Source organism: Loxodonta africana, chromosome 10 (genome assembly GCF_030014295.1).
Source record: "Loxodonta africana isolate mLoxAfr1 chromosome 10, mLoxAfr1.hap2, whole genome shotgun sequence".
Taxonomy (NCBI): Eukaryota; Metazoa; Chordata; class Mammalia; order Proboscidea; family Elephantidae; genus Loxodonta; species Loxodonta africana.
The window spans coordinates 102,929,189-103,441,962 of record NC_087351.1 but is presented as its reverse complement, the minus strand read 5'-3'; the positions used below and the strand labels follow the sequence as shown (position 1 = coordinate 103,441,962).

The 512,774-nt window shown below is 41.8% G+C and overlaps 4 protein-coding genes and 1 long non-coding RNA gene across 14 annotated transcripts; 2 read left to right on the top strand and 3 right to left on the bottom strand.

The window, feature by feature from the left end:
* Positions 1-27,355: 27,355 nt before the first annotated feature.
* On the bottom strand, positions 27,356-142,839 carry KCNK13 (potassium two pore domain channel subfamily K member 13). The gene is made up of 2 exons (XM_003408818.4): positions 142,428-142,839; positions 27,356-29,630 (listed from the first exon to the last, which is right to left on the bottom strand). The coding sequence occupies exons 1-2, from the start codon at positions 142,765-142,767 to the stop codon at positions 28,738-28,740; spliced, it is 1,233 nt and encodes a 410-aa protein (XP_003408866.1). The 5' UTR covers positions 142,768-142,839; the 3' UTR covers positions 27,356-28,737.
* A 17,322-nt stretch (positions 142,840-160,161) lies between these two features.
* Positions 160,162-258,768, bottom strand: TDP1 (tyrosyl-DNA phosphodiesterase 1). Of its 7 annotated transcripts, XM_064292854.1 has the most exons (19): positions 257,677-258,768; positions 257,188-257,280; positions 252,409-252,463; positions 248,162-248,739; positions 244,891-244,934; positions 243,580-243,635; positions 240,372-240,506; positions 238,999-239,095; positions 235,299-235,333; positions 227,407-227,499; positions 224,397-224,564; positions 223,849-223,927; positions 219,698-219,883; positions 219,021-219,069; positions 213,049-213,115; positions 210,815-210,922; positions 186,567-186,669; positions 172,588-172,696; positions 166,453-168,933 (listed from the first exon to the last, which is right to left on the bottom strand). In XM_064292854.1, exons 4-19 carry the CDS (start codon positions 248,730-248,732, stop codon positions 168,749-168,751), a joined length of 2,085 nt encoding a protein of 694 aa, XP_064148924.1. In that variant the 5' UTR covers positions 248,733-248,739; positions 252,409-252,463; positions 257,188-257,280; positions 257,677-258,768; the 3' UTR covers positions 166,453-168,748. The 7 variants fall into 7 exon arrangements, with proteins under 7 accessions (XP_064148925.1, XP_010587102.1, XP_064148924.1 ...); XM_064292855.1 differs by lacking the exons at positions 166,453-168,933; positions 257,188-257,280 and adding an exon at positions 160,162-160,582; XM_064292851.1 differs by lacking the exon at positions 257,188-257,280.
* Positions 215,625-216,260, bottom strand: LOC104845778 (small ribosomal subunit protein eS7-like). Its single transcript, XM_064292858.1, has one exon. It carries the CDS (start codon positions 216,243-216,245, stop codon positions 215,763-215,765), a length of 483 nt encoding a protein of 160 aa, XP_064148928.1. The 5' UTR covers positions 216,246-216,260; the 3' UTR covers positions 215,625-215,762.
* Positions 230,150-232,716, top strand: LOC135232621 (uncharacterized). Its single transcript, XR_010323209.1, has 3 exons — positions 230,150-230,320; positions 231,018-231,097; positions 232,541-232,716. It is a non-coding gene; the product is annotated as an uncharacterized LOC135232621 (long non-coding RNA).
* On the top strand, positions 257,780-455,123 carry EFCAB11 (EF-hand calcium binding domain 11). 4 transcript variants are annotated; one of them, XM_023546478.2, is made up of 6 exons: positions 257,780-258,908; positions 259,461-259,556; positions 265,223-265,268; positions 275,682-275,783; positions 277,782-277,872; positions 374,304-380,542. In XM_023546478.2, exons 1-6 carry the CDS (start codon positions 258,834-258,836, stop codon positions 374,359-374,361), a joined length of 468 nt encoding a protein of 155 aa, XP_023402246.1. In that variant the 5' UTR covers positions 257,780-258,833; the 3' UTR covers positions 374,362-380,542. The 4 variants fall into 4 exon arrangements, with proteins under 4 accessions (XP_023402246.1, XP_010587101.1, XP_023402247.1 ...); XM_010588799.3 differs by lacking the exon at positions 374,304-380,542 and adding an exon at positions 380,555-381,006 and having other exon boundaries at positions 257,781-258,908; XM_023546479.2 differs by lacking the exon at positions 374,304-380,542 and adding an exon at positions 286,453-290,994 and having other exon boundaries at positions 257,781-258,908.
* Positions 455,124-512,774: the final 57,651 nt, after the last annotated feature.

Genomic DNA, 512,774 nt, shown 5'->3' with positions numbered 1-512,774 from the left:
TTGCTCCAAGAGCAGGGATGCCTTTTAGAACTGCGAAGCTGACTTACACTTCAGCGTAAACATTTAAGTTCTTAGCCAGTCTCTGGAATTAACCTGCTTATCTAGGAGTATTTGTCCAATGAGTCACCTAAACCTTTTTTTTTTTTTCCGATAACCTGTGACTTGTGATGATGCCAAATGTTTTAAAAATATTCATCTTGAATCTAGTTGGTAAAGTTCATCATTTATTACATCTACAAGGAGAGGAGAAAGATGGCAAACATCCTTTCTTCTGCTGGAAACTTCTATCATAGATGCTCAAAAGATGGCATCTTGCTGGGAGAGGCAGATTTTTTGATCTTTTTTTGCTGCTTCAGATTAACTTAGGCATTTTGATTGTGAAATGCTAAAAATATATTTGATTTATCAACACACCAAAAAAAAAAAAAAAAAAAACCCACCAAATCCACTGCCTTGAGTTGATTCTGACTCATGGCGACCCTATAGGACAGAGTAGACCTGCCCCATAGTTTTCCAAGGAATGCCTGGAGGATTTGAACTGCCCACCTTTTGGTTAGCAGCCCTAACTCTTAACCACTACGCTACCAGGGTTTCCTGTTGACAAAGAGCAGGTACAAAATACACAAAATTACTCTTTTCTTCTTATCACCACTAAGATACTAAAGTCTTGGCACTGAGGACCCCCGCTAACAAATCTGGTGTCTACATGACATGCGAAATTATATGACAGGATACAAGTAAGACAATTTTTCCTCCACAAATGCTGAAAGCAATGCCAGTGTTTTATAGAATGTCTAGACAATCTGTATAACCTGGAGAAATGTGGGATTCCTCAGATGGTGAAACATAGGCTGACCAAAAATTAAAAAAAGATTTCACTTATGGAGGACGGGCCAAGGGAGGAAATGCCTTCTTAATGCACGGCAAACATGCTCATCTCTTTTCTCTTGATCTCAAACCCTCCATATTCTCCACTCAGTTGACAGCTATCTCTGCAACTCCTCCTCTCTCCCTCTTGCAACTTCCAACCTCCCCAAATACCAAGTGTCCCAAGCAGTCTTTCTAATCTCCTTCCTGCATTCTCTTAGCTACTGTGTAGATCAACTTAAATTCTTTGCTTTCTTTACTTTCAGCTACATTTTACTTATTTCTTGGATCCTCCTGAGAAAGGGGGCACAGGAATTGACCCAGCCGAGAAACATCCTTGAGCCTTAGAAAGAAGGGGTTGGGCTGGAGAGAAGGTGGAAGGGTATGAATAGCCCCATTAATTACTTTGGTCTTTCTTTGTTCAGGAAGGGGTACTGTTTGGGGTTTAAAAGCCAAAATCAAGTTGTGAAGGAACAGCACTGAGCCAGCAGGCCATTAGGAGGGCAGGATCCAAGCCCCGAGCCAAGTCTCAGCTGTTCGGTGTTGGGGAGTCTGGAAGCCCATCTCCTCCTCAGTTTCCTTCTCTGTATAATGGGAATAATATCCACCTCAGAGGCTGAGGACACTAAAAGAGAAGGCATTTACATTATTTTCCAATTATCAGTGGGTTCTCGGTAGACTGAATTGAACCTGAATTTTTTAAAAATTCAGCTAGTTAAGTGCCGGAGTCTGGCTTCAGTTCCAGGTCATCTGATGGCAAAGTCTGCCACTTTCTGTACTCCTGAGTTGCTTCAACTCCAAGATGAAGCTAGACTACAGCTGGAAGGAATACTTCATATGATTAGATAAAAATAGGTTTTAACAACCTCATAGAATAAGACATGCTGAATCTGAAAGCAATCATGTTAAAGTTTGATCTGTGAGTATTTTCAAATTTAAAAGTGGAGGGCCGAAGGTAGACCACTAGAGGCTGGTGTTCTCCCTGCGTGGGCAGACCTTCTCCAGCCTCTGTGTGACCAGAATCAACCAGGATGTGGCTAAAAGGCAGATTCTGAGGCCCACCTCCCAGAGATTCTTTGTCTACAGACCTGGGGTAGGGCCCAGGCATCTGCATTTTTAACCAACACCCAGGTGATTCTGACCTGGATGTTTCACTTACCTCATTTTGAGAGCCAGCACTCTAGGCCAGTGGTCTGCAATGCAGGATGCACAGCCCCGGGGTCTGAGGGTCTATTATATACCATTGCTGTTGAGTCAATTCCGACTCATAGCTGCCCTACAGGACAGAGTAGAACTGCCCCACAGCGTTCCCAAGGAACAGCTGGTGGATTTTAACTGCCAACTTTTGGTTAGCAGCCAAGTTCTTTACCACTGTGCTGCCAGGGCTCCAAGGGTCCACCATGTCTATTCACAAGGTATTCATTTTGTATTTAAAAAACCAGTACAATTAAATAGGCAATCAGCACGTTGGCTAAGAGCATGGACCTCAAATGCTGGGTCTTGCTTATTTCTGACATGTGAAATTTGTTACATAGAAAGTAGAAAATATGCATTTTTAAAGATGAAATAAGATGCAAATTGACTATAATTGGAATAAATATTTCATATGATTAGATAAAAATAGATTTTAACAACCTCATGAGGAGCCCTTGGTGGTGCAATGGTTAAGGGCTCTGCTGCTAACTGAAAGGTCAGCTGTTCAAACCCACCCAGTGGCTCCATGGGAGAAAGACCTGGCAATCTTCTCCCATAAAGACTACAGCCTATGTGGGAACCATGGTCTCAGGGAACATCTAGCTCAATTGGCGTAACATAGCGTATAAAGAAAATATTCTACGTTCTACTTTGGGGAGTAGCGCCTGGGGTCTTAAACGCCTGAGTAGCCATCTAGGATATTCCACTGGTCTCACCCATTCAAGCACAAGGAAGAATGAAGAAAACTAAAGGTACAAGGGAAAGATTACTCCAAAGGACTAATGGACCACATCTGTCACAGCCTCCACCAGACTGAGTCCAGTGCACCTAGATGGTGCCCGGCTGCCACCACTGACTGCTCTGACAGGGATCACAATAGAGGGTCCTGGACAGCGCTGGAGAAAAATATAGAACAAAATTCTAACTCAAAAAGAAAGACCAGACTTGCTAGTCTGACAGAGACTGGAGAAACCCTGAGAGTATGGACCAGGACACCCTTTCAGCTCAGTAATGAGGTCACTCCTGAGGTTCACGCTTCAGCCAAAGATTGAACAGGCCCATGGAACAAAACGAGACTAAAAGGGTGCACCAGCCCTGGGGCAGGGACTGGAAGGCAGGAGGGAACAGGAAAGCTGGTAATAGGGATCCCAGGGTTGAGAAAGGAGAGTGTTGACATGTCATGGGGTTGTTAACCAATGCCATAGAACAATGTGTGTACTGTTTGATGAGAAACTAGTTTGTTCTGTAAACCTTCATCTAAAGTACAACTAAAAAAAAAAAAAGATTACAGCCTAGGAAACCCTGTAGGGCAGTTCTGCTCAGGCACATGGGGTCTCTATGAGTTGGAATTGACTTGTTGGCACACAACAACAACAATCACCTCACAGAAAAGAACATGCTGAATTGGACCGAAATCATGTTAATGTTTTATTTGTGGGTTTTTGTTTTAATTTAAAGTCTCTTGAAACATTGAGTAGTCCCAGAAAACATTGCAGTTAATGCTGAAAAAAATTAGTCTCAGAAGCCAATATTGCTTTAACCGTTCTAAGTTGTGTTTCTTTCTAGCTCACGATAGGTCCTGAGGGTGAATACTGAAATTACCTGAAAAAATTGCTTATGTTTAAATGCATTTAAAAAAAAAAAAAAAGGCTGTTTTCACCATCAGTATCTCTTACCAATGCTTGTTTACTTTACTCCCCAGGGACACTTCATCAAGAGTGATGCATTTTATGTCCGTGCATTTTATAAAAGAGGACAGGCCATCAAACGAAATTGAAAACTGTCATCACACCCCCCTTGCTGCTCTCTCATGTATCTAAATTCAAAACATCCCAGCATGGGCTGTGGTACCTCATTCCCCAGGCTACACTTCACCCTCTACAGAAATATGTTGAAGGCAGGAAATAACAGGAAATCCTCTGTATTTATGGTGCTTTGGTTTTCAGTTGTGGAGGCTTTTCCAAACCAATATTCTGAATGATCTCTGTGTGAGAGTCCACCGCCCAAGGCCCATGAGATGTGGGGTGGGTGAAAGGTGACTTTCTCCTGTAAGGTGGGAGAACCTTCATGGATGCAGGTTGGGTGAAGGGTGACTTTCTTCTGTAAGGTGGAAGAACCTTCATGGATGCAGGTTGGGCGAAGGGTGACTTTCTTCTGTAAGGTGGGAGAACCTTTATGAGCTGTGGGGTGGGTGAAGGGTGACATTCTTCTGTAAGGTGGGAGAACTTTTATGAGGTGTGGGATGGGCAAAGGGTGACTTTCTTCTGTAAGGTGGGAGCATAACATTTGTGAATGCAGGTTCATCCTCAGCCAGATTGAATTTGAGGAAAGAGAACACATGGTAACTGAGGAATAAGAAATAGATTCCTAAACCCTGAGGGTATGTGTACCCCAATGCGAGGACTAGTGTAGTGGTATGTGTATATAATAGATAAATAAATATACTTACAGTGGGATTTGTTGATCAGTTTGTTTTAATTTAATTTAAATTTCTTTTTTACTGAAGGGCTGAGCCATCAAAGAAGTTTGGAGACCACAGGTGGTCTCTAGGACAGACTTGGGAGCAGCAGCTAAGCAGTGACACTGCTGTCGTCTCCTCGCTCTCTTGGCCCCTCTCCCTTCTTCCATTCCTGCCTTCACTGAGTGTCTCAGGCACTGTGTTAAAGCACCACGGGTCCAAGGATGAATATGACACCTTTCTCTTCAGGGTTCCCTTCTCAGTGAAGCTTGATGCTAGGAGCTACCAGAGCATACCTACAGGCAATACTGGCTGCCTTCGTTCTTCGTGTATCCTGTTTCTCCAGCAGGTGGGATGCACAATGGGATTGGACTGGTGTGATCCAGAGTCTTCACTGGCTGATTTTCGGAAGTAGATCTCCAGGCCTTTCTTCCTAGTCCATCTTCATCTGGAAACCTGTTCAGCATCATAGCAACATGCAATCCTCCGCTGACAAGATGTGTGGTGGTTGTGCTTGAGGCGCACTGGCCAGGAATCACACCCGGGTCTCCTGCACGAGACTCACATGCAAGGCGAGAATTCTACCACTGAGCTACCACTGCCCACCGCCGCCACTGGTGCAATAATAGCCCCTAAAAATTAACCAGTGGTTGTTTTCTGTCCTTGTTTCCCACATTTCCTTTTACCCTTTGCCTTTTCCTCCATTCAGCTGGGAACCGTGAGTGGAGAGGTTAGCACAAAGCAGAGAAAAAGCAGCCTCTTTTGGCTCTTGAGTTTCAAAAGCCAAGCTTCAAGGGGAAGAAGAAAGATCTTAGGACATAGAAATGGATTTGATAGAATGCATGTGGAGTAACAAGGAGGCTTCTCCCCAGGCTGGAGAGTGAGGAGTTAGGAGAAGAATCGGGGGGGGAAGCCAAACCAAACCCGTTGCTGTGGAGTTGATTCCAACTCATGGTGACCCCATGTATTACAGATTGGAATTGCTCCATAGGGTTTTGAAGACTGATCTTTCCAGAAGCAGAGCAGCATCACTGGGTGGGTTCGAACCACCAACCTTCAGGTAAGTAGGCAGTTGCAAACTACTTGCGCCACTCAGGGAAGTCAAGGTTGGGCCATGAGTGTTTAAAGCTTGGTTTCCAAAGGGGTGGTACGCCCCCTCTGGGACACTTTGGAAAGTTGTGAGAGAGCTTTGGTTGTCAGGAGCAAAAGGGTTACAAGCGAGATTTGGGGGGTAAGGTGGGCACAGATACCCTGCAAAAGTGACAGTCTCACACAATGAAACATTATCCAGATATCTTCCCACCAGGTATTTTTGTAGTTGAAAAACCTGTTGATAATAATAGGAGTCTAGAGCCTAACTCTATTTGCATAAACCATCGCCTACCTTTTCCTTTCAAGATAGATTCCTGCTGTCAGGCAGAGAGCCCTGGGAAAAGCTAAACATCATTTAGACTTCAGTGTGAAAGGAAGGTCTGCAACAGGGGAAAGGAGGCATCAGACAAGGAAGCTCGGATGGTGGAGAGAAACAGGGTAGAGAAAGGGCAGAACGTGGCAAAGCACTGGGTGCTCTAGACGTGCCTGTTGACTGAACGGGAGACCCCTCCCCACCCAAGAGGCAGTGTGGTATAGTGTGAGGCGCACTGGCGAGGAGTCAGAGACCTGGGGTCAGGTTCCCACTCTTTCTTTATCTTGATGCATCCCTGCCTTTAAAAGTTATATATATATATATATATATATATTTTTACTGACTAAAAAGTAAACTGGGTATATATATTTTAAGGGAAAATTCTCAGTTATTATTATTATTATTTTATTGTATTTTTGGTGAAAGTTTACACAGCAAGTAGGTTTCCATTTAACAATTTCTATACATATTGTTCAGTGACATTGGTTACATTTTTCCCAATGTATCAGCATTCTCATTATTCCCATTCTGGTGGTTCTATTTTCATTAATCTAGCTTCTCTGCCCATCTCTTGCCCCCTCCTCCCCCTCGCTTACTTTCTCATCTTTATCCTCAGGGTAACTATTGACTGTTTGGTTTCATATAGATGATTATTTAAAGGAGCACAATACTCACGGGTGATATTGTTTATTTTATGAGCTAATCTATTATTTGGCCAAAAGGTGACCTCTGGGAATGAATTCAGTTCCAAGTTTAAAGGCCATCTCAGGGCAATAGTCTTGGGGATCCTCTAGTCTCTACCAGTCAAATAAGTCTGGCCTTTTTCAGGAATTTGAGGTTTGTTCTACTTTTTCCCCCCATTGCAACTGGGATCATCTATTGTGTCACTGGTCTGAACAGTTGTTAGTGGTAGTTGGGCACCATCTAATTCTTCTGGTCTCAGGATAGATGAATATATTTTTTTAAATGGATCAAACAGTCTGGAATTCCACTTCTATGTATCTACCCAAGAGAAATGAAAACATATGTTCACACAAAAATTTGTACACAAATGTTCACAGCAGCATTCACAATAGCCAAAAAGTTGAAAAAACTCAAATGCCCATCAGCTAATGAATGGATATATAAACGGTGGTATACTGACACACCCCAACCCAGTGCCGTCGAGTCGATTCCGACTCATAGCGACCCTATAGGACAGAGTAGAACTGCCCCATAGAGTTTCCAAGGAGCGCCTGGTGGATTTAAACTGCTGACCTTTTGGTTAGCAGCCATAGCACTTAACCACTACGCCACCAGCGTTTCCTGTATCCACACAATGGGATGTTATTTAACAATTGAGAGGGAATGAGGTACTGACATATGTTACAACATGGATGAATCTTGAAAACATTATGCCAACTGAAAGAAGCCAGTCTCAAGAGATGTATTATAGTATTCCATTTATATAAAATGTCCCAAATAGGCAAATCCATAGAGAAAGAAAGTAGATTGGTGGTTGCTAGGGGCTAGGAGGAGGGGGGATGAGGAGGACTGCTAATTGGTGTGAGGTTTCTTTTTGCTGTGATGAAAATGTTTTCAAATTGATTGTGGTTAAGATTGTACAACTCCATGAACATATTAAAAACCAATCAGTTGTACACTTTAGGTGGGTAAATTGTATGGTATGTGAATTATGTCTCAATAATGCTGTTATGTTAAAAAAAAATAATGAGGGACAGTGATAGTGTAAGGCTTAAGTGCACAGACTCTGAAGCCAGGTTGCCTGGGTTTGAACCCTGCTGGCCACTCACATGACAGGTCAGTGTGTGACCCCAGGCATGGTTTTAAGAGCCTTGGGAATCAGTTTCCTTATCTGTAAAGTGGGTATAAAGATAGGCTCTACACTTAGGGCTACTTGTTTAGCATTTGTAAAACATTTAAAATAGCATAGCATGTAGTAAGCACTACATGTGTTTTGTTAAGTAAAATCTTTGAAAAATAAAGCGTTTGGGTAAAATGACCTAAGATCTGATAATCTGCTACCTAAAATGAACCCTAGCCTCAGCACCCAGGTTGGTTGTTTCTATTGCTTGGTTAAGGAAGAAGGAATGAACGGTGGCCCAATTTTCCGGGTGGCCAGGACAAGTGCGTGAAGTTTATACCATTGACCAGCAGAGGGCGCCACACAACCAAATACTACACAAGGCCGTTTCCTTCTCCCCTAAGCTTGCAGAGCCGGTCTCTGCCCTTTGGCTCCCTTGACTCTGGGCCTTCTTTGTCCCTGACATTTCCTGCTCACCCACTCCCCTGGGCTGGCCCTACCTCTTTTTCACCATGGCCCTCTGAGCCCTATGGCCAGGAACCCAGGTATTTGGTCTCTGTCAGGCTCAAACCCTGGTGCCTTCAGATACTGCTTCCGGAATCTACTCGCTGGCATCATCATGACCACCGCCTGTGCCCTCAGTCCAGGCTCCACCTGACTGGTCCCCACACCTGGGAGAGAGGCTGGCACTGCCCAAGTTCCTCATGGTGCGGGAACCAGACCACCCATCGTCACTGGATCCCCAGCCCCACCTTCCTCCTCCTCATTTCTGCTCCCTTGGGCACATGATCCTGAGAGATGACTAAAGACTTCAGATTCAACTTACACTTACCAAGTGCCCACTGGTTACCTTTTTACACGTGGTCTCATCTAACCCCACAGCTGTGCGTTGAGGTTAGTGTATCATCTCCATTGGAGCTCAGAAAGGTTAAGTGACCTGTCAAAGACTACATGGCTGCTGGGGAGTCCAGTCTGATGCAGACATTCAGACTCTGAATTCACTCTTGAGCCCCAGCTGTTATTTTCATTGTCTTTTTGTCTCAAGGAGCCCTGGTGGCATAGTGGTTAAGAACTCAGGTGCTAACCAAAAGGTCAGCAGTTCGAATCCCCCAATTGTTCTTTGGATATACTGTGGGGCAGTTCTACTCTGTCCTATAGGGTCGCTATGAGTCAGAAATTACTTGACAGCAATGGGTTTGGTTTTTTGAGTGTTTTTTGTCTCAAGAGAATTCAGTTAGTTTTAGGTCTGGGAAGGACCTTGTAAAGTTGATATACTACAACTTCCCATCCAGTCCCCATATGGTTCTCTACTGTATTCTTGCTTGGTACATTGTGGGGCCTCCATAACTGTTTGTTGGTGGGAGGGATGGGGTGTCCCTGTTCCCAACCCCTTTCTTTGTCCTTTCAGAATCAATTCATCTATAAATTCTAATATGCTGTTCAAACAGCTTCTAAATTTATGTACAGGCATATCGCATTTTATTGTGCTTCGCAGATACTGTTTTTTTTTTTTTTTACAAATTGAAGGTTTGTGGCAACCTTGCACCAAACAAGTCTATCAACTCCATTTTTTCCAACAGCATGTGCTCACTTCACGTTTCTGTATCACATTATGGTAATTCTCGCAATATTTCACACTTTTTCATTATTGTTAGGGTGATCTGTGATTGGAGATCTTTGATGTTACTATTATAATTGTTTTGGGGTACCACAAACCACGCCCATATAAGATGGTGAACTTAATAAATGTTTTGTGTGTTCTGACTGCTCCACCGACTGGATGTTCCCCTATCTCTCTCCCTCTTCTTGGGCCTCCCTATTTCCTGAGACATGACAATATTGAAATTACCATATCATACCTGTTGCTGTCAAGTTGATTCCAACTCATAGTGACCCTATAGAACATAATAGAACTGCCCCATAGGGTTTCCAAGGAGTGCCTGGTGGATTTGAACTGCTGACCTTTGGGCTAGCAGCCATAGCTCTTAACCACTACGCACCAAGGTTTCACCATATTGAAATTAGGCCAATTAATAACCCTATAATGGCCTCTAACTGTTCAAGTGAAAGGAAGAGTCACATGTCTCTCACTTTAAATCAAAAGCTAGAAATGATTAAGCTTAGTGAAAAAAAAAAGTGAGGAAGGTATAATCTATACTGAAGGCTGTTGTCTTTGATCTTCATCAGTAAGTGCTTCAAGTCCTCTTCACTTTCAGCAAGCAAGGTTGTGTCATCTGCATAACAATAACATAAGTTGTTAATGAGTCTCCTCCAGTTCCGATAATACTTTCATCTTCATATGGTTCAGCTTCTCAGATTATTTGCTCAGCATACAGATTGAATAAGTATGGTGAAATGATACAACCCTGACACACAGCTCTCCTGACTTTAAACCACACAGTATCCCCTTGTTCTGTTTGAACGGCTGCCTCTTCATCTATGTATAGGTTCTTCATGAGCACAATTAAGTGTTCCAAAATTTCCATTCTTCCCAATGTCATCTGTAATTTGTTATGATACACACAGTCAAATGCCTTGATAGAGTCAATAAAACACAGTTAAACTGGTATTCTCTGCTTTCAGCCAGGATCCATCTGACATCAGCAATGATATCCCTCATTTCACGTCATCTTCTGAATTCAGCTTGAATTTCCCAGTCAATATACTGCTGCAGCCACTTTTGAATGATCTTCAGCAAAATTTTACTTGTGTGTGATATTAATGATATTATTTGATAATTTCCACATTCTGTTGGATCACCTTTCTTTGAAACAGGCATAAATATGGATCTCTTCCAGTCAGTTGGCCAGGAAGCTGACTTCCAAATTTCTTGGCATAGACGAGTGAGTGCTTCCAGCGCTGCATCGTTTTGTTGAAACATCTCAATTGATATTCTGTCAATTCCTGGAGCCTTGTTTTTCCCAATGCCTTCATAGCAGCTTAGACTTCTTCCTTCAGTACCATCAGTTTTTGATCATATGCTACTTCCTGAAATGGCTAAACGTTGATCAATTCCTTTTGGTACAGTGACTGTGCATTCTATCCATCTTCTTTTGATGCTTACTGAATTGTTTAATATTTTCCCCACAGAATTCTTCAGTATTACAACTCGAGGCTTGAATTTTTTCTCCATTTCTTTCAGCTTGAGAAATGCTGATAGTATTCTTCCCCTTTGGTTTTCTTACTCCAGGTCTTTGCATATGTCATTATAATACTGTATTTTGTCTCCTCCAGCCTCCCTTTAAAATAATCTGTTCAGCTCTTTTACTTCATCATTTCTTCCATTTGCTTTAGCTATTCCATGTTCAAGAGCAAGTTTCAGAGTCTCTTTTGACATCCATTTTGGTCTCTTCTTTCTTGTCTTTTTAATGACCTCTTGCTTTCTTCATGTATGATGTCCTTGATGTCATTCTACAACTAGTCTAGTCTTTGGTCATTGGTGGTGAACTCATCAAATCTATTCTTGAAATGGTCTCTAAAATTCAGGTGGGATACACTCAAGGTTGTATTCTGGCTGTTGTGGACTTGTTCTAATTTTTTTCAGTATTAGGCAAAAAAAAAAAAAAAGTGAAGTGTGACCTTTACTCAGGAAAAGGCAGTCAATAGGAATTGGTTCCAAGTAGGCCCAAGTTTTAGCAGAGAGAGACTTCAAAAACAGCTATTATAATGTATTCAAGTAATTTAAGGAATATATGCTAATAATGAATCAACAATAGGGGATCTTCATAGAGAAATGAAAACTATAAAAAAATGACTAAATATAAATTCTTAAAGTGAAAAATACAGTAACTGAAATAGAAAACTCAATAGGCGGGCTCAACGGGTAGAAGAAAGAATCAAAGTATGTGAAGATAGATAAATAGAAATTAATAATCCAAAGAGCAGAGAGAAAAAAGGCTGATGAAAAATTAACAGAGCCTCAGATATCTCTGTGAGACAAACAACTCAACAGCAGTGGGATTTTGGTATTTATGGATTGACTCCTTGGAGGAGATTATTATTATTTGTTGTCGTCTTTTTAGTTACTTCTCCTATGATCCCCTGCTTTTCTAGTGAAATTGGACCAGTTCTTGTTTCTTATACATGCCTTGGGACTCCCACCTCCCTGTCTCTACTCATACTTCTAACTCTGCCACTAGCTGTTGAACTCCTACTCAACCTTCAAGGCCCACTCAAATGCTAGCTGTCAATAAAGCTTTTCCTGATCCTCTCAGAAGCCTGTGCTCCTGGCCTCCTTTTTTAGAGCTTTTTCAATCTTTGACTTAATTAGGGAGGTTGTGTGTGCCTCATCCCCTTTCTGAGTCTGGAAGATTCTAGATTGCAGGGACCACGTCTGTTTTGTTTGTTTATTTCCTGGAACCTGAAATGGTTAATGTGCTCGGTTGCTAACTGAAAAGTTGGAGGTTTAAGTCCACTCAGAGATACCTCAGAAACAAGCCTGGTGATCTACTTCCGTAAAAAATCATCCATTGAAAACCCTATAGACCGCAGTCTATTTTGACACACTTGGGGTCATCATGAGTCAGAATTGACTCAATGGCAGCTGGTACCATGTGTACCCTATGTGTCCCAGTGGCTTGTGTGTGGGGAAATTGCAAGCGACTTCTTAGTGAATGGAACCGAGGTCATGGGGGCACAGTGGAAGGGGTCCTGGGACAATTGCCGAGCAGCCCAACAAGTGAGCGAACCTCTCCCTCCATCTAAGTCCTCCCGGTCCTGGCTCTGCCTGAAGTTTGCCTGCCTCACAGCAGCAGAGCCACCCATGTGTGCCTGCAGGCCCCGGATTCCCAGGTGTAATTGACTGTCTCTCAGGGCAGCCCACGTGGAGGTAAGATTAGGTGTAATTTGTTAACAGGAGTGTTCACCGACTGTCAGAACTTGGCTTTCTCTGTCTTGGCAAAGCCTTCTTGATGGCATAAACTCCCTGGGGCTATGCAGCAAGCAAGAAATCCCTGTGGCATTCTAACAGCTGAAAACCCAACTGCAGAAGAATTCCAGCCAGGCGACTGCCAGCAGCAGATTGACTGATTTGTGCAATTCAATTTGTAATATTAAGGATAAACATCATTACCCAGGTGTGTCAGTCCTACGGGCCACACAGAGAGCAGTGGAATTAAGAGCTAGTTTCAAAGACACCTGAGAGACAGGGAGCTGACTTGAGGGTGGAGGTGGAGGAAGCCCAGGCAGTCAGAGGGCTTATGCTCCAGGCCCTCCAGATTCCTTCTTCCGGGCCTGTGTGAGCATAGGGCTCCATGCTGGGTACGTGCCCACTGGATTTCAGTTTATCATCGTGGAACACTTACTGAGCACCTACTGTATGTATGGCACACTGGCTGAGGACTTGGGAAACCTGACTCTGGACCTTGTTTCCTCAGTCGTAAAATGGGGACAATGGTGGGGACAGTGATGATAGCAGCTCCTATTTGATGAACACTTCTGATGTGCTGGAGCCCTGGTGGCACAGTGGTTAGGAGCTCGGCTGCTAACCAAAAGGTCGGCAGTTCGAATCCACCACCCGCTCCTTGGAAATCCTATGAGGCAGTTCTACTTTGTCCTATAGGGTCGCTGTGAGTCGGAATGGACTCAAGGGCAATGGGTTTTGATGTGCCAGGCTCTGTGCTAAGAGATTTCCATCCATATGTCACTTCAGCCTCATAACAATTCTATGATATAGGACCTGTTAACAGCACCATTTTATATATGGAAACAAAACAAAGCAAAACAAAAAATGAGGCTCAGAGAGGTTAGGTAGGTTGCCCAAGGCAACATAGCTGGAAAGCAGAGCCCCTGATTCCAAAGCAGACTCTGATTCCAGAGGCCCAATGACTAAGAATTCCTCTGTATTAAATGAGTCAGTTGTATAAATCAGTGCCTGGCACATAGCAAGAGCTAAAGAAGTGCTAGCTGCTATTAATGTTTGTCTTAGTCATCTATAACAGCAATACCACAAGTGGATGGCTTGAACAAAGAGAAATTTATTTTCTCACAGTCTAGTAGGCTACAAGTCCAAATTCAGTGTGTCAGCTCCAGGGGAAGGCTTTCTCTCTCTTTCGGCTCTGAAGAAGGTCTTTCCTATCAATCTTCCCCTGGACTAGGATCTTCTCCATGCAGGAACCCCAGGTCCAAAGGATAAGCTCTGCTCCTGGTGCTTCCTTCTTGGAGGTGTGAGGTCCCTCCTCCCCCACTCCCCACTCGCTTCCCTTTCCTTTTATGTCTTGGAAGATAAAAGGCCACAATCCAGGGAAACTCCCTCTACATTACATCAGGGATGTGACCTTAATAAGGGTGTTATAATCCCACCCTAATCCTCTTTAATATAAAATTACAATCACAAAATGGAGGACAACCACACAATACTGGGAATCTTGGCCTAACCAGGTTGACACATATTTTGGGGGACACGATTCAATCCATGACACTGTTACTGTTGTTATTATTGATTATTTATCATCTAGGCTGTTCTCCTGTGCTGCAAACTTAACGGGGCTGGTGGGAGGGTCTGTAAGATAATGAATGTGGTGGTGCCTTATGATCTTTCAAAGACCCAGAAAACTGTAAATAAATAATTATCATTAATGTTATCATCAGAGACAATGAGATAAAGAAAAGATATAGCTAATATTTTTTTCACAACCTATTGAAATGTGTTTAGTCAAAGGAACCCCAGGTATCCCAGTGAAGGGAACATGGCGGAGTCAGCAATCCCGTTAACATCTGGGGTGAATTTGAGATTCTCCTGCTGATTCATTTATGACATGAAATGTTGCCAGGTACCAGGGGAGAGAGAATGGGCCCAGGTCTCCACTCCTCCCTGAATCCACACCTTCTGCTATGCGACTTTGCAGGGCTCCTCCCTGCCCTTGACTTTGGGTGAGCTGTCACTTGCTTGGTCAATAGAATCACATGGAAGTGGTGGTGTGCCTAAGCTTTTGTGTTTCTACCGCCCCTCTTGTGCCTCAGCCATCATCATGAAAAGAATGTCCCGGGGCAGTTCAGTGATCCCAGGAGGAGAATAAGATCAATCTCCTAGATCAGCCCACCCCCAGAGGAGCCCAGCCTGGGCCAGCCCACCCCCAGCTCATCAGTAGACGCAAGCTAAATCCATGCTCAGTGTTATCTGCCACTGAGGTTTTGTGGTTGTTTGTCATGAAGTATTACGACAAGCAAAAGAGAACTGATACAATCTCCCAAGGACTTCCTCCTTTACATATCCAGGTCTGCAAGCCATGTGGAGCTATGACACACACTGAGATTCATTGTGCCAAGTACTGTGAGGGTGTTCCCTGAGTCTCCATGGGGACTTGGGGCTGAGAGGATGGTCACATAAATGGCACCTAATGACTGCGTGACCTGAGAATCTTCCTTACATAATGGTGTCTCAGATTTTATTCTGTAAAATGGGAATAAATATACATTACTTTTAGGATTTCTTTGAGTATTAAATGATACAAAAGATGAGAAAGGGTCCAGCATAATACTTGACACCTAGTAGGTCTCAATAAGTGTTAGTTCCTCAGCAAATGGAGTGGTCAGAGGCCTCACACTGGTGAGAGTTCAGTATGTGGGTATGGAGGTATGTTTTTCTGTCCATCTGAGATACATTTTCTGTGTTAAGCCTTGGGCTGATTGCCTACATACCCAAATGCCCTTCATTCAAGCCGTAATCTGGGGCCCATCAACTTGCCCACTTTTCATGATACAAGTTTGTCACGTGTGACATAAAGAGTTTAAAGGACATTTAGGCATTGGGGGTGGGTGGTGAGTGGAGTGGATTTGAGTCCCTATTCCAGGTCTTAGGAAAGGTGTGACCTTAGGCAAGTTAACAGGAGTCCCTGGGTGGCGCAAGGAGTCCTGGTGGAGCAAATGGTTAAAGCACTCAGGTGCTGACCAAAAGTCGGTGGTTCGAACCCATCAGCGGTTCTGTGGGAGAAAGATGTGGCAGTCTGCTTCCATAAAGATGTACAACCTTGGAAACCCTGTGGGGCAGGTCTATCCCATACTACAGGGTTGCTATGAGTTGGAATCAACTCCATGGCTGTGGGTTTGGGTAGTGCAGATGGTTAAATGCTTGATTAGTAACGAAAAGGTTGGTCATTCAAAAGGTTAGATATGCTTGATTAGTAACCAAAAGGTTGGCCGTTCCAAAGGTTAGTGGTTGGAATCTACCCAGAGGAAACTTGAAAGAAAGGCCTGGCAATCTTCTGAAAGGTCACTGCCTTGAAAACCTTATGGAGTGCAGTTCTACTCTGCAATACATGGGGTTGCCATGAATGGAAATTGACCTGACAATAACTGGTTTGATTTTAGTTTTTAGTCAATTCATTTAAGCCTTCTGGGCTGAATTAACTTGTATTATACCAGGATTATACCTGCCTCATAGTCTCTGGGTGGTGCAGTGAAACACTCTGCTACTAACTGAAAGGTTGGTGGTTCAAATCCACCCAAAGGCACCTTGGAAGAAAGGCCTGGTGATCTGCTTCTGAAAGGTCACAGTCATTTAAAACCCTGTGGAGAGCAGTTGTACTGTGGAACACAGGGTCGCCACGAATTGACTCAGTGGCAACTGGTTTGGTTTGTTGGTTATACCTGCCTCATAGTGCTAGGGTGAGGGTCAGATGTGGTAATGCATGGACGCATTTAGGACAGAGGGCGCCTCCTATCATTAATATCTGTGGGACAGGCCAAGATAGTCTTTTTCATCTTGGGATGCAACCCCGTGCACATACATGAACTCACCTGCCGGTCTCACCTTGTGGAAGCATGCCCCCGACCGCTCCACTACACAAGAAGGGAGGGGCAGTGTGAACCATGTTTTATCCTAAACACCCCCTACCCTTAGCAAGTTGTTCCCTTCAAAGTGTTTCTATGAGCAGGGGCAGCCTAAGCTGTACCTTCTCATCCCATTTGTATCCTCCTCACCCCCAACTCCTTCCCCAAAGTAGCCCCTGACAGTGCATGTTGGGACTCATCCGGAGATGATTCCAGAGCTCAAAAACTCAGAGTGAAGCAACTGAAGGTCAAATATAGCCATAAGAAAACAATTTTGTAGCCACCATTTTATTGAGTAGCTACTACATGCCAGGCACTGAACTAAGCAATTCTCTGCTTCATTTCCCTGAATCTTCCCACAGCCCTGTGAGACGGTTGTGTCCTACCTGCTTTTACAGTTGAGGAAACAGGATTTGTGTGAAGTGCCACAGGGGACTGAGGGAAAGGGGGAGAATCAAAGAGCAGAGAGGGAGAGAAGAGGGAAAGAGAGAAGAGAGGGAGGGAAAAAGACGGGGCAGAGGGGAGAGAGAGAGAAAGGGAGAAAGGAGAGAGAGGAGGGAGAGAAAAAGAGAAGAGGAGAAAGGGACAGAGATGGGGGAGAGGAGAGAGAGGGGTAAGAGAGAAGAGAGGGAAAGGGATGGAGGAGAGAGGAGACAGAGAAAGGGGAGAGAGAGAGAAAAGACAGTAGAGGAGGAGACAGCAAGAGAAATCAGCTAAGCCAGCACCCCTGGAGCTGCCTGTCAACCAGGAGAAAAGGAGGGTGACACACAGTGATACTCAGGGCCGCAGCCCCAAATGTCTTCTCATCCTGAGGGGATTTTGCAGCTGAGGCGGGAAGAGCTGTCTTTATGCTTTTCAGCTAAAATGAGATCCATTTGGGCTGTTGCAATAATCATAACAATTTATAATTTATAAAGTATCTTTTATACTAATAATTATAATAGTATAATAACAGCAGCTACCTCTGCTGAGTGCCTCGTCTGTGCCGAGTGCTTCCCGGTGTTTCTGTCTAATCCTCACGACAACGTGGAAGAGAGGTCTTCTCACCCTCGTTTTACAGACTGGGATGTTGAAGCACTGAGGGTTCACATCACATGGGAGTGAGTGACAGATCCAGGACTTGAATTTAGGTCTTCTGACACTCAGAAAGGGTGACAAAGGATGGTCAGGGTCTGAGCAGAACTAACACACCCAGTCTAAATGTAACCTCTTCTTTGAGGCAGAGCTTTTCCATCTTTGTACCCTTCTTCCCCCAAACACCAACCCAGTTACCAGTGGGTTGATTCCGACTCATAGTGACCCCATGGATGTCAGTGTAGAACTGTACTCTACGGGGTTTTCAATGGCTGTGACCTTGCAGAAGTAGATCACCAAGCCTTTCTTCTGCGGCACCTCTGGGTGGATTTGAACAGCCAATCTCTTGGTTACTAGCCGAGGGCTTAACTGTTTGAGCCACTCTTCCACCCCTTTAATATGAGTTTGATTACTTGTCTACTTTTGCGTCTTTCTCCCTAGGCGGCAAGCTCCCCGAAGGTGGGCATGCTGGTATACTTCAGTAACACCAATGCCTCTTCCTCCAGAGATCGTGGCTTGGTGCATTTAATTTTATTTCTGATTTTAAAAACTAATTCAACTTGTTAGCCTATTTATCCCTTTATTTCGGCCATTTACTGCTAATCCAATTAGTATGGAATGAAAATGCAGTCCCAGTGGAGCTCAGAGATCAAATGTTCTCAAGGCCAAGTCCAACCCTTAGCAACACTGTGGACTCTGCCTTCAATTGCTCCTGTCTTGCCCCCTGTTAACACTGTGCCCTCCCCTGTGGGTACCTCTGGCTGTCCAGCTGTATCTTTTCCCTCTTTTCAGGAACACTGGTTGATAAGCATTCACCCCAAGGGAGCCTGGGACCCCGTTCCTTAAACCAAAACCCAACCCCCTCGCTGTGGAGTCAATTCTGCCCTATAAGGTCGCTGTGAGTCTATCAGTTTGTTCCTTAGGGACCTGCATTTAATCCAAAAATCACTAAGAGTGGGATTTTAGTGCCTACACTTGGAGCAGGGCCATGGCATAAATTTTGGAGTCCCTGGGCAACACAAATGCTACTAACCAAAAGGATGGCAGTTTGAATCTACCCAGAGACTCCTCAGAAGCAGGACTTTGAAATTGGTTCTAAATGGTTCAGACATGGCTGACGGAAACAAGGCAGGGCTTTGAATCGGTTCTTAACGGTTCAGTCGTCGTCACTGGAAACCAGGGCAGCATACGCGCTGCACAGCAACCAAAGCTCTTTCGCGTAGGTTTTTGACCCCAGTAGGAAAAAAGCAGCAGTGCACCGCTCAAAGATGGCAGTTGACTGGGCACTTTGAATGTGTGTCACTCTCCACAGTCTTTCCAATAATCTGGTCTCCTGCATGGATCCTGAAAGATTTGGTTGCTATGCAATGCATACACTGCCCTGGTTTCTATTGGCCATGGTGGCACAGTGTTTAAAGCACTTGGCTGCAAACCAAAAGGTCGGCAGTTCAAACCCACCAGCAGCTCCTCAGGAGAAAGATGTGGCAGTCTGCTTCTGTAAAGATGTACAGCCTTGGAAACCCTATGGGGTAGTTCTATTCTGTCCTATAGGGTCGCTATGAGTTGGAATGGACTCAACGGCACTGACTTTTGACTGAACCATTCAGAACCGGCTCGAAGCCCTGCCTGGTTTCTGTTGGCCATAACTGAACCATTTAGAACTGATTTGGAGCCCTGCTCATAAGAAGGTCTGGAGATCTGCTTCTGCAAAGTCACAGCCCTGAAAACCCTATGGAGCACAGTTGTACTGTGAAACACATGGAGTCATCATGAGTTGGAATTAACTCAGTGGCAACTTTTTTTTTTATTATTATTGTTTTCTTCTTAGTTTCCTTGTTGTTGTTGTCGTTGTTAGGTGCCATCGAGTCGGTTCCAACTCATAGCGACCCTATGCACAACAGAACGAAACACTGCTGGGTCCGGCGCCATCCTTACAATCGTTGTTATGCTTGAGCTCACTGTTGCAGCCACTGTGTCAATCCACCTCGTTGAGGGTCTTCCTTTTTTCCGCTGACCCTGTACTTTGCCAAGCATGATGTCCTTCTCCAGGCACTGATCCCTCCTGACAACATGTCCAAAGTATGTAAGACCCAGTCTCGCCATCCTTGCCTCTAAGGAGCATTCTGGCTGTACTTCTTTCCAAGACAGATTTGTTTGTTCTTTTGGCAGTCCATGGTACATTCAATAATCTTCACCAACACCACAATTCAAAGGCGTCAACTCTTCTTCGGTCTTCCTTATTCATTGTCCAGCTTTCACATGCATATGATGCAATTGAAAATACCATGGCGTGGGTCAGGCACACCTTAGTCTTCAGGGTGACATCTTTGCTCTTCAACACTTTGAAGAGGTCCTTTGCAGCAGATTTGCCCAATGCAATGCGTCTTTTGACTTCTTGACTGCTGCTTCCATGGCTGTTGACTGTGGATACAAGTAAAATGAAATCCTTGACAACTTCAATCTTTTCTCCGTTTATCATGATGTTGCTCATTGGTCCAGTTGTGAGGATTTTTGTTTTCTTTTTTTTTTTATGTTGAGGTGTAATCCATACTGAAGGCTGTGGGCTTTGATCTTCATTAGTAAGTGCTTCAAGTCCTCTTCACTTTCAGCCAGCAAGGTTGTGTCATCTGCATAACGCAGGTTGTTAATGAGTCTTCCTCCAGTCCTGATGCTCCATTCTTCTTCATATAGTCCGGCTTCTCGGATTATTTGTTCAGCATACAGATTAAATAGGTATGGTGAAAGAATACAACCCTGACGCACACCTTTCCTGACTTTAAACCAATCAGTATCCCCTGTTCTGTCCAAACAACTGCCTCTTGATCTATGTAAAGGTTCCTCATGAGCACAATTAAGTGTTCTGGAATTCCCATTCTTCACAGTGTTATCCATAGTTTGTTATGATCCACACAGTCGAATGAATGCCTTTGCATAGTCAATAAAACACAGGTAAACATCCTTCTGGTATTCTCTGCTTTCAGCCAGGATCCATCTGACATCAGCAATGATATCCCTGATTCCACATCCTCTTCTGAAACCGGCCTGAATTTCTGGCAGTTCCCTGTCGACATACTGCTGCAGCTGTTTTTGAATGATCTTCAGCAAAATTTTGCTTGCGTGTGATATCAATGATATTGGTCTATAATTTCCACATTCAGTTGGATCACCCTTCTTGGGAATAGGCATAAAAATGGATCTCTTCCAGTCAGTTGGCCAGGAAGCTGTCTTCCATGTTTCTTGGCATAGACGAGTGAGCACCTCCAGCGCTGCATCCTTAGTTGTTGTTATTGCCATTGAGTCAGCTCTGACTCATGGCCACTTTACCTATAATGGAATGAAATGTTGCCTGGTCCAGCTTAGTTTTCTAGGGCTCTTATAAAGAACTGAACTGAATTCATTTTCTCACAGATCTGGAGGCTCTAAGTCCAGATTCTCGGTATCTGCAGGGCTGTTCACTCTTCGAAGGCTCTAGGGGAAGGTCTTTCTTGTCTCTTTCGCGTCTATAGCTGTGGGCATTTTGTGGCATTCCTTGGCTTGCTGATGGATCTTCATATTCTGTCTTCCCTTTTGTGTCCCTCTGTGTCTGTTCTCCCCTTTTCTAAGACACCTTTCAGAGGGAATCCGGACCACCCTACCGAAGTATGATGTCATTAACTGATAACGTCTGTAAAGAAAAACCCTATTTCCCCAAACAAGGTCACATTCACAGGTACAGGGGTTAGGACTTCAACATAACTTTTTGGGGATATAATTCGATCCATAACAACTTCATAAAAACATTAAAAATTGTATTTTATGACTATGTTGGTATAAAGATGAATATAATCCAGCATGATTATATTCATTTTCTTCTTCTGATTATAAAAAAAGAAGTGAAAGCATTTTCATGGGCTCCTACAAGGCTCTGTGCCTGCTCCGCCTGCTGGAGAAGTGTCCCTGATTTGGAGAGCCATGTGTGTCTCCCACAACTGTGTGGACATCAGGGTATAGTCAACCCAGGGGGGAAGGCTTCCCTCAGGCTTTCTTTGGAATGTGTCCTTCTGGGAAGAAGAAGATGGTGCTCTTGGGTCTTTCCAAGAGGTGGCATGCTTTCATACTAAGTGTGCATGTGTGCACAGAGGGACAGTCACCGGTGTTGGGGCTGGGACACTTCTTAAACTGTAGGAAAGATCTGACAGGCACTGTCTGCAGGGGTCAGAGCCCCTTTTCCAAGACCTTCCACATGAGGCTCCCCTCTGTTCTTAAGACCCTGGGGAGAACTCAAGGGGCTGTGGTTCTGGGGCACCACATTTGGACAAGGCAGCCCAGGAAGCTGGCCACCACTACCCACAACACCTCGGCCACTCTGCCTGCAAAAGGAGCTGTTCACTCCCTGCCAGCTCCCAAGCTGTCTGAGGACTTGGTTCTAGCCGTGGGTGGCCCCATCAACAGGGGACCAGGCCAATCCCAGGCTTCCTAGAGGCACCCTTGGGACCAGAGGGCCCATCTAGGTTCCAGGGAGCCTGTATTAGCTCACATCAGAATGTCTTGTCAGCCACTGTTGTCTTCAGAGTCACAGCACAGAGCTGACTGCCTACCTCAGGAAGCCAACCCTCTAGTGGTGACATGAGTGTGGGCTGTTGGCTCAGGGCCAAGCCCTGTGCTAACCATTTTACTCAGGTGATTTACCCAGGTAATTTGCTCAGGTAATTCAGCTTCACACCAACCCCCAGACGTAGAGATGGCTGTCCTGTTTTCACAGATGAAGAAATGGCTCAGAGGTGAGCAGCTACTTTTCCAAAGTTGCCCAGGTAGAGCCAGGAGTCCAAATGGGATTTGCCTTTGTCCACAGCCCATCCTACAACTTAGCCTTCTGGCTGAAAGATTTTCTTAGAATGACCTGAGCCTATTGTCCTGTATCTTGGGCAGGGGGAGGAGATAGGATGGAAATTATTTCTAAGTGTTATAAGCAGCTCAGGTGACTTCAGAAATGCAGAACCTCAGCCAGCCATGCCTCTGAGTTTGTCATTCCACCTCTGCTTTTACCTTAGAAGTCAGGCATAGCCCTAAACCCAGGCTCCTCAAGGTGTGCTCTGTCCTCCACTGGCCCTGGGGCTGGCGAAACAGCCTTGATCTCACCCCAAATCTCAGGGACTTTTCTCCTGCTAAGTATGATGGTTAATTTTATGTGTCAAGTTGACTAAGCTACAGTCCCTAGTGGTTTGGTCAAACACTAGTCTAGTTGTCGTAATGTAGTGTAGTGTAATGCAATGTAGTGCAGTATAGTGTGATGTAATGTAACGACCATTCATAAAGTAATGTAATCAATCAGCTGAAAAGGGAGTTTCTTAAGTTGGGTCCTCCCTCCACACTAGAAACAGATATTTTGGCAGAACTCTCTCTTCATTCTGCACTTTTTCTGTGCCTGACCTATGGATTCTGGAACACAAGTCTGCAGGAGTTGCTAGCCTGTCACCTGACCTCTTGATTTTGGACTTGCCAGTCCTCCACGATCATGTGAACTAATTTCTTGAAGTAAATCTCTTTCTCTCCATGAAGAGATAGATAGATAAACAGATACACAGACAGACAGACAGAGACAGATCACTAGTTATGTTTCTCTAGAGAACGTGACTAAGACATTAAGACTCACCAAACTTCCCACTGGGGTCCTGATTCATTAAGACTGACACCAGCTTCCCCTCTCAGCCAGGAGTTCAACTTTCCCTCTGGATGTTCGGACTGGAACCAGTCACCTCCTAGGTGGGAGGCTTGACCCTCCTGTGAGAGACCTCCCCCAGCCACAACTTCCTCTACAGCTCAGAGCCTGTTCCCACCAGGAGTTTTAGGGCAGGTCCCATGTCTCCTTGGCCCCCAGATCCATTCACTCCCTAAACCAAAACCAAACTTGTTGCCGTGGAGTCAAATCATTCCGACTCATAGCAACCCTACAGGACAGAGTAGACCTGCCCCATAGGGTTTCCAAGGCTGAAATTTTTACGGAAGCAGACTGCCATATCTTTCTCCTGCAGAGTGGCTGGTGGGTTCAAATTGCTGACCCTCACTTTAGCAGCTGAGTACTTAACTAGTGAGCCACCAGGGCTCCTTGTTTACCTGCTAAGAGCCCCTGTATTAGTTTCCTATTTTTGTTATAACAAATTATCCCAAACTTAGTGGCTTGGGGCAGGGGGTCAGTTTTAAGGGAGGTTTCACAGAGGAGAGGATGTCTAAGATGAGTGACCACCCCTTCTCAGCCTGAAATGCCACATTTAAAGCCAAATACCTTGAATCGTTTCCCTAACACAATCCTAATTCTGTGGGGTCAATAAATTTAGGTCTACTCGGACTTTAGCAGCTGAGATTTTCTCTACTGGTCAGTCGACTGGAGGATTTACGGCTTACCCTGTGCTCTGTAGTGCCGCTATGAGTTGGAATTGACTCAATGGCAATGAGAAAGAGAAAGAGAGAGAGAGAGAGAGAGAGTCTGTGCTCTGTGAACACTGCCCTCTGCTGGGTGCTTCAGGGGTGGCAGAGGGTTGAGGAGGACACCGTGGAAGCCTTGGGAGATGCTCAGAGGTTTGTGGGGAAGATACACATACCCAACACTAAATTACATGAGAGGCTATGGTGAGCACCACAAGAACTAGGTGGTAGAGAAATATGCAGAGGAGGGAGAGGCTAGCGTCAATGATAGGAGTCATGGATGGCTCCAAGAAGGGGAGTAGGAGAGACCTATGGCCCCACGGGATCCATTGGTAGAAACAAATACCGTGCCACCCAGAATTTGCCTGTGTGATGGAGCATTAGAGTTGCCCGTTAAAGGGAAGTGACATCTCAGAGGTGATCCTTTACAAAGACAGCACACTCTCCTCCAGGATGCAGTGCATGTTTCAAATCAAGGATTTTTCTATGGTACTGTATTTCCAATGGAAACCCTGGTGGCATAGCGGTTAAGAGCTATAGCTGCTAACCAAAAGGTTAGCAGTTCGAATCCATCAGGGGCTCCTTGGAAACTCTATGAGGCAGCTCTAGCCTATCCTATAGGGTAGCTATGAGTCAGAATCAACTCAACGGCAATGGGTCTGGTTTTTTGGTTTTGGTGTCTCCAATAAGTAGACTACATGGTGTCTGGAACCAAGGGGTGGAAACCCAAGTGGCCCCACTTGTCATCATCCCGGTGACCCATTTGGGGAATTTGTATTTCTTGTTCCTGCAACTCTGGGCTCTGTAGTTTTAGGAATCCTGTTTCTCCAGGGGGAACATGTTCACCAGGGGACCCAGAGAAAATGCCATGAAACTATGTTACAGCTGCTGCTTGGGCATTTTGGGCCCCTTGTGTCAAGCAGCCAGCCAGAAAGAAAAGGAATCACCAGCTATAGTGGTAGGGGCTGAGGTTCACCCTACTAACCTTTCTCTTGTATGTTTTCTTCAGGAAAAGACGTCCACCAGAATCTTGAAGGAGCTTCTCCCAGCATTTACAGGAAGACGTCTATCTGAGTGGCTTGAGGGGTGGACAGAGGTGGGTGCTGTGATGTGCTGCCTAGACTTATTCTCCAGCTGCCTGATTTCTATTGCTCAGTCTTCAGGTTTACTGATTCTTTCCTCTGTCCTCTCCATTCTGCAGTCAAGCCCATCCATTGACTTTTTTATTTCAGTTATTGTATTTCTTTGTATTTCAAGATAATTTGTAATTCATCATTGAACCATTTTTGTTATGGCTGCTTTAAAATCCTTGTCAGATAATTCCAATATCTGTGTCATCTTGGTGTTGGCATCTGTTGTCTTTTCTCATTCATGTTGTGATTTCTCTGATTCTTGGTATGACAAGTGATTTTCAATTGCATCCTGGACATTTTGAGTATTATGTTATGAGACTCTGGATGTTATTTAAATCTTCTGTTTTAGTAGCCCTCCTTGGATACCATACTGGTGGGGGAAGAGAGGTACTACCTCATTACTGCCAGGTGGGAACAAAAGTAACAGGTTCCTCACCTGGCCTCCTTTGACACCCTGGGTAGGGAGAGTAGGGGTGCCTTGTTAGTGCTAGGTGGAGATAGGATTTTCTTCTCCTTACTAGGCCTCTGCTGATAACACCCTGCTTCCCACATGGCCTCCCCAATACCACATGGAGTGGGAGTAGAAATCTAGGATCTTCATCTGGCCTCCTCTGGCATCATGGCGGGGGCGGGTAGCAGGAATGAAAATCCAGCTCATCACTTCATTTTCTCTGATATCCCAGCAGGGATGTAGAGTGACACCTTTTTACAGTTGTGTGAGGATGGAAATCTAGGCTCCACACTTGGCTTTTGCTGATAGGGTTGGGGTGGGTTTACAGTTTTTTTTCCATGATGTTTGGCTGGACTAAGGTGGTTATTATCTAAATGTTTTTTGTCTTCCTAGGTTGCCCCCTTTCTGGTCCTTTAGCTAGAGAAAACAAACTTTTCTTTGGGCTTTTTTAATCTGTTACCACTGACATTTCCAGCTTACTGGCTTCTCCAGCATCCAGTCTAGCATGTTGGTGTTGTTACTGCTGTTGAGTTGATTCCTGGTATGGAATATATGAGGCAAAAAGAAAACCCAGAGAACTTACCACCACATTGTTCCTTGGGTCTCAAGGTCCCAGCTAGTCTGCCTTCTTCTCTCCACCTTTCAGAGTCTTATGTTTGCTTTATATATAATATCCAGGGTCTTAAGCTGTACTTAGTGGGATGAATAGGGGGACCTGCATCTATTCCATCTTGGTACAGAACTGGAAGTGGAAATACAATAGAATTTTGTATGTTGACTTTTTAACCCCATGAGCTTGCTAAATTCATTTATTAGTTTTAGGAGATTTTTTGGGAGATTTTCTACATAGACAGTCACGTTGTCTGGGAACAGTGGCAATTACATTCCTTCTTTCCTGACCTGAATGCTTTTTATTTCATTTTCTTGACTTGTTATACTGGCTAGGGCTTGAACAGGGATGGTGAGAACGAATATCTAGATATATTGAGGAGGTTGCTTGAAAAAGCTTAGCACTGCAGCTTATTGGAATGCCCTTGGGCAAGCGGCTTAACCTCTCCAAGCCTTAATTTCTTCATAAAGTGGAGAGAATAAAACCTATCTTTTGGATTGTTGTGAGGACATTAGATAACTTTTGCCAAGTGCTTAGCATCGTACCTGGCATAGAGTAAGTACCTAATAAACAATGGCCATGTTGTTAGTGGTGATGGAGGAGGAGGAGGAAGAGGATCAATAGCAACTTTTTTCTTAAGGCAGGAATCAAAAGTCCAATTCGGGATGAATTGCAAAGAAAATTTTTGGGTTTGTTTGCTGGGAGAAAAGGCAGCTTTGCATGAAAAGGGACCTCTTTAGGGCAAGGTTCAAAGGACTCTGGGCAGAGAACCATGACTTCACGGGAGACCTGGGTTATTCTCCCAGGTCTACCCCATCCAGCCTTAAGGCTCCAACAAGGAGCAATTCCTTCCTCTGGAGTGATGAACAACTTCTGGAACTAGACAGGTGGTAGTTGTACAACATCGTGAATGCGCTAATGCCACTGGATTGTACACATTAAAGTGGTTAATTATATGTTAAGTGAATTTCACCTCAATTAAAACCAAAACAAAATCTAAGGGGTTGGATGAGATGGCTCCTAAGGGTCCACCCAGCTCTGAGGTTCTCAGCTCAACATTTCAGTTTCACTAGGCATAGGTTTTCTGCTTCATTTTCTTCACTGGGTCTGTCTTTCCTCATCATTTTTGAAGATGCTGTGTGTACAGAGCTCTTACCATATAAAAACAACAGCTATATCTCTGTTCTCATCCCTGTAATGTTCTCTTCTTCATATATGAAGAAGACCAAGAGTCTTTTTCCCTATGTGCACGTTTTGATTGCTTGGAAGTTATTGAACTAGACTTGTTACAGTTCCAAAAGGCAGGACTAAAATGGATTAGACAAGAGAAGCCAAATTTCATTATCTGGCCTAGAATGTTTCTCCAGCCAACACTCCAAGATGATGCTCATATCCCTAAAGGCCTTTAGGCTAATTTCCCCTTTCCTTTCTCTCTGACACAATAAATGCTTAATTAGGTGTTTTCCCCCACTGTCCATAATGAGCACTCACGTAATCTTGGTTAATAAAGTGAGGAATTTATTAAATTTTCAGTTCTAATAAATACTCAGATGTTATTTTTGCAATGGGGCCCCAAGGCCTGGTAAAAATGAAATGGTTTATGTGCCCATTCAAAGAGAAAGTGTTAATAAGCTGTGTTCTTCATTTACGAAAGTGAGCCCCACCACCTCACTGCAGTTTAAAGGCCTGAGGCAGAATTTAGCTTTCTTACCACACTGAGGTCTCACAGAGAGCCACAACCTAAAGGAGATAACATCTTAGCCAAGCATTAAGATCTTTTAAAAAGAAAACCCCAAAATCAGACCAGCAAGTATAAAAGGTGGAACAGATGTTTTCCCTGTCCATGGTACTTCCCACTGACCTGTTCTGAAGGAGGTCCATGAGAAGGGAAGCTCCAATATATTCCAGTACCACCCCCCCACCCCCATCTTTTTCTGAAAGAGTGAGGCAGTGAATTCAGTCAGAGTTCCAGGGAAAAACCAGGATCTTCAGGGTCTTTATTTCCAACAGAAGAATAGAGCTGCAGGAAACCCTACCTCCTTTGGGCAGTTAAACCTGGAGCAAGATGAGTAAAGAAATAATGCAATCTCTTATGCTGTTTTGTGATTCATTTTTAAAAGACTGATTTAAAGAATAAAGAGAAAGGCATTGAGGCTTCACATTCACAGAGCCCTGGGAGGTGGTTGTTGGAGCCAGAAAGATCCAATTTCTCAAGTTGGGCCTAAACTAAAGCCAAACCAGTTGTTGTGGAGACGATCCTGACTTGTAGCACCCCCATGTATTTCAGAGTAGAACTGCACTCCACAGGCTGTGGACCTTTTGGAAGGAGATCACCAGGTCTTTCTGCCAAGGTTCCTCTGGGTGGGTTCGAAGCACCAAACTTTTGGTTCGTAGCCTAGCGCTGAACTGTTAGCATCACCCAGGGATCAAATTCGGCTTGAATAGGCTAAAAAGAGCAGCTTCCAAAATGAACCAAGCCAAGACACAAAGCTGAGCTGGTCCTTTGGATGACAATCCCCTCATTCCCCACTGTCCCCCAGGCCTCCATACCAAGTGTCCACTCCTTGCTTCTACCTGTCCCCACTTGTCTCTGCCAACCTGTTGTTCATTATTGCCAAGGCTCCTACACCCCCTGAAAATTCATTTTCCCGGGATAGTGTGCTGGTCTGGCGGGGGCAGCCATTGGCCGTTTCGAACAGCTGCTTCTGGAGGATGGCCAGTGAGACCTTGTTGGCTGCCAAGAAGTCCTTCATGGAGATCATCTCCCCCGAGAGACGCCGCCCGTCTGTGTCGCTCTCCATCACCCCATCTGTTTCTATAGAAATGTTGCACCGGTTACGGACACTGTCCGGCATGACCACATTCCTCCGTGACCGGAACAGTCTTCTTTGGCATCGTTGGCAGCACTCGCTGTCCATTTTCCTCAGGATCCAGTTAACAGACTGTTTGATGAGGATGGAGATGACATTAAACAAGGAGTAGATGCAGCAGACGCCCATAAGGATGAAGACAAAGTTGGCAAAGCGGTAAAGGCCTTGGCTCTCATACTGGGCATTCTGGCTGCTGACGAGGTCCCCAAAACCAATGGTGCTGAAAGCCACAAAACAGAAGTATAATGAGTCAAAGTAGCTCCACCCTTCCATGGGGGCGTACATGGCGGAGGCACAGCAGGAGATGAGGAGGGAGGCCAGGCACAGGATCAGCATGACATAGTACACCGAGGGCTTCCAGTCAGCCAAGCTATCCACCTCAGACTTCCTCGGGTCCTTTAGGTTCTCCTGGGCCAAGGGTCCTCGTCTCCGGAGCCGCCGCTGGTGGCATGATTTCATAATGTAGGCAATGACAGTGATCAGGCGCTCCAGGAAGAGGTTGAAGAACAAGATGGTGCTTGCGCACCCAATGAGGCCATAAAAAATCAGAAAGACTTTTCCTCCTACTGTTGCTGGAGTCGTCATCCCAAACCCTGCAGGAGACAAAAATCAGAGGAGAGAGGAGTGAGGGAGGTCCTTGCTGTAAATGGGTTCTGCATCTTGGCTTTGATAGCTGCCAAAGTACCTAAAGAGACAGTTTCAAAGATGGAAACAACCCAAGTGCCCATTAAATGTATGTATAAATACAATGTGGTGTATATGTACAATGAAGTATTTTTTTAGCTATAAAGAAAAATGAAGCTCTAATGAACCTTGAAAACATTGTGTTGAGTGAAATAAACCAGACACAAAAGGACGAATATTGCATGACTCCACTTTTATGAAATATTTAGAATAGGTATATCATATCCATTAAAGATTGGTTGGGAGACGGGGAGAATGGAGAATTAGGAAAAAAGAAAGAAACAGTTCCATGAAATCACTTAGTCTTAGCCTTTCTAGGAATGAGAGGGAGAATTCTCATTGCCTCTTTTTTTAAAAAAATAATATTTTATTGTGTTTTTGCTGAAAGTTTACACAGCAAGGTAAGTTTCCATTCGACAATTTCCACACAACTTGTTCTGTGACATGAGTTATATTTTCACAATGTGTCAACATTCTCTTTAATTGTGTTCTGGTTGTTCCATTTCCAGTACTGTAGTTTCCTTGCCCTCTTATCTTCTCGTCTTTGCTTTTGAGTAAATGTCGACCTTTTGGTATCATACGGATGGTTTTTTAGTATAGCACAATACTTACAGGTAATACCTTTTATTTCGTGTGCCACTTCATGATTTCTTCAAAAGGTGGTCTCAGGGGTCCCACTTCCTTTTGAAGACACTAAGTGTTGTTCAGAGTTGGGCTGTTGAAAGCTCATATGCTGCCATTGTGCAAATTAGAAAAAGACACCACTTCTTCCCAGTGGGTACAGCCATCAAAAATGGCTTGGTGGTGACAGCATGGGCTGTATTTCAACCTCCTCTGCTCCCTCTGCTAGATGTCCTTGAACAGTACACAACCTGAACAACTGTACTCGACAGACTCGTTAAGAGAGGTAAGTAAAGGTTCCTACAAAGGAAAGGCTTCTATCGACACATCAGAATTCATTTCTTCTACAAACACTTAATGAGTTTCATTCCAGGAAGGGGGGATGTAATTGTGGAAAAGGCAGATGTGGTCCCTGTCCTCAAGGAGTTGTAGTCCAGTGAAGTGGTGACTATATTGTGGAATATGTATTGTGCTGGAGAAGGTACAGGGTCTTGTGGGAGCTCCTAAGAGGGGAACTTGTCTCAGGCTTGGGATTCAGGGAGGACCAAGCCAAGACCTACAAGCTAAAGAGGAGTTAGGCAGGCAAGAAGACAGGTGTTTGTGTGTGAAGGTATATATATATGTATGTATATATATACTGTTTTTTCTTAATGCTTCACTTTAACCACCTTATTTCAACACACACACACACACACACACACACACACACACACACACACACATATATATATATATATATAGTTGTTGGTTACCAGTGAGTTGATTCTGACTCATGGCAACCCATGTGTTTCAGAGTATAACTGTGCTCCATAGGGTTTCTTAAGGCTGTGACCTTTTGGAAGCAGATCACCAAGCCTGTCTCCTCAGGTGCCTTTGGGTGGGTTCGAACCACCAACCTTTTGGCTAGTAGTGGAGTGCTTAACCATTTGTACCATCCAGGGACTTCATATATGGATATATTTTTCCCCCAAGGAGTTTCCCCACCCCCTAAAAATTACTTTAAACACATTACACTTATTCTATTTAAATGTTTTTTTAATTGTGGTGAAAAATATATCGTAAAACACTTGGTATTTTAACCATTTTTACGTGTACAATTCAGTGACATTAATTATTTTCTCATCACCACTATCCACTTTCAATTTTTTTCATCACATTTAAAAGAATCTCAGCAATACCTTCCCAATACCCCCTCTCATTGCCCCTGGTAAATACTAACGAACTCTGGTCTCTATGTATTTGTCTACTCTGGATATTTCACATAGGGGAGAACATATAATATTTTCCCTTTTGTGTCTGACTTATTTCATACAGCCTAATGTTTTCAAGGTTCATCCATGTCGTAGCATACATCAGAACCTAATTTCTGTTTATGGCTGACGATCGTTATATTTTGATAAAATATAAAATTTCTCTCTTGCCTTTGCCCCTTTCTGTTCATAAGTTCCACCTTCCTGACTTTTCTATCTGGGCACACAGGCCTGTTAGTAAGAATACTAGTTGCAGGCCAGTGATGTCACTAAGAAAAACAAGAAACAAAGGACAGTGTTACACTCAGTATTTCTCTCCAGGGACAATGAGGGCCAGCCCACCCAGGCATGTGGACTTCTTCCAGCAAATGATTCAGTACACATGAGAAGGCTGATGTGTTTGACGGGATGGGCCTCAAAGTTCTTCTGAATACAAATGCTATTAACAAAATAAGTACTAAGCATGCTTTGCTGGGTTTGGTTTCTTATTCAAATCAAACCTCCTTGTTTTCATTTTTTATTTACTTCCAAGTTCAGTTTCCTAATTTGGACTCCATTGTTGGGATCTTAAAGACTCAGGCATTATCCTTTTTCCTAATAATAACCCGCTGGCCCCCAAGCCAACACTTTTCCTTATTGCCTCCGCTCTGGCAGTGGCTGCCTCCCAGTGCACCCTGGGAAGTGGTCAGATCAGACTGGTGACGTGTGGACTTCTGGGATCACAGCCTCCTGGTATCCTCAGGTTGAGCCAGGGGGCCACTTTTCACAAACACCTAGATGTGCATACCATGTTACCATTTCATTTTCCAATTAAATTCAATTTTCTTTCTCAGCACATTGCTATACAAGACAAGGAACTGCATTAGGATAGGAAGTTAACAGCATGTAACCAAGAGATTGGTGGAAGATACTGAGTTTAACTCTTTAGCTGGATGGGATGGGGAGGGGTGGACAGAATGACTTGGTGAGGAAGGGGAATGGGACACAGTGAAAATGAACCTCTGAAAAATAATTCTATCAAGAGTTATAGTTATGACCTGTAATGGTAGAAAGAAAATCAGACCATCAACTTTTTCGTGGGAATTCTCATTTTCAAAATTAACCCTCCTGTCCCCTGCAACTCCTCTTGGGAGTGTAGGCTCTTATTCATTAGATTTCTTCATTATGTAAAGAAATACTTGGTCTTTGCTGTTTGTGAAAAGTGGTCCCCTGATCTATCTTAAAATCCTGACAACTTTGAAACTTCATGGAAAGCAGCAGAGTATTTGTTTCTGTTTATAAAAAGAAAAATATAAGAAAGATTTATCAAATATGTTATGAATTATATAGAACATGTTGTCATATCAGGAAAAATGTCAAATTTTCTTTGAGTTAAAATTTATATGCTTAATACTAAATGACAAGCACATGATACTGTCATAATTTTGTTATTTCAATTGCTAACTTAGTCACAACTTTGTTTCCTTTAAATCTAGCATCATCAAAGCCAGTGGGTTTAACTAGAGAATTCATATCACATACCCATAAAGTTTTTGTTACCATTTCAAATATTTAGCTTAATACATTCAAGATTATTATATGTTATATCTGAAGTTCTTTAGAAATCAGATTAATCATTATGGTTTGAAATATTTTATCTAAGGTTTTATTTGACTTTGCATTACTTTTGTAATTATTGCCTATCAAGTCTTTTCACTTTTAAGAATTATCATTGGAAGTTAACCATAACCATTTTTAAGTCTGCCATTCACAAATAAATTTTACCTTGCTGATTCACCAAAAACACAACAAAAATGGACCATAGCAGACTCATTAAAAAAACTGTAATATTTTCAACATGGATACTATTAGACTAAATCAAGATTTTTAGAACTCTTGTGTAGAAGCTGATAAAGCTTTCAAGTTGCTGGTCATTCAGAACAACATGGAACCAAGATTAGCTACTAAGCATTGAGTAAACTAAAAGAATCACCATAAAATTTTTATGAGAATATTGATGTTTGGTGTTCTAATTTTTGAATATATTAAAAAATTATTTTCCTTTCCCTCTTAATAGAAGAATCAGTTATTTCAATAACTAATAACATTATGTTGGTTACAGTATATCCTATAGATGAAATGTTGTTATAATTGTTTAAATAATTCCACCTATGAATTCCAAGAAATGGATGCCAAAATGATTGATAAAAAATAGTTCTGCAAAACGAAACAGCCCTCTTTTATGTTGTGTATACCGAGTCTAATATTGTTAAAAATTGTTAATCTTTTCACAGGTTAAAGGAGCCTTTTGATGACTAAAAATCAAAATCTGCCTACTATTGTTCCAGGGATCGTGTATGTTAAAAGAGGCAACTGAAGCTTGTTAAAAAAAACTATCTGTAGTTCTTGCTAATTCATGTGCTACAAAATTGTGGAATGTCAAAGCTTGGATTCATCTATGCCAGTTGAAGAAAGCCTTGACACCCAAGTAGACAGTTCAGCCGACTGAAGTACTCGAACTGAGTGTCAGTCATTTAAATAATCAGAATAATTAGAAAACAGACATTCCCTCCGAAGATTATAGAACAAATCACATGACTAGAAATCAATTATGCGACTTGTAGCTTGAGTCTCCTTACTGTTGCAATTTTGCTATTGCTCCATACTCTATACTTGAAAGACCTGTCTTATGATTTCTCTTTAATAATGGAAGCTAATTTAATACCAGCTGATGCTATTGCTTATTGTTGATTGACCTTACCAACTACCTTATTTGTCTTATGTTCTATGGTGACAGTTATATCTATAGCTTAAAATTCCTAGACAAATTAGACGTTTCAAATATAAGCTGTTAAAATTCTTAGAGTTTCCCTTTTGTTATCAAACTTTCCTTTTTACTACTGTCAGATTGAAGTTTTAGAATACCAACCCTTGTTTTAATGTATTATTTTTCCCCTGTGAGCCCAGGCCTCTTTTTTTCATAACTCACCTAGGATTAGGTTCCAATGTTGTTGTTGTTAGCTGCCGTCGAGTCGGCTCTGACTCATAGCAACCCTATGCTCATCAGAACAAAACACTGCCCAGTCCTGTGCCATTCTCACAATTGTTGCTAAGTGTGAGCCCATTGTTGCTGCCCTTGTGTCAATCCATCTTGTTGAGGGTCTTCCTCTTTTTCTCTGACCCTCTACTTTACCAAGCATGATGTCCTCCAGGGACTGATCCCTCCTGATAACATGTCCAAAGTATGTCAGACGTAGTCTTGCCATCTGTGCTCCTAAGGACCATTCTGGGTGTATTTCCAAGACAGATATGTCTGCTCTTTTGGCAGCCCACAGTATATTCAATATTCTTCGCCAACACCACAATTCAAAGGAGTCAATTCTTCTTCATCTTCCTTATTCATTGTCTAGCTTTCGCATGCACATGAGGCAATCAAAAACACCATGGCTTGGGTCAGGCACACATTAGTTCTCAAGGTGACATCGTTGCTTTTCAACACTTTAAAGAGGTCTTTTGCAGCAGATTTGCCCAATGCAATGTGTTTGATTTCCTGACTGCTGCTTCCATGGGTGTTGATTGTGGATCCAAGTAAAATGAAATCCTTGGCAACCTCAATCTTTTCTCCGTTTATCATGATGTCACTTATTGGTCCAGTTGTGAGGATTTTTGTTTTCTTTATGTTGGGGTGTAATCCATACTGAAGGCTGTGGCCTTTGATCTTCATCAGTAAGTGCTTCAAGTCCTCTTCACTTTCAGCAAACAAGGTTGTGTCATCTGCATAACGAAGGTTGCCAATGAGTATTCCTCCAATCCTGATGCCCCATTCTTCTTCAAATAGTTCAGCTTTTCGGATTTTTTGCTCAGCATACAGACTGAATAGGTATGGTGAAATGATACAACCCTGACACACAGCTTTCCTGACTTTAAACCAATTGGTATCCCCTTGTTCTGTTTGAACGACTGTCTCTTGGTCAATGTACAGGTTCCTCATGACCACAATTAAGTACTCTGGAATTCCCATTCTTCCCAATGTTATCCATAATTTGTTATGATCCACACAGTCGAATATCTTTGCATAGTTAATAAGGCATAGGTAAACATATTTCTGGTATTCTCTGCTTTCAACCAGAATCCATCTGACATCAGCAATGACATCCCTTGTTCCACATCCTCTTCTGAATCTGGCCTGAATTTCTGGCAGTGCTCTGTTGATATACTGCTGCAGCCACTTCTGAATGATCTTCAGCAAAATTTTGCTTGCATGTGATATTAATGATACTGTTTCGATGATTTTTGCATTCAGCTGGATCAGCTTTCTTGGGAATAGACATAAATATGGATCTCTTCCAGTCGGTTGGCCAGGAAGCTGTCTTCCAAATTTCTTGGCATAGACGGGTAAGCACTTCCAGCACTGCATCCGTTTGTTGAAACGTCTCAATTGGTATTCCGTCAATTCCTGGAAGCTTGTTTTTTTGTCAATACCTTCAGTGCAGCTTAGACTTCTTCTTTCAGTACCATCAGTTCCTGATCATATGCTACCTCCTGAAGTGGTTGAACATTGTTCAATTCTTTTTGGTATAGTGACTCTGTGTATTTCTTCCAACTTCTTTTGATGCTTCCTGCATCGTTTAATATTTTCCTGGTAGAATCCTACAGTATTGCAACTCGAGGCTTGAATTTTTTCTTCAGTTCTCTCAGCTTGAGAAATGCTGAGTGTGTTCTTCCCTTTTGGTTTTCTATCTCCAGGTCTTTGCACATGTCATCATAATACTTTGTCTTCTAAAGCTGCCCTTTGAAATTTTCTGTTCCGCTCTTTTACTTAAACATTTTTTCCTTTTGCTTTAGCTACTCGACTTTTAAGAGCAAGTTTCAGAGTCTCTGACATTCATTTAGGTCTTTTGTTTCTCTCCTCTCTTTTTAATGACTTCTTTATATAGCATGTCCTTGATGTAATTCCACAACTCATCTGGTCTTGGGTCATTAGTGTTGAATGCATCAAATCTATTCTTGAGATGGTCTCTAAATTCAGGTGGGATATATTCAAGGTAGTACTTTGGCTCTTGTGGACTTGTTCTAATTTTTTTCAGTTTCAACTTGAACTTGCATATGAGTAATTGATGGTCTGATCTGCAGTCCGCCCCTGGCCTTGTTCTGACTGATGATATTGAGCTTTTCCATTGTCTCTTCTCACAGATGTAGTTGATTTGACTCCTGTGTGTTCCATCTGGTGAGGTCCATGGGTATAGTCACCATTTATGTTGGTGAAAAAATGTATTTGCATGAAGAAGTCATTGTCTGCAAAACTCCATCATGAGATCTGTGGTATCGTTTCTATCACCAAGGCCAGATTTTCCAACTACTGATCCTTCTTTGTTTCCGACATACCAATCACCAGTAATTATCAATGCATCCAGATTGCATGTTCGATTAATTTCAGACTGCAGAAGTTGGTAAAAATCTTCAGTTTCTTCATCTTTGGCCTTAGTAGCTTGTGCGTAAATTTGAATAACTGTTGTATTAACTGGTCTTCCTTGGAGGTGTATGGATATTATCCTATCACTAATAGTGTACTTCAGGATAGATCTTGAAATGTTCTTTGTGATGAAAAATGCAACACCATTCTTCTTCAAGCTGTCCTTCCCAGCATAGTAGACCATATGATTGTCTGATTCAGAATGACCAGTGCCAGTCCATTTCAACTCACTAGTGCCTAGGATATCGATGTTTATGTGTTCCATTTAATTTTTGACAATTTCCAATTTTCCTAGATTCATACTTCACACATCTGGGTTCTCATTATTCATGGATGTCTGCAGCTGTTTCTTTTCATTTTGAGTTGTGCCACATCAGTAAATTAAGGTCCCAAAAGCTTTATTCCACCCATGTCATTAAGGTCAACTCTACATTGGGGAGGCAGCTCTTCCCCAGTCACATTTTCAGTGCCCCCGAGGGGCTCATCTTCTGGTACTATATCAGACAATATTCTGCTGCTATTCATAAGGTTTTTACTAATTCTTTTAAGAAGTAGACTACCAGATACTTCTTTCTAGTCTGTCTTAGTCTGGAAGCTCAGCTGAAACCTGTCCACCATGGATGACCCTGCTAGTATTTGAATACCAGTGGCATAGCTTCCAGCATCACAGCAACACACAAGCCCCCACAGTATGACAAATTGGCAGACATGGGGGGGATTAGACTCCATATTAACTCTTTTTGCTTTAATCTCTACTACATTTTTTAAGTTGTTTCTACCATTTATATTTTATTAATCCCTTTCTATTAATAGCAGTCACAAATTAATTTAGCAAGGCACATAAATTTTGAAATAACCTTGTATCCTTTTTACCATTAGCATTCTAATTATATTTGTCCTTTACTGGATAATGGCCCTCCTATTTATTATAGGGTCACTATGAGTTGGCATTGACTTGACAGCCACAGGTTTTTTTTTTTTTTATAATAACTTTTATTAAGCTTCAAGTGAACGTTTACAAATCCAATCAGTCTGTCACATATAAGTTTACATACATCTCACTCCCTACTCCCACTTACTCTCCCCGTCTTGAGTCAGCCCTTTCAGTCTCTCCTTTCTTGACAATTTTGCCGGCTTCCCTCTCTCTCTATCCTCCCATCCCCCCTCCAGACAAGAGTTGCCAACACAATCTCAAGTGTCCACCTGATATAATTAGCTCACTCTTCATCAGCATCTCTCTCCCACCCGCTGACCAGTCCCTTTCATTTCTGATGAGTTGTCTTCGGGGATGGTTCCTGTCCTGTGTCAACTGAAGGTCTGGGGAGCATGGCCGCCGGGATTCCTCCAGTCTCAGTCAGACCATTAAGTTTGGTCTTCTTATGAGAATTTGGGGTCTGCATCCCACTGATCTCCTGCTCCCTCAGGGGTCCTCTGCTGAGCTCCCTGTCAGGGCAGTCATCAATTGTGGCCGGGCACCAACTAGTTCTTCTGGTCTCAGGATGATGTAGGTCTCTGGTTCATGCGGCCCTTTCTGTCTCTTGGGCTCTTAGTTGTCGTGTGACCTTGGTGTTCTTCATTTTCCTTTGCTCCAGGTGGGTTGAGACCAATTGCTGCATCTTAGATGGCTGCTTGTTAGCATTTAAGACCCCAGACGCCACATTTCAAAGTGGGATGCAGAATGATTTCATAATAGAATTATTTTGCCAATTGGCTTAGAAGTCCCCGCAAACCATGCTCCCCAGACCCCCGCGCTTGCTCTGCTGACCTTTGAAGCATTCATTTTATCCCGGAAACTTCTTTGCTTTTGGTCCAGTCCAATTGAGTTGACCTTCCATGTATTGAGTGTTGTCTTTCCCTTCACCTAAAGCAGTTCTTATCTACTGATTAATCAATAAAAAAACCCTCTCCCACCCTCCCTCCCTCCCCCCCTCGTAACCACAAAAGTATGTGTTCTTCTCAGGTTTACTGTTTCTCAAGATCTTATAATAGTGGTCTTATACAATATTTGTCCTTTTGCCTCTGACTAATTTCGCTCAGCATAATGCCTTCCAGGTTCCTCCATGTTATGAAATGTTTCAGAGATTCGTCACTGTTCTTTATCGATGCGTAGTATTCCATTGTGTGAATATACCACAATTTATTTAACCATTCATCCGTTGATGGACACCTTGGTTGCTTCCAACTTTTTGCTATTGTAAACAGAGCTGCAATAAACATGGGTGTGCATATATCTGTTTGTATGAAGGCTCTTGTATCTCTAGGGTATATTCCTAGGAGTGGGATTTCTGGGTTGTATGGTAGTTCTATTTCTAACTGTTTAAGATAGCGCCAGATAGATTTCCAAAGTGGTTGTACCATTTTACATTCCCACCAGCAGTGTATGAGAGTTCCAATCTCTCCGCAGCCTCTCCAACATTTATTATTTTGTGTTTTTTGGATTAATGCCAGCCTTGCTGGTGTGAGATGGAATCTCATCGTAGTTTTAATTTGCATTTCTCTAATGGCTAATGATCGAGAGCATTTTCTCATGTATCTGTTGGCTGCCTGAATATCTTCTTTGGAGAAATGTGTGTTCATATCCTTTGCCCACTTCTTGAATGGGTTGTTTGTCTTTTTGTGGTTGAGTTTTGACAGAATCATGTAGATTTTAGAGATCAGGCGCTGGTCGGAGATGTCATAGCTGAAAATTCTTTCCCAATCTGTAGGTGGTCTTTTTACTCTTTTGGTGAAGTCTTTAGATGAGCATAGGTGTTTGATTTTTAGGAGCTCCCAGTTATTGGGTTTCTCTTCATCATTTTTGGTAATGTTTTGTATTCTGTTTATACCTTGTATTAGGGCTCCTAGGGTTGTCCCAATTTTTTCTTCCATGATCTTTATCGTTTTAGTCTTTATGTTTAGGTCTTTGATCCACTTGGAGTTAGTTTTTGTGCATTGTGTGAGGTATGGGTCCTGTTTCATTTTTTTGCAAATGGATATCCAGTTATGCCAGCACCATTTGTTAAAAAGGCTGTCTTTTCCCCAGTTAATTGACACTGGTCCTTTGTCAAATATCAGCTGCTCATACGTGAATGGATCTATGTCTGGGTTCTCAATTCTGTTCCATTGGTCTATGTGTCTGTTGTTGTACCAATACCAGGCTGTTTTGACTACTGTGGCTGTATAATAGGTTCTGAAGTCAGGTAAGGTGAGGCCTCCCACTTTCTTCTGCTTTTTCAGTAGTGCTTTGCTTATCCGGGGCTTCTTTCCCTTCCATATGAAATTGGTGATTTGTTTCTCTATCCCCTTAAAATATGACATTGGAATTTGGATCGGAAGTGCGTTAAATGTATAGATGGCTTTTGGTAGAATAGACATTTTTACTATGTTAAGTCTTCCTATCCATGAGCAAGGTATGTTTTTCCACTTAAGTATGTCCTTTTGAATTTCTTGTAGTAGAGCTTTGTAGTTTTCTTTGTATAGGTCTTTTACATCCTTGGTAAGATTTATTCCTAAGTATCTTATCTTCTTGGGGGCTACTGTGAATGGTATTGATTTGGTTATTTCCTCTTCGGTGTTCTTTTTGTTGATGTAGAGGAATCCAAGTGATTTTTGTATGTTTATTTTATAACCTGAGACTCTGCCAAACTCTTCTATTAGTTTCAGTAGTTTTCTGGAGGATTCCTTAGGGTTTTCTGTGTATATAATCATGTCATCTGCAAATAGTGATAACTTTACTTCTTCCTTGCCAATCCGATTACCTTTTATTTCTTTGTCTAGCCTGATTGCCCTGGCTAAGACTTCCAACACGATGTTGAATAAGAGTGGTGATAAAGGGCATCCTTGTCTGGTTCCCGTTCTCAAGGGAAATGCTTTCAGGTTCTCTCCATTTAGAGTGATATTGGCTGTTGGCTTTGCATAGATGCCCTTTATTATGTTGAGGAATTTTCCTTCAATTCCTATTTTGGTAAGAGTTTTTATCATGAATGGGTGTTGGACTTTGTCAAATGCCTTTTCTGCATCAATTGATAAGATCATGTGGTTTTTGTCTTTTGTTTTATTTATGTGATGGATTACATTAATGGTTTTTCTGATATTAAACCAGCCTTGCATACCTGGTATAAATCCCACTTGATCAGGGTGAATTATTTTTTTGATGTGTCGTTGGATTCTATTGGCTAGAATTTTGTTGAGGATTTTTGCATCAATGTTCATGAGGGATATAGGTCTATAATTTTCTTTTTTTGTAATGTCTTTACCTGGCTTTGGTATCAGGGAGATGGTGGCTTCATAGAATGAGTTGGGTAGTATTCCGTCATTTTCTATGCTTTGGAATACCTTTAGTAGTAGTGGTGTTAACTCTTCTCTGAAAATTTGGTAGAACTCTGCAGTGAAGCCGTCCGGGCCAGGACTTTTTTTTGTTGGGAGTTTTTTGATTACCGTTTCAATCTCTTTTTTTGTTATGGGTCTATTTAGTTGTTCTACTTCTGAATGTGTTAGTTTAGGTAGGTAGTGTTTTTCCAGGAATTCATCCATTTCTTCTAGGTTTTCAAATTTGTTAGAGTACAATTTTTCATAATAATCTGAAATGATTCTTTTAATTTCATTTGGTTCTGTTGTGATGTGGTCCTTCTCATTTCTTATTCGGGTTATTTGTTTCCTTTCCTGTATTTCTTTAGTCAGTCTAGCCAATGGTTTATCAATTTTGTTAATTTTTTCAAAGAACCAGCTTTTGGCTTTGTTAATTCTTTCGATTGTTTTTCTGTTCTCTAATTCATTTAGTTCAGCTCTAATTTTTATTATTTGTTTTCTTCTGGTGCCTGATGGATTCTTTTGTTGCTCACTTTCTATTTGTTCAAGTTGTAGGGACAGTTCTCTGATTTTGGCTCTTTCTTCTTTTTGTATGTGTGCATTTATTGATATAAATTGGCCTCTGAGCACTGCTTTTGCTGTGTCCCAGAGGTTTTGATAGGAAGTATTTTCATTCTCGTTGCTTTCTATGAATTTCCTTATTCCCTCCTTGATGTCTTCTATAACCCAGTCTTTTTTCAGGAGGGTATTGTTCATTTTCCAAGTATTTGATTTCTTTTCCCTCGTTTTTCTGTTATTGATCTCTAGTTTTATTGCCTTGTGGTCTGAGAAGATGCTTTGTAATATTTCGATGTTTTGGACTCTGCAAAGGTTTGTTTTATGACCTAATATGTGGTCTATTCTAGAGAATGTTCCATGTGCGCTGGAAAAAAAAGTATATTTTGCAGCAGTTGGGTGGAGAGTTCTGTATAAGTCAATGAGGTCAAGTTGGTTGATTGTTGTAATTAGATCTTCCGTGTCTCTGTTGAGCTTCTTACTGGATGTCCTGTCCTTCTCCGAAAGTGGTGTGTTGAAGTCTCCTACTATAATTGTGGAGGTATCTATCTCGCTTTTCAGTTCTGTTAAAATTTGATTTATGTATCTTGCAGCCCTGTCATTGGGTGCGTAAATATTTAATATGGTTATGTCTTCCTGATCAATTGTCCCTTTTATCATTATATAGTGTCCTTCTTTATCCTTTGTGGTGGATTTAAGTCTAAAGTCTATTTTGTCAGAAATTAATATTGCTACTCCTCTTCTTTTTTGCTTATTGTTTGCTTGATATACTTTTTTCCATCCTTTGAGTTTTAGTTTGTTTGTGTCTCTAAGTCTAAGGTGTGTCTCTTGTAGGCAGCATATAGATGGATCGTGTTTCTTTATCCAGTCTGTGACTCTCTGTCTCTTTATTGGTGCATTTAGTCCATTTACATTCAGGGTAATTATAGATAAATAAGTTTTTAGTGCTGTCATTTTGATGCCTTTTTATGTGTGTTGTTGACAATTTCATTTTTCCACACACTTTTTTGTGCTGAGGCGTTTTTCTTAGTAAATTGTGAGATCCTCATTTTCATAGTGTTTGACTTTATGTTAGTTGAGTCGTTACGTTTTTCTTGGTTTTTGTCTTGAGTTATAGAGTTGTTATGCCTTTTTGTGGTTACCTCATTATATACCCCTATTTTTCTAAGTAAAAACCTAACTTGTATTGTTCTATATCGCCTTGTATCACTCTCCATATGGCAGTTCAATGCCTCCTGTATTTAGTCCCTCTTTTTGATTATTGTGATCTTTTACCTATTGACTTCCATAATTCCCTGTTATGTGTATTTTTTTTTTTAATTAATCTTAATTTGTTTGTTTTTGTGATTTCCCTATTTGAGTTGATATCAGGACGTTCTGTTTTGTGACCTTGTGTTGTGCTGATATCTGATATTATTGGTTCTGTGACCAAACAATATCCTTTAGTACTTCTTGTAGCTTTGGTTTGGTTTTTGCAAATTCTCTAAACTTGTGTTTGTCTGTAAATATCTTAATTTCGCCTTCATATTTCAGAGAGAGTTTTGCTGGATATATGATCCTTGGTTGGCAGTTTTTCTCCTTCAGTGTTCTGTATATGTCGTCCCATTCCCTTCTTGCCTGCATGGTTTCTGCTGAGTAGTCAGAACATATTCTTATTGATTCTCCCTTGAAGGTAACCTTTCTTTTCTCCCTGGCTGCTTTTAAAATTTTCTGTTTATCTTTGGTTTTGGTGAGTTTGATGATAATATGTCTTGGTGTTTTTCTTTTTGTATCAATCTTAAATGGGGTTCGATGAGCATCTTGGATAGATATCCTTTCGTCTTTCATGATGTCAGGGAAGTTTTCTGTCAGAAGTTCTTCAACTATTTTCTCTGTGTTTTCTGTCCCCCCTCCCTGTTCTGGGACTCCAATCACCCGCAGGTTATCCTTCTTGATAGAGTCCCACATAATTCTTAGGGTTTCTTCATTTTTTTTAATTCTTTTATCTGATTTTTTTTCAGCTATGTTGGTGTTGATTCCCTGGTCCTCCAGATGTCCCAGTCTGCATTCTAATTGCTCGAGTCTGCTCCTCTGACTTCCTAGTGTGTTGTCTAATTCTGTTATTTTATTGTTAATCTTTTGGATTTCTACATGTTGTCTCTCTATGGATTCTTGCAACTTATTAATTTTTCCAGTATGTTCTTGAATAATCTTTTTGAGTTCTTCAACAGTTTTATCAGTGTGTTCCTTGGCATTTTCTGCAGATATCCTAATTTCATTTGTGATATCATTAAGCATTCTGTAAATTAGTTTTTTATATTCTGTATCTGATAATTCCAAAATTGTATCTTCATTTGGGAAAGATTTTGATTCTTTTGTTTGGGGGGTTGGAGAAGCTGTCACGGTCTGCTTCTTTAAGTGGTTTGATATGGATTGTTGTCTCCGAGCCATCACTGGGAAACTAGTTTTTCCAGAAAATCCGCTAAAAAAAAACTGCAGTCAGATCCCTATCAGAGTTCTCCCTCTGGCTCAGGCTATTCAGATGTTAATGAAGCCGCCTGGGGAGGGTGGGGGAGGGAACAGAGAGATAGGAGAGTAGCACCTCAGAATATAGCCAGAGTTGCTTGTCTTGCTTGGAATGACTGTTATATCTGAGATTCCCGTGGGCGCGTCGCCTATGTGTGCTGGCTGTGTGGAGATTGCCCCCAGGGGGTCTGGCCCGCTGGAGTCACGGTCAGATCCTCCGCTTCCAGCCCCACGCCCAGCGTCAAAGCTCCCCTACTGGGACGGTGCACTCTCAACTCCAAAATCAGTCGCTGCCTCCAGGGGACTTCTCGTCCCTCCAGCCGCGTGGCCGTGCCGCCTCCGTGAACCAGGTGGGCCCCCTCCCGGGGTTAGTTCAGATGGGTGGAGTAGCTCCCCGTGCTTGTGCCGCGACCAAGTGTCCCGGCTGGAACGCTGTTCTCCCCACTCCAATACCAGTCGCTGCCTCCCGGGGACTTCTCCTACCGGCTGCGTCCCACGCCGCCCGCGCGACCCGGCTGGTCCCCTTCCCGGGGTTAGTTCAGGGGGTGGAGCAACTCTCCGTGTTTATGGCGTACCTGCGAGCAGTCCAAATCCCTGCGGGACGGTTCCCCGGCTCGGATGCTGCTCTTTCTGCTCCAAGATCAGTCACTGCCTCCCGGGGACTTCTCCTACTGGCTGCGTCCCACGCCACCCGTGGAACCGGCTGGTCCCCCTCCCGGGGTTAGTTCAGGGGGGTGGAGCAGGTCTCTGTGCTTGTGCCGTACCTGACTGGTACGCTGGCTCCAGGCTCTGGAAACTATCGCTGCTTCCCCGTATTAGTTCGTTCTCCGTCTCTAAATCCGTGTTTGTTGTTCAGGGTTCGTAGATTGTTATGTATGTGATCGATTCACTTGTTTTTCCGTGTCTTTGTTGTAAGAGGGATCCGAGGTAACGTCTGCCTAGTCCGCCATCTTGGCTCCGCCCACAGGTTTTTTTTTTTATCCTCCTAAATGGTGCTTACTGCTGAAGTTTATTTTGTTATCACTATTTTTTGTATGCTAGTAGGCCTAGTTTATTTTTTCTGGGCTGTACTCCATTATGAAGCCCTCCTTAAGCTTTCTGCTCATGCTGCTGCTCTCTGCAGCTCCTGTTAATTCTTGGCATGAGAATGCTTTTGTTAAACTCACTCAGGTAATTGCATGATCCACAAATTTTACTGTGTACTGGGTCTGCCATTCTTCACCCAAAACTGTACATAAGAGACTCAGAATCATTAGATTCTACTATACTGAATTATGGTTTTCTTCCCCCTGCTATTGTCAACTTTAACATTACCTTTAGGTAAGCCACACCTGAACAAACCAAGTTCAGATTTTCCTTTTCTGGTGTTTTCAGCTGGCTACCAACAGAAGGGATGCCTGGATTAGGCCAGTTTTTTTCTCTGATATCATGATTTTTCAGGTTAAGTCATTGTAATTTGCATTGCTAAATGTTATACGAAAATTCCTACTAATGTCTTGGCCTAGAGAAACAATCAGTTGCCCATAAGTAAGCTAATGGATGCAGAGACCATTAGTATTCCTCACAAATCAGAGGACAACAAAGTTTAGTTTTTTCATTTGAAATGGTCACTAGGTTTCTAAGAACTAGCCACCCTCCCTTTTATCCTTGAAAATGAATTTCATAGCATGATGAAGAAAACTGATGCTGCCTAACGGTCAGAAAAACGTTGTAAAAGATGAGTTACTCCTTTGTGGGCAACATGATACCAGCTCACCCTGAAGATAAGAACTCTCTTATAGCAAGATAAAAATTCTTAATAGTGCCAGGCCATTTCTACATGGTGTCTGGGGTATTAAACACTTGCTGGCACAAGCAGCCACTAATAAATTAAGTCCATGCAGAAGAAACTGACTCTTAAGTTGATCAGAAGACGTTCAATGAAATCTCTGATCAAAAGGAGGTATCGTAAGAGAGAAATTTTCCTAAATCTTTAACCAAATTGAAATGTCTAAACTAAACCCATATTTCTAATACATTCAGCAAAGTTAAAACTATAGCTAATAAAGTCTGCTCTTCAAGCTCTTTATCTAAATCAGCAATCATGGGCAAGCTATAGAGGTACTTTCTCTGCAGACGAGCTGAAGTGTGAAAGAAATGCATTCCAAGGAAGGGGCTTTGATGTATACATTTATGATCTGGATCCAGCCCTATCTGAAGCTCCAAGGAAACCAGAAAGGTTTCATTTAAACAAGTAGGTGTTTAAGAAGGGGGACCTAGCACCAGTGAGACCCGGTATTGTCCATCACCAAAAAATGTTTTGCATCAAAGATGACAGCCCAAGGTGTGTTTTACATCAAACAAGACATTGTCCCAACCCACTCTAAAAATGTGTATAGTAAATATTTTGTGACTATGATTTGTAACCTCTGTGCCCACCTAAGTTCCTATGAGCAGCCTCTGTAACCAATCTGATAGTCTGTTTGTATAGTGCACCTAATAGAAGTCCTTTCCCTGTCTATGGCCTCATTTAAAAACTAACCAATTATGATTTTATTGTAACCTCTTGCCTTAGCCCTATGTAACCTTTGTTCTGATACCCTTTCATTGAAAATCTCCGTGTGTTCACTTATGTGAGCTGTGGTTTCCTTCATCCAGATGAACCTTTATGCTGAATAAATCCTCTGAATTTTAATTTCAAGGCCTGAGTGATTTTTCGCTACAACAAAGGTGATGCAGGACTGGGCACTGGTTCATTCTGTTATACACAAAGTCATCTTGAGCTGGAACAGACTTGCTGACAACTAATAAGAACAATGAGGAAGTTGTGGTCACCTCCACTAGCTCACTGAATTACTAGAACCAGAAAAACTTGCAAATGTCTCCCCACTAATAAGAGAGAAAAATGAAGGCTGCAGCCCCCGTTCCAAAGTAATAAGGCCAGAAGATGCAGAGGCCTTAAGGATAGCTGGCTTGTCCTCAGAGTCACCATACAGCCTCCTGGGTATATTAGGAGTGGGGGGTGGCAGGAGGGTGTCTCCAGCATTCTTGTGAGCCAAAATGTTTGTGCCTGATCACCCTTCCATCACTCATCTAAGCTTCTGCCACCCAGACCAGATAGGCAATAAGATCCTCCTGAGGGTTGGAGGTGTTTGAGAAAAGGCTAGACTAGTGGTTGTTGAACTAGAATATGGCCCAGGGGCTTGAACTTGAGAGTTTTTTAAATCCTCAGATGTGTTGATTCCATATTAACTCCACAAAACTTTCTTGACCTCCAACTGTATAAGGCCCAGGGCATAAGCAGATTACAGAGTCTGTTTCTACAAAGTGTTCATCTAGGTTTTGTTGGGAAAGCCATGTCTAACACACATGACCCTGTGCAAGAACAAGGCACGTTCATGTGCAATTGAGAGCTGGAATGGGCATCTACTGTTTTTGCTTACCCAGCTCCATCTCCTCCATTTTCCATGGGGAGCCATCTCTCCTGTCCTGGATTCAATCTTAGTGGGGATACCAAGTGAGATGTCCCACCATTGCTCAGCCAAGGAGTGGAAAGTTGGCCAGAGTACACCAATCCAACCCTCTTCTTTCTCCCAGCGTTTTGAAACCTGGCTCATACAAGTGATAAGACTGTTCCACCAGAAATATGAGAAGGGAGAAGTCATCTAAGTTTCTCCCAAACATCAACTTGAACATTACATACCTACAACTGAGAAAGAGGAAGCCCTTGCTTTTTGGAGCTAAGGAGCTTTGGAAGAAGCTAACAGGTCAGTTTACATGTGGCTACAAACTGCCAGACTTAGATGGACCAGGAAGAAAAGCCTGGTGATCCACTTCTGAAAATTAGCCAGTGAAAACCCCATGGAGCTCAACAGAACATTGTCCAATATAGTGATGGAAGACAAGACCCCTAGGTTGGAAGGCACTCGAAATACACAGTGGCCACAACAATGGACTTGAGCATACCAACGATCTTGAAACTGGTGTAGGACTGGGCAATGTTTCCCTCTGACTCCACAGCAACCAACAGCAACGACAAATTACTATTGTTTTTCTTCCGTAGGCACTTCAAGTTTAACTACCAATGGAAGAGCAGATCTGAGTTAAAAAATTCATGACTCAGTACGTAGTAGCATGTCTTCAGGGTGCTCTTAGCTGGAGAGATAAAGGCTTTAAAATCCAAGCTCCTAATCGAGGTTCACATATACCACTAGTGGGAGTATAAACTGTTACAACCATTTTGAAAACTGGTTTGGATAAATATCCCTATTCTACTCTACTCAGTTCTATTCCTCCAGCAAAATGAATATACCAGAACATTTACAGCACCACTCTTCATAATAGCCCCAAACTGGATACTACCCAAATATCTATTAACAGCAGAATGGATACCCTGTGGTACATTCACACAACGGAAGACTACATAGTCATGAGAAGAAACAGCCGGCAGCCACATACAATAATATAGCTGGATCTCACAAATAGAGTGCTGAACAAAAAAGAATGTCTACTGCACATTTCCACTTATATAACATACAAAACAGCCCAAACTAATCTAAGCTGTTAGAAATAAGGATAATGGTTTCCCTTAAGGTGCTGGTGACTTGAGTGGGGCAGGAGAGGGTTTCTAGAGGCCTGGTCATATTCTTGATCTGGATGCTGGTTACATGGATGTTCGCTTTGTGGAAATTCTGTGAGCTGTACATCTACGATATGTACACTTTTGTGTAGGTATGTCACATTTCAATATAATGTTAAAAAAATATCCAAACAAGGGGCTGCTTCTAAACAGCCCTGGGTGGGAGGGGCTATTCCAGAAGCAGTCCAATGAGCAAGCCCTGGACTTCCCTGCAGGCAGCTCCTGGTGCAAAAAGCTTGTTTCTTGGCTCCAACCAGGGTTCCACAAAGCAACCAGTGTCGCTGTTCTATTCAGGGAAAACAAGGGACAGGGACAACACTCAGAAAAGGGGGAAAACATTTATCTGGGCATTTACTGACCTGATAGTATTCCAGAAACTGGGTAAAATCAATGAAAATGGGGAAGTGCCATAAATAATTAGAAATGTGTGTGTGCATGTGTGCAATAACCAAAAATCAGACGAAAATTTTCTCATGAAGCTCAAGTTTCCAAGGGCAAGTGTTTTCTTTTCTAAAATCTCTCTTTTCTGTTCCAGGGATGATTTAATAATTATTACTATTTTTAAGATACCCAGAAAGTTTTTTGGTTCTGGGTATCCCTCCTCTCCCTATGGCCTTGTAACCATTAATTTTCTTTTGTCTGAATGGATTTACCTACTTTCTATATATTCATGTAGGTGGGATCATAGACTATCTGCCCTTTTGTGTCTGGCTTATTTCACTTTGCACGATGTTTTCAAGATCTAATTATTCTGGGCTTGGAAAGTAGAACAACAAGAGTTATTACAGATTAACTCACAGCCACAAGGTAATAGTAATCATGTATTGAGCACCTGGTAAGTTCAAAGTCCTGTACTAGGTATTGGGGGCATAGAAATATAACCTAGACAAGGCCCTTGACCTCCAGGAGACCAGCATCTAGGACTGGGATGGATAAACTGCTACAGACAAAACACTGTGAGTCGAGGGCCAAAATAAAGGCACTGTGGAGTTACCTGGGCTGCCAGATGCCGGATGCCGCCTTGCTTTGGGATTTGGGATGAGTAACCTGGGCATATCAGGTGCATTGCTGAAGTCATGTTACAAGGACGATAAGCAGATTATTCAATGAATGAGACTTCTAATGATTTTTTGACATGTTCCAGGGATTATAAAGTTTCTATATTCTGTCTCGTTTATCTGGGTTTAAATAAATACTCAACTCTATTAAAGAAGGAATAACCCATGGCTTTTGATTACCTACCATATTTGATTGACACTTGCTGTCTCTTCAATCAACATAAACAACAAAAAATAGCACAAGTGGTAGTGGTCACAGAAGCCACAGGAGACAGCCTCCTAATGTCTACGTTCAGAGGTGTTTCTACACCTTCTACTACTCTCAGAGCTGAAAAGCATGCAAAGTAATAATATGGGCTTTTTCATAGAAATGGTGCTGTCTAGTTGATTCTGACTTACAGTGGCCCTGTAGGACAGAGTAGAACTACCCCATACGTAGGATTTCAAAAGAGCAGCTGGTGTATTTGAACTGTTGGCCTTTTGATTAGCAGCTTTAGTTCCTAACCACTGCCTACCAGGGCTTCAGGGTTTTCACAGAAAGCCCTCTTTTTTTGAGCCCCGTGATGCTGATTGAGTACTCAGGATGTCTTGGACTGGGGCTAATAGTCTCAGGGTCCTCCTTAGTGAAGGAAAAGAACACAGATGTTATCAAAGGCCCACACCAGGCTGTGAGCTTATCACCGACTCCTCACAACCGTGCTGTTGTTGTTAGGCGCTGTTGAGTCGGTTCTGACTCCTGGTGACCCTGTGTACAACAGAATGAAACACTACCCGGTCCCTGTGCCATTCTCACTATCGTTGCTATGTTTGAGCCCATTGTTGTGCTCACTGTGTCAACCCATCTCGGTGAGGTTCTTTTTTCACTAACCCTCTACTTTACCAAGTATGATGTCCTTCTCCAGGAACTGGTCCTTCCTGATAACATGTCCCAAGTAAGTGAGATGAAGTCTTGCTATCTTCATTTCTAAGGAGCATTCTGGCTGTATTTCTTCCAAGACAGATTTGTTCGTTCTTCTGGAAGTCCATGGTAAATTCAATATTCTTTGTCAACATCATAATTCAAAGGCATCAATTCCTCTTCGTTCTTCCTTACAGGGTCGCCATGAGGCAGAATTGACTTGATGGCAATGGATCACAACCGTACTAAAAAAAAAGACCCATTACCATTGAGTTGATGCCAACTCATAGGGACCCTATAGGACACAGTGGAACTGCCTCATAGGGTTTTCAAGGAGCCCCTGGTGGATCTGAACTGCCAGCCTTTTGGTTAGCAGCCGTAGCTCTTAACCACTACACCACCAAGGTTTCCAAACAACTGTACTAGGAGGGGATTATTAATTACTATGTTGATGGTCCAACTTGATAATGAGAAAAACAGGTATGTGTAGGCTAAATAACTTGCCCAAAGTTACAAAGCCAGAAATAATGGAGCTAGAATTAGAACCTAGATTTGTCTTGTCTCTCAGGCCTGTGCTTTTCCCACCTGACCAGGCTAATGGAGTGTAAGTCGCTGCTGGGTGTATAAGTCACACATGGAATTGAGGGAAGGAAATTAACCAAGCATCTATCATCCTGTGCCTTACACAGACACCAAGACCACAGTGGTCCCCAAATCTCATCCCAAATTCAGGGGACTGGCTGGCATCAGAGGCTGAAACCCTACAATCTTCTCTTACTGATACACATTTTGGAATGTATGTATGTTTCTTCCAAGGAACAGTACAATTAAATCAGTTAAAAAACCTGTTATGTCCCATGCGTTTTGGTCTCCATGAATTTCATAGGCACACAAACAAAGCTGATTGTCACAGGTGGCACATTCCAATACACAATTTATTCATGATGCTTCAAGCCTGTGGTCATCTGATTTGCGTTAACCACTGAGACGGGGAACAGGGAACTAGGGCTCGTCAGGTTGGCTTGGAGCCAGTGAGGCTGGTCTGGCAGTCTACTTAGGACTAGTCGAACCATTTCAGACCTATGTAAATGTGCCTGTAACCCCTATAGCAGCTCCCAGGACAAACCATGCTCTCTGGTATCCTTGGGGCTAGGAATGAAGGTCGCATGGATTGCCAGGGTCCCACGTAACCCAGATGGAGCCCTTCTATGAGACCATGAAGAGAGGACAGCATGCCAGCTGTCCCTCCAACCTTTTAGGTATATGTTGTCAATTACATATTCTTTAAAAAAATTTAAAAGGTAAACATCTTAAAAGTTTTGTATCGTGATATTTTTCAAACATACACAAAGATAGAATTGTGTAATAAACTCTCATCACCCAGCTTAAGCAGTTATCAACATTTTGCCAATCATATTTCTCCTATCCTACCTTTACCCCTTATTTTTGCCGGAATACTTAAATAAATCCCGGACAACATGCAATTTCACCCATTAATAATGATGAATCTATCACAAGGACTTTTGCCCCCAGCACTACCACAGTGCCATTGTCACACCTAACAAAATTAACACTAATTCTTTAACATCAAAGAATGTTGTTTTTAGCTGCTGTCAAGTTGGCTCCCAACTCATGGTGACCTTATGCACAGTGAAACAAAGCCCTGCCTGGCTCTGTACCATCCCCATGATCGGTTGCAGATGGGACCATTTTGATTTATAAAGCTTTCATTGGCTGATTTTTGGAAGTAGATAGCCAGGCCTTTCTTCCCAGTCCGTCTTAGTCTAGAAGCTCCACTGAAACCTATGCAGCATCATAGCAACACACAAGCTTCCACTGACAGACAGGTGATGGCTGCACCGCTGGGAACTGAACCTGGGTCTCCTGTATAGAAGGAGAGAATTTGACCACTGAACCACTGCTGCCCTCTAACATCAAATAATACCAAAAACCAAACCCAGTGCCATCGAGTCGATTCCGACTCATAGCGACCCTACAGGACAGAGTAGAACTGCCCCATAGAGTTTCCAAGGAGCGCCTGGCAGATTCGAACTGCTGACCCTTTGGTTAGCAGCTGTAGCACTTAACCACTACGCCACCTGGGTTTCTGGGTTCATCAAATAATACTCAGTCCATATTCTAATTTCTCAGAAATAGCTTTTTATGGATCATGTGCATGAATCAGGATCCTAATAAGGTCTATGCATTTAATATGCCTCTTGAGATTCTTTTATAATGTCTCCCTTCACATTTTTTTATGCCATTGATTTACTTGGTAAATTTGTTCTGTAGATTTCAATCAGAATTTTCTCTAGAAAACCTTCAGGAAAAAAAAAAAAAACCATGACGTGTTATAAGAATGCCTTTAGGTGCAGTGGCAACGGAACATACACATTGGCACAAACTCTCTGGAAGCCAATTTGGGGATATGCATCAGATGCCTTAAAAATATTTACATCCTTGGCTCTGTTATTTTGTTTTTAGGAATATATTCCTAAAATTATCAGAAATGAGACTGTCTTCCGCGATGCAGATCTGTACATTGATGTTCACTATGTCTTTACTTTTAATAAGGAAAATCCTCAGCAATCGGAATGTCCGATAATAGGGAAATGGCTAAATAAGGTCGCCATTTAAACAAAGCCATTCAAATTATATATACAAAGAGTTCTTAACGGCTGGAGAAAACGTGAAGTGGAAACAAGCAGGGCCGAACTGTGTCTGCAGAATAATCCAAGCCTGACACTTTTTTTTTGTTTGTTTGCTTTATTTTTCCAGTTGCTGTAGAGTTGATTCTAACTCTTGGAGTCCCTGGGTGGTACAAACAATTAAGTGCTCAGCTACTAACTGAAAGGTTTGTGGTTTGAACCTACCTAGCACCTCTGCAGGAGAAAAGACCTACCAATCTGCTCCCGTAAGCTTAGAAAAGCCTATAGGGCAGTTCTACTCTGTCACACAGGGTCAATGAGTTGTAATTGACTCGATTGCACACAACATTAACCAGAAGTTTGGCAGTTTGAATCCACCCAGAGGTGTCTTGGAAGAAAGGCCTGGTGATCTACTTCTGAAAGGTCACAGCCATTGAAAACCCTAAAGAGCACAGTTACACTCTGAAACACATGGGGTTGCCATGAACATGGCACACCTTTGTTAGATATTTGTTGGAGGAAGGAATAAACTTTTATAATGTATTTATGTAGCTGTATGTATTATAGCAGTTAGAGTGCTTTTGGCTGCAAGTAGCAGCAAATCATAAATGGAGGTGGCTTAACCATGAAGAGATTTACTGTCCCACGGAACACGAAGTCTAGAGATAGGGCAGCTCCAGGGATGGTTACTTTTCGGCCTTTAGAACACGACCCAGGAGCCGAGTCCATCTCATCTTCCTGGCTCTGATTGCCTCAACATGTTGGCTAGTTCCCCTCACGCCAGTAGCAACAGGCATCACTTTCTCACACACCACTGTCAGAGTGCGAAGGTGTTGTGTTCCTACCTGTGTTACCTGTGTATATACATCTTTATAAAAGCAAAGAATGCTTTCCTAGGAACCTCCTTGCAAAATTCTCAGTACTTATCGGGACCAAGTCACCTGTCCACTTCTAAACCCCACTGTACATGAGAAGAATGGATTTTCTAGACTGGTCACAATTTAAGAGTCACTTGGGGAAGAGACAGACCACAGAACTCACAATGTCTGCCACAAACATATGTAGGAAAAACAGAAGGGGAAATAAGTAAAATTATTAAGGGTATTGATAATATAAACCAAGAAAAAAAAAGGCAAAAAACAAAGCCCATTGTCGTTGAGTTAATTCCGACTCATAGCAACCCTAGAGGACAGAGTAGAACTGCCCCACAGAGTTGCCAAGGAGTGCTTGGTGGATTCGAACTGCCGACCTTTTGGTTAGCAGTAGTAGCACGTAGCCACTACACCACCAGGGTTTCCGGTGATAATAATAAAAAAAAAAAAACCCAGTGCCAATACAGGTGACTTAATTTTTTCCTATTGTTTTATGTTTTTCATTACTTTTGAATTGAGAAAAATATTCTTGGCAGCTTGCCTCAGATTAGAGGTGAAGATCTGCCCAGAAGCAGCATACCTCTGAATCATTCCTCGGAATGCATGGAGAAATCAAAGCCCCAGCCATTTCAGCCTCCCCTTTAATATCAGCTATTGAGTAAAGCCATCTTGACATTCTAGCCCCAGTCAAGCTAGTTCCCAGCTAAATGCAGTCACATGAGTTACCAGCTGACACCTCATGAAGACAAAGAACCACCATTTGAGCTCAGAAAATCTGAAGAATTGTAAGAATGTTTGTGGTTGTTGATTAAGTCACTAAGGTTGGGGAGATTTGTTACAGAGCAATGGATACTGTCTACTTTCTGCGACTGGCAATTTTTTCCACAGGTACCTCCTCTCTCTAGCTCCCCTCTCTCCTCTACCTTCTCCCTCCATTCTTCACTGATAATTGGGTATTGTTGAGTGCCATTGACTAGATTCCTACTCACAGTGACCCTATAGGACAGAGTAGAACTGCCCCATACCGTTTCTTAGGCTGTAATCTTTACAGATATGATACTTTCCAGTCAATCTGTCTTGGAATGTAAACCCAGTTGTTGCTGTTAACAGTTTATTTTTGTAAAATGAAGTTTCGGGTTATGGGGCGGGGAGGTGAGGGAGTGTGGGAGTGTGATGGAGGACTGAGGTAGGCAGACTCAAAACAAGCACCCCCCCACCCCTGCTGCACGGGAGTTTGCTGAGCCCTTGCCGGCTTGGTGGTCCACCTCGGTGAATGAACAATTCTGTGTTCTAGGCAGTGTTTCTTCAGTTGCGGTATCTGAACCACTTGTATTAGAATCATTCGAGGGCTTGCTTAATGCAGAATCCTGAGCCTTACCTACTGGATCAGCAACTCTGGGGCTAAGCCCGGTTCCCTGCATGTATAACAAGCTTCCCAGGCAATAATTACCTGAGAGCTAGAGAATCACTGCTCTAGAATTTCCTGCTCCAGACAGGATGGCTCAGTGATTTAGTAGACCAAAGGAGAATCAGAAACTAAATAATCAAATTAATTAAACTTTCTGCTTTCAGGAAGGTGACAACTGCACCCTTTACTTCTGTGTTTTCTAATGGTATGAAAACCAAGAGAAATATTCGGTTGGTGTTAGGAGTTTCCTCCTTTGTTCTGCTGCCTATTGGTTCATGACCAATAAGAGTGTTTAACATCTCTGAGTCTGGAGCACAAGGCCATTTAAATGTTTATTCAAGTTCCTTGAGGCAAGCAGGACAGTGTAATAATGAGGATGATGATGATGGCAGTTTACCCCTCCTGAGAACTTACTCTGAGCCAGGCACTGTGCTAAGTGCTTTACAAAAAATCATTCTACGATCGTCTTGCCCACCCCCTTTTACACACGAGAAATACGAAATACAGAGAAGTTAAGTAACTTCTCAAAATCACGCAGCTAGCTAGTCAGGGGCTGGGTAGTAGTCCAGACTATTAATAACCTGAGCGTGTGATGACCAGAACTTATTCTAGTTGTTACTTTGGTACAGTTAGGGGCAGGGTAGACCCAGATGGCTTCTAAGGATCTTCCAATTTCAATCTCCTGTGATTCGGGTATGCAGGGCTCATTCCGATTATTCCATCATTTCAGGATTCTTGGGTATCCTCCACTCTCCTTCCACAGACCAAGCAGATGAACTCTATTCTATTCTACCTGGATAAAATGTTTATTTGTAACATTTCTCAACTACAAAGAGGTCCCAGGCTAACTTAAAGCATTTCATAAAGCTCCAGGTAAGCCTACAGTTAGTGTTGTTAGTTGCCTCCAAGTTGGCTCCAACACATAGCAACCTTATGTATAACAGAAAGTGATATAGCCCAATCCTATGCCATCTTCATGACTGTTGCTATGGTTGAGCCCATTGTTGCAGCCATGGTGTCAATTCATTTCATTGAGGGTCTCTGTCTTTTTCGCTGACCCTCTACCAAACATGATGTCCTGTTCTAGCGACTGGTCTTCCCTGATGATGTGGCCAAAGTAAGACAGCTGAAGTCTCACCATCCTTGCTTCTAAGGAAGATTCTGGTTGTTATTTCTTCTAAGACTGATCTGTTCATCCTTCTGGAAGTGCACGGTATATTTAATATTCTTCACCAGCATCACAATTCAAATACATCAATACTTCTTTTGTCCTTATTCACTGACCAGTTTTTGTACGTACATGAGGAGATTAAAAAGACTATGGCTTGGATTAGGGGTGCCTTAGTCATCAAAGTGACATCTTTGCTGTCAAAACTTTAAAAAGGTTTTCAAAGCATATTTACCCAATGCAATATGTCGTTTGATTTCTTGGCTGCTTGTGGTAAAACAAATTCCTTTACGTGGCCGTTTGCCTTGGGTCTTTGGAAAAACAGCTTGAGAGATTTTTCCTCTAAGCCCTGAGGAGTTACCTTTGCCCTGGTTTTCTACCCCAGAGGTTTGTTACTTTTGTCCAGGTTGATTGACATTTCCTGGGTAACCTGTAAAATAACTTAGGGTTTGATACTTTTTGTCTGATCCTGGGTTGCAGCCTGCCATGTGATTGGTATGCAACTGGCAGGGATTGGTCAATAGACTATGCAAATGAAGTGTCCATAGCCTATTATGCAAATAAAGTGTCTGTGGCCTACTGAGAGGGGACTGATCAGTTCATGGCCCTAGTGGGAAGGCCATGCCTTGAAATTGATATAAGCAGACAACCCCAAAGGTTTTAGAAGCAGAAAGCAGAAAGAATCAGGGAAAGAAGCAGCAGGAAGAAGAAGGAAGAAAGAAAAGAGAAACAGCAGACAGAGAGAGAGAGGAGGCAAGGAATCTCCTAAAAGAACTGTCACACAGGTCAAATGATCTAACACAGAAGAGAGCAAGAGGCCCAGAAGGGGTCCAGCAGCAGAGTCGTTGGCAATAGACAGCAGGGCCAAGAGGAGCCTGCCCTGAGGGGGCTGAGAGGAGGCCTGTCCTGAGAGAAAGAGAGAGACCTGCACAGCTGAGAGATTTGTCCTGCACTGAAGAAGGGCGCCTTTGCCTGCATCCTTCCTGATCCTGACTTGTAGCCTGTTGATTCTGATCCCAAGTTGTATGTTGTTGTTTCCTAATAAACCATTTAGCTGTATGTATGGTCTGTGACTTCTGAGTGGCCACTGCAATGGATTACTGAACCTAGAAGAGAAGGAAAGAGTGTCATGGGAAGGACAGCTGATGGCAGAATTGGTAAAAAAGGGTTGGAGAGTAATGCAAATCAAGATCAGCCTTGGGTTCATCTTGATTTGCATTACTCCCCATGAAGTTAGACGGTTCTGATGATGCTGCTACTGCTCCCACTATTTTACTCTGCTGCTTCTGTGGATGTTGATTGTTGATCCAAGTAGAATGGAATCGTTGGCAACTTCAATTTTTTCTCCATTTATCATGATGTGGTTTACTGGTCCAGTTGTGAGGATTTTTGTTTTCTTCATATTCAGCTGTAATTAATATCGAAGGCCGTAGTCTTTGACTACACCTAAGCTTGTTCTCAGCAGTTACTTCTGTGGAGGCAGAAGTTCCAGGTTCATCCTAGAGTGAATGATATTTTTGAAGTATGATGTTTTGAGAGTTATTATTCCTCTTTTATCTTATTGAAAGTAAAGCATCTTAGAGAAAAGATTATGAAATCATACACTGCAAATTTTAAACTATTTTCCAGGTAATGTCTGAAATAGGGGACATTTCTAGACTCTACAGCAAGCTGCACCGAAGGCACTGGCAAAAAACAGGGCTCCAGGAGTTGACAGAATACCAATTGAGATGTTTCAACAGATGGTTGCAGTGCTGGAAGTTCTCACTTGTCTATGCCAAGAAATTTGGAAGACAACGACCTGGCCAGCGACTGGAAGAGATCCATATTTATACCTATTCCAAAGAAAGGTGATCCAATTGAACGTGGACATTATTGAACAATATCATTAATATCACGTGCAAGTAAAATTTTGCTGAAGATCATTCAAAAGCGGTTGCAGCAGTATATCAACAGGAAACTGCCAGAAATTCAAGCTGGATTCAAAAGAAGACATGGAACGAGGGATATCATTGCTGATGTCAGATGGATCCTGGCTGAAAGCAGAGAATATGAGAAAGCTGTTTACCTCTGTTTTATTGACTATGCAAAGGTGTTTGACTGTGTGGATCATAACAAATTATAAATAACATTGCAAAGAATGGGAATTCCAGAATACTTAATTGTGCTCGTGAGGAACCTGTACAGAGACCAAGAAGCAGTCGTTCGGACAGAACAAGGGGATACTGTGTGGTTTAAAGTCCGGAGAGGTGACTGTCAGGGTTGTATCATGTCATCATACTTATTCAATCTGTATGCAGAGCAAATAATTTGAGAAGCTAAACCATATGAAGAAGAAGGGGGCATCAGGATTGGAGGAAGACTCATTAACAACCTGCAATATGCAGATGACACAACCTTGCTTGCTGAAAGTGAAGAGGGCTTGAAGCACTTACTGATAAAGATCAAAGATTACAGCCTTCACTATGGATTATACCTCAACATAAAAGAAACAAAAATCCTCATAACTAGACCAATAAACAACATCATGATAAATGGGGGAAAGATTGAGGTTGTCAAGGATTTTATTTTACTTGGATCTACAATCAACACCCATGGACACAGCAGTCAAGAAATCAAAAGATGCACTGCTTTCGGCAAATCTGCTGCAAAGATCTCTTTAAAGTGTTAAAAAAGTAAAGATGTCACCTTGAAGACTAAGGTGTGCCTCACCCAAGCCATGGTGTTTTCAATCACCACATATGCATGTGAAAGAAAGCTAGGCAATGAATTAGGAAGACCAAAGAAGAATTGATGCCTTTGAATTAAGGTGTTGGTGAAGAATGTTGAATATACCATGGACTGCCAAAAGAACGAACAAATCTGTCTTGGAAGAAGTACAACCAGAATGCTCCTTAGAAGCAAGGATGGCGAGACTATGTCTCACATACTTTGGGCATGTTCTCAGGAGGAATCAGTCCCTGGAGAAGGACATCATGCTTGGTAATGGAGAGGAAGACCCTCAACAAGATGGATTGACACAGTGGCTGCAACAATGGGCTCAAGCATAACAATGATTGTGAGGATGGCGCAGGACCACTCAGTGTTTCATTTTGCTGTAGGTAGGGTCGCTGTGAGTCGGAACCGACTAGACAGCACCTAACAACAGCAGCAATAAGTAGTTTGTAAGTCAGAACTAAATTACTGCTCTTCTAACTATATGAACTGAAAACTGGGATGTGACAAACAAGAATTCCTTAAATCCTCTGCCTTTCTATAAATCACGATAACGTTTGCTTTCAGACAGTAACAAAAACTGGCCTCATGGGAATCAGAATTCATCACCTCCTAAAGAAGGATTTTAAAGATCCCATTTCTGAAGAGATAACAGTGAATCACAGAGGCATTTAGCTCTGTGTTTTATGCTTTCTCAAACCCCTTTCCTCCTCACAAACATTTAGCTAATATGACAATTGGAATAAATGCTAGAAGCAGTAAATGCCGTCATTTTTTTTAAACCTTACTCTCATTTTTTAAAAAGGAACAAAAAAGAATCATGTGATTTACTTATTTCAAGTTGGTGTCCCAATTCCAGTACTTCTTAACTTTGAAATCATGGAACTACTCCTTAAAGGCAAGCAGATATAATTATGCTATCTCTTGAACTAAATTGTCCTCCCCCAGACTAAGAAGAAATAGTTCAATTAAGTAGAATATTAATACAATGCAGGGCATGTATGTAACCGACTAAATCTGCCTTTTCTTCAACATGAGCGAGAAAACTTCATTCCAAGACAATTTGAGGAATTATGAAAATAGTATTTTTACTTCGATGGACACCTGGATAACGCACAAGTAAATCTGCATGCCTTTTTGAGTTTCTTGATGCAGAGGAGAGGTACATAAGGCAGTTTACAAAACAGCTGACAGTTGGTTTACAAAAGAAAAAGCTGAATTATTCTGTTTGACCTCGGATGGTGTCTTGGTTATTTAGTGCTGCTATAACAGAAATACCACAAGTGGATGGCTTTAGCAAAGAGATATTTACTTTCTCACAGTGAAGTAGGCTAAAAGTCCAAATTCAGGGTGTCAGCTCCAGGGGAAGGCTTCTCTCTCTGTGGGCTCTGGAGGAAGGTCCTTGTCCTCAATCTTCTGCTGGTCGAGGAGTTTCTCAGGTGCAGGAATGCCGGGTACAAAGGACGCGCTCTGCTCTTGGTGCTGCTTTCTTGGTATTATGAAGTCCCCAACTCTCTGCTTCTCTCCCTTTCCTTTAATCTCTTGAGAGATAAAAGGTGGTACAGGCCACATCCCAGGGCAACTCCCTTTACTTTGGACCAGGGATATGACTTGGGTAAGGGTGGTGTTACAATCCCACCCTAATCCTCTTAACATAAAATTACAATCACAAAATGGAAGACAACCACAGAATACTGGGAATCATGGCCTAACCAAGTTGGTACACACATTTTTTGGGGGGACATAATTCAAACCATGACAAATGGACACCAAACCCTAGCCTGCTCAGCACCCTCTCTCTCTCCATAGCAGCCTCTGAAGATCCTTTGTGGGGCTCTAGTGCTTCCACAAACCCAGTTTGAAAGCCAAACACCTAGAGAATATAGTTGGCTCTCTCATCTTCTATGGTTTTGCTCAGTTGTCTGATGCTGTAATAAAAAGGATGCATGGCCTGAGGACGCTTAATGATGGAAGCGCGAGTTAAGGAATGAATGTGTTATTTACAATATCATAATATACGTTCTTCCACAGTCTGTACCTGTGCGGTAATGAATCACCTTCCAAAAAACTATCAAACAAAAAAACAATTTGGCGTTTGTCCTTGGTTCCTGAGAGATATTGTTGTTAGGTGCCATCCAGTTGATTGTGACTCATAGTGACCCCATGCACAACAGAACAAAACAGTGTCCTGTCCTGTGCCATTCTTACAATTGTTGCTACTTTTGAGCCCATTGTTGTAGCCGCTGTGTCAATTCGTCTTGTTGAGGGTCTTCCTCTCTTTTGCTGACCCTCTGCTTTACCAAGCATGATGTCCTTCTTCAGGACTGATCCTGCCCAGTAACATGTCCAAAGTACATGAGACAAAGTCTCGCCATCCTGGCTTCTAAGGAATATTCTGATTTGTTCATTCTTCTGGCTGTTGTTGTTAGGTGCCATTGAATCGGTTCCAACTCGTAGTGACCCCATGCACAACAGAACGAAACACTGCCCGGTCCTGGTATATTCAGTAGTCTTTGCCAACACCATAATTCAAAGGCATCAATTCTTCAGTCTTCCTTATTTGTTGTCCAACTTTCACATGCATATGAAGTGACTGAAAATACCATGGCTTGGGTGAGGGGCACCTTAATCCTCAAGGTGACATCTTTGCTGTTTAACACTTTAAGGAGTCTTTTGCAGCAGATTGCCCAATGCAATGTGTCTTTTGATTTCTTGACTGCTGCTTCCATGGACGTTGACTGTGGATCCAAGTAAGATGAAATCCTTGACAACTCAATCTTTTCTCCTTTTATCGTAATGTTGCTTATTGGTCCAGTTGTGAGGATTTTTGTTTTCTTTATGTTGAGGTGTAATCCATACTGAAGGCTGTGGTCTTTGATCTTCATCAGTAAGCGCTTCAAGTCCTCTTCACTTTCAGCAAGCAAGGTTGTATCATCTGCATAATCCAGGTTGTTAATGAATCTTTCTCCAAACCTGATGCTGTGTTATTCTTCATATAGTCCAGCTTCTCGGATTATCTGCTCAGCATACACATTGAATAAGTATGGTGAAGTGATACAACCCTGATGCACACCTTTCCTAACTTTAAACCATGCACTGTCCCCTTGTTCTGTTCGAACAGCTGCCTCTTGGTTTATACGCTGGGTCCTCATGAACACAATTAAGTGTTCTGGAACTCCCATTCTTTGCAACATTATCCATAATTTGTTATGATCCACACAGTCGAACGCCTTTGTATAGTCAATAAAGCACAATAAACATCTTTCTGGTATTCTCTGCTTTCAGCAAAGATCCATCTGACATCAACAATGATATCCCTCCTTCCGTGTCCTTTTCTGAATCTGGCTTGAATTTCTGTCTTGCACGTGGTATTAATGATATTGTTTGATTATTTCCACATCCTGTAGGATCAGCTTTCTTTGGAATGGGCACAAGTATGGATCTCTTCCAGTCGGTTCTAAATTTCCAGGTAGTTGTCCTCCAAATTTCTTGGCATACCCAAGTGAGTGTTTCCAGTGTTGCATTTGTTTGTTGAAATATTTCAGCTAGTATTCTGTCAATTCCTGGAGCCTTGCTTTTGGCCAATGCTTTCAGTGCAGCTTGGACTTCTTTCGGTAGCGTCATTTCTTGATCATATGTTACCTCCTGAAATGGTTGACTGTTGATCAATTTTTTTTTTTTTTTGGTACAGAGACTCTGTATTTCATCTTCTTTTGATGTTTACTGTGTCATTAAATTTTTTGCCCATAGAATCCTTTAATATTTCAACTTAAGGCTTGAATTTTTTCTTCAGTTCTGTCCGCTTGAGAAATGCCGAGCACATGCTTCTCTTTTGGTTTTCTAACTCCAGGTCTTTGAACAAACATTTTATTATAACACTTTACTTTGTCTTTTCTAGCCACTCTTTGAAATCTTGTGATCTGCTCTTTTACTTCATCATTTCTTCCATTCACTTTAGATACTCTACATACAAGAGCAAGTTTCAGAGTCTCTTCTGACATCGATTTTGGTCTTTTCTTTCTTTTTAATGACCTTTGCTTTCTTTATGTATGATGTCCTTGATATTATCCCACAACTCATCTGGTCTTCAGTCATTAATGTTCAATGAGTCAAATCTACTCTTAGGATGGTCTCTAATTCAGGGGGGATATACTCTGGTCATACTTTGGTTCTCGTGGACTTGTTTTAATTTTCTTCAGCTTCAACTTGAACTTGTATATGAGCAACTGATGGTCTGTTCGGCAGTCAGCCCCTGGCCTTGTTCTGACTGATGATACTGAGCTTTTCCATCGTCTCTTTCCACAGATGTAGTCGATTTGATTCCTGTATATTCCATCCGGTGAGGTCCACATGTATAGTTGTTGTCCACATATATGTTGTTGAGAAAAGGTATTTGCAATGAAGAAGTCACTGGTCTTGCAAAATTCTATCATGTGATCTCTGATGTCATTTCTATCACCAAGGCCCTATTTTCCAACTACTGATCCTCCTTTGTTTCCAACTTTTGCATTCTAATCACCAGTAATTATCAATGCATCTTGATTGCATGTTTGATCAATTTCAGACTGCAGAAGTAGGTAAAAGTCTTCAATTTCTTCATCTTTCCCTTTAGTGGTTAGTGCATAAATTTGAATAATAGTCCTATTAACTTGTCTTCCTCATAGGCGTATGGATATTATCCTATCACTGACAGCTTTGTACTTCAGGATAGATCTTGAAATGTTCTTTTTGATGATGAATGTAATGCCATTCCTTTTCAATTTGTCATTCCTGGTAGAGTAGACCACATGACTGTCCAATTCAAAATGGCTAATACCAGTCCATTTCTGCTCACTAATGCCTAGGATATCAATCTTTATGCATTCCATTTAATTTTTGGTAACTTCCAATTTTCCTTAATTTGTACTTTGTATGTCTATGTTCTGATTATTAATGGATGTTTGCAGCTGTTTCTTCTCACTTTGAGTCATGCCACATCAGTGAATGAAGGTCCCGAAAGCTTGACTCCATCTACATCATTAACATTGACTCTACTTGAGGAGGCAGCTCTTTCCCAGTCTTATTTTGAGTGCCTTCTGCCCCATGGGAGAAAGAAGTGATAGCCTTACTTCCGTAAAGATTAAACCAAAACCAAACCAAACCCACTGCCATCGAGTCAATTCTGACTCATAAAGACCCTGTAGGACAGAGTAGAACTGCCCCATAGGGTTTCCAAGGAGCACCTGGTGGGTTTGAACCACTGACCTTTTGGTTAGCAGACATAGCACTTAACCACTACGGCAGCAGGGTTTCCTTCATAAAAATTACAGCCTTGTAAACCCTATGAGGCAATCCTACTCTGTCCTATAGGGTTGCTATGAGTTGCAAGTGATTCGATGGCAATGGGACTGGTTTGGGTTTCCAACCTGAGGATCTTCTGGCACTACGTCAGAAAATGTTCCGCTGCTATTCATCAAGTTTTCACTGTCTAATTTTTCAGAAATCATAATTGTACTGCTAGGTCCTTCTTCCAGTCTGTCTTAGTCTGGAAACTCTGCTGAAATCTGTCTATCATGGGTGACCCTGCTGTTATCTGAAATACCGGTGGCATAGCCTCCAGCATCACAGCAGTACACAAGTCACCACAGTATGACAAACTGAGAGATGGCTGGTGGTCCTTAGAGATAGCCCTTGGAATTTCCTGAGTAATTGAGGTGTCTTTATTATCTAAAACCTCCAGACCACATCTGAGGATCTGTACTAATGATTGGGTGCTGGCCAGACAAGAAAGACCAACTGGTAGCCCAATATCAACTAACCTCTAACCTCAGGAGGCATGATTTAACCTATCATGCATAAGCAGTGAAGCCTCAATCACGACTGCATAATGACTGAAGCCAACAAAGGCTCTGAACACAAAGGCTCCTACAGCTTCCTGGTTGGCGAAGGGAAAGTGATGTACTCTCTCTTGGCGATATGGAAACTTTGTGTTGGGAACCCTCTCAGACCTCACCCTTGCATCTCTTCCTTATGATGATCGTAATTTGTACCCTTTTGCTATAATAAATCTGTAATTGTAAGCATAGTACTTTTTTTTTGAGTTCTGTGAGTTGTCCTAGCCAAAGGAGTAGTGGGAGTCAGCAGGTGAATGTGAGGAGCCCAGGGGGACACCCTTGAGCTTGTGTCTGATATCCTGAAGGGGCAGTGAGAAAACCCTAAATTTGCAACCAGCAAGTCAGAAATAAGAGTGTTGTGTGAACTCCTGTTTTGGGCTGGTAGGCCTATTTGGCAGTCTGAAGGACAGTGTCCTTTTAACTTGAGAGCTCTGACCTAGCTCCAGGTGGCTAGGGGCAGGAGAGACAGAGAGTGCTGCATGGGTGGCTGGTGGCAGAGATGACTGAGAAGTGAGAAAGTGGGGGGTTTGATTAATCATCATATTTTGTGGATTGGATTTATGTTGAATCTTATCCACGAAGTACCTCTTCCCTACAAATGCATGAAATTTCCTATGTAACCACTGTACCGTAATGTACGCTGTAATACCTGGAATTTCCTGGAACTGTTTGGCTAGCGTCTTCATGTTTGCTATGGAGGTAGCTCTAGGGAACCAAAACTCCTTATAGGAAATGAAAATTTTCTTCCCTTTTCTCCCTTCCTTCCCTTCTTTTCTAATCTCCTTCCTTCTTTTCTTCCTTACTTTATTCTTCCCTCTCCCTCCCACTCTCCCTTTCTTCATTTCATTTCTTTAAAAGTATCTTTAGAAATATACAAGTTTAACCTTGTCCTTTTTAGAGGAACCTTCTGGGCTGGTAAGTAGATGAATCATCGCTCTGTAATAAACTACTCTTTGACAGGGTTCTATTGGGGCCTTCTCTTAAAACAATTTAATTTTGATAATATTAGTTCCAGAAAGCAGCTATAACTTTCTTCTGCTCCAAGCCAGGAGAGAACCTATTTTAAAAAGTATTGTGACGCTTGTGGCACAAATGGGACCAGTATAATAATTTAACTGCCAAAGGAAATGCTTGAAGATATTGTAACACAATGGCACTTCTGTTAGTCACAGAGAAAGAAAGAACTGATTCATTATGAGTTATTTTTCCATTGAGGGAATAAATACTGAAGACAAACACCTCACGTGAACTTCAGGCTGTTACCCAAATGCCAGGGTCTTTAGTAAATTTCTTAAAAAAAATGGAAATGTGAAGTTCAGAAGTCTAGGACTAGTGGTGAAAACTCTTGATTCAGATAACAGGTGTGAGGTGCCCAGTGCAAACTAGAATTCAGGCTAACTCCAGGCCTGATGGGGTCCTTTTGGTGGTAGAAATGGTTAAAGCACCTGGCTGCTAACCAAAAGTTTGGAGGTTGAGGTCTACTGAGAAGTGCCTTGAAAGAAAGGTCCTATGATAGACTTAAAAAAAATCAGCCACTGAAAACCCTTTGGAGGACAGTTCTACTCTGACACACATGGGGTTGCCATGAGTCAACTGGTACTGGTACCAAATCTTAGGACCTCCTGCCAATCATACCGTGTATGCTGCTCAGTGGGGGCAGATTTGGTGGCCAGAACATGTGGCTGGAAGAGGGCAAAGTCAGTGTTACTCACTGGAGAATGGAAAGAGGAATGAACAGCATTGCAGATGTAGACAAAGACACTGGAGGGAATGGTCTAAGCCCTAAACTATATCTCAGATACCCTCCTATCTGAGTGTATTCTTACTGTAAGCTTACAGGAGTTGAGATAAAGGGATTTTCTTCGGATGACATAGTTTCTAATTTTACTGGCAAAGCATTCTCTGTAATTAAAGTTGATTGAACTTGCCCTTTCCCCTCTTAAAATCGTCCTGTACCATTCCCTTTCTCTACCTTGACAGTGTTCCACCCACCGACCCACCCACCCACCCGCCTGCCCGCCCGCCCGTCCGTCCGTCCTTTGAGCAAGCATTTAATGAGCACGTATTACAGGCCAGGCACTGAGCTAGGTGTTAATAGTAAATAAGACGTCACCTCTCAGCTACCTCTGAATCTATTTTCTCCTGAATCTGCAATTTATTTCTCCATCAGTTCCTGCTTCATTATCTATATTTTCCCACATGCTTATTGGCCTTTTGTATTTCTCTTTTGTGAATTGCCTATTTTCATATCTTTAACCATTTTCTTATTAGGGTATTTATCTTTTCCTTATTGATTTATAAGAGCTCTTCACATACACGCATATATTTTAAATTATGGTGAAAAGATACATAACAAAACATATGCTGACTCAACAATTTCTACATGTAAAATTCAGTGACATTGATTACATCCTTCCAGTTGTGCCACCATTCTCACTATTCTTTCCCAAATCATTCTCCAGCCATTAAGATAAACTCCATGCCCCCCAAGCAAAAACTCTCCCTTTCCCCCTCCCTTCCATCCCTGGTAACCACTAATAATCTTTGGTTTCTACATATTTGCTTATTCATACAAGTGATGTCCTGTCATATGGTATTTATCCTTTTACAACTGACTTACTTTGCTCAGCATGATGTTTTCAAGGTTCACCCACGTTGTGGCATTCATCAGGACTTCATTTCTCTTTATGGCTGAGCAGTATTCCACTGTGTGCATATATCACATTTTGTTGATCCATTTATCTGTTGATGGTCTTCATATATTTTTATGGTAATTAACTCTGTTTTCTATATATGTTACAAATATTTTCCTCCATTTGTGTTTGTCTTTCATTTTTACATAGGTGTTTTGTTGTTGTGCTGAAGTTTAATTTTTATGTAGTCAAATGAGTCAATTTCTTCTTTGTAGTTTTTGGTTTTGGGACTCATGGGGAGAAAAATTCTTCCTTACCCCAGGAATATATTAGAATTCACTTACGGTTCTAAGTTTTTTAAAAAAACAATTTAATATTTAATCCATTTGGAATCTTAAGGATCTAACATTTAAAGACAGTTCTCGTTTCTCTTAGCACCATTTTTTAACTGAAATTTTTATTGAAAGAATTATAGATCTACATGCCGTTGTAAGAAATAACACAGAGAGATTCTGTGTACACTTTACCTGGTCTCCCCCAATGGCAATGTTTTTCAAAACTATATTATAATATCACAACTGGTACTAAGCAATCTACCAGTCTCATTCAGATCCCCCCAATTTACTTGTTCTCGTGTGTGTGTGTGTGTGTTTAGTTCAATACGGTTTTAGCACAGGTATATACCGTGAAGGAACCTGGCTTTGTAGTGCTTAAGTACTCAGCTGCTAACTGAAAGGTTGGCGGTTCAAACAAACCAGCCACTTCACAGAAGATGTGGCAGTCTGCTTCCTTAAAGATTACAGCCTTGGGAACTCTAAGGGGCAGTTCTACTCTGTCCTATAGGGTCGCTATGAGTTGAAATCGGCTCGATAGCAATGGGTTTTTGAGTATATAACATGGACTGCCCGAAGAACGAACAAACGTATCTTGGAAGAAGTACAGCCAGAAATGTTTCTTAGAACACGAACTTTGGACATGTTATCAGGAGGGACCAGTCCCTGGAGAAGGATGTCATATTTGGTAAAGCAGAGGGTCAGCAAAAAAGAGGAAGACACTCAACGAGATGGATTGACATAGTGGCTACAATAATGGGCTCAAAAATAGCAACAATTGTGAGGATGGCACAGGACCAGGCAGTGTTTCCTTCTGCTGTACAAAGAGTTGCTGTAAGTTGGAACTGACTTGATGGCACCTAACAACAACAACACAGGCTCCTCAGCACCATTTTTGAGTAGTTAATTCTTTCACCTCTCTCTTGAAATGTCACCTTTATCAGAGGCCAAATTTTTCTATTTATTTTTTTCAGGATTTTGTATTTTGTTCCATTGAGCTATCAGTCAATGCTGGGGCTGGTCCCCAAAAGACAAACAATTCTTTTTTAATATCTGTGGAGACTCTTCTCTTCTTTTTCCTCTCCCATTTTTCTCTTCAATGCTGCCCTTGCTTATTTTATGCTCAATTTTTCATATGAGTTTTAGAACCATTTGGTTAAGTTTCAGAAAAAAAAATCTTATTTGGATTTTGATTGAGGTTGCCTTATATTTAGTCATTTGTGCAAAAACACCATGCTTACTAAAATGAGTCTTTCCACCAGGAACACAGTGAATCTCTCCACTTACAGAAATCATTTTCAAATGAGGCTTAGCAGAGTTTTCTTCAGCTGAATCCTGCACAAATCTTGCTACAGTTATTCCTGTCTTATAGCTTTTGTTTTCCCCCACCACGTTTTACAAGTTGATTATTAGAGGCATCAGGAGCCCTGGTGGCCCAATGGTTAAGTGAACGGAAAGGTTGGTGGTTTGAACCCTCCCAGTGGCTCCATGGGAGAAAGACGTGGGGATCTGCTCCACTAAAGATTACAGTGTAGGAAACCCTATGGGGCAGTTCTCTGTCACATGGGTTTGCTATGAGTTGAAATTGACCCATGGTACCTAATAACAACATTAGAGGTACAGAGCAAGAGGAAGGTATTAGATTTCTAACTAGAAAAAAATGTAAATTACCCCATAAATAAAAAACACGAACCAAAACACGTCCACTCGTCCTTCAAGGCCCAGGCCAAATGCCTTACTCCTTCCCCCCTCTCCCCCGCCCTGCCCTCACTGTGACAGCTAGTTGCGAACTCTTACCACTTTCTAGACTGGGAGCCCAGCACACAGCAGGCATCCAAAACATTTAAAGATGTGTCAGTTCTCTCCTCGTGCTTTCGAGTTGTCTGGATGAGGTCCTTTACTAACGCACAAGGGAATGATGAGAGGTGCAATAGAGGGACTCTTTCAACCTTGTGAAAGTGGACTCTGGGCCAAAAAGTGGCAGAATTTATTTCAAGTGCCGGGTTTTCCCGCCAATGTATAAGTGCTTGTTGTGAGCCTGTAACTCAGTTGGAGTATACTACTTTGTTGCTTTCCTCACCAGAAAAGTCACTTCTCTTTCTAAGTTGGTGTTCTTATTTTGCGGTGACCTGAAGGCTTGAGTTGGATTCCTGATCAGTAATTGTTTGTATCTCTGATCATTTCTAAGCTCCTTAAAAACAGTCTTTTCCTGCAATCCCTGTCCCCACATGCAGTGGCTAAGAAGGGAGAATCTGAGGTCAGACTGTCTGGGTTGAGATCTCAGCTCCATCATGTTCCAAGGGTGCTCAGCCTGGAAGCAACCCAGAGAGGATTTGAATCAAAATATTTTTTTAAATCATTGTCTTAATTTTGAGCATGTTAATCTCTTCTGTGTCTTTGTTATGGTCCCTGGGAGGCGCATACAGTTTGCTCTTGGCTACTAATCAAAAGTTGGTGGCTTTAACTCACCCATGGGCACCGCATAAGAAAGGCCTGGAGATCTACTTCTGTAAAGATTACAGCCAAGAAAACCCTGTGGAGCACAGCTCTGCTCTGACACGTGGGATCACTGAGTTGAATCGACTTGACAGTAATGGTTTGGTTTTTTGGTTTTCTCCCACCTTTCTCCATGTTGAGACTTGCCTGGGAGGACACGTGAGTAAGCGTATTTCCCACAGCTGACCCATGGTTCCTGGGGCCATGTCCCGTTGGTGCAGAGGACACTTCCAGCCCTTTCTTGTATCCTACGCAGCTTCTCAAGGAGGCCCCTGGGGCTCTGGAAAACCATTGCTCCAGGCCCTGACACATCTGGTCCAGCTGTGGTCACTTCCCTTTTGAGCTGTGGTCAGTGTGAAGGTTTGTTCAGCTCAAAGCAAGGCATGAAACCAAACCTTGCCAGCAGGATTTTTCAGGGCAGGTGGACCATCACCGTTGCCATCTTGGCTACAGTGTGCCTGAAACTAAGACAAGACAACTCTAATGGGATAGGAAGTGCCAGCGCAAGTGTAGCAGACTGCTTATCTAGAATGAGTCTTGATTGAAGTAATATTCTGGTTAACTGAGGATTATAACAGATGGTAGATAAAAAATGCAATTATCAGACTACATTAAAATGTCCTTATTGCACAAATCTGCCAGATTATATTTATCTTTGATGATCCAGATGGTATTTCAGATTCTTTTTTTTCTATTGTGTTTTAAGTGAAAGTTTACAATTCAAGTCTATTTCTCATACAAAAACTTATATACACATTGTTATGTGACCCTAGTTGCTCTCCCCACAATGTGACAGCACATTCCTCTCTACCCTGTATTGCCCATGTCCACCCAACCAGCTCCTGTCCCCCTCTGCCTTCTCATCTTGCCTCCAGACAGGAGCTACCCACATAGTTTCATGTGTCTACTAGAGCTAAGAAGCACACTCCTCATCAGTATCACTTTATGTCTTATAGTCCAGTCTAATCTTTGTCTGAAGAGTTGGCTTCGGGAATGGTTTTAATTTTGGGCTCATAGAGAGTTGGGGGGCCATGTCCTCTGGGGTCCCTCCAGTCTCAGATCATTAAGTCTGGTCTTTTTAACTAGACTTTGAGTTCTGCTCTGCATCCCACTTTTCTCCCGCTCCATGAGGGATTCTTTGTTGTTCTCACTGTCAGGGCTGTCACTGGTGGTAGCTGGGCACCATCTAGTTCTTCTCGTCTCAGGCTGATGGAGTCTCTGGTTTATGTGGCCCTCTCTGTCTCTTGGGTTCATATTTTCCTTGTGTCTTTGGTGTTCCTCATTCTCCTTTGCTCCATCAGATTCTTGCAATACATCAGAGTCATCAAAATGAGTCCAAATTATTTTGTAATAGTACTGATGGGAGTGGCTGATTATGTGGGGTTTCTTGCTGCTTGAATTTCAGAAAGCAAGTTTCTACATTTATTTGTACATCAAAGAAACTCTGGCTTATCTGGAATCCAAATATATGCATTGATGCAACATGAAAAAGTACAACCACAGGACTGGAGCCAAATATAGCCGACGGTAAAAATGCTGTAGAAAAGTGTAGGATCAGAGCTTGAAGGATCCAGTTTGCCTGAAGGATTCAGTTTGGGGAAAGAGTTGTTGTTGTTAGCTGGCATTGAGTTGGCCCCTTAACTCATGGTGACTCCATGCACAATGGAACTAAATGCTCCCCGGTCCTGTATCATCCCCATGATTAGTTGCAGATTGGATCATTCTGATCTATAGGGTTTTGATTGGCTGATTTTCAGAAGTAGATTTCCAGGCCATTCTTCCTAGTCCCTCCCTCTTAGTCTGGAAGCTCCACTGAAACCAGTCCAGCAACATAGCCACACACAAGCCTCCACTGACAGACAGGTGGTGGCTGGGCATGAGGTGTGTTGGCTGGGAATCAAACCTGGGTCTCCCACACATAAGGCGAGAATTTTACCACTGAACCACCACTGCTCTCCAGGGGGGAAGACAAGAGGGGGAAAGTCCCTGCACTTCAAGGCAGAGTGTGGTAAAGAGCATGGGTGTACATCCTGCTTCTGCCACTTACATGCTGGGTGACTTCGCATATGGTATTTAACCTCCCTGTGTCTCAGTCTGCTTACCTGTAAATTGAGATGATAACAATCACGTCACATGCATGCAAAAGCTGGACAATGAGTAAGGAACACTGAAGAAGAACCGATGTAGTTTGGCAAAGAATATTGAATATATCATGGCCTCCCAAAAGAACGAAGAAATCTGTCTTGGAAGAGGTACAGCCAGAATGCTCCTTAGAAAGGAGGAAGGCAAGACTTCGTTTCATGTACTTTGGACATGTGATCAGGAGGGGCCAGGCCCTGAAGAAGGTCATCACACTTGATAAAGTAGAGGGTCAGCGAAAAAGAGGAAGATCCTCAAGGAGATGGATTGACACAGTGGCTGCAAAAATGGGCTCGAACATTGCAGTGATTGTGAGGATGACGCAGGACCGGACAGCATTTCCTTCTGTTGTACAGAGGGTTGCTATGAGTCGGAACCGACTAGATGGTACCTAAAAAACAACACCTCATAGGACTGCTGGTCAGGTTAAATGAAGTGATGTATCTGATGCACTCACGGTTTCTCCTTACTGCAGACCCCCAGGTACCTCCTGGACCGTTTTAGCCCAGGCTCACACTCTGCCGCTCACAGTTCTGGGTAGGTTCAATATGCAGACAGAACAGACGCTCTCTGCAGTGCCCTGGCACAGGCTCTCAGTTCCTGGACCTCTTCCTTTGGCATAGTGTATCCTTTTCTTCATTTGCTTTCCAAGACAGAAGTTTCCTCTGGTTTCCTTCCTAATTCATTGGTTTCTGCTTCTTAGTCTCCTTTGCTAGCTCTTCTTCATCTTCTGTCTTTTAAGTGTTGAAGCAGTCCAGCCCTGAGTCCCTGGGTCTCTTCTTCTCTATATTCATTCTCCTGATGATTTCACCTGGTGTCGTGATTTTAACCACCTTTTATATGCTGATGTCTTCCAGATTCTTATCTCTAGTTTGAACTTTTCCCCTGAACTCCAGGCCCATATATCCAGCTGTCTGTTTTACTTTTTCACTTCAATACGTAATAAACCAAAAACCAAACCAGTTGCTGTCAAGTTGATTCCTACTCTTGGCGACCCCATGTGTGTCAGAGCAGAACTGCACTCCACAGGGTTTTCAATGGCTGTGACCTTTCAGAAGTAGGTAGATTTGAACTGCTGATCTTTCAGGTTAGTAGCCAAGCGCTTAACCGTTTGCGCCACCCAGGGGCTCCTGGATATGTAACAGTGATCCCCCAAATTAACAGGTCCAAAATGAAACTCCTGGCCTTCCCCTCAAACCTGATCCACCCACAGGCTTTTCCATTTCAATACATAGTAACTCCATCCTTCAAATCGCTCAGGCCCAAAACAGTCATCCTTGACACCTCTCGTTTTCTGACTCCTCACATCCAATTTCTCAAGAAATTCTGTTGGCTTTGCCTTCCAAATATATCCAGAACTTGACTGTTTCCCATCACCTGCACATGATTTTGTCTTCCCTGGATTCCCATAGCAGCCTCCTAACTTTTCTCCCATGAGACAGGTGTCCATGAGCTAAGCGTTGTTGTGTGCTATCAAATCGATTCCGACTCACAGCAATCCCATAGGACAGAGTAGAACGGCCACATAGGGTTTCCAAGGCTGTAAATCTTTACGGAAGCACACTGCCACATTTCAACAGCAGCAGATTATTGCAGAAACGGCTGGTGGATTTGAAATGCTGACCTTTCAGTTAACAGCTGAGTAGGTGATTGTTCTGTTTGTTTCTATAATGATCTGAAATTCCACATGGTATAATTCACTATTGTGCTTCCAAAATACATATGTATAAGCACTCATAATGTGAATTTAGAAATGCATATATCTTTGCGAGACTCTATAACATTAACTATAAGTCATTAGAAACCTGTTAAGTCACAAGTTATTTAGAAAACTGAACTTAGACATAAAAACGCAGAAGCATATGAAGTAAGTAAAGAACATAAACCACCTTTAAGTTCACTTTGACCCGGCATGCCGTGACACAAGAAAACATAACATAAATCTAAAAAACCTCCCTAATTTCTAACTTGAAGAGAAGATGTGTCATTCAGCTACTCTCTCACCCTGGAGAAAAGACATAACAATACTACTCTTTGATGTCACACTGGCCCTTGTTGTGTGAAGCCGAGGTGACAAATTCACATACAAACCCTAAAATTCTGCTTGCTCACTGAGAGAAGGCAGAGATGGAACTGAGATTCTGTCTGTCGCTGCCAACCTTGGACCCTATCTATGAGGGACTTCCACCAAGTTTGAGCCACAGTTAAGCCTTCCTCCCAAGACTTCTTGTTAGAGGTAAGAGCCTGAAGTCTTTAAAGGTTTGAACTCTAATCACCGAATTAATGTAATTGTAATCACAAATCCGGTTCTAAATGAACGTTTTGAGGTCTTACTTATGTGCATTCTCATGACTGCCTTGCAATAAACTAAACGAGGTTATGCATGTCAAACTTGAGTAGCTCTCTATTAATTTTCTAAGATAAAATCCTACACAACTGTAATAACAAACAACCCGTTGCTGCCAAGTCCATTCCAATTCACAGCAACCCACTAAGACAGAGAAAATCTCCTCCATAGGGTTTCCAAGGCAGGTTGCCACCTCCTTCTCCTGTGGAGCAGGGGGTGGGTTTGAACCACCAACCTTCCAGTTAGCAGCCAAGCACTTAACCAGTGTACTACCAGGGCTCCTTCACAATAGTAATACTGTATTATTATTCTCACTTCACAAATGAGGCTAATGGAGGTAAAATAAATTACCCAGGGTCATTTGGGTTGTAAGAGGGGAGTTAGCATAAAAACTACAGTATTTCTGACTCTGAAGGCAGTGATCTAATCACTAAAACATACTGACTGTTAGGGTACTGGGAATGTAGAGGAGGGGACCTAACTCTGATGTGGGGGGCCGGGGAGGAGGGCCGGGGGGGTCAGTGAAGTCTTCCTCTGGGTTGTGGGGGATGCCTGAGCTGAGTCCTGAAGGATAAGTACACATTGTCCAGGTGAAGGGTGACAGGCTGACGGACCTTCTTATGTATAGGCAATGCCTCAAAAAAGAGCACGGTGTGCCCAGGAAAGTGCCAGCAGGGTAGGGGGTGGTGATGGAGGGGCACATCAGCATCCAGATCAGGCCCATACTATGTAGTCCAGCAGGACCATGTTCTCTAGATCTTAGAGGCCTCAGAAACCTCTACAATGACCCCCCATCTTGAACAGGGAGGACCTTGTACCAGTTACAATAGGGTTCCTTAAAGAAATTCTTGTTAGCGTGTACTCCTGAAAGTGGAAGCTTGCCTCCCTGTATTATAGATAGAACTTCTCTGATATAGCTAGCTCCAAATATTTCTCAGGACAATGCTGGTTGAAGTGTCTCATCCACGAAGTCCTTTGAGGGCTGGACTGGAAACCTTATCTCTAACAGGACAGCAGAGTGGTAAATAAGCACATGGGCTTTATGGGTAGACTAACCCAAAAGCCAAGCCAGTTGCCATAGAGTTGATTCCGACTCATGGCAACCTCTACCAGGTTCAAAATCTGGTTCTTCTACCTGTTAGCTGTGGAACCTTGGGCAAGCTACTTAACATCTTTGTTCTTTAACGTCCCCATGGAAGAGCTACAAAAGTTCCATTTATCAACTTGCCTACAGAACACAGAACAGCCAGGTGAGGAGGTCAGAGTGCACTCAAACGAGATCTGTTCCCAGCAGTGCAGACGTCATGGCTGAGCATTTGCCACCAGCTTCTTAAAGGTGTAGCAGTCTACACTTGGTATCTCTAGGCTCCTTTCCCAATCATTCCTCAATTTAGCTCAATTTGGCTTCTACTTCCATTGCTCCTGGAATGGTCAGATCCAATGACCCATTTTCAGTCCTCGCCCTTCTTGTATGCTCTGCAGCAACTGGTATGTTGACCCACTTCTTTATATATATATGGAAAACCTGGTGGAAGATTTTAGGGGATATTTTTGGTTTAAGGTTTAAAGATTATCTCAAGGCAATAGTTTCAGAGGTTCATCCATCCTCGAGGGCTCTAGAAAGTTGTATGATTCCACTTACATGAAATATCCAGAGTAGGCAAATGCATAGAGACCAAAGTTTATTAGTGGCTACCAGGGGCTGGGGGAGGAGGGAATAGGAGTTATTGTTAAAGGGATGCTGAGTTTCTGTTTGGGCTGATGTGGTAACGGTAGCACGACATGGTGAGAGCAATTAGTGTCACTAAATTCTATACTTAAATATGGTTAAAATGGCAAACGCTTTGTTATCTGTATTTTACTATGATAAAATAAAAATAAGACCCTCATATAAACTGAGAACACATTCTTTTGTGGTTACGAGACGGGGGAGGGAGAGAGGGTGGGAGAGGGTTATTTACTGATTAGTTAGTAGATATGAACTACTTTAGGTGAAAGGAAGGACAAAACTCAATACAGGGAAGGTCAGCTCAACTGTGCTGGACCAAAAGCAAAGAAGTTTCCGAGATAAACTGCATGCTCTGAAGGTCAGCGGAGCAAGGGCTGGGGTTTGGGGACTATGGCTTAAGGGGACTTCTAAGTCAATTGGCAAAATAAATTCTATTATGAAAACATTCTGCATCCCACTTTGAAGTGTGGCATCTGGGGTCTTAAATGCTAACAAGCGGCCATCTAAGATGCATCAATTGGTCTCAACCCACTTGGATCAAAGCAGAATGAAGAACACCAAGGTCACACAATAACTATGAGCCCGAGACAGAAAGGGCCACATGAACTAGAGACTTATATCATCCTGAGACCAGAAGAACTAGATGGTGCCCAGCCATAACCGATGACTGCCCCGACAGGGAGCATAACAGAGAACCCCTGAGGGAGCAGGAGAACAGTGGGATGCAGACCCCAAATTCTCATAAAAAGACCAGACTTAATGGTCTGACTGAGACTAGAAGAATCCCGGCAGTCATGGTCCCCAAGCCTTCGGTTGGCCCAGGACAGGAACCATTCCCGAGGACAACTCATCAGACATGGAAGGGACTGGACAATGGGTTGGAGAGAGATGCTGATGAAGAGTGAGCTACTTGTATCAGGTGGACTGTGTGGGCGTCTCCTGTCTGGAGGGGAGATGGGAGGGTAGAGAGGGTTAGAAACTGGCAAAATGGTCATGAAAGGAGAGACTGGAAGGAGGGAGCGGGCTGACTCATTAGGGGGAGAGTAAATGGGAGTATGTAGTAAGGTGTATATAAGCTTATTTGTGACAGACTGACTTGATTCGTAAACTTTCACTTAAAGCACAATAAAAATTATTTTTTAAAAAAAGAACCTCAGGCTTCAATTCAAACCATATAAAAAATTAACACAAAAGGGATCATACTTTTAAATATAACAGTTAAATCCGTAAAACGTAACACAGAATCTTAGTGACTTGGGTTTAAAAGTATTTCTTAAATAGTACTCAAAAGGCTAACTATAAAAGAAAAATAATTAATTGGACTACCTCAAAATTAAAAACGTTTGCTCTTCAAATATCACCAGAATTTACAAATAAATTTAGCAAAGTTGCAGGTTAAGAAAAATCAAAAGGCAACCCACAGACTAGGAAAAAAGTCTTTTCTAACAAAAGACTTTCATCTAAAATATACAAGGAACTCTTACAACTCAATAGGTGCCCTGGTGGCCAGTATTTAAGAGCTCATCTGCTAACTAAAAGGTTGGCTGTTTGAATCCACCAGCTGCTCCTTGGAAACCCTATGGGGCAGTTCTACTCTGTCCTATAGGGTTGCAATGAGTTGGAATCAACTTGATGTTAATTTTTAAAAAATTTTTATTTATAACTCAATAATAAGGAAACAATTTAAAGGATGAGCTTGAAAGAAATTTAAGAAAGTTTGGAAGACAATATTGTTAAGATGGCAATACTCCCAAATTGATCTACAGAGCCAACACAATTCCTATCAGAATCCTCCCTGGCTTAGTTGCAGAAATTGACAACTGATTTATATGGAAATTCAAGGGACTTAAAATAGCCAAAACAGTCATAAAAAAGAAGAACAAAGTTGGAGGTACTCACACTTCCTGATTTTGAAACTCACTACTGTGATCAAGACAGCGGTACTGGCCTAAGACCAAAACAATTGTTGCTGAGTCAATTCTGACTCATGGTGATCCACGTGTGTCTGAGTAGTACTGTGTTCCATAGGGTTTTCAATGGCTGATTTTTCAGAAGTAGATTACCAGGACTTTCTTCTTGGCACCTCTAGGTGGACTTGGAGCCCTAACCTTTCTATTAGCAGCCGAATGCTTTAACTGTTTGCACTGCCAAGGGACTCTGATACTGGCATAAGGACAGATATATAGATCAATAGAATAGAATTAAGAGTACAGAAATCAACCTATACATCTATGGCCAATTGATTTTTGACAATGGTGCCAAGTCCATTCAATGGGGAAGGAATAGTCTTTTCAACAAATAGTATTGGGACAACTGAATATGCACATGTAAAAGAATGAAGTTGGACCCCTGCCTCACACCATATACAAAAATTAACTCAAAATGGATCAAAGACCTAAATGTAAGAACTATAGAGCTCTTAGAAGAAAACATAGGGATAAATCTTCATGACCATGGATTAGACAGTAGTTTCTTAGATATGACACCAAAAGCACAAGCATCAAAAGAAAAAAAACAGATAAACTGGATTTCATCAAAATTAAAAATCTGTGCTTTAAGGGATGCCATCAAGAAAGTGGAGAGACAACCCACTGAATGAGAGAAAATATTTGCAAATATTCTATCTGGTAAGGGACTTGTATCTAGAACATATAAAGAACTCTTGCGACTCAATAATAAAAGACAAACAGCCCGATTAAAAAATGGTCAAAACACATGAACAGACATTTCTCCAAAGAATATATACAAATGGCCAATAATCACATGAAAAGTTGCTCAACATCATTAGCAACCAGGGAAATGCAAATAAAAACCACAGTAAGATACAATATTCCACTAGGATAAAAAGAAAATAAAAAAACAATAACAAGTGTTGGTGAGGATGTGGGGCAATTGGAACTCTCATTGACTGCTGGTGGAGATGTAAAATGGTGCAGCCACTTTGGAAAAGAAACTGGCAGTTCCTCAAAAGGTTAAACAGAGTTACCATATGACCCAGCACTTCCACTCCTAGGTATCTACCCAAGAGAAATGAAAATACATTGTCCACACAAAAACTTTCATGTGAATTTCATAGTAGCATTAATAACCAAAAAGTAGACACAACCCAAATGAATGAATAAATAAAATTTGGCATATCCTTCAATAGTGGTTGCAACAATGGGTTCAAACACAGCAATGACTGTGAGGATGGCGCAGGACCAGCACTGTTGCGCGTAGGGTCGCTATGAGTCGGAACTGACTCACAGCAGCTAGCAACAACGCATCCTTCAATAGAATACTACTCACCAACAAAAAGAAACAAATTATTGATACATGCAACAATATGGGTAAATCTCCAAATGATTATGTTGAGTGAAGGAAACCAATCAAAAAAGAGCACATATTGCATAATTCCAATTATATGTAGTTCTAGAAAATGCAAACTAATCCATAGAGACAGAGAGCAGATCACTGGTGTTACCTGGTGATGGAGAAGCAAGGAATGAACTACAAAGGGGTGGAAGGAAACTTTTGGGAGTGATGGATATGTTCATTATCTTAATTGTTGTGATGGTTTCATGGATGTATACATGTATCAAAACCAGGGACAGGTTATCCAGTACCCAATAGTAGTGCACAATTTCACCTGGTTTTTACCATAACAAAGATGGGTCAGCTCAGAGAGGGAGAGTCTCAGGTGGGCTGCTAGTAGGGGTTACAGGGCCCAGCTCTCTTGGTTTTGATCTGGAGAAACTAAGACGTCCAGGGAGAAGCCCCACCTCTGGGGGAAGGGGAGGATCGGTGGTGGAGTGCTGCCCTTGCTCTCATTCATTGGTACACAGAGAAAGAAAGCATCTCTAATGTGAGAGGTGGGTGGCTGAGAGCTGGAGGCCCAAGGCCTCCCCCGATTCCAACACTTGCTTTTAAATCTCCATTATTTACTTATTTCCCAGGAAATGTCAGCATTTTGCCAGAAGTGGTCAGAGGAATGGCCATAAAAATTCACTGCCCCAGGGAAAGGATGACCTTTGCTAATTTATTTCTCATCACGGAATCCAAGGCGTCAGAAGTCACGGGCTCATTTATCTTCAGTTTCCATAAAACATCTTAACCCTCAAACTCTACTGAACATTATGAATCTTTCTCTGGTAATTCAGAGGGTACATCAGCATCTCCTGGGGAAGTCTATGGAATTTTCAAGAAGCAACATTAAGAAGTAGGTTTCAATCTGAAAGCCCTGGTGGCGCAGTGGTTAAGAACTTGGCTGCTAACCAAAAGGTCAGCAGTTTCAGTCCACCAGCTGCTCCTTGGAAACCATATGGGGCAGTTCTACTCTGTCCTATGGGGTTGTTATGAGTCAGAATCAACTTGATGCAAATGGGTTTGGCTTTTGGCAGGTGGGGTTTCAGTTTATTTCTGTTTGTCCAGTTCTAGTATCAGGCTTATCTCAATGGAGAGTAGGAATTGGTATGGAAGGAACAATGACTCATTGCCCCAGCCTGCTCCAAAGTTTAACCACTTAATCGCACTATTCCTTGGTTCCATTTCCCCAGCATCCAAGTCACTGCTTTGAAGTATGGTATTTTAAAATATTTAAGGTTATGCTGCTTATTGTTGTTTAATGGGCCTTCGAGAACTGGAATATTCTAAAAGGCGGTGGGTTTCAAGAACCAGAAATAAGTCTCTTAAGTCTTTTACTCTATAGGAGGGACCAGGTCCCATCCCACTGTGCATGGGGTTGCCATGAGTCAGGGTCAACTTGGGGGCAGCTAACAACAACAACATGATGGCTCAGAGGCTTTGGGGTATGGTCTCCTGCTTGTTCTTATAACCACCCTCTAACCTTGTACCCCAAAGACAGGTGCCTGTCTTGACCCCTTACTGTCCTAGCCTCTCTCAAACTCCTAAATTTAAGGAGCCGGGGTGGTGCTGTGGTGAAGTGCTCAGCTGTGAACTGAAAGGTATGTGATTCTAGGCCATCAGCCACCCCACAGAAGAAAGATGTGGCAGTCTGTTTCCATAAAGATTACAGCCTTGGAAACCCCTATGGGGTAGTTCTGCTCTGTCCTACAGGGTGGTTATGAGTCAGAGCCAACTCGGGGGCAGCTAACAACAACATGATGGCTCAGAGGCTTTGGGGTGTGTCTCCTGCTTGTTCTTACAACCTCCCTCTAAACTTTAACCACAAAGTCAGGTGCCTGTCTTGACCCTTTCTGTCCTAGCCTCTCTCAGGGTAACCTTCCGGATTCCCTGAGACTATGGGTCCTGCATCCCTGACTTCTCAATTCTGACTACTCCCCATCTGCACTGCTAGCGTACACTGATTGCCTGGACCACCAAAGATGCTCCCATATCGGTCTTTGCGCTTCTGCTCTTGCCCATCTACAATACCGTTTCCAACCAGGACCCAGAGTATGTTGTTGTTGTTAGGTGCCGTCAAGTTGGTTCTGACGCACAGCAACCCTATGTACAACAGAACAAAACACTGCCTGGTCTTGCACCATCCTCACAATTGTTGCTATGTTTGAGCCCACTGTTGCAGCCACTGTATCAGTCTATCTTATTGAGGGTCTTCCTCTCTTTTGCTGACCCACTACTTCAACAAACATGAAGTCCTTCTTCAAGGACTGGCAAATCCTGATAACATGTCCAAAGTATATGAAATGAAGTCTTGCCATCCTTGCCTCTAAGGAGCATTCTGGCTGTACTTCTTTCCAAGACAGATTTGTTCATTCTTTCGGCAGTCCATGGTATATTCAATACTCTTCAACAATACCATAATTCAAAGGCATCAATTCTTCTTCGGTCTTCCTCATTCATTGTCCAGCTTTCGCATGCATATGAGGCGACTGAAAACACCATGGCTTGGGTCAGGTGCACCTTAGTCTTAAAGGTGACATCTTTGGTTTTCAACACTTTAAAGAGGTCTTTTGCAGCAGATTTGCCCAAGACAATGTGTCTTTTGATTTCTTGACTGCTGCTTCCATGGGTACTGATTGTGGATTCAAGTAAAATGAAATCCTTGGCAAGTTCAGTCTTTTCTCCATTTATCATGATGTCACTTATTGGCCCAGTTGTGAAAATTTTTGTTTTATGTTGAGGTGAAATCCACACTGAAGGCTGTGGTCTTTGGTCTTCATCAGTGAGTGCTTCAAGTCCTCTTCATTTTCAGCAAGCAAGTTTGTGTTATCTGCATAACTCAGATTCTTAATGACTTCCTCCAATCCTGATGTCCCATTCTTCATATAGTCCAGCTTCTCAGATTATTTGCTCAGCAAAGAGATTGAATAAGTATGGTGAAGTGATACAACCCTGACACACACCCTTCCTGATTTTAAATCATGCAGTATCCACTTGTTCTGTTTGAACAACTGCCTCTTGGTCTATGTACAGGTTCCTTATGAGCACAATTAAGTGTTCTGGAATTCCCATTCTTTGAAATGCTACCCATAATTTGTTACAATCCACACAGTTGAATGCTTTTGCATAGTCAATAAAACACAGGTAAACATCTTTCTGGTATTCTCTGCTTTCAGCCAGGACCCATCTGACATCAGCAATGATATCCCTGGTTCCACGTCCTCTTCTGAATCCAGCTTGAATTTCCAGCAGTTCCCTGTTGATGTATTGCTGCAACCAGTTTTGAATGATCTTCAGCAAAATTTTGCTTACGTGTGACGTTATTGATATTGTTCGATAATTTCCATATTTGGTTGGACCACTTTTCTTTGGAAGAGGCATAAATATGGATCTCTTCCAGTTGGTTGGCCAGGGAGCTGTCTCACAAAGTTCTTGGCCTAGACAAGTGAGCACATCCAGCGCTGCATCCATTTGCTGAAATACCTCAATTGGTATTCTGTCAATTCCGGGAGCCTTGTTTTTTTGCCAATGTCTTCAGGGCAGCTTGGCCTTCTTCCTGCAGTACCATTGGTTCTTGATCATATGGTACCTTCTGAAATGGCTGTTTGGGTTTAAGACTCCAGGGGATATTTTTGGTTTAAGGTTTAAACATTATCTCAGGGCATCCAGCCAACTCACCTCATCCACAGCCACCACCTGTCTGTCAGTGGAAGCCTGCTTGTTGCTATGATGCTGGACAGGTTTCAGGGGCGCTTCTAGACTCCGATGAGCTAGGTAGAAAGTCCTGACAATCTACTTCCAAAGATCAGCCAGTAAAAATGCTGCAGATCACATCGGCTCTGCAAGTGATTACAGGAACGGTACAGGACTGGGCAGCATTTTGTTCTGTTGTGCATGAGGTGGCCGTGAGTTGGGGGCTGACTTGATGGCAGCTAATGATAACAACAACAAAGACCTCGATAACTAAATGTAGTACCTGGCCCTTGACTGGACCCCGAGATCCTGAACAGGAGGGGGAAATGCTGGAAAGGACCTTATCAGATCCACCGACAGGCTGAAATACAGGTGGTAGATTTGATAAAAATATTGTATCAATGTAAGTTTATAAAGTTGACAACTGCACTGTGGTTACGTAAGAGAATGACCCTATTCTTAGGAAAGTATTTAGGGGTAAAGGGCTAAGATATATGGTTCAAAAAAAATTATGTATGCATAGACAGAAGGAGTAAGAAAAAGAGCTAGCACAAATGATAAAGCAAATTTGGTAACATGCTAACAATACACAAAGTATATGCAGGTGTTACTATTTCCATGCACTATTTTTATTCTTGCAACTGTTTAAAGTTTGAAATTATTCCCAAATAAACGGTTAAACAACAACAACAAAATAAAGATTATCTCACGGCAAGTTTCAGGGTTTCATCCAGCCCCCATGGCTCCAGAAATACTAGAGGCCATGAGAATTTGAAATTCTGCTCTGCGTTTTTACCCCCTTTGATCATGATTCTTCTATAGAATCTTTGATTGAAATGTTCAGTAATAGTAGCCAAGCACCATCCAGTTCTTCCGGTCTCATTGCAAAGGCGACAGTTGTTCATGGAGGCGATTAGGCACACACTCCATTTCCCCCTTCTCTTCCTGACTCTCCTTCTTCCTCTGTTGCTGTAGGCAAACAGAGAACAATTGTTGTGCCTTGAATGGCTGCTTGGAAACTTATAAGACCCCAGGCACTACGCACCGGACTAGGAGGTAGACCAGAAGCACTAAACACGTTATTAGGCCAATTCACTGGGATGTTCCATGAAACCAGGATCCTAAACCTCCTAAACTAAATTCCATGAGGTTTTTGGTTGTACATAAACAGCCTCAGAAGCTACTATTTTGTTGTTGTCATAAATACATCTATCAGGCAACTTTAGCTAATTCAACTTTTTACAGGTGTACAACTTACTGACAGCACTTCCAGTAATCGGCTGTGCAGTCCTCCCCTGAATCAATGAGTACTCTATCAGCAATAACTACCTCCTCTCCCCCTCCCTCCCACCCCATGGTAGGGGCTTGACACTTGTCATATTTTCTGAACTGTTTAATTTTTTTTTATAATGAGCGTCTATTATGACTTTTATAAACAGAATAATAATACATCTCCACTTTGAAAAAAAAAATAGCTTGGAATAAAGAAACTGTAAATAAAGTCAACTTCATTGCTTTGAATTTCAGGTTCTCTTACTCCACATTTTACTTTGTGTATGGGTGCTGATAAGCAGATAAATCACCCCAAACGACTCAGGTCAGAGGAGATATTGCCCAAGGCTGAATAACCAGCGCCCAGGTTTCTTCCCTTGGAAGCGAGGGTGGCCAGACTTTGTCTCACGTACTTTGGAAGTGTTATCAGGAAGGACTGGTCCCTGGAGAAGGACATCACGCTTGGTAGAGGGTCAGGTAAAAAGAAAAAGACGCTCAATGAGATGGATTGACACAGTGGCTGCAACAATGGACTCAAACATAGCAACAATTGTGAGGATGGTGCAGGACTGGGCAGTGTTTTGTTCTGTGGTACACAGGGTCGCTATGAGTCAGAGCCGACTGGACAGCAGCTAACAACAAGGTATCTTCCCCATGGATTAACAGCACCTCCTCAGAGGAAGAAGCAAGCATGCCTCCACACAAAAAGCTAATGCTAAATCGCCTGGCAGGTTAACAGTGGAATCAATCTCTCATTATAAAAAACAACAGGCTTTTTAGTCACACAATCGCATGTGTAAGCAGCTTATTACACCATTGTGTCAAGCCATTGAGTGGGAAAATGAATTCTGACATTCTCAGTTTGAATGTAATAAACACACAGCTGGGAGTCAATTATATTGTTCGCATTTTTACAACTCATTTGTTTCCTCCGTTTTTAGGAATAACTCCACAGCAATGGCTTTCTTTCCTTTGTTCCCAACATGTCATTTTTAAACAAGAAAAGGAGCACTGGCTACAAAGCAGAAAAGCTGGGGGGAAAAAAGTCACGCTGCTAAGTTCAGAGGCTAGAGTCCATTTAGAGGTACCCTGGAAGAAAGGCCTAACAATCTACTTCTGAAAAGTCAGCCACTGTTAGTGGCAGGAAATACAGCAGAACTGGTCTATATAAACCTAGGTGTGCGGTAAGTGGCCCCCACCACAGCAGAGGAGAAAGGGGACCAAAAACCATGAAAGTAGAAGGTTTATCACAATTTTGTGTTTACTTTGGCTCTTTTTAAGTGAGCACAAACATAAAGAGAGCTATGGAAGAGAAAAACAAATGGAACTGCTCCCTGGCCTGTGGGTGACTTGCTCTATACTTTTGCCGCTTGTTTTGCTGCTTTGTGGCTCTTGCTTTGTCTTTTTTTAATTTCGCCTTCATTGTCTGCCTCAGCCAGAGAAATACGCACAAGGCTGCTAATAATAATAGCCTTCTAACTTTAAAGACTTAACTGGCAGTTGTTGTTAGGTGCCATTATTTCGACTCATAGCGATCTCATGTAACAGAGTAGAACTGCCCCACAGGGTTCCCTAGGCTGTAATCTTTATGGAGTAGATCCCCAGGTCTTTTTTCCCCCCCCGGAGCTGCTGGGTGAGTTCAAACTACCAACCTTTGGGTTAGCAGCCGAGAGCTTAACAGTTGTGCCACCAGGGCTCCTTAACTGGTGGTGGTCTTTCACTATCCCAGGTGGTATTGAGATACGGAATGGGTCTGTAGGTCATCCTTAGTCCTGCCTGGAACTAGGACAGCAGGCACTGGAGCTTCAACCCTCTCTCTCCCACCCAGTCCATCCTGGGGTCTCCAATCAACATCTATTCTAGCTCAAGACTAAGGATACAGAGATGAAAGACTCCTGCCCTCAAAGAGCTCAAACCTTAGCTGGAGAGACAGCCGAGTAAGAAACCATTTCATTCCACAGTGCCATGTGCTGTGTGCTAGGAGGCCCTGGGTGAGGCAAATGTTAACGTGCTTGGCTGCTAACTGAAAGGTTGGAGGTTCAAGTCCATCCAGAGGTGCCTTGGAAGAAAGGCCTGGCAATCCACTTCTGAAGAATCAGTCACTGACATCCATGTGGAGCATAGTTTTACGTTGACACACACGGGGTTGCCATGAGTCCGAGTTGACAAAACTACAACTGTATGTGCTGTGCTCATTACAATAACCACGGTTGGCACCAACTATTTTATTTTTAATGAAACCTTAGACAGTTCAGGTTTTGCTAGCATTAAAAAAAAATCTCCCTGTAATTTAATTAGTAAGCCTGGGAGTCTGCTGGAAGGGAGAGGCAATATGCCATGTCTTTTACAGGTCCTTATGAAAGAATTCTTCCTTCTCACCTGGCCTTAGGATATATTTCCCAAGAGCATCTCCAGGTTCCTTGTCCCATACACTCCACCCTCAATCAGCAGCCACCTGCTCCCACCTGCTCGTTTCCACTTGGAAGTGGCCTGTTCCATGAGAAGCATGAGCGCAGATGCTGAGCTCTATGATGGCGGAATGGGAGAGCTGGGAAGCAGATCAGGGACCCTCTACTTTGTTTCCCAGGAAATAAGGAAAGAGACAAAAAGCCTGTCCATCCACCGTGTGCATACCCCCATGACAGCTGGTTTCTGTTTGTCTCCATCCCATCTTCTCTCATCCACGTCCTGGTCACTGTCCACAACCCTCAGGCCAACCTTGCTCTCGGGGAACACATTTCTATTTCTGATACCACGCTGGTTGTCTCTCCATGCCAACCCTGCTCCTGGCCTCGGTTTACTCAGGACAGGTATGCGTGTCCTGCAGGTGGCTCACTCATGTAGGCAGCAGCTGGCCTGAGACGTGCCCCCTCACCCTGGCATCCATGAGTGGTCCCATCTGAGCCCAATGAGTTATGCAAGCTCTCATCTCTCCCAGGGGAGATACCAGTCTATCAGCAGTCCTCACTGTCACAGTGATTGTGGACCTTTCCGAGAAGCCATTTCTGGGGAACTTTTTTAACACTCCATGAACAATGCCAGCTCCGTAAACTCTATCAGAGATAACTTAAACATAGAGCGAGAGAGCTTCCTTTTCTTGAAGAGGCCATCAGCATGACAATCTCAAGCTGAAATGTTAGCCAAATGCCCTCCGACCCTCCCTGCCAGGCCTCCACCTTCAGCACACCCACCTGTGACGTTGGAGCCTCATCCTACTGATTGCATGACACGGCACCTTCTCTAACAACTGCCTGTGAGTCTGTGAAAATCACTCTCCATATGGCGATGGAGGTGGGAAAGGTCTTCCCAGACCTGACAGGGGCAGTGGCCATCAAGTGGGAAACAATAGAACCTCAACATCTTTATGTTTTGAGAATCTGAAAAATCACTTACGTAGCAAGCTTTATCAGCCTTGAAACATTTGAGATGTTGGCGAACCTCAGCACCTCCCTTCCCTTGGGTTGTGGTGAGATAAAGGTTGACCACACGCCCCTGCCAGCGAGCCGGACCTGATGGCCGCCCAAGGAGGCGCTGGCCAGCAGCGTATTTCCCGTCTTCTCTGTGCCAAGAAGTCATCAAGCATGTAAAGGGTTCTCTTTCATGAAATTCACTTTGTCCTTATCTTTGTTTTCTTTTCAAATGATTCCCTGTTGTAGAATTAGGCACAGGTTTGTGTGTTTTCATTAGAAGAACTGGGTCAGTGGCTGGAGGTGTTGGTCCCCCAGATGAACCATGAGGCCCAATTCCTCTGTGATTTAACAACATGCCACGTAAGGTATTTACAGATGACTTTAAAAGTAAACTGGGGTTCTTTGGTAAAGCTGGCAGACAGGGTAACAACTCAAACCAGTCCTGCCCATGAGTAATAGGCCATATTGACTTCCCCAATTCCCAAGGCAAGGGTGCCCCACAATCCGCGAAAGTATGTCTTCTCAGCAGTTGCTGTGTTTTTTGGTTTGTTTTTAGTAACACTTCTTCTTTCTGATGATAGGAATAACACACTCATTGTAGAAAATGCCAAAAAACAGAGAAGAGAAATTAAAAAACCACCCATAATCCTGCCATCCAGAAAATGCATTTAACCCTTTCCTCTGTAGTTCAGTTTCCCCATTGGTAAAATCAGAGCATAAACAATAGTACAATAGTCTGAGGATTAAATAAGACCATAACGGAAAGCACTTAGCACAAAGCTGGCTTTCCTCATGTTGATGTTTCTTTGTGGAGCCAAGGGGGAGAACAGGTGAAACATCTTGTCATGGATTGAGTTACGTCCCCCCGCAAAACATGTATATCAATTTGGCTGGACCATGATTCCCAGTATCATGTGGTTGTCTTCCATTTTGTGATTGTAATTTTATGTTAAAGAGGATTCGGGTGGGATTGTAACACCCTTACTAAGGTCACATCCCTGATCCAATGTAAAGGGACTTTTCTTGAGGTGTGGCCTGCACCACCTTTTATCTTACGAGAGATAAAAGGAAAAGGAAGCAAGCAGAGAGTGGGGGACCTCATACCACCGAGAAAGCAGTGCCGGGAGCAAAGAACACCCTTTGGACCTGGGGTTCCTGCGCAGAGAAACTCCTAGTCTGGGAGAAGATTGATGAGAAGCCCGGCAGAGAGAGAAAGCCTTCCCCTGGAGCTGGAGCCCTGAATTCGAACTTTTAGCCTACTTTACTGTGAGGAAATAAATTTCTCTTTGTTAAAGCCATCCACTTGTGGTATTTCTGTTATAGCAGCACTCGGTGGCTAAGACACACCTGTCCTGTCTATAGCGATTTCGTCATCGACACATTTAGACGAGAGAGTGACGAACCATGGCTCACGCACACAGCAACCTGAGGTTTAAAATGGTGGGCGGTGAGAAATGGCAACAGTGGTGGGGCGAGTAAGGTGAACAAGCACAAAATGAAGCTAGCGGAAGTAGGCTCTTCTCAGGCAGCTATGAGAATTAGATGTGGGAAAGGGCTTTGTAAACAATGAACTAATGTAAACATACACTCCTGTCTGTCAGTTTGTCGTACTATGGTGGCTTGCGTATTGCTATGATGCTGGAAGCTATGTCACAGGTATTTCAAATACCAGCAGGGTCACCCATGGTGGACAGGTTTCAGCAGAGCTTCCAGACTAAGACAGACTAGGAGAAAGCCCTGGCAAGCTACTTCAGAAAAATCATCCAATGAAAACTCTATGGATCACAACAGAATATTGTCTGACACAGTGCTGGAAGATGAGCCCTGTATGTTGAAAGGGACTCAAAATATACAATGCACTTGAGCATACTAACATTCAAGAAGATGGTGCAGTACTGGACAACACTTCGTTACACTGTACATGGGGTTGCCATGAGTCAGAGCCAAGTTGATGGCAACTAGGAACAACAATGGTACACACATGGCAATAGTTTATATTCTTATCAAATCGGTTTGAAAGAGAAAAGAGGAGATAGCAAGACTTATTGAGGGCCCTATCAAGTTTACATGCATTATCACATGTGAACTTGTCAGGAGACAGAAAGGATTCCAATTTACAGATGAGGGAACTGAGGCACCAGAGAGACCATGCATCTGTGCCAGTTTTCACCCCGGGGCTTCACCAGAGGAGCTGGAATTCAAACACAGGTCAGGCTGACTAAAGCTGATGCTCTTCTCACTTTGCCATCTCTGGAGCTAAGTAACTTTACGATTTCCTGCATAACGCAATATGCACCCCCTTATTTATTTTAAAGGCCCTTCCCTACCTTCTTCCAGTTCTGCCATGTGACCAACAAATCCACAATCATCTTCTCTGTTTTGATATGAAATTTCAATCGCATCTCCTCTGAGTCTTCTACTTTTCAAAAATACAGTGCCCTTTGGTTAAACAACACTATATTCTACACCAGGAGCCCTGGTGGTGCAGTGGATAAAGTACTCGGCTGCTAACTAAAAGGTTGGCAGTTTGAATCCACCAGCTGCTGTGCGGGAGAAAGATGTGGCAGTCTATGTCCATAAAGATTACAGCTTTAGAAACCCCATTCTATGCTGCCCTACAGGATTGCTACGAGTCAGAATTGACTTAATAGCAGTGGGTTGGTTTTTTTTATGCTCTACTATATTCACTACACTACACTCTGACAGAATGACCATGTTGGTCATTTTGGCAATCATGTTGGGACCTTCTCCAGTTTTGTTATGGCTACTTGAAATTAACCTGGTGACCAGACCATCCAGCTCTCCCAGATTCTGGTAAGAAACATTCTGTTAAGGTTACATGGATTGTTCACTGCTTACTTTTCTTGGCAAGGTTGCTAGGTCAGTACTTTTGCTTGTTAATCCCAAAGAAACATACCCAAATAATATAAAGCTTCCTGTACTCTTTAAAAAGGTGTAAAGCATTCTTGCCTCAGTATATGAATACATTCCAGTCACACTAAATGTAGAGAAAGGAGATGAATAATACCAAGGGTTGGTGGAAATGTGGCTCAACAGAACTTTTCTATACTTCCAAGAGAAAAGAAAGCATTGCAAGTGCATAGAAAAACAGGCATTATTTTATAAAGTAGACCATGTGCATATCCTATAACCCAGTCATTCCACTCCTAGGTGTTTACTCTACAACAGGGGTTCCCAAAGGGGGTCCTAGACAGCAGCATCAACATCGCTTGGAAACGTATTGTTGTTGCTGTGTGCCACTGAGTTGATTCTGACTTAGAGCAACCCCATATGACAGAGTAGAACTGCCCCATAGAGTTTCCTAGGCTGTAATCTTTATGGGAGAAGATCACCATGTTTTTTCACCTACGGAGTAGCTGATGGGTTCAAACCTCTGACCTTTCAGTTAACAGCCAGGTGCTTAACCATTATGCCACCAGGGCTCCTTTGGAAACCAGTAAAAATCCTGTACCCCAACTGGAACCTATTGAATCAACAGCTCTGGGAATGGGCCAGCAGTCTGTGTTTTAACAAACCCTCCAAGAGATTCCGATGCACACTCAGGTTTGAGGACCACTGACCTCGTGAACATTCATACATGTGTACCAGGAGACATCCACCAAGAATATTCACCGTGGCACTGATCGTTATGGCAAAAAACCTGGAAAATCCAAAATGTCCCAAATCAGGAGAAAGGATAAAGAAACTGTGGAATATTCACACAACAGCCTATTATACAGATATGAAAATAAACAAACTACTTTTACAGGTTACACACAACATTATTGTATCTTAGAAACATGACACTGAGGTAAAATAAAAAAGTTGCAATTGCCTACATTCAGTATGATGCCTCTTTTATAAATCTCATAAAAATGAAGCAATATATTGGTGGTAAAGTATACTATCCATGTGATACAGTATAAATTTTGAATATTCAGGAAAATGATACCTGCATGATTCAGGGGAGTAGTTACCTCTGGTGGAGGGGAGGTGGGGATGAGTGGGAAGAGACACAATGTGGGGGAGGATACGACAGTATTGGTAATGCTCCCATTTGGGTGGTGGAATCATGGGTGTCCAATTTATTAGTAGGAATCATAACTTCCATTTATGTTACACATATTCTTCTGTATGTATCAAAAATTACATTAAAAAAAGAGAATGGGGATGAATTCTGCCAAGTACCATGCTGTCTTTTGCGTGATTGGAAGGCTGATGCTCAGAAAATGTGTTCTGTAAGAGAAAGAATGTTTACAAAAATTCTCCAGTTAATGGTAGTGGAATAATCTGGTAAAGGATAGTGAGAATGGTTGTACAACTTGAAGAATGTAACTAACGTCACTGAATTATACGTGCAGAAATTGTTGAATTGACATATTTTGTTGTGTATATTTTCACCAAAAGAAAAAATCTCCAAAGTGGTGTCAGCTCGGAAAGATTTATGCCCTCAGAGGAGTAGGTGGAGGCCCATGAAGGAGGCGGGAACACCAGGAGAGTGCCTTCAGATCACCTCTTTGTCAGCCTCCATCCCAGAAAAGTAATATGCTGAATGGAAGCGCTTTATTTCTGCCACCATCATCCCTCCTTTGGGTTATTCATTCACCAGATGCTCTAGAGCCTAAGAAGTGCCAGGCAGGGAGAAGTCAGTGAGTGACAGTAAAGGGGAAACAGGTTTTGTGAGACCAAATGTGAGCACACTCATGTAGTCCGTTAGTTCACTACCATTTGCTGAGTCATTCTTATGTAAGTCCCTGGCTTGTAGCCACTATTATCCACCACCACTATAAAATCTCTGCCCTAGGGGACAGTGATTTTATGCAAATGAGAGAGGCACAACTGAGAAAAGGAGGGTGAGAATGGCTGCACAACTCAAAGAATGTAATCAATGTCGGTGAATCGTACATGTAGAAACTGCTGAATTGGTGTATGTTTTGCTGTGCATATTCTCAATAACAACAAAGTAAATAAAATAAAAAAAAAAATACCTGCCACCAATTTAATCCTCCCTGGAACTGCTGCTTGGAAAACTGTAAATCTTTTAAGAGTTGCAAAGAATAAGTTTTATTCAAGATAGAGTACTCAGCCACATCACAAAAACAAACAGAAAAACCAAACCTGTTGCTGTTGAGTCGATTCTGACATACGGTAACCCCATGTGTGTTAGAGTAGAATGGTGCTCCATAAGGTTTTCAATGGTCGAGATCTTTCAGAAGTAGATTGCCAGGACTTTCAGTAAATAGCTGAGCACTTAATCATTTGTGTCACTCAGGAACTCCCAACAACATCAAAAAGTACTTAAATATTTGCCCCATTAAAACCATAGTTAAAGATGAGATACATAATTCCTGTTCTCTCTCTGATGGACTAGAGATAGGACACCTATTTTTACGTCCATGTGCAGACTAATTTAAAAATTGTCTCTCTTACTAACATGGAAAGGTGTTCTAAATGGTCATTTTCAACACAGGCTAGTTTTGGGTTCCCCTAGGACCAGGGCCAAGCCAGGTTTGTTTTCAACTTAGCTAGCTGAAAGGCTGGTGACTCTAACCACTCAGTGGCTCCATGGGAGAAAGACCTGGCAATCTGTTCCTGTAAAGATTACAGCCAAGACCCTATGAGGCAGTTCTCCTCTGTCACGTTGGGTCGTTATGAGTCAACTCCATGGCATACAACAATAACAACAGGTAATTACCAAAACACCCTTCTGTTTTCTACGGTATCTATTTTTCCTTATCTCCCATAAGTATACTTAGAACGTCACAGAATGTACTTTGTGAAATGAAACATACTCTTGGAACATCAAATAGGTTTAATATACTATGAGTGAGTTGAATGTGAAGCACAGAAGCCAGTATACAAAACAACATAAAGTATGGTGAATGTAGTATATCTTTAAACTACCTGAAGAACAAATGTCTCCCTTTCCCCCCCAAACAGGTCTGCTCTGGGGGCTGTGCTCAGATCCATCCACACAGAGCTCCTTGTTCCCTTCAGAAAATGCAGAAAGGCTTGTCTTACTCGACAGAACATTTATGGTATCATGGAAGAAACATCTGTAAGGCGTATATGATTTTTTTCCACTTCTATTTTTAAATAAACTTTTTATTTTAGAACAGTTTTAGATTTACAGAAAAATTGTGAAGATACAAAGTTCTCATATATCTCCTACTCAGTTTTGTCCATTATTAATATCTTTCGTGAGTATGCTACATTTGTCACAATTAATATTTATACATTATTGTTAGCTAAAGTGCACATTTTGTTTAATTGTTCTTAGTTTTTACCTAATGTCCTTTTTATGTCCTAGGATACTGCATTACATTTAGTCATGTCTCCTTAGGCTCCTCTTGGCTGCGAGAGTTTCTCAGACTTTCCTCGTTTTTGATGATCTTGACAGTTTTGTGGGATTGTTGTTGTTTGCTGCTGTTGAGTTGACACTGGTCAGGTATTTTGTAGAATGTCCCTCAAATGTGATTTGTTTGATGTTTTTCTCATGACTAGATTAGGGTTATGGTTTTTTGGGAGAAAAATGCAGAGATGAAGTGTCCTCCTTATATCCTGTCAAGGGTGGTGGTGTTACCATCGAGTCGGCTCCAACTCCTGGTGACCTTATGTATAACAGTTGAAACATTGCCCAGTCCTGAGTCATCTTCATGATCACTGATATGTTTGAGTTTCATCGTTGCAGTGATTTTGTAGTACCTTCCAACCTAGGCGGTTCATCTTCTAGCACCGTATCATACAGTATTCTGTTGTGATCCATGAGGTTTCCATTGGCTGATTTACAGAGGTAGATTGCCAGCCTTTCCTCCTAGTCTTAGTCTGGAAGCTCCGCTAAAACTAGTCCACCATGGGTGGCCCTGGTGGAATTCAAAATACCTGTGGCATAGCTTCTAGCATCACAGCAACACACAAGCCACCACAGTAGGACAAACTGAGAGACAGGTGGTGGATACCAAGGCTACACAGCATCAGCATGATCTTACACTGCTCATGTTAACTTTGGTCAGCTTGCTGGTATAATATTTCCTAGGTTTTTCCCCTATACAGTTACCCTTCTTACACCACTTTCCATACATTTATTGATCGAGTCATTTACTTGTATCGGCATAGACTTGTGGTATTTATTTTATATTTTGGGTTATAATCCAGTAAAACTTTATGTTTTGGGTCCAATTTTTCTAGCTTCATAGGGAGCTCTTTCAGCTGGGTTCCTGTGTCCCTGGGACACAGCCCCATCACTGTGCGTGTGCGTGTCTAACACTTCCTCTTTTAGTGCTTATGATTTTACTGTGAGCTTACATTCTAAAATTAAGTTTAGGGGTGGAACGAGAATAGAAATTCCTTTGAAGACTGAGGAGTTACTACTATTATTTTCTTTATAGAAAGGCTATTGTTTCTAAATAATCAGTCCTTTCTATATTTTCACTACAAAATCATCACTTTTCCTTCTACCTACAATAACAGTTCCTCACTCTCTTTTCTGCTGGAATTTCCATCAAGAAATACAGAACTGCTGCCTCATCGAACACCCAAAGCCCTCTAATCTGATAACTCCTTGAGCCTAAGTCTTAACCTACTGCAACTTGATTTCCTTCTCCTTTTGCAAATCTTGTACATATGAGCTGCTAAGCTTCATGAGAACAGGTAGAAAGTCTAATCATTTTCTTTTTTGGAGTCTAGCTGTATTAGTTTTCTACTCCTGCCTTAACGAATTACCACAAATTAAGCAGTTTAAAGCAATATGAATTTATTATCTCAGTTCTGGAAGTCAGAAGTCCAATATGGGTCTTGCTGAGCTAAAATGTCCGTAGCGCTGCATTCTTTCTGGAGGCTCCAGGGGAGAATCATACCATTGGTCATTGGGATTATTGGGAGAATTCAATTTCTTGTGGTTATAGAACAGAGGTCTCCATTTCCTTGCTGGCTGTCAGCTAAGGGCTCTTCCTAGCTTCCCAGCTTCCAGGGGCCGCCCCCATTCCTTGGCTGGTAGCCCCCTTCCTCCATCTTAAAGCCAGCAATAATGGGTAGAGTCTCATGCTTTGAATCTCTCTTACTCTTTTTCTGTCTTACCTAACTCCTGCCAGGAAGGATTTTCAGCTTTTAAAGGTGCATATAATTAGACTGAGCCCGCCTGGATAATCCAGGATAATCTCTTTATTCACAGGTTCCAGGGGTTAGGGCTTGGCGGTCTTTAGGGGGCCATTATTCAGGTGACCACATCAGCATGGCGTCTAGCATATTGTTGGCATTCAATTAATAACAGAATAATGAATGAAAGAGCAAAAGAAAGCTGCAAGCTCAGTGTGCATGAAGTGGAGACTTGAAATTCAGCTGCTGCTATGATATTTTTCCAATGAGAAGCTATTCTATATATAAAACAAATTGTTTGCTGGGCAGAAAGCATGGCAGTTTAGAATAATAAAAGTAGCTCAGGTCTTTCTTTAGAATTTCAGTTAAGCAGAGGTTCTCAGCCCTGGGTGTACATCAGAATCACCAAGGAGCTTTTAAAAAAGCACCCATGCCATGGCTTTCCACAGACCAATTAAATCAAAATCTCCGGGGGTTTTGCTATTTGTTAAAAACTCCCCAGGTGATTCGAAATGAAGCCAAGATTGAGAGCTGCTGGCTTAGAATTAGCCATATGTCCTAACTGAGGACTTGTAACCTTTATGATTCTATTACCTTTGAAGGGCTTGGTGCCTCTGATCTCTCCTATTAAGTGCAGGGTCCTGGGGGCAGCCTTGGCCTTTTCATCTGCTTCTTGTGATATTTTGAATATAGGAGCAGTTCAATAAATACAATCAAAGCAATCACAACCCTGAGTTCATGTCCCAGCTCCACCACTAAATGGCTGTGCGATTTTTAAAAAATAATCATTTTATTTATTTTTGGTGGTAATATTCACAGCCCAACATGTCTCCAGTCACAATTCCACATGAACATTTCAATAATACTGGTTACATAATTCACATTGGGTCACCATTCCATCTCTACCCATACTGTTTCATCATTAAGTCAGACTCTCTGCCCCTTAAAGTTCTCATCTGTGCTTTAGATTGTCATTAGTTTACACTCATATAGATAATTCTTTTTACAAGTGGTAAGCTTGAGACAAGTATTCTTTATTAATTGGGCTAAACTGCTGTTTTGTTTAATGATGTCTTCATGGGATAGCTTCAGCTCAAGGTTTAAAGATTACTTCCGAGCAATAAATTTGAGGGTTCCCCGTCTCAATGGATCCAGTAAGTCTGGTTTCTATAAGTTCTGCATGAACTTCTGTTCCATGCTCTTCTACCTTTTGATCAGGATCAATCTGTTAGGTCCTTGATCAAAACATTCGGTAAAGGTAGTCGGGCACTATCTTTTTCTTCTGGTCTCCTAGTAATGAAGGTGATAGTTTATGGAAACAACTAAACCTGTGGGCCATTTCCTTCTCAGGTCCCTGGGTCTCCTTCTTTCTCTGCTGTTCAGGTGAATGGAGATCAATTGTTGTCCCTTGGGTTTTGCTGTGTGACCTTGCTAAGTCACCACTTAAGCTTCCAAGTCTTCATCTGTAAAATGGCACTGTTACTATAAACAGCCATGAGACTGCTGAGGTGCTCTGTGACGGGAAAACTGCTAAGATCTTTCCATAGTCTGTGTGGTTTTGATCCCATGGCAGGCCTTATTGGTATGTACTGCATGAATGCAGAGAGTGTCTCACAGCAGGTCCATGCAAGCTTCTTCTTCTATCAGCTCACCTGTGATTTTTTTTTTTTTTAATTAGTTCTAATACTGGTCTCCTTCCAAGTATAGCTTCTCCCTTTTTCATGTTTATTGAATGCCTTGGGCCAGTTGGTGAATATCATGTTCCAAATAAAACCCAATAATTTCACACACGGTCCTTTAATATAAATAGAAAGTAATTTCAAATTATGGGTCAAAAGCCCTTAAAATATTCATAATCCATGATCCAGAAATTGCACTTCTGTTACTCTGAGTCAAAAATACTGAATACAGAAAACAGCCTTATTCATAATTATATTACTCACAGCATTACATGTAACAGTGAACAATGAGCAACAACTTGAATGCCCAGTAAGGGGGATGGTTAAATAAAATATAGTAAATGCCCAAAATAGACTATTATGAACCAAATTTTAAAAACTGCCTATTTTATGGTGCTTACTTAGGAAAAAGATACAAAATATTTAAGTTAAAAATGCATAGAGGTAAGGCTGAAAGAACTCCAACAGCGTGCTAATAAAGTGGTTGCCTTGAATGGTGAGCCTATGACTGATCTCCCTCCTTCTTTCTGCTTTGCTGGAGTTTCCGATTTTTTTTTTTCTATAATGAGCATATAATACATTTATCGTGGAAGAAAATAAAATAGAGTTAATATAAAACAACCAACAATAAGCAACAGAAACAGGGACCACATTCATTTTGCTTGTGGATTCAGCTCTCCCACTACAATGCATGCAAATGACTTGAATGCCATTTAGCTAATGACATGGCTCTGGCATTATGATGTTCATCCCCAGAGCGTTTTCCTGGAGTGGGTGTAAAACACATCCTAAGGAAGTCACGGTGCTCAAAGGGAGGCAAAGTGCAGAGGCTGCCAAGTGCTGGTTCAGCAACTTCTCTGCTAGCCCCTATAACAAAACATTCTCCTTAATTAATTTAACAGAAACATGTCGATGAAAGACAATATTTACACAAACCTGTGATTCTGATAAGGCACATATATTATTCTTACACTTGGCAGCTCTCTCTGCATAATGATCCCCATCTCTGTAGTGAGTGACACAGCCACCTACTCAGTTCTGAAAGCCAGACATCTAGGCGTCAATGATCACATATAATCCTTCAGGTCCTATTGATGATGCCTCCCAAATCTCTCTCCAGTCAGTCCATTTCTCTCTATGGCTAACGCTACCATCTTAGCCACCACCATCACTCCTTCCACAACTACAACAACCTCCTGAGCCAGATACTGTTTTTCTTCCCAAATTCATCCTCCCCTTCTTCTAAAGTGATACCCAGTACCCAGTGCCATCGAGTCGATTCCGACTCATAGTGACCCTATAGGACAGAGTAGAACTGCCCCACAGAGTTTCCAAGGAGCGCCTGGCGGATTCGAACTGCTGGCCCTTTGGTTAGCAACTGTAGCACCTAACTACTACGCCACCAGGGTTTCCTCTATAGAAACCCCTAAAAGAGCTGGGCTTACTTATCTAGAGTAAAAACCACATTTCCCAGGTTTCTTGCAATTAATGAGGCCACGTGACTGAAAGAACTACTGGATTATGTGTGCTCTCCTCTCCCCCTTGCCCCTTCCCATGACTGGAATAAGGACACGGTGGTCGTGGTTTCCAATTCTTTACTTGCTGTTGTCGTTAGTTGCTGGTGAGTCAGCTCCAACTCATGGTAATCTTACGTAAAACAGAATGAAACATTGGCTGCTCCTGGGCCATCTTCATGATTTTTGGTATGTTTGAGCCCATTGTGTCAACCCATCTCATTGAGGGTTTCTCTCGTTTTTGCTGACCCTCTACTTTACCAAACATGATGTCCTTTTCTAGTAGTTGGTCTTTCCTGATGATGTGTCCAGAGTAAGCAAGCCAAAGTCTCCCTATTCTTGCTTCTGAGGAGCATTCTGCTTGTACTTCTTCTAATACTCATTTGTTTGATCTTTTGGCAGTCCAAGGTATAGTCAATGCATCAATTCTTCTGTCTTCTATTTTTATTGTTCAGCTTTCACTTGCATATAAGGTGACAAAAAGGCCGTATCTTGGGTCAGGCGTACTTTAGTCATCAAAGTGACATCTTTACTTTGGAAAACTTTAAAGAGATCTTTTGAAGCAGATTTGCCCAACACAATATGTCAATTGATTCACTTACCTACCAGGAACACTTCATAGAGTTGTCAGCTGATAAATCATTAAACATAATTTTTGATGAAAACACATAGTTTTTTTTGAATTTTTACTGTGCTTTAAGTGAAAGTTTACAAATCAAGTCAGTCTCTTATATAAAAATTTATGTAGTTGCTCTTCCCTTAATGAGACAGCACACTCCTCTCCACCCTCTATTTTCATGTCCATTCGGCTAGCTTCTGACCCCCTCTGCCTTCTCATCTTCCCTCCAGACAGGAGCTGCCCACATAGTCTCATATGTCTACTTGATCCAAGAAGCTCATTCCTCACCAATATCATTTTCTGTCTTACAGTCCAGTCCATACATGATTTTTAGCATATTCCTCAGAAGGGCATTCAAAGAATTGAATGGCTTTGCTAAACAAAATTTCCCTCTGTTCCCATTTACTTATTTATAAAATGAAGCTTCTTAGGTGCTTGTTGTTGTTAGTTGCTATTCAGTTGGCTCTGACTCAAGGCAAGCTCATGTATAACAGAACAAAAAGTTGCTCGGTCTTGTGCCGTTTTCATGATCATTGGTATGTTTCAGACCAACCTAAGAGGCTCATCTTTTAGCACTATGTCCAGCAATATTCTGTTTTGATCCATAAGGTTTTCATTGGCTAATTTTCCTAGTTTGTCTTAGTCTGGAGGCACCACTGAAACCTGTCCACCATGGGTAGCCCTGTTGGTATTTGAAATACTGGTGTCATAGCTCCTAGCATCATAGCAATACGTAAGCCACCAACAGTACGACAAATTGACAGATGGGTGGTGTTTTAGGCATTTTGATCTACTGAAATGAAAAACAGGGATAAAATCGATCCTAAACCCTGAGTCTTTTCTAGCAATAGATAACATTCATTCATTGACACATTAATTCGAAAAAAAATTATAAAGCCCCATTCGCTTCATTTAAAAATGCATTTTTAATAAAATTTCACTTTTTATGTCTTAGATGCACTTCTTACCTGGCTGGGTAGGTTTAGTCACCCAAGACATTCTAGTTACCACACATAAAGATTATTTTGGATACGTAGGAAGTAGATAAAACTGGAAGTATACTTGTTGGGGGGGTACTAGCTTATCTTCATTGGAATAGTGTATCCTTGTGCATTCTTGCACGTGTGCGTGCACACATGCACATTTGAAGAATGAGTAGATCATAAAAAAAAATAGTAATAAACCAGACTTACTGGACCAGTTGAGACTGGAGAACTCCCTGAGACTATCACCCTGAGATACTCTTTAAACCTTGAACCAAAACTAGCCCCCTAAGTCACCTTTCAGGTAAATATAGATTGGCTCCCAAAATAAGGAATATCGCTCATGAGTACTGCGCTCCTTAAAAAAAATCATCTTTACTAGATTAAACAGTCAACCAAAAAAAAAAAAAAAAAAAACCAAACCCGTCGCCATCGGGTTGATTCTGCTTCATTGCGACCCCATAGGACAGAGTAGAATTGCCCCATAGGGTTTCCAAGGAGCGGCTGGTGGATTCAAACTGCCAACTTTTGGTTAACAGCTGAGCTCTTAACCACTGCACCACTAGGGCTCCAAACAGTCAACAATTACTTTAAAATAAAGATGAGAATGTAAGGGGCCAGGGAAACTAGATTAATGGAAACAGAACAACCAGAACAGAAAAATTGAGAATGTTCATGCAGAGTGAAGAATGTAACCGATGTCTCCAAATAATCTGTGTAGAAATTGTTGAATGGGAACCTAAGCTGCTTTTAAAACCTTCACCGAAAACACAATATTACTTAAAAAAAAAAAAAAGTACCAGGTTGTACACTTTAAATATGTGCCATTTATTGTGCGTAAATTAAACTTCAATAAAACTCTTTTTTAAATGCTAAAAAAAAAAAAGGAATGAGTGGAATGGAAACCAAGAATCAAAGTGCCCCTAGCATGGTCCCCCACAAACAGCACACAGAGGAGACACAACAAATACTAGGTCTGCTCTGAGAACATATGTCCTGTATGTTTCTGTAATGATCTCAAATCCCATAAGGTATAAGTCACTATCATGCTTTCAAAATACATATGTATAAGCACTCATAATACAAACTTAGAAATATGTCTACCTTTGTGAGACTCTAACATTAACTATAAGTCATTAGTAACTAGTGAGTCACAAGAAAGTTATTTGGAAAATTTCGGAACTTAGACATAGAAACATAGACATACGTGAAGCATGTAAAGAACGTAAACAATCTTTAAATTCACTTTGACCTCACGTGCTGTGATAAAAAAGACATAGCATAGTTAATCTTTGTCAACTAGCACTGAAACATGAGAAGATGGTCATTCGGCTACTCTCTGACCATGAAGAAAAGACATAACAATACTACTCACTGACCTCACACTGACTCTTGTCAAGTGGAGTCTAGGTGACAAATTCACATATAAACCCTAAATTTCTGTTCACTCACTGAGAGAAGGCAGAGATGGAACTGAGATTCTGTCCCCGGAGAAAAGATATAACAATACGACTCATTGATGTCACACTGACTCTTGTCCAGTGGAGCCAAGGTGACAAATTCACATATAAACCCTAAATTTCTGTTCACTCACTGAGAGAAGGCAGGGATGGAACTGAGATTCTGTTCTCGGTTGGACTCAGACCTCCCTCAGGACCTCTGCTGAGTTCCAGCCACGGTTAAGCCTTCCTCCTGAGGCCTTTCATTAAAGGTAAAAGCCTAAAGTCTGAAGATCTGAACTCTTAATCACTGAACTAACATCATAATTGTTAATTCTGATTCTTCAGTTCTAAATGAATTTTGTGAGGTCTTTGTGTGTCTTGCCATAACTACCTTGCAATAAATTAAATGACCTTATGCATGACAAACCTGAGTATCTATTAATTTTCTAAGATAAAATCCTGTACAAGGACATGTATCAATAGTCAATATAAGAAAAGTAGATGGCCAGTTTTTCCAGAAGGAATAGAAAAGAATAAAGAAAGAAGGATGGGAAATTTCCAAGCAAAGGCATGTCTTAGCTCCCTGAGTTTTGACTCCTTCCCATTCAGGCAGGAGTGGAAAGGGCTGTGGGGCTTTCAGCCATCCTGGGTAAGCCCGAATCTCAGCTCCATCATTTACCTCCTCTGTGACCCTGGACAAGTAACTTACCTTCCCTATGCCTCAGTTTGTCAAAGGTAAAATAGGAACTCTTACCTCGTGAGGCTGTTTTGAGGACTGAAGGGAACAGGCTTATAAAGCACTTAAGATGGTGCTAACGATTATTATTAGCTATTGTTATTAACAATGAAACTTTACTGAACACTGTATTCTCATCAGGGTGCTAGGCCCTAGAGATACTGAAACAAAGGAGTGTTGGGCTCCTCCTACTTCAGGGTCTGCCACCCAGCTGGATGGGCAGGTTCCAAAGAGCTCCTCTGGGGAATCCTGGATATCCTAGCCTGGAAGCGGAGCCAGGGGCAGTGACTAGGATGTCTTGGGGTGACCAAACTCACTCAACTAGAGAAGAAGTGCATCTGAGATAGGGAATTCAGATGCTCTGTAAGGGGAGGAATCACTTAAACAAGGAAATTCATGTCTGGCATTGGCGTGGTGAGGGGAGTTTGGTGGGGGGCTATTTTTACTGCCTCTCTGACAGTTGTCATGAGCCAGTGGGCTGGAGAGACTTAGGAGAGCAGAAGACCACACATGGGGACATCACGGCATTGCTCAGGACCCATTCTCTGTAAGAGCTTAACTTCCAATTCAAACCAGCTTAAACTGACAAGGAAGACCAGGTCATATAACCAAATCAAGAGAAGGCAGCCTGCCTTAGGGACAGCCCCTGACATGGTATGAAGATCCTCTTTTCATCTCTCTCATCTCTGCTTTCTTTGCGTGTTGGCCTGCTTATAATTCTGGCATTTTTGCATGTCTTTTGAGGAAAGGGCATTGACAGCTGTGTTCAAGGATGTGTGCAAAGCTGCTCCAGGGTGGGGAGCAGATTTGCTTACATTCCAGGGTAATAAAGCTAGAATCTCCTTCCCCTTCTCAGAGATATTCCAGGGTGATAAGGATAATGTCTCCCTCTGAGTCCGAGGGCAGATCTGTTTTTGGACCAGGATCATAGTATCTCCCTGTGGGAGAAAGGATAAGCAGTTTGCTAGTAGCCCCTTATAAGACTGGGGTTTCCTGAGCTGGGGTACCTCAGTTGAGACGCAGGCCACTTCGCGTCCACCTGGGTCTGCTATGCATTGTCTCCTCGGGACTTCAGGGGGCAAGGAGAACCTCTGTGAACATGAAGCTCATGCTGCCTGCTGCCTTGTGAGTGACAATCTGTCTAAATCCATTTGGGTTCTTTGTTCCTTACCGGCAGAATCTATGTAAGTATAAACATTCATCAAGCTGTGCACTTAACGTCTGCACACTTTACTGTATGTATGTATGTCATTTAAAAAACAAAAACAAAAACCCAAACTCTTTGCAGTCAAGTTGATTCAGATTCATAGTGACCATATAGGACAGAGTAGAACTGCCACATAAGGTTTCCAAGGAATGGCTGGTGGATTCGAGCTGCTGACCTTTTGGTTAGCAGCCATAGCTCTTAACCGCTGCATTACTAGGGCTCCATATATGTCATATCTCAATAAAAACTTTTTTAGAAAGGCATGGCATAGAATAATATGCCTTAAATGAGACAATGCAAGCAAGCAAACAAAAAAAAAAAAACCCTTTAGGAACAGGCTAAACACTGTAACAGAGTAAGATATGCTCTTTAGAATTCGTTGCGCAAAGACGGTGCATTATAACCACCAAAACCCAAACCCAATGCCGTGGAGTTCATTCCGACTCATAGCGATCCTGTAGGACAGAGTAGAACTGCCCCACAGAGTTTCCAAGGCTGTAAATCTTTATGGAAGCAGACTGCCACGTCTTTCTCCCATAGAGTGGCTGGTGGGTTCAAACTAGGGGAGCCCAAGAACCAGCAGCAGTGGGCTGGCTCCCCCAGAATTAACTGGGGGAATTTATTAAAACTCAGATGCCCAGCCTTCACCCTTCAGTGATTTGGTGTCAGTAGGTTTGGAGTAGGGCCCAATAAAAAAATTAGTTATTTAAACATTATCATAAAAAAATCAGCCTGTCTCTGTGTTTGGGAACCTTTACATCCAGGCGTTAAGAAGAGACCAGGTCCCAGCCCAAACGTGCAATCCATCCTGGACCCTGAACATGCATCATGTCAGTGGAGGCTAAGTGATTTTGATCTGACTTTGGCTTTAAGTGCCAACAAAGAGTGTGGTCCTGCCCAGGTCACACGTGGTGGGCACCCTATCATCATCTCTGCTCTGCACAGGGGGTCATCAATGGTGATCAGCAGCTGCACAGAGCGATGAGGACCACCTAGCAGAAGAGGACATCAGTGCTGTGCGGCTGCCACTCTAAGCACTGGGGATGATCACCGAGCAATGATCTCCCTTAGGACGGTCACCGCCATCTGCTTCCAGAAGAGAAACCAGCAATCTGATCTCCCCTTGCAACAATGATGCACAACAATATCCGGAGACTCAGGAGTGTGCACCTCCTGGTGGTGCAGACACAAAGAAGCAGGTAGCAAAATCCCTGCACACAGGTGCTAATGAACATATGACAGAAGAGTGGGTTCAACACACATAGGCATGCATCTATGTTAAAACAAGGTCCCTGGCTGGCTCAAGCAGTTTGTGCTTGATTGTTAACCTAAAGATTGATGGTTTGAACCCATCCAGTGGTGCCGGGGAAGAAAGGCCTGGAGATGTGCTTCCCTAAAGATTAAAAAAAACCCAGTGACAGCCAAGAAAACGCTATGGAGCAGTTGTATTTTGTAACGCATAAGGTCGCCATAAGAATCTACTTGATGGCAATGGGCTTGGTTTATTGGTTTTTTTTATGTTAGAACACGTGGTCTCCATGGTTCTAAGGATGGGGAAGGATGCTGTAATTAATGCGAGGCTTAAATCAGGCTTAAAACCTCCCCAAGACCACCAACAGGATTTATAGTTAGGTCCACACCAGTGATTCTGAAACTCGGCTGCCTACTAGAATCACCTGGGGAGGTTTTTAAATTCCAGCCATCAAGGCTGTGATCCAGACCACTTAAGTCAGAATTTCTGGGGGTGGTCAGCAGGCATCAGGAGTTTGTAAAGCGCTTCACGTGATTCTGACACACAGCCAAGTTTGAGAACTCCGGTCTACACACTGGAAGGTCTCTTTTCTGCTCCAGGATCCAATCCAAGATGGTTCATTGCAGTTAGCCATTATGTCTCTGGGCCCAGGGATGAGCGATAGAAAACTGTCTAGAAACACAGGTAGAAAGATGTTGGGAGAGGCCAGTGGCTGGCAGTGCCCAGAAGTCTACAGTGGAGTAGAGGGGGGCAGGTGTGGTAATAGATACGATGCTCTAGAAAAAAATGGGGTGGCAGAACCAAGGGGCGCTGATGGGAACTGAGCCACAGTACTCAAGGGGGAGCTGCAACGGGAGTTTTCTTTTCTTTTTTTCTTTGGTCCAGGGCATTCTAACCCCACCATATTGTGAAGAGAGAGCCCAGGTGGTGCTGCTAACCAAAAGGTCAGAGATTTGAACCCACCAGGAGCTCCGTGGGAAAAAGACCTGGCAATTTGCTCCCGTAAAGATTACAGTTCCTCCCTGTCATGTAGGGTCACTGTAAGTCAGAGTCGGTTCAAGGGCATACAACAACAACATATTTTGAGGGATAATTTTAGATTTACAAAAAGTTGCAAATATAATACAGACAACACCTATATTATATTTCCCCTAATGTTAGTATCTTACATCTCCGTAATATTTTTGCCAAAACTAAAAAAAAAAAAAAAAAAAAATTGTACATTACTATTAACTGAACTGCAGGCTTCATTCGGATTTTAGCAATTGTTCCACCAAGGTCTCTTTTCTGCTCCAGGATCAAATCCAAGATGGTTCATTTCAGTTAGTCATCATGTCTCCTTTTGACTATCATTTCTGAGCGCTGGATGTGACCCAGTTGATACTTTGACCTTAAACACATTTTTCATTCTGTCTTTCAGCATGTTATTGTTAGGTGCCAATAAGTCAGTTCCAACTCACAGCAACCCCATGTACAACAGAACAAAACACTGCCCGGTCCTGCGCCATCCTCACAGCCATTGCTATGCCTGAGCCCATCGTTGCAGGCATGTGTCAATCCATCTTGTTGAGGGTCTTCCTCTTCCTCTCTGACCCCATACTTTACCAAGCATGATGTCCTTCTCCAGGGACTGGTCCCTCCTGATAACATGCCCAAAGTAACTGAGATGAAATCTTGCCATTCTCGCTTCCAAGGAGCATTCTAGCTGTACTTCTTCCAAGACAGATTTGTTGGTTCTTCTGGCAGTTCATGGTATATTCAACATTCTTCACCAACACCATAATTCAAAGGCATCAATTCTTCTTTGGTCTTCCTTATTCACTGTCCAGCTTTCGTGTGTATATGAGGTGATTGGAAATACCATGGCTTGGGTTAGGTGCACCTTAGTCTTTAAGGTGACATCTTTGCTTTTTAACACTTTCAAAAGGTCTTTTACAGTAGATTTGCCCAATGCAGGACATTTTTTTATTTCTTGACTGCTGCTTCCATGGGCGTTGATTGCAGATCCAAGTAAAATGAAATCCTTGACAACTTCAATCTTTTTCTCTGCTTATCATGATGTTGCTTATTGGTTCAGTTGCGGGGATTTTTGTTTTCTTTATGTTGAGGTGTAATCCACACTGAAGGCTGTAGTCTGTAATCTTCATGTTTCAGCATACGCAGAGTTTAATCAGAATTTTACCAACTTGGATGACATTTCACTGAGAACATATTTTCCCGAATGAATTCCACGACAGTCCACTTTAATTCCTTGAGTAATTTTCCATTGTTACACGTAAACTATTACCACACTTTTGCATTTTAAAAAGTTCTTTTCACCAGGATTTTTTCTATAAAAATAATTTATGAAAACAATTTGGCTCATCCATTACTTTTCTTTGATGACCACATTTCTAACAAGATAAAATTTCCTGGGTCAAATTTTGCATATCCAAATTTTGTCAAGATTATTTGATTCTTTTATTGATTAAAAAAAATTGATGTTACCATGTATGTTTTTGCTTCTGCTGGTTTTACTTTGTCTAATTTTTTTCTATCAAGTATAAATTTTCCCAGGTCAATTGTTGCACTTTTCAAACTTACCAACAAATTTGCATTCTTTAGTTTCTCATTTGTAACACATTTTATCATGTGCTGTGCTAACTCTCTTGCCAGTTTCATTTTTCATTGGTTATTTCTACCAGTAAGGTTTACAATGATTTGTATAAAAGACTGATAATTTGTATTAATTTTTTAGCTAAGCCATAGAAGAATTATGAGCAATTCTTCTTATTCTAGGAATATTCTAGTGTACAGAATTAATCTATTGAATTGCTCATCCAGTTCTTCTGAATTCTTGAGCTCACTTCACTTGCCATGGACTGACCTAGAACAAACAATGGGGTCAGCATGGGTCAAAACCTGCTATATTAAAACAAAACAAAAACAAAACCCCACCCAGATTTGTATCTTTTTTGATGGCCTGTAAGTCAATAGCTGCCTTGCCCATGTTTTTGGATCGAATTGTCTTGCCAAAAACAGATATGTTGAAATCCTAACTCCTAGTACCTAAGAATGTGACCTTGTTTGGAAATAGGGTCTCTGAAGATGTTATTAATTAATATGAGGTTGTACAGGAGTAGGGTGGGTCCCAATTCCATCTAAGGGGTGTCCTTGTAAAAGAGAACAGAGTAGAAACAGATACACACACAGGAAGGATGGCTGTGTGACAACAGAGGTAGATACAGTTGCAAGCCAAGGAACACCAAGGACTGTTGGGAACCACCAGAAGCCAGGAGATAGGCATGAAACAGTTAGTTACTTTCTCAGAGGCTTCAGAAGGAATTGACATGTCAATACCTGTCTTAGTTATTTAGTGCTGCCATAACAGAAATACCACAAGTGGGTGGCTTTAACAAAGAGAAATTTATTTTCTCACAGTCTAGTAGGTTAAAAGTCCAAATTCAGGGTGTCAGCTCCAGGGTAAGGCTTTCTCTCTCTGTCAGTTCTGGAGGAAGGTCCTTGTCCTCAATCTTCCATGGTTGAGGAGCTTCTCAGGCGCAGGGACCCTGAGGCCAAAGGACACGCTCCACTCCTTGTGCTGCTTTCTTGGTGGTATGAGGTCCCCAACTCTCTGCTTGCTTCTCACACCCAGGGAAACTCCCTCTACCTTGGATCAGGAGGTGACCTGAGTGACGGTGGCGTTACAATCCCACTCTAATCCTCTCAACATAAAATTACAATCACAAAATGAAGGACAACCATACAATACTAGGAATCATGGCCTAACCAAGTTGATATACACATTTTTGGGGGGACATAATTCAATCCATGACAATACCCTTGGACTCTAAGCCTCCAGAAATGTGAGACAAAAACTTTCTGTTCTTTAAAGCCATCCACTCTGGTATTTTGTTACAACATCCCTTGTAAACTAAGATACCGTGGAACACAATGTAAATGGCATCCTTGGAGTTATGCAAGATGGTGGCCCTGGTGTATACCCAGCATAAAGACCAGCAAAAGATAAGAAGCAAGAGCAGAGCCAAACTAGCAGACTGGGATGTCAGGCTGAATGCCAGGCAGAGACACAGGCACCAGAATTGTGTGAAAATGTGGTCAAGGCAGAGGCTTGGTCAAAGGGAAGAAGACATAGTTGGTGGAATCAGGATACAAGGTCAGAGTGGGCAGCCCCCAGGTTGATTTGCTGATGAACTACCAGCCAACTCTCCTTAAACTCGCCCCAGGAGGAATGGATTTTGTCTCAGAGTCTGGGGCATGGTCCACTGCCCCAGCTGGGGGGGCTGCATGGAAAGGGGGAGGGAAGCATGAAATTACTAGGGAAGGTGATTCATCTGAGGAAATCAACAGGCTTACTTATTCAGGTCAAAACGATCTCACTAAGTTTAGCTGTGATACAGTCGTGGGGCCATCTGCCTGTACAGAGGGAAGGTGGCTTTATTGCTGTGGCCCAGCCACCTGGAGCAGTGATGCTGAGGTGAGGAGAGGAGGGACATCCTGCATCCAGAGACAGAAAGACTCTGGGAGCCTGACGCGGTCCCTTCTCCAGATGCCCCAGATGGACTTTTCCAAAGAAAAGCAGGCCATCATCCCTCCTCTTGGTCTCAGGACAACAAAAGGACATTTGTCTTTGTTTTCCAGCCTGCCCTCCCCCATCGCCAGATGACAATGAATGAAACCAACAGGGAAAGGGCACAGCTGGGAAATGAGGGATAATTGGGCTTGAGCAGCAAATGGTACTTCCCCTCATTGTCTCCTTGGGCTAATCAGCCACATCTACTGAAGCCACTGAGCAAAGGTCTTGCCTGCGTGTACCAAACACACATTCAGAAAAAAGTGGACGAATGTATAAAGGACCTGAGCATCTACATATTCACTACCCAGTCAAGAAACAGGAAATTTCCAGAAGTTCAGAAAAGTGGCTGACTTTCCAGCCTTGACCTGATGTTCCGGAACAACCTCTTGGCTTGATAGCATCTGAGATTTGACTGGGGAACAGAGCTTTATTCCACAAAGATCCCCCACAAGATCCAGAAACATCTAGACTTGTTCTTAGTGGCTCTCCACTTCAGTGGTGTTAAGATGACACTCAGGGAATGAGTTATTAAGATGTAGATTCAGGACATCTGGAGTGAGGCTCAGGGATGTTCGTTTTTAATAAGCACCCCAGGAGATTCGATGGCAGATGCTTCTTGAAGAAAGACCAGTTTGGAGAGACACGCCCTGGATTCACAGATGCTTAACGCAAGGAGGCACCATGAGAATCCTAAAGGTCCTGGATACTCAAAGTATGGTCCCTGGACCAGCAACACTGGCATCACCTGGCAGCTTGATAGGAATGCAGAATCCTAGGTCCCACCCCAGAACTGCCGAATCAGAAGCTGCATTTTAATAAGGTCCCTGGGTGACGTGGGTGCACATTAAAATTTTAGCAGCACACCTCTGGGTTTACTGCACACGCAGGTTGTAAATAAGGGCAGTGCTGCCCCTACAGGGCATTCTGGAAATGTGTTTGGCAGGTGGTTTGATTGTCATGATTCAGCATTTAGTGGGTAGGGGCCAGGGATGTGAGATGTCCTGCAATGTGAGGTACTGGCAGACACTGGGGAATTATCCAGTATCCTGTATAACTCTAACATGTCCTGATGGATATTCATGGATGCAGGAAACCCGTCTGCACTTTTCTGAACCTAGAACCTAATTCTTCCTTTACACATGAATACATGCTCTCTCTTTTAAAATTTCTTTCACAATTTACATTTTCCAGGAATGCAACTGCCATATAAATTGAAGAAAGAATCAACATTTAAGTGTCACCGAGAATTGTTCACCATCTCAGCAAATCCCATCACCAACAGTGAGTGGGTATGTACTACACACAGCGTACCTGGCTCAGTCTACCTGGAGGTCCAAGTATCTGATGATGTCATCATGTCTTCTAGCATTGTCAGACCCTGGCATTTACGTCTTAGGATACCTAAGGAAAGGTATCCTAAGGAAAATATTTTACATTTTACTACAAAATGTTTTCCTTTTGTATCTTCTTTCTATTGTACTTACATTACCTTTACCTTTTGGAAATTTTGTGCATAGGTAGCTTATTTTATCTAGAAAATTCCATTTCAGGATCTTAAAGGAATATTTTATTTACAAAGGTTCATTTCAGTATCAGAAGAAAATTGTTGACATGAGAGTGTTGGGTGTAAGAACAGAACTGCTCTGATCAAATTGCTTCATTTTTCAGACACAGGATTTGAAACTCAGGGAGTTGAAGTGGCCAAGGTCACAGGGTGTTATGGATTGAATTGTGTCCCCTCAAAATAATAGGCTGAAGTCCTAATCTCTGTACCTGGGAACCTGACCCTGCTTGGAAATAGGGTCTTTGAAGATGTTATCAGGTTAACATGAGGTCATACTGGAGTAGGGTGGGTCCTAATCCTATATGACTGGTGTTCTTATAAAAGAGAAGAGATACAGAAACAGGGAGACAGAGAAAGGATGCCATGTGACCCTGCAGCTGGGAGCCAAGGAATGCCTGGAGCTGCCAGCAGCTTGGAGAAAGGCATGGAACAGATTCTCCCTCAGAGTCCTGAAAAGGAATCAACAAGATTTCAATTTCTAGCCTCCTGAACTGTGAGACAATAAATTCCTATCTTTATGTAGTTGTTGTTAGCTGCCAGGGATTCAACCCCTGATTCATGGCGACCCCATGTGTAAAGGAACAAAGTGCTGCGTGGTCCTCCACCATCCCCATGATCGGTTATAGATCAGACCACTGTAATCCCGTCTTAGTCATCTAGTGCTGCTATAGCAGAAATACCACAAGTGGATGGCTTTAACAAAGAGAAATTTATTTTCTCACAGTCTAGTAGGCTGGAAGTTTGAATTCAGGGTGTCAGCTCCAGGGTGTCGGCTCTGGAAGAAGGTCCTTGTCTTCAATCTTACCCTGGCCGAGGAGCTTCTCTGGGTCCAAAGGATATGCTCTGCCCCTGGTACTGCTTTCTTGGTGGCATGAGTTCCTTAACTCTCTGCTCACTTCCCTTTCCTTTTATCTCTTGTAGAATAAAAGGTGGTGCAGGCCACACCCCAGGAAAACTCCCTTTACATTGGCTCAGGGATGTGAATTTAGTAAGGGTGTTACATCCCACCGAATCCTCTTTAACATAATCTAATCTTGCCTCATTAACCACAGGCAGAGATTGGGATTTCCAACACAGGAAAATTACATTAATCGCAAAACGGAGAACAACCATGCAATCCTGGGAATCATGGCCTAACCAAGTTGACACATATTTTTGGGGGACACAATTCAATCTATGACAGATCCATAGGGTTTTCACTGACTAATTTTTGGAAGTAGATTGCCGGGCCTTTCTTCCTAATCTGACTTACTCTGGGAGCTCCACTGAAACCTATTCAGCATCATAGCAACACTCAAACCTCTACAGACAGATGGGTGGTAACTGTGCATCTGAGTGCATCGGCTGCAAATCGAACCGGGGTCTCCTGCATGGAAGGCGAGAATTCTACCACTGAACCATTACCGCCCCTCTATTTTTATAAGCCACTCACCGTGATATTTGGTTATGCAATCCTAGGAAATCAATACACAGGGGTAACTAGTGTCAGCAGAATCAGACACCTAAGAATTCAACCCCTCAGATCTCCTGACTCTCAGCGCTGCAAGTCCAGGCATCTGGAAAGCTCCTCGTTTCCACAGGAAATTTTTTTTTTTTTGCCCCTGCTCGTGCCAAGCTCCTGGATAATGATTTGTAACATCATGCAGTCTTACAAGAAAGCACAAAACCTTTGCTAGACTCTTAATTTTTTTTCTTTTTTACCCAGAATCTTTTCCTTGGAGACACAGAAATTACAAATTACAAAATAAATGGAGACCTTGTTCCTGGCTCTCTTGTGACACAAATTGCTGCCTGTCTTGCATCTGTTTGGACTCAGACTCAAGGGCCTTAAAGAAAAATGTCAAGAAGAAAGCAAAAAAATAAATACCTCCTTGGTTTTGAAAGGCAATGGATTTTAGAGCTAAAGACTCAAAGCCCTGGGACTCTAAGCCCATCAGTACACTCACACCCTCAAGAGCAATGATCCAGGATCACAGAGTGGTTGGTACTTAATTTGCATATACCAAGTATCTCCACAAAATGTGTAAGAACTTGTGTTCCTCAAATGTTGGTTGTTCTGCCACTTGCTTTATCCCGTGTATAAAAACGAAGTGATGTCTTTTCCTTCTAATATCCATAATTTCATGTAAGAGCTATGGAGGAGATGGATGAGGGGAGGGCTAGTTCACTCAGGGTTATCAAGAGGATCTCACAGCTTCTGGTGAAGCTGAAGTCTCGTGGCCCAGTCTCATAAAGAGCTGAGAATGAAGATGCTTCAGGCAGAAGAAAAGGTCAGTCCTGCCTGAAGCAGGTAGGCACCTGGAGAATCTGAAGAACAGAAAATGACCAGTGTGGGTGAGAGAGATGGTATTGTTGGATGTATGCACGGACCCAGTCCCAAATCCCAACATGTAAATAGTAAAATGCAGTTGGAAAATAGTCAATACTCAAGTTCAAGATGATGGCACCTCACAAGGGAAGGAATTCCGTGGGATTCTCCCACTTTTCTTGTCAAACTGGGGTAAAGCAGAGCCCCCCTAGAGTTTAAGCTGCCTATCCCACGAGGACAGGAGGGTAGCCTCTGGCCCAGCAGAAAAACAGAGAATGTATGTCACCTTCGTGAGACAATTTTGGCAGAACTCTTTCGATTGTCACACAAAGGCTTCAAAGAAATAAAAAGAGATACAATTATCAAGCCAATAACAAGAGTCCCCAAACATGGTGATACATGTTGTGGTGAGGACAATGTGTGTGAAAGGAAAAGTGCATCTTTAGAGAACTTGTATTCTCAGTGAGGCTTCCAGAATGTCATCAAAGAATGGCCTATACAATAATAGATTTGAAATAGTCTCTATAAAAAATAAATACTACCACTTTAAAAGAGGAAAGGGTTCCGAGAGAAAGCCCAAAATTACTCCACATCTAACACTTGAAGGGTCAAGTGACAAGAGAAGGGAAAGGCACACAGGGCCGAGCGAGGCTTTATTCTGACGCCAACTTGAGAAGGAACAAGACTAAGAGGTTCAACTTAGAAAAGGAAAATTGTGTAGAGGAGTGAGGTGAGCAATCAGAAGAAGAGAAATGATCAAAGAGTTGAGGGTGGTTAACAGACAAGAGACTGACTCCTGTTAACAGAAATGTGAAGACACACAAAGACAGGTCTCAAGGAAGCTGAGAGGCTGGTCTTAAACATCTGGATAAGATCCATGCATCACTTATGCGAGTGAGAAAGGAAGGAGAAAAGGAGATGTCTTTAGAGAGAGGAGACACCTGGATAGGAGAACCCTGGCCCAAAGGAAGGAACAGAAAACCTTTCTGTCCCTGGGTGGAGAGGATGTTCTAGTCTTCATGTTTTTTTTTTTTTCCAATTTCCAAAAACATCTGCCTTATTTTTCATGGGGAAAGGCCTTGGATAAAAGAACCAAAACCACCCACTGAAAAGAACCAAATTACCCTTAAAGTCCCCAAAGTGTTAAAAAAAAAAAAAAAAAAAAACAAGTCCCAAGCTCCAGTGTCTAATACTTCAGACTTCAGTTTTCCAATTCGACTGGAAAACAGCCACCAAACAGAGATAAAAACCTAGCGTTAACATCTAAGAAAACATAACCATGCTGATGCAGAAGCTATGAAAAAGCTCAAGTTCCTAAGGGGTATGTATCAATAAGAGGAGGAATTTCACAGGGGGAAGACGGGAGAGAATATATAGTCCATGTCATTTATTCCCAATAACTAGGGAGGAAGTGGGAGAGAAGAAACCGTTATGAAGGTTCTGTGTAGGGTAGGGGTTGAGATTATAAATACTGGAATGCAGCCGTCCAGCGTTAAATCTTGCCTTTGAACATACAAGATTCTTACTGGTCTCCTCTAAGCCTGTTTTCTCATTCCTAAAATGGAATAGCATATATACCGAGTCTGGCACATTGTGAGCTTTCTATATGGTGGCTGTGGTTCCCTGCCTTTAATGAGAATTCCTGGAGCCCCTATATATCCAGAGGAGTCCACTTCAAAAAAGGGTATTCCTGAATATGAAATCACACCTTCTTATCTCAGGGGTGGCTTTGTCATATGGGGACAAGACATACTCTGTGAGATCACTGGTCCAGTGCAAGGTACCAGAGCTAGGACATGCCGAGACTTCTGAGAAAGATTCCAGAAAAACAAGAGCCTCCTGTCCATTCTATACTGGGATCAATATCAGTAAGAAAGAGCAATAGGAGCTAACATTTACTGAGTGCCCACTGTATACACGCACAGTTCTAAATGCCTTGCCTATGTTGTTTTATTTACTTCTCCGAACAACCCTCTGAGGTCAACATTATTATCACCCCATGACACAGACAGAGAAACTGAGGCACAGAGGAGAGAAGCACCTTGCAGGGGTCCTATAGCAGGTAGATGGTGGAGCTGGGATGCCAAATGCTGGGGGCAGGATACCCCACACCCCTGGCTGCTTCTATCTAGAGACAGCCCAGCTGTAGGTATTCATCCCCTTTGGAGAGGAGCCTCACAGTCTCTCTCCTTTCCCTAGGTAAGGGGGGGAACTGTGGGGATTTGAAAGATGCGGTAGATTTACTATAAGGCTGGAAGGTGACTGAGCACGGTTGTTTGGTAAATGTTTCCCTACATAATGAGAAAGCAGAGAGGATAATATAATGAAACCTCTATTATATATGATAACCAGCACCAACTGTCGTCAATTCTGACTCACGGTGACCCCATGCATGTCAGAGTGGAACTGTGCTCCATAGGGTTTTCAATGGCGGATTTTTTGGAAGTAGATTGTCAGGAGCCTCTGGGTGGACTCCGGGGACTCCAATCCAAGGATTGTTGTTGTTGTTAGGTATTGTCAAGTCAATTCCCACTCGCAACAACCCCGTATGACAGAGAAGACCCTCCCCACAGTTTTCTTGGCTATAATCTTTACAGAAGCAGATCGTGAGGAGCCGCTGGGTGGGTACAAACCACCAACCTTTCAGTTATCAGTCAAGCATTTAACCATTTGCACTACAAGGATAATTCCCAGAATATCCTCAGGCATGGAGGGCTCTTGAGAGGTGTTGGGCTGGGCAGCACCCTTAACCCCTGTACTCTGGCAGGGCCTGGAGTGCAGGAATTCTGTATTATTGGATGAGTGGGCAGGCAATTACTCTCAAATCCAAATGAATGAATATGAATACAACCTACTTTTGTCGAAACTGCTTAAACGGGTACCCTACCTGGGCACGGAGGTAAGGGGGATGGAACTGCAGGCAGGGCCATGACGCTCCTCATTCAGTGAGTTCTGGAAGTACATAAATTATAGGTAGGATGCAGGTGCAACCTTCAAGAAGCTTCAGTCTAACAAGGGAAGTATTTATCTGGCAACTGTTTGAAACAGCATAATACAGCCTCACCCTTGAAATCACAGGTAATTTTAAAGAACGAGGGAAATATAAAAGCAGAGATGGGGTTGAGATAGGGAGTCACATATCTCATCCTCCTCATACAGCAGCCGCCACCCACCGGAGAGCTGCCCAGAACCTCCACCCCAACCTCCGCCGTGCCTGCCCACTGGACCCTTGACTCCTGTTTGGAGGCCCTACTGAGTTGACAGGACTCAGGATTCCATTCTACCTCAGCCCCACAGACTGAGGAAACAGAGAATGCAGCAATGGCAATGGTACTGATTCTGGGGGGCCTCAGAGAGTTCTGACAGACTTTCTGGCTGTCTTGGCCTCTCGCTGACTGGGAGGTTCCTGTGGAAGGCATTCATCCAGAGGAAAGGGTGAAGCAAACTACATCAAGCCAGGACAACATGAAATACTACCAAATTGACCAGCCACAGTAACTACATTTAATTACAGATCAAAAGTCCTTCAACTAGTCACTCTCTGGTTACCCAGAAAATGGACGCCATTTTAATATGTCTAAAAAAAAATTTTTTTTTTTATGTATTCTAAGGAAACCCGGGTGGCGTAGTGGTTAAGTGCTATGGCTGCTAACCAAAGGGTCGGCAGTTCAAATCCGCCAGGTGCTCGTTGGAAACTCTATGGGGCAGTTCTATTCTGTCCTATAGAGTCGCTAGGAGTCAGAATTGACTCGATGGCACTGGGTTTGGTTTTTCTTGGTTTTATGTACTGTAAAGGAAAGTATGTAGTTAACTCATCTGTTAACCAGAATTCTTCGAGAACGGGGTGTTTTAGTTCTTTTTTTTTTAGTTTGTTAAGACATAACCAGGAGAATCCAGAGGTCTGTATAACAAGGTTGATGAGGTACATTCATGCTCTTATAGGCAATGAAGTGACTGATGTTGGTTTACCAGTTGCTGTCGACTCCTCCTCACGGCAACCCCATTTGTGTCAGAGTACAACTGTGCTCCATAGAGTCTTCAATGGCTGATTTTTGAGAGTAGATTGTCAGGCCCTCTCAGTTTTCCTTCCTAACAAAACCCAAACTTTTTCAGCTATCCTTTTTTCTTCACATAACCATGTGCTGGATGTGAAGCTGCTCTCACCTCTGGCTCCACAAATGGAATGATAATTTTAAAGGTAATCCCATCCCACTTGTCAATGATTGGTCCAGGATTGGGCATGTGACCTAACTCTGGCCAATTCGGTGTGATGAAGTCTGTTGAGAGCTTTCAGGTAAAGTTTCCTAACCCATAAGAAAGCAACTAAGGAGCCCTGGTGGTACAATGGTTAAGCTCTTGGCTACTAACTGAAAAGCTGGTGTGGCGATTTGAGTCCATCCAGAGGCTCTGTGGGAGAAAAACCTGGCGATCTGCTTCTATAAATATTAAAAAAAAAAAAAAAATAGAAAACCCTATGGGGCAATTCTACTCCGTAACACATGGGGTCACTGAGTGGGGATAGACTGGACAGCACCCAACAAAAACAGTAAGAAAGCAACTACTCAAAGAATCTTCACTTCCTCTGGATATTATGTCTGGGTGTGATACCTGGAATTGCCACAGTCTATCTTGCCTCCAGTGGGAGGCTGACACCAAAAGCAAGGATGACAGAGCAAAGAAATGGAAAGATTTTACATCCTGAATATTGTGACATGTCTATGCTGTCATCTGATCCTGGTACCCTCCCTCCTTCCCTCCTGGTATGAGATATCATGCATTTTCTTATTGAGCTGGGATTTTTGTACTTGTAGCCAAAAGCATGCCAGCTGATACAAACATTGTGGATAATAACTAATTTATTTCTATACGAGAAAGGAAAATTCACCTTCTAATAAGTTATTCCACCTAAAATCTTATTTTCATGATAAAGTAATTCTATCTATATGTTGCAGCTGATTTAAATGAAAAAAATGTACAGGCAATGATGTTGTTAGTTGCCATTAAGCCAGCTCCAGCTCATGGCGACCCCATGTACAACAGAACCAAATGCTGGCTTGTCCTGCACCATCTTCATGATCATTGGTGTGCTTAAGTTCACTGTTGTGGCCTTTGTGTATTTCAATTGCCTTCCAACCTAGGGGGCTTATTTTCTAGCACTATATTGGACAATATTCTGTTGTGATCCATAAGGTTTTCTATTGGTTAATTTTTGGAAGAGCTTCAGGTCTTTCTTCCTTTCTGTCTTAGTCTGGAAGCTCTGCTAAAGCCTGTCCACCATGAGTGGCCCTGTTGGTATTTCAAATACAGGCATCTGCTTGAGTCAAATATTTTACTATAAGATGCAAATACAATTTTAAAAGTGCAGCTCTTTAGAATATTTTTCAAAATCACTCCACTGTTTCACATGGACAAATCAAAGCTATAAAAATAACCACTACTAATTTGATAAAATTACTTTGTTTTCCTTTGTTCAATCCACCACTTCACATCTTGAGGCCCGCCTAACATCCTTGGGGCTGATTAGGCCTTCGCTGTCTATTAGCTAGGCAATTTTCTCCCCAGGAAACAGAAAAGCCTTATGTCCTGGAGGTCCCCAGTACCAGCCAGAAGGTGGCTTATTAAATGTCCTTTCATTATGCAGAATCCTCTGCCAGCTCCGATTTCATGAGTGCCAGCATGGCTGAGGTTCGTGAGTTGGCCAATGGCTCACAATTAAGCCACAACAATGCAATCACGGCACGTAGTGATGGTGTTTCTAGGGTGAAGAAGTGCTCATCAGAGTTCCTACAAGAAGCTTTTTATTGCTGCTGCTTCTTTTTTTAACTGTGGCCAATCCCTAATTATCTAAGCACAGACTGCCTATACAATTAACTCCAAAGCAAGATTAATGCCAAAGGAACTCTGTCCTGACCCTCAGGTGCTTCCTAGCATTTGATGTTGTTGTCAGGTGCCCCTGGGTCGATTTCGACTCACAGTGACCCTATAGGACAGAGCAGAGCTGCCCCATAGGGTTACCAAGGCTATAATCTTTACAGAAGCAGATCACCACGTCTTCCTCCCATAAAGATGCTGGGTATGTTTGAACTGCCAATTTTTTGGTTAGTGGCCAAGCACTTAACTATTGCGCCACCAGGGCTCCTTTTCTTCCTAGCACAGAAAATGCAAGATAATCTTAGCATTGAATTGGAAAAATGTATGGGAAAGGGATGGAAAGGCGAAACCTGAGCCTTAGGTAATGTGCTAACTGAACAGCAGCTCAAGAAAAATCAAGAGTTGCATCATCAGTCATGTGTACATACCTACCAGGGAAGAAAACTTGCTTGGGGGAAGAAACCATCAGGAATGCCAAACCCAAGTAAGTACAATGTCTGGACTGTGTGCACTGCTTGCCTGCCCTGTTTGCTAGGAGAAAGGAGGGGGTTCTGAGACTTTCTACCTTAAGCAGATGTTCCAAATCCCTTCGAAGTATCCTGTGAACATCACATCCAAATCCTTCTGAATTATTCCGCAAACACCACACCCACCTGTTCCCCACCGTTGGGTGCACGAATGTTGACCTGCTGCTTCGGTCGCCAAGGGTTTTCTTTGCTTCGTAATAACAATGCCTTTCATCTAGAGTTCTCAAAACTTGAGCCAAAACTATCAACATTCTTCTCCCTTGTTTTCTCAAACGAGAAACTCAGTGATACATACAAACCCAGTTATTGAGCCAGAAACAATTTTTCTAGTATCTCATCCCATAGATAAACCAATTCTCAATTTCCTGGAATCTAACTAATGGGCATTCTATTTTTCTTGGGCTTGTCCATGCATTCAACTTTTAGGAAAAGGAGGCCATTAACAAGGAAAAAAAGGACGATATTTAGGACATTTATAAAGCCACCAAAGGGGCACCTCGAATAAGAGTGGAGAGAGTTCCATTTCTGATACCCTCAGTACCTGCAGTTGTTCATAATAATGTCAAGGCAATGGGAGTCTTGAATATTCCTCACATAGTAGTTCAGCTGCACTGAGAATACTCAGTGAGAAAGTAGAGTGGACTAACCTATTTGAGAAATACTTCATTGCAACTATGTTAAAGTCATACACACAGCACTTGGAAAGAAACACACAAAGAAGTTGGCAGTAACTCTGGTTAGTGGGATAATGGGTAAATTTTATTCTTTAATTTATAAAGTGAATACAGAAGTATCTTCCAGAGATTTCCAGTAGGATCCCTGTTCCTCTCCATTAGAAGAAAAGTCAATTAAGAAGAACAATTCCATTCCCAAAGCAATGCGGACGAGATTTTTATTATACGTGGTGCTCCAAAAAGGGCTTCTCCATGATGTGGCTGTATCAACTTTTGGCCAGGGAGATCATTTACTTATATTGTTATGTAAGTTGTACTACTTTAAAGCTCTAACTTTACTTCATCCTAAACAATAATAACCCACAAGTCACAGTTCTTGTTTTTACTTTTGCGCCAGTTAAATATTTTTTTTCTGATACCCATTACAAAAATACAATGTTTTCCATGTACCACCTAAAATTATGTGTAGCCCCAGTGGTTCTTGGGGAACTCTGCTGTAGGAATGCCCAGGTCCTCTCAATTTTTTGTATTTTAAAGCCTCTGAGGAACCCCTGGGTTAGTGTCTGGCATGTGGTAGGAGCTCCTTTGGCACTTACGAATAAATGAATGAATGGGTCCTTCTCAGAGTACTGGTGGAGCAGTAACAGGGACAATATGTAGAGGTTGTCAACCATAGTCCCTTATTTTGGGGGCATCATGACTCAGGGCTAACCCTACTCTAAATAACACTGGTCTACAACTTGGAGTGAACCATCTGTTTGTCAGTTTGCCGTATTGGGGTGGCTGGCATGTTGCTATGATGCTGGAAGCTATGCCACCAGTATTTCAAATACAAAGAGGGTCACTCATGGTGGATAGGTTTCAGCAAAGCTTCTGGACTAAGAGGGATAGGAAGAAAGGCCTGGGAATCTACTTCTGAAAATAAGCTAACCTGGGAATCTACTTCTGAAAATAAGCTAATAAAAACCCTGGGGATGACAAAAGAATATTGTTTGATATGTTAGAAGATGAGCCCCCTAGGTTGGCAGGCACTCAAAATTCACAGTGGCTGCAATAAGGGACTTGAGCAGACCAATGATTATGAAGATGGCATAGGACCAGGTGATGTTTGTTTTGTTGTACATGGGGTCACCATGAGTCAGAACAGACTTGACAGCAACTAACAAGAACATCAACTTGGAGAACCTGGGAAGAAATGAACTACAGGGAAACCTGTGAGAACCAGAACTCGATGGGACTGCCTTGTTTTTCTGCGTCTCACAAGTCTTCTGCCTGTGTCAAGGTGCAGTCTTAACACTTTTCCATCGCTTGTTCTAGTGGAAAATATTTGAGCTTTCCTTCTCTGGCAGGTTCCCACTTTACACAGGTTCCGGGTTTTGAAGGTTTTAGTGTAATGCTTACGCAGCATTTTCTCTGATGCCTGGTAATTCCTCCAGGTAGGAAATGAAGTGATAGCATAAGGACACTCGCCCGAAGCAAGTGAAACAGTTTAGCCACAAAATGATTAAAAAAAAAAAAAAATCCCTCTAACTGTATTTGCTCCAAGAGGAACAGGCCAAGGTCATGTCTTAGTAATCTGGCAAACAAAGCTGCCATGTTTGGTTGTTGGTTGGCATTTTTGAAGAGGAGATTACAAAGCACTTCGTCAGTAGCCTCAGAGGTATCTCTGGGTGTATGGCAAGAGAGGTTTACATGGGATAGCCATGAGGTAAAGCAAAATCCAGAAGATAACATTTGAGTGTTCAACCACCCCCTCTTACTTAGTAATTGGCCTTGGCAGCCATTTTTATCCTGCCTGGTCCAATACCCCGAGATTCAAGTGATTGGATAGGGATAAACACCTGACCCACATTTGGCCAATCTGTTCTTCTCAGGAATGTAGTATCGGGACTAAGAAACAGTAGGTAGTCATTGCCGGTGTTTGAACTGAGAAGATATAAAACCAAGGGCTGTAGAAAGGCTGTCAGCAGCCATGAGAAAGAGTTGGTCAAAAGCGAGAGAGAAAAGAATAAAGCAGACATGAAGAGCGACGCAAAGGCCAAGAGACTGAGACAATGGCTGCCGATTCCTACTGGTTCTCTATCTCCTAGTTTAGGGCTCGTGTGAGGCCAAGCTGTATGTCCTGCCTGCATTCTTCTAATACATTCTACATTTTGTCTTGAGATAATTCTAATGAGTTCCTGTTACTTGCCAAAGGGCCTTAATTAAGACAAAACAGATAGCACTGTCATACATAAACTGCCTCCTCTGAGTTTTGACTGACAGAGCTCGATCTATTTCAGGCACAGGAGGAGAAGTTAAACAAGAGTTCAGCACTCTGGTGTTTCTTCTCACAGATAACAAGAAATAGTACTTATTAGAGAACTTTATATCACAATGTTTAATCGCACTGCACAAGGATGGCCAAGAATTCAGGAATCTCACCATCTGAATAATTTTGAGAATAACCATTATTCTTCCTGTATTAAATGACTCCACACTACTGTGATCGCTAGACCTCCTATTCCTCTTGCTCTCAGATGTCCCTTTGTGCTGGGATCAAGTGGTTCTTCCAAATGGGAGGATCACCTAGGAAACTTTTAAACACTGAATAACTACCTTGACTTCCTGACTGGAGTTTTTAATTCAGTAAACCTGAAGTGGGGCCTTAGCAGCTCTACTTCTTCATGTGAATCTGATTTTTCTCCATCTTGGGAGCCACCATTATGAATCAACATATCTTCTGCTGCTTTTATTCAGCTTATTTTTCCCAGATATATTTGGGTGAGAACCCCAAAAGGATGTTTTTCTTCTCCCAACAAGCCCACCTGTCTTCTTACTCTCGCGGGGTATTCTGCTACTTCAGAATGCTTCCCTCAGCCTGTGCCCTCCATGTTTCCTTATCTCCTGCCTGCAAACCTCATGATTTCATCTCTCTCTCTTTTTTCTTCAATTTTATAAAACAGTTTTACCGAGATGCAGTCTACATCCCACACAATTCACCCATTTAAAGTGTACAATTCATGATATTTACTGTATTCATAGAGTAGTGCAACCATCGCCACAGTCCATTTTAGAACACTGACATCACCTCAGGAAGGAACTCTGTATCCTTTAGCTGTCTCACCTCCTCATAACCTGTCTAGTCCGCCTTCAGCCCTAATTGATCTACTTTCTACTAATCTACTTGTTACATTTCTCGAATCTGGACTTTCATATGAATGGAATCACATAGTATGTGGTCTTTTGTGACTGACTTCTTTCACTTAGCATGAAGTTTTTAAGGTTCATCCGTGCTGAAGCATGTATCAGAACTTCATTCCTTTTTTATGGACAAATTATATTTCATCGTATGGATATATGATGTAGTTTACCTTTTTAACTGTGGTTTTAATGTATCTGTGTTTAATAAACTACACTTATCAATTTAAAATGCTCTACTCTATTTAAAGTAAAGAGTTGGAAAGAGGAATCTGAATAGATGGATGTCATTTCGCAGTGGCTTTCCATTTGTCTCCAAAACAAACACCAAGAACACAGAGGTGGTTTACAGAGGCACTGTCAAAAAAGTTCCACTGGGTTAATGGTCACAAAAAAAGAGTCTTTAAAAATGGAGTTCCCTTCCCCAAAATGAAATTGGTTTTGTTCTTAAATAACAACACTCAATGTTTAAGTAACTGCATGCATACTGCTATTCTTAACATACCACTGCTTTTCTAACTTCCTCCCACCCACAAGTGTTGCTAACTCCAAAACTCTCCTCTTGGTCCTTTTCCCAAATCTCACATTCCTACACCATCTGCAGATGTACTCCAGCCCTCCCAAGAACAGGACATTAAAAGGTTTAATACCCTTTATAGGTCCCTTGATGCCAATAAATAATGAGGCAGGTACAATCACTCTGACAGGGTCTGCATCTCCACTGTTCTACATTCCAGGTTTAAGAGCAGTCTTTTCCCCCAGACATTTGGGAATTGTCCAAAATCAACATGGACGTTAACCATCAAGACCTCAGAGATGGTATTTTTCTTTTACTATGTTGTGTCAACTGCCTACCATACAGGAATTGATACATTTTTAATTACTGTCCTGAGTTTCCTCTGAACTTGTCACTTTTGACCATTTCCAGTTAGTGGGTGTTTCTTAATTTCCCATAAGAAAACCCTTAGCCTGTCACAAGTTTATGCTTTTCTGGTTCAGTTCTCATTTATTAAATACCTTTAGTAGCCCTTTTGTCCACAGATTTGGGGACACCAGAGGGACATCAACAAGAATGGAATAAACTCTTCATGCCCCCCATCAGGAGAACCTTGACCACCCCATGATCAAACTGGAAGTCATACGGCAATTTTAATGCCACATGGGGCCTGACTTTGCAGCTCGATCTTGAGTTTTTGATATAAAGCCAAGTGACAAGATCACTTGGTTCTCCTATCTCAAAGAGGCAAGAAAAACCTCAGCATTTAAACTGTGGTTGTTGTTATTAGTTGCTGTTGAGTCAATTATGACTCATGGTGACCCCATGTGTGCAGAATAGAACTGATCTATAGGGTTTTCAAGACTGTGACCTTTCAGAAGCAGATTGCCAGGACCGTCTTCTGAGGTGCCTCTGGGTGGATGTAAACCACAACCTTTGGGCTAGTAGTCGAGTGCTTAACCGTTTGTGTAGAGGTTGCAAACTCAAATTCCAACAGGGGCCAAGCAAAAAGTCAAACAACAGAGTGAGGGCAGTGATGAATGGCAGCTGACAGCCTGGGTGTGGGGGTGGGACGAAAAGAGAGCAGCCCACAAATCCCCTCCAGCGAGTGGTTGCCATGCAGGAATGTGGGCCCAGCATAGCCAGATATTCTGTTTTTCCAAGAGAAATCAGAAATCTAGATCTTGACTGGGAATCGATCTTTAAAAGCTGAGAACTAATTCAAATTTTCTCAGATCCTCTACAGCCCACTGTGATGTGCTGGAACTGGCTGGCTAAGGCTCAAGAGAGCCGACTATGCACGTTTCTTCTCTAGTCCACCCTCCACCTTCCGTGACTTCACATTGGTAGCTTGAAATCAGCCACTGGGGGAGTATTTACACCACAGAAATTGGCAAACTCAAGGCTTTTTTTTTTTTTAAAGCTAGTTAAACATTTACCAGCACATCAGTCTCTGCGGGCCACATAAAGCAATGTCACCTTTGCACAAGGGCCTGTCAGTTGCAATTTCTGATTTAAACATACAAAAAGTAATGTTGAACATACAAAAAGCAATGTCACCTTTGCACAAGGGCCTGTCAGTTGCAATCTCTATTTAAACATACAAAAAGTAATGTTAAATACCTATGAAGAAGTTTTACATATTCCCAAAGCAGTATTTACAACAAAGAGTACATGGGGCACTGAAACCACAGGGCAGGTGGTTGTCTAAGAATCAAAGGGACACAATAAGTAGCTAAGAATGCAAAGATAAAAAAACAGGGAGGAAGCTCTGAACAGTCTATTACATGATGAAAAGTCCAAGTTGATGCGGAACGTGGCATCAGATATATAATTTGCTAATATTTTCTCCCATTCTTCTTTTTATGGCTTTACTTTGCACATGTAGGTCCTTAACACATTCTGAACTTGTTTTTACGTACGGTATGAGGCATGGATCCTGTTTCATTTTCTGCACATAGAAATCCAATTATCCCAGCACAATTTATTGAAGAGACTCCTTCCTCTCCATCAAATAGACTTAGCACTCTTGTCAAAAATCAGTTGACCATAGATGTGTGGAGTTTATTTTTGGACTCTCAATTCTATTCTGTTCCACTGGTCTACGTGTCTACTATTATGCCAGTACCAGAATGTTTGATTACTGTAGCTGTGCAGTATGTTTTCAAATCAGATAGTGTGAGTCCTCCTACTTTGTTCTTCTCTTTCAACATTGTTTTAGCTTTTCAGGGCCTCTTGCCATTCCGTATAAACTTAGGATTGGTTTTTCAATTTCTGTAAAGAAGGCTGTTAGAATTTTGATTGGGACTGTGTTGAACCTATAGATTGCTTTGGGTAGTACTGACATTAAATATTAAATCTTCCAGTCCATGAACATGGAACATCTTTCCATTTATTTAAGTCTTTAATCTCTTTCGGCAGAGTTTTATAGTTTTCATTGTATAAGTCCTTCACATCCCTAGTTAGATTTATTTCTAGGTACGTTATTCTCTTAGATGCTACTGTAAATGGAATTGTTTCCCTAATTTACCTTTCAGATCTCTCACTGCTGGTATATAGAAACTCAACAGATTTTTGTTTGTTGACCTTGTACCCTGCAACTTTGCTAAATTCCTCTATTAGCTCTAAAAGTTTTCTTGTAGACTCTTTATGATTTTTTTCTCCCCTTCTGTGAACTGTCTTTTCACATTCTTCATGGTATATTTTGAATCACAAGAGTTTTAAAGTCCAATTTACCTACTTCTTTCTTTTGTTGTTGTGCTTTTTGTGTCTTATCTAAAAAATCATTGGCTATTCCAAGGTCACAAAATTTACCCTTATATTTTCTTCTAAAAGTTTTACACCTTTTAGCTCTTATATTTAGGTCTTTGATCCATTTTGAGCTAATTTCTGTGCCTGGTGTGCATATCCAGTTGTCCCAGCATCATTTGTTGAAAAAGACTATTCATTGCCCATTGAATTGTCTTGGCACCCTTGTCAAAAATCAATTGACTATAAGTGTGAAGGTTTATTTCTAGATTCCCAATTCTATTCCAGTGATTTACATGTCTATTTTTAGGCCTGTACCACACTGTCTTGATTATTGTAGCTTTGTAGTAAATTTTGAAATCAGGAAGTGTGAGTCCCCCCAACTTTGTTCTTCTTTTCCAAGATTGGCTGTACTGCTTCCAAGACAGATTTGTTCACCCTTCTGGCAGTCCATGGTATATATTTAATATTCTTCGCCAACACCATAATTCAAATGCATCAAATTTTTTGTCTTCTGTATTTACTGTCCAGCTTCTGCATGCATATGAGGCAACTGGAAATACCATGGCTTGAGTCAGGCATGCTTCTGTACCAAATACCAAAACTATAGCAACATCTGGCACAGAAAATATCAACAACCAGAATGAATAAGAGAGACTTTACTGGGGAAAATGCTAACTTAAATTCAGTTTTAAAATTTTGAACCCAAAGAAGAGTCTCAAGGCGGGGTTGGTGTGGTTTGTAAGAAAAAGCTGGGGAAACTGAAAAACGGCAAACCCCACAAATGAGCATGATTGAATGAAGAAAATTGACTTTAAGAGAGAAAAGAGAGAACTATGACATGATAATAAAGACAGTGAGAAGAACTTCCGATATTTAAGCCAGTGACTGGCACATATCAAAAAACAAAACAAATCCATTGCCATCGAGTTGATTCCAACTCAAAGCGACCCTATAGGACAGAGTAGAACTGCTCCATATGGTTCCCAAGGAGTGCCTGGTGGATTTGAACTGCTGACTTTTTGGTTAGCAGCCAAACTCTTAACCACTGTACCACCAGGGCTCCGCCTGACACATAAAAAAAAAATTACACATAGTAGGCCCTTAATATCTGCTGAAAACATTGTTAAAGTCAGCAGACAGGAATTAGACAACGCAGAAAAGAATGACTGTGCTAGAAGATAAATGGAAAATTAAACCCAAAATAGAGGATTGAATAGGTCATAAATCTTCATATAAATGAAACCATACACCTATGTACTTTTGTGTTAAGCATCGTGTCTTGGAGATTTATCCATGTTACGTGTCTCAGTAACTTCTTCATATAGTTCAGCTTCTCGGACTATTTGCTCAGCATACAGATTGAATAAGTATGGTGAAAGGATACAACCCTGTTGTACATCTTTCCTGATTTTAAACCATGTAGTATCCCCTTGTTCTGTTCCAACAGCTGCCTCTTGGTCTATGTACTGGTTCCTATGCATGGGTTAAGTGGTTACTTATAACAAATATTACTAGAGGTTAAACTAGAGAGGTGGTCTAGAAGCCAGCCAATATCTACTAATACAGAACACTTAAGCATATCTAAAGTTAAATAACAGACTTTAGCATATAAAGCATTAAGAGATAATATTAATAAAATAATAATAAATGTTATGTAAGTGATGAAATCAATAATACCAAATCCATATATCCTGAACTACACAATGAAATGTTGCTATTTGGGGTGTGTTTAGTAAGTTTGGAGGATGATTGGGTTATATCTTCCCACCAGTTCCAAAAATCTTCCACATAAGAGAAAAACCAGCTGAAATACGTAGAGATACCAGGCTACAAAGAAATACTCAGTAAATGAAAAAGAGAATTCTGCAAAATGTACATTCTCAAATCCTTATGTGATAATTTCAGAAATAAATCAAAGCATAATTATTTAGTCAACCACACAAAACCATTTAAAAACAGTCTTTTGAATAACATTTGACATGAGTTCAAGGGCTGAACAGAGAATGGATGAGACTATCTCAGCCATGGAGGGGACCCTGAATTTACGAAAAAACTACAGAAAACAAAAAAACAAAAAACTGCCAGTCAAAATGAGTGTACTTGGCTATCTAAAAATCTTTTATACATATGAAAAAATAAAACAATTTATCAATAAAAAGGTGGCAGAATGGGTAAATATTTTCAGATATATATACATATAACAAGGAGCCTTGTTGTGCAATGGTTAAGCATTCAGCTGCTAACCAAAAGATTGGCAATTTGAACCCAGTCAACAGCTCTGCAGAAGAAAGACCTGATGATTTGCTCCTGTAACTAGACCATCCTGTGGGGCAGTTCTCCTCTGTCACATGGGATAATTATGAGTCAAAATCAACTCAATGACACCCAACAAAAACAACATATATATAATAGGTAAGAATTTGAAGGGTCCCTTGGGCCCTTGAAGCAACCCCGAAGACACCACAGAGGACCCTTGGGCCTTGGAGCACAGTCTGCAAACCACTTCCCTGGTTGATCTGTAGATCAATGCCACTGTGATCTTCATGAGATGTTTAATGCAAGAGAAGACTCAAGACACAGATAACCTTGGGGCCAAACAGCAAGCGCTCATAGGCAAAGTCAGGAAGTGACTTCCATGATCAAACATCTCTGAATTAAAGATATAAGTCTTGGGGCAGGTGCCTCCTATCCTGATAATAACCCTAGTTGCCATGGTGATGGGAGGGTATACAGCATATACTGTGTCTAACCCATGAAAAAAAAATTTTTTTTTTTTTAAGGACTCAATAAATTTTATAATTTTTATTATCGTTGTTGTTAGCTGCTGTCCTGTTGGCCCCTGACTCATGGTGACTTCATGCACAATGGAATGAAAATGCTGCCTGATCCTGTGCCATCCCCATGATCAAATGAGGATGAGATTGTTGCGATGCACAGGATTTTCATTGGCTGGTTTTCAGCAGTAGATAGCCAGGCCTTTCTTTCTAGTCTGTCTTAGTCTAGAAGCTCCACTGAAACCTGTTCAGCATAATAACAACATGCAAGCTTCCACAGACAGATGAGCGGTGCCCACACATGAGGTGCACTGGCCAGGAACTGAACCCAGGTCTCCTGCATGGAAGGTAGGAATTCTGCTACTGGACGACCACTGCCCTCATAATTTTTATTATATACAATAGTAAAAACAAAATCACACTTAACTCCAAAATCCAACAATTTGAAGATGGTTAAGTAAGCTATTCTACATGAACATGTGAAATGGGAACATGTACAAGAAATAATGTAAACGGAAAAAAAACCAAAAACAAAACCCAAACAACCAAGATAGTATATGTTCATGGACTACAACACCCATGTGTAGTAATGAGGATGAGAAAAGTTAAGAATTAGGAGATGTAACTGCCCCTAGTTCTTTTTAGAAACAAGTGAGTGTACCATGAAACAGCTAATGTGCTCAGTTTACCTTCTGTGGTGATCACGTGTCCTGCACAAACAGGTGCTTAAGGGAACTGCAAAACCAAAGGTGCTTAAGGGAACTGCAAAACCAAGAGGCTGCTGCAAATCAAGAAGAGTTAAGAGCTTTCTGTCCTTGTAGCTCCCAAAGGGAAGGATGCCTGGAGCTCACAGATGATCAAAGCTTCAGATGACCAAAGCTTCAACTGGGGGACTCAGACTCTTGACTTAAGCTGTCAGCAGACTTGTCTGGCCACACAATGTTGTTTAAAAATTTGAATCTGAATGCCTATGGTGGAGTTGTTCTCTTCAGGGAGCAAGCCCCACTGCTCCCTGAGGTCTCACGCTCTACCTCCAACGTATACTTATTTACATTCTGACCGCAGTGCTTCCTTTCCAAGGAGGGATGGTCAATAGAAGATGCTGGGGGTTCATCAGAGAATGGGAACATTAAACCCTTGAATTATGGTGTTGGCAAAGAATATTGAATATTCCACGGACCGCCAGAAGAACAAACAAATCTGTCTTGGAAGAAGTACAGCCAGACTACTTCTTAGAAGCGAGGATGGCAAGATTTCATCTCGCTTACTTAGGACATGTTATCAGGAGGGACCAGTCCCTGGAGAAGGACATCACGTTTGGTAAAGTAGAGGATCAGCAAAAAAGAGGAAGACGCTCAACGAGATGGGCTGACACAGTGGCCACCACAGTGGGTTCAAACATACCTACTATTTTGAAGATGGCTCAGGACGAGCCAACATTTTGTTCCGTTATACATGGGTCTCTATGAGTTGGAACTAACTTGACAGCACCTAACAACAAACAAGCCCTTAATACTAAACTAGCCTTCTAAAGACAGCTCTCTGGCCAAAGGAAGATGGAGTGGGTGTACTAAAGCGGCAGCCTTTCAGAAAAGTGGCATCATGTTTGGCAAGTCAGACAAACTAAACTGAAGGAGGCAGAAGGCTGTATAGTTCCCATGGTGCACACATACACACTAACAAACACAACACCCACCTGCTCCCAATAGAAAACGGGGGGGAGGGGGCGGAGGGGTGTTAGCTAGTTTATTCAAAGAAGATGAACTACACGTATTTTAAATAAATATTTAAAACTAATGGAGATGCTTCTGACAAGATGCCAGTGGCAGCCCTGGCAGGACCATGTCTTCTGGGTCTGAGCACAGTAATGTCCACCTCTAAAGGCTGAGGGTATTTCTCATGTACAGAGACAAAATTATTAACGCATGAGCGACCACAACACCTTCCCCCTCCCCCATTCCCCTTCTAAGGGGAATGGCTTGTTGCTTCCTGGGTCAGCTCCCTTTACTATGAAGAATCCAGGTAACAGGCTAAAGGAAGCAAAGGTTCAGTCAACCTACATAACAGAGAGCAGAGAGGGAGGGGAGAGAGGAGAAGGAACAAGGAGAGACAGAAAGACTGAGATGGCTGAAGGCTGAGGAGCGTGTGGGGTGGGTTGGGGCATCAGTGGCTCCAGAACTGCTTTGAGATATGAGAGACTGGGAGAGGACAGAGGGAACTTCCCTCTGAATTATAAAATGGAGACTCTATAAGGTTCTTTAGAGATCCAAACAAAACTTGAATTTACTTTTTCATTACTTTTGGGTAATGGACCACGCTTCTTTCACTGGAACATTACCTTTAGACAGGACCCCCAAGGAGCCCAAGATTTATTTGAGTTACATTCCTACTGACTGCATTTCTCCCTCATAGGGCAAGGCATGGAGGGGAAGAGAGAACAGGATGAAATTTAGGGTAAAAGAGGAAATTGTGATATTTCATAATATAAAAAAACTTCCTAATGAAACAGGTTGAGATTAATATATATATATATATATATATGTGTTGTTTTGTTGTATATATATATATATATATATATATATATATATATATATATATATATATGTACTGGGACACCGGACAGAGAGCGAGCGCTATGTCCTAGAATACCCAGTGCCGTTGAGTCGATTCCAACTCATAGCGACCCTAGAATAGAAGCCTTAATTTCAAGATACTGAAATTTTCCAAGTAGGAAGCACATAAAGACAGTTCCCAGGTTACAAACATCCGACTCACGTAAGATTTATATTTACGAACCAATCCCTGTAGAGCCTATTATATTAAAAATTCAAAGTACATACAATGGTTCGTAATAACCCGTATCAAAACATTATTATTATTATTACTGTATTATTATGTTAAAGATGTTTTAGTGTATTGCAAGTGTTTCTTTAATGGTTTTTATGCATAGAAAGGTACACTACATACTATACACTAAGACAAATATTTGACTGACATTAGATACAAACCGTACCTAACGGTTCCCACTTACGTAAAAACTCGACTTAAAGACAGACTTAAGAACAGAACTCGTTCATAAGCTAGGGACTGCCTGTAATTGAACAAACCCAGGGCTCTCAGAATGGATGACATTTTAAAAAAGATGGATCCCAAGAGAGATGGCCTCCTCACCTACCTTGACTGAACATAAACTCTTACCAGTTACTCTTTCTGTAGCCTCATTCCCTATGACCATCATTGCTCCTTAGCTATAATCTTAGAACACACTCACCATTGTTCATATTATGATGCTGGCAAAGAATACTGAATATATCATGGCCTGCCAGAAGAATGAGCAAATCTGTCTTGGAAGAAATACAGCCAGAATGCTCATTAGAAGCAAGGATGGCAAGACTTCATCTCACATATTTTGGACGTGTTATCAGGAGAGACCAGTCCCTGGAGAAGGACATCGTGCTTGGTAAAATAGAGGGTCAGTGAAAAAGAGGAAGACCCTGAGTGAGATAGATTGACACAGTGGCTGCAACAATGGGCACAAATATAACAACAATTGAGAGGATGGCGCAGGACCGGGCAGTGTTTCGTTCTGTTGTACATATGGTTGCTATGAGTCAGAACCGACTCGATGGTGCCTAACAACAAGAAGAACAACAACATTGTTCATATAAAACAATATGTTAAAGTTATTTAAAAACTACTGCTATGATTGGAAGTGTAGAGCTGTTGGAAAAATATTGAACAAAAACTAGCATTCCTATGATATCTTTGTGGGAAAATATTTTCTAAACATAAAGACAATTTAAGAAATCACAAGGAAAAGAGTGAAATATACAGCTGCACAGAAATTAAACATATTTCTATATCTAAGTAATAAATAATGAACTTTGAACAGAAAACAGCAATGGATGGAAAGTATGGCACAAACACGACAAAAGGCTAAAATCCTCAAACTATAAAGCACAATGTTACAGGCTGAGTTGCGTCCCCCCTCAAAATATGTGTTGAAACCCTAACCCTTGTACCTGTAACTATGACCCTGGTTGGAAATGTGGGCTTTCTTTTGTTATGTCAATGAGGCAACATTAGTGTAGGGTGGGTCCTAAACTTAATCACTTCTGAGTTATAAAAAGAACAGAATTGACACAGAGAGACACACAGGGAAAAAGAAGACAGACGTCAGAGACAGATGCATCCACACGCTCAGGGAGACCAAGCATTGCTGGCAGCTACCAGAAGATGAAATAGACAAGAAAGAATCTCTGCCTAGAGCCACGCCCTGGCCTCCTGAACTGTGAGCCACCCAGTAAGTGGTATTTCTGTTACAGCAGCGCTAGGTAACTAAGACATACACATACATATTGATTAACACAACATCCTCCTTCTCCCAATAGAAAAACAGGGGAGGGATTAGCTAGTTGATTCAGAGAGAACAAACTCTAAGTATTTTTAATAATTTTTTTAATTAACCAAAATTAATATTGAGAAAAGAAATTCTAATTCTAAAGAGATTCATTTTTTAACCTAACTGCAACAATGTGCTCATGATGGTGCAAAGGTGAAGTACTTGACTGATAACTGAAAGGTGGGCAGTTCAAACCCACCCACCTACTCCACAGGAGAAAGACCTGGCAAGACTTCGACTTATTTACTTTGGATACATCATCAGGAAAGACCAGTTGCTAGGACATCATGTTCCCTCAAGAAAAATGAGGGAAACCCTCAATGAGATGGATTGACACCATAGCTGCAACAATGAACTTGAACATACTCATGATTACGAAGGTGACACGGGGCTGGGCAATGTTTTACTCTGTTGTATGGAAGGTCTCCATGAGTCCAAGCTAGATAGCAGCTAACAACATGAACTCAGCTTTTCTCATCTCCCCAGTGTTTTCAATCTGTTAGTATCCATCTCTAGTGCACTCTCTGTATGTACTTCAGAGTAGGCATCACTGCTGTACCCCAGTTCCTTGCCTGGGATAATTCTGAGGTGTATGCTATAAAACACTGTAAAGTGTTTCCAATATCTGGTCTTATCCACTTCTGGACTCACGGGAGGATTGAATTTTCCTAACCTCTTAAAGTTGGGTGTGGCCATGCCACTTGATTTAGCCAATGAAATGTGAATGGAGGTGACATATGTCACCTTCCAGGTGGTGACCCTAAGATAAAAGAAGCCCAAGAGACTGAGGCACTACAGGAGATGACAGTCCTGGAGGGTCATCACACCTGTGGTAGACTCTGTGTAAGAAGTAAACTTTTGTTATGTTAAGCTGTTGAGATTTTGGGGGGTACTTTGTTATTGCAGCCTACCCTGACTAACATAATATGCAAACTACCTCAAATCCTTTTTGGACAGAATCTGAGTTAGAAATACATGGGTAAACACAAAAACACAGAGGGAGAAAAGATATTTACAGGTCATTTACACGGTATGCTGCCCATCTACTTGCCTGGGTAGTTTAAATTCATGCTTGTTTCAAGTCTGATCATCAGCCTGTTTCAGAATTCACAGCCCCTGAGCTGTGTTTTAATACTTGGCTCTGAATTTTAAATCAAAGGTCTCAATTAGACAGCAGCTGAATAAAATCTTCAACGGCACTGTCTGGGAAAATGAGGATTTGGTAGTGAATAGGTTTAAGTTTCCTCTTTTCTGACAAGAATTCTAGCATGAGCCATGGCTCTGTCTGCCAGGAAGCTGGCAGCTAAATTTGAAGCTTGAACAGTCATTGTTAGTGCTCTTCCCAAATCCCTTGGGGTCTCTCTACCATTTCTGGGCACACTGGCTGGGCTTCCAATGGCCAGCGTTGGAGGGCTGCCCCTGGGCTGTCCATGAAAAATCAGGCCAGAAGTCCGAAGAATTTACGTCCCCCCGGGGGCAGCTTTAAGGAGCCCTGGTGACTGCTAGGAAACCCTGGTGGCGTAGTGGTTAAGTGCCACAGCTGCTAACCAAAGGGTTGGCAGTTCCAATCCACCAGGCGCTCTCTGGAAACTCTATGGGGCAGTTCTACTCTGTCTTATGGGGTCGCTATGAGTTGGAATCGACTCGACGGCACTGGGTTTGGTTTTGGTTTTTTGGTGACTGCTAACTGAAAGGTAGATGGTTCTAACCCACCAGCAGCTCTGCGGGAGAAAGATGTGGCAGTCTGCTTTCATAAAGATTACAGCCTTGGAAACTGTAGGTGGCAGTTCTACTCTGTCCTATAAGGTCACTGAGAGTCAAAATTGACTGAACGGCAATGGGTTTGTGTTTTTGGTTTTTGTGGCTCAACAGGCTAAGTGCTCAGCTGCCAACCAAAAGGTTGGCTAGTTCAAACTCGCTCAGCTGCTCCATGGGACACAGACCTGGAGATCTGCTCCTATAAAGACTATAGCCAAAAAAAAAATCCTATGGGGCAGCTCTACTCTGTAACATATACAGTAGTGTGATGGTTAAGGTTGTATGTCAACTTCCCTGGGCCATGATTTTCAGGTTTGTCAGTTATGTAATGATATAATCTGGTAGTTATGTAATGATGTAGTTATCCTTCATTTTGTAATATAATGTAATCACTTCCATGATGTGATCTGATGTGATCTGCCAATAATTGTAAGGGGAGTTTCCTTGGGGGTGTGGCCTACACCCAATGTATGTGGATGTTCTCGCAAACCCCACTGGCTTTTGCTTGCTCTGGATCCTGCATCTGGCTTGTCAACATCTAACCTCTGGTTCTTGGGACTTATGCCAGCATCCTGCCGTCTGACCTACCTATCTTGGGTTCATCAGCTTCTGCAGCTATGAGACTCAGGAGAAGCTTCCAGTCTGATGCCTGACCCACAGACTTGGAACTTGCCAGCCTCTACAACCACGTGAGCAATTTCCTTGAGATAAATCTTTGTCTCTGTCTCTCTCTACATATATATACACTCCACCAGTTTTGCTTCTCTAGAGAACCCACCCCAAGACAGGTTGCTGAGTCGGAAACTGACTCGACAGCACCTAATAACACCTACAACAGGGACAGCTTTAAATCAGTAACTGACAGGTATGGATGTATAAATACCCTAGCTCCCTTGCTCGGGATAACTCTGGAACATGTGCTCTGCACTGGGATTAAGCACTACTTGCCCACTATGGTTGCTGCCTTAATAACATAACCCTCTTTGATTCTTTCCCTTTCTTGTATGGCTTCCTCCTTCTCTTACCTGTGTTGCACCTCCCAATAAATTGCCTGCACTCAAATTCTCAGCTCCCGCTCTGCTTCTGCTTCTGAGGGAACCCCAACTCAGGCAAAGCCTCTCTCAAGCAACTTTAAAGACCCGCTAACTCTCCACATTCTTACTTTTCTTATCCCTGGTCCTAAGGGTTTTCTTTTTTCCTTTAACTTTTTATTTTGAAATAATTCTAAATTCACAGGAGGTTGCAAAATAATTACAGAGGGATCCTATGTACCCTTCACCCCGTTTCCCCAAAGGTTATATCTTGCAAAACTACAGAGCCATGCACAACCTGGACAATGAGTCGGTAGGACCCACAGAGCTCGTTCAAATTCCACTGGGTCCTAAAGTTTTATTTCTCCATTTTCTGATGATTTTACTGTACTTTTCTTGTTGTCTGCTTCCTGAAAGTCTTCGCAGAATAAGGCATGGTAGAATTAATTTTTAGGAAAAAACCACCATCACGCAACGTTAAGATAAAAGTACAATATAGAAATGGTTTACAGGGTGTGATCACAATTTAAAAATGTATATATATATGTACACATAGAAAAAACAGTAGAAGGAGATGTACCAAAATGTTAACAATGGTTAACTTGGAGTGATATTACTACTATAGGTGGTTTAATCTTTTTTTCCTCTGTATACTTTATTTCGAAAACCCTGATGGCATAGTGGTTAAGAGCTGTGGCTGCTAACCAAAAGGTCAGCAGTTCGAATCCACCAGGCACTCCCTGGAAACACTATGGAGCAGTTCTGCTCTGTCCTATAGGGTTGCCATGGGCTGGAATCGACCCGACGGCAATGGGTTTTTTATACTTTATTTCACAAAGAACAGGAAGCTTTAGTTTCTTCATCTATCAACTAGGGATGCCAGGAACGCCTACCTGGCAGAGCTGTGGTGACTGCGGAATGAAGTGTGAAGTTGTGCGGCACTTAGCACAGCGCCTGGCTCACAGTATGTTTCTAGTGAAGAGTAGCAAGTGCTGTTATTAAAATGTTCACCATCAGAGAGAAGATCAAACGGTTTCAAAGGAAGGTGTCAGGTATATGTAGTGCTTTGTACTTTTCAAGGTGCGTTCACTTACCTTAGCTCATTTGTCCCTCACCGTCACCCTGCAGTGGGGCAGACATGGGGGGGGGGGCGCGTGGGGAGGAGACAGGACTCCTGTTTATGGAAGAGCTACAATGATGTGTCAGCACCAAGCTGGGCACTCTGTAGACACCTCAGAGAAGGCTGGGGTTCAGAAGCGTTGAGACACTTGCAGAAGATACAGAGGCAGAACCAACAGCTCCAACTCCAGCCTCAGTTCAGGTTTCATCCTACTCCGCCATACTATGTTATTATATGTGCACCTTACAAGCCTGCAGTACTACGTGCCCACCTGTCCTTGACATCACATGTTCGATTGTGTCAATGTTCACCAATCCATACTCATGCTCTGCTCCTTCCTTCCTCTGTGCCTGTGGGTGGTGCCAACGGGAGGCTTCTGGTGGTGTTGGGGAGGATTTCGCCAACCCCCAACCTCCCATCAAAGTCCCACCAAATAAACATTCAATCTAAATAAAAGCTCTGTACTTGCCATGCAAAACCCAGCATATTCAAGGTAAGTGCCATAGCAACACCTCCCAACCAGCTGGCTCACCCGAAGTTCCTCCTACGTAGAAACTCTGGAACTGTCTTATGCGACATGGGAAGTGATGGCTGTGAGGGTATTAAGGAATACTATTAAGTGATTGGAAACCCTGGTGGCATAGTGGTTAAGTGCTACCGCTGCTAACCAAAGGGTCGGCAGTTCGAATCCGCCAGGCGCTCCTTGGAAACTCTATGGGACAGTTCTACTCTGTCCTATAGGGTCGCTATGAGTCGGAATTGACTTGATGGCACTAGGTTAGGCTAGGTATTAAGCGATCATGGATATCGTGGTGACGTAATGGTTAAGTGCTATGGCTGCTAAGCAAAAGGTTGGTGGTTTGAATCTACCAGGTGCACCTTGGAAACTCTATGGGGTCAGCTCTACTGTATCCTATAGGGTCACTATGAGTTGGAATCGACTTGACAGCAAGGGGTATTAAGTGATCAGCTTGGGGAGAGAACTATGGATGGGGGGTGTTACTGCTCGATTCTCCTTAGGAACCTATGTTCTGGTCATCATGGAGAATGGTATGGAGAGTTTTTCTTGCCAGATACCCAGTTATTCTGGAGTCATGGTGGCCCCTGATGGGACCAGGGCTGTCTGGGACGGGGTAGGGGCTGTGGGCTGGGCAGTTCAGCACAAAGCACTTCAGAGAAAGCTTGCATGTCCCTGATCACGTTGGCCCTCTCTGTCTCGCCTCCTGCTTGTCAACTGAAGCCCTGGGTAGCCTCCTAGACTCACTTCGGGAAGCCCTTCTTGCCTAGTCAGACCAATGCTGGTCTCTACTGTACTCTGTGCTCCTTCTCCCAGGGAATGACTACCTAACACGCCTGTGCCTGCGAGCCTTGAGGAAGTTGGTCTGTCACCTCACCTCATTGGCAGGTTTCTTAGAGAGCCTAGGAGCTGTCCTTGTGTAGCACCCATCATACACTCTGTGCTGTCTGCCTCTGCGAGCCCCTTTCACGGCTCCTGGGACTCTGGCAGCCACTCCATTTTTCTCTGTCCAGTCTTTCAAAGCCCGCTCCTCTACTTCATCTGCCCCAAAGCTCTTCTTTCCTCTGAATTTTTGTAGGGTCTCTCCCTACCCTCACCACTTGGTTATACTTTAAGGGTTAACAGTCTTTTGGGGTGTGGGACAAGGACCCCAACCTCTTCTGCTGGGGAATAAAGCCATAACTGGCTGTAGCCATGCCATACCCTGGCTCAGAAACCCTCAATGGCTCCCAATTGCCTCCAGGATAATTCCCAGGTCCTTAGTCTGGCAGTGAAGGTCCCCCTCCATCCTGTTAGCCAGGCCCTTCCTCCTCTTCCTTCCCCTACTTCACCTGGATGAGCCAGCTCATGGGTCCCCTGAAGGCCATTTTCTCCTCCTTCCCTTCCAGACTGTAGTCACTTTAGTCTCAAACCCAAATCACACAGAATGTTACAGGTTCAACCCAAAGGTTTTTCTTTCCTGATTCTTCCTGGTGGGAAAACACTTTCCCTCCATTGACTCCTCATTAGCACTTTGTTTTGCCTCCTTACTTGCAATCTGGTATTATATCTGATTTCTCTCTGTAATTTCGAAGTTCAGAAGAAAGTTTTTTTTTTTTTTAATTTGGTGTTGCCATCTGATCTGAGCCCAGTACAATACCTCGTGCACAGTACTAACTCAATAAATGTCTAAATGCTCCCTGTTTGTGTGCTTCTCCCAAGTCCCATGAACTCAAAGCCTGTCTCCTTAACTAGACTGACAGTCTCTTAGGGCAGTTTCTCCAACTCACACCACCACACCAGTTGCCATGGAGTGCAGCTGACTCATGGCGACCCCTCCACCTGTGTCAGAGTAGAACTGTGCTCCATAGGGCTCTCGATGGCTAATTTTTCATAAGTAGATCGCCAGACCTTTCTTCCTAGGTGCCTCTGGGTGGACTCAAACCTTGATTTTGGTTAACAGCTGAGTGTATTAACCATTGCACCACCCAGGGTCTCCTGTTCCGACTTAAGGTGTACTCAGAGCCCTTGGGGTCTTTGTTAAAATGCAGATTCTGATTCAAATGGTCTGGGGAGGGTCCAGGGACCCTGCATTTCTAACAAGCTCCCAGGTGATGCCCCTGCTGCTGGCCCACAGACCATACTTAGGATAGCGGGGAGGCAATAACACTTGTTGAGTAGGCACTGGCTCACACGGTCGAGTAGGGGCTGGGCACTGAGGTGGCTGAGAGCTGCAGAGCCAGCTGGGGCGAGGAGTGGAGGCCACTTGGACGATGCCAGAGTCCACTCTCGCTTGCTCCCTCCCGCGCGGCCTCTCCGAGGCTCACTTACCTATGGTGGACACGACAGTGCCCACGAAGTAGAAGGCACCGGTGAAGTCCCAGCGCGGGCGGAGGTTGTCCATACGAATGCCAGCCGCGGTGGCCTCCTCATAGTGGCGGAGGAAGCCGCGCAGCTCTTCGCGGCTCAGATTGTGGCGGCGGCTGAAATTGGCCATGCGCTCCTCCCAGCGCTGCTTGGCCTGGCGCTCGTGCGCCAGCTCTAGCGCCGAGAAGACGGCGGCACCGCCCAGCAGGTAGAGCACGATGAGCGCGGCGAGCAGCAGGAAGCGCGCGTTGTCCTCGTTCAGGTGGCCCGGGCTGCAGTTGCTGCCGCCACTCCGGCCGGCCATGGCCGGGCCCTGGGGACAATCCTGTGCCGGAGCGGCGTAGGCACTGGGTGACTCTCGCCCAGGCCTCAGGGGAGGTCGGGGCTCGGCACGCGCTCAGCCCGCCCCCGGCTCGCCCATGACCGCCGGGTGCTCCCCAGGCCGCGTGGCTCCCTTGGCCGCGGCCTCGGCCGCTCCTGCGGCGCCAGCTCCTCACGTCCGCCTCAACTCCGAGTTTCAAATCCGCTTTGTCGCCCCCGCCCCGCCTCGCTTGGAGTTGTCCTGAACGCCACCGCACCGAGCGCCCGGGCGCAGAGTCCGCTTCCGCTGGGAGCGGGAATACGGGTGCTCAGTTTCAGCCCAGCGCCCTGGAGGCCACGCTCAGCTTTGGGAAGGGGCGTGGTGCGTGTTCAGGGTGGGCTCGGGCGAACTTGAATCCCCCCCCCAAGGCGAAAGTCGGGGAGCCCAGCGGGCCAGCCGGTAAGCCGAGCCCTAGAGTCACTGTCACTTTAACCATCTCTTCTCCAGCGCCGGGTCTCGCGCTGCTGATCTTGAAAGTGCCTCCTCAGATGGATCCAGAGGTCCCAGCCTCTGGCTTCTGGGTCAACAACCTGCCTGTTTGGGCTTAGAGGCTGGACCAAGTCCCGCCCAGACGCACGGACAGCTGGGCTGTGCCGTGCGGCATCCGTGGGCTCCGACCTCCTTCTCGGCCCCGACGTTGCGCCGCATCGCTGGGCACAGCGACTGGAGACAAGACGAGAGAGAAAGGTTGGAATGGGGGAGCGAGAGAAGTTAGGCGCACCCCCGGCAGCCTCCCCGCCTTGGCCTCTGGGTGCGCTGCCTCCACGTGTCAGCGCGCGCAGCGAGCCAGCCCCTGAGAGCGCGCGGCTAGGAGACAGTGACCCCTGCGAGCCCTTTTTCTCCGGGCCTGCGCTGCCTCCGTGCACGCCAGAGTTTTTGGGCGAACAGGGGTTTCGCGCTTTGCCTCCGCTGGGGAGACGACCAGTGTGCCCCCCCACGTCCTCCACAGACCGGAGGCCCCCGCCCTTCAGGGGGCGCTGGCGCCGCGCCGGCTGCGCTCTAACCTTCCGGGGAGCGACCCCTCTGTGCCGCTCCCTCGCGTCCTGTTCCTGGGCCGCCTCCTCCCCGCGGTTCTGCCCTGCCGAGCGCGCAGGAAAGCCGAGGTCTGCGTCGGATCTGCCTTCCCGGGTGGGCACGCTCCAACCCGGCAACAGGTGGAGCCGCGCGGCTGCCAGCGGCGGCGACTCCACCCCGTCGCCCGCCTCCAGGCGGCGCGGTGCCGCCCGCTTCACTAATCCCCGCGGGCAGACGCCCGGCGCTTCGCGGGCAGACCCCGCGACTTCGGTGTTCCCACCCGGCGCGCAGATTCGGGAGTGGGTGAAGAAGCGGGTCTGTGCTTAACTGGCCTGTGTGGACCCCTCTGGGGCCGGGAGAGGATGCTCCGTCCCCTTCAGGCACATCTCGTCCCCACCCATGTACACAGCCATAGTCTGGAATCGCCCACCCAGGGGATGCGGTAGAGTGAATATGGATATATGAACGAATGAATGCGTGGAATTTTCAAAGCAAGCAGAATTTACCGACTCAAAAGAGTGCTTCTGGGCTCAGAGCTCCCCTCACACCCTTACTCACCAGGAGCAGAGCCAGAAGGGCTGGCAGCCTGTCTAGTAAAACCGAAGGATTTCAAACAAACACACAGCTCCGGATTCCAATACATCTGCCACCATAAACCCTGAAGCTGCTAGTACTACTTCTCTTGACAAGCTATCCACTCCCGAAGGTCCCTCCTTTCTAGCCCAGCGCGTGTATACACTCAAGGTGAGCCTTGCGATTATTTTTTCCACCTCCTTATAAAAATTTTCCAACATACAGGAAAGCTGAGAGGGTTTTACAATGAACAACAAATGTACCCAATCACCTAGATTCTCCAATGATCATTTTACTATACTTGCTTTATTACACATCTGTCTAGTCCTTTTTTCCATCCATTAATCCATCTTACTTGTTTGGATGCATTTCAAAGTATATTGTAGACATTAAGACAATCCCCCTCAGATTTCTATCTGCATAGAGTTCAAGATTTATTTACATATTTTGGGGGCTAAAACTGACATACTGTGAAATCCGTATCTCAAGTGTACAATTAAATGAGTGCTGACAAAGGCATACACGTATGCACACCAACCACCTGTCCAGCCTATCAACCAAACATCACCAACAGGCCAGAGTTGCCTTATGTCCCTTCCACTAAGTCCTACTCCATATTCCTTCCAGGCAACCACTGTTCTTTGCTTACCACCTATAGTCTTGCCTTTGTAGAGCTTTGTTTTGCCTGTTATAGATCTTCATATAAATGAAATCATACAACTATGTACTTGTATGTGAGGCGTAATGTGTTTTTGAGATCTATCCATGTTATGCGCCTCAATAACTTGTCCCTTTCCCATTGTTTGACCATCCCATAGTTTATTCCTGCTCCTATTGATAGAAACTAGGACTATTCACAATTCGGGGCTATCATAAATAATACTCTTAGAAACATTCCTGTACAAGTGTCTGTGGATATATGTTTTCCTAGGCCTTGGGTAAATATCTAGGAGTGGAATCCCTGGTCATAGGTAGGTGTGTATTTAGTCTTACAGGAAACCGTCTGACTTTTTTCCAAAATAGTTGTACCAACCAACAATTTATGTGAGTTGTGGCACCTCCTTTGGAATATTTGGCACTATCAGTTGTTTTAATTTTCATGGTGTCTCGTTGTCATTTTAACTTTACACTTCCTGATGACTAATGTGCTCGTTTGGCGATTTTATAACTTTTATGTCCAAATATTTTGCACATTAAAAAAATTGGTCTTTTTTATTAGAGTTATAGAGATTCTTTTATATATTCAGATACCAGTCTTTTTTCAGATATGTATTTTACAAATATGTTCTTCCAGTCTCTGACGTGCCTGTTTATTTCCTTAAAGATATCTTCAGATGGATAGAAGTTTTTAATTTTGGTGAAGCCCAATTTATCATCTTTTTCTTTCAGTTTTAGTATACTAAGAGAGATCATTACTACTATCCCAAGGTTGCAGAGATACTCTGACCCCCGCTGAAGTCTTCAAGTTTTAGTTTTTATATTTGGGTCTATGACCCATTTATTAAAATGAAATGTGCAAACACCTGGAGATAGAAAACCAGAAGGGAAGAACCTACACAGCATTTCTCAAGCTGAAACAACTGAAGAAAAAATTCAAGCATTGAGTTCCAATATTAAAGGATTCTATGGGCAAAATATTGAATGACACAGGAAGCATCAAAAGAAGATGGAAGGAACACACAGAGTCACTGTACCAAAAAGAATTGGTTGACGTTCAACCATTTCATGAGGTAGCATAAGATCAAGAACTGATGGTACTGAAGGAAGAAGTGCAAGCTGCACTGAAGGCATTGGCAAAAAAGAAGGCTTCAGGAATTGATGGAATATCAATTGAGATTTTTCAACAAATGGATGCAGCCCTGGAGATGCTCACTTGTCTATGCCAAGAAATTTGGAAGACAGCTACCAGACCAGCCAACTGGAAGAGACTGTATTTGTGCCCATTCCAAAGAAAGGTGATCCAACAGAACGCAGAAATTATCTCACAATATCATTAATACCCCACGCAAGTAAAATTCTGCTGAAGATCATTCAAAACCAGTTGCAGCAGTACACTGATAGGGAACTGTCAAAAATTCAAGCTGGATTCAGAAGGGGATATGGAATGAGGGATATCATTGCCGATGTCAGATGGATCCTGGCTGAAAGCAGAGAATCCCAGAAAGATGTTTACCTGTGTTTTATGGACTATGCAAAGGTATTTGACTGTGTGGATCATAACAAATTACGAGTAACATTTTGAAGAATGGAAATTCCAGAACACTTAATCATGCTTATGAGGAACCTGGTTATAGACTAAGAGGCAGTCGTTCGAACAAAACAAGGGGATACTTCGTGCTTTGAAGTCAGGAAAGGTGTGCATCAGGGTTGTATCCTTTCATCATACCTATTCAATCTGTATGCTGAGCAAATAATCCGAGAAGCCAGACTATATGAAGAAGAATGCAGTGTTAGGATTGGTGGAAGACTCATTAACAACCTGTGACATGCAGATGACACAACCTTCCTTGCTGAACGTGAAGAGGACTTACTGATGAATATCAAAGACTACAGCCTTCAGTATGGATTACGCCTCAACATAAAGAAAGCAAAAATCCTCACAATTGGGCCAATAAGGAACATCATGATAAATGGAGAAAAGATTGAAGTTGCCAAAGATTTCCTTTTACTGAGATGCACAATCAACACACATGTAAGGAGCAGTCACGAAATCAAATGACATATGGCATGGGGCAAATCGGCTGCAAATGACCTCTTTCAAGTGTTAAAAAGGAAAGATGTCACTTTAAGGACTAAGGTGTGCCTGACCCCAAGCTATGATATGTTCAGTTGCCTCATCTGCATACGAAAGCTGAACAATGAATAAGGAAGACTGAAGAAGAATAGATGCTTCTGAATTATGGTGTTGGTGAAGAATATTGAATATACCATGGACTGCCAGAAGAACGAACAAATCTGTCTGGGAAGAAGTACAGCCAAAGTGCTCCTTGGAAGTGAGGATGGCAAGATTTCCGTCTCATGTACTTTGGACATGTTATCAGGTGGGATCAGTCCCTGGAGAAGGACATCATGCTTGGTAACGTAGAGAGCGAAAAATAGGAAGACCCTTGATGAGATGGATTGACACAGTGGCTGCAACAATGGGCTCAAACATAGCAACAATTGTGAGGATGGCACAAGACCGGGCAGTGTTTGGTTCTGTTGTACATAGAGCCGCTCGTTATGAGTTGGAACCAACTGAACAGCATCTAATGACAACAACAAGCATGATCCATTTTGAATTTGTTTCTTTACGGTGAAAGATAAGAGTTGAGGTATTTTGTCCATGTGAATATCCAGTTTTCCAGTACCATTTTTTGAAAAGACTCTTTTCCATATGGAAATACCTTGGCACCTTTGCTGAAAATCAGCCATATATGTTCAACCATATATGAGTGAGTTTATTTTAGGAATCTGTATTCTTTTCATTGATTTACTTGTCTACCCGTATGCTAATACCACACTGTTTTGATTACAGTAGCTTTATAGTAGGTCTTAAAGTTAGGTTGTGTGAGTCCTTCAACTTTGCTCTTCATTTTCAAGATTTCTTTAGACATTACGAGACCTTTACGTTTCCATAAAAATGGTAGAATGAGCTTGTTAATTTCGTCAAAAAAAAAAAAAAACTTGTGGGATTTTGATTTGGATTGTATGAAATCTATTTTGGGGAGAACTGACATCTTAACAATTCATAAATGAGATATATCCTTCCATTTATCTCAGTCTTCTTAGCAATGTTTTGTCATTTTTGTAAAGAGATCTTACAAATCTTTTGTGAATTCATTCAAAAGTACTTTTTATGGTAATGTAATATACTATAATATATTAAAAATATAATTTATTTTTGCAAATTAACCTGTATCCTGCAACCTTGGTAAATTTAGTCATTTCTACTAGTTGTTTTGGTGATTTCTTTAGGAATTTTTAGGTAAACAGTCATGTCGTCTGTAAATGTAATGTTTTACTTTTTCCTTTCTAATCTTTCTCTTTTACTTCCTTTTCTTACTGTAGTGGTTAGGGCCTTTAGTACAATATTGAATAGAAAGTTGAAAGCGAATATCCTTGTCTTGTGACCCTAGTGGAAAGCCTTCAGCTTTTCACCATTAAGTATGGTGTTAAAAACAAAAACAAAAAAAACAAACCCAGTGCCGTCGAGTCAGTTCCGACTCATAGCGACCCTGTAGGACACAGTAGAACTGCCCCATAGAGTTTTCAAGGAGTGCCTGGTGGATTCGAACTGAACTGCTAACCCTTTGGTTAGCAGCCGTAGCGCTTAACCACTATACCACCAGGGTTTCTGGATTTTATATAGCTGCCCCTTATCAGGTTGACAAAGTTTCCTTTTCTTTTTATTTCTTGTTTTATGAGTTTTTTTTTTTTAAATCATGAATGGGTGCTAAATTTTGTCCAGTGCTTCATCTTCTTTATCTGTTGCAATGATCGTATATCGTTTTCTCCTTTATGTATTACTATGGTGAATTTCATTGATGGATTTTCTAATGTTAAGCCAACCTTGCATTTCTGAGATAAATTCCATAAACTCCACTTGGGATTTCCACTATTTTATTACCTTCTTCCTTCTACTTCCTTTTGGGTTTGCTTTGCTTCTTTTTGTAGCTTAAGGTGGAAGTTTAGATCACTGATTTTAGACCTTCTTTTCTAATGGAGCCCTGGTGGCACAATGGTTAAGTGTTCGGCTGCTAACCAAAAGGTTGGCAGTTGAAATCCACCAGCTACTCCTTGGAAACCCTATGGGGTGGTTCTACTGTGTCCTACAAGGTCGCTGTGAGTCAGAATCGACTCGATGGCAAAGGGTTTGCTTTCGTGTTTTTTCTAATGAAAGCATTTTAAAGCTGTAAATTTCCCTGTTAACATCCCACAAGTTTTAATATGTTATATTTCATTATCATTTAGTTCAAAATATTTTCTAATTGTTTTCTTTGATACATGAATTACTTAGAAGCGTGTTGCTTAATTTCCAAATATCTGGTTTTTACATATTATCTATTTCTAGCTTATTTCCAGTGTGATCAGAGAGCCATACTCAGTATAATTTCAATCCTTATAAATTTATTAAAACTTGTTTTATGGTCTAGCATAAGACTATATGTAGACTAACCTTGGATGCGAAAGCTGGACAATGAATAAGGAAGACCAAATAAGAATTGACACCTTTAAATTATGGTGTTGGCAAATAATATTGAATATACCATGGACTGCCAAAAGAACAAACAAATCTGTCTTGGAAGAAGTATAACCAGAATGCTCCTTAGAAGCAAAGATGGCAAGACTTCGTCTCATGTACTTTGAACATGTTATCAGGAGGGGTCAGTCACTGGAGAAGGACAGCATGCTTGGTAGAGGGTCAGCAAAAAAGAAGAAGACACTCAATGAGATGTATTGACCCAGTGGCTGCAACAATGGGCTCAAGCACAACAACGATCATGGGAATGGAGCAGGACCGGGCAGTGTTTTGTTCTGTTGTACATAGGGTCGCTACGAGTTGGAATCGACTCAAAGGCACCTAACAACAACGTATCGTCTACCGTAGTGAATGTACTATGTACACTTGAAAAGAATGTGTATTGTGTGTTGGGTGTAGTGTTCTATGAATATCAATTATGTCAAGGTAGTTCAAGGTGTCATTCATTTCTTCAAATGTCTTCACTGACGTCTGTCTAGTTAGTTTACTAATTGGTGGGAGAAGTATTAAAGTCAGCTATGATTCCAGAATTGTCTAGTCCTCCTTCAATTTTGTCAGTTTTTGTTTCAAGTACTTTGAAACTCTGTCATTAGGTAAATATGAATATATGATTGTATCTTCCTAACACACTGACCTTTTATCATTATGAATGTCCTGCTTCATCTCTGGTAATACTCTTTGTCTTGAGGTTTACTTTATCTGATATTAATCTAGTCCCCACAGTCATCTTTTGCTTAATGTTTGCATGGTATCTTTTCCTATCCATTTACTCTTAACCTATCTGTCTATTTATATATTTAAAGTGAGTTTGTTGCAGACAGCATATAGTTGGGTCTTGTCTCCCCCTGCCCTCCAATTCTGACAATCTCCAGATTTTAAATGAAGTGTTTGGACTGACACTGTACAGTAGACCTTCTGCAGTGATGAAAACATTCCATTTCTTGTTGCCCAATGTAAGTCTAATGTTCCAATATGGTGGTGACTACCAAACCCTTGAAATGTGGCTAGTTCAACCAAAGAACTGAATTTCTTATTTGATTTAGTTTTAATTAACTTAAATACCTAATGTGGCTGGCGGCTACCATCTTAGTATATAGGTTGAAACCATTTACATTTAATGCAGTTATTTATAGGATTAGATTTAGGTCTCTCATTGCACTATTTGTCCCAACTGTTTTCCCCATTTCTCCCTTTCTTCTTTCCTGTCTTTTGGATTAACTATTTAAAAACTCTAATTTATCTATAGGCTTTTTAGCTCTCTTTAAAGTGGTTGTTCGAGGGATTACAATATTAGTCCTTAATTTTTCAGTCCTATCAGAGTTAACATTGTATTACTATGTAAAACCTAGAAACCATCAACTATGGGTTCATTCCTTGCTCCATTCTATTATGGTAGGTTGTCATGCAAATTAAATCTACATATGCAAAACCCCACAATACAATTTTTTAGTGTTTATTTTAAACAGTATGGAATCTAGCATCGGAAGCTAAATTCACGAGGTGGGAGGAGAATCATCATCACCAAAAAACTGACTCCTATGAAGTGGCGGTCAGACATACCTCCAGTCTCCCAACTTCTCACCATTTCTGACATCAACCATCCTCCACAACACTCTCTACTTCTCTGCTGGGTTCAATAATTCATTGCAGTGGCCACACAGAAGTCACAGACCATACTCACAATTATGGGGTTTATTAGGTAAGTTAATAGGCTACGACCTGGGATCAGGATCAACTTGGAAGTAATAGGATACAACCAAGGAGACAGGATACAGTTTGTCATCAGGACAGCTTCCAACCAGGGCAGCTCTCAGCTGCTTCTTGGCCATGCCCACCTCTGGTCTCTCTCTCTAGGCCTCTGCCCTGCTCGGGCAAGTGTAGCAGCTCTTTAGCTCAAGTGTCCAGAGGCACCCCACTCTGCCAGCAAGCTTCCTGTCTCAGGGTGCTCATCCCTCTCTTGTTCTGTGGGTTGGCAAGGTTACACTGTGGCCTCCTCACACCCATTTCCTGGTTTCTGCCACTCGTACTGCTGCTGCAGTTTCTGTTGCGGGGCTTTGCTGTGGTTGCCCATTTCTCACCATCTCCAGTGTTATAGTTCTCTCTCTTCTGTGTCTAGGATGCTCTCAGCACAGGGACCCTGGGCCCAAAGAACATGCTCCACTCCAGGCTCTTCATGATGGTAGTGAGGTCCCCCTCAACCTCTGTGTGATTGATCCTTATATAAGCCTACGTCTTGTCAATGTCAAGTCATGGTCCTCTCATCAGGGCCACAAACTGACCAATCCCCTTGGTAGGTCACAGTCACTTAATTTGCATAGTAATAGACCAATTCCCATAAGGTCACTTAATTGTATTTCGTGGTTTTACACATCCTATTTGCATAGTAGACTAACCAATCCCTGCAAGCTAATCATCTCTGGCAGAATTATAAACTCAAGGCCAGAAAGGCCATATATAAGAGAAACCCATTGCACTGTACAGGCACATATATTTTAAAGAAGAGAAAGAAGTGTTCTTTTATATTTGTCATTTCTGATGGTTTTTCTTCTTCTTTCCTGAAGATGAGTTTCCTTTTGGTATCATCTTCCATCAACCTGAAGAACTTCCTTTGGCATTTCTTGTAGTGCAGGTATGCTGGTGACAATTCTCTTAGTTGTCCTTTACCTGAAGATGTGGTTATTTTATTTTTATTCTTGAAGGGTATTTTCACTGCATATAGGTTTCTGGTGTAACTTCTTTTTCTTTCAGCACTTTAAAGATATTGTTGGATGGTCATCTGGTCTCCATTGTTTCTGATGAGAGGTCAGTGATCATTCAAATCATTGCTCCCCAGTTTCCTCTGGATGCTTTCAAGATTTTTTTTTAATGTTTACTTTTTCAGTAGTTTGACTATCATGTGCCTAGGTTGGGGTTGTCTTTGTATTAATCCTGCATATTATTCATTGGACTTCTTGAACCTGTAAATTTATGTGTCACCAAACTTGGGAAAATTTCAGCCATTATATCTTCAAATATTTTCTCTGCCCCATACTCTCTCTTCTTTGGGACTCCAATTTCATATAAATTAAACCCTTTGAAATTATCCCACAGGTTCCTAATTGCTTTGCATTTCACCCCCATCTTTTCTTGCTGTGGATAATTTCTATTATTTTACCTTCAAGTTCCCTGACTCCTTTGTCATCTCTATTCTGCTTTTAAGCCCACCCAGTGAAGCTTTTAATTTCAGATATTGTATTTTTGGTTCTAAAATTTCTCTATACTTCTTTTTAAATAATTGCTCTTTAAAATAAAAAACTCTGCTGATATTTACTATTTTTTCATTCAATCTGAGAAAAAATTTTATACCCTCGAACAATAATTATAATAGCTATTTTATAATCTTCGATGGCTAATTCCAACATCTAGGTCTTCTTGGGGTTTGTCTCACTTGATTGTTTTTTCTTTTTAGACTGGTCCATGTTTTTTTTGTTTCTTCATATGTCAAGTAATTTTAGATTGTATCTGAGACATCATGAATGATGTGTTGTAGAAACTCTGGACTCTGTTACATTCCTCTGAAAACATTTTTTAAAGACAGTTTGAGTTTGTTTCCCCTACAGTGGGCAGTAGCTCAAATTTTAGTCCAGTTATTTCATCTTGTCTGTGCTGTGCACACATAGTTCAGTGGTCATCCAGAGATCTGAGCAGTTCATACTCAGAATTTGGGGCCCCTTCTCTGGCTCCCTCCTTTCTGTTATTTTCTATTCAATTTCCAGAGGTGCTCGTTGCTCACTACTCTAAATTCTAGTTTTTAAAGCCAGAAGTACTGTAGATTTTCCACTGGAGATTTACCTGCCCTTGCACGGCACAGAATGAGTCCTGTCCTAAGGCTAAAACTGGTAGAAAATAGGAAACTTATCCAGTTTGTTGCTCTTCTTCCAGTTGTTGACTCCCCTCCAGTTTTTGTTCACTTCTAGTACCTTTAGTTTTTTTTTTTTTAAATTGTACCTTAGAGGAAAGTTTACAAAACAAACTAGCTTCCCATTAAACAGTTAGTATACATATTGTTTTAAAACATTGGTTAACAACCCTATGACATGTCAACACTCTCCCTTCTTGACTTTGGGTTCCCCATCACCAGCTTTCCTGTCCCCTCCTGCCTTCTAGTCCTTGCTGCTGGGCTGGTGTGCCCCATTAGTCTCTTTTTGTTTTATGGGCCTGGCAAATCTTTGGCTGAAGGGTGAATCTCGGGAGTGACTTCTTTACTGAGCTGAAAGGGTATCCAGGGGCCATACTCTCAGGGTTTCTTCAGTCTCTGTCTGGCCAATAAGTCTGGTCTTTGGACTAATCCTTCCCTTGTGTCTTTAGTTTTCTTCATTCTCCCTTGCTCACGAAGGGGTGAGACCAGTGGAGTATCTTAGATGGCCGCTTACAGGCTTTTAAGACCCCAGTTGCTACTCACCAAAGTAGAATGTAGAACATTTTCTCTATAAGCTATGTTTTGCCAATTGAGCTAGATGTTCCCACAGACCATGGTCCCCACAGCTCTCAGCCCATTAAATCAGTCCCTCAGGGAGTTTGGATGTGTCTATGGAGCTTCCATGACCCTGCCTTGAACATATTGTGTTGCCCTCCCCTCCCTTGTAACCATCAAAGATTGTTTCTGTTTGTGTGTAAACCTTTTCATGAGTTTTTATAGTAGTGGTCTCACACAATACTTGTCCTTTGTGATTGACTTCTTTCACTCGGCATAATGCCCTCCAGATTCATCCGTGTTGTGAGATGCTTCACAGATTCATCATTGTTCTTTATCATTGTGTAGTGCTCCACTGGAAACCCTGGTGGTGTAGTGGTTAAGTACTATGGCTGCTAACCAAGAGGTCGGCAGTTCAAATCCGCCAGGCACTCCTTGGAAACTCTATGGGGGCAGTTTTTCTCTGTCCTATAGGGTCACTATTCGACAGCAGTGGGTTTGGTAGTACTCCACTGTGTATGTATAGGTAGTTGGTTTTTAAAGAATTTTTTTCCCTAGAGCTTATACTTTTTATTTGTGAGAGAGTTGGTCTAACAGGAGCTATTTGGCCCTTCTGGGAACCTGAGGTTCCTTGGTTGTGACCACCTGTAAATCTATCACCTAAACCGTACAATTAACATTTCACTATAGTTGCTTTATCATATATCTATACATCCATTAATACATCTTATTTTTGATGCATTTCAAACTGCAGACATCAACATACAACATACTTGTCCCTAAATACTTCAGCATAAATATCATTAACTAGGGTTCAATTATTTCTTTTTTTTCGATGTAAAATTTACATACAATGAAATGCACAGATCTGAACTGTGTATTCTTCTGAGTTTTTTAACTCAGCTTTATTAAGCTATAATTTACATACAGTAAAAGTCATCAATTAGTGTACAATTCAAGTTTTGTAAAATGTAACCAACACTACAGTCATTAGAGAAACATTTCTATCACCCCAAAAAGTTCCCTCATGCTCCTTGGCAGTCAGTTCTCTCTCACCCCTTCACTTATTTTTTAAAAGCCACCCAGTTCTCCTGCTTTGAGCAGGAGACAGGGTACCACTCCCAAGAACAGGGCTCAGAGACTAAGTGGACAGGCCATGCACTGACAACTGTGTCCTGGAGAGCCAGAGAGGAAAAGAATGAAAAAATGGAGCCAGGACTCAGCCTGGGCCCTTCAGAAGTGTTCCCAGGTTGTCTCTAGAAAGAGGTTAAGTGGCTAATTAAGACCATAGGGCCCATTCCCATACCTAGAGGCAGGTTCAGTCACTCTAAGCACAATTAAACATGACCACTTCTTGAGCCTATTTGGGTGAGGTAATCAGAGGAGTTCAGAAAGAGGGAACTTGGATCTCACAATCTTCAAGAACACAACCTTAGGCAAGTTCACAGTATTGAGCCTCAATTTCTTCATTTATAGGATGGACTTCCTCCCAGGGGTGAAGTGGGGGGTACCTGGTACATAACAAAAAACAGGCAGTCAAATATTTGCTGCACGAATGGATCCTGTAAACAGTAAAACTCTTGGCCAAGTAAGAAATTATTCTTAATTCCTGCCATGTTGTTTCTGATATCAAAGGAGGGTGGTCATACATCCTTTCTTTGCAATTTTAGGAGCGTCTCATAATGTCTGGAAATCTGTGTCTTACCCCACCACAAAGGTGACCCCTCTCTCCAGCAACTCCTCCCTAAGCCCCTTGGTGGCCTGTTACCAGTCTGCCCATTCTTCATTCCCTACCCGACTACGTGCACTTGGCCCAGGCTTCCCTTCTCCCTTGGAAAGTGTCCCCCACAGCCCATCATGGCTTCTTCCTTCCAGACCTGCTTCAGAACGCAGCTGCCCTAGCAACTTTCCCTGCTTCTCCCAGCCCACTCAGACCATCCCTTCACCGTGCCTCCTCAGTGAGTTTATATTAGGCACCTGAACAAAACGCTCAGTTCTTTCCAGCAGGGCTACAGGGCGAGGAGGCGGTGACGTTATAAGAACACTCTGCGAGAGGAGGCTTCACTATGCCTACAATCCCAGCTGCTCCCTCCCAAAACCTAGTGGCTCTTCAGATCCATCAATGCCCACATCTCCTCTCTACTTCTTCACCAGCTATGGTCTCACCCCTGGGGCTCACATTAACATGGACTTAGAAATTCCATGCCCCTATCCCCAGTCCCAGCCAAGCAGCATGCTGACTCTTCTTTCTGAGGCAGCCCTCAGGGCAGTGCTTTCAGGGAGGAGGTATGCAGGTCAGCTCTGCCGAGTTCTTCAGGGTGCTTCTGAGACACTCATCTATGGATGAAGGAGACCCCTTCCTGCAGAATCCAAGTGCCAGCTGGTCACTCTGCTGCTGGCAGGACTCTTAACTCTACCCCATCTTTCAGAAACAACCTGCACTTTGTAGTTTGGAAGCAGTATTGGTGGAAAAATGCTAGTTCTTCACAAAGCATGGGCTTTAATTTCTATACCTGAAATATTATTCTTTAAGTTGAAGCACTCGAACTGTGGTGTTAGTGAAGACTAAAGACTATACTGTGGAATGCCAGAAGAACGAACAAACCAGTCTCAGGAGAAATAAAACCAGAATGTTTTCTAGAAGCAAAGATGAAGAGACTTTGGCTCACTTACTTTAGACACTTTATCAGGAAAGACCAATTGCTAGAAAAGGTCATCATGTCTGACAGAGTCAGCGAAAACAAGGGAAACCCTCAGTGAGGGGGACTGACACCACAGCCACAGCTGTGGACTCACGCATACCAAAAATCATGAAGATGGTGCGGGACCAGGCTATTTCATTCTGTTGTCAGATATAAGGTCACCATGGGTCAGAGCTGACTCAGCAGCTGCCCCAGAGAAAGACTGCAGGTTCTAAGCACTTTTATTTACCGAGAACAAACTACGATAATTAGAAATTACATTAATGGAGTTTCTGCCAGTGTTCAGGTGCACCATTTCATTTGATTCTTAGAACAATCCCAGGAGGTGAGAAGGATAGGTATTAATCCTGCTTTACAGATGAGAAAATTGAGACTCAGAGGCTTAAAAGACTTGCCTAAGGTCACGTAGCTTGGAGGGCGCAGAGCTGGGACTAGATAGTTCTAAAGAATCCTTAGTGCCTTGTAGCTTGGAGTTACCTCACAAGCCTCAGTCAAATCCTATTACACAGTTGACCATCTGTCTTCATTCCAGGTGGATGTGCTACTAGCAAACTTGGGGAGGAATATGCTTGACATCGCCACCCAGAATTGACTCAGATATATAAACTGAAACCAAAGAGTAACCTTTTCTGTACTACATGGATATTTCCCCCCTCTTTCATTAAAAGTGCTGGTCATGACCCACTAAATTGATGTTATGATTCACTAATGGGGATTTCATGATTCACTTAGGGCTGTGACCCACAGTTTGAAAAATCACCGTTCTAAAACACTTAGATCACAAGGGTTCACTTGTGTAGCTTTTTTGAGAAATTTCAGATTTTTATTTCTCTATTTGGTTCCTGTTGCCTTTAAATAAAATCTGAATGCTTTCAGGAAGTGTATTTAAGGAAGAGGCATAAAAAGATTTAAGGAAGAGGCCTAAATAACTGCCTCACACGGATTTTCTAGGCTGTGTGGAGCCGCTGGGTGGGTTCAAATCATCAACCTTTTGGTTAGCAGCCGAGTGCTTAACCATTGTGCCACCAGGGCTCCTTCAACAATCTTCTAGTTCTCTTAAAAGCTTAAGCATTCAGAATGAAATTCATCTAGTGTGAAAATAAATCTCATTTAGACTTTTGGCTACATGCCTATCTCTGTAAATGGATGCTAGGTAAGATTTCTAAAGAACAAAACTTTTTATGAAAAATGCCATAGTTTCCTTTGTCCACATGCAGAGAAACTCCTTCCAGAGGCGGTATTGGCAGCTTATGAAGAGGTTAGATTCTTTTATGTGAAGGTTCCGCCTCAGCAGATATAAAGTCAACGGACAAAGTGTTTCCATGAAGTGTGAAAGGGCTGGAGGAGATGGAAGACAGGCTAGAAGGGGACGTGCGGCTTTATGCAGACAGATGGAGGTGAGGGTTTCTGGAGCTAGGGAGAAACAAGTGTCAAACACCCCTATCCTCACGGAACTTCTGCTTGTTTCCTGACTGGCTCTTCAGGTCCCCATGGGCTTTGATCCTGCAGAAATGGGTTCAAATGCTGGTAACAGCACTTTCGAGAAGTGTGACCTTGGACAAGCACTTTGCCTTTTTGAGCCTGAGTTTCCTGAACAGCAAAATGAGGATCAACACAAGCAACGAATCATAGTCGAGCAGCACTCACTTGCACAGTTCTCGCTATGCGCAGGCCGGCTCTAAGCCAGGTGTATTAACTCACCTACGCACAATACCCTCTGAAACAGGCATTGGTATTACTACCAGCTCCACCTCACAGATGAGGGGACCAGGGCACAGAGAAATCAAATAACATGGTCGAAGTGACAGCCAGTGACGGGCAGAGCTGGGATTCCAGCCTAGCAGCCTGATTCCAGCATCTGTGCAGACCCACTCTACCCTCCTGCCTCCTGGCAAAGACCAGATGAGTGGAAGCACCCATCTGATCCCCCTCCAGGACCCCCTGCCTGCCAGCTGCTGACCCACCGCCTGATTGGCTGGGCCCTGAGCAGCCATGTTCTCTGGGTCTTGCTCCAGGGCAGGCCGACCATCTCTAGCCATCATGATGCTGCTGCCTCTGACTGAAAGGCTTGCCTGGCCCTGCCTGGAAGCTCCTGCTGTCAGTCCCCTTGCCCACCCCTGCCCCCAGCCAGGATAGCACCACCGTGCTGTTGAGAATCACAGGTCTTTTGACACAGTTCAGACTGCCAGGCACACCTGCCCCAGAGCTATGTCGGCCTCTCCTGCCAGCCCATGGGCCTCTCAGTTTCTTTCCACAGCAGCTGGGCTCATCTGATGTTGGGTTTGCACATTCTGAGGAACAGGAGGTAGGGTCAGAAAAGGCTTAAGGCTTAGTTTTCTAACGTGTGGAATGAACTGGTTAAGCTAATTCAGGGGCTTGTCAACTTTTTTTTTTTTTTTAAGCAAAATTAAAAAATCCAGAGAATATCCTTTACGGAATCTCAAGATATAGTTTGTAAAGCAGTTTTTCTGATGGGAGCAGTGGGTGGGGGAGGAAGCAGAAGGGCCTGTCTTCCAGCCTCTTCCACCTCCTTTGTAACAGTACCCCCACCTACCCCCTCAAATTTCCTAAGGAATTCTGGGAATCCTAGGGCTCTGAGAAACAATGTGAAAACCTACTCAAAAAAAAAAAAATCAGGATTAACATTCAGCTCTCCTCTAAATGATAGGACGATAGGACAAAGAGGCTGGTGACAAACAGCCATCGGCCCCAGGCAGAAGAAAGCAAGCTGTCTAAATGACCTTAGGAAAACCGGACCCTGAGTAGGAAGGCCATATGCACACAAAGCAGAAGGCATACTCACCACTTTGACCCAGGCCAGCTGTGTGACCAGGGGACGCCTCTGACTCTTTCTGGGCCTCAGCTTCCTCATTTGTGAATTGAGGGCCTGAATGAGGCCACCAATCAGGGTTTCTTCCAAGTGAAATACTTGTGTGCTTTCATATGATTCTAAGACCTGTCTTCCCTGGAAATTTTGGGGGATGGAAGAAGCACCCATCCACCTTGGAGAATAGGTGAGGAAATGGCAAGTAGTCTGGTCCAGTGGGGGTCTGTCTGTGTAAGGAATGAGGTTCCGGAGAGGGACGAGAAGCCTGGGAAAGCTGAGGCTGCAGGCTGCAGAGAGCTGCAGAGTAACCGGGGTCCTGTGGAGGGGGCTGTGCGGGGGATGAAGCAGCACACCCACTTCAACGACAGATCCCAGGAACATGCGCAGACGCACGTCCCGAAACCCCTGCGAGCTGTGCTCAGAAAGCTAAAAAAGAGCATGGGTGGAGAACAGCCAGTGGTTGGTCGGATTCTTCCCCTGGAACGTTTCGGGTGAACGGAGAGCACCTCTCCCGATGGAGAGTGGCAGCAAATGTACTGTCAAGGCTGAATTCAGAACAGCTCGCACCGGCTTCAGATTCTATTCAAGGAAGATCATTTTACGTCTAATTTTTTACCATTGTGAAGTTTAATAGCTTTCATTCCAAAGTATACAAAAGTGAGTTAAGAAAATATCACATCTTACTTTTTTAGTGAGAATGTTAATAATGACCATTAAAAGTATAACCAATGTTGACGTTCATAAGAGTGACCTTCGCAGTGAGTTCCTCAGGGGTGCAGCCAAGAGTCTAAGGGAGTGAATATCCAGAACAGACAGCAACCAAGTCCAGGGCTGGGGACTCAATGGCCTAAGTTTCTCAGTGATCTGCAATTCTCAGGAAGGAACCCACATGTTCCCATGGGTATCTGGTGCTTTGACATAAGGAATATTCCAAATCCATGGCCGATCTGGGGAAAAAAAGATTATACGTAATATTTATTTGAACTGGAACACAGGAAACTCACCCTCCTGATGAGATAAAATCATTTTGTGTGCTGGATTCTACAAACTGAAAAACCTTTGGTAAACGAGCCCCCTTTTGGACAACGGCTTTTAGAAAAGGTTCATGCTAAGACACAGGGCTTGGCGGACACGGGGAAGCAGGCCAGCAGAGACTGAGGGCCAAGCCTCGTACTGCCACCTGCTAGCTGTGTTACCTTGACCAGTCGCTTGATCTCTCTGAGCCTCACATTTCCTTACTGTTACCTACATCATGGCACCATTGTGAGGACTGAATGAGATGGATCCATGTGAGGTGCAAGACATAGTGTCTGACAAAATAGGAAGAGCCTAGCAAAGAGCAGCTACTAATTTTCTCAGTAACAGTTCCTACAATGGAGGGCCGCATTTCTGCTCTCAGTGGTCCCATATAACCAAAAGGCCCAGAGTCAGGTCCATAAAATGAGTTTGTTCTGTTCTTTAAGGTTAATAACTGATGAGACATGAAGGTCACCGAATAGATGACTACAGACCAATGCCAAAGAAAGCCACATGCCTTACAGTGGAAAAAACACAGAGGCGCCATCCCCCATCTATATAATGGGATAGGAAATAAATTTACATCTATATACAGGGATAGGAAACCCTGGTGATGTAGGGGTAAGAGTTATGGCTGCTAACCAAAAGGTCAGCAGTTTGAATCCACCTTGGAAACCCTATTGGGCAGTTCTACTCTGTCCTTTAGGGTCGCTATGAGTTGGAATCAACTCAAAGGCAATAGGTCTGGTTTTTGTTTTTTATATAGGGATATACATACATACATACATACAAACATATATATATCATTGTTGCTGTGTGCCATCGAGTCGATTCCTATATGGCACAGTAGACTGCCCGATAGGGTTTCCAAGGCTGTGACCTTTACAGAAGCAGACTGCCACATCTTTATTCTGGGGAGTGGCTGGTGGGCTTGGATCGCTGATCTTTCGGTTAGCAGCCAAGCGCTTTAACCACTGTACCATCAGGGCTCCTGGGATTAAGAAGAGAGGAATTCTTTTAAAGGCCAGGTTGGGAGCTGTGCTGGACTATGCCATGAATGCCAAAGTCTTCATTCTACTTCTAAAAACACTGACCAGTAAAAACCTTAGGAATAGCAGCATACACAACACAAATACAAATGAATACCAAAAAACCCACCAAACTGATGGTGTCAATTCCGACTCATAACGACCCTATAGGACAGAGTAGAACTGCTCCATAGGGTTTCCAAGGACCAGCGGGTGCATTTGAACTGCCGACCTTTAGATTAGCAGCCAAGCTCTTAACCACTGTGCCACCATGTGTACACAGACACACGGAGTCCCAGGGTAGTGCAAACAGTTAAGCACTCAACTACTGGCCGAAAGGTTGGCGGTTTGAAACCACCTAGAGGTATCTCAGAAGACAGGTGTGGCGATCTGCTTCTGAAAGGTCCCAGCCTTGAAAACCCTGTGGAGTTCTACTCTGACACACCTGGGCTCACCATGAGTTGGAACTGATGCAATGGCAGCTAACAACTATATATATATATATGGATGTAGATAGGTTAAGGAGCCTTGGTGGTGCAATGGTTAAGCACTCAGTTGTTAACCGGAAGGTTGGCGGCTTGAACCCACCCAGTGGCTCTACAGGAGAAAAGACCTGGCAGTCTGCTCCTATAAAGATCACAGCCTAGAAAACCCTATGGAGCAGTTCTCTGTCACACGGGGTTGCTTTGAGTCAGAATCGACTTGACGGCACACAACAACAACAAAAGTGGGAATTAAACTAATCACCTCCCTGGGTTGAAGAATAAATGAGAGACCATGTCTCAAAGTTCCTGGCATGCTGTAGGTGCTCAATAAATGTGAATGTTTCCTCTTAACGCACGTTTCAGAAGCTGAAAAAATTTGAATGAATCACTTCTGCCATGCAGCCCTACTGCTAGGCTCAAACCATTACAAAAGAACCCTGATAATACGGGTCGTGTGCAAATACACTGCAAAGATTAAAAATTAATCCCCATAATTATTGTCCTGGTAAGTATTAGAGACAGAGAACTCTGAAGTGCTGAGTGCTTACTGTAAACTGCTACTTTGTGAATTGACTATGCTGCCCGGTTAAAGCTGCGGGTGAGCGTTACAAAGAAGCCTTTGGGAGGCTTTTCCTTGAGTAAAGGCAGATGGGAGCTCAGAGGATGACTTGGGGAACAATGGTATCTGCTGCTTTCTCCTTGGCTGCCTCGCTGTGTGTGTTGAATAATCTTGCAAACATCACCTCCCAGCAGGAGCGTGCAGGAAAAAATGCCAAAGACAGCAACAAGTTATCTGAACTGTGTTCTCTTGGCTCTGGCCTTGAGATGGTTTCAGAGCACGAAAACACTTTTGTTAATTAAGCTCGTTAGCGAGGCATAAACCTGGGCCTATTGTTCATGTTTGTTCCGTAAAAAGCTGGAGAGCTGTAAAAAGACGCTGGTGGTGGGCCTTCCCGCCCCTAATCACTGGCCTTAGTGAAGCACTGGCTTTGCTCTCTTCCATGAGATGTACCACGAGCTGTGCCCACATGCTCCATTATTCACCCATCTTTCCCTGTAAACTGCTCCGTTGTAACATCAGCTCTGCTTTCATTCCCAAGGCCGAGGGCATCCCGATTCCTGCTACATGAACGGCTGTATACTCAGGAAGATATTCTTCAGCAGTGCAGGACTTCTGATGCAGACATTTACCAATCAGCCAGAAACTTTAAGATCATCACTGTATTTACTCCATCTCCATCAACATTAGTCAGTAACAACCAAGGACCTGGAAGCCACGCTATTGAGGAAGCCAGAAACATGGCCAACAGGGAGGTGAAAGATGGGGTCTATACTTCTGTTAGGTCTTTTTACCCACTACTACTGGAAATCAGCACCAACATTCACTATCTTACACAAAAGCCTGTTTTAAGCCATCTGCCTAAGCTGTCCCCTGAGAGAATAACTTGGTTCATAATACATTCATGCATATGTTCAACATATTTATTTGTCGAGTGCTGATTAGCTGCCAGGTACTTTGCTAGGTGCTATGGATAGAGTCTCTGGGGAGGGTAAATGGTTAACATGTGTGGGTGCTAAATGAAAAGTTGGGGGTTCAAGTCCATCCAGAGGCGCCTTGGAAGAAAGGCCTGGAGATCTACTTCAGAAAAACCAGTCATTGAAAACCCTGTGGAGCGCAGTTCTACCCTGGCACACACAGGGTCGCCAACCAGTCACAATCGACTTGACAGCAGCTGGTTTAGTTCTGGATTTTATGGCAAGTGAGGGGGTCAAGCCAGACAAAGCTGAGGTCCTCACTCACAGTCCGTGGGGAAGAAGCACAAGCCAAATGGCATGGGCTGAGTTCTGAACCTCACCAGGCCTGCAGCGGCTCTCTAACCTGGCTGACACTGGAAGCCCTGGGCAGCCTATTAAAGCAGTTTCCCAAGACCCACCCCCAGAGAGCCCGTTTCAGTAGTTCTGGGCCTGGGCCTGGGCCTGGCAACACCCAATTTTATCAAACTCTGAAAGTGATCACAATGCAGCTGGAGTCTGAGCGCCAAGGCCAAAGGGGATAGGAAGCTGTCTTTTTTTCTGGAATATAATGTTGTTGTCGTTTGGTGGGATCAAAGCCAGTTCAGACTTATAGTGACCCTGTGTGACAGAGTCAAACTGCCCCATAGGGTTTCCTAGACTGTACTCTTTCTGGGAACAGATCGCCCGATCTCTCTCCAGGGGAGCTGCTGGGTGGGTTCAAACTACCAATCTTTCAAGTTAGTAGCCAAGCTCTTAATTGCTGCACCACCATGGCTTCTTTGAGATCTAATAGAAGGATTTCAGACAGGAGTGACATGATCAGATCTGCTTGGCAGCAATGGAGAGGATGGCTTCCAGTGGGAGGAGACCAGGACCAGGGAATGAACAAAGAGGCCAGGCGAGGTGAGCATTAAGGAGGCCTCAACTGAGGCCACAGCAGGAAGGCTGGGAGCAAAGGGGCAGAGCGTGTGCTTTCTCTCTTTGTCCCTGTGGTCAGGACTGCATGCATCTCATACCTCTTTATAATCCTGACATTTAACTCCCTGCAACCGGTGGTACAGTATAACGGTAAAGAGAATGACGCTATAGCCACACTGCCTGTGGAGCCTTGACTGGGTTAACCTGAGGTGTCATGGTTAAGAGCTAAGGCTGCTAACCAAAAAGTTCGCAGTTGGAATCCACCAGGCACTCCTTGGAAACTCTATGGGGCAGGATCACTATGTGTCGGAATCGACTCAATGGCAAAAGCTTTTTTTTAAAAATCTGTAAATTGGGGATTACACTAGTACCTGTCATGGGGTTATGAGGATTAAATTTATTAATTCATGTTAAGTGCTTATAATAGTTCCTGGCACATACTAGATGCTTGTTGTCATTGTTAGGTGCCATCCAGTTGGTTCCACCTCAGAGAGACCCCGTGCACAACAGAACAAAACACTGCCCGGTCCTGAGCCATCCTTACGATCGTTGTTACGCTTGAGCTCATTGTTGCAGCCACTGTGTCAATCCATCTCATTGAGGATCTTCCTCTTTTCTGCTGACCCTATACTTTGCCAAGCATGATGTGCTTCTCCAGGGACTGATCCCTCCTGACAACATGTCCAAAGTATGTAAGACCCAGTCTCGCCATCCGTGCTTCTAAGGAGCATTCTGGTTGCCCTTCTTCCAAGACAGATTCATTCATTCTTTTGGCAGTCCATGGTATATTCAATATTCTTCGCCACAATTCAAAGGCATCAATTCTTCTTTGGTCTTCCTTATTCGTTGTCTGGCTTTTACATACATATGATGCGATTGAAAATACCATGGCTTGGGTCAGGTGCACCTTAGTCTTCAAGGTGACATCTTTGCTTTTCAACACTTTAAAGAGGTCTTTTTGCAGCAGATATACCCAATGCAATGCGTCGTTTGATTTCTTGACTGCTGGTTCCATGGCTGTTGATTGTGGATCCAAGGAAAATGAAATTCTTGACAACTTCAATCTTTTATCCATTTATCATGCTTATTGGTCCAGCTATGAGGATTTTTGTTTTTTTTTATGTTGAGGCGCAACCCATACTGAAGGCTGTGGTCGCTGAACTTCATCAGTAAGTGCTTCAAGTCCTCTTCACTTTCAGCAAGGAAGGTGGTGTCACCTGCACAACGCAGGTTGTTAATGAGTCTTCCTCCAATCCTGATGCCCCTTTCTTCTTCATATAGTCCAGCTTCTCAGATTATTTGCTCAGCATACAGATTGAATAGGTATCAGGGATATCATTGGTGTTGTCAGATGGATCCTGGCTGAAAGCAGAGAATACCAGAAGGATGTTTACCTGTGTTTTATTGACTATGCAAAGGCATTCGACTGTGTGGATCATAACAAATTATGGACAACACTGTGAACAATGGGAATTCCAGGACACTTAATTGTGCTCATGAGGAACCTGTACATAGATCAAGAGGCAGTTGTTTGGACAGAACAAGGGGATACCGATTGGTTTAAAGTCAGAAAAGGTGTGCATCAGGCTTGTATCCTTTCACCATACCTAATAGATGCTAGCTGCTATCAATTATTAAGCCCTGGTGGCACAGTAGTTAAAAGCTATGGCTGCTAACCAAAACGGTAGGCAGTTCAAATCCACCAGCTGCTCCTTGCAAATCCTATGGGGCAGTTCTACTCTGTTCTCTAGGGTTGCTATGAGTTGGAATCGATTTGACGGCAATGGGGTTTTTTTTTTTTTTTTTTTGGGTTTATTACAATTATTATAATTAGCACCATCACCCTAACCTCATGGAAGATGAGGACTGTCATTATCCTATGTGCTGTGTAGGCCCTAATTTAAGTAAAAAATCCTCTTCTATTAAGCCAGGTAACAAGCTCTTTCCTCCAACCCTCTAAGAAATGGCCCTTGGTAGGAATTTATGACTCCACCCTCCCACTGTCTTCTTTCCAGGGGAACTGGACATACCACCTGCAGAAGCCACTGTCTGCCACCTGAGCAACACTTCCAATTGTTTCCTTACAGGGGGCGCAGGCAGAGTGGGGTGTGTGCCTGTGGGTGGGATCCCAAACAGAAAAAGCAGACAGATAAGAGTTCTGATGCCACTTTGCTGTCACCTACTCTGACATCAAGTAATGCACAGAAGGACACGTCAGCTTGAAATATGAAGGACAGTTCCAAAAGATGTCCCACCCGATCCAGCAGAAATGCAGTCTTTTGTAATTGCAGTATCAGTATTATCTGAAGTACATCAACACCGTTCTCTGTGAGGAACGGCACGTGTCCATCTGTGGCTATATACAGCGGAACAGAAAAATCTAACTAGTTGGGGAGAATAATTCAAATTGCTAAAAACCAAGTACTTAATTCAAAGGAATCGGATAAATTACTCTTATTTACTAAGATAATTCTAGACTTCTTCAAGCTTCCTGATTACAAAAATAATTTTGAAAGATGAGCTAGTAGCTTACTTTCGGCCTTCGGTTTGAGCTATGAAACAAAACTAGATTTTATTAAAAATGATCAAAATCATGTCTAAAAAATTTTTTTTGGCTGCTTCCTTAAAGCAAAACAAAACAAAACCTCGTTTCTATAGATCTTTCAAAAACAGGCCCTTAAAAAGTAAAATAAGACATAATATCAATAATTTTAAGTGATTACTCTTTTTACATTTGGATAATATAAATTTTTAATCAACTTTCTGCTTCCATTATAAAATACTTTATGAATCTCAACGCTTTTGATTTAGCAATAATTCTGACGGGTCTAGACTGAAGTTTATTTCTAGACTATCTGAATGCAAGGGACGATTTAAAATTAATCAGACATAGCAAGGAATGATTAAACCATTTAGAAAAGTGGCTTTAAAGCATGCTAGAGGATTACATACAATATACATGTATTAAATCTCTATCATGCGTATCTCATCTGCCAAGCAGGCAGGTCTTAAGGCACTTTTCTATTGAGTCATTATATTTGCATTATAATATTAGTTCCAGCCACTTAACTTTTTATTATGAAATATACTTGTAAAAGATTACATATAACTTGGCAGATATCTCCTTAACCAAGTGATCAAAGTTAACATCACCAGTAACTGTTGTTGTTGTTACGTGCTGTCTTGTCTAGTGCTGCTATAACAGAAGTACCACAAGTGGATGGCTTTAAAAAAGAGAATTTTATTCTCTCACAATCCAGTAGGCTAGAAGTCCGAATTCAGGACACTGGCTCCATGGGAAGGCTTTCTTTATTGGCTCTGGAGGAAGGTCTTTGTTATCAGTCTTTCCTTGGTCTGGGAGCATCTCAGCGCAGGAACCTCAGGTCCAAAAGATGCACTCTGCTCCCAGAGCTGCTTTCTTGGTGGTATGAGGTTCCCTGTCTCTCTGCTCGCTTTTCTCTTTTATATCTCAAAAGAGATTGGCTTAAGACACCATCTAATCTTGTAGACCTCATCAATATAACTGCCACTAATCTGTCTTATTATATCATAGTGATGGGATTTACAACACATAGGGAAATCACATCAGATGGTAAAATGGTAGACAGGTGTCGCTGAGTCAGTTTCGACTCACAGCAACCCTATGAACAACACAACGAAACACTGCCTGGCCCTGCACCATCCTCACAATTGTTGTTACGCTGGAGCCCACTGTTGCAACCACTGTGTCAATCCATCTCATGGAGGGTCGTCTTCTTTTTTGCTGACCCTCTGCTATACTAAGCATGATGTCCTTTTCCAGGGACTGATGCCTCCTGACAACATGTCCAAAGCATGTAAGATATAATCTCGCCATCCTTGCTTCTCGGGGGCATTCTGGCGGTTCTTCTTCCCAAAACAGATTTGTTTGTTCTTTCGGCAGTCCGTGGGCGTCAATTCTTTTCTGGTTTTCCTCATTCATCATTCAGCTTTTGCATGCGTATGAGGTGACTGAAAATACCATGGCTTGAGTCAGGTGCACCTTAGTCCTTAAAGTGACATCTTTGCTTTTCAAGAGTTTAAAGAGATCTTTTGCGGCAGATTTGCCCAGTGCGATGTGTCTTTTGATTTCTTGACTGCTGCTTCTTTGGGGTTTGATTGTGGATCCAAGTCAAACAAAATTCTTCACAACCTCAGTCTTTTCTCCATTTATTATGATGTCGCTTATTGGTCTAGTTGTGAGGGTTTTTGTTTTCTTTACGTTGAGGTATAATCCATACTGAAGGCTGTGGTCTTTGATCTTCATCAATAAGTGCTTCAAATCCTCTTCACTTGCAGCAAGCAAGGTAGTGTCATCTGCATAACACAGGTTGTTAATGAGTAATTGAACACATCAATATCATGTACCTCCTGATACGATACACCGGGAAGAATAAGACATCACTCCTGTGGTATTCCTGACAAAAGTGCACAACCTGGATCTAATTATGAAGAAACAGTGGAAAACCCAATGAAGAACACAAAATAACTGGCTTGGGCTCTGCAAAGTGTCAATGCCATGACACACACAAATAAAAACCTGTGGAACTGTTCCATATTACAATGGAGACTAAAGAGACATGATAACTGAATGCAACATGGAATGTGGAATTTCTCTTTTGCTATAAAGGATATTATTGGGGCAACTAATGGAACTTAAATAAGTTCTGTAGGGAATAGTAGTCAATCAGTGTTAATTTCTTCCTTTTGATAACTGTTTATGTAAAAGAATGCCTTTATTTTTAGGAAATGCACATGGAAGAGTACTTAGGGAGAAAGGGACATCATGTTTGCAACTTTCTCTCAAATGGATCAGAAAAAAGCTGATGAGAGAGAAAGATTAAGTAAATGGGATAAAATCCTGACCTTTGAGGAATCTGAGTGAAGCAAGTATGGGAATTCTTTGTACTCGTTTTGCAGTTTTTCTGTAAATCTAAAATTAAGTCATAAATTTTAAAGAAAAAAATACTGGTTTTGCAGAAAATATTTGTGTTTTCCTTCTCTGACAGGCTTCCACCCTACACAGGTTCCACTGTGTATCTGATCTGTGGAATGAATGCATCCACATGCAACTACTGCTGCACAGAGCAAGGTCTACCTGAAGGAGTCTTATTTAGCTGAGTCTGAGGGACTGTTTTACTGGATCATTTCTTGGTTTCAAGCCTGTAATCTTTTCATATAATCTGATTTAAGAAATACTGAAAAAGATGTTGTAAGTGTTAAGTGTTAGAGTGGTCTAAATATTACTTTTTAAAATGAAGTGCTTTTGAAATGTTCATCACCACTCACTTTTCTAAATCTTGGTAAAAAATGCCTTTTTATGAATGACATGACTCCCCCGATGTTGGTGATATTCGAATTATTGGCATTATTCTACATGCTACTGAAGCCATGTAAAAGATGAAGTAGTAGTGATAAAACATACAAAACTCCACCCTTATCTGCATCTTTCAGAGGAAATGCCGAAGAAATAGACAACTCAGCCACACACCGGAAAGCCTTCTGCTTGCTGGCCAAGTAAATGATCTATCACTGCACAGTCTAAGAGACTTCCTACTTCTGAAATGTTACATTCTTGGGAATGCTTTCCCTACTGGAACTGAACGGAACTCGGCCCATGTTTAAGGCTCTTCTCTCTCCATTCTGGCTTTCACAGACCTTTGGAGAATAGGACTCAAGTGCAGACTGGTATTCCAGCCAGGTTCTGGTGAGGGTGGAGGGTGCCAGGCCCAAGGCCACACCATACGTAGGAGGTAAAGACTAAGGCAGTCACGGGAAGTCCCCACCTCCACGAACAAAAGCAACAAAAAGTTAGATGTGGAAGGAGGAATGATCAGTAGCCACGGTCTTGTGATGGTGGCAGGTGTAGGGACCCACCTGTGTGTACAAACCTTAGACTTCATCATCAGCTAGCCAAGGGGAAGGGGCAGGGATTAACACGGCTTGTCTATGATGTGAAGTTGCTGAGCGGTACAAACAATTAACACCCTCGGCTGCTATGAAAGGCTGAAGTTTGAGTCTACTCAGAAGCACCTTGGAAGAAAGACCTGGAGAACTATGCTGAAAAATCAGCCATTGAAAACCCTGTGGAGCACAGTTCTCTTCTGACACACAAGGAATCACCATGAGTTGGAACTGACTCGATGGCAACTGGTTTGACTTTTTTGGTTTTCGTCTATTATGTGCCAGGAACTGGACTAGACATTTTAAATAACATAGCTGTTTTTATTATTTAGATATTTTTGCCTTCTAACTCTGTGCTAGACACTGTGTTAAGCACTTGACAGACATCACCTCAGTTAATCTTTTCAACAGCGCTGTGAGGTAGGTGTTCCTATTTTCCTCATTTTGCAGAAGGAGAGACACTAAGGCAGACAGAAGGTTACCAACAGCCCAAGATCCCTCGGTAAGTCATAGAGTTGGCACGTAAACACAGTCCGGTTCTAAGCAGCGTTTTCGCTTTTGGTGGGGTTTTCAGATTCCTTGAAATTCTGGTAAAAACTGCTGCGTACCCTTGCTCTTGAAAAATGAATATGCATGACTATATCACAGTTTAGAGGACTCAAAAAGTGCACAGAGAGAACACTGCATCCTTCTGCTCTAACACGCTCACTGATGTGCACCCACACATGCAACCACACACACATACGCGGCTTGGAAAAGCAGGGAGATGAGAAGGCTTCTGAAACGTATATCAGCACAGTGGATTTGAGATACACAGAGTCACCTGGATGAGGCAGGAAGGCACACCAGACAGCACACGATAGGATTAACCTTGTTAGGTGTGTCAGTGCAATCTAAGGAATGGGTCCATCAGAAGGGGTTGAGTGTGGCTCATCATGGAACCCAGAAGAGGGTGACTGAAGCCAGGGCAGTTGTCAGGTCCCATGCAGGACTGTCTAGGGAAGACAAAGACCCTCTGGGCAAGGCTGACCCTGCTAGGGAGTCAGAGGTTTTGGACTACGAATGGGGCGTGACGCCATCAAAACTTTCCAATCAGAAAATGGATTTTCCCTGTTCAGATTCAGTACTTGCTCGGCAACCTGCAGATTATACGTTGGCGACCCACACGGGGCTCTGCTTTCCAGGGGAGAATACCCTGGCTGTGGTGGCGTGAGCACGTGCCACTCTGAATTCATACACTGTGTCCTGGTTGTACATCTCCTTCTGAGTGGGTTTGGTAAGTGTGAGCCCCCTTCAATGACAACCCCTTCAATTTCAGGGCTGATGAAAGTGGCTGGGCAGACCCAGGGTGGAGGGGGAGCTGCCCTAAGCCAGCCACTCAGCCTCCCTCTGAGACACCTTGAACCTGCTGTGAATCTTCTTCTTGACTTTCTACTGTGAAGAACGCTCAGTCACTGCCCTTCAGAAAGGTGCCGTATGGTGCGGCAGTTATCAGTGTGGTCTGGGGACCTTCCTTTTAGTGGGTCTATTTTTTTTTTAATGAGGTCAGAAACATTTTCACCATAATGCCAACCGTTATTTGTCTTTTTGACTTTCGCATTTTCACGAGTGTATAGTGGAGTTTCCAGAGGCCACGTGACACGTGAAATCACAACAGACTGAACACAAGGGCAGACTGGAGGATTCAGCCAGCCAGTAAAGGGACTGACGGAAACGTAAAACCTTCCTCACCAACAACCTCTACCCCCTTTATTGGAAACAGTCGTAAAAACCTGTTATTTATGTTACTCTGCAAAGGGTTTACTATTGTTGTTTTCAAACAAATGAATAAATATTTAAACATTTCTCGGTTTTAACTTCTAAGATAGTAAATATCAATAGACATAAAAGCCCATGTCAGTGAAAGCTCTTTATGGCCCTCAATAATTTTATGATTGCAAAGAGGTCCCGAGACCAACCAGTTTGAGAACCATGGTTGCAATGCCCCCCGAGTCTCCACGAGCCAGGCTCCTACTCCTGGGAGTCCAGCGGCTTCTCCTGGGACACACACCCACGGTTCTGTCTCACCTTTGCTTCCATAAAGTTCCGGAGGCAGATCATACGGCACCGGAAACGATGCCATCAGCTCCTGGCTGCCCGAGAAGAATTTCTGTCTCACTTTGAAGCTGTCCAGGCCCTGCAGAAGGAATCTATGATTGCACCCCATTTTCTAGAAAAAGAAACAACCCCCCCCCCCAAAAAAAAACACCCTACCAGAAGATCCCAGGAAACAATTTTATCTTTTGGCACTCACAAGAAAATTCAAGTTTTTTCAGAGCTATCTTAAATGTTCAATAGGTCAAATATACTTACACCCCCAAAACCATTTTCTTTCCAAAAACAAGAAGAGAGGTTCAAACATCAGGAATTAAATTACAGCAAAGTTTGTTAAGTTTAACAGAGGATATAAAGATACAAGAGAAACAATTTTAAATATTAAAGCCCGTTTCTACCAAACAGGATGTAAAGTTTGCAGGGAGTTTGCCCAACTCACTGTATAAAAATACCTCAAAATACTTTCAACATTTCTATGGTAACAGGCTGTCTGCTCTGGTGAAAAGAAATAAAAGTTGTTTCCATGCATAATAAAAATGACTGTAAATTTTCCAAAACAACGTGTTGGGAAAATAAAAAAGCAAACTCTTCAAGGCCCACCACAATGGAGGTTTATTCTAAGAACTTTAGAATAGGGCATTAGTTTAGATTTTAATCAGGTAGAAAAGAAGTTACGGTTCTATATCATGGCCAATTTACAACTGTCATTTCCATTAAGAGTCCCTAAGTGGTGCGAGGAGAAGCCCTGGTGGCACAGCTGGCTAACCTTGGCTGCTGGCCCAAAGGTCACCTGATGGAAACCACTCGCTGCTCCACGGGAGGAAGAGGGGCAGTCTGTGTCCGTGAAGACTCACAGCCTTGGAAACACTATGAGGCCGTTCTACTGTGTCTTATAGGGTTGCGATGCGTCTGAATTGACACAACAGCAAAGGGTTTGGTTTTTAGTTGATGCAAATGGTTAATGAGCTTGGTCGCTAACTGAAAGGCTGGAGGTTGGGGTCCACCCAGAGGCATCTCGGAAGGCCTGGTGATCTGCTTCTGAAAACCAGCCAGTGAAAACTCCAAGGATCACAGTTCTACTCTGACACACGTGGGGTTGCCATGAGTCGCAATGGACTCAACGGCGAGTGATAAATGGAAAAGTTCCCTCTAACGCAGGGCCCTCATGTGCTGTGTTGTTCTCCCCATGCCTCCAACCAGTGACCATCTTCTCCCTGCATTTCTGGACTCTTCTCACACTCTGTTAGTCTGCCCATTTGTCTCTCATTCCTTCTGTCCACCCATCCAAACACGTAACCACTCTCCACATCCTAAACACCCACGTATCAAGCAGAGTTATCATCTTAAACCCATAGCTGTCAAGTTGATTCCAACTCACAGTGACCCTATAGGACAGAGTAGATCTGCCCCCATAGGGTTTCCAAGGCTGTAAACCTTTACAGGAGCAGACTGCCACATCTTTCTCCCACAGGGTGGCCGGTGGGTTCAAACCGCTGACCTTTCAGTTGGCAGCCAAGTGCTTAGCCACTGCACCACCAAGAGTCCTTTGTTAACGTCTTAGGTGCAGTGCCCATAAATAGAGCAAGGTCTAAGGTTCTCTGTCTCTGTGATGACATGACTCTGACAATCTGCCTCTGACAATCTGCATTCCGGCCTTTGCTGTGGCATTTACTTAGCTGTGTGAATGGCTGATGTTTGCTTTTGTTAATTCATTCTGGCTATACCATTGTTAATACATTATTATCCCTGTCTTCGTGGTGTGTACAGTCCAATGGGAAGAAAAACATTAAGCAATGTATTAACAAAAGTAAATAAATAATTAGAACTTAAGATAAGTGCTACGGAGCCCTGGTGGCACAGTGGTGAAGGACTCGGCTGCTAACCAAAGGCTGGTGTTGCAGTGGGTTTGCTTGATGAGAAGGGCTACAAAGAAAAACAAAGGAGTCCTGTAAGGGAGACTAGCAAGAGAGGCCCTTTTAGGTTTGAGGGGAGGGGATGGTCAGTGGAAGCCTTTCTAAACAAGTGACATGTGAATTAAATCCTGGAAGATGCGTGGAGTTTGGTCAAGTGAGGAGTTGGAAGAACAATGTTCCAGGCAAAGGGGATAGCACCTGCAAAGAGACTGGTATGTCCCAGGAAATTAAAAAGATAGTCGGTGGGACACTTGGCCATTTATTTCATTGGATCTTGGTTTCCTCATTTGTAAGATGGGGATAATAAAGCTCCTAGAGATGACCATATTAATGTTTCTCACTTCAGCATCTAGCACAAAGCCTGGCGCGCATCAGGTGTTCCGGAAACATCAAGCTGTAAATAAGGGCTCAAAATACCTTCCCTGCTTAGACTTCTGCATAAGGGCAAATGAAGTAACCTGCATCGAAGTGCTTTGTGTATGTTAAGACCTAAAGAAAGGTATGGGCCCACAGCACTGATGAACATGGTGACTGGTAATAGTAAAAGGCAGTATGTGACGGAGGCCTGGCCCAAACTCTAGATGGAAAAAGGAAGAAATGACCTTTTTTCCAGTGGCAGGATAAGGAAAGGCTTTGTAGAAAATGTTTTAGCTAGGCCTTGAGGAACTGGTATAACTGTGGTCAACGGAGAGATGGCGGGGAAGAACACTGGGAGAGACCCACATACACACAGGCAGAGTTGGTGAAGCATAAGGTGGGCATGTCAGGAGATGGTAAGGAATGGAAACAGAGTGGGCAGGGCTGGACAGGAGACTCAGCTGGGCTGAGTGAGATTCGAGCCAGAAGCTGTGTGGACGTCAGTGGCTTGCCCTGTCTGACCAGGCTCATTCCGGGCCATGGTGATGATTTGGGATGGAGATGATCCAAGTCAGGGGTGTTGGGGAAGACACCATCTTTCTGAAAGGGAACTCACCTGGTTAGATGTGTGCCCTAAGCTGTTCGGGCTCTTGTGTCCATCAGATGGAGGTGGACATAAGAAAAGCTAGGCCCTGATGATGTGGCCTCCGCCCTTGGATTCAGCCAGGCATGCAGCAAGGGCCTCATTCACCCTTGTTGGCCTTGCTGCTTACACTCCTTTACGTTGGTTATCCGTCACTTACAACCCAAAACGTACCAAGACTCCAGTTAAAGAGTGTCGCCTTTACTTCAACGTGCAGTGAGGAGCTGCAGAAGGTTTTGAACAGAGAAATTCCACTTTAAAGGCAGACTGGCAGAAGACTGGAAAATGAACTGGATTGGGAATTGCTACAACCAGGAGACCAAGAGTTACTGCAACATGAATGAGAAATGGATTAAAGAATAGTAATAGACTATACGAATAAAAGCATCATTTTAACAAAAGCTTAGGTATGAAGTAAGGTGAGTTTGGATGAGAGTGGTGTCAGCAGAAAGAGAAAGAAGGAAATAGATTTGAAAGAGAGAAGCAAAGCAATAAAATCAAGATGCGTGCAAGCTAGATAGGGGAGAAAGGGGCAGAAGACTAAGGAGACGTGGAGGTTTCGAGCCGGCCCTTAGCCCGCCCAGCGCAGGACTGAACACTGGTGTCCCTCCTCACATCTGACCTTTGACACATTCCGGATCTGTGGAAAATCTTAACTCCTTACTTTTGCTTATCACTCATTTGCTGGGTTTGACTCTAGGCAAGCTATTTAACCTTTCTAGGCCTAGGTTTCCTCATCTATTATACCCAACCAAACCCAGTGCCGTCGAGTCGATTCTGACTCATAGCGACCCTATAGGACAGAGTAGAACTGCCCCATAGAGTTTCCAAGGAGCGCCTGACGGATTCAAACTGCCACCCCTTTGGTTAGCAGCTGTAGCACTTAACCACTATGCCACCAGGGTTTCCTCATCTATTATATGAAGGTAAAAAAAAAAAAAAAAAAAAAATTTTTTTTTTTTTTTTTTAGTAATAGCTCCTATTTTTTTAATAGTTCGTAGGGCTATTGTGAGGATAAACAGTTACTTAGAACAATGACTGGTATGTGGTGGTAAGCGTTCAGTGGATGGTATAACTGAAAGTATATTCAGAGTGTTCTCTGTGATATGACTACTCCTATTTTACAGATGAGCAAATAAATCTGGAGGTTAAACCATTGCCTAAGGGCACACAACTATGAAGTGGCAAGGCTGGAGGTTGAACACTGCCTTTCTGATCCTTGGTCCTACATTCCCTTCCACTAAACAATCTCACATTCACCCACAGGGAACCATGACAAAGGAAGAGTTCCTTGAAAATTTAAGGAAGAGGCCATCTTTAAGGCAAGCCAGGTCAGCATGAGCCAAATTCTGGAAATCCTGGTACCTAACATTTTTAAAGAGAAAGAGGCTTGGAGAGTAACGCCAATTTAATGACTTTTAAATACTCTATGGAGTATTATATAAAGACTACTGCCCTCTTCTTTAGCTCCTGGGTTAATTCTGTTATTTTCACATGCATCCTGGCAAAGTGTTAAGATTTTTCTCTGCCTCAGACCTAGATTGCATGTTCTCCATGTTTTGACCTAGGACTCCATTTTGTGGCACCAGCTTCAGATCCAGGGAGGGTTGAGCCAATCATGTCTAACAGGAACTAACATGCTTTTTTCTCGAATGCCATTTCTGATCCAAATTCTAGGGAATTATTAAAAAAAAAAACAAAAAAACACTTTTCCCTTCAATCTGGATGTCAAATAATTTGAGGCTGTCTTCTAATTATCATTATTTATATATCACACTTGGCATTTTACAAAACAGAGGAAGGCACCCTCCTAGGTGCAGATACTTAAGAGACAGTTACGACAATATGTTTATAAAATGCCAGGTGAGAGGGTGGACATATGTCACACATGAGAAATTGCTGGCTTTTCCCTTCATCAGCTTTAGGGGTGAAAGAGCTAGTTAGCGCTATGAGGATTTAGGCTTAGCAGCTTGGCTCAATCACAGGGAACGAGAAGCATGCTCCAACTGCAGTCAGAGATGTAGTTTACTTTTTAGTTGCATCTGTCTTAGTAGTCCCTCATGAGTCTGTCAGTTTGTTGTACTGTGGGGGTTTGTGTGTAGCTGTGATGCTGGAAGCTATGCCACCAGTATTCAAATACGAGCAGGGTCACCCATGGTAGATGGGTTTCAGCTAAGTTTCCACACTAAGACAGACTAGGAAGAAGGACCTGGAGGTCTACTTCTGAAACAGTTAGCCAATGAAAACCTTATAAATAGCAGCAGAACATTGTCTGATATAGTGCTGGACGATGAGCCCCTCAGGTTGGCACTCATAACAATGACTGTGAGAATGGTGCAAGACCGGGTTGTGTTTCGTTCTGTTGTACACAGAGTCGCTATGAGTTGGAATTGACTCAATGGCACCTAACAATAACAACAATTTTAGTAGTGGAGCCCTGGTGGCGCAGTGGTTAAAAGCTTGGTTGCTGACCAGAAGGTCAGCAGTTTGAATCCACCAGCTGCTCCTTGGAAATCCTATGGGGCAGTTCTACTCTGTCCTATAGGGTTGCTTTGAGTTGGAATCGACTCAACGGCAACCGGTTTGATTTGGTTTTTTGGTTATCTGAGCAGCAGCCTCAAGCAGTAAAACCCTATACAAGGGATCAGGTTTTCTTGGGTAAAATGGTGACAGCAGCTGAACCTTCCAGAAGGAACACACTTAACCAAAGATGGACAAATTGACAAGGAGGTAAATTACAGGAAAGTGGTTGGCATATCCTTCCTATAAGGCAGTATATGATCAACAACTGGAAGCGTTTCCAGCTAGAGGCTTTGGAAAAACTCCATGGAGGAGGGCAAACCTAACAGGCCTCGAAGGATGGGTTTTTGATTGGCCGAGGCTGGCTGTGTGTGGTGCAGTGCACATCAGATGGAGAAAAAATAGTAGCACAAAATCACAGACGGGACATCAAGATTTTGATTCAACTGGAAACCTCCAGGGTTATCAGTCTCTGCTTTCAACCTTCTGTTTAACTGCTTAGTTCATATGCTGTAGTTGCTGCTACTGCTAACATCAACTGCAGCCTCTGCAGAGCACTTCACAGGTACTAACTCTCAACTCTCACAATGATCTGTGGTTCCCGTACTACACCGTCCCCATTTTACAGCTGAGAAAAAGGAGGCCTACAGAAGAAAAACAACAGGCTCAAAGTCATACCAGGTTGGAAGCAGGATCCCAGCTCAGGTCTGTCTAGCTTCAAAGCTGATTTTCTTTCTTTCATTTTGGCTCCCATAGGCTCTAGGTCCCTAAATCTTCGGAACTGTGTGTTGTGGGTGAGTTCTCTGCTTGGTTCTTCTCCCATATTCTCTTTCTGGAAAAAGTTACTGCAGAGTCTCTAGCTAAGCACAGAGCATAAGTGCAGGATCACACACCTAGTAAGTGGCAGCTGCCTCCACAGCCTGTGCTCACAGATTCGCTAACAAGTACACTAGCGTGAGCAGAGCACTGGGATGTGTGAGGACAGGGGTGGGAGAGGAGGCTGGCAGGCACACTGCTCCAGGTCACTGTGGACCCTGATGGCATATGAAGACATTTGGATGTCATCCAGCCAGCCTAGGGGTGCCATTGAAGGTTGACAGGCAGAAGAATACCCAGAGCCTGACACGTGGGTGGAAACCGCTTCAGCAGCAGTGGGGTAGTGGCCCAAGATGGGACTGACGGAAGGGAAGGAATCAATTAGTCCAGGGGAGAGATGACAGTGACTTTCAGTAACAGGCAACAAAATTCTTGCCAGGGCAGTTGGGACAGGATGTGGCAAGTGGATGTGGAGGGAGTGGAATACAAGGACGTGGCTTTAGCAGCAGAAATGGAGAATATAAGAGGTTATGCCAAAAAACACCACTCGAAATGGTGCTGCCCAGTGTGGCCTCCTGGGAACCCTGAGAGCCCAGGACTGATGGCCTTGGCCAAGGAAGGTCATCAGAGGTGGGTGTGGGGAGGGTGAGGAGAGGGTTAAGGTGACAGCCCTTGTGAACTTTCTTAGTGTTTTCAGTCAGAACCACAGTCACAAGAAGAAAGCGCACACTTGCGGTATATGCCATTTTTGATAACAAAGAGACAAGTACTTTAACCAGGATGAGAAAAGAGAAAATAGAGATTTGAAGACTGAACGTTCTTTAGGGATTTAACTGAAACATTTTTGGCTCTGAACACAGAGAGAATCTCCCACTTCAGGTGGGGCTGTGAGCTTGCTCAGCCCTAAGACAAGTGCAAGGAAGCTCATGTTACATTATCCATGAGTGTCAGACACTTATCCACATTATCCCAGAGGTAGGAGGGGTGCTAGCCAGTGTGTTAGGTGGGCTTAACTCCAGGGCCTAGCAAGTGTCTGACAAAGTACGTACTCAATAAACACTATCGAAATGAATTAAGTTACAAAAAGAAAAACACTTTTATCTCTCTGATATACACACAAATGCCTTAAGGTTTGGAATACAGCTACTGATCTCTGAAAGCACTGGATCTTTTCCATATTGGGATTTCCTGAATCTAAATAAATCACTCCAATCTAAAAATTAAATACAATTACATCAAAAGGACAACCTGGAAAACATTACATAATTGATAAATTGGCATTAGACCTCAAAGAGAATAAAGTTCTTCAATTTAAATCAATAAACATTAATTATCCACTATATACCAAATGGAGCCCTGGTGGCGCAGTGGTTAAGCGCTACAGCTGCTAACCAAAAAGTCGCCAGTTCGAATCCACCACCTGCTCCTTGGAAACCCTATGGGACAGTTCTACTTTATCCTATAGGGTTGCTATGAGTCGGAATTGACTCAGTGGCAATGAGTTTTAGTTTTTTGGTATATACCAAATAGGAGTCCCTGGGTGGAACAAATGGTTAAGTGCTAGGCTACTAACTGAAAGGCTGGCAGTTCAAATCCACCCAGAGGCACCTTGGATGAAAGGTCTGGAAGTCTACTTCTGAGAGATGACAGCCACTGAAAACTCCATGGAGCACAGTTCGACTCTGAAACACATGGGGTCACCATGAGTTGGAATTGACTTGACAGAAACTGTTTTTTTCTTTTAATATACCAAGTATCGCTAAGCGCTGCATACACAAAGTCAAATGTACCTTAGCATTAATCTCCAAAAATCTCCCTAATCAAAGCAGAAGCTATTGACTACATGCTCTAATTGCAAGTTAGGTTTATCTCCAAATGATGTGTTCACTGGTTCATTCACTTAAAAGCAGACAAAAAAATGGGAATAAATCAATGCTGGGTTACCAGGGACTTAGCAGCTTCCAGATCAATTCACAGAGGATTCAAATGGCACCTTTATTATGAATGGGAAATGCTGGCTCTCCATCCACTGCAGTTTTTAAGACCATAAGAAGCATCCTTTCCCACAGCCACTTAGTCCCTGAGTGACAGGCCCTCATCAGGACTGTGGAGAAGTGGAAAACAGCAGGGTTCTTCTGAAGTGACTGCCTCTGCAGTGTTGGAGACAGTGCTGTTCTGGGGACAAAACTTGACTGTTAGCAACACTGGCTTCAAGTCAGCGTTCTGGAACACAGTGATCGGGATGGCCTACTGGTGAAGGTCAAAAGCGGTGATTCTGGCAGCTGATGACTCAGAAATGTGGGTGTTACGGACATGGAGTTCTTCCCAAGAGCCACAAAGGCGGGCAGAGCTCGAGAAACTGAATTCTGGATGATGTCCAGTCAGAAGGATGGCTACAACACTGTGTATTAAGTCAGTGTGGCAAACACGTACTAAAAGGCACATGCCTTGCTAATACTGAAAAGGGAAACCCAAAAAAGCCACAACACCGGGCCTCACTTTACAACAAACTGTGTTCTGGTCAGCACACATTTTTCGATGATAATTGATAGAGAAACTTCTAAGATGTCCATCCATTAAATGAATATTTAGAAATTGGCATTTGTAAGTAGCATCCTAAGTGTGTTTTGCTTTTTAAAACAATTCGACAAGACAGCTACAGGTGAGCTTGTCTGTGTCTCAAATTGCTTACAACAAGATTCATGAACATATTTACATACCTACTCTGTACAATGTCCCGAATTAAATTCACATAGTCTGCGGAAACCTGTTCTGTCCTTTGGTTCTCACTTTGCTCAGTCAGTATAGGGCAATGCATACTCTGGGAACACGACAGAAGTAACATCAACTAACAGACATTTACTAAAAGCCTCCCATGTGCCAGGCCCCATGCTAAAGCTGCTCACAGTCCAGTCAAGGAGACACACAAGTCAGTGGTTACAATGCAGTGGGATGTGTGATAAGCTCCAGGTTCTAGAAACCTGCAGAATGCAGAGGAGCGGCTTCTGGAGTGATGCTGGGTGAAGTGGGTAGGGGTAGGGGCATAGGGCTGTCTCCAAATACAGATTAAGGATAGCTGGAAGGGGTGGGCCTGGCCCATAATGAGAACAAGTGGTTCTGAATGGCTGGAATATCAAGTGCCAGGAAGAGAGAGGTGAGACCTGAGCAGTCAGGAGTCAGGGCACAAGGAAGAGGAGGCCAAGCCAAGGAGTCTGGATTTTATCCTAAAGGATGTGAGGCAGATGGGGGCATGGCCAGATCTGGGTTTGATGAAGGCCATCCTGGCAGCAGGGTGAAAAGTGGTTTGGAAACTGGGAAGTGAGGTGGGAGGCAAGGGTTGACGTGTCTTGGATCCAGTGCAGCGGGGACTGGCGAGAATGACAGATTACCACGCAGCTTTAAGGAGTTAGGACTGGTAGGACTTGGTGATTAAAATGCTATGGGGGGTGGGGGGCAGGGAGAGGAATGAGAAGGAGTCACAGGTGATTTCCACCCTCAAGCTTAGACAGCAGGGTGGATGTAGTAGTATTTCAGTAATAATCAGCATTTTTTAATAGTGTAGTTTAAATGATTGAGATAGTGGTTTTGGGGACATCCGAAATTCCCTATATCCTCAAGTAGCTTTTGAGTAACAGAAATTCAATTATAATCACTGTAATTTTAAGATTACATTTTATAAGACTCAACATCTCTGAAAATTGGTCTGTTAAGGCCACTAGCCCTGCATAGGAAACCTGGATGGCTTGTGTGGGATAAAGTTCAACCCATGTGTCTTGCTCCCCAATCTCCTTTGCAACATGAGCCCATCCTTCCCTCCTCTACCCCCATACCAGGCACACAGAACTGTTTGGGGCTTCCCAAATATAACATGCACTATCATCTCAGTTTGGAAGCCTCATCACCCCTGGACTATGGGTTAAACTTATTCTCATTTTTCAAGAACCAGGTTGGATGTCTGCCTCCTTAAAGCCTTCCCCAAGTCCCCGAGGCTGAACCACGTGCTCCCTCTTCTCAGAGCCCTTATATTTTGTACGCCTCGCACCACAGTTCTCATCATGTACTGTAATTACTTGTGCCTGTTTCCCCAACAAAGACTCCATCTCATTCCTCACTTTATCCCCAGGGGCTAACAAAGAGGCGGCACACAGGGCTTGTGGAGTGTTGATGAAGTCGATTTCAGGTTGCTGGAATGTTCAGTTACGAACCTGGGACAGACTTTGTGGAGGGAACAACCAACCTAAGCTGGCTGGTGCTTCCCATGCACAAGCTAAGAGTCTCACTCTACTGGAGCCTCACATAACCTCAGGAAAAGGACAAATTACCTTATGTCACAGATCTTTGGGTTGCCCTTAAAGTAAACACCATAAATGTTTATTCGGTGAAGTCCAAGCAAAGGTCTACTACTTTTCTGGAGGCTTTACCTGACAGTAAGCAACATAGGTACTGTGATGTAGTAGGCTTAAGGACCAAGTCTCCTGTATTGCAAAAACCCCTGAAACCCCTTTTTGCAGACGGACAAGACATGCATTGACTCACTTACGGTGAGCCCATAAATGGTAATATCTACCTCTTGGGGTGGATTCGTAGCTCACAATAATATCAGGGGATAAGGTTAGGGTAGTGCAGAGGCCAGGTCATGTGCTATGTGACACCATCCTCTGTCTTGGGGTGGACAGCAGACCTAAGCTCCAGCAGTCACTGGAAATGCAGAATGGCCAGCCACTGGCCAGGGAGCCACCGCAGCGGGGTCACACTACTGGCAGCAGCCCAGAGACTACTGAGGCTCCAGAACTGTCCCTACTCAGTCATTCCCAGATCTTGGCTGTTCAACTCTTCCATGACATTTCCCCTGGCATCTTTTCAACACACTCCCCCCTCCTGTGGGCTTAAGTGAGCTCAAGTTGGTTTCTGTAAAATGCAGCCACAAGAATGCTAATACCCCACTTTTAGTCATCTGGGTTCTACTCACTAAGGGCAGTAACCACCCAGATGCCTCTTAACAGCTCGCACCTGGATGGCTCTCATTCACATGTAGAATGTCTATTTGACTTTATGACCTTTTCACCCAGCTCCTTGGGAGGGCAAGGTCAAAACACTTCCGTGTACTGTCCATAATGCCATTATACATCTTGCCCCTATCAGTTATGAGTCATGAAGGACGTAAACAACCCAAGCAAAGGGGAAAATGGCTGAGGACAAGATGGTGGCAGTCTGTCAGTGTTACAGAGGAAGCCTCCTGTGAGAGCACTGTTCCGGGCTCTGTATCTTCAGATATGCCGGCGAACTTGGACTGATGGAGGATCTGCTCCCTGCTTAAGCAGCATATTAACGCCATGTCGCCCTGCTTGGGGCCTAGCCTGTGAATCTGCTGGTATGGCACAGAATGGGTGGAATCTACTTTTATATCCCTGTCTGATGGTCTTCATAGTAACTGAATCTCTTTTTTACCTAGAAGGTGCTACAGTGGGGCTTTTATTCAAAGCGTATAGGAATAAGAGTCCAGTAGGAAGTCAATTTGGGGATTCTAGGCGATTATGCCCATTTTTCCTCCTCCTGGTCTTTTCTGACATACAGTCAGATAAATGATATCTCAGGTAAAATGTGTAGCTTAGAAAATACCAGAGGACTGGGAAGGGTAAAATAGTTCTTTCGTATTACTGTTTTCAGGTCAGAATAGTTAGAAATGACTAGAATTGTTCAAATGCTGACAACAAAAGCCAAACGAGAGTGACATGGAATTTATTCCATCGCTTAAGTTATTATTGGGAGATAATTCTAGCCTCGGTTTAAAGTTACGGTCACTATAATCACGTTAAATTACCGTATAATATTACCCTAGTGTGAATTCACTGCTTCCAGCAGCTGCGATAAAGCTGAAAGGTCATGAAAGGATCAGCTAGAAGACCAAGGTTTGAAGGCTGGACCCCTCTCCTTAGCTGTGGAGCCTTACGGAAGTCACATCCTTGTCTATAAAACAGGGTTAACCATCTACCTTACAGGGTTGTGGGAGCTGGAATCTCGGGCAGTACAGCTTCATGCAGCCCTGCTTCGTTTTACTCTGGAAGCAGTAGCCAAAAAATGTTGAAATCTTATTAATGATCCTCAGAAGAGGCTTGTTGGACAGTTTCATAACAAAACCCTTTGAACTACAGATGAAAAAAATGCTTGAAGGTTGGCAAGGGGAGGAGAGAGAAAGGGAGAAAAGAGCCATTCATCTGAGCACGGCACGAGAAAGGAAAGCGTGTGGAGGACTGTTGGGGGCAACGGAACGGGGGGCAGTCTCCAACAAGCCTCAAGGCCATGTGAATTCCCACATTCTAGAAAAACAGTTGCTGTCAAGTCGATTCTGACTCACGGTGGCCCCTCGTGCGTCAGAGTGATTAGGCGTAACAGGATACAGTTGTCAGTGGCTGATGTTTTGGAGGAAACCCTGGTGGTGTAGAGGTTAAGAGCTACAGCTGCTAACCAGAAGGTCGGCAGTTCGAATCCACCAGGCAAGTTTTGGAAGTAGGCTGCAAAGCCTTTCTTCCGAGGTGGATTCGAGCCTCCAGCCTTTTGGTGAGCAGCCACAGACGTTAACCATTTAACAACCTGTTTTTTTTTTTTTACATAAAGCCAAATTTAAGACGAAGTACAAGTACGCCAGCACTACCTTGGCCACATCCTCTGGTCCAGCCAAAGTGGTTACAATGGAGCTGTACTGTGTGCACGTTTTAACTACCACAATTTCCAATACAGGGAAGTGGCAAAAAAGAAAGGAAGGAGAAAGCATTAGCTGTCTTACAGCGTGCGCAATCGTGGCTGCCTTTCTATCTGTGAGCATTGGTCCAGAGTGAGTGTAAGAAGTGAGAAGGAAGGCGTCGTGCCTGCGTGCCTCCTGGAGGGGAGCATCTCTCTGGGCCATGTGTGCTCCTCGTGTTTATGGAAACATGTGGCTTGTACCACCTGGTCCCACATGCACGCCAACCACTTCACATGGGGGTCAGCTGCAGAGACTGCGAGCGTTTCCAGGGCAGCAAGACCAGCTGGCTGGGCTGAACCTCCTAAGGGACTGTTTCCAACGTGCTGCCTTCACAGGGGGCTTCACTGGTAAGTCTGGCCCGTGTCCCTTGGGCTTCCCTGAACTCGTTCTCTAGCAGATGACGTGAGCTTCCCTGCCTCTGGCTGCGCTCGTGCCAGTTCCTCCCCTGTGGGATGCCCTTCCTGCTCCTTCCCATGTACCCAGAATCCTATGCATCCTTCCCCTCCTCAAACCCTCCTGCTTCCCAACAGTCCAATCACCCTAGCCTAAAACGTCTCACTCTTGGCTGGGCTCTTCCTTTGGTGACTTATCGCTTTCATCTCGTAATAAATCTTCATGTTTTGGGATACTTATTTAATATTTGCGACATTAGATACTGCTATTAGCTTTACCCTAGGCACTCTCTTCACTCTCTAATGAGGCTTTTCAAGGCTGTGACTTTTTAGAAGCAGATTGCCAGGTCTGTCTTTCGAGGTGCCTCTGGGGGGTTTGAACTGCCATAGTGGCTGTTTAATAAATTCATCAGCACAAGCCAGTGTCTCAGAGCACAGGCTCTAGGTTAGAATCCTCCCCCAGCTCCCTACTGACCTTCGGCAAGTCACTGTGATGAAAGGAAGAGAGCGTAAAAACCGATCTGTTTTACAAGTGAGCAATCAAGCAGTTTCAGACACTGTGAACTTACAAAGACCGAAGGGAGGAAAAGGACTCCAAGCTCATAGGAGCGGATCATCAGCTGGGCACCGTTCTTCTCTAAAGCTCCCCAGGCGGCCTTGGACAGATTCGCGCTGCAGAGACAAGGACACGGAAGGGCTGGCTCAGTGAGACATGTCATGTGGGTCAAGTTTGCCCAGCTGCAAGAACATCGGTCAGAAGAAGAGGGGCAATCACGTTTTTTTCAGTTTCGAGTAGTGCTGTGCATTTTTGGACAGGAAATTTAAGTCCCGCTGTGCTATCTATCATCCTCGGGACTTAACTATCTAATTGCGCATTGAGATAGCTTCACCCTCAGCTTCGTTCTCCCCTGAGGGCAGCTATTAAAAGAATTACCCTTCCTTAGAAAGATTTTTTCTGTTTTCTATCCAAAACCATTTTTCTTTTCATGACCCTCCTGTAGCCAAGTTTTCTGGTTTTGCCGTATATAAAGAAAAAAATGATAAAATGTTAGTATGATCTTAACACAGTATCATCTTAATTGCTGTATCTTCTTTCTTTTTAGCCAGGTAGCACTGTTTTCTATTCTCAATCTATAGAAAACAGCTTTGAGGTCCTTAGATTGGTGTTTGTGTTGTTGTTGGGTGCCCTTGAGTCAATTCCTAGTCATAGCGACCCCACGTGACAGAGTTTCCTAGGCTGTAATCTTTATGGGAGCAGATTGCCAGGTCTTTCTCCTGCAGAGCCAATGGGTGGGTGCAAACCCCAACTCTTCTGTTAGTGGCTGACAGCTTAACTGTTGTGCCACAAGGCCTCCTTTTGGTATTTATATTGGGGAAGGAATGGTGCATTCAGAATCACGGTTTATGTGGTCCAGCAGGGCTGTGGACCTGGATGAAAACCACACATGCAACAGGATGAAGGGGACCAGAACTGACAGGTTGGGAGGCACCACGGTGATAGCGGATGTTGACTGGAGACTGAGCTGAGGCGTCGGTCTTTAGAGACTCCCTCTCCTGCAGCAACCCAGGCAGAGAACACTCACTCACTGATTAATTCATGTAAACCAGCTGTAAACAGTTTTTCAATTAGGCTCACACAAATTCTATTGCATTTTAAAAATGCATAGCAAAACCTAGGCTATTCAGAACTCTCGAAGCCTGGCTCTGCAGATAGCTGAATATTTAAAAATTCATCCACTGGTGCATCAAGTATTTTCCTGAGCCAAGTGCTGCAACTGCTGTCTGCTGGAAATCAGAGTCAAAACAAAAACAGTTAACAAGGAACATGAAAAGAATGATCTCTGCTTTGGGTTTTACGGCAACAGAAGGGAAGGAATATGGAAGTCAGAGCTAAGGAAAACCCTTTAAACCATTAAGCTGGCTTAAAGTAAATAAATAAAATGGTGTATTATAGGCTTTCCTGCCTGAAGAGCGAGAGCCTTTGGTTGGTGGACAAGGGTCACAAACATGAGCTTCCTGTCTGTGAAGTGAAGCTGATGCATTAGGAAACCACCACAGGGTGGGATGCTTTTCCTGAGCCCCCAGCTAAGCTGTCCAAGGCTCAGTTATTCAGTTAGGCACTTTTGCAGGCCCCTTGCCTACAAAATGCTCAGTTGGTGGTAGACTATGCTGCCCAACTTGTAAAGTATGGTGACTAATTAGACGTCTGATTTCCAACCACAATATGGACAAATTGTACCAAAGTTTAAGCCTTTAAGAGTGAATTTAAAGTAACAATGTACAAAGTTCCTTCCGAAATTCTCAAAGAGAACAAAGGAGTGACAACTAAGGCATGTGAAGAAGAAAGGAAGATCAGCGTTGAGAAAGCCCTGGACCCGCCCAGGTTGAGGGAGAGGTTTAAGTCCCGGCTTCCCTACTCACTCTCTTAGTCTGGAAGCGCCAGTGAAACCTGTCCACCACGGGTGACCCTGCTGGTACATGAAATACCAGTGGCATAGCTTCCAGCATCATAACACCACCACAGTAAGACAAACTGAAAGACAAGTGGTAGCTTTCAGACTAAGACATACTAATCTGTCTGGAAGTCTATTTCAGAAAAAGACCGGCCAGAGAAAACCTTATGGACAGCAATGGAACACTGTCTGATATAGTGCCGGAAGAAGAAGTCCTCAGGTCGGAAGGCACACAAAATACGACTGGGGAAGAGCTGCCTCCTCAAAGTAGAGTCAACCTTAATGACGTGGATGGAGTAAAGCTTTTGGAACCTTCATTTACTGATGTGGCAAGGCTCAAAATGAGAAGAAATATCTGTTAGTAATCAGAACACAATGTATGAAGTATGAGTCAAGGAAAATTGGAAGCTGTCAAAAATGAAATGCAACGTATAAACGTTGATATCCTAGGTATTAGTGAGCTGAAATGGACTGGTATTAGCCATTCTGAATCGAACAATCGTATGGTCTACTGTGCTAGGAATGATAAATTGAAGAGGAATAGCATCACATTCATCGTCAAAAAGAACATTTCCAGATCTATCCTGGAGTACAACCCTGTCAGTGACAGGATGATATCCATACACCTATGACTATTATTCAAATTTATGCACTAACCACTAAGGCCAAAGATGAAGAAAATTGATTTTTACAAACTACTGCAGTCTGAAATTGATCAAACATGCAATCAAGATGCACTGATGATTACTGGTGATTGGAATGTGAAAGCTGGAAACAAAGAAAAATCAGTAGCTGGAAAATATAGCCTTGGTGACTGAAATGATGCCAGGGAACGCATGACAGAATTTTGTAAGCCCAATGACTTATTCATTGAAAATACCTTTTTCAACAACATAAATGACTATATAGGTGGACTTTGCCAGATGGAATACACAGGACTCAAATCAACAACATTTTTGGAAAGAGACGATGGAGAAGCTCAATGTCATCAGTCAGAACGAGGCTAGGGGCCGACTGTGGAAAAGACCATCAATTGCTCATACGCAAGGTCAAGCTGAAGCCGAAGAAAATTAAAACAGGTCCATGAGAGCCAAAGTACAACTTTGAGTATATCCTACCTGAATTTAGAGACCATCTCAAGAATAGATTTGACGCATTGAACACCAATCACAGAAGACCAGACAAGTTGTGGAATGACATCAAGGACATATACATGAAGAAAGAAAAAGGTCATTAAAAAGACAGAAAAGGAAGAAAAGATCAAAACAGAAGAGACTCGATATAAATCCATCCATGTATGAGCAGCTGATATTTGACAAAGGACCAGTGTCAGTCAATTGGGGAAATGATAGTCTTTTTAACAAATCGTGCTGGCATAACTGGATATCCATTTAAAAAAGAATGAAACAGGACCCATACCTCACACCATGCACAAAAACTAACTCCAAGTGGATCAAAGACCTAAACATAAAGACTAAAACGATAAAGATCATGGAAGAAAAAATAGGGACAACCCTAGGAGCCCTAATACAGGGCATAAACAGAATACAAAACATTACCAAAAATGATGAAGAGAAACCAGATAACTGGGAGCTCCTAAAAATCAAACACCTATGCTCATCTAAAGACTTCACCAAAAGAGTAAAAAGACCACCTACAGACTGGGAAAGAATATTCAGCTATGACATCTCAGACCAGCGCCTGATCTCTAAAATCTACATGATTCTGTCAAAACTCAACCACAAAAAGACAAACAACCCAATTAAGAAGTGGGCAAAGGATATGAACACACATTTCACTAAAGAAGATATTCAGGCAGCCAACAGACACATGAGAAAATGCTCCCGATCATTAGCCATTAGAGAAATGCAAATTAAAACTACAATGAGATTCCATCTCACACCAACTAGACTGGCATTAATCCAAAAAACACAAAATAATAAATGTTGGAGAGGCTGCGGAGAGATTGGAACTCTCATACACTGCTGGTGGGATTGTAAAATGGTACAACCACTTTGGAAATCCATCTGACGTTATCTTAAACAGTTAGAAATAGAACTACCATACAACCCAGAAATCCCACTCCTCGGAATATACCCTAGAGATACAAGAGCCTTCACACAAACAGATATATGCACACCCATGTTTATTGCAGCTCTGTTTACAATAGCAAAAAGCTGGAAGCAACCAAGGTGTCCGTCAACGGATGAATGGGTAAATAAATTGTGGTATATTCACACAATGGAATACTACGCATGGATAAAGAACAGTGACGAATCTCTGAAACATTTCATAACGTGGAGGAATCTGGAAGGCATTATGCTGAGCGAAATGAGTCAGAGGCAAAAGGACAAATATTGTATAAGACCACTATTATAAGATCTTGAGAAATAGAAAAAACGGAGAAGAACACATACTTTTGTGGTTACAAATGGGGGAGGGAGGGAGGGAGAGGGTTTTTTATTGATCAATCAGTAGATAAGAACTGCTTTGGGTGAAGGGAAAGACAACACTCAATACAAGAAAGGTCAGTCTAATTGGACTGGACTAAAAGCAAAGAGGTTTCCGGGATAAAATGAAAGCTTCAAAGGTCAGCGGAGCAGGGGCTGGGGTCTGGGGAACATGGTTTGAGGGGACTTCTAAGTCAATAGGCAAAACAATTGTATTATGAAAACATTCTGCATCCCACTTTGAAATGTGGCGTCTGGGGTCCTAAATGCCAACAAGCGGCCATCTAAGATACATCAATCGGTCTCAACCCACCTGGAGCAAAGGCAAAGGAAGAACACCAAGGTCACACGACAACTAAGAACCCAAGAGACAGAAAGGGCCACATGAACCAGAGACCTACATTATCCCGAGACCAGAAGAACTAGCTGGTGCCCGGCCACAATCGATGTCGGCCCTGTCAGGGAGCACAACAGACAACTCCTGAGGGAGCAGGAGACCAATGGGATACAGACCCCAAATCCTCATAAAAAGACCATACTTAATGGTATGACTGCGACTAGAGGAATCCCGGAGGCAATGCTCCCCGGACCTTCTGATGGCACAGGACAGGAACCATCCCCGAAGACAACTCATCATGCATGAAAAGGACTGGTTAGCGGGGGGGAGAGAGATGCTGATGAAGAGTGAGCTAATTAAATCAGGTGGACACTGGAGAGTGTGTTGGCAACTCTTGACTGGAGGGCGGATGGGAAGATAGGGAAAGAGGGAAGACGGCAAAATTGGCACGAAACGAGAGACTGAAAGGGCTGACTCAATAGGGGGAGAGCAAGTGGGAGAAGGGAGTAAGATGTATGTAAACTTACATGTGACAGACTGATTGGAATGGTAAATGTTCAATTGAAGCTTAATAAAAATTAATTAAAAAAAAATCCTTTGGGGGAAAAAAAAACAGAAGAGACTCTGAAACTTGCTCTTGAACATAGAGAACCTAAGCAAATGGAAGAAATGGTGAAGTAAAAGAGCTAAACAAAAGATTTCAAAGGGCTGCTGGAGAAGACAAAGTATTATAATGAAATGTGCAAAGATCTGGAGATAGAAAACCAAAAGGGAAGAACTTGCTTTGCATTTCTCAAGGTGAAAGAACTGAAAAAAAAAAAAAAAATTCAAGCAATATTGAAGGACTCTGTGGGCAAAAAACTGAATGACACAGGAAGCATCAAGAGAAGATGGAAAGAACACACAGAGTCACCATACCAAAAAGAATTTGTCGATGTTCAACCATTTCAGGAGGCAGCATATGATCAAGAACCCACAGTACTGAAGGAAGTTCAAGCTGCACTGAAAAACCTGAAAACCAAGCCTATTGCCGCGGAGTTAATTTTGACTCATTAGCGACTCAGACACTGGCAAAAAACAGGGCTCCAGCAATTGAGATATTTCAGTAAATGGGATGTAGTGCTAGAAACACTCACACAGCTACCTGGCCAACTGACTGTAAGAGATCTATACACGTGCCCATTCTAAAGAAAGGTGATACAACAAAATGTGGAAATTATCGAACAACAACATTAATATCACGCACACACAAGCAAAATTTTGCTGAAGATAATTCAAAAACAGTTGCAGCAATACATATACAGGGAACCGCCAGAAATTCAAACTGGATTCAGAAGAGGATGTAGAACAAGGAATATTATTGCCGATGTCATATGGATCTTGGCTGAGAGCAGGGACTACCTGGAAGATGTTTGCCTGTGTTTTACTGACCACGCAAAGGCATTCGACTGCGTGGATCATAACAAATTATGAATAACATTGTGAAGAATGGGAATTCCAGAACACTCGACTGTGCTCATGTGGAACCTATGCATAAACCAAGAGGCAGTTGTTCAAAGAGAACATGGGGATGCTGTGTGGTTTAAAATCAGGAAAGGTGTGCATCAGGGTTATGTCCTTTCGCCATCCTTATTCAATACATATGCTGAGCAAATAATCCAAGAAGCCGGACTATAGGAAGAACATGGGATCAGGATTGGAGAAGAGTCGTTAACAACCTGCGATATGCAGATGATACAATCTTGCTTGCTGAAAGTGAAGAGGGCTTGAAGCACTTACTGATGAAGATCAAAGACTAGACTTCAGTATGGCTTGCATCTCAACATAAAGAAAACAAAATTCCTCACAATAAGCAACATAATGATAAATGGTGAAAAGACGGAAGTTGTCAAGGATTTCATTTTGCTTGGATCCATAATCAGTGCCCACGGAAGTAGCAGTCAAGAAATTGAACAATGTACTGCTACTGCACTGGGCAAACCTGCTGCAAAAGACCTCTTTCAAGTGTTAAAAAGCAAAGATGTAGGTTTGAGGACTAAGATGCGCCTGACCTAAACCATGGACTTTTCAACTGCCTCATATGCATCTGAAAGCTGGCCAAGGAATAAGGAAGACCAAAGAAGAATTGATGCTTTTGAATTATGGTACTGGCAAAGAACCCTGGATATACCATGGACTGCTCTGTAGCCACCTGAGTCCTTTCCTCTTCCACAAACTCTGTCTCCTTCAAGAAGCTATCTATGGCTATCCCAGCCCTCACATCTCTCCTAACGCTGAATCCTACAGGTGCTAGGTATGCAAGAAACATCTTCTAATTCATTCAAGAAAAAAGACTGTTACACAAAGTCTTAGAAGATAACATCTTAATAATCCTATTTTCTCCACTGTGATTGTGATTAGAGAATTAAAAATTTTTAAATCACAAAATTTAGAGAAAAGACCTGACTATTGACACATAGGCATGACAGCAGGTAGCAGCAGATTCTGACCTTACATACACTTCACTCACAATTAGAGTTAACCTTGTTGATCTTCAGGTTCCTTATCTGCAGCCTGCCTGCCTCACAAGGTTGATGTGAGGATTGTATCAGACCAGGTGTGTGAAGTCTCTGGCACATAAATGATGCTTCATAAATACCAGCTATCATTGTCAGCAGGAGTTTGTTAAACTTATGGAAGAGTGAGTCTGGTCTCCTCTGGTGTGACTCACGAAGCAACAGAATTCTACATAAGGCAGGTCCATCCTATAACGTTTTGGTGATAGACGGAACTAAAAATGATTCACCAGATTGCTTCACCGATTTCATAATCTTAGCATGAGGCCGCAAGGCAGAATTATAGGGAGCTTCTATTTTATTGTGTGAAGGCAATCAAGAGGATTTTGGTTTTCTGACAGATATATGCACTGAAATATTCAATAGAGATGAGCGATACAGTACCAGGAATTTAACAGCATAGTTGAGATTAAACCGATTCTGCAGGTGTCTAACAATCTGGGAGATGAAGTACCAAAGGGGGTGTAACATGTCAGCTGTGTTTTGGGGGCTGGTATCATGTTTCACAGATACATACAGTGTATTAACAAAGAAATGCCAGCCAGAAAAGAAAAAGATAAATGATATGATGCACATTTCTAAAGAGAGAAGCAAGAGCAGGACACTATGAAAGACTGGATCCTTGAGTGTGGGCTTTTGCAAGTAAAAATCTGATAAATCACCAACTAGGTTCTGACTTATCTATTTGCAGCCTCATTTTGCTCTTCGGTTACAGTGGGAACATGACCCTGAGCTAACTCTTTCAAGTTCACACTGAACTCTGAACAGTGGCTTTGGCATTCTATGGCATAGTTCAGCCTAGCTCCAACCTGGTCTTTAAAAGGATCCCTCAATTCTTGATCCCCGCCACGTGGCTGTCAGTTTGTCAACCTGTGGTGGGTTGCACGTTGCTGTGATAGTGGGAAGTTTTGCTACAGTATTTCAAATACCAGCATGGTCACCTTTGGTGGACAGGTTTTAGCTGAGCTTTCAGACTATGAAAGACTAGGAAAAAGGAGCTGGCAGTCTACTTCTGAAACAAATGGCTAGTGAAAGCCTTATGAATACAGAACAGTGATACAGTGCTGGAGGATGAGCCCCTCAAGTTGGAAGGCACTCATATGCAGACACGTAGATGACACAACCTTGCCTACTGAAAGTGAAGAGGACTTGAAGCACTTATTGATGAAGATCAAAGACTACAGCCTTCAGTGTGAATTACAACTTAACATAAAGAAAACAAAAATCCTCACAACTGGACCAATAAGCAACATCATGATAAACGGAGAGAAGATTGAAGTTGTCAAGGATTTCATTTTGCTTGAATCCATAATCAATGCCCATGGAAGCAGCAGTCAAGAAATCAGATGACACACTGCATTGGGCAAATCTGCTGCAAATGACCTCTTTAAAGTGAAAAGGCGAAGATGTCATTTTAAGGACGATGGTGTGCCTGACCCAAGCCATGGTGTTTTCAATTGCCTCATATGCAGGTGAAAGCTGGACAATGAAGAAGAAAACCAAAGAACCGATGCCTTTGAATTACGGTTTTGGCAAAGAATACTGAATATACATACCATGGATTGCTAGAACGAACACATCTGTCTGAGAAGAAGTATAGCCAGAATGCTCCTTAGAAGCAAGAATGGCGAGGCTTCATCTCACATACTTTGGACATGTTATCAGGAGGAACGAGTCCCTGGAGAAGGACATCATGCTTGGTTAAGTTGAAGGTCAGCGAAAAAGAGGAAGACCCTCAATGAGATGGATTGACACAGTGGCTTCAAAAATGGGCTCAAACATAGCAATGATTGTGAGGATGGCACAGGACTGGGCAGCGTTTCATTTGGTTGTACGTAGGGTCGCTATGAGTTGGAACTGACTCAGTGGCACCTAACGGTAACAACAACATTCTTGATCCCAGAAACCCTGGTGGCATAGTGGTTAAGTGCTTGGCTGCTAACTGAAAGGTCAACAGTTTGAATCCAACAGTTGCTCCACGGGAGAATGATGCGGCAGTCTGCTTCCGTAAAGATTACAGCCGTAGAAACCCTATGAGGCAATTCTACTTCGTCCCGTGGGGTCACTATGAGTCAGGATCTGCTCGATGGCTCGTAACATCCTTGATCCCATAAATGGAGTTTTAAGGACTTCAGAAGCTATCATGTCAGCATCCAGAATTCAGAATGACAGAAGATACCGTCAAGAAGGATCCAAAGTTGCTTTTTAAATTTCAGATCACAACTGGTATTTAGGAGACTGTGTCAAAGACCTTGAATATGTATTTAATAGTAACCAATGTGATAGATAACCAAAAACTGCTTACTATTTCATTTTCTACTGAAATGTTCCATTATTTTAGTCCACTTCCTATGGCTAAAAGGCAATACAAGGCCTTGGAGAGTAACAGACTCAAGATTTGGGCTTTGGTTATGGGTACATCTTCCACCTTGGGGTTACCTCCTCTGGCTGGCAGTTTCTTCATCTGTGATACGGGCTTAATACCATCTGCTCATTTTACTGGGTTCTAAGGAACGGCTGAAATAACCTAGGCGGAAGTGCTTAGTAGACTGTAAAGCACAGCTCAAAGGGAAGCTTTGGAAGTATTAATACTTTTAACAGAACTATAAACCAGTTGCCATCAAGTTGACCTCGACTCATGCTGACCCCAGGCGTCAGAGTAGAACTGTGTTCCACAGGGTTTTCAATGGTTGATTTTTCAGAAGTAGACTGCCAGGCCTTTCTTCTGAGGTGCCTGTGAGTAGACTTCAACCTCCAACCTTTTGGTTAGCAGCCAAATGTGTTAACCGTTTGCACCACCCAGGGACTCCAAAACAAAATTATAGAATGTTTAATTTTTATAATGGGCCCTGGAAGATGACCTATTTCAATGATGTTCTTTTTTTAACCTGTAGAACCTTTTGTTCAAAGGAAATATTGGAAGCAAACAAAAGCCAAGTGTCTCCGGTTGAACAGGAATTGCTTGCACTTCTCTCCCCATACCCCATCGTTGTGGTGGCCTCTAAAAGGAATTTCCAGAACGCTGGGGGCTCCAAGGAACCTGGCAAAAAAACTACTGCTTCAGTCCAACCCCTGGTCTTACAGATGGGGAAGTAGGCCTAAAGAGCTGCAGCAACTGTCTACCAGCAAGGTTGTTGCTGCAGAGGGTGGGCTGTTTATGTAGCCAGCTAAGACTTAAACGCCTGACATATGGCCAGTACTTGGTCAATTTACCTTAGAAAAACTAAATATGTTGCTGTTGAGTCAATTCTGACACATAGCGACACTATAACACAGAGTAGAACTGCCCCACAGGGTTTCTGAGGAGCAGGTGGTAGATTCGAACTGCCCATCTTTTGGTTAGCAGCCAAACACTTAACAACTGTGCCACCAGTGCCCCTCAATTTACCTTAGAGACCCCAAAAAGCTTTCTGAAAAGATTCCTACCATGACCCCCTGCAAAATCTGTGAAGGCTGGTGCCTTGCCTTGGTTTTCCTGGGTGCCACAGTCATACAGCCTGCTGAAGACCATTCTTGTCTTTTTGGAGCCTCACAACGAATAGCACCAAGTATTTGTGCTACCTTCCTAGACAGCCTGAGGAGCAGCCTCCTTGGGGTTGGTGACCAACTCCACAAAGACAGTGTCTGGAACTCTCCTAAAGGATCTATGCTCACAACCCTGCAGGCAACCCGATTCCTCCCTCTTCCTCATGTCCTTCTCTCAACCAGCTTCCGAGTCCTTCTGACTCTCCAGGGAACGCCCCTGCTGTTTTTCATTCACTGGCGCCCTCTGGTCTCATGCTGGCAATTTTGCATCAGTCTCTCAGTAGGTCTTCCTGCCTCCATGCTTTTTCCCTGTAAACTAATTCCAGAAATAGTATGCGACTTGAGGAAACAAAGATCGAATTCCTGTGTGGTATTTACTAGATAAGTGGCCACATCTCTGTGCCCGCTCCTACACTCACCAAACAGGTATGATGATATCACCTGCTCCGTTTAGATCCCAGAGAACATGGCCATGAATGAAAACTGCATGTCAACCACAAAGCCCTGAACAACAATAGACATTACCAGTAACATTAACACAACACTGTTGACCAGGCCCCTCTCTTGTCCAAATACTTCTGGGGATCCCTAACTGAAAAGCTGAAAATCCTTTGCCTGTCACTGAAGCTCCACCAAAACCTGCCATCATCCCCTGGTCAAGCTTCTCTCCCAATTCCCCTGTACCATGCTCCATTCCAGCCCAGATGATCCTTCTACCTCCCCCAACACATCTTGTTTCAGGACTTTCAAGTACACGATTTTTGCTACCTAAAATGCTCACCTTGGCCTATCAAAACCCTGCCCTATCAAGAACAAGGTACTACTTGCTGAAGCTTTTCCAGTTATTCCACACAGAAGTGATCTCTCTCCTCTGAGCCCTCCATATCCCCCCACCCTGGGCTATGTGATTTTTAGTAGGTACTATGAAACCCTAGTAGTGTACTGGTTAAGAGCTATGGCTGCTAACCAAAAGGTTAGCCATTCGAATCCTCCAGGTGCTCCTTGAAAACCCTATGGGGCAGTTCTACTCTGTCCCATAGGGTTACTATGAGTTGGAACTTACCCAATAGCAACGGGTTTAGTTTTTTTTTTTTTTTTTTTTGGTATTCTGGATGGGAGTCCCTGGGTGGTGCAAACAGTTAGTGCGTTTGGCTACTAACCAAAAGGTTGGAAGTTCGAGTCCACCCAGAGGTACCTAGGAAGAAAGTCCTGGTGATCTACTTCCAAAAAATCAGCCATTGAAAACCCTATGGAACATAGTTCTGCTCTGACACACATGGGGTCCTGATGAGCTGGAGTCGGCTCACTGGCAGCTGGTTTACCCTGAACGTCGTTGATGGCAACAGTACAGATTTACCAGAGAACATGCACACAAACGCACACTAAAATCTACCTCCACCTTGATCAAGCTCTCAGGGGATGAGTAGCTCTAGTGATCACTATGTCACGCTCAGGGACATTTGCAAGCCCACGTGTCCAGCGTAGTATCGAGAATAGGTACTGAATGTGTATGTGCAAATGAGAGAATGGGAGAACAAATGAGTAAAAGACTGGGTGATGATCTGGGCCTTGGAAGCAATGTGGGACAACAGAAACAGCCAGACGCTCCAGGCTCTGGGTGGCATTTAGTGCTGTGGGATGCAGCTGAGTTTGGTATGAACAGACTGGATGGGCCGAAGTCAGGGCAGTTAGGCGCTCAAGACATTTTTGTCAGTTGCCTGAATGATGACTAGTAAATGGGAATGGGGTGACCACAGTGATGGCGTGTTTTCAGAGAGAACTGACGCTTTAACCACTGCACCCCCCAAAAGCCTGGCACAGAATAGACATGCAAGAAATACCCGCTGACTGATAACAGAGGCAGGACACATAAAGGCTGAGAAAAAGCAGCTGGAGGTGACCCACTGCCTGCCACGCATTCATCTGAGGCTGCACAGCAAGGGCCATCAGTGACAACTGTGGCAGAAATGACAACCTTGGTAGGTGGGCAGCGGCATGGCAAAAGTCAGGGCATTCAAGAGAGAGGGGTCAGGGAAAGGCCTGGCACCACAGTAGCAGAGGGTGTAAGTGGGGAAGAGGGAAGACTGGGTGGGTGGAGACATGAGGCCTTAGAAGATGCCCGAAGAAGTGGCTGCTTTAGGAAACAGGGCTCCAGCAAGTGTCTGAGCTGTGTGTTTGCCCCAGAGTCCTCGGTCAGCGGTGCCAATGCAAAGCACAGAGACAACAGTCGTCAATGCCCTAGAATACAAGTTCCTTGAAGGCACGGACCATGTATGTTCATCACGCACAGCCAAAGCCGACGGCAGCATCTGGCACATAGGCAAGAAATATTCAAACCAGGTTATCTAGGTTTGAATCCTATCTCTATTCCCTTACCAAATGGGTCACTTTGGGTATGCTATTTAAGCTCACTATGCCTCAGTTTTCACATCTCTAAAACGGGGATAACAATAGTACCTAGCTGCTAACTGAAAGGCTTAAATGAGTTAGTGCAAAAAAGCACTCAGTCAGCGTAATCACCATATAGATATTCGCTTTCGTCTAAGAGGGGTTTTCTTTGGGGGCCAGTACCTGGTGGGGCTTCCAAATAGTACCTACTCTTCCAAATAGTATCTACTCTGTCCACCTGGTAACTAGCCAGTGTCCAGAGGATCTAGAGGCAACCCCCAGGTCAGGGGGTCTGAAGCTTCTTCCCATTTGGGATTTGGAAGAATCTCACGAGGGTTGCTCACATGAGCACAGCAAGAGACATTCTGTCCAACTTTGGTCTACTTGTACCCAACGTAAGAGAGGGAGGGTAGTGATATGACCTCGAATCATTTCTCATGTAGAAAAGGAACTCGTTTGCAGACTTAGTACTGATAACCATGAATTGTAACAAAGTACATAAGGCATACCAACTAGTCCCAGTTATCTTAAAGCCGCAGCTCCAAGTAACTAAGTCTTCGCAATGATATCAACAAATATTTTTTGTGTGATCCAATTTGATTCTCACCAAAAAACCGAGACAAAAAAAAAAAAAAAAAAAAAGACTGTTTCAGAGTCAAAGGACCAGACATCAGAGAAGAAGTACTGCACAACGATGCTGAAAAGCAGAGGAGGAGAGAACGTCGCTTATGTCTCCACAAAAAGCCACAGTGATTCTGTAGTTAAGCACTTGTCTCCTTTTCCCCCAAAGTGGCAGCACCAACATTTCGGCTTGTCCCAGACTCTCCCGCACTGCCTCTCTGTTGCCAGGCAACCGTAACAGTGATGCAACACGTGTCAAGCATCCACTTTGCTTTCTGCCCACCCACAATGCACAGCTTTCATAATTGTTCTCATTGGGAATGCCAATTACTCCTAGGCACTATCTTCTTAGCCAAAGTTGCTTCTTAAAATGTATCTTCTGGCCTGCTTGGCCCTGTGGTAAAATTTAAACACTATATTTCTCATCATGTCCCAGTAATTTCCATAACAACGGGCTGCCCATCGAACATGGGATCATTCTGTGGTAGGATCAAACAGATGGGGGAAAAAAATCTTATTAAAACCATAAATAGCTTTCCATAAAGGCAGTCAGACAAAAGAGAACTTGTGGGCTAATATAACATTCCATTAAGTTCAAGTTCAAATGCTGCTTTTAAGTTTCTATGAACATATACACTGGGCTGAATGTACCTCTCTTGATTAAACAGAAATTTTGACCACCGTGGATAATTTTGGCCAATTTTCGAATTAACCACAATGTTTGGCCAATACTGAGTTTAGAAAGGGCTGTATCTATGCAGCTTATTAAATTTTTCATTACGTTCTTGAATAACCTTTTTAATTTCTCTAACTACTTCATCTGGGTGTTCCTCGGCTTGTTCTGTGTATTGCCTGATCTCCTTCCTAATCTCGTTCCTGATGTCTTGAAGGGTTCTGTACGTTAATCTTCTGAATTCTGTACCCGGTAATCCCAGGAAGGCACCATCATCCAGAAGACCCATTGATTCTTTGTTTTGAGAGCTTGTTGAAACAATCATGGTCTGCTTCTTTATGTGACTTGATATTGACTGTTGTCTCTGAGCCATCTATAAGTTACTGTATTAGTTTATTTTGTTTGCTTACTGTATCCTAGCTTCTTGTTTTGTTTTGATATGCCCAAGTGGGTTGCTTGAGTGAGCTATTTTCACCTTTGAAGCTCTGACATCCTGTCCCCAGATGGCTAGAGCTGTTATCAGTTATACAGTCTAGGAGTCCACTCACTTGTCTCGTATGAATTCAGCTCAGGTGTCCATGTAGCTGACCATAAATTGTGTGGTACAGGCTCTGTCCTACAGTCTTAGAGGGGCGAGGTGATTGGTGTAGGTACTAGTATCTGGTTGCAGCAAGTGGTCATGCTCTGAACAAGGCAGAGGGCTGAGAACCATCCCCTGAGTGTCTGTGAGGAAAGCATGTCCCTGTTCCCTACAGCATACAGGTGGGTGGGTTCTGCATGTGGACCATGGGCACCCAACGCTTTTGGTTTTAAGGACTGGGAGGTACCAGTTATTCTTGGACCCCTGTCATGGGTGGCTGGGTGACCTGCATGGAGCCACCAGTCCCTAGGCCCCTGATGTGGGTAGGTGAGGACCCTGTTTAATAGGCAAAGCAATGTCAAATATCAAATACCCACCTCTTCGCCACACAGCTGAAACAGTTGCAGTCTGCCAACAATGGCCTATTCTCCTGAAATAGGCCCACACAGGTCCATGCAGGGGGGAAAGGTACTCGAAGTCCATGGACCATTTATGCCTAGACAGGAGCCGCTTCTGTCCTGAGCTCCCTCAGTTAGTGGCGCTGGCAAATTATCTTCTCCCCCAGTTGTGAGTTTATTCCCACTCCAAGGCTGGGAGGACGGCTCTGGGCACTCAACAGGGCCTATCTCAGGCCCAGGGAATTCAGCCGCTGAAGCTGGCCTGGGAGCGGGGTGGCGGGGGCAGGGGACGGTAAAGTACACACAAGTACTTAGCTGTTGCCGACAGTGCCGTTCTTCTCTGGTTCCAAAGGTCTGAGTAGGCTGTGTTGGCTGGCTGCTTCTCCCTGAGGAAACTGCAGCCGAACGCTAGTACTAGCCCGCCACCGCCGCTCCCAGGAACGGTGCCTGAGGGATTCTGGCAATTCAGGTCCGGTACCTCCTCTCCGCTCCTAAACCGTCTCTCCCTCCCCCTGCCGCTCAGTCCGTTTTCTAACTTTGCCTTTGATGTTCAGGGCTCCTAGCTTGTCATAAATATACTCGTTTCACTTGCTTTTTCGGGTCTTTTTTGTCAGAGAGATCACAGGAAGCCTCTGTTTATTCTACCATCTTGGCCCTGCCTCCGAAAGGGCTGTATCTATGGACAGGTCTTTAGATCACACATTACACTTAGGTATGTTATATGTGCAAAACAGACTTTAAATGGCTTCATAAGATGCTTTCTTGAATCCTAAAGAGGCCTAATGAGTATCAGCTCAAGAATAACACATTGCTCTTAGCAGCCACTAAAAATCAAGCAGCTAAATAATGTTAAATGTCATACAGTTTAATAAGCAACCTCCACATATATTTTCTATCACCATACTTGGAACATTCCATAAATGAGATAAGGACCCAGATTATAAATGACTTGGAGTCCCTAAGAAATGTCAGCAGTTAATGCACATGGCTGCTAACTGAAAGGGTGGAGGTCCGAGTCCATCCAGAGGTGCCAAGGAAGAAAGGCCTGGTGATCTGCTTCCAAAAAGTCAGCTGTGAAAAATCCTATGGATAACAGTTCTCTGACACACCTGGGGTCACCATGCGTTGAAATCAACTCAACAGCAACTGGCTATAAACGACTTTTCCAAAATTCAAGTGGCAAGACTAGTTTTAAAGTGGCAATCCCAAATTAGGACTTGGATCCCTGAACTCTACCCAGTGCTATTTCCTCCATATATGCTGGGTGATCAGATGATATTACCATCTGAAGGGCCTGGGTTTGAAAACGTGGTTGTTGGTTTCCGTCAAGTAGATTCCGACTCATGGCAACCCCATGTGGACACAGCAGAAACGCTCTGTAGGGTTTTCAAGGCTGTGTGACCTTTTGGAAGCAGATCACCAGGTCTGCCTCCCGAAGTACCTCTTGGTGGGTTTGAACTGCCAACCTTTTGGCTAGTAGTTGACTGCTTAACAGTTCTTGTTCTACCTAGATACTCCTTGAAAATGTTAATGTAAGTTAAAGCTACTTAACCTAAGAAACTAGTAGCAGTGGTTTAATATTAAGAAACAGGGTGGCTGGAGAAAGGAGTAGCAAGACAAACTTTCTCTATAGACCTATTTTACGTTTTATAGCGTGCATGTATTACCTTGTTGGAGAAAAAAATTTTTTAAATATTTTAACTCAAATATTTATTGGTTACTAACCATGTGCTGTGCAGTGTTAGTGCAAAGGATATAAGGGTGAGTCAGAGCTGGCATCTGCTCTGAGCAGCTCACACTGTATTGAAGCAAAGGGACCCACAAAGAGCCAACAATGAGGATGTAAAAAAGATCAAGCAAAGAAGTGTTACGAAAGCACAAAGCAAAAAAACAATGAATTATGTCTGCTGAGCTAGGAAAAGTTTCACTCGAAAGGAAACATTTGAGTTAGACCTTGAATGATAAGTGTAATTGTTCTAGACAGTCCAGAAAGAAAAACATAAATTTAAAATTTGAGAAGCAGTCTGAAAATAAACTGTAGTTAGATTAAGGGGATATGATTCATTCATTCAAATTTTTTAAGTCACTACAGACCAGGCACTGCACTAGGCATTATATGAGGCAGTTGTGCAGAAAACAGACATTAAACAAGTAATTACCAAAAGCCAGGATGAGTACTTTGGAAGGAAAAGAAGCATGGGGATTTACAAACTCATTTTCTCTTGTTGTCCTTAGGTGCCGTTGAGTCACTTCTGCTCATAGTGACCCTTTGTACAAGAGAAGGAAAAACTGCTAGGTCCTGAGCCATTCTCACAGTCATTGTTACGTTTGAGCCCACTGTTAAAGCCACTGTGTCAATCCATCTCACTGAGGGTCTTCGTCTTTTTCGCTGACCCTCTACCAAGCACGATGTCCTTCTCTAGAGACTGGTCCCTCTTGATAACACGTTCAAAGTATGTAAGAGGAAGTCTTGCCATCCTTGCTTCCAAGGAGCACTCTGGCTATATTTTTTCCAAGACAGCCTTGTTTGTTCTTCTGGCAGTCCATGGTATATTCAACATTCTTCCCAACACCATAATTCAAAGGTACCAACTCTTCTTTGGTCTTCCTTTTTCATCATCTACCTTTCACATGCATATGAGACAATTAAAAATATCATGGTTTGGGTCAGGTGCATCTTAGTCCTCAAAGTGACATCTTTGCTTTTTAACACTTTGCCCAATGCAATGCATCATTTGATTTCTTTTAATTTTTATTGTGCTTTAAGTGAAAGTTTACAAATCAAGTCAGTCTCTCACACAAAAATTTATATACACCTTGCTACACACTCCCAGTTGCTCTCTCCCTAAAGAAACAGCCCACTGTCTCCCTCCACTCTCTCTTTTAGTGTCCATTTCATCAGCTTCTAACCCCCTCTACCCTCTCATCTCCCCTCCAGACAGGAGATGCCAACACAGTCTCAAGTGTCCACCTGATACAAGTAGTTCACTCTTCATCAGCATCTCTCTCCAACCCATTGTCCAGTCCCTTCCATGTCTGATGAGTTGTCTTCGGGAATGGTTCCTGTCCTGGGCCAACAGAAGGTCTGGCGGCCATGACCACCAGGGTCCTTCTAGTCTCAGTCAGACCATTAAGTCTGGTCTTTTTACGAGAATTTGGGGTCTGCATCCCACTGCTCTCCTGTTCCCTCAGGGGTTCTCTGTTGTGTTCCCTGTCAGGGCACCATCTAGTTTTTCTGGTCTCAGGCTGATGTAGTCTCTGGTTTATGTAGCCCTTTCTCATTTGATTTCTTGACTGCTCCTTCCATGGTCGTTGATTGTGGATCCAAGTAAAACGAAATCCTTGACAACCTCAATATTTCCTGTTAATCACGATGCTGCTTATCGGTTCAGTTGTAAGGATTTTTGTTTTCTTTATGCTGAGGTGTAATTCATACTCAAGTCTGTAGTCTTTGATCTTCATCATTAAGTGCTTTAAGTCCTATTTGCTTCAGCAAGCAAGGTTGTAGTCATCTGCATATTGCAGGCTGTTAATGAGTCTTCCACCAGTCCTGATGCTACATTCTTCTTCATATAGTTCGGCTGCTCAGATTAATTGCTCAGCACACAGACTGAATAAGCATGGTGAAAGGATGCAACCCTGACGCACACATTTCCTAATTCTAAACCATGCAGTATCACCTTACTCTGTTCGAACGACTGCCTTTTGGTCTATGTAAAGGTTCCTTGTGAGTACAATTAAGTGTTCTGGAATTCCCATTCCTTGAAATGTTATCTATAATTTGTTATGATCCATACAGATTGCATAGTCAATAAATCACAGGTAAACATCTTTCTGGTATTCTCTGCTTTCAGCCAAGATCCATCTGATATTAGCAATGACATCCCTCATTCCACATCCTCTTCAGAATCCAGCTTAAATTTCTGGCAGTTCCCTGTTGATAAACTGCTACAAATGCTTTAGTATGTTTTTCAGAAAATTTTACTTCCATGTGATATCGATGATATTGTTCGATAATTCCCACATTCTGTTGGATCAACCTTTGGAACAGGCATAAATGTGGATCTCTTCCAGTTGGTTGGTCAGGTAGCTGTTTTCCAAATTTCTCGGCATGGACAAGTGATCACCTCCAGCACTGCATCTGGTTTTGAAACATCTCAACTGGTATTCTGTCAATTCCTGGGGCCTTCTTATTTTTCCAATGCCTTTGCTGCAGCTTGGACTTCTTCCTTCAATACCATCGGTTCTTGATCATATGCTACCTCCTGAAATGGTTGAACATTGACCAATTCTTTTTGGTACAATGACTCTGTGTATTCTTTCCATCTGCTTTTGATACTTCTTGCATCATTCAATATTTTGCCCATAGAATCCTCAAAATTGCAACTCGAGTCTTGAATTTTTTCTTCAGTTCTTTCAGTTTGAGAAATGTAGAGCATGTTCGTCCATTTTGGTTTTCTAACTCCAGGTCTTTTCACATTTCATTTATAATATTTTACTTTGTGTTTTCTAGCTGCTTTTTGAAATCTTCTGTTCAACTCTTTTAATTCGTCATTTCTTCTGTTTGCCTTAGCTACTCTACATTCAAGAGCAAGTTTCAGAATCTCTTCTGACATCCATTTTGGTCTTTTCTTTCTTTCTTGTCTTTTTAATGACTTTTTGCTCTCTTCATGTATGATGTCCTTCCACAACTTGTCTGGCCTTCGCTCGTCAGTGTTCAAAGCATCAAATCTATTCTTCAGATGGTGTCTAAATTCAGGTGGGATATACTCACGGTCGTATTTTGGCTCTTATGGACTTGTTCTGATTCTCTTTAGTTTCAACCTGAACTTGCATATGAGCAGCTGATGGTCTGTTCCACAATTGGCCCCTGGCCTTGTTCTGACTGATGACATTGAAATCTTCCATTGTCTCTTTTCACAGATGTAGTTGATTTGATTGCTACATTTTCCATCTGGTGAGGACCACGAATGTAGTCACTGTTTATGTTGTTGAAAAAAGGTATCTGCAATGGAGTTGTTGGTCTTGCAAAATTCTATCATGTAATCTCCGGCATCATTTCTATCACCAAGTCCATATTTTCCATCTACCAACTCTTCTTAGCTTTCAACTTTTACATTCCAATCACCGGTAATTATCAAAGCATCTTGATTACTTGTTTGATCAATTTCAGACTGCAAAAGTTGGTAAAAATCTTCAATTTCCTCATTTTTGGTAGTAGTGGTCAGTGTATAAATTTCAATAATGGTCATATTAATTGGTCTTCCTTGTAGGCATATGGATATTATCCTATCACTGACAGTGCTGTACTTCAGGGTAGATCTTGAAATGTTCTTTTTGACGATGAACAGAAAGCCATTCTTCTTCAGTTTGTAACTCCTGGCATAGTAGACCATATGACTATCTGATTCAAAATGGCCAAAAACCAGTCTATTTCACCTCAGTAATGCCTAGAATACTGATCTTTACAGTTCCATTTCTTTTCTGATGATTTGCAATTTTCCTAGATTCATACTTTGTACATTCTATGTTCTGATCATTAATGGATGTTTGCAGCTGTTTCTTCTCTTTTTGAGTCATCCCACATCAGCCAATGAAGGTCGCAAAAGCTTGGCTCCATCTATGTCCTTAATAAGGTCAACTCTACTTTGAGAAAGCAGATCCTTCCAAGTCATATTTTGAGAGCCTTCCTACCTGAGGAGCCCAGCTCCCAGCACTGTATTAGACAATGTTCTGCTACTATTCATAAGGTTTTCACTGGTCAGTTTTTTCAGAAGTAGACTGCCAGGTCCTTCTCCCTAGTCTGTTGCAGTCTGGAAGCTCCACTGAAACCTGTCCACCAAGGGTGACTCAGCTGGTATTTGAAATACTGGTAACAAAGGTTCCAGTATCACGGTAACACATAAGCCACCACAGTACGAATTTCTATCTCTAGAAAAATTCAAAGACCAACAGTGAGAACTCTTACACAGAAGACTTAGGTATGCATTTACATACTAGAGCAAAATACCCAATAGCAGGAGGAAAAACATCACTTTTGGTCACTCCCTCTGTGCAGATAAAACCAGGGCTGTAACTACCTGAGGGATGTGGTCTTGGATTCTTAACCTCTTGGGGCTCCAGTTTTCCCAGCAGGGAAAAATGAAAATGCTGGACAAGACCACTTTGACCAAATAACTGATGTTTCTCTATGCTGTTCTTAACATGTTTCGAGAAAAATCAGAGTTAAATGAATACTTACAGGAATTTTTAACAAAAAGTTATAAGTATAGTTTTCAAATTCAACATTTATTGCAGTGTCATGATTTCAGTAAGAGCCTTGATTAGTATAAAAAGGTAATATAATGGGCAAAGTCCTATAGCCCAAATTGTCAGAGAACCATCATGCCTGTTTAAGGAAAATGTCACATAATTTAAAGTACTCAACACAAAACAGTAACAGAGCCTCATTAATAAGGTAGCCCTTGAAATGTATGATAGTATGCTATTGAGAAAATATTTCCAGTCACAGCATTTTAGAATTAGAAGCAGGTAGATTATTTCATCTAGCTCTACCAATTTATTATCAGGAAGTGAAGGTCACTCAGTATTAGTATGTGGTAGAACCAGTATTAGAGGGCAGTTTTTCTACTTGCAACTTAGTAAACTGGTTTCAAAGACATTTACTGAATAAAGAGATGAGGTGACATTGAAATGTCTCTGAATACCCAGCCTCCTGTGGATAATATTCCAGGATCCATATTATGCCCCAAGTCACGTTCTTGTTGGTTAACTTTGTAGAAGGCTGGGAAGCATTAAGACTTAATTTCTAATCAGTTTAATTTAGGAATATTTGTAATAATTTAATTTTTTCAAGTTTGTTTGTATTTAAAATAAAGTTGGGGAAAGGAATTAAGAGCAGCCTCACAAACACCAAGGTAACCGGGCCTTGAACTTCTTGCCCAAAGAAGGGCTGTGTGTGTTCTTCGCCTTTGTTCTCAATGACTTCCCCATCCAGGGAGCCAAAGGTTCAGGTCTCCACATCCAGGAAACCTGCCTCTTCAGAATCAAGAATTTCTTTTTTTAAAGATTCACAGTAAAGGAAATTGCAGTTGCTCCCTGGCCATCCTTCACAGTTATTGAAGGAGAAGGTTGAATGAGTGTTTAAGACACGAATAATCCCAGCTATCCTTTACTGAAGGGCTGTTATGTTCCCAGCACGGAGCTCTACTGTCTCATTTAGCTCTTACAATAACCCCAAATGGCAGTCAACCGCTTTTCTCATGTTACAGAATAGGAAACAGACTCAGCTTAAATAGATTTCCCAACTTCACATTGCTAGTATATGACAGCATGGTGTCTGAAGTCTTTATCTTTAGGACTCAAATTTGTGTTTCCATTACGCCATGCTGACTTGCACACCTCCAGGAACACCCCCAGTGCATCTAACCTACACCACCCACATGGGTCAGGTCACTGTTCCTTATTCTATTCCAAGCGAGGGTGAGAAGCTTAGCCACCAATTTCCATGAAATAGGAAAATGACTGGGATTCGTTTCTAAGAGGTTCTTTTGCTTAAAAGTTTGTTCATGAATGTAGTTCCTTCTTAAAGAAAGAATTCTACTCTGTGATAGTTTAATTAGTTGCTCCTGACATCAGTTATGTTACTGAGTCATGAGGATGCCTAGTGGTCTGAGTGCTGTCTAGGAGTCAGGAACTAAAGTTCCAGTCGTTGCTCTGGTCTTCAAAGGGCACAGCACCCCACTGGACTATAAAAATGAACACACTGACTAATAAAGTACAGGGGGTTTCTTTTTGGATGATAAAAATGTTCTACACATAGATTGTGTTGATAACTGCACAATGCTGTGAACATACTAAAACCACTGAATTAGACACTTTAAATGGGTGAATGATATGGTATGTGAACCGTATCTCAATAAAGATGCTAAAAAAAAAAAAAAACTGAACGTTTAGGAGATTTGATTGCTCAGGTTTCAATATCCAAAAGAGAAATAATTAAGGAATGAACATTCATTTTACCATTTTTCTTTTGCTATTGCATTTTATGATGTATATTCCCCAAATGTCAATTTATGTTATCTCTATTATTAAAGCATTAAATAGCATAAGTAAACAGCAATTTTATGAAACCTTGTAAGCATCTGGGCTTATAAGTTAAATCAGGTGATGATGACATTCTCTACCACAGGGATTAGTCAGAGTCCCCCTTTAAATACAGTTCATGTACCACACACATACTGAAAATTAATGATGACCATGTAACGAATCACCTTTTGGAAACTCATTCAATTTTCAGAGCAGGAGTTATAAGCACCTTTAAAAAATGCCTCCCATATGCAGACCCCAAACTCTCGTAAAAAGACCAAACTTAATGGTCTGACTGAGTCTAGAAGGATCCCGGACGTTACGGTCCCCAGACCTTCTGTCAGCCCTAGACAGCAATCATTCCCAAAGCCAACTCTTCAGACAGGGATTGGACTGGACTATGGGGTAGAAAATGACACTGGTGAAGAGTAAGCTTCTTGGATCAAGCAGACACATGGAACTATGTTGGTATCTCCTGTCTGGAGGGGAGATGAGAGGGCAGAGGGGGTCAGAAGCTGGCCGAAAAGACGCAAAAAGAGAGAGTGGAGGGAAGAAGTGTGCTGTTTCATTAGCAGGAGAGCAATTAGGAGTATATAGCAAGTTGTATATAAATTTTTGTATGAGAGACTGACTCGATTTGCAAACGTTCACTTGAAGCACAATAAAAAATTAAAAAAAAAAAAGTGAGGAAATATCAATGGCAAAAAAAAAAAAAAAGGCCTCCCATCAGGAATACAAAGACTACCTACCTTGTGACAAGGAACCAGGCAATGCTGCTGAAGTCTGGAGAGGGCCTCATATAGGTCTTAATATGCGGCATGGCACTGCTGCGGCCAGACGTCTCGGCTGACCACTTGCTAGTGACAGGAAAGACACCAATCACCAGTTAGAGAATAGTACCAATGGTCTTCTTCTTAATACTAAGAAACTGCATAAAAAGCAAAACTGTGTAATTTAAGAACCAGTGGGCCCCCAGTTTTATGACATATCTGTGGTATTTCAGTCAACTCTGTTCAGATAATCAAATGATGCATGTCCATCTTAGAACGTGGGGGTACACAGAGAAAGAAAAAACCCTCCACCCAGGAAAAGTAACTTTTGGCACATATCCCTCCTGTCCTTTTTGTCATCAACACACACTACACACTCACACGTATTGTTTCTGCTGTGCTACCTGCATGTGCACATAGCTTGTCTCTTCAGCTGGACAGTGAGCAACTTGAAGGCAGGTACCACGCCTCCCCCCATCTGTGTCCCACAGTGTTTCTACAGTGGAGGTGAAGTGAAAGCTTGTTCACTGAAGACACAAAACGGGCAAAATGGAAACAGCCTGAATATCAACTATGAATGTTGGAAAACAAGGAACCCTGATGGCACAGTGGTTAAAGTGATCGACTGCTAACCAAAAGGTCTGCGGTTCCAAACTACCAATGGCTCCACGGGAGAAAGATGTGGCAGTCTGCTTCCATAGAGATTTACAGCCTTGGAAACCGTACAGGGTCACTATGAGTTGGAATCAACTCGATGGCAGTGGGTTTGGTTTGAGATTTTAGTCAAAAGCTGAGAGTCACATGCGTGAGTTTGGTTTCCTAGTTTGCAGCAACAATCCTCACTTACGAATATAAGGTGACAGTCCCTGAAAATAAGAGACCGTCCGTGACAACAGCATTAGGAGGTTTTCATTCGAGAGAATTTAAGAATCTAACACTGAAAACCAAAAAAAAAACCAAACCTGTTGCTGTTGAGTTAATTTTGACTCATGGTGACCCCACGTGTTACACAGTAGAACTGCTCTCTAGGGTTTTCTTGACTGTAATCTTTGCGGAAGCAGACTGCCAGGCCTTTGTTCTGTGGTGCCCCTGGGTGGGTTTGAACCACCAACCTTTAGGTTTGTAGCCGAGCACAAACCATTGAAAGGGGTTCAATACAAAGAAATGTCCTCTGAAAGGCACAACCTCCTGAGATGGCATTAAAGAAAGGCTCCAGGATGACATGCTGGACTAGGGGTTCAAAGCTATGGAAATGTCAATCTGCCTTCATTTCCAACAGGACACAGTAAAGCCTGTCATCTGCCATTTTATTAACTCAAGTTCCAAGGTGGTCAGCCTATCGACACACATCTAACAACTCACTTTCATAAAAGACACCCAGAAGTGGGGGAATGCTGGTCCTAAAGGTCCCTCTGAGTGAGCAAACATCAATTTCAGTTCAGTAGTACATGGTGTTGTTCTCCTGTGGTTTTTGGACAGCAGGAAAGCTCAGCACCTTTTCCAACAGCAGAGAAAACTGGTACGTTGACTTTCCTATTTGGGGAATGTATCTGCAGGCTTGACTACCCCTTATGGGGCTGCAGCAGCTCTGGAGAGGAAGATCTGTGTGGAACTGGCATTTGACTCCCTGGCACATAACATGATATCTGGCACAATAAATAAATGCCTGTTGAGACAACCATGGAGCTGGGATTGGCCTGGAACAAGCAGGATGTGCAACTGCTACAGCCAGAGAAGGATGGGTGATAATCTTTTGACTTGTCCATTCATCAACCATTCACTGAACTCCTACAACATCCAAACACAATCCCTTATCCCAGGGAAACGGTGGTGTGGACCCTGCCCTCACTGAGTTTGCAGTCACACAGCATATGAATGTGCAGCTGGAATGATTTTACTTTATATTTCGGAAACATGAACTAGAATGCTGCTTACAGAAATTCTAAATACCCAACGTGGTGTCTCTCTCTCTCTTTTTTTTTTTTTTGCATGGTAATATTTAAATAGGAACTACAGAGATAAACTGTACTCTTTGGTATTAAAAGCCTATTGGAAAAAAACTCAAAACCTTGTTTTAAATTCTTTCTACCACTGACATATGTAGGGGAAAAAATATAGTTACATTACATAGGCCTTTTTAAAACATCAGCCTGACACAAACAACATCTTTACGTGTGAAGCAACAACAGCAGGACTCTAAACCACTTACTTACTGAAAATACGAATGCAGCCAATTCTGCTTTTCAGCTGTCTGGATGCTGTAGGGGAGAGAGCCCCCGGCTTTTAAAAGAAGAAAAATAGCATAAAGTAAGTAAATAAAAATTATAAGATATAATTTGAGGATCCTTCATTAAGAAAATTTATAGTAAACAGTGAGAATTTAAAAACAAAACAAAACAAAAAACCCTACTTCCATTATTTATTTAATCTTATGGACTACTTCTTTGAATAAAAACATCTCTACTTATATTAGGCATGTTCTCTCAACGGGGTTTCCTTTCTTGGGGACTATATATTAAATTGTAAATGTTTACTATCTGAAAAGAAAATGGTATTATTTAATCACTCTGGGGTGGTAATTTAATACCTGTCACAGCACAGATTTGAAGTGTTAGAAAAGACCACAGAAAGAAGCCACGCTCATCTTGCCATCCATACGCAAGCGAGACATCCTTAGCCCCGTTCTGCAAGATGGCGTCTGCAGAGTGTCTTCGTTTTGCCCAGGCCCAGGACACATGGAGGGGCAGACTAGGAGGAGAACCCAGTTCCTCTGCTTCCTTCACCTATCACACTGTACTACTTCCAGACAGACTTTGCATTATCTAAGCAAATTCTTACAAATGGAACAGTCACAAAAATAAAATGTTCAGTAAACAGTTAAGTTTTGAAAAAGAAATTCTAAAAACCTATGTCTGCAGAGAGAATAAAGATACAGTTCCAAGTGGAAACACAATTAAAAGCCAACTTTTGTTCATCATTGAAAGAAGGAAAATTCCACTGTGGATTCATGAGTGACCTTCAAAACACACGTGGGAGCTTCTCCACAATAATCTATATCCATAAAGTGTTTTAAAAGTCTCTGGCATATCGAAAAGGCATGTCCTGTCTCCTGCTGCAAATAACTAAAGACATATTCAGAGTTTCAGGACCAGTTATAAAATAGCTTTATTGAAAATACCATGTTCTTCCCCATTAAAAGTATATTTTGAATAAATGTAGCCTAATCGATGGCACTAGTTTTTTTTTTTTTTTAATAGAGGTATAGAAAGTAAAGACAAACAGAAGACAGCACCATGTCCCCAACTCTTAGTGAAATAATTTTAGCTTTCCCATGCAAAGGCACCAAATGAGCTAATACACTTCAAATCCTATCGAGATTCTTCTGGCAGGACCACGTCTGGTTTGATAAGCAATAAATGGACTAAACTAGTCTAATTCAGACCATTCTGATCTCAGCCATCAGCAGATGCCAGTCAGACTCACCTTTGTCTACGAAGAGGCATAGGCTATTTGAGTTTTTAGTTAATGTCTCCTGACTGCATTATCTGGGCCACTGCTTATTTCCAAATAGATGTCTAGTGTCCAGTACTGGCATAAGGGAAAGAGAGGACAAGGCCAAAAGATGTTTATAAAATAATCTTAAGCATTTACAGGCGAAGCCCTAGAAAGAGCAGACATATCCACTCAGTTATAACAGAAGTTTCATCTCAACATGAAGCAGCGGGATTGGAGGAAGACTCACTAACAACCTGTTACATGCAGATGGGAGCCCTGGTGGCACAGTGGTTAAGAGCTCAGGCTGCTAACCAGAAGGCTGGCAGTTCAAATCCAGCAGCTGCTCCTTGGAAACCCTATTGGGCAGTTCTACTCTGTCCTATGGGGTGGCTATGAGTTGGAATCGACTCTACAGCAACCAGTGGGTTTGGCTGGTTTTTTATATGAAATGACACAACCTCGCTTGTGGACAGGGAAGAAGACTTGAAGCACTTACTGATGAAGATCAAAGACTACAGTTTTCAATAAGGATTATACCTCAACATGAAGAAAACAAAAATCCTCGCAACTCAACCAATAAGCAACATCACGATAAACGGAGAAAAGACTGAAGTTGTCAAGGATTTCATCTGACTTGGATCCACAATCAACATCCACGGAAGCAGCGGTCAACGAAGTTTTACCAACAGCGTTCTTTAAAGAGATGGAAAAAACAATCATTAACTTTATATGGAAAGGGAAGAGGCCCCAGATAAGGAAAGCACTATTGAAGAATGAAGTAGGAGGGCTCGCAGTACTTGATCTCAGGGCCATCTCTACAGCTACGATAGTCAAAACAGCCTGGTACTGGTACAACAGCAGATACCTTGACCAATGGAACAGAATCAAGAACTCAGATATAAATCCATCCACCTAAAGACATCCAATCCTCGACAAGGATCCAAAGTCCATCAGATGGCGAATAGACAGTTTTTTTAATGAATGGTATCAGCAAAACTGGATGTCCATCTGCAAAAAAATTAAAGAGGACCCATACCTCACACCATACACAACAACTAATTCAAAATGGATCAAAGCCCTAAATATAAAACCAAAAAATGTAAACATCATAGAAGAACACTAGATCAATACTAGAGACCTAATACATGGTATTAACAGGATATAAACCATAACTAACAACATACAAACTCCAGAAGACAAGCTAGATAACTGGGATCTTCTAAAAACTAAACACTTAATGGTCATCAAAAGACTTCACCAAAAGAGTAAAAAGAGAGCCTACAGACTGGGAAAAAACATTTTTTTTTACCGTGAATGGTTCTTTATTTAGTCATTTTTTTTTTTTCTTACAATTGAAACTCTGGGAATTCAAAATTAACATCCTTGCCCGTGAGCTTCTTATACACACCAGAAAAAGTTTCAACCTTGTGTTCTACATTGGTCTGCTGTGCTTGTCCAAATGCACTTTGATAAGCCGGCTGCCGTCCAGTTTTACATGGATTCTCTTGCACACAATCTCACTTGGGAAGACCAAGTCTTCAAGGGTTGCGTCACGTACGGCTGTCAGAGTACGGCTCCTGGGACGCTTCTGCTTATTTTTTGTATGACTTTTTCGAGTTGGTTTAGGCAGAATTCTCCTCTGAGCAATAAAGACAACATGCTTTCCACTGAACTTTTTCTCCAGTTCGTGTACTAGCCTGACTTGGATTTTCTGGAAAGACTTCAGTTGAGGAACGGGAACAAAGATTATAATAGCTTTCCTGCCACCACCAACTTCAATTTCCTTGGCTGCGGTTATATTCAGCTCCCTCAACTGAGCCTTTAAGTCCAAGTTCATCTCCAGTTCAAGCAGCGCTTGAAAAATGCCAGACTCGAATTCATCCGGCTTTTCGCCATTGGACTTGACAATCTTCATGCTTGAACTGAGCACGGCCTTTTCCTTGCTGAGGGCCAGCATAGGAAGACGGGAAAAAAATTTTTGGCTATGACAAATCCAACAAAGTTCTAATCTCTAAAATCTACAGGAAAATCCAACACCTCTACAACAGAAAGACAAATAATCCAATTAAAAAATGGGGAAAGGAAATGAACAGACGCTTCAACAGAGAAGATATTCAAGCCGATAACAGACACATGAGGAAATGCTCACGATCACTAGCCATTAGAGAAACGCAAATCAAAACCACAATGAGATACCATCTTACCCAGCATTACTGGCAAGAATAAAAAAAAAACAGAAAATAACAAATGTCGGAGAGGCTCTGGGGAGACTGGAACTCTTATGCACTGCTGGTGGGAATGCAAAATGGTACAACCATTTTAGAAAACAATATGATGCTTCCTTAGAAAGCTAGACATGGAAATACCATATGATCCAGCAATCCTGGTCCTAGAAATATATCCTAGGGACATAAGAGCTATCATACGAATAGACATGCACACCCATGTTCACTGCAGCATTGTTCACAATAGCAAAATGATGGAAACAACCTAGATGCCCATCAACAGATGAGTGGATAAACAAACTGTGGTATATAAACACGATGGAGTATTATGCAACAATAAAGAATGATGAATCCGCGAAGCATCATACAACATGGTTGAATCTGGAGGACATTATGCTGAGTGAAAGAAGTCAATCACAAAGGGACAAATATTGTATGAGACCACTACTATAAAAACTCATGAAAAGTTTACACACAAAAAGAAACAATCTTTGATTGGTCATGAGGGAGGGGAGGGGTGGGGATGGAAAAACACTAAATAAGACAATAGGTAAGTGGTAACTTTGGTGGGAAGGGTAAGACAGTACACAATACTGGGGAAGCCAGCACAACTTGTTCAGGGTAAGGTCACGGAAGCTCCATGGACAAATCCAAACTCCCTCAGGGACTGAATTACTGGGCTGAGGGCTGTGGGGACCATGGTCTCAGGGAACATCTAGCTCAACTGGCATAACATAGTTTATAAAGAAAATGTTCCACATTCTACTTTGGTTTAGTAGTATCTGGGGTCTTAAAAGCCTGTGAGTGGCCATCTAAGATACTCCACTGGTCTCAACCCTTTGGGAGCAAGGGAAAATGAAGACAACGAAAGACACAAGGGAAAGATTAGCCCAAAGGACTTATAGACAACAACTACCACAGCCTCTACCAGACTGAGTCCAGTACAATTAGATGGTGCCTGGCTACCACCAGTAACTGCTCTGACACGGATCACAATAGAAGGTCTTGGACAAAGCTGGAGAAAAACGTTGAACAAAACTCTAACTCAAAAAAATAGACCAGACTTACTGGCTTCACTAAGACTGGAGAAACCCTGAAAGTATGGACCCCCGACACCCTTTTAGCTCAGCAATGAAGTCACTTTGGCAGTTCACCGTTTAGCCTAAGATTAGACAGAGCCATAGGACAAAATGAGACTAAAGGGGCACACCAGCCCAGGGACAAGGACTAGAAGGTAGGAGGTGACAGGAAAACTGGAAATAGCGAACCCAACGTTGAGAAGGGAGAGCACTGACATGTCACGGAGTTGTTAACCAATGTCATAAAACAATATGCGTATTGTTTAACAAGAAGCTAGTTTGTTCTGTAAACCTTTATCTAAAGTACAATAAAAAAAAAAAAGAAATTGAAAGAAGTATTGCATCGAGCAAAAATGCTGCAAAAGACCTCTTCAAAGTGTTAAAGAGCAAAGATGTCACTTTGAGGACTAAGTTGATTCTGACCCAAGCCATGGTATTTTCAATTGCCTCACACACACGCAAAAGCTGGACAATGAATAAGGAAGATTGAAGAATTGATGCCTTTGAATTATGGTGTTAGCGAAGAATACTGAATAAACCACGGACTGCCAGAAGAACAAACAAATCTGTCTTGGAAGTAGTACAGCCAGAATGCTCCTTAGAAGTGAGTTTGATGAGATTTCTCTCACATACTCCGGATGTGTTATCAGGAAGGACCCGTCCCTGGAGAAGGACATCATGCTTGGTAAAGTAGAGAGTCAATGAAAAAGAGGAAGAACCTCAATGAGATGGACTGACACGGGGGCTGCAACAATGGGCTCAGATACAGCAAGGTCTGTGAGGATGGTGCAGGACTGGGCAGTGTTTTGTTCTACTGTATGTCGTGTCGCTATGAGTTGGAACTGACTTGATGGCACCTAACAACAACAACAACAACATTAAGCATAAGTTCAGGACTTTAAATATATCTGTATCCAAGATTCAAATTTGGAAGAAGCACATAGTACCTCAGACATAGTTCCTTCGCTTGAGGAGGGTGGAGGGAAGGCAGGAGAATGCGGAGAGTATCCGAGAAAGGTATTTTAGTTACGCTCTGAAAGGCACTGATTCACAGGGGGAAGCTCCTGATTTTATCTGGACAACCTACCTACTGGTTGTCGAGGGCAGCCTTATGGGTAAAAATGCGAAGAACAATCCTGCAGTGGGTTACTGTGAGGATTAAATGACACACCCAGACTACTCAACTGTGCAGGATCATCTTTGGAACACCGCAGGGCCCAAAATTACTTATTTCATCCAGTTAAGAAAACCATTTCCAAATTTCTAACCAATACTTTTCTCATCTCAAGGGGGAGGGCATTCTTATCACTTATTTTAGAAAGTTTATCGGGGTATTTATAGAATATATGCAAAAAATACTCCTGAGACGGTCTCCCCAACAATTACCAGGATATCCTTCTAAGCTTGTCCGCACATTTTCCACTGAAGGATAGATCTAAAAAGAAGAAGAAACCAGTAAGTTCTGCAATGTACCATGTTAAAGAAATGATTTAAGAGGAATGATTTGTTTTTAGGAAAATGAAAATTTCAATTAAAAACACTTGTTTTAAAAACTTAGAAAATGTGATTTAAAACATGCTTAACAAGTTTCTGTCTTAACTGAAAAGAAAACCAAACTTCTAGTACTGAAACTACAGGAAGTGTATATATTTGATGAAAAAAAATGCACTTTGATTTGATTAGATTTTTCCTCTGAAATGCCAAATTAACACTGAACCGAATGCCAAATTATTAATCCACAGGTTTCTAAATAATGAATAACACTTGTAATTCTGCTGCAATGTTGTATTATTTTTTTTCCTGGGCCTGACAAGCAGGAAAAAGGAATGGAAGTGAGCAGGCTAGTCTGTGGCCGAAATGGAGCTGCTCTTTAAAAGACCAGCCAGCTCTCAGCACCAGCTGAGTTCAAGGCCACTTGATTACATATGATGATGCTAATGTACGGCCACTTCCATCCCAAATCACTGACTAAAACATATCTCCATCACAAAGAGGGCTGATGTTCAATCCTCCTCGCAGACTACCAAACAAAAATAAGTTAACTCAAGGGGCAGGGCACTCACCAGATGAAGGGGAGCGGTGCTTTTTCCTAGAGTCCTGCCGTCCTTCCCCAGTGTCAGCAGACTCTCTTTAAACTCAGAACATAACCATTTTGATTCGTCGGTCCCCATGGAGCCGATGCTTGAAAACTGACCTACTATGGGCCAAGCCTCTGCTTTAGGGATGGGTGAGGTGTGTTCTCTCAGGAGCTGCAAAAGAACAGAAGTGCATGCTCTCATTACTCCAACAACGTGGCCAGGAAGGCTGTAATAACCGAAAACCTGGTGTTCTGCCCTTGAAATGCAAAGCTAACAGGGAAACGCTTAAAATGCTTGTGATCAATTTCACACCCACATATACATTGTTGACCTCTTTGGGAAATATATTTTTTTAAATATTAAAAATATTTTAACAGAGTAAGTGGACTAGAGAAGTTTTCCTCTTTCAAAATTCTTGGATTCATACAACAAGCGAACACACACATACACACACACACACACACGCAAAGATCCATTTTGGTAAAAATGGCAGATAAAGCACCAATCGGCCTCAGGAAATAAGATTTTTGCCTTGTAATCATAATTATTTAACATGCCTAGAACATCAGTCCATTGTGTGGTTTGACTCCTAGCATTTAAAAGGGTTTTAATATTCTGAGCTTGATGCCTGGGCTTAGGTAGCAGCAATGGTCTGAAAATAAAACAGCATCTATTTACACACAGACGCATATCACCTAAAGCCCTGCACAACACTGGTCTGCACTTTCTGCTTTGTTTGATACTTAACACAAGGCTGAAAATGCAATTCAGATATTACTTGGAAAAAAAATTTCTACTTTAAAATGAAAGTGATATTACATGTCAAAGTCATATCTTAGGAGATATAAACAGCTGACAGAAAAAAATGGCCCTTAAATGTAGAAAAAATGCTTAATTACACTCATAAATCAATTAAAACTACAGTGAGATGTCATTTTTCACCAGAGTTGGCAAAAATCTAAAAATGGGACAAACTGTGGACTAACAGGCACTCCAGCACATTGCTGGAGGAAAGGCAAGACGGAACGATCTCTGTACAGGGGAATGTGGCAACATCTAACCAAATTACGTGTGCGTTTATACCTTGACTCTGCAATCTCATGTCTCAGAACGTATCGTAACACTGTAATGGAAAAATACAAAGAGACACAAGGCTGTCTTCACTCTGACATTATCTGAAATAGCAAAAGATTACAAACAACCCAAATATTCACCAATAGGGGACAGACTGTATAAAGTATAGCACATCTACACAACGGAACACCGTGTAACCACAGAATGATAGGCTATATTGCTGAGTTAAAACAAACCCAAAAAAAAGAGCAAGATGGAAAAAAACTGTATAGCATGCCATAATTTATCAAAGAAAGAAGAGAAATTAAGAATATGAATGTGCTTGCTTATATTTAAAAATATTAACTGATAAGAGACTAACGTATAGACTATGTAAAGAACTTTCACACCTCAATAATAAAATAACCCAATTTAAAAACGGGCAAAGGATCTGAACAGATATTTCTCCAAAGATTTATAAATAGTCATAACCCACCCTCACTGCTGTTGAGTCGACTCCGACTCATAGCGACCATAAGGCACATGAAAAGATGCTCTGCTCAATCATTGGCTGTCAGGGAAGTTCAAACTGAAACCACAATGAAGTATCACTTCACAGCCACAGAGATGGAGATAATAAAAAACGTGGACAATAACAAGTGTTGGTGAGGAGGTGGAGAAATTGGAACCTTCAAACATTGCTGGTGGGAATGTAAAATCGTACAGACACTTTGGAAACCAGTTTGGCACTTCCTCAAAAGATTAAACAAAGAGTTATCCTATGACCCAGCAATTCCACTCCTAGGTATATACCCAAGAGAAATGAAAACAGATGCCCAAACTAAAACTTTGTTTATGGAAGTGTTATTCATAATAGTCCCAAAGTAGAAGTAACACAAATATGCATCAATTGATGAGCGGATAAACAAAAGGTAGATACAGTGGAATATTATTTGGCAATAAAAAGGAGTGACGTACTCGTACACTCTACAACACAGATGAACCATGAACACATCATGCTAACTGAAAGAGAAGAGACACAAAAGACCACACACTGTATGATTCCATTCATACGGAAAGTCCAGAATAGGCAAATCCACAGAGACATAAAATAGATTAGTAGTTACCTGGGGCTGGGTCAGTAACTTCTGAAATGGGATTCATACTAATCTTTTGGCTATGTTTGAAATTTTTCCATTAAAAAAAAAAAAGTCATGTCTTGGGTGACTATGAGAAACAAACCAAACACATCTATTTGCTTTAGGTAGTAGTCACCCTGCTTAGGTTCAAATTTGGACTCTATACCATTTCTAACTGTGTGACCTTGGATAATTACTTAGTTAAGTAATTGGATAATTACTGTGTATGACTCAGTGTTGTCATAAGGATAATGCCTCCCACGTCATAGAGCTGAAGTTAGTGTTCCATTAAATAATACATGTAAAGCACTTTGACCAGGATACAATAACTGTTAGCTATTCCTAAGAATCGGTTGGTATGTGTTGAATTACACTATACGACAAGAGGCATGACGTTGACAAAATGTGTGTATCAAGTCCCCCAAAAGGAATGTCATAACATATTACTCTTAGTTACTACCACTAACAACTCACTCAACAAACACATATCGAGCGTCTACCTACAGGCTGGAGATGCCAAGTAAGCCACAGCTCCTGCCCCAATAGAGCTCAGGTCTGGAATGATATATTATTTTAACATGCATTATCTTCCTTAACACATCTTCGGCATTTATATTTACATGCACACTTATCAAAAAGCCCAAGTAATTCTTTACTTCCACCCTGGATTCGGCACGGTGTAGAAGCAGAACCGAACTGACAACTACGAGCCCCGTCTCTGATTCTGGTGCTCACCCACCAATGGGCTGCATGACGCTGGACAAGTCTCTGTGCTTCCACTGACACACCTGTGAGATGGGAACCTGGTTCCCCGCCCTGCCCTCCCAGGAAGGTAGCTGTGACGCACCATGAGCTACTTCGTGTGAAAACTGGTGTGAAATCTCTAAGATGCTATTCAATTCTCAGAATAATTGTGGAGATACACACCACGTGCTAGTATCTAGCCTCACTAAACCATTCGTCTAACTCACAAATAGCTACTAATGCTTCTGGACACTTCATGTGCCTTGCACTATTTTGCTTTATTTAATCCTTCTGCAATTCTGTGTGTAATTGCACAATGGTAGGAGACTACCACTGATTATGCACACTTTAGGGATGACGAGACAGGCAGGTTAGGAACAAGCCAGGGCTGCCTGACATAAGTAACGGGTAGGGTTTGGAGCCAGGCATGGGTGACTCCTTCCAACGCTGCCCAAGTGGCCTCTGAGCGTCACTCCCTCTGTAGGTTAAGAAACAAAACTCTTTAAGATCTTGCCTGCTTTCAGCTGTGGCCCCACTTCAAAGAAGAAAATTAAATGAAAAAGTTTTACTAAGGGGAATTCTTACACAACAATTTAGGGAATGAGGAAGAGGGCTTTTAAAAGCCACTTTAGGAAATTAAAGACGGTAAACAGTTCTAGGGAATTTATTAAAGACAGTTAATAGTCTCCTCAAGAGAGACTAAGACAACTTTAATCTTCAACTTACTTGCTACTCTATTTTGTTAAAGACTTTTGTTTGTTCATTTTTTATGCCAGCAGCAGGTGTCATTTTTGTAATTACGAGTCTCTTAAGGGCACTGGTTTAGAAAACAAAATACACTGCAGCTCAGTTATAGTCTTTACCCAAAATGTTTTCAGTTCTTTGTCGAATTCGTAAATTAAAAACCCTGAAAAGGCTGAACAGTCAACAGCTACAAATACTTCTCATATGAGGGGGAGCCTGTAATTCTCTTCATTTCAAAAAATACCAACACGAAAAGTCCATGTATTTATGCCATTCACAACATCTACTCTGCACCTACAAAAGAGGCAAAACAAATACTAAAAGGCAAGTAAGTACTGAAACCTACAGTTAAACAATCAATTTGTCACGTGCCTGCTATTCACTCAGAACTGTGTGAGAGAAAAAACGATGCTGAGAACATACATCAAAGGAAAAAAAAGGGAAAAGTTCTGTTACCTTCCTAAGTCTAAAATGTCCCCAATTATCTTTCTGATCTCCTTGAAAGCGTCCTGGGGTTGATCCAATGAGGTAAACACTAAAAAATATAAAACAGAAGTTATAGAATATAATGATGTGATTTGGGCACCTAAACATCACAAAATACACATGAGAAGTGTAATACAATCATGAAATGTTTTAAATGCCCACCTATTTTCTCATGACACCCCTCTGACTCTAATAACTGATACTCAACATCATTTTTCATGCAGAACAACAAACGGTGGAACATCTACGAGGTGTAAGGTACCAGGCAAAACATGTGGATTTTACGAGTACTCCAGTGGGAGGCTTAAGGTAAGAGGAAAGATTGACTGGCCTCGATTTAATGCCTGAGAACCAGACGATGTGGCTAGTGACAGAATCTGCTCCCATTGCCTCATCACCCGGGAAATGCTGCCAACTATCACACCATCTCTTTCCATGTCCCCTGCATCCCAGAGCTCCTGTGGCTCTCAAGGTATTAACCTATCATGAGCACCTCAAGTTGATAAGGCAGCACGTACTTTGTTTCCGAAAGATCATGCTCCTGGATGGTGTCTATCCACCCCTTGAGAGGAGGAGCGTTGTAAGCCATCAAGTAACTGACGAGGTCGGCTTTAAAATGTGTCGGTGACTCTCCAGGTCCGTGAGTTCCGTGAACAATTCGTGGGTACAAGGGGCTCAACCATATTCTGGGGGGGAAAAAAACTCTTTAACATCAAGGAACATAACCGATCACAATGACATCTCTGCATTGATTACACATTTGTGCTGAGGAAGAGGCGAATTCTCACTAGGTATCTCTGCACAGGAAGTAGAGTCATCTTTAGAAGAGGTAAATCCAATCACTCCACTCAATGGCTTCCCATCACATTTAGAATAATTTTTCAGTGCTTCATCATGACGTCAAGACCCAGCAAGGTCTGCCTCTGCTTATCTCTACGTCACATCTCGCCATATGCCCTCTCATTCATCCACACCCTTTTTATTCCTCCTTATCACCATACTTCTCTACTGCTTTCTAAGACTTGATGAGAACAGTCAAGAGTGCTACTCCTGCTTGTTATAACAAATCCACACCAGCAAGCTTTTGCTCACACTTATGCCAATGTAGTTCTTTAGCCAAATGAAAAACAATCAAATGTTATCTGTAGTAAGAAAAATGTATGTGCAAATCTGTTTTCAATAAACAAGCTCATTTTCATGGCACATATGCTACAGCAGTTTGAGGTATTTTCATATCCTATTCTTTTTGGTGTCAGTAATGAGTATACAGTACATTTGATGAGATTATGTTAAAATTAATCTCAAACTTTCAAACAATTCAGTAAGACGACATTAAAACAAAGACATCTTTCATTTTACCAATTCTTTTTCTTCCAAAGGAAAACAGCTGCACTTCGCCAAAACTTCTACACTGTAACCACAAATGGGAAGCAACCACATCTAAACCCAATCCATCCATGAACTGCAAAAGGGACGGTGTCACACCTCTGGGCTTCAGTTTCCTCAAGGATAAAGTTGGGTTGACAGTCCTACCTCGCTGGGCTGTTATGACGACTCACGAAAGGTAATGAATGAGCAAGAAACACAGAAACACTCAGAAAGTACTAGCTGTTATTGCCTCCTTCCCCTTCTAGGGCTACTTCTCTCAGCAGTTCTGCCCTTTGGGGCTGGTGGGATAAAGGCTACCTGGGCAGGAAGCATCCAGCACTACAAGGACTCCTAGCTATGTCTTCTGAACTCTATTTCTAGTAGGGTGGCATGTCATACTCTCCCTTCCCAGGTAAGGAGACCCCTTGCACAGGTGGTAATGCAGTGTGACAAGAGTGGGGACACAGATCTGCCCTCTAACTGGCTGTGCCAATTTGGGCAGGTCAAATGATGTCTCTGGGCCTCTGCCTCTTCACCTGTGAAATGACTGTGTTGGGCTAGATGGGTGTTGAAGGTCTCTCCACGTACTAACGACTCAGAGTCCCATGCTCCGAGGTTCCTCCTGGATATTCGCTCATGATAGTGATTTGGATAAAGAACATGATGGATGATACTTGAACTTACTAAGGTAGGATACTGAGGTATGAGGTGCTTTGAGCAGTCACGAAATAAGATGATGAGAAAATTATCATGGCAGACCAAATAATTTTTAAAGGGAGAAATTAACCGGTGGATTAAGAGGCAGGGTGAAAAGGATGACAAACATCCTTGTACAGCAGAAAAGGGCCAGTAGAGCCGTGGTAGACCAATCATTAGGTCAGTGAGCTTATACAAAATAACTCCTTTAATAGTTTTAAAAAATTACCACAGCCCGCAACTTGAAACTACAAAATTTATCAGAGTGTAGAATACAGGATTGACCCTGAGATAATACTACTCTACACCTGGGTGGCTGAGGGAGGGAAGGTAAAGAAAGATTTCACGCCCTTGGTACTTTGAGTTTTGAATCATATAAATGTAATAACTGTTCAATAAATAAATAAAATCTAAATTAAAAACATGTTCAAATAAAGGATAAAAAGTGACACCTGAACCATTCCCCTAATCCCTTCTCTCACAGTAGCCACTCCAAAGAAGCACAAGGAAGCACTCATGCCTGTAGGAGCTCAAGCTTACAACTCCAGAACGAGGGGGCGCCCTGGCTAGGATTCCTTGGGGCCATAAGGCTGAGGGCCAACAAATTCCTTTAGTTACATTAATTACCATTTGCCTAAGAACAAGCTGTATTAATTTAAATGAACTTTTCCACAAAGCTACATTGAGTCCCAAAACCCAACCCTGCAGTTCAGGAGGGACAAAATTTGGCTAAGAAGCTCTCAGAGCAAAGGCATAGCTGCCTAGTTGAGGACAAACTCTGTGGGAGCATAAAGCATGTAACTCATTTATAAACCCACATATGTTGTTGTGAGGTGCCACCGAGTCAATTTCGACTCACAGCAACCCCTTGTGACAGAGTAGAACTACCTCACAGGGTTTTCTAGGCTGTAATCTTACGGAGGCAGATCACCACAGGTCTTTCTCTCATGGAGCCGCTGGGTGGGTTCCAACTGCCAACCTTTCAGCCAGCAGCCGGGTGCTTAACCATGTCACCACCAACGCTCCTTAAACCCACGTATAAACATATTTACATACGTTTACACGTATATAGTTGTGGATAATTATGTACCAGATAGTTAACACTGGTTACCTCAAGGGAGTGGAGCTGGGGGAGAGTTTGCACCCATTGCCCACTGCCGTCTAGTCGATTCCGATGCACAGTGACCCTAAAGGACAGAGTAGAACTGCCCCGTAGGGTTTCCAAGGAGTGGCTGGTGGATTCAAACTGCCAACCTTTGGTTAATAGCCTGCGCTCTTAACCACTGTGCTGCTGGGGCTCTGCGTGAGATTAGCAGAATACAAACTTTTTCTGCATATATCTCTTTTTCTATGGTGTGTGTTATTTTTACAATTAAAAGATAGAAAAAAAGGAGATCGAGTGTTCTGGCTTTTGGCCTCTCTCGGCACACGTGACTGCCATTGCATGAACCGAAGCCCACGTACCCCTGAGTTTTCTGGTGCCAGTCGGCATGGATGAGGTTGGCCGTGTGGATGACAACTCGGAGGCCTTCTTCATAGAGCAGGAGCATCATCTTGCTGTAAAACAGAGAGAGGATCAAAGACATTCGCAGTGCTTTCCTACGTGCTGCAACCGTAATGGCTAAAGGAACTCTTTCAACTGTTACATGACCTACATTGTTTTCCATTTTTATTTTGTTGTTGAGAATGTACACAGCAAAAACATATGGCAATTCAACTGTCTATTAATGTACAATTCAACGACACTGATTACGTTGAGTTGTGCACCCATTCTTACCTTCTTTTTCTGAGTTGTTCCTCCCACATTAACATAAGCTCACTGCCCCCTAAGGTTTCTATCTAACTTTCCAAGTTGCTGTTGTCACTTTGATCCCATGTAGATCTTAAAAGAGCATAATGCTCATGGCAGATTTTTTTTTTTTTTTAAACCAGTTAAGCTTAACTACTGTGTGGTTTTAAGATGACTTCAGGGGATATTTTTGGTTTAAAGTTTAAAGATGACCTCAGGGCAGTACTTTCAAGAGTTCGTCCAGCTTCCACATCTCCAGAAAGACTGGAGTCCGTTAGAATCTGAAATTCTGTTCTGCATGTCCCCCCTTTTGATCAGGATTCTTCTATAGACTCTTTGATCAAAATGTTCAATATTACCCACATTTTTAGCATTTATAATATTTCTATCTTCTACATACTACCATTATAATAGTCTGCTTCAGTGATAGAAAATAACTTTCCAAAATGCTTGAAGTATTTTGTGATAAATAAACTTTTGCCCCATATGGCCAGTCTGGCTCTTTACTCAGCACCATATGTTACTATGAATCCCAGTGGGAACCCTCTTGTCCAGTACTAAGTATGGTTACAACGTACTGGTGAATCGTGGCTAGCAATTAAAAAAAAAAACTGAAATAGAATAAAACAAAAAATCAGAGCATATTGCACATAGTTAAATTAAGTACTGGCTCATGAAATTTTTGTTTCAGCACCCAGGTATGTATTGTGCAGCTGACTGAAACGTAACATGCATTTCTTATGGTTGGTTGTAGTTAGAAAGTTTGAAAGGTGCTTCATTTCCATTAGACTGATTTTTCTTTGTAATCCACAAATGCCCCATTTGTTACCAGTATGTATTTATTAGCCTTTGGGTAAGCTTTCTTCCTCTTCATTAATTCAAGCGTAGTTTAAGTCCTCTTGTTTCCCCGGGGCATTCCCTAGGCAATCATCAGACATGTTTCTCTTATTTTAACTTCAGTGAGAGAGGGAGTGAGGTATAAGTAAGAGCTTCCTATTGGACGTCTGAAGACTTGAGCTCCAGTCTTTGTCATTTGGAAGCGGCATGACTCTCCCCGTAAGGCGTTCAATATCCCCGCGCCTCGGTTTTCACTTGGAATATGAAGGATCAACTCTACCTTGTTTACTTCATGGGGCTGCTGTGGGAATGAAATAAAAAAATGCATTCTACTACATGTAAAACACTCTCCAGTATACATCCCATTGCTCCTTCAGGGCCTGGCTTTATTTTACAGTCATCTCTGATGATTTTTGGTCTCCCTACGGTTTTCTAATTATTTCAGGAATCTAAGTTCTTCCTCCTCTACTAAAAAATCACTCCTCAAGGCAATAACTCTGTCTCAACTTCTTTTATCATTTCCATTGAGACCAAAGTGCTACTTAGCACTTACTGACGAGACTCAGTTCACATATGGAGAAAAATGGACCACCAGCCCTCTCCAAATAAACAAAAACATGACAAAAACAGGGTCAGGACGGGGTTAGGCTAAAAAGAGATGGAAAAGCATACGGGAACAGAAAAGAGAATGAGATATTCAGCTTTTGTCAAAAGGAGAATTTCATCCCAGCTGGCAAACAGCAAATTAATGTAAAGTTGGAGAAATGGCAGCTGTTTAACCATCTTCTTTCCATTTATGAAACGTGCTCCCTGAAATCTGGGCAAATTTACATACAGAGTTGCCAAAATAGCAGCTGATTGTAATTAAGAATAAGCCAGTTATGGATTCATGATACAAGTCTTACAAATATTTCCATTAATCAAGGCATCAATTATTGGGAAAAACATGTACTAATGTCAGTGAAGCCTATCAAACAGAATTATGAAGTAATTTTAGGGGAGCCCTATTAAGCTTTTCATGGACAAAATGGTATGAATTAATAAGGTAACAATCAAAGATGAGTAAAAAAGGGCAAGAGTTCCTGGGTGGTGCAAAGGGTTAACATGCTCTTCAGCTTCTAACTGAAAGACTGGAGGTTTCAGTCTGCCCAGAGGTGCCTCAGAAGAAAAGGCCTGGTGATCTACTTCCAAAAAATCAGTCATTGAATATCCTATGGAGCACAGTTCTACTGACACACACGGGGTCGCCATGAGTTGGAATTGACTTGACAACTTTTTTCTTTTTTTTTAAAGAAAAGGGCAAGGAATAAGGCTTCCCTAGAAGAATGCTAACCTGCCTTATTATCTGCTAAGCTATGGGGGCAGCAAAAGGGAAACTTCCCCAACCTGAAGCTATTCCTGTGAAGGGAGAAAGAAGAGTAGCACCTGTGCAGCACCTACATGCCAGCCACCATTCCAGAAGCTCCACAGTACGTTATCACGTTAAATCCTCACAGCCGTCCAGAGGGGAAGATACCACCACTCCCACCTCACAACTGCAGAATATGTGGCTGGGAGAGGTGACGGCGGTCTAATCAGGTGACAGTGGAAGAGCCGGTTCATCTCAAGCACGCTGGGATCCTTCTCTCCCTTCGCCCAGCAGTGGTGACATTTCACACACCTGGGGCAGGAGCTGGGAGGTGGCAGAGAGGTGGTCTTGGTGAGAAAGGAGGACTGAAGGACGTGTGGTGTGAGTCCGGGTTACGGTAAGAGGTACGGTGGCCATCCTGTGGTCGGTCGCCAGCTCCCAGGGAGATCAGGACATCCAACACCCAGTTTCTCTAGCTTTCCCCTCCGCCCCCTTAGGGTCATGAGAAGTGACTCTGCTCCCGGCTCTGGAGGAAACGAAAGAGCCTCAGAATTCTCAAACATCGTGAGATAAGCCACGGCATACCGTGGTCATGGGTATCCACCAGCTGGCGTCCCATTGACTCCCGCTCCCGGTGACCCCACGGGCCTCAGAGCAGCACTCTGCTCCCTACGCTTCTCAGTGGCTGAGTTTTTAGTAGAGCACCAGGACTTTCTCTGGAGGTGCATCTGGGCGGGCTTGAACCGTCAACTTTTGGGTTAGTAGCCAAGCATGTTAACCGTTTGCACCACCGAGGGACTGAGGCAAGGAAATAGCATGTCTACTGTAACTAACAACAGACTGGGGGATGCGGGATGGGGGCTGTGTCTTGGGCGCTTCTGTACCATTAACACAGAGTATGTGGTCAGTACGTGTTTGCCAACAGGAACGCACTCTCAAATGTTGCCGGCCTCGTGTTTACTGCGCTGGGCTCCCTGTTGGGTTGGGGAGAGTACCTGACGTACCCACGTGGGCAGGCAGCTTTCGTCCCATCGCTATGAGCTGGACCTTACAGTCTCTCTTTTTTCTAATTTGTATGTTTGTCTTGCCCCTCTCACCAAGACTAAAAACTGCAAAGGATAAAAAGCTATCGTCTCAAAGCACTTCACATCCCTTAGAGCTGTGTCTCAAGAACGTAAGAGGTATTTAATGAATAATTCTTAATGCATTTTAAAACGAGCAATCACAAGTAATTTCAAGACATGAGCTCAATCTTCTACAAAAAACTGGCATTTTACCAAAATGTAAACTACAGCTATTATGTAGTTGGGAAAGGGTATAATGGCTTCCCTGGGTCTTTTAAAACTCTTGATTAAGAACTCTGTTGGGTTTGATCTGTGTGTGTGGGTGGGTGGGTGTGTGGGTGTGGGTGGGTGGGTGTGTGGGTGTGGGTGTGGGTGGGGACGTGAGACAGACTGAAGGAAACAATGAAAGGAATCTTTGCAGTGAATAAACAATAAATGAAAAATTAGAATAAATGGGTTCTAGTTCTCTCTCTACCACTGACCTAGGAAAGTTGTTTTGCTTCCCTACTCTGGGCCTCAGACTCCTGATCCATAAAATGAAAAGGACCAAACAATATTTGAAGAGCACTGAATAAAGGGAACCCCCCCACCATCCTCAGCCCCTCCTGGGAGTTAGGGTAAAAAAAAAAAAAATTTTTTTTTTTTTTTTTTACAGGTGATAAATGGCAGCGTAGGCTCCCCCTCGCTGCCAGCACCTCTGTGCAGTGTAACTCTGCACCGCAATGCAGACTATTAGCAGGGAACCTGTGCCCAGCACAGAAACCTGGTGGTCTAGCCAATCAAGCCCAGGATCACAACACTCGATCTGGGTGAAAGGGCTTGCCAATGTCATTTAGAACTGGTTATTTATGCTAGAGTTTCAGCTAAAGGCAAGGAACGAGAGCCTCCCATTTGGTGCTACCCTTACCTGGGAGGACAGGTTGACTACTAGCACCCCCGCCTCCACCCCCCAGTGTCTCCTGTGACAGAACCAGGGGAGTCTAAGAAGCTGAGCTGCCTCTATTGGATAACACCACGTAGCCTCTGCTGAAATTAATATCTTGTAAGCTCACTGCTATAGAAAGAACAATTTACACCTGAGTTGGGGGTTGACTTCAATCTCAACAATTCTCGAACTCTATCCTCTGTTGGACTGAAGCTACCAATTAGGGACAGCTGGTAGACACTGCAGCACTTAGGAGATCTGAAAACAGGTAATGTGTGGTTGATAGGTATCCTCTACAGAATGGCTCAACTCCTGCTCAAAACATATCGGTAAAATTTAGTTGTAAACACACAAAGAGTAAGATGAATGTAATGACCTCATTTCAAATCTCCGTAAAGTCGGGAAAAGAGCGGTCACAGCGCATGACTCAGGATATACGTGCCCCACCCCCAGGAGCCTCCTTTGTTGCCCTAGAAACAAATACCTGAAGGACCACGCCTGTAGCAGGAAGTTACCCACTTCCACGATTGGTCTAGAAGACAAGGCTCTGTCACATTTGTCTGATAAGTCCTTTCCAGAGATATGTGATTTATAAAAATACTGAAACTATGTCTTATTCGTTTTCTCGTTTATAGAACCTATCACATGAAAGGTGGCCCTGATGGAGTTGTGGTGAAAAGCCTGGCTGCTAACCAAAAGGTTGGCAGTTTGAATCCACCAGCTGCTCCTTGGAAACCCTATGGGGCAGTTCTACTCAGAATGGACTCAATGGCAATGGGTTTTATTATGTGAAAGAACTCAATAAAACTAAATTGAGTAAAACGAGAGTCAAGTTGATAATCAGGGTGCAACGTGTCCAGTAGGAAGTATCAGAAAATTTTTTCCTGTGTTTTATGACATCTCAAAAGGTCATTCTAGGAGAGAAATTTCTGAGATGTCTTGGGCTGGGACAGGCATCAGTTTAAAAATGGCGTGGGGGTATCTGACCTCGTCTAACTTCAGGAAGGGGAGAGAATCAGCACAAACAGCCCAAGGCAGATTCCTATGAGGTAGAGGTCAAACATACCTCCAACCCTTTTACCTGACACCAGCTGTCCCTACCAAGGCATTCTCTACTTCTCTGCTGGGTTCGATAATTTGTTGCAATGGCCACAAAGAACTCATAGACTATAATCACGATTGTGGGGTGTTGTAGTTACCTGGCACTGCCGTTAACAGAAATATCATGAGTAGATGGCCTTAGCAAACAGAAATTTATTCTCTCACAGTTTAAGAGGCTAGAAGTCTGAATTCAGGGCACCAGCTCCAGGGAAGGCTTTCTCTGTCCGGTTCTGGTGGAAGGTCCTTGTCATCAATCTTCCCCTGGTCTAGGAGCTTCTCAGTGTAGGGACCCCACGTCTAAAGGACATGCTCCACTCCTGGCGCATCTTTCTTGGTGGTATGAGGTCCCTCTCCTCTCTGCTCAATTCTCTCTTTTATATCCAAGAGATTGACTCAAGATACAACCTAATGCTGTACATTGTGTCCTGCCTCATTAACATAGCTGCCTCTAACACTGCCTCATTAACATCATAGAGGATTTATAACACACAGGATAAAATACATCAGATCACAAAATGGAGGACAACCACAGAATACTGGGATTGATGGCCTAGCCAAAATGACACACATTTTTGAGGGACACAATTCAATCTGTAACATGGGGTTCATTAGGGAAGTAACAGGTTACAATTTGGGATCAGGGTCAATAGGTGACAACTCGGGATCAGGCTCAGGAAGCATGTAGGCCAAGTCTCCCTTCTTCAGTGCAGGACAGTTCTCTCAGCTCCTCTTAGCTGCACAGGGCTCCTCTTGATCACCTGAAGACAGGTTCCTCTCAGCCTCCTGAGGACAGGCTCTTTTTGGCCCCCTCAACATAGGCCTCTTCTCAGCCTTCTGCACTTGATCCTACTCGGGCCCGGACTCTGCCCTGATTGGGCAAGTGTTACCAAGCTCTTTAGCTCTGCTGATAAGAGTCAAGAGGCACCCCACTTTGCCAGGAAGCCCCTGCCTGAAGGCACTCAGTCAGCTCTCTCACTCTGCAGGTTGGCATACCCACTGCGCTGCCTTGCTCCATGCGCTAGGAGGCCCACCATGCCGTCTTGTGCTGCCACTGTTTCTCTGCTGCTGCTTCACACCATCTCTGGTGTTACAGCTCTCTCTCTGTCTCCTGGGTCTAGGAGGTTCTTGACGCAGGGACTCCAGGTCCAAAAGATAGGCTCCATTTCTGGTTCTTCTTTCTTGATGGTAGAGAGGTCCTTTTCTGCTCTGAGAATTGCTCTCTTTTTAAGCCTGTTGTTGATGTTGTTAGGTACTGTCAAGTCTGTTCCAACTCATAGTGACCCTATGCACAACAGAATGAAACACTGCCTGGTCCTGTGCCATCCTCACAATCGTCGTTATGCTTGAGCCCATTGTTGCAGCCACTATGTCAATCTATTTCGTTGAGAGTTTTTTCTCTTTTTTGATGACCCTCTACTTTGCCTAATGGATGCCCAAACTGACCAGTCCCCTCCTTAGGGTTCTATACACTTTATTTGCATGGTCCCCCCCACCCCCAGAGGGGTTCCATGCATCTTATCAGCACTGTTAGCAAGCTGTCCGATCCCTTTGGTGGGCTACAAGCACCTTATTTGCACAGTCCCACTGAATCATTTTATGGGAGTCACAAGCCATGCCTGACTAAAAGGGCCATATTAAGTAATTCGCTGCATTACAATCAGCCTCTCAAGCGGACAACTTTTTATAAAACAGTGTTGTTTCAGTCACAGCATGTAGCTGATCTTCCAGTATTTCTATTTAATGCAACTCAGGAATCTTATAAAAATCACCCAAGACCAAAAACCGAACCCGCTGCTGTAGAGTCGATTCCGACTCATAGCGACCCTACTGGACCCCTAGAGTTTCCAAGGAGCGCCTAGTGGTTTCAAACTGCCAACCTTATGATTAGCAGCCATGGCACTTAACTGCTATGCTACTGGGATTTCCATAAAAAAACCACAGGACTATTTAAAGGAGTAGAATCTGCAGGCACCTGACCTGAGAGGCACGCGTGCAATCGCTAACCACAAGGACGACATAACTGCAGTACAGCCCCCTCCCTAAATCAGGTGGAAGGAATGTTCTCAACAGAGGTAAGAACCGTGGAGCTGCAGAGTCATACTATCACACTGAGAGCCACAGTCTCTGTATTTTATCTTAAGCTGTTAGAAAACAACTTAATCCACTTCGTTCCCGATAGTTTACATTCCCCCGGTAAAACCATCACGTTAGTCCTTCTAAAGGCACTGTCTGCAATAGCAGCCTTTGATCTATCAAAACCATATCCTCCCCCGTTTCATAAAAATTGCTTACGTGTGGTGTGTTCCAAATGCAATATCCAACTTTGCCTAGGATGAAAAAAGAAGATGCCGTTTACTTTTTTTTTAAATCTCAGTTAATAATATCCTTATCTACTGGAAATTAGAAGACTGCGCCAACTTTTTTTTTTTTTTTTAACTTCTTACTGCCCTCTAGTGAACAAGCCCTTGAACAACAAGACAGCCTTTTGAACAGCATCCATTCAGATGCATTTTGAAAAAACTGATTCTTTTTTTAAAAAAGTTACCCAGAATGATTCAATACAGATTGCATTTTTAATTACAGTAATCAGGAATGAGAAACCTAATTTCTTTAGTTGTCAAAAAACTAATAAAACAAATGAGGCTCTATTCAAAGTTTTAAAATCACATCTTTGGCTTGTATTCCAAACCTGTTGCCATCAAGCTGATTCCGACTCATAGCGACCCTATGTGACAGAGTAGAACTGCCATGTAGTTTCCAAGGAGCGCCTGGCGGATTTGAACTGCTGACTCTTTGGTTAGCAGCCGTAGCACTTAGCCACTATGCCACCAGGGTTTCCTTGGCTTGTACAGAGATCAACATCCCCAAAAAGTTCTCAGAGCACCGTTAAAAGAAACAGTGAATGTGGTAGCAACGTAAAAAAAACCTGTTCACGTTAAAGAAAGGGTTTTCTTATGTTGATAACATAGCAAGTGTTGAACATAAAAAAGATGCATTAAATTCGCAAGATATATATTAAATTACAAAATGGCCCCTTTACAAATTGGGGGTGAATGGAGAAGTAAAAAAAATTGTTTTTTCTAACATTCAGTACAGCAAAACCTCGGTTAACATGCCACTTGTCCATGTAGGCTACTGAAAAGTTAAAGTAAAAATGGTAAAACACCTTAGCAATTAGGAATGCGGTATATGGGCTCAAATCCTATCTTTATAACTTTGTGTGACTTGGAAAATACTTCAACTCTGTATACCTGGTTTTTTTCCTCTTTAAAATGAGGGTAAAAACAAACAAACCGGTTGCTGTCAAGTTGATTCCGACTCACAGCGACCCGATGTGTTTTCAGGGTAGAACTCTGCTCAACAGGGTTATCAGGGGCTGCAATCTTTTGGAAGCAGATCACCAGGCCTCTCTTCTGAGGTGCCTCTGGGTCAAGCTGCCAACCTTTCAGTTAGTAGCCACGTGCTTAACTGGCTGTGCCACCCAGGGACTCCTACGGAGCTCAGATAGCTGTTTTAGGAGTAAATGAAAATGGTAGGTAAAGTGCTTAGAAAGGGGCTGGCACAGGGTAAGCACTCAACAAATGGCAGCAATTATTACTACTACCACTCCTCGCTTCCCCCTAGCCCTGCTACATGAGATGGGTGAACTGTTTGTGGGGGGCAGTAATGGGTAATGAGAATACACAAATGAGTAAGACACAGCCCACTTTGGGGGTGCTCAGAGATGGGCAGTCCGGTTCGCCATTCGCTTAAACTCCGTCTTTGGGGATGCTCGCAGACCAGCATGTGTCTGCGTGGTCTGGCCACAGAAGAGAGAGTGGGGAACTGTACGTCCAGTCTCTAAAGTCAGAATAAGACTGACGCTTGGCTGAGAAAAGGCAATGGTCAAGAGACCTGGGACTTAAAGACAAAGTCAGAATCAGTTTGATGGCAGTGAGATTTGTTGGGTAGCAACTGCAACAGGTAATATTTAATGCATGCTTTTAAGTGCTAATTCACCAAATAAAACCTATGCAGAACAGTGCTAGCAATCCATTTTAAAGAGGAAGAAATCAGGCCTAAGAAGGTTAAGTGACGAGCCCAGGATGCCACCGCCGGTAGGCAGAGGGCTGGGACAGAACCAGGCAGTCTCACCTGCCTGTGCCCTTGACCACTACACAGCCTCAGTCCCCATATGAACAGATTGCAAGTTTCAGCTTCTTCTGATTTTAGAACTAATGTACCTCAGCTAAACAGAGTAAAGCTACAGAAGATTTTTTTCTATTGAAATGGTATCATGTTATAAAAAGTCAAGAATTCATCTTACAGAGTCTAAAGGTTATTTCAACAAATCAGGATGGGGTCACTATGCTTTTGTGTCTCAGCCCAGAGCTGGGAGCTTTTGAACAGTTCTTTGCACAGGGTGTGGAAGACAGCACCTTGTTGCGCCCTCTAGTGGCTGGCCTGGAGCACGCCATCAGGTGTCAGTCTTAAGTAGTTAGTGTTTGGAACACTTTCTATGTATCGAATCATTGCTTTTTAGAATTCTGGTGTCAGTTTATTCTGTCCACTGTGAGTTTGATAGGAGTTATCCTACTGCAGTGTAATCTCTTCTGATTCTGGAAACAGAAGCGATAGAATGAAATTTTAGGTACCTGCCGACCAAAGACATACGTAGGTGCAGGAGCCACAAACATGTTGGGTGAAGAAAAGGAATGTTTTAAAAAGTTTTCCCCAACTACATAAAGTGCAGTGGGTTAGATCCCAGAAGGAGTGCTGTGAGGTATGCTTAAAACTAGTCAGATTAAGCTCTCTAGCTGTTTAAACACAGACACACACAGATAACACTCATAGTTGGAAGAAAAGTGATAAAATGTGAATTGGAATTCTTATACCTTATATGGAGGGAGAAAAGGAAAAGGAAAAATAACCTAGGTTCTCTGTAATTTGCTCCTGTCTCTGTACTTCAAGAGCAGAAATCCAGTTTCTACTGAGCCAATTTCACTGAGCTAATGGCAAGGAGAGAAAAGGACTGTAAAAGCCCTTTTCATCATGGCTTCCCATGAATGGGCTGGTCACACCTGCTAAATGAAGAGAGGAAGAGGTGGACATTACATTACCCACTTCACAGCTACCATTTCCACAGGAAGGAAATCATAAATGCAAAAATTCTTCTGAATTCCTTCCTTTTCTCCTCACTTTGCCTGTCTCTTGCTTATAATGTCACACATAAAGATCCTGTCAGACATGGAGTCTAAAGCAACGGGCCACAGAAAGTTCAAGAATCACTGATCATATTGTATTTCCAGGTATTCTGCCGGGAAAGTATCAGAACAAAACTAGAGGAATAAACAAACTGGACAACAGGCTTTTTTTTTTTTTTTTTGGCCTTTTCTGTTTTGCTTTGATCCCTTTACAGACACACCTGTTATGGGTCCATTTAATGTCCCCTCATCAGCTAACAGTTTTACACGGCCCTCACAGGACACTCACAGACACTGTTTCACAGCTTTTAAACTGTCTGGAGGACCGATTCGGTGCTGAAACCCAGATTTTAGGAGGCACAGTGACAAACTAGATGCAAGCAGAGGAGTATTAGCAGGTTGGGGAAAGATCTAGAATCCTTGTTACATCAAGTACAACTGAAGCAAGTAAACACTTGAAATGGAAAGAGAAAGCTAAAGGGGAGGAAGGATAGACTCCTTTGAATATATAAATCACCGACATAAATAAGGAAGAGATTTATTCATGTGGTTCCTGGGGAAAAATCAGGACCAATGCACGGAAGTTAAGAGGGAGCTCTCAGGTGAACATAAGAAAAATCTTCCTAACCACGAGGGCTACCCACAAATGGGATGGGTTATCTCAGGTTGAAGCAAAGAGAGGCTAGACAAGTGTCTTTCGTGATGCTAAAGAGAGGTTTTCTGCACTAGATGGATGTATGGACTGAATATCTAAATCTCCTTCTCACTCTCAGACTAAGCATGATCTCAAATGGCAGTAAGTAGCTTACCTGGCAGAGGGAAATGTTTTCATAAGGCTTTGCCTCAGCGTGTAAGTGAGCCTTGGCTTCTCGTTTATCGCCATGGACAAGCAGGATTGGTTTATTTCTGAAAAGAGATGAGAAGTTTTCAAGATATGTCTTTCATGAAGATGGGCTCGTGTCTGGTTCAGGAATGCTCACTCTGGCCTCTATGACGACTGAATACAGAGATAACCCAGAGCAGCGCTCAGGGTGCTCACTAACCAGTTAACTTTATAACGGGGGCCATGTGGTCTGGCCCTGCAGCTCTGCTGAAACACAGAAGGGGTTGTGACTCAAGAAAAGTCCTTGAGCAATTATCTTCTCTGGTCCAAAAGGATGCATAGTTACCACCGTGTGAATGTATTTAAATTCAGACAGACGAAAAGATATACAATTATTACTGGACAGTGTATGACGCTCTTTTCTTTCCTTCTTTGGACAGTGGAGTCAACTTCCAGTGGATACATTCTACTCCTGAGCTGATAGTCACTGGGCTCCTACTGTGCACTACACCCTCAGAAACGACGATGACTGGAGCCCAGGCTCCACAATGCTGGCCGTGCAGAGGAGATACAAACTCGGTAAGAGAGGCAACTGGACAGCAAAGAAACAGAGCCCAAAGCACATTGAAAATGCTGTATTTTTGAATTCCAAAGAGGTAACATTAAGGTACCCTTCAGAAATAGATTTAAAAGGCTTTTAAGGGAACCACAGACTTTTCCAGTTGATTCAAAGTGACAGAATTCTTAGAAATCAACATATCTTTACAAGCTCTTCGAATACCAAAAATACTGGATTTTTTTTTCCAACCAGCAATTAAGCAAGCAAAGGAACCGTGAGTTGGAATTCTTATATCTTATAGGCCACCTCCACTTTAATCAACTCTTAATTTAAGAATTCTTAATTCTTATAGGCTACTTCCACATTCACCAAGCATCCTGCCGAATGCTTCTCTACCTTACTTGAAGGAATAGCACTCAAATGAAAAAAACATGAAAGAAAACGCATTTCAGTACTAACGTCTAAGTACCTAACGTCCAATAGCTTTGTTCTAACCTGTTAGGTAAAATAAAACTATGACTCAGGCACCTCTAATCATCTTCTATTTGGAAAGAAAATTTACAATTAAAAAAAGAAAGAATAATTTTAAAACACTAAGGCATCTATCGCCTAGGAGACATGTTGCCAAATCAGGTTTTTGTTTTTTTTAAAAGATAAAACATTATTGATAGAAAGTGAAGTCCTTATCAATTCCTTCAAATCAATGGGTTCTGTAAACAATCATAAAAAGGCAGCAACAATATAATAACATGTAAACACTTATGATCTGAAGTTTTCTATATACAAATTTTGGGTTTTACCTCAACTTGCCATTTAGGTCTTTCAGAGTCGACTTGATGGCAACTGTTTGTTTGTGGTATGATGCTCTTGACAGCTTTGCCAAGACACATTCAGCAACAACCAGGGGGATTTCTTCTGTCCGCCGACTATAAGGACTGAGAATCCAATTGAGAGTAAGGTGAGGGAGCTGTAGTCCATCTTGCCAACAGGCTAAAGGAATGACCATTTGATTTCAAAGTCTCTGAGACCAAAGGGCCGTCGACTTTTTGAATAACAAAGGGATGAAAAATAGAAAGTGCCAAAGGAATTCCCAGAGACACGTGGTTAGGAGGAGCCTGCGGCAGAGACTTCTTGTGGACTCTTGATACCCACTCTCCCCTTCTTTCTTCCCAACAAAACCCAGATTTTATTTTAGGATTTTAGGATAAGATGTGCTCAGCTAAAGGATTTCATTTCCAGTCTTTTTTAGAGTTGGTCATAGTCGTGGGGGAGCCCTGGTAGCATAGAGGTTAAGAGCTTGGCTGCTAACCAAAATGTCAGCAGTTTGAATCCAATAGCCACTCCTGGCTGAAAGCAGAGAATACCAGAAGGATGTTTACCTGTATTTTATTGACTATGCAAAGGCATTCAACTGTGTGGATCATAACAAATTATGGATAACATCGTGAAGAATGGCAATTCCAGAACACTTAGTTGTGCTCACGAGGAATCTTTACATAGATCAAGATGCAGTTGTTTGGACAGAACAAGAGGATACTGATTGGCTTAAAGTCAGGAAAGATGTGCGTCAGGGTTGTGTTCTTTCACCCTACCTATTTAATCTGTATGCTGCGCAAATAATCCGAGAGGCTGGACTATATGAAGAAGGGCGGGCCATCAGGATCGGAGGAAGACTCATTAACAACCTGCGTTATGCAGATGACACAATTTTGCTTGCTGAAAGTGAAGAGGACTTGAAGCACTTACTAATGAAGATCAAAGACCACAGCCTTCAGTATGGACTGCACCTCAACATAAAGAAAACAGAAATCCTCACTACTGGACCAACGAGCAACATCATGATTAACGGAGAAAAGGTTGAAGTTGTGAAGGATTTCATTTTACTCGGATTCACAATCAACAGCCATGGAAGCAGCAGTCAAGAAATCAAAAGATGCACTGCACTGGGTAAATCTGCTGCAAAGGACCTCTTTAAAGTGTTGAAGAGCAAAGATGTCACCTTGAAGACTAAGGTGCGCCTGACCCAAACCATGGTATTTTCAATCGCATCATATGCATGTGAAAGCTGGACAATGAATAAAGAAGACCGAAGAAGAACTGATGCCTTTGAATTGTGGTGTTGGCGAAGATTATTGAATATGCCATGGACTACCAAAAGAATGGACAAATCTGTCTTGGAAGAAAGTACAACCAGAACGTTCCTTAGAAGCAAAGATGGTGAGACTATGTCTTACATACTTTGGACGTGTTGTCAGGAGGGATCGGTCCCTGGAGAAGGACATCATGCTTGGCAGAGTACAGGGTCAGTGGAAAAGAAGAAGACCCTCAATGAGGTGGACTGACACAGTGGCTGCAACTACGAGCTCAAGCATAACAACGATTGTAAGGATGGCTCAGGACCAGGCAGTTTCATTCTGTTGTGCATAGGGTCGCTATGAGTTGGAACCGACTCCATAGCACCTAACGAACACACGAATGAAGCCACTCCTTGGAAACCCTATGGGGCATTTCTACTCTGTCCTATAGGGCCACTATGTGTCAGAATCGACTCAACGGCAACAGGCATAGTCATGGGACTGAGCTCTGCTCAATGAAGTATACTCAGGTGTTGTGTGGAATTTCTAGCAAGGCTGCTCAGAGCAGGCCCAGCTGGGACATGGGCCCTCTCATCCTTCTCCCACTTTTGCTCCCTGAAACACAGACATGGAGCCCTACCTGTCACCCTGGTTTGTGAGGTGACACTGAAGATCAGTCACACAACAGGCTGGTGGGACAGAAAGACAGAGGGGTGGCCTAAGTTCTTGAGAACCATAGAGCCCCCACTGCAGACCTCAAATGTCTACCATCTGGACTTCTTAGACTGGAAAAGTTAACTTCTCTTGTTTAAGCCATTATAGCTTTGGTTTTGCAGAAACACGCAAATAAAACCAATCCTCCATGTTGCAGGTCAAATATGAGCCCTTGAGCACTGCTTGGGAAACTTCAACACAACTAATATAGTGTTAATGATGAAAACCATAATCAAGCCTGTTGCCACTGAGTTGATATTGACTCATAACAGCCCTATAGGATGGGGCAGAACTGCCCATAGGGTTTCCAAGAAGTGGCTAGTGGATTTGAACGCTGACCTTCTGGTTAGCAGCCAAGGTCTTAACCACTGTGCCACCAGGCTCCTGTTAATGATGGTTTTCATAATCTGGTGCCCTAAATGCACCAAGGAGTTTGAGGACCCTGACAATCATTTTTCTTATATGCATTCCTCTACCCTACTTGCTATTATGGTGTCTGTCCATCAGTGTGCAATGCCATTTTTACTTGGTCTGCATTGCCTAACACAAGGCTGAGAGACTCCAGAAGACGGAATGGAAAATCTGTACCCTCTCCACAACCTGGGCAATTGAAAGCCCTGAGACCCCCTCTGAAAATCAGCCGATAAAACCTCAATGGATCACAACAGTCTGAGCCGCAACCTAGTATGGGGGTGGTGCAGGACCAGGTAGCATTTTGTTTCCTTATTATGGGGTTGCCATGAGTTGAGGGCTGACTCAATGGCAGCTGACAATAACAAACTACAGGAAAGATGATTTAAGAGATCCTGGTTTTCTGAAAAAAGAAAAGAAAGAACAGTAATCCTTTGCTAAGTGAAGCTTGGCACACTGGTCACGATTTGGCACGCTTAGAGGTCTAGAAAGCATGTGGCAATGGTCTTTTTCTTCCCTTTAGAATTGGACATAAAGTTCTCTTATTTGGGTTAGAATTTGTCCCTACCTACTTTTAGGCAGAACACTGGGGGAAAACACTAGAATCTATAGAGACAATGTGTGAGACTAGTTAGAACAGATCAGAAATGGGCAGTATCCTGTTATGACCTTAACGTCTGTATGATTTCAATGGATTCAAAAGACATATTCAAAAGAGACTGAGGGCATTTGTCTGAGATATACACATCTTGGCATTTTAAAAACCCGCTGAGGTTTATGATCTTGTCTAGCGTTCTACAGGACTCACCTGAACTCTGGTGGGTACTGTTTTACCAGCCAGTCCACGTCGAAGCAGTAGTTAAACTAGATGGGGGAAAAGAAAAGTAACTACACCACCAATAATTCAGCTGAATAGTCTATTAAGGAGAACTGTTTGGTTATTAAATTGAAAGAAACTCTGAAATAATTATGTGCTATATATATATTATTTATAAACCTGGACAGTTATGTGGCTATAATCATAAACAAACCTAAAATATATCCTGAAGGGAGTATGTGGTTAAAGCAACTGGAATAAATGGAACAGGCTGCTTGAGAAAATAGGTTCTAAAGATGTCATCTGGGTATGCTTTGGCAGCATGTGTATTTGCAAATTCTGTGCTTCTCTATTATTTCCAACAGCCTCTGATTAATTTAAATACAGGGGACTTAATAAATTTATTGTTTTCCCCCTAGGTGATCATAAAAAGACAGATACCCAAACAATGATCCCTGATTTTTTAGAAAAGAATATTTCCTTTCAGCCTAACTTATTAGCCAGCTTTGTACAGAGGCCTCTGGGACTGGAAATTCCCTGGCTTATGAACATTACATCCTGACCGCAGGTTTGCACTGATCTTAACACAGTGGCTCCTCTGCACACCTGGGTAGTCCTTAATCCTTCTCCTGGACATGGTAACTCAATCTAGCTTAGAGAGCTCGAGAGAATTGGCTCATGCTCCTTCTGGAGACCACAGTGCCCAAGGCCAAGCCAAACGTTAAGGGCACAGAGAGCTTTGCTTTCTCTGGGAATGTGACCTTTTTTTTCCTATTTGAAAGCCTGGAGCATTAATGCGATTTATCAACACGAAGAGGCTAGCTCTGTCAGATGGGAGCACTCACATGTGAAGAAGTATTCACAAATTTTACTCAGGCTTCTTTTTGGTTGGTATGAGAAATTTCTTATTTATTTTCCTAACTCAAACTTGACCTTCCTTCACCTCTCCACTCACCCCTCCCTGGGTCCCACGAGATTATCAGTGTCCAAAAAAGAAGACTCTCAAGCTGGAATTCCCAAACTGTCCAGAACTCCCAAGCTGGAACTCCCAAACTGTCCAGAACTCCCAAACTAAGGCCCAAGCTAGAGTTGAAAGCTCTACCAGTCATGACCCCCACGTTCTGTGTCGAGGGCCATGGATCCTACAACTGTGGCGTGTGGTGCCAGCCCCCAGTTGTGTGCCATCTTGGGGACCCTGAACAGACTGAGACACAGGTCCCCACCTTTCAAGTTTTCTTATGCAGTTGTTTAATTCCTTGTCCCCTTTCACTCAAAGAAAAAGCATCTTGACTGTAAACTCACCTGAGCTGAAGAAACAAGGGTCCCAAATAAAGGAGACAAAATATCTGAGAAAAGAAACGTATAAATCTTATTCATACTCAGGTAAAAAGCTTGCAGTAATAACAATCATAATTATTAAACCGTCACTGACAATCATAATTATTAAACTGTTACTGACAATCAAAGTTGGGCTTAGGAAGCAGTGAAGTGAAAAGTTACTACAAAGCTAGACTTTAAATGTTTCATAAAACTCCAGAAAAAATGTCCCTATGCTATTTAATAATGTTTATATCGTATTCTTTTACAAGATACAATGTAAAATTAAAATCTACAACTTCAGTATTAGATGACAACGTCAATTCTAGAAACTGTTAATAAGGACGTAACGATATAAGTTCTTTACAGATCTCTGAATTTTTATTTCCTTCAAGGCCCCATTCAAGTCTCTCTCCAGGAAACCTCCCAACTCTGGACTAGCCAGATGGGTTTCCTCTGGAGCCTGTGAACTTTGCTTCCTGTGAACGATAGGGGAGAGGTACTCAGAGTTCTAAACTCGCATTCCGCAGCATTCAAGGTCACCTCTAAAGAGGTCCCATCATACACCCATTCAAGCTTTATTTCAGATAGGTCAGATGGCTCACTCCTCATAAACTATACCGTGAGAGAAGTACCCCATCGTCATCATGGATTATGGCAGCTACTGCTCGTATAGGACCTATTAGGAGCCAGGCACCATTCTGTTCTTGGCACTTTCCTATATTAACTTACTCCTCACAACCACGCTCTGAGTTAGGTTCTGCTATTTCCTTTTATAGCTGAGGAAAGTCTCTGTAGGGGGCCACCCATGGCTACATAGCTAAGAAGGAGCAGAGGCAGGATTTGAATGCAGGCCCTTTGGCTCCAGCACCACTGTTCTTAACCACTAAACTGCCTCTGAGCTTTAAAACTGGGCTCATTCATTTCTGTGATAAATATTTACCAACCACCTCCTGTCTTCTAGACATTGAGCTAAATGCTGGGGTACAGATACCTAAAAGGAACAAAAAGATACACCAAGAAGCACCTACCTTTATGGAAGAACTACATATAATCAAAATATAAGTTGCAATAGACTCTTTGATGCTTGTTATGGTTTGAATTGTGCCCCCCCAATATATGTATTGTAATTCCTAACCTTTAGGCCTGTGGTTATGAACCCATTTGGGAATGGGTTGTCTTTCTTACACTAGTGATGGTTATACTTATGCAGGGTTAGTGTAGGGTGTGTCTTGAGTCTATACCTTTTGAGATATAAAACAGATTAAACGAACCAGCCGAGATGGGAAAGAGATGCCAAGCCACATGAAGATCGCCCAGGAACAGAAGCTCAAAAAGACAAGGACCTCTCTCCAGAGCTGGCGGAGAGATAAAGCCTCCTCCTAGAGCCAGCACCCTGAATTTGGACTTTTGGCTCCCTAAATCATTAGAAAATAAATTTGTTTGTTAAAGCCACCCACTTGTGGTATTTCTGATACAGCAGCACTAGATAACTAAGACAATGCTTCTCCTCCATCTTGCCTCCACCAGCTCCTCCTCTTCCTTTCTTTCTAGATCTTACTCATCTTTCAAGAACCATTTCGAGTCTCTCCTTCTCCATGAGTTTTTACCCTCAGCAATCTACAATCATGGCATATATTAGGGCAGGACATCACAACAGTTAAGAGCATACATTCTGATGTCAGACGCCTGGATCAAATCCCAGCTGTGCCATTCACCAGCTCTGAGATCTCGAGCAGGAGATTTAATTGCTCTAAACTGCAGATCCGTCATCTGCCCAAGGAGGACAACTGTAATGCCTACTCGTAAGGCTGTCCTGAGGATTAAATGAGACAACAGGTGTGAGAGCACCCATCACAGCAACTGGCACACAGTAACCGCTTACTAAATGTTACCTGCCCTTCCTTAGTATTTTGATGCTTACAGCCGGTCTATCATTTTATTACATACAGCAAACCCTGCATACTTCTCTATGTCCTGTCTCAATTTCTCTCCAACAACAACACTGAGAACTATGTCTTATACTTTTGTCATAGCACCTAGACAAGAGACTCTCAATAAAAAAAAACCCTGTAGACTTGAACTTTCTATAATATGGAATTAAATACACCAAAGTTTATACATCATACAGGAGAAATATAATACACAATTATGTATTCAGTATAAAATTAATACACTGGAGTCCCTGGTTGGAGCAAATGGTCAAACACTAGACTATTAGCCGAGAGGTTGGTGGTTTGAACAAACCCAAAAGCGCCTCGGGAGACAGGTCTGGAGATCTGCTTCTGAAAGGTCAAAGCCTTGAAAACCCTATGGAGCAGTTCTATTCTGCTCACTTGGGGTCATCATGAGTTGGAACTGACAACAGCAACTAATAACAATAACAATTAAACTCTACCAACAGTGGGAATGATCTATTCTTGAGTGTGGACCAACAAAAAAGAATGAAATGAGGGAAATAAGGTTTATTATCTCTATCTGCCACAGGAGTCTCTGTGATCACTTCATGTATTTTAAAGGTGAGTACACTGAAATTTGGAGAATGCTAGCTCCTTCGTTAACTGTCAATACAACAAGTTGCGGGGCCAGGACTCAAGCCCCACGTCTTTGGTTCCCGTCTGGTACTCATGCAGTTTCCCCTGCACACGCTCCCAGGGGAACCAACAAAGCAACCCATTTTTTATCCAAAACCGAAGCAGCTCCTTGCACGTGGCACCTTTGTGCTTCTTTGTCGGGAATCAAAACCTTGCTGTTAAGCAGAGGTTCTTGAGCTTGAGCCAGCATCAGCATCCCCTGAAGGGCTTGTTTTAACACAGATTTTAGGACCCATCCCCAGAGTGTGTGAGTTAGTGGGTCTGTGGTGGAGCCCGAGAATTTGCAACTCTAGCAAGTTCCCAGGTGATGCCGATGCTGCTGGTCCTGGGACCACAGACAGCCACTGCTGGCAAGTTTGTGCTCTGTGGCCAGCTACTTCGTTAATAAAGCGCTACTGATCAAGTCTACTCTCGAACTTAAAAGCTAAACAATTCTAAGCGTTTAGTACAATATAACACTGCACAAGGCATTGCCAGGGTGGCTAAGTAAATAGTTTGCTGTCAAATTACTGCATTTGCTTGTCAAAACAGTATTTTTTTCGTGAGAGAAATAAGATCACAAAGTAGGGGTCTTGGAGGTCATCCCAGGCCGCCCCTCAGTTCCCCAGGGAGCACACTGCCAGGTGCTGTCAGACAGGCCCTGGAAGCACCAACATCCTTACCCCTGATGTGGAGGGCTCCGCAGTTGTACTTCGGCTTAATTCCCGAGACCCTAGTGAGGTAAAACTGGAAGGGGTTCCCCTTATTCACCATGTCCCAGATGTCCTGGCCTTCCCCTGAGGTCTTATACTCATCTTCCTCCTCCTCTTTGAGCCTGTGCCTGACAGGAGGGCCGTGGTTTCCGGTCCTTTCTGCTGTGTGGCCTTGGGGAGAAGAGGACCCTTTTTCCTCCTTGACCTCCACTTTCCCAGGCTGTTTCTGCTGCGTTTCTGGTTGCAGCTCATCGTCACTGCTGGACAGACACCAGCCGAGGTCTTCCTGGGAACTGCTTTTCTGCCTTTTGGGAGGTGAAACTGCTGAAGCCGACTCCGTGCCACTGAATTTCATGGGTGCCATTTTCCTTCTGTGGGCAGCTCGCCGAGCCTCGGAACAGGTGTACCGTGGCTCGTTTGCCGCTCCCTGTCCGGCAAGGGGGAGAGAAGAGGTAGATGGCTTGTCCACCTTTGGCTTTTCCTCTTCACTTTCATCACTACTAGATATCGTCCACTTCCCATAATCACCTTCCCGAGACATTACACTTCTGGAAATGAAAGACGGAAACACTGTTATTTCTCATTCAACAGGCCACTGGCAAACTAACTTTTACTGTTGTTACTGGCTGCCATCCAGTCGATTGCAACTCATAGCAACCCCATGTGACAGTGCAGGACTGCTCCATGGGGTTTTCTTCGCTGCTATCTTAATGGAAGCAGGCTGCCACATCTTTCTACTGAAGAGAGGCTGGGTAGGTCTGAACAGCCAACCTTTCGGTTGGCAGCTGACTAACTGCTTCACACCAGGGCTCCTTTAAACTAACTCTAGTTTAAGTGTGTATGTTCTAGCATTGGAAATTAAAGATATATTTTACTTCTTGAATTTGGTAGAGACTGGGTGGTATATGATAAATTACATCAACTTGAGAGGACTAGAATAAGGTATCTATGGAGTTATCCACTAGATTCCAGAGTTCTTGATGAGGACATGCTCCCAGAAGGCTGAGAGAAAGTGTACAAGGAGAAGTGATACCTCTGAATTACGGTGTTAGTTTTTTTTTTTTTACCAGAAGATCAAACAAATCTGTCTTGGAAATACAGCCAGAATGCTCCTTAGAAGGAAGGGTGGCAAGACCTTGTCTCACATACTTTAGACATGGTATCTGGAAGGATCAGTCCCTGGAGAAGGACATCATGCTTGGTAAAGTAGAGGAACACCCTCAATGAGATAGATTGACACAGTGGCTGCAACAATGCACTCAAGCATAGCACCGATTGTGAGGATGGTGCAGGACCAGGCAGTGTTTTGTTCTATTATGCATAGGGTCACTATTAGTCAGAACTGACTTGATGGCACCTAACAACAACACTAAGGCCAAAGGTAAGGAAATTGAAGATTTTTACTAACTTCTGCAGTCTGAAATTGATCAAACATGGAATCAAGATGCATTGATAATTACTGGTGATTGGAATGTAAAAGCTGGAAATGAAGGGTCAGTAATTGGAAAATATGGCCTTAGTGGCAGAAACGATACTGAAGATTGCATGTTAGAATTTTGCAAGAATGACGACCTATTCATTGAAAACACCTTTTCTCTGTAACATAAATTGTGGCTATACACATGGACCTCGCCATATGGAAAACGCAGGAGTCAAATTGACTACATTTGTAGAAAGAGATGATGGAGAAGTTTGGTATCGTCAGTCAAAACAAGGCTAGGACTCACTGCGGAGCAGACCATCAACTACTCATATGCAAGTTCAAGATGAAACTGAATTAAAGAATTCCATGAGTGCCAAAGTACAACTTTGAGTATATTCCACTGAATTTAGAGACCATCTCAAGAATAGATTTGATGCACTGAACACTAATAACTGAAGACCAGACAGGCTGTAGGATGACATCAAGGACATCATACATGAAGAAAGCAAAAGGTCATTAAAAAGACAGACAGAAAGAAAAGATCAAAATGGATGTCAGAAGAGACTCTGAAACTTGCTCTTGAACATAGGGTAGCAGAAGCGAATGGAAGAAATGATGAAGTAAAAGCTGAAGAAAAGAGTTCAAAGTGCTTCTTTAGAAGACAGCACAAAGTATTATAATGAAATGTACAAGAACCTGTTGTTAGAAAACCAAAAGGGAAGAACATACTCAGCATTTCTCAAGCTGAAAGAACTAAGGAAATCTAAGCCTTGAGTTGCAATTTTGAAGGATTCTATGGGCAAAAACTGAATGACGCAGGATCCAAGGAAGTTGGAGAGAATACATAGAGTCACTGTACCAAAAAGAATTGGTCACTGTTCAACCATTTCAGGAGGTAGCATATAATCAAGAACTGATGGTACTGAAGGAAGGAGTCTAAGCTACACTCAAGGGAATGGTGAAAAACAAGACTCCAGGAATTGATGGAATACCAATTGAGATGTTTCAACAAACAGATGCAATATTGGAGGTGCTCACTTGTCTATGCCAAGAAATTTGAAAGACAGCTACCTGGCCAACTGACTGGGAAGAGATCCAAATATGTGCTCATTGCAAACAAAAGTGATCCAACAGAATATGGAAATTATTGAATAATATCATTAATACTGTAAAATTTTGAAGATAATTCAAAAACAGTTGTAGTAGTACATTGACAGGGAACTGCCAGAAACTCAAGCCAGATTCAGAAGAGGATGTGGAACAAGGGATATCATTGCTGATGTCAGATGGACCTTGGCTGTAGGCAAAGAATACCAGAAAGTTGTTTACCTATGTTTTATTGACTATGCAAAGGCATTCGACTGTGTGGATCATAACAAATTATGAATAACCCTGGGAAGAATGGGAATTCCAGAACACTTAATCGTGCTCATGCAGAACCTGTACAGAGACCAAGAGGTCATTGTTCAAACAGAACAAGGAGATACTGTATGGTTTAAAGTCTGGAAAGGTGTGTGTCAGGGTTGTATCCTTTCACCATACTTATTCAATTTGTATGCTGAGCAAACAACCTGAGATGCTGGACCATATGAAGAACATGGCATCAGGATCGGAGGAAGGCGCATCAACAAAATGCAATATGCAGGTGATACAACCTTGCTTTTTGAAAGTGAACAGGACTTGAAGCATTTACTGATGAGGGTCAAAGACTACAGACTTCAGTATGGATTACCTCAACATTAGGAAAACAAAATCCTCACAACTGGACCAATACGCAACATCATGATAAATGGAGAAAATACTGAAGTTGTAAAGGATTTCACTTGTATCCACAATCAACGCCTTTGGAAGCAGAAATCAAGAAACCAAACGATGCGCTTCACTGGGCAAATCTGCTGCAAAAGACCTCTTTAAAGTATTAGGAAGTACAGATGTCACCTTGAAGACTAAGGTGTACCTGACACAAGCCATGATTTTCAATCACCTCATATGCATGCGAGAGCTGGACAACGAATAAGAAGGACTGAAGAATTGAGGCCTTTGAACTACGGTGTTGGGGAAGAATACTGAATATACCTCGGACTGCCAGAAATACAAATCTGTCTTGGAAGAAGTAGTCGGAATGCTCTCTAGAAACGAGTTTGGCAAGACTTTGTCTCCCTTACTTTGGACATGTCATCAGGAGGTACCAGTCCCTGGAGAAGGACATCATTCTTGGCAAAGTAGAGGATCAGTGAAAGAGAAGACCCTCAATGAGATGGATTGACACTGAGGCTGAAATAATGAGCTCAAACGTGGCAATGACTGTGAGGATGGTGGAGGTCCGGGCAGTGTTTTGTTCTGTTGTATACAGTGTTGCTATAAGTTGGAACTGACTCGTTGGCACCTAAAACAACAATCTTTATGGGAGCAGATTACCAGGTCTTTTCTCCCATTGAGCCACTGCCGAGTTCTAAGCGTTTAACCACTGTACCACCAGGGTTCCTTAGATTCTCTCTACTGAATGATATTTTGACTGACTTACAACCAACTTAACACCTACTTAAGCAGCTCAGATGTTCTTTGCTTGTTGGTTTTTGCTTTAAATTAGGTTCCCCTAGTGTTCTTGACTCTAGAAGTTGCTGGATGGAGGTATTTAAGCTGTCATAAACCATTGTGAAATAACTATTTTAGTGGCTAGAGTTTTGTGACTTTAAAAATGTATTAAAACACAAAAGAATCACCTTCAGGAAAACTACTCTGAATGATAGCCCTAACTGCCTTTGAATTCTAAAACAGCTCTGTAGGAACGCACCTGCTAAAAGAATCTTCAGGTAAGAGTCCTCAGGCTGTTCTCTCAGCAGTCCTTCCTGTTTCAAAGCAAATACAGGATGTCAGTTTTTAAGGTAAGAAAGTGTTTGGCTTCCAGAGAAAAGGAGGTATTACCAACATTTTAGAGGCTACCACCATCTCTTCCTCAGATGAATTACTAATACCGTAGTCTATATGATATATAAATAAAGTGGAATTTAAAAAACCCTGAGAACTCGGTAGGTAAAATATTTAGGGAGTCTGTGAGCTATCTGGAGCCCTGGAGGCACAGTGGTTAAGACCTAGGATGCTAACCAGAAGGTAGGCAGTTTCAGTCCACCAGCTGCTCCTTGGAAACCCTATGGGGCAGTTCTACCCTGTCCTACAGGTAGCTACGAGTTAGAATCAACTGGATGGCAATGGGTTTGTTTTTTTTTTTTTTTTTTTTGGTTTTGGTGAGTTATTCAGAATTTCTAAAGTTTTCAGTTTATCATTTACATTTTCCAGAACCACAAGTGCGGGGAGAGAGGGACATGGGAATTCCCTCCAACAAAGTAGGAACCAGCGGGCAAAAAGGAAAATAAACCTTTAAACAGACATTTCCCAGAGAAAAAAACTTTTTTCTGCTTTATACATCATGGGTTTTTTTTTTAATGTTTTGGATCTGTTTCTATCAAAAAATATGCCTGAGAGGAATGGTTTTGCCAATTAAAGGCAAATAACCCTTAGAATACACTTAAGAAATTGTACCTAGGCAGCAATTCTAGCAAGTTACCAACCTCTTTATGCAATTAAGGCCCTTAGCCTGTTGGCCACCACCCATCTGGGAGAACAGGAAAGGCACCTTTATTTCGTTGTACGGGGAAAAGGAGTCATTTGGAGCTGCTGCTGCCAAGACTGCTCACCAAGGGCGAGGCAGGCAAGTTACTTTTAAAGGGGTTTACAAGTAGGGAGTTCATACAGGTTACATCAGCAACATTCTTAATCATAGTAGGCAGGCACAATGGGGTTTACATACAACCTCTAAGCAAAAGCAGGATTCAAATGCAAACCTGGGGGGTGGAGCCTAGCAAAGGAAAGGATTTTTCAATACAACACTGTAGGGGAGGAAGCCAGGTAAAGAACATAGCCCTGTGGGGTCTCTGTCTCACATCTGTCAGTTTGTTGTATTGTGGTGGGTTGTAAGTTGCTGTGATACTGGAAACTATGCCACTGGTATTTCAAATACCAGCAGGGTCACCCATGGTATACAGATTTCAGCAGAGCTTCCAGATTAAGATAAACTGGGAAGACAGGCCCAGTGATCTCTACTTCCTGAAAATTTTTCAATGAAAACCCTATGGATCACAACAGAATACTGTCCAATACAGTGCTGGAAGACAAGTCCCCTTGGTTGGAAGGCAACAATGGATTCAAGTATGCCGGGGATCATGACGATGGCGCAGCATTTAGTTCTTCTGGACATGGGGTTGCCATGAGTCGGAGGCAACTTGAATGTGTCTAATAATGAAGCCTGTTGAAGAGGAGCTGTCGGTAAACAGCAGACCAAATCAGGAACGTTTACTTCAGAGAGGCTGATCTGATCACTAGATCAGAACTGTACTTCTCTCTCACATAGGCCCAGGTTCCCATATTTCAAGGGCGCTTCTGTAATCAGTTCATAGAGTTTTACAAGTACAGTGAAACCTGTGAAAGCCAGACCTTGACAGGACTGCTTTGTTTTTCCAGGTCTGGCAAGTTTTCCACCTTTGACAGGATAAAGTCTTAACACTTTTCTACTGCTTGTTTTAGTGGAAAGTATTTGAGTTTTCTTTCTCTGACAGGGTTCCGGCTTTTACAGGTTTTACTATATAGTACTCGAGAGCTTTCCTTCAATTGTTTATCCTCTGCTTGGCACAGCATATTTCTAACAGCATACTTTTAGTTAAGTGGTGGCACCAGAATTACAATACAGGCGGGCTGATTTGGAGACCTGCCATCAAGCCAGGGCAGTACCATGCAAAAGTGGAGGGGACTGGAGCCTGACACGAATTAACATCACCTCTCTTTTCTATTCTAATCCAAACAGGAGACAGCCGTAGCGAATACCTTGAACACTTCTCCAACCTTGTTTTTGAACCAGGCCTTCCAACTGGTTTGAACCCCTGCCAAGAACTTGCAGTTCCACCCCAGATATACTGAATCAGAATGTACATTTTAACAAGATCCCCAGGTATTTTTTTTTTAATTGTACTTTAGATGAAGGTTCACAGAACAGACTAGCTTCTCATTAAACAATCAGTACACATACTGTTTTGTGACATTGATTACCAACCCCACAACATGTCAACACTCTCCTCTTCTCGACCCTGGGTTCCCCATTACCAGCTTTCCTCTCCCCTCCTGCCTTCTAGTCCTTGCCTCTGGGCTGGTGTGCCCCTTTAGTCTCGTTTTGTTTTATGGGCTTGTCTAACCTTTGGAGGGTAAACCTCAGGAATGACTTCATTACTGAGCTAAAAGGGTGTCTGGGGCCAAACTCTTGGGGTTTCTTCACTCTCTGTCAGGCCAGTAAGTCTGGTCTTTTTTTTGTGAGTTAGAATTTTGGTTTACATTCTTTTCCAGCTCTGCCCAGGACTCTCTATTGCGATCCCTGTCAGAGCAGTCAGTGGTGGTAGCCAGGCACCATCTAGTTGTGCTGGACTCAGTCTGATAGAGGCTGTGGTAGCTGTGGTCCATTAGTCCTTGGGACTAATCTTTCCCCTGTGCCTTTGGTTTTCTTCCTTCTCCCTTGCTCCAGATGGAGTGAGACCAGTGGATTATCTTAGATGGCTGCTCATAAGCTTTTAAGACCCCAGGCACTCTTCACCAAAGTAGAATGTAGAACATTTTCTTTACAAACTATGTTATGCTAATTGAGCCAGATGTTCCCCAAGACCATGGTCCCCAAAGCCCTCCCCCAGGTGATTCTTATGTATGGGAAAACTTGAGAACCACGGCTCTACTAGTGGTTCTCAGAATTGGCCCTAACCAGCAGTATTAGCATCACCTGGGAACTTGTTAGCAAAGCCAAACTCATTGCTGTCTAGTCAATTCCAACTTATAGCTACCTTATAGGACAGAATACAACTGCCCCCATAGGGTTTCTAAGGAACCGCTGGTGGGTTTGAACTGCCAACCTTTTGGCTAGCAGCTGAGCTCTTAACTACCATGCCACCAGGCTCTGGGAACTAGTTAGAAAGGCAAATTCTCAGCAAGGGTTCAAACTGGAACAAAGTGATTTGAAGTCCTGTTTTGAAAAAGGGCACACTATTCAGGCTCTTCTGTAGGCTCTGGTAACAACTGTCTACCATCAACCGAAGGTCTCATATGGCTCCCTTCTACTTACGATAGCAGGACAACGTTTCCCTTTTAGTGTTTATATATGAGTGGACTTGTGAATAGTCACATAGGCGTTAAGAGAATAAAACAAAAACTGGAATGGAAGTAGGCCAGTGACTGATATTTTAGAAAGGCTCTTTTGTCAAGAGCATGAACAGCTACAGAAATTCTCCTACCAAACGCCAGCTTAGAAAGTTGAACCCTTTATCAAGAACTTAAAAAACGTTTGTGGATGAAACAGTACTCCTCTCAGACCTGCTAGCTCTTCTTCCCCCCACAGCAGACCAGACCCAGCTGGGACATTTCTTACTCTCCAGCTGCTTCTCACGAGCTTGCAGACCCTCAGGTGGGCCCTGTGCAACCAGCAGTGGACAAACATGGGCCCCAATTTCAAACCCTGTCATTTCTGGCTGGTCAATGTATGTGTGGGAGATTACTTAACCACTGAGCCTCGGTTTTCTCACCTTTAAAATGAGTATCTACATATCTCCCAGAGCTCATTCATCCATTCAACAAATACTTATTGAAGAGCTACCAGGTATCAAGCACTGGGAATAAGCAATTAACAATGTAGGCAGTTTCTGGCCTAGAAGAGCTTTACACCAAGGGGAGAAGGGGAACCAGACCAACAAGTAGAAAATACAAAAAACGAAAAAAAGCCAAGATTACATATATTCATTACATTTTATGGGTATGAAATAGAATAACAGGGATGCCCTTACTTTGGAATACCCTTAAGTGAGACCTGGGGGATGAAAATTAACCAGCCAGGTAGAAAGAGGGGTGAAGAGCATTCCAGGTTGAGGGAACCCAACCTGCAATGGCCAAGAGACGAGAAAAGTTTGCAAGAGCAAACAGAAGACCGTGAGCAAGCATGGTAGAGTTGGGGCGGGGAAGGTGGGTGGCGGGGTGGAGGGGCACTTAAAAATTAAGTCGAATCCGCCTCACAGCGACCCTATAAGAGTAAAACTGCCCCATAGGGTTTCCAAGGAGCAGCTGGTGGACTGAAACGCTTACCCTTTGGTTAGCAGTCACGCTCTGAACCACTGCGCCATAAGGGCTCCAGAACCAAACGGATTGCTGTCAAGTCCAGCCGGACTCACAGAACTGCCCCGTTGGGTTTCCAAGGAGGGGCTGCAGGCAAGCACCACCAGGATTCCGGGGAAGGGATCTGGCCGTGTTAAATTCGTACGATGGATTTTATTCCACTAGCAACGGGGCCCCACTGAAGGACTTTAACAGGCAGTGGGGATCTTGGTTCGATTTACTTTTAAAAAATATTACGTTCCCTCCAGCTGTGCGGAGAACGGCCTGAAGGGAAACAAAAGTCTAGACGGCGAGAGCAGTGATGGGGACGGAGTGCAGTGAGCTGGATCGGGGGACGTTTAGGAAGTCCCGACGGTAGCTAACTGTTCTGTACGCTTACCTGGGCCAGGCTTATTCCCAGAGCTTTACTGGTATAAACTTTCGCTCTCACTACAACTAAGTCCATGACTGCCCCCTTCTTTGGATGGGTAAACTGAAACACAAAAAGGTCAGATGGCAGATGGTAAGCGCTCAACCTGCAGTAGTTAGTGTTACCGGCCGAGACCACAAATCTCCTAAGTGGTGAAGCCGGAGTAAGAACCTGGGCAGGGGGATCCCTCACCCCGATCCCGGGCACGAGTCAGGTGTCTACAGCGCCTGCTACGCGCCCCCTAAGAAGTGTTATTACGGGAGGAAACCAAGGCCCCGGGAGCGGAAGGAACCCTGAATTTTAAGCACTTCGCTCGGGTTCGACTCCAGTCCTGCGACCGGCAGCCCAGGAACCCGAGACTTGCCAGACCGACCGTCCCGCGCCCAGGCCGGAAGGCGGGATCACGGCCCCGCCTGCAGCCCGAACCCGCGGGCGACTACCGAGCCGGCGCACACGTACCTGAAAGACCCAGAGCCCGCACCCGCGGCGCCTGCGCGCGATTCAAACCTCTTAGGCCGCGGCGCGCGCCTTGAGACCCCGCCCCTTCCTCTTCCGGGAAGCCTGCCCCTGGGTCCTAAAGACCGGGGGCTCCAGCGGGGCTATAGGTGTTTCCCCCTGGAGGGGACGAAGGAGAAGGCTGGCCGCCTCTAGCTCTCTTCTCTCCTTACAACTATCCTAAAAAAGGGGGAGAGAAAAAAAGAAATATTTTCCTCTCTCTTTTCTTAGTTAATTAGCAAAGCTCACTCCTATTACAGAGATCCTTGATGAGAGCGTTAGGCGCCCAGGGACCAAGGCTGAGGTGTTTGCTTAAAAGGCTGAGGGAGAATCAACTGAGATTAAAGCCACTGAAGGTTAAGAGATCTGTGTCCCGGGAGGAGCGAGCTCGTCTGGAGTGCAGACTTAGAAACCTGCTGTAAAATGAAGGGTTAAATGAGTTCCCATTAGATTCTAAACCTGAAAGGTCTAGTTCTTTGAAACCGTGTGTGTGTGTTTTAATTTACTGATCATTTGCAAACCAGAACCCTCCGCATATTCCTTGCCCTTAATAAGTATGTTTGCTGTGGAATTTGGAACAAAACATGGTAGTGACCTTAGCGCGACCCCGATGTTCTGATCTGAACGTGAATCCTGGACTTGACTCGTTTAGTTCCTTTTAGTGCTTTGTTCATACTGTTTTTGTGTGTGTCTCCTATAATGCTTGGCACAGTGCTGGAGACCAAGAAAGTGGCCAAAATTATTTATTGAATAAATGAGGAAGAAATAACCTGAAAGAAATCATGGTCCATGACACACTGAAACAATACCCAGAAGAGACAAACCCCAACAGCGCACATAGAGTTAAGGGGACGAGACGAGGCGGAGCCAAGAGCTGGGGGGACAGGTCTGGGAGCCTCACGATCCCGGGCTGTTCCAAGGAAACGTTGTTAAACAAAGTATCTGGCCAATAACACTGCGGGATCAACGCCAGTGGCTCGCAAGTCGTCCAATAGAAAACGACGTTAGAGTTGCCTGGCTAAATTCCGCTTCCTGAGACGCGGTGGGCGTGGCCGAGGCGGGCTGAGTGCTGGGTTCTGCTCGCGGGTTCAGTAGTCGCGGCTCTGGCTGTGGCGTTTGCGATGTTTTTGGCAAAGGGAAGGACCTCGCTGCGGACGTCGGAACCCGACCCCTCCGAGCACAGGAAGTGGGTGGAAGTAGGTGTCCGGAGGGCGACTTTGAGCCTTGGATTTAAACTTGGCCCGGGGCTCTTCTGTCACCGCCTGGGTCACTCACCCGTGTTGTTCAAACAGCGGGACTGTGTTTCTGAAGGCTTGGGTCAGTGACTGGGCTGGTGTCGCAAGACTCTTGGGCTCCCGTCCAGTCCTCTGGTAACCTTCAAGTTCTTTCCCTTCTTTTCCCGCCACCTAGTCTATTAATAACCTCTATTTTGCATCCTCCCTCCCGCCATCTAACGCCATGCCCTTTGCCTCACTTTTCCAACACTAGGACTAATTTTTGGGTAGAATGAATGGTTTAAAAGAATTTGCATCAGTCTAGCCGTTACACCGTTTGCACTTTTTTGATAAATTTTAGCTCATCATTAAAGATTTCTTGAACATTAGAATAATGAAACTCCGTTTCCGAACCCTACTGCTGGTCTGAGTTATAGATTTTTGAGATCCAAATTTAAGGTAAACTAGTAAAAAATAGAAGAGAACAAACCATTTCTGTCTCATTGAAGGTATTTAATTTTTTTTATTTTTTAGGTATTTAAAGCATGTGATGAAGATAACAAAGGCTATCTAAGCAGAGAGGACTTTAAAGTTGCTGTTGTAACGCTGTTTGGGTACAAGCCCTCCAAGGTAGAGCTTACTTTATGTGTTTGGCGATGGGGTAGACAATACAAGAGTGAATGAGTCCTCACTGAAGTGCATAGGACTACCTTAGGATGTTTATAAAGCAAGTCAGCGCCTTTTAAGCAGTCTCAGAGATGTGTCCAGTGCTGAATTTTACTTTCTTCTTCAGAACCCCACTTAGGACTGAGTTAAAAGTCTGTGTCATGATAACCCAGAAAGCCTATCTCACGGCTCACTAAAAAACAAAACCCATTGTTGTCATTTCCGACTCATAGCGACCCTAAAGGACAGGGTAGAGCTGCCCCACAGTGTTTCCAAGGAGCACCTGGTAAATTTGAACTGCCAGCCTTTTGGTTAGCAGCTGCAGCTCTTAACCTCTACTCCACCAGGTTTTCCATCTCACGACTAGAGTCCTAATAATTATAATGAATATGAGAAGCTGTAGAAAGTTGTCAAGGGAAGCCTGGGGGTGGTGGGTGGATGTGTTGATAACAAAAGGAATCCACAGAGGAGGTGAAATGCTTAAATTTTTTTGTTTGTTTTGCTTAAATTATAAAAGCTATACATTCACATAGTCAAAAAATTTCAACAGTGCAGAAAGGTATAGAGTTGACTGTAAAATCCCCTTCCTTTGTATGGGAGGGTATCACTTCTCAGGAGTTACCATTATTAACAGTTTCTTTTATACCATTCCAGAATTTTCTATGCACGACAAGCATATATCTGCATAGGCTTCTATTGAAAACATAAGTGGGTTCATGCCTACTTTATTTTATGCCAGCTGTTTTCACTGAGACTAGGTTGTGAGTGCTTTCAACATAAATACAAACACTACTACCACGTTTTTAAAAAATAGTTGGATAGTATTCTACTTAGCCGGTTTTCTATTTTTGGTTATTAAGGTTGTTTACATTTTTTCCCTACTTTTACAAATATTGCTGCATTTAACATCCTTATATATCTAAATACACACACACATATACGTCCTTGTGGATGTGTATCTGGGATAAATTCCTAGAAGTACAATTGCTAGGTCACAGGATATGTGCATTTGAATTTTTCTTGGATATTGTTCTCCAGAAAAGATTGCGCTCATTTATTGATGATAGTTGAGCCTAGCCTCTATGAACAACCTACTTTAGTTGGACAAATTTCCTGTCTTTGTGCTGCTCCCTTTGCCTGTCAATTCCTTTCTAGAGGTGGATCACTTCTTGTTAAGCTGCTGATCTGAAATTAATCAGGGTCAAGATACGGTCCAGCTTCAAGAAATTCAGCTGCAACCATCAAGCAAAGGTTGCACTCAAGGCTCTGCCTGGAGTGCCCACCCTCGTTCCCTCATTAGACCGTACAGCTTGGCAGTCAGTTCTGGCCCAGCTGCTCCTCATGAGTGGGCCCACTCTTCTGCAGATTGCAAGCCCAGCAAAGCCAGGGACCACGTGATGCTCCATTCTTCAGTCTGCTTAAAGGCACAGTAAATTCGTTCTGTTGAAACAAATGGGTCACATAAACAACCCAGGTGGGTTCAGAGAGCTTCCACTATTAGGGGATACTTAGCTACTGAGAGGCCAATTTCGAAGCTCAGAGAAGTAGTCAGGCCTGGCTCGCAGGAATGGCAGCTCTTCTGTTAAGCTGCAGTCATTTCAGTGGGAAGACCAAAGCAGGTCATCTAAAAACACTCAGTGTTTGAAGCATTATATTTAACCTGGGTTCAGTTGGAAAGATATCTTGTCTGATTCTGCCTTTATCACCCTCAAGTCCATTTACTTGGTTTTTCTTTATAGGCCATCAGGAAGGAGTTTAATGACAGGTACAGTGGTATAGTAACATATGTCAAAAAATCAAATCAGTTGCTGTCAAGTCAAGTCCGACTCGTAGCGACCCCATGTGTTACAGAGTGGAACTGCTCCATAGGGTTTTCTTGGCTGAAGTGTTTGCAGAAGCAGATCACCAGGTCTTCCTTCTGTGGAGCCTCTGGATGGGTTCAAACTGCCAGCCTTTTAGGTTAGCAGCCATTACAAACTGCTCGTGCCACCCAGGGGTCTTTGAGATTAACAGATGTTTACTCTCATACTAAGGAGCCCTGGTGGTGCAATGATTAAGCACTTGGCATCTAAGTGAAAGGTTGCTAGCTCAAACCCACCAGCAGCTCCGTGGGAGAGAAGGCCTGGCAATCTGCTCTCTAAAGATTACAGCCAAGGAAACACTGTGGTGTGTTTCTACTCTGTCCGGTACGACCGCTATGAGTCAGAATCGACTCAACTGCACACAGCAACAACACTTACACTGGGTCGAGGCTTGAGAACTTATTTATTTATTTATTTTTTGAGAACTTATTTTTAAAGCAAATGAAATTACTGCAGGTCACTAAACACTCCATCATTTGTATAATGAACTTAGATAAGTGATTCTCACTATGTACAATGGGAAATGGGACCGATTTTTGCTTTTATACTGGCCTTGAGGCTTTTATTTTTGAATATTACTTTTAAACAAATGAAATATTTTCTGAATGCAGATCACAAAGCAGTGACGTACATATATAGTAAATCACTCATACAGTCATTTACACAGTGAAATTTATTAAATAAGTATTCCTGTTTAATAAAAGAAATACTAGTTGTTAAAGGTACAATGATGGATAAAACGGTCTCTACTTTGAAGCAGTTCTCAGTTTAGTGTAGAGAGACTTTTAAAACTTTGTGAGAAATACCAAGATAGAGAAGAGATGTGAAGGGAAGAAAGAGGAGGGTCTATTCTAGAGGTAACTAGAGTAGGAGTCTGGGAGTCATTTAGACTAGAGGGGCTAGACTACTTTGACATGAAATGTCCTGGAAACTTTGTGGGTGGTGGGAGAAGTTACACGTGGTGATTGATTGGGTGTGGTGGGGACAAGAGAGAGGCATGACTGCCAGAATCAAAGGGACATTGATGCCACCAAGTAAGAGAAAATTCATAGAGAATAGGTTGGGGGAAAGTCAGTGAACTCAGATTGGGGCACAAAGAGTTTGGTGTGCGTGTGAACTAAAATGTCACTTTGAGGACTCAGGTGCACCTGAGCCTGACCCAAGCCATGGTATTTTCAGTCACCTCATATACATGTGAAAGCTGGACAATGACAAAGGAAGACTGAAAAACAATTGAGGCATTTAAACTATGGTGTAGGCAAAGGATATCAAATATATCATGGACTACCAGAAGAATGAAGAAATTTTTCTTGGAGGAAATATAGCCAGAATGCTCCTTAGAAGTGAGATTGGTGAGATTTCATATCACGTACTTTGGACATGTTATAAGGAGCGACCAGTCCCTGGGAAGGACATCATGCTTGGTAAAGTAGCAGGTCAGTGAAAAAGAGGAAGCCTGTCAACAAGAGGGATTGACAGAGTGGCTGCAACAATGGACTGAAACATACCTATTATTGTGAGGATGGCGCGGTCCTAGCAACAGCCCCTAACAACAAGGACATGAGCATCTCAGGTGCATTCAATATTGTGATGGATTTTAAAGTAATAGTGGTGAAAATCTTATATGTTATTGCCTCCATTAGATGCAAAAACAAAATGAAATGTGTTGCCATGGAGTTGATTCTGACTCTTGGTGACCCCATGTGTTACAGAGAAGAACTGCTCCATAGGGTTTTTCTTTTGGCTATAATCTTTATGGAAGTGGTTCCCCAGGCCTTTCTTCCATGTAGCCACTGGGTGGGTTTGAACCACCAACCTTTAGGTTAGCAGCCAAGTGGAAACCACTTGTACCATCCAGGGACCTTTCCATTAGATAGAGGGATCTGTAATTGGGTGGAGACATGAGGACTGAAAATGGATTTGAGATTCCTCAGTTTACAGGTGGTAGCTCAAAACGTGCGGTTTATGACATTGCAGCATGTGAAGTGCGGCAGTTTGAGGACAGAACATTGGGGAGTCCCAACATTTAAGGGTAGGCAGAGGATTCCATGAAGAAGATGGAGTAGGAACCATTTGGGAAGGACAAGAGGGATCGGGAAAGTGCAAGGCCTAGAATCCAAGATTGTGGAGAGTTCAAGATTGAAGGTGGAGAAATTACATCTGGTGCTGCCAAAGTTCTAATTCCATAATGTTTACAAAGTTTTTATGATAATATGAAAAATGCTTATGTTTTAATACTTATTGAAAGTAGGTCCCCAAATTTTATACGAAGTGTGTTCTTAAATATGTTTTAAAATGCATAGGTATCATGGGTTGAATTGTGTGCCCCAAAAATATCTGTCAACTTGGCTAGGTCATGATTCCCTTGTGTGATTGTATGATTGTGTACCATTTTATCTTCTGACGTGATTTCCCTGTATGTTGTAAATCCTATCACTATGATGTAATAAGATGAATTAGCAGCAGTTATGTTGATGAGGCCTACAAGATTAGGTAGTGTCTTAAGCCAGTCTCTTTTGAGATATAAAAGGGAAGTGAGCAGAGAAGCATGGCAACCTTGTACCACCAAGAAAGCAGTGCCGGGAGCAGAGTGCTTCCTTGGACCCGCGGTTCCAGCTCTGAGATGCTCCCAGACCAAGGGAAGACTGATGACAAAGACTTCCTCCAGAGCTGACAGAGAGAGCCTTTCCCTGGAGCCAGCGCCTTGAATTCGGACTTCTGGCCTACTGAACTGTGCGAGAATAAACTTCTCTTTGTTTAAGCCATCCATTTTGTGATATTTCTGTTATAGCAGCACAATAGGAAGAAAAAAAAAAAGCTAAGATAGGTCGAAATACTAACAATGGTATTCATTGAATGGCTTTTTTATCTTCTATATTTTTCATGTTTTCTATAATAATCTCATGTCACTTTTTTTTTTTTAACTTGGAATATATTTATGAGTATTAAAGGGAGTCTGGATCGCATCATGTCCACCTCTTTCCATGAGCAGAAATGAAGCCATTTCTTAGTTACAAGAATGCAGACCACAATGTCTTTAATACTAGTTGCCAGCTTTTTTTTTTAAAAAAAAGAGGAGACAGAGACAAAGAGAGAGAAGCAAAATGCCAAATACACACTGGATTCCAACCCGACTTAAACCTTAGCTGTAGTTCTAGAACAAGGAGAGAACGAGGAAGACAGCACGTACATTTTGGCCTAATTATAGTGAATGCAATTACAGTATGAATTAATTTTATAACCGGGAAAAAAATTTTGAAGTCGTAAAGTTTGTTGTAAAATTGCTTGTATTTGTCTAAAACTAAAAGCTGATCTATTAGTTTATGCTACATATGTGACAGCCAAGTTGATCTTAAATGCTCAAACTGTTTTGGTGGATGGAATAAAGTGTGGAAGCCATTAAAATGTGTAGCAAATTGGCATCTGCTAACTTATAGATGGAAACCCTGGTGGTGTAGTGGCTGCTAACCAAAAGGTCAGCACTTCACATCCACCAGGCGCTCCTTGGAAACTCTGTGGGGCAGTTCTACTCTGTCCTATAGGGTCACTGTGAGTCGGAACCGACCTGACGGCAATGGGTTAACTTATAGATATTGATAGAAAAGTTAAATGACTGTATTATAGCTGTTGTGTGACTTTGCTTTCTACTGGGTTCAACAAAGTTCGTTTTTCATAAAATATATTCCTTACCTCTACCCCAGGATTGAAGAATTTGCACTGAAAAAATTTCATGAAATTAATGTTCTATTATTCTTTCCTCTTTTCTAGATAGAAGTGGATTCTGTGATGTCTTCAATAAACCAAAACACTTCTGGTAATATAAAAATGCATATTAATTTTTAGTATCGTGATTTAGACATTCATATGATGAAAAATTATGAACAAATATGGAACTGTAAAGCATTGTGTTTAAGCACATCTTTGTTTTGTTTCCCCTTATTCAGTGAAAAAAGGAAGATTTGGGTTCTTTTGATTTTGATTAATTTATTTACAAGTATAGTATATGTTTATTGCAGGAAAATTTTAAACTGCTGAAAAGCATAAGTAATAAAATGTCACTCATAATTTCAACATACAGAGGATGATTCTGGGTTTTCTGACTTTGGTGGCTGAATGAGTAGAAGTGGTACTTACTGAGACGGGTAGACTGGAGGAGAAAGTTTGAGGCTGGGGGAGACCAAGAGTTCATTTCTGAGTACATTCAGTTTTGAGAAATTTCAGTCAACGATGTCAAGTCAGTTGGTCTCTATGAGTATGGAAGTCAGAGGAAAGCTCTGAGTTGAAGATGTAAATGTGGGAGTCATACGTGTAGATGATTTCAAAGCCGTGGGGGTGGTTGAGACTACCTAGAGAGCGAGAGTAGAATGAAAGCTTTAGGCACTATAACCATTAGAAGTCGGATAGTGGATGAGGAAATAGCAAAGAGGCTTAGGAATGGCACAGGGGCAGGAGGAAAATCAAGAGTGTTTGATCAGAAGCCAAGAGAAGTGGGCGTTTCAAGGAGGAGGGTGTAGCCAACACTATCAAATGCTGCTGAAAGGTCAAGTAGAGTAAGAACTGATGGGTGTCCATTGGAGTTGACAACCTGGAGGTGTTTGGTGACTTTAGGAAGAACAGTTTCTGTGTATGGTGAGGACAGAGGCCAGGATGGAGTGAGTTGAAGATAAATAGAAAGTGAGATAAATGGAAAGTGTGGCAATGTGAGTAGATAAGTCTTTCAGTAGGCCTAGAGTGGCTGTGGATCAAGAGAGATTTTGTTTACTTTTTTTTTTTTAATAGATGGGAGTTACCAGAGTTATATCTAAGTTTAGGGGAATGATCTGATGGAGAGAGAAGGGGAAGACAAGAGAGAGAAAGATGAGCACCTATTGTGTGAGGGGTTAGGATCCAGAGTGTGGTATGTTGGCTTTTTTAAAGTTACTTTTTACCTAGAAATAATATAAAGCTTGCAAAAAAGTCACAAATATAAGAATAGTACAGACCTTAAGGCACAATAAAATTTTTTTAAAAAAATCATGTAAATTAAAAAAAAAAGTACAGGCAACAGCTATGTGCCCTTTACGCAGATTCACGTATTGTTAACTTTTTACCCCATTTTCTTTTTTATTTGCACTTTGTTACCACTACCCACCCCTCTGTACTATGTGTAACCATAGTACAGCTATATCACCTTTGGAAATTTACATTGATGCTATATTTTAATCTAATTTACCATCCGTAGAGACGATGTCCTTAGTGGCATTTTTCCTCCGTTTGTACAAGATTCAGTCTTTGGTGTTGTGTCTCTTTAGCCTCCTGAAACCTGGAACGTTTCTGGTCTTTCTTTACCTTTTATGGCCGTTGGTGTTTTTTGAATAATATGGCACCCCCCTCACTGTTCTGTTATTTATTTTTTTAGAACATTCTTCATTTTGTGTTTGCCTGAGTTTTTTCTGTGATTAGATCGAGGTTATACATTCTTGGCCAGAATGCCGTCTAGATGATACGTGTATCTCAGGGTGTCACACCTGGAGGCACACAGTGTCTGTATGTCTCTCATAGATGGTGTCAGTTTTGATCACTGGTCAAGATGTTGTCCAGTTTCTTCCTATTTTTGTTCTCTTTCTTTGCAAATGATAAGCCGCTTACAGAAAGACAATTTCAAAACCACACAAATATTCTGCTCCTCATCAAATCTATCCCTAGATTTAGTGTCCATTCATGATTCTCATCTGACCCAGTCTTTACCATAATGGTTTCAAAATAACGATTTTCTCATCTCAGTGTTTCCTCTTTTCTAAACTCTTGGCCTTCCTAAAATGCCAAGTTGGCTCTTGGCATTTTACGGTAAGCAAGAGACCTCTCTTTTTCCTTTTCTGTCTGTCTGTATGTCTTCTATCAGTATGGACTCATGAATTTCTGTGTTTTTAGTGATTTATAATTATTTTGGTGCTCACATTGCCCCAGACTTGTCCAGTGGTTGCCCCTCAGGCTGGACGGAGACAGATAGCAAACAACTAGATGATAGATTGAAACCCAACCATGTTAATGTTTTTGTTACATGTAAATGATCTCCACAGCCCAATGAAAAGGCATTGGATTTAAAAAGTCAGACCTGACTATGTGTTGCTTACAAGGAACCCACTTTAAATACAAAGGTGCAAAAAAGGTTTAAAGTAAAAGGATGGAGAAATATGTTCTGTGCTAACACTAATGAAAAGAAAGCTAGCGTGAGTATATTAATATCAGACAAAATGGACTTCAGAAGAAGGAATATTACTAGGGATAAAGAAGGTCATTTTATAATGATGCAGGAGTCAATTCACTGTAAAAGTTAACAATTGTAAACATTTATGCTCCTAACAGCAGAAATTTAAAATACATGAAGCAGAAAACTGATATAACTGTAAAACAAGACGGACAAATCCACAATTATGGCTGGAGGGAACCTGGGTGGTGTAAGCGGTTTGTGACTGGCTGCTAACCTAAAGGCTGGCAGTTTGAACCCACCCAGTGGCTCCGCAGAAGGAAGGCCTGGCAAATTGTCTTCAGAAGGATTCAAGCCAAGAAAACTCTGGAACAGTTCTGCTTGGTAGCAGTGGCGTTGCCGTGGGTCAGAGTCGACTCAGCAACGGGTTTTTGTCTGAGTATCTTAGAATTTTGTTTTTACTAGGTGATACAATCGAGCATTTTTTTCTTTTCTCTTGTATTATTGCCGTTTTGAAATAATGAACGTATTTTACTTCGATATGTAAAAAACACAATGCTCTCCAGGAGCTTCCTTTTAACCTTCAACCTTTGGATGATGGAAAAATAAAAGAGATTGATCCACTGTAGCGGTACGTGTGGACGGTTTGACTCTGTCAGGCAAGCCAGTGTGAGTTCAGTTGAAAAATAATTTGTGGACGATTAGGTTAATGCTCAGTTGGTTTGTGTGTTTTTATTTATTGTTATCTTATCTGACTTGTTTTGAACCAGACTGTTAAATGGTAAATGTATTTTTAATTTATTCAAACTAAATTTCCATTTCTAATCTTCTAGGGAGTCTCTTAAACAACTTTAGTCATTGTTTACGTTTTGTTGCTTTGAGCTCGTATCTAAGAAACAAAGGCCAGGGTATAGTAGACGAGAAGGTTTTGCGCCTTTGATTTCAGGTTTCTGCTGGCCTCTTAGTTCTTTTCTGTAGTCGGGAAACTGCATATGAGTTAGGATTATCATATCTTGAAGTTAAGTCATAGAACTATATCACCCACAGATACTCACTCATGTTGTTGATTGCCATCGAGTCGATTCCAACTCTTGGCAATCCCGTGTGTTACAGAGTAGAGCTGCTTCCTAGGGTTTTCTTGGCCGTGATCCTAACGGAAGCTGATCACCAGACCTTGTCTTCTGTGGTACTGCGGGGTGTGTTTGAACTGCCAACCTTTAGGTTAGCAGCCCAATGCATAGCATTTGCGCCACCTAGTGACCTTATTCACTCATACATTTATTTAATTACCCATTTAGGTGATGCTAAGTTTCACCATAGAAATAGAAAAGAATCAGGACGCAGACACAAACTTAAAGACTTAAAAAAAGTGTCGTGTGACAGGGGAGATGAAAGAAGTGATGTCACAGTAAACATGTTTATGGCCAGACGTCACATGAATACTGCAGACAGGAAAACCTCCACAAGTTCTGAGAAGGATGGCGCCTCTTTCCTGGACGAGGTGTGGGGCTGGGTGTGGGGCTGGAGTCAGTCCCCACAATGATGTTGAAGGATGGTGGATTTGGGAGAGGTGGAGGAACGAGGAGGAGGGCCTAGCGAACCCAGTGCAGACGCCAGCTGGGACCTCCTGCAGCCCCGGCCAATCTGGATGCAGAACTCAGAGTGAGTTTAGACTTACCTGACATGCTCTGCTCCCAGACAAACATTAGATGTCCTGTAGACTTTCCTGAGGCGTTCAACAAGACAGAGAAGGGACTTCACTCACACTTTCCAGCCAACAATGGGAAAGGCCAGGTCAGAGATTTTCTCCCCTGTCAGGGCTTTTCCCGCACACCACCCCAGCAGTTTCTCTTTCCCTCTTCCCCCTTAGTGTCTACCCTCAGTGGCTAATACCTCTTCCTCCCAGATCCCTGTCCCTCTCCTTACAGCACCTCTCCCTCCCCCCACCCCCATTTGCATACCCCAAACTACCAGCTGTCATGCCATTAACAAATAATCCTCCAGGAAACAGGATCCACCCCGCTTGGGGTATTTTTACCCCCTGCACCAGCAAAGAGTGCAGTGCATCCTGTAAACCAGTTATGTTCAGTGGAGGGAGTTGACCTAATGGGAGATGAGAGTTGGGAAGCGGGGTTAAGGACCAGTTTGCTAGACCTTTTTATTCCAGAATAAGGAATTTGAACTTTGCAGTATTAACACCAAGGAACCTTTGAAGGTTTATGAACAGGAGATGTCCATAATAAAAAAAAGGTGACAAGTCCTGTCCGTGTTTGATAGAGGTAAGGTTTTATTGGTTCAGATTTCCCTATTCTATAATCTGTTTTTATTCTTTGTTTTCATTTCCCTCCCAATGATATAGTAAAAGTTGAACTCTTCTATTAAGGTTGATTCTTTTCTCTGTATTCCTCTACTCTTCTCGAAGAAGCTGGAAGAAAATATTATTCCCTAGAATTCCATCTTCCCTGTGACAGCTCACCATTGCCGATGTCATTTTCACCTTCTGTCCTTGCAATCTTTTTATGCAAACACATTTTATCTATTTTTTTCCTCATGGCCCCCAGCAGTCATAATCTGAACTTTATTTTTCAAACTAGAGACGCCTTACGTTATACCTCCTAAAAGGTCATTTGATCCTTTTAAACCCTTATTTTTAGGCATTTTTTTAAATCCCTGGGGCGGGGGGAGGGGGGGATAATATATGGTACAATAAACATGAACCCTCTCTTTTCTGCTAAATCCAGGGCCAGACTTACAGTCCAGATGCCATGGCATTTTTATCGTTTTCTCCTTCGCTCTCCCCAGGCTTATTGCAGTTTCTAATTTGAGCTCATGGTGATAACCAGACACTAGACTACTTCATTTTCAAGAGGTTTTCTCTCTGCATGCACTGACCCTTAAGCTTAGAACTGTGAACCACAAAAAAATATACATAATGAAACTCTTAAAGAAAAAATTCATATAGTTTTGCTGGACTCTCTGAATATTTCCACCCCTGTGGTGAACAATGGTTCTACTCCTAAGAACACTGCTTAAAAGCACAAAAGTAGAGGTGACCTGTCTATATTACATGTATTAAAAGTAGTTTGGAAAGTAAAAGAAAAAAGTAGACACGCACACATATGCATTTGTTTCTAGAACATGGCAAGAGCCCATTTTGCCAAGGGTAGCTTATGAAATGGAAGGAAATGTTTTCCGGTTGCATGGAAAATCAGATGCGTAGAATTACAGAGTTTGGAAAGATTTGTAAGGGTCATCAGTCCCAGGGGTTCTCAATCCTGGGTCCTTTGGGGCCACTTCCAGGTGCACTGCTGGACAGGGAAGGGTGGGGGAGCCACCTTGCCTCAAAATGACTAGCTCTGCCTTCATCTCCGCCATACATTGGGCTTCCCGGTGGGATTTTATAAAGAAGAACTTTTCCTACAGCTAAAAAAAAAAAAAGTCTGTGAACTACAGATTGACACCAACCACCCAGGCAATCCCTCAACACCTTCTATAAGCAGACAAACATGTAGGTCTCGGTGGTTCCCAATGTTGTAACCCTAATTTGTAACTTCATTAAAGCATGTTTAGATAACTGTTACTAGTGGAACAGTGTACATAGAAAACCCAACATTGTAGCTGAAATTAGAATTTTCTGAACATATTCTTTCACTGCAGGGGTGGACACAGGTAATGCATTTCTCACTGGGTATGAAACCTGGTGTCAGTGGGATTACTGAAAGTCTTTGTGAAGTGGTAATTTCAGGTTTGACTATTGTGACAGCAGGTGGAGCTAGTCGTAGGAACTCCATTTCGAGGCCCTGTAAAGAGCAGCGAGATGTATAAAACTTAACATTAGTGTGTTTGCATTACAACGCATTAAGAACAGTAAACTATGAAGCATTGTTTTTGAAAAGTGATCATATTAATACAACGTGAGAGTCAAGTTGAATGGAAACTTCTCTGTCCTTTTTAGAAAAAAGGTTTGCATTTGAATGTGTGTTCCCAGGGAAGACTAAGACAAGGATGTGTGGAGTCTGGGGTTGGGGGGTGATTTGTTTACACAGTTTAACAAGTACTTAATGAGCTTGATTCCTAGAGTATTGGCTTTAAAAACTAACATGTGATGATGTGGAAAATAGTGTGAAAGAACTTGATTGTGTATGTAGATTGGTTTGTGTTATTAGATTGGTTCTCTCTCTTTTTTTTTTTTTGACAGCTGCCGTCATGTCAGTCCTGACTTATGATGACTCTGTGTGGAGAGAATAACTGTGCTCCATAGGGTTTTCAGTAGCTAAGTTTTCAGAGCTAGGTCTGCAGGCCTTTCTTCCGAGGTGCCTCTGGGTGGACTCAAACCTCCAACTTTTCGGTTAGCAGCCAAGTGCTTCAACCGTTTGCAGCACCCAGGGACCCCAATTTCTCTTTTTAGGGGTAGAAGACATACATTTTCCCCTAGCAAAAGCTAAAGAATGTTTGCATTTTATTCTGCAAGTTTGTGAAATAAAGACCTGAATGTAGCCCCAAGTACTGATGAGTTATCTGAATATGTAATTCAAAACAGATCACTGCTCATGCACTGATTCCATCAAACTGCAGAATTGTATCTCTTTTCTCTCTTGTTTTCTTCTCCTTGGTCAGATGCAGTGATAAGCGGATGGTAAATAGTGCGTGTGCGCTTCCTTTCACTCGGAATTTAGTTTGTTTTTGATATATCTTATGTATTAAGAAATTGGGTTTTATTTTGTTAGCTATGTAGTAAAAAGTGACCTACTTTTTTCTGGCATTAGTTCACAGAGTTGTAAGAGCATTGAAAACATATTTTAAAGCTTTTTGCTTAAAATGAAAAATAACGTCTTCCTATTCACAATTTTGTTTATTTAGCAAACGTGATAAATGCCTACTGCATGGCTAGGCACCATACTGAATACGGGGGAGAAGGTTTTAAGTAATATGCCATGCTTTCCCCTAGTGTGTCATACAGACATGTAGCCAAATAATTACCATAGAACCTAAGAGATTCTATGATTCTGTAATGGACAGAGGGCTATAGGGCTACAGGAATGGGACTCAGCTGGGAGAAATCAGGGAAGCCTACAAAGAGGAAGTATTGCTTGGGTTGCATCTGGAAGGAGACGTAGAAATTTAGCAGGAAAAAAAAGGAGACTGCATTCTAACACGGTCAAGGGTACAGAAGTATGGAAGAGCCTGATGTCTTGGGGAAGCACTAGAAAGTTTGCTTTGGTTGCAGTTTTTATTGTCTGGGATGAAATAGTTGGTGATGAGGTTAGAGAGGTAGGTTGGGGTAAGATTGTGAAGGGCCTCATAGGATATGCCATGATCCTCAAATAAATTAGTTGAGAATTTCAACTGATGTAAATGTTATTTAATTTGAATAACTTTTGGTGTTCTTGACACTAAGGTCACGGATTTCATCCTGTGGGAATGTGGCATGGCCTAGACGTCAGTTTTAACTTCAACTGTTAACTCAAACCAAACCTGTTGCCTTGGAGTCAATTCTGACTCATGGCGGCCTCTCGTGTGTCAGAGTAGAACTGCACTCCATAGGGCTTTCAATAGCTCTGACCTTTTGGAAGCAGATCGCCAGGCCTTTCGTCTGAGGTGTCCCTGGGTTGGTATTCGGGCGCATAACAGTTTGTGGCACCAGGGACTCCAGCCTCAGCCAGCAGTTTTAAATATGTTTTCTAGTCACAAGGTGATTAGATGAGAATGGAGATGCATCAGTACGTACCCCTAACTACTGCTGAAAAGGTGCTGCATGTGCGAATTCAATACAACACATATTTATTGAGCACTTACTATGTGCCAGGGACTCTGTTAGCTGCTGGAAAATATATCCTGTTGTGTAGAGCATATCCAGCTTCCTACTTGGCTTTTCCTTGTGGATGCCTGAGGCATCAGATACTAAGCATGTCTAAACCTTAACTCTTCATCTCACCCTCCTCCCCTAATCCTGTGCTTTCCTGGTCTTCTCCTTCTCTTTAAAAGATTCCTCAAGCCAGCGAGGGGTTATTCTTGACACACCCTTGTTTCTCATCCGCCACATGTAATCTTGCCTCGAGTTATGTCAGTTCTGCTCCAAGATATATCTGGAAACCTTCCACTTCTCTCCATTCCCACTGCAGCACCCTAGCAACCGCATCCCTTGCCAGTAGGCTCCTAACTGGTCTCCCTTTTTACACTTTTGCCCTCCACTCAATTCTTTTTCAAGATAATAGCCAGAAAGATCTTTTGAAAATCTAATCAAATCGTGTCACTTCTCAATTCAAAATATTTTATTGCCTTCCTTTTGTTATTGTTGGTTGCCATCAAGTCAATTAAGAGTCATGGCGACCCTGCATGTACAGGGTAGAGCTGCACCCCGTAGGGTTTTCAGTGGCTGTGACCTTCTGAAGCAGATCGCCATGCTGTCCTTCCAGGAGCCTCTGGGTGAGTTCAAACCAGCAACCTTTTGGTTAGTTAGTAGTTGAGCAATTAACTGTTTGTGCCACCCAGGATCTCACTGACTTCCTAGTGGACCTTAAATAAAACCCAGATTATTTACTGTGGCCCATAGGAGCCTGTGTGTTCTGGCCCTTGTCTGCCTCACCAGCCTCGTCTTGTATCTCTGTCTTGCTTACTACCTTCCAGCCACAGTGGCCTTTTTTCATTTCTTCTACTTTCCTACCCCGTGGCCTTTGCACATGCTGTTTCAATTGCCTGGAATGCTCTTCTTGCCATCCTTTAGCCAGTTGGCAGCTCTTCATCCTTTAGGTCTTAGCTTAAGTATTACCCCCTCCAGGAGCTCTCTCCTTGGCCGGAGTCTGCTCTACAGGAGGATGCCTGTGACTCTCTCACAGCGTCTTATTTTTCCCCTCATCGTGCATGCTGTAGTTTGTAATTATGCATATGCTTGCAGCTGACCCTGTGTCATGACTCGTCTCTCCCACTAGACCATCAGCTCCTTTGGGACAGGCACTATGTATGTTCTCCTTTCCTCTTTATTTCCAGAACTTAACACAGTGTCTGGCACATGGTAGGTCTAAAGAATTGTAAAAGAATGGTTTGAAACTATACAGATAGATTTATTCTTTTAGTTTCTAAATCCGGAATTTCACTACAAATACAAAAAACATGAAGACTTAAGAAAACAATTTTCTACATTTTTTTAAGCTATTAGAGCTATTTTAGGCTAATAGCTCAGTATTACCTCACCAAGAGGAAAAGGATACACAGTTTCAAAAATTATCATGTGATTATTGTATGATTTGGGGCTACTTTTAAAATGCAATGACAATTTTTTTATGGAAGTCCTAGCTTATAAAAAGGAACTGCTCTTTTTATATATTTAGGGCTCAATTCACTAAAATGTTTAAATTCTTGGCTCCACTCTTTAAACCTGCTACAAAGATCACATTAGAATTCATTTTAATAGACATCGTAAGCACAGTACCCAATCTCATATTATCACGCTGGGCTCTTTTATTATGAAAGTCACAGGAAGCTGAGCCTGAGGCTGCAGAACACGTCATGGGGTGTATCTAGGGCTGGGGACAATGCCAGCTCTATTGTTTACATAATACTCTCTCCACCTTTATCTGTGGTGTGCAATTGGTATTGACTTTTGAGAAACTACTTCTTTGACCCGATCTCCCAGTTGGAAAAAAACCTGCCATAATGACATCTGACTAGGAAAAAAGGGATCAAAGAATCATAAGGAAGGAAAAATTATGAGACCTTGTTTAACAGGTAGTTTCAGGCCTGTCTGTTAGAAGGAAGAGTGTCAAAGTTTTTCAAGGTCATCATGCCTTTATCCCCTGAAATAGTGACGTGCTCTAAGTGTCTATCATTTTTACTATGGATTGCTAGTATTGGGTCTACTTCACATTAGCAGAAATGTTTTTTCTACTTCATAGACCTTTAGGAGTAAAGAGTGTTCACCAAAATGGAGATAAAATATTGATGATTTGTGATATTTATTACTTGTCTTCCATTTCTTTTTCTTTTTTTTCCTTTAAAGAGAAAGATAGTCATCTTTGGCAAATTGTCTTTTCCAACTTTTAGGTATATTACTTGGGGACTTTTTAAACGCTGTGAGGAAGAAGAAGGAAGCTCAGCTGTACTGGAGTGAAATCAGACATATCTTCACAGCATTCGACAGGCACTGTAAGCATCCTTAAAGTGTGTCAATATGAAAAGATTGGCACTAAAGAACTGTGAATGGGAGTGTATATTCAGTAAATTAAATGTAAGGAGTCCTGTTGGCACAGTGGTTAAGTGCTTGGCTGCTAACCGAAAGGTTGGCAGTTCGAACCCTCCAGCTGCTCCACGGGAGAAAGATGTGGCCTTTTGCTTCTGGAAAGATAACAGCCTTGGAAACTCTATGGGGCAGTTCTGCTGTGCTGTAGAGGTTGCCGTGAGTCAGAAGTGACTCTGCAGCATACAAAAACAACAACAAATTAAATATACAATATACAGGTAGCCCCTGACTTACGACAGGGTTCTGTCCTAATGGTTCTGTCATAAGTTGGTTCTGACATAAGTCGAATGCCTCTTTTTTTTTAGTTTTTGTTATTTTTGCCTTTTATTATCAATATTTTCATAAATCCCATCTTTATTTGTCTTTGAGGGTAGGAAACATTACATATAAACTTAGAAAGATATTTTAGTACATAGATATTACTAACAATAAGATGTACAAAAAAACCCCAGAAAACACTGTCGTAAATGCTGTTCATCATAACTTGAATACATCCTAAGTTGGGACTACCTGTAATTGGAAGATGATTTTATAGGTAGTCCCCGGCTTATGACAGGGTTTCATTCTGATGCCTTCATTGTAATTCAGTTCTAATGTAAATTGAATACCTCATTTTTTTTTTTTTTTTGGTTTTTGTTATTATTGCCATAGCCTGCTATACAGCAGTGTATTGAACAGGAAATCATAACGCTGAACATCTATGAGTGAATGTCTGAGAATGGTAACATCAGAAAATTATGCGCTGTGACATTGTGTTAGTACATATCACTAATGAGAGGGTGTACAAAAACACTCCTCAGCAACAAATGGTCGTAAGTGCGATTCATCTTAACTCGACTGTGTCGTGAGTTGGGGACTACCTGTACTGTATTCTTCAGGAGTTGGTGGAAATTGTTTCCTCCATGGTGATCTTAAAGTCTTGACATTTACCAAGGATGAAATAATATTTTCAGTTACATAATCATACTTGTGATTTGCCTGTGTTGTAATGGGGGCAGCAGAAGGGCTGGCCAAGTGGGGATGCAGGCCTGGAGCCACCTATGGAAGTGGGGGAGACCGTGTACCTTCTCCTTTGACTCCTGTTTTGACCTACACATGATGGGGTTTTCACACCGACTTGCTTAAGGGTGGCCCTTTATTCATTTGCTTTCCATGTTGACACACGTTGCAGTTTATGCATCATACCTGATAAAGTGGATTTAAAGAGTGTGTTATCTAGTTTTTATAAACCAATCCTTACAAAATGGACAAGTGGCTTAAAATAGCTTTTGCGAGGAAGCTGCAGACTGAAAGTGATATTAATAATGCCAGCACATGCTAACAATGAGAAAACAGCGGAGTTGACACTTCTCTCCTCCTGCGTTCCACAGATCACATACATGGAGTCCAGGGTCAGTGTCTTGGATGCCATTATGGTTTCACCCTAAATACGTCATAATTCCAGTACCAAGCAAGAAACAAAGGAGGATTTTAAGAACAAATTGTTTTGGCAATTCACTAAGACTTGAAGCCTGTGACGTTATTGTAGTGTTTGTCTCTCTAGTCCTTTTCCCTGGAATTCAGAGAACCAGTGAATTTTAGGGCTAGACACCTGCACCCAAGGTAGGAGCATTACTAGATTTTTAAGTGTTGCTAGGTTAGTACTAGTTAGGAGGAGAAGCAGAAAAGAGGCCCTTCCCTTTAAGGATACACATTATTTCCAGTTTCATCCCAGTGACCAAATCTTCTCAAACTTTTATAATGAGACAATTTTGGAGTCTTATTTGTAAAATCAGCTCTAAATTACTGCTTTTTCCCTGATAATATGTTAAAATAAAGCTTCAGGCAAATATTATGGTGGCTGAATTAACAGTTTACAGGGTTTGTAGAAGTAAGTGAATACTTTGTCTTTTGTTTTCAAAAAGATCGTGGATTTTTAACTTTGGAAGATTTCAAGAAAGCATTTAAGCAAGTGGCTCCCAAATTACCAGAGAGGATTATTGTTGAGGTATTCAGGTAAGTCACCAAAATCTTCCCGTACAGTCGTCTCTTGGTTTACCATTTGCTTTCATAGCTTTTCAGTTTTATGAATACTTACCTATGCAGATTCTTCACTTACGAGGATCGTCATCCCATAGCATATTGTCATGATCCAGGAGAGGAGCTTATAATTAGCCACAGTGGTTAAGCGCTTGGCTGCTAATCAAAAGGTTAACAATTCAAACTCACCAACCACTCCATGGAACAAAGATGTGGTAGTATGCTTCCATAAAGATTTATATCCTTGGGGGGGCCAAGAGGGCTGACTAGGTAGACGCTACCTCGGATCCCTCTTGCAACAAAGACTCGGAAAAACAAGTGAATCGATCACATACATGACAATCTAGGAACCCTGAACAACAAACACAGATTTAAAGAGTTGACCTAAGAGACAGAGACGGAGAATGAACAACTACAGGGAAGCAGCAACTGTTTTCGGAGCCTGGCGCGAACGTCCCAGTCAGGTAACCTTGGCGCCGGGCTTAGGACTGGGCCCAGGGGAGCTGAACACAACATCTTGTGATGGCGCAAACGTGGGGCGCAGCCCTACCCCCCTGAACTGACACCGGGAGGGGTCCCAGCCGGTCCGCGTGGGCGGCGTGGCGACACGGCTGGTGGGAGGAGAAGTCCCCGGGTGCAGTGACTGGTTTTGGAGCCGGGAGTGCAGCGTCCCAGCCGGGGAACCTTGGCGCCGGGCTTTGGACTGGGCATAGGGCATCCGGTCATGGCGCAAACATGGGGCGCAGCCCTACTCCCCTGAACTAACCCTAGGAGGGGGCCCAGCCAGTCCGCGGAGGCGGTGATGCAACGCGGCTGGCGGGACGAGAAGTCCCCGGGAGGCAGCGACTGATTTTGGAGCCGGGAGTACAGCGTCCCAACCGGGGAACCTTGGCGCTGGGCTTTGGACTGGGCATAGGGCATCCGGTCACGGCACAAACACGGGGCGCAGACCTACTCCCCTGAACTAACCCCGGGAGGGGGCCTAGCTGGTCCGCGGAGCTGGCGCGGCGACGCGGCTGGCAGGACGAGAAGTCCGTGGGAGGAAGCGACTGATTTTGGAGCCGGGAGTGCAGCGTCCCAGCAGGGGAACCTTGACACTGGGATTTGGATTGGCAGCAGAGGATCTGACTGCGGCTTCAGCGGGCCAGACCCTCGGGGACAGTCTCCACACAGCCAGCACACATAGGCGACACGCCCCTCGGGAATCTCAGATAAAATAGTCATCCCAAGCAAGATAAGCAACTTTGGCTATATTCTGGGGTGCTACTCTCTGCTGTTTTTCTGAACCCTACCCTCCCCTTCCCAGGCAGCTTCATTAACATTGGAATTTCCTGAGCCAGAGGGAGAACGGCTCCGGCTCCTCGGCTTTGCTTTTCCCTTTTTTTTTTTTGGTCTTTTCCTAACCCATTCTTCGGGCCTGAGAGAAGCAACCACAAAAAACCCAGGGACCAAAAATCCTTCCCTAATTGGACTAAAAACACAGAACCAGCTCCAGCCAAGCATATATGATCCAAATCTTGGGCTTTCATCCTTACAGGGAACAAGGTGGCTGTTATAATGCAAAGGCAGTTCTGATAGGGATCTGACTGCATTTTTTTTTAGTGGATTTGCTGGAAAAACAAGTTCCCCAGGTCTGATATCTCTGCTTATTCAACAGAGCCCTAACTGACCCATAACAGGGAACTGAGGGCTGAAGCACCACCCAGACCACCTAGCCTCTTGCCTTAGGGGTCTAAGGAGGGTGACACCTACCAATCAGTAGAGGTACTTGCATTGGGGGCCTAAGGTACAGCTGCAGAGCCCTCCCACCAAGGTGCTATAGGAATAGAGACACACCTACCTCACTGACAGTTGGGGGAAGCCTGTCAGCATCCTGCCCCCCCGGAGTGTGAACCCCAGCTGCTAATAGAATCTGGTGCACACAACTATCACCACTACTTCTCGAGGTGGATAGGTGTTAGGGTGCAGCACACACTTGATGACCCAAAATCAGATTCTACTCAAGAATAGTGAATAGACTCAGGCATATATATCTGGCAACAGCCCAAACCAGCTGGTAATAGGTCATAAGTAAGTCAAGGGCTACAACAAACAAGACAGCACAATCTAGTAGCCCATCCACATATACTGAAAGAAAACAAAACAAGATTAGACTCAGTGAGCAATTATAAAATAAATCACTACTATATCTTAGTGATGGCTCAGAGACAGCAGTCGATATCAAACCACATAAAGAAGCAGACCATGACAGCTTCTACAACCCCCCAAACAAAAGAATCAAAATCTTTCCCAAATGAAGAAACTATCCTGGAATTATCAGATACAGAATATAAAAAACTAATTTACAGAATGCTTCAAGACATCAGGGATGACCTCAGAAACGAAATAAGGCAAACTGCAGAAAAAGCCAAGGAACACACTGATAAAACAGTTGAAGAACTCAAAAAGATTATTCAAGAACCTAGTGGAAAAATTAATAAGTTGCAAGAATCCATAGAGAGACAGCATGTAGAAATCCAAAAGATTAACAATAAAATTACAGAATTAGACAATGCAATAGGAAGTCAGAGGAGCAGACTCGAGCAATTAGAATGCAGACTGGGACATCTGGAGGACCAGGGAATTAACACCAACATAGCTGAAAAAAAATCAGATAAAAGAATTAAAAAAAATGAAAAAACCCTAAGAATCATGTGGGACTCTATCAAGAAAGATAACTTGCGTGTGATTGGAGTCCCAGAACAGGGAGGGAGGACAGAAAACACAGAGAAAATAGTTGAAGATATGCTGACAGAAAACTTCCCTGACATCATGAAAGACGAAAGGATATGTATCCAAGATGCTCATCGAACCCCATTTAAGATTGATCCAAAAAGAAAAACACCAAGACATATTATCATGAAACTTGCCAAAACCAAAGATAAAGAGAAAATTTTAAAAGCAGCCAGGGAGAAAAGAAAGGTCTCCTTCAAGGGAGAATCAATAAGAATAACTTCAGACTACTCAGCAGAAACCATGCAGGCAAGAAGGCAATGGGATGACATATACAGAGCACCGAAGGAGAAAAACTGCCAGCCAAGGACCATATATCCAGCAAAACTCTCTCTGAAATATGAGGGCGAAATTAAGATATTTACAGATAAACACAAGCGTAGAGAATTTGCAAAAACCAAACCAAAGCTACAAGAAATACTAAAGGAAATTGTTTGGTCAGAAAACCAATAATATCAGATAGCAGCACAACACAAGGTCACAAAACAGAACATCCTGATATCAACTCAAATAGGGAAATCACAAAAACAAATTAAGATTAATTAAAAAAAAAATGTTCATAACAGGGAATCATTGAACTCAATATGTAAAAGATCACAGTAATCAAAAAGAGGGACTAAATATAGGTGGCATAGAACAGCCATATGGAGAGTGATACAAGGCAATATAGGACAATACAAGTTACATTTTTACTTAGAAAAATAGGGGTAAATATTAAGGTAACCACAAAGAGGTATAACAACTCCATAACTGAAGATAAAAGCCAAGAAAAACGTAACGACTCAACAAACATGAAGTCAAACACTATGAAAATGAGGATCTCACAATTTACTAAGAAAAACGGCTCAGCACAAAAAAGTAAGTGGAAAAATGAAATTGTCAACAACACACATAAAAAGGCATCAAAATGACAACACTAAGCACTTATTTATCTATAATTACGTTGAATGTAAATGGACTAAATGCACCAATAAAGAGACAGAGAGTCTCAGACTGGATAAAGAAACACGATCCGTCTATATGCTGCCTACAAGAGACACACCTTAGACTTAGAGACACAAACAAACTAAAACTCAAAGGATGGAAAAAAATATATCAAGCAAACAACAAGCAAAAAAGAAGAGGAGTAGCAATATTAATTTCTGACAAAATAGACTTTAAACTTAAATCCACCACAAAGGATAAAGAAGGACACTACTTAATGATAAAAGGGACAATTGATCAGGAAGATATAACCATATTAAATATTTATGCACCCAATGACAGGGCTGCAAGATACATAAATCGAATTTTAACAGAACTGAAAAGTGAGATAGACACCGCCACGATTATAGTAGGAGACTTCAACACACCACTTTTGGAGAAGGACAGGACATCCAGTAAGAAGCTCAATAGAGACACAGAAGACCTACTTACCACAATCAACTAACTTGACCTCATTGACTTATACAGAACTCTCCACCCAACTGCTGCAAAGAATACTTTTTTTTCTAGCGCACATGGAACATTCTCTAGAATAGACCACATACTAGGTCATAAAACAAACCTTTGCAGAATCCAAAACATCGAAATATTACAAAGCATCTTCTCAGACCACAAGGCAATAAAACTAGAAATCAATAACAGAAAAACTAGGGAAAAGAAATCAAATACTTGGAAACTGAACAATACCCTCCTGAAAAAAGACTGGGTTATAGAAGACATCAAGGAGGGAATAAGGAAATTCATAGAATGCAATGAGAATGAAAACACTTCCTATCAAAACCTCTGGGACACAGCAAAAGCCGTGTTCAGAGGCCAATTTATATCGATAAATGCACACATACAAAAAGAAGAAAGAGCCAAAATCAGAAAACTGTCCCTACAACTTGAACAAATAGAAAGTGAGCAACAAAAGAATCCATCAGGCACCAGAAGAAAACAAATAATAAAAATTAGAGCTGAACTAAATGAATTAGAGAACAGAAAAACAATTGAAAGAATTAACAAAGCCAAAAGCTGGTTCTTTGAAAAAATTAACAAAATTGATAAACCATTGGCTAGACTGACTAAAGAAATACAGGAAAGGAAACAAATAACCCGAATAAGAAACGAGAAGGGCCACATCACAACAGACCCAACTGAAATTAAAAGAATCATATCAGATTATTATAAAAAATTGTACTCTAACAAATTTGCAAACCTAGAAGAAATGGATGAATTCCTGGAAAAACACTACCTACCTAAACTAACACAATCAGAAGTAGAACAACTAAATAGACCCATAACAAAAAAAAAGGGATTGAAACGGTAATCAAAAAACTCCCAACAAAAAAAATCCCTGGCCCGGATGGCTATACTGCAGAGTTCTACCAAACTTTCAGAGAAGAGATAACGCCACTACTACTAAAGGTATTTCAAAGCATAGAAAATGACGGAATACTGCCCAATTCATTCTATGAAGCCACCATCTCCCTGATACCAAAACCAGGTAAAGACATTACGAAAAAAGAAAATTACAGACCTATAACCCTCATGAACATAGATGCAAAAATCCTCAACAAAATTCTAGCCAATAGAATTCAACAACACATCAAAAAAATAATTCACCACGACCAAGTGGGATTTATACCAGGTATGCAAGGCTGGTTTAATATTAGAAAAACCATTAATGTAACCCACCACATAAATAAAACAAAAGACAAAAACCACATAATCTTATCAATTGGTACAGAAAAGGCATTTGACAAAGTCCAACACCCATTTATGATAAAAACTCTCACCAAAATAGAAATTGAAGGAAAATTCCTCAACATATTAAAGGGCATCTATGCAAAGCCAACAGCCAACATCATTCTAAATGGAGAGAGCCTGAAACCATTTCCCTTGAGAGCAGGAAGCAGACAAGGATGCCCTTTATCACCGCTCTTATTCAACATTGTGCTAGAAGTCCTAGCCAGAGCAATTAGGCTAGACAAAGAAATAAAGGGCATCCGGATTGGCAAAGAGGAAGTGAACTTATCTCTATTTGCAGATGACATGATCTTATACACAGAAAACCCCAAGGAATCCTCCAGAAAACTACTGAAACTAATAGAAGAGTTTGGCAGAGTCTCAGGTTATAAGATAAACATACAAAAATCACTTGGATTCCTCTACATCAACAAAAAGAACATCGAAGAGGAAATAACCAAATCAATACCATTCACAGTAGCCCCCAAGAAGATAAAATACTTAGGAATAAATTTTACCAAGGATGTAAAAGACCTGTACAAAGAGAACTACAAAGCTCTACTACAAGAAATTAAAAAGGACATACTTAATTGGAAAAACATACCTTGCTCATGGATAGGAAGACTTAACATAGTAAAAATGTCTATTCTACCAAAAGACATCTATACATACAATGCACTTCCGCTCCAAATTCCAATGTCATTTTTTAAGGTGATACAGAAACAAATCACCAACTTCATATGGAAGGGAAAGAAGCCTCGGATTAGCAAAGCATTAGTGAAAAAGAAGAAGAAAGTGGGAGGCCTCACTGTACCTGATTTCAGAACCTATTATACAGCCACAGTACTCAAAACAGCCTGGTACTGGTACAACAACAGACACATAGACCAGTGGAACAGAATTGAGAACCCAGATATCAATCCATCCACATATGAGCAGCTGATATTTGACAAAGGGCCAGTGTCAGTTAGCTGGGGAAAATATAGTTTTTTTAACAAATGGTGCTGGCATAACTGGATATCCATTTGCAAAAAAAGGAAACAGGACCCATACGTCACACCAGGCACAAAAACTAACTCCAAGTGGATCAAAGACCTAAACATAAAGACTAAAACAATAAAGATCATGGAAGAAAAAATAGGGACAACCTTAGGAGCCCTAATACAAGGCATAAACAGAATACAAAACATTACCAAAAATGACGAAGAGAAACCCGATAACTGGGAGCTCCTAAAAATCAATCACCTATGCTCATCTAAAGACTTCACCAAAAGAGTAAAAAGACCACCTACAGACTGGGAAAGAATTTTCAGCTATGGCATCTCTGACCTGCGCCTGATCTCTAAAATCTATATGATTTTGTCAAAACTCAACCACAAAAAGACAAACAACCCAATCAAGAAGTGGGCAAAGGATATGAACACACACTTCACTAAAGAAGATATTCAGGCAGCCAACAGACACATGAGAAAATGCTCCCGATCATTAGCCATTAGAGAAATGCAAATTAAAACTACGATGAGATTCCATCTCACTCCAACAAGGCTGGCATTAATCCAAAAAACACAAAAGAATAAATGTTGGAGAGGCTGCGGAGAGATTGGAACTCTTATACACTGCTGGTGGGAATGTCAAATGGTACAACCACTTTGGAAATCTATCTGACGTTATCTTAAACAGTTAGAAATAGAACTACCATACAACCCAGAAATCCCACTCCTCGGAATATATCCTAGAGATACAAGAGCCTTCATACAAACAGATATATGCACACCCATGTTTATTGCAGCTCTGTTTACAATAGCAAAAAGCTGGAAGCAACCAAGGTGTCCGTCAACGGATGAATGGTTAAATAAATTGTGGTATATTCACACAATGGAATACTACGCATCGATAAAGAACAGTGACGAATCTGTGAAACATTTCATAACATGGAGGAACCTGGAAGGCATTATGCTGAGCGAAATTAGTCAGAGGCAAAAGGACAAATACTGCATGAGACCACTATTATAAGATCTTGAGGAATAGTATAAACTGAGAAGAACATATACTTTTGTGGTTACGAGGTGGGGGAGGGAGGGAGGGTGTGAGAGGGTTTTTTACTGATTAATTAGTAGATAAGAACTGCTTTAGCTGAAGGGAAGGACAATACTCAATACATGGAAGGTCAGCTCAATTGGACTGGACCAAAAGCAAAGAAGTTTCCGGGATAAACTGAATGCTTCAAAAGTCAGCGGAGCAAGGGCGAGGGTTTGGGGGCCATGGTTTAAGGGGACTTCTAAGTCAACTGGCAAAATAATTCCATTATGAAAACACTCTGCATCCCACTTTGAAATGTGGCGTCTGGGGTCTTAAATGCTAACAAGCGGCCATCTAAGATGCATCAATTGGTCTCAACCCACCTGGAGCAAAGGAGAATGAAGAACACCAAGGTCACACGATAACTAAGAGCCCAAGAGACAGAAAGGGCCACATGAACCAGAGACCTACATCATCCTGAGACCAGAAGAACTAGTTGGTGCCCGGCCACAATCGATGACTGCCCTGACAGGGAGCACAACAGAGAACCCCTGAGGGAGCAGGAGATCAGTGGGATGCAGACCCCAAATTCTCATAAAAAAACCATACTTTATGGTCTGACTGAGACTAGAGGAATCCTGGCGGTCATGGTCCCCAAACCTTCTGTTGGCCCAGGACAGGAACAATTCCCGAAGACAACTCATCAGGCATGAAAGGGACTGGACAGTGGGTAGGAGAGAGATGCTGATGAAGAGTGAGCTAATTATATCAGGTGGACACTTGAGACTGTGTTGGCATCTCCTGTCTGGAGGGGGGATGGGAGGATAGAGAGAGTTGGAAGCTGGCAAAATTGTCACGAAAGGAGAGACTGGAAGGGCTGACTCATTAAGGGGAGAGCAAGTGGGAGTACGGAGTAAGGTGTATATAAACTTATATGTGACAGTCTGACTTGATTTGTAAACGTTCACTTGAAGCTCAATAAAAGTTAATTAAAAAAAAAAAAAGATTTATATCCTTGGAAACCCCATGAGACAGTTCTGTCCTGTCCTCTAGGGTTGCTATGAGTCGGAATCAGCTCGATGGCAATGGGTCAGCAGGTATGGAGTAGCTTGGGCCATATGCTCTGGCCAGCTCAGTGAGCTTGAGTCCGTCAGTACCCTGGCCAGAAGACTCCAAAAGTGAGTGGAATGCTTGCACCCCAGGGAAGAGGAGCAGGAAGAAAGCAGAACTTCTCCATTTATTTATGTATCCACTAAAAAAAAAAAAAAAAATGAAGCTTTGTTAGTACTTAACATTGACCCTGATGATCTCCCATGGCCTGCATGTCAGTCATACAAAGCTTGTACATCATTGTTGAGTTGTCTGGAAAAAAGAGCTGGAGTTGCTTAATGTTGGCCCTTCATTCACTTGCTTTCAGTGTTACAGACACATGTTGCAGTTTATGCATTCCTGATAAAGTGGATTTAAAGGTTATATTACCTGGTTTTTATATACTTATCCTTACAAAATAGACAAATGGCTTAAAATAGCGAGGGAAGTGCACATTGAAGGTGATATTAATAATGCCAGCACAGGCGAACAATGAGAAAATGGCAGAGCTGACACTTCTCTGGCTCCTAGCATGAGGTCTTCATCAAGCCTCCTACAAGGTATATTAATTAGGGTTCAGCACAAGCAGTGACAGCAAGAAAACTCAAAATATGTGAAACCCCCCAAAAAGATAGAAATGTCACATAAACAGGCAGTCTAGGGTTGATTCGATGGCAACACAGTCACGAAGGACCCAGACTCCCTTTCTTTTTGCTGTGGTTGCCTCAACACCTGGCTTCTCCGTCCTGCTTCAAGATGGTTGCTTATCCAGCTAGTTAGGAGGAAAGGGAGCGGAAGATAGACCCCTTTCTTTAAGGATACATATTTCTACTTACAGCCCAGTGAGCAAAACTTAGTGCCAAGGTCATGCGTAATTGCAGGCAGGGGGCTGTAGTCTTTGCTCTGGGAAGTCATGTGGCCCATTAGTAGAGGTCTGATACTGAGGAAGGAGAGAATCGATATCGGGGGACATCTGGCAGGACCAGCCATTTGAGATAAAAGCAATTTAATGAAATTTGAGCAGAAGCCAGCACCCCCAACAGAAATTATCAAACAGGTTATTGGAAATAAGGACTTGCATTCACTGTCATTAACAGTGACATCACCTATGAACTTGATTTATACATCATTCACAAGCCTGCTTTTGAGCAAACTATTGAATAAGAGCAAAGAAATTAAAGGTAGCAGCATGCAAAGTACTATAGGACAATGTCAATTTAGTTGATTTTATAGAAGCAACTATAGTAGCATCTCTGTATATACTTTATGATGATATGAGTAATAAATATCACAAATAATCAAATTTCATCTTTATTTTGGTGACCAATGCTTATTCCTAAAAGATCTGTAGATTGTTATGAAGTAGATAAAACATTTTTGCTAATGCGCAGTAGACCCGATACAGTAGCCATCAGTAGTGAAAATGGTAGACACTTAAGAGTTCACTTTCACCCAGACTTGGAGCATAAAGCATCAAAGAACCGTTTTACTTTCTGACTTGGTGGAAACACTGAAGATGTTAAATCATTGTTGGGGTATCATTCATGAAATCTGAGGGCATTACAAGAGTTTAATGAGATACTTTTATAAGGTTTGTGAATTGTCCAACTACTTTAATGATATTTAATAATTTTATCATTAATAAAGCTGTGTGTATGTGTATTTTAATATATTGCCAGGGTTCATAGCATTCACATTCTGTTCTGCAGTTTTAGTCTTAGTTCTACAGTTACGTGGATTCAACACTCACTTCCAAGCCCTCTGCCATAGTTTCTGCTTAGCTGAAGTTTATTCCATAGTAGGGATCATAATGATATTCCCTGTTGTGTTTCATGTTCAAAGATGTTTTTCCGGGGCATTCATACTTGGATAAAAGTATGTAATGCATTGATAACATTTTTAAGTCAGTCTTTTTCTTTGAGAACACTGGTTGTGTTTATGTTGGAAGTCCTTTTAAATTTCTATTTCAATTGCTTGCTTTGCCCACCATGTCTCTTAGCATATTTTCAGCAGTGTCTGTTCTTTTTTGTCCTGTGTCCAATGTGCGTTTTTTTTTTTCCTGTGATGGTTTTATTTTTCTCTTAGACTTCCTTCTTGGGCTATATCTGCTGATGCTTTGTCTCCTTTTTGTTATTTTATACTGTCTTGCTATTTTACAGTATCTCCTCTAAGCCTTTTTATCTCTGCTTTAACTCTTGTTTTATAGAGGTGTTTGTTTCACTAGGGGAAACAATAATTTCTTTTTGGTAGGGAAGTTACTCTTTTTTCTTTTTATTGTACTTTAGATGAGGGTTTACAGAACAAACTAGCTTCTTATTAAACAGTTAGTACACATATTATAACATTGGTTAACAATGCCATGACATGTCAACAGTCTCCCTTCCCGACCATGGGTTCCCTGTTACCAACTTTCTTGTCCCTTCCTGCCTTGTAGTCTATGCCCCTGAGCTGACGTGGCCCTTTAGGTTTGTTTTGTTTTACGGGCCTGTCGAATCTTTGGCTGAAAGGTGAACCTCAGGAGTGACTTCATTATTGAGCTAAAAGGGTGTCTGGGGGCCATACTTTCAGGGTTTCTCTAGTCTCTGTCAGGCCAGGAAGTCTGGTGTTTTTTTGTGAGTTTGTGTTTTGTTCTACGTTTTTCACCAGCTCTGTCTGGAACCCTCTTCTGTGACCCCTGTCAGAGCACAGTGGTGGTAGCTGGGCATCATCACTTTGCACTGGACTCAGTCTGGTGGAGGCCATGGTATTTGTGGTCCTTTAGTCCTTTGGACTAATCTTTCCCTTGTATCTTTAGTTCCTTCATTCTCCCTTGCTCCCGAATGAGTGAGACCAGTGGAGTATCTTAGATGGCCACTCACAGGCTTTTAAGACCCCAGACGCTACTCACCAAAGTAGAATGTAGAACATTTTCTTTATAAACTGTATTATGCCATCTGAGCTAGATGTTCCCTGAGACCATGGTCCCCATAGCCCTCAGCCCAGCATCTCGGTCCCTCGGAGTTTAGATGTGTCATCCGTGGAGCTTCCATGACTTTTTCTTGGACAAGTTGTGCTGGGTTCCCCAGAATTGTGTACCGTCTTACCCTTTACCAAAGGTACCACGTATCTATTGTCTTATTTTGTGTTTTTTCATCCCCACTCCTCCCCTCCCTTATAACCATCAAAGATTGTTTCTTTTTGTGTGTAAACCTTTTCGTGAGTTTTTACAGTAATGCTCTCACATAATATTTGGCCTTTTGTGATTGACTTATTTCACTCAGCATCATGCCCTCCAGATTCATCCATGTTATGAGATGCTTTGCAGATTCATCATTGTTCTTTATCTTTACGTAATACTCCACTGTGTGTATGTACCGCAGTTTGTTTATCGATTCATCTGTTGATTGGCATCTAGATTGTTTCCATCTTTTTGCTATTTTGAGCAATGCTGCAGTGAACATGGGTGTGAATATGTCTATTTGTGTGATAACTCTTATTTCTCTAGGACATATTCCTAGGAGTGGAATTGCTGGATCATACGATATTTCTAGCTTTCTAAGGAAGCGCCATATCGTTTTCCCAAATAATTATCATTTTGCACTCCCATCAGCAGTGTATAAGCGTTCTAATCTCTCTGCAGACTCTCCAACGTTGGAAACAATAATTTTTAAGACTTTATTTTTAATGGGTGACTGCTTGGGGGTTTACAGTGATAACTTTTTCCAAGTAGATTATCGAAAGCAACTTTTCTACTGAGGGAAGAGTTTTTAGGAACAAATTACTTCCTTAAACCAAGGGAGGATATCTCTTGTTAAAAATAAAACAAAAAACAAAATTTGGTACTTGTTTATACCATCTCTGAAGGTATCATATAATGTTAATATTTGGATTTCAAAATTTGAGATTCCTTTCAGTGTTTCAAACTTTAAACTTTGATTTCCACTTGGAGCTAATAGCGATAATTTGTGTACTAAAACGTCCAAGGTCATATCAAAGATGGTGTTTCATTATTATGCAGAAGTTCATAGGAAATTCTTTCTGTGAAGTTTTTTTTTTTTTTCCTACCTGCTACAAATGACAGAAGTTCAAGAGGCAGAAAAATTGATTGATACTGTGTTTGCACTGTAGGTAATATAGGCTCTTTCCAGCACTAAAAGGTGAAAACAAGAAACTTCTTTTCTCTGTAACACTAATAGAACTTGTTAAGAACCTTATAGTGGCTGTCTTTTTTTTTTCTTTTTAATGTTCAAAAATCATCATTGACTCTAATGGGTAAGGTTAAAACTCTTTAGCCTGGCTCTCTAACATCTGGTCCCTAGGAGCGCCTGCCTTTCCAAACTTATTTTTCATTCATCCCAAATTCCTGCATTTCTTTTGGCATTGTACTTGTTACCTTGAATATGTGATGAGCCATTTTTCATGCTTCTTCCCTTGCCTGGCACTGCCTTTCCCTTTTGCCTATCTGTTCAAATTGGAGCTACCTTTTCCTGCTCAGTAAAGCTTTTTTTTTTTTTTCTCTCTGCATTGTACAGCTCCCTTTCTTTTCTCTAAATTTTGTTAGCATTTATTGTGGAGGTTTTTTTTTTTTCCCCCTTAATCACTTACTTGATAAATAACAATACAGAGTTTATGATTATCCCCATAAAATACTAGAAGCTCTTTGAGTTTATGAACTTATCTATAACCTCCAGTGTTCCTGGCACATTGCCTTACACATTGTAGTTATTTAATAAGTAATTGTTGGTCCATCGTCACTTACTCCAGATACCCGGTGACGTTAAAATACTCACATACAGTTTTCTGCATGGTTTAATTTACTTCTTAAAAACTAGAATACTTCAAAATGCCATCAGGAGCTTTTTAACCACATGTGGCTTTGCTTTATATTTTCTCTTTCTACGTGGGATTTTCCTGAATTAATCTGTGAAGACCTGTCTGCTTTTGGGGGGTGGGGGGGTGGCATTTTCAGTTTATGATTTAGCGTCCACTGTCATAGGGTTGCTAGGAGTCAGAATTGACTCGATGGCAATGGGTTTTTTTTTTTTTTTTTTGTCATCAGAAAGGATCCCTCGTGGCACAGTGGTTAAGAGCTCAGCTGCTAACCAAAAGGTCAGCAGTTCAAATCCACCCGCCACTCCTTGGAAACCCTATGGGGCAGTTCTAGTCTGTCCTATAGGGTCGCTGTGAGTCAAAATCGCCTAAATGGCAATGGATTTGGTTTGGTTTGGGGGTCATCAGGGAAGGAGCCCTGGTGGCACACTGGTTAAGTACCTGGCTGCTAACTGAAAGGTCAGTGGTTCAAACCCATCAGCTGCTCCTCAGGAGAAAAATGTGGCAGTTGCTTCCATGAAGATTGTCGCCTCAGAAACCACATGGAGCAGTTCTACTCTATCCTATAGGGTTGCTATGTGTCAGAATAGACTTGATGGGAGTGGGTTTTGTTTTTGGTCTCGTCATCAGGGAGCTGGCTTAATGTTCTTTCTTGACTTTGTCTACCATCCATACCCTGTGGGATTTCTGGCTGGTGTTTTCCTCTCTGTGGGTATGTTTACTTCTCCATGCCTAGGAGCCTTTTCCATATCATTGTAAGCACTGAGATTTGTACCTTCCTGCTACCTGTCAGTTGGCAAAAAGCTCTGGGAAGCTTCTGCTTCCCAGCCATGAAATGAAAGGTGGACCTGCAGAAGGCCCTCTCCCTGGCCACCATCCACGGTCTCAGTGCATAAGCAGAGTGCCAGAAGCCTGCAACGTGCAAGTATTGAAGCACCTGAGTACTCTCCAGTCACGACTGGAGACATTTAAAGTTATATCCTGATACTTTTGGTGTCAGAATTCCTTTCTTCATATTCTTTGGGAAGGTCAAAGGCCACAGAGCATCTAACTCTTCCTTGTTACGGTACTAAAAGTTGATGGAAAATAAGAGTGTCATGACTTGATTAGAAATATATTTCCAATGTCAGTATCAATGGGGAAAGGGGCTAGGAATGCAATTTTAAAAGGTAGTGGTGGGTACTCTCTTGGCAGAAGAATTATATATGCCTCATATCATGGTGGAAAACCTGGTGGTGTAGTGGTAAAGTGCTACGGCTGCTAACCGAAGGGTCAGCAGTTCGAATCCGCCAGGCACTCCTTGGAAACTCTATGGGGCAGTTCTACTCTGTCCTATAGGGTCTCTCTGAGTCGGAATTGACTCGATGGCACTGGGGTTGGTTTTTTTTGGTCGTATCACAGCCATACCAGAGGAAAGGATTATCATGAACTTGGGTGAAAAGAACTAACATACATATTTCTGTTACGCTGAATGGAAGGGAGTCCTACAGAGCCAGGAGACCTAAAGGAAAGTGATTTAAAATAGCATTTTGTCCCCAACCCATCTGCATCTCTTTGGAAGTGTTATTCCTCACCGTGTTCTTTAACTTCCTGTAATTCTTCCAGCCAGCGGCAGACTTGTTGCATATCATTTTCTTGGACAGTCTATAACAAAAGGAAGCTTCTCAGTCATTATTCCCTGCATCAGAATGATTCTCTTATAAATGTGCTCATGTGACCTCAACAGGATCACAGTCATTATAGTGAGTGCCTACTTCGGTGATTGTGATTATTGACCTGTAAGTATCTGCATGTTTCTGTAGTATAGAAAAGACTGGACATCATGCCTCATTCTTCACAGCTGTACATGAATAACAGTCACCAGCTATATCTGGCATGTGTGTGATGGCAGAAAAAAAAACTTCTTGAGTTTTCTAATTTTTATCTCATGTGTTACCTTCTCTGCATAAGTAATAATGCCTTAGCTTTTATTTCAAATTAAAACTTAATTGTCAAAGCTTCCTTTCCTGGTTAATTTTCTTGCACATTATTACTGAATGGGGAGTATGAATATATGTAAACTTTTCAAGCTGACCTCAAAATTTCTTCTCACTAGTGTTTTTCATATGTCATATGTTGAGTAAAATATATTTAACATATTATACATTGAATAAAACCACTTTAAAAGTCCAGCTATAGAAATAATTACACTCTAACCATCTTAAGGAAATGCCACCTTTTCAGAGGGCTCTTAATTGATTTTGCCTTGTAAACAAAAATTATATCCTTGCATTCTAAGGTTCATAGTCATTTTACCAGTATAAAATTCTGAACTGGAGATGCAGAAATTAAAGCTGAGAAACTGGACCAGGAAGCAAGTCGAGAAGAGTGGTGACTTTATTACATGAATTTTCAAATATAACATGTTATTTTGGTTTCTTCAATTAAAGTGCCTTCACTATCTAGTTGACGTTATTAAAGTGTGTTGGAAGGAATACTTAATTCCTTTTAAATTTAACATGTCCAGATTTTGTCATCCTCTCTTATTGTAAACCCCTCCAGATGCAAATTCTACTCATCCTTCAACACCCATCTCACATGCTACTGTTCAGATTTCTCTTATCCTTGAAACCTGGCCGTACCCTACACCCTGTCCACCCATCTTCCAACCTGCAACATGGAAATTGGCTCCCCCTTCTGTCTTAAATTCCTATAGCCCCAATCTGTCCTAAGTGCCTTTCTTTTTCATGCTTGTTGTTTCTGTAGCTGCCATCGAGTGGGCTCCCCGACTCACGGTGACGGCAGGCACAACGGAGTGCGCTGTCGCTCGGTTTAGCAGCATCCTCGTGATGGGCTGGGTTTTCACTGGCTGATTTTTGGAAGTAGATCGCCAGGCCTTTCTTCCTATTTATATGTAGTTATTTGTATACATTTATTATTTCCAGTATTATAATGGGAGCTCACTGCAAGCAGGCACAGCAGGGTATCCATCATCACCCTCCCGACAGCACACGGCACAGTTTTGCCCATGTTGGATGAATGACTACGTCTTGTGTAAATGAATGGCTTATATAGCAGATGGGCTTGTTGATTATGTATTTTTTGTTTTACTCCCCAGATGCCACCCTGGCACCATTCTAAATAATGGAGCATAGTCAAGCCCAGGGCTGGCAACCAGCAGACGTGAGTTCTAATCCCAGCTCTGCCGCTTAGCCATCTTCCCACAAATCCCTGAGCCTCTCTGGACCACACTCTCGTCATCTCTGAAACGAGGGTGTTGTATTATATGATCTGGCAGACTTCTAGCTCTGAGATTCACTGGTGGGGTTATCTGTCATGGAGAGTGGCGTGGCGGTCTCCTTTATTTTCTATGTGTTTCACAGATACTATTCAGAATCCACCACTGCGTGAATACAGATGTGGCCTGTCAGTGTGACAGACTGTTCTCGAGAGGAAATTACTGGGTTTGACAGCTATCCAACCCTGGGTTTACTTTCTGAGATGTCACTATAACAAGTGTTATGGCCAGCGGATCCAATTCCTCATCTACATATATGGCCGCGTATGCTGTTCCTGCTGTAATAGCATGAGGGTGGTTTTTCTGTTAATCCAACTGTCACATAAGAAACTACTGCCATGGTTTCTTTCTTGTGACCAAATGTTTCCAACCCTTTCAGTCATCCTTGAAGTTATTAACAGTCACATATCATGAATGTATTCATGCCATTGTCCTTTATAGAAAAAGGAATCAATTTCTTACGTTTTTCTTTTTTTAGTAGATCGCTAAGTTCTGGGTGAGAACCTTGATAATATTGTATGTCATGTTTATATAAATCTGAATTCTTTATAAAATGAGAGAAATTTGTAGTTAAGACAAAGAATTTATATTTTATGTGTGACATTTAAATTAACATTGTTTTAAAATGCCATGAAAAGATAGGTTCAGAATTAAGAGTTACAAAGTTTTGGTTGTGCTTCATATATATGACCTAAAATGAGGACCAGAGATTTCGGGTACTAGTACAGTGACGTACCAATTTGGGAATTTGCTGGAACCTAGGAATCCTCAGTGTCTAGCCGTCTGTCTACCTACTACCTACTTAACCATTTTCCTCCATCAGTCTACCTTGAATAGAAACACACTTGTCGTTCAAAGAGTGGTCCAAGGACCAGCAGTATCATTGTCAGGTAGTTTGTTAGAAATGCATCACCTCAGGCCCCACTTCAGACATACTGAATCAAAACGTGTTTATTTTAACATGATCCCTGGTGATTCATATGCACTTTAAAGTTTGAGAAGCACTGGTCTACCCTTCTAGTTAAAATTTAGTTCAAGAGAGAAAATTATCATTATTGTTTAATGTTACTTCCCAGCTTAAATAGCATTTCATTACCTACCAGGTAATGTCTAGATTCCTTAGACTAACATGCCAGGCTCCTACAGGCAAGACCTCGTGTGACTTTACCATGTATGAGAGCATCTCCCAGTTCAAACATTCTATTCCATCATTCTGTTCTACTTGCTATCTACTGATGCTGTCTCATTTTTCTCCTATCATTTTTGCTTTTGCAGGTTCACCCTCCTCCCTTCTCCTTCTCGCACTTCCCTGTCCACACAGCTAATTGGTGTCCGTTCCTTAGAGCTTAGCTAAACTCTCTTCTGTGTAGCTTTCCCTGATCATTTTAATACACGAAAGATCTTTCTTCTTCCTTAGAATTCCCGTAACACTCACCACGTTAATTTATCTCATAACATTAACCACGACAACACCAGCAACTAACATTTACCGAGTGTGTACCAAGTACCAGGCACTGGGCTAAAAACACTTACTGTTCGCTGGAAACTCAGGGGTTAGGCTCTATCTGCCCCTGTTTTACTGATGGGGAAAGCGCTTGGAGAGGTCCAAGGACTTGCTCAAGGCTACAAGCTGGTTAGTAATGGAAAAAGTATTCAAATTCAAGAAAGCTGACTTCCAAGCTTGTGCTCTTAAATCACTGCTATAGTCTTTTCTTGCTTCTTTTAATAGCATAAATGCCCCGAGTGTAGGACCCAAGCCCACAATGCATAGTATGAATATAAGGAAGGAGGGCATTTTCTCTCCACAAGGAAATGCTATTGATAAATGAATTGTATAATTATATAGCTTCCCCCTGCTCCTATGAATGGGTTTGGTTTAGATTGTTATACTTGAGGTTTTATTTATTTGCAATATAAACAAAAAGAACTGCTTACAAAAATGTACAGTAGAAAGCTGATGCAGCATTCTGTATATGAAACTGTAGCAGGCATTCTGGGTCAGGTCTGTTTGATAGGAACCCATGTACTGTACATCTCACTTATGGAATTATATCACTTTACCAAAATATTTTGTTAAATAAATTGTAAAAGCCAAAAAGTATTCTAAATCGCCTAATGGGGCTTCATTGTAACTTTACCTGGGCTGTGGGTGCTAAACTAAATTCATAACTTTTTCTTTACAAGGCAGGGGCTATGATTTAAATCATCTGAAAGACTCTTTTAATCAGTTGCTGTGTTGTGTTTGATAAATTCCAACTTGCCCGCATTATCTGCTCTATTTCCCTCCTTGGTTGCAATCTGCTGCTGAAGACAGTCAGGGAATAACAATAAAATCCATTACAGAGTTAGTGTGGCCCCTCTTAGTTCTGCTCTTTCCCTTGCCTCTGCCTGTCCTATCTCCTTGAACCTACTGATGGCTTGCCCCAGTTCCTAAGTCAACCATAGGAGAGGCAGGACAGGTACGAAAGCCAATACCTTGTTCCTTTCCTGCCCCTCTCTGCTGCTTATCACTCACTTCTCACCCCTCCACCTCCATCCACAGAACTCAGAGTTTTCCTATCCCAGAAGTGGGTACTGGTGGCTAACCTGGCTACTGGACTGTCATGTTGGACTCCATTATCCTCCTTCCTCCCTCTACCATGTCATCTGCATCCCCACCTCCTTTCTTCTTAGCTGCCAGTAAGTCCCAAGAATGCTTCTAATGCCTTCACCTTCACTTATAACCCAGGCGCTAAGACTCAGCCTCAGTTCAAGGCCCTGCCCTTGGCTCTGACCTACCTACAGTCCTATGATGCAGGGCCTGAGTTGGTAAGTGGGCCCTGCCTTGTGGAACTCTCTTTGTTAATCTGAGACCCTGGGCTTACTTACCATGCTTTCTTTCTGCAGTGCATCTGCCTCTTCCCCTAACATACACACACACACGCACACACACACACACACACACACACACACACACACACACGATCAGTCTTTCTCTCTCTCTCTGTCATCAATTGTAATGTTGGAGAGATCTCTGAACTTTGCTACCCACCTCCTGACTCCTGTTGCTTAGATTCCCTGCTGCCTGCATTGACCCTCGGACTGTCTCCCAGAACAGGACCACATTCACAGTTTCCTCAGAAACTGTTTTGTCTGTTTGACCAAAGTGTCTGGACTACCCAAATCTATCCCTGTGCCCAGCGCTCCTGTCCTGGTCCTGTTTAATTCCAATGCCTGCTTTTTTGTACCGAGGTCTTCCATACCTTTCACTCACATCATGCAAGACCCTTACTGTTGTCCAGGAGAAATTTGACTCATCTTCCTTTGATGCCTTTTTGCAGGGAGGGTAAATTCTTGGCATGTGTGCCATCATTGTCCCCTCCTATCCTGTGGCCAGCAGTGTTTCCTGCTGAGCCCAGAGTTGGCCTTAGAATCCTTCTCAGTATAACCCCCCAAGCCAGTTCACAAGAGTTGTCACATGCGATGAAATCTCTGCTGTTGCTGTAAGGATTTTCCCTCTGCATTGGTTGTACAAATCCATTTCCAATGCTTTGCTTTGCAGGTGATCTTGCTGCCTCCTTCATGAAGAGTGTCTTGGCCTCTGCCAGAGTTTCCTTTTTTGCAGCTGCCTTTTCATCTCCAAAGTTCTCCATTTCCTCCGTTTTCCTTTTCTAAGGAAAAGAGGTCTCTTCTAGTTTCTGTTCTTTGTTCTTGGTCTCATCTCCTCCCTTTCATCTGATCTTTGACCTTTCTCCATTAGCTGTTTCCCGTTTCTAGCTTCCATCCGTGCCTGCGGATGTACTCACATGCACCCCTCAGCCTGGAAAGCTACTCTCCCCTCTTCAGTTCCTTCAGTTATCCCCCATTTCTTGATGCTTCACTCCTTCCCCAGCCTTTTTGACATCATGTGCTAGTGGCAGTGGTTACCATGCATTGCACTCCTAGTAGGAATTACCTCTCTGAATCCTCATGACCATCCTACGTATTAACTTATTCATATCCATTTAAAAAATGAGGCTGGGGCTCCCTTATGGCTAAATTGAAGTCAAACTGGGCTTTGATTCTTTATCATTTTATTTTTCGGTTTCAGCAAAAAAAAAAAAAAAAATCATAGAAAACTGACAAATAATCAAAAATTTTTAGTTGATAGTCATGTTACTGGTACTTGTTAATGGTCAAGTGTTGCCTTCACACCTTAAAATTTTATTCTTTGATTTAGGAATACCAATGCCTAAAAATGGTGGAGTAGACTGAACTTCTAGTTCAAATGAAATATCCAGAAACATTTAGCACTAAGTATCAGTGAAGAATCACATTAAAGAACGTGCTTATAAACAATGGCAACAAAATAAAAGGTAAAAAACGCTTTTCTTAGCCAAAATCTTATTGTTAAGGTTCCTCATAATCCCATGTTGACTTCAAATGGAAATCTTCTTTGACTTTGGAAGGGACGTGTACAAAGTTCTCATCCAAGGGGAAGGATAGTGGAAGAGAATCATTCATTTTCCTTACAGAAGCTTAACGGTGTTTGCTGGAGAGAGAGTATTCAATGAATCCCTGAATGAATGAGTAAATAAATGAGCAAAGGAATGAAAAAAAAAAAAAAAAGGAATAGCAGTAATTTAATCAAAGTTTGAGTATTCAAATTATATGTTAGATTGGATAGAGCAGCTGCTGGCTCCTAATTTTTTAGGTGGGCCTATTACAAATTTTACAAGTAAAATTTTGCTGAAGATCATTCAAAAACGATTGCAGCAGTACATGGACAGGAAACTGCCAGAAATTCAAGCCAAATTCAGAAGAGGACATGGAACCAGGGATATCGTTGCTGATGTCAGATAGATATTGGTAGAAAGCAGAGAATACCAGCAAGATGATTACCTGTGTTTTATTGACTATACAAAGACATTTGAATGTGTGGATTATAACAAACTATGGATAACATTGTGAAAAATGGAAATTCCAGAACACTTAATTGTGCTCATGAGGAACCTCTACTTAGACCAAGAGGCAGTTGTTTGAACAGAACAAGGGGATACTGCATGGTTTAAAGTCAGGAAAGGTGTGTGTCAGGGGTGTATCCTTTCACCACACTTACTCAATCTTTGCTGAGCAAATAATCTGAGAAGCTGGACTATACAAAGAGGATTGTGGCATCAGGATTGGAGGAAGACTCACTGGTTAACAACCCGCTTGCTGAAAGTGAAGAGGACTTGAAGCACTTACAGATAAAGACCAAAGACCAGAGCCTTCAGTATGAATTACACCTCAACATAAAGAAAACAAAAATCCTCACAAGTGGACCAAAAAGCAACATCATGATAAACAGAGAAAAGATTGAAATCCATCAAGGGTTTCATTTTACTTGGATCCACAGTCAACACCCATGGAAGCAGTGGTCAAGAAATCAAGCAAGGCATTGCATTGGGCAAATCTGCTGCAAAAGTTCTTTTTAAAGTGTTAAAAAGCAAAGATGTCACTTTGAGGACTAAGTTGCGCCTGCCCCAAGCCATGGTTTTTAATTGTCTCATATGCATGTGAAAGCTAGATATTGAATAAGGAAGCACAAAGAAAAATTGATGCCTTTGAATTATGATGTTGGCAAAGAATATTGAATATACCATGGACTGCCAGAAGAACAAACAAGTCTGTCTTGGAAGAAGTATAGCTAGAATGCTCATTAGAAGCAAGGATGGCAAGACTTCGTCTCACATACTTTGGACATGTTATCAGGAGGGACTAGTCCCTGAAGAAGGACATCGTGCTTGGTAGAGTAGAGGGTCAGCGAAAAAGAGCAAGACCCTCAAAGAGTTATATTGACAGTGGCTACAACAATGGACTCAAGCGTAACAATGATTGTGAGGATGGCTCAGGCGTGGGCAGTGTTTCATTCTGTGGTACCTAGGGTCACTATGTGTTGGAACTGACTCAGCGGCACCTAAGAACAACAACGACATTACAAATTTAGACGTGGAATCTTTAAAACATACGAAACTGACTACACTTTTGCATAGAAATTTTTTTCGGTTTATTTTCTTTTTAATTTTATTGTGTTTTAGGTGAATGTATTGAGATTTAAACTGTCGTTATCATGAAATTAATACACTGGTTTTCAACGCTATCAGAAAGATTTTAATACAAGCCTGCCATCAGAGTCCACTTCAGTGAATTGAATGGAGCCTTCTTGTTCTCTCTTGTACATTGTCTAGTGAAGAAGTTTCTACAATTACCAAATTTGTCATAGAGTTAATGCAGCTCACCCTGCAGTTACAAATTTGCTGTGACAACAAGTGGCTGGGTGGACCTTTCACAGGACTTAGTTCTTCTGGGACACTTCTTTTCACAGACTGATTCATTGTACAGAGATCAGATTTGAACCCTGAGGGCTCAGCTGTGTGCTCTGTATACTGGTCTCCATTGCCCTGTGTGGTTCTATTAAACAGGAAGGAAAGATAAATGACAATATATAGTCACCTGTCAGGTGGCAGCATCGATCTTTGAGACAGGAATCTTGGTGGAAAAACTTCTAAAAAATCTAAAATGTGAAATTGCCTCCTCAGTCATTTTTATTTCCAATTAAATGAATGTCGGATACAGACTCTTCAGGTTAGCACAGTATTGGATACCGTTTAGTTTGGTCTCTCTTACAGTTTTTAGTTTTCATTGTAGTTCTTTGTCTTTGCATTTTGAGTGTGAGCTTACGGTAGAATAAATCAAATTAGCTTTCCTGTGTAGATTCCATTTTCTCTAATGGCTTTTAGTCGCCCAAACATACCTTTTTCTTATGTGAGAAAGCCAGAGTGGATTATTATTTATTTGACTGACAAGGAAAGACTTTTCTAATTTTATTTAGTGACTGAAATAAATTACTTTACCTTAAATATGAAATAAATGTATGATCCTGTCTTAACGAACAAAGCAGACTGAGAACCAAGCAAATTTGCAGTAAATCCCTTTAACCAATTGGTGGTGCTAAAAACTCTGGTAAGAAACTAATTGGAAGGAGATGAGGTTAACCTTTTTAGTAAATGTTACTTTGTTAGTTTTTGAAAAATTAGCATCTATATTATATGCCCAGATTATTACATATTCTAAACTTAGCAAATAAACAAATTTCTTTATGGCCAGCAGAATACATTTTTGGTAAAGATGTCATTGCCTATGTAATATTCACATATAGAAAATTGCGTGAGTGTATAACATCTTGCGGATAATAACACCATTGTCCCAGGGCTGGTGTGAGCATCAAATGCGATAATGGTTGTGCCTATTAGGTGCTCATTAGATGTTTGCCCTACACGTCCCTTATCTGAGGCTGAGACTGAGACTCAGTTGTTTTTTGAGTCCCCACCTTCATCCTCATCCCTTGCTGACCACCCCACCCTCTTATCCCAGGGCCTTAGGATAGAAGGCCCTCCTTGTGTATGATAATGCCTCATGAGCAGCTAATGAAAAGATATTTCTAGGTTGTAAAGTTCCACAAGGATTTTGTAAAGACTCACAAAAGATACTCACATAGCTGTAGTTGGTTTTCAGATATTTGCCTGTCTATCCCAGGGATATTTATATGTTGGTCTAAATCTATCTAAACAAATATTTAAGATTGGGGAAGGGAATACAAGATTTGGCTGAAAGTTGTAGCAAAGCTATTGTTACACCAAGAGTTTGTTCATCCATCCATCTGTCCGTCCATGCGTCTGCCCGTCCTTCCATCCACCCATCTGTCCATCCATGCACCCACCCATCCATTTATTCCACAAAGTTTTATTGCACAATAGCTAGGCCCTGGGCATGCAATGATGAATCCAGGAGAGCCTCAGCGTGTCTCTAAGAACTACAGACTTCAAGAAGCAGGTTGACGGGAATTGCTACTACTGATAGGCAGCCCTTCTCTATGCCACAGAAAGATTATTTTTAATTTAAATATTCTTTGTAATATTACAAAAATCAGCTGTGGGACTGTAAAAAAAATTTTTTTAACTCTTTTAAACTTTGATAATTTTATTAAACTTCATACAGCATCTTCTGTTTAGAAGGTTGAAACAAGTTGGAAGAAGGCTTAAATATGGTAATAACATTTTACAACACCATTATTTAGATACTTTAGCCTATATGGAAACCCTGGTGGCATAGTGGTTAAGAGCTATATGGCTGCTAACCGAAAGGGTAGCAGTTCAGATCTACCAGGTGCTCCTCGGAAACCCTATGGAGCAGTTCTACTCTGTCTTATAGGGTCTCTATGAGTTGGAATCAACTGGATGGCAATGGGTTTGGTTTGGTTTGGTTTGTTAGCCTATATAGGATTTGAAAATACAACCGTGTAAGGTATGTTTCTAAAGAAATTGCATGACATCTTTGGTTAGATCCAATGGATGTATTCAGACCTTTGAGATTTAGAGATTACAGATTCATGAAACTGAATGGTGGCAGAGACCTTAGAAACCACATACTCTAGCTCTCTTATCGTGTAGCTTAAGAAAATGGAGGCTCGATGTACTTATATGGCTTACCCAAGGTTTCAGAGACTGGAATGAAAACCCAGGTCTCCTGACCCCCAATTCAAGGGCTAACACATTATTTTTCCACCTTAACTTCCACTCGGTGAGACATCTTCAGCATAAATAAAATCAAGTATATACTTGTTCAGTCACAATAAACTTTCACGTTAGAGATGGAGTATCATTTCTGCCCAGTTATCAAAATGACAACTTTGACAGTACCTGAGGTGGTTAATTAAGGTGCCCCTACATACATTTCAGGGCAGAGCTGAGGGAGGCGGGGCGCACCAGACATGGAGTGTGCAGTCATCAGTGGAGCACACGAGCACCTGGGTCTGTCTGCCACAGAGGCAGGCGAGGCTTTCACTCACCGCTGCCCTGCCTGCTTCCCGCCTCTCTCTAGATGAATGGCGTCGTGTGCCGCAGGTGTATCAGTAATTTCTGAGTTTGTTCCCCAGTAAAAATGACCTCATTGTTTTGTGCTTCTTTTCCATAATTATACAGTAAGAGGAAAATAAACTGGCTTTGCGTACAGCCCACAGCAGAAACCGCGTGCTCTTTATGCAAGTTTGATTTATAGACATGTACTGCCAAGCGGAGTGACTATGAAACATTCATCTTCCCTTTGGTGGTTGCCATGGAAATTGAGTACACAGAATGGTGACATTCCCGTCCCGGTGATGCCTGTAGTAGTTTATTCCTTTGTTGTGCTTGTTTCTTAAGCAACTGCCTTGCATTCTGTCATCATTACAATTAATCACGCACACGGTTTTTATCTTTCATCTCAAGTATGGAGAACTAAAAAACGTATGAAAAAAAAAATAAGGGATGTTTAAATATCCTTGTGGCTTTCAATGTGCATTTGTAATTTTCCTCCTCAGCCCCATCGGAAAAATAGGTCATGTTAAAAAAAAAAAAAAATCACATATTAATGTACAGAAATTTTGATGAAAAGAGCAGTGTAGAAATTCGACAAAAAAGCAGTACTAGCCAAGGAAAACTTAAGTAGCTTCAGATTCTCAGGTCCCCCAGTATGTGTAGCTAAGGAATTTGGGATTTTGGGTAAAGCCAACCAAAAAAAAAAGAAACACCCGAGCTATATATTAGCAACTCCTGTTTTTTTGTTTTGTTTCTTAGTGCCTGTATTGGTTGGAACACCCTAAATTTATTCTGGTTTCATATTGTAGATATTAAAGAGTAGGTATAGTTTTTTTTTTTTTTATTGTGCTTTAAGTGAAGGTTTACAAATCAAGTCAGACTCTCATACAAAAATTTATAAACGCCTTGCTCCATGCTCCTAATTGCTTTCCTCCGAATGAGACAGTACATTCTTTCCCTCCACTCTCTTTTCGTGTCCATTCACCCAGCTTCTGACCCTCTCTATCCTCTAATAACTTTTTTTTTTAACTAATAAAAAATTTTTTACGGGGTAAGTAAAAGGAATTGTAGTTATTATTATTTTTTTTTTTTAACAAAGCAACCATTTTCTCCCAGTTTTACCCAGCACAGTTTGATAGGCTATACTGTGCTCGCAATTAATAAATGCCTTTTGTTTATCTGCCCTCCTCTTTTATTGGTTCTCTGGCCAGGTCTAGTGGCTAAGAGAGCTTGGTCTCGAGTAAATGCCTAGGTCTAAATCCCCGCTCCAATTGCTTGTTGGCTGTGAGGCCTTTGAAAAGTATCTCAACTTGCCTTAATTTCTTCATCTGTACCCTGATCAGCCATAAAATCAGGATAATTCTTGTTGAGAGACTGAACGGGAAAAACTCATGCAAAATGCTTAGCTCCGTGCCTGGTACCGGATGAGTGTGTCACAGTCAGTGGGGACTGTGGAGATGTTTGTGGTGGTTACTACTACTACTGCTGCTATTACCATGGGTGAACCCAACCATTTGCTGGAGTTGATTCTGACTCCCAGTGACCCTATAGGACAGAGAGGAGCTGCTCCATACAGTTTCCAAGGCAGACTGCTACATCTTTCTCCCATGGAGCAGCTGATGGGTTTGAACCTCTGACCTTTCGGGTAGCAGCCAAGCATTTAACTAACTGTGCCACCAGGGCTCCTTCCCCTACCATGACTACTGTAGGCCAAAGCTGAGTAGGAAGCTGAGCTCTGATGCAGTTGATCTCCATTGATTCCAGCTCCAAAGCCACAGGACCTGGTTCCCACCGGCCAAGTTCACTATATGATTTGTTTTACTTGGGCTACGTAGACTTGTCTCATCTCAACACTTTGGATCCTGGAATAGTAGCAGAGAGGTATTTACTATGGTCCTTGTATCTGCAAAGTGAGGAGAAAAGGCTGCTGCAGGCTTTCTTTGTTGATGCAAATGTCTTCTCTAGGATCTGGACTTGTTTCCTGCAATGGGCTGTGTATGGGGCTCACCCACAAGTAGTGGCTGCCTCACCTGTCTCAGGGAAGATTATAGGGTGTCTCTGTAGAGCCTGAGACGTCCTTGAGTGGCACAAACACCTAATGCACTCAGCTGCTAACTAAAAGGTTGCAGGTTCGGGTTCACTCGGAGGTGCCTCAGAAGGAAGGCCTGGCAATCTACTTCCAGAAAACCAGCCATTGAAAACCGTGTAGGGCGCAGATCTACTCTGACATACGTGCAGTCACCATGAGTCGGAGTCAGCTCGGTGACAACTGGTGTGTAGAGCCTGTGATAACGCCAGAGCCACCCCCGCCCGCTCCCTCCGCCCCCTGCTCCTTTGGCTGGTCACTGCGGAATGCCTGTGGTGTTCCTTCAGCCTTGCTGGAACTGGAGTTTTCCATACTGGTGGCAGAGCATTCTTTGCTGAAATTCGCTCTACTTGGCAGCCTTCCAGGGCACGGTGCAGTGCCTATTTATTTGATTTAGCTTTTGTTTGGTCAGTCTTGTATTTTGTCTGTTTTACTTTGTGAGGTTTTTTTTTCCCCCCTCCAAATTTTCATGCCTAAATTTCTTGGACTTTGTTTCTATTTATTTCACTAGCATACTTTATAATATTCCTGAAAGTTGTTTGCTGTATGCTATCAGAAAATGAGGAGCCTTTGATTAATTTGTCTTTTTTTCCGTAGCACCTGCACCAGGTACACCTTTGTTAATGATTAAAACAGAACAGCCTTTATGGTTTCCCCTTTGTCACCCTCTCATGTTATACCATAGCGTCCTTGGTCCTCTTCATTTAGCTCTTTGTTCTTCCACTCGGTAGGCTCATATCAATTCTAAGAGCGAGAAGGAGTTTAACTTTTCTGAATCCTTTTGTTCCTTCTCCATAGTTTTTCTTGCCTTTCTCCACAAGGAAAAAAAAAAAGCAAAAACAAGCCAGACTCTTGTCTTCCAAGTGAGGTCTGGCACCCTTGAGTGACACTCTGCGCCAGTTGTCGTGGAGTCAGTTCCGACTCCCCACGCGTGTCAGAAGGAGCCCTGGTTGCGCAGTGGTTAAAATGCTGGACCGCTAGCCGAAGGGAAACCCTGGTGGCGTAGTGGCTAAGTGCTACGGCTGCTGACCAAAAAGTCAGCAGTTCGAACCTGCCAGGCGCTCCTTGAAAACTCTACGGGGCGGGGTGGTCCTACTCTGTCCTGAGGTCGCTACGAGTCGGAATCGACTCAACGGCACTGGGTTTGGTTTTTTTGGTTTTGCTAAGTGAAAGGTTGTGGTTGAAAACCAGCCGAAGCTCTGCGGGAGAAAGACGTGGCAGCCTGCGTCCATAGAGATCTACGGCCTCAGAATCCCTACGGGGTCACGGTTAGTTGGAGTTGACGCGACGGCAGTGGGTTTTGGGGTTTTTTTGTGTGTATCAGAGTAGAACCGTGTGCAGTAGGGTTTTCAGTGGCATCTTTTTCAGAAGTAGATCACCAGGCCTTTCTTCTGAGGCACCTCTGAGTGGACTCAAACCTCCAGCCTTTTGGTGAGCAGCCAAGTACATTGACTGTTTGCACCACCAGGGAACTCCGGGCATATACAGAGTTACCCATGTAGTCATGACTATATCAAATACCTGTGTATGACTTTCAGATCGTTCACTGACACTTAGAACCTCTATGGACATTTGATAATGTTCCCAAATCTTCCTGTAATCCCTGATTGTGTGTGTGGTCTTCACCTCAAACATAACACAGCCCACATGCTCTCTTTTCCTCTTTTGGCCTCCCCCCACCCCAATCACTGTGGGAAGCATCTCTGCCCCATAGACTTCTGCCCTCAGGCTTGTTATCTTTCTTTGCTTTGGAACAAATATTTGTTAGCATCTGTTGCATTACAGAAGCTGCAAATATACAAAAGTAAACAAGACCGACACTGCCTAGCCTCTGGGAGCTTGCAGTCTAGTTGAGGAGATAGTTAGGATTCCAGGTGGTGAATCCTGAAAGATGAGTGCAGAGTGCTGTGGGAATACACAGGAAGGACACTAATGCAGGCAGGGCCGGGAGCCATGTGAGGCCTGAAGGGTGGCATTAGCCAGGTAGAGAGAGGGAGTAGCCTTCCAGGCAGAGCCCACCTGCCAAGGTGTGCAGGACAGTGAGGTGCATCACTTGAATAACTGAGACTAGTTCCCTATTGCTAGTCTGCTAGCATACAGAGGTGTTATTGTTTGGGGGGTTGCGTGGGTGTGGCAGAAGGATGAGTGTGGAGCCTGAAACTGTAGAGGCCAGATCATGAAAGGCTTTGTGAGACTTATCAAGAAATTTGAACTTTATCCTGAGGGCCCTGGGAAGCCACTGAAATGTTTTAAGTAGGTTTGCGTTTTACATGGCCTCTCCTATTGCACCGTGGAGAATGGATTAGAATGTGGCCAGAGTAGTCTCTATCTGGGTTGATCCCAGGGACCACCTTCCCCAACTCAGCCTTCTCCTTTCTCCGAAAGTGTTTGTCCAGCTTAATGTGTCCGGTTTCCTGCATTTTCCTGATGTCTACACAAAGTCTTGTCCCAAACTCTAGCCTCCTTTTCTAACTTCCTGCCCTGAGGGCTAGGACTTGTTGCCCTCTCTCAAGTTCCTGACTGGTTCTTGCTTTAAACTGGATCTGTCGTCTGGAACATTCACTGGGTCTCCTGTTTTACCATTGCCCAGACAGTCTGTTGCTGTGCCTACCAGTTTGGATCCCGTTAGGTTTGGGTGCTGTCCTGGATCTAGCCTGAGCTCGGTGAGCTCCTTTGAACCCTGAAAGTCATTAATTGCAATTCACACTGTGGACCCTTCCCACCAGGCCAGGTTAGGTCAGACCAGTACCTGAGAGAATTTCCCCATTCTCTTTTTCTCATTGGCAGTCGAGTGTCCCAGAAGGTTCACAACTGATCTCCAGTGCACCCCCTTATAGGACAATAAATTTGGGAAGATGGGTTGAGATAAGATGGGTTGAACTAGCTAATAGACTTTGGGCAAGGTACTTAACTTCTGTGTGCCTCAATTTGCTCAACTGTAAACTGAGGATATTAAAAAAACCTACGTCAAAGTTGTTTTAAGGAATAAATGAGTGGATACATATAAAAACACTCTTTCTGGCCCATAGTAAGCACCTACTGTTTATGAACGTTATTATTAATATGTCTAGATTTTATCCTAGTGTGTATTTATTTCCTAGGGTTGCTGTAACAACAACAAAAAACCTGTTGCTGTGGAGTTGATTCCGACTCATAGCGACCTTATAGGACAGAACTGCCCCATAGGGTTTCCAAAGCTGTAATCTTTACAGAAGCAGGCTACCGTGTCTTTCTCCCGCAGAGCGGCTGGTGGGTTCAAACCACTGACCTTTTGGTTAGCAGCCAAGCACTTCACCACTGTACCACCAGAGCTCCTTAAAAAAAAAAAAAAAAAAATTTTTTTTTCCTTGCTATAACAAAATACCACAAAAGAAAAAAAAATTGTTGTCTTACAGTTCCGGAGGCCAGAGGTCTAAATCAGGGTATTGGCTGTGTTGATTCCTTTAGAGGGCTTTTAGAGAGAAATTGTTGCAGTATTCCCTCCCAGCTTCGGGTAGCTCCCGGCGTTCCTTGGCTTTCAGCTGCAGCATCCCTTGGTGTCCTTCCCCTGTCTCCCTGTCTCTGTGTCTCTTTTCCTCTTTTATAAGGATACCAGGCATATTGGATTAGGACCCACCCAAATCCATTATGACCTCATGTTATCCTAACTGATAATGTCTTCAAAGACTATTTCCAAACAAGGTCACGTATAAAGGTACAGGGTTGAAGATTTCAACATATCTTTTTTTTTAGGCGGGGGGGCGGGGGGACCAATTCAATTCATAAGTAGAGAAAGTGGCAGGAGAACATAAAAGAGTTTTGATTTCAGGAATCATTGACCACAGCCAAATTGAAAGACCCATTCCTGCTCTTCACTGTGGATAATAGAGAGATGACTCTAATGCCAGGCCCTGCACAGCTGGGGGCCTGCTACAGTGCTAGTCATTGTCTGGCCAGCTTGGCTTAATTTCTAGTCTGAGATTTTATTCTGTGTTGATTATGTTCCAGAAATTCCCGGAGTTTTCATGAAATTAAATTAGCTTTGATTTTATATGAAGCGTTCTTCCAGAAGGCAGTTAGTTTTGTAGTTTGGGCTTGCCAGGGCAAGGCTTTCCCTCCCTAACAATACTGATAAAAATAGTCCGAATAGACTCAACAGCAGTGGTGGATTGGTTGGTTGGTTGGTAGCTGATAAGGCATTAGAAGGCAACTCTCTGTATGTACTGATTTTTCCACAAATATTTTTTGGAGTGAGCACCGTGTACAAGGCATTGAGAAGGGGACTCTAGGGAACACGAGGATAAACCAGGCAAGGATGGTCTTTCATGCATTGACCATAAGGTAAGGTAGGAAATGGTACCGACTGTGGAGGAACAAAGAGGTGAGAAGGTTTAATTCTAACTAGGAGAATCAGGGAACTTAGCAACCGAGTTAGGATTGAAGAATCCCTGGAAGGAAAGGCTTCTAGGGAGAGAGAACAGCATGGGCAAAGAGTAGATGAAGGAGAAGAGTGGGAGATGAAGCTGGAAAAGTGATTAAGCAGATGTGAGGGAGTAATAAAAATAGCTCATCCATACTGAGTGCTTACTGTGTGCCAAGCCCTGTTCTGAATGCTTTATTCGTATTAACTCTTTGCATCCTCACAAGAACGCTTAGATGTAGCCATTGTTATTACTCCCCTTTTACAGATGAGGCAACTGAAGCACAGGGTGGCTAAATGACTTGACTAAGATCACATAAGTAGAATTGACTAATAGAATTTGGCTTTGACCCAGACAGTCCGACTCCAGATTGGAAATGCAAATGGATACGCCCATCGTACAAAGGAGGCTCTTAGCCTTGCCTTTGGTATCTCCCCCCAGGTGTACTCTTGAAGAGGGATTTTGAATTTTCTTTTCTCTATCGGTCAGAGCTATTACAGTTTACAGATTTTGAAGGAATCATTTTATTTAAGGTCCTTTTCCAGTTCAATTTCAATTGAATAAAGATCTGAACAGCATATAAATTTTCACAGTCAAAAATAGAACTGTCTAATCTATGGCTATAACCTTTTTCATAGACCTAAGGTTGTAGATATATAAAAACACTTTAGCTGAATTGTGCATCCTTTTTATAAAAACTCCCTGATTTCTGACAATTTGGTCATAAAATCTTTTGATAAAAGTATCAAAAACCTCATACTACAATATTGTAAAATGTGATTGTGTTAATGGCAAAAAGGAAATCTGTATTTTAGACTGCCACAAACTGTTTAAACAGCATAATGGGTGACATTTATGGCTTAAATTATTGAAGCCCGCATTTCTCGGAATCCATCTACTCATCTCAGCCTTTTGTTGGACCTTCAAACAAATCACAAAATTGACTGGGTTGAATTTGTAACTCTTTCTTCTCCATCTGGAGTGGAGAGAAGAGTCCCAGATTTGGATCCCATGTTAGTGGGGAACTGACTTAGGCAAGTGTTTACCTCCCTGGACTTCAAGATTCTCATCTGAAGGACTTCCAGCTTTTAAATGCTCGATTGTCTGTTTCCAGTCCTTTTGGTTGTTTACTCTTTAAAGAAAATTATAATTAGCAATGTAGTAACCCAATGGCAAGAAATAAAGAACAAAAGAAAAAGCAAACAATTTAGTTTCATTACTTTCATTTAGCATGATTCGGCAAATGTTTATCAAGCACCTACTGTGTGACCGATAAACATTTGTGTTTCCCTCTCCTGTATTATCAATAGTTACAATATTAAATTCTCAAACTAGGGTGGACTTTATCTTTCCTCTGCAGGGTTGCTATGAGTTGGAATCGACTGGACAGCAATAGGTTTGTTTTTTTTTTTTTTTTTTTTCGGTTTTAGCCTTACCTTCGTGGCTACATTATTACTATAGGATCTTATACTTTTTAATCTTATTTTCTTATACCCAAATTAAACAAAGCAAAACAAAAAATTTTTCTCTCAAAGGGAACCTTAATATGTTGCAAATTACTATTAAATCATGTATAATATTTTTCTTTCAACTTTTTCAGTGTAAAGAAGCACCATTTAAACCTACTAGGTTATGCTTCTTAGGAAAAACCATAGCCATCAATGCACAGCTAATCCAGATGGGTCAACTGACATACTGGTTTTAATGAGTCAAAGTAATGGAATTTATCACAGAATTGGAGCCTTCTCCAGGTTATAAATGGCCCAGACCCAAAAGCTGTGGAAAACTTATAAGGACTGTCATTAGAATAGAATGTTCTAAATTATCTCAGTTGTGTTAAAAAAAAAAAAAAAAAAACTTGATAAGACGTGTGTTGTATAGTCATGAATTCATGTGACAAAAAAGGATTACTGTGCTATTTGTCAAATGATAAACTGGATGATGATGATGACAGTAATATCTGTCATTTTTTGAGCTCTTTAATGACCACCAGACATTGTGATTGTTTCATTTAATTCTCAAGATATCCCTCTGAGGTACGCAGTATTCCCATCCCTATTTTACAGATAAGAAAAGTGAGCTTAGAGAGGTTAAAAAATTTCCCAAAGTCTCACGGTTAATAAATAGCTGAAAATGTTTCTGGTTACCTGCTGTCACCTTCAGCTCATCATATTTAAAGTGAAACTCAGTTACCTTTGTCCCCAAGTCAGCTCTTTCTTTTTATTTCCGTCAGTGATGCCGTGATTTTTCTCAGATTCATTCTTGCAGTCATCACTTATTTTTCCTTTTCTGTCTTCTTTCTGTTGCCGTTGAGTCAATTCTTTGTTCTAAATCCATTCAATCACCAAGTCCCTTTACTTGTTCAGTGTGTCTTTCTGCCATGACCCCACTTCCCATCACCTTAGTCCAGACACCTAGGCCTCACACCTGAGTGTACAGCTGAAGGCCAAACTCCGTAACTCTATCTTCAAGGCTGGCTACCCTCTGGCTTCTACCCTTCCGGTAACTTCTCTCCAAAGGAGCTGGACACCTAACACATTATGCTCATTTTCCACTGCGGCATCTTTGCTTACAAACTGTGCCAGCGAATCAGCAACCTGGCGTGGTGTTGAGAATGTTGAGAACCCCCTGGCAAAGGCTCTCCTTAGCAGTCATGTCTCTTGTCCCATTCACCCCTAAGTTTTTATTACACTGTGTGGATTAAAACCACAATTTGAATGCATTTTCAAATTCCGCCCTTCTATAGAAGTTGTCTTGAAAGTAGATAAGTTGTGACTACCTACACGTCCTGATAGCATTATCTGTCTTGTCTCTTATAATTTGCTGAACACAATCCGAAACTAACGTTAATGGAAAAAATGCTGTTTTCACAAGCCTCAGTTAAAGAAATCTTGTATTCTTGGCTTTCAAACACCTGGAATTTCTCCTCCCCCTCACTCCTACTCATTATATGGGGCTCTACCCAAGCTCTGTATTTTCCAAATAGCAAAGCAGCCTTTACTTGACAGTGTATATTTCACTTCCAGTGCTAAAGCTGTATTCTGGTAATGTTTTCTTTCCTGGGAAGCGAACATTGCTTCCAGGAGTATATAATTTTTTTCAAATGCATGAAGTTTAAAAAAATGAAACTTCGTATCAGACAGAACGATCATTTGGTTTTAAAAAAGCAGAATGTTTTCTGTGGTTCTCTGGCTGTTCATCACTTCAAAACCTATTCGTTTTAAGAAGTAAGCTTGAAAAATGAAGAGTTTTACATTTAACTTAGATAAAATAGCCAGCCATAGTTAAATTCTGAAAATGCCAGTAAAATTGCATTTGAAGGATTCTTGAGTTTGTTTTTTAAGGACTTGCTTTCTCCTTTAAATGCAGATTCAGTAAAACACAGCTATTCAAATTCTGGTAGACGTGGGGGAGAGCCAGCTTCATGTATAACTCAAACGTGGTTGGCATTGTTCCTGTGACTTTCTTCTCCTAGTGACTGACCTAATGTGTTGTGTCTCTTTTTTTCTGGCTGAGAGAAGGAATCACATTTTATAAGCACTTTATTCAGGAATATGTTCACATTGTGCATTGCCTCTTACTATCTCTCACACTGCAAGAATACCTGCGACACAGTGCGATAGCTAGGATCACTGCTAAAGAGTACAAGGTAATTTGGATGGAAAAAAATGTAATAGCTTTAGTAACAGAATGTAATTAGTGCCTAGTGTAAAAATAGTGAAAGGATTTATTTTTAGTTTATAATGGACCAGATCAGTGTGATTAAAACATGTAAATTAAGTAACGGCATTCATTTTAGCGATGTTCTCAATGGTACCAGCTCTTGTTGAAATTCATCACAGGTATTCCATTTTCCTCTGCCCTCTTCCATTTTTAACTAAAGCTAGTATTCAAAATTTCAAGTTTGATAAAATAGGGAGCAGATTTGTTACATTCTTAGAAGCCTTGAAATTAAGGAATTCCAAATTGGGAGATGTCTTAGTCATCTGGTGCTGCTATAACAGAAATACCACAAGTAGTTGGCTTTAACAAAGAGAAATTTATTTTCTCACAATCTAGTAGGCTAGAAGTCCAAATTCAGGGTGTCAGCTCCAGGGAAAGGCTTTCTCTCCCTGTTGGCTCTGGAGGAAGGTCCTTGTCATCAATCTTCCTCTGGACTAGGAGCTTCTCCACACAGGAACCCTGGGTCCAAAGGACGTGCTTTGCTCCTGGCGCTGCTTTCTTGGTGATCTGAGGTCCCCTTCTCTGCTCACTTCCCTTAGCTTTTATCTCTTGTAAGATAAAAGGTGGTGCAGGCCAGGTCCTGGGGAAATTACCTTTACATTGGATCAGGGATGTGACCTTAGTAAGGGTGTTATAATCTCACCCTAATCCTCTTTAATATAAAATTACAATCACAAAATGGAGGACAACCACACAGTACTGGGAATCATGGCTTAACCAAGTTGACACATATTTTGGGGGTCACAATTCAGTCCATGACAGGAGGCATATATTCATTTATCTACTCAACAAATAGTGAGCACCTACATTGCACCACCAGCCATCTGAGTTCTCGGGATAGAGCAGTGAGCAAAGCAAGCAAGGCCCCTGCTGTCAGGGAGTTCACATTTTAGTTCCAAGAAGGCAGGTAGTAACTGAGCAAACAAACAAGATAATTTTAGATAGCTATGAAGTGCTATAAATTAAAACAGAATAAATGATAGAGAATGACTTGGGCGGGGGGGATTATTTTAGATCAGGAGGTTGGAGAAGGTGTTTTTAAGGGGCGACAGTTGAGCTGAGACCTAAATGATGGAAAGGTGCTTGCCACTTGGGAGGAGAGCCATTCAGGAAGAGAAAAGCAAATGATAAAGCCCTCAAGTGTGTCTAAGCTTGGCAGGCTTGAGAACCTAAGAGAAAGTCAGATTACAGTGAGCAAGAGGCAGCAAGATCTGAGATGAGATTTGAGAAATAAGGGCAAGATGATGTATTATTCATGGACTCAACCCCATTTATATTATGTTCTTTTCTGTTCTGTTATGTCACATTGGTACCTAAAGCAGGTTCTGCTCAGTGTGGCTTTTCCTCAATAAAGATACACCCAGGTGAGGAGGGAGGAAGAATTGTTTATTGCACGTGCCCAGGAAAGGAGTAAGGAGGTGTATACCTTAAACCAAGCTCCCTGAACAAAGAGAGGCAGAACCTTTTATACTGTCTCTCACGAGGAAGTACATGTAAACTTTATGGACTACATAGGTTATCATGGCATGCAGGGGCAGTAAGACAAGTTGCAGTTTTTTTCTTCGGCATGTAGGCTAGTAAACTGGGTTTGACTGGCTTGAGCTACACCCAGCGCTTTGAGGACAATGGACAGGAGGAACAGATTCCCCTTGGTCTGAGCATCTCCCAACTGAGCCACACCCAGTGCTATCACTTACGGTTTTTGTTTGATAATGGCTAAGCAGCTACTGGCTGCATCGGCTATCAGCATCATCCCACATTATATATATTCTGTCCCATATGATATTACAAATGCATATTATACCGGAGTCCCTAATGGTGCAGATGGTTAACACGCTCAGCTGCTAACTGGCAGATTGGAGGTTCGAGTCTACCCAGAGGCCTGCCAATTTACTTCTGAAAAATCAGCCGTTGAAAACCTCGTGAAGCACAGTTCTGCTCTGACGTACATGGGGTTGCCATGTGTCAGGCAAACTCAAGGACAACTGGGGAAAAATATTGTATTAATATGATATGTTTATGTTTCTAAGCCTGATATAGAGATGAAGGATTAAAGAAAGACTTTCGAGTCCTAAGGACATGGAGGTTTTCTGAGCGTTCGCAGTATGCAAAGGTATGTTGGTAGACTGGAGCATCCTACCGTGTATCCCCACCATCTCCCCATGTTTCTGATTATCACTTAAATTCAATTGAACAGCTGTTTTCTGAGTACGTGCTGGTGGGTACAAGAAACTGATGAGTCCCCTGGATTGTTGTAGGCAGCAGAAAATGTGGTAGGTTTTCATTGAAAAGCAACTTTCCTGGGTTATATTTAAATCAGTGGTCACCTACCTTTTCTTCTACCTTATTTATCCTTAGCTTATAACTTTTTTTTTTTAACTTATAAAATGATGCTAAGGACCAAATATATAACCTGAATGCTGGTGGTTTGTAATCTTAATGTAGTCTTCTTTTATTCTTCTGTGTTGGAGGTATAAAAAAAAGGAGGTATAAGACATGAAAAATGATTTTGAGGTCTGTATAGGCAACAGGCCAAAAAGTGTTTATCATTTGAATATTTTTCTTCTGGGAGGAAAAAAGGGGGGTTAAAAATTTTAATAATTTGATAAGATATATGAAAGTTCTTAAAAATATGTATACTTTTAAGCATAAAGGCAGCACACATTTGTAGACTCTGGTCTCTTATTATGGTTGTGATGCAGGCTGTCTGATTTTAGACTTAGGAATCAGGAAACTTCAGATCATATGTAGTCATAATATACTGACTTAAAATTTCCACTGAATTAAACTTCCCAGTGATTTATAGGACATCGAAATGTATTATCAAGAACCGTTATTGAATTTCCCTTTCTAATTAATAAAAAACTTTTTTTTTTAGTAGGAAAAAAAACAGTGGTTTGGGCTTCTTTCTGGCTGAAGTGAGCTCTGGAAGCCTTCTCACGATTTGCTGATAGTACTAAGTCCACTCCTTGGCTGCTCGTTTTGCTTTATTCTTTCTAACTCTCCCCGATTCGGTGGCTTAATAGATTTTCCTCCTGTTTAGAATAAAACTGTAGAAGCCAGTGCCATATTTAGTATCTGTCTCCAGGCCTGGCCCAATCCGTCTTCCCACTGGCTTTGTTCCAGTAGGTTCTGGAAAAGAGCTGACAGGGCCTGAGTGTGACAGGGCAGGACATTTTAGGCAGCTCCCTTCTGCCTGTCAGCCCTGCTGCTTATTCTCTTGTAGAGGTATTTGTGGTATGTGTGTATGTATGTATATATGAGTTATCTGAGGCAGAAAAATATCCATATATGTTCCTCCCAAGCTAAGAAACAAAACATTATAAAGATGGTTGAAGCCTTCTGGGTAGCCTTGCCTGCTTGCGTTTTATTTCCTCTGCCCCAGAAATAATCACTCTCTGGAATTTTTTTTATCATTCATATGTGTATGTTTATAGTTTTTAATGGCACACATTTGTATAACTTGAACAATAGATAGGTCTTGTTTTGCTTATTTTTTTAAACCTTATATAAATGCAAACTGCCTTTTCTCTTCTTACGTTTTCAAGACTCATTCATGTGAATACATGTATCTTTCATTTATTTCCACCATGGTGTAGTATTCTGTATTGATGCTTGAGGAGGAACACTAACTGGTGCCCTCTTCTACCATCTAGAACCCGTTGAGCCATTGAGAGACAGAGGTGTGGTAGAAAGTTGGAGATAAAAATATCAGCTTTATTAGAGACAGTTCTTTTGGAAGGATGGGCTTGCTACAGCGTAACCAGAATTAAACAGGTTTTCTCCTCCAATCGCTGGCTGTGTGGTTAGCCCAGAACTCCCCGCCATGAGCACCTACCCAGTGACATTCTTTGCTCTCCAAAGTCAGATGGCTCCTGTAGAGGAAAGGAAGAGGGTCACCAATTAGGTAAGTCTCTTCTTCAGACATGAGGAGATAGAGAGAGGCTGGGAATGTTACTCTGAAAGAATTCCCTCTGCGTGGGAATACAAAGACAGGGAAAAGGCAGTTTTCCCCAGAACGTTGGACGTTATACAGGCATACTGTAATTCGCGTCTTCATTTTCCTATTGGTGCGCGCATTTGTTACTATAGCAGGTATTGAACTTCCTTGTCCATATGTGGAAGAGATTCCCTAAGGCACATCTGCGTAGGAGTGGAATGGCTAGGTCACAGCAAGTGCACACCTGCAACTTGACTGACTTCTCAAATGGCTGTTCTCACCAATTAGTACATCAGAATTATTTTCTTTCCATATCCTCACCAACACTTATTATCAGACACTTTAATTTTTGCCAATCTGATGGGTGCAAAATGGCAGCTTACTGTAATTTTAATTTCTCTGGTTACTAGTCAAGTTCAGCATCATGTTTGCTGACCTTTTCGGTTTCCTGTTCTGTCAATTTTGTATTCAAATTATTGGGCCCACATAAAAAAATATTGGGTTATCTTTTTTCATATTGATTTATAGAGGCTCTTTATATATTCTGAGTATTAATCCTTTTTCATTTGGGAGTCGCAAAAAATATTTACCCAATGTATCTGTTCATTTTTTTTTTTTTAGGGTATCTTTTTTTTGATATTTATCTAGGAAACCCTGGTGGCGTAGTGGTTAAGTGCTATGGCTGCTAACCAAAAGGTCGGCAGTTCGAATCCGCCAGGCGCTCCTTAGAAACTCTATGGGGCAGTTCTCTGTCCTATAGGGTCACTATGAGTCGGAATTGACTCAACGGCAGTGGGTTTGGTTTTGGGTTTTTTTTGATATATGTCTAGGATATATATTTTCCCAGAAGTTTTAGAGGGAACATGAAAAAAGAGAAAATATAAAGGTCTTTGACATGTCCAAAGTCTAAAATTATGTAGAGAATGTATGTAATATCATATGAGCATACTAACAGGGTCTACGTTGTGATTTTCTGCCAGTTGGAGTACTCATGTTATCTTTGAACAATTGCTCATCTTTCTTTCCTATATTATAGTAGGCAGTTTGAACAATGTCTGCAAAATGTATATTACCTTTCAAGTTCTTTTACATTATAGAACTTAATGCTTAAATTATTATTTTTTGCCTCAGCGTAGTTGCATAAAAAGGCTATGCCACAAAACACCTCTGGTTTACCAAAAATGAGTTCATCTACCACTTGACAACTCTACATGTAATACACTTTTCCGTTTTAACACATCCCATGGTGATGCTGGAAACCCCATGATGGTTAAGTGCTACGGCTGCAAACCAAAAGGTCAGCAGTTCAGATTCACCAGGCGCTCCTTGGAAACTCTATGGGGCAGTTCTACTCTGTCTTATGGAGTCACTATGAGTCGGAATCGACTCGACGGCAACGGGTTTGGTTTTTTGTTTTTTTTTTAATCGTGATGCTGTGTTAATTCTTCATTCTCTCCTTAGAGCTTGTGGACACTGTCACCATCCAAAGGCACTTGAGTCCTAAATTGCAAATGATGTTATTTTTATAAGGAATTATTTCATGATTTTGCTAATTACCAATAAGAATAATTTTTTACAGAGTCTCAGACCTTCACTGGTGTAAAGAAACTTAAAGAACACTTGGTACAGTCTCTTATTTTACCCATGTGAGGTTCAGTGACACACCCAAGGTCACACATTTAGGCAGGTGTCTTAGTTTCCTAGTGTTGCTATAACAAAATACCACAAAGTGGATGGCTCTAAAGAACAGAAATTCATTGTCTCATGGTTCTGGAATCTGTTGTTGTTGTTAGGTTCCAACTCATAGCTACCCTGTGTACAACAGAATGAAGCACTGTCCAGTCCTGCACCATCCTCAAAGTTGTTGCTGTGTTTGAGCCCACTGTTGCAGACACTCTGTCAGTCCATCTCATTGGAGGCTAGAAGTCCAAATTCAGAGTGTCAGCAGGGCTATTTATTCTCTCTCTCTCCTTCAGCTCTAGAAGGTCCTTCCTTGTCTATTTCAGGTTTTGGTAGCATCAGCCATTTCTTGGCATTTCTTGGCTTGTAGAGAGTTCCTCTCGTGCTGTCTTCCCTTGTATGTGGACCTGGTTCCATGTCTGTCGTCTTCTTTCATATAATGTAAATTCTAAAATGTAAAACACTACTCAGAAAGGATTAGAACTAGGACCCACCCTATTCCAGTATACCTAACCGATAGTATGTTCAAAGAAGGACCTTATTTCCCCAAATAAGCTCACATTCACAGGTACAGGGGTTAGGACTTCAGCATATCTTTTGGGGGTACACTACTCATCCCCTATCAGCAGGAATAGATCAGGATCAACCTGAGGCACAGTGTAGCTTCTATGGCCATGGATTTTATTTAAAACCAGCTTTATGCTCTATTTTTATGAAGTTGGGTTGTATTTCTACAGCTAGCTTTCCTTCCTTGATAGGTTTCCATGTATTTGGCTTTTTGTTGGTGGCATCTTTTTCATTTTTAAGTACCGAAGAAATTGTTTATCGTACTTCCTTAAATTAGCTTTATGGAAATAATGTGTACTATTTTTCTTTCTTATTTTTGAATGATATTTACATTCTAGTCTTTCCAACAGGTTGTATAAATAAGTTAAATGCCATGGTAAATTATTCCAAAATGGCATATTAACATTTGCATAAATTAAAACTATGGCGCAATAGTTTGAATCAGATTGTAACTAGATGTAAATTTGTAAATGTTTACAGTTAATTTTTAAATATAATTCTTCCATGCATAACAGTCTTTATTTTTATTTATTTAAGTTAGTGTATTTAACAGTATCATACTTTCAATCCAAGAACTAAAATATTACTGTTATCTTGCATACTCATGTGCCCCTCCATTCTGTCTTCCTGTCTTCCTCCCACAGGAACCACTGTCCTGAATTGAGTTTTTATTATTTCTCTACTTTTGTAATACGTACATACACATATGTATGTATGTATGCATATATAATTTTGTACATGTATTTTGTATATTTATTTCCCTACTTTAATAATACATAAATACGTGTATGTATGTGTATGTATATATATTTTGTATACATACACACACATATGTATACATATGTATATGCCTAACGTTAAATCTTCCTCATGTTAAAAGGTTATAAAAGACTATCGAAACGTGGTCTTTAGTGACTTGCTTTTCTTCACTCAGCAACATTTCTAATGTTTATTTCTGTCTTGTGTATAATTATAATTCACTCATTTTAAATGTGCATAATATTCCATTGTATGGATTGCCACCATTTATTCTCTTGTTGATGGACATAAAGTTTTTTCCCCAAGGTTTTGTTTCCTTTTGCTATTACTAATAATACTGCCATGAATATCCTTGTATCATTACTCCTGGCCCCCATGCATAAGTGTTCCTCTTGGATGTGCACTTAGGAGTAGAATTTCTGGGCTATAGGGTATGCAAATATCTAATTAGCTAATGCTGAAATATTTTCCAAATAATTTGTATTGATTTACACGCCCACCAGCAGGGTATGAGAGAGCCTGTTGACCTGCGTTCACTCAACACTTGGTATTATTAGGCTTCTTAATCTTTTCCAATTGAGTGAGCTTAATATCCCATTGTGGTCTTGTTTTGTATTTCCCTGATTAATAATGAGTTACCTGTCATATCTCTTCATGTTTATTGGTTCATGGTTTTTGTCCATTTTTTTTTTATTGCATTTCTTATTGATTTGAATGTGTTCTTTATATATGTTCTGGGTACAAATCTTTTGCAGTTGGCGAATATCTCCTCTCATTTGTGGCTTGTCTTTTCACTTCCTTCAGGTATCTTTTGAGACATATGTTGAAATTTTAGTTTGATTGAATTGATGAATCTTTTTTTTTTTTTTTTTTTTGTGATTAGAGTGATTATGTCTTATTTAAGAAACTCTTCCTTATCCCAAGGTCAGAGAGATATTACCTGTATTTTCTTCATAAAATGTAAAGTTTTCCTCTTGACAATTAAATCCTTTGTCCTCTGGAGTTAATTTTTCGGTATGGCATGGTGTGGGAACCCAATTTCCTTTTTTACCTTACAATCACCAGTGTTTTCAGCTCTGTTTACCGGCTGTGCCCTCTTTTCTACCACTCTGCCATGCTCCTTCTATTCCTGCATTTTCTTTTCTGTTTCATTGGTCATTTAATCTATTCCTGCATCAATACCACACTTTCCTCATAAAATCTTTATGTCAATAGGGCAGGTCCCCCTCTTTACTTTTCTTCCTTAGCAGTGTATCTGTTATTTCTAGCTCTTTATTTTTCCATATAAATTCTAGAATCAGCTTTTTGAGAACCAAAAACCCTGTTTACCTTTTAATTAACATTGCATCGAATCTACAGATCAATTCCTGGAGAACTGACATCTTGATGATATTGTCTTCCTATCCATGAATATGGTATATTTTCCCTTTAATTGGTATTCTTTAAGACCTTTCAGGAAGACCCACTCATTAACAACCTGCGTTATGCACATGTCACAACTTTGTTTGCTGAAAGTGAAGAGAACTTGAAGCACTTACTGATGAAGATCAAAGACCGCAGCCTTCAGGATGAATTACACTTCAACGTAAAGAAAACAGAAATCCTCACAACTGGACCGATAAGCAACATCGTGATACAAGGAGAGGAGACTGAGGTTGTCAAAGATTTTATTTTACTTGGATCCACTATCAACACCCATGAAAGCAGCAATCAAGAGAATCAAAATACACATTGCTTTGGGCAAATCAGCTGCAAAAGACCTCTTTAAAGTGTTGAAAAGCAAGGATGTCACCTTGAGGACCAAGGTGCTCCTGGCCCAAGCTATGGTGTTTTCAATTGCCTCATATGCATGTGAAAGCTGGATAATGAATAAGGAAGACTGGAGAAGAATTGATGCCTTTGAATTGTGGCATTGGAGAAGAATACTGACCAAAAGAATGGACAAATCTGTCTTGAAAGAAGTGCAACCAGAATGCTCCTTAGAAGCAAGGACTGCAAGACTGCCTCTTACATGCTTTAGACATGTTGTCAGGAGGAACCAGTCCCTGGAGAAGGACATCATGCTTGGTAAACTAGAAAACTAGAGGGTCAGCAAAAAAGAGGAAAACCCTAGATGAGATAGATTGACACAGTGGCTGCAACAGTGGGTTCAAGCATAACAATTATGAGGATGGCGCAGAACTGGGCAGTGTTTCACTATGAGTCAGAGCCGACTAGACTGCACCTAATGAGAACACAGTAACAACAACAAGGCCTTTCAGAAAATTTCTATAATGTTTTGCACCATCACACCATCTTTATCAACATCATCATTATAATAGCTTTCACTTTGTTTCCTATGTGCCAGGCCCCATTCTATTACTTTATATTCAGTCTTCACAACAGTGGTATGAGGTGGATCCTATTATTATGAGATATTCCACATAGGGAACTGAGGCACAGAAAGGTTAATTGACTCACCCAGCATCACACAGCTAGTAAGTGGCAGAGGCAGGATTCTAATCCAATGTGCCTGATACAGAGTTTATGCTTGTGATCACTTCTGTATACTGCAAGCAGATTTTTCTCTTCTATTGTTGAATTTATTGCTACGTATTTAAAGTTTTTGTTGTGATTATAAATAGTGGCTTCTGAAAATTGTGTTTTTTTAATTGCTTGTTATGGAAACAAACCTCTGGGACTTCACCTCATTCACCTTTTCCTTTTGCTAATTTTGCTTGGTATTCTTTCGCTGCAAGAAATCGTAACTGTGAGTATGATGGTATGCTGAGTCCTGTGAGTCCTTCTAACAAATCATCAATCCTGGGGGTGGTATTAGGGACCTCCCAACACTGTCTCACATAATCAAGTATTTCATACTACCCATTGCCATCGAGTCAATTTAGGGCAGAGTAGAACTGCCCCATAGGATTTTTAAGGACTGGCTGGTGGTTTTGAACTGCTGACCTTTTGGTTAGCAGCTGAGGTCTTAACCACTGCGCCACCAGGGCTCCAATTTTATACTAGGTACTACAAATACAGTGGGAATACGTTTTAATAAATCTTTAAGTCAAGTTCAAGAAAACTGATATACCTTAATGAAAACAGAAAACCTTGTGTTATGTCTTCTTATAAACAGATGCAATAAGAAGTTTCAATTCAGTGGTATGTTCATTACATTATATCACCCTTTCTTCATACTATGCTTTTATATCATGGGAAAATAAACATTTAGCTTCAACTTTTTAGATGATATTCAAGAAAAGAACAACCAAAGGTCAGATTGCTATCCTTCAGATAGCAGCAGAACATACAGCACAACTAAAATGCCAGAATTACTAAGTTTTAGCAATGTATCACTAATTTTATGTTTTCTGTGTCTCTTAAGTATTAATCAATAAGTCTTTTCAAACACTTAATCTAATGTTCTGCCCAATAAATCAATATTTGGAAAAGAGAATTTAGAAAAGTGTAGAGAAAAAGTATTTAATAATTAGTGTGAGTTTCTGTTCCTGGATATTCAGACCAGTATTCGCACTGAAAAAGCTAACAATGCAGTAAGACACTAAAACAAAACCACTGCATTTGCCCAAGGTTGCAGAGCTAGTAAATAGTAAAATCAGGGTTCAAACTCAGGCAGGCTTCAGGATCCATGATTTTATCGAATGCCTTGTTTTTATTATTATTATTTGTCTTACCTCATTAATAAGATGTTTCATACATTTCCATAAAACAGTGAGTAAAAGAAATGGTCTTGAACAACTTCTTTTAATCATCAGTGTTGTTGCATGGCTCTTAATTTTCAGATTTGGAAAACCATTTTAATTATCATCCCCAAAGCCTTCCTAACTTCAGGTGCTTTGTCTTTGTGTTTCTGGATTGGGGGACCTGATTTTTTTTTTTTCCTCCCTACGAAAGACTTGTCTGATCCTTGTCCATTAATTTGCCTCCACTATTTTTTTTTTTTGTGCTTTAAGTGAAAGTTTACAAATCAAGTCAGTCTCTCATACAAAAATTTATGTACACGATACACGTTGCATTTTTTAATACACCTTGCAATATACTCCTAGTTGCTCTCTCCCTAATGAGACAGCACTCTCCTTGTCTCCACTCTCAATTTTTGTGTCCCTTCGGCCAGCTTCTGACCCTCTCTGGCTTCTCATCTCCCCTTCAGACAGGAGATGCCAGTATAGTCTCGTGTCTACTTGATCCAAGAAGTTCATTCTTCACCAGTATCATTTACTATCCCATTGTCCAGTCCAATCCCTGTCTGAAGAGTTGGCTTTGGGAATGGTTCCTGTCTTGGGCTCACAGAAGGTGTGGGGACCATGACCACCAGCATCCTTCTAGTCTCATTAAGTCTGGTCTTTTTACGAGAATTTGGGGTCTGCGTCCCAGTGCTTTCCTGCTCCCTCAGGGGTTCTCTGTTCTGTTCCCTGTCAGGGCAGTCATTGGTTGTAGCCGGGCACCATCTAGTTCTTCTGGTCTCAGGCTGATGTAGTCTCTGGTTTATGTGTCCCTTTATGTCTCTTGGGCTTATAATTACCTTGTGTCTTTGGTGTTCGTCATTCTCCTTTGCTCCAGTTGTGTTGAGACCCACTGATGCATCTTAGATGGGTGCTTGCTAGTGTTTAAGGCCCCAGATGCCACTCTCCAAAGTGGGATGCAGAATGTTTTCTTAGTAGATTTTATTATGCCAGTTGACTTAGATGCCCCCTGAAACCATGGTCCCCAAGCCCCCACCCCTGCTACGCTGGCCTTTGAAGCATTCAGTTTATTCAGGAAACTTCTTTGCTTTTGGTTTAGTCCAGTTGTGCTGGCCTCTGCTGTACTGTGTGTTGTCTTTTCCTTCACCTGAAATAGTTCTTATCTACTATCTACTGAATACCCTTCTTCCTCCCTCCCTCCCCCCCTTGTAACCATCGAAGAATATTTTCTTCTCTGTTTAAACTATTTTTCGAGTTCTTATAATAGTGGCCTTATACAATATTTGTCCTTTTGCAACTGACTAATTTCACTCAGCACAATGCCTTCCAGGTTCCTCCATGTTATGAAATGTTTCACAGATTCATCATTGTTCTTTATCAACGGGAAGTATTCCATTGTGTGAATATACCATAATTTGTTTATCCATTTGTCCACTGATGGGCACCTTGGTTGCTTCCATCTTTTTGCCATTGTAAACAGTGCTGTAGTGAACATGGGTGTGCAAATATCTGTTCGTGTAAAGGCTGTTATTTCTCTAGGATATATTCCAAGTAGTGGGATTGCTAGATCGTTTAGTAGTTCTATTTCTAGCTTTTTAAGGAAGCGCCAAATCAATTTCCAAAGTGGTTGTGCCGTTTTACACTCCCACCAGCAGTGTATAAGTGTTCCAGTCTCTCCACAACCTCTCCAACAATTGTTTGTGTTTTTTGGATTAATGCCAGCCTCGTTGGAGTGAGATGGAATCTCATTGTAGTTTTGATTTGTATTTCTGTAAAGGCTAATGATCTTGAGCATTTCCTCATGTATCTGTTAGCTACCTGAATGTCTTCTTTAGTGAAGCACCTGTTCACGTCCTTTGCCCATTTTTTAATTTGGTTATTTGTTTTTTTGTAGTTGAGTTTTTTTGCAGTATCATGTAGATTTTAGAGATCAGGTGCGGATTGGAAATATCATAGCTACAACCTTTTTCCCAGTCTGTAGGTAATCTTTTTACTCTTTTGGTGAAGTCTTTGGATGAGCATAGGTGTTTGATTTTTAGGAGCTCCCGGTTATCTGGTTTCTCTTTTGCATTGTTAGTAATGTTTTGTATACTGTTTATGCGATGTATTAGGGCTCCTAACATTGTCCCTATTTTTTCTTTCATGATCTTTATTATTTTAGATTTTATATTTAGGTCTTTGATCCATTTTGAGTTAGTTTTTGTGCATGGTGTGAGGTATGGGTCTTGCATCATTTTTTTGCAGATGGATATCCAGTTATGCCAGCACCGTTTGTTAAAAAGACTGTCTTTTCCCCATTTAGCTGTCTTTGGGCCTTTGTCAAATATCAGCTGCTCCTGTGTGGATGGATTTATATCTGGATTCTCAATTCTGTTCCACTGGTCTGTGTATCTGTTGTACCAGTTCCAGGCTGTTTTGACTACTTTGGTGGCATAATAGGTTCTAAAATCAGGTAAAGTGAGGCCTCCCACTTTGTTCTTCCTTTTGAGTAATTCTTTACTTATACTGGGCTTCTTTCCGTTCCATATGAAGTTGGTGATGTGTTTTTCCATCTCATTAAAAAATGCCGTTGGAATTTGGATCAGAATTGCATTGTACCTATAGATGGCTTTTGGTAGAATAGACATTTTTACAATGTAAAGTCTTCCTATCCATGAGCAAGGTATGTTTTTCCACTTATGTAGGTCCCTTTTGGTTTCTTGCAGTAGTGTCTTGTAGTTTCTTTGTATAAGTCTTTTACATCTCTGGTAAGATTTATTCCTAAGTATTTTATCTTCTTGGGGGCTACTATAAATGGTATTGATTTGGTGATTTCCTCTTCAATTTTCTTTTTGTTGGTGTAGAGGAATCCTACTGATTTTTTTGTATGTTTATCTTATATCCTGATACTCTGCTGAACTCTTCTGTTAATTTCAGTAGTTTTCTGGAGGATTCTTCAGGCTTTTCTGTGTATAAGATCATGTCATCTGCAAACAGATACTTTCACTTCTTCCTTGCCAATCTGATTGCCATTTATTTCTTCATCTAGCCTAATTGCTCTGGCTAGGACCTCCAGCACAATGTTGAATAAGAATGGTGATAAAGGGTATCCTTGTCTTCTTCCCGATCTCAGTGGGAATGCGTTCAGACTCTCTCCATTTAGGATGATGTTTGCTATTGGCTTTGTATAAATGCCCTTTATTATGTTGAGGAATTTTCCTTCTATTCCTATTTTGTTGAGAGTTGTTATCACTAATGGCTTGTCAAATGCCTTTTCTGCATCAATTGATAAAATCATGTGATTCTTGTCTTTTGTTTTATTTATGTGATGGATTACTTTAATTGTTTTTCTAATGTTGAACCATCCCTGCATACCTGGTATAAATCCCACTTGGTCATGGTGGATTATTTTTTTGATATGTTGTTGAATTCTGTTGGCTAGAATTTTCTTGAGGATTTTTGCATCTAACTTCATGCGGGATATAGGTCTGTAATTTTCTTTTTTTGTGGTGTCTTTACCTGGTTTTGGTATCAGGGATATGCTGGCTTCATAGAATGAGTTTGGGAGTATTCCATCTTTTTCTATGTTCTGAAATACCTTTAGTAGTAGTGATGCTAACTCTTTTCTCTGAAAGTTTGCTAGAAATCTGCAGTGAAGCTGTCCGGGCCAGGACTTTTTTTTGTAGGGGGAGAGGGGAGTTTTTTGATTACCTTTTCCATCTCTTCTTTTGTTATGGGTCTATTTAGTTGTTCTTCTTCTGTTTGTGTTAGTTTACGTAGGTAGCGTGTTTCTAGGAATTCATCCATTTCTTCTAGGTTTTCAAATTTGTTAGAGTACAATGTTTCATAGTAATCTGATATGATTCTTTTAATTTCAGTTGGGTCTGTTGTAATATCGCCCATCCCATTTCTTCTCTGGGCTATTTGCTTCTTCTCCTGTTTTTTGTTTGTTAGTTTGGCCAGTGATTTATCAATATTGTTGATTTTTTCAAAGAGCCAGCTTTTGGTCTTGTTAATTCTTTCAGTTGTTTTTCTGTTTTCTGTTTCATTTAATTCTGCTCTAATTTTTATTATTTGTTTTCTTCTGGTACCTGAGGGTTTCTTTTGTTGCTTTCTTTCTATTTGTTCAAGTTGTAGGGATAATTCTTTGATTTTGGCCCTTTCTTCTTTATGTATCTGTGCATTTATTGATATAAATTAACCTCTGAGTGCTGCTTTCGCTGTCCCAGAGGTTCTGATAGAAGTATTTTCATTCTCTTTGGGTTCTATGAATTTCTTTCTTCCATCCTTAATGTCTTCTATAATCCAGTCTTTTTTGAGCAGGGTATTGTTCAGTTTCCAAGTGTTTGATTTCTTTTCCCTAGTTTTTCTGTTATTGATTTCTACTTTTATGGCCTTATGGTCAGAGAAGACGCTTTGTAACATTTCAGTGTTTTGGATTCTGCTAAGGCTTGCTTTATGACCTAATATGTGGTCTATTCAAGAGAATGTTCCATGTGCCCTAGAAAAGAAAGTATACTTGGTTGCTGTTGGGTGGAGTGTTCTGTATATGTCTATGAGGTCAATTTGGTTGATCGTGGCATTTAGATCTTCTGTGTCTTTGTTGAGCTTCTTTCCGAATGTTCTGTCCTTCACTGAACATGGTGTGTTGAAGTCTCCTACTATTATTGTGGAGCTGTCTATCTCACTTTTCAATGCTGTTAGAATTTGTTTTATGTATCTTGCAGCCCTGTCATTGGGTGCATAAATATTTAATATGGTTATATCCTCCTGGTATATTGTCCCTTTAATCATTATATAGTGTCCTTCCTTATCCTTTATGGTGGATTTAACTTTAAAGTCTATTTTGTCAGAAATTAATATTGCTACTCCTGCTCTTTTTTGAATGTTCTTTGCTTGATATATTTTTTTCCATCCTTTGAGTTTTTGTTTGTGTCTCTAAGTCTAAGGCGTGTCTCTTGTAGGCAGCATAGAGTTGGATCATGTTTCTTAATCCATTCTGCCACTCTCTGTCTCTTTATTGGTGCATTTAGTCCATTTACATTCAGGGTAATTATGGATAGGTATGAATTTAGTGCTGTCATTTTGATGTCTTTTTTTGTGTGTTGTCGAGTTTCTTTTTCCCACTTGTTGTGCTGAGTAGTTTATATATTGTCTTTTCCTCTTAGTTGTTGTTTTTGATTTTGTTTATGCTGAGTCTCTATTTTTTCTTGTATTTTATTTTGATGAGTAGGATAGTTTGTGTCCTCTGTGGTTACCTTCATATTTACCCCTATTTTTCTAAACTTAAACCTAACTTTTATTTCTTTATATTGCCTTGTTATCCTCCCCATGTGAAAGATCTATGACTACATTTCTTAGTCCCTCTTTATTGTTTTAATGTTGTCTTTTACATAATAATGTTGTTTCCCTGTTTTGAGTGTTTTTATATCTTGATTTATTTTTGTTATTTGCCTGTCTGGGTTGACATCTGATTGCTCTGTCCAGTGTTCTAGTCTTGGAATTATGCCTGATATTATTTATTTTCTAACCAAAGTACCCTCTTTAGTATTTCTTGTAGTTTTGGTTTGGTTTTTACAAATCCCCAAAACTTCTGTTATTCTGGAAATGTCCTCATTTCACCTTCGTATTTGAGAGACAGTTTTGCTGGATATATGATTCTTGGTTGGCAGTTTTTTTCCTTCGATGCTTTATAAGTCATCCCATTGCCCTCTTTCCTGCATGGTTTCGGCCCAGTAGTCTGAGCTTATTCTTACTGACTCTACTTAGTAGGTGACTTTTTGTTTATCCCTACCTAATATAAATTTCTTTTTTCTCTTTAATATACCTAATACCAAGTGTCGTCGAGTCGATTCTGTCTCATAGCGACCGTATAGGGCAGGGTAGAGCTGCTCGATAGAATTTCCAAGGAGCGCCTGGCAGATTCAAACTGCCGACCCTTTGGTTAGCAGCCGTAGCACTTAACCACTATGCCACCAGGGTTTCCGTTTATCCTAGCTGCTCTTAAAATTCTCTCATTATCTTTGGTTTTGGCAAATTTGATTATAATATGTCTTGGTGACTTTCTTTTAACATCTACCTTATGTGGAGTTCGATGAGCATCTTGGATACATATCTTCTCATCTTTCATGACATCAGGGAAGTTTTCTGCCAACAAATCTTCAACAATTCTGTCTGTATTTTCTGTTATCCCTCCCTGTTCTGGTACTGCAGTCACTCATAGGTTATTTCTCTTGATAGAGTCCCACATGATTCTTAAGTTTCCTTCATTTTTTTAAATTCTTTTATCTGGTTTTTCTTCAAGTATGTAGGTGCCATGTGCTTTATTGTCAAGTTCACCAGTTCTGCCTTCCACTTGCTCAATTCTGCTCCTCTGACTTTCTATTGAATAGTCTACTTCTCTAATTTTATTGTTAATCTTCTGAATTTCTGATTGCTGTCTGTCTGTGCATTCTTCCAGCTTCTTAAATTTTTCATTATGTTCCTGAATAGCCTTTTTCTTTTCTTCACCTACTTTATCTGTGTTTTCCTTGGCTTGTTCTGCCTGCTGCCTGATCTCTGTCCTGATGTCTTGAAGGGTTCTGTATATTAATCTTTTTTGTATCTGCATCTAGTAATTCTAGGAAGGCACTTTCATCTAGAAGATCCCTGGATTCTTTGTTTTGAGAGCTTGTTGAAGCGATCATGGGCTGTTTCTTCATGTGATTTGATATTGACTGCTGTCTTATGAGACATCTGTAAGTTATTGTATTAGTTTATTTTGTGTTTGCTTACTGTGTCCTAGCTTCTTGCTTTGTTTTGTTTTGATGTGCCCAAATGGGTTGCTTGAGTGAGCTAGCTTGATTATTTTCTCCTTTGAAGGTCTAATGTTCTGTCACCAAATGGCTAAAGCTGATATCAGGTATATCAGTCTAGGAGTCCATTCATTTTCTTGTATGGATTCAGCTCAGGTGTCCAGGTAACTGGTCATCAAGTGTGTGATACAGGCCTTGTCCTACAACCTTAGAGAGGCAGGGGTGATTGGTGTAGGTACCGGTATCTGGTTGCAACAGGGGGGTCACACTCTGAACAAGGCAGCGTGCTGAGAATTGTCCCCCAGGTGTTTCTGAGGAAAGTGCATCCCTCTTCCCTAGAGTGTACAGGTGGGTGAGTACCCAAAGTTTTTGGTTGTAAGGACTGGGAGGTACCAGTTATCCTTGGACCCTTGTCGCAGGTGGCTGGGTGACCTGAGTGGAGCCACCAGTCCTTAGGCCCCTGATATGGGTAGATGAGGACCCTGTTTAATAGGCAAAGTGGTGTCAAACATGAAACAACTACCTCCCCACTGCACAGCTGAAACAGTTTTAGTTTGCCAGCAAGGGCCTAGTCTCCTGAAACAGGCCCACACAGGTCCATGCAGGAGGGAAAGGTACTCAAAGTCCACGGACTGTTCATGTCTGGACAGGAGCTGCTTCTGTCCTGAGCTCCCCATGTTAATAGAGCTGGCAAATTATCTTTTCCTCCAATTGCGAATTTACTCCTTCTCCAAGGCTGGGAGGATGGTTCTAGGTGCTCAACAGTGCCCATCTCAGGCCCAGGGGAATCAACAGCTACCGAAGCCAGCTGGGAGTGGGGGAGGGGCACCATAAAATATACTCAAGTACTTAGCTTTTGCTGAGCGCCGTTCTTCTCTGGTTCTGGAGGTGTGAGTAGGCTGTGTGGCTGGCTGCTTCTCCCTGAGGAAACTGTGGCTGAAGACTATTACCAGCCTGCCACCACTGCTCCCGGAAGTGGTGCCTGACGGCCCCCCCGATTCAGATCCAGTAACTCCTCTCCGCTTGTGAACCATCTCTTCCTCTCCCTTCCACTCAGTCTGTTTTTTAACTTTGCCTTTGATGTTCAGGGCTCCTAGCTTGTCATAAATATAATCGTTTCACTTGTTTTTTTGGTCCTTTGTTGTAAGAGGGCTCTCTGGAAGCGTCTGTCTATTCTGTAATCTTGGCCCCGCCTCTCTCTCCACTTTTCTTTCTCTAAGGAGTCCTGATAGTGCAGCAATTAAGCACTTGTCTGCTAGCAGAAAGGTCAGAGGTTCAATTCTACTAGCTGCTCCCGGGGACTAAGATGTGGTTGTCTGCTTCGGTAAAGATTTACAGCCTTGGAAACCGTACAAGGCGTTTCTAATGTGTCCTTTAGGGTTACTATGAGTTGGAATCCATTTGGTGGCAGTGGTTTTTGGTGTTTATTCTTTCTCTAGAACCTTTTGGTGTCATCTGAGATGTAGTGATTAGAACTGCAAACAGGGAAGGTATCATTGCAGCGTGGTTTACAAACAAAGGCAGAGCAAAGTTTTCTGTTTTATTTCCTTCCCTTTAATTCTCATAATTGTATTGGCCATATTGTCTACCTCAATACGTTTAACAATGACTCCAGGAGTGGCCTTTAAATGCTTCTAGTTGCCCATTTGGGATATAGCTGATAACTGAGAGCTTACCTCTCTGTAAGTATACTTAAGATGATTTTTTTCTGAATTGAAATGAAGGGATCCACCTTTAGCTCTAATGCATTCCCCAAAAACTACATTGTAGTTTCAAGAAAAGTTGGAGTGTTAACACACGTGTTGAAATATGATATACATGTTTAATGTCTTGCTGTAATATTATTTTATGTTCATAGTCACCTGCTTTTCTGATCTCCGCTTAAATTAAGCTTGCTTTCTTTGTTCCATAACACCTGTTCCCAAAATCTATTTACAGTCTGTTTTCTTTCTAAATGGTTGATACATATATTAGAAAAAAGGTTGAATTTTACTAATGTCTTTCAATAAATTTTTTGTTAGTTTTATTTTGGGTGGCACAAATGGTTTGCACTCACTCGACTAGTAACTAAAGATTAGCAGTTCGAACCTATGCAGTGGCACCACGGAAGAAGGGCCTGGTGATCTGTTTCCATAAAGATTATAGCCAAGAAAACCCTGTGGAGCAATTCTACTCTGTTATGTATGGAGAAGCCATGAGTTGGAATCGACTCAGTGACAACGGATTTTTTTGTTTATTTCTTTACCTGATTTTATATAATACAAGGCATTTACCAATCTCTTTTTTTAAAGATAATCTTCATTAGACTAAGGGAATTTCTTTCTAGTCCTAGCTTGCTAAGAATTTTTATCACGAATGGGTATTGACTTTTACCAAATGCTTTTTCTACTTATGTTGAAATGATTATATGATTTGTTTCCTTTATTATATTAATGTGATGAGGTACAATAGAAATTAATAGTAAAAATAGGGACATTATTGGGTCATTAGTTAATTTAGAGCTCAGAAAGTTCATAATTTTTTTTTGTTAAGAGAATTTTTTATAGTAGAATCTGCAACATAATCCCACTAAATTTATCTATATCTAAGAAGTGTGTGGTAGGAATAAATAAATGAGCAGAGGAGGGTTGAGAAGTGACAGATGACTTGGAGATTTGTGCCTAAATCAAAAATAAACATGCATTTATATATCCAGTAATTTTTTGACAAAGCTTAATGAAAATGTCTCTATTGTGATTCTGAATAAATATTCAAGAAACTATAAAACACTCACTGCTCTGATACCAGTTCCTTTTCCTTGAAGATGCATGTGCTATTATTATGTTAAGGTAAACATAGAAATTTTTACCTCCACTTCTGTTGAATCCTGCATTATATGCAGTGGAGACACAGACTAAGAGCTGGGTGAATAAGAATACTCACCAAGCTTTTTCTCGTTACTGAGAATGGTGAAAATGCAAAGAAGGCACACTCTGTAGCAAATTGGCATTGCCTACCAACCTTATATAAATCTTGGATGCTCTAATTTTAATTAAGATAGATATATAGGTAAGTTGTGGAGCCTTGCCCTAATTTTTCTCCTGGGTGAAATAAGCCATTACCATCTTTGGTTTTTCTTAAAAGATGATCTCTTTGGCTTGCTCTCATAGAATTTTCTCTCAGGAGTAATGCATTTTTGACAATGGTTGGGGAATGGAAGGGTCAAGATGACTAGATAAAGGTTATCATCACTCCTTGTTGCCTTTCTCTATAACATTTGGATTCAGAACATCTCAACACAGGTCCCACATACTCACATTTCATTTCATGCTTTACCTTTAATAGAAACATACGTAAGGTAGAGTAATTCTCAAAGCTCTACGTAAGGGTTTATAAAACCCATTGTCGTCAGGTCCATTTTGACTCATATCTACCCTATAAGACAAAATAGAACTGCCCCATAGGGTTTCTAAGGCTGTAATCTTTACAGAAACAAACTGGCACATCTTTCTCCTGCAGAGCGGCTGATGGGTTCCAAGTGCAGACCTTTCGGTTAGCCAACTAGCACTTAACCACTGTGCCACCAGGACTCCTTAAGGGTTATAGAACCTTGAATTGTTAGTTGCTGTCGAGTTGATTCCGACTCATGATGACCCTGTATGTTACCGAATAAAACTGCTCCATGGAGTTTTCTTGGCTGTAATCTTAACGGAAGCAAATCGGCGGGCCTTTTCTTTTGTGGCTCTGCTTCGTGGGCTTCAACGATAACCAGTATTCTTAATTATCCATTAGGAACCCTGGGAGTTTTTTCACACTCAGGCAATCCATCATAGTAAGGTTCAGGTTGGATAAGAGGTGTGACTTTCTTATGTAAAGTGGTGGAGAGGTAGTTTGAAGGGGAGTGGAAATGAACAACCATTTTATCCAGGCATGTTTTTGAGTAAACCAGTTTTAGAAAGGAGTATAAATAGAAGTTGAAGCTCTGATAATTGAATTTATTAAATCTACCCATGCCTGTGTGCTCCTAGAGATATGTGTACCTAAGTTTGAATGCTACCGATCTAGGTCGTACACCTACGTATGTTATTATGTTTAAAGATATGTACACCTCAACTTTATAGCTTGACTCTTGGTAAAGGTAAGTTTAAAACAAGTAAAATTTAGTACAGGCTCATATAACCAAACCAAACCCAGTGCAGTCGAGTTGATTCTGACTCATAGCGACCCTGTAGGACAGAGTAGAACTGCCCCCATAGAGTTTCCAAGGAGCACCTGGCGGATTCGAACTGCCCCGACTCTTTGGTTAGCAGCCGTAGCACTTAACCACTACGCCACCAGGGTTTCCACAGGCTTATATAGTTAAAGGTAAAATCCTAAAACAGATCAGTTCCAAAACAGAAGGCAGACCAAAAATATAAATAGCTCTAGAAAGTAGTTGAGATTAAACTTTTTTTGATAGATAGTGGATTTTTGAGAGACTAAGATTTTTGTATATCTCTACATAAAGATCACAATTCATTATCTATTTATTCATTCTTTTAATAAATATTTATTGAGGCACCTATTACTTACATTGTGCTGGACAGTACTGATGTGTAACATTGAATGGTGAAACAGTGAACAAATTAAGTGAAACAAATTATATAATGCTCAATTATAGCAAGTGCTAAAAAGTAATAAATAGGGTGATAAGAAAGTAATTGGGATAGTCACTTTCGACAGGGTGCTTTATGGAGTCCACAGGAGGAGGTGACGTTCATTTTTGTGATTGCTGTAGTGCCATTGAGCAGCAGACCTGATGGACCATGGATCTGACCCATGAGTGGAATCCTAAGGGATTATGCTTTTGGAAGAGGGCCAAAGAGGTAGGAATGTTCTGGAATGGCTCCCCCTGTCATCCTATGGTAAATTCTAGTCTTTCTAGACTAGGAAATATGTGGTGTGGTACAGAAGTTCAGTAACTTTCCAGACATTCCTAGCTAGCTATGTAAGTGGTAAAGTGGGGTTTCAAACCCAGTGCTCTGGCTCCAGAGCTCATGTTTTTAACCACTGTGCTCTACTGCTCCATAAATGATATCAGTTCTCATTTTCGAGAAATAGCCAAGATACGAACCAGGCAGACCAACCACAAAGCCTGCACTTTTTTTTTTATTGTACTTTAGATGCAGGTTTACAGAACAAACTAGTTTCTCATTAAACAATTAGTGCACATATTGTTTTGTGACATCGGTTGCCAACCACACGACATGTGCAACACTCTCCCGTTCTCAACCTCAGGTTCCCTATTACCAGCCTTCCTGTCCACTCCTGCATTCTCGTCCTTGCTCTTGGGCTAGTGTGCCCATTTAGTCTCATTCTGTTTTATGGGCCTGTCTAATATTTGGCTAAAGGGTGAACCTCAGAAGTGACTTCATCACTGAGCTAAAAGGTATCGGGGGCCTGGGGGGACATACTCTCAGTTTCTCCAGTCTCTGTAAGAGCACTAAGTCTGGTCTTTTGTGTGTGTGTGTAAGAATTTCGTTCTGCATTTTTCTCTAGCTCTGTACAAGATCCTCTATTACGATCCCTGTCAGAGCAGCCAGTCATGGTAGCTGGGCACCATCTAGTTGTGCTGGACTATGGTGGAGGCTGTGGTAATTGTGGTCCATTAGTCCTTGGACTAATCTTTCCATTGTGTCTTTGGTTTTCTTCATTCTCCCTTGCTCCAGATCGGGTGAGACCAGTGGAGTATCTTAGATTGCTGCTCACAAGATTTTAAGACCTCAGATGCTACTCACCAAAGTAGAATGTAGAACATTTTCTTTATAAACTGTGTTATGCCAGTTGAGCTAGATGTTCCCCAAGACCGTGATCCCCACAGCCCTCAACCCAGAAAGCCTACACTTTTAAAGGCTGCACTAACTCTCTCTCAATAAGCCACAGAGTTTGTACATTGATGTAAACAGGCATGTTTTTACCATTTATTTTCTATTAAATAATTAATATTTATTTTTTGCATTTTATTAGTTTTTAGTATTATTTTTTCAACTAATTATAAACAATTAAAAAAAAAAACAGAAGCAAGTTCTCAATTTAGAATCATTTAGAAATAAGTTAAGAGCCTTTGAATATGATGTCAGTTAATTGAGCCCCTTCATCTGGCCATGAAGTCTATCTTAGTTTCTTAGTGCTGCTACAACAGAAATATGACAAATGAGTGGATTTAACGAGCAGAAATTTATTTTCTCTCAGTTTAGGAGGTGAGAGTCCAAATTCAGGGCATTGGCTCTAGGGGAAGGCACTCTGGGGGAAAAGCTATGTCTTAGCTCCTTCTTGGTATTTCTTAGCTTCTTCTTGGCATCTATCTTTTCCTCATTTGTGCCTGCTTTCTTCTGTGCCTGATCTGCTCTTTTATATGGAAAATGTCATTAGCTTAAGACACGCCATACACTGATATCCCTCATTAACATAACAAAGAAATCTCTACTCCCAATGGGATTACATCCATATGTATAGGGGTGAGAATTTACAATGTATAATTTTTGGGGGGAAACCCTGGTGGCATAGTGGTTAAGTGCTACAGCTGCTAGCCAAAGAGTTGGCAGTTCAAATCTGCCAGGCGCTCCTTGGAAACTCTATGGGGCAGTTCTACTCTGTCCTATAGAGTAACTATGAGTTTGTATCGACAGCACTGGGTTGGGTTTTTTTTTTTTTTCGGTTAATTTCTGGGGGACAAAATTCAATCTATAACAGCAGTCCAATATTCAGAACAAGAGTTATATAATAAATATTAAGAGATGTATTTGTAAAGTTTGCAATTAATGGAAATTGAAAAACTACTAATAGGCTAAATGTGAAAAGAGGATTTACTAGCACTGAGATGTGCACCCACACATGTATCTGACATTTCTTACAGAACAACTTTGTTCCAAAGAATTTATACATGATGCATTTGCTCGAAGTTTTTATGTAACTTTTATACATCCTGTGTTGTAATAGGGGAAGGAGTATGACTTTTTCCTTTCTGTATTTGGGAAAAGTAGGACCTTATAAGGTTATGGCCAGAGTGACTCAAGCTGAATATCAGGTAATCCTGAATCATAAACTATCTTTGCTCAGATCTCATTGTGTCCAAGTATAGTAATAGAAACAAGGATCTATATGAGTTCAGCAGTGCAAGTCAGCCTACAGATTATCTTGGTTTGGTAAAAGGTACATGTGCCCTTGTAGTCTTCAAAAATATTTATTGACATGTATGTAAAAGGAAATTAGGCTATATGATTGTGTATAATTGAGGTGTTTTTTCTTGCTGGATTTTTTTTTTTTTTTTTTTGGTGGCTTCCCATAGCTAAATAAATTAAATTATTTGTAACTCATTGAAAAATAGAACAAATTTAAGTTGAGGAAGCACCATAGTTTTATAACATTATCCCACAGGTAAGATTATAATCACCAAAATAATAAGAGGTGTCAGGAAGAGAGCAATAATAACAGGTTCTGTGGTTCTGAAAGGGACCAACATCTAGAACATCAAAAATAATAAGAAGTGGCCTAAATTTCATAAAAGAAGAGGTGTCTTTGTGTAATGTCTTTAAATACAAATGAAAGAAAGTAGATTGAAAAGAAATATAACCATACAAGAGTCTGTCCACCAGAGCTTGATAAAAACAATGGAGAATAGAAAAAATAGGGCCAAATATTGAATACAATAGCTATTGAGTTATGATCAAAGGACAGGAAGATAGAGGAACTCGTTTAAGCAAAAAGAAAGGTCAAAAAAAAGGAGAAAGTATATTTTGGGTCCATTCAAATGAGGTAAAGTCATAGAGGAAAATGATAACCAAGTAGACAGTGTTCAAAGATAATGAGTGTATATCCTGATGCTATGTACATTGCTTCTTAGGTTGTTCTCAGGTGCTGTGGCGTTATTTCTGACTGATAGTGACCCTATGTACAAAAAAACCAAACACTGCCCGTTCCTATGCCATCCTCATAATCGTTGTTATGTTTGAGCCATTGTTGGAACTGCTGCGTCAATCCATCTTGCTCAGGGACTACCTCTTTTTGCTGACTCTCTACTCTACCAAGCATGATATCCTTCTCCAGGAACTGATCCCTCCTGATAACATGTGCAAAATATGCGAGACGAAGTCTTGCCATCCTTGCTTCTAAGGAGCACTCTAGTTCTACTTCTTTCAAGACAGATTTATTCATTCTTCTAGCAGTCCATGGTGTATTCAATATTTAACACCATAATTCAAAGGTATCAATTCTTTTTTGATCTTCCTTATTCATTGTCCAGCTTTCACATGTATTTGAGGTGATTGAAAACAACATGGCTTGGGTCAGGCATATCTTAGCCCTTAAAGGGACATCTTTGCTTTTTAATACTTTTAAAGAGATCTTTTACAGCAGGTTTACCAAATGCAATGGGTCGTTTGATTTCTTGACTGCTGCTTCCATGGGTGTTGATTATGGATCCATGTAAAATGGTATCTTTGATAACTTCAGTAGTTTCTCTGTTTGTCATGATGTTCATTCTTGGTCCAATTATGAGGATTTTTGTTTTCTTTATGTTGAGGTGTAATCCATACTGAAGGCTGTGGTCTTGGATCTTCATCAGTAAATGCTGCAAGCCCTCTTCACTTCCACAAGCAAGGTTATATCATCTGCATAACACTGGTTGTTGATGAGTCTGCCTCCAATCCTGATGCCCCATTCTTCTTCATATAGTCCAGGTTTTCAGATTATTTGCCTAGCATACAGATTGAATAGGCACGGTGAAAGGATACAACTCTGATGCATACCTTTCCTGACATTAAACCATGCACTAGCCGCTTGTTCTGTTCAAACGAATGCCTCTTAGTCTAAGTACAGGTTCCTCATGAGCACAATTAAGTGTTCGGGAATTCCCATTCTTCATAGTGTTATCCGTAATTTGTTATGATTCGTATAGTCGAATGCCTTTTCGTAGTAAAACACAGGTAAACGTATTTCTGGTATTCCCTCCTTTCAGCCAGGATCCATCTAACATCAACAACGATATCCCTTGTTCCACATCCTCTTCTGAATCCAGCTTGAATTTGTGGCAGCTCCCTGTGGATGTAATGTTGTAACTGCTTTTGAATCATCTTCAGCAAAATTTTACTTGTGTGTGATATTAATGATACTGTTTGGTAATTTCCGCATTCTGTTGGATCACCTTTCTTTGGAATGGGTACAAATATGGACCTTTTCCAGTCGGTTGGCCTGGTCTTCCAAATTTTTTGACGTAGACGAGTGATCACTTCCAGCACTGCATCCGTTTGTTAAGACATCTCAATTGGTATTCTGTCAATTCCTGGAATCTTGTTTTTCACCAGCGCTTTCAGTGCAGCTTGGACCTCTTGCTTCCGTACCGTCGGTTCTTGATCATATGCTACCTCCTGAAATGGCTGAGTGTTGACCAATTCATTTTGGTATGTTGTTGTTGATAGGTGCCATCGAGTCGGTTCTGACTCATAGCGACCCTATGCACAACAGAACGAAACACTGCCTGGTCCTGCACCATCCTTATAATCGTTGTTATGCTTGAGCTCATTGTTCTAGCCACTGTGTCAGTCCACCTCGTTGAGGGTCTTCCTCTTTTCCACTGACCCTGTACTTTGCCAAGCATGATATCCTTCTCCAGAGACTGATCCCTGCTGACATGTCCAAAGTATGTAAGACGCAGTCTCGCCATCCTTGCTTCTAAGGACCATTCTGGCTGTACTTCTTCCAAGACAGATTTGTTCCTTCTTCTGGCAGTCCATGGTATATTCAATATTCTTCACCAACACCACAATTCAAAGTCGTCAGTTCTTCTTTGGTCTTCCTTATTCATTGTCCAGCTTTCACATGCATATGATGTGATTGAAAATACCATGGCTTGGTTCAGGTGCACCTTAGTCTTCAAGGTGACATCCTTGCTCTTCAACACTTTGAAGAGGTCCTTTCCAGCAGATTTACCCAATGCAGTGCGTCTTTTGATTTCTTGACTGCTGCTTCCATGGCTGTTCGTTGTGGATCCAAGTAAAATGAAATCCTTGACAACTTCAATCTTTTCTCCATTTACCATAATGTTGCTCATTGGTCCAGTTGTGAGGATTTTCGTTTTCTTTATGTTGAGGTGTAATCCATACTGTAGGCTGTGGTCTTTGATCTTCTTTAGGAAGTGCTTCAAGTCCTCTTCACTTTCAGCAAACAAGGTTGTGTTATCTGCATAACGCAGGTTGTTAATGAGTCTTCCTACAATCCTTATGCCCCGTTCTTCTTAATATAGTCCAGCTTCTCAGATTATTTGCTCAGCATACAGATTGAATAGGTATGGTGAAAGAATACAACCCTGACGCACACCTTTCCTGACTTTAAACCATGCAGTATCCCCTTGTTCTGTCCGAATAACCACCTCTTGATCTACGTAAAGGTTCCTCATGAACACAATTAAGTGTTCCGGAATTCCCATTCTTCGCAGTGTTATCCATAATTTGTTATGATCCACACAGTCGAATGCCTTTGCATATAGCCAATAAAACACAGGTAAACATCCTTGTGGTATTCTCTGCTTTCAGCCAGGATCCATCTGACATCAGCAATGATATCCCTGGTTCCACATCCTCTTCTGAAATGGGCCTGAATTCCTGGCAGTTCCCTGTTGATATACTGCTACAGCCATTTTTGAATGATCTTCAGCAAAATTTTGCTTGTGTGTGATATTAATGATATTGTTCTATAATTTCCACATTTGGTTGGATCACCTTTCTTGGGAATGGGCATAAATATGGATCTCTTCCAATCAGTTGGCCAGGAAGCTGTCTTCAGTATTTCTTGGCATAGACGAGTGAGCACCTCCAGCACTGCATCCGTTTGTTGAAACATCTCAATTGATATTCCATCAATTCCTGGAGCCCTGTTTTTCACCAATGCCTTCAGAGCAGCTCAGACTTCTTCCTTCAGTACCATCGGTTCCTGATCATATGCTACCTCTCGAAATGGTTGAACATCAACTAATTCTTTTTGGTATAGTGACTCTGTGTATTCATTCCATCTTTTGATGCTTCCTGGGTCAGTTAATATTTTCCGCATAGAATCCTTCACTATTGCAACTCGAGGCTTGAATTTTTTCTTCAGTTCTTTCAGCTTGTAAAACACGGAGCGTGTTCTTTCCTTTTGGTTTTCCATCTCTAGCTCTTTGCACATGTCATTATAATACTTCACTTTATCTTATCCCGCCGCCCTTTGAAATCTTCTGTTCAGTTCTTTTACTTCTTCAATTCTTCCTTTTGCTTTAGCTGCTCAACGTTCGAGAGCAAGTTTCAGAGTCTCCTCCGACATCCATCTTGGTCTTTTCTTTCTTTTCAGTGACCTCTTGCTTTCTTCATGTGTGATATCCTTGATGTCATTCCACAACTTGTCCGGTCTTTGGTCACCAGTGTTCAATGCGTCAAATCTGTTCTTCAGATGGTCTCTAAATTCAGGTGAGATATACTGAAGGTCATATTTTGGCTCTCGTGGACTTGCTCTGATGTGCTTCAGTTTCAGCTTGAACTTGCATATGAGCAATCGATGGTCTGTTCCACAGTCGGTCCCTGGCCTCGTGCTGACTGATGATATTGAGCTTTTCCATCATCTCTTTCCACAGATGTAGTCAATTTGATTTCTGTGTGTTCCATCTGATGAGGTCCATGTGTACACCAACCAACCAACTCACTGCTGTCGAGTCCATTCCGACTCATAGCAACCCTATAGGACAGAGTAGGGCTGCCCTGTAGAGTTTCCAAGGAGTGCCTGGTGGATTCAAACTGCCGACCTCTTGGTTAGCAGTCGTAGCACTTAACCACTACGCCACCAGCGTTTCCATCCATATGTATAGTCGCTGTTTATGTTGGTGAATGAAGGTATTTGCAGTGAAGAAGCCGTTGGTCTTGCAAAATTCTGTCATTCGATCTCGAGCGTTGTTTCTGTCACCAACGCTGTATTTTCCAATTACTGATCCTTCTTCTTTGTTTCCAACTTTTGCATTAAAATCACCAGTAATTATCGATACATCTTGATTGCATGTTCGATCAATTTCGGACTGCAGCAGCTGATAAAAATCTTCTATTTCTTTATCTTTGACCTTAGTCGTTGGTGCATATAGTTGAAAAATAGTCTTATTAACTGGTCTTCCTTGTTGGCATATGGATATTATCCTATCACTGACAGCATTGTACTTTAGGATAGATCTTGAAATGTTCTTTTTGACGATGAATGCAACACCATTCCTCTTCAGGTTGTCATTCCCAGCATAATACACTATATGATTGTCTGATTCAAAATGGCCAGTACCAGTCCACTTCAATTCACTGATGCCTAGGATATCGATGTTTATGCGTTCCATTTCATTTTTGACGATTTGTAATTTTCCTTCGTACATTCCAGGTTCCAATTATTAATGGATATTTGCAGCTCTTTCTTCTCATTTTGAGTTGTGCCACATCAGCAAACGAAGGTCCCGAAAGCTTTACTTCATCCACGTCATTGAGGTCGACTCTACTTTGAGGAGGCAGCTCTTCCCCAGTCATCTTTTGAGTGCCTTCCAACCTGGGGGGCTCATCTGCCAGCACTACATCAGACAATGTTCCACTGCTATTCCTAAGGTTTTCACTGGGTAATACTTTTCAGAAGTAGACTGCCGGGTCCTTCTTCCTGGTCTGTCTGAGTCTGGAATCTCAGTTGAAACATGTCCTCCATGGGTGACCCTGCTGGTATCTGAATACCAGTGGCATAGCTTCCAGCATCACAGCAACGCACAAGACCCCAGTATGACAAACTGACCGACACGACTTTTTGGTATAGTGACTGTGTATTCCTTCCATCTTCTTTTGATGCTTCCTGTGTCATTTAGTATTTTTTTCTTTAGAATACTTCAGTGTTGCAACTCAAGGCTTGAATTTTTTCGTCTGTTCTTTCAACTTGAGAAATGCTGAGTGTGTTCTTCCCTTTTAGTTTTCTATCTCCAGGTATTTACGCGTTTCATTGTAATACTTTACTTTGTCTTCTCGAGCTGCACTTTGAAATCTTCTGTTCAGCTCTTTTACATCATCATTTCTTCCATTCACTTTAGCTACTCTGCGTTCAAGAACAACTTTCAGAGTCTCTTCTTCCAAACTTTTGGTCTTTTCTTTCTTTCCCATCTTTTTAATGACCTCTTGCTTTCTTCATGTATGATGTCCTTGATGTTATTCCACAACTCCTCTGCTCTTCATTCATTAGTGTTCAGTGCATCAAATCTGTTCTTGAGATGGTCTCTAAATTCAAGTGGAATATACTTAGGGTTGTAGTTTGGCTCTTGTGGACTTGTTCTAATTTTCTTCAACTTTAACTTGAACTTACATTTGAGTAGTTGATGGTCTGTTTGACAGTCAGCTCCTGGCCTTGTTCTAACTGATGATATTGAGCTTTTCCATCATCTCTTTGCACACATGTAGTTAACTTGATTCCTTTGTATTCCATCTGGCGAGGTACACATGTATAGTCGCCGTTTATGTTGGTAAAAAAGGTATTTGCAATGAAGAAGCCGTTGGTTTTGCAAAATTCTGTCACTTTATCTGTGTCGTTTCTATAACCAAGGCCGTAATTGCCACCTACAAATCCTCCTTCATTTCCAGTGACCAGTAGTTATCAATGAGGCTTGATTGCATGTTTGATCAATTTCAGACTGCAGAAGTTGGTAAAAATCTTCAGTTTCTTCATCTTTGGCCTTAGTTGTTGCATAAATTTGAATAATAGTTGTATTAACTGCACTTCCTTATAGGTGTATGGATGTTATCCTCTCACTGACAGCGTTGTACTTCAGGATAGGTCCTGAAATGTTCTTTTTGACGATTATACCATTCTTTAATTTGTCATTCTCGGCACATAGACCATATGATTCATTTAAAATGGCCAATGCTTGTCCGTTTCAGCTCACTAATGCCTAGGATATCAATGTTTATGTGTTCCATTTCATTTATGACAAATTCCAGTTTTCCTAGTTTCATACTTTGTACATTCCACATTCCAATTACTAATGGATGCTTGCAGCTGTTACTTCCCATTTTGAGTCGTGCCACATTAGCAAACGAAGGATCCAAAAGCTTGACTCCATCCATGCCATTAAGGTCGATTCTCCTTTGAGGAGGCAACTCTTCTCAGTCATCTTCTGAGTGCTTTCCAACCTGAGGGGCCCATCTCCCAGCACTATATCAGACAATGTTCCGCTGCTATTCTTACGGTTTTCACTGGCTAAAATTTTTTTCAGAAGTAGACTGCCAGGTCCTTCTTTCTAGTTTGTCTTAGTCTGGAAGCTCAGCTGAAACCTATCCACCATGGGTGACCCTTCTGGCATTTGAACAACAGCGGCATAGCTTCCAGCATCATAGCAACACACAAGCCCCCATAGTATGACAGACTGACAGACACATGGGGCACATACATTGCTTAAAAAAAAAAAAAAAATTAGCAACAAGCAATTAAAGAAAAAAAAAAAAGAAAGGAAGTACAAAAAGTAATTAAAAGGATGAAAGAGACATATGCCTTGTAATCAGGTACAGATAAAAATGAGAAAAGTCAAGATGACAAGTCAAGGGTGAATTTAGTCCTTAAAGCAGGCGAAGATTAAAGTTTACATTTGCTCACTGTCTCTTAGGTCAATTAAAAACACTGAATTGCTCAAAGTAGAGATATTGATTGCTATAAAAAATGTACCCTGTACTCTTTATAAAAGCAGTTAAAATATATTTAAATATTAATATGATTTAATATTTTACAAAAATATATTTTAATGCAGTATGATTAAAAGCAGGTCTGCGAAAGTGATTGTTTTTAAAATATGATTTAATACGACATTTGGCAATGGTTTCCATCTTGCATTTTCTTATTTTGGGTATAGCTTGCTGCTTTATACATATCTAATACCTTATTTAAAATATTTGGACAGTAGGTAGCATCCAACAGGTTTGTAAAGTTCAGAACTACCTTTATGTAAATAATAGCTTCTAAAGGCCAGTAGACGAATTTAAAAATAAGCAAATAGATCAATCCAGCCCATCCATACTCAGCAGTTAAAATAGAACACGTTTCCAATATGTGGATGTGGATTTGACCTTGTAAAACCTGTAAGCAATAAAAAAAAAGAAATATGAACCCCAAATATCACAGTTACCACAGGGTTCATCTGTTGAAAGATCACTATCTCAAAACATTCCTCAGAAACATCTTTTAGAATCCCCTCTGCAAGCTAGAATTTTATCCTGGCCATCTGTCTTTTGGAATAGTAGAGTCAAGTCTTTTTTTTTCCTTTCACTATGCATTTAAGAAAGTGACCAAGATTTTGCTGTGTTGGAGAGAAGGCACAGACTGAATAACAAATGGAGAGACAATTGAACCAAAATGGTAACAGTCGGGCTCTTTTTATCCTTGAGTTTGGGGACTTGAATGTTGTTACTCGTAATATAGCACAACAGTGCTTCCTGCCGATTAGAGTTCTTAAGCTCCGTTTTAGCTTCGAGTATACTCAATTAAAGCGTACACTTGACTCTCAGAATAGTTACCAAGCGTGTTAATATATGAAGGGGTGCCTTTTGAGACGCTCCATTTTTGAGACAGCACTTAGAATTATCTTATTTTTAAAGCTGGGTGCTTTTAAGTGGGGCAGCAGATCAAAACAACTGCCACACCCTTTCACAGAGTAAAAGACTTTTTCATTTCATTAAGTCCGAGATGCCATTGATTCTAGGAGCGCAATTGTATTACATACTTCTAATGAAAGAAAAAAATCTGCCCATTAAACTGTGGCACAGTGCTAAGATACCAGTGAGTGTAAGATGCATTACAATTGTGGAAAGAGGTATCTTAGAATCAATGAAATAAGGTAATGTGTACTTTAAACCTCAGATAAACATTTCATAGCCACCCTGTTCTGAATTGTTTTCCCATTTCCTATACCCAATACTACCCCTGGCCCATTTACCTTTTTTTTTTGTTTGTTTAACCTCTATGTGCCCCCATTACCTTATTTCCCTGGATGTAATCTTGAGTTCTCTCAGGAATGGTTCTGGTCATCTACTCTTAGAGTTGGTCTATGACCAGCTCAGTTAAACATCTCTTCCCAACTGTCCTAGCCTTATGAGAGTCCTAGCCATCAGCTGTGAATACTCAACTGGGTTCATTCTTGCCTCTTAAGCAGGACCTGGCCATGAGGGCGTAAGGACCTGATTCTAGAGCCATGATCTCTGCACATCCACGGAAGACCTTTCATTCAGCATTGATTGGTCTCCTGCTAGGTGCCCAACATCATGCTGAGTGCTCTCGGTTACAACACTGAACAAGATATGTCACTGCAGGCAATGGTCTTGCAGTCTGGTGGGAGAGAAGATTTGTAAACAGGGACTAGAATTCACCTAACTTTAGCTATGACAGGCAGGGCTGCCAGGAACTCAAGTTCCTCTTCACATTCTTGATTTACTCTCCTTTTCTTCTGACTCAGTTTACTCCTTCATAATATCAAATGAATATAACCTACCTTACATCCAGAAAAGAATTCTTCCTAAATGTGCTACCTGCACCCATAAGCATACTTTGAACAGGGATTGCTATAATCTAAATCAGCTGCCCAAATGGAAGCAGGAACAACTCACTGTAAAGATGGTGTTCGATTAAGTCTTGGAGGCAACACATCAAAAAGGCCCGGTACCCTATGACCTTTCAGTATGACCACTGTAGCCCACTGCAGTCTCATCTGCTCAATAGTATCATTTTTTTTTTTCCTCCTTCACCACCATATCTGACAATAATAATAGAACCAACTCTGGACTCTGCACATCACCTCTAGCTCTAATTCAGCCGAGTTTCTTAAAAGGCTAGCCTGTTTTCAATATTGTTGTATTCATTTTCCCACCATCCATTCAGTTCTCATCTCAGTACAGCATGGCTTTCACCTCTGCCAAGTTTACTGAAACAATTTTTTTTTAGCTCACCAATAATCTCCTAGTTGTCAACTTCAGTGAACACTCTTTAGTCCATTCAACACTGATGACCACCCCCTGCCACCTTGAAACCTTCTGTTAGTGCCTGTAACAGTCTTCTTGCTACTTCTTGTCCTGCCTCTAACAGCCATACCTTTCTGTGTCCTCTAGTGTATGTCTTCTATCTGCATGCCCCTTGTGCTTTTCTCCTTTGTTTTTTTTATCAATATACTTTCTCTGGGAGATTTCATTCACAGCTGTGGCTTCCACTTCCATGTGATGGACTCTCAGTTCCATTCCTTTATCTCAGTCCTGTTTTCTAAACTTCAGACTCATATCTTCAACTCCCTGATTTCTCCTTATTAACAAGTAGCAAGTAATAAAGCAGAGGACCATTTATTACCTGGTTGACTGTACAATTTGGTCTACATAAAATTCACTACTGATTTCCCTCAAATCCCAGTAAGGCCCAGTGCAATCCCAATCCAAATCCCAACAACATTCTTTAATGAAATGGAAAAACTAATCTCCAACTTTATATGGAAAGGAAAGAGGCCCCGAATAGCTAAAGCATTATTGAAGAAGAACAAAGTAGGAGGCCTCACACTTCCGCATCTCAGAACTTACTATACAGCCATAGTAATCAAAACTTGCCTGGTACCGGTACAGTGACAGACACATAGACGAATGGAACAGAATTGAGAACCCAGAAATAAATCCATCCAGCTGTCAACAGCTGATTTTCAACAAAGGATCAAAGTCCATTCAATGGAGAAGATACAGTTATGGCAAAATTGGATATCCATTTTCAGAAAAGTGAAACAGGATCCATACCTCACACCATACACAAAAACTAACTCAAAATGGATCAAAGACCTAAATAATAAAACTATAAAATTCCTGGAAGATAACATAGGGCAAAAGTTAGGGCTCCTAATTTATACCATAAATACACTGTCAAACAGCTAAAAATGTACAAACCACAGAAGATTATCTAGATAACTGGGACCTCCTAAAAATTAAATGCTTATGCTCTTCAAAAGACTTTACCAAAAGACTAAAAAGAAAACCAATAGACTGGGAAAAAAAATTGGCAGTGACATATCCGACAAGGATCCAATCTCTAAAATATGTAGAAAACTTTGACATCTCAACAACAAAAAGATGAACAATCCAATAAAAAAATGGGCAAAAGACAAGAACAGACACTTCACCAAAGAAGATATTCAGGTGTCTAACAAACACATGAAGAGATCCTTGCAATCATTAGCCATTAGAGAGATGTACATCAAAACTATAATAAGATACCACCTTACCCCTGCAAAAATGGCACTGATCAAAAAGACAGAAAATAACAAATGTTGGTGAGGTTGTGGGGAGATTGGAACACTTAACACTGCTGGCGGGACTGTAAAATGGTACAACCACTATGGAAAATGATATGGCACTTCCTCAAAAAGCTAGCAATAGAAATACCATATGATCTAGTAATCCCACTCCTACATATATATCCTAGAGAAATAAGAGCAGTGACACAAATAGACACGCACACCCGTGTTCATTGCAGCATTATTTAAAATAGCAAAAAGATGGAAACAACCTACATGTCCATCAATGGATGAATGGATAAAGAAAACGTGATACATACTTACAACGAATATTATGCAATGATCAAGAATAATTATGAGTCTGCAAAACGTCTTATAACATGGATGAATCTGGAGGACGTTACGCTGAGTGAAATTAGTCAATCACAAAAGGGTGAATGAATATTATGTTACCACTTTTATAAAAAATCAGGAATAGGTTTACACACAGAAAGCAGTGTTCTTTGATGGTTACCAGGGGAGGGAGGGGGAAGGAGAATCACTTACTAGATAGTAAAAAAAAAAGAAAAAAAACTTTTTTTTTTTTTTTTTTTTTTTTGATAGTAGACATGTGTTAATTCTGATGAAGGGAAAGGCAGTACACAGTATGGGGGAAGTCAATACAAAGTGACCAAGGTAAATGAAAGCACTGAGAGATACGCAAGAATAAAGGACAACTATGGCAAATGCTATAACGCATACAGTTCTGCAGCAACAGTAATAACAGCCAAAAATTTGTGAGTGGATGCATAGATATGTATGCTATATAGGTATGAGAGGGCATATGCATACATAGGTATAGTTGTGGGCGTACGTATATACATATTTGTATGTGCTGCACATACACTCATATATAATGGAGCACATAGGGGGCACGGTTATGGAAGCTTCCTAGACATACCAATCACCTCGAGAGACTGAGTTACTGGATTTGAAGGCTCAGGACCATAGTTTTAGGGGACATCTAGATCAATTGGCATAACATAGTTCATAAGATAATGTTTTACATCCTACTTTTGGTGAGTAGTGTCTGGGGTCTTAAAAGCTTGCGAGCAGCCATCTAAGATACAACTGTTGGTCTCCTCTTGTCTGGAGCAAAGGAGAGGAAAGGAAACCAAAGACTCAAAGAAATAAATAGTCCACAGGACTAATGGTCCACATAAACCACAGCCTCCTCTGGCCTGAGACCAGAACTAGATGGTGCCTGGCAACCATTACCAACTGCTCTGACCAGGGATACAAAGAAGGTCCTGGTTAGAATGGGGTAAAAATGTAGAACAAAACTCAAATTCATAAAAAAGACCAGACTTATTGGACTGATAAAGACCCAAGAAACCTCCAAGACTATCGGACTATTGTCCTAGGATACTTTTTAGTCTGGAACTGAAGACATACCTCCCCACCCCACCTCTCAACCAAGTAATAGATTGACTTATAAAATAAGCAATAACACTTGTGAGGAATTTGCTCCTTAGAATAATCAAACAGGCAACTTGCACAAAGATGAGAAGGCAAGGAGGGGCAGGGAAACTGGATGGATGGAAATGGGGAAGGCAGGGTGGAAATGGGGACAGTGTTGACACATCACAGGAATAGCAACCAATATCACTGAACAACTGTATGAATTGTTGAATGGGAAACTAATTTGCTGTGCAAACTTTCACCTAAAACAAAATAAAATGTTCAAAAAAAATTCCAGTAAGGCCTGTGATTTCCTCATCCTTTTTCTTCCAGAAAGCCAGGTCTCTGTCAGCATTCCATCCTTGTTGCTAAAACTGTTAAGAGTTGTGAAGGGCCTAAGAATCTACTGAATGTATCTCCCTCTGGGTGACTCAGTTGTCCCCGAAACTCCATGGGTTCTAAGTGCTTCATGTTGTGTTTTACCTCAGACTTACAGATCCTTCTCCTTTCTTGTATTCTTTTCTTGGTTCGTGATATCACCAGTGACCTGTACCAGAAGACCCTAAATCAGCCTGTTTCCTGGAGTGCTTATAACCACCTAGTCACCAGATTCTATTCATTCTACCACCAAAGCCTGTCTCTTTTTTTTTTCTTCTTCTCACCATCCTTGACCCATGCCCTCAGCATTTCCTGACTAGCTTATTGCTTACTCTCCTGATTTGTTTCCCTACCTCCAGTGTCATCTCAGAAATAATTTTTCTAATATATCCTCTCAACTACCATCCAAGGAATTATTCTGAAATTCAAATATGGGTACATTATTCTATTTGCTTGAAACTTCAGTAGCTCCCAACCACAGGGTAGAAAGTCTAGATTCCTTCAAATGGCAGCCCTTCCTAATCTATTTTAGCCACCTCCCTGCTCACGCTGTGCTCTGAAGTATTGAAATTTCCCTCAAGGTTTTAGACCTACACCTCTGTGCCTTTGCACTTGCAGCTTTCTGTACCTGGAATTTTCACAACCCTACCTCCCTTTGTCTTGCCAACTCCCAACTCATTTAAGACTCAATCTAAGTAGAAATTCTGCAGGAATTCTTATCTCAGAGTAGCCAGAAGGAAACACGGCAAATAGCAGGAGCACAAATTGCGGGAAATTGATAAATTGCTGTGTGAAATGGCATCTCTTTCATATGAACACAATAAAAAAGCATATGTTAAATGTAAATTATAATAGTTGTTATGGACTTTTCTCATCCTGCGGAGACCCTGAAGCTTTCCTAAAGGACAGATTGTAAAATTTCCCATCTTCATTCTCATCCTTTACTAGCCATCAGCTCAGGGCCCACCTCGTCTACTGAATTGCACCTTACCTCTTTCCTAAATTGGGAGTCCTGCTCACCGCGTGGTAGTGGAGCCCAGAGCACACACTCTCAGCAGTCTCCGCTCTTCAGCCCTAGACACCCAGTAACAATACAGGCTTTTCCGAAAAACAAGTACAAATGGCAAGAAACGCAGCTCAGACTGTGAGATGCCAGTAGATTCATAGTGACTTGGGAAACCTGATGGGTCGGGGAAAAAGGTGTAAATTACAGAATCATATAAAGGGGAAATCAGTACGTTAGTAAGGTAGGGGATATGATGGCTGTAGGCAAAAGGTATAAATTATAGGATAATATAAAGAGGAGGTCAGTACATTAGTAACATGGGAAAGCTGGCGGATTTAGAGGAAAAGGTATAAGTGTAGGATAATATAGAGGCTTCACAGTAAAGATGAGCCTACCTCATGCCCTGGGGTGTGCTAACCATACAGACACCGGCCTTCAGTGCTTTTTGTAGTTGGATCTCACAGCAGATCATTAAGTCTTTTTCAGTTATTAAAAGCTAATATACGGATTGTTATGGATTGCATTGTGTCTCCCCAAAATATATGTTGGAATCCTAACCCCTATACCTGTGGATGTGACCCCCTTTGGGACTAGGGTTTTCTTTGTTATGTTAATGAGACCATATCAGTGTAGGATGGGTCCTATACCTAATCACTTCTGAGTTTTAAAAAAGAACAGGTTAAACTCTGAAGAAGGCACATATGGGGAAGGGAGGGGAGGTCAATGCCATATGAAGGTCGCCAGGGAACTTAGGAATGCTGGGCCTACAACTCTGTAATAATGATGGAGGCAGATGAATCTACAAGCCCAGAAACTCCAAGGATTGCCAGCTGTGAGAAGCTGAAATAGACAAAGAAGGACCTCCCTTTAGAGCCACACCCTGAATTTGGTCTTCTAGCCTCCTAAACTGAGAAATTGCTGTTTGCTAAAGCAACCTACTTGTTTTTCTGTTACAGCAGCACTAAGAACTAAGAAACTAAGACAAACCATAATACAGATGGTGGCACACAGTTCTCCATGGGTCTCTCGCATTTCTGCACATCTTGTGAGTGAGACGCTAACTGCCCTTTGTTCCAGAAGATCCTTTCAAGGATGTTTGTGCAGTAAACAGCATTGAAAAAGAGAGATAGCATCTCCCTCCAGAGCAGAGGGCGGGTGTGTTTATAGTCCATTTAAAAAGATCTGGATTTCCCAAACTCAGAGTTCCGCTTCTGTGATGCAACGCTCTGTGCATTTAGGCTTCCATCTGGGGCTGTCTGCATCACTCCATGGGATTCAGGCTAACTGATGCAATACACTGGCTGCTTGCTGTGCTGCGAGTAATAAAATATGTTGTCTGTGACCCATCATGCTTGGTAAAGTAAAATATAAAAGGACAGTGAAAAAGAGAAAGACCCTTAACAAGATGGATTGACACAGTGGCTGCAATGATGGGCTCAAGCACAGCAACAATTGTGAGGATGGCGCAGGACCAGGCAGTGTTTTGTTTGGTTGTACGTAGGATTGCTATGAGTCAGAAGCGACTTGATGGCACCTAACAAGAACATGACCCAGTTATCCTGTGTCTTCTGCCAGCATCCATAAAATTATGGCAGGCCACCTTGGTAGCAAGAGCCCTGGTGGTACAGTGGTTAAGCGCTCAGCAGCTAACCAAAAAGGTCAGCGGTTGAAACCCACCAACTGCTCTGAGGGAAAAGGATGTAGCAGTCTGCTTCCGTAAAGATTTACAGCCTTGGAAATCCTATGGGGGCAGTTCTACTCTGTCCTATAGGGTCACTATGAGTCAGAATCGACTCGATGGCAATGGAATTTTTTGTTGTCGTTGTTATCTTGGTAGCTTGCAAGTAAGGTAAATTCTTAGACCCTTCACAGCCCTTAATAGTTTTAGGAACAAGGATGGAATGCTGACAGAGACCTTGCTTTCTAGAAGAAGAAGGATGAAGAAATCATGGGCCTTAATGGAATTTGACGGAACTCTGTGGGAATCAGTATGTTAACCAAATTGTGTGGTCAACCAGGCAATAAATGGTCCTCTGCTTTATTACTTGTTAATGAGGAGGAATCAAGGAGGTGGTTGCAATAAATTCACAGACAGCTGCTCCGCAGCGACTAACTCTCCTCCAAGCAGGAGAACTTTCTCACAGATATGGCGGTCAGCCTCAGTTCTGCCTCATTGTAACAACGAATGGAAAGATCCCTCTGAGTGAGCAGAAGTTCCACCTCCTTTCAGACAATGGTTATAGAGACACATACCAATACTGAGGGTCAAAGAAGGGAAATTTGTGACAGCTAGGGCCAGAAGCCAGGAGAATCATTAGAACTTTGACTGGTTCTCCTGGGCAGGGCACATAATGCTTGTTAAGAAAAATGGCAACAGCTGATGTCCTCACAGCGCAGCCCCTGCTGCATTCTGTCACACTAACTTTAGATCCATTTGGAGATAAAGGCCTCAGAGTTTTTTACAGTGTGTCAGCAAATAATATACATTTAAAGATCCATGTTTGGTGGAAAAATATTTTGCAAAGCAAGGGAACAGTAAATTAAAAATTCATGAGATTGGTTACTCCTGAAAGTGAGGCAGGGGGATGCAATCGGAGAGGCACACACAGGTACCTACAGTGACATCATTTTGTTGTGTTATACGTAAGGTCATCATGAGCCTGAGCTGACTGACAGCAACTAGTAACAACAACTACAGTAATATTGGTAATTTTCTCCATCTTAAAAAAAAAGAAAAAAACTAGTTTTTTTTTTAAGCTGGGGGTGGGTTTATAAGTTTTGGATTTATTGTCACGCTTTCTAATGTACCTGCTTATTACATATATTCTTTTGTTTGTGTTAAATATTACACAATAATTTTTTTAATAAGCTTAGAGAAATTTAGTTTATAATTAGAATTATTGCGTAGCTATGGATTACATCATATCAAGTAGATTCCTGTATGAATTTTAGTGGGTGAGGGAAAATGTCTTCCCTTAAGAACTTCACAATACCCAGTGGGAAAATGGCATATCTACATTACCTTTGTGGGAAATGCAGAAGTGATTGAGACATTCAGCGTTTTACCTTTCTTAGGTGGTAGATATCTCATGAAGTTATTGCATGTTAAATTCTCTCCTATTTGTTTAAGCTATGACTAATTAAAAATTATTTTTTTAGTTTGATGTCTAATTCTAGATGTGGTTGATTTTTCTCATTCCCGAAAGCAGAGTCTAAATACCTTCACTTTATAACACTGAGAGGAGATTACCCAGGCATTTGGAAAACTCGAGAAAATGTATCCGTGTACTCTACCAACTTCACTGTCCATGGAATTCCATCTTATTTCCCTTCCTAATTCTGTCATCCATTTAGTCAGGAGGGAGGAGTGTTCTTCAAGCCTTTCTCAGATGGCAGAACTCTAAAGATAATTCTGTGCTTCTTGTGCCCCTGGAAGATGACAGTAGCTCCCTTGCTGATAGCTTTGCCCAGAACAAGGCCTCTGGGAGCTCTATAACCTCTTATCAAATGTGTGGGGATAACAGGCTCCTTGGTCTAGCTGAACTTGTGAGTAAAGACACTAGATTCTTTGTGAGGCCAGTCTTAGAATGTGGTTATCGGACTATTAGCTAAATATTTGTATCATCTAGTGTAGACCAAACGCTTCCCGCTCTTTGTTGCCTTTTGTCTTTACAGCAGCCTTGAGGTTGCTGTTGTATTACCATCTCTGTTCTGTGCTGAGGACACAGAGGCTTAGAGAGAGGTGAAGTAACTTTTCATGGTCTCCTGGCCAGAATGCAGACTCAATTCTGCAGATGCTAAAACTCATGCTTTTAACAATGCCACTTGTCATTTTTAATCCATTAATTCTAATAACACGTGAGTGAAAGACATTTTTTGCCTCATGGAAGTCAGAACGCCACATGGTTTGGTGATCAGAAGTTATGTGGTAAGGACGAGTGAGCTGTGCTCTGTGACCTCCAGGCCGGAAGGGAAGACACGTGGGGGTTGCTCAGATCTTTCTGATTACCTACCTTTTTAATGAATTCCATACTTTTTCTTCTCAGCAAAACACTATCTTTGGTTTCTGGTTCGTTAATATTTTTGGATAAACTGGATTTAACATTCCTGAAGTGTCAGGGATAAGGGACAAGCACATTAAGATATTTTTATTTTGCTAAACCTGGTTGTATTTCCTTAATATGTTGGAATGAGACCTAGTGTGCACATCTTTGTTTCTGTAAGAAAGCTAACAGGGTTTGAATAGTGTTTCGGGATCTAGTATTCTCATGAAAGGTATGAATGTCATTTTCCTCCTGACATATAATTGGTCCCTATGAGGGAAGTCAATTACTTAATATGAAATGGGCACCAAAGACAGAGTATGAAGTGTATTTATTCTTAGCTTGCAGATTTGTCTTTATTCAGCGGCAGAAAAAAAAAAACAAATAAACACTTTAATCTGACTTGCAGAGCACTTAAAACAAGGAACTGCAGTATAAAGATATCGGGAGCCAGCCTCCCAGAGGAGATACCTCAGGCTGGCAGCTTCATTGAAGACGAGTACTCAGTGCTTGAGAGACCCAAAAGAGAGCCTCTGGTTTGCAGTGTTTTCAGGAGAGTATTTTAGGGAAGACAGTTCACTCCTTAATGGGGAGTATGTCATCTTGATGTATACTTTTCAATGCCTTCTTTGGTGGGGGTTGATACAAAAACAAAGTATCCTTCTTTTGAGTAGGAATGTTCCATATCATTATAAACTCTTCCTGGGGACCACAGTCTCCTAGGCAATAATGGTTGAAACATAAGGCATAATTTGAAATGCAGGCTTCTCCAACTTACAAACCAAATGAGAGTCCTGGAGGATAGTCAGAAAAAGATCTTTATTTTATTTAGTCCTGTTGGTGCCAGGGTTTCTCCTTAGGGACCGTGTTTTTTGCGTCAGTGATCAGATTACACATCATTGATCCGTTAGTTAAACAGATGTTTATGGCACACTTATTATGGATTTAGTTCAGGGTTTCCCCTTTAGAAGAAACAGAGTAAGTCTAGTCTCCAGCCAGGAATGGATTGATTTTCAAATATTTGGGAAAGTGAAATCTGGACTATAATGCCCAACAGTGTATTATTGGGGAGCCCTGGTGGTATAATGGTTAAGAGCTTGGCTGCTAACCAAAAGGTCAGCAGTTCGAATCCATCAGCTGCTTGGAAACTTTACGGGGCGGTTCTACTGTGTTCTATAGGGTTGCTATGAGTTGGAATCAACTTGAGGGCACACAACAATAAAAAACAAGTTTCCCAGGCTAGCCCACCAAGCTTCTTTAACCCTCAGTGTGGCTGCATCATATGCTAGTGCCTGTGGTTCCTGTTAGTATTAAAATACAGAAAGAAAAGCTGGGGGCGGCGTGAGGGGTGGTGCTTCCCTCTGCCTTCCCAGGCTCTAGGCTTACCCTTCCTTCAGGGCCCTCTTATCCTAGAGGTTCCCAGCATCCTTGTAATCCGCTGCTCCAAATTTACCAGCTTCTTCTTCCTTCTCCTGCCTCCCCACCCCCCATCAAAATTCTCATTTCCTGAGTGTATCTGACCTCACTTAGATGTTAGCAGGGGAGTGTTTAGATTTAACTAATTCATACTAACATGTGGATAGTTCCTTAATCCTCACAGAGATTTGCATTATTCAAGGAAAATATTTTTTAAACGCTTATTAAATTAAGTACGTGTAGATTATTCAGGACAAAGGGAAAAAAAAAAAAAACCTGTTTCCATTGAGTTGATTCTGACTCATGGCGACCCCATGTGTTACGGAGCAGAACTTCTCATAGGATTTTCTTGGCTGTAATCTTTATGGAAGCAGATGGCCAAGACTTCCTTTCTTGGTACCACTGGATGGACTTGAACTGCGAACCTGTAGATTATAATCAGTTGCAAAGCATTTGCACTACCCTGACATAAAATAAAGTGAAATAAAAGATAAAGGCAGAGCAAGGAAATTATGTTGGGGTGGTAGGGCCACCATAGAGGCAGAACAGCCCTGCGTGGAGTTTGTTCTCTGGGTATAACTTCCCTGAGCCAGTCCTGCTTCTCGTCACTTCTTCCTTATGCTACTTTCAAACTCAGTGGTTCTAGAAGAAGCCACATATTAACGTGGTGATTGCAGCAGTAGAAACTCCACTGGTGAAAGTGAGGTTTGGGAGGGGTCAAAGGAGGGGAGGGTGTTGAATGAGGACACCAGTGACCCATTGTAGGTTTGAGTTATGTATAAGCCAGATAGTAATGAATGTTTGTTGTTATGGTGGTGGTGTGCTGTTGAGTCAGTTCTGGTTCATAGCAATCTTATATGACAGAGTAGAACTGCCCTATAGGATTTCCTAGACTGCAATTTTTATGGGAGCAGATTGCCAGGTCTTTTCTCTTGTGGAGTTGCTGGTGGATTTGAACTGCTGACCCTTCACTTAGCAGCCAAATGCTTAAACCATTGTGCCATCAGGGCTTAACCCATTGCCATCAAGTCATAGCAACTCTGTAGGACAGAATAGAACTGCCCCATAGGATTTTCAAGGAGTGATAGTGGATTCGAAAGGCCAACCTTTTGGTTAGCAGCCAAGCTCTTAACCACTGCTCCACCAGGGCTCCTCACCAGGGCTCAGGGGCTGCCAGGCATGGACACTGACCTAAAGAAGGAGACAAAGGTATCATGCTAAATAGAGACCAGAAATCATTAGATCAGTCAGCAAATAAATGCCTTCATTGTTCCAGGACCTGTAAACTGGTGATGAGCAAGTAGACATGGTCCCAGCCTTTATATATAGCTTTACAGTCTAGTTAGGAAAATAGGTCTCAAATAAATAGAAACACTAAAAAATACATCTTACAGATTTCTCTACCTGCTATGTATAATAGAAAAGCAAAGGCTGTTGTGACTGATTATAACCAGAGGGCATGGTCAAGATGGTAGTCAGGGGCAGCTTCTCTGAGGAAGGGATGTTTCAGCAGAGGCCTGAAGGTCAAGTCGGGGTCAGCCAAATGAAGGCCAGGGCAAGGGAAGATCATTTAGGCAAAATGAATAGTGTGTGGGAAACCCTAGGGAGGGGAAGATTCTTGGTGCCTTTGGGGAATTGCTGTGAGTGGTGAAGAGAGAGCCAGGGGGTGTGGGAGCCCAGAGGAGGCCAGAGAGGAGCAGCTCCATCACGTGGGCCTCCACATTGGATTCAGTGTTTAAAAAAAAAAACAAAAACCATTGCTGTCGAGTTGATTCTGACTCATAGCAACCCTATAGGACAGAGTAAAACTGCCCTCATAGGGTTTCCAAGGAGTGCTGGTGGGTTCAAACTGCCAAACTTTTGGTTAGCAGCCAAAGGTTCGTGCTTAGGCTTTAAGACTTTTAAGCAGGGGAGCAACAGGTCACACTGTGTGGCCCTGACTTGATGTGTAATTGGGGTTTAGAGAAGGGAACTACCGAGTAAGGAGAGTTTAAGATCTGAAGAGAGTGGAGAGGAGCTGTTGCCCATACAGTGTAACCTGAGGGATGCCCAAGAAGGTCATTGTTTCAGCTGGAGTCTACTTGTAAAATGTTAAAGAAATATGGGCATCAACAAGCAGATGGGAAAGTAATTATTCTTAGTGGGGATGCTGGGACCATCCAAGAGCCCCTGAAATTTGAGCTCCCCAGACCAGTTGTACCCCTGACACTCCTCTACAGTCTTTCATCTGCTAGTATGGATTAGGTTATCTGATTATTTTTGTCTCTGCCATTCCTGTGACAGAAGGACTCCCTGCATTTGAACCTGGGAGTCTGTGACATTTAAATAGGTTAAGAATGTGTGTGGTGGGGTGTTGTTGTTATGTTGTTGTTAGGTGCCATTGAGTCAATTCCAACTCACAGCAACCCTGTGTACAACAGAACAAAACGCTACACTGTCCTGTGCCATCCTCACAATCATTGCTATGTTTGAGCCCATTGTTGTAGCCCCTGGGTCAGTCCATCTCATTGAGGGTCTTCCTCTTTTTCGCTGGCCTTCTACTTTACCAAGCATGTTGTCCTTCTCCAAAGACTGGTCCCTCCTGATAACATGTCCAAAGTATGTAACATGAAGTCTTGCCATCCTCTCTTCTAAGGAATTCCAGCTATACTTCTTCCAAGACAGATTTGTTCATTCTCCTGGCAGTCCATGGTATATTCAGTATTCTTTGCCCCAACACCATAATTCAAATGCATCAGTTCTTTGAGTTTTCCTTATTCGCTGTCCAGCTTTCACATGCATATAAGGCAATTGAAAGTACCATGGCTTGGGTCAGGTGCACCTTAGTCCTCAAGGTGATGTCTTTGCTTTTCAGCACTTTAAAGAGGTCTTTTGCAGAAGATTTTCCCAATGTAATACATCATTTGATTTCTTGACTGCTGCCTCCATGGGCATTGATTGTGGATCCAAGTAAAATGAAATCTTTGACAACTTCAGTATTTTCTCCATTTATCATGATGTTGTTTATTCGCCCAGTTGTGAGGATTTTTGTTTTCCTTATGCTGAGGTGTAATCTGTACTGAAATCCATAGTCTTTGATCTTCATTGGTAAGTGCTTCAAGTTCTTTTCACTTTCAGCAAGCTAGGTCATGTCATCTGTATAACACAGGTTGTTAATGAGTCTTTCTCCAATCCTGATGCTGCATTCTTCATATAGTCCGGCTTCTCGGGTTATTTCCTTAGCATACGATTGAATAAGTATGGTGAAAGGATACAGCTTTGACGCACACCTTTCTGGATTTTAAACCATAGGTGGAGTGGGACCCAACAAAGATGTATATCCTATTTTTTTTTACAAGCATTATGCATTATTTAAAACAAGTTATTATTTTTAAAAAATTGTAAACAGTTATCCTCATTGATGTATTAAATAATTTTATAAACTTAAGTTTGGCAGGAGGAAAAAGGTGCAAATAAAGGTTATTGGTTAATGAAAGTTTTGATTATCTTTTCTATATGTATCTTTTTTTTTTTTAATAACTTTTATTAAGCTTCAAGTGAACGTTTACAAATCCAATCAGTCTGTCACATATAAGTTTACATACATCTCACTCCCTACTCCCACTTGCTCTCCCCCTCTTGAGTCAGCCCTTTCAGTCTCTCCTTTCTTGACAATTTTGCCGGCTTCCCTCTCTCTCTATCCTCCCATCCCCCCTCCAGACAAGAGTTGCCAACACAATCTCGAGTGTCCACCTGATATCATTAGCTCACTCTTCATCAGCGTCTCTCTCCCACCCGCTAACCAGTCCCTTTCATTTCTGATGAGTTGTCTTCGGGGATGGTTCCTGTCCTGTGTCAACTGAAGGTCTGGGGAGCATGGCCGTCGGGATTCCTCCAGTCTCAGTCAGACCATTAAGTTTGGTCTTTTTATGAGAATTTGGGGTCTGCATCCCACTGATCTCCTGCTCCCTCAGGGGTCCTCTGCTGTGCTCCCTGTCAGGGCAGTCATTGATTGTGGCTGGGCACCAACTAGTTCTTCTGGTCTCAGGATGATGTAGGTCTCTGGTTCATGTGGCCCTTTCTGTCTCTTGGGCTCTTAGTTGTCGTGTGACCTTGGTGTTCTTCATTTTCCTTTGCTCCAGGTGGGTTGAGACCAATTGATGCATCTTAGATGGCCGCTTGTTAGCATTTAAGACCCCAGACGCCACATTTCAAAGTGGGATGCAGAATGATTTCATAATAGAATTATTTTGCCAATTGACATAGAAGTCCCCTCAAACCATGTTCCCCAGACCCCCACACTTGCTCTGCTGACCTTTGAAGCATTCATTTTATCCCGGAAACTTCTTTGCTTTTGGTCCAGTCCAATTGAGCTGACCTTCCATGTATTGAGTGTTGTCTTTCCCTTCACCTAAAGCAGTTCTTATCTACTGATTAATAAAAAACCCTCTCCCACCCTCCCTCCCTCCCCCCCTCGTAACCACAAAAGTATGTGTTCTTCTCAGGTTTACTATTTCTCAAGATCTTATAATAGTGGTCTTATACAATATTTGTCCTTTTGCCTCTGACTCATTTCGCTCAGCATAATGCCTTCCAGATTCCTCCATGTTATGAAATGTTTCACAGATTCGTCACTGTTCTTTATCGATGCGTAGTATTCCATTGTGTGAATATACCACAATTTATTTACCCATTCATCCGTAGATGGACACCTTGGTTGCTTCCAACTTTTTGCTATTGTAAACTGAGCTGCAATAAACATGGGTGTGCATATATCTGTTTGTATGAAGGCTCTTGTATCTCTAGGGTATATTCCTAGGAGTGGGATTTCTGGGTTGTATGGTAGTTCTATTTCTAACTGTTTAAGATAACGCCAGATGGATTTCCAAAGTGGTTGTACCATTTTACATTCCCACCAGCAGTGTATGAGAGTTCCAATCTCTCCGCAGCCTCTCCAACATTTATTCTTTTGTGTTTTTTGGATTAATGCCAGCCTTGCTGGTGTGAGATGGAATCTCATCGTAGTTTTAATTTGCATTTCTCTAATGGCTAATGATCGAGAGCATTTTCTCATGTATCTGTTGGCTGCCTGAATATCTTCTTTAGTGAAATGTGTGTTCATATCCTTTGCCCACTTCTTGATTGGGTTGTTTGTCTTTTTGTGGTTGAGTTTTGACAGAATCATGTAGATTTTAGAGATCAGGCGCTGGTCGGAGATGTCATAGCTGAAAATTCTTTCCCAGTCTGTAGGTGGTCTTTTTACTCTTTTGGAGAAGTCTTTAGATGAGCATAGGTGTTTGATTTTTAGGAGCTCCCAGTTATCGGGTTTCTCTTCATCATTTTTGGTAATGTTTTGTATTCTGTTTATACCTTGTATTAGGGCTCCTAGGGTTGTCCCAATTTTTTCTTCCATGATCTTTATCGTTTTAGTCTTTATGTTTAGGTCTTTGATCCACTTGGAGTTAGTTTTTGTGCATGGTGTGAGGTATGGGTCCTGTTTCATTTTTTTGCAAATGGATATCCAGTTATGCCAGCACCATTTGTTAAAAAGGCTATCTTTTCCCCAGTTAATTGACACTGGTCCTTTGTCAAATATCAGCTGCTCATACGTGGATGGATCTATGTCTGGGTTCTCAATTCTGTTCCATTGGTCTATGTGTCTGTTGTTGTACCAATACCAGGCTGTTTTGACTACTGTGGCTGTATAGTAGGTTCTGAAGTCAGGTAGGGTGAGGCCTCCCACTTTCTTCTACTTTTTCAGTAGTGCTTTGCTTATCCGGGGCTTCTTTCCCTTCCATATGAAATTGGTGATTTGTTTCTCTATCCCCTTAAAATATGACATTGGAATTTGGATCGGAAGTGCGTTAAATGTATAGATGGCTTTTGGTAGAATAGACATTTTTACTATGTTAAGTCTTCCTATCCATGAGCAGGGTATGTTTTTCCACTTAAGTATGTCCTTTTGAATTTCTTGTAGTAGAGCTTTGTAGTTTTCTTTGTATAGGTCTTTTACATCCTTGGTAAGATTTATTCCTAAGTATCTTATCTTCTTGGGGGCTACTGTGAATGGTATTGATTTGGTTATTTCCTCTTTGGTGTTCTTTTTGTTGATGTAGAGGAATCCAAGTGATTTTTGTATGTTTATTTTATAACCTGAGACTCTGCCAAACTCTTCTATTAGTTTCAGTAGTTTTCTGGAGGATTCCTTAGGGTTTTCTGTGTATATAATCATGTCATCTGCAAATAGTGATAACTTTACTTCTTCCTTGCCAATCCGGATACCTTTTATTTCTTTGTCTAGCCTAATTGCCCTGGCTAGGACTTCTAGCACAATGTTGAATAAGAGCGGTGATAAAGGACATCCTTGTCTGCTTCCCGTTCTCAAGGGAAATGCTTTCAGGTTCTCTCCATTTAGAGTGATATTGGCTGTTGGCTTTGCATAGATGCCCTTTATTATGTTGAGGAATTTTCCTTCAATTCCTATTTTGGTAAGAGTTTTTATCATGAATGGGTGTTGGACTTTGTCAAATGCCTTTTCTGCATCAATGGATAAGATCATGTGGTTTTTATCTTTTGTTTTATTTATGTGATGGATTACATTAATGGTTTTTCTGATATTAAACCAGCCTTGCATACCTGGTATAAATCCCACTTGATCAGGGTGAATTATTTTTTTGATGTGTTTTTGGATTCTATTGGCTAGAATTTTGTTGAGGATTTTTGCATCTATGTTCATGAGGGATATAGGTCTATAATTTTCTTTTTTTGTAATGTCTTTACCTGGTTTTGGTATCAGGGAGATGGTGGCTTCATAGAATGAGTTGGGTAGTATTCCGTCATTTTCTATGCTTTGGAATACCTTTAGTAGCAGTGGTGTTAACTCTTCTCTGAAAGTTTGGTAGAACTCTGCAGTGAAGCCGTCCGGGCCAGGGCTTTTTTTTGTTGGGAGTTTTTTGATTACCGTTTCAATCTCTTTTTTTGTTATGGGTCTATTTAGTTGTTCTACTTCTGAATGTGTTAGTTTAGGTAGGTAGTGTTTTTCCAGGAATTCATCCATTTCTTCTAGGTTTGCAAATTTGTTAAGAGTACAATTTTTCATAATAATCTGAAATGATTCTTTTAATTTCATTTGGTTCTGTTGTGATGTGGTCCTTCTCATTTCTTATTCGGGTTATTTGTTTCCTTTCCTGTATTTCTTTAGTCAGTCTAGCCAATGGTTTATCAATTTTGTTAATTTTTTCAAAGAACCAGCTTTTGGCTTTGTTAATTCTTTCAATTGTTTTTCTGTTCTCTAATTCATTTAGTTCAGCTCTAATTTTTATTATTTGTTTTCTTCTGGTGCCTGATGGATTCTTTTGTTGCTCACTTTCTATTTGTTCAAGTTGTAGGGACAGTTCTCTGATTTTGGCTCTTTCTTCTTTTTGTATGTGTGCATTTATCGATATAAATTGGCCTCTGAGCACTGCTTTTGCTGTGTCCCAGAGGTTTTGATAGGAAGTATTTTCATTCTCGTTGCTTTCTATGAATTTCCTTATTCCCTCCTTGATGTCTTCTATAACCCAGTCTTTTTTCAGGAGGGTATTGTTCATTTTCCAAGTATTTGATTTCTTTTCCCTAGTTTTTCTGTTATTGATCTCTAGTTTTATTGCCTTGTGGTCTGAGAAGATGCTTTGTAATATTTCGATGTTTTGGACTCTGCAAAGTTTTGTTTTATGACCTAATATGTGGTCTATTCTAGAGAATGTTCCATGTGTGCTAGAAAAAAAAGTATATTTTGCAGCAGTTGGGTGGAGAGTTCTGTATAAGTCAATGAGGTCAAGTTGATTGATTGTTGTAATTAGATCTTCCATGTCTCTGTTGAGCTTCTTACTGGATGTCCTGTCCTTCTCCGAAAGTGGTGTGTTGAAGTCTCCTACTGGAATTGTGGAGGTATCTATCTCGCTTTTCAATTCTGTTAAAATTTGATTTATGTATCTTGCAGCCCTGTCATTGGGTGCATAAATATTTAATATGGTTATGTCTTCCTGGTCAATTGTCCCTTTTATCATTATATAGTGTCCTTCTTTATCCTTTGTGGTGGATTTAAGTCTAAAGTCTATTTTGTCAGAAATTAATATTGCTACTCCTCTTCTTTTTTGCTTATTGTTTGCTTGATATACTTTTTTCCATCCTTTGAGTTTTAGTTTGTTTGTGTCTCTAAGTCTAAGGTGTGTCTCTTGTAGGCAGCATATAGATGGATCGTGTTTCTTTATCCAGTCCGTGACTCTCTGTCTCTTTATTGGTGCATTTAGTCCATTTACATTCAGCGTAATTATAGATAAATAAGTTTTTAGTGCTGTCATTTTGATGCCTTTTTATGTGTGTTGTTGACAATTTCATTTTTCCACATACTTTTTTGTGCTGAGGCGTTTTTCTTAGTAAATTGTAAGATCCTCATTTTCATAGTGCTTGACTTTATGTTAGTTGAGTTGTTAACGTTTTTCTTGGTTTTTATCTTGAGTTATAGAGTTGTTATACCTTTTTGTGGTTACCTTATTATTTACCCCTATTTTTCTAAGTAAAAACCTAACTTGTATTGTTCTATATCGCCTTGTATCACTCTCCATATGGCAGTTCAATGCCTCCTGTATTTAGTCCTTCTTTTTGATTATTGTGATCTTTTACCTATTGACTTCCATGATTCCCTGTTATATGTGTTTTTTTTTTTTTAATTAATCTTAATTTGTTTGTTTTTGTGATTTCCCTATTTGAGTTGATATCAGGACGTTCTGTTTTGTGACCTTGTGTTGTGCTGATATCTGATATTATTGGTTCTCTGACCAAACAATATCCTTTAGTATTTCTTGTAGCTTTGGTTTGGTTTTTGCAAATTCTCTAAACTTGTGTTTGTCTGTAAATATCTTAATTTCGCCTTCATATTTCAGAGAGAGTTTTGCTGGATATATGATCCTTGGCTGGCAGTTTTTCTCCTTCAGTGTTCTGTATATGTCGTCCCATTCCCTTCTTGCCTGCATGGTTTCTGCTGAGTAGTCAGAACATATTCTTATTGATTCTCCCTTGAAGGAAACCTTTCTTTTCTCCCTGGCTGCTTTTAAAATTTTCTGTTTATCTTTGGTTTTGGTGAGTTTGATGATAATATGTCTTGGTGTTTTTCTTTTTGGATCAATCTTAAATGGGGTTCGATGAGCATCTTGGATAGATATCCTTTCGTCTTTCATGATGTCAGGGAAGTTTTCTGTCAGGAGTTCTTCAACTATTTTCTCTGTGTTTTCTGTTCCCCCTCCCTGTTCTGGGACTCCAATCACCCGCAGGTTATCCTTCTTGATAGAGTCCCACATAATTCTTAGGGTTTCTTCATTTTTTTTAATTCTTTTATCTGATTTTTTTTCAGCTATGTTGGAGTTGATTCCCTGGTCCTCCAGATGTCCCAGTCTGCATTCTAATTGCTCGAGTCTGCTCCTCTGACTTCCTAGTGCGTTGTCTAATTCTGTTATTTTATTGTTAATCTTTTGGATTTCTACATGTTGTCTCTCTATGGATTCTTGCAACTTATTAGTTTTTCCACTATGTTCTTGAATAATCTTTTTGAGTTCTTCAACAGTTTTATCAGTGTGTTCCTTGGGTTTTTTTGCAGTTAGCCTAATTTCATTTGTGATATCATTAAGCATTCTGTAAAGTAGTTTTTTATATTCTGTATCTGATAATTCCAAGATTGTATCTTCATTTGGGAAAGATTTTGATTCTTTTGTTTGGGGGGTTGGAGAAGCTGTCATGGTCTGCTTCTTTAAGTGGTTTGATATGGATTGTTGTCTCCGAGCCATCACTGGGAAACTAGTTTTTCCAGAAAATCCACTAAAAAAAAATGCAGTCAGATCCCTATCAGAGTTCTCCCTCTGGCTCAGGCTATTCAGATGTTAATGAAGCTGCCTGGGGAGGGTGGGGGAGGGAACAGAGAGATAGGAGAGTAGCACCTCAGAATATAGCCAGAGTTGCTTGTCTTGCTTGTAATGACTATTATATCTGAGATTCCCTGGGGCGCGTCGCCTATGTGTGCTGGCTGTGTGGAGATTGCCCCCAGGGGGTCTGGCCCGCTGGAGTCACGGTCAGATCCTCCGCTTCCAGCCCCACGCCCAGCGTCAAGGCTCCCCTAGTGGGACGGTGCACTCTCGACTCCAAAATCAGTCGCTGCCTCCCGGGGACTTCTCGTCCCTCCAGCCACGTGGCCGTGCCGCCCTCGAGAACCAGTTGGGCCTCCTCCCGGGGTTAGTTCAAATGTGTGGAGCAGCTCCCCGTGCTCGTGCCGTGACGGAATGTCCTGGCTGGGACGCTGTTCTCCCCGCTCCAATACCAGTCGCTGCCTCCCGGGGACTTCTCCTACCGGCTGCGTCCCACGCCGCCCGCGCGACCCGGCTGGGCCCCTTCCCGGGGTTAGTTCAGGGGGATGGAGCAACTCTCCGTGTTTATGCCGTACCTGCATCCAGTCCAAATCCCTGCAGGACGGTTCCCCCGCTTGGACGTTGCTCTTTCTGCTCCAAGACCAGTCACTGCCTCCCGGGGACTTCTCCTACCGGCTGCGTCCCACGCCGCCCGTGGAACTGGCTGGTCCCCCTCCCGGGGTTAGTTCAGGGGGGTGGAGCAGCTCTCTGTGCTTGTACCGTACCTGACTGGTACGCTCGCTCCAGGCTCTGGAAACAATCGCTGCTTCCCCGTATTAGTTGGTTCTCCGTCTCTAAATCTGTGTTTGTTGTTCAGGGTTCGTAGATTGTTATGTATGTGATCGATTCACTTGTTTTTCTGTGTCTTTGTTGTAAGAGGGATCCAAGGTAGCGCCTGCCTAGTCCGCCATCTTGGCTCCGCCTCCTGTTCTATATGTATCTTATCTAAACTTGTATATCTTACCTAAGAGATTTTCGATTCAGAATAAAAGAAATTTTTAGTTTTTAGTCAGAATGGTTTTATTTCTTAACTTTTACTTTAGTGAATAGTACAAGGCAGAGTTGAATTCTTCAGAAATATTTCCCAATCGGGTAAATATATATAGCACTTAAAATTTTTAATCATAGCTCCTTTCTCCTCAACCAACTGTGTTTTGTTAGTGTCCACATAAATATGAACATCAAAATGAGTATACGCATCACCAACAGACATGTATTGTGTTCAGGGCGCCTCCTAGTTGCTGGGAATCAGAGAAATAGAAGGCAAGCTTCCTGTCCTGGGAACAAATAGCTTGTAATCTATTTGGGAAGCAACTAAATACATGGAAAATCAGTCGCAGGTTATTCAGTGCCTAGGACCCAGTGGGTGAGATGGCAGCAAGGAATTCAGAGAAGAGAACAATCACTGGGGTCTGGGGGAAGGGGGGAGGCCTGGAAGAGGGTGAGAGAGGCTTGGATATAGTTGGGGAGAGGGAAGAGATCCCAGGAAGCCAAGTTCAGTTGGGGTTTGTTTTTTTCTTACAGTTGCATTTTATTCTATGTTCCCTAAAATTATTCCTAGAGCATGTTGCTTAATTCCAAGATTTTCTGTATTGTATAATATTTCCTCTAGAATTGTTAGGATTTGGCCATATGGATCACTTCTGATTCTACCGTGTATATTCCAACATCTCCATAATGATTCTATATTACTCTTTTAGAATCACTGTTTAGTAGTGATGTAACAGTACAATTCTATATTTCCTTTATAATGGTGAAGAAAGTATTGCAAAAAACAAACTAGAAAGTAAAAAGACCAACAGCTGTCTTTCCTATAAAATAAGTGTGTGGACAGTATCTTATCTATAGGTGCTAAAAAATGTTCCCATCTATGCAGCCACTATTTTGCAGCTTCTTCAAAGGTCTGGGATTGCGACTCTCCACTGTCTTTTGGTTTGACGCATCCAGACGTGAGAATTTCAGGAAATGGAATCTGGCTGTGCTTAGTTGGCAGAGTCCTTAGTTGGCTTTATTTTACATGGAGTTACTGAATAATTCTTAGCTTAAAAGGCTTAGAATTAAACCTCAAATTTTCCATTTTGTGTTATTCCTCCCCTTTAGTTATAGTCTGTCCTTGAGCTTTCATTTCTTTCCACCAAGTCTGCGCCCCTCCCCTGTCTGACTGTGAAGTCCTTTTGGACAAGGATCATTGAGTCCCAAGAAACTTTTAACAGTGCCTGGCACATAAAAGATGCTCAATAAATGCTCAGCGAGTGAATGACAAGCAACTTTTCACATATGAATGGAAAAGAATCACGCAGAGGAAAGTAGTTGCAAGTACATATGTGTGATTTTAATTTTCATATGTGATTTTGAACAGCCTCTCTTATTGTTGAAACTTCCTGCCAGTTTTACCTAGCTGGGGGCTAGCCTTGATGTGAAGGAGGTAAGATTTATAAGCCTGGCAAAGTACTTTTGAACATCCATTATTCTGTAAGGCAGGCCTGTTTATCTGTGACACATTAACATGCTTGATGATGTGGTTACTCAAATTTAAAAAGATCTTTGGGTTTCTCTTCTGCATAATTAAGTTCTTTCCAGGACAACTTGTATATTGTAGATTCCACATGTATATTTCAGACTAGTCACACAAACTAAAATTTGATCATGATTACTAGCTTTTCAAAGACTTCTTTCATTTCTCAGCAGGCAGCTTCCTGTCAGAATTCATTTCCCATTTGGAGAATATCTCTCTGACCCACGGTTTTTTGGACACAATTCAGCCTTCAAATATTTGAGTCTACTCATCGTCATCAATCCTAAGCTCCTCAGATGCCAAAAGGCCCCTTTATTTTCAGAGCGATAGGATCTATCTAGAGCTTCAGAGGAGAGAAAACTAACAATATTTAAAGGATTTTGTTCCAGTGATTCTCTACTTCAAAAAAAAAAAAACTTTTAGTGTGTATCTATTTCTGTTATTTCAGTTTAAGAAATTAAAGCTATAGTTGTTGCAGTTGAAGCAAGATGTGCTTTCTATTTTCCCTCAATCTTTATATAATTAAAATTAAACTTTGCCAGAGCTGCAGTATAATTCAGCTCAACGTGTGTAGAGACCCAGCTGCCGGCCCCCGCTGTGGTCTCTACAAGAACTGTCTTTTAGTTGTAACAAGCAAGGGTGAGAGAGCCCGATCCAGATATGTCTGTGATCCATTCATGGTAGAAGGGATTTAGATTGGGAAGGCATTATCCGAGAATGATATTCATATTGGATCTTGGAGAAAGCACTGAGGAAAGGTATCCAAGATAAAGGGCACTGAGGTTGGACTCTGCAGGACGTGGGCTGAATCCTTGGACAAGGAAGAGACCTGATTAGGAGAGTCTTCGTCTGGGCTGCAGGATGTGCCGGAGGAGGAAGAGGCTTGTCCTTTGTAGTCATTGTAGCTGACTAAGGATAATTGTTGAGGTCTTGTTTCTAGAGTAAAGGAGATGACCATGTGACGGGAAGGTTAAAATCTTAGAAGTGCCACAGAAAAAGAGTTAGATAGCCTAGCTGGCTAATTGGATATTGAGAAGCATTGCAGAGAGAACTGTCAGGGTTAGCTCCAAGGACAGGAGCCTAGCAAGTGGGAGAATACTGGTTCCATGTTGGTGTAAATGAAAGATTAGAGTAGGAAGTAACAGGCAGGGCCTGTAGAGGATGCCCGTGGTTAGGAAGGCCAGAGAAGGAATGGTCAGAGGAGAGCTAGGAACCTACGAAAAAAAAACCAAACCCACTGCCATAGAGTTGATTCCAACTCATAGCGACCCTAGGACAGAGTAGGACTGCACCATGGAGTTGCCAAGGAGCGCCTGGTGGATTTGAACTGCCAACCTCTTGGTTAGCAGCCATAGCACTTAACCAGTACACTACCGGCGTTTCTCTAGGAACCTACAGCTTCATGGAAACAAAGGGAAGGCACTGTTTCAAGAAGGCTGGATGAACGGATAAGTCAATAAACAGAAGATCTGAGTTTGATTTTATGCAGAAGTCAAAGTGTTGACTTTTGATTAACTTCAGAAAAGTGGTAGAAGTAGAACCCAACTGGTAAAGACCCTGAAAAGGGATAAGAGTTTGTGTTACAGGTGAGACTGTAACATAACAAGACCCTTCAGTTACTTCCAGTAATAAACCCCTTTGAAGGAAATTCACCCCTCAACAGACTAGGGTTAGGTAACAAAATGCCAGTATATCATTAACGCTTGCAGATTTAAAATGTACCGATTTCCACATTGTAACCCCAAAACGTTATTTTTATAAACCATTTTGAAATAGCATTTTTATAGTCTTTGATTCTACTCTTTCAAAATTTCACTTATCCCTCTCTGAGATTTATTTCTAGGTCATTGATTCAGATTCCAAAACTAGTGTTTTCTGTAAGCTTATTTTATGCCTACTAGAGTTTAAATTCAAGCATTTTCTGACAGTAGCAACCAAAGTAGATTCAAAAACGTTTTTCACATCTACCTTGCTTTTTCTTGATTGATTATATCTTTTCAAAAACACCCCAGATTGATAGCTCTGAGATAGTGTGCCTATAGTAACAACATGAGCTTTTTGGAATTGATTTAGAAATATCCTTTGGCCTGGTTCTGGTTCCTAAAGACATCTTTTACGCCTGGGAGTAGCCGATCAAGGCAAAAGCATGTAAGAACAGGAGTTACAGGACCTACATTCCATTCCCTTCTTTGTGTGACCTTAGGGAAGTAAACCTCTAGAGTTTCTCAGCTGTGAAGAGGATTATATTAGAAGGTCAATTAAGTCTCTTTCAAATAAAAAATCTCTGTACCTGTGAGCTACACTACTTTATTTTTTTTAACTTATCCACCAAGTTGAACATCATCCACCCTGGTGGTTCTCCATCCTGACTAAGCATCAGAATCAATTATGAATTTTTTTTAAATGGAAATTTCCAGTCCCCACTTCCCTGCCTTTGATATTTGAGTTTCTAGAAATGGGCTTATGCATTCATCCATATTTTAAAATATCCCCACAGGTTATGCTCATGTGAGAAATACTGGTCTGCTCTCTGTGAGTTCCTTGAGGGTACAGACTATTATTTTTATTATTCCATTCCCAGGCCCTAGGAAGATTCCTGGCAGATATTCTGGCAGATAAATATTTGGGAAGAAATTAATTTAAGCTTGATAAAAATAATAAATGAAAATAAAATGTCTTTTTTTTTTCCTGTTTACATATATAACACCTAAACCAAACCAAAACACACTGCCGTCGAGTTGATTCCAATTCATAGCGACCCTATAGGACAGAGTAGAACTGCCCCATAGAGTTTCCAAGGAGCACCTGGTGGATTTGAAATGCTGACCTTTTGGTTAGTAGCTGCAGCTCTTAACCACTATTCCACCAGGGTTTCTGAGATAACACCTGGAAATTTTAAATACTAATGTACATTACCTACCAAAAAGTTCATGTTTTTAAATAAAAAAAAAAAACAACTATTTAACTGCCCAAACCATAAAACTACCAGTTGTGGTAAAATTAAAAACTCATTGTATCTAATGATTGTGGTGAGTACTGCTTTGCTTTATTTGCCTTGTTATAATTTTGCTATAAGTCATTTGTTTTCATTATTACTGCCTTCCCATATACCTTATTCAAATGGTTTTTTAAGAAGTCCCTATCCATTACGCTTTTTTAAGTCATGGAATTCCAGGTTTTGAAAATATAGCTTCTTTCTTTGGGGTGGGGGATGGGGCATAGAGGTTGAAGAACCAATATTAACTTCATTTTGCCTCAAAACCCACCATTGTGAATGTCATATTTTTATGCTCCAGAGAAAAGAAATTAAAGTAATTGTTTTTTTAACTTAGAAAATTATCCTATCCTGAATACAAAAACCTTATCACTAATATACTATTGGAAACATTGGTGGTGTAGTGGTTAAGTGCTACAGCTGCTAACCAAAAGGTTCAAATCCACCAGGAGCTCCTTGGAAACTCTATGGGGCAGTTCTACTCTGTCCTATAGGGTTGCTATGAGTCGGAATTGACGGCAATAGGTTTTTTGCTTAATATACTATTGGCCTATGTATTAGTTATTCATTTCTGAGCAACAAATTACCCTAGTACTTAAGAGCTTAAAACAATAAATATTTAATATCTCTTGCAATATCTTTGGGTCAGCAATTTGGAAGTGGCTTAACTAAGTGTTTTTGGTTCATGTCTACTCATGAGGCTACAGTCCAGACGTTGGGCAGGGCTGCAGTCATTTGAAGGCTTGACTGTGGCTGGAGGATTCATTTCTAAGGAGGCTCACTTGGATATCTGGCAAGTTAGTGCTGGCTGTTTGCAGGAGACCTCAGTTTCTCACCATATGGACCTTTCAACAGAGCTGCTTGAGTGTCTTCATGACATGGCAACTGACTTCTCCCAAAGTGAGTGATCCAAGAGAGGGAACATGGAGGAAGACACAGTGCTCACGCTGTAGGGTAGCTAGGACCTTAAAAGAAAGAACATCAAAGGATTTGTGAACATATTTTAAAGCCACCGTAACCTATAGCATAAAACACTGTTTGCTACCTTCAGTACTTTGTCCAGGATCCGAAAATGTCTGCGATCCAAGTTACTTATTTAGTTTCTTATCCATGAATGGAAGTTGAATATCAGAACTTCTGGTTTGTACTTTTTTTTTTTCTGGTGTCTATTTCTTTTTTATTGTCTTGGATAAGACAATGGAGTAGGATAGTAAAAAATCATGAAGCGTTAGAATCAAAAGATGTCATTTTCTCTCTGTTCTAGACTGCCAACTTTTCCTGTCCAGAAAACAATTCAGTACTTCTCTGAGAAGGCTTCTTAATGAAGGTGGAAGGACATTTAAGAGCCCTGCCCCATTTCCACATGAAGCAGTCAGCACATTATTATAGCATTCATGTCTGATTAGAAGAGCAGATGCCAAAGATAACAAACCTTCAGAAGAAGCATCTTACTGGCAAGTAAACTAGTTTCTCCAAAAATGTAACCAATGGCCATCAGATATTTTGTTGATGAGTTAATATGTGAACTTCAGGAAGGTAAGAGAAAGGCTAGGGCAATAATAGTTGTAAGCCTAAATAGAGGTTTACAAAAATCAACCAGAAGACATTTATTTAAGAGAACCAGGTATCATTGGGCATTGTATTCTTATATACATTATCTCATTTTGACCAAGTTCTCCCTTGACGCTTCTTGCCGTCCTCAGTGAGTCCTCCCTACCTCATGTATTTGTTTTGTTTGTTCACATCTTGAGCATAGCACTCACTACGTCATTTAAGTACAATTTTTGGTATGTCTCTGTATGCCCTCCTAGACTGGGAGTGCCTCAGGGGCAGGGCTATGATTCTGACCTTTGAGTCCCAGGTGCTAAGGCAGTGCCTGGCCCTTAGTTGATGTTCATTGTTTGCTGTTGAGTTTAACAAGCCTGTAAGTAAATAACTTTATCTTCTTTTTCCTTACACCTATTCCTCACTTACTGACTGTCTCGCATTTATGACAATAGTAAAAAATCTGTCAGACTGTTTTGCACATTAACAATGTATATCTGGCAGTAACGGATGCCAGGTTATGAGGTGAGAGTAACACTGACTGTGATGGTTAAGGTTATGTGTCAACTTGGCTGGCCATGATTCTCAGTGGTTTATAATCTTATGTAATGTAGTTATGTAATGATGTAATTTGGCAGGTATGTTATGATGTAGTCATCCTCCATTTTGTGATCTGATATGGTCACCCTCCGTTTTTGCATAACACCAATTTTTTGTATAATGATCTGGTCTTTGGGACCTAACCATGTTGATAAGTGAGGAGTGGGTATATAAGAAAGATAACACTCAGCAGATTGTGTGACTTGACTGAAGCCATACAGCTAGTTAGTGGCAGAGTCTGGAATTCAAAGCCAGGCCAGTATTTTCTGCTTCAGCACAGATGTTCCCAGGAAGACTCCAGCAGGGAACTGTGTTGGGAGGCCCAAGAAATTCCCTTGCGGATCTCAGCCAGAAAAGAATTATTTAGGAAGCATTTCTGTATTAACAAAATGAATCACTATAGCTAAGAGCAACTGCCAGAGGGAAACAGTCTGTGGATTGGCTAAAACGGTCTTGAAAGTAAGCTGGCCTATTGTATTCAGGCTACAAAACAATTTTGGTGTTACCTGATTTCTTCATTCTCTAAGTAGAATGTGAAAAATTCATTTGTCACACCTCAAGTGCTAAGGGAAAGTCCCCTTTCTCTTTCCCATTTTTCTCAGGGATTCAACCATGGTTGTTGCAGGATTGAACAGGATATTTAGATGTGAAGTTGGAGCCCAGTAAATGAGGATATTAGGTACCAGACCCTCTGGTCAAACTGATGACTTACTAAGAAGAGGCCAGGATGCCACTCTGTAAGAGATAGGGAACTAATGAAGCACGCCAAGGAGAAGAATGCCATGAACAGAGTTGCCTTTTAGAAGGACCATTCACTAGGAGTAATAAGAGGAGAAGACCAAAGTAGGGACATAAAAACCGATAATTGCAAGAGTCTAGGATATAAACTAAGGTAACAGTAAAAGCGTTGTTGTTGTTAGGTGCTGTCGGCTCCGACTCACAGCAACCCTATGTACAACAGAATGAAATGTTGCCCAGTCCTGCACCATCATCACAACGGTTGCTGTGTTTGAGCCCATAGTTGCAGCCACCGTGTCAATCCATCTCACTGAGGATCTTTCTTTTTCACTGACCCCCTACTTTACCAAGCATGATGTCCTTCTCCAGGGACTGGTCCTTCCTGATAACACGTCCAAAGAACGTAAAACAAGGTCTTGCCATCCCTGCTTCCAAGAAGCATTTCAGGTGTACTTCTTCCAAGGCAGATTTGTTCATTCTTCTGCCAGTTCATGGTATATTCAGTACTCTTTGCCAACACAATAATTCAGATACATCAATTCCTCAGTCTTCCTTATTCATTGTCCAGCTTTTGCGTGCATATGTTGTTGTTAAGTGTTATCAAGTCGGTTCCAACTTATAGCGACCGTATGTACAACAGGATGAAGCCCCGCCCAGTCCTGCACCATCCTCACAATCGTTGCTGTTTGAGCCCATTTTGCAGCTATTGTGTCAGTCCATCTCGTTGAGGGTCTTCCTCTTTTTCATTGACCTTATGCTTTACCAAGCATGATGTCCTTCTCCAAGGACTGGTCCCTCCTGATAATATGTCCAAAGTACGTAAGACCTTGTAAGGAGCATTCTGGCTGTACCTACTTCTTCCAAGACAGATTTGTTCATTTTTCTGGTAGTCCATGGTATATTCAGTATTCTTCACCAACAGCATAATCCAAAAGCATCAATTCTTCTTCAGTCTTCCTTATTCATTGTCTAGCTTTCACATGCATATAAGGCAATTGAAAACACCATGGCTTGGGTCAGGCACACCTTAGTCCTCGAAGTGATATCCTTGCTTTTTAGCACTAAAAGAGGTCTTTTGTAGCAGATTTTTCCCAAAGTGTCTTTTGATATACTGACTGCGGCTTCCATGGGTGCTGATTGTAGATCCAAGTAAAATGAAATCCTTGACAACTTCAGTCTTTCCTCCATTTATCATGATGTTGCTTATAGGTATAGTTGTGAGGATTTTGTTTTCTTTATGTTGAGGTACAATCCGTACTGAAGGCTGTGATCTTTGATCTTCATCAGTAAGTGCTTCAAGTCCTCTTTACTTTCAGCAAGCAAGGTTGTGTCATTTGCATAACGAAGGTTGTTAATGAGCCTCCAATCCTGATGCTGCATTCTTCTTCATATAGTCCAGCTTCTCAGTTTATTTGCTCAGCATACAGATTGGATAAGTATGGTGAAAGGATACAACCCTGACGCACACCTTTTTATTATTTTAAACCATGCAGTATCCCTTCGTTCTGCTCAAATGACTGCCTCTTGATCTATGTGCAGGTTCTGCATGAACACAATTAAGTGTTCTGAAATTCCCGTTCGTCACATTGTTATCTATACCACTACTTGTCTGTCAATTTGTCATACTGTGGTGGCTTGTCTGTTGCTGTGATGCTGGAAGCTGTGCCACTGGTATTTCAAATACCAGCGGGGTTACCCAGGGTGGACAGGTTTCAGCTGAGCTTCCAGACCAAAACAGATTAGGGAAAAAGACCTGGTGATCAACTTCCGAAAAAAAAAATCAGCAAGTGAAAACCTTCTGGATAGCAGCAGAACATTGTCTGATACAGTGTTGGACGATGAGCCCCTTAGAGTAGAAGGCACTCAAAATATGACTGGCGAAGAGCTGCATATCACAGGTTGTTAATGAGTCTTCCTCCAGTCCCAGTGCTGCGTTCTTCTTCAGAATAGAGTAGAAGAGTGGCTGCATTCAAATGACATTTTACGTCTGAATCCACAAGATCCTGGTGACAGGATGTGCAGTGGAGGGACGTGGAGGAGTCACAGATGGCCCCTTGGCCTGTGGCCTGGGAATCTGAGAGAATGGTGGTTCCATTCAGTATGACGGGGCACACAGGTACAAGCTTGATAGGGATGTCAATTTGGGCTGTGTCTTTAAGGTATCTGTGGGACATTCAGAGAAGGTGTTCTACCTAGAAATGAGCCTCAAGGTCAGATGGCTCCATGAAAGAGAAGTTGTCCTGGTATCTTAGAGAGAGCCTGCATCTTAGGTTTGTTTGATAATCTCTGGTTCGTGGATTGTTGGTACAGAAAAGAGCTGAATGGCTCAGGGAGCCTTTGCTCTGTCTATGCTGTTCTGTTGGGACTCTCTGCTGTTCTCTGTGTGTCTCACTGTTGTCCGTGAGGAGGGGAGCAATGTGTGCCCTCTTGCTTGAGAATGTAGAAAGGACCTACCTCGTTTTCCTGTAAAACGAGGGCCCTTCTCTCATTCCAGGTCTCCCATACGCCTTCACAGGGAGCTGGCTTCTACTTGTTAGGATTTGGCGATCTTAAATATCTCCATTTTAATGTTGTCTGTATCTGCTTTGAGATGTCATTTGTTTTTCTTTTTTAGTAGACAACCACAAATTCATCCTTTATTTTCTTGAGAAAATCATTCTGATAAACCTCAGTTTGACTTTTCCACATGGGTGTTGATACAGATAGTTATTTGTTAAGAGATTTTTTGATTAGTCATTTGCCGTCTGACTCTAAATAATGAATTATTTTAGATATGCTGACTCTCTTTTTTTTGATTCAAAGAGTTATCTTTAGTTTTTATTGTAGCTTTTTATTTATCTTTTATTGTATTCTGCAAACTTTCTTTTTCATTTGTGGCTTATCTATTTTTTATGTTAATCTGATAGCATCATTTAAGTGTCTGACTTCTTTCTTTACAAATGCTGCCTAACTCTTCTATCTCTTTAATTAACTGAAACAATTCCTATGTAAACAAATAACAATTGTAAATTGCACTACCTATACTCATTCAGTCATTTTTTGTGAAGATTTAAGTGCGTCCCTTGTTTGTTAAATTATAATCTTTTGTAAAAACCGGTTGTGACCCATTTTGTCATTTTGTATGATGGCGAGAGAAAACAAAGGATCACTTCTGTGTTTCATGTTCTTGTTATGTATTTTATTTAGCACTCATTTTAAGAACTGGTGTAGCAGGTAGAGTGAGGACTGACTTTGGAGTCACACTGACCTGAAAATCCCAGTCCTGCCATGTTGAAGTGGTGCGACTTTGCATAAATGACTCGAGAACCTCTCTGTGCCTAGGTTTCTTCGTACATAAAATGAGGGCAATAATAATATTTGCCTCACAGGATTATGGGGATTAAGCGAGTTAATACAAATAACATGCTTAGCACAGTGCCTGGCACATAGTAGGTGCCTCATAAGTGATAGCGGCATCTTTTTTTTTTTTTTTTCTTTTTAAAACATTTTTTAATAGACTTTATTTTTTAGAGCAAGGAGGCTAGGTGGTGCAAGTGGTTTGCAGTCAGCTGCTAACCAAGAGGCTGGTGGTTCGAACCCATTCAGCATCACTCTGGAAGAAAAGGCCTGGTAGTCTGTCCTCTTCTATAAAGATGACAGCCAAGAAAACCCTATGGAGCACAGTTCTACTCTGCAACACGTGAGTCAGGGCAACTCAATGGCTGCTAAGAATGATTTTTTTTTGGGGGGGTGTATTAATTATTTATTGCTCCATAGCAACTTGCCCCAAAACTTAGTGGCTTAAAACAACACAAATTTATTATCACAGTGTTTCTGTGGATCAGAAATCCAAGTAGAGTTTAGCAGAGTCTTTCACAAGGCTGCATTTCAAAAATGCTTTCAGAAGACATATGCCCAGAGTCTCTCAAAAGGCTGCAATCAAAGTGAAGAAGAACGATTTTTTAGAGCAGTTTTAGGTTTGTAAAAAAAGCTATGCAGAAAGTACAGAGTTTCCATATTCTCCCCTCCTCCCAGCAGGTAACAGTTGTATCTGTTATTAACATCTTGGATTAGTTTGGGACATTGGTCACAACTGATGAACCAATGTTGAGACATTATTACCAACCAGTTTCCATAGTTTCCATTAGGTTGACTCCTTGGTTTTGACAAATACATAGTATCATACAATATAGTTTCCTTGCCCTAAAAATGTGCTGTGCACCACCTGTTCATCCCTCCTCCCCTCCTGAACCCCTGGCAACCACTTATCTTTTGACTGTCTCTATTGTTTTGCCTTTTCCAGAATGTTAGTCAGTTAGTCACACATATTGTATGATTCCATACTGGCTTATTTCTCTCAGTAATATGTATTTTAGGCTCCTTTTTTGGCTTCATAGCTTATTTCTTTTTATCACTGAATAATATGCCATTATACGGATGTACCATGGTTTATTCGTTAACCTATTGAAAGGCACGTTGTTGGCTTCCAGTTTGGGGCAATTTTGAATAAAGATGCTATAGACATTCATGTGCAGTTTTTTTGTGTGGAGGTAAGTTTTCAACTTATTTGGGTAAATGCTTAAGAATGCCGTTGCTGAATGGTGTGGTAAGCCTATATTTAGCTTTGTAAGAAGCTGCCATCCTGTTTTCCAGAGTGGCTGTACCATTTGCATTCCCGCTGATGATGACTGAGAGCTCTTGAAATATCTATTCTTATATAATAGAAGACATTCCCTGAACTATTTCACCAGGTTAAAGGAAGCTTCTGGTCCGTCTGCCAAGCACAGCAGTGGATGCCCACAGCATATTGAACACTTGTAGCTGGAAGGCTTCTCCCTAGCACTCTCCTGCACTTCTACTCCAACTCGCTGAGCTGTATCTGTCCCCAAACCTGTTTATGTTGTTTGTGTTTGTCCCCAAACGTATTTGTGCCAGTTGAACTTGTTACTGTAATTATGTAATTTAATTAAATATTTAAGCAAACAGATGGAATCCAAGCACAAAAAGACAGCTGCTTTTTCTATAAAAACTAAGTTTGAAGCGTTTGGAAAGACTTAATAAAGGTTACTCACTAAAGAAAAAAAAAATCTGTCATATTAGCCATGGGTGAGATAACTGTTAAAGACTGGGGTGGGGGGCAGGGGGGTGAAAATATCTAGAGGGGTTCTGCAACTAGATTGTTATCCATTTGTCTTTAGGTTTTCATACTTTCAGGAAGCTAAAATAGGAGATCAGAGGTAGTGCATTTTAGGTATAGTTTATGCAAGAGAAAGAACAGGGCATGCTGATCAGTGGACCAGGTCGCAAAGATGAAGGCTTTGGCATAGATCAAAATATCAGGGAATAGTATGTGTTCATATTTGAAGTTATGGATGTGTCTTAGATTGGGCTCCTGGGACACAGATTCTGAGCTGGAGATTTGCAGGCAGGAAGTTTGTTGGCGGGGGGGGGGGGTGCTCTTAGAACAAGGTCTGCAGGGGAGCGAGGGAAGCAGGGATAAGAGAGAGAAGCCTGATGCACTGGCAACCCAGGCCTCAGCTGATACCATCAGGAGCTCTGGCACTGGATGACCCTGTAGAGAGGTGGCAGATGGTGGCAATTTGTACTTGTCCTCCTGCACTGACCGGATACGGGATGTGGGCTGCTATGGGACCAAGAACTTGGTCTGGCCCTTTGACTCTGGTTTCTGAAAATAACTCGTGCAATCACGATGCCTCTGTTTTCTGAAAGACCCATGCAAGTAGGGGCAACACAGGCCCCATACCTGGTGAACTACAGGAAAGAGGGGGGCCTAATGCAGCCATGCATATTCATTGATTGGATCCATGACAACTATGCGTTAAGGTCTAAATCATGCATATTCATTGAGGTCCCAATGACTAGGGGACCCGGGACCTTGGAGCACTCTTTTTTGGGGCCTCCTGGATTGGTGAGAACGTCCACGCACAGGAGAGGGAGCAGCATGTCCTTAGGGACAATGGAGGCCCTGTGCTGGGAACTCTCCCAGACCTTGCCTGATGTGTCTCTCTGCTAGTATCTTTTCTGGTTATAATAAGTGGGTAACTCTAAGCATAGGTAATAGTCTCTGTGAATTTTGTAAACCATTCTAGAGAATTAACTAACCCATAGGGTAATGAGCCAGCAGGGGTTGGCAGTACAGGGTTGATTTGTGTAGACCCAGCTCTGGGTGGCTGGGTGACTGGGGAAGCCTGCATGGCAGTCAATGAAGAAGGATAGAGCCCTTTTAGCTTGTGACCTAGTCCCAGGGGAGTAGACAGACAGAAGGAGAGAGAGAGGCCAGCTGCTGTGAAGTACAGGGAGTTGTGCAGACTCCTGAGCCTATGGCTGCTCCCTGCTGACCTGGCCACTGATGTTTTGACCCAGCTCATGATAGCTGGGATGAGGTCTGATCTAACTCTGGGTGTTAAGGTCAGAGAGACGGGTTGCCATGGAAGTGGTTGGTGACAAGGAGGGGAAATGTGGGAAGGTGAAGCCTGAATCCGCTCCCAGCTGAGAATTAGATTCATGCTGATCCTTGCTATGAAGCTAGTGGTAAAGGCGGGATTTGCTCACCTTGCCCCTTTGTTAGAGATGCAGTTGATAGCAAGTGTGTGCTTTCAGCTGCCCCACAGGGCAGGGGGCATAACCTTGAAGCAAGGCAACTTCCTTTGGCTGAGGGTGAGTCCCTAGAGGCTCTCAGCTGAAAACTGTCATCGAGCAACACTTCTAGCAGCCACAGCAGCATGTATCAAAGTTTTGTTTGTTTCCCCCATTTTAACAGATTTCTGAAAATTGGCTGATTGTTGGTACAGATTGCTTCAGATAAGAGGCTCTTCAGTATTTATGCATAGCGTTCTGAAGATCTCATTGTATTTGATCATCTTTGCATATGCCAGTTGTCCCATTTGATACAGCAGGTTACTAGTGTCACCTATCCTTAGACATAATCACAGCATAAACTTGTGTAATGTGTTTGATGCTCAGCTGATGTAAGGGACCCTGTCCTCTTTTAAATGCTTTCCAGTATATATTTTGAGATCCATGCAACTTTAGATTTTTGCTTCTTTAAATTTCAGGAGACCCTTTTAGCATTTTGGCAACCATTATGATACCAAAGGTCGTCTCTCTCTCATGCGCTATGACCCGTTTTCAGTTACTGTGCCATCTGCCACAAGTAACTGTCCACCCTGTTCCTTCTTCTTTAGCGTTTTCCCTTGAGACCTGCACCTGTTTATCCTGACCCCCAAGCTCTCAACTTGCATGATGGCCAGAGATGCCCAGATTTAATTTTTAAATACACTCTTCCAGTTCTTAAAACTGAAGCCCTGTTTATAGGGCCGTTTTTGTTTATTTTTAAATACAGATTTCCTTCTCATTTCTATCAGCTTGCTTTGCCCAAAATTGTAAATGACAGAGGGGAAGTCTGAATCCCTTTTCAAGTGTGACCATAACTTTAGCACAGAAATGCTATGATTACCCCAGTGTCTATTTTCCTTTAGCATTGTAGCGTGTGCTGACCTTTCGGCAGGAATTCTATTCAGTTTCATTTATACTTAGCCCTTCATTTAGCCATGTTTTGTTGTTTCCTTGGTTTCACATTTTATCTCTTTATGTGAACCGGGAACTGAAGCCTTTCATTTGACTTGTGATCTTGTACATTCTGGAAGCTCATATATGTAATCGTGGAACAAATAAAGCAGCTGGAAGAAATCTTTCCTGAACAAAACCCAAGTGGGGCATTTGGGTGTGAGCCAAGATTTCAGCAGCTATGGAGGGGGAAGTAAAAAGGCTGCCTCTATTACAACGCCAACAAATCACTTCTGACTCAGTTGGAATGTCCTTCAGGTAATGATCAGATGGAGGGTAGGGACCTTTACACATTTAATTGCCTGACCACAAAATAAAGTGTTTACTGTAAGCTTCCAAGGTCTCCACACCAAGTTAATTACTATAACTAAAGGTAGGGCAGTGTTGTGACTCAGTGGACTGAGCAACAGACTGGCATTCTGAGCCTGCTCAGTCTGAATCTAGGCCTCCCACTAAATTACTGTGTGGCTTTAGGCAAGATCCCGAGTATTTAATTTCCTGGGGTTCAGTTTCCCCATCCAAAATTAGGAATTGTGATGTAAATTTAGCTTAAGGAGTCCCAAGAAGCTACTAAACAACTAACTAATAATAAATGATGCCCTGTAGAATGCAATCCTTTGTTAGCTGCCTCCTTTTAGAGTGAAAGTTAAATGTCCTACAGTGATCAACCAATTAAGTAAAATTTCACTTGACATTTTGACAAGATTGGTTTGTGTGTGTGTGTGTACTTGGTTTACCAATAAAAACAAAAAAGCTTGCAAAAGAAATAGGTTTAATAAAATGTAAAACAGTGTCCCAAGTTTTTAATCATTTATCAGTTTATTCAGCCAACATTAGCGATTGCCTGGAGCAGCGCTTCTCAAACTTCAGGGATCACCTGGAGGCCTTTTAAAACACCATTGCTGGGCCCCACCTGCAGAGTTTTTGGTTGAATAGTTATTGTGATGGGGCCTGAAAAATGTGTATATCTAACAAGCTTCCGGATAATATAGATGCTGCTGCCTGCAGACCATATCTTCAGAGCAGCTGCTCTGTAGATGCTGAGGATAAGAAGATGAATAAGATACAGCCATACCCACAAGGCAGGTACATATACTACACTAAGATTAATATTAATACTCTACAGTGTGATAATATTGGTCACGCTGTGTGCGTGTCTGTGTGTGTGTGTATATCGTCAGACATATAAATCTGACTAAGGCAAGGGGTTGGGGGTCAGGAAAGGTTTCCTGAAGGAAGTGACACTTGAACTGTGTCATTTTTTTTAAATAAAAGAGTTTATAAAACATTTTTAAACATTTTTTTTTTTTAAATACAGAAACGTGTAAGGATGCAGTTAAAATCACTCCTAACCCCACCAGTCGGAGCTGATATTTGGTATATGTCTTTCCTGATTTACTCTATAAATACACTTTTTTTTTTGCATAGATTCATATTAATATAATTTTACATACTGCTTTTCCTTTTAACATATTATCAGAAACCTTTCCTATGGCATTAAACATTCCTCATCAATGTTCTTAATGGCTGCCTGTCAATCCACCTCATTGTTATACCATGATTTACTTAAACCTCTATTGATAGATACCTGGGTTTTATTCAATTTTTTGATATTTTAAATTGCTCCACCATGAACACCTGTATTTGTAAACTTTACCCACATTTCAGATTATTAGCTGAGGATAAATTCCCCAAAGTGAAATTATTGTTGTTGTAGTTATATGCTGTCAAGTCAGTGCCAACTCATAGTGACCCTGTAGGACAGAGTAGACCTGCCCTATAAGGTTTCCAAGGAGCTGCTGGTAGATTTGAACTGCTTACCTTTTGATTAGCAGCCGTAGCTCTTAACCACTGCACCACCAGGGCTCCAAAGTGAATTTGCCATGTTAATTTCTTAATGCCTGTTGCTTAGTTGTAATGTTGTTGTTTTAAAAAAACCATTCCATTCTACCTCTTCCACCACCAGTGTATATGAATGCCTCCACACCAGCATAGAACATTGTGTGTGCATACATGTGCATGTGGGTGTTAAGTGTTTCAGAGAAAGGACACAGCATGTGCAAGGTCATGGAAAACTGAAGCCACATGGCATGTTCAGAGACGTGGAGCCTGGCATTACTAGAGCAAAGGGCATGCTGTAGGCTGGGAGTGTTTTGGTGGGGACGAGGCAGGGAGGGATGTGGCAGAGAGAACTAGGTAGAGCTCTGGCCAGGATGAAGGGTCTTGTGTGTCCTCAGGAATGTGATTGTTTTCCTAACATGGTAACAAAGGGATGGAAAAGAGAAGATTCACGAGATCTCTAGGAGGTAGAATTAACGGTAGTGTAGAAATTGACCAAATGTACATTGGCCAACTCGATAATCTTGCTGAAATAATACTCTAGTTGAAAGTTAATTTCTCTGATGTCTGGTTCCCAGTTCAGGGAATTTTGCTGTACCACATGACGATTTACATATTCTTAAGTATTAACTGTTTTCCATTAATTCTCATCTCAAACTGTTCATAATAGTGAACAATTGAAATACCAAAACATTAACATTAAAAGCATCTTACAAAAAAAGGTTTTTTTAATCATAAAAGTAATGCATGCTTATTACAGAAACTACGGACAAGCCAAAATAAACAGACAAACAGAAAGCCTCACACAATCCCATCCGTACATAGAAAATCCCTGCTGAAACCCCTGGAGACTCACTTTCCAGGTCCTTTTCTATGCACATGTACATTTTTTCCCTGTTGAAATAGGATCACACCATATATGTTTTGAAAACTAGCGTAATTTATTTCAGCACTCTGCCAGTTGTTGGACATTTACACCATTCCAACTATAGTCCCATTGTTGGACACTTAGTCTGCCCTAAGTAATCCCATATGGTACGGGTCTAACTGAAAGGTGAGAGACGAGGGGTGAGCGGCAGAGACGACAGAGTGGAGGGATAGGCGTCCTAGGCCAAGGGCGCTGCCTTGGCAGCTGTGGAGAACAGAAGGACGCACAGTAAGGCTGGAGCATGAAGTTCTGCTCTGTCCTGTAGGGTCGCTATGAGTTGGAGTCGACTTGGGCAACGAGTTGGGTTTTGGTTTGGTGATTAAAGAATATGCCACTCCCTGTTGGCATCGTTTCCCACTTTTACTCCTAATTGCCCTTCAGCATCTTCGAGGCTTCCAGGACCTTGACCATTCTACGTTCTCGCAATCTGTGAATCCCCCTTCTGGTTTTACTTATTCTCTGCCTGGCCTAGAGGCCATGGTGCCAAGCCGTTAGTCACATGGACCATTATCTTCATTTTTCTGCCTCCTTGTTCTTTTAGCACACTAAGCTTAAAAAGCCCAAACCCTAGATCAATCCAGTCATGATTCTTCTACCAGGCTTTGGATTCCATTCCTCCCACCTCCTAAAGGACTCAGCTCCTCAATCAAGTTTCTATACCTTCACTTCCACTCATTCTTTCTTCCCAACCTGTTGTTGTTGGCTGTCATAGCATTGGCCCTGGACCCATGGTGATTCCCTGCACAATGGAATGAAATGGTGTCCTATCCTGCACATCCCCATGATCAGTTGTGGATCAAACTGTTGTGATCCATAGGGTTTTCACCGGCCAATTTTGGAAGTAGATCGCCAGGCCTTTCTTCCTAGTCCATCTTAATCTGGAAGCTCTGCTGAAACCTGTTCAGCCTCATAGCACAAGCCTCCACTGACAGATGGGTGGTGGCTGTGCAGAGGCGTGAAATGGCCAGAAATCAGACCCAGATCTCTCTCATGAAAGGTGAGAGTCTACCAGTGAACTAACAATTCCCTACACGTTAATATTCCCAACACATTAATGTTCCAAAACACATTGTTGTGGTTAGGTGCCGTTGAGTCGGTTCCGACTCATAGCGACCCTATGCGCAACAGAACGAAACACTGCCCAGTCCTGTGCCATCCTTACAATCGTTATGCTTGAGCTCATTGTTGCAGCCACTGTGTCAATCCACCTCGTTGAGGGTCTTCCTTTTTTCTGCTGACCCTGTACTCTGCCAAGCATGATGTCCTTCTCCAGGGACTGATCCCTCCTGACAACATGTCCAAAGTATGTAAGACGCAGTCTCGCCATCCTTGCCTCTAAGGAGCATTCTGGCCGCACTTCTTCCAAGACAGATCTGTTTGTCCTTTTGGCAGTCCATGGTATATTCAATATTCTTTGCCAGCACCACCATTCAAAAGCGTCAACTCTTCTTCAGTCTTCCTTATTCATTGTCCAGCTTTCACATGCATATGATGGGATTGAAAATACCATGGCTTGGGTCAGGAGCACCTTAGTCTTCAGGGTGATATCTTTGTTCTTCACACTTTGAAGAGGTCCTTTGCAGCAGATTTGCCCAATGCAATGTGTCTTTTGATTTCTTGACTGCTATTTCCATGGCTGTTGATTGTGGATCCAAGTCAGATGAAATCCTTGACAACTTCAATCTTTTTTCCGTTTATCATGATGTTGCTCATTGGTCCAGGTGTGAGGATTTTTGTTTTCTTTATGTTGAGGTGCAATACAAACTGAAGGCTGTGGTCTTTGATCTTCATTAGTAAGTACTTCAAGTCCTCTTCACTTTCAGCAAGCAAGGTTGTGTCATCTGCATAATGCAGGTTGTTAATGAGTCTTCCTCCAATCCTGATGCCCCATTCTTCTTCATATGGTCCAGCTTCTCGTATTATTTGTTCAGCATACAGATTAAATAGGTATGGTGAAGGAATACAACCCTGGTGCACACCTTTCCTGACTTTAAACCAATCATGATCCACACGGTTGAATGCCTTTGCATAGTCAATAAAACACAGATAAACATCCTGGTATTCTCTGCTTTCAGCCAGGATCCATCTGACATCAGCAATGAAATCCCTGGTTCCATGTTCTCTTCTGAAACCAGCCTGAATTTCTGGCAGTTCCCTGTCGATATACTGCTACAGCCGTTTTTGAATGATCTTCAGCAAAATTTTGCTTGCGTGTGATATTAATGATATTGTTCTATAATTTCCGCATTCGGTTGGATCACCCTTCTTGGGAATAGGCATAAATATGGATCTCTTCCAGTCAGTTATCCAGGAAGCTGTCTTCCATATTTCTTGGCATAGATGAGTGAGCACCTCCAGTGCTGCATCTGTTTGTTCAAACATCTCAATTGATATTCCATCAATTCCTGGAGCCTTGTTTTTCGCCAGTGCCTTCAGAGCGGCTTGGACTTCTTCCTTCAGTGCCATCAGTTCCTGATCATATGCCACCTCTTGAAATGGTTGAATATCGACTAATTCTTTTTGGTATAATGACTCTGTGTATTCCTTCCATCTTCTTTTGATGCTTCCTGCGTTGTTTAATATTTTTTTATTTAATCGTTCACGATTGCAACTCGAGGCTTGAATTTTTTCTTCAGTTCTTTCAGCTTGAGAAACGCCGAGCGTGTTCTTCCCTTCTGGTTTTCCATCTCTAGCTCTTTGCACATGTCATTATAATTACTTTACTTTGTCTTCTCGAGAGGCCCTTTGAAATCTTCTGTTCAGTTCTTTTATTTCATCAATTCTTCTTTTTGCTTTAGCTGCTCAACGTTCAAGAGCAAGTTTCAGAGTCTCCTCTGACATCCTTCTTGGTCTTTTCTTTCTTTCTTGTCTTTTCAGTGACCTCTTGCTTTCTTCATGGATGATGTCCTTGATGTCATTCCACAACTCGTCTGGTCTTCGGTCACTAGCGTTCAATGCGTCAAATCTTTTCTTCAGATGGTCTCTAAATTCAGGTGGGATATACTCAAGGTCATATTTTGGCTCTCGTGGGCTTGCTCTGATTTTCTTCAGTTTCAGCCTGCACTTGCATGTGAGCAATTGATGGTCTGTTCCACAGTCGGTCCCTGGCCTTGTTCTGACTGATGATATTGAGCCTTTCCATCATCTCTTCCCACAGATGTAGTCAATTTGATTCCTCTGTGTCCCATCTGGCAAGGTCCATGTGTACAGTTGCCGTTTATGTTGGTGAAAGAAGATATTTGCAAGGAAGAAGTCGTTGATCTTGCAAAATTCTACCATTTGATCTCCGGCATTGTTTCTGTCACCAAGGCCATATTTTCCAAGTACTGATCCTTGTTCTTTGTTTCCAACTTTCGCATTCCAGCCACCAGTAATTATCAATGCATCTTGATTGCATGTTCAATCAATTTCAGACTGCAGCAGCTGATAAAAATCTTCTATTTCTTCATCTTTGGCCCTAGTGGTTGGTGCGTAAATTTGAATAATAGTCGTATTAACTGGTCTTCCTCGTAGGCGTGTGGATATTATCCTATCACTGACAGCGTTGTACTTCAGGATAGATCTTGGAATGTTCTTTTGCGTGATGAATGCAGCACTGTTACTCTTCGAGTTGTCATTCCCAGCATAGTAGACTATATGATTGTCCGATTCAAAATGGCCAATATCAGTCCATTTCAGCTCACTAATGCCTAGGAGATCAATGTTTGTGTTCCATTTCATTTTTGACGATTTCCAGTTTTCCTAGATTCATACTTCGTACATTCCAGGTTCCTATTATTAATGGATGTTTACAGCTGTTTCTTCTCATTTTGAATCTTGCCACATCAGCAAATGAAGGTACTGAAAGCTTTACTCCATCCACATCATTAAGGTCGACTCTACTTTGAGGAGGCAGCTCTTCCCCAGTCATCTTCTGAGTGCCTTCCAACCTGGGGGGCTCATCTTCCAGCACTAGATCAGACAATGTTCTGCTGCTATTTATAAGGTTTTCACTGGCTAATGGTTTTCAGAAGTAGACTGGTGGGTCCTTCTTCCTAGTCTATCTTAGTCTGGAAGCTCAGCTGAAACCTGTCCTCCATGGGTGACTCTGCTGGTATCTGAATACCGGTGGCATAGCTTCCAGCATCACAGCAACACACAAGCCCCCACAGTACGACAAACTGACAGACATAGATGTTCGTAAATATCTCCCTAGATTTCAATTTGCTTCTCTGGCATCTTAGTCTTCAAAAGTGGTTTACACCAGTTCTCCCTACTTTCTCGTCATCAATTCACTCCTCAACCCAAAGCAATCTGGTCTCGCCTCCATTCTCTTATCCAAACTGTTTTTGTTAAGACTGTCGATGTTTTTTTATATCGCCAAGCCCAAGGAACCCTTTTAAGTTCCTACCTTTTATGATCTTCCTGTGGCATCTAACACTATTGATTATTCCTTCCTTCTCTAAACTCTTAGCTTACCCTTTAAATGCCATTGTGGCCCAGGGTCACGTCCTTGTCCTCTACTCTTCTCACCCAGCAGACCCTTCCAGGCATTCAAACCTGAACTTCGCCACTCGTAGGATTCACAAACTGAGACCTTCTAGCTCAGATGTCTCTACTGTGTGGAGACCCCATCCACATACTAATTAAGACATCAGACCCTGAATTCAGACAAATTTGCATTCTAAATCCTGTCTGCCACTTACCAGATGGCTGGCAATGAGAAGTTAACTCAGTCTCCTCAGCTGTAGAATGGGGGTGATTGTATCACCGGCATCGACCTGTAGCCTTCTCGTGAGTATTAAGTGACATAACACACTGAAGCATGTGGTTGACTCTCAACAGTGTTAGTTATTGTTATTACAGGATTCTCTAACGTTCCCCAAAGCAACTCGACTCCACATATTAAAAAAATAATAAGAAACTTAACATTCTCAGGCTCCTCCTTCATACAGTATTAATTACAATAGCTTCTGTTGCTTAAAGATTAATTTCTATAACCATCCTCTAAGTTGAATTATTAGTGGTCTCATTTCACGTATGAGGAAACTGAGGCTTAGAAAGGATAACTACTCCTCTAGAGATGGTAGCAAAATGGCAGTGAGGATTCAGACTTGTCCCTCTGACTCCAGAGCTCATGCTACCTAGCACGGGTGTATTATGACTTCAGTGTTCAAGTCCCAAGAACAAAACTGGGACATTTACTTTGGTCTTCTTCCCTCTCACTCAGCTACATCCAGAGGTATGCTGGGAAACTAGATCTCCTGCAAAAATAAAAATTAAAAAAAAATCCCTGATTTGAAGCATTCCTTTTATTTGCCCTTTTCCCCCTACTTTTAGCCAGTTATTCCCTGTTACCCATTGTCTTCCAGTCAGTTCTGACTCCTAGCCACCCTATAGGACAGAGTAGAACTGTCCCGTAGGGTTTCCAAAAAGCGCCTGGTGGATTCGAACTGCTGACCTTTTGGTTAGCAGCCATAGCTCTTAATCACTATGCCACCAGGTTTCCATTCTTTAATTAGTGTCCAAGAAATCTGATAGAAATCTTCAACTTTTTCTCAGGATCCTCTTCCTGGGATTGGTTGGAAAAGAATATAAAAGTCCTAGGCTCATTTCTTCTTCTTTCTAGGGATGTATAGTTTACTCTTTTAGAGGAATAATGCTATTAATAATACTGTCATATGTTAAGCACTTACTACATGCCAGCCACTGTGCTGAACACTGCACATAGACCATCTCTTGGTGTTGTTAGGTGCTGTCGAGTTGGTTCTCTCTCATAGCAACCCTCTGTACAACAGAATAAAACACTGCCTGGTCCTGTGCCATCCTCACAATCATTGCTATGTTCGAGCCCACTGTGTCAGTCCATCTCACTGAGGGTGTTCCTCTTTTTCGCTGACCCACCACTAGAACGGGGCTCCCGACTGTGGCCTCCATCTCCCCAGTGCCCGTCTCCAGCCTGTGGTTTCCTGGAGCACAAACTCTACAATACCTCCGTTAAAAAAAAAAAAAAAAAAGTTGCTGTCTAATCAATTCTGACTTATGATGACCCTGTATGTTGCAGATTAGAACTGCACTCTGTACAGTTTTCAAGGCTACTCCGTTTTGGAGGGAGATCGCCAGGCCATTCTTTAGGGTGCCTCTGGGTAGGTTCAAACCTTTTGGTTACTAGTCTAGCACTTAACTGTTTGCGCCTCCCAGGGACTCCCCATCATCTCCCTGCACACCCATACAATCATGCTTTCCCAGGCAAGGAGCCCTCACTGCCAGGAGCAGCGCGAGACGGCGTCCCAAAGCCCCCTGGAAGTTAAACCTCTAGGCTCTATTTGCAGGAGAGCTGAGGGGTGGCATAAAAGGCACTCTATCACTGCCTTGAAATATCAGAAGGTGGTTCCACTCGGGCAGCTATAGTTATTACTCTCATGGAGCTTGGCTGTTCAAAGAGCAACGAGGTGGTTGTGCTGGTGTAAAAGCGCCTGTTCAAGAATGCTTAGAAAACTATTATCAGAGGTATGCAGAGAGAAGAAAACATTTCTTTTGTAAATGATAAAAATAATTTACTCAATAGGAAGGACCTCCTTGAAAATCATATTAATTTGCTTCTAAATCAATTTGCTATTTGCTGAAAGCTATTTTCAGAAAATGCCACCTTGTCCTGCGTATGCCTAGCTCACCAACTTTCGTATTTAAATGATGCATTTACCAAGCTCTCATACTTGGATGAACTCTTGATGCATATTCAGAAAATACTGATGGAAGAGAAATGAGCACATAAATAAAAACATGCAATATTTTGGGCATTTCCTTCAGCTATGCTCATGGAGCAGATGAAGTTTTGTGGGGTTTTTGTTGGGGGATTTTTGGTCTCTTATCTGCACATGTAAAAGACTGTCTCACCTGTCATGGATTGAATTATGTCCCCCCAAAAATGTATGTATCAGTTTGGCTGGGCCATGATTCCCAGTATTGTGTGGTTGTCCTCTATGTTGTGATTGTAATTTTATGTTAAAGAAGATGAGGGTGGGATTGTAACACCCTTACTAAGGACACATCCCTGATCCAATGTAAAGAGAGTTTCCCTGGCGTGTGGCCTGCACCACCTTTTCTCTTAAGAGATAAAACGAAACGGAAGCAAGTAGAGAGGGGGAACCTCATACCACCAAGAAAGTGGTGCCAGGGGTAGAGTGTATCCTTTGGACCCAGGGTCCCTGCCAGGAGAAACTCATAGTCCGGGGGAAGATTCATGAGAAAGCCGACAGAGAAAGCCTTCCCCTGGAGCTGACACCCTGAATGGGGACTTTCAGGCTACTTTACTGTGAAGAAATAAATTTCTCTTTGTTAAAGCCATCCACTAGTGGTATTTGTGTTATAGCAGCACTAGATGACCAGGACACTCACCTTATCTAACAAGGTGTAAACCAATTTTGCTTTACTTTCAAAGCTAGGTATATGCCTTAAAAAAAAAAAAAAATCAATTCATACCAAGTTCCTAATCCCTACAATTCCTCCACCCTCCACTTCTTCCTCCAGTACACGCAGAATGCAAGACAGAGCTAGCAAGAGGTAGACCTGGCCGGTCTACCCCGTTGTTGTTGTTGTGTGCCTTTGAGTTGATTCATCCACCCCATAGTAGTCCAGAAAAAAATACTGAAAATGCTGAGGAGGGTTTACCTTTCTCCTGATCATGGGCCCTGAGGCTAGAGGGCTGATGATGCCAAAAGCCAGGTCCCAGAGTAATAATCGCAAAAATGAAGCCAAGAAATTGAGTTCCAACCTGGCTTTGTTGAGGCCCAGGTGTTAACACCTAGGGACTGAGCCAGAATCAGGTGTTGGGGTGTGGGTGGGGAGAAACAACTGGGAAACCTGAGAGTGAAGAGCAGAGGGACTACACACACAGAGGGGTTCTGGTGGAGTGTAGACCTTATGCCCCCTTACCCCCACCAAGGCAGTGTTGTTACACACATCCCAGCTGGCTTGTCAGCAATTCTCCGTGTGTGGTTTGCAGACCCCCAAGGGGTTTGTGAAGTCAAAACTATTTTTGTAATAAATGCTGAAGCATCATTTGCTTTGTTTCATGCTGTTGACATTTGTGTTGGTGGTTCAAAAGTAGAGGTAGATAAAACTGCATGAATCAGTTTTACTTGATTTCAGCATGAATCAAGGCGCAGCACCAAACTGTATTAGTAGTCACTGTAATCTTTGCCACCGTGCCCTTGCAGTTAAAAGGAAAAAAAATTATCCATTCCACTTAATTGCTAATATTTGGGGAAGCATCTAAAGACCACTTTTGTTCTATGCCAAAGCATCATGGTTGTCTCAAGGAAAAGCACATGCCTGACTGTTTAACTAGCCACTGTTTTAATGGAAGACCATTTTTATTTCAAAGAATGACTGACAGACAAACTATCATTATTTAGACTTGAGTATTTGGTAACTATCGTCTCAAAAATGAATGAAATGAAGCTGTCATTTCAAGGAAAACAACCGACAGTATTTGTTGCCAATGGTAAAATGCAAGTTTTCAAGGCAAAAATTAGAATTTGGGAACCATATATCTACTGCTGTGAACTTGACAGTTTCCGAATACTAAAAAACTTTTCAGATGAGTTTTGATGAGTTCAGTGGTGATATTAACAAATAAGATTTTTATATAGCATGATGGAATGTTTTAGCATTTAAACAAAACAAAAAAAATTTCATCTCACATATCAAGATGGAGAAGGACATCATGCTTGGTAGAGTACAGGGTTGACAAAGAAGAGGAAGACCCTCAATAAGACGGATTGACACAGTGGCTGCAACAGTGGGCTCAAGCTTAACAACTGTGGATATGGTGCAGAACTCGGCAGTGTTTCGTTCTGTTGTACGTAAGGTCACTATGTACTCAAGATGGCACCTAACAATGAAATGTTTTAACATTTAGATCTCTGTAACTAAGTGAACTAATTTTTTTCAGATGACCAATGCATAATGTTATAAAATCATGCTTGGGTAAAAAAATTCATTAGAAGTATAAGATACACCAATGGGTTTTTGTTGTTGTTGAGAATATACACAGCAGAACAGACACCAGTTCAACAATTGCTACATGTACAGTTGAGTGACACTGATTACATTCTTCAAGTTGTATACCCATTCTCATTCTCCTTTTCTGAATTGTCCCTTTCCTGTTAACATAAGGTCACTGCCCCCTAAGTTTCCTGTCTAATCATATGAGTTGCTGTTGTCAGTTTGATCCCATATAGGTGGTTCTTAAAAGAGCACAAAGGAAGCCATTCTTTACTAATTAAGCTAAACTCTTGTTGGGTTTAAAGAAGACTTCAGGGGATATTTTTGGTTTAAGGTTTAAAGATTATCTCATGCTGGTAGTTTCAGGGGTTCATGCAGCCTCAGATGGCTCTAGAAAGTCTGGATTTCATGAGAATTTGAAATTCTGTTCTGCATTTTCCCCTCTTTAGAGCAGGATTCTTCTAAGAATCTTTGATCAAAATGTTCAGTAATGGTAGCCGGGCACCATCTAATTCTTCTGGTCTCACGGCAAAGGAGGCAGTTGTTCATGAAGACAATTAACCACATATTCCATTTACTTCTTCTATTCCTGACTCTCTTTCTCCTTTGTTGCTCCAGGCAAATAAAGACCCATTGCTGTACCTTAGATGGCTGCTTGCAAGCTTTTAAGACCCCAGGTACTTCTTGTAAAAAAGTAGAATTGGCAAATGTTTTGTGATAAGATACATATTTACAGAGAAAAAAAAATGCAGCTGCTGAGGCTGCTTATGTACAACCAAATACCTCATGGAATTTGGTTTCTCGTTTTGGAGGTTTAGGGTCATGGTTTCATGGGCCAGCCCAGTTAATTGGTCTAATACTGTGTTTAGTGCTTCTGTTCTACCTCCTAATTTGATGTGTAGTGCTTGGAGTCTTAAAAGCATACACCAATGGATCTTAATGTACCAAAGAATGAAATGTTAGTTGATAGGGTTTAAAATTCTATATTGTAGCCAACCTTTAGAAACTACCACTTATTGAGTTAAAGAGTAGTACCACAAAGAATATCCAATAAAACATAAACTAATACTCGTGAAGAGTGTGCTTCTTAGTTCAAGTAGATACATGAGACTAAACGGGCAGCTCCTGTCCGGAGGTGGGATGAGAAGACAAAAAGGGGCAGGAGCTGGTTGAATGGACACAGGAAACCCGGGTGGAAAGGGGGAGTGTGCTGTCACGTCGTACAGATTGCAACTAGGGTCACATAACAATATGTGTATAAATTTTTGTATGAGAAATTAACTTAAGCTGTAAACTTTCACCTGAAGCACAATAGATAATTTAAAAAAAAAAGAATATCCACAATTATCCAAAAAGACTATTAAAATCCTGTATCCGTGTGAGGCCCTATTTTCCTTAAATACTACAACCATATTGCAACAAAAGGAATGCAGGAGCAGATAAGAGAACCCAGCTGTGTTCTATTAAGTAATACATTTAAAAGATTTGCAAAAACATAAAACAATGATACTCTTCTCACTATTATTTTTTTAATTTGGAAAATTTACTTAGTTTCCACAAAAATTGTTGTTTTTGTTAAAATGTAATGGATTTATTGTTATTTTAAAATGAATTAATAAATACATGTCTCAGTTTTAGTTTCTAGTATGATAAATACATAGGTATAACCCACATAAATAGAATCTCTTGGGAGTTTTCAGTTTTAAAGAGTGTAAGGGAACCCTGGTGGCATAGTGGTTAAGTGCTACAGCTGCTAACCAAAGGGCCAGCAGTTTGAATCCACCAGGCGCTCCTTGGAAGCTCTATGGGGCAGTTCTACTCTGTCCTATAGGGTCGCTATGAGTCGGAATCGACTCAACAGCACTGGGTTTGGTTTTTGGTTTAAGGGAATCCTAAAGCCAAAAAGTTTGAGAACTGCTAGTCTAGTCCATTTGGAGTACCTATGATGTATTGGGTGCAGGCTTGTGCAGGGATAGCGTGGTGAACTAGACAGAGGTGGGCTTTGCCCTCATGGAGCTAACCGACCAGTTGCCGTTGAGTCAAGCCCAACTCATGGTGAACCCATGTGTGTCCAAGTGGAACTGTGCTCCATAGAGTTTTCAGTGGCAAATGTTTCAGCAGTGATTACCAGGCCTTTCTTTTGAGGCACCTCTGGATGGACACAAACCACCAACCTTTCAGTTAGCAGCTGGGTATGTTAACAATTTGCACCACCCAGGAATTCCATGGAGCAAACAGTCGCCTACAGTTAAACAGATAATTCCAGAGAGTGTGGTAGGGGTCATGATAGGAGAAGCACAAGGTGATATGGGAACAATAACAGGGGCTCTGTTTAAGGAAGTCTTCTGGAGGAGTTAATATCTCTGCTGAGACTTGCAGGATGAATAAGAATTTTCCAGGCAAAGAGGAGAGGAAGGTTGTTCTAGGCATGTGCAAAAACATGTACTAAAGTCCCTATGCAAGAGATCATGGCTTGATTGTGGAAATAAAAGAAGTAGAGTGTGTGGGTGTGTTGGGGTGGGTGGGTGTGTTTGGGGGTGGGTGGGGTGTGGCATGCAGCTGGGCTAGAGAAGAACAGTCAGATTCTAATGGGCCTTGTGAGTTCAGGAGTTAGGACTTCTTCCCAGGGAAAACGGGAGCATCTTAAAGGTTTTTAAAACAAGAGGGTGATACCAGATTTGCGTTTTAGACAGATCCTTCTGGCTATACAAAATGGCTGTCTGGAGGCAGGAAGAAGGTTAGGGTTAATTGTGGCAATCAAGAATAGAGATGATAGAACCTGGACTAGAGTTTGAATGGCTAAATTGTTAGATGTGGCTAGATTGAAGAGAGATTTGGGTAGAGAAGTTTACAGGTCTAGATAAATAGATTGGGTATGGCTGGAGAGGAAGGGGTAAGCATCAAGGCTGAATCTAGCTTTCACGTTTAGCACGTGGGAACAATGATGGTAACGTTCACTGACAGAGGGAACACAGGAGGTGTAGGTTTAGGGAAGAGAAAGATGAATTCCATTTGGGTTGCCTGTGGGCCATTCAAGAAGCGCTGTCCAGTAACTATTTGGGTATGCAATTCTGAAGCTGAGGAGAAGATCTGGGGTGGAGACATAGATTTGAGTCAGTCCCATGTAAATGGTGACTGAAGCTATGGATTGAATGAGATCCCTCAGAAAGAGGATTTTACTGAGAAGACCAAATAAGAGAGAACCCTGGGTAGTACCAACATTTAAGGGATAAGCAAAGAAAGGAGAGTTTGCAATGATTGCTGAGGAAAAGCACCCAGAGAATCAAGAGAATCCAGAGACTATATGTCATTGAGGCCAAGGGAAGTGAGTTTCAAGGAGGGAAGGGGTCAGTGGTGTCCAGTGCCGTCAAGAAGTCAATAAGTGAAGACTAAGTGGGTCTTTTCAATTTGGCCGCAAGGAAGTAGTTGTTGAATCATTGACTGAATCTAGAACAATGTACAGTGAAACCTGTGAGAGCCAGAATTCCACAGGACTGCCTTGTTTTTCCGGGTCTCGCAAGTTTTCTGCCTTTGACCGGGTGCAGTCTTACCACCTTTTTAATGCTCCTTTTAGTGGAACATATTTGCATTTCCTTCTCTGATAGGTTTCCGCCTTACACAGTTTCCGGCTTTCACAACTTTTACTATAGTAGAGTGGTAGCTCCAGTGTGTTGACGTGTGAGGAAGGGTGGAAAGGCTAGAGGTGGGAGAGAGAGGGAGGTTGATTGATTGAAATTGATTTTATTTTGGCATTGATCTGATTCTATGGGAAGGAGCTAGTAAGGAGAAAAGGTTGAAAATACAAAAGGGGGAATCAATAGAGTGAGATTCCAGAAGGGTCAGGAAGGAAGGGAATTTGGGGAACGGATGAAGGGTAACTGTGTCTCCTAGAGAGAACCAAGTTCTAATCAAGGCAGGAGGTGCAGTGAGCATTAACTGATGAAGTTGAGGATGTAGGATAGTTTAATTAGAAATGGAAGCTCCATGGTGCTCAGTGAAAAGATTTAGAACGGAGGAGGACAGCAGGAGTTTGGGTCAAAACTGTGAGGAAGAAGATACGGGAGACTGGATGGCCAGTGGACTCACCAGCGTGACCAAGCGTAACAGGTACACAAGGCAACAGGCAAGAGATACATAGAGCTGTATTGTATTTTAGACATTGGTAATTTAATTACAACCATCTTATCTTTTTACACAATGATGCATTTACATTGCTACCTAAAAATTGTCTTCAACAATAGTGATTCTTTTTTTCTTTAACCAAAACATCATTTTCTGGCCAATTCAAATTATCCTTCTGTGTTTCTGTTGCTTACTTTTATGTTCACCAGGTTAAATCTTCAGTTCTGCCATTGCCGTTTAGAGTTCCCTACGTAGAAAAATCTATTCATTATGAACACATTTATTGCTTCATTGAGTTGCCTATTTAAAATGCAGAAAACCACAAATTAAATGTAGTGCTTTGCCATTTTGAAAAAAGCGGATGAATGAGTACTATTTTCTTGAATACATCGTGCTTGTCTTACATAATTAACAGTCCTGATTCATAGGCTGACAGATGACAGTCCTTGCTTGTTTTGATATTTGTTTCTCAACGGTCATGATTGAAAGGGATGCCTCCTAAGACTTGAGCAGGCCATGTTCCTCACCAGGGGAATGGTAAGGCAGATGTAATGAAGACAGTTGCTTTGAGGAGACAGCTAAGTGGTCAACAGAGTTTAGTCTCCAAAATCTTTCTTCCTGAAGTTAATCATACAGAGTATAAAAGAATAATTTCTTTATTTAAATGGTAAAATAAAATATCCCAGGTAGGTTCAATATAAGATTAACTCATGAAACACTTCTAGATTCCAAGTTTACAGCTCTAGACTAAATGTTTAATATATTTAAGACTTTGGTATTTGTTCCAGATTCATGCTTTAATGCTGTATCATAATTTCTCTATATTTCTAATATTGGTAAATTTGAATATACTTGTGTTGAATATGTATACATGTTGATTACAATATAGAATAAGGGCACTGTTAATAGAAAAATCTGCCACTGTTACTTAATGGACCTAATCTGGAGGTCAGGCTTTCCTGTGTGGCCTTTTGACTGAGCCAGGCCATTTGAGTTGCTTTTTGAGCCCTCACTTCTGATCGTCTCCCTCAATATTTCATACCTCTTGGGTTCCCATTGTAACCTGGAAAGAGGCCTTGTGTTCCATTTCTTTACACCTATAATGGATTCTCCTGTTAGTGTCTAGGCTGTGGTAGACTTTTTACAGCAAGGCCTCGTCCCCGATGCCAACTAATCCCACCAGGCTGACAGCCCTACTACCCATGTTAAAAGGAGGAGCCCCTCTGTTCATCTGTTCTCGCTGGGTGTCTCATCCCTATTCCACTTTCAGCCTCATTTGTCCTAACAGCCTCTGCTGCTCACCTCTCTCAGACTTTCCCAGGACATTGCTGGAATCCTTTTTCCTTAGTAGACAAAATTCCCTCCACCTTTAACTGGATGGTTATTGTTGTGTGCTGTCGAGTTGATTCAGAGTAGAAACATACAGTTTCCAAGGAGCAGCTGGTGGATTTGAACTGCCAACCTTTTTGTTAGCAGCCTAAGCTCTTAACCGCTTTACCATCAGGGCTCCAACTGGATGGAAGAACACTGGATCTGCCTTCTTGCTTTACTGAGATTTGACCTTTCCCTGAGGGCTTTTCCCAGTTGGACTTTTATGAGAACTGCTCACTCTCCGGAAGCACAGTGCTGCGTGGAGGTCATCCCTCCTCACCCTCACGTAGACCCTGCTCTTTGATCACCCTGCTGTCTGACTGATTCCCTCTCTGTGTTCATGGCACTGTCATCCACCAACCCCCTGGCCTCCTGAGTCACACAGAGCCTTACCCAGCACTTAAAACCCTGCCGTCTAACTGGGTGCTACCCAGTACTTTAGATTTTCATTCCCTTATCTTTTTTCAATTCTGGTGACCTTTGTTTCAATAACTGTAACCCACTACCCCTATAGTTATACCATGGACCACTACCAGGGAATGCACCACGTGTAAAGTCGCACAGTCAAACAACCCTTTTTCATGAGCCAAGACCTCCAATACAATAATGGGTAATAGGGGTGATAGGGGGCATCCTTGTCAAATTTCTAGTTTTTGTGGGAATGTTCTAAAGTCTCACTATTTAGTGTGATGTTGGTGTAGGGCTTCGGTAGAAGTAAAAATTTCCAACTTCCAGTTTGCTAAATTTTCCATCATAAATAGCTGTTAGGGTTCTTTGGGTGTTGTTTGTTTTTTCAGCATCTATGAGACGATCATGCTGTTTTTACCTTATTCTGATCATTTGCAGCATTACATATTTCCTGCCCTCCATTCTCTCACTCCTGAAGCTTCTTTTAATGTCAGCACTTTCCCTTATATCGTCTATCTCAATTTTCCTTTCAGTTTTTCCCTCCTTTTTAATCTCTCTTCAGCCGTGTCAAGGCTGCTAAGTATATTTTTCATTCCAAGATTTCTAATGGGTTCCTTTGCATTTTTACCTCTTCTTATTTCATGATCTTGTTTAAAAGCTGTTAATCTCTTCATTATTATTTTAAGGATTTAAAGTGCATTTATAAGTCTTTTTCAGATTGTTCTACTATTGATATGTCTTCAGATATGAATTTTCCCCTTTGTTGGACTGCCTTTGATCATGTTGTATATCTTTTATATCTTATAATTTTCTTTTCTCTTCTTTCTTTTGTCATCGTTTCTCTCTCTCTTTCTTTTTTTTTTTTTTTCCTGAAAGCTTATCTTCCCTATGGATTTGGTGTATAAGGGTTCTTTCTGAGAGATACCTCAACCCCAGATGCGTGAGTTACTTAGCTCTGAACGAGGCCACAAGTTAATCATGACTTGGAAATCCAACTGCAGGGAAGTAGCAATTTCCGTGCTCATGTGCAGTGCAGACACAGGTACCAGTCGTGTATAGACACCTTTTCTGCATTTCTAGTTACAGGTCGTTTTGGGTCATGACCTTAACTGGAAAAATGGAACTAATCTCACCCCACCTCGTTTTGGACATTTGTGGGGGCATATTCAGTCTCCCTATGCAGATATGGAGACCAGGTGGCACAGTGGTTAAGAGCTTGGCTGCTAACCAAAAGGTTGGCGGTTCTAATCCACCCACTGCTCCTCAAAAACCTCATTGGGCAGTTCTTCTCTGTCCTATAGGGTCGCTGTGAGTGGGAATTGACTCAATGGCAATGGGTTTAGTTTGCTTTATGCAGGTATAGAAACCTCAGACCCTAAGCCTTTCAATACTCACTCCACCCCCAACCTCACTACAGCCACAGAGTCTTACCATCATGGGTTGATTATCCTTTTCTGCTCACAGAGTCATTTCTTTCTCATTTTTGAATATGGTTATAACAGCCAGGTCTCCAACAAGAAAAAGAATCCCATTCTGATACTTAAATTCAGGAGATTTTAATGAAGGGACTGTTCACCAAAGTATGGGTAGGAACAAAGGGCCCAAAAAGGTGATTTGAGGTACATAGAGACTAACAGTTGCAGGAAGCTGTTAGGACTCCTAGTCCTGAAGGAGCAAAAGGAGGAAATGTTATTGCTCGGGCCCAGTAAAAGCTGGAGCTGTAAGAGGGGCTGCCTGGTGGAAGTGGAGTCTGCAGGGAAGTAGCCACTGCCAGAAGGACTGAACCAGGATGGGAGTAGAGATGAAATAGCCCATCCTTTATCTGCCCTCCTCCTATCTCTTGCTGACGCCTTTTTTTGACTGAACCCAACTGAAAGGCAGTCAGTAAGGAACTCCAGTTAATGTGGTTCAGAAAGGCACAGAGCAAGGCGAAGAATTGACTGGAATAAATACTATAAGGCTTATACGTTTTGTTTTTTTAATTTTAGTTATATTTTATCTCTTATTTCTATACAGGGCAGCAGGCTAAGAATTTTCAGCAAGTGTTTAATCTACCATGTTGACTCCTAAGGGTAATCCCCACTGCATCCTCTACCCATCTAGTTCCCTCATTCAGGCACAGTCCACCATGCGCAGTTCTTGAGGCAGGAGTACAAGTGAAAGCCCATACATTATATGTCTATATATTGAGACATTATAAATCAAGGTAATAAACATTAAAAAAAAAAAAAGTTTTATCTTCTTGCCTTGAAAAATATACTTTAATAGTGGTCAAAAGCTCTGGAGCCAGACTACCAACTTATTAGTTTTCAGTGGCTATTTGTTTCAGAAGTAGATCACCAGGCCTTTCTTCCAAGGTGCCTCTGGGTGAATTTGAACCTCTAACCTTTTGGTTAGTAGCCTAGCACAGTAACCATTTGTACCACCCAGGGACTCCGTAGCCAGACTACCTGACTTCATGTCTTAGCTCTACCTCTTAACAGCTGTGTAACCTTGAGCAAGTTGCCTACCCGTCCTAGATCACTTACCTCATAGGCTGTTAGGGGAGTAAACAGGTGAGTGCACATAAGATGCTTAGAACCTAAGAAGATACAATGCTTAGGGGACACTGAGCTTCTGTTAAGGGTTATGGGAAAATTCAGGAATGGTTAATGGTGATGGTTGAACAACATGAACGTAATTAATGTCACTGAACTGTACATGTGAAGAGTGTAGAAATGGCAAATATTTTGTTACCTATATATTCACCACATTAAAAAAATACATGGAAAGAAAAATATACTTTCATAATGTGGTAGAAGGTAAAGGTTTGATTTAGAATGTATTGAGTCCTTGGAGATCCACATGGGATGTCCATAGAACAGAGGAGAGCTATCCTCTGGTCCTCAGCTCTGCCCCATGTGGTAAGAAGCCTCATAGGCACTGTGTGGACACCCCGGCCCTCACATCTAAGCTCAGTCCACATCCCCTTCAAACAGCCACCCTCAAGGTGAACACTGGGGAGACCTGCACAGGCTCTGAAATGGCATCAGGGCTGTTTGGGCAGGGAATTCTAGGATTCTGGGTACCTGGAATGTCATCTAAAATGTGGGGGCTGTGGGCTCCAGGTGGGCACATTCTGTTGGTCCTGCAGACTCCTTATTTTGTGGGGCATGTTGTTGCCAGAGGAGGGCCAGAAAAGGACCCCTTTGAATGTAGGACTCAGGGTCAGGGCCCCTCTGGCCTGGGTAAGACTGGTTCTGGTCTCATTCCCATTATACCTGATCTTCAGCTTCAGCAAGACCTCCAGTCCCCTGAGTCCTGTGTTGTTCTTTTTTCCTCAGACTGTAAGCTCCTTGCTATACTCTGCTCCTGCCTAACCTATGGCTCATCGTATTCTTAGCAATACCCTCAACTTCTTAGCCCCCTTGCTCTTCCGTCACTCCTACCTAACAAGACTTCAACCTTGGATCAACCTGACTCTTCTCTCTTCTTGCTTTTACATGTGGGTTATTGAATGCCCCAGTACAAATAGGATAAACAGTATAGACATGTTCCTCCCAGGTGAACCTCTGGGCCACCAAGGGTCCTTCTCTGCTCTCGCAGGCAGCTCTTGCCTAGTTCTCAGAGAAGCACTTTCAAACCTTTGCCACTTGTCTCAAACCCTACCCTACATCCTCCCTGTCACTGAGCAAATGACCTTGCTTCCCATTTCACTAAGAGAAACCAGGAAACCAGCAATGTCTTTTACTTTTCTTCCCTCTACAGTTTCACTTTTATGGACCCTGATGAGGATGGTGATGGGGATGATGGTGGTGATGGTGATGATAAGGACAACGACAGAGGATGATAGCTAACTTGTTTGCAGCACTAACCATTGAGCTGCCCCAGTGACTGCTTCCCTCCTGTCCTGGTGGTAGAGGTGGTGCTTTCCCCGCTCCCCATTCTCAGACAGATCCTTCCACCCTAGCTTTGGGTGCTGTTCCTTTCTGCCTCCTCTGGACCTAATGACATCAGTTACCTTCTCTATCAAAAACCTCTGTATTCTAGCTGCAGTCACCACTGTACTTCTCATATCCAGGTCTTCTTTCAGCTCACTGTGATCTTATTTCTGCCCCAGTAACTCCACTGAGATTGCTCTGACCAGGTTCCACGTTGACATCTGTGTTGCCAAAACCCACGGGCACTTCAGCCTTCTTGCTCCTTGACTTCTCTATAGTGTCTGACACTGTTGAACTGCCTTCTTAGGTGTTCTCTCTGCCTTTGACATCCATGTTCTTCTTACTTTTCTGGCCAGCTTTCTCAGCTTCCCTTAATGTTAGCCCTCCTCAGAGTTCTGCCCTAGGCTTCTCTCTTCTCATTCATTTTGCCATCATCTCCATGCATTACCTGTAGAAAATTGCCCAATCTGTATCAAATCTTGCATGCAAATCAAGCTGCTGGTGTCAGATTCAAGCAATATACTCAAAACTCTTTAAAAGTTTAAGCAAGAGGGAGCAAACTTCTTTTTGAGGGATACACATTTCCAATTATAAATGATATATTACTTATTGCAGCTGGAGTCCACTGAGGGGAAAAAACCATAACAGCTTATTTCAGCACTAATATGGCTATACATTAGCAGCAGAAATGATGTAACTATCTTATAAAATACAATGAAGAGATTACTTAGCAGCTCTCTCCCCACACTATCATTTCATTTTGCTCCTTAGTTCTTGGCAAGGAATCTAGAAAAGAAAAAATTAAACCACACAGTGTTCTCCTAGACGAAATGACTCTGCTATTCTGAGAAACAAATCTTACAGGCAGCATGCGTTCCATGATTATTGAAAATAGACCATTTTCGCAGTTTTTTTCCCTGGACACATTTGATTAAACATTATAGCCTTTCCCCTTTGGTATCTTGTAGTTAAGTTTCCCTTAGCACCTATTCCATACTCAGAACTTGAGTGGCAAGGCCAGTCTAAGGACCATATTAGATCTTGACGGTCCCTTTGAGGAAGAAATTCAGCAGAGAACTATTTAGGACCCTCTTTCCATTTATAAAAAAATTTTTTTTTCCATTGAGATGTCGAGATGCCCCACACAAAGAGCATTCATTTGTTTATTCATTCATCATTCGTTCAACAAGTAATTATGTTAATAACCACTTGAAGTCTCTAAGAATGGGGATTATTTAAAGTGTGGAAAGATGCCTGGGAAGAGAGATGCTGGATGTGTAATAGGCATCTTAGTGTTCAGAATCAAACTCCTCATCTTCTCCAAACCTGCTTCACCTACAGGTTTTCCTCACTCAGTTAATTGTAACTCCATTCTTTGTGTTGCTTGTGCCAAAAACGTTGGAGTCACCCCAGCTCCTGTCTTTTTCTGAAACTCCACATTGTCAGCAAATGCTGAGTCTGGCCAACTCTCAGTGCCACCACCACTCCATCCTGGTCTAAGCTCCCACTGTCTTGGCCTCCTGATTGGACTCTTGCCCCCAACAGTCTATTCTCAAGTCTGTCTTCAACTTGAGGAATCCTTTTAAAATACACACCCACTCCTCTGCTCTCAATCCTCCTGTGGCTTATCTCACCTAAGTTAAAGCCCAGATCCTTACAGTGGTCACTAAGGCCCTAAATGATTGGGCTCCCTACTACCATGTGTCTGCATCTTTCTCTCTCCTGCTTGCTCATGGTGCCCTAGCCACACTTGCCTTCTTGCTTTTTCTCAAACATGCCACGTATGCTCCTGTCTTGACTCCTTTGCACTGGCTTTGCCCCCTGCCAACTATGGATATGTATATGTCTTGCTTCCTAACATTTTCACGTGTTTGCTCAATGGCCCCCTCTCAGCAAAGTCTTCCCTGGTCATGTTATTTAGAAAGAGTGTGTTCCGCCAGCCTTCCCTACCCTCCTTCTCTGCTTTGCTGTCTTTCACAGCACTTATCATCATCCAGTGTATTTTGTCATGAGCTTGACTTTGATTTTTGTTTATTCACTGTCTATACCACTAGAAGGTAGTCAGTGAAGGCAGGGATTTTGTCTATTTGGTTCTCTGAATAATCAGCATTTAGAAGAGTGCCTGCCACACGATACCTACTAGTGGAGTGAATAAATGTTATGAACATGTCTTCAGTGAGCATCCTTGTACATATTTATTTGCACACCTGTGGGGTTATATCTGCAAGATGAATTACTACAAGTGGAATTACTGAATAAAAGGGCATGCATATTTTAAATTTAATGGGTATCACCTGATTGCTTTTCCAAAAAGGTTATATACTCTTTGGTATATATGGTTGTTCCTGTGAAAAAAAGATTATATTTTTTAAAAAGAGACCTTAATGTGACTAGGGGTTGGAGTACAGGGAAAAAAAAAAAAAAAAAAAAAAACCCTTTTAATTCAGGAATTCTTCACCTGGGGTTCGTGAACTTGGATCTCTACCTGATATTTAGCATTTTTTAAATTAGGAATGTTGGCAACAAAGCATTTTAGCAGTCGCCAATAGAAATCCAAATAGAAGTTGAAAATTTTTTTTATCATATTACAAATGCTTTGGATATCCTGAAATTTTGTTCACTCGTTACTGCTTTGAGATTACATAGTTATTTGACCTGTTGCTAAATCTCGATATTTAATATGTTAATAAAGATGTGCCTATAATACATTATTGCACTTACTGATGAAGATCAAAGACTATAGCCTTCAGTATGGATTACACCTCAGCGTAAAGAAATCAAAAATCCTCACAACTGGACCAGTAAGCAACATCATAATAAATGAAGAAAAGTTTGAAGTTGTCAAGGATTTCATTTTACTTGGATCCACAATCAACGCCCATGGAAGTGGAAGTCAAGAAATCAAATATTGATTTGGGCACATCTGCTACGAGAGACTTCGTTAAAGTGTTAAAAAGCAAGATATTGTTTTGAGGACTATGGTGCACCTGACCCAAGGCATGATATTTTCGATTGCCTCATATGCGTGCAAAAGCTGGACAATGAACAGAGAAGACCAAAGAAGAATTAATGCCTTTGAATTACGGTGTTGGCGAAGAATATTGAATATACTGTGGACTGCAGAAGAATGAACAAATCTGTCTTGGAAGAAGTACAGGCAGAGTGCTCCTTGGAAGCGAGGATGGCGAGACTTCCTTTCACGAACTTTGTACATGTTATCAGGAGGGAAGAAAGACATCATGCTCAGTAAGGTAGAAGGTAGAAAGGGGAAGACCCTCCACTAGACAGACTGACACAATGGCTGCAACGGTGGGCTCAAATATAGCAACAACTGTGAGGATGGTGCAGGACCGGGCTGCATTTCGTTCTTTTGTACATACAGCAGCTGTGAGTCAGAATTGACTCAACAGCACCTGACAACAACAATAATTTGTTTTTTAACGTATTTTGATAGCTATTTCAGTGCAATTGGTTATAATTTATTCATTTAAAAACAAAGTATCAAACTGCAACAAGGGTCCATGGCACAAAAACAGCTGAGAGCACTGCTCACAGCAGCTGCCACTATTCATTAGGAAGGAGTTACGCATACAGATCATGAAGTATTTTATAAAGTTAAAGTCCCACAAAATTTCAGTGCCACAGCTAGACTAAAACCAAAAGCAAAGAAGTTTCCTGAATATAACCAAATGCTGCAAAGGCCAGAGTAGTAGGGACGGGTCTGGGGACCGTGGTTTCAGGGGACATCTAGGTCAATTGGCATAACAAAATGTATTAATAAAATGTTCTGCATCCCTCTTTGGTGAGGTGCATCTGGGGTCTTAAACGCTAGCAAGTGGCCATCTAAGATGCATCAACTGGTCTCAACCCACCTGGAGCAAAGGAGATTGAAGAACACCAAAGACACAAGGTAAGTATGAGCCCACGAGACAGAAAGGGCCACATAAACCAGAGACTACATCAGCCTGGGACCGGCAGAACTAGATGGTGCCCAGCTACCACCAATGACTGCCCTGACAGGGAACACAACAGAGAATCCCTAATGGAGCAGGAGAACAGTGCGATGCAGACTTCAAGTTCTCATAAAAAGTCCAGACTTAATGGTCTGACTGAGACTACAGGGACCCTGGAGGTCATGGTCCCCAGACCCTCTGTTAGCCCAAGACTGGAACCATTCCTGAAGCCAATTCTTCAGACAGGAATTGGACTGGAGTATAAGACAGAAAATGATACTGATGAGGAGTGAGCTTCTTGGCTCAAGTGGACACATGAGACTATGTGGGCGGCTCCTGTCTAGAGGCAAGATGAGAAGGCATAGAGGGACAGGAGCTGGCTGAATGGACATGGGGAATATAGGGTGGAGAGGAGGAGTGTGTCATTAGGGGGACAGCAGCTAGGTATACAAAGCAAGGTGTGTGTAAGTTTTTCTATGAGAGACTGCCTGGATTTGTCAACTTTCACTTAAAGCACAGACACAAAATTTCAGTGCCAACATAAAAAGTGCAGTAATATTCATAGTTGTCATGTCTTTCATTCTCTCATCCAACATGCATTTACTAAGTTGTTCTATATGTGGTCCACTGTGGCAGAGGTTCTGCAGAATCAGCGTGCAGGCCTAGTCCTTGCGTTAACGCACTGTGGAACGCTTACAATAACTGTAATCTAAGGCACTGCATCAGTGAGGCACAGTAGAGTCGTCTCTCCAAAACATTTCCTTCCTTTACCCACTCCACCTTCCCTACCCACCTCTACATATTAGAAGGCTCAGGGTTCACTCCTGGCCCTCTTCTCACTGATGATTTCCAAAGTTGTACCTTCAGACCGGATCTCTTCCAAAGTTTCAGACTCATCCAGACTTAGACCATCTCCCCTTGGGTGACTCAGAGCATTTCAAACTTAACATATGCAAACATGTTTCTTCCTACTATTTCAGTAAATAGCATCACCACCCACCTAGTGTCTCAAGCTAAAAATTTCCCAAGAGCCTTTCTTGATTCCTCTTCTTTCTTTTACCCACCCCCTCCACCCTACAGCCCTAACGCAATCTACCAGCAAGTACTATTGATCCTAGATCCATCATCCATATGGCAGTGCTACTCAAAGTGCAGTCTGCAGATGGGTGAATTGTTACTGGTCCATGACAAGTTAATTATAGAATTTGAGAGTAAGCATTAGAAACTTTTAGCACTTCAACATTGTCATGACTGCCAAGTTCATGATGATGAACTTACCTCATTGAATGTGGTATAAAGCACTTCAAGCATGGCAAGCTTGAGCAGTGAGTCATATGTGGTGTAAGCAATGCAATAAATAGTATGCACAGTAGGACCAGTTTACAACATGTGATGTTTTATGATTGGCTTGTCAACTGTACTCCAAAAGTATATAAAAAACAAAATGTAAGCATTGGTTTTTATAACTTATTTTTAGATCATTTAATTTTTAATCAAGACTTTTCATTTTACAATTTAACATTATTAGCTAAATTAGAGAAATAAATTTTATATTATTTTTGTCCTTAGTTTACTAAAGGTGAAACAAGCTTCACTGAACTTTTTGGGGAAGAAAATACTTATCTTTTCTGAATGTGGCAAGAGTAGTAAACCAGAGGATAACAATGGAAGCGATTCTGAAGAAACAGAGACCCAAAGGGTTCAAACTGATTTTCCCAGAACTATGATCTCTCATCTACTGAGTTGAGTTTACAGCTGTAATTGACATTCTGAAAGCGTAGTGTTTAGTTTTTTGTAGAGATGTATTGGCTATGAAGCAATGAAACCATCAAAGCTCACAGGGCATTACTTACAAAAAGTAAGTTCAAAACCACAAGAATTTTTTTAAAGAAAGAATATTTGATTAAAAAGCTAATTGAGCAGATGTTCACTGTAATGCATGTAAACATTAGGCTTTGCAGGCATCTTAATAAGCAGCATTTCAGCTTGCTAAGACTAAAAGCCATGTACACTTGCAGAAACATTTGTGACAGACTGTATCAGAGGTATTTACTTGGAAATGTTAGGCGAATCTGCAGCAAAAAAGGTTGCTCAAATACTAATTTCAAGTGTCACCATACCTTAGCATATTCATGAACCAGCTAGTGATATGGAAGACCAACCCATGGAGCAAATAAAGCTAGCAAAATATTTTTTCATTGCAAGGAGATAATATCACAAATATTCCTGTTTAGGTGCAACTTGAACATGATGGTGATATAAAAGAAGAATTTTTTTTTTTTTTTCAGCTTTGTTGCTTACAAACATAACTAGCTCTGACCTGTATAGAGCTATGAGGGATCACATTGTCAACAGGTGTGGTTTGGAGTTTACATTTTACGTACGAGCGTGTTCTGACAGTGCTGAAACACTCTGGAGTCGTTACCTTAATTAAGGAGCTTGTTCCAGAATGTAAATCAATGTACTGTTTCTTTCATGAGAAAGTCCTGCTGTAATAAGAAATGTTGGTGGCACGGAACAGTGGGCTTAGTGATGTACTAAATATTGTTAGTAGGTAAAAGCTAGTGTGTGACATTCTAGATTATGCCCTTTGGCATGTGATACTATCCAAGCAGACCATAAGCAGCTGTTATTCCATGCTGAGATACATGATAATTGAGAGGATGAGTGTTGGAGGATGTTTGAACTGCAGAAAAACTCTTTATGTTTCTGCAAAATAAGAAACCAGTTTGGCCGTAACTTTTTAAAGATATGAATTGAACATCTAGGCCTGCTCATGCGTCTGATGTTTTCAGTATTTTTAATGATCTTAATACTTCCATTCAAGAAAGAAACGCAACATGCTTTTCAATGGCAGATAAGATCAAAGAGCAAAAACGAGAGTTAGAAACTTGGAAGAATAGAGTTTCTAAAGATTATTATGACATGCTTCATCATTTAACAGTTATTGGTGACGTATGTGATGATCTTGATACTGAACGTCTGTGAAAAGCTATCACTGTGTGCCTTCCAAATTTGAAAAAGCATTTTGAATTTTATTTTCTATCGAAAGAAGATCTATGCCTAAGAAATTCATGGATCCAAACTCATTTCTTTCATCCAAAGATAATTTAAATTTAATTTAAATTTAACTGTAACTTTATAGGATAAATGGCTGTAACTGATTACTGTTGAAGGATTGAAAAATAACTTTGAACGTATCATTTGCGACATTTCAGATGAAAGTTGAAAATGAATAAGCTGAGCTTGCTGAAATTGCTCTAGAATTTCTTCTTCCATCCTATTCTGTGAGACTGGTTTCTTTCCTATTCCCACCACCCGGTTTCCTTCCTACTAGCATTGTTAAAATAAAGCATAGAAACACTTGAGATTTATGTTATCCCCTGCCTTGTTGGCACCCTCACCTAGTTTAGATAAATTAACAAGCAAGAAGCAAGCTCATTTGTCACATTAAAAACTTTAAATATTGGTATACCACCGTGTTCATTCAAAGTATCCATATAGACATTTATTTAATATAAATAAAAGTACAAGTTTAATAGTGAGCTTAATCTATTAATTTCCTATATGCACACATTCCTCGAAAATCCTTTTCCGAGGTTTTTGGATTCTTATCTTATGCCTGCCCATCTTGATATCTGCCCAGAATCAAGTGAACCTGGAGCTCTTTCTCTGCCTAACTATTTCCCTCCAGTACTCGGCCCCACAAATTCCAGACTCTCAGCCTCCCCCAACCTGTGGCATAGCAAGGGTGGGGTAGTAGGAGCAATCCAAGCCAAATGTCAGCAATTTGGGGATACATTGTGCTATAGGGTCACTATGAGTCGGAATCAACTTGATGGCACTGGGTTTGGTTTTTGTTTTTGGTTGTCTAAGCATTTTAAAGCAATTACAAAAATGACCAGAAGTTTATCTTAAGTATCTCTATGTCTGAAATTCTGATTAGTCAATAATAAAATACTTCTAAAAAAACAGTTCTATTGGTCTAAGTTCTAAACTACTGCTGAGGCTACAGTTGAGTTTTAGTAATACATATGAAAACTTTATTCTTTATTTCTTAGTTTTAATAAACAGTTACATGTGTTCATTTTGAGAGTTAGTTTGTAGCAGTTCAGAACCGTTTGAACTGGCTTCAAGTGAGGTTTGTGTTGCCATGCCCTGCAATACTAGAAATCCCTGTGTTTAAACAATAGATTCAATGTGAACATCAATATCTTTGTAATAACAGTATCTTTGTAAAGATAAAGAAGCAGACCTTGAGTCATTCAATTCTGTCATTTTATGTTAACACTTGGAATTTTTATTTGAGTTGAAGGCATAGAACAGTGAAATAGTGGGAAATATGTGAGGTGTAGTGTTTTTGTTTGTTAAGTGTAAATAATCCTGGTTTTACACCTGAAATATTTTACTACATTTTAATAATATTTTGAAAAGTGGTATTTATGCTCTTTTTAACATTGTTAATTGTTTTAAAACCTAAGAATAAATTAAGTCAGTAATGATTATTGTGATTATTATACGATATTACTGAAAATGAATTTGTCATATCAAGGAGAGGGTGTTAAAAAAAAAAAAATGGTATGCTTCTGGTGTCAGACATGTGCCCCAGACTCACCTCTGTCTTCTCAGCTCAGTGAGACCACGTTCTGGTTGAGTTTCCTGTCCCCACACCTCAGTCCACATAGTGTCTCTAGGCAGAGAGCCAGAATAATCACAGAGTGCACTTCATTTGTTTTTCGTCTCAGGGATCACAAACCGTCTTCTCTCTTTTACAGTCTCTGGGAGCCATCTTTTCCTATGCTTTTCATTGTTTATGGCAGAAAGGCTAGTCTAGTACCCACCACATTGGTTTTAATTATTGGTTTCTATTCCTGTTTCCTAGATTTGCCTGTCCATTCCTTAAGGGCAGGAGCCATTTGTCTTCCCTTTTACAAAGAAATTAACAGGTATGCAGGAAGTATTTATTCAATGACTGGTAGAATAAAAGAATATGTCATATTTGTTGTTGTGGTTAGGTGCCATCAAGTCGGTTGCTACTCATAGCCACTCTACGTACAGCAGAACAAAACACTGCCCAGTCCTGCACCACCCTCAAAATCCTTGTTCTGCTTGAGCCCATTGTTACAGCCACTGTATCAGTCCATCTTGTTGAGGGTCTTTCTCTTTTTCCAGACCCTCTACTTTACCCAAACATGGTGTCCTCCTCCAGGGACTGGACCCTCCTGTTAAAACCAAAACCAAACCCATTGCCGTGAAGTCAATTCCAACTCATAACGATCCTGTAGGACAGGGTAGAACTGCCCATAGGTTTTCCAAGGAGTGGCTGGTAGATTTGAACTTCCAACCTTTTGGTTAGCAGCCATAGCTCTCGACCACTGTGCCACCAGGGTTCACCAGGTCCCTCCTGATAAGTCTTGCCATCCTCGTTTCTAAAGAGCATTCTGGCTGTACTTCTTCCAAGACAGATTTGTTCATTCTTTTGGCAGTCCATGGTATAGTCAATGTTCTTCACCAACAAACACCATAATTCAAAGGTGTAAACTCTTCTTTCATCTTCCTTATTCATTGTCCAGCTTTCGCATGCATATGAGGCGATTGAAAATATCGTGGCTTAGGTCAGGCACACCTTAGTACTCAAAGTGACATCTTTGCCTTTAACACTTTAAATAGGTCTTTTGCAGCAGATTTGCCCAATGCATTACGTCATTTGATTTCTTGACATCTGCTTCCAAGGATGTTGATTGCAGATCCAAGTAAAATGAAATCCTTGACAACTTCAACCTTTTCTCTGTTTATCGTAATGTTGCATATTGGTCCAGTTGTCAGGATTTTTGTTTTCTTTATGTTGAGGTGTAATCCATACTGAAGGCTGTAGTCTTTGATCTTCAGCAGTAAGTGCTTCAAGTCTTCTTCACCTTCGGCAAGCAAAGTTGTGTTGTCTGCGTATCGCAGATTGTTAATGAGCCCAGCTTCTCGGCTTATTTACTCAGCATACAGATTGAATAAGTATGGTGAAAGGATACAACCCTGACACACACCTTTCCTGATTTTAAATCACTCAGTATCCCCTTGTCCTGTTTGAACAACTGCCTCTTGGCCTATGTACAGGTTCGGCATGAGCACAAATGAGTGTTCTGGAAATCCTTTTCTTTGCAATGTTGTCCGTAATTTGTTGTGACCCACACAGTCAAATGCGTTTGCATAGTTAATAAAACACAGGTAAATATCTTTCTGGTATCCTCTGCTTTCAGCCAAGACTCACCTGACATCAGCAGTGATATCCCTTGTTCTATATCCTCTTCTGAATCCAGCTTGAATTTCTGGCAGTTCCCTGTCGATGTACTGCTGCAACTGTTTTTGAATTATCCTGAGTAAAATTTTACTTGTGTGTGATACTAATGATATTGTTTGATAATTTCCTCACTCTGTTGGATCACCTTTTCTTTGGAAAGGGCACAAATATGGATCTCTTTCAGTCAGCTGGCCAGGTAGCCATCTTCTGAATTTCTTGGCATAGATGAGTGAGCACTTCCAGCATTGCATCTGTTTGTTGAAACATATCAATTGGCATTCAGTTTCCAGAGCTCTGTTTTTCCGCAGTGCCTTCAGCGCAGCTTGGACTTCTTCCTTCAGTACCATCGGTTCTTGATCATATGCTACCTCCAGAAATGGCTGAATGTTGACCAGTTCTATTTGGTACAGTGCTTGTGTATTCCTTCCATCTTCTTTTGATGCTTCCTGTGTCATTCAGTGTTTTGCCCATAGAATCCTTCAGCATTGCAACTCAAGGCTTGAATTTTTTCTTCAGTTCTTTCAGCTTGAGAGATGCTGAGTGTGTTCCTCGCTTTAGTTTTCTAACTCCAGGTCTTTGCACATTTCGTTGTAATACTTTACTTTTTCTATTCAAGCTGCCTGTCATGGGTTGAATTGTGTCCCCCAAAATATGTGTCAACTTGGTTAGGCCATGATTCCCAGTATTGTGTGGTTGTCCTCCATTTTGTGATTTTCCAATGTGTTATAAATCATAATATCTGCCTGTGGTTAAAAAGGATTAGGGTGAGATATAACACCCTTTCTCAGGTCAATCCCTGATCCAGTGTAAAGGGAGTTTCTCTGGGTGTGGACTGCACCACCTTTTATCTTACAAGAGATAAAAGGAGAGGGAAGCAAGCAGAGACGGGCGATGTCATACCACCAAGAAAGCTGTGCCAGGAATGGTGTGTGTCCTTTGGACCTGAGGTTCCTGCACTGAGATGCTCCCAGACCAAGAGAATACTGACAAGAAGGACCTTCCTCCAGAGCCAACACAGAGAGAAAACCTTCCCCTGAAGCTGACGTCCTGAATTTGGACTTCTAACCTACTGGACTGTGAGAAAATAAATTTCTCTTTGTTAAAGCCATCCACTTGTGGTATTTCTATTATAGCAGTACTAGATGACTAAGATGCTGCTCTTTGAAATTTTCCATTTAGTCCTTTTACACGGTCATTTCTTCTGTTTGTTTTAGCTACTCTACATTCAAGATCAAGTTTCAGAGCCTCCTCTGACATTCATTTTAGTCTTTTGTTTCTTTTCTGTCTTTTTAATGACCTTTTGCTTTCTTCCCATGTGATGTCCTTGATGTCATCCCAGCATTCATCTGGTCTTCCATCATTAGTGTTCAGTGCATCAAACCTATTCTTGAGATGGTCTCCAAATTTAAGTGGAATATATTCAAGGTTGTATTTTGGCTCTCGTGGACTTGTTTTATTTTTTTATTTAAGGACTGGCAAATATAGGGCTAGTACTTGGGTGTATGGGAATGATTTTGGAAGTAAAGCTGGGAAGCAGAGGTTGCAGTAGTTTGTGAGAGACTTATGTTAAGGAATTAACTGTATTATGTGAGCAGAGTGAGGGTCTTCTTGACAGTTTTTATAAAGGAAATACATGATGCGGTGATCTTCATGCCAACATAGAGACTGAAATTTAGTGCACAGAACCATGAGCCAGGGAGGAATGACGGGGACCTGAATAAGGCAGTTTTCTGGGGACAGAAAGACCAGCCTGGGGTGGTGGCAGCAATGGGAATGGAGAAGATTGCCTCTGAAAAGAGTGTAAAGACAAAGTGAGAAGGCAAAAAATTAATGTTAATTGGAGAATACGGCATTTAAATTTTCTTCAGTTTCTTTGTCTCCTTGGTGCCAAGAAAACCCCAAACTGTTGCCGTCGAGTGGATTTCAACTCATAGCGACCCCATAGGACAGAGTAGAACTGCAGCACAGGGTTTTCAAGGAGTGCCTGGTAGGTTTGACCTTCCAGCCTTTTGGTTAGCAGCTGTAGCACTTAACTACTACACCACCAAGATTTCCTCCTTGGTGCCAAACGCACTGCTGTCGAGTCGATTCGGACTCATAGCGACCCTATAGGACAGAGTAGAACTACCCCGTAGAGTTACTGGACCTGAATCGTGGGGAGCCCTCAGGCACCATTCTCGGAGCGGAGGCGGGGGCGGGCCGGTACTAGCATTTGGCCACAGTTTCCTCAGGGAGAAGCGCCAGCCACACAGCCCACTCACACCTCCAGAACCTGAGGAGAACAGTGCTCTCGGCAAAAGCTAAGTACTTGAGTATATTTTACTGAGCTCCCCCCACCCCCACCCGCAAACCGGCTTCCGCGGCTGAATTTCCTGGGCCTGGGATAGGCACCATTGAGCACCTAGAGCCATCCTCCCAGCCTTGGGGAAGGAAAAAATTTGCAACTGGGGGTAAAGATAATTTGCTAGCTCCATTAACTGGGGGAGGTCAGGACAGAAGCATCTCCTGTCCAAGTGTAAACCGTGCGTGGACTTTGAGCACCTTTCCCTTCTGTATGGACCTGTGTGGGCCTATTTTGGAAGGATGGGCCCTTGTTGGCACACTCCAACCATTTCAGCTGTGTGGTGGAGAGGTGGGTGTTTGATGTTTGACATTGCTTTGCCTATCAAACAAGGTCCCCACCTACCCACATCAGGGACCTGAGGACTGGTAGCTCCACTCAGGTCACCCAGCCACTCACCACAGGGGTGCAAAGATAACTGGTAGCTCCCAGTCCTTACAATCAAAAACATTGGGTGCCTATGGTCTGTCTGAGGAACCCACCTACCTGCACGCTGTAGGTAACAGGGACGTGCTTTCCTCAGACACTCTCGGGGGTCAGTTCTCAGCCCCCTGCCTTGTTCAGAACGTGACCCCCTGCTGCAATCAGATACTGGTACATACACCAATTACCCCTGCCCCTCTAAGACTGTAGGACAAAGCCTCTACTACACACTTGATGATCAGCTACCTGGACACCTGAGCTGAATTCAAACAAGAAAACTGAATGGACTCCTAGACTGATATGCCCGATAACAGCTCTAGCCATCTGGGGACAGGAGGACAGAGCTCCAAAGGTGAAAACAATCAAGCTAGCTCACTCAAGCAACCCATTTGGGCATATCAAAACAAAACAAAGCAAGAAGCTACGACACAGTAAGCAAGCATGAACTAATACAATAACTTATAGATGGCTCGGAGACAACAGTCAATATCAAGTCACATAAAGAAACAGGCCATGATCACCTCAACAGGCTCTCAAAACAAAGAATCCAGGGATCTTCTAGATGCAAGTGCATTCCTGGAATTACCAGAGGCAGAATACAAAAGTTTAATATACAGAACCCTTCAAGACATCAGGAAGGAAATGAGGCAATACACAGAACAAGCCAAGGAACACACAGATAAAGCAATTGAACAAATCAGAAAGATTATTCAGGAACATAATGAAAAGTTTAATAAGCTGGAAAAATCCATAGACAGCAATCAGAAATTCAGAAGATTAATAATAAAATTACAGAATTAGATAACTCAATAGGAAGTCAGAGGAGCAGAATTGAGCAAGTAGAAGCTAGAATTTCTGAACTCGAAGATAAATCACTTGGCACTAACATATTTGAAGAAAAATCAGATAAAAGAATTAAAAAAAATGAAGACACCTTTAGAATCATGTGGGACTCTATCAAGAGAAATAACCTACGAGTGATTGGAGTACCAGAACAGGGAAGGATAACAGATAATACAGAGAGAATTGTTAAAGATTTGTTGGCAGAAAACTTCCCTGATTCTGTGAAAGATGAGAAGATATCTATCCAAGATGCTCATCGAACTCCACATAAGGTAGATCTTAAAAGAAAGTCACCAAGACATATTATAATCAAACTTGCCAAAACCAAAGATAAAGAGAATTATAAGAGCAGTGAGGGATAAAAGAAAAGTCACCTACAAAGGAGAGCCAATAAGAATAAGCTCGGACTACTTGGCAGAAACCATGCAGGCAAGAAGGCAATGGGATGACATATTCAAAAAATTGAAGGAAAAAAATTGCCTGCCAAGAATCATATATCCAGCAAAACTGTCTCTTAAATATGGAGCTGAAATTAAGACATTTGCAGATAAACACAAGTTTAGGGAATTTGTAAAAAACAAACCAAAAGTACAAGAAATACTAAAGGGAGTTCTTTGGTTAGAAAATCAATAATATCAGGTATCAACCCAAGACTAGAGCACTGGGCAGAGCAACCAGAGTCGACCCAGACAGGGAAACCCCAAAAAACAAAGCAAGATTATAAAAAAAAAAAAAAACTCAAAACAGGGTAACATCGATGTTATTATATAAAAGAAGACAACATTAGAATAATAAAGAGGGACTAAGAAATGTAATCATACACCTTCCATATGGAGAGGAAGATACAGCGATACAAAGAAATAAAAGGTTTAAGTTTAGAAAAACAGGGGTAAATAATAAGGTAACCACAAAGGAGACAAACTATCCTACTCATCAAAATAAAATACAGGAAAAAAAATAGAGACTCAGCAGAAACAAAATCAACAACAACAAATATGAGGAAAGGGCAATATATACTCTACTCAGCACATAAAATTAAGTGGGAAAAAGAAACTGTCAACAACACACAAAAAAAAGACATCAAAATGATAGCACTAAATTCATACCTATCCATAATTACCCTGACTGTAAATGGACTAAATGCACCAATAGACAGAGAGTGGCAGAATGCATAAAAAACAAGATCCGTCTATATGCTGCCTACAAGAGACACACCTTAGACTTAGGGACACGTACAAACTAAAACTCAAAGGATGGAAAAAAATACATCAAGCACACAACAATCAAAAAAGAGCAGGAGTGGCAATATTAATTTCTCACAAAATAGACTTTAAAGTTAAATCCATCAGAAAGGATAAGGAAGGACAGTATGTAATGATTAAAGGGATAATACACCAAGAAGATAAAACCACATCAAATATTTATGCACCCAATGACAGGGCTGCAAGATACATAAAACAAACTCTGTCAGCACTGAAAAGTGAGATAGACAGCTCCACAATAATAGTAGGAGACTTCAACACACCACTTTTGGTGAAGGACAGGACATCCAGAAAAAAGCTCAATAAAGACACGGAAGATCTAAACGCCACAATCAACCAACTTGACTTCATAGACATATGCAGAACACTTCACCCAACAGCAACCAAGTATACTTTCTTTTCTAGTGCACATGGAACATTCTCTAGAACAGGCCACATTTTAGGTCATAAAGCAAGCCTTAGCAGAATCCAAAACACTGAAATATTACAAAGCATCTTCTCTGACCATAAGGCCATAAAAGTGGAAATCAATAACAGGAAAAACAGGGAAAAGAAGTCAAACACTTGGAAACTGAACAATACCCTGCACAAAAAAAGATGGGATTATAGAAGACATTAAGGATGGAATAAAGAAATTCATAGAATCCAATAAAAATGAAAACACTTCCTATCAGAACCTTTGGGACACAGCAAAAGTGGTGCTCAGAGGCCAATTTATATCACTAAATGCACACATCCAAAAAGAATAAAGGGCCAAAATCAAAGAATTATCCCTACAACTTGAACAAATAGAAGGAGAGCAACAAAAGAAACCCACAGGCACCAGAAGAAAACAAATAATAAAAATGAGAGCATAACTAAATGAAATAGAAGACAGAAAAACAATTGAAAAAATTAACGAGACCAAAAGCTGGTTTTTTGAAAAAATCAACAAAACTGATAAACCACTGGCCAAACTGACAAAAGAAAAACTGGAGAGGAAGCAAATAACCTGAATAAGAAATGAGATGGGTGATATTACAACAGATCCAACTGAAATTAAAAGAATCATATCTGACTACTATGAAAAATTGTACTCTAACAAATTTGAAAACCTAGAAGAAATGGATGAATTCCTAGAAACACACTACCTACCTAAACTAACACAGTGGTAGAACAACTAAATAGACCCTTAACGAAAGAAGAGATTGAAAAGGTAATCAAAAAACTCCCAACAAAAAAAGCCCTCGTCCAGATGGCTTCACTACAGAGTTCTACCAAACTTTCAGAGAAGCGTTAACACCACTGCTACTAAAGATATTTCAGAGCATAGAAAAGGACGGAATACTACCAAACTCATTCTGTGAAGCCACCATATCCTGATACCAAAACCACGTAAAGACACCACAAGAAAAGAAAATTGTAAACCTATATCCGTTATGAATGTAGATGCAAAACTCCTTAACAAAATTCTAGCCAGTAGAGTTCAACAACATATCAAAAAAATAATTCACCATGACCAATTGGGATTCATACCAGGTATACAGGGATGGTTTAACATTAGAAAAACAATTAATGTAATCCACCACATAAATAAAACAAAACACAAGAATCACATGATTTTATCAATTGATGCAGAAAAGGCATTTGACAAAGTTCAACACCCATTCATGATAAAAACTCTCAGCAAAATAGAAATAGAAGGAAAATTCCTCAACATAATAAAGGGCATTTGTACAAAGCCAACAGCCAACATCACCCTAAATGGAGAGAGCCTGAAAGCATTCCCACTGAGATCGGGAACCAGACAAAGATGCCCTTTATCACTGCTCTTATTCAACATTGTGTTGGAGGTCCTAGCCAGAGCAATTAGTCTCGATAAAGAAAGAAAGGGCATCCAGATTGGCAAGGAAGAAGTAAAAGTATCTCTATTTGCAGATGACATGATCTTATACACAGAAAACCCTAAGGAATCCTCCAGAAAGCGACTGAAACTAACAAAAGAGTTCAGCAGAGTATCGGGATACAAGATAAACATACAAAAATCAGTTGGATTCCTCTACACCAACAAAAAGAACATCGAAGAGGAAATCACCAAATCAATGCCATTTACAGTAGCCCCCAAGAAGATAAAATACTTAGGAACAAATCTTACCAGAGATGTAGAAGACTTATACAAAGAAAACTACAGTACACTTCTGCAAGAAACCAAAAGAGACTTACATAAGTAGGAAAACATATCTTGCTCATGGATAGGAGGACTTAACGTTATAAAAATATCTATTCTACCAAAAGCAGTCTATACATTTAATGCAATTCTGATCCAAATCCCAAGGACATTCTTTAATGAGATGGAGAAACAAATCACCAACTTCATATGGAAGGGAAAGAAGCCCCAGATAAATAAGGCATTACTGAAAAAGAAGAACAAAGAGGGAGGCCTTACTTTACCTGATTGTAGAACCTATTACACCGCCACAGTAGTCAAAACAGCCTGGTACTGGTACAACAACAGATACATGGACCAATGGAACAGACTTGAGAATCCAGACATAAATCCATCCACATATGAGCAGTTGATATTTGACAAAGGCCCCAAAACAGTTAACTGGGGAAAAGACAGTCTTTTTAACAAATGGTGCTGGCATAAGTGGATATCCATCTGCCAAAAAATGAAACAAGACCCATACCTCACTCCATGCACAAAAACTAACTCAAAATGGATCAAAGACCTAAATATAAAATCTAAAACAATAAAGATCACGGAAGAAAAAATAGGGACAACGTTAGGAGCCCTAATACCTGGCATAAACAGTATACAAAACATTACTAAGAATGCAGAACAAAAACTAGATAACTGGGAGCTCCTAAAAATCAAACACCTATGCTCTTCCAAAGACTTCACCAAAAGAGTAAAAAGACTACCTACAGACTGGGAAAAAGTTTTTAGCTATGACATTGCCGATCAGTATCTGATCTCTAAAATCTACACGATACTGCAAAAACTCAACTACAAAAAGACAAATAACCCTATTTAAAAAATGGGCTAAAGATATGAATAGACACTTCACTAAAGAAGACATTCAGGTAGCTAACAGATACATGAGGAAATGTTCACGATCATTAGCCATTAGAGAAATGCAGATCAAAACTACGATGAGATTTCATCTCACTCCAACAAGGCTGGCATTAATCCAAAAAACACAAAATAATAAATGTTGGAGAGGCTGTGGAGAGATTGGAACACTTATACACTGCTGGTGGGAATGTCAAATGGTACAACCACTTTGGAAATCAATTTGGCGCTTCCTTAAAAAGCTAGAAATAGAACTACCATATGATCCAGAAATCCCACTCCTCGGAATATATCCTAGAGAATAAGAGCCTTTACACGAACAGATATATGCACACCCATGTTTATTGCAGCACTGTTTACAATAGCAAAAACATGGAAGCAACCAAGGCGCCCATCAATAGATGAATGGACAAATAAATTATGGTATATTCACACAATGGAATACTACACATCGATAAAGAACAGTGAGGAATCTGTGAAACATTTCATAACATGGAGGAACCTGGAAGGCATTATACTGAGTGAAATTAGTCAGTTGCAAAAGGACAAATATTGTATAAGACCACTATTATAAGAACTTGAGAAATAGTTTAAACTGAGAAGAAAACATTCTTTTGGGGTTACGAGAGGAGGGAGGAAGGGAGGGTGGGGGGGTATTCACTAATTAGTTGGTAGATAAGAACTGCTTTAGGTGAAGGGAAAGACAACACACAATACAGGGGAGGTCAGCACAACTGGACTAAACCAAAAGCAAAGAAGTTTCCTGAATAAACTGAATGCTTCGAAGGCCAGTGTAGCAGGGGCAGGAGTTTGGGGACCATGGTTTCAGGGGACATCTAAGTCAGTTGGCATAATAAAATCTATTAAGAAAACATTCTGCATCCCACTTTGAAGAGTGGCGTCTGGGGTCTTAAACGCTAGCAACCAGCCATCTAAGATGCATCAATTGGTCTCAACCCACCTGGATCAAAGGAGAATGAAGAACACCAAGGACACAAAGCAATTATGAGCCCAAGAGACAGAAAGGGCCACATGAACCAGAGACTACATCATCCTGAGACCAGAAGAACTAGATGGTGCCCAGCTACAACCAATGACTGCCCTGACAGGGAACACAACAGAGAGCCCCTGAGGGAGCAGGACAGCAGTGGGATGCAGACCCCGAATTCTCATAAAAAGACCAGACTTAGTGGTCTTACTGAGACTGGGAGGACCCCAGTGGTCATGGCCTCCAGACCCTCTGTTGGCCCAGGACAGGAACCATTCCCGAAGCCAACTCTTCAGACATGGATTGGACTGGACAATGGGTTGGAGAGGGATGCTGCTGAGGGGTGAGCTTCTTGGATCAGGTGGACACTTGAGACTATGTTGGCATCTCCTGCCTGGAGGGGTGGTGAGAGGGTAGAAGGGGTTAGAAGCTAGCGTAATGGACATGAAAAGAGAGAGTGGAGGGAGAGAGTGGGCTGTCTCAGGGGAAGGGTAATTGGGAGTATATTAAAAAAAAAGCACAATAAAAATTATTTTTAAAAAGTTATATAACATTTATCACAAGTATCTTTATTTTAATATTTACCTTTTCATTTTAAAACCCAAAAACCAAATCCATTGCCGTTGAGTTGATTCTGACTCAGAGCGACCCTACAGGACAGAGTAGAACTGCTCCATCAGGTTTCCAAGGTTGCAGCCTTTCTGGAAGCAGACTGACAAGCCTTTCTCCTGCAGAGCAGCTGGTGGATTCACACTACCAACCTTTTGGTTAGCAGCCGAGCACTTAACCACTGCACCACCAGGGCAGTGTCACAGGGTCGCTCTGAGTCGGAATCAACTGATGGCACACGACAACAGGTGGTATGAACAGTTAGAGCTCAGCTACTAATCTAAAGGTTAACAACTCATACCCACTTGGTACTGCACAAAAAAGTCCCCATGATCTGCTTCTGTCGAGATTACAGCCAAGAAGACTCTAGGAAGCAGCTCTACTCTGCAGCATGTGAGGTTACCATGAGTCAAAATTGACTCAATGACAATGGGTATCATTTTATTTGAAAATATGTTAAATCTGTACATTAACTTGAAGTATTGTCATCTTTACAACGTTTTCATTTATTTTTCTTCTGTTAAATGTCTGTAGTTTTGTTTACACTAGACTGTTAGTGTAACTTAGTTACCAAGAAGGTACTCAATAAATATATATTAAGTACAGATATGTATTTTTTTCTTGTTATAAGTGAAATCTATTTTTAAAACAAAAATTTTTCCTTAATGCACTTCCTTTTTTTGTGTGTGGTGAAATATGTATCACAAAAACATTGCCATTTCAACGACTCTTAAGTATATAACTCAGGAACAGTGGCATTCACCATTCTGTGTCACTGCCACCACTATCCATTTCCAAAAGTTTTCATCACCCTAAACAGAAACCCAGTACCCCTTAATCAATGACTCCCCATCACCCCCACCCCCTAATCCCCTGGTAGCTACTGGTAAACTTTTGTCTCCATGCATTTGCCTATTCTGGATATTTCATTTAAGTAGAATCATACAGTATAGGTCCTTTTCAATCTGGCTTATTTCACACAGCGTAACGTTTTCCAGGTTCATCCATACCGTACCATGTATTAGAACGTCATTCCTCTTTGTGGCTGAATGATAGTCCATTGTCTGTATAGACCATATTCTGTTTTATCTATTCTCCTGTTGACGGACATTTCCATCTTTTGGCTATTTCGAGCAGTGCTGCAGTGAACTTGTGTGTACAAGTATCTCCGCGAGCCCTGCTTTGAATTCTCTTTGGTATATGCCTAGAAGTGGAATTGCTGGGTTGTGTGGTAATTCTGGAGCCCTGGTGGCACAGTGTTTAAGAGCTTGGCTGCTAATTAAAAGGTGGGCAGTTCAAATCCACCAGCTGCTCCTTGCAAACTCTATGGGACAGTTCTGTTCTGTCCTGCAGAGTTGCTATGACTTGGAATCAACTTGAAGGCACTGGGATTTTCTGGTTTTTGGGTTTTTTGGTATAGTAATTCTATGTTTAATTTTTTTGAGACCTGAGTGGCATAAGTAGTTAAGCACTCATCTACTTGCTGAAAGGTTGGTGGTTCAAACCCACCCTGAGGCGCCTTGGAAGATAAGCCTGGAGACCTGCTTCTAAAAGGTCACAGCCTTGAAAACCCTATGGAGCAGCTCTATTCTGCACACATGGGGTCATCATGAGTCAAAATTGATTCAGCGGCAACTAACAACTGGACAATTTTTTAAGGAACTACCAAAATGTTTTTTATAGTGGCTACATCATTTTACACTTCCACCAGCAGTAAATGAAGGTTTCAGTTTCTCCACAATCTTTCCAACACTTGTTATTTTCCATAAAGCAAAATTTTTGATAGTTGTCATTGTTAGAAAGGAATGCTATTGTTATTTTAGAATGTTTTATATGATACATTATCTTGAATGATTTTATTTCTAAAATTGTTAGTAGATTCCTTTGACTTTTCCGAGGTATATAATCATGACTGCAGCAATTAGTGATGTTCCTTTCCTATTATTTTTTCTTATATGTTTTTCCTGCCTTATTACCATGGCAAGACCCTCTAATTATTAAATAACGTGTAAGTAAAAGATGTCTTTTTTTTTTTTTTTTAGCTTGCTCTTAGGAAACACACCGCTAGTATCTGTATCTCCACTAAGAACAAGACTGGCTTTTTATTTTAAGACTTTTGTTTAGTTTAGTTTTAGTTTAGAATCAGAATCAAAATCAAGAATGTATTTTCTATTTCATAAAATTTCCCTTTAAGCCTTTTAAAAGTATGCTGTTGTGTGAATTAACTATATTATGAGAAGAACTGTTTATTTTTTGGTTACTTTATTTATAATTTGGTTCACAAGCTTTTCATATGTTGCTCTGAATTTTCAAAGCTTTTCTTTTTGAGGAGACTTCAGGACTCGTTTGTCTTGTTCCTAAAGCCTCTATGAACTTTCTGTTCTTCCATGTCTCAGCTCTGTCTCTTATCTGCTCACCCTACTTTCTCTTTATGCTTTCTTTCTCACTCTTTTTTTTCAGATGCTGTGTCAAACCAGTCAAAACTCTAATCTTCAGAACATTCAAGGGTAACTCAGTTTCTTCTAGTAGTTTATTTCCTCCCTGTTGCTCAAAACCCAAGTGTACAACTATCTATGTAGTGTTAATTAGAAAGGATTTTATAATGAAATTCCTGTAATTGTGGTACCAGTGCTTCTATTAAACTCAAGTTTTGCGAAGGGCTCTTTTCTTAAGCACAACCCAGCATCTGCGAGGGAAAAACATAATTAAGAACTGTAATGGAAAATTTTCAAATGTACACTTACTGCATAATTTTGAAGCACTAATATTTTGAAATGTTTTCATGGTTTCTTTTCCCACCCCTAAATTATTGGAATGTTCTCTTGTGCTGCTCTGCGGAGCTCTGGGGAGGGTACTTGATGTGATGTAGAGATTGGCACGTTCCAGGTCTAGATCATCATGCTTTATTCAGCCTGCGGTTCTGGATGGCTGTGAAAAGCTTTGGGCTAATTGTTCAGCAAAGTGATTCTAATCTCAGGGTTTATCTCATGTCCCCACATAAGCTGAAAATGATCAAGTAGTTGGAAATGAGGAATCCTGAAGTCTTATTCCTAGAACCACTCAGAATTGTGTACATAGCTTAAAACCAAAAAACCCGTTGCTGTCAATTCCAACCCATAGCGACCCTATAGGACAGAGTAGAGCTGCCCCATAGGGCTGCCAAGGAGTAGCTGGTGGATTCAAGCTACCGACCTTTTGGTTAGCAGCCATATCTCTTAATCACTGCACCGCCAGGGCTCCATTAGCTTAGAGGTGGCAGTATTCTCCATCTTTGCTTTGTTTCCTATATAAAATGGGACCCTACACAGATTTTTTAATGAAGGCCTTTAAGATCTCAGAAAACCCAGAATTCTCATTAGCTGGGCACAGGACTGTACTATGACTTAAGAGACTTGGTTTTCTAGCCTGGTTCTGTTGCCAACTAGGTATGTAACTTTTGGAAAGTCACTTCATGCTTCTGAGCCTGAAAAGAAGTGACTATATGCTATTGTTCTGAGGACAGCGTTGGAATTTGGAAGTATGCTGGGCAGGTGAGAAGTGGCCCCACTCCCAGTGTACCAGTCCATGTGGGGCTGGCAGGGAGCAGATCTGAAGCCCTCCCACCTCAGCCCACTTCACCGGAGGCAGAAAAGCAAAAGGGCAGGGAAGGAAGACATGAAATGTTCCGTCTCAGGGCATTTGTTCTGGACAGCGCTTCAGAGTGTAACACCAAACACGAATTTCAGAGTTGTTTTAAGCCTGTAGTGTGATTCAAAGTAAAAAAGGGTTTGTGTTTTTTTCTGCCCACCCTCCCGGGAGGTGTTTTCAGTAGAACTTCCATATGGGGATGTATTTATTACTACAGTGTCTAGTGGGTGGAATAGTCAGACCGTGCCGTCACTGGAAGGAAACTGCAGCTGAGGAATGTGTGCACAGAAACCGGCTCCCGGCACTGCGTTCCTTCGCTGCCGAGTCAAGCATGCTTGTTTATTTAAAAAGTTCTGTCCATAACATCTTTTCTTTCATTCCTTTCTTATAAACTCATATTATGTAAGCCCTCTAAGTGCTAAATGTTTTTCCTTTGTTGGCCATCACTCTCAAGATGATTTTTTATCAAAGATGCTTTCCCTCAGCTATTGTTTGCAAGCGATGGAAGCTGGAGCACAAAAAAGAAGTGTGTGCATGTGTGTAAGAGAGACAGAGAGAGATAGATGGAGAGAGAGACAGGGACAGAGAGTAAAACAGATACCTGATAAAGGAACAAGTATTCCTTTAGAATATTTGGGAAATAGAGACGGGTATAAAGAAGAAGAAAATAAAAACCAACCATATTCCTACCAAACCAAAGGTAACCATGCTTAGTATTTCAGTATTTTCCTTTCCAGTTTTTCTCCGTGTCTTTATTCTTATTGTTAAAATAAGAGCATTTTATAGCCCGTGCTTTTCAATCAGTTTGGCATTTTCCCTTTATAAACAACCCTACAAGAAACATGTTAGTCTGCACTTCTACGCTTTTTCCTCAGGAGAGATTCTTAGATGTGGGAATGCTATATCAGAGGGCATGAACTCATTTGATCACTTTTACGGCCCCTGAGTCTTCCTACCGAACTGCCTAATTAACAAATCACACCCCTCCAGCAACATCTGCTGCCTCACCATGTTCTCACCAATCATGGAATGTTACTTCTTTTTCAGCTCCATGCTAATCTAACAGATGAAAATAGTATCTCATTTTTCTTTTGTTTTATCTCACTGATTGCTAGTAATATTGAACATTTTCACTTTTATTCACTGTTTCTGTTCTCTCCTGTGAATTAGCTAGTCTTGTCATTTGCCTGTTTTCTCTCTTTCCATTTTTGTTGCAATTATTTTTCCAATTTGTTGTTTTCCTTTTGTTTTTATGATGATTTTTTTTTAGTTGCTTTATTACCCTTTTTTTTTTGTTTGTTTTTTATTGTCCTTTGGGTGAAAGTTTATAGCTCAAGTTAGTTTCTCATACAAAAATTTGTATACACATTGTTATATGACCCTGGTTGCTATCCCTATGATGTGACCACACATTCCTCCTTTCCACCCCGGATTTCCCATGTCCATTCAACCAGCTCCTATCCCTTTCTGCCTTCTCATCCCACCTCTGGACGGGAGCTGCCCATTTAGTCTTGTGTGTCTACTTGAACTAAGAAGCAACAGTCTTCGTGAGTATCGTTTTATGTCTTATAGTCCAGTCTCTTTGTCTGAAGAGTTGGCTTTGGCAATGGTTTTAGTTGTGGGTTAACAGAGTCTGGGGGCTATGTTTTCTGGGTTCCCCCAGTCTCAGTCAGACCATTAAGTCCGGTCTTTTTATGTGAGTTTGAGTTCTGCACCCCACTTTTCTCCTGCTCTGTCTGGGACTGTCTGTTGTGTTCCCTGTTAGGGCGGTCATTTGTGGTAGCCAGGCACCATCTAGTTCTTCTGGTCTCAGGCTGATGGAGTCTCTGGTTTATGTGGCCTCTTTCACCTCTTGGGCTAATATTTTCCTTGACTGTTTGGTGTTCTTCATTCTCCTTTGCTCCAGGTGGGTTAAGACCAATTGATGCATCTTAGATGGCTACTCGATAGCATTTAAGACCCCCAGATGCCGCTCACCAAAGTGGGATGCAGAACATTTTCTTAATAAATTTCGTTATGCCAGTTGGCTTAGATTCCCCCTGAAATCATGGTCCCCAGACCCCTGCCTGTACTACACTATCCCTCGAAGTGTTTGGTTTTATTCAGGAAACTTAGCTTTAGGTTTAGTCCAGTGGTGCTGACTTTCTCTGTATTGTGTGTTGTCCCTGCTTTCACCTAAAATAATTCTTGTCTACTATCTAGTTAGTAAATTACCTTCCTCCTCTCTCCTCACCCTTGCAACCATTAAAACATGTTTATTTCTGTGTTTAAACCTTTTCTTGAGTTCTTATTATAGTGGTCTCATGCAATATTTGTCCCTTTATGACTAATTTCACTCAGTATGATGCCTTCTAGATTCATCCATGTTATGAGTTGTTTCATGGATTCATTGTTGTTCTTTATCATTGTGTAGTATTCCATTGTGTGAATATACCGTAATTTGTTTATCCATTTGTCCATTGATGGGTACCGAGGTTGTTTCCATCTTTTTGCAATTGTGAACAGTGCTGCAATGAACATGGGTGTGCGTATACCTATTCATGTGATGGCTTTTATTTCTGTAGGGTATAGTCTAAGGAATGGGATTGCTGGATCATATGGTAGTTCCATTTCTAGCTTTGTAAGTAAGCACCAAATTGATTTCCAAAGTGGTTGTACCATTTGACATTCCCACCAGCAGTGTCTAAGTGTTCCAGCCTCTCCACAACCTCTCCAACATTTATTATCTTGTGTTTTTTGAATTAATGCTAGCCTTATTGGAGTGAGGTGGTATCTCATTGTAGTTTTCATTTGCATTTTTCTAATGGTTAATGATGGTGAGCATTTCCTCATGTACCTGTTAGCCGCCTGAATGTCTTCTTTGGTGAAGTGCCTGTTCATATCCTTTGCCCATTTCTTAATTGGGCTATTTGTCCTTTTGTGGTTGAAGTTTTGTAGTATCTTGTAGATTTTAGAGATTAGGCCCTGATCAGATATGTCATAGTCAAAATTTTTCTCCCAGTCTACAGGTTGTCTTTCTACTCTTTTGGTGAAGTCTTTAGATAAGCCTAAGTGTTTGACTTTAGGAGCTCCCAGTTACCTAGTTTCTCTTCTGGTGTTTGTGCATTGTTAGTTATATTTTGTATTGTGTTTATATCATGTATTTTTTTTTTATTAAGACTCCTAGCATTGTCCCTATTTTTTCTTCCATGGTCTTTATCATTTCAGATTTTATATTTAGGTCTTTGATCCATTTTGAATTAGTTTTTTTACATGGCGCGAGATATGGGTCTTGTTTCATTTTTTTTTGCAGGTGGATATCCAGTTATGCCAGCGCCATTTGTTAAAGAGACTGTTTTTTCCCCCATTTAATGGACTTTGGGCCTTTGTCAAATATCAGCTGCTCATAGGTGGAGGAATTTACATCTGGATTCTCAATTCTGTTCCATTGGTCTGTGTATCTGTTGTTGTACCAGTACTAGGCTGTTTTGACTACTGTGATGGTATAATAGGTTCTAAAATCAGGTAGTTTGAGGCCTCCCACTTTGTTCTTCTTCTTCAGTGATCCTTTACTTATCCTAGGCCTCTTCCCTTTCCATATGAATTTGGTGATTTGTTTCTCCATCTCCTTAAAAAATGTCATTGGAATTTGAATCAGGATTGCATCGTATCTGTAGGTTGCTTTGGGTAGAACTGACATTTTCACAATGTTGAGTCTTCCTGTCCATGAGCAAGGTATGTTTTTCCACCTATGTAGGTACCTTTTGGTTTCTTGCAATGTCTTGTAGTTTTCTTTGTGTAGGTCTTTTACATCTCTGGTTAGATTTATTCCTAAATATTTTATCTTCTTGGGAACTATTGTAAATGGTATTGATTTGGTGATTTCCTCTTTGACGTTCTTTTTGTTGGTGTAGAAGAATCCAACTTATTTTTTTATGTTTATCTTGTATCCTGATATTTTGCTAAAATCTTTTCTATTAGTTTCAGTAGTTTTCTTGTGGATTCTTCAGGTTTTTCTGTGTATAGGATCATATCATCTGCAAATTGAGATACTTTTACTTCTTTCTTACCAATTTTGATGCCCTCTATTTCTTTTTCTAGCCTAATTGCTCTGGCTAGGACCTCCAACACAGTGTTGAATAAGAGTGGTGGTAAAGGGCGTCCTTGTCTGGTTCCTGTTCTCAAGGGGAATACTTTCAGACTCTGTCCAATTAGGGTGATATTGGCTGTTGCTTTGTATAAATGCCCATTATTATGCTGAGGAATTTTCCTTCTATTCCTATTTTGCTGAGAGTTTTTATCATGAATGGGTGTTGGACTTTGTCAAATGCCTTTTCTGCACCAGTTGATAAGATCATGTCGTTCTTGTCTTTTGCTTTATTTATGTAATGGATTACATTGATTGTTTTTCTAACGTTGAACCATCCCTGCATACCTCCTATGAATCCCACTTGGTCATGGTGAATTATTTTTTTCATATATTGTTGAATTCTATTGGCTCCAAATTTGTTGATGATTTTTGCACCTGTGTTTATGAGGGATATTGGTCTGTAATTTTCTTTTTTTGTGGTGTCTTTACCTGGTTTGGGCATCAGGGTTATGCTGGCTTCATAGAGTGAGTTTAGGAGTGTTCCATCTATGGTGATATTTTAATGTGCAAAATTTTTTAATTTTTATGTATTCAATCAGTACTCTTTTCTTTCACTGTTTTTATACTAACAAAGATGTCCTTCTGTAGAGACCAAAGTAATATTCACCTTCATATTCTTGATTGTGGTGGTTTGAATTTTAGGACTATTGAGTGCCTTAATGTATTTGGAATTTATTTTGGTGTATAGCATGGGCTGATGATATTAATATTTTTGTTCCTAAATAGCTAGCCAGTTTTCTCATGCTTTACTATATAATGCCTACTGATATGTAATGCCTTCATGATCACATACTGTGTTGAGTTATTTACATACTAAAGGGCCTTTCTGGTCTGTCTATTCTATTCCCTTGGTCTCTTTATTGTTATACCAATGACACATCCTTCCCCCCCAGTTCTAATGATATGTTCTCAAATCTGGTATTTCTTGCTTTCGAATTGTTTTCAGCTCTTCTTGTCTGTTTATTTTTCCAGATGAGTGGTAGAATCATTTCTGAGAAGTACTAAAAAACTCCTTTGGGGTTTTAATGAAATTTTATTCAACCTATAAATTAATTGAAAAGAATTTGGCATCTTTACAAATTTTCTCATCCAAGGATACACGTACGGCCCATCCCTCTACTTTTTCAAATATCCTCTTATGTGTCTTAATGGAATTGTTTAGTTTTCTGAATATAAATTTCTTATTAAGGTATTTCCAGATTATTTTATATTTTGAGTCCTCTCTTTTTGAATGGAATCTTTTCCCCCCTTTAGTTTGGGTCCACTATTTTTAGTATTGCTTTTTTCCTCAGTGGTTGCCAAATACTGACAGAAATCTAAGTGAAAAGCATATTTGTTCCTTTCCAAGATTATAAACTCAGAAATTTAGAACTGGAACCAACCTTGGAAATATTTTCTTTTTATATATTATAAAACTGAGGCTATGAAAGGTAAAATAATTTATCATATAACCTGTTAGAAGAGTGGCTAAATAGAACACTTCCAAATGTTCATATTTTTTGTGTCATATAAGACTTAAATAACCAAAACCAAACTCATGATCTTCAACTAGTATTAGCTCCCTACTGCTGCTGTAACAAATTACTACAAACTCAGTGACTTAAACAACAGAAATGTATTGTCTTACAGCTCTGGAGGTCAGAAGTCTGAAATGAGTCTCACTGGGCTGAAATCAACGTGTCAGTACAGCTGCAGTCCTTCTGGAGGCTCCAGAGAAGAGTTTGTTTCTTTGTCTTTTACAGTTTTTCCCATCCCTCAGCTTATGGTTTTTCCTCCACCTTCAAAGCCAGCAATAGTCTTCCTTCTCCACATCACTTCTACACTCTCTCCTGCCTCCCTATTTCACTTATAAGGACCTTTGGGATTACACTGGGCCCACCTGAATCATCTCCTTAATCTTAAATTCAGCTGATTGGAAACCTTAATTCATTTGCAACGTTAATTGCCCTTTGCCGTGTAGCATGGAGCCCTGGTGGCACAGTGGTAGCCTAACACTCACAGGTACTGAGGATTAGGACATGGATATCTTGTGGTTTGGGGGGGCATTATTCTGCCTACCACAGAATAAATTTTGATGAGCTTTCAAGGTTGGATATAATCACATCAGCCTCGTCTTTGAGGCACTTCAGTGGCTTCTCAATGTTCTTAGGCTTAAGTCTAAAACCCTTAAAACAGCCTACCAGGCCCTGAATAGTTTTCATTCCATCCACCCTCCAGCCTCCTTCAGCTCCATGCTCACCCTCACTCGGTGCTCTGGCCACATTTGCCATCTTTTAGCTCTTCAAAGGAGGGCCGGGCTCTCTCCTGCCATAAGACCTCACTCTGGAGCAGAGCCTGCACAGCTCCTCCCTCCTGCGCCTCCCTAATTAACTCCTTGCTCATCCCTCAGACCTGAGGAGTGCCCCCACTTCCTCAGGGATTCCTACCATGACCTCTCAGCCTAGTTCAGACCCCTTTCTCCCACACTGTCCAACCTTCTATCTCTCCCTCAAGGAACTGAGCACACTGGCAAGTTTTACTTTGCTTGTGTTGTTCTTGTTGTCCGGTGCCGTCGTGTCATCTCTAATTCATAGTAACCTTCTGTATAATAGAATGAAATGTTGCCCAATCCTGTGCCATCCTCACAATCATTGCTATGTTTGAGCCCATTGTTGTAGCCACTGTGTTAATCCATTTGAGACAATCTTATACAGCCAATCCGAAATGAAAATTATAAAGACTATAGTAATGTGGGGGGGTTATTAAACTCATAGTGACGCTATAGGACAGAGTGGAATGGCCCCATATGATTTCCAAGGAACAGCTGGTGGATTCGAACTGTTTGCTTTTTGGTTAGCAGTCAAGCTCTTAACCACTGCGCCACCAGGGCTGCTATGAGTCAGAATCAACTCAGCGGCGATGGGTTTAAGCTTAAAATAGCAGGATGCAAAATATTCTCGTGCTGATTAGAAGGAAAAGTGCCAAAATAATCATAGCACTTAGTTTAAGGTCATGGGCTGGTGAGTGATATTTTTTTCTCCCGTTTCCAAACTTTGCTGTTCACATGTTGATGTGTTCAGCACATATTTGTTGAACACCACTGTGTGCCAGGCACTGTGCCAAGTACTGGGAACAGCACAGTGAACAAGGTGAACGTGGCTCTGCCCAGCACAAGTTTGTAGGCAGGAGGAGAGTCATCAGTCACATTCAGAATACAGTTGTTGTTGTTGTTAGGTACCATCGAGTTGCTTCCAACTCATGGTGACCCTGTGTACAACAGAACGAAACACACCTGGTCCTGTGCCATCCTCATGATTGTTGCAGGTTCATCATTATTATAGCACTAAAAATCTGTAATTGTGGGGAAAAATTATAGGAGTATTATACCTATTTCCTGTGTCTTTAGGCCTTGAAGGAAATTTCCTGAATTGTCTCTCCAATCTTTAATCACTGTTTACCAAGACCCCTACTGCACATTCTAGAAGAAAATCTAGGGACAGGATGAATTTTTCCTCATTACCTTAGTTCAACCATATTGAAAAGATTTCTGCAGGTAGTCATTACGATGCGGTTGATGGTGCGGAGCCGAGAACACCTTTCCTGCCAGTTCAGGCTCTGTCTCAAACATTCGGTGGTTCCTTGGCCCACACTTCCAGGAAACCTCCTTTATTTAACTGAAAAAGTAGAGTTTTCCCAACATAAATTGTCTTGGTTTTGCCTTCTCACACTTACATACTCAGTGACTGTGCCTTTGTGCTTAAAGCATAATGTAAATACTGAATTTGTTTAATAAATATCCTGAAATAGCCTCTTTGAGTTGTTACTAGAAGGGCACGAACCTTTTAACTCACTTAGCCAGCACAGATCAACACTTACTGTCCTTAATGATGATCGTGATCTCTCTTAGTGGCAGAAATGCTCTGTAATCAATGATGTGGCCCTGCCTGGAGGCAGGAGAGACTAGATAATCGGCAGAAAGTGTCATGCCAGGTTGGGCCAGTAATTTGAATCCCTGAAATCGGTATTAGTGTGGCAATTTATGGGAGTCCACAGTAACTTCCGAAGGCTAGGAAAGGCCCCAACATCCCTAAGTTCCCATAGTGATTTATGCATTATTGAAACAGAGCCAGCTTCTGCTCTGTTTTCTTCTCCTCCCCCACCCACTACGACGAATGCCAGGCCAGTTTCTGGTACAGGGGCTCACCTACCTGGAGAGTGATTCTCAGCTGTGGGCAGGAGGGGAGAGGACTGTCAGGGTGGGGTAGGGGATGTCATGGGAAATAACATGCCTGACCTCCCTGAGGGGTACTTGCCCTTTTCTTCCCCTACCTCCATGCCAACTTTGTTGTTGTTGCCATTGAATTGATTCTGAGTCTGTGGAGTAGAACTGCTCCATAGGGTTTTCAAGGCTGTGACCTTTTGGAAACAGATTGCCAGGCCTGTCTTCCCAGGCGTCTCTGGGTGAGTTCAAACCACCAGCCTTTCGGCTAGTAGTTAGTAGGTAAGCATTCCTACCACACAGAGACTCCTATGCCAACTTTGAGAATTATTATTTCAGGGAAAAAAAAAACAAGTCCTTGTGTTTTCTGGCTGTTATACTCAGAAGCACTTTCAGGTTTCATTCTTCAAATGCCCTCTCTGAACTTTCACTTGTAGTCCTTTGGTCTTATCCTAGGATTTGATTAATTTGGCCATGTTTACATTCTCTGTGCATTCCGTAGTTTTCCAAACACTTGTCATGTGCCCTCGGAACCTTCATCTCTTTAGACGGAAATTCTCATGTTACAAGCCCTCATGGTCATTCCATTTGGCGACTTTTTGATTTTGATTATAGGTGGACTTTATTAATAGGGTGCTTCTTATAATCTGAAGTAATTGCTTCATTATGAAATGTTATTCATTTTTTCTTTATTATTGTCCATAGACCCAGAGGTTTCAGATGCCGGGAGCGTGTTGTAAACTAAAGCATAAATAATTTATTGTAATTATGCTGAACTAAGGCCAGATTTTCTGTTGGCTCAGTGATGTACATCAGTGAGAAATGGTCTAAGATGTAAGATCTTATTTTCCCAAGTAGAATATTTAAAACTAAAGTGTAAACAGTTAACAATCTTAATTTTAAATTCCTGCATCCTTGTTTGGTTAAAAACAAAACAAAACAAAACCAACCTCATAGAATTTTAAAATAATTCTTCTATAACCAAGATATGTAGAATAAATCATTCGGGTTACTGGTGAGTCTGTGCTAACACACTACGTGACAGGTGGCCACGTCACAGCCCCTGGGGTGACACTCCTTTGAAATGATACTGCTTTTAAGCAGAGGGAGCGATGGATACTCTTTGTTTCTATATTATTACATTATTAACTTCTTGTTGTAAAAGAGTGGAAGAAGGATAGGTAAGAGAGAGAGGTGATTATCATTTTTTCTTAAGGAGAAATATGCCAGAAAACAATTCTTAAAATAATAATAAAAAAGAAGGAGTAGTTAACAAATCATATGAAAAGAAAGTAACAAATTTTAAGCTCTATGAGACTCAGCACCATATATTCTAATTCTTTTGTATTCTCCTTAGAAGGCACAGAGTCACCTTCAAGGATATTTCTTGTGTAGTTGGTGGGTGGAAGCTTGGAGCTTGCAGCCTAGTCATCAGCTTCCTGTAAGAGACTCACAGGAACCCTGAGCTTGTCTATAATGACAACCGTCTCGCTTTCCATATGTATGCATGAAGTTGAAAAATTAAGCCAACTGAGAAGATAGAATGGTTACAGAGGAGCAAGAATTCTCTCTTTATTGATCAGTGAACACATAAAAATTTTGAACTATACAAACAGAATCAAAAGTATAAAAAAAAAAAACAGTTAAAACCTAAGACTATATATAGAAACATCAAAACTGGCAAAAAAATACCCAAATCTTCAGATCAAGTGAGAAAGTACAAACCACTAAATTACTGTTCAGGATTGTTGTTTTTCTGTCAAAACTAGTAGCCATAGAGTACTCATCGTAATGGTAATAGTAGGCGCTGATGTTTATTGATCACCTCTGCACTCGCTGTCAAGAAGCTTTGAGCCTTACTAGAATTACTGTCAAGAGGTCCAGTTTTTCAGCTAACTTTTAACAAACCTTATTGACCCCCATATAATGTATGTGTGTGCGTATTTGTATGTATTTGTATCTATGTATATGTGTACGCACACATATGTAAACATACTACTTGTAACCCAGAAACTTCAAACATCTCAGTCCTCCCAACAGTATTCAGGTAAGTATTTGCTCAATGAATGAATAGATATAATCTGTGACTCTGAAATATGACAGAGGAAAATTAAAATTCACCCATTTATACAAAGGTCTTAAGAGAAACACTGTCAATGAAGAGGGGAAAATGAAATCTTGGGCAGGTTTCTTTTTTTGTTTGCCGGGTTTCTTGAGGGGGGGTGATTTGTTTTTACTGGCTCCTCTGTCTGAGTAGCTTTATGTGTTTTTGTGTGTGTGTGTGTGCGTGTGCATGCACACACTATATATCACCAGTTATTCTTTAGATAAGATGAAATTACTCAGTCAAAGGATGTACTTGTTACCTAATTTTGACACATACCAGCAAATTGTTCTACACAAAGTTTGTAACAGCTCATAGCCTAACCAACAATATATGAAAGTGCTCATTTTCCTACAACCTCGCCAATACTCAGTATTTTCAGTTTTTTAATTTGTCGATCTAAATGAAAATCATATCTCATTTTAATATGCACTATTTTATCATAAGAGAACAAACAATATGTGATTGTAACTCTTTCATGGGATGCTAATGTCCTTCCTTTACCCCATAAAGTATTGGCTTTTTAAGAGCTTTTTATAATTAGTGATATTTTTTTTTTACTGACATAAATAGATTACAAATATTTTCTTCTACTCTTATGATTTTACTATTTACGTGTATAATTTTAATCCATCTGACATTAATTCTGTTATGATGTGATGAAGGATCTTTGTTGGAATAACTGACACTAGCTTCTATAACAAGTACATCTCAAGACCTCAGTGGCTTACTACATAAAAGTTTATTTTGTCCTCAAAGTTCAAGATAAGTTATTCCTGGTCTTCCATGTGGTCAACTAAGGTCTCTACCATCCCTTAGGGCCCCGGAGTCATTTTGCATCTGGCATGTAGATAGGGGAGGAGAGGGGGAAATTTTCACTTAGGAAGTTTTTGTGGGCTAAGCCTGGAAATGGAGCACATGTGGACCCACATTCCGTTACCAGCACTCCCAGGCACATCTCATTGCAAGAGAGGCTGGGAAATGTAGTCTGGCTGTGTTCCTAGAACAGAAGGAAGTGAGTTTTGTTGAGCACATAGCAGCATCTCATGGAATCAACTCGCCCCATCCCAAAATGGATAGCCATTTTACTGACAAAACTATTTTGCCCCCACCAATCTGAAATGCCTTTTTTGACCTATGCTAAATTCCTTATATGGACATATTTCTGGACATTCTTCACATTCATTGATTCCTGGGTTATAATCACATTGTTTTACTTTCTGAGGCTTTGCTTTTTTTATATATCATTTTTCAAAAATGTTCTGTATCTTTCTAGGCTTGTTCTGTGTATTGCCTCATTTCTTTCCTGATGTCTTGAAGGGTCCTGTATATTAAACTTTTGTATTCTGCCTCTGGTAATTCCAGGAATGCACTGTCATCTAGAAGATCCCTGGATTCTTTGTTTTGAGAGCCTGTTGAGGTGATCATGGCCTGTTTCTTTATGTGACTTGATATTGACTGTTGTCTCCGAGCCATCTATAAGTTATTGTATTAGTTCATGCTTGCTTACTGTGTCGTAGCTTCTTGCTTTGTTTTGTTTTGATATGCCCAAATGGGTTGCTTGAGTGAGCTAGCTTGATTGTTTTCACCTTTGGAGCTCTGTCCTCCTGTCCCCAGATGGCTAGAGCTGTTATCGGGTATATCAGTCTAGGAGTCCATTCAGTTTTCTTGTTTGAATTCAGCTCAGGTGTCCAGGTAGCTGATCATCAAGTGTGTAGTAGAGGCTTTGTCCTACAGTCTTAGAGGGGCAGGGGTAATTGGTGTATGTACCAGTATCTGATTGCAGCAGGGGGTCACGTTCTGAACAAGGCAGGGGGCTGAGAACTGACCCCCGAGAGTGTCTGAGGAAAGCACATCCCTGTTACCTACAGCGTGCAGGTAGGTGGGCTCCTCAGACAGACCATAGGCACCCAATGTTTTTGATTGTAAGGACTGGGAGCTACCAGTTATCTTTGCACCCCTGTGGTGAGTGGCTGGGTGACCTGAGTGGAGCTACCAGTCCTCAGGTCCCTGATGTGGGTAGGTGGGGACCTTGTTCGATAGGCAAAGCAATGTCAAACATTAAACACCCACCTCTTCACCACACAGCTGAAACAGTTGGAGTCTACCAACAAGGGCTTATTCTCCTAAAATAGGTGCACACAGGTCCATGCAGAGGGGAAAGGTGCTCAAAATCCATGGACTGTTTTTGCCTGGACAGGAGCCGCTTGTGTCCAGAGCTCCCCCAGTTAATGGAGTTAGCAAATTATCTTTACCCCCAGTTGCAAATTTTTTCCTTCCCCAAGGCCGGGAGGGTGGCTCTCGGTGCTCTACAGTGCCTATCCCAGGCCCCGGGAATTCAGCCGCGGAAGCTGGTTTGCGGGTGTGGGGGGAGCGCAGTAAAATATCCGCAAGTATTTAGCTTGTGCCGGGAGCGCCCTTCTGCTCAGGTTCCAGAGGTGTGAGTGGGCTGTGTGGCTGCTGCTTCTCCCTGAGGAAACTGCGGCCGAAGGCTAGGACCAGCCCGCCGCCGCTCGGGGAATGGTGCCTGAGGGCTCCCCGCAATTCAGGTCCGGTAACTCCTCTCCACTTCTGAACGGTCTCTTCCTTCCCCTGCCCCTCAGTTCGTTGTCTAAGCTTGCCTTTGATGCTCAGGGCTCCTAAACCAAAAAAACCAAACCCAGTGCCCTCGAGTCGATTCCGACTCATAGCGACCCTAGAGGACAGAGTAGAACTGCCCTACAGAGTTTCCAAGGAGCACCTGGTGGATTCGAACTGCAGACCCTTTGGTTAGCAGGCATAGCACTCAATCACTACGCCACCAGGGTTTCCAGCTTGTCATAAATATACTCCTTTCACTTGTTTTTTCCAGTCTTGTAAACAGGGCTCGCCCGAAGCGGCTGTCTATTCCGCCATCTTGGCTCTGCCTCATATTTTTCCAGATAAATTACAGAATCAATGTATGAAGTTTCCTGAAAAATGAACAAGCAAGCAAACAAAAACACTCTAAAATACCCCTGTCATAGACCATTAAAAATATATTTTACCTGGAAACATTACACTGTTGGAGAAAATAAGCACAATTTAACAATTGGTGTCTTCTGAATCCTAGGAAGCATGCTTTTTGAAAATGAAGCTTCCGACCAAGCGGGCTAACGGTGATTTGCAGGGCATTTAACAATGGCCTGATGTTTATCGTTCACGTGGCAGCTTCAACTCTATTTGTTGCATTAGCAAAATGAAGCTCATTAAGCCTCATTCTGTTAGCCCATCTCTCCAAGCCTCTGAACTCACTAATACTCGGCGTTCTTGCCTGGAAGTGTGTGACCTTTCCGACATTACACTTGAAAGTTCAGCTCATTCCTAAACCTTCAGTCAAGGAAATGAACTTGTGTTCAGAGAGGCTGCATCTGCGCACTGGGCCATTACGGCATCTGTTAAAGTGGTCAGAGTTCATTTTATTGCCTCCTTTGTGGAAGGACTTGTACGGTAAAAGCATGTGTTATTGAAAACATAATTTTCCTCATCATTGTGCTTTCTTTCTAGCCGGATCATAACCTGCTAGAAATCTATTGAGCATAGAGTGAAAAGCTCTTCAGAATAGCTGTTCTTAAGAGATTAAATGATTGCCATCTCTGTCCCATTTCTTTTATCTCATTATCAAGTTCAAGATGATACTAGATATCTCAGCTGAAGTGATTATGTATTTGAAATAGAAATGGCTTTATCTCCATTTGTATTTCACACTGTTGAAGGCAGGATCTTTTTTTACATTTATATATGTTTATGGCTCTTTACAAAAGTCCTCTGGATTAAAGACTCAAACTGCTTTCTGAAGGATAAGAATGGCTAATGGGAGGTGAATTGCATTTTTAAATATTCAGTATACAAAGACATGAGTTGGACAATGAAGATCCATGTTGTTGTTAGTTGCCTTCGCGGTGGCTCCGACCCATGGTGACCTTACATATAACAGAACAAAACATTGCCTGGTCCTATACCATCTTCATGACCATTGGTATGTTTGAGTCCATTGTCGCAGTTATTGTGTCAATCCATCTCATTGAGGGTTTCCCTTGTTTTCATTGGCCCTCTACTTTACCAAGCATGATGTCCTTTCTAGTGATTGGTCTTTCCTGATAACATGTCTGTATCAAACAATATTCTGCTGTGATCCATAAGGTTTTCATTGGCAAATATTTGGAAGTAGATCACCAGGCCTTCCTTCCTAGTCTGTCTTAGTCTGGAAACCCTGCTGAAACCTGTCCAGTGTGGGTGACCCCGCTGGTTTTTTAAATACTGGTGGCATAGCTTCCAACATCATAGCAATGCACAAGCCACCACAGTGTGACAAACTGACAGACGGGTGGTGGAGATCCACCGTAGATTCATCAAAATTTAGAGCTGAAGCCAGTCTTAGCAGTCATGTGATCCAACCATTCAACTTGACTTGTGAGGAGCTTGAGACTCACAGCAGCTAAGAGACTTTCCCAAGGTCACACAGCCTCCTTGCTGTATTCCGAGTAGGCCTATAATGGTTACACAGATATAGCGTGGTGGAAAAATAGGAGACCCAGTGACCCAAAAGTACAGGAAACAGATTGTTTACAATTACTCCAAAGATGGCCACTTTGACTTTTGTTCTTTATCCTTAAAGCATGGGGGAAGAATAAGAGACCTAGTGACCCAGAAGTACAGGAAACAAATGTTTATGATTATTCCAAAGATGCTCAGTTTGTCTTCTGTTTTTTATCCTTAAAGCTGTATGATTCTTGCTTTTTTTTTTTACATCACAATTTCTCTTCCACAGAACAAAACTGAGAAGCAAGATCATGTCACTACTTACTAAGCAGTTCTGCTAAAACACTTGATAGAGAACAAATATGAAACTATTTACCAGAAATGAGACTCTGAGCTATAAGTTGATTCCATTTATCCACATGACCACAAGGAGTCAATGATCAGGCATGCTGAAATCACATTCTTTCCTCCTTTTAAAATATTTGTAGCTTTAAATAAGATTCCTCATTTTTAAAACCTAGTAAATAGGAAAAAATGAGTCATTATTTATGGTTAATCACTTTTGCCAGCTGTGACTGCATTTCACATCCATTTTTCTTTTTTTCTTGGACTGGAGGATTTATCCTGTCACTCTTTAGGGAAGACAAACCACATTGCTTCCATCAATAGCCTCTCCAGCACATTAAGAATCACAATTAAGGCACCATAAACAGCAATTTTTGGGGGTATCCAGCAAGAAAGTTACTTCTTTAGAATGCAGAACTATGGAGAAAAATCTAGAATCTTAAGATAGCACCTAAGGGTAAATCTAAATTATTTAAGGTTTCTTTCAAACTGGCATAATCATTTAAAAAATATTTTATTTATTGAGTGTCTACCATATGCCTGCCAAGTTCCAGACACTGCAGGTTAAAAAGATTTCAAACAGGGTACTGGTATAACAGGACACTTTCATTTGCAAGTAGCTGTAAAGCCATTTCATACTGCCTTAGACAACAAAGGGAATTTATTGGGTGAGGTGGCTAAGTTTTCACGTAGGATAGACTTCAGGCATGGTTAGATCAGGGCTCTAGCTCACTTTGCTGTTCTTCTCACACATCTCTTCACTGTATATAGCTCCATTCTCAGGCTGATAGTTGATATTTAAAAACACATGCATGAATTATTGACTCAAAGCACCATTGGATCACATACTGTAGAGACTGTGCCCTCATGGTAGGAAAGGGACTGTTGCAGTACCAAACCTCACCTCTGCATCCCCCCGCAAAAAAGCGTCTCTTTTCTCATCTTGCAAACAAAATTCCTAGACTCCATTATGGGTGGACCAAGTCTTTACCAGTCAGTGGTTGACAGGGGAGGAATATTGTTGTTTTTGATAGGTGCCATCCAGCCAGTTCCGACTCATAGCGACCCTATGTACAATAGAATGCAACACTGCCCAGTCCTGCTCCATTTTTACAATTGTTGTTATGCTCGAGCCCATTGTGGCAGACACTGTTTCAATCCATCTCATTGAGGGTCTTCCTCTTTTTCACTGACCCTCTACTTTACCAGCATGATGTCCTTCTGCAGGGACTGGTCCCTCCTGATAACATGCCCAAAGTAAGCAAGAAGAAATTTTGCCATCTTTGCTTCTTAGGAGCATTCTGGCTGTTCTTCCAGGAGAGATTTGTTCATTCTTCTGGCAGTCCACGGTATATTCAATATTCCTCACCAACACCATAATTCAAAGGGGAAGAATGCCATGCACTAATCGACTTCAGCCAATCAGTTCTTGAGGCAGTCACAGTATAAGGAGAGTGGGATTACGATGATTGGCTAGGTCATTCAGATCCCACTTCTGGACCTTGGGGAGTGCTCAGTCCCCCCTAATGCCACAGCTGCTGCATAGCACAGAGGAGTAGGATGGATGCTAGGGAAGTAACCAACAATGTCCACTGTGTCTTTAGTCTAGAAGGCTGAACCTGGTGCTAATAAGGCCCAAGTTTTTCCTGGCTTGTGTTATTCTGTATCCTTGGCCTGGTCTGGCCATCTTGTTGTCATTCACAGTTAACCCTATATGTCCGGGTCCACCACTTACTCATGGCCAGTCCATAGCTGTGCCTCTCCATCCAGAAGGCAGGACTTTCTTATATTTAAGAATACACTGTCCTTTACTGGGGAAGCCCGCACAACCTGTACAAGGCAAGGCCATGGTAGCTCCACAGACACATCCAAACTCCCTGAGGGACCAAATTGCTGGACTGAGGGCTTTGGGGACCATGGTCTCAGGGAATATCTAGCTTAATTGGCATAACAGAGTTTATAAAGAAAATGTTCTACCTTCTACTTTGATGAGTAGCGTCTGGGGTCTTAAAAGCCTCTGAGAGGCCATCTAAGATACTCCACTGGTCTCACCCCTTCGGAGCAAGGAAAAATGAAGAAAACTAAAGACACAAGGGGAAGATTAAAGGACTAATGGACCTCATCTACCACAGCCTCCACCAGACTGAGTCCAGTACAACGAGATGGTGCCCAGCTACCACCACTGACTGCTGTGACAGGGATCACAATAGACAGTACCAGGCAAAGCTGGAGAAAAATACAGAACAAAATTCAAACACAAAAAGAAAGACCACACTTGCTGGCCTGACAGAGACTGGAGAAACCCTGAGAGTATGGTCCCCAGACACCCTTTCAACTCAGTAATAAGGCCACTCCTGAGATTTACCCTTCAGCCAAAAATTGAACAGGCCCATGGAACAAAACAAGACTAAAGGGGCACATCAGCCCTGGGGCAGGGACTGGAAGGTAGGAGGGAACAGGACAGCTGGTAATAGAGAACCCAGGGTTGAGAAGGGAAAGTGTTAATGTGGAATTGTTAACCAGTGTTGTACAACGTGTGTACTAACTGATGAGAAACTAGTTTATTCTGTACACCTTCACCTAAAAAAAAAAAATTTTTTTTTTTTTTAAAGTTCAATTAAAAAAAAAAAAAGAATACACTGTCCTTATCCTGAAGGAGAGGAGCCCTGGTAGCACAGTGGTTAAGCACTTGGCTGTTAACTAAAAGGCTGGTGTTCAAACCCACCATCCAACCCAGGGGAGAAAGATGTGGCAGTCTGCTTCTGTAAATATTTACATCCTTGGAAACCCTATGGGGCAGTTCTACTCTGTCCTATAGCGTTGCTATGAGTTGGAATCGACTCAGAAGCAATAGGTTTGGTTTTTTGGTTTATCCTGAAGGAACACTTAAAGTCTAACAATACTGTTTCTTGTTGACAGATTAATATTATTAAATAAGACACATGTATATTAGACAGTAAAGAAGATGGCTCCTATCTTTTTCTGCTTAACTGACATTTCAATTGCCTAAAACTTCAATCTTCAGAGCTCTTCTTAAAGGCAATATTTAATTTGCGCTAAAAATCATTTTCCAAATAGAAGAACACTCTGATCTATTTCAAATTGTAAGACCCATTTTACCTCAATGAGAATCTGATATGACATGTTATTGCGGCCAGCAAATTTAAATGGTCCAAGAGGGCATCGTCTCTCAAAATAAACTTTCCACTGTGTCTGAGCCTGGTTTCTTCTTGAAAGCAGAGCTGAGATGAGGGTTTGCATGCAGGTAGTTTTTCTGGGAAACAATCACAGTGAGCAGGAGTGAGGGATGAGGGAAAATGAAACAGAGAATAAGGGAAAGCCAACACAAAGGTTCTTTAATCAAGCTTGTCACTGCTATGAGCAACTAGGGTTCTATCCCACCAGAGCCTCCACAAGCTGATGGAATGACCTCAGACTTGTCTGCCTGACAGGCTGAAAGGGAAAGCATTATCCACTGAATCCTGCTACCTCATTGGCCAAGGGTTGTCCCATGGGTGTTAACCCCTTCACACTTTGTATTTCAGGATGGTGTATGTGTGAGTGCCACACCCGGGTGTCCGAGCAGTCCCAGGCAGAAAGCAAAAGATACATAGTGCAGATTGCTGCTGGGGCAAAACACTGTCAACAGTGGCCGGAGAAAAAGACAAGTGAGTGTGTGTGAGGCAGGGCCCAAAGGGTGTCCATTACACTCCACAGGGAACGCTTCCGCCCAAGTCACCTGGGAGCCTACAAAAGAAGAGGCATACCTCTTTTATCTTTCCTCAGTATCTCAGTATCCAAATGGCTTTTCTAAACATATGTCTTTACAAAGGTAAAATTAATAAACACATTACCAACTGAATCACTGTAAAGCTCTGCAGGACTCTTGTCAACAAAGAGGCAAGCACACCAGTGCAAAGACCCGGCGGCTCCTCAGAAGGGAAGGCTGCTTGCGGGAGAAGCTGTCATCATTACTTCTTCAGCTGGCGGGTCTTCTCATCCCCAGCAGGGACTCCTTGCTTGGAGGGTAATTTTTACCCTCACTCTTCAGTCAGTATGACAGCTCCATCCCTAATGTAATGGCAGTTTTGACTTTAGTTTATTCTATGAAGAATCAAAGAGTGTCTCTCTCCCTTTCCCCCACCCCAAAAATTCCACTAAGAAAACTTTTCTCCTTTAAATCTGTGCCTCCACATTAAATTTTTCGTTCATGTTTCAGGTGACTCAAATACAGCATCAATTTTCAAAGCCCCGGGTGACTCTCACGGTGACTCAAAATAATGATTGTCTGTCATTGTATTTGTTGGGAACACAGATATGTCTGTCACCTGCACTGTTATCACCACCAAGGGCTTGGCTCCCGAGTGTAGTCTACTCTGGGCTCAATTCACTACCTTGATGTTGGCAAGACAGAGTGTTGAGGCAATTATCTGCATAATCCATCCAAGAAACATGTATGCCTCGGCTGATCCTGAAATAGTTTGTTAAAAAAAATTTATTTTTTTATCCTTAAAGGGATTATTTTAGTAAGTGTAGCTTTAGCTGGAATGTTCCAAAGAATTGCCTCAAATTTTGGTTCCTCTGGGTCAGTGGTTCTCAGCTAGAGACGATAGAGTAGACGGTCAGCAAAAAAGAGGAAGACCCTCAACAAGATGGATTGACACAGTGGCCACAATAGTGGACTCAAACACAGCAATGATTGTGAGGGGGGCACAGGACCGGACAGTGCTTCATTCTGTTGTAACAGGGTCACTGTGAGTCAGAACCAACTCGGGGCATCTAACAACAACAGGGGGAATTTGATAATTTCTGAGGACTTTGTGGTTGTCACAACTTGGGGATGGTGTTCCTGGTATCTAGAGGGTAGAGGTCAGGGATGCTGCTAAGCAACCTACGGTATACAGGGAACCCTCCATGAGAGTTGACTATCTGGTCTAAAATGTCAGTGGTGCTGAGGTTCAGACACTGTGCTGCAGGTATCGAAGATCTGTTCACGGTGAAATGAGGCCATTTGTTTTGAATATACAGACTGGAAAGAAAGAAAATGTTCCTTCAGTTGAAAATGACGTCAATAATATGAAAGCATATTTTAAGACAATATTACCCATAACCCTCCCGTCTTCATAAAACAAGTTCCTATTTAGCACATATCCTTCAACTTCGACCCAAATGAATACAGATGCTTGCAGTTAGGCAGTATATACCAGTATATACCAGTTTGTGTTCTTGTTTTCACTTAAAAATGTCATTTTTATTGTCATTATGTCATTGTTATAGTTAAAGAACATCCCATTGTTTTAATGTAATGAAATTTATTATGCCATCCTTCTTTGTTTCTTTTTTTTTTTAAGAACTTGATCATAAGCAACTGCTCCAGTCTGAAATCTGTCTTTGTACACCTGGCAATGGGGTACTCTCAAAAGAATTACATTACAACAAATAATTGTTCTCCAAAAAATAATTTTTTTACAAAAAAAAAAAAAAACTGTTCCCCAAGAAATAACTACTTTCAAGACATTCCAAGAAGTTGTTATGATGTAAATATTTTCATACAAGAAGCATTTACTTGCTATAAAGTCACTACTTAACATATTTTTTTAACTGCAAAAACAAAAACATGTTGTCCTTCAGAATGCACTAGGGCAACAATATGGCCTGACTTAATAAAAGATTCCCAGAGTGAAACCCTGGCTCCTGAAGGGTCAAGACCACTTAACCTGTGGGTCTCGGGAGCACATCTACTCTGGGCTGGCGGAGTTCACACAGCATCACAAAAAGGAGAGAGGTTTTTTTCCTTAACAAATAAAGACATAAAAGAGAACAACGCTGCATTCATGCTAATGAGAGTAATTATAACGAATTTTTAATAAGATGAATGAGAAAATGTTTGTATTTTAATAGATATGAAAACCATTGGAATTCAGCTGACTGGACTAGGTCGAGGGCTGGCTGCAATTCTTAACGCGTCCCAGTGTCAGCCTAGGTCTTCCTGTACTGTGAAATCCAGATACTATTGGCTGGACCCCTCATTCTACACCCTGTGGAATTATAAAGCCCTTCCCAAGATTTTGGCACATTATTGGAAGGCTTATGGCTTCATGGCCATCTCAGGCTCTGAATTAATTTCTCTGAATTAATTCAGTTGGCAGATTATTTTCCCATTCCCCACTTGCTTTCCTTGCTCTTCAGTGCACCAGCTAAGATGGGCCTGATCTCCTAACTCAATTTTCAGTCCCTAACTCAACACAAACACCCCAAATATACCATCACCCCATATAGCGTCACCTGTTGCACCCCTGAGGGAAGGTAGGGAAGATGTTATAACAAGCGGTACAAACAACTTTGAAGCATATTGTAAATACATACACAAAAAACAGTTGCTGTCAAGTTAATTGCAAGTCATGGCAACCCCATGTGTTGCAGAGTTGAATTGTGCTCTGTAGGATTTTCAAGACTGTGACCTTTGTGGAAGCAGACAACCAGGCCTTTCTTTTGAGGCACCTCTGCCCACCTTTTCGTTAGTAGTTCAGCATCTAACCCTGGGACTCGTGTTGTTGCTCAGTGCTGTCGAGTCAGTTCTGACTCATACTGATGCTGCGTACAACAGAATGAAACACTGTCCAGTCCTGCACCAGCCTCATAATTGTTGCTATGTTTGGGCCCATTATTGTAGCCACTGTGTCAGTCCATCTCACGGACGGTCTTTCTCTTTTCTTGCTGACTCTCTACTTTATGAAGCACGATGCCCTTCCCCAGGGACTGGTCCCTCCTGATAACATGTCCAAAGTGTGTGAGATGAAGTCTTGCCATCCTTGCTTCTGAGGAGCATGCTGGCTGTACTTCTTCCAAGACAGACTTGTTGGTTCTTCTGGCAGTCCATGGATATTCAGTATTCTTCCCCATCACCGTAGTTAAAGACATCAGTTCTTCTTCGATCTTCCTTATTCATTGTCCAGCTTTCACATGCATATGAGACAATTGAAAATATCGTAGCTTGGGTCTGGTGCACCTTAGTCCTCTAAGTGACATCTTTGCTTTTCAACACTTTAAAAAGGTCTTTAAAAAAAAAAAATTTTTTTTTTTTTTTTTGCGGCAGATTTGCCCAATACAAATAGCAGTTGTTAGAAGGGCATTTGATCGCTGGGGACTTTTTCATAGGCCGATTCTCCTCCTCTGGTGCCCCAGCCTCTCTCTTCTCTGTAGCCCGTCTTCCTCCACCCTCTGTTATCTTGCTTGTCATCTCCTTCCTCCCAGATGGCCTGGATTCTTCATAGAAGTTATGAGAGCAGTTCAGCTCTCTTGAGTCTCAACTCACAAAATCAATTCCAGACCTCCCTTTTGCCTCTCCAAAGCACAGAGAAAAGCCTTTAATTTAACTGGACATGCATTTCTAGAAAGCAGTTATGTTGTTAATAGCAACTGATTTCCTTCTCTTACATCTGTATAATCTTTGCTAATGTCTTTGAAAAGCCAGTTCTGAAACATAAGCCTGTGTCTATCTCTACATCTACATCCATGTCTGAGAAAAGAGCAGATAGTTGACTGGATTGCAGTGACTGGGCTTCAGCTATAGAGCAGTTTAGTCCCAGATGTGTCTAGTGATCTGTGTTGGTTCCCAGTTTCCTGCTTTTTGGCTCTAAACCTTGCAGTCTGGCATTCCTCAGGTTCCTTCTATCCATTGATTCACTTCTGCAGCCTCATTTTACGAAGTTCATCTCTTGTTTGATCTCTCTTGTGCCTGGTCTGCGTATACTGAATGTGGTTGGCCAGAAAGCCCATTACTGATTTCCTTATCGACTCCTGAGTAATGGTTCTTATCTGGCTTCTTCAGTGTGTCTTATTTCTCTGACTAGTCTTGGGTGGTACAAATGGTTAACACACTCGGCTGCTAAGCAGAAGGTTGGAGGTTCGAGCCCACCCAGAGTTGCTTCAGAAGAAAGGCTTGGTGACCTACTTTCAAAAAATCAGGCATTGAAACCCCTATGAAGCACAGTTCTGTTCTGACACACAAGGGGTCACCATGAGTTGGAGTTGACTCCGTGGCAACTGCTTTAGCTGTTAGTTTGTTTTAGTTTTTAAGGCGGTGATGATACAGTCTCCTTCTTTCCAGGACCTCCCTGGAAGCAGTCGGCATTTCATAATGTTATGAACTATTTCCCCAGATTCATTTGTTCTGCATATATTCATTCGTTCGACAAACATTCATTGCCTGATACATGCTAGGAGCTGGGAACACAGTAGAAAACGTGACAAAGTACTTGCTCCCCTAGAGTTTACTTTCCAGTCGGGGTGAGGGCCGGGGGATATTACAGTGCTGAATGTACTCTAGTGAGACCGAAACAGCACCCTGTAGCTTTGGAACCAGAGTAAACTTTTATTGGGGTTAAATTCTGTAAACAGAAACAATGAAACTTTTTACCTGGAGCCTTTTTTTTTTTTTGTCTCTTAGCACACCACTCATTTTACCCACCAGGCACATCTGTTCTTCTGTCACGCAGTGATTCAACTGTAGGTGCTGTGAAACCATCCTCCCTCAGAATAATTCTTTCTGCCATGAAAGATAGTATACGTCAGCTTTTTAAAATTATAGCTCAGAAACTTGAATTTCTTCTTCATTCTCCTTGAGATGACCAGATATGATCCAAGATATATGATGAGGAGGAAACATCAGAAGACAAAATATTTAACCTTGTCTCATTCTAAATATGGACATGATACCACTGCATTCATTGCATAAATAAATGCCACTCCGAACATTGTGAATACCCTTTCCATATAACACTTCTTGGTTATATGGTACCCATTTTATGACAGGAAGCTTTGGCAAAGACAGCAGGAAAAAAAAGTTAATGCAGTTACAACAGCTATTTACTGAGAAAACCAAGCATTTGGCATCTCAATAAGTGAATAAAAACCAAAACCAAGCCCGTTGCCATCAAGTTGATTCCAACTCATAGCGAGCCTATAGGACAGAGTAGAGCTGCCCCATAGGATTTCCAAGGAGCGCCTGGTGGATTCAAACTGCCGACCTTTTGGTTAGCAGCTGTAGCTCTTAACAATTATGCCACCAGGGTTCCCAGAAAATATTATCAGAAGCAGTATATTCTAAACGTTACTTTTTTAGGTTATACGCTTAACTCACCCTCTGAGATTTATATAGTTCAACCACCCCAAGTTCAGAGTGGAAGGGGGAAAAGGCCATTTATCGAATCCAGTTCCTTGGGGAAAAAATAGGCCATATTAAGAATCCTCAATTATCTAACTTCATAGACGTGATTTATAGTCTGTTGTCAGTCATATGCAATACTGATTACCTCTGATCCCTTAGAAGAGATCTGACGTTAGTCACGCTCTTGGTCGGTCCTGTATAGGCTGACATCGTCACGTATGTTTTACCAAAAGAAGTAACAAGAGTAATAGCCTCTGCAGTCCACATCGTTTTACACTAACACACTGCAACGTGGTTTGCCCTGGGGCAGAGAAGTAGGGATTTTCTCTACTTCAAAAGAATGAAAAATTATCATCACTCTATCCAGAACCATTAGAGACTTCAGAGACTTTGGCATGAAATATTCAGAAAGTTTATTTTAGAATTCAATATTTTAAAAGCCTGCTTTAAAACTATTACAGTGATTAGTGGCTCTGTTACTCGGGCCGGTCTTGGCTTTAAAAAGCCCTACGTCATGGCTGTTACCATTTGTTGTTTCCACAAAATAGAATTGGTATCAACCACAGAAGCTACAGATAAGGCACGTAATGCATTGTGTTAGTGGCCCCGCAAAGAGAAACGGTGACCACGGCTCATCAGTTATTCTTCCAAAAACAATTTCGAGTGAATATTACTTTTCCTGGAAACAGCTGGAAAGGGTTGCTGACGCTGCAGTTCTGTCCTTTTGACATGGGGTATAAAAAAAAAATGTATTTTTTATACCTTAAGCGTGTGGTGTGGGTGCCATTTCTTTGTTCCCTGTCCAGTGTCCCCGTGTGGGCAGTTCTAGGGACACACACAGGGACAGCCCAGCTAAGGCCGCCCACACCCTCATATGACCAGCCAGAGGCTCACATCTTCCTCACTCTTCCTGTGAGTCAAGAGAGCTTATCAGGTGTTTGTGAGGATTTAGTAGAGCTTCCGAGGCCTGAACGAAGCCAGTGCAAACTTCTGGAGCTAGAGGTAGCCATGTGAGAATTGCAGTATAATCACTTGTCTCTGGAATCTCCTGTTTATTTAGGAAGGCAATGTGGAACAGAGTATAGAGCACTGATTTTGCCATTTAATGATCCTGGTTTGCTACAGCTGCTAACTAAGAGGTCGGCAGTTCGAATCTAGCAGGCACTTCTTGGAAACTCTATGGGGCAGTTCTACTCTGTCATATAGGGTCGCTATGAGTCGAAATCGACTCCATGACAGTGGGTTTTTTTGTTTGTTTGTTTGGTTTGGTGTGAGTTCCAGCTCTGCTACTTACTGGCAGTGGGATCTTCAGAAAACTGCTTTACCCCTTTAAGGCTCTGCATCTTTATCAGTAGAATGGGCCCAACCCTGTGGTGGTGCAAAGATTCAATGAGATAAGGAATGTAATAGCATGCCAGGCAGGATGTTAGAAGTTCCTGAGTGGTGCAGATGATTAACACACCTGGCTACCAACCAAAAGGTTGGAGGTTCAAGTCCACCCAAGGGTGCCTCAGAAGAAAGGCCTGGTGATCTACTTCTGAAAAAAACAGCCATTGATTGAAAACGCTGTGGAGCACAGTTCTACTCTGACACACATGGGGTCACCATGAGTCAGCCAACTTGGCAGCAGCCAGTACTGGTGCTGTGTAGGAAGGTAATTGTTGGTATAATCATTATTCATTGACAAATTATTTTTCTTACCGCTTTTTTGTTTTAATCTCACATATCTATGACGTATATATATTTATTGATGTATCACAGAAACAAATTTGTAGGATGACTAGAAAAAGTCAGCTCTTCTTTTCTTCCATAACCTGTGCATTTGGCCTCATTCCTTTCAATGAGTTGACTCTTTTATTTCTATCACTTCTAATAAGTACTCTTCCCTTGCCTCCCCACCTCAGAGATGAAACGGGAAGAAATGGCAGGCGTCCCCTCTGCATTCAAATAGCGTGCTCTCTGAGGTGGGAGAGGCATCTCTCAGAGGCCTGCAAAGAAACAAAGACTCTCCTGTGCCTGATGCCCAGGTGCCACGAAAATGCCATGTCAATGATGTTCTGTTTCATTTTCCAGGGAAGTAGATCAAGACTCAGATGGTCACGTCAGCTTTAAAGACTTCGAATATGCCCTGAAGTATGGACAAAATGAAGCCTAACGATTGAGAATTACTTGTGGCAAGTTCTGGGGAGATGAATAAATTGTAGTGGATTGAAATGTCGAAGAGACTCCAGTCTACGAAAGCTGTAATGCTGCATAGTTGTGATGAAGTGCTTACTCGTGGTTCTCACGCGCTGATGATATACTTATTATATTAACTGGACCAACTAGAGGTGGTCCTCACAGGTAGGCTGCTGTGCCAGGCTGCCGCTGGGGCGGTTCTCTTGCCTTCCTCTTTACCAGGAGCAGGGCATTGGGAATACAAAGACATAGCACTGCTCTGGAGCCCCTAGGGGAGGAGGGTACAAACAGTTAATGGGCCAGCTAAGCGATTGGAAGTTTGAATCCGCTGAGAGGTACCTCAGAAGAAAGGCCCAGTGATCCATTTCCAAAAAAACAGCCATTGAAAACCCTATGGAGCACAGTTCTACTCTGACAGACATGGGGTTGCCATGAGTCAGAGTCAACTCGACTGGCAGCTGATTTTACCATTGCTCTAAAATAATGTACCCAGAGTGGAAATCATCCTTGCAAATTGGCCCCAGAGCCCTGGCTGCATAAGACACAAGCAAACCCTCTCCGGCCTTATCCAGAGGAAGAACAGAGAATGCAGTAAGGATGCTGGTGGCAAAAGACATATTCTTAGAACCCTTTGGGATGGCTTGGGTCTGGGGTTCCTGGAGCAGGGAAGCAGACCCTCAGCCTCAGGGCAATACTGGATGCTGGGGGCTGGATGGGGCCCAGAGAGAACTCGCCTGCATCCCACCCTGCAGGAGACACCACACCCAGACTTTTGCACACTGTACCCTCCCCTCCTTTGTGGCCTGAGTGCCAGCTGGAAATCTGCGTCAGGAGCAGGCAGTGGGGCCCTAAAAGGGTCCTCAGGGCCTCTGCTGCCAAAACTCCCTCAGCCTCCTCCACCTCCCCCTGATGCTGCCCTGATTTGGTGCGTAGTTGTGCCTGGGAAAGAATGCTGTGCTTCTAGGGCCTTCCTCTCATAAGCTTATTGGACCCCCCTGGGACTTGGTCTCCATCCTTCCAGCCAGGGATTTCCTGGATTTTGATGTGCACTGGAACCAGCCAGGGTGGTTGCTGGAGAAGCATATTCCTGGGCCCAAACTCTGAAATCTAATTCAAGTGGTTTGTGGGGTACATATTGAGACAAGTTCTCATGATACCTTGGGCACCCCAGTATGGCTTCCACAGTGGAACTTCCCACTGGATTCTCACCTCTTTGAGTTCACCCTTGGTTTGAATGTTCCAGTGCCTTCCACACCTCCCAGTGCCACCCCACCACTGGAGTCATCTGCTCCTGGAACTGCATCTAGCCCACACTGGGTGACCTGCCTCAAACAATCTTCCGCCCCCCCGCCCCACGCCCTCCCACTAACCACAGGTTGGGTTGAGGAGGGCACTCCGGCCCAGCTGCCCTCTGTTGCCCCCTCCTAGGTTCTGGACAGGGATGCCCAGTGCCAGAAGCCTTACCTGTCCTGGGTTCAGTTTCTCCAGGTTCTGCCCATCTACCCCTGAGGTATGGTGACTGCTATACGGAGTGTCATGGATTGAATTATGTCCCGCCAAAAATGTGTGTATCAGTTGGGCTGGGCCAGGATTCCCGGTATTATGTGATTTTCCTATATGTTGTAAATCCTGCCCCTATGATGTTAATGAGGGAGGATGGGCTGCAGTTGTGTTAGTGAGGCAGGACTCAACTTACAGGACTGGATTGTGTCTGGAGGCAATCTCTTGAGATATAAAAGGTAGAAGCAGGCAGAGAGACAGGGGGACTTCATACCACCAAGAAAGCAGCACCGGGAGCAGGGCACGTCCTTTGGACCTGGCGTCCCTGTGTGAAGAAGCTCCTAGTCTGGGGGAACACTGATGAGAAGGCCCACAGAGAGAGAATCTCTTCCCTTAGAGCTGATGCCCTGAATTTGGACTTTTAGCCTGCTTTACTGTGAGGAAATAAATTTCTCTTTGTTAAAGCCGTCCACTTGTGGTATTTCTGTTATAGCAGCGCTAGATAACTAAGACATGGAGCAAAAAATGGTGACACGGGACTTTCAGGATATCTTTTACATAATTCCAAAATACTGACGTTAATACTAATATTTTTATGTGTTCAGAGTTCATAACCTTAAAAACATTAGTAAAACAATATTTAATGCAATTCAGAATTGTAAAGTGGAAGCATTTTAATGTTAAGTAAGAATGTAAATTTGTAAAATATAAACATTACACAAGTATCCTTATAATACAAATTATTAGCAGATAAATTTAATAAAAAATAAAGTCTTAACCTGTCACAGCCAATAGGAGCCCAAGGAGACATGACGACTAAACGTTATGTGGTACCCTGGATGGGATCCTGGGACAGGAAAAAGACATCAAGGAAAAACTAATCAGCATGGGCTTTAATTAAAAATATTGTATCAGTATTGATTCATTATGAGCCAGAATCGACTCAACAGCAACGGGCGTGGTTTTTGGTTTTGTTGGTTCATTAATTATGACAAATGTACCATACTCATGTAAAATGTTAGAGGGGAAACTGGGTGTGGATTATATGGGAATTCGCTGAACTAGCCTTGTAATTTTTCTGTAAATCTAAAATGTTCTAAAATGAGATGTTTATTTAAAATAGTCTTATTCATAAATTAACAAACTAAACATTACCTAAAATGAAGAAAACTTTGAAAATCTCTGAAAAGTACAAATGAAATCATATTTCAAACAAGAAAGGGGATCAATGGTGTCATTGAGTAGCATGTGTGTTTTTGTACAAGTTGTTCCAGCTGAGGAAAAGCCTGTTCTGACTTAGGATAGAGTTTTTTTTTAAGCAGATATTTCATTTTAAATTTAATAATTGAGTCATTGATCCTGATCTCAAAACACAAGTGATACAGATTTTAGATTATTAAAATATGAAAATTAAATACATCAAGAGAGTGCTAGTATTTGAGTAATTTCCAGAATACCTAAAGCTCATACTGCAGTCACTATGTGGACCTCATTTCTCCCTGGAGACAAGACAAGAGAGGGAGAGGTCGCTTTCTACAGCTGATGTGGAAGGCAAGAGGCCAGGGTGGGAACAGTTCTTGGACAACTCCCTTGACCCTGTAATAGTCAAGGGGTTTTTTGGTCTCAGTGTCAGAAACATACCCAAACTAGCTTAGGTTGAAAGGGAATTTATTGGAAGATACTGGGCTAGCTCATGGTATCGGACAGGGAGGGCAATGCGGCACCTGGGTGTCCAGGATAGAACCAGCAACACAAACACCTCCAGACTGTGCTTCTCTCTGCCTGTTCGTTCCATAGAGGGAAGGCCCATAGTCACTGACGGTCTCACACCATTCTAAAGAGGAATTGACCTGTGATCTCTCTAGTTCCAAGTTCAAAGATCCCAGAGAGAGGCTCTGGTTGGCCCCCTGGAACAATCAACTCTGATCCACCCAAAGGGTATAGACACAGCCACAGGGGACTCACCCAGGTGTACTAGGGGCTAGTCACAGAGAGGGAAAGTTGACAAGAGCTGAGAAGCCCTTTCCATTTTCTTTCTTTAAAAACAGTATGGCTGGGACCTAGTCTAAGAGGAAAGAGCATCCCTAGAATTTGTTGCTTAGAAGGAGCCAGTCTCTCAGAGCAAAGACCCAAAACAAAGAAGGGACATCAGAAGCTGCTCATGTCACCTTCCCCTCATCACATCCTCTAGGCCCAGTCCAAATTCTCACCGCACTATTGCCGGCCCCAATCCACGTGATGTTGTTGGTGCAATGTGACCTTGTATCTCTTTTTCCTGGCCTCTGTTGAATGGCTCAAGGGTGGTGAGTATCTATGCAAATTGACCAACTTAGTCTCTTCCTTCAAAGACATGAAGAGTAAGAGCGAGTGAGATACAGCAGTGCTCCACTGTTTAAGTCTGTATGACTCAGTGGCTAATGGCAGACGTGATTTCCACCACCCGGCCTAGAAAACTGAGGCAGCTGGTTTGTAGTGAGAAAAGAAAATAGACACTGATTGAGGAGCAAGAAAGAAGACAAAGAAGCCCTAGTGGTGCTTGGTTTCTGGTTAAACCTTGTGTGTAAGGTTCAGTCACAACCCTTTGGGTCCTGTGAGGTAACCCTGTATCGTTCCAGTAAATCTTTCTGCTTAAGCCAGCTGGACTTGTTTTCTGTTATTTGAAACCAAGAGATCCCTGTTATAAGCAGAGGGCTAAGGACAAAGTTCTTGGTAACGTCAACATTTACTGGGGCAGCAGAGATAAGAGTCTTTAAAAGAGACTAAGAAGAAGCAGTTGAAGATGGAAGAGGAACATGTTGCCATTTTGTGTTACCCCAGCCTCTACTTGATCACTCACTGCAATCCAGCTTCAGTATTCTCCTGAGGCAATCGCTCTCAAGAGGTGACCAGGATCTACTACTGGCCACACCTTTGAAGTCCTTCTCACTTTTAGCCTCTGTCTTGGTTTCCTAGGGCTGCCATAACAAAATACCACAAGTGGGTGGCTTAAAACACAAATTTATTGTCTCACAGTTCTGGAGGCAAAAAGTCCAAATCAGTGTATCAGCCATGTCAATTCCATTTGAAGGCCCTGGAAAAGGCACTGTTCCATGCCTCTGCCCTAGCTTCAAGAGACTTTTGGCAATCCTAGCATTCCTTTGCTGCTAGTATATGTATCTTCCCAAGGTGTCTTCCCCTTGTATGTGTCCCTGTGTCTGTTCTTCCCTTTTCTAAGACACCACTCAAAAGGGATCAGGACTAGGACCCACTCTGTTCCAGTATGACTCAACTGATAATACCATCAAAGAAAGACTCCATCTCCCCAAAGTACATTCACAAGTATAGGGCTTAGGACTTCAACATATCTTTTGGGGTAAGAAGATTCATAACAGCTGCCATGACACTGCTGTCTCATGTTTCCTCTATGTCTTTTTTCCCCCACTGTCTTCCCCTGTTTGCTCTCCTACAATATCCCATATATGTTACTCTTCTCCAAGGCCCTCTGATTAGCCAATCTTCTTAACACATTCTCCAGGGATGATTTTACCAATTCCCAAGATTTTAGCTGTCACCTTTATGGGTATGACTCCACAAACAAACCTTGATTGTTAGTCTTGACCTCTGCCCAACTCCTGACCTATGTTTTCATTTGCCTGTTGGACATCTCCACCCCAGTGCAAACTCATAGGAAATAAAGTCAAACTCATTGTTTTTCCAGTTTTTCAAGACTGTTTTCCCATTCTGTTCGTGGCAGCCACCACCCCAAGCTGTCATCAAAGCCAGATGCCTCAGAGTTCTTTTCAAATCTCCCCATCTTCCTTAGCTCTGACATCCACCCATCACTAAATCCTTTTGCCTCTATCTCTGTAAAAGCTTCCATGAAATTATTTCCATTTCATCTTTACCTCCCTGTTCATATTCTCATTTCCCTTCCAATCTTTCCATCTATTCATGTGTTCTTACATCCATTTATGTAAAGATGCATAAAAGATGTACAGATAAGAAGCAGACCCTGCTGTCAAGAAATTTAGTCTAGTATATCAGTTATTTTCCCCAAAACAGACATCAGTATGTTTATCTCTGCTCAAAAGCTTTCATTAGCCACCTTTTCTACTGGATAATACACAAATGCTAATATGCCATTCAATGTCTTTTCTAGTATGGTTTCAACTTCCACGTTCAGCTTCATCTCTCACAACTATTACTACTACTGTGCACCCCACAACCATACACATTCATACATACACAGTCCCTTAGCCTAAAAATACTGAAATGGCAGCTAGATCTTTGCACAAAATAGAAAAGTAATAAGTAATGTTGGAATTGGTATCTGATGAGGTAGTAGCAAAATACACCATAAAATAATAATTAATTTTAAAAACCAGGCCTCCTTCATCCTAACACATATTTTCCCCTCACCATTGTCACCTTGGGGTTGGGGAAGGAGGACTAATATGCTAGACATTTTGTTTTATTTTTGACAATTCATTGAGATAATAATTATACTAATCACCCTTTTTATACTTGAGGAAACAGTCTCAGAAAATCTAAATAACTTGGCTCAGGTCAGGTGATGGGGTGTTTGGAGAGTGTCAGAGTGGTGATTCAAACCAGACTGAAAACAAATCTCTTTCTTATATCATTGTGTGGCCTCCAATGGGAAACTCATTTATGACATTGATTCATAGTCTATAGTCACACAATTTTTGACCCAAAATGAGTTATCCAGATTGATTGGCCACCCTGGGTCAAGTGGTTAATACATGGTGGTGTTAGTTGCCACTGAGTCAGCTCCAACTCATGGAAACCTGATATATAACATTGCCCAGTCCTATACCATCTTCAGAATCATTGGTATCTTTGAGTCCATAGTTGGGGCTATTGTGTTGTGCCTTCCAACCTAGGAGCTTATCTTCCATCTCTATATTAGTCAATATTTTGTTGTGATCCATAGGGTTTTCACTGGCTAATCAGAAGTAGATCTCCAGGCCTTTCTTCCTAGTATGTCTAAGGTTGGAAGCTCTGGTGAAACCTGTCTACCACAGGTGACTCTGCTGGTATTTGCAATACAGGTAGCATAGCTTCCAGCATCATAGCAGCATACAAGCTACCACAGTACAACAAACTGACAGACAGGTGGCAGCTAACATGTTGTTAGATGCCATTGAGTAGCCTCCGACTCACAGCTAACACTTCGTAGGTACTAAATGATAATTCCCATCTTCTGCGTTACCAAGCTTGACCCAAATTACATTGAGCTGTATTTATTAATCAAACTCATTTTCAAAAGACAGACTATTATTGCCACCAGGGACAATCTCTTTTGAAATGTGCTGCAGGCTCTAAAGGCAGTTTTCAAAGGGAAGTTCTAGAAATTCTGCTAACAACCAAAGCATTTTGAAATAGATGTGCATTTTCACTGGGCAATACTCACGTGTATAAGTTCTAAACAGTGATGTTACAGTACTGTTAATTTAGGTTTAATAAAAACCTATGTCCCTTTTTCTTAGCTTTTAACTTTGTGTGTGTGTGTGTTTTAGGTGAACCTTTACTGTGAAAATTAGCTTCTCATTCAAAAATTTATATACTAATACGCACACACAAACATATGAATTGAAATCCAATGGCACTGGGGTAAACCAACCAAACCCAGTGCTGTCAAGTCGATTCCGATTCAGAGTGAGTCTACAGAACAGGGTAGAACTGCCCCACAGAGTTTCCAAGGAGCACCCGGCGGGTTTGAACTGCCGACCCTTTGGTTAGCAGCTGTAGCACTTAACCACTACGCCACCAGGGTTTCCGCACTGGGGATAGCAGTTCACAAAATGACCATTGTTACAAAAACAAATTTAAATTGGCTTGACCACATGGATTGAAAAGTGGCTTAAAACAATTTAACATAATAAAATATAGAAAAAAAAATATAGAGTACCCAATAAATTTCTCCCAGATTAAGAAATTGGTAGAATACTCAGAAATGTGAGTCAAAAAGAACATTACTCTAACTTCAAGAAAATACCGATTAATTTCTATGAAAAACATAAACATAAATCCAGACAAACTCCCTATTTTATGGTTTGCTGATCCTTAAAGGAAATCTCAAAGGAGAGCAAAACAGATAAACTTGCTATAGTATGTGGCTTCAGAAAGAACAATTTCAATAATACTGAATTTATTGAAAAAAAAACTTGACCAGGGAGCTGGAAATATATCCCGTGTATAGTCACAGTAACAGTCGCTGTGAGCCAGGTCTGGGTATTTTCCTTATTGTAAGAAGGAAGCCAACTTTGATTTTAAATGACTTTTCTAAGATCAAACGTGACAGAAGTGATGCTCGAATCAATGTTTTTACCAAGCTTTTCCTGTTGCTGCTTGTATTGGACTGCTCATGGGATACAGTTTGTTCATGTCTTTCTTTCCCTTTCTTCCACCCATCCATTTTTCCCTTTTTCCTCTTTTTCCCTTCTCAGCCCAGTCCCCAGCTTCCTTACCACCTTTTTAGGATATTCTCCATGAGGGATAATTGGAAAATAAGGAGAATTAGTTCTGAGTTTGGGGAATCCTAACAGATTACCTTTCTTCACACCAGTCCATGTAGCTATTAAAAGTTCTGGTGGGTTCTTCTTATCCTAGCAGGGTCCCTTATGGCAGTCATAATCCTTTACTCACCCATGACCCCAACCCCCAAAATAGTACGGACTCATGGCAACCCCAAGTAGAACTATGCTTCATAGGGTTTTCAATGGCTGATTTTTTGCCAGTAGATCACCAGGCCTTTCTTCCAAGGCACCTCTGTTTGGACTCATACTGCCAAACTTTCAGTTAGAAGCCAGCATGTTAACTGTTTGAGCCACCCAGGGACTCCCATCCAAGCCCAGACTCACCAAATGCCTCCAGGAAGGGAAGCAAGTATCTCTGTTTGAGGTCTGTTTAATATTATTGGGCACAACACTTTCTAGAATTTAGTTCCTTTAACTTATTTACTGATTTGGCTAATTTATTTTTTTAGTTTAGCTGGTGTTTGCTAGATGTCATGGCAGGGATAATAGCCTGTTAAGGGCTAAGCTGCTAACTGAAAGGTTGGTGGATCAAACCCACCAGCCACTCTGCAGGAGAAAGATGTGGGAGTCTGCTTCTGTGAAAATTACAGCCTTGGAAATCCTATGGGCCAGTTCTACTCTGTCCTATAAGGTCACTATGAGTCAGAATTGACTCGACAGCAATGGGTTTATTATCTTCTCCATTCTATTTGGAAATGAAATTTCCAGGATGTTTTATAATGTTGCTCTCCTAATTGGGGGATTTGTAGCCCTTAGGTAAATAAACACTTTCCAAGGGTTATGTAGGTATATGGCCTCAATTATCAGAGCCTCAACTTCCCTATGAACTCTCTCCTAAAATTCTCTGCCTGAGGATAAATCTGGATGGGGATATTATGCTGGTTCTCCTTTCCCATCTCTCCTTTCACGAAACATTTATTTCACAGAATAAAGGCAATCATTCACCTACCCAGAAGTGTACGGTGGTGCGTTTTCACCTAGAAGTGTTAAAGGGACAATTTGAAATATTGGTGTTTGGAAGATTCCTTCAGACAATGCAGCATAAACCAGGATAAAGCTTTGTGTCTTTTCCTGTCTTTACATATGAGTACTATTGACACAGTGTGGCATCAGGAGCGGGCTGCTTTCACCTGTTAGGATTGTCTGCATTCGGATATGTAGTTGAATGGGGTGATGAGAGTAATGACAATTTTTGTTTAATGATCACATCGCTTCCATTCAGCTAGTATTTTCCAAGGATACTTTGCTCCTGGGGGTAAGACCCTTGTGGGTGAAGCCAGGAGAATACTCTGAAGGTAGCAGTGCCTTGTATTACCTAGAGACAAACTCATGGCGAGTTTAAATGCTCTATGTATCTATGTTAGAATTAGAAATTCAGGATTTGTTAGAAAAATACGACAGAAATACCATTCAATAATGAGAAAGAGCTTGGTCAGTACTTTTGTTTACCTCTTTCTCAGTGGTGTCTTATTTGTATGTTTTGTATGTTCTTAAAGAAGGAGAGGTGAAAACTCTAAGCAGCTCAATTATAACCCAAACCCACTGCCGTCGAGTTGATTCCAACTCATAGCAACAGCTCAATAATACCTTTGAATAAAAGGAATATATATATCGGCCAGCTTACTTGCACACTTACTGAGACTCAAAAGAAATAATATTGGGTACAGTTAATTTATATTTAATTTTCCTTTGGCACATGGCATCTAGTCAATCAATTCCCTAATTGTTCATTCACTACTAACATAAGCTTACCAGATTTATATTAATTTAAGAGATCTATGTTGTAGATTTTACCATAAATGATGCACTTAACAATTACTAGTGTACTTTGGGTATGTACAACACTTATTAGTGACTTAATTATCTTTTCATTTTGCTGTTAATTTCCATTGAACCCTTGCCTCATTCAATAAGTGAATAATATCAAGACCATTCATTTCATTAAGGGATGCATTTCAAATACAAATTTCCTTTTTATATATAATGATTATCTATCAAAATTTGTAATATAGTTTGTTGTTTTTTTCACCTGTGTCCAAATAATAATTTTAATGATAGCTCAATCAAAAAGAAAAAAATTTTAATGTTTAGATTCTTATGATCATAGGAAAAAATGAATTTTTATTTACGTAAATATTTTTGTTAATGCATGAAAAAGTGATTACTGAAAGACTTTCAAGCATAAAAATATATTTAATTAGGGTATAGAGCATTGAGGAAGAAGGATAAAAACATAAGTTCAAGGAAAAAAGAACAATATACAGTTATTGACTATTAAAGTAGAAATTGTTCTTGTATATTTTTAAACGGATGATACCAAAAAACCAAATCCAGTGCCACTAGGTTGATTCTGACTCATAGCAACCCCACAGGGTTTCCAAGGCTGTAAATTTCTACAGAAGCAGACTGCCACATCTTTCTCCCACAGAGATGCTGGTAGTTTTGAACAGCTGACCGTTTGGTTAGCAGTCCAGGGTTCTAAGCACTGTGCCACCAGGGCTTCTTAAATGGATGATAGAGGCTATAGAATTGCTGTCTTATTTAGATTCTTTAACTTGACTGCAATGGGTTGTTGTTTTGTTTGTTAGATTCTTTTGGATACACATAAAAAGAGTGGTGTAACTTCTATTTAATAAATTGCCCTTTTCAACAAATATTGCTAGAACAATTGGACTTTTACATGCAAAATATGAACCTAGACACACCTTTCACAAAAATTACCTTAAGATGGATCATAGAACTAAAAGTAAAACACAAAACTATAAAACTTCTAGAAGAAACCATAGGAGATTATCTTGAGTTTGGCAATGAGTTTTTAGATACAACACCAAGCTTCCATGTCCTAAAGAGGGCACATCACCCTCCCTTTGTCAACCAGGAAGCTCTCTGAGCCTCCATGTTAAGAGATTTTATCAGCCAGTCATGTTTGAGTCCTCACTGCATATGCATGATAGGCTAAATCATGCTTCCTAAGGTTAGTTTACATTGCCAACCAGGCTAGTGTTTTCTGGCTGGCCAGCCCCACTTGTTAGCACAGATCCTTAGGTGTAGCCTAGAGGTTTCAGATAAAAGCACTTCAGTTACTCTCAGGGCTACTTCACACGAACCAAGGCCAAAGGCCAAACAGTTTTTCCTTTACCACGCCATGCATATATTCCCTTGCTCTGTCAGCTGAGAGGGCCTAGAAGCAGCAACACTCCGGTAGCAACACATACACCTAGTACCCAGATCTTGGTTTCTAATACCATTCTTCCATAAAGGAACCAAGGCTCTTTGGAGAAATGGCTACTTCTAGGACTGGGGCAGGAAATATACAAGATGAGCCTGGAGCATCTTACAGTGTAGAGTAAGTAAATACTGTTAAAACAAAAAAGCCCTACCTTGATGAGGTCGTGTCAAAGGGGCACAAGAGCCAATTGAAAGAGCTCCCAATGGCCAAAGCTGGAAAAATTTGAGCAACGAAATAAATAAAGTAGTATTGGACTATTACCCAAACTATAAAATCAGTATCTATGAGTCCATAATGATTGACTGCCTATCTTGCAGAAAAATTTCAAATAATTTATGCAGAAACTCTACCATCATGGAGGGGTAACGTAACTCCACACTTTGAGTGTGGACAGTGTATAGTGACCTCCTTCAAAGAGAACAATATGGAAAGAGGGGGGACTTTACAGCCAGGTGATCAAAGACAATATCAACAGTAATAAATCATGTTGGTACTATGTATCCTTGATATGAGATGGAAATGATACTTTACCTGTTTTGTTTTCTTCTCTAAAACCTATAACACTACTGTAATCATGAGAAAAACATCAGACCAGTCCCAATTCAGATACAATTTACAAAATGTCTGACCAATACTCCACAAAACAACTATGAAGGTCATCAAAAACAAGGAAAGTCTTAGAAACTGTCACAGCCAAGAGAGGCCCGAGGAGACATGATACCTATATGTCATGTGGGATCCTGGAACAGGAGAAGACATTAGGTAAAGGCCAAGGGAATCTGAATAAAGTATTGACTTTAGTTAGTAATAATATATCAATACCAGCTCATTGATTGTCACAACTGTACCACACTAATGTGAGATATTAACAACAGGGGAAACTGTGTACAGAGTATGCAGGAGCACTCTGTACTATCTTCACAATTTTTCTGTAAATCTAAAACTGTTTTAAAATTAAAGATTATTTTGAAAAAATTGCAAATATTTCTGTATAATGGAAATTATATACCTTGACAGTAAATTTATAATGAAAGTTTAGGTATCAATTAAAAATATGCAAGTAGGTACATACCTTTTCAAAATAATTTTATGGAATACATAAAAAGAAAGCTTGAAGATCACTCTTTTTTTAATTGTATTTTAGATAAGCATTTACAGAACTAGTTTCTCATTAAATAATTGATACACATATTGTTTTGTGACATTGGTCGCCAACTCCACGACATGTCAAAGCTCCCCTTCTCGACCTTGAGTTCTGCATTACTAGCTTTCCTGTCCCCTCCTGCCTTCTTGTCCTTGCCCCTGGGCTAGTGTGCCCATTTAGTCTTGTTTTGTTTTATGGGATTGTCTAATCTTTGGCTGAAGGGCGAACCTCAGGAGTGACTTCGTTACTGAGCTGTAAGGATGTCCAGAGACCAAACCCTGGGGGTTTCTCCAGTCTCTGTCAGACCAGTAAGTCCGGTCATTTTTCTTTTTGTGAGTTAGAATTTTGTTCTGCATTTTCCCCCAGCTCTGTCTGGGACCCTCTATTGTGATCCCTGTCAGAGAAGTCGGTGGCGGTAGCTGGGTTCCATCAGTCTAGTGGAGGCTGTGGTACTTGTGGTCCATTAGTCCTTGGACTAATCTTTTACTTGTGTCTTTGGTTTTCTTCATTCTCCCTTTCTCCAGATGGGGTGAGACTACTGGAGTGTCTTAAATGGCCGCTTACAAACTTTTAATACCGCAGACGCTACTCACCAAAGTACAATGTGGAACATTTTCTTTATAAACTGTGTTAAGCCAGTTGAGCTAGATGTTCCCTGAGACCATGGTCCCCACAGCCCTTAGCCCAGTAATTTGGTCCCTCAAGGAGTTTGGATGTGTCTATGGAGCTTCCATGACCTTGCCTTGGACAAGTTGTGCTGGCTTCCCCAGTTTTGTGTACTGTCTTACCCTTCACCAAAGTTACCGCTTACCTATTGTCTATTTAGTGTTTTTTCCTCCCCACCTATCCTCTCTCTCGTAACCATCAAAGATTGTTTCTTTTTGTGTGTAAACCTTTTCATGAGTTTTTATAGTAGTGGTCTCATACAGTACTTGTCCATTTGTGATTGACTTATTTCACTCAGCATAATGCCCTCCAGATTCATCCATGTTGTGAGATGCTTCACAGGTTCATTATTTTTATCATTTCATAGTATTCCATTGTGTGTATGCACCATTGTTTATCCATTCATCTGTTGATAGGTACCTAGGCTGTTTCCATCTATTTTGCTGTTGTGAACAATGTGGCAATGAACATGGGTGTGCATATGTTGAAGACCACTCTTTATGGTACCTTTATAAAGCCCTATCTCCAAACTCTCAAAGAGGCTCCCTTGGGTCAGGCCATGGCAAAAGGGAGGTATGGTCACAGCCTATTCTATGATTTGGGTTGGCTTCTGACAAAGAAGAGGCAGCATACAGTTTAAAGTACCTGCTTTAGAATTGCATTTTGAGAACATTCAAAACATCCGAGAAAAAAAGTGCCTAGCTTTCCTATTCTACTGCTTTCAATATATATTTCAAGGGAAGAAATTTCTTAGTTTTGTACCTATTGAAAAGAAAGCCCTTTCTACTTCTTTTGAATTTCATAATTCTTCACAATGTTGAGAAAACTGTAAGGTGCCACCCAACCTTACGGTGTGATTCCTAGATTCTCCCTGTGGCAGCTCTCAAAAGGCTGGTTAATAGATGGAGCCTGCCAGCACATTGCGACAAACCATGGATCGTACTTCCTGCATTCATGGCGGCTCTGCATCACAGCCGTGGGATGGATTACCCTAGTGTTTGAATTAGATTGTGGCCCCCCCAAAAAGGCATGCTGAAGTCCTAACCCTATGAATGTGAAGATATTATCAGGTAAGCCATATCAGAGTAGGTTGGGTCCTAGTCCTTACCCTTTCTGAGTGGTGTCTTATAAAAGGGAGAACAGACATGGAAATAGAGTCCCACACGGGGGAAGACATGTGCTACGTGATGATGGAAGCAGATGCATCTATGCACAGCAAAGGATTGCCAAGGATTGCTGGAAGCCACCAGAACTTAGAAGAGAGGCTCGAAACAGTTCCTCTCTCAAAGCCTCAAGAAGGAGTCAACTTAGCAGAGCAGAGACCCTGATCTGGACTACTAGCTTCCGAGACTGTAAGAAAGTAAATTTTGTGTTCTTATAAGCCAGCCACTGTGTGGTATTTTGTTATGGCAGCCCTAGGAGACTAAGATACCCAACAAATGAAAGCCAGCGTGGTCATTGTGAGATAATGCAGGAGCTAGTTTGGTTTTACGATGTTAATATTTTATTTGTTAAGGTTATGACGGTAAAAGGCCTAGTCCTTTCTTAGGCTTTTGTTTAATGTACAGATCATATTCTATTTACAAATCCAGAATATTGTATCAATCGCTTTAAGGTGGTATTTGCAAGTCTGTTACATTTCCTTAAGCTTTCATTGTTGTTGTTGTTAGGTGTTGTCCAGTCAATTTTCCAACTCATAGTGACCCCATGTGACAGAGTAGAACTGCCCCATTGGGTTTTCTAGGCTGTGATCTTTATGGAGGAAATCGTTGAACAGAACAAGGAAATACTATGTGGCCTAAAATCAGAAAAGGTATGTGTCAGGGTTGTATCTTCTCATCACACTTATTCAATCTGTATACTGAGCAAATAATCTGAGAAGCTGGACAATGTATCCTGCAACATGCAGATGACACAATCTCGTTTGCTGAAAGTGAAGAGGACTTGAAGCACTTACTGGTGAAAATCAAAGACCACAGCCTTCAGTATGGATTACAGCTCCACATAAAGAAGACAAAAATCCTCACAACTGGACCAATAAGCAACATCATGATAAACAGAGAAAATATTGAAGTTGTCAAGGACTTCATTTTACTTGGATCCACAAACAACACCCATGGACACAGCAGTCAACAAACCAAAAGACGCATTGCACTGGGCAAATCTGCTGCAAAAGACTTCTTTAAAGTGTTAAAAAGCAAAGACGTCACCTTGAAGACTCAGGTGTGCCTTACCCAAGCCATGGTGTTTTCAATCACCTCATATGCACGCGAAAGCTGGACAATGAATAAAGAAGACCTAAGAAGAATTGATGCCTTTGAATTGTGGTGTTGGTGAATAATATTAAATACACCATGGACTACCAGAAGAACGAACAAATCTGTATTGGAGGAAGGACACCCAGAATTCCCTTTAGAAGCAAGAATGGCAAGACTTCGTTCTCACTCACTCTGGACATGTTATCAGGAGGGACGAATCCGTGTAGAAGGACATCATGCTTGGCAAAGTACAGGGTCAGCGGAAAAGAGGGAGACCCTCAATGAGGTGGATTGACACAGTGGCTGCAACAATGGCCTAAAACATAGCAACAATTGTGAGGATGGCACAGGACTGGGCGCTGTTTCGTTCTGTTGTACATAAGGTCACTATGAGTTGGAGCTGACTCCATGGCACCTAACTAAAACAACAATTTTTACTGGAGCAGATTGCCAGGTCTTTCTCCTACAGAGCTGCTGGATGGGTTCAAACCAACAACTTTTCTGTTAGCAGCTGAGCATTTAACTGTTGCACCACCAGGGTTCCTTTAATTAGATATATAAAACAATATATTCAGCTATCTTTCTTGATCGGCCTTTCTAGAGGTTTATCAGTTCAAAAAATAAACTTTTTGACTTACTACTTGTCATGGATTGAATTGTGTCCTCCAAAAATATGTGTCAACCTGGTTAGGCCATGATTCCCAGTATTGTGTGGTTGTCCTCCATTTTGTGATTGTAATTTTATGTTACAGAGGATTAGGGTGAGATTGTAACACCCTTACCCAGGTCATATCCCTGAACCAATGTAAACAGAGTTTCCCTGGGGTGTGGACTGCACCATCTTTTATCTCTCAAGAGATAAAAAGGAAAGGGAAGCGAACAGAGAGTTGGGGACCTTATATCGCCAAGAAAGCAGTGCAGGAGCAGAGCATGTCCTTTGGACCTGAGGTTCCTTCACAGAGAAGCTCCTAGTCCAGGGGAAGATTGATGGCACGGACCTTCCTGCGGAGCCAGCAGAGGAAGCCTTCCCCTGGAGCTGACGCCCTGAATTTGGACTTGTAGCCTACTAGACTGTAAGAGAATAAATTTCTCTTTGTTAAAGCCATCCACTTGTGGTGTTCCTGTTATAGCAGCACTAGATGACTAAGACACTACTTTGTGTTTGTTTTCTGTTTCATTATTTTTACCTTATCATTATTATTCTTTTACTGCCACTTTCTTTTTTTGCTCTTCTTTTTTTTAGCTTCTTGAGAAGGAGGCTAAGATCATTGATTTTCAGTCTTTTTTCTTTTCTAATACATATATTTGAGGCTTTAACTGTCCTCTAAGTACTGCTTTAGCTGCATCTCACAACCTTTTATATGTCGTGTCTTCATTACCATTCAGTTCAATATATATTCTTACTTTCCTCGTGATTTCTTCTTTGATGTGTAGGTTATTCAGAAACGAATTGCTGAAATTTCAAAAAAGTGTGGGCTTTCTGCCTGGCTAAAACCGATAACTGCCCTGACAGGGAACACAACAGAGAACCCCTGAGGGAACAGGAGAGCAGTGGGATACAGGCCCCAAATTCTCATAACACCAGACTTAATGGTCTGAAACTAGAAGGACCCTGGTGGTCATGGCCCCCAGACCTTCTGTTGGCCCAGGACGGGAACCATTCCCGAAGCCAACTCTTCAGACATGGATTGGACTGGACAATGGGTTGGAGAGGGATGCTGGTGAGGAGTGAGCTTCTTGGATCAGGTGGACACTTGAGGCTGTGTTGGCATCTCCTGCCTGGAAGGGAGATGAGAGGGTAAAGGGGGTTAGATGCTGGCGAAATGGACATGAAAAGAGAGAGTGAAGGGAGAGAGCGGGCTGTCTCATTAGGGGGAAAGTAATTGGCAGTATGTAGCAAGATGTATATAAGTTTTTGTGTGAGAGACTGACTTGATTTGTAAATGTTCACCAAAAGCACAATAAAAATTATAAAAAAAAAAGTGTGGGTTTTCTAGTTATTTTTTCTTCATTGATTTTTTAGCTAATTCTGCTGTGGTCAGAGGACTTATTGTGAATGTTTTCAAATCAATTCTCTTCTTTAGGTCCTTCACTTCTCCAATGAATAAATACATCTCCCCATGAATTTAAATAAATCTATAACAAATTAAACTCTAAAATCTGACAAGTCTTAATTCTCTTGAATGCTCCAATACTATTGGTAAACTCACATCTCAACTTAAAATCATAAATCTAAACCAATTTGTATTTTAAATTAGAATCACAAAGTGAATGTGCTAATCTAAAGCAGTACTGTCCAATGTGGTAGCCACCAGCACATGTGGCTATTTAAATTTAAAATTTAACTAATTAAAATTAAATAAAATAAAAAAATTCAGTTCCTCACTCAGAGTAGCCATATTTCAAGTGCTCAATAGCTGCACATGATTAGTGGCTACCATACAGAACAGTGCAGAATAGAGCAGTTCTGTCACTGCAGAAAGTTCTACTAGGCTGCCTGTCCTGTAGGGTGCTGGCCAGCCTTTCGATTGGCTGCTCTGGGGTCAGATGCCCACCCTGGCCCAATCAACTCACACAGTCATGTGGCATGATGATTTATGCGATCGTTACTCTACACAAGGGAGGTATTATGGGAACTCCTTAGAAAGGGACTGAGAGAGAGACAGACATTCTACAGCAAACTGCGTGGCAGGGTCCCTTGCAGATATCACCTCCTGTAAGACAACTCTCCTAACTCTGTCAGAAGATTAGTCATGCCTTCTTCTGGGCTCTCTCAGTGGTCTCTTCATAGATCTCCCGATGTTGGATTGTGATCTATATGTTTCCGTATCTGTCTCCAGCTCTGGAATGTGAGTGTTCCAAAGGTTAGAAATCTGTATCATTTTAACCTGTATGTCCTTGATGCCTGACACAGTGTCTGGTACGTGCCAGGTCTTAGTACATTGGTGAATGAGAGAGAACTTTCTCTGAGGGGCCGTGTGATTTGGAGCTAAGAATTAAAAGACTAGAATTCTATTCTTCGCTCAATCCCTATTTCCTGTGTTCTCCAGCACGTCAAACACTTCTCTGGGCCTCAATTTCCTCTCCTGCCAAATGACGAGGTTGGCTTAGATAAGGCTGGTCATTGGCCATTATACATGAATAAGTGTTATATGAATGAGGGGTGTCATGGCAAAGAAACTGGGGAAATGTTTGGTCAAAAGACAGTAAATGGGTATTTTTTAACTGTAGGAGTTCACAGAACCTTTGTAATGCTAAAGGCCTTTATGACACTCTAAGAAAGGGATAACGTTTGCAGTTTCTCAGACTTATTTGATGGACCATAGAACTGTGTGTGTGTGTGTGCACGTGTGTATGTTTGTGTGTGTGTGGTGGAGAGAGAGAGACATCTCACCTTGAGAAATAGTGAATTAGCAGATCTCTAAGGGACCGTTGGAGACGCTGGTGGCATAGTGGTTAAGAGCTACGGCTGCTAACAAAAAGGTCGGCAGTTCAAATGCACCAGGCGCTTCTTGGAAACTCTATGGGGCAGTTCTACTCTGTCCTATAGGGTCACTAGGAGTCGGAATCGACTCAACGGCAGTGAGTTTGGTTTTGGTTTTTTAAGGGCCCTCCAGTTCTGCATTTTTATGAAAATGCTGCCCAAAGTCTTATAGTCCCCAGTGCCTGAGATAGTGCCGTGACTTTGAACTCATAGAGTCACACACTTAACCTTTCACTACTCAGTCCCTGCTTCCTCATTTCCTATTCCACTTCCTGCCTCCGCCCTAGAGAAGAATTTGGAGCGACCCTACTTGAAATGGAGCCCTGGTGGCACAGTGGTTAAGAACCCGGCTGCTTTCCAGCCGCTCCTTGGAAACCCTATGGAGCAGGTCTACTCTGTTCTATAGGGTTGCTATGAGTTGGAATCTACTCAATGGCAGCGGGTTTGATTTTTTGTTTTCTTCTGTTTGAAATGCCTGTCAGTACGGAAGGGACAGGGTGCCAGCACATTAAACGTTGGACCTCTGATGGCGAGGCAGTGTCGATGCTCATCTGAAAGAGCAGCTGCTTTGAAAATTGAAGCAGAAGACAGAATGATTTTATTTTAATTTAAAATCGATTTTCTCAGTTATACCACGATTCTTTCATGATATCCTGGATGTCACTGTGTAATATGTCTAATTTGAGCCAAAATTTAATATATCAGGCTTTTCACTGGACATACACATGAGTTCTTAAAGCAGCAACAGATTATTAATGTTATGTTAATAAAAAAGCAATAACGAAATGTTATACAGCTTTCTTATTCCATATATTATTAATGAAGACCTTTTGTGTTTTGGTAGGTCTGATATTTTACGATGTGGTTGCCCAATAGATTAGAAAAATGCTTTTGCCTTCTTAGAGAAAAGGCCCCAAATTAGGTTACGTGACTAGAAAATATTTGTAACAGGTAACAAAAATGGCCACAAGGTATTATGGGATAGAAGGCGATGAACTTATTTTAAGCTGAGATGCTGGGAATAGCAACATTTTTGTTGCTAAAGAGAGAAACAAACAATTCTATCAGGTGCTTTGGAAAAAAAAAAAAAAAAACAGGGTTACCCCAAAGTATAGTCCTGTGCTGTGCTAAATTGCTACCTGCACTGGAACTTACCAACATAATCATATTAAAAACTAGTATTTATTTTATGCTTTTTTGGCAGATACCCTTCTAAGAACTTTACACGCATTATCTCCTTGAATTCTCAAGGCTTCTGTTAAAGGGAGGCACAATCCTTATTTCTAAGGAGAGGCAGTAAACACAGAGAAGTGAAGTGCCGTTAGTGATAAGTGGCAGAGCTGGGATTTGAACCTGGACTGTCTGACTCCTGAGCCCATGCTCATAACCTCCACCCTGAGAATCAAGACCTCTGGCATAGTGGGTCTCAGCTCCAGATCTGGGGAGGCACCCAATCCAGAAGAGCGGCGGTTATTTCTGGTAAGGGAATCATTCGTCTGACTCTCAAAAGTCACTGCGGATGTGGTAGGTGACCTCCCTGCAGCCTTTATGTCGGTGATGAGAAGTGTGGCGGTGGTCCAGGCAGATCTTCCAATTACACCGAGACCCTTTATTAGAGGTGGCCACAGTCACAGTCTAGTTTAAAAGGCCACTTCATTCTTCATGGGGCCAAACTTTACCGAAGGACTATTGTTGTTAGGAGCTATCGAGTAGGCTCTGACTCATAGTGACCTTATGTATAACAAAATGAAACGTTGCCCGGTCCTGCGCCATCCCCACAATCACTGGTATTTTTGAGAGCATTGATGCAGCCACTGTGTCGATCCATTTCATTGAGGGTCTTCCTCTTTTTCACTGACCCTCTACTTTACCAAGCTTGATGCCCTTCTCCAGCGATTGATCACCCTGATGATTTTTCCAAGGTGTGTGAGATGAAGTCTCACCATCCTCACTTCAAAGGAGCATCCTGGCTGTACTTCCTCCAAGACTGATTTGTTTGTTCTTCTGGCAATCCATGGTAGACTCAATATTCTTCACCAACACTACGATTTGAAGGCGTCAGTTCTTCAGTCTTCCTTATTCGTTGTCCAGCTTTCACATGCATATGGGGCGATTGAAAATATGATGGCTTCGGTCAGGTGAATTTTAGTTATCAAAGTGACATCATTACTTTTTTAAAGTTTTAAAGAGGTCTTTTGCCACACATTTCCCCAGTGCAATACTGAAGGATTAGGGTCATAAACAATTACCCTCCACCTGTCCCCTTCCCACACACACGCCATCATACATCCTCCATCCCAGTGATCAACCGTGCAAAGACCTCAGTCATCACGGTTTTCTCTGCATCCTCCGACCATTTCTCTAGGTCAGGCACACAGGAGATTGACCTTCTTTCCTCAGAGTGGGTGACCTGTGCTGGATTAGACTTTGTTCAAAGGCTTAGGTTTCGTGATCACTTCCTCCGAATGCTCAGTCTTGTACTCAGATGGGCAGGATGCAGTCTGGCTTCATCCCCTCTGGAGATACAAGGAAGAGGTTGTATAACCCAAGGATTCCAAGACCCCAACAATAATGTCAGGTTACCACCCCACCAACACCAAACAAATCAATAGCCTGAAAAGCAAAACGCTGTGTTCTTCAGTCGTTTGCTTTTTGAAAGGGGAGAAATGATAAGAAGTTGACTTAGCCAGTGTCCTCTCTGCAGAAACAAAGCTGAAGGGAGCCCTGATTTAAATACAGATTATGTGCCAGTTTTAGTTTTAAGTTGTGTTGTTTTGTTTCTTTGCAGAAGCAGTCAGGGGAGCGACTAAAAGCCTATTCATTTGCAGGGTTTTTCTTTTGGAAGTGAACATGTTGGCACAATTTTAATTGGGTTTTAGTTGTTGTTGTTTTAATTCTCACGGTGATGGCTTGGCTATATCTTTTGGGACCGTGGCGGGAAACTGGCATCTGGGATTTGTCGATTCTGGGGATTTGTGTCGTATTTATGTGTAATAACTACACAGTAAATAAACAGAATGAATAATTAAGTGAATAATGAGTTTGTCAGAAAAGAAGACTTCCACTGAAATTCTCATGTGTATGCCGCCCCGCCTCCCTCATGGTGATTCCATGGTGTTCTCTTACTGTGCCATTGCCCCCTTGGAAACCAGCAAGGACACTTTCCAAGCCAAAATCAAGCATGCCATTAATCGACATGATTTTTTGATGAGAAAATTTATCTCACTGTTGTATTTTCTTTAAATTGCAAGGATGTTGGGTTTATGTAACACTGTAAGACTGGCGTGGCTGGGGCGTCTGACCTCTTCTAGCTTGACTAGGGTGAGAGAGAATCAAAATGAACAGTCCAAGGCTGATTCCTACGGGGTGGAAGTCAGACATACCTCCACTGTCCTACTATTTTACCAATCCTGACACTGTCCCTCCCACAGCACTCTCCTCTGCTTGGTTTGACAATTCCTTGCAATGGTCCTACAGAACTCACAGACCGTACTCCAATTATGGAGTTTATCAGGGAAGTAGCAGGTTACAATTCAGGATCAGAAACAACTCAGGATACAGTTCTTTGATCAGAACAACCTCTTCTCAGCCATGCCCGCAGGCAGACCTCTCTCTGGTCTTCTGTCCCTCTGTCCAGCCTCTGCCCACACCATCTCCTGGTTCTGCTGCCTGTACTGTTGCCGTTTCTCTCCTGCTGCCTCTCGCCATCTTGCTGTCTCTGATGTTACAGCTGTCTCTATCTCCTGGGCCTAGGAGGGTCCTAGCATAAGGATCCCGGGTCCAAAGGATGCACTCTGCTCCCATCTCTTCTTCTTGGTAATAGGTAGGTTCCCCCCTCCCCTGCCCTGGGGTTGGCTCTCTTTTAAGCATAGGGAAATGACAAAACTGACCAATCCCTTTGTTAGCATTCCATACAGCTTATTTGCATGGTCCCACCCCCACAAGAGTGCCATACACCTTAATGACATTATTAGCAAGCTATCGAATCCCCTTGGTGGGCCACAAGAACCTAATTTGCATAGCCCCACCCAATCATTTGGTGGAAGTTACAAAGACTGTGGCTAGAAGGGCCATATTAAGTAATTCACTGCACAGCAGTTTATATTCTTTAGAATTATTATTATTTTTTACCCTAACCAAACCAAAGCAAACCCATTGCTGTCCAGTCAATTCTGACTCAGAGCGACCCTATAGGACAGAGTAGAACTACCCCGTAGAGCTTCCAAGGAGCTCCTGGTGGATTCAAACTGCTGACCTTTTGATTAGCAACCATAGCTCTTAACCACTATGCCATCAGTGTTTCCTTTTTCACCCAAGAGAGATATATTTGCTTCTTAAAAAAAAAAAAAAATCCAGGAGATTAAATTTCAATGAATAATGAATCACTAAAACTTGAAATTTCAGTACCAGGTGAGGGGTAGGGTGACAAGATTACCTCCTGAATTTCTGACTTACTAGATAAAGAGGTGCTAGTCAAAAAAAAAAAATTTTTTTTTTCTTTTAGTCAATGCAGTCAACAATACTGGAATAGTCTGAGGTAACTTTTGGTCATGTTGACATCGGTAAGTACCAAAGGCAATTTTCAGTTCCCCAACATGGATATTGCCTTCCCTTTTACATGCCGTTTTTCTGCCTGGACACCCTTTTCTTCTTCTTCTTCTCCGTCCACTCACACTTCAGGTCTCAGCCCAAACTTCAAGGTCGACTTCCTCAGTAGCAAACCAAAAAAAAAAAAAAACCAAACCCATTGCCATCAAGCTGATTCTGACTCATAGTGACCTGATAGGACAGAGTAGAACTGCCCATAGAGTTTCCAAGGAGCACCTGGTGGATTTGAACAGCCAACATTTTGGTTAGCAGCTGTAGAGCTAACTACTACACCACCAGGGTTTCCCCTCAGCAGTGAAGCGTTCCCGAATTCCTTGAGAATAAGCCAGGTGTCCATTTCACACACTCTTAACACACTCTGCACTTTTCTTTCAGAGCAATTGTTCCAGTTAAAATTACATAATAATTTGTTTAAATTCTGCTTCTCCCTCTACATGGTCAAGTCGGTGAGGGGAGTGACCATGTCTGTCTAATTAATACATCAGACTGGTGGTTCTGGAACCAGACTCTCAGGGTTTAAAGCTCAGCTTCTCTATTGCCTAGTGGTGTGACCTTGGGCAAGGTATTTAATCTTGGTGTGCCTCAATTTCCTTATACGTAAAATGTGTATTATAAGAGTACTGCCTTCACCAAGAGACAGAAAGGGCCACATGAACCAGAGACTTACATCATCCTGAGACCAGAAGAACTAGATGGTGCCCGGCCACAACCGATGACTGCCCTGACAGGGAGCACAACAGAGAACCCCTGAAGGAGCAGGAGATCAGTGGGATGCAGACCCCAAATTCTCACCAAAAGACCATACTTAATGGTCTGACTGAGACTAGAGGAATCCTCGCGGTGATGGTCCCCAAACCTTCTGTTGGCCCAGGACAGGAACCATTCCCGAAGACAACTCATCAGGCAGGGAAGGGACTGGACAATGGGTAGGAGAGAGATGATGATGAAGAGTGAGCTACTCGTATCAGGTGGACACTTGAGACTGTGTTGGCATCTCCCGTCTGGAGGGGAGATGGAAGGGTAGAGAGGGTTAGAAACTGGCAAAATCGTCACGAAAGGAGAGACTGGAAGGGCTGACTCATTAGGGGGAGAGTAAGTGGGAGTAAGGAGTAAGCTTATATGTGACAGACTGACTTGATTTGTAAACGTTCACTTAAAGCTCAATAAAAATTATTATATAAAAAAAAAGAGTACTGCCTTCATAGAACTGTTGGGAGGATTAAGTGTTAATTTGTACGAAGCATTTATAGCAGTGTTTGACATGTAAGAAGCACTCAGTAAACGTTAGCTTTTATTATTATTCATAGCTTCGTCCCTAAGTATTGGATGGACAGATGATCAAATAGATGGATGGATCAGTGAACGGATGAATTGAAGAACAGAAGGAGGAGTAACTGTGTATATGTGGCAGGAAACAAATTGTGGTTTTTGTGAAGCTATGTTGAATGTAAGGAGCTCTGTTGGTGCAGTGGCTAAAGTGCTTGACTGCTAACCAAAAGGTTGGTGGTTTGAAACCACCAGCAGCTACGGGGGAGAAAGATGTAGCAGTCTGCTTCCGTAGCAATTTACAGCCGTGGAAACCCTATGAGATCCCCGTTGAGCTGAAATTGATTCGACGGCAGTGGGTAAAAAGTGGTTGTTGTTAGGTGCCATCGAGTTGGTTCCAACTCATAGCGACGCTATGTATATATAACAGAATGAAACACTGCCTGGTCCTGTGCCATCCTCGCAATCACTGTTAAGCTTCAGCCCATTGTTGCAGCCACTGTGTCAGTCTATCTCATTGAGGATCTTCCTCTTTTTCTCTGACTCTCTACCAAGCATGATGTCTGTCTCCAGGGACTGGTCCCTCCTGATAACATGTCCAAATTATGTGAGATGTAGTCTTGCCATCCTTGCTTCTAAGGAGCATTCTGGCTGTACTTCTTCCGGGACAGATTTGTTCATTCTTTTGGCAGTCCATGCTATATTCAGAATTCTTCACCAACACCGTAATTCAAAGGTGTCAATTCTTCAGTCTTCCTTATTCATCATCTAGCTTTTACATGCATAGGAGGCGACTGAAAACACCATGGCTTGAGTCACACGCACCTTAGTCTTCAAGGTGACATCTTTGCTTTTTAACACTTTAAAGAGGTCTTTTGCAGGAAATTTGCCAATGCAATGCACGGGAAATGCAAGAAATCTCTTGATTTCTTGACTGCTGCTTCTATGGGTGTTGATTGTGGATCCAAGTAAAATGAAATTCTTGACAACTTCAGTATTTTCTCTGTTTATCATGATGTTGGTCCAGTTGTGAGGATTTTTGTTTACTTCATGTTGAGGTGTAAGCCATACTGGAGGCTGTGGTCTTTGATCTTCATCAGTAAGTGCTTCAAGTCCTCTTCACTTTCATCAAGCAAGGTTGTGTCATGTGCATAATGCAGGTTGTTAATGAATCTTCTTCCAGTCTTGATTCCACATCCTTCATATAGTCCAGCTTCTCAGATATTTGCTCAGCATACAGATTGAGTAAGTATGGTGAAAGGATACAACCCTGGCCATACCTTTCCTGACTTTAAACCATGCAGTATCCCCTTGTTCTGTTAGAAGGACTGCCTCTTGATCTATGTACAGGTTCCTCATGAGCACAGTTAAGTGTTCCACACGGAAAGTGGGTATGTTGAATGAGCACAGTGGAAAAGCAAAGAGGCCCAGAATGGGTGTTATGAACACAGGGAATGGCCTACGCTTCATTTCATAGCTAAATTCCAAGATATTAGGCTCCATGAAGATAAACCTCCCCTGTGTTGTCACTTTCCGCAGAGCCTTAACGGATCTTCATCAAGCCTTCTTTAATGATTCGCCAAGTTATTTGTTGCTTGATTTCAATAGAGGGGGGGAAAATCATCAGACCCCAACCATCCCCTCCTCAATTAAACTGCACATTTTCCAAACTAAACTGTGAATTTTATCATCAAAACCTGAGCTTAATCTGATCTAAACAAAAAATTGATTCATCGATTCATTCACACTAGTGTTTTTCCCTCGAACATTTACGGAATTCCTATGCTGTGTCAGGGGCTGTGATGGGTACTGGGTGGTTACAAAGTCAAATAAGATATGATCGCTTTCCCCAAGGAGCGTAAGAATCTAAATAAACTTTATAAATGGTTGTTAAATAAATATTTATGATAGGTATATCTGACCAAAACAAAAGAAATACAGAGTCAAAGCTGTTTGCTAAACAGGGGGCCGCAGACTATTACGGAGCACTCTCCCTCTAGCTCTTGCTCACCCCAGCTCTGCCCTGTCTTCATTAATGGAGCCACCATGTAGAATATCTGAAGCTGCTCCAGCCCAGCTGGAAGGTATTTTCATTGCTATTTCCGTGCTTATAAAACCAGCTCATGTCTGCCATCTCCTTTTTGCCCAAAGGATTCTCTTTCTGTAATTTATTACAAAATTCAAGGCCATTTCATTAGAGGGAAACGCGCCATGTCATTATTGTAACAGCTTCCCCTATTTTTGTTCAATTTTGAAACTGACAATCTAAAGACTATTTTTAGCTCAGTCATGTGAAATTATTTGTTTCCTTGTTATGAGAAGTTTTTCCTTCGGACTAGTTAACATGAATTTTATGCTCACTTATTATGTCACATGTTCCAATTCAATTTATTTTAAAGCAAATTCTTTGGGGAGAGCCGTAAAGCTAATTTGAATTGATTCTTTAGAGATTCCATTTTAAACGAAGTGCTATAAAATTGGCAGACAAAGTGAAAAAATGGAATTGAATTTTCTTCTTCAGCTGCTCACTGGATTCAGGAATCTTGCTTTTTGACACTGCCAAGGCTTTTGATATAATGCTGTATGCAATTTTCATAACATTTATCTTAAACTTCACTGCCTTTGGTTTGGTTGTTCCACTCCAAATGGCTTCCTGATATTTTCATGTAAAAAAAAAAGCAGAGTTCTTACTAAAGGAAGAATTTGGTATTTTGATACAAACTTTCTACTGTCCACAACGGTATCCATGTATAAAACATCTGGTGGAAAGCAGGTGTTTCAATTCTGGAGTAAATTTTGAGCATTTGTGGACAAACTTGTTGAGGGAGGGTTATGGAATAAAACTGTACCCTTCCCCCCCACTTCCTCCAACTTTCTCCAATTTCTATTTCTCCCTTCCATATTTGATGGATTTACAGCTTGAGGAAAGTGTGGGAATAATAGCCAGGATTCCTGATGGCTTAATTTCCTGTCCCCCACCAAACTCGAGAGGCACTCATTGTTCCATCAGGGTAGTGGGCTCCAACCTAATCAGAAACAGCCGTACCTGGGTGGAGAAAGGGGCCCAGGGATTGGTCCATTTGCCTCCCCTTGATGATTTATGTCTGATTATTAACAGTCTAATGGGAAATGCATAGAAAACACATGTCTACAATTTCATTTTGAGACATGCTTGTTTTCTTTGATGTATTTTTAAAAGGGAATTTTATTTCACACGCATCATTCCCACTGAATTCCCTACATAGCAAGGATCAACCCTATGCACCCAGCTAGTATGTTAAAAGCACACTCGTGGAAAGTCCTCGCTCAAAGGTAGTGTAGACCAAGTCCTTGGAGTTATTGCTCTAAACCCAAGTTGGTCTTGAAAGAAGCAAATCATTGCTGTATGTGTTTTTGTTCTGATTACAAGAAGATAATTGTGTGGACTAGACGTGTTAGTCAGGGTTCCTTGAAGGAAGTGGATCCAGGGCTGACTTCTCCATTTGCTACAGTAGGCACTGCGCCCAGGGCCCATGAAACTTCTGTTGTTGTTGTTACTAGCTGCCGTTGAGTCAGTCTCTGACTTGTGGTGACCCCATGCACAATAAGATTGGACCGTTGTGATCCATACAGTTTTCATTGGCTGATTTTTGTAAGTAGATCTCCAGGCCTTCCTTCCTAGTTCATCTTAGTCTGGAAGCTCTGCTGAAATCTGTTCAGCATCTTAGCAACATACAAGCCTCCACAGACAGATGGATGATGTATGTTCATGAGGTGCATTGGTTGGGAATCAAACCAGGGTCTCCCACATGGAGGGCAAGAATTCTACCACCGAACCACCACTTCCCTCTATGATACTTTTAGGGGCCCACAAAGATGTTTTAATTTCAATTTCTTTTAAAATCAGAAGAGAAATAAATATAATAATGAATCTAGCTTAGATAATATCCATCTTTATGCCAATACAGTCTTAAAATATAATTATTATTTTTTTTTAATGGAGGAAGGGGCTCATGAGGGTATCGAGCTCACAAAAGGCATAATGTAGTCCTGAGGAGAACCACTATGAGTAACACGGAACAAGGGACTGATTAAGGGATTAGACCTTCTGCAACTATGAGAGCTAGTGGAAAAGTCTAAGCCAGGTTGCTTAGACCTTTGTGTCTGGTGGTGCCTGAAGTCGCCATAGGTCACAGTGCCAGTAGTTTGGATGGAAAGCTGGATGTGAAGACAGTGGTTCTCAGCTGGGATCAGATTTGCCCCCCTCTCTCCCTAGAAGACATTTGGAAATGCCTGGAGACATTTTTGGTTGTCATAGCGGGTGTTACTGGCATCTAGGAGGAAGAGGGCAGGAACGCTACTAAACATCCTGTAATGCACAGGACTGCCTCCTACAACAAACAATAATCTGGCTCAAAAAAGCAACAGGGCCTATGTTGAGAAACCCTTCTGCGAAAAAGGGCTGGAATTTCCAAGGACAGCTGGAGCCCATGTCTGTCTCTCACCACCTCCAACTTCAATGACAACAGTGACCCACAGAAGGCGCTGGGCGTGGAACAACACTTGTACCTGGCACAGGATTTGGAGAAGCTGAAGGAGGAGATGTGGTAGTTGCTGAGAAGCTGCAGGTCTTGCTGCTCTGTGCCAACAATGTGAGCCCCATCAACAAAAATCCACCAGAGCTTGTGAGCTTCGGGTGCCCGGCATCAGTCTTCAGAGTGTGATGGCAGCTGCTTCACTTCCTCCTTCTAGATCTCATGCTGACTCCCCTCATGGCCAACCCTAACTTGGGATCACGTAGAGAAGAGAGCTCAGTATACTATATATGTCTCTGTGTACCAGAAGACAGAGTTCCAACTTCGACATTGCACGAAACCACCAGAGTAGACCACATAGAACTCTGTCACTAGCATTTTTTTTCATTTATGAAGTGGCTTTCTCTTTACCTCACTCCCAACCTTGCACACATTTGAATTGGACTTGGTATTTCAATTGTTTTAATCCACAACACCTGGCATGACTTAAGACTGCCAGTTGCTCGTGTTCTTTCTTTCAGAAGTGGAGTCGTGGCTGGAAGCACAGCTGCCTGGACAGACGGCATGTCCAGCCTCCCCTGCAGTTAGGTGGGGCCATGTCACTCACTACTTCCCACATGCATGTGAGGGCAGAAGATGTACCAGCTTCAGTCCTGGGGCTTCAGACACTGGCTGTGCATTCCTCCAGTGATGTCTCTCCTCCAGCACTCTCTCTTCCCCACATGCTCTCGCCTCCCTCACCAACTAGAATCCAAACACGGAGGCCACTCAGCCTCTACCATACAAATGATGACAAGAGAAGAGCAACAAAATGGAAAGATTCTGGAGGCTCTATGATCCAAAGAGTCCTCACCATAAACCTTTTTTTTCTTAAGGAGTTCTAAGTGACCATATTCATCACCTTGGCTGTAAATGATAAAAACCAACTCAAATTAATTTAAGCAGAGAGGGGAATGCATTTTCTCACATAATTGAGAAGGCTAGGGGAAGACTTTCAAGCGTAGATAGATCTGGGGTTCAAACAACATCATTAGGACTCTCCATTTCTCAGCACTGGCTTTCTGCAGAAGTCCAGAGGAAATGGCTTTGAGCAATTCCAGGCTTACAATATTCTTGCAGCTCATGAACCAGGATCTACCCTGAAGTACAATGCTGTCAGTAATAGGGTAATATCCATACGCCTACGATGAAGAAGACCAGTTAATATGACTATTATTCAAATTTACACACCAACCGCTAAGGCCAAAGATGAAGAAACTGAAAATTTTTTTACCAACTTTTGCAGTCTGAAATTGATCAAACATGCCATAAAGATGCATTGATAATTACTGGTGATTGGCATGTGAAATTTGGTAACAAAGAAGAAGGATTTGTAGTTGGAAAATATGGTCTTGGTGATAGAAATGACACCAGAGATTGCATGGTAGACTTTTGCAAGACCAGTGACTTCTTCATTGCAAATACTTTTTTTCACTAATATAAATGGTGACTATACACATGGACTTTGCTGGATGGAATACACAGGAATCAAATCGACTGCATCTGTGGAAAGAGACAACGAAGAAACTCAATATCATTAGTCAGAACAAGACCAGGGGCTGAGTGCAAAACACACCCTCAATTGCTCATATGCAAGTTCAAATTGAAGCTGAAGAAAATTAAAACAAGTCCACAAGGGCCAAAATATGATTTTGAGTGTATCTCACTTGAGTTTAGAGGCCATCTCAAGAATAGATTTAAATCTTACCAAGGATGTAAAAGACCTATACAAAGAAAACTATAAAGCTCTGCTACAAGAAATTCAAAAGGACATACTTAAGTGGAAAAACATACCCTGCTCATGGATAGGAAGACTTAACATAGTAAAAATGTCTATTCTACCAAAAGCCATTTATACATAAAACGCACTTCCAATCCAAATACCAATGCCATACTTTAAGGGGATAGAGAAACAAATCACTAATTTCATATGGAAGGGAAAGAACCCCCGGATAAGCAAAACATTACTGAAAAAGAAGAAGAAAGTGGGAGGCCTCACCCTACCTGATTTCAGAACCTATTATATAGCTACAGTAGTCAAAACAGCCTGGTACTGGTACAACAACAGGCACATAGACCAATGGAACAGAATGGAGAATCCAGATATAAATCCATCCACGTATGAGCAGCTGATATTTGACAAAGGACCAGTGTCAGTCAATTGGGGAAATAATAGTCTTTTTAACAAATGGTGCTGGCATACCTGGATATCCATTTGCAAAAGAATGAAACAGGACCCATACCTCACACCATGCACAAAAACTAACTCCAAGTGGATCAAACACCTAAATATAAAGACTAAAACGATAAAGATCATGGAAGAAAAAATAGGATCAACCCTAGGAGCCCTAATACAAGGCATAAACAGAATACAAAACATTACCAAAAATGATGAAGAGAAACCAGATAACTGGGAGCTCCTAAAAATCAAACACCTATGCTCATCTAAAGACTTCACCAAAAGAGTAAAAAGACCACCTACAGACTGGGAAAGAATTTTCAGCTATGACATCTCAGACCAGCACCTGATCTCTAAAATCTACATGATTCTGTCAAAACTCAACCACAAAAAGACAAACAACCCAATCAAGAAGTGGGCAAAGGGTATGAACACACATTTCACTAAAGAAGATATTCAGGCAGCCATCAGATACACGAGAAAATGCTCCCGATCATTAGCCATTAGAGAAATGCAAATTAAAATTACGATGAGATTCCATCTCACACCAACTAGACTGGCATCAATCCAAAAAACACAAAATAATAAATGTTGGAGAGGCTGCGGAGAGATTGGAACTCTCATACACTGCTGGTGGGATTGTAAAATGGTACAACCACTTTGGAAATCCATCTGACGTTATCTTAAACAGTTAGAAATAGAACTACCATACAACCCAGAAATCCCACTCCTCGGAATATACCCTAGAGATACAAGAGCCTTCACACAAACAGATATATGCACACCCATGTTTATTGCAGCTCTGTTTACAATAGCAAAAAGCTGGAAGCAACCAAGATGTCCGTCAACGGATGAATGGGTAAATAAATTGTGGTATATTCACACAACGGAATACTATGCATCGATAAAGAACAGTGACGAATCTGTGAAACATTTCATAACATGGAGGAATCTGGAAGGCATTATGCTGAGCGAAATGAGTCAGAGGCAAAAGGACAAATATTGTATAAGACCACTATTATAAGATCTTGAGAAATAGAAAAAACGGAGAAGAACACATACTTATGTGGTTACAAAGGGGGGAGGGAGGGAGGGAGAGGGCTTTTTACTGATCAATTTGTAGATAAGAACTGCTTTGGGTGAAGGGAAAGACAACACTCAATACAAGGAAGGTCAGCCTAATTGGACTGGATTAAAAGCAAAGAAGTTTCCGGGATAAAATGAAAGCTTCAAAGGTCAGCGGAGCAAGGGCGGGGGTCTGGGGACCATGGTTTGAGGGGACTTCTAAGTCAATGGGCAAAATAATTCTATTATGAAAACACTCTGCATCCCACTTTGAATTGCGGCGCCTGGGGTCCTAAATGCCAACAAGAGGCCATCTAAGATACATCAATTGGTCTCAACCCACCTGGAGCAAAGGAAAATGAAGAACACCAAGGTCACACGACAACTAAGAACCCAAGAGACAGAAAGGGCCACATGAACCAGAGACCTACATTATCCTGAGACCAGAAGAACTAGTTGGTGCCTGGCCACAATCGATGTCTGCCCTGTCAGGGAGCACAACAGACAACTCCTGAGGGAGCAGGAGACCAATGGGATACAGACCCCAAATTCTCATGAGAAGACCATACCTAATGGTATGATTGCGACTAGAGGAATCCCAGAGACAATGCTCCCCAGAACTTCTGATGGCACAGGACAGGAACCATCCCCGAAGACAACTCATCAGGCATGAAAAAGACTGGTCAGTGGCGGGGAGAGAGATGCTGATGAAGAGTGAGCTAATTAAATCAGGTGGACACTGGAGAGTGTGTTGGCAACTCTTGACTGGAGGGGGGATGGGAAGATAGAGAGAGAGGGAAGATGGCAAAATTGGCACGAAACGAGAGACTGTAAGCGCTGACTCAATAGGGGGAGAGCAAGTGGGAGAAGGGAGTAAGATGTATGTAAACCTACATGTGACAGACTGATTGGAATGGTAAATGTTCACTTGAAGCTTAATAAATAAAAAAAAAAAAAGAATAGATTTGACGCATTGAACACTAATGACAAAAGAGCAGACTATTTGTGGGATGACGTCAAGGACATCAGACATGAAGAAAGCAAAAGGTCATTAAAAAGGCAGGAAATGAAGAAAAGACCAAAATGGATGTTATAAGAGACTCTGAAACTTGCTTTTGAACATAGAGTAGTTAAAGCAAATGGAAGAAATGATGAAGTAAAAGAGCTGAACAGAAGATTTCAAAAGGCAGCTAGAGAAGACAAAATAAAATATTGTAATGAAATGTGCAAAGACCTGGAGTTAGAAAACCAAAAGGGAAGAAAATACCCTAAATTTCTCAAGCTGAAAGAACTGAAGAAAAAATTCAAGCCTTGAGTTGCAATATTAAAGGATTCTATGGGTAATATGGAAACCCTGGTGGTGTAATGGTTAAGAGCTATGGCTGCTAACCAAAAGGTCGGCAGTTTGAATCCACCACGCATTCCTTGGAAACCCTATGGGACAGTTCTATTCTCTCCTTTAGAATTGCTATGAGTCAGAATTGACTTGACGGCAACAGATTTTGGGTTTTTTGGGGCAAAATATTGAACGACGAAGGAAGCACCAAAAGAAGATGGAAGGAATAGAGAGTCATTGTGCCAAAAAAGAATTAGTTGATTTTCAAGCATTTCAGGATGTAGCATATGATCAAGAACTGATGGTACTGAAGGAAAAAGTCCAAGCTGCACTGGAGGTATTGGTGAATAACAAGGCTGTGGAAATTGACAGAATACCAACTGAAATGTTTCAACAAACCAATGCAATGCTGAAGGTACTCATTCATCTATTCCAAGAAATTTGGAAGACAGCTACCTGACCAACTGACTGGCAGAGATCCATATTTGTGCCCCTTCCAAGAAAAGGTGATTAAATGGAATGTGGAAATTATCGAACCATATCATTAATATCACACACAAGTAAAATTTTGCTGAAGATCATTCAAAAGCACTAGCAGCAGTACATCAACAGGGAACTGCCAGAAATTCAAGCCAAATTCAGAAAGGGTCATGGAATGGCTGAAAGCAGAGAATACCAAAAAGATGTTTACCTGTGTTTTATTGATTATTGTTTTAGTCATCTAGTGCTGCCATAACAGAAATACCACAAGTGGATGGTTTTATCAAAGAGAAATTTATTTTCTCACAGTCTAGCAGGCTGCAAGTCCAAATTCAGGGCGTCAGCTCCAGAGGAAGCCTTTCTTTCTCTGACGGCTCTGGAGGAAGGTCCCTGTCCTCAATCTTCCCACGGTCCGGGAGCTTCTCAGGCACAGGGACCCTGGGTCTAAGGGACATGCTCTGCTCCTAGTGCTGCTTTCTTGGTGGCATGAGGTCCCCAACTCTCTGCTTGCTTCCCTTTCCTTTTATCTCTTGAGAGATAAAAGGTGGTATAGGCCACACCCCAGAGAAACTCCCTTTACCTTAGATCAGGGAGGTGACCTGAGTAAGGGTGGTGTTACAATCCCACCCTAATCCTCTCAACATAAAATTACAATCACAAAATGGAGGACAACCACACAATACTGGGAATCATGGCCTAACCAAGTTGACTTATATTTTTGGGGGGACACAATTCAGTCCATAACAACTATGCAAAGGCACTTCACTGTGTGGATCATAACAAATTATGGATAACATTGGGCAGAATGGGAATTCCAGAACAATTAATTGTGCTCACAAGGAACCTATACATAGACCAAGAGGTAGTCGTTCAAACAGAACAAGGAGATACTGCATGGTTTAAAGTCAGGAAAAATGTGGGTCAGAGTTATATCCTTTCATTATCCTTGTTCAGTCTGTATGCTGAGCAAATAGTCCAAGAAGTTGGACTATATGAAGAAGAACGTGGAATCAGAATTGGGGACAGACTCAACAACCTTTGATATGCATGACACACTTGGCTTGCTGAAAGCAAAGAAGACTTGAAGTACTTACTGATAAAGATCAAAGACCACAGTCTTCAGTATGGATTACACATCAACATAAAGAAAGCAAAAATGGAACAATAAGCAACATCATGATAAATGAAGAAAATATTGAAGATGTCAACAATTTCATTTTACTTGGATTCACAATCAATGTCCATGAAAGCCGCAGTTTAGAAATCAAACAACATATTGCATTGGGCAAATCTTCTGCAAAAGACTTTAAAGTGTTGAAAAGCAAGATGTCACCTTGAGGACTAAGGTGTGCCTGACCCAAGCCATGGTATTTTCAATTGTCTCATATGCATGCAAAAGCTGGATAATGAATAAGGAAGACTGCAAAAAAATTGATGCCTTTGAATTATGGTATTGGTGAAGAATACTGAATATACCATGGACTGCTAGAAGAACGAACAAATCTGTCTTGGAAGAAGTACAGCCAGAATGTCCCTTAGAAACAAGGACGGTAAGACTGATGTATTTTGGACATGTTATCAGGAGGGACCATTCCCCAGAGAAGGACATAATGCTTGGCAAAGTAGAGGGGTCAGCAAAAAAGAGATGGATTGACACAGTGTCTGCAACAACGGGCTCAAACATAGCAATGATTGTGAGAATGGTGCAAGACCGATCAGTGTTGCGTTCTATTGTACCTAGGGTTGCTATGAGTTGAAACCCACTCAACGGCATCTGACAACAACAGCAACATGACTGAGAAGATGTAAGCTTCTCTCTCCCCCAGGAATTTAACTGTGCAGAGAAAATGCTGAATGATCCTGCCGAGTTCACAGGTTCGCCTGTGAACAATCACTGTGAACCCCAGTAGAAGGGAGATTTAAATGAGCCTGTAAAATCAATAGCTATTATAGTCCACCTGGAAGGTTAACCAAGGAAATGAGGACAGTGCTGATAAGGGATTAAAGTCAGAAGTGTCACCTGGGGTTTAGGGCGAGGATGACAGGCAAAATCATAAACTGTTTCCTATTTTTCATGTTTAGTAGAGGGTCAGTGAAAACAAAGTAAATCCTCCATGAAAAGGATTGATGTGGTGGCTACAACCTTGGGCTCAAACGTACCAAGGATTGTGAGGATGGCCCAAGATCGGGCAACGTATCATTCTCTTATACATAAGGTCACCATAAGTCAGAGCCAAATCAATGGCAACTAGCAACAAAAATGTTAGGAAAGGCTGCACGGCAGAGGTGGGATTGAAGCTGTTCATTGAAAGACTTAATGTTGAAAAATGAATAAATAAATCATTACATCCTCTCCTTCCACTCCTTACTATTTTCATGCTCAGCAGCCTGGTGGGATATAAAGGATTGTGTTGTGTTTCTCCCTTTGCCATTGGCCCAGGATGAGATGCGTTTCCCTTTGAGCGCTGAGTCCATCCAGGGAATGGCCAAGGGGAAGAATATGGATATCAGGACATCCATTCTCCAGGACAGACGCCCACATGTGAAACAAGAAGGAAACGTTGTACTTCTCCTTAACCTGAGGAAAGGTTGGTAAGTGTAACTGGCAGTTCCCTTAATCAGTCCAGAAAGGCTTGTTATACAAATAAATGACTCAAATATGAAGTGACTTTCCTTAGGAAACATGCACTTCTCCTTTTTTGTTTTTCATGTTCCTAGAACAATTTCTTTCAGGTTTGGAGTGGAATAAGCTTGTAATTTTAATATACATTTATTAATCCTAGAACTGTCTAGTGTTGGGATTTAGGAATACATTTTTATGAGGTTTCAAATAGCTTAATAATTTTCCAGGCAGTCATGTTACCAGAGCCTACATAGCTCTTTTCTTCCGTGCAGGCAACAGTCCTTTTGTATGTAAATGCCCCTTTGGCCGACTAAGGTGCTCTGGCCTGGATTCAAGAGTATGGTATCCGGCTTGACTTTAAAAGGTGGGTGGTGATAATTATGATGATGATAGCAACTATTGACCTTACAGATGATGCAGCCAGAATATAAACCTAGTTTTCCCCTGTTCTAGAGCTTATGACCTTGACCATTGTGCTCTGTTTTTAAAGAATGGGGGCACCAAAGAAGTACCTTGAATTTGAGCATCCAGGGATGTATTTTTTTCCGAGCTGTTGATGAAAAATGTTTTCTTTGGGCACAAAGGTCTTTTATTTGACCAGCAAGGTTGCACCTCCATGCAGGGAGTGGGAGATACACTTATATTTACTTTAAGCTGAGTCTGGAGTAGTTTGTACTTAGAGCACTTTGGAAGTAGTTCAGCAGCTCAGCAGCTGTCATCTGTTTCCTCAGGAGGCCGAGGGCATAACAATCCTGTAAGGACTACAATGAGTCATGTAGGGGAATCCTGACTGTTCAGTTGAGTAGAGACATGCAGGGGACAGGGATGGTTGGTTCAGTGGTAGAATTCTCACCTATCATGCAGGAGACCTGGGTTCGAATCCCCGCTAATGCACTTCATGCGCAGCTACCACCCATCTGCTAGTGGTAACTTGCATGTTGATATGAAGCTGAACAGGTTTCGGTGGAGCTTCCAAACTAAGATGGGCTAAGAAGAAAGGCCTGACGATCAACTTCCAAAAATTAGTCAATGAAAATCCTGTGGACCACAACAATCTGATCTGCAACCGATCATGAGAGGCGCAGGACCGGGCAACCTTTCTTTCTGTTCTGCATGGGGTTGCCATGAGTCGGGGATTGCCATGAGTCAGGGGCCAACTTAAAAGCAGCTAACAGCAACAGAGGCACGCAACCAGTTTAACTTAATTGGATTGATTTGAGCAATCGTGTGCACCCCATTTCAATTCCCAGCCTTTGCCATGTCACTTGCAGTGCCTCCTATGGTAGGAGCGTACTTCCTTGCCCCATTGATATTGGGCTTGACCTCATCACTTGCTTTGGCCAATGAGATATGAGCAGAAGAGACTACGTACCGGGTAGAAGCAGCAGCTCTAGGAAGCTTCACTCTTACTCTCTTGCTCACTTGTTTCTTTCTCTTCCTCATGAGAATGGCCAGGTCTCTTATAGATGCTATTCTTTCAGCCTGGATTTTCACGTGTGAGGTGAGTGAGAAATGCGTATTTGTTTTTCTCAACCACTGAGATTGCAGAATTGTTTGTTACAGCAGCATAACCTAGTGAAAGCTGATTGATACAAATGGTCACTTATTGTCTTGAATGTTTCAGTGAAAAACATTCAAAATCTATGTACATGTGGGTATAGATGGAGTTTATAACAAATGTTCCCAAGAAAAGCCAATCCTAAATCAAAAGAAAGGAATGAAACACAGTCAGATTAAACCAACAAAACAAGGAGCCAATTTTGTGTATGAAACTAGCAAAGGCTATAAAAATAATAGTATTGGATAGAATGCAGGGAAACAAGCATTGTTAATGGGGATATAAATTAGTACAACAGTACTGGATTTAAATTTAGGAGTAATACCAATCATAATAATAATAATGTTTTGTTGGTGGTGCTTACCATCAAGTCGATTCTGACTCATGCTGACCCCACGTGTGCAGAGTAGAATTGCCCATAGGGTTTTCAAGACTGTGAACTTTCAGAAGCAGATTGCCAAGCCTGTCTTCGCGAGGCGCCAATGACCGCCCCCCACCCCAGTCAGGACAACCAAAAATGTGTCCAGACATTTCCAAATGTCCCCTGGGGGACAAAACCACCCTGGTTGAGAACCACTGGTCTAGCCTATATGATCTTATTTCCATGAAAACGAAAAGGTCTACGCATGTCCGCACACATGTATGAGTGTGCTTGTGTATAGGTGTTTTGGAAGGTGCATGGGATTACAGGATGTTTTCCCCCATCCCTTGCTTTTCTATACTTTCTAAATTAACCATATATTACTTTTTTAATATGTGAAAAAAGAATAATTGTGTAGAAAAAGAAAGCAAAAATGATGAAGGTAAAATATCAGAGAGAAATCTGTGCTCAGGAAAGAATTTGGGGGTGGGGTATGGATAAGATCTCGTCCCAGAGGATAAGCCCTCACTTGGCCAGACCCTCGAGTGACACCCCATGATGTAAGGTCACATGGCAGTGGATATGGCCTCTTGGGGCCAGTAAACAGATCTCTGAGTTGATGGGTTTGGAAAAAAGCATCTGCCACACTGGGGTGGACAGGCATCTGCCTGGGGCGATGTAAACATTTGCCAAAAGAAAGGAGACTGGATTTTGGTCGGCACAGGATGCCTTCTGGGGTAGCAGGCATGCTGTGACCTCCACAGCTGTAGCCTATGAGGGAAAGGAACAAGCAAAGGGGTTGGACAAAATTCGAGAGTGAAAAATTAGAAAGTGATTCCATGTAACTACTTCTCACAAAGGCTGAGGTCGTAACATTTTAGCAAATAAAAATCAGTGCCAATTTACTGATATTTGAAATTCAATAATAATAATAGGTAACACTGACTTTGTACTTATAATGTACAAGGCAGCATGCCAGCAGCTTTTCTGCCATTTACTGCCATTACCTGAACACTTTTTTTTTTTTATTAAGTATCTATTAATTCAGATTTGGATTAGTCGGCATAGAGTCTATGCTATGGGAGAAGGGGGTCACAGGAGGAGCCGAGTTTCTGAGCCCTGCATTACTGACATGTCAGGCCTTCTGAGCTGGTTAGAATCAAGATTTGCTTGATTCAGAATGATACTCATAACTGTTGCCAATAAGTCGAGTCTGGCACATAGCGACTCTATAGGGCAGGGTAGAACTATCCATAGGGTTTCCAAAACTGTAATCTTTATGGAAACAGGCTGCCATGTCTTTCTCTCATGGAGCAGCAGCTAGTTAATTTAAACCCCAAACTTACAGTTAGCAGCTGAGCGCTTAACCACTGGGCCGCCAAGAATCTTTCATTCAGAATGATGGAAAACCCCAAATAATACATGTAATTGCATGGCTGTTTCATTTAATCTTCCCATAAACTCTGAAAGGTAGGCGCTGTCCTTTTTTTTTGTTTGTTTATGCTTTAAGTGAAAGTTCACAATTTAAGTCAGTTTCTCATACAAAAACTTACACACATCGTTATATGACCCTAGTTGCTCTCTGTACAAAGTGACAGCACACTCTTCCTCTCCACCCTGTGTTTCCCGAGTCCATTCACCCAGCTCCTATCCCCCTGTGCCTTCTCATCTCTCCTCCAGACAGGAGCTGCCCACATAGTCTCATGTGTCTACTTGAGCTAAGAAGCACACTCCTCACCAGTATCATTTTATGCCTTGTAGTCCAGTCTAATCTTTGCCTGAAGAGTGGTTTTAGTTTTGGGCTAACAGAGATTGGGGGTCCGTGACCTCCAGTCTCAGTCAGACCATAAAGTCTGGTCTTTTTACTAGAATTTAAGGGCTGTTTCCCACTTTTCTCTTGCTCCATCAGGGACTCTATGTTGTGTTCCCTGTCAGGGCAGTCATTAGTGGTAGCCAGGCACCATCTAGTTCTTCCGGTCTTAGGCCAATGCAGTCTCTGGTTTATGTGGCCCTTTTTTTCTCTTGGGTTTATATTTTCCTTGTGTCTTTGGTGTGCTTCATTCTCCTTTGCTCCAGGTAAGTTGAGACCAGTTGATGCATCTTAGATGGCCACTTGCTAGCTTTTAAGACCCCAGATGCCACTCTAGGTGTTGTTCTTATGACAATGTTACTGATGTAGAGACCGAGGGCCAGAGATAGTTATTTGCCTAAGTCAAGTCAATCAACTAGCAAGAGGCAAAACTGAGACTACAATTGGTGCTCACTGAGTAGGTGATCGGACTACACCTCTCAAAGTAGGTGATCTCAACTACAAGAGTGTACATTTCCCTGTGGGATTCAAGTTCTGGTTTTGAATGAAGAAAAATGTAGCTGCTAAGCATTTTGGTTTTTTCTCAATTAGTTTTCATGGGAGAAAAAAATGTGCTCACCCCCATCCTAGGTGGGAAGCTGATATGCCTGACAAGTTCAGGTATAACTTAAGTGACTTAATGGGAAGGAGGGAGAGGCAAGGCAATAGTTCAAGCAGCGAGTGATACTGAAAGCTTGGTGGCTTGTGACTGGGGATCTTGGTGGTGGATCCATCAGAACAGGGCCCAGCTGATATCTGGAGAGATTGAAGTGTTGGAAGGAGTGGCAGAGAGAGGGACCAGACTCCTGAGGGAAGATGTCTTAAGCTGGGTTCTCTAAAAAAAAAGCAAAATCAGTCAAGTGTATAAATATATAGAGAGAGATTTATATCAAGGAAATGGCTCACACTATTGTAGAGGCTGGAAAGTTCCAAGTCCATGGGTCAGGCTGGAGGCTTCTCCTGACTCATGCAGCTGCAGGAGCTGGCAAACTCAAGATCAGTAGGTCAGACAGCAGGCCTCTAGCTTGCAGGCTGCAGAGACTGACGAATCCCAAGATTAGCAGGTAAACTGCTAGCTCAAGTCTCAAGAACTGGAAGTCAAATGAACAGGAGCCAGCTACAGGATCCAGAGCAAGCAAAAGCCAACGAGCTTTGCCAGAAAGAAGTCTGCCTATATTGGTTGCATGAAACTCCATTTCAACTGATTGCCTGCTCATAACAGATCTCATCATGGAGGTGATTACATTGTATCAGATCTCATTATGGAGGTGATTATATCATTACAAAGTTACCAAAATACATCATAACTGCCAAACCACTGAGAATTGTGGCCCAGCCAAGTTGACACACAATCTTAACCATCACAGAGGGCACTGGCAAGATCTAGATAGGGTGCCATCATGGACGAGGAATGTGTGTGGGGGTAGGGAGGGTGGAAACTAAGTCAGAAGTCCAGTTATCTGGTGTGCAAACAGCCAAGCAGCAATCCTGGAGTAGGGGCTGCAGATACTGACCTGCTGATGACCTGTCTGGGTGGTAGAGAGCTAGGTGACTCCAGGTGTCAGGCATAGGAGAAGCCAGGTGTGCAGAGGCCCCTGACATCCCCCTATGTCTGCTCTTCTCTTCTGCCTTGATACTAGTACTCCCAAGTTTTAGCTGGACACATGGTCACCCAGCCTACCTTGCAGCTAGGTGTGTCATGCCTTTCTTCTCCAGCCCTCTTTCCTCTTAGAGGAAATGCAGAGGCTGGAACTCAAGTAGCCATGTAAGTGAACCACTTATTGAGAACGATGGAGCAAGAACACAGAGGAACCTGGGACCCTGATGACTGCAAAACCATTAGCAGCCTCTGATCAGCTTGCTTCCAGACTTGGTTTATAGTGAAGAAATACGTTTCTATCTTGTTTCATTATTATTACTTGGGGTTTCCTATCATACTGAATTAAGCAGATCTTAATTCTAACTGGCTCAGCAAGGGCTGACATGGCAGTGATGCAGCGCTCAGAAACCTGGTCCTCCTCCCGATCCCTATTCTATAGCATAGATTCTATGCAGACTAATTTTAGTCTGAATTAATTAATAAAATTACTTTAAAGTAATGGCAGCAAATGCATTCACCAATCTGATTATTCCATAACACACTGTAATTGCTGCTGTTCAAGTTTGTTCCATCCTCATTCCCCCACCACCTCCTACCAGAATCTCTAGGTATACTTACAATAGAAGGAAAAGATAAATCTAGAAATACAGTCAATTCTTCACCAGCAAATTCAGAGTCACAACCATCATCACCAGTTCCACAACTCCTCAACCCCCTACTCCGTTTCAATACCTACAATCATTATCTGTTCCTCACTCACCCTCCTTCCTTCTTCCTGCCGAGCCCCTTTGCCTCCCCCAGAACCAAATCCCATCCATCATCCCATCTCCTGCCTATATCTTTATCGTCAAGTATCACTCAAATTTAAACAACTCCCTTCCACAACAATCCAATATCCCCCGTAAGCAGTTGATTTTGTTTGTTTCTATTACAGTTCTGGATATGACAGAAAAGTACAATCATAGGTCAGCTTCCTCAGGAAACATACTCTGAGACAGATATTTCCTGAGAACTGCCTTTGGGGACAACACCTGTGAGAGACTGAAGCAAGAAAGATTAGGCAGAGAAAGAAGTTGAGCTTCAAATCAGTTGCAAAAGAGGATTCAGCCCATCTTATAGGGGAACCCTGAAGATGGAATGGCCCTTCAGAGCCATCCTGAATTGATACAACAGGGCTGAGTGCTTTAGTTCTGGGGATGTGGATATCTGGGCAGCACATCACAATATCCACTACAAATGCACTGAGGGATTTTGGTTGATTGTGATGAGACAACCCTCAGGGTGGCTGAGTAACCTCCAGGGTCTGGTACTTAGAGACCCAGATCCTGAATTTTCCTCGTATGCCCATGGGTGATTAGTAATCTCCATGACAGAGTCATACTAACTAAATTCAGACAAGACTAATGAAGACATGGCCAATCGATTTGTTTACAATGAGGCTATCCCAATGCAATGATTAAAATGTCTGGGTTCCTTACCCCTGGTATACTTTTTCCCAGTATCAAAGCACAAGGGTAAGGTGGTAGTTGTGCCGAAGCCTAGAAATCATTTGGTCCAAGTTACAACAGGAAGTCGGTGGACTCCAGGAAATCGCCCTATAAAAAAAGAAAAACTGAAGCAATTCTACGCATTAGATGGAATAAGTAAGAAGCTAGATACATGATATGGTGAAGACAAAATATATTTCTCTTCTCAACACAGAAAAAGAGAAGTCAGGGAAAAACTCAAAAAGGTACAAGACCGTCTATCATGGTCTAAATAGAAAAAAGCAAACTAAAATGAACCATGATGCAAGTAAGTGATGGAGCATAATAAAAGAGAATCAATTTGATCATGCTACTGAGGAGATTCTTCTCTGAGTAACCCAAAGGTTACTTTGGACCCTAGAGGAAGAAACATAGCCTTAGCAATCCTTGGCTCTCCAGGGAACAACATGTACCTACTCACAATATTTTAAATTCAGTTTATTGGTTTTCAACTCTAGAATTAATCTGTAGAGGAAGGAGAGAGGACTTATCGAGGTTGCCAAACATAATGGCATGTTATCAAGCAGAACAACGAAAAAGCAAAGATGAGGCTGACAGAGGTTGAAAGGGGAAGACGGGGGGCTGATATCTTCATCTCACATTGTGTGGAGTTAAGGGATACTGTGTAAAGTTCATGGACTAAAAAACAGAATTTTAAATACACTACTTACAGTTATAAAAGCAATCAATAGAAGAACTAAAAATAATACTATAATTACCAAGATTTGGGGGTGGGGGAAGGGAAAGAGAAGACAAAGTAAGTAAGCTTTCATACTTCAGTATCAATAATGTGTGTTGTTGTTGTTAGGTGTCATCAAGTGGTTTCCAACTCATAGCGACCCTATGTACAACAGAACAAAACACTACCCAGTCCTGCTCCATCATCACGATTGTTGTTATGTTTGAGCCCATTGCTGCGGCCACTGTGTCAAATAATCTCGTTGAAGGTCTTCCTTTTTTTTAAATGACCCTCTACTTTACCAAGCATGATGTCCTTCTCCAGGGACTAATCCCTCCTGATAACATGTCCAAAGTACGTGAGACGAAGTCTCTCCATCCTCACTTCTAAGAAGCATTCTGGCTGTACTTCTTCCAAGACAGATTTGTTCATTCTTCTGGCAGCCCACGATATAGTCCATGTTCTTCACCAACACCATGATTCAATGCCTCAATTCTTTTTTGGTCTTCCTTAGTTATTGTCCAGATTCCACATGCAATAATGTATAAAACCAAAATCAAACCTGTTGCCGTTGAGCCAATTCTGGCTCACAGCAACCCTATAGGGCAGAGTAGACTGCCCCATAGGGTTTCCAAGGAGTGGCCAGTGGATTCCAATTGCCTACCTTTTGGTTAACAGCCAAGCTCTTAACCACCGAGTCACCAGGGCTCTGCAATAATGTAAACTGTTGATAAATTATCAAAAAGGGGAGTAAGCATATATTTTCAGCTTGTGAAGGTAATCACCAGAACAAACGAGAACAGAAATGGTCAAGTGGTTGACTCTGAGGTGTGATTGCGGGTGAGTAAATGTGGAGGGAGAATATTATGTTTGCAGTATATATTTTTTATCCTGTGTTCTGTTGAAATTTTGAAAAATATATATCATTTTAAAAATCAAAACTTAATGATTTATCAGAAAGATGTCTGGTGAGTATAGACTCAGAATAACTTGGAGGACAATGCTCTTACCTCCTGTCTTTCCTATTGTTTTAAATGGCACCATTTATCCAGTCCCATTCGGTTACACAACCCCAAGCCTCAGGAATCCCCTGACACCTCCCTTCCCCTCCCCCCACCAACATCCAATCAATTCTTAGTCTTCTTCTCTTTCATCTCTACTGCCCCGGCTTCAGCTCGGCCCATCATCCTCTCTTCCCTGGATGGCTGGAACAACCCAGCCTTCCTTCCTTAATCATGTCCCCTTTCAATACTCTCTTTAGCCAGAGTGATTGTTCCAAAGCACAAATGCGACTGTGTCAGTCTCCTGCTTAAAAACCTTCAGTAGCTTCCCTGAGGCCTTCCAAAGCCAAACTTAGAAAGGTCTACCAGGCATGTAATCATGCACTCCGCCCGGCTTCTCCAGTTTCAGCACCTGCTATGCTAACAGATGCCAAGTGTGTCCCCCCACAGGGTGCTCCTCACCATCCCTAACCTACGGGGGCTGCTTCCTCCTGGCTTTCCCGTGCAGTCTCTGGAATGCTTCCGGCTTTCAGCCTGGCTGTTTCCTCCTCCCATTTCAAAAGTTTGCTCAGATGTCACCATCTCCTCCCCCTGAGTGATGCCTACTGCAGAACCTGGTTAAGAGTAGGTAATCCAGAAAAGGTTACAGAATGAGTGAATACATTGAATTCTTAGCGCTTCGAGCTTTGGAAGTGTAGTGTTGCTGGAGTCCCTGGGTGGTGCGGATGATTAATGTGCTTGGCTGCTAATTGAAAGGTTGGAGATTCGAGTACATTCAAAGGCACCTCGTAAGAAAGTCCTGGTGATCTACTTTCAAAAAATCAGTCACTGAGAACCCTAGGGAGCATTTCTGCTCTGACACACGTGAGATTGCCCTGAGTCAGAATCGGCTCAGTGCGACCTGTGTGCTGTTAGTATGTGAAGGAAGTGAAAAAAGATAACTCTATCTCTTTCAAATTCGTTGACCGTAAAGGAAAGGCTCTCATGACTCTGAAGAGCCATGGGGGTCCTGCAGAAACCCTCAAAAGCCCCAGTAGGGATCCCCACTTTGAACAAGACTACTTCCATTTTGCTTATCTTATATGTAGGTCTTCTGAGAATGCTCTGGTTTAACAGTATGTTCTGTGGCTAAAAAAAAAAAATTGAAAATCACAGGACTAAGTTATTCAAATAATTAAGGTGAAGTGTAATTTCTATGTGAATTACCTCCCCCTCCACAGTTCCCATCTCTCTCTGTTTCTCGTTAAGAAGAATAGTGCTGGGATATTTTCTCCTGGTTTTACTTTGTGTCTTAGTGATAGTGCTGATATCACATGATATTGTCTTTGAAAATTGCTTCTATTTTATTTAAAAAAAAATGTATTGTTGGGACTGAATATTGTATGCATATGGTAAAAAAAAAAAAAAAAGTTAAAAGGTACAAAAAGGCATGCAGGGAAAACCTCACCTTCCCACAACCACCACCCCTGCCCCTGTCCTGCAGAGGCCGCACTATGGCTGTGCTCAGCAGGTCTTTCCAGAGAAGCCCAAGCAGAGGCCAAGGCTCTGGCGGGTGGGAGGCACATTCCTCACTCGGGACAATAGAAGGGCGAGCCTTCCCCCTAAATGCCAATGACATGGTTTCATCATTACGAACTCAGAGTGGGCTCAAAACACACCTGGCCCTGCTATCCAGTGACCGTCAGGAAGAAGGACTTAACATCAGCTCTTCAATATCAAAACCATTTTTTGGCAGACAATGTCTAGCATGTGCTTGGCCTCATTCCAAATACCCATTTAGGTCAGCTTATTTACTTACCCCAAAGTACATTTTTCTACTAATACATTTTGGAGGATTTACCAGGAAATCTCACTACTTGAAATCATTCAGTCTGTGGGTACTTTACTAAGATTTAAAAAAAAAAAAAAAAAAGATGATTACAGTGAGTGTTTGATATTTCAAGGAGCCCTGGTGGTACAATGGTTAAGCTCTGGGCTGCTAATCAAAAAGGTTGGCGGTTTGAACCCACCAGTTCTATGGGAGAAAGATGTGGCAATCTGCTTCCGTAAATATTTACAGCCTTGAAAACCTTATGGGGGATTTCTACTCTGTCCTATGGGGTCGCTCTGAGTTGGAATCGACACGACAGCAATGGGTTTTTCTTGGTATTTCAATGCATGGTATTGGGACAATTGACTCTCAAATGGAAAATAAATAAAAGGAAAACCACTGCCTACCTATTGAAGAAATAATTTAAAGATCTACCAAAGACCTAAACATGGGGAAAATACTCTCAAACTATTAGAAGAGAATATGAGAAAAATTTATGAATTTTGGAGAGGGAAAGTTTTCCTTAAGAAAACACGCTCAAAATCACAAACAATAAATAGAGGTACAACTGATTATACCTAATTAAAGTCTTTCATCAAAAAAAAAAAAAAAATCCACCATGAACAGGATTAAAAGACAAGAGGCAGCCTGGGAGAAGATATTTGAAAAATATCCAGTAGACAGAGAATTGTTACCGAGAATATAACTAAATCCTACAATCAGGAAAAGACAAACAACCCAAAGGAAAAGCAGGCAGAATATATGAACTGGGATAGTTTTTTTTTTAAAATAAGACTGCCCAGTGCATGTATGCAAAGTAATTTGACTTCATAAATAATTAGGGAAGTGCCGTTAAAACAAGATATTACTTTTTGCCAATCAGATTGGCAGAAGTTTTTAAGTTTGAGAATATCAAATATTGGCTAGGATATGGGGGAGCCATAGTCTCATTCACTGCTGTTGAGAGTGTAAGCTGATAGACACTTTAGAGAGCAGATTGGTGGCATCTTGTAAACTTGAAAGTGTGTGTACCCTGTAACAGGGCAATTTCATTTCTATGTACTTACTCTACAGATACTCCCACACGTGTGCACAAGAAGCCACGTGCCCGGACATTTGTTTGTGCTTAGATTTAAGCTAAATGTTCACTACTAGGGGAATGACTAAAAATACTGTGGTATTTTCATTCCATGGAAAACTCCACTGGTTCTCCAAGGAATGAGCAAAAGCCGTGTGTAACTACATGGCTCCATCTCAGAAAGCAACATTGAGTTGAAAGATCAAGATGCATAATGGTATAGACCATACATTTTACCACTCACAACTTACAGACATGAAACACACACACAAACCTACACAAATACTTTGTATGTATATAAGCATTTGGAGCCCTGGTGGCACAGTGGTTAAGACCTTGGCTGCTAACCAAAAGGTTGGCAGTTCGAATCCACCAGCGGCTCCTTGGAAACCCTATAGGGCAGCTCTACTCTCTACTATAGGGTCACTATGAGTTGGAATCGACTTGATGGCCACAGGTTTATATAAGCCTTTAAATGCTCTCGAAGGATCAATTCAAACTCATTAGAGGTTGCCTCTGGAAAATGTATGGAGCCTGGGTTGCGTAAGCAGTTTATGATCACTGCTAACTGAAGGGTTGGCAGTTTGAACCCGCCCAGCTGCTACTCAGAAGAAAGGCCTGGTGATCTACTTCCACAAAGATTACTGTCAAGAAAACCCTAGAGAGCAATTCAGCTCTATAACACATGGGGTTGCCACTAATCGGGGGGAGCCAATTCAAAGGCAGCTGACTCCTGAGAGGAGTGGGGAAGGGAATAGGCCTGGGGTGTTGGTTAAATGGGACTTTTACTGTAGCAGTAGTGTTTTATTTCTTAAAAAAACATTGGCAGCAAACATGGTGAAACATGAATGGTTTTTAATTCTGAGTAGTCGAATATGGGAGTTTGGTTATAATTTTTCTGTGTGTTTTTCTATATATCTTGGATTTTCTATGAAATTAAAGAACAAGAAGAATGACCAACCCATCATTCATCTGTGGATGTTGTTAGGTGCTGTTGAGTCAATTTTGACTCACAGCGACCCCATGTAACAGAGTAGAACTTCCTCATAGGGTTTTCTCGGCTGTAATCTTTATGGGAGCAGATCGCCAGGTCTTAGATACTTTAAATTTATTCTTGGGTGAAGTCAAACCATGAAGGAGCTGCATAGTAGGGCTTCATTTCAGTGCCACCTCCCTAGAAAAACAATGCGCCTTCTCAGTGCATTTTGGGGCCTTGCAACTGGGGAATGCTTTAGCAGTCAGCCCTATGAACTCCCTTTTGTATTTATTATGGTAAAGTAGTCAATGATTTTGTCTAACTACCTCACACTATTTCTCTCTTATGAGGGCTGTCTTAGTTATCTACTGCTGCTATAACAGAAATACCACAATGGAATGGCTTTAACAAACAGAAATTTATTTTCTCACAGTTTAGAAGACTAGAAGTCCAAGTTCAGGGCACCAGCTGGGGGAAGGCTTTCTCTCTCTGTTGGCTCTGGGGGAAGGTTCCTCTCTCTTTTCAGCTTCTGTTCCTTGATGATCATGGTCATCTTCATGTGGCATGGCATCTATCTTCCCCCTCTCTGCTTGCTTGCTCCATTTCTTACTCAGTCTACTCTTTTTATATCTCAAAAGATATTGATTTAGGATACATCCTACACTAATACCGCCTCATTAACATAACAAAGAAAACCCATCCCCAAATGGGATTACACCTACCCCTTACTTACCAACCATCACGTTGTCTGACATTTTGCATTTATGACACTAGTAAAAAATCTATTATGTGACTATTTTGTGCATTAATGACACACATCTGGGAGTAACGAAAGCTGAGGCTCAAGGTGAAAGTAATGCTGGCTGGCTGTGATGGTTAGGGTTATGTGTCAACTTGGCTGGCAATGATTCTTAGTGGTTTGGCAGTTATTTAATGATGTAATTTGGCAGTTATGTAATGATGTAATCATCCAATTTTGTGATCTGATGTGGTCATTCTTCATTTCCGAATAATGCTGATAACAACCTGGTCTTTGGAGTCTAACCATGTTGATAACTGCGGAGTAGGTGTATAACCACAGATACACCAAACAAAACCAAACCCATTGCCGGTGAGTTGATTGCAACTCCTAGTGACCCTAGACAACAGAGTAGAACTTCCCCATATGGTTTCGAAGGAGTGGCTGGTGGATTGGAACTACTGACATTTTGGTTAACAGCCATGCTCTTAACCACTGAGCCACCAGGACTCCCCAACCACAGATATAGGGGTTAGGATCTATAACACATATTTTGAGGGGACACAATTCAATCCATAACAATTCAGGAGATATTTCTGTGAGATGAGTAAAGTCCTTTTAGAATGAGGTGGGACATAAACGAATGAGTATGAGATCAAATGCAGTAAGTATTTCTTGCTGGTGGATAACAGGCTCACACCATTAGGAGTATAAAATCAACTTTTACTCAACTCCTACCATGTTCCAGGCATTCTGCTAGAGGCTTTAAATAATTAGATCAATGAGATCACATAACTTGTCCAAAGGCATGTAGTAAGTGCCTAAGCCAGGCTAACTTCAAACCACAACAGGGTGTTGTTGTTGTTGTTAGGTGCCGTCGAGTCGGTTCCGACTCCTAGCGACCCTATGTACAACAGAGCGAAACACTGCCCAGTCCTGCACCATCCTTACAATCGTCATTATGCTTGAGCTCATTGTTGCGGCTACTGTGTCAACCCCTCTCGTTGAGGGTCTTCCTCTTTTCCGCTGACCCTGGACTCTGCCAAGCGTGATGTCCTTCTCCAGGGACTGATCCCTCCTGACAACATGTCCAAAGTATGTAAGACCCAGTCTCGCCATCCTTGCCTCTAAGGAGCATTCTGGCTGCACTTCTTCCAAGACAGATTTGTTCGTTCTTTTGGCAGTCCATGGTATATTGAATATTCTTCGCCAACACCACGATTCAAAGGCATCAACTCTTCTTCGGTCTTCCTTATTAATTGTCCAGCTTTCACATGCATATGATGCAATTGAAAATACCATGGCTTGGGTCAGGCACACCTTAGTCTTCAGGGTGACATCTTTGCTCTTCAACACTTTGAAGAGGTCCTTTGCAGCAGATTTGCCCAATGCAATGCGTCTTTTGATTTCTTGACTGCTGCTTCCGTGGCTGTTCATTGTGGATCCAAGTAAAATGAAATCCTCAACAACTTCAATCTTTTCTCTTTTTATCATGATGTTGCTCATTGGTCCACTTGCGAAGATTTTTGTTTTCTTTATGTTGAGGTGTAATCCACACTGTAGGCTGTGGTCTTTGATCTTCATTAGTAAGTGTTTCAAGTCCTCTTCACTTTCAGCAAGCAAGGTTGTGTCATCTGCATAATGCAGGTTGTTAATGAGTCTTCCTCCAATCCTGATGCCCCGTTCTTCTTCATGTAGTCCAGCTTCTTGTATTATTTGTTCAGCATACAGATTAAATAGGTATGGTGAAAGAATACAACCCTGCCACACACCTTTCCTGACTTTAAACCAATCAGTATCCCCTTGTCCTGTCCTAACAACTGCCTCTTGATCTATGTAAATGTTCCTCATAAGCACAATTAAGTGTTCTGGAATTCCCATTCTTCGCAGTGTTATCCATAGTTTGTTATGATCCACACAGTCGAATGCCTTTGCATAATCAATAAAACACAGGTAGACATCCTTGTGGTATTCTCTGCTTTCAGCCAGGATCCATCTGACATCAGCAATGACATCCCTGGTTCCCCGTTCTCTTCTGAAACGGGCCTGAATCTCTGACAGTTCCCTGTCGATATACTGTTACAGTCGTTTTTGAATGATCTTCAGCAGAATTTTGCTTGCGTGTGATATTAATGATATTGTTCTATAATTTCCACATTCGGTTGGATCACCTTTCTTGGGAATGGGCATAAATATGGATCTCTTCCAATCAGTTGGCCAGAAAGCTGTCTTCCATATTTCTTGGCATAGACAAGTGAGCACCTCCAGCGCTGCATCCGTTTGTTCAAACATCTCAATTGATATTCCATCAATTCCTGGAGCCTTGTTTTTCGCCAATGCCTTCAGAGCAGCTTGGACTTCTTCCTTCAGTACCATCGGTTCCTGATCATATGCCACCTCTTGAAATGGTTGAATATCGACTAATTCTTTTTGGTATAATGACTCTGTGTATTCCTTCCATCTTCTTTTGATGCTTCCTGCATCATTTAATATTTTCCCCATGGAATCCTTCACTATTACAACTCGAGGCTTGAATTTTTTCTTCAGTTCTTTCAGCTTGAGAAGCGCCGAGTGTGTTCTTCCCTTTTGGTTTTCCATTTCCGGCTCTTTGCACATGTCATTATAATACTTTATTTTGTCTTGTCAAGAGGCCCTCTGAAATCTTCTGTTCGGTTCTTTTACTTCATGAATTCTTCCTTTTGCTTTAGCTGCTCGACACTCAAGAGCAAGTTTCAGAGTCTCCTCTGACATCCACCTTGGTCTTTTCTTTCTTTTCTGTCTTTTCAGTGACCTCTTGCTTTCTTCATGGATGATGCCCTTGATGTCATTCCACAACTCATCTGGTCTTCGGTCACTAGCGTTCAATGTGTCAAATCTTTTCTTCAGATGGTCTCTAAATTCAGGTAGGATATACTCAAGGTCATATCTTGGCTCTCGTGGGCTTGCTCTGATTTTCTTCAATTTCAGCTTGAACTTGCATGTGAGCAATTGATGGTCTGTTCCACAGTCGGTCCCTGGCCTTGTTCTGACTGATGATATTGAGCTTTTCCATCATCTCTTTCCAGAGATGTAGTCAATTTGATTTCTGTGTGTTCCATCTGGCAAGGTCCATGTGTACAGTCGCCGTTTATGTTGGTGAAAGAAGGTATTTGCAATGAAGAAGTCGTTGGTCTTGCAAAATTCTATCATTCGATCTCCGGCATTGTTTATATCACCAAGGGCATTGTTTCCAACTACTGATCCTTGTTCTTTGTTTCCAACTTTCGCATTCCAACCGCCAGTAATTATCAATACATCTTGATTGCATGTTCGATCAATTTCAGACTGCAGCAGCTGATAAAAATCTTCTGTTTCTTCATCTTTGGCCCTAGTGGTTGGTGCGTAAATTTGAATAATAGTCGTATTAACTGGTCTTCCTTGTAGGCATATGGATATTATCCTATCACTGACAGTGTTATACTTCAGGATAGATCTTGAAACGTTCTTTTTGACGATGAATGCAACACCATTCCTCTTCGAGTTGTCATTCCCAGCATAGTAGACTATATGATTGTCTGATTCAAAATGGCCAATACCAGTCCATTTCAGCTCGCTAATGCCTAGGATATCGATGTTTATGTGTTCCATTTCATTTTTGACAATTTCCAATTTTCCTAGATTCGTACTTTGTACAGTCCAGGTTCCTATTATTAATGGATGTTTGCAGCTGTTTCTTCTCATTTTGAGTCTTGCCACATCAGCAAATGAAGGTACTGAAAGCTTTACTCCATCCACATCATTAAGGTCAACTCTACTTTGAGGAGGCAGCTCTTCCCCAGTCATCTTCTGAGTGCCTTCCAACCTGGGGGGCTCATCTTCCAGCACTAGATCAGACAATGTTCCGCTGCTATTTATAAGGTTTTCACTGGCTAATGGTTTTCAGAAGTAGACTGGTGGGTCCTTCTTCCTAGTCTGTCTTAGTCTGGAAGCTCAGCTGAAACCTGTCCCCCATGGGTGACTCTGCTGGTATCTGAATACCGGTGGCATAGCTTCCAGCATCACAGCAACACACAAGCCCCCACAGTACGACAAACTGACAGACACGTGGAGGCATAACAGGGTAGTTTGGCGGAAAAAAATGAGGAAGGTATAGTATTTTCTGAAGCCCTGGTGATGCAGTGGTTAACAGCTCGGCTGCTCACCAAAAGGTCAGCAGCTGGAATCTACCGGCCACTTGGAAACCCTGTAGGACAGCTCTACTCTGTCCTATAGGGTTACTATTAGTCAGAATCATCTCTACGGCAATGGGTATTATAGTATTTTATGATTGTATGGGGGATGTGAGTAGTGGAAGGAGACAAGTTAAGGTGCTGAGAATCCACTTCCAGTTCAATTATACTATGAACCAAGTGTTTTTAATCCTGGTTTAGAAATGAGTCAACTAAAGCTCAGAGAAGTTCAAAAACAAAACACTTGCTCAAGTGACACAACAAATGGATTGATGAGGTAGGTCCATTTCTAGAATGAGAAGAAACCTGATTCTAGGTAAGGACCTTCCATGGAAAATACATACACTGCCCCGACTTCGTTTGCCCCATTATTCCTGGATAGACTTGCTCCATGCTCAGTCCATGCTATTGAGGAACATGATGTTTTTAGAAAACTTCTATGGTAGAGAAAGATAGTGCGCAGTAAAAAAAAAAGCCCTAAGTCATAGATCTCTGGAAGGGCAATTAGGACAAAACCTGCCCTTATCATAACCCTCAATTCCTTATAAACTAGTCTTCAATTCACTTGATTCAAATTGCATCTTACTTTGGTTACCACGCTCTTAAAGTGTCGAAGCACAGCTGAGAAAAGAGAAAATATTTCTTGACTACATGAATGAAATCATGGAACATCCCGAAAAAAAGCAACTTGTCTTTTCTACCCAGTTTTAACACAGACTTGAAAAGGACAATCAAGTGTCAGCTTCAATTGGTGAATTTCTTAGTCATTATTTACTCAAGTGGTCTATTTCGGGTGGGAACGGGGTCTTCCCCAAACTAAATGGAATTACCTCTCATTTTCTTGGAAGACAAATCTCAATGATCCAATGACTATCTGAAGAGGAAGAGAGCCTTTCATGCAAGTGGTCTGTTTTTGAGATCATTCAGTAGAAAAGAAAAATCTCCCCCACCACCTTAAAAATAGTAAATCTCCATTTCAGATGTAACACGTAACTGTTGTTCTTCATTTTTATTGACTTTCTCTCTTGGCAAGTACTGAGTCACACAGCTTTAATTATCACTTATATACAGATGATATTCAAATTTACACTTCATTTCCAGTCTTTTCAGATGATGTCACTGTTCGCCTCGCCCCAAACTTGGCTCATGTCTTGTCTTGGACAAGTCACAATTTTCTCTGATTGAATATGGATGAGATGGAGGCTTTGCGGTTTACTTGTAAATAAACTAAATGAATTGGAGTTAATTTACCTCATTGATACCCTGCACCTCCAGTTAAGAGCAGGGGTGTTCAGTGACTCTGAATTCTTCTTCATTCATCACAGACAGCCTAAACCAAGGGATTAATCACAAAATATCCAAAGATATTTGACAGTGTCCATCACTCCCAATTTGGGCCAGAATTCTGATCATCTCACAACTGGAATTCTGCCATGATCTTTGGAAAGACCTCCAATGAACCTCTTGTTCATGGTCTATTTGGAATATGGCTGCCCTTTGGCCTTACTCTGTGCATACAATCCCAGGACCCATTTTCCTGCAGGCAGCTGTCCTAGTTTCTTTTGCACCGAATAAAATGTAATTTGTCAAGATTTTGGCCAGATTCTCTGCCTTCACGTAAACTAGCTTTTGGAATGACTTAAAATTATGGTCTCTCTTTCAAGTGTTTCTTTTTGTTTTGTTGCATTATGGAGTCGGAGATGTACTGTGTACAGCACGTCGATGCTCATAGGACATGTTATTTTAAACAAGAATGCATATTTGAAAACATCAGGAGTATGTCATCATAAGCATTAGGTCATGTATTTCCTTGTAAGCCTGGCACATAATAAGCACTCAATAAATATCTGTTCAAATAAAGAATGAGTAAATAAATTTGTCACCCTTTGACCCGTGTGGGTTTTTGCTGCTGAAGGATTTTTATAATACATTTTTATCTACCTCTTAGATTATTATGTAACTGTGTTTGTGTAATTATTATTTGGGCTAGAACATATTGGAAATCTCCATTAACATAACTGAAGGCTATAAAATAGAATGTTTGGAGTTGTCAATTAGTCGGTTTGTCTTGTGTTGCTTTTCTTCATTATTTCCATTACAGCTAATGGTTCATTCAGCACATTTTAATTAAAAACAAACATACGCAGGGCTGCTAAAAACTCGAGTGTCTAGTAGCAGAGTTAGACAGGGATGGCAAATATTTCGAGCAGTGACCATATGATATCTTCCATTCATCTCGGCAATAATCCCCCAAATCTAATTATTGGGAGGATGGCAGCTGCATTCGACTAGGCTTTTCTTTATTTATACAGAAATATAGTTTTTCAGCCTGTTATGTTGTAAAAAATCAGCTGCTGATGATGTTCTTTCCAAGGCTGAAATCTCAGCATCTGCCCGCCTTTCCCCCAGTTGTTTTCCATTGATATAAGACTGCTCGTCTGTTTCTGCCCATGGGCCTCCTGGTCTGAAGATGCTCCAAGGGAATGTATGGTCTTCTCCCTCACATTTATACAAACCTGTTGTTGTTGTTAGGTGCCGTCGAGTCAGTTCCAACTCATAGCGACCCTATGTGCAAACCTGTTAGGTATGCCTTTGCGGTCTGCAAGTGTAACCATGGAGTAGGCATCACCAGGGAAGCCTCAGTGATGGGCGCGTCACCATGTCCTAATGGCTAGCCTTCAGCTTAGCAGACTCAGAAGCATGATTTTACTCATGTCAAGAAAACAGCTTAGTCTCTTACTAACTTAGGACACAGAAGAGAATGTATTCATTTAAAATGAGAATTATAACCATTAAAGCATACTCACATTGAATGGACCTACAGTGTGGTAAATAACAACAGAGACTCTGGAGTCAGACAGTTTGGCGTTGAATCTTGTTTGTGCTACTCACCAGCTAAGTGACCTGGCAGACAGACTATCTAAATTTTTTGTGTGGTAAGTATGTATACATATGTGTATGTATGTGTATTATATATATAACAAAACAATTGTCAGTTCAACCATTTTTACATGTACAATTCAGTGACACTGATTAATTATATTCATCATATGATGCAATCATTACCACTATCCGTTTTATAATTATTCTACCACCATTTACAGAAACTCGTGCTCCCTAAACAATGGCTCCTCTTTTTCCCCCTTTTCCACTCTTTTTTTTTTTTAATAATTTTTATTGTGCTTTAAGTGAAAGTTTACCCATCAAGTCGGTCTCTCACACAAAAATCCATATACACCTTGCTACACACTCCCAATTACTCTCCCCCCAATGACACAGCCTGCTCTCTCCCTCCACTCTCTCTTTTCGTGTCCTTCTCGCCAGCTTCTAACCGCCTCCACCCTCTCATCTCCCCTCCAGGCAGGAGATGCCAACATAG

Bases quoted from the DNA above. Each gene is read 5' to 3' on its own strand.
- EFCAB11 (XM_003408816.4), top strand. From the start codon at position 258,834: ATGTTTTTGGCAAAGGGAAGGACCTCGCTGCGGACGTCGGAACCCGAC. The intron at 258,909-259,460 runs GTAGGTGTCCGG...TTTATTTTTTAG, and splicing joins AGCACAGGAAGTGGGTGGAA to GTATTTAAAGCATGTGATGA. The intron at 277,873-454,975 runs GTAAGTCACCAA...TTCATTTTCCAG, and splicing joins ATTATTGTTGAGGTATTCAG to GGAAGTAGATCAAGACTCAG.
- TDP1 (XM_064292854.1), bottom strand. From the start codon at position 248,732: ATGTCTCGGGAAGGTGATTATGGGAAGTGGACGATATCTAGTAGTGAT. The intron at 239,096-240,371 runs GTAAAACCCAAA...ATCTCTTTTCAG, and splicing joins GACCTAAATGGCAAGTTGAG to AAATAAACCAATCCTGCTTG. The intron at 213,116-219,020 runs GTAATTGTTGGG...TTCTTTTAAAAG, and splicing joins AAGCTTAGAAGGATATCCTG to CCGGGGGCTCTCTCCCCTAC.
- LOC104845778 (XM_064292858.1), bottom strand. From the start codon at position 216,245: ATGAAGATTGTCAAGTCCAATGGCGAAAAGCCGGATGAATTCGAGTCT.
- KCNK13 (XM_003408818.4), bottom strand. From the start codon at position 142,767: ATGGCCGGCCGGAGTGGCGGCAGCAACTGCAGCCCGGGCCACCTGAAC. The intron at 29,631-142,427 runs GTAAGTGAGCCT...TGTCTCCTGCAG, and splicing joins CACTGTCGTGTCCACCATAG to GGTTTGGGATGACGACTCCA.